The 527905-nt window shown below is 46.4% G+C and overlaps 2 protein-coding genes across 8 annotated transcripts; both read left to right on the top strand.

The window, feature by feature from the left end:
* Positions 1–159783: 159783 nt before the first annotated feature.
* LOC141273145 (uncharacterized) lies at positions 159784–287179 on the top strand. 4 transcript variants are annotated; one of them, XM_073684587.1, is made up of 9 exons: positions 159784–159901; positions 191086–191168; positions 228652–228758; positions 229259–229736; positions 261468–261587; positions 263100–263156; positions 275405–275521; positions 275733–275855; positions 286429–287179. In XM_073684587.1, the coding sequence occupies exons 4-9, from the start codon at positions 229272–229274 to the stop codon at positions 286495–286497; spliced, it is 951 nt and encodes a 316-aa protein (XP_073540688.1). In that variant the 5' UTR covers positions 159784–159901; positions 191086–191168; positions 228652–228758; positions 229259–229271; the 3' UTR covers positions 286498–287179. The 4 variants fall into 4 exon arrangements, with proteins under 4 accessions (XP_073540688.1, XP_073540687.1, XP_073540686.1 ...); XM_073684586.1 differs by lacking the exon at positions 228652–228758 and adding an exon at positions 210444–210498; XM_073684585.1 differs by lacking the exon at positions 228652–228758.
* Positions 287180–293251: 6072 nt separating this feature from the next.
* LOC141271151 (uncharacterized) lies at positions 293252–493962 on the top strand. 4 transcript variants are annotated; one of them, XM_073681253.1, is made up of 8 exons: positions 293255–293686; positions 349329–349768; positions 375167–375286; positions 417962–418018; positions 426462–426593; positions 429761–429870; positions 448049–448170; positions 460422–460806. In XM_073681253.1, exons 2-8 carry the CDS (start codon positions 349340–349342, stop codon positions 460448–460450), a joined length of 999 nt encoding a protein of 332 aa, XP_073537354.1. In that variant the 5' UTR covers positions 293255–293686; positions 349329–349339; the 3' UTR covers positions 460451–460806. The 4 variants fall into 4 exon arrangements, with proteins under 4 accessions (XP_073537357.1, XP_073537354.1, XP_073537356.1 ...); XM_073681255.1 differs by lacking the exons at positions 448049–448170; positions 460422–460806 and adding an exon at positions 493086–493962 and having other exon boundaries at positions 293263–293686; XM_073681254.1 differs by lacking the exon at positions 448049–448170 and having other exon boundaries at positions 293267–293686; positions 460422–460804.
* The last annotated feature ends 33943 nt before the right edge of the window (positions 493963–527905 follow it).

Raw genomic sequence — 527905 nt, 5'->3', positions numbered from 1 at the left:
AAGCAGTATGGTATTGCAGCCTGGGGGTGGGTGGGTGGCAGGCTGTATACTTGCGCTTGCATTGCAAGGAATTGGGGAGGTACAATTGAACACTGCCCTGGGACAAGGACTTACACAGGGATAGTTGCAAGTCTGCATCTTCTGATGCGGCAAGGATCACTTCTGATGGCCACACTTTTAGGCAGTGACCTGGGTGTCAGAGATGCTTCCAGGGGTCTTCCCCATGCTGTTCCCATGTCTTTTCAGCACTGTATGCATGTTTCTGATTATGTGTCACACACAGCATGGCCTGATAAGGTTGTAAAATGTTAAAATGACATTTCACGGTGAATGAATTTGTCACGGTTGAAAGCAATGCAAAAGTGCAAAAACGCATAAATAATGCTACTTTTGAACATAGCCCAAGGTGTGGAGGAGTATTTTTGTTTCTGGCTATTTATTTTACCTTATACACAAGTCTTTACCCTGGCAAGGATGTTCCTTAATATATTTCACAGAAAAGCAGTTTCAGTTTCGTTTTTGAACGTTTTATTGTAAGCCCGTAAAAGTGGCTTAATACCTCTGACCACGTTGTTGACAGCAGTGACCTGGGGGTCATAAATGTTTCCTGGGGTGATCCCCATGCTGTCTCCATGTCATTTGAGCACTGTCACTATCGTTTTGGGCACTTTTTAGGCTTTCTACAGACTGATGGGGGTGCCGCCGCAAAAATGCTCGGTTCTCCCATAGACTAACATTGGGCTCGTTGCTCGGGTCGAGCACCCGAGTATCATGGTGAGCTTGGCCCGAGCTTCGAGCACCCGAGCATTTTAGTGCTCGCTCAACACTATTCGTGACGCCACCTGTGGTATGCGGCTATGTGGAGCAGGTCCTCTGGAGCTGGTGTAAATGCAGCAGAGTTGGTTAGTGCAGGAGGTGATGGCGCAGCAATAACTTCACAGAGACAGTGGGGTGCAGTCTTCAGAGTTTACTCACAGTTGTTAAGTTCTTCAGGTTGCACTGTCCAGCTTACAGCCTCCCACGTCGCGCTGCGCTCACCAGGCAGGGGTTCAGCAAACTCCCAGGTTTTTCAAGAGTGCCTGACAGGACCCCGTTCTATATGACTTTCTCAGCCATCTTTCTGCGCTGGCCCTCACCCTTCTTGCCCTGCGCCTCGCCAAACAATGTCCCAAGCCGGTATCCTCGGATCTTTCTGGGCAAACTGGAGTTCCCTGGATCCTATGTGGTTACCTTTTTGGCAATTTGAGTGCGGATGTGGCAACTGCACCCTGAAAGTACAGAAGCCTCCAGTTTCTAGTTGAACTTTGTAATTCTCACTACTTAGGGGCCGCTCCCCTCTGCGGCTCGATCCCTCCACCGCCTGGCAGATTCGGGCTTACGGGTGGCCTCCAGTACTGCCCGTACCCCTGGGATCCCTTCTTCGTTCCTGGAGCCTTTCTCCTGCTCCTCTCCTCCTCAGCCTGTCCTGGGCCTCTCTCGAGGCCCTTCTCCTGAGCAGAGCTCCTACAGAGCTCCTGCTCCCCTCAAACTCCACTGACTGACTGGCTACACACCCAAGATGGTTCCCTCTTTTATATCACTTCTAACAAGTGCTCCCCTGATCTACGTCCTCCATCCACACCCACTATACGGTACCCCCTACTTTGGTCCCCCCCCCACTCCAACCAGGGTCAGGGCTCAGCAGGAAGCGTGACACATCTTGCCCTTCCAGCTGGTCTGGAGTAGTGTAGTGTTGGATGCTAGTATTAGGGTCCTGGGCAGCACTCTATCCTTACCTGAGAGTTAGATACCACACCTCTGGGTAAGATGCATGCAGTACCTCTGTGGCGACTGAACCCACAGGGGCGCCACATACCCCCTTGGTAAAACACAGCACGTCCCCGGGCTGGAACAGAGTAAAAACATAAAATATTTTAAAGACATGCAATTGTTAAAATGCATTCGCATAGAAGATATGAAACAAACTTTTTCTTCCCTTTATGGGAGGCACATTGCTTAAACATTACTGGTTTCTTTATCAAAACGTTACAAAAGCATTTTTAATAACATTGCCTTCACTTATATAAAACATTTTTCACATAAAACATTCTTCAGCAAATTCAGTGAGATATTTTAACCGGGTGTCCATCTCACTGAAGAAGGTGCAATTTGAGGGACCCGTCCAAAAACCCTCAACGTAGGCCCTGTGCGTAGCTGCAGGGCATAGATGATCCAGGCGTTTGCACCACGTCTTTGGCCACGCCAAATGGGTTTTTGTTCTGAGGTCAGTTTTGTTGCATAACCCCAATAAGGGGCACTTTAAGAAGTGCAACTATTTACATGTGAAAGTTTTTAGCCATTCACCGTCCACGAGCTAAATGTTTCTATACCCTTACCGGGTAACTGGATAAACACACTCTTTCAACTTTTTAATTTTTCAAACTCACCATGTTTTTGCTGTACCCTTCCGGGTAACTATATACAGTATTTTTCCAAAGGAGCAGTTTAATAGTGGTGCTCCCTCCGGGGAAGCACCTGTCCACAATAGGCTGACCCAGCTGGGCCATCAGCTCTAGATGGCGAGGGTTCACTCTCCTCCACCAACCTGTGGACGTTCAGGGCATACCAGCCTCTTTCACCTCTATGCCTGGTGTAGGTGACGTAATCACCAGGATAGAGATTCCGATCCAGATGTCCTTCCTTTAGGTGGGACTTCACGTCCCTCCTGTTGACAAAGAGATACGTCTCGGTGTGTGGATCCCGGATGAAACCCCATTCACCATCCAGGTTAAATTTTACGGGGACCGTGTGGCCTCCTTGTTTCTGCGGGCCTGGGCCTTCTCCTCCATATTCCGGGCCTCCATCCTTTCCCAGCGTGCCCACCGGATGTGCCGCTCCTTCTCCAACTGCTGGAGCTCCCGTCGGCAATACTCCTCTCTCTGGGCAGCTTCCCTGTGGGTCTCCCAGGGAAACCAATGGAGTCCCGGCCGGGTTATCCCACAGAAATTGATCTTCTTCCTGGTGGGCCACTGGGGCCTCAGGAGCGGGCAGCAACGGGATGCTCTGGTCTTCACCTCCGCGGACCATTCCGAGACCGCACGCCTGTACACCCATTCGGATGTGGGGGCTGATGGCTCTTGAAGGGGGCCTAGGAGCAGGTCTACCTCACCAGCGCACGGGGTAGAAGGCTCCTGGACCACGAGCTGATCGGTCGCATGCGCACCTGGGTACTGAGGTTCCGGCAGGGGGGCCCAGGAGCAGATCACAACTATCCCGGGACAGGGAGTTCCACCAGGGGGCCCAGGAGCAGGTCAGCGCTTTCAGCGTCCGGGACAGGGAGTCTTCTCTTACCTGCTCCCGCGGCTGCTCCTGTGCTGCACGCTGCCTCCTGGTTCTGGTCAGGCTCCGCCGGGGCTGGGGCGCTGCTGGTCACTTGCAGCGCTGACTGCTGCCAGGTAACATAGTTTTTTTAAGGTTGAAGGAAGACTAAGTCCATCTAGTTCAACCCATAGCCTAACATGTTGACCAACTTCTCCATCAGCTCCGCTCTCCAGGCAGCAATCACAGCTTGCTGGGCCTCTTCCATCCTCCTGCCCAGTTCCCGCATTTCATCCCGGATGAAGCTGGTTCTATATGACCTCTATATGACCTTCTCAGCCGTCTTTCTGCACTAGCCCTCACCCTTCTTGCCCTGCGCCTTGCCAAACAATGTCCCAAGCCGGTATCCTCGGATCTTTCTGGGCAACCTGGAGTTCCCTGGATCCTATGTGGATAACTTTTTGGTGACTTCAGTGCGGATGTGGCAACTGCACCCTGAAAGTACAGAAGCCTCCGGTTTCTAGTTGAACTTTGTAATTCTCACTAGTTAGGGGCCGGTCCCCTCTGCGGCTCGATCCCTCCACCGCCTGGCAGATTCGGGCTTACTGGTGGCCTCCAGCACTGCCCGTACCCCTGGGATCCCTTCTTCATTCCTGGAGCCTTTCTCCTGCTCCTCTCCTCCTCAGTCTGTCCTGGGCCTCTCTCTAGGCCCTCCTCCTGAGCAGAACTCCTACAGAGCTCCGGCCCTCCTCCTGAGCAGAGCTCCTACAGATCCCCTGCTCCCCTCAAACTCCACTGACTGACTGGCTACACACCCAAGATGGTTCCCTCTTTTATATCACTTCTAACAAGTGCTCCCCTGATCGACGTCCTCCACCCACACCCACTATATGGTTCCCCCTACTTTGGTCCTCCCCCACTCCAACCAGGGTCAGTGCTCAGCAGGAAGCGTGACACATCTTGCCCTTCCAGTTGGTCTGGAGTAGTGTAGTGTTGGATGCTGGTGTTAGGGTCCAGGGCAGCACTCTATCCTTACCTGAGAGTGAGATACCACACCTCTGGGTGAGATGCAGTACCTCTGAGGCGACTGAACCCGCAGGGGCGCCACACAAGAGCTCTAGATGTGGATGAGAGTATGTGTAAGATCTCCACATGTGGATACAAGTATGTGTATAATCTCCACATGTGGATACAAGTTTGTGTAACATCTCCACATGTGGATAATGTATGTGTAAGATCTTCATTAGAGATGAACGGTGTTCGACTCGAACTGTTAGCCAATCTCAAATTCGAGCTGTTTTGGGCGGTGTTTGAGTCCCTCCACGAACTCGAACGATTTGCATAAATTCGGCTGTTCGAGGTCATGTTCGATAGCTGTTCGTGCACCAAAAGCGGTGGTGATGGTTGTGGCATTACAGTGGTTGCCCAAATCGATGGGAACAGTGCTCACACCTGGGGGCGGTCCCATGGCTGCTTGCTGTCGGCCACACCTGGGGGTGGCGCCATTCTGGAACCCGGCCCACGATGGGAGGCGGTTTCTTGTTGTCTTTTGTCACGCACATAATGGCGCCCGTTTATCTGGGTCGGGCACCACATTTAGTATTGAACACATATCCTGTTCGTGACGCCAAAGATGATGCACCCCCTGGGCCGTGGGGTACTCGGTGCCGGGCCGGCATCCTATGGATGCGCCATTTCTGGGGCGGCTGACGGCTGGTGTTTCTAGCCTGGGAGGGGGCCAATATTCATGGCACCCTTCCTGGGTTATTAATATCAGTCCCCAGCTGTCTGTCTAGCATTTGCTAGCTATTAAAATAGGGGGGACCCCACGTCAATTTTTTTGGGGTCCCCCATTTTAATAGCTAGTAAAGGCTAGGTATTCAGCTGGGGGCTGATATTAGTAGCCTGGGAAGCTCCGTGGGTATTACCCCCTTCTCAGGCTTCAAACATCTGCCCCAGCCGTCTGCTTAACCTCCGCTAGAGACTAAAATTACGGTGAACCCCACGCCAATTTTTCTTTTAATAAATCCTTTATTTTAACACTAAATGACAAGTACAGTAATCAACACTATCACTGTACTTATTATATATGTGACTGACATGTTTCTATCTATCTAATCTATATGTGATGCTCTCTTTTTTTTGTTCTAAATTGTCGGATACCGGTGTATGCCGCTGCTGAATTGCCGGCTTTTCATGTTTCACTGTGAGCACTGTTCCCATCGATTTGGGCAACCACTTTAATGCCACAACCACCATAGCTGTGGCATTACAGTGAGTGGCAGACAATCCCTGCCATTGGTTCTAACGGTGTTCGATGGTGTTCGACGGTGTTCGAGGAACCGTTCGACGAACATGCCAGTGTTCGACGAACCGAACCCAAACACTACGGGGGTGGCTCAACACTAATCTTCATATGTGGATAATGTATGTGTAAGATCTCCACATATGGTATGAGTATGTGTACGATCTCTACATGTGGATAAGAGTATGTGTAAGATTTCCACATGTGGATAAGAGTAGGTGTAAGAACTCCACATGTGGATACAAATATGTGTAAGATATCCACATGTGTATTTTATCTGTAAGATTTCCACATGTGGATAAGAGTATGTGTAAAATCTCCACATGTGGATACGAGTAGGTGTAAGATCTCCACATGTATATGAGTATGAGTAACATCTCCACTGTAGATCTCCACATATGGTATGAGTATGTGAAAGATCTCCACATGTGGATAATGTACGTGTAAGATCTCCACATGTGGATATGAGTATGTATAAGATCTCCACATGTGTACAAGAACATGTGTAAGATCTCGACATGTGAAAAATATATGTCAGAGGTCCACTGCAGATCTCCACATGTGGATAAAAATGTGTAAGATCTCCACATGTGGACAAGAGTAGGTGTAAAATCTCCACATGTGGATAAGAGTAGGTGTAAGACCTTCACATGTGGATATGAGTATGTGTAAGATCTGCACATGTGGATAAGGCTAAGTGCCCACGATGCAGAAATGCTGCATATTTTTTCCTCTTCTCCCTGGCAGGAAAAACGCATGTGGATTTTACATGCGTTTTTCCTGTCAGGTAGAAGCATTTATCAAGCGTTCTTCACATGCATTTCTGCATGAGGGTTATCAAGCGCTTTCCCAAGCGATTTTAGCATCACTTGGAAAAGTGCTTGACAAATTAGTCACACTATATAAATCCATGCAACCGGACTTCTGCACAACACAACTGATGGTCCCAACTCCATTTATAAGGCAAGAAATACCACTTATTAAACCTGACAGGGCACACCTGTGAAGTGAAAACCATGAAAATGAAAATACAGAAAAATCTTTAAATGAGGTGTGTCCAAACTTTTGGTCTGTACTGTAAGTGTAAGACCCTCATATGTGAATATGAGTATGTGTAAGAGCTCTACATAAGGATGAGAGTATGTGTAAGAGCTCTTCATGTGGATATGAGTATGTGTAAGAGCTCTACATAAGGATGAGAGTATGTGTAAGAGCTCTTCATGTGGATATGAGTATGTGTAAGAGCTCTACATGAGGATGAGAGTATGTATAAGAGCTAGTGTTGAGAGAGCACTAAAATGCTCGGGTGCTCGAAGCTCGGGCCGAGCTCACTGTGATACTCGGGTGCTCGACCCGAGCAACGAGCCCAATGTTAGTCTATGGGAGACCCGAGCATTTTTGCGGCGGCTCCCCCGGCAGTCTGTAGAAAGCATAAAAAGTGCCCAAAACGATAGTGACAGTGCTCAAATGACATGGGGACAGCATGGGGATCGCCCCTGGAAGCATTTCTGACCCCCAGGTCACTGCTGTCAACAACGTGGTCAGAGGTATTAAGCCACTTTTACAGGCTCACAATAAAACGTTCAAAAACGAAAGTGAAAGTGCTTTCCTGTGAAATATGTTAACCCCTTAACGACCATGGGTCTTACTGTTTTTGTGTTTTCCTTTTTTGCTCCCCTTCTTCCCAGAGCCAGAACTTTTTTAATTTTCATTCAATATGGCCTTGTGAGGGCTTATTTTTTGCGGGACAATGTTGTACTTTTAAACACCATCACTGGTTTTACCATATCGTGTGCTGGAAAATGGGAAAAAAATTCCAAGTGCAGTGAAACTGCAAAAAAAATGCAATTCCACAGTTGATTGTTTTTTGGGTCCTTTTTTTACCACGTTCACAGATTGCTAAAACTGACCTGCCATCATTATTTTCCAGGTCGTTACGAGTTCATAGACACCAAACATGTATAGGTTCTTTTTTATTTAAGTGGTGAGAAAAAAATCCAAAGCTTGCTAAAAAAACAAAAAAAAATGACGCCATTTTCCGAGACCCTTAGCTTCTCCATTTTTCGGGATCTGGGGCCAGGTGAGGGCTTACTTTTTGCGTGCCGGGCTGACGTTTTTATTGATACCATTTTGGGGTAGATCCGATGTTTTGATCGCCCGTTATTGCATTTTATTGCAAAGTTGTAGCGACCAAAAAAACTTAATTCTGGCGTTTACATTTTTTTTCTCGTTACGCCGTTTACTGATTGTATTAATTCTTCTTTTATATTGATAGATCAGGTGATTCTGAACGCGGCGATACCAAATATGTGTATGTGTTTTTTTTTATATATATATATATTTTATTTTGAATGGGGCGAAAGGGGGGTGACTTAAACTTTTATATATTTTTTATTTTTTTATTTTTTAAAAACTTTTTTTTTACACTTTCTGCTTGCTTCTATAGTCTCCAGAGGAGACTAGAAGCAGCAGTTGTCTGATTGCTTCTACTGCATACAAGCGATGAGCAGATCGCTAGTATGCAGGAGAAATGCTCACTTGCTATGAGCGCTGACCACTAGGTGGCGCTCATAGCAATTGAGACATGACAACTACAGGCGTCTGCTGCAGACCCTGAGTTGTCATGCCCACCCATTGGTGACCCGCGATCACGTGACGGGGTCACTGATGGGCGGGGCTTAGGACTCCCGGAAGCGCGAGTTAAATGCCACTGTCAGAGATTTAACATGTTAACAGCCGCGGGTGGATTGCGATTCCAATAATCAGCTGACATGTGCTCGCTTCAGTGCAGGCTCACCGCCGGAGCCCCCGCTGAACCGGCCTTCCCGACCTGGTGCGTACTATTACTGACCAGGTCGGAAAGGGGTTAAGGAACATCCTTTCCAGGGTAAAGACTTGTGTATAAGGTAAAATAAATAACCAAAAACAAAAATACTCCTCCACACCTTGGGCTATGTTCACAAGTAGCATTTTTTATGCGTTTTTGCACTTTTGTATTGCTTTCAACCGTGACAAATGCATTAACCGGGAAATGTCATTTTAACATTTTACAACCTTATCTGGCCATGTGCTGTGTGACTCATGCATACAGTGCTAAAAAGACATGGGAACAGCATGGGGAAGACCCCTGGAAGCATCTCTGACACCCAGGTCACTGCCTAAAAGTGTGCCCATCAGAAGTGATCCTTGCCGCATCAGAAGATGCAGACTTGCAACTATCCCCGTGCAAGTCCTTGTCCCAGGGCAGTGTTCAATTGTACCTCCCCCATAACTTGCAATACAAGCGCAAGTATGCAGCCTGCCACCCACCCACCCCCAGGCTGCAATACCATACTGCTAGCTTGCTTGCACTTGAAATTGGGCCTTTTAGGCATGTGGAGGTGGAATCTGGCCACCACGTCATGGCTGCGTTGGTAGCCTGGTATTCATACTCAGTCCCCAGCCGCCCGGCGGCCGGGTGTCCACGCTTGGTCCCCAGCCGCCAGGGGGCGGCCGGGTGTCCATACTCAGTCCCCAGCCGCCCCACGGCCGGGTGCCCACACACAGTCCCCAGCCGCGTGGGGGTGGCCGGGTGACCATAAACGGTCCCCAGCCGCCCCTATTTGTCCCGGTGCGCCTTATACACAAGCGCGCATACCAAAACATTACCTGTGCCCTCCCTAGTGCATTTAGTGGGAAGGACAGCCTAAAGACAAACATGTGGACAAGTGAATGTGGCCAGGAATGGTCCATCTCACTGACGCCTTCACACTGGGTTAATATTGTGGAAGCCGGGACACAGTTGGACACTGGGATGCAACACGTCCTCCAGACATAGAGGATTGCGGGTCCTGGGTCAATCAGGCTTCAACACAAAGTTCAGAAGGTGGACAGCAGCAGTGGTCGGCCTCCTACACAACGAGTAAATTATTCATGATCATGAGGCCATCCACCTCCTTAGCTTTCTGTTCCTTGGAATGCAAGCGCATGTATGTAGTAGCAGCTAGGCCTGAGGTGGTCAGCGTTTTGGCGCATATTCTACTTCCTTCGAGGATTGCTGGATGTTTTCCTGCTACTATCCCAGTTCTATGACTCCCATTAAAACAAAGCTTCAGGTGATGAATGATGGATGAGGTGGTGGCAAAGGAGAAAGAGCAGGAGGAACAGGGACTATTCACATCAATATCAGGCCAGCCAACCACACATGTCTTGTAGGATATGTTTCTGTACCAAAAGGAGCGGTTCAGCTACACAGTTATAAGGCATACAGTGAATGCAATGCCTACCAAAAATTTCGAGGCACTCCAATGCCCCTTGGAAGTGAGATGGAGGTCAGAGGCCTTAACTAAACCGTTTTTTCCATTTATAGCAACTGGGTCTCCTGTACACTGTTGGCCTAAGCAGGGAATGGAAGGCTTTCCAAAAATTATTAGGCACTGCAATGACCCTTGAAACAGACGTGGATTACAGCGTATTAAAAACCTTCTACCCATTATTGGGGAGTGGGTCTCCCTTAGTGTTCGCCTATGCATTGAAAAGCAAAAGCTGACAAAAATTAGGAGGAAATGCAATGCCCGTTGCAATAGTCGTGGAGGTTAGAGGTAATTAAAAACAACATGTCAATGCCCCTTGGAAGAGCTGTGGAGTTCAGAGTGGTTTAACAAGATGGTTTTAATGCCCCTTAGAAGAGACGTGGAGTTCAGAGTGGTTTAACAAGACAGTTTTAATGCCCCTTGGAAGAGATGTGGAGGTCAGAGTAGCTTAACAAGATGGATTTAATGCCCCTTGGAAGAGACGTGGAGTTCAGAGTGGTTTAACAAGACAGTTTTAATGCCCCTTGGAAGAGTGGTGGAGGTTACAGTGGAATAAAAAGACAATATCAATGCCCCGTGGAAGAGACGTGGAGGTCACAGTAGCTTAACAAGACGGTTTTAATGCCCCTTGGAAGAGTGGTGGAGGTCGCAGTGGAATAAAAAGACAATATTAATGCCCCTTGGAAGAGTGGTGGAGGTTACAGTGGAATAAAAAGACAATATCAACGCCCTGTGGAAGAGACGTGGAGGTCACAGTAGCTTAACAAGACGCTTTTAATGCCCCTTGGAAGAGTGGTGGAGGTCGCAGTGGAATAAAAAGACAATATTAATGACCCTTGGAAGAGACGTGGAGGTCACAGTAGCTTAACAAGACGATTTTAATGCCCCTTACAAGAGCCATGCAGTACAGCATATTAAAACATTATTCCCATTATTGGGGAGTGGGTCTCCCATAGTCTTTGCCTATGCCTTCCAAGCAAAAGCTGCCAAAAATTAGGACAGAGGAACTTGCAATGCTGGCAACATGGACCACGGTCACCCTGGTGGTATAGTGGTCGTGGAGGCTGAGGATAAGGAGAAGAGCAAAAAACAGCTGAAATGAGGAAGCGTATACCCATGTGTGGGTGTGAAGCGATGCATGGGAATACACCTCCCGAAATAACACAGTGGATTTGACTTTATGTTTCTCTGCTGTCATTTGGTGGTGATTAGAAGTCTGGCCCAATCCAGCCCTTGTTCATTTTGATAAGGGTCAGCTTGTCAGCATTGTCAGTTGACAGGTGAGTGCGCTTATCAGTTATAATTCCCCCAGCGGCACTAAAAACACGCTCCGATAACACGCTAGCGGCAGGGCAGGCCAGGACCTCCAAGGCATACAGAGTGAGTTCATTCCAAGTGTCCAGCTTGGATACCCAATAATTAAAAGGCACAGAGGAATCACGGAGGACGCTGGTACTCCCTCACCATCTTTTGAAACTTTCCACTCCTTGTGAGAGTACCCTGCGCCTCAGGGCCTGTAAGCTGGGCAGGTCTCAGAAAACTGTCCTAGAACATTGACAGTGTTCCCCTGCCTCTGCTGGATTGGAGTTGCGTCTCTCTCGCCTGTATGCCTTAGTTGGGCAGCGAACTGTGACCTCTGCCGCTACCGTGTTCAGATGGGAATTTTTTTAATAGTTCTGCAGCAAGGGCTTTCTGGTACTGCCCCATTTTTGTAGACCTCTCCACCTCAGGAATAAGAGAGTGAAAGTTCTCCTTGGAGAGGGGGTCTAAAAGTGTCATCAACCAGTAATGACTGTCACCCAACATTTTGACAATGCGAGGGTCACGGTTAAGGCAGCGTAACATAAAGTCAGCCATGGGTGCCAGACTGGTAATGGGCAAGACTTCCGTGTCCTCACCAAGATGACGACTGATAGTGTTGAGCAATCACTAAAATGCTCGGGTGCTCGAAGCTCTGGCCGAGCTTACCGTGATACTCGGGTGCTCGACCCGAGCAACGAGCCCAATGTTAGTCTATGAGAGACCCGAGCATTTTTGCGGCAGCACCCCCGGCAGTCTGTAGAAAGCCTAAAAAGTGCCCAAAACGATAGTGACAATGCTCAAAAGACATGGGGGCAGCATGGGGATCGCCCCTGGAAGCATTTCTGACCCCCAGGTCACTGCTGTCAACAACGTGGCCAGAGGTATTAAGCCACTTTTGCGGGCTCACAATAAAACGTTCAAAAACGAAACTGAAATGGTTTTCCTGTGAAATATGTTAAGGAATTTCCTTTCCAGGGTAAAAACTTGTGTATAAGGTAAAATAAATAACCAAAAACAAAAATACTCCTCCACACCTTGGACTATGTTCACAAGTAGCATTTTTCATGTGTTTTTGCACTTTTGTATTGCTTTCAACCGTGACAAATGCGTTCACCGGGAAATGTCATTTTAACATTTTACAACCTTATCTGGCCATGTGCTGTGTGACACATGCATACAGTGCTGAAAAGACAAGGGATCAGCATGGGGAAGACCCCTGGAAGCATGTCTGACCCCCAGGTCACTGTCTAAAAGTGTGCCCATCAGAAGTGATCCTTGCCGCATCAGAAGATGCAGACTTGCAACTATCCCCGTGCAAGTCCTTGTCCCAGGGCAGTGTTCAATTGTACCTCCCCCATTCCTTGCAATGCAAGCGAAAATATGCAGCTAACCACCCACCCACCCGCAGGCTGCAATACCATACTGCTAGCTTCCACTTGAAATGGGGCCTTTTAGTTTGGAGGAGGCCGAAGCTGGCCACTACCTCATGGCCGCTTCGGCAGCGAGGTATCCATACTCTGTCCCTAGCCGCCCGGCGGCCGGGTGTCCACGCTCGGTCCCCAGCTGCCAGGTGGCGGCCAGGTGTCCATACTCGGTCCCCAGCCGCCCTGATTTCTCCTGTCACCTTCCCCCACACTTTTCTTAGCCTGGCCTGCTTTAGGGCAGCATTGGACGAGCCCACCAGAGAACCAGACTCCTCCGGTGGGCCCTGGCTTCTCCATCAGGGAGTTGAGAGTGCCTAGGTGAGGAGCATGATGATGATGATAGAAGTTAGCATCTGCTTTGTTTTCTTGGAATGCAAGTGCATGTATGTAGTAGCGGCTAGGCCTGATGTGGTCCGCGTTTTGGCGCAAACCCTACCTCCTCCGAGGATTTCTGGATGTTTTCCTGCTACTCTCCCAGTTCTATGACTCCCGTTAAAACAAAGCTTCAGGTGATAAATGATGGATGAGGTGGTGGCAAAGGAGAAAGAGGAGGAGGAACAGGGACCATTCACATCAATATCAGGCCAGTCATCCAGATATGTCTTGTAGGATATGTTTCTGTAACAAAAGGAGCGGTTCGGCTACACAGTTATAGGGCATACAGTAAGTGCAATGCCTACCAAAAATTTCGAGCCACTCCAATGCCCCTTGGAAATGACATGGAGGTCAGAGGGCGTTAACTAAACCTTTTTTTCGATTTATAGCAACTGGGTCTCCCGTGCACTGTTGGCCTACGCAGTGAATGGAAGGCTTTCCAAAAATTATGAGGAACTGCAATGCCCCTTACAAGAGCCATGTGTGGCACCCCAGGGGTCTGGTCACCACAGTAATAGAGATATTACGTCGGAGAGCAAGTGGGAGGTTTCCTGGTCAGGATCCCTTAAACATGCAACATCCTCCTGCCCCAGTCCTGGGAGGGGAGAATTCTGCCCTTATAAACTGGATCTGGGGCGGGGTTGAGTGAGTCAGAGAACAGTCAGAGTCAGAGTGAGAGCAAGGGAAAGTAACAACAAGGAGCTCTGTAGGAGCTAGGAGCTAAAGACCAGGGGCTGGAAGCTGAGCAGAGCTCGCCCTGGCAGAAGACAATAGGAACCGGACACAGGAGTCCGAAGCTGTGAGGACTTATATATCCAGCAGCAGAAACCAGCCGGCAGGGGATTTCAGGTCCTCTGGCCATAGAAGCCCGGAGGCTCAGTCACAAGCAAGGGACCAGCACCGCCGTCGTGGAGCGGAGGCTAACAGAAGGCCCCAAGTCACCAGCCATACGGGTGAGCACTACACAGTACACTCAGGGACGTGGGCTACTTCTACCCGCTTACAGCAAGGTAGCCAGGAAGAGTGCAGACAGACGGGGAGGCCTACAACTCCACCTGGCCAGGGGAACTCCTGCTTGCTCACAGACTGACCAGGCCTCTTATGCTAGCCAGTACTCCCGGGAGGGTCTACCTTATAATCATCAGTAAAGACCCTGAACTGCACTGCAAAGACTCTGAGTCGTTCCTGCTGCGCTCGTGCACCATCACCCCCATCATCCACACTCACTGCCCTGAGGCTATACTCCTCTCGAGGGGAGTTATCCCATTCTATGCTGCGCACACAACACCAGCCTCAGCGGTCTGCCTCGCAGCGGTGGTACTCCCTGACCGCAATCCACGGGTGGCGCAGTCGGACAATTAACCTCAAAACCTAAGAAAGACTGCGACTGGTTTGACCAGCCTGAGCCACAGGACCGGGTCACCGCCACGGAGACTACAGACCCCAGAGACCCGGCACCGGGTATCCCACACACGTGTACACACGGCCCAGGGGGCGCGTCACATGCAGTACAGCATATTACAAACATAAGTCCCATTATTGGGGAATGGGTGTCCCATAGTATTTGCTTATGCCTTGCAAGCAAAAGCTGCCAAAAATTAGGACGGAGCAACTTGCAATGCCCCTTACAAGAGCCATGCAGTACACGATATTACAAACATAAGTCCCATTATTGGGGAGTGGGTCTCCCATAGTATTTGCTTATGCTTTCCCAGCAAAAGCTGCCAAAAATTAGGACGGAGCAACTTGCTATGCCCCTTACAAGAGCCATGCAGTACAGCATATTACAAACATAAGTCCCATTATTGGGGAGTGGGTGTCCCATGGTATTTGCTTATGCTTTCCCAGCAAAAGCTGCCAAAAATTAGGACGGAGCAACTTGCAATGCCCCTTACAAGAGCCATGCAGTACAGCATATTACAAACATAAGTCCCATTATTGGGGAGTGGGTGTCCCATAGTATTTGCTTATGCCTTGCAAGCAAAAGCTGCCAAAAATTAGGACGGAGCAACTTGCAATGCCCCTTACAAGAGCCATGCAGTAAAGCATATTACAAACATAAGTCCCATTATTGGGGAGTGGGTGTCCCATAGTATTTGCTTATGACTTGCAAGCAAAAGCTGCCAAAAATTAGGACGGAGCAACTTGCTATGCCCCTTACAAGAGCCATGCAGTACAGCATATTACAAACATAAGTCCCATTATTGGGGAGTGGGTGTCCCATAGTATTTGCTTATGCCTTGCAAGCAAAAGCTGCCAAAAATTAGGACGGAGCAACTTGCAATGCCCCTTACAAGAGCCATGCAGTACAGCATATTACAAACATAAGTCCCATTATTGGGGAGTGGGTCTCTCATAGTATTTGCTTATGCTTTCCCAGCAAAAGCTGCCAAAAATTAGGACGGAGCAACTTGCAATGCCCCTTATAAGAGCCATGCAGTACAGCATATTACAAACATAAGTCCCATTATTGGGGAATGGGTGTCCCATAGTATTTGCTTATGCCTTGCAAGCAAAAGCTGCCAAAAATTAGGACGAAGTAACTTGCAAAGCCCCTTACAAGAGCCATGCAGTACAGCATATTACGAACATAAGTCCCATTATTGGGGAGTGGGTCTCCCATAGTATTTGCTTATGCTTTCCCAGCAAAAGCTGCCAAAAATTAGGACAGAGCAACTTGCAATGCCCCTTACAAGAGCCATGCAGTACAGCATATTGCAAACATAAGTCCCATTATTGGGGAGTGGGTGTCCCATGGTATTTGCTTATGCTTTCCCAGCAAAAGCTGCCAAAAATTAGGACGGCGCAACTTGCAATGCCCCTTACAAGAGCCATGCAGTACAGCATATTACAAACATAAGTCCCATTATTGGGGAGTGGGTCTCCCATAGTATTTGCTTATGCTTTCCCAGCAAAAGCTGCCAAAAATTATTACGGAGCAACTTGCAATGCCCCTTACAAGAGCCATGCAGTACAGCATATTACAAACATAAGTCCCATTATTGGGGAGTGGGTCTCCCATAGTATTTGCTTATGCTTTCCCAGCAAAAGCTGCCAAAAATTAGGACGGAGCAACTTGCAATGCCCCTTACAAGAGCCATGCAGTACAGCATATTACAAACATAAGTCCCATTATTGGGGAGTGGGTGTCCCATGGTATTTGCTTATGCTTTCCCAGCAAAAGCTGCCAAAAATTAGGACGGAGCAACTTGCAATGCCCCTTACAAGAGCCATGCAGTACAGCATATTACAAACATAAGTCCCATTATTGGGGAGTGGGTCTCCCATAGTATTTGCTTATGCTTTCCCAGCAAAAGCTGCCAAAAATTAGGACGGAGCAACTTGCAATGCCCCTTACAACAGCCATGCAGTACAGCATATTACAAACATAAGTCCCATTATTGGGGAGTGGGTGTCCCATGGTATTTGCTTATGCTTTCCCAGCAAAAGCTGCCAAAAATTAGGACGGAGGAACTTGCAATGCTGGCACCCTGGTGGTATAGTGGTGGTGGAGGCTGAGGATAAGGAGTAGAAGATTAAACAGCTGAAACGAGGAAGCGTATACCCATGTGTGGGTGTGAAGCGGTGCATGTGAATACACCTCCCGAAATAACACAGTGGATTTGACTTTATGTTACTCTGCTGTCATTTGGTGGTGATGAGAAGTCTGGCCCAATCCAGCCCTTGTTCATTTTGATAAGGGTCAGCTTGTCAGCATTGTCAGTTGACAGGCGAGTGCGCTTATCAGTTATAATTCCCCCAGCGGCACTAAAAACACGCTCCGATAACACGCTAGCGGCAGGGCAGGCCAGGACCACCAAGGCGTACAGAGCGAGTTCATTCCAAGTGTCCAGCTTGGATACCCAAAAATTAAAAGGCACAGAGGAATCAGGGAGGACGCTGGTACGATCGGCAAGGTACTCCCTCACCATCTTTTGAAACTTTCCACTCCTTGTGAGAGTATCCCGCGCCTCAGGGCCTGTAAGCTGGGCGGGTGTCAGAAAACTGTCCCAGAACGTTGACAGTGTTCCCCTGCCTCTGCTGGATTGGAGTTGCATCTCTCTCGCCTGTACGCCTTGGTTGGGCAACGAACTGAGACCTCTGCCGCTAGCGTGTTCAGATGGGAAATTTTTTAAGAGTTCTGCAGCAAGCGCCTTCTGATATTGCATCATTTTTGTAGACCTCTCCACCTCAGGAATAAGAGAGTGAAAGTTCTTCTTGTAGCAGGGGTCTACAAGTGTCACCAACCAGTAATGACTGTCACCCAACATTTTGACAACGCGAGGGTCACGGTTAAGGCAGCGTAACATAAAGTCAGCCATGCGTGCCAGACTGGTAACGGGCAAGATTTCCGTGTCCTCACCAAGATGACGACTGACCATGCTCTCCTCCTCCTCCTCCTCTTCCTCCTCCCCCCTGTCCTCTGTCCACCCATGCTGAACCAATGGTATGACACTTGTACAGGTACTACCGTCTACAAAGCATGATAGCAGCTCCTGTTCTTCCTCCTCCTCCTCCTCCTCCTCTCCCTCATTGTCCCCCAATGCACGTTGGGATGAGGTGAGGCTGGGCTGTGTGTAATCGCCCGCTACGGCTTCTTGATCCATCTCATCATACTCTGGCTGCAATGCCTCCTCTTTAATTCTCTGCAGAAAGCGTTGCAAAAGACAGACAAGTGGGATGCTGACACTAATGATGGCGTCATCGCCACTCACCATCTGGGTGGCCTCCTCAAAGTTTGTCAGGATGGTACATATGTCAGACATCCAGGTCCACTCCTGAGGTCTTATGTGTGGAGTCTGACCTGAATATCGACTGCCTTGTTGCAGCTGGTACTCCACAACTGCTCTCTTCTGCTCACAAATCCTTTGCAACATGTGGAGGGTAGAGTTCCAACGTGTGGGGACATCACACACCAGTCGGTGTGCCGGAAGCTGCAAACGCTGCTGCAACACAGCAAGGGCGGCGGAAGCTGTAGCCGACTTGCGAAAATGAGCTGACAGGCGGCGTACTTTCACGAGCAGATCTGGCAACTCGGGGTACGAATTAAGAAACCGCTGAACCACGAGGTTAAGCACATGAGCCAGGCATGGTACGTGTGTGATCTCACCTCGCCTCAGAGCCGCCACCAGGTTACGGCCATTGTCACACACGACCATGCCGGGATGTAGGTTCAGCGGTCTCAGCCACAGATCTGCCTGCTCTTTCACAGCTGTCCACAACTCACAAGCAGTGTGAGGTTTATCACCTAAGCTTATGAGTTTCAGCACAGCCTGTTGCCGCTTGGCGGAGGCAGTACTGCAATGCTTCCAGCTTGTAACTGATGTGGTGATATCTGAGATGGAGGCTGAACATGAGTAGGAGGAGGAGGAGGATGCGAAGGAGCTGTACACTGTGGGGGCAACTCTGACTGACATAGGGCCCGCAATCCTCGGTGTGGGGAGGATGTGTTCCGTCCCAAGGTCCAACTGGGTCCCGGATTCCACTATGTTTACCTAGTGTGCCGTCAGAGAGATGTACCGTCCCTGGCCACAAGCACTTGTCCACGTGTCCGTTGTCATGTCGACTCTCCCTGTAACTGCGTTGTTGAGGGCACGGAAGATGCTTTGGGACATGTGCTTGTGTAGTGCGGGGATGGCACACCGGGCAAAATAGTGTCGGCTGTTGACCGAGTACCGAGGGACGGCCACCGCCATAAGATTGCGGAAGGATTCCGTCTCCACTAGCCTAAAAGGCAGCATTTCCAATGCAAGCAGCCGTGAAATGTGCGAATTTAGGACTGTGGCCTGTGGGGCGTTAGCTGCGAATTTCCGCTTTCGTTCAAAGGTCTGGGATATGGACAATTGAACGCTGCGGTGGGATGTGGACGTGGACGTTGATGCTGTTTCTTGAGAAACTGCCATAACAAGTGAAGACTGAGAGGAGGGGGCATCCTTACATGCAGTATGGACAGGGGATTGCCTTGCACGCACAACAGGGGGTTCTATTGCACGCACAACAGTGGAAGAAGCAGTGGTGACACCCGCTGACACTGGTCGTGGTCCCTGGGTATCGCCCCACAAAGTCGGGTGCTTTGCTGCCATGTGCCTGATCATGCTGGTGGTGGTCAGGCTGGTAGTTTTGTCACCCCTGCTGATGCTGGCATGGCAGTTGGAACATATGGCCTTTTTGGGGTTATCAGCAGAGTCTTTAAAAAAATTCCAGACTCTGGAAGACCTACCGCTTGTACTGGCAACGTCCCTCGTGTTGGTGTTACGGGGAACGGTTGTCTGCCTTCTGTCTGCGGCCACCACACTGCTTCTTCCTGCCTGTTGGGGTACTCTGCCTCCCTCCCCCTGTGTGCTGCTGGCCTCACTCTGCATGTCCTCCTTCCACGTTGGGTCAGTTACTAGATCATCCACCACCTCCTCCTCTTCCACTTGCGCACCACGATCCTCCTCCTCACTTCCTGGCAATTGTGTCTCGTCATCGTCCACCTCTTGTGAGAGATTGCCAACGTCGACTTCCTGTGGCCGTGGCTGTTCAAATATTTGGGCATCGCAACATGGGATCTCCTCTTCCATCACTTCAAGCGTATCAGGCGAGGGGCCCAAATATGGAAATGGACCAGTGAACAGCTCTTCAGAGTGTCCAAGTGTGGGATCACTTGCTGTCTGACGACACTCGGCATGGTGGGAGGAAGGAGCATCAGGGTGAGGAGGAGTATGCGGTCGAGACTCACGGCTACTAAGAGTTGACCGTGTGGAAGACAGACCGGAGGTGGTGGTGCCCAGGTAACTGGAAGTTTTGTCTGCTATCCAATTAATAACCTGTTCACACTGATCAGTTTTCAATACTGGTGTTGTTCTGTGCTTCCCTAGTAATTTGGTCAAGAAGTGGGAGCGAGAAGATGTGGCTGTTGGTTGTGGCACATTTTCACCTTGGCCACGGCCCCGTCCTCTGCACGAACCATCACCAGAACGTACACTTCCACGTCCCTTGCCACGCGCCTTGCCCATTGTAATGAAGTAAAATAGCTTACACTTGCACTATCAATGGAAAAAGGGTAATAAAGAGTAGATTAGAACCGTGGAAGAGGAAAACCACAGTTATTGTTTACTGGGGTATACCACACTTTTTTAAATAGAGATATTTGCAGCTGAACAGTGAGCGACACATTCAAACTGCTTTTATTTTAGATACCAAAGGCCCAAAACTGGATAGTACAGCGATTTGACCCGTGGAACTGCGAAACCACACTGGGATGTCGGGCCTACACAAGACTATTTTCAACAGATATATTTTTGTGTCACAACAGTCAGGAGACACTACTGTTTTTCTTTACGGAAAAAACTACCAAAACCTGAATAATAGAGATTTTTTACCGTGGGATGGCAAAACCATAGTTATTGTTTACTGGGGTATACCACACTTGTTTAAATAGAGATATTTGCTGCTGAACAGTGAGCGACACACTCAAACTGCTTTTTTATTAGATACCAAAGGCCCAAACCTGGATAGTACAGCGATTTGACCCGTGGAACTGCGAAACCACACTGGGATGTCGGGCCTACACAAGACTATTTTCAACAGATATATTTTTGTGTCACAACAGTCAGGAGGCACTACTGTTATTCTTTACGGAAAAACTACCAAAAGCTGAATAATAGAGATTTTTTACCGTGGGATGGCAAAACCACAGTTATTGTTTACTGGGGTATACCACACTTTTTTAAATAGAGATATTTGCGGCTGAACAGTGAGCGACACACTCAAACTCCTTTTTGTTTAGATACCAAAGGCCCAAAACTGGATAGTACAGCGATTTGACCCGTGGAACTGCGAAACCACACTGGGATGTCGGGCCTACACAAGACTATTTTCAACAGATATATTTTTGTGTCACAACAGTCAGGAGACACTACTGTTTTTCTTTACGGAAAAAACTACCAAAACCTGAATAATAGAGATTTTTTACCGTGGGATGGCAAAACCACAGTTATTGTTTACTGGGGTATACCACACTTTTTTAAATAGAGATATTTGCGGCTGAACAGTGAGCGACACACTCAAACTGCTTTTTTTTTAGATACCAAAGGCCCAAAACTGGATAGTACAGCGATTTGACCCGTGGAACTGCGAAACCACACTGGGATGTCGGGCCTACACAAGACTATTTTCAACAGATATATTTTTGTGTCACAACAGTCAGGAGACACTACTGTTTTTCTTTACGGAAAAAACTACCAAAACCTGAATAATAGAGATTTTTTACCGTGGGATGGCAAAACCACATTTATTGTTTACTGGGGTATACCACACTTTTTTAAATAGAGATATTTGCGGCTGAACAGTGAGCGACACACTCAAACTGCTTTTTTTTTAGATACCAAAGGCCCAAAACTGGATAGTACAGCGATTTGACCCGTGGAACTGCGAAACCACACTGGGATGTCGGGCCTACACAAGACTATTTTCAACAGATATATTTTTGTGTCACAACAGTCAGGAGACACTACTGTTTTTCTTTACGAAAAAAACTACCAAAACCTGAATAATAGAGATTTTTTACCGTGGGATGGCAAAACCACAGTTATTGTTTACTGGGGTATACCACACTTTTTTAAATAGAGATATTTGCGGCTGAACAGTGAGCGACACACTCAAACTGCTTTTTTTTTAGATACCAAAGGCCCAAAACTGGATAGTACAGCGATTTGACCCGTGGAACTGCGAAACCACACTGGGATGTCGGGCCTGCACAAGACTATTTTCAACAGATATATTTTTGTGTCACAACAGTCAGGAGACACTACTGTTTTTCTTTACGGAAAAAACTACCAAAAGCTGAATAATAGATATTTTTTACCGTGGGATGGCAAAACCACAGTTATTGTTTACTGGGGTATACCACACTTTTTTAAATAGAGATATTTGCGGCGGAACAGTGAGCGACACATTCAAACTGCTTTTTTTTTAGATACCAAAGGCCCAAAACTGGATAGTACAGCGATTTGACCCGTGGAACTGCGAAACCACACTGGGATGTCGAGCCTACACAAGACTATTTTCTACAGATATATTTTTGTGTCACAACAGTCAGGAGACACTACTGTTTTTCTTTACGGAAAAAAATACCAAAACCTGAATAATAGAGATTTTTTACCGTGGGATGGCAAAACCACAGTTATTGTTTACTGGGGTATACCACACTTTTTTAAATAGAGATATTTGCGGCTGAACAGTGAGCGACACACTCAAACTGTTTTTTTTTTTTTTTTACAGCATTACAGTGACTGGCTGGCAATCCCTGCATGTTCATTGGCTCTGTAAAGAGTGTCAAACATGCAGGGCGGAGACCCGAGTTCCCGCCCGAGTAACCCGGAAATGCTCGGTGCTCGCCGAACATCCCGAGTAGCGTGATGCTCGGGCGAGTACCGAGCAGTGTCGAGCATGTTCGCTCAACACCAATAAGAGCTCTACATGTGGATACGAGTATGTGTAAGATTTCCACATGTGGATTCAAGTTTCTGGATAATTTATGTGTAAGAACTCCACATCTGAAAAATGTATGTGTAAGATCTCCACATGTGGATAAGAGTAGGTGTAAGATCTCCACATATGTACAAAACATATGTAAGATCTCCTCATGTAGATAAGAGTATGTGTCAGAGGTCCACTGCGGATCTCCACATGTGGATAAAAGTAAGTGAAAGACCTCTACATGTGGATGAGAGTACGTATAAGAGCTCTACATGTGCATAAGAGTATGTGTAAGATCTCCACATGTGGACAAGAGAAGGTGTAAGATCTCCACATGTGGATAAGATTATGTGTAAGATCTCCACATGTGGATAAGAATAGGTTTAAGATCACCACATGTGGATAAGAGTAGGTTTAAGATCTCCACATGTGGATAAGAGTAGGTTTAAGATCTTCACATGTGGCTAAAAGTATGTGTAAGATCTCCACTGTAGATCACCATATGTGGATAAGAGTATGTGTGAGATCCCCACATGTGAAAAAGAGTATGTGTAAGATCTCCACATGTGGATAAGAGTATGTGTAAGATCTCCACATTTGGATAAGAGTATGTGTAAGATCTCCACATGTTATCAAGAGTATGTGTAAGATCTCCACACGTGGATAAGACTATATGTAAGACCTTCACATGTGGATATGAGTATGTGTAAGATCTCCACATGTGGATAATGTATGTGTAAGATCTCCACATGTGGGCAAGAGCATGTGTAAGATCTCCACATGTGGATAAGAGTTTGTGTAAGAGCTCCACTGCAGATCTCCACATGTGCGACAAAAATATGTGTAAGATCTCTACATGTGGATAAGAGTACGTGTAAGAGCTCCACATGTGGATAAGAGTAGGTTTAAGATCTCCACATGTGGATGAGTAGGTTTAAGATCTCCACATTTGGATACGAGTATGTGTAAGAACTCCACATGTGAATAAGAGTATGTGTAAGATCTGCACACGTACGAGTATGTGTAAGATCAGCACATGAGGACAAGAGTATGTGTAAAATCTCCACATGTGGAAAAAAGTATGTGTAAAATCTCCACATGTGGATAAGAGTATGTGTAAAATCTCCACATGTGGATACAAGTATGTGTAAGACCTTCACATGTGGATACGAGTATGTTTAAGATCTCCACATGTATATGATGTATGTGTAAGACCTTCACATATGGATACGAGTATGTGTACGATCTCCACATGTGTACAAGAGTAGGTGTAAGAACACCACATGTGGATAACAGTATGTGCAAAAACTCCACTGCGAAACTCCACATGTGGATGCGTGTATGTGTAAGAGCTCTACATGTGGATACAACTATGTGTAAGATCTCCACATGTGGATAATAGTACATGTCAGAGGTCCACAGAGGATCTCCACGTGTAGATAAAAATATGTGTAAAATCTCCACATGTGGATAAGTGCATGTGAAAAACTCCACTGCAGATCTCCACATGTGGATAAAAGTATGTGTGTGATCTCCACATGTGGATAAAAGTATGTGTAAAGTCTCCAACTGTGGATAAGGGTACGTGTCAGAGGTCCACTGCGGATCTCCACATGTAGATAAAAATATGTGTAAAATCTCAACATGTGGATAAGAATATGTGTAACATCCCCATATGTGGATAAGAATATGTGTAAGATCTCCACTTGTGGAAAATGTATGTGTAATCAGGGCAGTGAAGTTAGAGTCATGGATTTGGAGTTGGAGTCGGTGTCATGGAAATTGAGGAGTCGGAGTCGGCGGTTTTTCTTACCGACTCCACAGCCCTGTGTGTAAGATCTCCACAAGTGTTACAGAGTATGTGTAGGATCTCCACATGTGGATAATGTATGTGTAAGATCTCCACATGTGGACAAGAGTATGTGTAAGAACTCCACTGCAGATCTCCACATGTGGATACAAGTATGTGTAAGACCTTCACATGTGGATAAGAGTATGTGTAAGATCTGCACATGTGGATAAGAGTATGTGTAAGATCTCCACATGTGGATAAGAGTAGGTGTAAGATCTCCACATGTGGAAAATATATGTGTAAGATCTCCAAATGTGTATAAGAATATGAGTAAGATCTCCACATGTGGATAAGAGCATGTGAAAAACTCCACTGCAGATCTCCACATGTGGATAAAAGTATGTGTGTGATTTCCACGTGTGGATAATAGTATATGTAAGGTCTCCAAATGTGGATAAGGGTATGTGTTGAATCTCCACATGTGAATAAGAGTATGTATAAGAGCTCCACATGGGGATAAGAGTATGTGAAGGAGTTTTACATGAGGATAAGAGTATGTGTAAGATCAGCACATGAGGACAAGAGTATGTGTGAAATCTCCACATGTGGAAAAAAGTATGTGTAAAATCTCCACATGTGGATAAGAGTATGTGTAAAATCTCCACATGTGGATACAAGTATGTGTAAGACCTTCTCATGTGGATACGAGTATGTTTAAGATCTCCACATGTATATGATGTATGTGTAAGACCTTCACATATGGATACGAGTATGTGTATGATCTCCACATGTGTACAAGAGTAGGTGTAAGAACACCACATGTGGATAACAGTATGTGCAAAAACTCCACTGCGAAACTCCACATGTGGATGCGTGTATGTGTAAGAGCTCTACATGTGGATACAACTATGTGTAAGATCTCCACATGTGGATAATAGTACATGTCAGAGGTCCACAGAGGATCTCCACGTGTAGATAAAAATATGTGTAAAATCTCCACATGTGGATAAGTGCATGTGAAAAACTCCACTGCAGATCTCCACATGTGGATAAAAGTATGTGTGTGATCTCCACATGTGGATAAAAGTATGTGTAAAGTCTCCAACTGTGGATAAGGGTACGTGTCAGAGGTCCACTGCGGATCTCCACATGTAGATAAAAATATGTGTAAAATCTCAACATGTGGATAAGAATATGTGTAACATCCCCATATGTGGATAAGAATATGTGTAAGATCTCCACTTGTGGAAAATGTATGTGTAATCAGGGCAGTGAAGTTAGAGTCATGGATTTGGAGTTGGAGTTGGTGTCATGGAAATTGAGGAGTCGGAGTCGGCGGTTTTTCTTACCGACTCCACAGCCCTGTGTGTAAGATCTCCACAAGTGTTACAGAGTATGTGTAGGATCTCCACATGTGGATAATGTATGTGTAAGATCTCCACATGTGGACAAGAGTACGTGTAAGAACTCCACATGTGGACAAGAGTACGTGTAAGAACTCCACTGCAGATCTCCACATGTGGATACAAGTATGTGTAAGACCTTCACTTGTGGATAAGAGTATGTGTAAGATCTGCACATGTGGATAAGAGTATGTGCAAGATCTCCACATGTGGATAAGAGTAGGTGTAAGATCTCCACATGTGGAAAATATATGTGTAAGATCTCCAAATGTGTATAAGAATATGAGTAAGATCTCCACATGTGGATAAGAGCATGTGAAAAACTCCACTGCAGATCTCCACATGTGGATAAAAGTATGTGTGTGATTTCCACGTGTGGATAATAGTATATGTAAGGTCTCCAAATGTGGATAAGGGTATGTGTTGAATCTCCACATGTGAATAAGAGTATGTATAAGAGCTCCACATGGGGATAAGAGTATGTGAAGGAGTTTTACATGAGGATAAGAGTATGTGTAAGATCTCCACATGTGGATAAGAATATGTGTAAAATCTCGACATGTGGATAAAAATATGTGTAACATCCCATATGTAGATAACAGTATGTTTAAGATCTCGACATGTGGATAAGAGTAAGTGTAAGATCTCCACATGGGGATAAGAGCATCTGTAAGATCTCCACAAGGGGATAAGAGTATGTGTAAGATATCCACATGTGGATAAGAATATGTGTAAGTTCTCCACATGTGGATAAGACTATGCATAAGATCGACACATGTAGATACCAGAATGAGTAAGATCTCCACAAGTGGAAAAGAGTATGTGTAATATCTCCACATGTAGATACGAGTATTTGTAAGATCTACACATCTAGATACGAGTATGTGTAAGATCTCCACTGTAGATCTCAACATGTGGCTAATAGTATGTGTAAGATTTCCCCATGTGGATACACGTATGTGTAGGATCTCCACATGTGGATATGAGTATCTGTAAGAGCTCCACATGTGGATAAGGGTATGTGTAAGATATCCACATATGTATAATGTATGTGTAAGATCTCCATATGAGGATAGGAGTATGCGTAAGTTGTCCACATGGGAATTAGAGTATGTATAAGATCTCCACATGTGGATAAGAGTATATGTAAGATCTCCACTAGTGTTGATCGAGCACTAAAATGCTCGGGTGCTCGAAGCTCGGGCCGAGCTCGCCGTGATACTCGGGTGCTCGACCCGAGCAACGAGCCCAATGTTAGTCTATGGGAGACCGGAGCATTTTTGCGGTGGCACCCCCGGCAGTCTTTTAAAAGCCTAACAAGTTCCCAAAACGATAGTGACAGTGCTCAAATGACATGGGGACAGCATGGGGATGGCCCCAGGAAGCATTTCTGACCCCAGGTCACTGCTGTCAACAACGTGGTCAGAGGTATTAAGCCACTTTTACGGGCTCACAATAAAACGTTCAAAAACTAAACTGAAACTTTTTTCTGTGAAATATGTTAAGGAATTTCTTTTCAAGGGTAAAGAAGACTTGTGTATAAGGTAAAATAAATAACCAAAAACAAAAATACTCCTCTACACCTTGGACTATGTTCACAAGTTGCATTTTTTATGCATTTTTGCACTTTTGTATTGCTTTCAACTGTGACAAATGCATTCACCGGAAAATGTCATTTTAACATTTTACAACCTTATCTGGCCATGTGCTGTGTGACACATGCATAAAGTGCAGAAAAGACATGGGAACAGCATGGGGAAGACCCCTGGAAGCATCTCTGACACCCAGGTCACTGTCTAAAAGTGTGGCCATCATAAGTGATCCTTGCCGCATCAGAAGATGCAGACTTGTAACTATCCCCATGCAAGTTCTAGTCCCAAGGCAGTGTTCAATTGTACCATTCACATCAATATCAGGCCAGTCAACCAGATATGTCTTGTAGGATATGTTTCTGTAACAAAAGGAGCGGTTCGGCTACACAATTATAGGGCATACAGTAAGTGCAATGCCTACCAAAAATTTCGAGGCAATCCATAACCCCTTGGAAATGACATGGAGGTCAGAGGGCCTTAACTAAACCTTTTTTTCCATTTATAGCAACTGGGTCTCCTGTGCACTGTTGGCCTAAGCAGTGAATGGAAGGCTTTCCAAAAATTATGAGGACCTGCAATGCCCCTTACAAGAGCCATGCAGTACAGCATATTACAAACATAAGTCCCATTATTGGGGAGTGGGTCTCCCATAGCATTTGCTTATGCCTTCCAAGCAAAAGCTTCCAAAAATTAGGACGGAGCAACTTGCAATGCCCCTTGCAAGAGCCATGCAGTACAGCATATTACAAACATAAGTCCCATTATTGGGGAGTGGGTCTCCCATAGTATTTGCTTATGCCTTTCAAGCAAAAGCTTCCAAAAATTAGAATGGAACAACTTGCAATGCCCCTTACAAGAACCATGCAGTACAGCATATTACAAACATAAGTCCCATTATTGGGGAGTGGGTCTCCCATAGGATTTGCTTATGCCTTCCAAGCAAAAGCTTCCGAAAACTAGGACGGAGCAACTTGCAATGCCCCTTACAAGAGCCATGCAGTACAGCATATTACAAACATAAGTCCCATTATTGGGGAGTGGGTCTCCCATAGGATTTGCTTATGCCCTCCAAGCAAAAGCTTCCACAAATTAGGACGGAGCAACTTGCAATGCCCCTTACGAGAGCCATGCAGTACAGCATATTACAAACATAAGTCCTATTATTGGGGAGTGGGTCTCCCATAGTATTTGCTTTTACCTTCCAAGCAAAAGCTTCCAAAAATTAGGACGGAGCAACTTGCAATGCCCCTTGCAAGAACCATGCAGTACAGTATATTGCAAACATATGTCCCATTATTGGGGAGTGGGTCTCCCATAGTATTTGCTTATGCCTTCCAAGCAAAAGCTTCCGAAAATTAGGACAGAGCAACTTGCAATGCCCCTTACAAGAGCCATGCAGTACAGCATATTACAAACATAAGTCCCATTATTGGGGAGTGGGTCTCCCATAGGATTTGCTTATGCCTTCCAAGCAAAAGCTTCCAAAAATTAGGACGGAGCAACTTGCAATGCCCCTTACAAGAGCCATGCAGTACAGCATATTACAAACATAAGTCCCATTATTGGAGAGTGGGTCTCCCAAAGTATTTGCTTATGCCTTCCAAGCAAAAGCTTCCAAAAATTAGGACGGAGCAACTTGCAATGCCCCTTACAAGAGCCATGCAGTACAGCATATTACAAACATAAGTCCCATTATTGGGGAGTGGGTCTCCCACAGTCTTTGCTTTTGCCTTCCAAACAAAAGCTCACAAAAATAACGACGGAGGAACTTACAATGCTGGCACCCTGGTGGTATAGTGGCGGTCGAGGCTGAGGATAAGGAGAAGAACATAAAACAGCCGAAATGAGGAAGCGTATACCCATGTGTGGGTGTGAAGCGGTGCATGTGAATGCACCTCCCGAAATAACACAGTGGATTTGACTTTATGTTACTCTGCTGTCATTTGGTGGTGATGAGAAGTCTGGCCCAATCCAGCCCTTGTTCATTTTAATAAGGGTCAGCTTGTCAGCATTGTCAGTTGACAGGCGAGTGCACTTATCAGTTATAATTCCCCTAGCGGCACTAAAAACACGCTCCGATAACACGCTAACGGCAGGGCAGGCCAGGACCTCCAAGGCGTACAGAGCGAGTTCATTCCAAGTGTCCAGCTTGGATACCCAATAATTAAAAGGCACAGAGGAATCACAGAGGACGCTGGTACGGTCGGCAAGGTACTCCCTCACCATCTTTTGAAGCTTTCCACTCCTTGTGAGAGTACCCCGCGCCTCAGGGCCTTTAAGCTGGGCGGGTGTCAGAAATCTGTCCCAGAACGTTGACAGTGTTCCCCTGCCTCTGCTGGATTGGAGTTGCATCTCTCTCGCCTGTACGCCTTGGTTGGGCAACGAACTGTGACCTCTGCCGCTAGCGTGTTCAGATGGGAATTTTTTTAAGAGTTCTGCAGCAAGGGCTTTCTGGTACTGCCCCATTTTTGTAGACCTCTCCACCTCAGGAATAAGAGAGTGAAAGTTCTCCTTGTAGCGGGGGTCTAAAAGTGTCACCAACCAGTAATGACTGTCACCCAACATTTTGACAATGCAAGGGTCACGGTTAAGGCAGCGTAACATAAAGTCAGCCATGCGTGCCAGACTGGTAACGGGCAAGATTTCCGTGTCCTCACCAAGATGACGACTGTCCATGCTCTCCTCCTCCTCCTCCTCCTCCCCCCTGTCCTCAAGCCACCCACGCTGTACCGACGGTATGACACTTGTACAGGTACGACCGTCTACAGCGCATGATAGCAGCTCCTGTTCTTCCTCCTCCTCCTCTCCCTCATTGTCCCCCAATGCATGTTGGGATGAGATGAGGCTGGGCTGTGTGTAATCGCCCACTACGGCTTCTTGATCCATCTCATCATACTCTGGCTGCAATGCCTCCTCTTTAATTCTCTGCAGAGAGCGCTGCAAAAGACAGACAAGTGGGATGCTGACACAAATGCTGGCATCAACGCCACTCACCATCTTGGTGGCCTCCTCAAAGTTTGTCAGGATGGTACATATGTCAGACATCCAGGTCCACTCCTGAGGTCTTATGTGTGGAGTCTGACCTGAATATCGACGGCCTTGTTGCATCTGGTACTCCACAACTGCTCTCTTCTGCTCACAAATCCTTTGCAACATGTGGAGGGTAGAGTTCCAACGTGTGGGGACATCACAAACTAGTCAGTGTGCCGGAAGCTGCAAACGCTGCTGCAGCACAGCAAGGGCGGCGGAAGCTGTAGCCGACTTGCGAAAATGAGCTGACAGGCGGCGTACTTTCACGAGCAGATCTGGCAACTCGGGGTACGATTTAAGAAACCGCTGAACCGTGTGGTTAAGCACATGAGCCAGGCATGGTACGTGTGTGATCTCACCTCACCTCAGAGCCGCCACCAGGTTACGGCCATTGTCACACACCACCATGCCGGGATGTAGGTTCAGCGGTCTCAGTCACAGATCTGCCTGATCTTTCACAGCTGTCCACAACTCACAAGCAGTGTGAGGTTTATCACCTAAGCTTATGAGTTTCAGCACAGCCTGTTGCCGCTTGGCGGAGGCAGTACTGCAGTGCTTCCAGCTTGTAACTGATGTGGTGATATCTGAGATGGAGGCTGAACATGAGGAGGAGGAAGAGGAATATGTGCAGGAGCTATACACTGTGGGGGCAACTATGACTGACATAGGGCCCGCAATCCTCGGTGTGGTGAGGACGTGTTCCGCCCCAAGGTCCGACTGGGTCCCGGCTTCCACTATGTTTACCCAGTGTGCCGTCAGAGAGATGTACCGTCCCTGGCTACAAGCACTTGTCCACGTGTCCGTTGTCATGTCGACTCTCCCAGTAACTGAGTTGTTGAGGGCACGGCAGATGCTTTGGGACACGTGCTTGTGTAGTGCGGGGATGGCACACGGGACAAAATAGTGTCGGCTGTTGACCGAGTACCGAGGGACGGCCACCGCCATAAGATTGCAGAAGGATTCCGTCTCCACCAGTCTAAAAGGCAGCATTTCCAACGCAAGCAGTCGTGAAATGTGCGAATTTAGGACTGTGGCCTGTGGGGCGTTAGCTGCGAATTTCCGCTTTCGTTCAAAGGTCTGGGATATGGACAATTGAACGCTGCGGTGGGACGTGGACATGGACGTTGATGCTGTTTCTTGAGAAACTGCCATAACAAGTGAAGACTGAGAGGAGGGGGCATCTTTACATGCAGTATGGACAGGGGATTGCCTTGCACACACAACAGGGGGTTCTATTGCACGCACAACAGTGGAAGAAGCAGTGGTGACACCCACTGACACTGGTCGTGGACCCTGGGTTTCGCCCCACAAAGTCGGGTGCTTTGCTGCCATGTGCCTGATCATGCTGGTGGTGGTCAGGCTGGTAGTTTTTCACCCCTGCTGATGCTGGCATGGCAGCTGGCACATATGGCCATTCTGGGGTTATCAGCAGAGTCTTTAAAAAAATTCCAGACTCAGGAAGACCTACCGCTTGTACTGGCAACGTCCCTCATGTTGGTGTTACGGGGAACGGTTGCCCACCTTCTGTCTGCGGCCACCACACTGCTTCTTCCTGCCTGTTGGGGTACTCTGCCTCCCTCCCCCTGTGTGCTGCTGGCCTCACTCTGCATGTCCTCCTGCCACGTTGGGTCAGTTACTAGATCATCCACCACCTCCTCCTCTTCCACTTGCGCTCCTCCTCACTTCCTGGCAATTGTGTCTCGTCATCGTCCACCTCTTGTGACAAATTAACAGCGTCGACTTCATGTGGCCATGGCTGTTCAAATATTTGGGCATCGCTACATGGGATCTCCTCTTCCACCACTTCAAGCGTATCAGGCGAGGGGCACAAATATGGAAATGGACCAGTGAACAGCTCTTCAGAGTGTCCAAGTGTGGGATCAATTGCTGTCTGACGACAATTGGCATGGTGGGAGGAAGGAGCATCAGGGTGAGGAGGAGTATGCGGTCCAGACTCACGGCTACTAAGAGTTGAACGTGTGGAAGACAGACCGGAGGTGGTGGTGCCCAGGTAACTGGAAGTATTATCTGCTATCCAATTAATAACCTGTTCACACTGATCAGTTCTCAATACTGGTGTTGTTCTGTGCTTCCCTAGTAATTCGGTCAAGAAGTGGGAGCGAGAAGATGTGGCTGTTGGTTGTGGCACATTTTCACCTTGGCCATGGCCCCGTCCTCTGCACGAACCATCACCAGAACGTCCACTTCCACGTCCCTTGCCACTCGACTTGCCCATTGTAAAGGAAGTAAAATAGCTTACACTCGCACTATCAATGAAAAAAGGGTAATAAAAAGTAGATTAGAACCGTGGGAGAGGAAAACCACAGTTCTATTTCTCTGGCCTACACCCGACTCTTTTAACAATCGGAACAATCAGGGAGAAACTATTACTGTTTTTCTTTAAACAAAAAATAACAAAACCTGAATAATAGAGATTTTTTACCGTGGGATGGCAAAACCACAGTTATTGTTTACTGGGGTATACCAGACTTTTTTAAATATATAGATTTGCGGCTGAACAGTGAGCGACACACTCAAACTGTTTTTTTTTTAGATACCAAAGGCCCAAAACTGAATAGTACAGAGATTTGACCCGTGGAACTGCAAACCCACACTGGGATTTGTCGAGCCTAAACCAGACTATTTTCAACAGATATATTTTTGTGTCACAACAGTCAGGAGACACTACTGTTTTTCTTTACGGAAAATATACCAAAACCTGAATAATAGAGATTTTTTACCGTGGGATGGCAAAACCACAGTTATTGTTTACTGGGGTATACCAGACTTTTTGAAATATATAGATTTGCGGCTGAACAGTGAGCGACACACTCAAACTGTTTTTATTTTAGATACCAAAGGCCCAAAACTGGATAGTACAGAGATTTGACCAGTGGAACTGCAAAACCACACTGGGATTTGTCGAGCCTACACCAGACTATTTTCAACAGATATATTTTTGTGTCACAACAGTCAGGAGACACTACTGTTTTTCTTTACGGAAAATGTACCAAAACCTGAATAATAGAGATTTTTTACCGTGGGATGGCAAAACCACAGTTATTGTTAACTGGGGTATACCAGACTGTTTTATATAGATATATTTGCGGCTGAACAGTGAGTGACACACTCAAACTGTGTTTTTTTAGATACCAAAGTCCCAAAACTGGATAATACAGAGGTTTGAACCGTGGAAGTGCAAAACAACACTTCTGTTTCTCTAGCCTACACCTGACTATTTTCAACAGATATATTTGTGTGTAAAAAATCAGAGACACGCTTTTTTTTGGGGGGGGGACACCAAAAGGTTAATAAGACGGGTATTTCTACAGTGTGAAGGAGGAAAAAAAAAAGAGGATTTAGATGAAAAAAAAAGGATTTTTCCTGTCCCCTGAGACCTGGAGCTAAGTCCAGCAATTTCAGCAACAGGAGCAGCACACAGGACTGTAATGCAGCGTTTGCTGGTATAACCACTGCGTCTCCTATACAGCCCGCCTGCCTAATATCTGGGATGGATTGATCTAGCAGCCTTTACAGACCCTACACTAACTATTTCACAGTTTATATCTCTCCCTAAATCAGCAGCACTGTCCCTACACTGTCTGATCCGGAGCGACTGTGTCCAAGATGGCGGCGCCCGGTTTTAAATACTCGAGGTGACGCTGTGCGGCCAGCCAATCACTGTAATGCCCACAACCAACATGGCTGTGGCATTACAGTGACTGGCTGGCAATCCCTGCATGTTCATTGGCTCTGTAAAGAGCGCCAAACATGCAGGGCGGAGACCGGAGCTCCCCCCCGAGTAACCCGGAAATGCGCGGTGCTCGCCGAACATCCCGATTAGCGTGATGCTCGGGCGAGTACCGAGCAGTGTCGAGCATGTTCGCTCAACACTAATCTCCATGTATGTGAAAGATCTCCACTGTAGATCTCCATATGTGGATAAGAGTTTGTGTAAGATCTCCACATGTGGAAAATGTATGTGTAAGAGCTCTACATGTTAATTATAGCATTTATTAGATCTCTACATGTGGATAAGTGTATGTGTAAGATCTCCACATGTGGATAGTAGTGTGTGTAAGTGACTCGCCCCCTGGGCAGTGGGGTACCCGGAACCGGGCTTCTGTACGATGCTGGGGGTAGTAGTGGCAACCCGATCCCGTGGCTCAGGGTGGTCAGACCAAATTGTGGCAGTCTATTTATCAGTGTTTTGAATGTCCGACTACGCCACCCGTGGATTGCGGTCAGGGATAACCACCGCTGCAAGGCAGACCGCTGAGGCTGGTGTTGGTGTGCAGCACAGGGGTAGGATAACTCCCCACGGGAAGAGTGTAGCCTTAGGGCAGTGTAGGTGAATGCTGGGGGTGATAATGCAGGTCGCAATAGTAAGAGTTCAGAGTTCGCTTCAAACAGTCCAGGGTCTTTATTGTAGGTATTATTAATGACCCAACAGTGGTACCGGTTAGGAATGGGCCTGGGTGTCTGAGAGCATTCGGGCGAGCCCCACTGGTCAGGGTGAGTGTGTAGGCCTACCTTTGTCTCTATGCTCTTTCTGACTATCCCCCTCTTTGTGGTGTAATAGCCCACGTCCCTGAGCTGGCCATGTACTTCTCGCCCGTATGGCTTGCAACTTGGGTTCCTTTTACCTTTGGCCTCTCTTGGCCTTGCTGGTCCCTTCTGTTGTGGTGGAGCCTCCGGGCTTCTTAGGCCAAAGGACATGAAATCCCTCGCGGATTGGTTCTCTGCTGTGGGACTTAGAGTCTTTACAGCCTCGGACCCCAATGTCCGGTTAGATTAATTGTTTGCCAGGACAGGCTCTCGTCGCCTCTGTCCCTGGCCTGCAGTTCTTCCTCTGCTCACGGACTCCTCAGCTGCTGCTGACCTGTCCCTTCCTCTAAGGAACCCTTCTGGTCACTTCAGAAGTGGGTTCTGGTCTCTCTAACCCTGCCCCAGTTCCAGTTTTTATAGGGCAGCCAGCTCCCCCTACTGGCCTGGGACAGGAGGTGCTGCATGCTAATTGTCCCTAACCAGGTAACCTCCCTCCTGCTCTCAGGCACAGCCTTTAATATTTGTGGCATCCAGGCCTGGGGTGACACATTCCCCCCTAGTAAAATTTAGTACTCCGGACTAGTGTTGAGCCACCCCCGTAGTGTTCGGGTTCGGTTCGGTTCGTCGAACACCTTAGAACACCGTCGAACACCGTTAAAACCAATGGCAGGCAAACAAAAACACATAGAAACACATAGAAAACACCTGCAAAGGTGTCCAAAAGCTGACAAACTGCTCAGAAGACACTCTCTTTAAAAAAGCCGGCCGGCAAATTCAGCAGCGGCATACACCGGTACCCGACAATTTAGACAAGAAGGAATAGAGCATCACACATAGATTAGATAGATAGAAACATGTCAGTCACACATATAAGAAGCACAGTGACAGTGTTGGTTACTGCACTTGTCATTTAGTGTAAAGGATTTATTAAAAAAAATATTAGTGTTTTCATGCACCGTCTCTTTAAAAAAGCCGGCCAGCAATTCAGCATCTGTACCCGACAATTTAGAACAGAAAGAATAGAGCTTCACACATAGATTAGATAGATAGAAACATGTCAGTCACATATATAATAAGTACAGTGATAGTGTTGCTTACTGTACTTGTCATTTAGTGTAAAGGATTTATTTAAAAAAATAATAGTGTTTTCATGCACTGTCTCTTTAAAAAAGCCGGCCGGCAATTCAGCAGCGGTACCCGACAATTTAGAACAGAAAGATAGAGCATCACACATAGATTAGATAGATAGAAACATGTCAGTCACATATATATGAAGTACAGTGATAGTGTTGGTTACTGTACTTGTCATTTAGTATTAAAATAAAGGATTTATTATTAAAAAAATTGGCGTGGGGTTCCCCTTAATTTTAGGCTCTAGCGGAGGTTAAGCAGACGGCTGGGGCAGATGTTTGAAGCCTGGGAAGGGGGTAATACCCACGGAGCTTCCCAGGCTACTAATATCAGCCCCCAGCTGAATACATAGCCTTTACTAGCTATTAAAATGGGGGACCCCCCAAAAAAAATGACGTGGGGTCCCCCCTAATTTAATAGCTAGCAAAGGCTAGGCAGACAGCTGGGGGCTGATATTAATAGCCCAGGAAGGGAGCCATGAATATTGGCCCCCTCCCAGGCTAGAAACACCAGCCGTCAGCCGCCCCAGAAATGGCGCATTCATAGGATGCGCCAATTCTGGCACTTAGCCTCGCTCTTCCACGCTGCCCTGGTGCGGTGGCAGGGGGTAATAGGGTTGGGGTTGATGTCAGCTTATAATGCCAGCTGACATCAAGCCCAGGTTAGTAATGGAGAGGCGTCTATAAGACACCCCCATTACTAACCCCATAGTCAAAGTTAAAAAAAACACAAACACCCAGAATAAAGTCCTTTAATTGAAATAAAGACACAATCCTTTATTGTTCTAAATTAAACCATACTTACCATCACGCCCATTCCAGCTGAAGCCAACGATCTCCTGCAATAAAAGAAAAATAATAAAGCAACCTTATCCTTACCTTTCCATGGTTCCCACGACAGCTTCAGTTCTGCTACATCGAGATGACAGGCTGGACCGCAGCAGAACGCTGCCATCCAGCCTGTCATCCCGCAGACACTGAGAAGCGCAGGCTTGCTTGCGCTGCTCAGCGTCTCTCTGTGACGACATCCAGATGAGCCGAGTTCATGTCCAATGAACTCGGCTCACCTCATGCACGTCACTGACAGCGTGGGAAAATTCTCACGCTGAAGCGCTGATTGCAGGAGAATTTTCCCACGCTGTCAGTGACGTGCAGGAGGTGAGCTGAGTTCATTGGACATGAGCTCACCTCATGCACATCACTGACAGCGTGGGAGAATTCTCCTGCACTCAGCACTTCAGCGTGAGAATTTTCCCACGCTGTCAGTGACGTGCATGAGGTGAGCTGAGTTCATTGGACATGACCTCGGCTCATCTGGATGCCGTCACAGCGAGACAGTGAGGAGCGCAAGCATGCCTGCGCTTCTCAGTGTCTGCGGGATGACAGACTGGATGGCAGCGTTCTGCTGCGGTCCAGCCAGTCATCTCGATGTAGCAGAGCTGAAGCTGTCGTGGGAACCATGGAAAGGTAAGGATGAGGTTGGTTTATTATTTTTCTTTTATTGCAGGAGATCGTTGGCTTCAGCTGGAATGGGTGTGATGGTAAGTATGGTTTAATTTAGAACAATAAAGAATTGTGTCTTTATTTCAATTAAAGGACTTTATTCTGGGTGTTGTGTTTTTTTTAAATACCTTACTAGAAATTCATGGCGGTCATGTCTAATACTGGCGTGACCCCCTGAATTTTGGGCTTGGGGCCAGCTGATAATACCAAGCTGGCCCTAACCCCTTTATTACCCAGTGAGCCACCGCACCAGGGCCCTGGATGAGTTGGGTACAGCGCCAGAAGATGGCGCTTCTATGAACGCGCCATTTTCCGGGGTGGCTGCGGACTGCAATTTGTAGCGGGGGGGGGGGCCCAGAAAGCTTGGGCCTCCCTGCGCTGCAGATTCCAGCCCCCAGCTGCCTAGTTGTACCTGGCTGGACACAAAAATAGGGCGAAGCCCCACGTACTTTTTTTTTAATTATTTCATGAAATTCATGAAATAATTAAGAAAAAAAGGCCTTCCCTATATTGTTGTGTTCGGCCAGGTACAAATAGGCAGCTGGTGGTTGGGGGCAGCCCGTTCCTGCCTGCTGTACCTGGCTGGACACAAATATAGTGCGAAGCCCCACTTCAATTTTTTTTAATTATTTCATGAAATTCATGAAATAATTAAGAAAAAAAGGGCTTCCCTATATTGTTGTGTCCGGCCAGGTACAAATAGGCAGCTGGTGGATGGGGGCAGCCCGTTCCTGCCTGCTGTACCTGGCTGGACACAAATATAGTGCGAAGCCCCACTTCAATTTTTTTAAATTATTTCAGGAAATTCATGAAATAATTTAAAAAAAATTGACGTGGGGCTTCGCACTATATTTGTGTCCAGCCAGGTACAGCAGGCAGGAACGGGCTGCCCCCAACCACCAGCTGCCTATTTGTACCTGGCCGGACACAACAATATAGGGAAGCCCTTTTTTTCTTAATTATTTCATGAAATAATTTAAAGAAAATTGACGTGGGGCTTCTCCCTGTTTTTGTGTCCAGCCAGGTACAACTAGTCAGCTGGGGGCTGGAATCCGCAGCGCAGGGAGGCCCAAGCTTTCTGGGCCACCCCCGCTGCAAATTGCAGTCCGCAGCCACCCCGGAAAATGGCGCGTTCATAGAAGCGCCATCTTCTGGCGCTGTACCCAACTCATCCAGGGCCCTGATGCGGTGGCTCACTGGGTAATAAAGGGGTTAGGGCCAGCTTGGCATTATCAGCTGGCCCTAAGCCCGAAATTCATGGGGTCACGCCAATATTAGACATGACCACCATGAATTTCTAGTAAAGTATTTAAAAAAAACACAACACCCAGAAAAAAGTCCTTTAATTGAAATAAACACACAATTCTTTATTGTTCTAAATTAAACCATACTTACCATCACGCCCATTCCAGCTGAAGCCAACGATCTCCTGAAATAAAAGAAAAATAATAAAGCAACATCATCCTTACCTTTCCATGGTTCCCATGACAGCTTCAGCTCTGCTACATCGAGATGACAGGCTGGACCGCAGCAGAACGCTGCCATCCAGCCTGTCATCCCGCAGACACTGAGAAGCGCAGGCTTGCTTGCGCTCCACAGTGTCTCTCTGTGAGGGCATCCAGATGAGCCGAGTTAATGTCCAATGAACTCGGCTCACCTCATGCACGTCACTGACAGCGTGGGAAAATTCTCCTGCACTCAGCGCTTCAGCGTGGGAGAATTCTCACACTGAAGCGCTGAGTGCAGGAGAATTCTCCCACGCTGTCAGTGACGTGCAGGAGGTGAGCTGAGTTCATTGGACATGAGCTCACCTTATGCACGTCACTGACAGAGTGGGAAAATTCTCCTGCACTCAGCGCTTCAGCGTGGGAGAATTCTCACGCTGAAGCGCTGAGTGCAGGAGAATTCTCCCACGCTGTCAGTGACGTGCAGGAGGTGAGCTGAGTTCATTGGACATGAGCTCACCTTATGCACGTCACTGACAGCGTGGGAGAATTCTCCTGCACTCACCGCTTCAGCGTGAGAATTTTCCCACGCTGTCAGTGACGTGCATGAGGTGAGCCGAGTTCATTGGACATGAACTCGGCTCATCTGGATGTCGTCACAGAGAGACGCTGAGCAGCGCAAGCAAGCCTGCGCTTCTCAGTGTCTGCGGGATGAGAGGCTGGATGGCAGCGTTCTGCTGCGGTCCAGCCTGTCATCTCGATGTAGCAGAGCTGAAGCTGTCGTGGGAACCATGGAAAGGTAAGGATGAGGTTGCTTTATTATTTTTCTTTTATTGCAGGAGATCGTTGGCTTCAGCTGGAATGGGCGTGACGGTAAGTATGGTTTAATTTAGAACAATAAAGGATTGTGTCTTTATTTCAATTAAAGGACTTTATTCTGGGTGTTTGTGTTTTTTTTAACTTTGACTATGGGGTTAGTAATGGGGGTGTCTTATAGACGCCTCTCCATTACTAACCTGGGCTTGATGTCAGCTGGCATTATAAGCTGACATCAACCCCAACCCTATTACCCCCTGCCACCGCACCAGGGCAGCGTGGAAGAGCGAGGCTAAGTGCCAGAATTGGCGCATCCTATGAATGCGCCATTTCTGGGGCGGCTGACGGCTGGTGTTTCTAGCCTGGGAGGGGGCCAATATTCATGGCTCCCTTCCTGGGCTATTAATATCAGCCCCCAGCTGTCTGCCTAGCCTTTGCTAGCTATTAAATTAGGGGGGACCCCACGTCATTTTTTTTGGGGGGTCCCCCATTTTAATAGCTAGTAAAGGCTATGTATTCAGCTGGGGGCTGATATTAGTAGCCTGGGAAGCTCCGTGGGTATTACCCCCTTCCCAGGCTTCAAACATCTGCCCCAGCCGTCTGCTTAACCTCCGCTAGAGCCTAAAATTAAGGGGAACCCCACGCCAATTTTTTTAATAATAAATCCTTTATTTTAATACTAAATGACAAGTACAGTAACCAACACTATCACTGTACTTCATATATATGTGACTGACATGTTTCTATCTATCTAATCTATGTGTGAAGCTCTATTCTGTCTGTTATAAATTGTCGGGTACCGCTGCTGAATTGCCGGCCGGCTTTTTTAAAGAGACGGTGCATGAAAACACTATTATTTTTTTTGATAAATCCTTTACGCTAAATGACAAGTACAGTAAGCAGCACTGTCACTGTACTTCATATATATGTGACTGACATGTTTCTATCTATCTAATCTATGTGTGATTCTCTATTCTTTCTATTCTAAATTGTCGGGTACCGCTGCTGAATTGCCGGCTGGCTTTTTTAAAGAGACGGTGCATGAAAACACTATTATTTTTTTTGATAAATCCTTTACGCTAAATGACAAGTACAGTAAGCAGCACTTTCACTGTACTTCGTATATATGTGGCTGACATGTTTATATCTATCTAATCTATGTGTGAAGCTCTATTCTTTCGGTTCTAAATTGTCGGGTACAGGTGTATGCCGCTGCTGAATTGCCGGCTTTTCATGTTTCACTGTTGGCACTGTTCCCATCGATTTGGGCAATCACTGTAATGCCACAACCACCATGGCTGTGGCATTACAGTGAGTGGCAGACAATCCCTGCATGATTGGTGCTCTAAATAGCGCCAGACATGCAGGACACGCTTTTGGTGCACGAACAGTTATCGAACATAACCTCGAACAGCCGAATTTTTTGCAAATCGTTCGGGTTCGTCGAACAACTCGAACACCGCCCAAAACAGCTCGAATTTGAGATTGGCGAACAGTTCTAGTCGAACACCGCTCATCTCTACTCCGGACTAAACACAATTTTTTTAGGAAACACAAATACAGGGTATAAACAATAACATAACATATATACAAGTACATTTTGTCCTTAAGGCCACGGCGCTTCCATGACCGGGTGTCCATATCACCCAACAAGGTGAAGTTTTGAACGGTGCGGGGACCTGTCTCCATAAACCCCAAGTTCCTGGCCTTGGGCGTGGCGACAAGGCTGAGCTACCTACTTTGGGCCACAAGGGAGCCACGCCGGACAGGTTTTTCTTCTGTGGCCATCTTCGCAAGAGGGCACCAAGTGCAACTATCTACAAGACAGTTCCGGCCATTCAGTGCCCATGACCTGTCAGTCCATTGAACTAGGGAAACTGGAAAAACATTATTAATAATCAGGTAACAAACATAAAACATTTGCAATATACAGCATTTAGATCTTCCAGCGAGCTGGTATTTGACCTCTAGTGCTCCGGGTTGACCTGCGTAACCCACTGTCTGGTGGTGGTCTAATCTGGCTTTCGCCACTAGCATTTAGGGTACAGCTACTAGCTGGGTTTACAGGCAGTGCAGGCAGCTGTCTGCGGGTCCTTTGGTTTACCGTAGGCATGGCAGGCTCACTGTCAACAGAGGGTTGACTCTCCTGGGCTGCTGGCATGGGTTCTTCTGCCTCCGGGGCTGCTTGTTCCTCTTGTTCTTCCTGCTCTCCTGTAGGCTCCTGCTGTTTAGGTTGAAGGAAGTGTACGACGAGTACCACTATGGCATCGTTTATCCGAGTCCAGGACCAGGGGAACTCTCCAAGAACTGTGCTGACCATTTATTCCTTGTCCACTGCGGGCTCAAGGTCATCTTGATCTTCACTTGGACTCTGCAGTTGCTCGGGGCACCGTTTTAGGTGGTCCCTGAAGACAGTGATAGTGGTTTCTCCTCCATCCTTCGCAATTACACATACCTTCGGGTTGTTGTGGTTGGACGGCAGTACTGTGTACGGGTCTCTCTCCCACTGGTCATCTAGCTTGTGAAGCTTTCTCTTCCGCTTCAGGACCTGCTCGCCAGGTTCCAGGGGACCAGCAGGGGCGTGTTGGTTGAAGAGCCTCTCTTGCTTTTCTCTCGCTTGAGCCAGACTCCTCTCCACACTCTCCTGTACCTTCTTGTACTGTAGCCTCCGCTCCGTATCCCAGTCCACATCTGGGGAGGTGTCCTCGGGTGTCAGGACTCCCATCTCCTGGTCCATAGGCAGCTTAGCTGGTCTTGCTCGCATCAGGTAAGCCGGGGTGCAGTTGGTAGCATTCACCGGGATATGGTTGTATAAGTCTATCAGGTCTGGCAGCGTCTCCGGCCACAGGCTGCATTCTTCCAGGGGCAACATCTTAAGGAGATCAATGACAATATTATTCATTTTCTCATACAGCCCATTGGTTTGCGGGTGGTAAGGCATTGTCCGAATCTTCTTACAGCCGTAGAGGTTGCAGAAGATTTCCGCCTCGAACGCTGGACCTTGATCTGTCAAGACCTATTACGGATACCCGTGTGGACGGCAGAAATGTTGTTGAAAGACTCTGGCCGCTGTTTGGGCTGTCAAGTCTTTAACGGGAACCACCACCAGGAACCGGGAATAGTTGTCCACTATTGTCAGGGCATAGACGTAGCCCGACCGGCTTGGAGCCAATTTCACATGGTCCAGAGCTACCAGCTCAAGAGGCTGCCTGGTGATGATGGGCCTCAAGGGTGTCTTCTGGCTGGTACCGTCCTTTCTTCTGAGGTTACATGGGCCGCAGTCCCTGCACCACTTCTCTATGGCCCCTCTCATACCGACCCAGAAGAACTGCTCTCTCAGTAGGAACTCCAGCTTCTTCCACCCGAAGTGTCCCGCTCTGTCATGGTAGGCCTCCAGGACCATTGCTACATCTTGTCTTGGGACCACTACCTGCCAGGTCAGCTCGTGCGTCCGGTGGTTGACAAGCCTTCTGCACAGCTTACATTCGTAGAGGAATAGCCTGCTTTTCTCCTTCCATAACAGCTTGGCTTCCTCTGGAGCGTCAGTGCCAGGGCTAGCATCTGCCTGGGTCAACAGGTCTTTCACCAGGCGAATTGCAGGGTCACTATCTTGCGTTTCAACCCAGCTGTGGTGGGGTAAGGGGTTGAACATGACGGTGGTTAGGTCTTTATCTCTTACCCGGTGAGAATACTGAGTGGCCCCATACCGGTGGAACGCAGGGAGCTCTATTTCCTCCAGCTCTTCTGAGTCTTCTTCTCCTTTGGGTAGGTGGGACATTCTCGATAGGGCATCTGCATTGGCGTTGGTTCTCCCTGCCCGGTATTTGATTGTGAAGTCATAATTTGATAGCCGGGCCATCCACTGCTGTTCTAGGGCACCAAGTCTTGCATTGTCCAGGTGTGTCAACGGGTTGTTGTCCGTGTACACAGTGAACTTTGCGGAGGCCAGGTAATGTTTAAACCTTTCTGTGATGGCCCACACCACTGCCAAGAATTCTAGCTTGAAGGAGCTGTAATTCTCCGGGTTTCTCTCGGTGGGCCTCAGCTTCCGGCTGGCGTACGCGATCACCCTTTCTCTGCCCTGTTGGTTTTGTGACAGTATGGCTCCCAGCCCCACATTACTGGCGTCTGTGTGGAGGATAAAAGGCTGCCCATAATCGGGGTAGGCTAGGATCTCATCCCCCGTGAGGGCCATCTTTAGCTGGCGGATGGACTCCTCTTCCGGCTTGTCCCACTTGAAGGGTGGCTTGTGACTTCTGGATTTAGACTGACCTATCAGGAGGTCCTGCATTGGAGCTGCCATCTTTGTGAACCCGGGGATGAACCTTCGGTAGTAGCCTACCAACCCGAGGAATTGCCTCACTTCTTTGATGTTAGAGGGGCTTGGCCAGCTCTTGATTACTGTAACCTTGTCGGGGTCGGGGGCTACTCCATCAGCACTCACCACGTGCCACAGGTACTGTACCTTCGGTTTTAACAGGTGACACTTTGAGGGCTTCACTTTCAGGCCACAGCCTGCCAGGGCTTCGAACACCTCTGCCAGGTGTTTTAGATGGTCCTCGTAGGTCTTCGAATATACAATCACGTCGTCTAAGTAAAGTAGGACCGTCTCAAAGTTTTGGTGCCCTAGACAGCATTCCATCAGCCTCTGGAAGGTCCCGGGTGCGTTGCAGCGCCCGAATGGCATACAGTTAAATTCACTTAATCCCATTGGGGTGGGGAAGGCGGTCTTCTCCTTGTCAGCCTCTGCCACAGGAACCTGCCAGTACCCGCTAGTAAGGTCCAAAGTAGAGAAGAAATTAGCTGATTTTAGTGCGGCCAAAGACTCCTCTATTCTAGGCAACGGGTATGCGTCTTTATGGGTGATACGATTGACTTGTCTATAGTCCACGCACATTCTCATGGTACCGTCTTTCTTTTTTACCAGAACCAAGGGGGCTGCCCAGGGGCTACAGCTGTCTCTAATGACCCCGGCTTCTTTCATTTGTCTCAGCATGCCCTTCGCGTTCTGATAATGTGCAGGGGGTACAGGTCGGTGTCTCTCTTTTATTGGTGGGTGGCTCCCCGTGGGGATGTGGTGTTCTACCCCTTTCACTCTGCCGAAGTCTAGCGGGTGCTTACTAAAGATTCTCTCGTACTCCTGAACCATCTGGTAGACTCCTTGTTTTTGGTGCAAGGGAGTGGAGTCAGCACCCACGTGGAGTTTCTGGCACCAGTCCTCCTTGGGTTTCTGGGAGCCATTACCCTCCGCCTGGGGAGATGGAGGCAAGGGTTCCACGGCCCTGACAGCATTGTGTTCAACAGTTTACAATTTGGCTAGTGTAGCGTACCGGGGCAAGTGTACTTCCCTTTCCCCAATGTTTAAGATCCGGACGGGCACCCTTCCATGACGGACATTAACCACCCCCTGGGCTGTCAAAATGGTGGGCCTGCTGTCTGAGTACACGGTTTCTACCATGGCTTGGTAGTCTCTCCCTCTTAACCCGATTGCAGTCCGACACCAGATCATCATTTCACTTTTGGGAGGCATGGCAATGGGGAACGGGTCGCTGATCCTCACCCTACCGATCTCACCACCAGACAGTTCTACCTGTTGCCGTCTCATCAGGGCTCTTATCTCTTTCTGGAGGACCCTCTGTTGGCTGGAGCTCGCATTCATCGCCACCTGCTGTAAAATCACAATTACTTCTGAAAGACAGTTTTCAATCACATTAGTACCCACAGTTATTTTAGGGTGACTTTCTCGACGGTCAATGTCCACAATGATCACTCCCTGTGCCGGCAGTTCAACTTTACCAATCTTAATGGTCATCTCTCTGAACCCCACCTGTGGCACGGGCTGGCCATTGCTGGCGATGATGCTCAAGTCATTGTCTGGATAGCGGGTTATGTCAATGTCACTCCAATACTGCTTAAAAAGTACATAGGGGACGGTAGTTACTTGTGACCCGGTATCCAGCAGTGCACTCATGGGGATACCGTCCAGCACTATGGGTAAAACTGGGCGTTCCCCCATGTACTTATCACGCCAATTAGATGGGCCTGATGACCTTATGCCCGGGGGTTGGCCCTCTGCCCCAGGCCGGACCCATTTAAAGTACAGTACCTGGCTACGTGTCCCGGCTGGCTGCAACGGCGGCAAATCGGCTGTCCATCCTCAGTGTAATGGTCGGTGGGCCTCCCTCTGAACGACGGGATCCTCCTCTGTCAACGCTACGGGACATCCTCCGGACTGGATGCCAGCTTGATTGGTCCTGACGGGTCCATCTGTAACGACTGTACAGTCCTGGTCAATGCAGCAACACTCTTTGTTAGTTCTTGGACCTGATGGTGCAGGTTTGCAGGCGGGGATGGGTTTAGGGCCTGCGCATCAGCCCCCACAAGGTCTGCGGGGTAGGACGCCGCCCCCTGGTGGTAAGTGATGGCAGGGCGCCTGGAAGCTACAGAGCCACCCGGTGCAGGTTCTCGGTGCACCCGGATGGCCCTATCTTTGAACTGTGCAAAAGTCAAATCGGGATTCTGTAGGGCCATGAGGCGCAGCTGAGTTCTGTGGGCGCTGGACAGCAGACCTTCTATGAACTGGTCAGTCAATAGTTTATCTGGATCCTGCACGCTGCCAGGGTCAGCTTGCTTAATTGCCCCCAAGGCTTCCTGTAAATTCAGGGCATAATCTCTGATGCTATATTGAGCTCGCTGCTTACATCCATAGAACCGCATTTTGATTTCTGCTGAGGTACGGGTATCAAAGGTGTCCCGTAGACGGGTCTGAACTCCCTTTACAGTCCTTTTCTCCTCAGCTGTCCAAGACTTTACCTCTCGCTGGGCCGCACCAGTTAACTGCCCTATCAGTATGCTTACTTTCTGTTCTTCTGTCAGGGGATAAACTTTGAACAAGCTATACAGCCTTTCTTTAAAGTCGCCCAAGGTATGCGACTCGCCGGCATACTGTGGCAGCCAGGCCGCTCCGGCGATATAGGGCATGGAAAACGGCATCACAGCTGCAGCGGCTACGCTGGTGGCAGAGGGTCCCTCCGCGTCCGACATCTTCCTCCCCCCTAGTTAACCGTGGCCTACCTTCTGGCGATCCTCTTCTGTAGGCCGCGGCTCCGCTCGCGATGCTCTGGACGAGGACCTTGCATCGCTCGGTGATGACATCGGCGTCCACTGGATCTCCTTCCAGGACCTTGCGCAGCATCTCAGCATAGCGCGGGGCTTCAGGTCTCACGCGTTTTTGACGTCCACACCCCTCTTCTTCCCGCGCGGCGTCCCGAAGAGGGCGCCCAATGGCGGGAAACGGCTCTGATTGGCGGGAAATGGCCCCGATTGGCGGGAAATTTCACTCAGGTAAGTATAAAGTCTTTTTCAGGCACGCAATACCCGTTTGTGGCGGGTTGGTCACAATCCTGCCGACTACGCCAAAGCTGACTCGCCCTCTGGGCCGTGGGGTACCCGGAACCGGGCTTCTGTACGATGCTGGGGGTAGTAGTGGCAACCCGATCCCGTGGCTCAGGTTGGTCAGACCAAATTGTGGCAGTCTATTTATCAGTGTTTTGAATGTCCGACTACGCCACCAGTACATTGCGGTCAGGGATAACCGCCGCTGCAAGGCAGACCGCTGAGGCTGGTGTTGGTGTGCAGCACAGGGATAGGATAACTCCCCATGGGAAGAGTGTAGCCTCAGGGCAGTGTAGGTGGATGCTGGGGGTGATAATGCAGGCCGCAATAGTAAGAGTTCAGAGTCCGCTTCAAACAGTCCAGGGACTTTATTGTACGTATTATTAATGACCCAACAGTGGTACCGGTTAGGAATGGGCCTGGGTGTCTGAGAGCATTCGGGCGAGCCCCACTGGTCAGGGTGAGTGTGTAGGCCTACCTTTGTCTCTATGCTCTTTCTGACTATCCCCCTCTTCGTGGTGTAATAGCCCACGTCCCTGAGCTGGCCATGTACTTCTCGCCCGTATGGCTTGCAACTTGGGTTCCTTTTACCTTTGGCCTCTCTTGGCCTTGCTGGTCCCTTCTGTTGTGGTGGAGCCTCCGGGCTTCTTAGGCCAAAGGACATGAAATCCCTCGCGGATTGGTTCTCTGCTGTGGGACTTAGAGTCGTTACAGCCTCGGACCCCAATGTCCAGTTAGATTAATTGTTAGCCAGGACCGGCTCGCGTCGCCTCTGTCCCTTGCCTGCAGTTCCTCCTCTGCCTCACGGACTCCTCAGCTGCTGCTGACCTGTCCCTTCCTCTAAGGAACCCTTCTGGTCACTTCAGAAGTGGGTTCTGGTCTCTCTAATCCTGCCCCAGTTCCAGTTTTTATAGGGCAGCCAGCTCCCCCTACTAGACTGGGACAGGAGGTGCTGCATGCTAATTGTCCCTAACCAGGGAACCTCCCTCCTGCTCTCAGACACAGCCTTTAATATTTGTGGCATCCAGGCCTGGGGTGACACATAAGCAGGGCTGTGAAGTTGGAGTCTGAGTCGAAGTTGGAGTCGGTGTCATGGAAATTGAGGAGTCGGAGTCAGAGATTTGGCTTACCGACTCCACAGCTCTGTGTATAAGATCTCCACATGTGAATAAGAGTATGTGTAGGATCTCCACATGTGGACAAGAGTATGTGTAAGATCTCCACATGTTGATAATGTATGTGTAAGATCTCCACATGTGGATAAGAGTAGTTGCAAGATCTTCACATGTGGATAAGGGTATGTGTAAGATCTCCACATGTAGACAAGAGTAGGTGTAAGATCTCCACATGTGGACAAGAGTATGTGTAAGATCTCCACAAGTGGACAAGAGTAGGTGTAAGATTTCCACATGTGGACAAGAGTAGGTGTAAGATCTCCACATGTGGACAAGAGTATGTGTAGGATCTCCACATGTGAATAAGAGTATGTGTAGGATCTCTACATGTGGACAAAAGTATGTGTAGGATCTCCACATGTGGACAAGAGTATGTGTAGGAGCTCCACATGTGGACAAGAGTATGTGTAGGATCTCCACATGTGAATAAGAGTATGTGTAAGATCTCCACATGTGGATAATGTATGTGTAAGATCTCCACATGTGGATAAGATTAGTTGTAAGATCTCCACATGTGTATAAGGGTATGTGTAATATCTCCACATCTGGACAAGAGTAGGTGTAAGATCTCCACATGTGGACAAGAGTATGTGTAAGATCTCCACATGTGGACAAGAGTAGGTGTAAGATCTCCACATGTGGATAATAGTATGTCTAAGATCTCCACATGTGGACAAGAGTAGCTATAAGATCTCCACATGTGGTTTATAGTATGTTTAGGATCTCCACATGTAGATAAGAGTATGTGTAAGATCTCCACATGTGGATAAGAGTATGTGTGTGATTTCCACATGTGGATAAGAGTTGTGTGTGATCTCCGCTGTCAGAGATTTATGATCCCTAATAATCACAGAGACCCACTGTGATCTTTCGAGCGAGCAGCTCTCTACCCCCTATCGTCCAGACAATTACACGATTGGCCTACAATCAGCTAAGGGGTTTGCAGACTGTTCTCACTTATTAGTTATCGGAAAGCTAACAGTGAGCATATGGCATACACACCTCCAGATTCCAATACATTGGCTATGTGTATATACTGCCGTATGTTCACTGCTAACTCCACGATAACCCAGGAAAGATTATTAGCTGCCACCACCAATTTGTTTAATATATTTCAATTGAATGACTTATATGTAGCGTGTAGCTTCGGGGCACGGCACGATTACAGGACAAAAGAAACAGAACTATTACATTTTATATTTAGTCCAAAGGGAAGCAGTGTTTCTGAAAAATTATACAAACGAGTTTACAAAGGGGACAAAGCAATACAGCATGTACAGTCACAGAAAATAAAAGTGAAAAGAACTTACTATACCGATCGCAGAGACGATTCAGTTTAGCCGAAGGAGAGCACTTCGATTGGCCATCACGTGAACGGGGTCCCTGCATACATGAAAAATGTATCTCTGAGGCATGAACACAGATTATCATTCAGCTTGATCTTTTATGCCGAATTGGGTCCCACCCACACACTTCCCTGTGATCACCTTACATGGGCCGAGTTGTCGGCTTGTCTCATCCTTTCATCGTTTTATGAAATCACCAATTTATGCGATAACTCCTCGTCGGATGGTGTTAGACATTGGCGAGCGCTGCCATATTTTTTATTGGGATTTTATCTTTCCTTAAAGACCAAACATGACCCAGCTGCCGTCAGTTATCTTTTCACTGTTGATTTATAGCTCATTGGCAGGGCTCACAGATATGAAAAAATATGCATATTGTTCCCCAGTTAGCCCTGCCTCTAAAAATATATGCCTCATTCCAATTGGATTCATAGAAATTCCCCTATTCTATATTCTCTCTCTGAGACATATTTTTGTTGTATGTGTACTTCGTCTCCTACAGAGACAACAAGGGGTCCAATGTAAATGTAAAATATTTCCCTTGAATTAACAATGTACTTCCTGCAGACAAAAGGTTTCTCCCACTTCTGTGTTTATGCGTCAACACATATCTCAATGGCTGGCAAAGTCTCAATTACCTGTCAAGGGTATGGCTCTTTGTCTAGGCACAATATACATCTTCCTAATCCTTGTGCTACCAGGAGCTCTCATTTGCATGGTAATTGATCTGATTAATTAAGATTGTTACTTCATTTTTGTACACTGTCATTTTAGATAAAGGCAGCTTTCAGATTGCTAGCTCCTATTCTTACTGCAAATGGGATAGGGAAGGAAGGAGAGGGGTTTGGTATCAGGCTCTCTGTTACTCTGTTAGCTATCTTTGCCCCTGCAATTTCATGTGGCATAGAGATGTCAATATCTTCCACGACACATATTTCTATGACATCAGCGAATACTGATTTTCGCATTACTAAGATAGGAAATGACAGTTTGTGCTCATAAAGTTCTATGAAGAGGGTGGAGAGAGGAGGAGGCAGAAGCTAGAGGCAGACAGAGACATTCTATTGCAAGTTCTGCTGAAATGACAGTTATGGTGCTCTTGGCAACCATTGTGCAATAGTTATTGTACTACAGTACCCTGAGCAGCTGCTGACCAAGAACGCCACAATGCAGTGAAAATGGCAAATGGAACTCAGTTCATTAGGTTTTAAAAGTCATAAGGATGCCCTAGACTTCTAACCTCCACCGATCAGAATTCTATTGTATATATTAGAAGATGTGAATTCACCTTTAGGAAACAATTAAAAGATGTCAAGTTCTATATTTTTGGTGAAACATAGAAAGTTATTAAAATGAACGTACAACGTTGAAAATGCAGTCCATTCTGCAGCCAGAATGATGTTGACCAGGAGAAGCTGGGCAGATTAATACAATTAATATTGTCAAATAAAACTATAATTTGTGAATTGATCTCAATTCATGCTTATTCTGAGTTTTCTCAGATTCAGTGATCAGTCTGAGGCCGGGGTCCCATTAGCGTATCACATCCGATGCGAGAGCTCCTGCTCTACTGCGAGCGTGAGCCGAGTGTCAGTGCACTGTGCTCACAAGAGAGGTTCAGAGCACCGCTGCGGAGGAGAAGGAGAAAAGTAACTTCCTCTGTTGCTGGCGTCGGCGGTAATCGCACTGCACTCGGGTGATATCCAAGTGCAGAGTGATGTTTCACACACACCCATAGACTTATATGCGTGTGTGCATTCCAAATTCAACATGCAATCACAGCATGCTGTGTTTTTTTCAGTCGAATCTCGATCCGATTGGAGCTGAAAATAAAAGCGCATATGAGCACAGATTCATAGATTAACATTGGACCAAATGCAATCCGATTTTTAATTGGATTGCATTCGTCCGATTTAATCGCAAGTGGGAACAAGCCCTACTTAGAGATTGACATCCTTCCCTTTATTAATTTCCATTCAATGAGAGCTGCCAGTCACTGATTAGGACCACCCATGGGACTCCTAATGAATGAAAGAGCAAATATTTATGGCAATATATTTACAAGTAAGGATGGCTTTACAACTATCATCGGCAGGATATCTTTTGCCACTGGATGTTCATCTTCTCCTGATGAACCTATACCATGTGGGGAAACGCGTCGAGATATGCTGGGGGAAGTGAGATGGCTCTACCTTGAGATAAGTTGTCCATATCGATCTGTCCCTTCCTTATCATGATATACTGACATTATCTATCTTGGGATCTCTATCAGACGACCTACTCGCATACCTCAGCAAGGGGTTGATTTATCCTTGTTTTTTTTTATTATAACAGGGTGTTTATTTTTACCTTTTATTTGTCACTTTCTGTCATTACTATGGGCTATTTGATTATCTATATTTACACAAAGAAAGTGTTAATCCTTGTACATTACGGTCATTTGCTGTGTGGAGCATACTTTCTAGTGAAGGATTTTATTAACCTATCTAGTTAATATGATGTGATTATTTGGTTATCTCATATACACTCTGGTTGTATTCATTACCTGGTATTTTATCTTTGAGTGGTATTAGTGTGTTTATATCTGTGCCCTGTCTATAGGGTTATATGGCCAGGATTATATTTGTCATGGGAGACATGGATTCATTTTTCTTGGCCATTTGTTGTTTGCAGTGCAGCATCATATGATGGCAATATTCTAACTGGGTACTATAAACTGCCATGCACATTGCCACTTTAGCACTGCACTTTATCTACTGTAGTATTGTGTTTGAGCACTACATGTGTTTTGGGATTTTATGAATCATTAATAAAAGTTAGATTTTAGGGTGTTATTTTTGTTAGACAATTTTGCTACCCCTACAATAGACATTTATTGATGTGGGCATCTGCAATGCCAAGCTAAGTGACCTTCTGCAGTCGGCTCTAGAGCAACTGTCTGTCACACCTGACACACCCGTGACACGTAAGCAGCGTGAATGGACTAAGTGTGCTATGCAAGAGAGCGAAAAGAACTACAGGTGCATCTCACAAAATTAGAATATCATCAAAAAGTTAATTTATTTCAGTTCTTCAATGCGAAAAGTGAATCTCGTATATTATATAGAGTCATTACAAACAGAGTCATCTATTTCAAGTGTTTATTTCTGTTAAAGGGAATCTGTCACCCCCCTGGGCGATATCAGACCTCTACTATGGGCATACAGGTGATAGAAAAGTAACTCTATACTTACCTGTATGGCCCATAGCAGAGGTCTAATTGCAGAGAAATCTGGTTTTATAAAGTCTGTTTTCCAGAGGCTTGGCGTCCAGTGGACGCCAAGCAAACCGCTCCTATCTGCTTACTATTCCCCTCAATCGCGGCATCTGTGCTAAATTACCATATTCCCCCCTCCCCTGCACGTCACAGGGCCCTGTGACGTGTCCTGCTCTGCCTCCCCTCCCGCGCATGCGCAAAGCGCCGCTCTCATGGAGTGCGCTTTGTTTCCCTCCGGCCCCGTTTGGCTGCATACTGCCAGCGGAGCGGAAGTCTCAGTGACTCACCGTCGCTTGCGCAATACAAGGCTGCGGTGCAGTACGCAGCCAAAACCTGGCCGGAGGGAAACAAAGCGCACTCCATGGGATCAGCGTTTTGCGCATGCGCAGGAGGGGAGGCAGAGCAGGGCACATCATGGGGGGGGGGGATATGGTAATTTAGCACAGAGGCGGCGATTTAGGGGAATAGTAAGCAGATAGGAGCGGTTTGCTTGGCGTCCACTGGACGCCAAGCCTCTGGAAAACAGACTTTATAAAATCAGATTTCTCTGCAATCAGACCTCTACTATGGGCCATACAGGTAAGTATAGATTTACTTTTCAATCACCTGTATGCCCATAGTAGAGGTCTGATATCGCCCAGGGGGTGACAGATTCCCTTTAATGTTGATGAGTATTGCTTACAGTCAATGAAAACACAAAAGTCATTATCTCAGTAAATTAGAATACTTTATAATTAACAACAGCTTAAAAAATGATTTAAAAAACCGAAATGTTGGCCTACTGAAATGTATGTTCAATAAATGCACTCAATACTTGGTCAGGGCTCCTTTTGCATCAATTACTGCATCAGTGCGGCGTGGCATGGAGGCGATCAGCCTGTGGCACTGCTGAGGTGTTATAGAAGTGTTATGATAGCAGCCTTCAGCTTGTCTGCATTGTTGGGTTTGGTGCCTCTCATCTTCCTCTTGACAATACCCCATAGATTGTCTATGGAATTAAGGTCAGACGAGTTTGCTGGCCAATCAAGCACAGTGATAATGTTGTTTTTAAACCAGGTATTGGTATTTTTGGCAGTGTGGACAGGTGCCAAGTCCTGCTGAAGAATGAAACTTCCATCTCCAAAAAGCTTATCGGCAGAGGGAAACATGAAGTGCTCTAAAATTTCCTGGTGGACGGCTGCGCTGACTTTGGTCTTGATAAAACACAGTGGACCTACACCAGCAGATGACATGGCTCCCCAAACCATCACTGATTGTGGAAACTTCACATAGACCTCAAGCAGCTTGGATTGTGTGCCTCTCCATTCTTCCTCCAGACTCTGGGACCTTGATTTCCAAATGAAAATTGCAACTCTGGAGCCTTCTGGACATCTGTCAAGTCAGCAGTCTTCCCCATGATTGTGGAGCTTACTGAAACAGACTAAGGGACCTTTTTAAATGCTTAGGAAGCCTTTGCAGATGTTTTTGTTAATTATTTTAATTTGCTGAGATAATGACTATGGTGTTTTCATTGGCCTAAAGCCATAATCAACATTAACAGAAATAAACACATGAAATAGATCACTCTGTTTGTAATGACTCTATATAATATATGAGTTTCACTTTTTGTATCGAAAAACTGAAATAAATTAACTTTTTGATGATATTCTAATTTTGTGAGATGCACCTGTACATAGTGATGAGCACACCTGAAAATTCTTAAAATATATATATATACACATTTTATTGGGAAAATAGACAAACACTTAAAAATGCCAAGACACAAAAACACCTCTGATTAAATATACCTTGCCTAACCATACCTCTGCCATCACATACCTTTTGGCTTGAAGATCCTCTACTGCTATAGGTGCCAGTAGGTATTTTTCTATCTCCTTGCACAGTCTACTTGATGCTTTAAGCCCCACTATGGGATTCAGTTATATACTGTAGCACATTATCATATCACTTACTGTCTTGTTTTTGTATCTATTTGAGTATTTATAAGTTATACCATTTTTGCATATATAAGAAGTTACTTATGAGATTAACCAGGGCCGGCTCCAGGTTTTTCTGGGCCCCGGGCGAAAGAGTCTCAGTGGACCCTTTTAACACATACACGATTCATGATGCACAGATACGGCGGAGAAATATATATATATAGTACACAGGGCCCAGCCTGCCACCTCATCCTTCACATATGCAGACATGCGCACGCACACACAGTACGCAGACGCAGACATGCACACACACGGTACGCAGACATGCACACACGGTACGCAGACACGTACACATACAGACAAAGACATATTTTTACACAAATTCTTAAAGACATATATAAAACAGACAAATATATATACACAGTCATACACACTGACAATCACATACATGCACTCACACAGACCCATTACAAGTATTTTTAATATGGGGATTGAGGAAGCCTCACTCACCTGTCCCCGGTCCAGTGTCCTGTCCAGCAGCTCCTCAGGTATGGGGCAGTGCAGGGCCCCCGGCGTGTCACAGACTTCATGGCCCTGGACCATCAGAGGGGCCCACTTGCGGTCGGGTCCGGGCCGCTCCCCCCCCATCTGTGCAGGACCTCCGCTCCGACGGTGTTTGATGGCACTCCCCCAGACATGGCTGCGCGCTGTGCGACTGTGTCTGCTAGTAATGACGCGGCAGGGGCGACACACAAGCACAATTGAAGGTGCAGTGCCGTCGACCCTGCCGTGTCATTACTAGCAGACACAGCCTGACAGCGTGCGGCCATTTCTGGGACTGGGGGAGTGCCGGCAATCAAGCAGCGCCTGCGTCACTGAACAGGTGCCGAAGATGCGGCCATGGCCCCGACAGTGAGTGGGCGGGTGGGTGTGTGGGCCCGGCCCCGACAGTGAGTGGGCGGGTGGGTGTGTGGGCCCGACCCCGACAGTGAGTGGGCGGGTGGGTGTGTGGGCCCGGCCCCGACTGTGAGTGGGCGGGCGGGTGTGTGGGCCGGGCCCCGACAGTGAGTGGGCGGCTGGGCCCCTCTGATTTTCCAGGGCCCTGGCACTTGCCCGGGTACGCCGGGTGCTGACGCCGGCCCTGAGATTAACCTAATATGTCTCTTGTGAGTGGTATAATCAGCTTCTTATTCTGTATCCCATATGTTATAACTTTTTTTATTTTTCCATGGCTATAGAACTTTTTGCATCACATGGAGTGGGTTGAATATAGACACAGGAACAATTTATATTCCTTAGGAGGTATGAATATCATTAGGCTAGTCCTGAATTCCACCTCGGTGTTCATAGAACATATTGTGGTAACTATGATATACTTATTCTTGTGACTCCTTTACCATTATTATACACATTGGGACTTTTCCACTACACACTCCTAATGTGTTTTCGCCCACCTGTGTGGAGCATCTGTGATACTGTGGCTATAACTCTGCAAGATTGGCACCTGCCTTTATTATTATTGTTGCAAATATTGGGGCTTGCAAATTGGTATATCTAATCAGAGAAATTTTTGATCTTGGCACGTTTTTTTTTGTAAAGATGTGCGGTTGTGGGTTGTAAGTAATCACCTAGGCAGGTTATCGATGCAACAATATTTTATTAATCACATCCATGGTAATGCAGCAATTCCAAGTAAATGGCCAAAATACAATTCTCTCAGTCCTTAAGTTCTCAACCTGGGATCAGTTGATAACTGAGCTCCAACACTCCATAAGCCATCCATCCATCAGCTCCACGTCCACAGCCATAGGTCCTATCTCTCCAGTGTCCTTCCATCAACTCCTCCACTAAAACATGTCTTTCCTCTACATCTCTGGGGTCAGCCCCCTCCCAGCACAGAAGCGATCACCCTCCCACTCAAGCATTCAATGTAAGCCAAAAACAATGAAGAATATTCTAGAAGCCTTCATTTGAGAAAGGATGTAAGACCCCCTGTGATGACGGCTCCACTGTGTCTCAATCCAAACTCACCTAATGAGACCATTGGCTGTTGAAACAATGGACTCCTGAGATAAAGATGTCCTGAGATACAAAAATGAATCTAGTGTACACACTGACAAGTTAGCAGAACTATATAAAACATGACAAGTAAATCACTAATAAAACACAATAATAATATTAACAAAAATGGTGGTCCGTTGCTGGAAAAGTATCATAGTCTTTAGAAAATGGGCAGCTAATATTGGGGCTTGCAAATTGGTATATTTAATCAGAGAAATTTTTGATCTTGGCATGTTTTTTTTTAAAGTGTTTGTCTGTTTTTCCAATAAAATTGATATATATTTTTAAGAATTTTCAGGTGTGCTCTTCACTATGTACAGGTGGCAACTCACTAAATTAGAATATCATCAAAAAGTTAATTTATTTAAGTTCTGCAATACAAAAAGTGAAACTCATATATTATATAGAGTCATTACAAACAGAGTGATCTATTTCACGTGTTTATTTCTGTTAATGTTGATGATTATAGCTTACAGCCAATGAAAACACGAAAAGCTACCTGGGCTTCCATAACACCTCAGCGGTGCCACAGGCTGATCACCTCCATGCCACGCCGCATTGATGCAGTAATTGATGCAAAAGGAGCCCCGACCAAGTATTGAGTGCATTTACTGAACATACATTTCAGTAGGCCAACATTTCGGATTTTAAAACCATTTTTCAAGCAGTTGTTATAAAGTATTCTAATTTACTGAGATAATGACTTTTGTGTTTTCATTGGCTGTAAGCCATAATCATCAACATTAACAGAAATAAACACTTGAAATAGATCACTCTCTTTGTAATGACTCTATATAATAAACGAGTTTCACTTTTTGTATTGAAGAACTGAAATAAATAAACTTTTTGATGATATTCTAATTTAGTGAGATACACCTGTAGTTCTTTTTTGTCTTGCATAATATTGTCTGTTCTCTGCATGATGTAGACCCGTATAGGGGTATAGGGTATATTGGAGGTGCACTCTGGCTATTTACTGTATATTAATTGAAAAAACACAAAAAATTGAGCTTGGTTTAAATTGGTATACATGAAGTACATAAACGGATGTTCACAATGGCCATAAAGCAGACATAACCGACAAGAAACAAAATGAACATAAACCCTGCTGTAACTAAATAAATAAAAAGCAAAAGTGCATTTGAGTAACATAGAGTTCTTGGTAACACTATTTTGATCAAAAATAGCATAAAACTCATCCCACCATGCCAAGGTAACCCTACTCGGGATGGTCCTACACTGTCTAATACTAAAAACCTTACCTTGTGTCAGAATTGACCCCAGCGTGTGAATAAGGGCAGACAAAGGACCAGGTCCCAAACTGTGGACACAATCCTTGGGAAACTATTTAAATGTAATTTCCAGCTCGAGGAAGGGAGGCCACACCCTGGCTTGCATAAGATGCAAAATACAAAGATAAATTACAAAAATTGAGCTTAAGTGGTATACATGCAGCACATAAACGCATGTTCACAATGGCCATGAATCAGACAGAACCTACAAGAAACAAAATGAACATAAATCCTTCTGTAACTAAATAAGTAAAAAGCAAAAGTTATTCATTCTATGGACTAAGTGTGCTATCATGGCCTGCAGCATCCTTGGACTTATCTCCCATTAAGCACATCTGTAAAGGGTGATTGATGATTTAAATTGCCAAGAACATTCAGCCTAAGACTAACATACCCTCATAATCCGAACCTCGCACCTCCATCTCCAAGACTTCTCTCGTGCTGCACCAGTTCTCTGGAATGCACTACCCCAGACGATCCGATTGATGCCTAGCCCCCATGTCTTCAATCGCGCTTTAAAAACCCATATTTTTAAACAAGCCTACCACCTCAACTACTCAGTAAACTCAATTTCCCCTGTTCCCTCCTTCTAAATATTATTCAGAATCTGCTCCCTACTATTCATCTGTCTCCACACCCTCCATGCACAGGATAACTGTACTCAATACTTGATTATTGCACTTAAGCATACTGGCTGATGACCGGATCATGCAACTTTATATGAAAATCCCTACTTATTATAATTGCCAGACCTGAAATAACAAGCACTTTTCACCATTGTGTTCCCCCATTTCCTTGTAGATTGTAAGCTTGGGAGCAGGAACCTCACTCCTAATGTAACTGTTTAAACTGTCTTACCTTGTATTGAATTTATTATCTGTACATGTCCCCCGCTTAATTGTAAAGTGCTGCGGAATATATTGGCGCTATATAAATATAAATAACTAAAAATTATTAGCTTGGTAAAACTCTAATCAGACAGCCATTAATAACTTCACTGATAGCATAATAAGGAGTAAAAGTGCAGAAATTTCTGTGTATAGAGCTCATACTCAAATCAGAATAATTCAAGATGTTTTAAATATGTTGTTTCCATTTTTTTCATAATTTAAATATCATTAACATGTGTATGTGATTTCCATTGTTCCATAACTTTTCCTTCTTGTGGTTACAACTTCAATGTTGAGGAGTGTATCTACTGTTTAGACACAGTATTTTTTTCACCACAGGATCTCCTTAGTATGGAAATATTCTATGGGCACAATTCATCAAAGCTTTTATGGCAAGCATGAAACTCTTTGAAAAGTCGCAAAATTTTTACAAAGCACAGAAGGGGGAGGGGTCAGAGCATGGCTATGCCCACCCGTGAAATTCAACAAAAATGTTGGCATTTCTTATGCCAGATACGGCTCATTACTATTTTTTACCATGCATTAGAAAAAATCATGGTGTCTACAGTGAGACATTGTGGTAGCAGTGTGCTTATGTGAGGCTGCATGAGTGTTGCTGGTGTTTGGGAGCTACATTTCATTGAAGGAATTGTGAATTCACAGATGTACTGCTCTATACTGAAAGAGAAGATGCTACTATCCCTCCGTGTCCTTGGTAGACGTGCACTTTTCCAACATGACAGTGATTCAAAACACACATCTAAGGCCACAGTTGCATTTCTTCAGAAGAAGAACAAGGTGAAAGGGATTCGATAACTAAGTACACTGACGAGCAAAAGGGTAGCAATGGTTTGAACTTTTGACTTTCAGGCTCCATAACACCGTTCACTACTGCTTCAAGACTACCATCATTTTATAGACAATTGTCTTGGTTATCTCATACATAATTTTGACTTGCAACTTTTTTGCATATGATTAGTCATGCAGATTCTTGTCATATCACTGCATTGTTACTCTTTTGCTTCTAAAAATCTCTAAATTTATTTTTTTTGGTTAATATTTTGTAAATTCATCTTTGGCTTTCAACACTGTGTGAATCCTTCTGGGCATGCTCACAATCAGATACAGCATGTCTCAACTGAAATCTGATCCCAGATCTCTTCTACACGTTCCCAAAGTTGGTGCATACTGGTTGACTCACTTAGGTGCATTTACACTTTTTTCAAGTGTTCAATTGGGTTGAGGTGTGGGGACTGTGGGGGCCAATCCAGCTCTTCTATTTCATTGTCATTGAACTATTTCTTCGCCAACATTGATGTATGCTTCGGGTCGTTGCCCTGCTGGAACACTATGTCGTCATTTTCATACCCATAGTACTTGAGTGTATGAAGTAACTAGTTTTGTAGGATACTCACATGTAGCTCATCATTGAGACCACCATCAATCCAGATCAAGTATCCAAGGACTTTTTCTGTGAAACAACCCCATATCATCAGGCTTCCTCCAACAAACTTGACAGTTCCATAAATTTTTTGATTTGTTAGCCCCTTTTTCACTTGTTTCTTCCAAGACCCATTTGCACCCTCAGAGCCTAGTCTATTAACTTTCATCACATCACTCCAAATCACCTGTTTTCAAACTTTTACTGTCCACATTTTGTACTTTTTTGAAAACTGAAGACGATGATTCTTTTGACGATATTGAAGTTGAGACTTCTTCATGTTTATTCGGCCCACCATTGCATACTTGTTTAACGTGTGTCGCACTGTGCTTGCATGGACATCTGTGATCTCACTATTACGCAGTATACGAGCCACCTCCACTGCCGTGTGCATCCCCCCAGAACTAAAAAAACCTTGTGATGAGCTGTCTTCTTGTTCTGATATTTTGCCTGGACTTCCACCTCTTGGCTGTCATGGCACTCACATGATGCAGTTTGACAATTTTCTTGACCGAGAAACCAGGGCTGTAGAGTCTGAGTCGGAGCCCATTTTGGTGGTGTCGGAGTTGGAGTCAGTACAAAAAGGACCGACTCCTAAAATATATAATAAATTGGGTACATTAGTTCAATGCAGTTTGTGGGGAATATTTTTTCATAAGAATTTGGGAAAGTTATGAAATGTCCTATAAATGTCTGTCCTATACCTGATCTAAGGGTCTAGAATTTACGCTGAGAAAAATGAGTCCTACCGTAAATTTATCACTTAACCGCTTTTCGACGACGTCAGTAATAGTACATAGCTGTGCTCTGGGACTTATGGACCAGCTACGTACTATTACGCGTGCGGCGATCGCGCCCGCACACTAGCGGTGCGGGGCAATCGCCTCCGGGTGTCAGCTGATTGTCACAGCTGACACCCGATGCTGGCATCGCTCCCTGCACATTAACTCCCGCAATGCTGCGATCGAAGTCGATCGCAGCATTACGGGGGCAAGGAGGGAGGTAAGCGTGGGTACTCACCTCCTCTCCGGCCTCCAGCGATGTCTGCGGCGGCTCCCGGATGTTGTCATGACAACGCAATGTCGTCATGACAACATCCGGGTCACCATGAGGCAGGATGTTACTTTGGTCATGTGCAGTGCATGACCAAAGTAATGTCTCCCTGTGTGCAGCGCTGACAGGCTGCATGGCATAGGGAGCTGCTGCTCTCTATGCTATACAGCCGATCAGGCTGCAAAAAGTGAAAGTCCCATAGTGGGACAATGTGTAAAAGAAAAAAAAAGTGTAGAAAAGTGAAAAAAAAAAAAAATTGTAAAAATGTAAAAAAAAAAAAAGAAAAACTTAATCCCTAAAAAATAAAAATACATTGTACCCATAATATTTCTTTATTATAAAAAAAATAAACCAATAAAAGTACACATATTTTGTATCGCAGCGTCCAGAACGACCTGACCTATAAAACTGTCCCACTAGTTAACCCCTTTGGTGGACACGGTAAAAAAATACTTTGCTTTATCATCATACCGCCAAACAAAAAACAGAATAACACACAATCAAAAAGACAAATGTAAGTAAAAATGGTACCGCTGAAAACGTCATCTTGTCCCGCAAAAAACAAGCCGCCATACAGCTCCATCATCAGAAAAATAAAAAAAGTTATAGCTCTCAGAATAAAGCGATACAAAAATTTTTTTTTTTCTATAAAATAGTTTTTATTGTGTAAAAGCGCCAAAACATAAAAAAAGATAAATGCGGTACTGCTGTAAACGTACTGACCCGAAGAATAAAGCTGCCTTATCAAATTTACCGCACATGGAGCGACATTAAAAAAAAAAAAAAACAATTCCGGAATTGCTGGTTTTTGTTTATTCTGCCTCCCAAAAATCAGAATAGAAAGCGATCAAAAAATGTCACATGCCCGAAAATGGTATCAATAAAAATGTCAACTTGTCCCGCAAAAAACAAGCCATCACATAATTCTGTCTGCCAAAATATGGAAAAATTATAGCTCTCAGAATATGACGATGCAAAAACTAGTCATTGCAAAAAAAAGCGTCTTTTAGTGTTTGACAGATGTCAATCATAAAAACCCGATATGAATCTGATATCACTGTAATCGCACCGACCAGAAGAATAAAGTCGTCTAATCACTTATACCACACGAGGAACGGCGTAAAAAAACAAACTCTAGAGTTAGGGTTGTGCTAGGGTTAGGGTTGTATTAGGGTTGGGGATAGGGTTGTGCCAGGGTTAGGGTTGGGCTAGGGTTGGGGTTGGGGTTAGGCTTAGGGCTAGGGTTGTATTAGGGTTGGGGTTAGGGTTGGGATTTTTTCACAAGTAAAGAAAAAAAATCATGACGATATGGCGACCAGTGTTGAGTGCAAGTGCTCGCTACTTGAGTTTGCATCGGGTGCTCGGGTATGCACTGAGTGTCGCGGGTGTTCGAATGACATGCTCGAGTCTCTGCCCCATATGCTTCGCGGCCAAAAAAACATTGCTGGGATCGCCTGCCATGCACGAGCAATCCCAGCATGTTTTTTTTTGGGTGTATAACAACCTTGAAACATGCGGGGCAGGGACTCGAACATGTCACTCGAGCATCCGTGATACATAGTGCATACCTGAGTACCCGATGCAAACTCAAGTAGCGAGCTCTTGCGCTCAAGACTAATGACAACTTATTCAATATGATGACCTAATGTTATCAAATTTTGTGTCGTAACTCTGGGTACAAAGTGTACACTATACACCTTGATAAAATCCTTGAGGGGTCTAGTTTCCAAAATGGAGTCAATTGTGGGGGGTTTTCACTATTTAGACACATCAGGGGAAATGCGACACGGCGTCTGCTCTTGATTCCAGTCAATTTTCCGTTCGAAAAGTCACACAGTGCTCCTTCCCTTCTGAACCCTGACCTGCACCCAAACAATGTATTTTCCCCACATATGGGGTATTGGCGTACTCAGGAGAAATTGCACAACAATTTTTAGGTTCCATTTTCTCCCCTTACCCTTGTGAAAATAAAAATTTGGGACTAAAAGATCATTTTTTGTGGGAAAAAGTTTGATTTCTTTACTTTCACTGCTCCATGTTATAAACTTCTGTTAAGCACCTGGGGGTTAAGGGTGCTCACCACACATCTAGATAAGTTCCCTGAGGGGTCTAGTTTCCAAAATGGTGTCACTTGTTGGGATTTTCCACTGTTTAGGCACATCAGGGGCTCTCCAAATGCAACATGGCGTCCACTAATTATTCAAGCAAATTTTACATTTAAAAAGTCAAATGGCGCTGCTTCCCTTCTGAGCCCTGCCGTGCGCCCAAGCAGAGGTTTTCCCCCAGATATGGGGTATCTGCTTACTCAGGAGAAATTGCACAACAAACTGCATGGTGCAGTTTCTCCTGTTACCCTTATGAAAATGCAAAACTGGGGGCTGAAAAACATTTTTGTGGGAAAAATGTGAAAATTTTATTTTCACGGCTCTATGTTATAAATAAACTTCTGTGAAGCACCTGGGGGTTCAAGGTGCTCACCCCACATCTAGATAAGTTCCCTGAGGGGTCTAGTTTCCAAAATGGTATCACTAATGGGTGTTTCCACTGTTTAGGCACATCAGGGGCTCTCCAAACGCAACATGGCATCCGCTAATTATTCAAGCAAATTTTACATTCAAAAAGACAAATGGCGCTCCTTCCCTTCTGAGCCCTGCCGTGCGCCCAAACAGTGTTTTTTCCCCACATATGGGGTATCTACGTGATCAAGGGAAATTGCACAACAAATTTTGGGGTCCATTTTTTCCTGTTACCCCTGCAAAAATAAAAAAAATTTGGGTCTAAAGGAACATTTTTGTGAAAAAAGTTAAATGTTAATTTTTTTATTCCTCATTCCAAAAATTCCTGTCAAGCACCTGAAGGGTTAATAAACTTATTGAATGTGGTTTTGAGCACCTTGAGGGGTGCAGTTTTTAGAATGGTGTCACTTTTGGGTATTTTCTGCCATAAAGGCCCTCAAAGTCACTTCAAATGTGATGTGGTCCCTAAAAAAATTTGCAAATTTTGTTGTAAAAATTAGAAATCACTGGTCAACTTTTAACCCTTATAGCTCCCTAATAAAAAAAATGTGGGTTCCAAAATTATGCTGATGTAAACTAGACATGTGGGAAATGTTATTTATTAACTATTTTGTGTGACATATCGCTCTGATTTAAGGGCATTAAAATTAAAATTTAGAAAATTTAAAAAATTTCAAAATTTTCGCCAAATTTCCGATTTTTTCACAAATAAACACAAATGATATCGAAGAAATTTTACCACTACCATGAAGTGATATATGTCACGAAAAACAGTCTCAGAATCAGCAGGATCCGTTGAAGCTTTCCAGAGGTATTACCTCATAAGGTGACAGTGGTCAGAATTGTATAAATTGGCCGGTCATTAACGTGCAAACCACCCTCGGAGGTAAAGGGGTTAAACATGAGCCATGTATGAGGGAGTCGGAGTCGTGGAGTCAGAGTTGGAGTCGGTGTCATGAAAATTGAGGAGTCTGAGTCGAAGGTTTGGTTTACTGACTCACAGCCCTGCGAGAAACTGCTATAGATGAGCTAGATGATACAGTTTCTTTTTTCTTGGGAAATCTTCTTCATGGCTGCTCTTTGATTCAAGCCAAGATAATTGTCTATAAAATTAAGGTAGTCTCATGCTTCAAAGCAGTAGCGCATGGTGAGATACAGTATGTAAACTGAAAGTCAAAAGTTCAAAACATTGTTACTCTTTTGCTTGTCAGTGTATGTCTCCTGATCTGAACCCAATCGAACACCTATAGGTATTTCTGAAGAGATATGTTGAGCATCACACACCATTCAGAATAAAGGCTCTAAAACAGGTCGTTCTTCAAGAAAGCAAAAAAATAGATGTTGCAATATGTCGCCAACTTGATCATTCCATGCCTAGAAGATTTGGTGCTGTCATTAAAAATCATGGCAGTCATACTAAATACTAGATGTATAAACTGATGCAGAAAATGGAGACCTTATACTTAAAAAAAATATTTTTATTTAAACATGATAAAAAACATGTTAAGAGCAAGTAAAAAGACATGAGATGATACAAAAAGACAGGCATCAAGTGACATAACCAAACATTAAATATATGGCATAATGAAGCAATTTTTTAAACCAATAGCGAATAAGCTTTATATGTGACATAGATTAAAGTTTCTAAAAACATTTTTTTTAGAATAAAGGGCTTAGTGCATACATATAAATTTCTCAAATTAGTTTTCCTTCATAAAATATATAGAATTCTCATTTCAATGGTGTGGTGCCATCTAGTGGTCAATAAATTATTAACGCCCACACCATGTATTAAATCAAAATAATTCCTAAGCAATAAACAAATAGTTTTATCAAAGATAATTTATGTCACCAAATCTATTTGCTCCATTAGTTGATGAGTCCACCTATAAAGAAAGCGTATGGGTCTAAAGTGGTAATCCATCATGGTTAAATATTTCCAGTATTAATAAATAAGTTTGCAGCCCCTGCGGCAAAATAATCCTAAAATCTCTGACACACATGAGGCACCATCATACAGAAACACAGCACACAAGGGCATATATTTACCCAGAAAAATGGACGCTGGTTAGTCACAAGGAAACGCTTACGTGCGTTTTGCTGTGTGTCTGTGTGCCTCATGTCATCATACAGACACACAGCGAAACGCACAAAAGGGGGTTTCCTTGTGACTAACTTGCATCCATTTTGGTGGGTAAATATATGCCCCTGTGTGCTTTTGTGTCTGTATGATGGTGCCTCGGGTGTGTCAGAGATCTTAGGATTATTTTGCCACAGTGGCTGCAAACTTATTTATTAATACTGGATCTCTTTACCTACTAGGTGGCACCACAACATTGAAATAAGAATTCTATATATTCTATGAAGGAAAACTAATTTGAGAAATTTACATGTATGCACTAAGCACTTTAAAGTTTATTATTATTATTTATTATTATAGCGTAATTTATTCCATGGCGCTTTACATGTGAAAAAGGGGTATAATACAAGAGCAATTACAATAATCTTGAACACAATGTGACAGCGACTGGTACAGGAGGAGCGAGGACGCTGCCCACAAGGGCTCACAATCTACAAGGGATGGGTGAGGATACAGTAGGTGAGGGTAGAGGTGGTCGTGCAGCGGTATGGTGGAGCGGTGGTTACTGCAGGCTGTAGGCTTGTCGGAAAAGGTGGGTCTTCAGGTTCCTTTTGAAGGTTTCCATGGTACGAGAGAGTCTGATACGTTGGGGTAGAGAGTTCAAGAGTAGGGGGGAAGCACGGGAGAAATCTTGTATGCGATTGTGGGAGGAGGAGATAAGAGGGGAGTAGAAAAGGAGATCTTGTGAGGATCGGAGGTTGCGTGCAGGTAAGTTCCGGGAGACTAGGTCGCAGATATATGGGGGAGACAGGTTGTGGATGGCTTTGTATACCATGGTTAGGGTTTTGAACTGGAGTCTCTGAGCAATGGGGAGCCAATGAAGAGATTGACAGAGAGGAGAGGCCGGGGAATAGCGGGGGGACAGGTTGATTAGTCGAGCAGCAAAGTTTAGGATAGATTGGAGGGGTGCGAGAGTGTTAGAGGGGAGGCCACAGAGCAGGAGGTTGCAGTAGTCAAGGCGGGAGATGATGAGGGCGTGCACTAGTGTTTTTGCAGATTCATGGCTGAGGAATGTGCGGATCCGGGAGATATTTTTGAGTTGGAGTCGGCAGGAAGTGGAAAGGGCTTGGATATGGGGTTTGAAGAAGAGTTCAGAGTCCAGGGTTACCCCAAGGCAGGGAGCTTGAGGGACTGGGGAGAGTGGGCAGCCATTGACGTTGATAGATAGGTCAGTTGAGGGGGTTGAATGAGATGGCGGAAAGATGATGAATTCTGTTTTGTCCATGTTAAGTTTTAGAAATCTGGCAGAGAAGAAGGATGAAATAGCAGACAGACATTGTGGGATTTTAGTTAGTAAGGAGGTGATATCGGGTCCAGAGAGGTAGATCTGTGTGTCATCAGCATAGAGGTGATGCTGAAAGCCATGAGACTCTATGAGCTGTCCCAGGCCGAAGGTGCAGATGGAGAAGAGCATGGGTCCTAGAATTGAACCTTGGGGGACACCGACAGATAGGGGGCGAGATGAGGAGGTGGTGTGTGAGTGAGAGACACTGAATGTCCTGTCTGTTAGGTATGAGGAGATCCAGGATAGGGCCAAGTCTGTGATGCCGATAGATGAGAGAGTCTGTAGTAAGAGGGAATGGTCCACTGTGTCAAAGGCAGATGACAGGTCTAGGAGGAGGAGGACAGAGTAGTGTCACTTAGATTTGGCGGTTAGTAGGTCGTTGGTGACTTTAGTCAGTGCAGTTTCAGTAGAATGGTGTGGTCGGAAACCAGATTGTAGGTGGTCAAAGAGGGGGCAGGAGGAGAGGTGGGAGGACAGCTCAGAATGGACGTGTTGTTCCAGTAGTTTTGAGGCATAGGGGAGAAGTGATATGGGGCGATGCTAGACACAGAGGATGGGTCAAGGGAGGGCTTTTTGAGGATGGGTGTGATTGAGGCATGTTTGAAGCATGAGGGGAAGACACCAGTTGTTAGTGATAGGTTGAAGAGGTGGGCTAGGGCTGGGATGAAGATAGTGGTAAGGTTTGGTATGAGATGGGACGGGATTGGATCAAGTTTACAGGTGGTGAGGTGTGATTTGGAGAGTAAGGAGGAAAGTTGATCTTCTGTAAAGGTGGAGAAGGTGGTTTTGGAGGAGGAGGGTTGAGTAGGTGTGGGGAGGGACTTTGGGGGCTTTAGGCAAAAGCTTTGTCTGATGGTGTCAATCTTCTGCTTGAAGAATGAGGCAAAGTCTTGAGCTGAAATAAGAGGAGAGGGAGGAGGCACTGGGAGATGCAGGAGAGAATTGAAGGTGTTGAATAGTTGTTTGGGGTTGTGAGACAGGGAGGATATGAGAGATGCGAAGTATGTTTGTTTTGCTGCAGTGAGTGTGGACTTGAAGGTAGTGAGGGACTGTTTGAATGCGTTGAAGTGCTCATGGGAGTGGGACCTTTTCCATCTACGCTCAGCAACCCTGGAGGCCCGTCGCAGTTCTTTAGTTAGGCTGGTGTGCCAGGGTTCTCTGTTGATTGTGAGAGCCTTGGTATGTGTGAAGGGGGCGACCGAATCGAGAGCTGCAGTGGTTGTGGTGTTGTATAAAGTGGCAGCAACATCTGCATCATGTAAGGAACTAATGTCTATAAAAGGGAGGAGGGATTCAGAGAGTGAGTGTAGGTCAAGATTAGTGTTGAGCGAACATGCTCGACACTGCTCGGTACTCGCCCGAGCATCACACTACTCGGGATGTTCGGCGAGCACCGAGCATTTCCGGGTTACTCGGGCGGGAGCTCGGGTCTCCGCCCTGCATGTTTGGCGCTCTTTACAGAGCCAATGAACATGCAGGGATTGCCAGCCAGTCACTGTAATGCTGCAGCCATGTTGGTTGTGGGCATTACAGTGATTGGCTGACCGCACAGCGTCACCTCGAGTATTTAAAAAGGGGCGCCGCCATCTTGGACACAGTCGCTCCGGATTAGACAGTGTAGGGACAGTGCTGCTGATTTAGGGAGAGATATAAACTGCGAAATAGTTAGTGTAGGGTCTGTAAAGGCTGCCAGAACAAACAAACAGTCCTTTTCAGGACTAATATCCATCCCAGATACCAGGCAGGCAGGCTGTATAGGAGACACAGTGGTTACAGTCCTGTGTGCTCCTGTTGCTGAAATTTCTGGACTTAGCACCAGGTGTCGGGGGCCAGGAAAAATCCTTTTTTTTTAATTAAATCCTCCTTTTTTTTTCCTCCTTCACACTGTACAAATACCCATCTTATTAACCTTTTGGTGTGTCCCCCCCCCCAAAAAAAAGCGTGTCTCTGATTTTTCAGACACAAATATAACTGTTGAAAATAGTCTGGTGTAGACTAGAGAAACAGAAGTGTTGTTTTGCACTTCCACGGTTCAAACCTCTGTATTATCCATTTTGGGCCATTTGTATCTAAAAAAAACAGTTTGAGTGTGTCGCTCACTGTTCAGCCGCAAATATCTCTATTTAATAAAGTGTGGTATACCCCTGTAAACAATAACTGAGGTTTTGCCATCCCACGGTAAAAAATCTCTATTATTCAGCTTTTGGTAGTTTTTTCCGTAAAGAAAAACAGTAGTGTCTCCTGACTGTTGTGACACAAAAATATATCTGTTGAAAATAGTCTTGTGTAGGCCCGACATCCCAGTGTGGTTTCGCAGTTCCACGGGTCAAATCGCTGTACTATCCAGTTTTGGGCCTTTGGTATCTAAAAAAAAAAGCAGTTTGAGTGTGCCGCTCACTGTTCAGCCGCAAATATCTCTATTTAAAAAAGTGTGGTATACCCCAGTAACCAATAACTGTGGTTTTGCCATCCCACGGTAAAAAATCTCTATTATTCAGCTTTTGGTAGTTTTTTCCGTAAAGAAAAACAGTAGTGTCTCCTGACTGTTGTGACACAAAAATATGTCTGTTGAAAATAGTCTTGTGTAGGCCCGACATCCCAGTGTGGTTTCGCAGTTCCACGGGTCAAATCGCTGTACTATCCAGTTTTGGACCTTTCGTATCTAAAAAAAAAGCAGTTTGAGTGTGTCGCTCACTGTTCAGCCGCAAATATCTCTATTTAAAAAGTGTGGTATACCCCAGTAAACAATAACTGTGGTTTTGCCATCCCACGGTAAAAAATCTCTATTATTCAGCTTTTGGTAGTTTTTTCCGTAAAGAAAAACAGTAGTGTCTCCTGACTGTTGTGACACAAAAATATATCTGTTGAAAATAGTCTTGTGTAGGCCCGACATCCCAGTGTGGTTTCGCAGTTCCACGGGTCAAATCGCTGTACTATCCAGTTTTGGGCCTTTGGTATCTAAAGAAAAAGCAGTTTGAGTGTGTCGCTCACTGTTCAGCCGCAAATATCTCTATTTAAAAAAGTGTGGTATACCCCAGTAAACAATAACTATAGTTTTGCCATCCCACGGTAAAAAATCTCTATTATTCAGCTATTGGCAGTTTTTCCGTAAAGAAAAACAGTAGTGTCTCCTGACTGTTGTGACACAAAAATATATCTGTTGAAAATAGTCTTGTGCAGGCCCGACATCCCAGTGTGGTTTCGCAGTTCCACAGGTCAAATCGCTGTACTATCCAGTTTTGGGCCTTTGGTATCTAAAAAAAAAGCAGTTTGAGTGTGTCGCTCAATGTTCAGCCGCAAATATCTCTATTTAAAAAAGTGTGGTATACCCCAGTAAACAATAACTATAGTTTTGCCATCCCACGGTAAAAAATCTCTATTATTCAGCTTTTGGTAGTTTTTCCGTAAAGAAAAACAGTAGTGTCTCCTGACTGTTGTGACACAAAAATATATCTGTTGAAAATAGTCTTGTGTAGGCCCAACATCCCAGTGTGGTTTCGCAGTTCCACGGGTCAAATTGCTGTACTATCCAGTTTTGGGCCTTTGGTATCTAAAAAAAAAGCAGTTTGAGTGTGTCGCTCACTGTTCAGCCGCAAATATCTCTATTTAAAAAAGTGTGGTATACCCCAGTAAACAATAACTGTGGTTTTCCTCTTCCACGGTTCTAATCTACTCTTTGTTACCCTTTTTCCATTGATAGTGCAAGTGCAAGCTATTTTACTTCATTTACAATGGGCAAGGTGCGTGGCAAGGGACGTGGAAGTGGACGTTCTGGTGATGGTTCGTGCAGAGGACGGGGCCGTGGCCAAGGTGAAAATGTGCCACAACCAACAGCCACATCTTCTCGCTCCCACTTCTTGACCGAATTACTAGGGAAGCTCAGAACAACACCAGTATTGAGAACTGATCAGTGTGAACAGGTTATTAATTGGATAGCAGATAATACTTCCAGTTACCTGGGCACCACCACCTCCGGTCTGTCTTCCACACGGTCAACTCTTAGTAGACGTGAGTCTCGACCGCATACTCCTCCTCACCCTGATGCTCCTTCCTCCCACCATGCCGAGTGTCGTCAGACAGCAAGTGATCCCACACTTGGACACTCTGAAGAGCTGTTCACTGGTCCATTTCCATATTTGGGCCCCTCGACTGATACGCTTGAAGTGGTGGAAGAGGAGATCCCATGTTGCGATGCCCAAATATTTGAACAGCCACGGCCACAGGAAGTCGACGTTGGCAATCTGTCACAAGAGGTGGACGATGACGAGACACAATTGCCAGGAAGTGAGGAGGAGGATCGTGGTGCGCAAGTGGAAGAGGAGGAGGTGGTGGATGATCTAGTAACTGACCCAACGTGGAAGGAGGACATGCAGAGTGAGGCCAGCAGCACACAGGGGGAGGGGGGCAGAGTACCCCAACAGGCAGGAAGAAGCAGTGTGGTGGCCGCAGACAGAAGGCAGGCAACCGTTCCCCGTAACACAAGCACGAGGGACGTTGCCAGTACAAGCGGTAGGTCTTCCAGAGTCTGGAATTTTTTTAAAGACTCTGCTGATAACCCCAAAAAGGTCATATGTTCCACCTGCCTTGCCAGCATCAGCAGGGGTGACAAAACTACCAGCCTGACCACCACCAGCATGATCAGGCACATGGCAGCAAAGCACCCGACTTTGTGGGGCGAAACCCAGGGTCCACGACCAGTGTCAGCGGGTGTCACCACTGCTTCTTCCACTGTTGTGCATGCAATAGAACCCCCTGTTGTGTGTGCAAGGCAATCCCCTGTCCATACTGCATGTAAAGATGCCCCCTCCTCTCAGTCTTCACTTGTTATGGCAGTTTCTCAAGAAACTGCATCAACGTCCACCTCCACGTCCCACCGCAGCGTTCAATTGTCCATATCCTAGACCTTTGAACGAAAGCGGAAATTCGCAGCTAACGCCCCACAGGCCACAGTCCTAAATTCACACATTTCATGACTGCTTGCATTGGAAATGCTGCCTTTTAGGCTGGTAGAGATGGAATCCTTCCGCAATCTTATGGCGGTGGCGGTCCCTCGGTACTCGGTCCCCAGCCGACACTATTTTGCCCGGTGTGCCATCCCCGCACTACACAAGCACGTGTCCCAAAGCATCTGCCGTGCCCTCAACAACGCAGTTACTGTGAGAGTCCACCTGACAACGGACACGTGGACAAGTGCTTGTGGCCAGGGACGGTACATCTCTCTGACGGCACACTGGGTAAACATAGTGGAAGCCGGGACCCAGTCGGACCTTGGGACGGAACACATCCTCACCACACCGAGGATTGCGGGCCCTATGTCAGTCAGAGTTGCCCCCACAGTGTACAGCTCCTGCGCATCCTCCTCCTCCTCCTCCTCCTCATGTTCAGCCTCCATCTCAGATATCACCACATCAGTTACAAGCTGGAAGCATTGCAGTACTGCCTCCGCCAAGCGGCAACAGGCTGTGCTGAAACTCATAAGCTTAGGTGATAAACCTCACACTGCTTGTGAGTTGTGGACAGCTGTGAAAGAGCAGGCAGATCTGTGGCTGAGACCGCTGAACCTACATCCCGGCATGGTCGTGTGTGACAATGGCCGTAACCTGGTGGCGGCTCTGAGGTGAGGTGAGATCACACACGTACCATGCCTGGCTCATGTGCTTAACCTCGTGGTTCAGCGGTTTCTTAAATCGTACCCCGAGTTGCCAGATCTGCTCGTAAAAGTACGCCACCTGTCAGCTCATTTTCGCAAGTCGGCTATAGCTTCCGCCGCCCTTGCTGTGTTGCAGCAGCGTTTGCAGCTTACGGCACACCGACTGGTGTGTGATGTCCCCACACGTTGGAACTCTACCCTCCACATGTTACAAAGGATTTGTGAGCAGAAGAGAGCAGTTGTGGAGTACCAGCTGCAACAAGGCCGTCGATATTCAGGTCAGACTCCACACATAAGACCTCAGGAATAGACCTGGATGTCTGACATATGTACCATCCTGACAAACTTTGAGGAGGCCACCAAGATGGTGAGTGGCGATGACGCCATCATTAGTGTCAGCATCCCACTTGTCTGTCTTTTGCAACGCTCTCTGCAGAGAATTAAAGAGGAGGCATTGCAGCCAGAGTATGATGAAATGGATCAAGAAGCCGTAGCGGGCGATTACACACAGCCCAGCCTCATCTCATCCCAACGTGCATTGGGGGACAATGATGGAGAGGAGGAGGAGGAGGAAGAACAGGAGCTGCTATCATGCGTTGTAGACGGTAGTACCTGTACAAGTGTCATACCGTCAGTTCAGCGTGGGTGGCCTGAGGACAGGGGGAAGGAGGAAGAGGAGGAGGAGGAGGAGGAGGAGAGCATGGTCAGTCGTCATCTTGGTGAGGACACGGAAATCTTGCCCGTTACCAGTCTGGCACGCGTGGCTGACTTTATGTTACGCTGCCTTAACCGTGACCCTCGCGTTGTCAAAATGTTGGGTGACAGTCATTACTGGTTGGTGAAACTTGTAGACCCCCGCTACAAGTAGAACTTTCACTGTCTTATTCCTGAGGTGGAGAGGTCTACAAAAATGGGGCAGTACCAGAAGGCCCTTGCTGCAGAACTCTTAAAAAAATTCCCATCTGAACACGCTAGCGGCAGAGGTCACAGCTTGTTGCCCAACCAAGGCGTACAGGCGAGAGAGATGCAACTCCAATCCAGCAGAGGCAGGGGAACACTGTCAACGTTCTGGGACAGTTTTCTGACACCCGCCCAGCTTACAGGCCCTGAGGCGCAGGGTACTCTCACAAGGAGTGGAAAGTTTCAAAAGAGGGTGAGGGAGTACCTTGCCGATCGTACCAGCATCCTCCGTGATTACTCTGTGCCTTTTAATTATTGGGTATCCAAGCTGGACACTTGGAATGAACTCGCTCTGTACGCCTTGGAGGTCCTGGCCTGCCCTGCCGCTAGCGTGTTATCGGAGCGTGTTTTTAGTGCCGCTGGGGGAATTATAACTGATAAGCGCACTCGCCTGTCAACTGACAAAGCTGACAAGTTGACCCTTATCAAAATGAACAAGGGCTGGATTGGGCCAGACTTCTCATCACCACCAAATGACAGCAGAGTAACATAAAGTCAAATCCACTGTGTTATTTCGGGAGGTGTATTCACATGCACCGCTTCACACCCACACATGGGTATACGCTTCCTCGTTTCGGCTGTTTTATCTTCTTCTCCTTATCCTCAGCCTCCACCACCACTATACCACCAGGGTGCCAGCATTGCAAGTTCCTCCGTCCTTATTTTTGGCAGCTTTTGCTTGCAAGGCATAAGCAAATACTATGGGACACCCACTCCCCAATAATGGGACTTATGTTTGTAATATGCTGTACTGCATGGCTCTTGTAAGGGGCATTGCAAGTTGCTCCGTCCTAATTTTTGGCAGCTTTTGCTTGCAAGGCATAAGCAAATACTATGGGACACCCACTCCCCAATAATGGGACTTATGTTTGTAATATGCTGTACTGCATTTTTCTTGTAAGGGGCATTGCAAGTTGCTCCGTACTAATTTTTGGCAGCTTTTTCTGGGAAAGCATAAGCAAATACCATGGGACACCCACTCCCCAATAATGGGACTTATGTTTGTAATATGCTGTACTGCATGGCTCTTGTAAGGGGCATTGCAAGTTGCTCCGTCCTAAATTTTGGCAGCTTTTGCTTGGAAAGCATAAGCAAATACTATGGGACACCCACTCCCCAATAATGGGAATTATGTTTGTAATATGCTGTACTGCATGGCTCTTGTAAGGGGCATTGCAAGTTGCTCCGTCCTAATTTTTGGCAGCTTTTGCTTGGAAAGCATAAGCAAATACCATGGGACACCCACTCCCCAATAATGGGACTTATGTTTGTAATATGCTGTACTGCATGTCTCTTGTAAGGGGCATTGCAAGTTGCTTCGTCCTAATTTTTGGCAGCTTTTGCTGGGAAAGCATAAGCAAATACTATGGGACACCCACTCCCCAATAATGGGACTTATGTTTGTAATATGCTGTACTGCATGGCTCTTGTAAGGGGCATTGCAAGTTGCTCCGTCCTAATTTTTGGCAGCTTTTGCTTGGAAAGCATAAGCAAATACCATGAGACACCCACTCCCCAATAATGGGACTTATGTTTGTAATATGCTGTACTGCATGGCTCTTGTAACGGGCATTGCAAGTTGCTCCGTCCTAATTTTTGGCAGCTTTTGCTGGGAAAGCATAAGCAAATACTATGGGACACCCACTCCCCAATAATGGGACTTATGTTTGTAATATGCTGTACTGCATGGCTCTTGTAAGGGGCATTGCAAGTTGCTCCGTCCTAATTTTTGGCAGCTTTTGCTTGGAAAGCATAAGCAAATACCATGGGACACCCACTCCCCAATAATGGGACTTATGTTTGTAATATGCTGTACTGCATGGCTCTTGTAAGGGGCATTGAAAGTTGCTCCGTCCTAATTTTTGGCAGCTTTTGCTCCAAGGCATAAGCAAATACTATGGGAGACCCACTCCCCAATAATGGGACTTATGTTTGTAATATGCTGCACTGCATGTGACGCGCCCCCTGGGCCGTGTGTACACGTGTGTGGGATACCCGGTGCCGGGTCTCTGGGGTCTGTAGTCTCCGTGGCAGTGACCCGGTCCCCTGGCTCAGGCTGGTCAAACCAGTGGCAGTCTTTCTTAGGTTTTGAGGTTAATTGTCCGACTGCGCCACCCGTGGATTGCGGTCAGGGAGTACCACCGCTGCGAGGCAGAACGCTGAGGCTGGTGTTGTGTGCGCAGCATAGAATGGGATAACTCCCCTCGGGAGGAGTATAGCCTCAGGGCAGTGAGTGTGGATGATGGGGGTGATGGTGCACGAGCGCAGCAGGAACGACTCAGTCTTTGCAGTGCAGTTCAGGGTCTTTACTGATGATTATAAGGTAGACCCTCCCGGGAGTACTGGCTAGCATAAGAGGCCTGGTCAGTCTGTGAGCAAGCAGGAGTTCCCCTGGCCAGGTGGAGTTGTAGGCCTCCCCGTCTGTCTGCACTCTTCCTGGCTACCTTGCTGTAAGCGGGTAGAAGTAGCCCACGTCCCTGAGTGTACCATGTAGTGCTCACCCGTATGGCTGGTGACTTGGGGCCTTCTGTTAGCCTCCGCTCCACGACGGCGGTGCTGGTCCCTTGCTTGTGAGTGAGCCTCCGGGCTTCTATGGCCAGAGGACCTGAAATCCCCTGCCGGCTGGTTTCTGCTGCTGGATATACAAGTCCTCACAGCTTCGGACTCCTGTGTCCGGTTCCTATTGTCTTCTGCCAGGGCGAGCTCTGCTCAGCTTCCAGCCCCTGGTCTTTAGCTCCTAGCTCCTACAGAGCTCCTTGCTGTTACTTTCCCTTGCTCTCACTCTGACTCTGACTGTTCTCTGACTCACTCAACCCCGCCCCAGATCCAGTTTATAAGGGCAGAATTCTCCCCTCCCAGGACTGGGGCAGGAGGATGTTGCATGTTTAAGGGATCCTGACCAGGAAACCTCCCACTTGCTCTCCGACGTAATATCTCTATTACTGTGGTGACCAGACCAATGGGGTGCCACACATGGTTCTTGTAAGGGGCATTGCAGTTCCTCATAATTTTTGGAAAGCCTTCCATTCACTGCTTAGGCCAACAGTGCACGGGAGACCTAGTTGCTATAAATGGAAAAAAAGGTTTAGTTAAGGCCCTCTGACCTCCATGTCATTTCCAAGGGGCATTGAAGTGGCTCGAAATTTTTGGTAGGCATTGCACTCACTGTATGCCCTATAACTGTGTAGCCGAACCGCTCCTTTTGTTACAGAAACATATCCTACAAGACATATCTGGTTGACTGGCCTGATATTGATGTGAATGGTCCCTGTTCCTACTGCTCTTTCTCCTTTGCCACTACCTCATCCATCATTTATCACCTGAAGCTTTGCTTTAACGGGAGTCATAGAACTTGGATAGTAGCAGGAAAACATCCAGCAATCCTCGGAGGAGGTAGGATATGCGCCAAAACGCTGACCTCCTCAGGCCTAGCCGCTACTACATACATGCGCTTGCATTACAACAAAACAAAGCAGATGCTAACTTCTATCATCCTCATCATGCTCCTCACCTTGGCACTCTCAACTCCCCTGATGGAGAAGCCAGGGCCCACCGGAGGAGTCTGATAGTCCGGTGGGCTCGGCCAATGCTGCCCTAAAGCAGGCCAGGCTAAGAAAAGTGTGGGAAAGGCTACCGGGACAAATAGGGGAGGCTGGGGACCGAGTATGGCCACCCGGCCACCCCCTGGAGGCTGGGGAGCAAGCGGGGACACCCGGCCACCAGGCGGCTGGGGACTGTGTATGGATACCAGGCCGCCAACACAGCCATGGCGTGGTGGCCAGATTCCGCCTCCACATGCCTAAAAGGCCCAATTTAAAGTGCAAGCAGTATGGTATTGCAGCCTGGGGGTGGGTGGGTGGCAGGCTGCATACTTGCGCTTGCATTGCAAGGAATGGGAGAGGTACAATTGAACACTGCCCTGGGACAAGGACTTGAATGGGGATAGTTGCAAGTCTGCAACGACAGGTGCAAGGTGGGAGGCATCTTAGCATGTACCATGAACAGGGGTTTGGCATGCACACACTACAGCGGAATAGGCTCTCCTTCCCACTGAATGCACTGGGGAGGGCACAGGTAATGTTTTGGTATACGCGCTTAATCTTATGTATAAGTCACACCAGGACAAATATGGGCGGCTGGGGACTGAGTATGGATACCTCGCTGCCGAAGCAGCCATGAGGTAGTGGCCAGCTTCGGCCTCCTCCAAACTAAAAGGCCCCATTTCAAGTGCAAGCTAGCAGTATGGAATTGCAGTCTGGGGGTGGGTGGGTGGCAGGCTGCACACTTACACTTGCATTAAAAGAAAACATAGCAGATGCTAACTTCTGTCATCATCATCATGCTCCTCACCTTGGCACTCTCAACTCCACCGATGGAGAAGTCAGGGCCCACCGGAGGAGTCTGGTTCTCTGGTGGGCTCGTCCAATGCTGCCTAAAGCAGGCCGGGCTAAGAAAAGTGTTTGGGGGGGATGTTCCAAGGAGAAATTGTGGCGGCTGGGGACCGTTTATGGACACCCGGCTGCCCCCAGGCGGCTGGGGACCGTGTGTGGACACCCGGCCGCGGAGCGGCTGGGGATCGAGTATGGACACCCGGCTGCCGGGTGGCTGGGGACTGAGTATGGATTCCAGGCCGCCAACACAGCCATGACGTGGTGGCCAGATTCCGCCTCCACATGCCTAAAAGGCCGAATTTCAAGTTCAAGCAAGCAAACAGTATGGTATTGCAGCCTGGGGGTGGGTGGGTGGCAGGCTGCATACTTGAGCTTGTATTGCAAGGAATGGGGGAGGTACAATTGAACACTGCCCTGGGACTAGAACTTGCATGGGGATAATTGCAAGTCTGCATCTTCTGATGCGGTAAGGATCACTTATGATGGGCACACTTTTAGACAGTGACCTGGGAGTCAGAGATGCTTCCAGGGGTCTTCCCCATGCTGTTCCCTTGTCTTTTCAGCACTTTATGCATGTGTCACACAGCACATGGCCAGATAAGGTTGTAAAATGATAAAATGACATTTCACGGTGAATGCATTTGTCATAGTTGACAGCAATACAAAAGTGCAAAAACGCATAAAAAATGCTACTTGTGAACATAGCCGAAGGTGTGGAGGAGTATTTTTGTTTTTGGTCATTTATTTTAACTTATACACAAGTCTTTTCCCTGGAAAGGATATTCCTTAACATATTTCACAGGAAAAAAGTTTCACTTTCGTTTTTGAACGTTTTATTGTGAGCCCATAAAAGTGGCTTAATACCTCTGACCACGTTGTTGACAGCAGTGACCTGGGGGTCAGAAATGCTTCCTGGGGCCATCCCCATGCTGTCCCCATGTCATTTGAGCACTGTCACTATCGTTTTGGGCACTTGTTAGGCTTTTAAAAGACGGCCCGGGGCGCCACCGCAAAAATGCTCGAGTCTCCCATAGACTAACATTGGGCTCGTTGCTCGGGTCGAGCACCCGAGTATCACGGCGAGCTCGGCCCGAGCTTCGAGCACCCGAGCATTTTAGTGCTCGCTCAACACTAGTCAAGATGTTTGAGATTTATGCGAGGGTACGCAAGTTTGTGGAGTGGGGATTGTTGCCCCAGGGAGGATAGAGAAGAGAATCTGAGTAGGTTGTGGTCAGAAAGAGGGAGAGGTGAGTTAGAGAGTTTAGATAGGGAACAGAGACAGGTGAAGATGAGGTCCAACGTGTGGCCGTCTTTGTGGGTGGGTGTGGAAGACCACTGAGTAAGACCAAAGGATGAAGTGAGGGATAGAAGCTTAGAGGCAGCTGAGAGGGAAGTGTCAATGGGGATGTTAAAGTCACCCATGAGGATAGTGGGGATGTCAACGGAGAGGAAGTGAAGTAGCCAAGTGGTGAAGTGGTCAAAGAAAGTGGTGGTTGATCCTGGGGGGCGGTAAATGACAGCCAGTTGGAGTTTGGAGGGGGAGTAGATGCGCACGCAGTGCACTTCAAAAGAGGGGAGAGTAATTGAGGGCGGTAGTGGGATATGGGTGAAAGAGCAGTTTTCTGAAAGGAGGAAACCTATTCCTCCACCGTGCTTGCCGTTGGGGCGGGGTGTATGGGAGAGGTGGAATCCGCCATACGAAAGTGCAGCAGGAGAGGCTGTGTCGGAGGGGGTGAGCCAGGTTTCAGTGATGCCGAGGAAGGAAAGCTTGTTAGTGATGAAGAGATCGTGAATGTAGGAAAGTTTGTTGCAGACGGAGCGAGCGTTCCATAGAGCTCCTGTTAGAGGGACTGGGGAAGCGGGGGCTGGGTGGATGGGTATAAGGTTAGAAGGGTTACGAGAGTTTGGGATAGATCGTGGGTAGGAGGTGGAAGTGAGTGTAGAGATGTGGTGAGGAGGACCGGGATGTGGAGAGATGTCGCCGGCAGTAAGGAGGAGCAGAGAAAGCGCTAGTAGGTGGGAGCAGGAGAGGGCATGAGGTGGCTGTCTGTGTTTGGAGACAAAGGATTGTATGTTGAGGAATAGCTCTGAGGAGGTGGTGAGATGGGTGGGGAGAATGGAGGGAGAGATGAAGAGTTCATTACTAGGTGTAGGGATTAGGGGTGGTTGTAAGAATTGAAGGATTAAGGGGGTGAGAGTGAAAACTAACACAAACATTGTTTACTGTGACTTAGTATCCAGTTACTTTCAGTTCACGTCAGGTTCAATTCAGGATTAATTAAAATTTCAGACACTTCAGCTAATGGACACTTAAGGTGATGGACACAGACTAAAGTCTAACAGACTCCTAGCCCACAATATATTTGTAACAGAATTCATTCAGCTGTGACCCACAGGGGAGTGGTCTGTACTCATCTTGATCAGCCGATTAGATTGAACCAGATGCTGGATACTCAAAGACTGAGTAAACAAGGTCATAAATGAAAGTGGGGGGTAGCTGGTGTAAGTTGGGTGACATACCATTAGAAAATAGGAACAGAACGGTATAGAGAAGTCGGCATGGAAGTCAGCATGGGAAAGTTGGGTGACATACCTGTAAGAGGAATGGATAAACAGATGCTGATTAGAGTGCGGTGATGGCAGGTAAGGTACAGTCTGCATGCATCATATTATTCAGGATTAATTCAAATTTCAGACACTTCAGCTAATGGACACTTAAGGTGATGGACACAGTTTATAAAAAATAGTTTTAGAATAATCTATATCACCTTACATATAAAGCTTATTCTATATTAGTATAAAAAAAATTGCTTCATTACGTCATATATTTAATGTTTGGTTATGTCATTTGATGCCTGTTTTTTTGTATCATCTCATGTTTTTTTCCTTGTTCTTACCATGTTTTTTAATCATGTCTAAATAAAAATTTAAGTATAACGTCTCCTTTTTCTGTATCGGTTTATATATTGTTTATTAGGAGATACCTAAATAATTTGGGCTAATTATCGTTTTATAAATACTAGATGTAGTAGTTTTTGATGTGGGGTGTATCCATTTTTGCATCAACTAATTTGAGTAAAACTGAAGTATTTGTAATGAAAGTTGTATTATTAACCTGACTTTCATTTTGTGGGTTAAAAAATGTTCCATGAAACTCTGTTTTGTCAAAATTTTGGAAATTGTACTCGTGTTCAGTGAAATATTGGTTACAATTTTACATTTCAAAGGACTTAAAATAACACACACAGAGGGTACTCACCTTTCCTAGGTCGAGCACAGTCTCTCCATTTCTGTTCCAGTCTCTCTTTATTTTGGCTGCAGCAGTGACATCCTGTTGACAGCACACATCACTGCTGCAGCCAATCATTGAGCTCAGTCTTTCAATTTTTCTTTTACTCTTTTCCTTAGTTCCGATAGGCAACTTGAACTTCCAATGTCCACATTGCATGGTATAATACATGTCAATATACAGTATATGTACTGCAGTGTATTACATCTGCAGTTTTACACTGACATTGTTTGGCCTCCAGCTGTCATAAGAACCATTAGCATCCCATCAATATGGAAACGAATAATGTGTTGTATGAATAACATTATAGCTGTATAAAGAACTTTTTGTTACCATATTTTAAGACCCATAATATTCTACTATCTACTATACTGTAGGTTTAACTCTTACCATTTTTGGGGGTACACATGTCTCCTTAATCAAGTTTTATTCCATTATTTTTTGAGGAGGCGAGGAGGAACAGTGAATATAAAGGTTTTTTTTACCCCATTTACCTTGCAATAAAAATAACTAAAAGGGTTTTTCTAGGTGTATGATATTGATGACCTATAGGATAGTTCACCAGTATCAGATTGGTAGGGGTTCAACCCCTGACATCTTCACTGATAAGCTGTTTTCAGCTCTGGTGGCATCTCTGTGTAAACAATGAATTGAGTCAAACTGTACGCTGTGGTGCTCCGTTCACTGACTACATCCAGACGCCACCAGTGAAAGTGCCAAGTGTCACGCATAAACTGAACTGATAACTACTACTGGCAGTCGACAAATTGATAGCAGGAATGTTAATCTAGTGTCAGAAGGAGCACCTCCCTCATGGCCAGTTTTAGACAAGGTATGGCCCTGGGAAAAAATTAAAAGTGTGGTACAAAATGCTGAACTATTGTACCAACAACACAGTCATATTCAGTTTATCTAGGGGAACATGTGCAGAGATTTACACATAAAATCTCTAGCAATTCACTAGTTATGATTTTTCGGTTTTCCATCCTGCCCAGACCACCATAAAGTGTTCTTCAAGCCAAAACTTGTGTCTGCAGAGCTTAATGTCTAGAATTTAATTCTTCACCACCCTTCCAACCTTTTTCCAACTGCCACAAACATACCATCCTGCTACTATCCGCAATTTTGCCTTCACACACTATTATTACAATTAATGTTACACAGATTGTCTTGTACACAGACTATTCTCCATGCCCTTGTTACACAGAATGTTCTTCACCCCAATTACTCTGACTCCACAACATGCCCCCTTCTTGGTCTTGGACTGGTCCATCTCTCACAGATTGCTCCCCCCTTATTTACCTGCAGTTTACATTCTACTTTTCCAGACCACTTAGGGTTAAACAACCCAGTTTGGAGGATTCTCAGCATTAGAGCAGGAACTTTGGTGGCATTAGTTAACCAAGCACGAAATCCTTCTGGCACAGTGAAGGGCTTTTTTATGTAAAAATAATGCACACAGTGGAAAAAAGTCATTTTTTAATCACTGAAAAAAATATATTGACAAGGGTCATAAAACACTCTAAAAATGGATGATGTTGGATCTTAGGCTCCAAGAGTTTGTACTGAGAAACGCATAGGCCCTGATTCATCAAGCAGTCTTTTTAATGTAAAAATGTGCATGGTTTTGCTCAAGTCCTGGCAAGATCTGAACAACTTTTATAAAAGTGGGCGATGCTCCGGTGGGATGTGGCTCGTCCAAGCATATCCAACAAATTTCACTTAATATATCCAACCAAGGTGGAGTAAAGTACGACTGAAATGTTCTCCAGTCCTGACTAAAGTAATATTTCAGGTGGTGGTGTGTGACAGCTTAAAAATGTGTCAAATTAATTTAACGGTACCTACTTATAATAACTTTGTCAAATCTTACTTGAGAGCCCAGTTCATCAAGATTGAATTGCAAAACAGCAGTCTAGATGAATCTGAGTCATAATATCTTGTCTTATTACAATTCTGTATTGCAAAGGAATATGCAATCTATGGTGTCTCCCTATATGTGATGCTGAGTAACTTTTCACGGCCGGGTCGAGAGACGGGATAGTCAAGGAGTCTGAAGTCAAAGCCAGGAGGGTATGTGACACCCCAGGGGTCTGGTTGTCACAGTGATAGAGATATTACGTCTGAGAGCAGGTGGGAGGTCCTTTGGTCAGGGATCCTGTGCATGCCACACCTCCTGCCCAGCCTTGGGAGGGGAAGAACTTCCCCTGTATAAACCCGGGGCTGAGGCAGGGTTAGTGAGTCCAGGAAGAGTAGAGACAAGAGCAGCATAGGAAGCAGCAGAGTCACAAGGAGTCAGGGGCTGGCAGCTAAAGAGCTCGCCCTGACTAAGAAGATTCTTTACCGGACCCGGAGTCCGAGGCTGTGGGGACTAACTTCTACCCAGCAGCAGAATCCGTCAGGCAGGGGATTTCAGGTCCCCTGGCCCAGAAGCCCGAAGGCCCGGTCACACGCGTGGGACCAGCACCGCCATCGTGGAGCGGAAGCCATTAGAAGGCCCCGAGTCACCGGCCATACGGGTGAGCACCACACGGTACACTCAGGGACGTGGGCTACTTACATCAGCTTCTAGCAAGGTAGCCAGAAGAGTACAGTCAGCTTGGGAGGCCTACAACTACGCCTGGCCAGGGGAGATCCCATCTGCTCAAGGACTGACCAGGCCCCGTTCGCTAGCAAGTACTCCGGGAGGGTCTATCGTTGTTACCAGTAAAGACCCTGAACGCTACCATACCGTCTCTGAGTGGTTCCTGCTACCCCCATCATCCACGTCGGCTGCCCTGAGGCCATACCCCTCCCGTTGGGGGTTATACTATCACGCTGCACCATCCTTCCACCGGCCTCAGCGGTCTGCCCTGCAGCAGCAGCCCCCTGGCTGCATTCAACGGGTGGCGTAGTCATCAACCATTTTCTACCGCTAACAGACTGCCGTCCAGTTTGACTCCCTGGGCACGGACCGGGTCACCGCCACGAGACTACAACCCTAAACAGATCCGGCTCCGGGTAAGCTCCCGCGTGCGCAACGCAGCGCGACACAGGCCCAGGGGCGCGTCAACTTTGGCGTAGTCGGCAGGATCACGTGCCCGCAACCACCGGGTACTGCGTGCCTGAAAAGCAAAGACTGTTCAAACTTACCAGTGGTGAAGATTCCCGCCATCGGTGAAGATTCCCGCCATCCGGCGCCATCTTCAGCCTTCTTCCCGCCATCGGTGAAGTTTCCCGCCATCCGGCGCCATCTTCAGCCTTCTTCCCGCCATCCGTGGAGTTTTCCCGCCATTGGACGCCATCTTGAGGACGCCGCGCGGGAAGAAGAGGGGCGTGGACTCCAAAAGCGCGCGAGAACTGAAGCCCCGCCTCACGTCCGGACGTTGCGTAAGGTCCTGGAAGGAGCCCAGCAGACGCCGACGTCACAGGAGCGCGACGGAAGGTCCTCAACCCTGACGATCCACTGCGGAGCCGCGGCCTACGGAACAGGATCATCGCAAGGTAGGCCACGGTCCACTAGGGGGGAGGAAGATGTCGGATACGGAGGAGAGCTCCACTGCCTCAACCCCCGCCAGCGCTACCGCTGTTGCAGTTATGCCCTTCACCATGCCCTATATCCCGGGAGCAGCTTGGCTACCCCAGTACTCAGGGGAGTCACATACCCTGCATGACTTTAGAGAAAAGCTGGATAGCCTCTTCCAGGTGTACCCCCTCACAGAAGAGCAAAAAGTGAGCATCCTGGTGGCCCAACTAACTGGGGCAGCCAAAAGGGAAGTAAAATACTGGCCACCTGGGAGGAAGACTGTCGCAGGGATACTAACCCGGCTGAAGGACACCTTTGATACCCGCACCTCAGCCGAGATTAAACTTAGATTCTACGGGTGCAAGCAGCGAGCGCATGAGAGTATAAGGGACTATGCACTCAACCTACAAGAGGCCCTGAGGGCCATTAAGCAGACCGACCCTAATGGAGTGGGAAACGAGGACAGGCTGTTGACCGAACAATTTATAGAGGGTTTATATTGCAATGCCCACCGCACCCAGTTGCGGGCAATGGCCTTACAGGAACCTCATCTAGAATTTGCACAGTTCAAGGACAGAGCCATCCGGGTGCTCCGAGAACCGGCACCAGGTGGCGTTGTGACCCACAGACGCCCCACTACCACTTACTACCAGGAGGCGGCGCCCTTGTCAGCAGGGCCTGTGGGAGCTGATGCGCAGGCTTTGGACAATGACCCGGCTCCAGACCTACACCATCAGGTCCAAGAGCTAGCTAAAAGCGTTGCTGCGCTAACCCAAACTGTGCAGTCTTTACAGGTTTCCACTCCAGGGAAGATCCAGCTGGCATCCGGACCGGAGGACATCCCGTGGCGTCGACCAAGGAGGACCCCACCGGCCAGAGGAAGACCCAGTGACCGATACAGCGAGGACGGACGACCCATCTGCCGCCGCTGCAATCAACCCGGACATATGGAAAGGTACTGTTCTTTAAACGGGCACAACCTGGGGTAGAGGGCCAACCCCCAGGAAAAAGATCACCAGGCCCATCGAACTGGCGCGACAGATATGTGGGAGGACGTCCAGTCTTGCCTGTGGTACTGGATGGCATTCCCATGAGTGCCCTACTGGACACCGGGTCACAGGTCACCACCATCCCGTACGTGCTCTTCAAGCAGTACTGGAATGACTCGGATATTACCCGCTACCCTGACGACGACTTGAGTATCATCGCCAGCAATGGTCAGCCCGTGCCACAGATCGGATTTAAAGAGGTGACCATCAAAATTGGTAGAGTCGAACTGGCCGCACAGGGACTGATCATTGTAGATATTGACAAACATGAGAGTCACCCAAAAATAACTCTAGGAACTAATGTAATTGAAAATTGTCTTGCAGAGGTGATTTTCCTTTTACAGCAGGTTGCCAAGAATGCCAGCTCCGGCGAGCAGCGGGTGCTCCAGAAAGAGATCCGGGCACTGATGCAACGGCAACAAGTGGAACTCTCCGGCGGTGAGATTGGTAGCGTAAGAATGTGTGACCCTTTTCCTATTGCCATGCCCCCAAAAAGTGAAATGATGATTTGGTGCCGGGCAGCTATTGGTCTGAGAGGTAGAGATTACCAGGCAATGGTAGAACCAGTTTACTCAGACAGTAGGCCCACCATTTTGACAGCACGGGGGGTGGTCAATGTACGCCATGGGAGGGTGCCCGTTCGCATAATAAATATCGGGGAGAGGGAAGTGTACCTGCCCCGGTATGCCACGCTAGCCAAATTATATACCACTAATCAAAATTCTATACAATCTGTGGAACCCTTGCCTCCATCTCACCCGGAGGAAGGTAACGGCTCTAAGAAAGACATGGAGGACTGGTGTCAGCAACTACATCTGGGTACTGACTCCACTCCCTCACACCAGAAACAAGGAGTCTATCGGGTGGTTCAAGAGTATGAGAGAGTGTTTAGTAAACACCCGTTAGACTTCGGGCGAGTCAAGGGGGTAGAACACCGCATCCCCACGGGAGATCATCCTCCCATAAAAGAGAGGTATCGACCCGTACCCCCTGCACATTACCAACACGCCAAGGGGATGCTTAGAGACATGAAGGAGGCTGGGGTAATCCGGGATAGCTGTAGCCCCTGGGCAGCCCCACTAGTTTTAGTCAAAAAGAAAGACAACACCATGAGGATGTGTGTAGATTACCGGAAAATCAACCGTATCACACACAAGGATGCGTACCCCTTACCAAGGATAGAGGAGTCATTGGCTGCTTTAAGATCTGCTAACTTCTTCTCCACCTTGGATCTCACTAGCGGGTACTGGCAGGTTCCTGTAGCAGAGGCGGACCGGGAGAAGACCGCATTCACCACCCCGATGGGACTTAGCGAGTTCACCTGCATGCCGTTCGGACTCTGCAACGCCCCAGGAACCTTCCAACGATTAATGGAGTGCTGTCTGGGCCACAGAAACTTCGAGACGGTCCTGTTGTACCTGGACGATGTCATCGTATACTCCAAAACTTATGAGGACCACCTGAAACACCTGGCGGAGGTGTTCGAAGCTCTGGCGAGTTACGGCCTAAAGGTGAAACCCTCCAAGTGTCACCTCCTGAAACCAAAGGTGCAATACCTGGGACACGTGGTGAGCGCTGACGGAGTGGCTCCCGACCCCGATAAGATCACCGCAATTAAGGGATGGCCAAGCCCCTCCAGCGTAAAAGAAGTGCGGCAGTTCCTAGGGTTGGTAGGCTACTACCGAAGGTTTATTCCCGGTTTCACCAAAAAGGCAGCACCTATGCAGGACCTCCTGATAGGCCAGTCCCGGAAGGCCAAGAACCAGAAGCCGCCCTTCAAATGGGAAAAGCTAGAAGAAGAGTCCTTCCGCCAGCTGAAGATGGCCCTCACGGGGGATGAAATCTTGGCGTACCCGGACTATAGCCAGCCCTTCATCCTCTACACCGACGCCAGTAACATCGGGCTAGGAGCCGTACTGTCCCAGATTCAGCAGGGGAGAGAACGAGTAATCTCCTATGCCAGCCGAAAACTGCGACCCACCGAAAGGAACCCCGAAAATTACAGCTCATTTAAGCTAGAGTTCCTGGCCGTGGTATGGGCAGTCACCCAGCGCTTTAGGCATTACCTCGCTTCTTCCCGGTTCACCGTATACACGGATAACAACCCGCTGACACACCTGGACACGGCAAGACTCGGTGCCCTGGAGCAGAGGTGGATGGCCCGTCTGTCCAACTACGAGTTCACAATTAAATACCGGGCAGGGCGCTCCAATACCAACGCGGACGCCCTGTCCAGGATGCCCAACCTGCCGGACGGAGGAGAAGATCTGGAGGGACTGGAAGAAGTTGAACTCCCTGCGTTCCACCGTCATGGGACTATCCAGTATTCCCACCGGGTAAGGAGTAAGCAGGCTGCTACGTTGAACCCCTTACCTCACTACAACTGGGCGGAAACGCAAGACAGCGACCCTGCCGTCCGACTGGTGAAGGAGATGCTGACTCGCCCGGAGGCTAGCCTGGAATCAGACGCTCCAGAGGAAGCCAAACAACTATGGGCAGAGAAGAGTCGACTGTTCCTTTACAAGGGGAAGTTGTGCCGCAGAATGGTTAACTCCAGGACGCATGAACTACTCTGGCAAGTAGTGGTGCCACGAAGAGACGCAGCCATGGTGATGGAGGCATACCACGACGGAGCTGGACACTTCGGGTGGAAAAAGCTGGAGTTCCTGCTGCGCGAGCGGTTCCACTGGGTAGGCATGAGGGGAACCATCGAGAAGTGGTGCAGAGACTGTGGCCCGTGCAATCTGAGAAGGAAGGACCGGGCCAGCCAGAAGACTCCCCTGCAGTCCATCGTCACCCGGCAACCGTTGGAACTGGTAGCCTTGGATCATGTAAAACTGACCCCCAGCAGAAGTGGCTACGTCTACGCGTTAACCATCGTGGATCATTACTCCCGGTTTCTGGTTGTCGTCCCCGTCAAGGACTTAACGGCTCGAACAGCAGCTAGAGCCTTCCAGCAGCACTTTTGCCGTCCACACGGGTACCCGGACCAAGTGCTGACGGACCAGGGACCTGCCTTTGAAGCGGAGGTCTTCCAGGAATTCTGCAATCTGTATGGCTGCCGGAAGATAAGGACGACACCCTACCATCCGCAAACTAATGGACTTTGTGAGCAAATGAACCAGGTGGTAATGGATCTTCTAAAAACGTTGCCCCTGGAAGAACGCAGTCTGTGGCCTGAGAAGTTGCCCGATCTGGTGGACCTATACAACCACATCCCGGTAGGTTCCACCAACTGTACCCCGGCTTACCTAATGAGGGCAAGACCTGGTAAGTTACCTGTTGACCTGGAAATGGGAGTCCTGACGCCCGAGGACACTTCACCAGAAACGGACTGGGACACAGAGAGGCAGCAGCAGTACCGGAAAGTACAGGAGAGCGTGGAGCGAAGTCTCTGTCAGGCTAGGGAAAGACAAGAGAAGACTTACAACCAGTATGCTCCCGCTGTTCCCCTGGTACCCGGAGAGCAGGTCTTGAAGAGGAAGAGACGGCTCCACAAGTTGGACGACCAGTGGGAGAAGGACCCGTACACCGTACTGCCCTCAAGCCACGAGAACCCGAAGGTCTGTACCATCAGTAAAGACGGAGGGGAAACCACAGCCATTGTATCCCGGGACCACCTGAAGAAGTGCCCCGAACAACTGAGGAACCCTGAGGAGGAACAGGAAGACCATCGACCCGTGGAAGAAAGGGAAGATATGGTTAGTACCGTGCTCGGGGACTTCCCTCGGTCTTGGACTCAAGTCAATGGTGCAGTTGTGGTACCCGTACTCACCTTCCTCCAACCATCATCCCAAGAACCTACGGAGCAACGGGTAGAGCTGGAAGAGCAGCCGGTCCAGGAGGCAGAAGACTCCACCCAAGCGGAACAGGAGAATCCACCCTCTGCTTATAGTGAGCCTGCCGTACCCCTAGTGAGACAAAGAGCCGGTAGACAGCTGCCCAGTTTACCCTTGACAGCTCCTACACCCTGTAGTTCAGGGCCAGACAGTCAGCTCCGTAGGTCCACTAGGGCCACTAGAGGCCAGTTACCCGCACGTTGGAGGATCTAAATGTTTAAGTTGTTTTACAATGTTTACCTGTTTATTGTTGCTTGTGTGTAATTTTGTGTTTCTAGTTGTTTTTAGGAGTCTTCGGTGGATTTACCGGGAATCCTTTGTATATAGTTGGAGCGTAACCCAGGATGGACTAGAGACTGTTAAGGACTCGGGGTAGGACAGACCCCTACCTGGTTACGTCTCCCTGTGTTGGTGAAATGGACACCTTTGCTTTTCTTCAAAGACTGCACCCGGTTGCGGACATCCGTGACCATCTTATTGTGTTTCCTTATTGTATTTTATTGTTCTTTGATATACCTTGTTATATTTTTCTAAAAAGTGTTTAGTCCCGGAGTACTAAATTTCACTAGGGGGGAGTGTGACACCCCAGGGGTCTGGTTGTCACAGTGATAGAGATATTACGTCTGAGAGCAGGTGGGAGGTCCTTTGGTCAGGGATCCTGTGCATGCCACACCTCCTGCCCAGCCTTGGGAGGGGAAGAACTTCCCCTGTATAAACCCGGGGCTGAGGCAGGGTTAGTGAGTCCAGGAAGAGTAGAGACAAGAGCAGCATAGGAAGCAGCAGAGTCACAAGGAGTCAGGGGCTGGCAGCTAAAGAGCTCGCCCTGACTAAGAAGATTCTTTACCGGACCCGGAGTCCGAGGCTGTGGGGACTAACTTCTACCCAGCAGCAGAATCCGTCAGGCAGGGGATTTCAGGTCCCCTGGCCCAGAAGCCCGAAGGCCCGGTCACACGCGTGGGACCAGCACCGCCATCGTGGAGCGGAAGCCATTAGAAGGCCCCGAGTCACCGGCCATACGGGTGAGCACCACACGGTACACTCAGGGACGTGGGCTACTTACATCAGCTTCTAGCAAGGTAGCCAGAAGAGTACAGTCAGCTTGGGAGGCCTACAACTACGCCTGGCCAGGGGAGATCCCATCTGCTCAAGGACTGACCAGGCCCCGTTCGCTAGCAAGTACTCCGGGAGGGTCTATCGTTGTTACCAGTAAAGACCCTGAACGCTACCATACCGTCTCTGAGTGGTTCCTGCTACCCCCATCATCCACGTCGGCTGCCCTGAGGCCATACCCCTCCCGTTGGGGGTTATACTATCACGCTGCACCATCCTTCCACCGGCCTCAGCGGTCTGCCCTGCAGCAGCAGCCCCCTGGCTGCATTCAACGGGTGGCGTAGTCATCAACCATTTTCTACCGCTAACAGACTGCCGTCCAGTTTGACTCCCTGGGCACGGACCGGGTCACCGCCACGAGACTACAACCCTAAACAGATCCGGCTCCGGGTAAGCTCCCGCGTGCGCAACGCAGCGCGACACAGGCCCAGGGGCGCGTCAGGTACGTCATAAACAGAGGGAAGAGGCAAAGGTGTAGTCAGGTAACATTCTGTAGATCAGAATACCAGGAGGAAAGCAGATCAGAGCAGAAGGGTTTAAACAGACGGATGGTCAGAACAAGGTCCAAGGTCAGGCAACAGAAGATCAATAAACAGAACTCAAGACACAGAGAACAAACCACACACTAGCTGAATGTAAGTTTGGCAGAGATCTGGGGGAAACATCTCAGTTAAGTAGTCAGACATTGAACTGGGATAATGAACACTTGAAGATAGCCAGTGCCTCCCAGTCTCAGATTGGACAGCCGAGCTGTCAATCACCACACTGACAGCTATTGCATGCACCTTTACCAGATTGGATGGTCGAGCTGTCAGTCACAGTACTGACAGCTGACAGTTCCAGCACGCCCCTGTACAAGATTGGACGGCTGAGCTGTCAGTAACTGCATCCCAGACACAGTGAGAGGTGGAACCGTGACAGTACCCCCTGTTCTAAGGGCGGCCACTGGACCCCCAGGCTTCCCAGGAAACTTTAGATGGAAGGTCCTGACTAACCGATCGGCCTTCACATCTCGAGCAGGGACCCATGATCTCTCCTCTGGTCCATATTCCCTCCAGTGGATGAGGGATTGGAAGGAATTATGGACCATACTAGAATCCACCACTCTCTGAACCTCATACTCTAAGCCACCATCGACTGAAACTGGAGGAGGCGGGGATGAGGGAGACAATACCGAGGGAACAAACTCCTTTAATAAGGATTTATGGAAGATGTTAGGCATACGAAGGGATGGAGGAAGCTTTAATCTGAATGCCACTGTATTGACCACCTCAAGTATCTCATAAGGACCAATAAAGTTTGGACCCAACTTTGCCGACGGCACTTTAAGTTTAATGTTCCTGGATGACAACCAAACCTTATCCCCAATCTTAAAAACAGAACCCACCGAATGTTTTCCATCGGCCTTCAGTTTTTGGCGAGTCTGAGCAGTCCCAATATTCTTTTGAACCTCCTTCCAAACATCCCCAAGTCTATGTATGCTGACCTCCACCCCAGGACATTCAGAACTAATCCTTGAAAATTCACTAAAATGGGAATGAAACCCATAATTACAGAAAAACTGAGAGGTTCCAGTAGACTGATTAACTCGACTGTTAAAGGCAAACTCAGTGAGAGGTAAAAACGAAGACCAGTCCTCCTGCTGAGCCACCACACAGCACCTTAAAATTTGTTCCAAAGATTGATTTGTCCTCTCAATCTGACCGTTGGTCTCAGGGTGGTAGGCAGATGAAAATTACAAGTCAATCCCGAGTTTACTACAAAAAGCTCTCCAGAATTTAGAGACAAATTGTACGTTTCTATCGGACACAATGTTAAGAGGGATACCATGTAACCTTACAATATGGGATATAAATAACCTGGAGAGTGTCTCTGCATTAGGTAATCCAGACAAGGGAACAAAATGAGCTTGTTTGTTGAATCGGTCCACTACCACCCAGATTGCACTTTTCGCATCAGACAGAGGCAAATCCATGATGAAATCCATGGACAAATGAGTCCATGGTCTTTCTGGAATTAGCAATGGAGCTAATTCCCCAGATGACTATAACTGACTTTAGCGCGTGCGCTGACTACACAAGCAGATGCAAAATCTTTGATATCATTAAGCATGAATGACTACCAAAAAAGTCTGCCAATGGTTTTCCGTGTAGCAGTAACCCAAGGATGACCACTCAAGACGGAATCTGCACATACACAATCTTAGGTACACAGGCACACATAATTTAGAACCTGGAGTATCGGGAGGAGCCAATGACAGGACATTACGGATCTCTTCCTCCAATTTTGAGGTTACCATAGAAACCACAATATCCTGAGGAATAATGGAGGATGGAGGTTCAGGAAGAGAAACTGGTTCGAGACTACGAGACAATGTGTCAGCTTTCACATTCTTAGACCCCGGTCTGAATGTAATCGAAAAATTAAACCTTGAGAAAATCAAGGACCATCTGGCTTGTCTAGGAGTTAACCTTTTAGCTGACTCAATATAGGCTAGATTCTTGTGATCAGTGACCACAGTAACTGGATGAGCCGCCCCCTCCAAAAAATTCCTCCATTCCTCAAAGGCTAATTTTACAGCAAGTAACTCATGATTCTCAACATCATAATTTCTTTCCGACGGCAAAAATTTATTAGACAAAAAAGCACATGGACGCAAGTTAGTCAGAGTATTGGGCTCCTGCGACAAAACCGCCCCTACCCTGACCTCCGAAGCATCCACCTCTACAATGAATGGTTCTTGGAGATCCGGTTGGATCAGAATTATGGCAGACATGAAACACTCTTTTCATTTTTAGAAAGCCTTGACAGCATTCGGCGACCATATCTTGAGATTTGCTCCCTTACATGTAAGGTCAGTAAGAGGTTTAGCAATCTGAGAAAACCCCTTGATAAATTTCCTATAATAGTTGGCGATTCCCAGAAAACGCTGTAAAGCCTTAAGATCACAAGGCTGAACCAAGTCAATTATGGCCTGTACCTTCCCAGGGTCTATCTTAAACCCTTCTGCAGACAAGATGAACCCCAAGAACAAAATTTCCTGAACAGAAAAAACACATTTCTCCAATTTAGCAAATAAAGAGTTCTTCCTTAACCTTTGTAACACAACCCGGACATGTTCCTGCTGAGAGTCCAAATCTGGTGGGAAAATGAGAATATCATCCAGATAAATTACAACATATCTTCCAATGCAATCAGAGAAAATATCATTCATAAAATTTTGAAACACAGCAGGTGCATTGGATCACTCAAAAGGCATGACAAGGTTTTCAAACAGACCCTCAGACGTTAAAAACGCAGTTTTCCATTCATCACCCTCTCGGATGCGTATCAAATTGTAAGCCCCTCTAAATTCAAGATTAGAGAATACCCTGGCCTCCAGAAGCTGATCATATAGGTCGGGGATGAGTGGAAGTGGGTACGTATTTTTAACCGTGATTTTGTTTAGTTCCCGGAAATCGAGGCAAGGACAGAGACCCCCCATCTTTATTTTTACGAAGAAAAAAACTGCAGCCACCGGAGAGGAGGAAGGACCGATATGACCCTTCCTTAAACTTTCACTAACATATTCTTTCATGGCGGCCCGTTCAAATTGTAAAGGCGAGCTTTAGGCAGTTTGGCAAAAGGAATAAGCTCAATAGCACAATCATAAGGACGATGAGGAGGTAGTATCTCCGCCTTTTTTATCCAAGAGCACATCTCCGAAGTCCTTCAGGTACCCCGGCAGACCCTTCAGACTAGCAAAGCATATTTGTACAGTTTTTAGACATTTTTTGAAACAATTAGGGCCCCATTTAACAATCTCCCTCTGACACCAATCAATGACAAGATTGTGAATCTGCAACCATGGAAGTCCCAATACCCACACAGCAGGTAAATTATCCAACACAAAACATGATAAGGATTCAGAGTGGAGAGCTCCTACTTGAAGCTTGAAATCCACCGTAACTTTCTTGACCAAATTCCTGGATAATGGTATTTTGTCAAAGGCGAAGACTTGCAAGGGTCTTTCTAAACTAACTGTTCCTAAAACTAACTTCAGAAGTCCTGAATCAATAAAGTTAGCAGCAGACTCACAGTCGATAAACGCCAATGTTGATAACACCTGGTTCTCGAAGGATAACACAGCATTTATCAGTACCATAGACGAGGAAGAAAAAGGTACCTGAGAGTCTGGGTGACCTCCTCGGCCGTCACCCAGACTCAGACGTTCTCCTGATGGTTTGGTAGCCTGAGGACAAGTAGGGCAGTCCTTGAGAAAATGTCCAAAGAGACCACAGTACAGACAGAGTCTGAGATCTTGTCTGTGTCTTCTCTCCACAACACCAAGACTGGCAACGCTGATCTCCAATGGTTTCACATCCGTTAAATGGCCTTGCTTCAGGGAAATATAACGGGCAGCCTGCTGTTCATCACATCTCTCACGGATTCTACGGTCCATTCGTATGGCCTGGGTCATGGCCTCCGCCAGAGAACAAGAAGCGTCATGGAGGACCAGGACGTCCTTAAGGGTTTCAGAAAGGCCTTTGCAGAACAGGCACCTGAGAGCTGCATTGTTCCACAGAACTGCAGTGGACCACTGCCGGAACTCAGTGCAGTAGTCCTCAGCGGTGCGACCCCCTTGTGCCAGGTTCGTGATCTTAGCCTCAGCGACCTGGATCCTATCGGGTTCGTCATATATCAGTCCCAAACTGTCAAAGAAGGTAAAAACCGTTCTGGGGCTAGGGGAGATAACGAATATGCCCAGGTCTGAGGACCTCCTCGCAGTAGGGACATGATTATTCCCACTCGCTGGAACTCCTCTCCTGATGATCGGGGGCGCAGGGTAAAGAATAACCTACAGCTCTCCCTGAAGACCCTAAACTGGTCTCTCTCTCCAGAAAATTTATCAGGGAGGTCTATTACAGATTCTGGACAGACCAACTATACATCAGTGGGTACTGACATCACAGCGACTGCCGGCAGTGAAGGGCTATCAGAGGTTTTCATTATATTAGTTATCTGACCCTGCAGCTGACATTGTGATGACTCCAGACTCTGGCATTCCTTAGCCAGATCCTGAGTCATCAGCTTCAAATTCGCCATCTGGTCACAGAGCGTGTGAACAGTTTCCATACAGGTGAAAAAAAAACAACGTATGGGCCAGACGTAATGTGAATCTGAGTCACTTTTCACGGCCAGGCCGTGAGATGGGATAGTCAAGGAGTCCGAAGTCAAAGCCAAGAGTGTACGTCATAAACAGAGGGAAGAGGCAAAGGCGTAGTCAGGTAATGTTCTGTAGATCAGAATACCAGGAGGAAAGCAGATCAAAGCAGGGGTTAAACAGACGGATGGTCAGAACAAGGTCAGGCAACAGAAGATCAATAAACAGAACTCAAGGCACAGAAAACAAACCACACACTAGCTGAATGTACATCTGCCAGAGATCTGGGGGAAACAGCTCAGTTAAGCAGCCAGGCATTCAACTGGGATAATGAACACCTGAAGATAGCCAGTGCCTCCCAGTCTCAGATTGGACAACCGAGCTGTCAATCACCACACTGACAGCTATTGCACACCCCTGTACCAGATTGGATGGTAAAGCTGTCAATCACAGTATTGACAGCTCCAGCATGCCCCTGTACAAGATTGGACAACTGAGCTGTCAGTAACTGCATCCCAGACACAGTGGAGGGTGGAACCGTGACACTATAGTTATGCCACATTACAAAGGTATCATGCAGTAGATGTTATGTTCTGCTACCAGAGCTAAGGAAAGAGAGGAGATCTGTCCCTACGATAGAACTCAGCTTAATCCCTACGATGTAACAGGGGACCTGATCCTGCGATCAGACCTGCTAAAGTCCTAAGCTAGTCTGTGCGGAGACCTATAGATGTGGGGAAGGAATCCCTACAAGTACTAAGGACTGGGAGGAAAATGGGACACCTCCTAACAGAAATAGTGGCAGACAGACGAACAAACAAAATATATAGAACATAGAGGTCCGTAGACCAAGCAAACTAACAGAGTTAGATACAGAGCACAGGCTAGCTAGAAAGTAGTTATACAATGAAGTCCAGCAAAGCCAGAAGGGCGGAGCAGGATTAAATAGGCCAACAAGGTCATGTGACCAGCAAAGGAAAAAAACTAAGAACAAGGTTCTAACAGTACCCCCCCTTCTAAGAGGATCCTCCGGATCCCCTAGGACCAGGCTTATCAGGAAATCTCCTGTGAAATGCTCTGATAAGTCTGGACGCGGAAACATCATCCGACCTCACCCAAGAGTTATCCTCGGGTCCGAAACCTTTCCAGGCCACAAGATACTGCAAACTACCTCTATACTGTCTAGAGTTAAGGATGCGAGAAATTTCATATTCCCCGTCCTCCACCACCGGAGGAACAGAGGCAGAGGCGTCACAATCCGATACAACAGCTTTTTTCAACAGAGAGACATGAAATACCAGATTAATTCTCCAGGAGGTAGGAACCTCCAACCTAACAGCAGATTGGTTGACAACCTGAAGCACCTTAAAGGGCCCTACAAACTTGGGACCCAATTTCTTAGAAGGAATCCTCAACCGCAGATTCCTAGAGGACAACCAAACCATGTCACCAACAGCGAACAAAACCTCCTGTCGTTTCCTATCAAAGTAGTCTTTAGATTTTCTGTTGGCCTCCTGAAGATTACCACGCACATCCGTCCAAACTCTCTCCAAATCACCGGAAAAATTCTCCTCCTCAATCACGGCAGATCCCAACTTGGAGAACGACCCAAACGACGGATGTCTCCTAGAACAACAAAAAAAAGGCGAACAACCAGCAGAAGAAGATGTATGATTGTTCAGAGCAAATTCAGCAAGTGGCAGAAACTCAGACCACCCCTCTTGATTGTCTGCCACAAAACAACGCAAGAACTGCTCAACATCCTGGTTTTTCCTTTCTGTCTGGCCATTAGATTCAGGATGATATCCGTACGAGAACGACAAATGAACTCCCAACCTGTCACAAAAGGCACGCCAAAAACGAGCCACGAACTGAGGACCTCTATCAGAAACAATGTCAGTAGGAACGCCATGAAGTCTGACAATTTCCTTGACAAAGGCCTTAGCGAGAGTTTTAGCGCAGGGCAGTTTGACGAAGGGAACCAAGTGACACATCTTGCTAAAACGGTCCACGACCACCCAGATGACAGTAAAACCCTCAGAGGGGGGGAAGGTCAGTTATAAAGTCCATAGCCAAATGTGTCCAAGGAGCACTGGGAACCTCCAAAGGACAAAGCAACCCTGCAGCAGGAGTATGTGAGGACTTAGATCTAGCACAAATAGTACATTGGCGCACCCACTTAATGACTTCCTTCTGCCATCCAGGCCACCAAAAACTGCGACCCACCAGTCTCTTGGTCTCAGAGATTCTGGGATGACCTGCCAACCGAGATTCGTGACACTCAACAAACAAATCTCTCCTAAAGGTGCCAGGCACAAACAACCTCCCATGAGGAGTGTTAGATGGGGCATTCTCCTGTGCTTTAAGAATCTCATCTTCCAAAACGGAGTCCAAAGCAGCTATCACAACACCTTCTTGTAAAATGTTCTCCTCTTTCTCAGCACCGACTATGGGAGAAAAACTGCGAGACAAGGCATCCGCCTTAACATTCTTAGTACCAGGGATGTAAGTAACGGAGAAATTAAACCGCGAGAAAAACAGTGCCCACCTAGCCTGACGGGCATTCAGGCGCTTGGCAGCATCAAGATATATCAGATTTTTATGATCCGTAAGAACCTGAACGGGAAATTCCGCACCTTCCAAGAAGTGGCGCCAGTGTTCAAATGCGAGTTTAATAGCCAATAATTCCCGATTACCAATATCGTAATTCAGTTCAGTCTCCGAAAATTTTTTTGAAAAAAAGGCACAGGGATGTAATCCATCCCCGTTATTCTGAGACAATACTGCGCCAACCCCCACAGAGGAAGCATCAACCTCAACCAAAAACGGCTTAGTCACATCAGGCTGCATAAGGATGGGAGCAGAGGTGAACCTCTCCTTGAGATACACAAAAGCTTCAATGGCCTCAGAAGACCACTGAACCGCATCAGCACCTTTCCTGGTGAGATCGGTCAGAGGTTTGACAATACTAGAAAAATTTTTTATGAATTTTCTGTAATAATTGGCGAAACCCAAAAACCTCTGTATCGATTTCAAACCAATAGGCCTAGGCCATTCCTGTACAGCTTGAACTTTAACCGGGTCCATCTCAAAACCTTCGCTGGAGATAATGTAGCCCAAAAAACTAATTCTCTGTACAGCGAACTCACATTTCTCCAGCTTAGCAAAAAGCGAATTGTCCATTAACAACTGTAATACCTCACGTACGCTCCGCCAATGAGACTCCAGATCCGGCGAATAAATCAAAATGTCATCCAAATACACAACCACATTTTTGCCGATCAAAGGTCTAAGGATGTCATTAATAAGATTCTGAAAAAATGCAGGAGCATTAGTAAGACCAAAAGGCATAACCAGATTCTCAAAATGACCCACAGGAGTGTTAAAAGCAGTCTTCCATTCGTCACCCTCCTTCATGCGCAACAGATTGTATGCCCCCTTAAGGTCAATTTTAGAGAACCACTTGGCCCCCATTAACTGGTTAAACAGATCAGGAATCAATGGCAGTGGGTAAGGATTGCGTACAGTAATTTTGTTAATCTCACGAAAATCCAGACAAGGACGTAAACCGCCGTCCTTTTTTTTTACAAAAAAAAATCCAACCGCCACAGGAGACTTAGAGGGCCTAATGTGACCAGCGGCCAAACTTGTCTGTATGTATTCCTCCAAAGCCTTTCTCTCAGGAATAGTAAGGTTAAATAAACGACTTTTAGGAAGAGTCGCTCCAGGGACAAATTCAATAGAACAATCATAGTCTCTATGTGGAGGCAAAACCTGCGATTCCTTCTCAGAAAAAACTCTCCAAAAATCCTGAATAGGAACAGGCAATTCTCCCCTATCCAAAGCTGCAATACGCCCGTTACAACACTTGTCATAACATTTATGGCTCCAGGATTTAATTTCACTGGTAGACCAATCCAGTACAGGATTGTGAAATTTTAACCAGGGCAATCCCAATATTACTGGAGAAGGCAAGTTATTCAACACTACCAAATCCAATTTCTCATGGTGAACACCATTAATAGTGAGAGGAAATTCACAGACCTTGAGAGTAATATTCTTCAAAGGGGAACCATCCACAGAGACCACAGCAATGGGGGATGATAAAGGTTCGGGTTTTAAATTGAGTCTTTCCAAGAATCCCCCATCAATTACATTCAGAGTAGACCCACAATCAACAAACACCCGAAATTCCATTAATTTTTCCTGAGCAATCGTGGAAGCAGCTAAAAATACACCCTTGGAATTTAAACAGGCAATACGGGCATGACTGACCATTTTTTTTTCTTTCTTGATACGAAGCTCACAGTCTTTAATCAAATGACCAGATTTTCCGCAATAGAAACACAAGCCTTCAGAAAATCTGCGATCTTTTTCTTGAGAGCGAGGTGCCATCGCTCCAATCTCCATCGATTCACCACTGTTAGTACACACATTCTCATAACCAGAAACTGACATAGCAGAGGATTTGCTCTCATTAACCCTTGCACGCAGTCTCCTATCCACCCGTATAGCTAATTGCATAGCCTGTTGCAAATCTTCAGGTGTAGGATAAGCAATTAGCAGGTCTTTAACCCTTTCACTGAGCCCAGCAAGAAATAAACTTTTCAGAGCAGAATCGTTCCACCCTGTTTGAGTAGACCATCGACGGAAATGAGTACAATATTTTTCCACATTACCTGATCCCTGTCTCAAACGTCTTAACTCAGTCTCAGCTGATGCGACACGGTCAGGATCATCATATAATAGTCCCAAAGCAGAAAAAAAACTATCCACTGATCTGAAGCATGTATCACTAGGTTGCAAAGAAAAGGCCCACTCCTGAGGCTCTTTGCGCAAAAGTGACATTATAAACCCTATGCGCTGGGAATCATCCCCAGAGGACTTGGGTCTCAAACGAAAATACAATAAGCAAGCATTTTTAAATGAAAAAAATTCTCGGTGTTCACCAAAAAATAAATCCGGCAAACGTACCTTAGGCTCCAAGAAATGTGCTCCAGGACAGTTACTCACGTGCTGACGGAGCTCAGTCACCTCCAAAGAGAGTCCCTGCAGGTGTTTAGCCAAATCCAGAACCGACACCATGATGGAACAGAAAAAAAAATCTTTCCTTAGAGCATTTGCTGGGCTGGACTTTCTGTTATGTTCTGCTACCAGAGCTAAGGAAAGAGAGGAGATCTGTCCCTACGATAGAACTCAGCTTAATCCCTACGATGTAACAGGGGACCTGATCCTGCGATCAGACCTGCTAAAGTCCTAAGCTAGTCTGTACGGAGACCTATAGATGTGGGGAAGGAATCCCTACAAGTACTAAGGACTGGGAGGAAAATGGGACACCTCCTAACAGAAATAGTAGCAGACAGACGAACAAACAAAATATATAGAACATAGAGGTCCGTAGACCAAGCAAACTAACAGAGTTAGATACAGAGCACAGGCTAGCTAGAAAGTAGTTATACAATGAAGTCCAGCAAAGCCAGAAGGGCGGAGCAGGATTAAAGAGGCCAACAAGGTCATGTGACCAGCAAAGGAAAAAAACTAAGAACAAGGTTCTAACAGTAGAAGGAGGTTAGAATATCCTTGCGATTTGGGATGTTATGTTATGAATATTAACTTTTTTTCTGTGTGAATCAGACAGAAAAAAAAAATATAATATGCCTCTGTATGGAGGGTACAGTAAGATCCCACGCATTTATATAGATGTTTTGTTACAGCTCCATCCATTTTTTTCATAATCCTTCGTAAGGATTCATAATATTGGCTTCTGCATGAGTTCTTTACTTTAAAGTTTCATGATTTTAGTAAATCTGTCCCAGTTTCCAGGATATAGAATATCATACCAAAAACGATTACTAACCCATTGAATCCAACGCCAATCAAGCGTCGTTCAAGGTAGTCCCTTCTGGTTCCACAAGTGATGACATTCCGTTAAACCAGGGGTAGTAAACCTCCAGTCCCAGAGCTGTTTATGGCCCGTGATGCCCTTTTATTTGGCCCTCAGGCAGATTCACAGGGACTGCAGTGCTTAGGCTGGGGATCGCAGTATGCGGGCTAGTAATTGGCAAAATACTGGACAGTGCCAGGGTCAGGACGTACTTCGTGAACATAGTCAGCGTGCTTTGTGCTCCAGTCCCACCAATGACGACAGCAGTGGCATCCCAAAATGTATATACCCCAGTGTCTCCTGTGATGTATACTGTATGCCCCAGCCTTAGTGTCTCCTGTGAAGTATATGCCCCAACGTCTCCCATGATATTTTAACAAGAAGCAACAAATTCCCTGAAGAATACTTGCAGGATGTGCCATTTGTGAGGAAAGCCTGCCATCTGCTGGCCAGGCGAGATCAAGCGGACCTAAATTGTGCTGGAAGATTTGCAGTGGGAGTAAATTCAGCTGCTGGGCTTGATCAGGTGACCCACAGGGAGGACTTCCCGGATATAAAAGCCCTACACACCAAACAGCAAGCAGATTTGATGCTAAGTAAGTGAGTGGAGCAGACGCGCTCCAGAGACGTCGCTGAGTCCAGTGTGAAGGGCCTCAGCGAGAACCGTGCGTCACCCAGGTGCCTGATTCCGCCTGGAAAGGTCCGGATTCTTCGCAGGAGAACTCCAAACTCCCACCTACACAGGTCAGAGCCAGAATCCGCGCCCTCTGCTGATTGGGCCTCTGAGACACAGCGTCGCCTGTCAAGAGCCAAGGCCTTCTTGGCTTGACCATCACCATAAGAGACTACCGCCAGTGGTCAAGCCAAGAAGAGCCGTGAGAAGACTGCGACAGGAGAAGCAAGCCTGCGATTGCAGAAGAACTACGCGAGTTAGCAGGGCCGTCACTTCCCACTATCATCCACAGTACTGGGAACAGTTGGGATTAGGACTTCAGGTTGGGAGGGGGCCAGTTGGTGCATGGGAGGCTTAGTGGGACTTGATCGCATACATCAGAAAGAGACTTGCGGCCTAGCGGGAAAACCTGGTGACCCCCGCTAGAGCCATATAGAGAGAAAGAGAACTTTTGTGGTGACTCCCACAACTGGGTGTACCATATCTCTGGAAAGAACGTTACAGTAGTGACAGACTCCTTTTGTTATTTCAAGTTTATTGTTGATTTACTTAGTTTAAAGTCAGTGAGTATATATAAAGTTGTTTTATCAATCTCTGACTGTTTCTGCCTTGGGGTCTGCACCTGTGTTACAATATACAGTATATGCCCCAGCGTCTCCTGAGATCTATATGCCGCAGCATCTCGTTAGGACAGCGCCGGCACCCCTGCACGTGTCATCTCCCTCCCCTTTGCAGAAATGCTGGCATGTTCACTTATCCATATGCACTTCCTGCTGTCTGCTTCCAGGACCTGCACATAGCACGCAGGAGTGTGCTTAGGGCGTTTACATGAGCGCTCCCTAATAGTGTTGAGCCACCCCCGTAGTGTTCGAGTTCGGTTCGGTTCGTCGAACACCCGTGTGTTCGTCGAACTGTTCGTCGAACTGTTCGTCGAACACCGTTAAAACCAATGGCAGGCAAACAAAAACACATAGAAACACATAGAAAACACCTTCAAAGCTGTCCAAAAGCTGACAAACTGCTCAGAAGACACAACTAACACATGGAAAAGTGACAAGTAAATATAGTCATGCGAAAAGAAAAGAGGTGGAGGAGTAAAAGGAGGGGGAGACACAAATATAGGCATGTCATGCCCTTCTAAAATCCAAAAAGTGAGAAGCCGACACGTTCAGTCCGCTCCTGCCCGTGCCACCTCCGTGTCGCCGGGTTTGTGCCAGAGCCGCGGTGAACCCTGACGGCCAGCCCCCCTCTCCCAATACTGGTGCCTGTCCGCTGGTGGGTCGAGCGAGCCCCCCTGTGGTGGAGGCAGCTCTAAGCTTTTTAATTTAAATTGTCTCTCTAATTTGAATGAATACACTTTAAATCAATTTACAAGGATCTATTGGAGGGCAAGTCTCATGCCAGCAGCCGCGTAATTCCAGCTCCAGTAGCGTTCACTAAAGCTGCTGCAGTTAAAAAGCTTTTATAAGGATCGAGCTCGGCTGTCCACCGCAAGGCATCCTACTGCCAGTCCCAGCCCCTATGCCTTGGGGTGCCTCCTGATGCTCTTCACTGAGTATCCCGTGGTCCCGAAGCATTTCCTTTGAAAAAATTAAGTGTCCAAACTACAGGTGGTGTAGCTTGCTTAACAGCCGGGATAATCCGCTGACTAGCAGACACTGCTACTAGGCACAAAGTATTTCCTGGGCTAGATGCAGTTAAAAATTTGTAATTAGATACTCTCGTTGGATGCTGAGAAAGCATTCCATAGAGTCTCCTGGCACGCCATATATGATTCTCTTAAAAAGCTTGGGGTAGGGGTCTAGGGGACCCTTTTATAGCCAAAATCACGGCCCTGTATCACAATACGTCACCTAGGCTGAAGATAAATGGAACTGTAGCACCCTGAGGGCTCGGTTGCTACAGAGGTATTGCACCTCACCCAGAGGTGTGATATCTCACTCTCAGGTAAGGATGGAGTGTGGATCAGGACCCGACACCTGCATGCATTACACCACATTGCCGTGGGGCAGGGCGACCAATATGCCTCTGAGATGGGCACGACAGTCCCTGTCCCTGGCTGGAGTGGGGGGAGGGAACACTGAGGAAGGGGAACCCTGTAGTGCAGGAGCAGGGAGGAAGCAGTTCCTGGGTGCATTGAGAAGGGAGTATAAAAGGTGGGCACCATCTTAGTTCAGTGCAGAGAAGTCTGAGCAGAAGTGGCAGGGAGCAGGGGCTCTGCATGAGCTCTGCTCCGGAGGCGGGCCTAGTAACAGAGGCCCAGGCCTGGAAGAGGGAGAAGGAAGGAAGAGGAGCGGAGAAGGCTCCAGGAACGAGGAATGAAGGGATCCCAGGGGTGCGGACGGGCGAGTTGCCACCGCACGCCCGAATCCACCTGCGTGGAGGGGTAAGGCCAAAGGAGGAGACCGGTCCCCGAAACTAGTGGAGGCAGGAAACGACCCTCAGCTAGAAACCGGAGGCTCTGACATTTTATGTGGCGCAGCCCCTCGCTACACCCGCTAGGAAGGCACCACATAGGGTCAGGCAAACTGGCGCCAAGTTTACCAAGAGGAGGCCCGAGGCAGCCGGACAGAAGGGTTGGTAAGAAAGGCCAGACAAAGGACACACAAAGGGGGTTCTGTGAAGCGCTCCAAAGTTATCTGGGAGTTGTCTGAGCCCCTCACCTGGTGAGCACAGTACGACGTGGGCAGCCGTTACCTGCAGACGTGGTCTGGATAATAAGAACTGTGAGTAAAGGCCCTGGACTGCATCACTGACTCCGTGTCGTTACTGCTGCTGCCCTGCACCATCACCCCCATCCTCCGCATACACTGCCCTGAGGCTATACTCCTCCCGTGGGGAGTTATGCTACGCTCTGCTGCACCCACAACACCAGCCTCAGCGGTCTGCCCTGCAGCGGCGGTTCACTCTGACCGCAATCCACGGGTGGCGTAGTCGGACATTTAAACATCAAAACCACATAAATAGTTCCGCCACTGGTTTGACCACCCTGAGCCACGGAACCGGGTCGCCGCCACGAAGACTACAACCACCAGCATCCACCAAAAAGGGTCCGGCTCTGGGTGTCCCAAGGCCCAGGGGGTGCATCAGAACATTTTCATCACCTTTCACAATCACCAATGGGACAAGGCAGGGATGTCCTCTGTCCCCTCTCTTATACATCCTAGTGACGGAGCACCTGCTCTCATCAATTCGCCATAACCCCAATATTAGGTGGATTGAGGTGGGAGGCACCGAGTACAAGTGCTCTCTACTTGCTGATGATGTCCTAGTATATATCACTCAATCACATATATCCATCCATGCTGTTATGGCTGAAATAGATCACTTTGTTACATGGTCAAATTTTAAAATCAATGCAGCGAAGTCTGAGGCCCTCGATGTCTCCCTCCCCAAATCCATATAGGATTCCATCCAGTCCAACTTTCCCTTTGCCTGGCCCTCACAGGGTATCAAATACTTAGGAATTCCTATTCATAGAGACCTCTCCCATCTATGTTATCTTAATTTTGGGCCCTTTATTGAACAACTCCATACAGACCACGGTTGGCAAGTTAGAACTGTAAGATTCACTACGTGAACCACTGGTGTTTTGTGGAAAAGCACATGTACACTGTGTTCCAAATTATTATGCAAAAAGTGTTTAGGAGTGATAAGGGAAGAATTTGTTTGTTTGTCAGTTAAACTCATTGATGGTGATGTGTGTCAGGGCTCTTTATATCACTGTAAGCAATTGCAGACACCTGTGCTAATTAGTTTGGCAGGTGTGTCCAATGAAAGGCAAGACTACTTAAGAAGGCTCTCTCACATTATTAAGCAGCCTACATTTTCTGCCAAAATGGGAAAGAAAAAGGATGTGTCGGCTGCTGAGAAGCAACAAATTGTGGAGTGTTTAGGTCAAGGCATGACTACAATCAACATTGTGCGATGATCAGGATGAAGTGTCTTGGCAATCAAGAAGTATGTAGCTGATTCACAGTACACACGTGTGCGTGCTGATAAGGGCAAATTGAGGACTCTTTCCTACAGGCAATTACGTCAGGTTAAAAGAGCAGCAGCAAAAAAGCCTTGTCATAGCAGCAGACAAGTTTTTGAAGCTGCTGGTGCCTCCAACGTCCCCCGAACAACAAGATGCAGGGTCCTTCAGAGGTTTGCAGCTGTGCATACGCCATCCTGTCGACCTCCTCTATCCACTTCACACAAGCAGAAACAGCTCCAGTGGGCTAAACATTACATGCAGACTGATTTCAAAACTGTTTTGTTCACGGATGAGTGCCGTGCAGCGCTCGATGGTCCAGATGGATGGAGTGGAGGATGGCTGGTTGATGGACACCCCACGCAAACACGGCTACAGCGCCAACAAGGAGGAGGTGGAGTAATGTTTTGGGCTGGAATCATGGGGAGAGAGATTGTCGGCCCCTTTAGGATCCCTGAAGGCGCTAAAGATGAACTCCATAATGTATGTGGATTTTCTCAAACAGCACTTCCTGCCATGGTTCAAGAAGAAGAACCGTGTATTTCACAGCAAGATCATTTTTTTGCATGATAATGCACCATCTCATGCTGCACATAAAACATCTGCATCTCTGGCTGATATGGGCATAAAAGGGGACAAACTTATGGTGTGACCCCCATGCTCCCCTGACCTCTACCCCATTCAGAACCTCTGGAGCATCATCAAAAGGAGTGTCTATGATGGCGGGAGGCAGTTCACATCTAAGCAACACCTCTGGGAGGGTATTCTGTCCTCATGCAAAACAATTGAAGCAGAAACCATCCAAAACCTGACAAATTCAATGGACGAGAGAGTTCAGAAGCTCCTTTCGAACAAGGGGTCCTATGTGAAAATGTAACATCACCTAGAATAAAGTTTTGAGTTGAAAACTGTTTGATTTCAGTTTCTAATAACCTGCTAATGCTTATAATTTCAAAAATAACCATTTTTTTGGTCTTTATTAACATGAAAAGGTTGATCGAAAAGTTTGGGGGATCTAAGAGTGTGGCAACCCAGTAGTCATGATTACTTCGAATTCTGACAATATGAGGGTCATGTTGCAGGTAGTGCAGCAAGAAGGCACTTATGTGTCTTGCGCGTCTCGGAGCCCCAAAATTATTTTCGGGGCTAGATGCAGCTAAAACTTATTATTAATTTTAAATCTGGTGGAGCTTAGTATAGATGGCCTAATAGGATCAGTGCTGCACACTGCTACAAAGCCCAAATTATTTTCCAGTCAAGATACAGATAAACATGATTAGTAATTTTAAATCTGGTGGAGCTTATTATAGATGGCCTAATAGAATCAGTACTGCACACTGCTACAAAGCCCAAATAATTTTCCAGCCAAGATACAGATAAACATGATTAGTAATTTGAAAGCTTAAAACGGTTGGTAGGGTGATTTTAACCAATCATCAAGCTTTTACTCTCCCCAGGATGACACAGGGGTAGAAAAGTCATTTTGGATCCATGATTTGTTCATCTTTATGAACGTGAGTCTGTCTACATTATCAGCGGAGAGCCGCGTGCGCTTATCTGTCAGCACACCACCAGCAGCGCTGAACACACGTTCAGACAGAACGCTGGCTGCGGGGCATGACAAGATCTCCAAGGCGTAAGTGGCTAGCTCCGGCCATTTATCCAGGTTGGAAGCCCAAAAAGAGCAAGGGTCCAGTGACACAGTCATGGCTTCAATGTTTACTTGGAGATACTCCTGTACCATCGTCTCTAGGCGTTGACTATGTGTCAGACTTCTTGTCTCCTGTGGCCTTGCAAAGGATGGGCTAAAAAAGTGGTGAAATGATTCCGCAAAATTGATGTTACCAGCAGATACTGTGGTTCTGTTACGGTTTGAGTGCTGAACACTTGACGGGCCCACGGTTGGCAAGTTGGAACTGTGAGATTCGCTACGTGCACCACTGGTGTTTTGTGGAAAAGCACATGTAAGATTCTGCAACAGTCTCTACTGATACTCCTGCATGCGTGCATCCCTTTCTATGGCAGGAATAATTTCGGCAAATTTACTTTTGTACCGGGGATCTAACAGTGTGGCAACCCAGTAGTCGGGATTATTTCTAATTCTCACAATTCGAGGGTCATGTTGCAGGTAGTGCAGCAAGAAGGCACTCGTGTGTTGCGCATCCAGGAGCACCAAGTCCCTGTTGTGTTGGTGTTGAGGTAACAATCATGCTTCCTTCCTCTGTCCTCTCCCCCCAACCTCGCACAACAGAAATGTGATCAAGGTCTCCCTCATCTGATGAGTCTTCCATCAGTTCGTCCTCCACTTCTTCCTGGGCTCCTGCACCTTCCTCACTAGTTTGGCTGCTACCATGTGCCCTGGTAAAACCATCTCCCCCACCCTCACATGCCTGCCGCCTTGGTGCTGCCGACCGTCTGGACCTTGCAGATGTTAGCCCTTCCGCATACAACTCCTCCTCCTCTACTTCCTCCACCTCCTCTTGTGCCACCACCTGACTCCGAATTCTGTTTAACATGTGCTCCAGCATGTAAATCACCGGAATAGTCATGCTGATAATGGCATCGTCAGCACTAAACATCTTCCTCGCCATTTCAAAACTGTGCAGAAGGGTGCATAGGTCCCTGATCTGAGACCACTCCTCCAGCGTGATTTGCCCCACCTCTGGATCTCGTTGGCCCAGGCTATACGTCAGAACGTATTGCACCAGGGCTTGTCGGTGCTGCCACAGTCGCTGCAACATGTGCAGAGTTGAATTCCACCGGGTAGGCACATCGCATTTTAGCCGGTGAAGTGGCAGGCCCAACGACTTCTGTAGAGATGTAAGTCGCTGAGCTGCGGGATGCGAATGGCGGAAGTGAGCACACAGCGACCGTGCCCTCTGCAGAAGGCCATCTAGTCTGGGATAGTGGGCTAAAAATTGCTGGACAACCAGGTTCAACACGTGAGCCATACAAGGCACGTGTGTGACATTGCCCCGGCGAAGGGCCGCACCCAGATTTGCAGCATTGTCGCACACGGCCTTCCCTGGTTTCAGGTCCAGTGGAGACAACCATTCATGAAATTGGTTCTCCAGAGCTGACCACAACTCCTCAGCTGTGTGACTCACATTTCCCAGACATTTCAATGTAAAAACCGCCTGATGACGTTGAGCCCTACTGCCAGCATAGTAAGGAGGTGTGCAGGATCCCTTCTGTGCAGTTAGAAAGCTTGTGGCATGACCAGACAGGCTTTGGGTGCAGGTGGAAGACCGAGAGGAGGTTGAGGAGGCAGAAGCAGTACAGGAACTTTGACATAAAGAGGATTGATGCACAACTCGTGGGGACGGCAAGACTTGGACAGCAGCCCCTTGCCCTGCTGTCACCATAGTTACCCAGTGCCCAGTCAGCGACATGTAACGCCCCTGTCCATGCCTACTCGTCCAAGTGTCTGTGGTGAAATGCACCCTGTCACACACAGAGTTTCTCAAAGAAGCGGTGATGTTGTGTGCGACATGCTGGTGGAGCGCAGGCACACCTTTCTTTGAGAAGTAGTGCCGACTGGGCATCTGGTACTGGGGCACTGCGACGGACATAAGGTCTCGAAAATCCTCTGTGTCCACCAGGCGGAAAGGCAGCATTTCTGTAGCCAAGAGCTTGCAGATGGTGAAATTCAACCTCTTAGCTTTCTCATGGCTAGGAGGAAATGGTCTTTTACTTGTCCACATCTGAGGGACCGAGGGCTGGCTATTGTGCTTAGACGGGGTTGATAAGGGTGTCCCCGGCAAACTGCCGGTCTGTGAGGAAGATGCAGGCGGACATGTTAGGTTGCCTTGATCCAAAGGTGGTGCTATCGATGTCGGACAGCGCTCAACACCAGCTGGTGTTACCACCTCCAAAGAAAATGATGACCTGCCAATCACGCTGGCTGTTGCGGGTAAAGAGGTGGCAGGTCTGCGCCCCAAAACAGGTGTGACTGCTGTCCCCCCAGTCACAGAGGATGAAGAGGCCACGGATGCACAAGATATGGCAGACGGTGGTTGGCCCGGCCGGCTAGGCCGCATTGTAGCACACTGAGCTTCCCACTGCAACTTATGCTTCATGTCCATGTGCCGGTTCATGCATGAAGTACTCAAACTATGTATTTTTTGGCCTCTACTTAGCTTTTGCTGACAAATGTTACAGATAACACGAGTTGGGTCATCTTTATCGATCTGAAAAAATGCCCAGGCTATGCAAGGCTTAGCACCCATGCGACCTGAAGAGCCACCACGACTTGTGGTGAGAGGCAGAGTTGTGTTTGAGGATGCAGTTGTTGACGTGCTTCCAGTACTACGTCTCTGTCCAGGAAGGCGCAACCTGACCTCGTCGTCACTAGCATCTTCCTCCACCTCCTCTGCTGACCTCATCTCTTGGCTGACTGTGGGTTGACAGTAAGTGGGATCTCCAACCTCATCATCATCACCCTGTGCGTTATCACACCCGTCGTCCTCAGAGCCAACCTGTTCCTGCCCTGACAAAAAACTAAAGTTGTCGCTCCAAACAGGTATTTGAGTCTCATCATCGTCTTCCTCATTGTCTCCACCAACAGGAGTTACAGTTTGGGAATGAGGGTCTACATTATGGTCAGAACCTTCTGCGTCTGGTCCTGGATCCGACTCATAAAGATTCTGGGCATCAGTGCAGATCATTTCCTCGTCTGGATTCACAGAAGCGCTGGAGTCGACCTCTGATTCCCAGGCTATAGTATGAGTAAACAGCTCTGCAGACTCAACCATCTGTTCTACCTCATACTCAGACGGGCAGCTGGAGATTTGGGAGCTGTGAGGAAGCAAGTACGATTGGGGTGACACCTTTGAGGACTGGAGTATTTGTGATGTTGAAGTTGATGTGGAGGAGAGCCCACTTAAAGGAGCACTTGATATCCGTTGAAGCACCTGCTGTTTTTGTGCCTCATCTGGAATTTGTAGCGATTGGCGTGGCCGTAAGAAAGGGATCTTATCACATTGTCCGCTAAAAGAAGTAGACATTTTAGTTTGGCTGGAAGATGGTCTTTCTTCTGCAGATGTTACTGTTGCTTTAACACCTAACCCACGGACACAACCTTTTTTCCCCTTCCCAACACGGCTATTCCCCTTTCCACCAGCAGCAGGCCTTTTTCCACTCATTTTGGTGGTTAAATAATTCACAACTCTGGAGTTGTTTGCACAAAAAAACAATGGATGGGAACCGAGCAGAGCTGAGTGGCCAAACTGTGGTATTAGGCCAAAACTATTGGCTGGGTTAGATGGAGAAAAAAATTATATTCGATTTGCAACCTGATGGAGGTCAGTATAGCTGGACTAATAGAACAAGTCCCACACACAGCTAGAAGCCCAAATATTTTTTCAGAGGTAGATGCAGAAAAAAAATATATTCAGTTTGCAACCTGATGGAGGTCAGTATAGATGGACTAATAGAGAAAGTCCCACACACTGGTAGAAGGCCAAATATTTTTTCAGAGCTAGATGCAGACAAAAAATTATTTTGAATTTGCAACCTGATGGAGGTCAGTATAGGTGGACTAATAGAACAAGTCCCACACACTGCTAGAAGGCCAAATATTTTTTCAGAGCTAGATGCAGAAAAAAATTATATTCAGTTTGCAACCTGATGGAGGTCAGTATAGATGGACTAATAGAACAAGTCCCACACACAGCTAGAAGCCCAAATATTTTTTCAGAGGTAGATGCAGAAAAAAATTATATTCAGTTTGCAACCTGATGGAGGTCTGTATAGATGGATTAATAGAACAAGTCCCACACACAGCTAGAAGCCCAATATTTTTTCAGAGGTAGATGCAGAAAAAAAAATTATTTTTAATTTGCAACCTGATGGAGGTCAGTATAGATGGACTAATAGAGAAATTCCCACACACTGCTAGAAGGCCAAATATTTTTTCAGAGCTAGATGCAGAAAAAAATTATATTCAGTTTGCAACCTGATGGAGGTCAGTATAGATGGACTAATAGAACAAGTCCCACACACAGCTAGAAGCCCAAATATTTTTTCAGAGGTAGATGCAGATAAAAATTATTTTTAATTTGCAACCTGATGGAGGTCAGTATAGATGGACTAATAGAGAAAGTCCCACACACTGCTAGAAGGCCAAATATTTTTTCAGAGCTAGATGCAGATAAAAATTATTTTTAATTTGCAACCTGATGGAGGTCAGTATAGATGGACTAATAGAGAAAGTCCCACACACTGCTAGAAGGCCAAATATTTTTTCAGAGCTAGATGCAGATAAAAATTATTTTTAATTTGCAACCTGATGGAGGTCAGTATAGATGGACTAATAGAGAAAGTCCCACACACTGCTAGAAGGCCAAATATTTTTTCAGAGCTAGATGCAGAAAAAAATTATATTCAGTTTGCAACCTGATGGAGGTCAGTATAGATGGACTAATAGAACAAGTCCCACACACAGCTAGAAGCCCAAATATTTTTTCAGAGGTAGATGCAGATAAAAATTATTTTTAATTTGCAACCTGATGGAGGTTAGTATAGATGGACTAATAGAGAAAGTCCCACACACTGCTAGAAGGCCAAATATTTTTTCAGGGCTAGATGCAGATAAAAATTATTTTTAATTTGCAACCTGATGGAGGTCAGTATAGATGGACTAATAGAGAAAGTCACACACACTACTAGAAGGCCAAATATTTTTTCAGAGCTAGATGCAGAAAAAAATTATATTCAGTTTGCAACCTGATGGAGGTCAGTATAGATGGACTAATAGAACAAGTCCCACACACAGCTAGAAGCCGAAATATTTTTTCAGAGGTAGATGCAGATAAAAATTATTTTTAATTTGCAACCTGATGGAGGTCAGTATAGATGGACTAATAGAACAAGTCCCAAACACTGCTAGAAGCCCAAATATTTTTTCAGAGCTAGATGCAGAAAAAAATTATATTCAATTTGCAACCTGATGGAAGTCAGTATAGATGGACTAATAGAATGATGCTATGCCCAAAAGATTTTACTTCACTAGGTGCAGTAAAAAAATTGGTATTCTATACACAGGTGGTATATCTTGCAACACAGATAGGCTACTCCACTGACTAACACACTCTGCAATAGGCCAAAAAGGATTAGCTTTGCTAGATTCAGCCAAATGCTGTGAAAAAAACTTGCACAGCACTGGCACAGACCTGCCTGGCAAAAACTGATAGGAACTGATGTAACCTAGTCCTGAAAAGGACTGCAATTACAATTAGTCTTTACTCCCACAATCTATTTAAGAGCACAGACCTGCCTGATAAAAGTCGTAGGAAATGCTGTAACCTACTCCTTAAAAGGACTGCAATCACAACTATTCTCTACTCCCAAGCTATCTGTAGATTTGTGCGAAAATTGGCTTGAAATTAACAAGGTATAGCGCACACAGCAACAGCGGTGCCGTCTAACACGCAGCTGCAGCAGTGAGAAAATGGTGGCGATGGGGAAAATGGCTTGGTCTTATAGGGTAAGGACATGTGACATACACTGCCAATGACACATGCCCTTGCTTGTGTGAAAAACAGCAGTTCGCTCCGTGTGTGCGCTGCTGATAGGCTGACAGACTGCACCTCCCCACTGCAAATGCGGGAAAGAGAAAAAAAAATGGAGATCTTCATTATTCCTGCAGAGATCCATCCCCTGCCCCTCCCCCCACCCCGCTGTACACTCAAACTGCGTATTAACATTAATTTTCATCATTACTGAGAAAAAATCCAGTTATGATTTTGGTGCACGAACAGTTATCGAATATAACCTCGAACAGCCGAATTTTTCTCAAATCGTTCGTGTTCGCCGAACGGCTCGAACACCCCCCAAAACAGTTCGAATTTGAGATTGGCGAACAGTTCGAGTAGAACAACGCTCATCTCTACTCCCTAACTGTTAAAGTGCCAATGCGCATGCTGCTAAAAAGTCTCCAACCAATAGCTGGGAGACGTCTGGTATCTATGGTATTTAAGGCAGCCTCCCCAATTGGGGGGTGCTGTCACGCCAGGTGTGAGTGGAACACAGAGGGGAAAGGGAAAGGGAGCCCAGACACTAGGGAAAGGGAGAAGAGGTGACCTCCTAATTTGGACTAGCGTCACCCTGTCTCACCCTGTCTCCCCCTAACGTCCCTATACAGCCTCCGCAGCTGTCGCCGATCACATGCCTCGCCCTACTATCCCTGACTTAAGGCTATAGCTGGGGGTGGAAGGAGATGAGCACTAATCAACCTCCGCTAGCACTCTAAAGACAAAAGGGAAGACAAAACAGAAGAACTCCAACAGGGCACACAGCCTCAAGACTCCCGAGAGTAAGTGATGCTGCTTCAGCCAAGTTCCAAGTAGAAATGAGTATAACGGCGATGCCCACCTAGACACACCAGGTATATATATACCCAGACTTAAGGGAGGGAGTCGCTGGGTCCTAAACACAGCCTCCTATCTAGGCAGCCGCCTGCATTGCCAAACGTGGAGCTCTCCTGCAAACCACTGCAGGGCGACTGTCTGTCACCTCTGACACACCCGTGAAAGGTGCCTTAGCAACTTTAGTCAATCAGTGTATATCCTGCTCTTTGATCTTGTCCGCCCCGTTTTCCTGATCCAATCCACTCGGTCTACACATGTTCCAGTCCGTCCTGCTGAACCCATACCCGTATCCATCCTGTCCATGCCTAGTCCTGATCCGCCTGAACGTGCACCCATGATCCCGTACCTGTGGCCATCCTGTGTTACTGTACACGTCCTGCCTGTGTCCAATTACTCATCTGCTTACCAGTTGTATCCTTCTTGTTTAACCATTTCCTGGTCAGTCCTGCTTCCCTGCCACTTTGGGGGTCAGCTGCCATAGCTCTCGGGTCCGTCCTGGAGTAGCATGTGACATCCATCTGGAGCCAAGTCTAACCTCACCATCAGGGGCTCTAGCGAAGAGTCAGATGTTCGCCTAGTTATGCCCCTTCGGGCTCCCCCTGGACTATGGCACTGTGTTTCCACAACCACATGCGTAACAGTTTGCTAAGGCCATGGAATCCGCTGACTCATACCCCTCCAGTGTTGGACCTGTACCATGAAATTACCCGTCAGAAAGATCAGCAAGACTAGATCCTATCTTACCTGCAGACTGTTAACACCCGCCTGGATGCTCTGACATCAGCCGCCACATCCGCTCTGGTTCAATCTGCTGCAACCTTGGCAGTGGCCATTGAACCTGCAAGTTATGCTTCAAGTCCTGTGTGCACCACCTTGTTTTGACACAGATCCAAAGCATTGCCATGGTTTTATCAACCAGTGCTCACTGCACTTTGACCTTTTGGCCCACCAGTTTACATCCGATCGGGCGAAGGCTGCCTTTCTAATGTCTCATCTTTGAGGAGAGGCCCTGGCATGGATCAACTTTTTGTGGGAAAGGAGATGCAATAATGTAACCTCCAAAGCTTCCTGGAGGCGTTCCACAAGGTATTTGACGAACCAGGCCAAGTTACTTACTTCTGCTGCCTCATCACTCCTCAAGCTATGTAAGGCCAGTCTGTCAGTAGGCCAATACGCAGTACATTTCCAAACCATGGCTCTCGAAATCAGCTGGAACAATGAGGCATTAGTAGCCGCCTTCTGGGAGGGATTGTACGGAAGGGTCAAGAATGAGCTAGCAGGCCGAGACATTCCTACTACACTGGACGATGTAACGGGTCTGGGAGGTGGAACCTCTGTGCAACTATACAAGGGGGCAGTCCTTGTAAGGAAGCGGGTGGCTCCCAGGGAAGACAGGCAGGTAGTCACGGCAAGTGACAGGGACAGTCTCTGGGTAGAGGGGCAGGTAGTCACGGCAAGTGACAGGGACAGTCTCTGGGTAGAAGGGCAGAGGGCTGGTGGCTGGTGAGCGCTCCCAGGTGAGCGGGCGAGAGTCTCTGGACAGGCAGGTGGTCACGGCAAGTGACGGCAGAACCTCCAGGTAGACTAGCAGACAGGTAGCGGGTGGACACTCCCAGGTGAGCGGGCAAGAGTCTCTGGTCAGGCAGATGGTCACGGCAAGTGACGGCAGAGCCTCCAGGTAGGCTAGCAGGCAGGTAGCGGGTGGACACTCCCAGGTGAGCGGGCAAGAGTCTCTGGTCAGGCAGGTGGTCACGGCAAGTGACGGCAGAGCCTCCAGGTAGGCTAGCAGGCAGGTAGCAGGTGAGCGCTCCCAGGTGAGCGGGCAGGCTGGTCCATAGACAGACTGACAGGTGTCGGAGAGCAGACCGTCGGACCGCAGGCTTGCAAGCTGGTAAGCGGATATCAGGCAGGTATCAAGCAGGAATCTGGCAGATGACTGGCAGGTAACAGGCAGGAATCAGGCAGGTGACAGGCAGGTCACTGGCAACGGGACCTGAGGGCTGAAGCAGAGTGAAGGCTTTGCAACAACATTGCTCGGGCACCTCCATTTTGGAGGAGGTGCCTTATATATGGGAGGTCCTCCGGCAATTGGCCGGGGATTCCTTAGGACGGCGCGCGCAGTCCCTTTAAGAGAGGGGGAGCGCGCGCGCCCTAAGCACACTGCCGGGGAAGGAGCGTGTGCCGGAAGCAGCGGGGAGAGAAGTGCTGGAGGACGCCGCACCAGGAGCGGGGAGGTGAGAGGGACGGCGTCTCTGCCTAGTACGGGGCAGAGACGCCGATGCTACAGTACCCCCCCCTTTAGGCCCCCTCTTTTTTTGGACAGAAAGAAATTTTTCAAGGAGAAGCGGGGCGTTGATGTTCTCCCTGGGTTCCCAAGTTCTCTCCTCAGGACCAAACCCCCTCCAATCTACCAGAAAAAAGGTCTTTCCTCTTACCCTCTTGGAGGCCAGAATACTCTCTACCTCAAAGACGTCATCAGCGGAAACCGGAGCAGGAGGGGCACCTGGATTATTGGAAAAAGAGTTAAAGACAACGGGTTTGAGGAGAGATACGTGGAAGGAGTTGGGAATCCGTAGGGTGGCCGGGAGTTTTAATTTGTAGGCCGCAGGGTTAATTTGCCTGAGGACTTCGAAGGGACCGATGAATCGAGGACCCAACTTGAAGGAGGGTACTTTGAGCCGCACATGTTTGGACGAGAGCCAAACCTTGTCTCCCGGACGGAATTGAGGCGGATCCAGACGTCTCTTATCAGCATATCTCTTCATCCGCTCAGAGGACAGAAGAAGAGTGGACCTGGTACTCTCCCAAATAGTAGAAAATTCGCTGACAAGAGACTCCGCAGCAGGGTTGTCCACAGAAGCGGAGACAGGAAGCGGAATCCGGGGGTGCTGGCCATAGACAATAAAGAACGGGGACTTGGAAGAGAATTCGCTCTCGTGGTTATTATAAGAGAACTCGGCCCAAGGAAGGAGGTCCACCCAATCAGAATGGTGGGCATTAACAAAGTGCCGGAGATAGCTGGTAAGGATCTGATTGATCCGCTCCACTTGACCATTGGACTGAGGGTGGTAAGCGGAGGAGAAGTCCAGGGTGACGTCCAGCAGTTTACATGTGGCTCTCCAGAAGCGTGAGGTAAACTGAACCCCTCGATCCGACACGATGTGGAGGGGTAGGCCATGGAGACGGAAGATATGGCGAATAAAGTCCTTAGCCAGCTCAGGTGCAGACGGAAGACCAGGCAGGGGACTGAAGTGGGCCATTTTAGAGAAGCGGTCCGCGACCACCCAAATGACAGTACACCCGGCAGAGACAGGAAGATCGGTAATGAAGTCCATAGCGATGTGTTGCCACGGGGCAACAGGTATGGGAAGCGGCAGGAGATGACCAGCTGGTAAGTGCCTGGGAATTTTGTTGCGGCCACAAGATGAACAGGCAGAGACGAAGTCTACCACATCCTTACGCAGGGTAGACCAACAGTAATGCCGGGAAATGAGTAGGAAGGTCTTCTTTTGGCCGGCATGGCCAGCTAGTTTAGAAGAATGACCCCAGCGAAGAACCCTCTCACGGTCTGGAGGCGCCACAAAAGTCTTGCCGGGTGGAAGACGAGTCAAATCCAAGGGGGCCACATTCATCACCTTGGAGGGGTCGATAATGTGCATAGGCTCCTCCTCTTGGTTGGAGGACAGGAAGGATCGGGACAAGGCATCAGCTTTGACATTTTTGTCCGCCGGGCGGAAATGAAGGATGAAATCGAAGCGGGCAAAGAACAAAGACCACCGGGCCTGACGTGGAGTAAGTCTCTGGGCATTTTGGAGATATGCCAGGTTCTTGTGATCCGTATAGATGATTACCGGGTATAGAGCCCCTTCAAGCAGGTAACGCCACTCCTCCAGCGCCAATTTAACGGCAAGCAGTTCTCAGTCTCCTATGGAGTAATTGCGCTCAGAGGAGGAGAAGATTTTAGAGAAAAAGCCGCAGGTTACCATTCTCCCGGAGGAAGACTTCTGGGTGAGCACCGCTCCGGCTCCAGAGGAGGAGGCATCAACCTCCAGGTAGAACTGTTTGTTGCAGTCCGGACGGTGCAGCACAGGGGCAAAGGAGAAGGCTTGTTTCAGGGAAAGGAAGGCCTCCTCAGCTTCGGATGACCATACCTTGGGATTTGCTCCCTTACGGGTGAGTGCAGATATGGGCGCAGTCCGTGACGAGAAGTGAGGAATGAAGAAACGATAGTAATTAGCGAAGCCCAGGAATCGCTGTATCGCCTTCAAGCCCTCCGGATGGGGCCACTTTAGGACAGCAGAGAGCTTCTCGGGATCCATTCGCAAGCCTGTATGGGAGATAACATAGCCCAGGAAAGGAAGAGAGGTCTGCTCAAAAAGGCACTTCTCCTATTTAGCATAGAGGTGGTTCTGTCTGAGCCTAAGCAGGACCTGACGAACATCCCTCCGGTGTGTGGGAAGATCCGGAGAGAAGACCAAGATGTCGCCCAGGTATACCACCACGCAGGAGTAAAGAAGGTCACGGAAGATGTCGTTGACCAGTTCTTGGAAGACGGCGGGAGCATTGCAGAGACCGAAGGGCATCACACGGTACTCATAGTGTCCGTTCCGGGTATTAAATGCTGTTTTCCACTCGTCTCCCTGACGGATACGGACCAGGTTATACGCTCCACGTAGATCCAGCTTGGAGAAGATCCTGGCGCCTTTAAGACGATCAAATAACTCAGAGATGAGTGGAAGGGGGTATTTATTTTTAACCGTGAACTGATTGAGTCCTCTATAGTCAATACAGGGGCGTAGCGAGCCGTCTTTCTTTTTGACAAAGAAGAATCCGGCTCCAGCCGGGGAGGTAGATTTCCGGATAAATCCCCTAGCCAGATTCTCTTCAATGTACTCAGACATGGCCCGGGTCTCAGCTGCAGACAACGGGTAGATACGCCCACGGGGAGGAGTGGTGCCAGGTACCAGGTCGATCGGGCAGTCATATGGCCTATGGGGTGGCAATGTCTCTGCTTCCTTCTTACCGAAGACGTCCGCATAGGGCCAGTAAGGAGCCGGGAGACCTGGTAAATTAGCTGGAGTTGGCGGAGGGCGAGCTGGGCGGACCGGAACCAGGCAGGTCCTATGGCAGTCTGGACCCCATCGGAGTACTTCACCGGATCGCCAGTTCAATACGGGTTCGTGTGTCTGGAGCCAAGGTAGACCTAGCAACAGGGAGTGAGAAAGTCCGGACAACACATGGAATGAGATTTCCTCAGAGTGCAGCATTCCCACCTGCAGGGTTATTGGTTCAGTGACGAGCAGGGTGGTCTCCGAGAGAAGTCTTCCATCCACGGAGGCGACTGATAATGGTTCAGCCAGGGACTTGGTGGGAATACGGTATCTCTCTACCAGAGACTGGGAGATGAGGTCTCCAGCAGCTCCAGAATCCAGGTGGGCGAGTTCAAAGTGACGGTTTTCTCCCAAAGCAATAGAGACCGGTAAAGTCAGAGACGGAGAGAGCTTACTTTTGTCTAGGACGACCTCTCCGAGCGGTCCTAGACACTGGCATTTCCCGGCTTCTCCGGGCAGGAACGGATGAAGTGCTCCATACTGCCACAACAGAAACAGCTTCCCTCGGCTCGGCGAGATTCTTGGCGAGATCTGACCATCTTGGTCTGGTCGATCTGCATAGGTTCAGGCGAGAGCGCCCGCGGAGTGACTGATTGAGAGGCAGGTCTCAGGGAAGTAGGAGCAGAGCAAGAAAAGTCTTTCTCCCAGGTAGTCTCTTTGGCACGTTCTTGGGACCGAATGCCAATCTGGGTAGCTAGTGACACCAGGTCATCCAGAGTGGTAGGAATGTCCCGACCAGCTAACTCGTCCTTAATCCGACCGGAAAGACCCTCCCAGAAGACGGACACCAGAGACTCATTTTCCCAGGCAAGCTCAGAAGCAAGGGTGCGGAACCGTATGGCATATTAGCCCACGGTGAGACTCCCTTGGCAGAGACGTAGCAGAGAGGAGGCAGAAGAGGTTTTCCGTCCAGGTTAATTGAAGACTTTCCGGAAAGCAGCGAGGAAAGATGGCAGGTCGGACACCAGGGGATCCCCTCTCTCCCACAGGGGATTTAGACATGCCAGTGCCTCCCCAGTGAGATGGGACATGATGAAGGCCACCTTGGCCCGGTCGGAGATGAACTGGTATGCCAATAGCTCAAAGTGCTGGGCGCACTGGTTTATGAAACCCCGAGCTAAAGTAGGTTCGCCGGCAAAGCGTGGAGGTGCCAGAAGCCGAGGTCCATAGTCGGGTACCATGAAGGGACTGGATTGCGGTACCGCAGGAATGGGCACGGCTGGACCAGAGGTAGACATAGACAAGTCACACAATGCGCCTAGACGAGAGTTAACGGACCGTAGATAGGACAGTACCACCTCCTGCTGAGTTTTCTGACGTAAGACTTCCTGGTGCAGATCGGAGATCTGGGGGCCACCGGGTTCCATGGCCCGAGCAAACTGTAACGGGTCTGGGAGGTGGAACCTCTGTGCAACTATACAAGGGGGCAGTCCTTGTAAGGAAGCGGGTGGCTCCCAGGGAAGACAGGCAGGTAGTCACGGCAAGTGACAGGGACAGTCTCTGGGTAGAGGGGCAGGTAGTCACGGCAAGTGACAGGGACAGTCTCTGGGTAGAAGGGCAGAGGGCTGGTGGCTGGTGAGCGCTCCCAGGTGAGCGGGCGAGAGTCTCTGGACAGGCAGGTGGTCACGGCAAGTGACGGCAGAACCTCCAGGTAGACTAGCAGACAGGTAGCGGGTGGACGCTCCCAGGTGAGCGGGCAAGAGTCTCTGGTCAGGCAGGTGGTCACGGCAAGTGACGGCAGAGCCTCCAGGTAGGCTAGCAGGCAGGTAGCGGGTGGACACTCCCAGGTTAGCGGGCAAGAGTCTCTGGTCAGGCAGGTGGTCACGGCAAGTGACGGCAGAGCCTCCAGGTAGGCTAGCAGGCAGGTAGCAGGTGAGCGCTCCCAGGTGAGCGGGCTGACGGATCCATAGACAGACTGGCAGGCCTGGTAGGCAGACTGTCGGACCACAGGAATAACAGCAGCTAGACACGAGTCAGGCAGGTATCAGACAGGAAACTGGCAGGTAACTGGCAGGTAAATGGTAACGGGACCTGAGGGCTGAAGCAGAGTGATGAACTATGCTACAACATTGCTCGGGCACCTCCATTTTGGAGGAGGTGCCTTATATATGGGAGGTCCTCCGGCAATTGGTCGGGGACTCCTTAGGACGGCGCGCGCGGTCCCTTTAAGAGAGGGGGAGCGCGCGCGCGCCGTAAGCACACTGCCGGGAAAGGAGCGCGTGCCGGAAGCAGCGGGGAGAGAAGCGCTGGAGGACGCCGCGCCAGGAGCGGGGAGGTGAGAGGGACGGCGTCTCTGCCTAGTACGTAGTTCTTTTTGCAATTGAGATTACTCTTTTCTTCAGAGCACCCGAATAGACCAGTGAGCGACCCCTCTCTTTTTTCTATTAATCATTTTTGGGATCCCGCTCCTGGAGCATTGCAGCAGGTACGTGTTCACACTATTAGAAGTTTGACAGCCTTTTTTCTGACCATGTGTCCCTCCCATTCAGTCACAGGTGGTTTTAACTAGCTCTACCAGCCCATACATTGTAGGTTAAAAGCCCAAGCAGAGACATATTGTCCATACAGGCTTACAGCCCAAGAGTGGCATATCCAGTGGTAGCGTAGCGTAGTTTCCCATCATACGAAGGTGACCTTGTCGTGGTTGATGGGCACACATAAATTGGCCAAATTATGCGCAAAAAACCTTCATTTTTCAAAGTGACATTAGTCTAGATACAATATTTCTTATATTTTCATGTATGGAGTGCCGAAGTTCTTTTTGCAATTGAGATTACTCTTTTCTTCAGAGCACCCGAATAGACCAGTGAGCGACCCCTCTCTTTTTTCTATTAATCATTTTTGGGATCCCGCTCCTGGAGCATTGCAGCAGGTACGTGTTCACACTATTAGAAGTTTGACAGCCTTTTTTCTGACCATGTGTCCCTCCCATTCAGTCACAGGTGGTTTTAACTAGCTCTACCAGCCCATACATTGTAGGTTAAAAGCCCAAGCAGAGACATATTGTCCATACAGGCTTACAGCCCAAGAGTGGCATATCCAGTGGTAGCGTAGCGTAGTTTCCCATCATACGAAGGTGACCTTGTCGTGGTTGATGGGCACACATAAATTGGCCAAATTATGCGCAAAAAACCTTCATTTTTCAAAGTGACATTAGTCTAGATACAATATTTCTTATATTTTCATGTATGGAGTGCCGAAGTTCTTTTTGCAATTGAGATTACTCTTTTCTTCAGAGCACCCGAATAGACCAGTGAGCGACCCCTCTCTTTTTTCTATTAATCATTTTTGGGATCCCGCTCCTGGAGCATTGCAGCAGGTACGTGTTCACACTATTAGAAGTTTGACAGCCTTTTTTCTGACCATGTGTCCCTCCCATTCAGTCACAGGTGGTTTTAACTAGCTCTACCAGCCCATACATTGTAGGTTAAAAGCCCAAGCAGAGACATATTGTCCATACAGGCTTACAGCCCAAGAGTGGCATATCCAGTGGTAGCGTAGCGTAGTTTCCCATCATACGAAGGTGACCTTGTCGTGGTTGATGGGCACACATAAATTGGCCAAATTATGCGCAAAAAACCTTCATTTTTCAAAGTGACATTAGTCTAGATACAATATTTCTTATATTTTCATGTATGGAGTGCCGAAGTTCTTTTTGCAATTGAGATTACTCTTTTCTTCAGAGCACCCGAATAGACCAGTGAGCGACCCCTCTCTTTTTTCTATTAATCATTTTTGGGATCCCGCTCCTGGAGCATTGCAGCAGGTACGTGTTCACAATATTAGAAGTTTGACAGCCTTTTTTCTGACCATGTGTCCCTCCCATTCAGTCACAGGTGGTTTTAACTAGAGATGAGCGTTGTTCTACTCGAACTGTTCGCCAATCTCAAATTCGAGCTGTTTTGGGCGGTGTTCGAGCCGATCGGCGAACACGAACAATTTGAGAAAAATTCGGCTGTTCGAGGTTATGTTCGATAACTGTTCGTGCACCAAAATCATAACTGGATTTTTCTCAGTAATGATGAAAATTAATGTTAATACGCAGTTTGAGTGTACAGCGGGGCGGGGGGAGGGGCAGGGGATGGATCTCTGCAGGAACAATGAAGATCTCCATTTTTTTTTCTCTTTCCCGCATTTGCAGTGGGGAGGTGCAATCTGTCAGCCTATCAGCAGTGCACACACGGAGCGAAGTGCTTTTTTTCACACAAGCAAGGGCATGTGTCATTGGCAGTGTATGTCACATGTCCTTGCCCTATAAGACCAAGCCATTTTCCCCGTCGCCACCATTTTCTCACTGCTGCAGCTGCGTGTTAGACGGCACCGCTGTTGCTGTGTGCGCTATACCTTGTTAATTTCAAGCCAATTTTCGCACAAATATACAGATAGCTTGGGAGTAGGGAATAGTTGTGATTGCAGTCCTTTTAAGGACTAGGTTACAGCATTTCCTACGACTTTTATCAGGCAGGTCTGTGCTCTTAAATAGATAGATTGTGGGAGTAAAGACTAATTGTAATTGGAGTCCTTTTCAGGACTAGGTTACATCAGTTCCTATCAGTTTTTGCCAGGCAGGTCTGTGCCAGTGCTGTGCAAGTTTTTTTCACAGCATTTGGCTGAATCTAGCAAAGCTAATCCTTTTTTGCCTATTGCAGAGTGTGTTAGTCAGTGGAGTAGCCTATCTGTGTTGCAAGATATAACACCTGTGTATAGAATACCAATTTTTTTACTGCACCTAGTGAAGTAAAATCTTTTGGGCATAGCATCATTCTATTAGTCCATCTATACTGACCTCCATCAGGTTGCAAACTGAATATAATTTTTTTCTGCATCTAGCTCTGAAAAAATATTTGGGCTTCTAGCAGTGTGTGGGACTTGGTCTATTAGTCCATCTATACTGACCTCCATCAGGTTGCAAATTAAAAATAATTTTTTTCTTCATTTAGCTCTGAAAAAATATTTGGGCTTCTAGCAGTGTGTGGGACTTGTTCTATTAGTCCTTCTATACTGACCTCCAGCAGGTTGCAAATTGAATATAATTTTTTTCTGCATCTAGCTCTGAAAAAAGATTTGGGCTTCTAGCGGTGTGTGGGACTTGGTCTATTAGTCCATCTATACTGACCTCCATCAGGTTGCAAATTAAAAATAATTTTTTTCTGCATCTAGCTCTGAAAAAATATTTGGGCTTCTAGCAGTGTGTGGGACTTGGTCTATTAGTCCATCTATACTGACCTCCATCAGGTTGCAAATTAAAAATAATTTTTTTCTTCATTTATCTCTGAAAAAATATTTGGGCTTCTAGCAGCGTGTAGGACTTGTTCTATTAGTCCATCTATACTGACCTCCATCAGGTTGCAAATTAAAAATAATTTTTTTCTGCATCTAGCTCTGAAAAAATATTTGGGCTTCTAGCAGTGTGTGGGACTTGGTCTATTAGTCCATCTATACTGACCTCCATCAGGTTGCAAATTGAATAAAAAAATTTTCTGCATCTAGCTCTGAAAAAATATTTGGGCTTCTAGCGGTGTGTGGGACTTGGTCTATTAGTCCATCTATACTGACCTCCATCAGGTTGCAAATTAAAAATAATTTTTTTCTGCATCTAGCTCTGAAAAAATATTTGGGCTTCTAGCAGTGTGTGGGACTTGGTCTATTAGTCCATCTATACTGACCTCCATCAGGTTGCAAATTGAATAAAAAAAATTTCTGCATCTAGCTCTGAAAAAATATTTGGGCTTCTAGCGGTGTGTGGGACTTGGTCTATTAGTCCATCTATACTGACCTCCATCAGGTTGCAAATTAAAAATAATTTTTTTCTGCATCTAACCCAGCCAATAGTTTTGGCCTAATACCACAGTTTGGCCACTCAGCTCTGCTCGGTTACCATCCATTGTTTTTTTGTGCAAACAACTCCAGAGTTTTGAATTAGTTAACCACCAAAATGAGTGGAAAAAGGCCTGCTGCTGGTGGAAAGGGGAATAGGCGTGTTGGGAAGGGGAAAAAAGGTTGTGTCCGTGGGATAGGTGCAGAAGAAAGACCATCTTCCAGCCAAACTAAAATGTCTACTTCTTTTAGCGGACAATGTGATAAGATCCCTTTCTTACGGCCACGCCAATCGCTACAAATTCCAGATGAGGCACAAAAACAGCAGGTGCTTCAACGGATATCAAGTGCTCCTTTAAGTGGGCTCTCCTCCACATCAACTTCAACATCACAAATACTCCAGTCCTCAAAGGTGTCACCCAAATCGCACTTGCTTCCTCACAGCTCCCAAATCTCCAGCTGCCCGTCTGAGTATGAGGTAGAACAGATGGTTGAGTCTGCAGAGCTGTTTACTCATACTATAGCCTGGGAATCAGAGGTCGACTCCAGCGCTTCTGTGAATCCAGACGAGGAAATGATCTGCACTGATGCCCAGAATCTTTATGAGTCGGATCCAGGACCAGACGCAGAAGGTTCTGACCATAATGTAGACCCTCATTCCCAAACTGTAACTCCTGTTGGTGGAGACAATGAGGAAGACGATGATAAGACTCAAATACCTGATTGGAGCGACAACTTTAGTTTTTTGTCAGGGCAGGAACAGGTTGGCTCTGAGGACGACGGGTGTGATAACGCACAGGGTGATGATGATGAGGTCGGAGATCCCACTTACTGTCAACCCACAGTCAGCCAAGAGATGAGGTCAGCAGAGGAGGTGGAGGAAGATGCTAGTGACGACGAGGTCAGGTTGCGCCTTCCTGGACAGAGACGTAGTACTGGAAGCACGTCAACAACTGCATCCTCAAACACAACTCTGCCTCTCACCACAAGTCGTGGTGGCTCTTCAGGTCGCATGGGTGCTAAGCCTTGCATAGCCTGGGCATTTTTTCAGATCGATAAAGATGACCCAACTCGTGTTATCTGTAACATTTGTCAGCAAAAGCTAAGTAGAGGCCAAAAAATACATAGTTTGAGTACTTCATGCATGAACCGGCACATGGACATGAAGCATAAGTTGCAGTGGGAAGCTCAGTGTGCTACAATGCGGTCTAGCCGGCCGGGCCAACCACCGTCTGCCATATCTTGTGCATCCGCGGCCTCTTCATCCTCTGTGACTGGGGGGACAGCAGTCACACCTGTTTTGGGGCGCAGACCTGCCACCTCTTTACCCGCAACAGCCAGCGTGATTGGCAGGTCATCATTTTCTTTGGAGGTGGTAACACCAGCTGGTCTTGAGCGCTGTCCGACATCGATAGCACCACCTTTGGATCAAGGCAACCTAACATGTCCGCCTGCATCTTCCTCACAGACCGGCAGTTTGCCGGGGACACCCTTATCAACCCCGTCTAAGCACTATAGCCAGCCCTCGGTCCCTCAGATGTGGACAAGTAAAAGACCATTTCCTCCTAGCCATGAGAAAGCTAAGAGGTTGAATTTCACCATCTGCAAGCTCTTGGCTACAGAAATGCTGCCTTTCCGCCTGGTGGACACAGAGGATTTTCGAGACCTTATGTCCGTCGCAGTGCCCCAGTACCAGATGCCCAGTCGGCACTACTTCTCAAAGAAAGGTGTGCCTGCGCTCCACCAGCATGTCGCACACAACATCACCGCTTCTTTGAGAAACTCTGTGTGTGACAGGGTGCATTTCACCACAGACACTTGGACGAGTAGGCATGGACAGGGGCGTTACATGTCGCTGACTGGGCACTGGGTAACTATGGTGACAGCAGGACAAGGGGCTGCTGTCCAAGTCTTGCCGTCCCCACGAGTTGTGCGTCAATCCTCTTTATGTCATTTTTCCTCCACTGCTTCTGCCTCCTCAACCTCCTCTCGGTCTTCCACCTGCACCCAAAGCCTGTCTGGTCATGCCACAAGCTTTCTAACTGCGCAGAAGGGATCCTGCACACCTCCTTACTATGCTGGCAGTAGGGCTCAACGTCATCAGGCGGTTTTTACATTGAAATGTCTGGGAAATGTGAGTCACACAGCTGAGGAGTTGTGGTCAGCTCTGGAGAACCAATTTCATGAATGGTTGTCTCCACTGGACCTGAAACCAGGGAAGGCCGTGTGCGACAATGCTGCAAACCTGGGTGCGGCCCTTCGCCGGGGCAATGTCACACACGTGCCTTGTATGGCTCACGTGTTGAACCTGGTTGTCCAGCAATTTTTAGCCCACTATCCCAGACTAGATGGCCTTCTGCAGAGGGCACGGTCGCTGTGTGCTCACTTCCGCCGTTCGCATCCCGCAGCTCAGCGACTTACATCTCTACAGAAGTCGTTGGGCCTGCCACTTCACCGGCTAAAATGCGATGTGCCTACCCGGTGGAATTCAACTCTGCACATGTTGCAGCGACTGTGGCAGCACCGACAAGCCCTGGTGCAATACGTTCTGACGTATAGCCTGGGCCAACGAGATTCAGAGGTGGGGCAAATCACGCTGGAGGAGTGGTCTCAGATCAGGGACCTATGCACCCTTCTGCACAGTTTTGAAATGGCGACAAAGATGTTTAGTGCTGACGATGCCATTATCAGCATGACTATTCCGGTGATTTACATGCTGGAGCACATGTTAAACAGAATTCGGAGTCAGGTGGTGGCACATGAGGAGGTGGAGGAAGTAGAGGAGGAGGAGTTGTATGCGGAAGGGCTAACATCTGCAAGGTCCAGACGGTCGGCAGCACCAAGGCGGCAGGCATGTGAGGGTGGGGGAGATGATTTTACCAGGGCGCATGGTAGCAGCCAAACTAGTGAGGAAGGTGCAGGAGCCCAGGAAGAAGTGGAGGACGAACTGATGGAAGACTCATCAGATGAGGGAGACCTTGATCACATTTCTGTTGTGCGAGGTTGGGGGGAGAGGACAGAGGAAGGAAGCATGATTGCTACCTCGCCACCAACACAACAGGGACTTGGTGCTCCTGGATGCGCAACACACATGAGTGCCTTCTTGCTGCACTACCTGCAACATGACCCTCGAATTGTGAGAATTAGAAATAATCCTGACTACTGGGTTGCCACACTGTTAGATCCCCGGTACAAAAGTAAATTTGCAGAAATTATTCCTGCCATAGAAAGGGATGCACGCATGCAGGAGTATCAGCAGAGACTGTTGCAGAATCTTACATGTGCTTTTCCACAAAATACCAGTGGTGCACGTAGTGAATCTCACAGTTCCAACTTGCCAACCGTGGGACCGTCAAGTGTTCAGCACTCAAACCGTAACAGAACCACAGTATCTGCTGGTAACATCAATTTTGCGGAATCATTTCACCACTTTTTTAGCCCATCCTTTGCAAGGCCACAGGAGACAAGAAGTCTGACACATAGTCAACGCCTAGAGACGATGGTACAGGAGTATCTCCAAGTAAACATTGAAGCCACGACTGTGTCACTGGACCCTTGCTCTTTTTGGGCTTCCAATCTGGATAAATGGCCGGAGCTAGCCACTTACGCCTTGGAGATCTTGTCATGCCCCGCAGCCAGCGTTCTGTCTGAACGTGTGTTCAGCGCTGCTGGTGGTGTGCTGACAGATAAGCGCACGCGGCTCTCCACTGATAATGTAGACAGACTCACGTTCATAAAGATGAACAAATCATGGATCCGAAACGACTTTTCTACCCCTGTGTCATCCTGGGGAGAGTAAAAGCTTGATGATTGGTTAAAATCACCCTACCAACCGTTTTAAGCTTTCAAATTACTAATCATGTTTATCTGTATCTTGACTGGAAAATAATTTGGGCTTTGTAGCAGTGTGCAGCACTGATCCTATTAGGCCATCTATAATAAGCTTCACCAGATTTAAAATTAAAAATAATTTTTAGCTGCATCTAGCCCGGAAAATAATTTTGGGGCTCCGAGATGCGCAAGACACATAAGTGCCTTCTTGCTGCACTACCTGCAGCATGACCCTCATATTGTCAGAATTCGAAGTAATCATGACTACTGGGTTGCCACACTCTTAGATCCCCCAAACTTTTCGATCAACCTTTTCATTTTAATAAAGACCAAAAAAATGGTCATTTTTGAAATTATAAGCATTAGCAGGTTGTTAGAAACTGAAATCAAACAGTTTTCAACTCAAAACTTTATTCTAGGTGATGTTACATTTTCACATAGGACCCCTTGTTCGAAAGGAGCTTCTGAACTCTCTCGTCCATTGAATTTGTCAGGTTTTGGATGGTTTCTGCTTCAATTGTTTTGCATGAGGACAGAATACCCTCCCAGAGCTGTTGCTTAGATGTGGACTGCCTCCCGCCATCATAGACACTCCTTTTAATGATGCTCCAAAGGTTCTGAATGGGGTAGAGGTCAGGGGAGCATGGGGGTCACACCATAAGTTTGTCCCCTTTTATGCCCATATCAGCCAGAGATGCAGATGTTTTATGTGCAGCATGAGATGGTGCATTATCATGCAGAAAAATGATCTTGCTGTGAAATACACGGTTCTTCTTCTTGAACCATGGCAGGAAGTGCTGTTTGAGAAAATCCACATACATTATGGAGTTCATCTTTAGCGCCTTCAGGGATCCTAAAGGGGCCGACAATCTCTCTCCCCATGATTCCAGCCCAAAACATTACTCCACCTCCTCCTTGTTGGCGCTGTAGCCGTGTTTGCGTGGGGTGTCCATCAACCAGCCATCCTCCACTCCATTCATCTGGACCATCGAGCGCTGCACGGCACTCATCCGTGAACAAAACAGTTTTGAAATCAGTCTTCATGTAATGTTTGGCCCACTGGAGCCGTTTCTGCTTGTGTGAAGTGGATAGAGGAGGTCGACAGGATGGCATAAGCACAGCTGCAAACCTCTGAAGGACCCTGCATCTTGTTGTTCGGGGGACGTTGGAGGCACAAGCAGCTTCAAAAACTTGTCTGCTGCTATGACAAGGCTTTTTTGCCGCTGCTGTTTCAACCTGACGTAATTGCCTGTAGGAAAGAGTCCTCAATTTGCCCTTATCAGCACGCACACGTGTGTACTGTGAATCAGCTACATACTTCTTGATTGCCAAGACACTTCATCCTGATCATCGCACAATGTTGATTGTAGTCATGCCTTGACCTAAACACTCCACAATTTGTTGCTTCTCAGCAGCCGACACATCCTTTTTCTTTCCCATTTTGGCAGAAAATGTAGGCTGCTTAATAATGTGAGAGAGCCTTCTTAAGTAGTCTTGCCTTTCATTGGACACACCTGCCAAACTAATTAGCACAGGTGTCTGCAATTGCTTACAGTGATATAAAGAGCCCTGACACACATCACCATCAATGAGTTTAACTGACAAACAAACAAATTCTTCCCTTATCACTCCTAAACACTTTTTGCATAATAATTTGGAACGCGGTGTACATGTGCTTTTCCACAAAACACCAGTGGTTCACGTAGTGAATCTTACAGTTCTAACTTGCCAACCGTGGTCTGTATGGAATTGTTCAATAAAGGGCCCAAAATTAAGATAACATAGATGGGAGAGGTCTCTATGAATAGGAATTCCTAAGTATTTGATACCCTGTGAGGGCCAGGCAAAGGGAAAGTTGGACTGGATGGAATCCTATATGGATTTAGGGAGGGAGACATCGAGGGCCTCAGACTTCGCTGCATTGATTTTAAAATTTTACCATGTAACAAAGTGATCTATTTCAGCCATAACAGCAGGGATGGATATATGTGATTGAGTGATATATACTAGGACATCATCAGCAAATAGAGAGCACTTGTACTCGGTGCCTCCCACCTCAATCCACCTAATATTGGGGTTATGGCGAATTGATGAGAGCAGGTGCTCCGTCACTAGGATGTATAAGAGAGGGGACAGAGGACATCCCTGCCTTGTCCCATTGGTGATTGTGAAAGGTGATGAAAATGTTCTGACGCACCCCCTGGGCCTTGGGACACCCGGAGCCGGACCCTTTTTGGTGGATGCTGGTGGTTGTAGTCTTCGTGGCGGCGATCCGGTTCCGTGGCTCAGGGCGGTCAAACCAGTGGCGGAACTATTTATGTGGTTTTGATGTTTAAATGTCCGACTACGCCACCCGTGGATTGCGGTCAGAGTGAACCGCCGCTACAGGGCAGACCGCTAAGGCTGGTGTTGTGGGTGCAGCAGAGCGTAGCATAACTCCCCACGGGAGGAGTATAGCCTCAGGGCAGTGTATGCGGAGGATGGGGGTGATGGTGCAGGGCAGCAGCAGTAACGACACGGAGTCAGTGATGCAGTTCAGGGCCTTTACTCACAGTTCTTATTATCCAGACCACGTCTGCAGGTAACGGCTGCCCACGTCGTACTGTGCTCACCAGGTGAGGGGCTCAGACAACTCCCAGATAACTTTGGAGCGCTTCACAGGACCCCCTTTGTGTGTCCTTTGTCTGGCCTTTCTTACCAACACTTCTGTCCGGCTGCCTCGGGCCTCCTCTTGGTAAACTTGGCGCCAGTTTCCCTGACCCTATGTGGTGCCTTCCTAGCGGGTGGAGCAAGGGGCTGCGCCACATAAAATGTCAGAGCCTCCGGTTTCTAGCTGAGGGTCGTTTCCTGCCTCCACTAGTTCGGGGACCGGTCTCCCCCTTTGGCCTGACCCCTCCACGCAGGTGGATTCGGGCGTGCGGTGGCGACTCGCCCGTCCGCACCCCTGGGATCCCTTCATTCCTCGTTCCTGGAGCCTTCTCCGCTCCTCTTCCTTCCTTCTCCCTCTTGCAGGCCTGGGCCTCTGTTACTAGGCCCGCCTCCGGAGCAGAGCTCATGCAGAGCCCCTGCTCCCTGCCACTTCTGCTCAGACTTCTCTGCACTGAACTAAGATGGTGCCCACCTTTTATACTCCCTTCTCAATGCACCCAGGAACTGCTTCCTCCCTGCTCCTGCACTGCAGGGTTCCCCTTCCTCAGTGTTCCCTCCCCCCACTCCAGCCAGGGACAGGGACTGTCGTGCCCATCTCAGGGGCATATTGGTCGCCCTGCCCCACGGCAATGTGGTGTAATGCATGCAGGTGTCGGGTCCTGATCCACACTCCATCCTTATCTGAGAGTGAGATATCACACCTCTGGGTGAGGTGCAATACGTCTGTAGCAACCGAGCCCTCGGTGCTACAGTTCCATTTATCTTCAGCCTAGGTGACGTATTGTGATACAGGGCCGTGATTTTGGCTATAAAAGGGTCCCCTAGACCCCTACCCCAAGCTTTTTAAGAGAATCATATATGGCGTGCCAGGAGACTCTATGGAATGCTTTCTCAGCATCCAACGAGAGTATCTACTTACAAATTTTTAACTGCATCTAGCCCAGGAAATACTTTGTGCCTAGTAGCAGTGTCTGCTAGTCAGCGGATTATCCCGGCTGTTAAGCAAGCTACACCACCTGTAGTTTGGACACTTAATTTTTTCAAAGGAAATGCTTCGGGACCACGGGATACTTAGTGAAGAGCATCAGGAGGCACCCCAAGGCATAGGGGCTGGGACTGGCACTAGGATGCCTTGCGGTGGACAGCCAAGCTCGATCCTTATAAAAGCTTTTTAACTGCAGCAGCTTTAGTGGACGCTACTGGAGCTGGAATTACGCGGCTGCTGGCATGAGACTTGCCCTCCAATAGATCCTTGTAAATGGATTTAAAGTGTATTCATTTAAATTAGAGGGACAATTTAAATTAAAAAGCTTAGAGCTGCCTCCACCACAGGGGGGCTCTCTCGACCCACCAGCGGACAGGCACCAGTATTGGGAGAGGGGGGCTGGCCGTCAGGGTTCACCGCGGCTCTGGCACAAACCCGGCGACACGGAGGTGGCACGGGCAGGAGCGGACTGGCCGTCTCGGCTTCTCACTTTTTGGATTTTAGAAGGGCATGACATGCCTATATCTGTGTCTCCCCCTCCTTTTACTCCTCCACCTCTTTTCTTTTCGCATGACTATATGTACTTGTCACTTTTCCATGTGTTAGTTGTGTCTTCTGAGCAGTTTGTCAGCTTTTGGACACCTTTGAAGGTGTTTTCTATGTGTTTCTATGTGTTTTTGTTTGCCTGCCATTGGTTTTAACGGTGTTCGAAGGTGTTCGACGAACAGTTCGACGAACAGTTCGGCGAACACACGGGTGTTCGACGAACCGAACCGAACTCGAACACTACGGGGGTGGCTCAACACTAGTTTTAACTAGCTCTACCAGCCCATACATTGTAGGTTAAAAGCCCAAGCAGAGACATATTGTCCATACAGGCTTACAGCCCAAGAGTGGCATATCCAGTGGTAGCGTAGCGTAGTTTCCCATCATACGAAGGTGACCTTGTCGTGGTTGATGGGCACACATAAATTGGCCAAATTATGCGCAAAAAACCTTCATTTTTCAAAGTGACATTAGTCTAGATACAATATTTCTTATATTTTCATGTATGGAGTGCCGAAGTTCTTTTTGCAATTGAGATTACTCTTTTCTTCAGAGCACCCGAATAGACCAGTGAGCGACCCCTCTCTTTTTTCTATTAATCATTTTTGGGATCCCGCTCCTGGAGCATTGCAGCAGGTACGTGTTCACACTTTTAGAAGTTTGACAGCCTTTTTTCTGACCATGTGTCCCTCCCATTCAGTCACAGGTGGTTTTAACTAGCTCTACCAGCCCATACATTGTAGGTTAAAAGCCCAAGCAGAGACATATTGTCCATACAGGCTTACAGCCCAAGAGTGGCATATCCAGTGGTAGCGTAGCGTAGTTTCCCATCATACGAAGGTGACCTTGTCGTGGTTGATGGGCACACATAAATTGGCCAAATTATGCGCAAAAAACCTTCATTTTTCAAAGTGACATTAGTCTAGATACAATATTTCTTATATTTTCATGTATGGAGTGCCGAAGTTCTTTTTGCAATTGAGATTACTCTTTTCTTCAGAGCACCCGAATAGACCAGTGAGCGACCCCTCTTTTTTTTCTATTAATCATTTTTGGGATCCCGCTCCTGGAGCATTGCAGCAGGTACGTGTTCACACTATTAGAAGTTTGACAGCCTTTTTTCTGACCATGTGTCCCTCCCATTCAGTCACAGGTGGTTTTAACTAGCTCTACCAGCCCATACATTGTAGGTTAAAAGCCCAAGCAGAGACATATTGTCCATACAGGCTTACAGCCCAAGAGTGGCATATCCAGTGGTAGCGTAGCGTAGTTTCCCATCATACGAAGGTGACCTTGTCGTGGTTGATGGGCACACATAAATTGGCCAAATTATGCGCAAAAAACCTTCATTTTTCAAAGTGACATTAGTCTAGATACAATATTTCTTATATTTTCATGTATGGAGTGCCGAAGTTCTTTTTGCAATTGTTCGTTGAACTGTTCATCGAAAACCGTTGAAACCAATGGCAGGCAAACAAAAACACATAGAAACACATAGAAAACACATAGAAAACACCTTCAAAGGTGTCCAAAAGCTGACAAACTGCTCAGAAGACACAACTAACACATGGAAAAGTGACAAGTTCATGTAGTCATGCGAAAAGAAAAGAGGTGGAGGAGTAAAAGGAGGAGGAGACACAGATATAGGCATGTCATGCCCTTCTAAAATCAAGAAAGGCTGGAGTAAAAATCTAAAATCAGCCTACCAACACCCAGACGTCGTGACAAGAAAATTAAAAAAAGAAATATGTTTAAGTAGAATGGCGGTTCCATTCAGAACACTTTCCTTACAAGATGTAGTAGTATCCCCGTTGGGAGTCGTGCCAAAAATGGAACCCAATACATTCGGACTAATCCACCATTTGTCATATCCAAGGGGCAGGTCAGTAAACGACAACATCGACGCAGAACCAAGTACAGTAGTATATACTGTACATCCTTTGACAAGGCAATCAGGCGGGTCAAGAAGTTGGGAAGGGGCATCCTAATGGCCAAAACAGACAATGAGGGGGCGTTCCGGTTACTTACTACCTGTGCCTCTGAATAGTGTCCTCCTATTGGGCTGCTTCTGGGAAGGAGCATACTATATAGATCGCTGTTTGACCATGGAGTGGTCCAGATCCTGCTCACTATTTGAGGCGTTTAGTTGCTTCCTCGAATGGGTCGTCATGGACGTTTCTAAGGGGGCATATATTATTCATTAGCTCGACGACTTCTTATGCCTGGGCCCAAAAGATTTGCCACAGTGTGAATACACGTGGTAGTCCACCTGTGAGAAGGAGAGAGCTGGAGGGAGAGCGGACACCATAGAGCCGAGGGGTTAGATGGAGAACGGAAGAAGGAAAGACGGCGAGGGAGGTAAGGGAGTACGGTGGAAGGTCGACCTGAGCTCCCCGATGTTCCTCCTGCTGGGCGGGGAACAGCCCTGGGAATAAAAGCCGCTTGCACATCCCTTTGAGGTTACGGGCGCGAGCGGGCAGAGGGACTACACTGGAGTGCGAAGCCGACACGGCCAAGCCGTTCCTGCCCGTGCGACCTCCGTGTCGCTGGGTTTACGCCAGAGCTGCGGTGGACCATGACGGCCAACCCCCATCTCCCAATATTGCTGCCTGTCCACTGGTGGGTTGAGACCCCCTGCGGTGGAGGCAGGTCTAAGCTCTGTAATTTGAATGAGTGCACTTTAAATCCTTTAACAAGGATCTATTGCAGGGCAAGTCTGGTGCCAGCAGCTGCGGTAATTCCAGCTCCAGTCGCGTCCACTAAAGCTGCTGCAGCTAAAAAGCTTTTATAAGGAACGAGCTTGGCGGTCCGCCGCAAGGCGTGCTACCGCCAGTCCCAGCCCCTTTACCTTGGGGCGCCTCCCCGATGCTCTTCACTGAGTGTCCCGATGCATTTACTTTGAAAAAATTAAGTGTCCAAACCACAGGTGGTGTAGCTTGCTTAACAGCTGGGCTATTCCGCTGACTAGCAGACACTGCTACTAGGCCCAAAGTATTGCCTGGGCTACATGCAGTTAAAAATTTGTAATTATATCTACAGGCAGTGTAGCTTGCAAAACAGCTGGGCTACTCCGCTGACTAGCAGACACTGCTACTAGGCCCAAAGTATTGCCTGTGCTACATGCAGTTAAAAATTGTTATTAGATACTAAGGCGGTGTAGCTTGCTTCAGATGGGCTACTCCGCTGACTACGAGACACTGCTACAGGATTGGCTTAGCTAGATTTAGCCAAATGCTGTGAAAAACACTTGCACAGCACTGGCACAGACCTGCCTGGCAAAAAGTGCAAGGAACTGCTGTAACCTAGCCCTCAAAAGGGCTGCAATTACAACTAGTCCCTACTCCCTAAACCTATCTCTCTATTTAACAGCAAATTCACTCCCAATTCACACAGTTATACTGTATAGCGCCCACAGCAGCAGCGGTGCCATCTAACACTCAGCTGCAGCAGTGAGAAAATGGTGGCGACGGGGAAAATGGCTGGTCTTATAGGGCAAGGACATGTGACATACACAGCCAATGACACATGCCCTTGCTTGTGTGAAAAAAAAGCACTTCGCTGCGTGTGTGCGCTGCTGATAGGCTGACAGACTGCACCGCCCCACTGTAAATGCGAGAAAAAAAAAAAAAATGGAGATCGGCATTATTTCTGCACAGATCCATCCCCTGCCCCTCCCCCCGCCCACTCTACACTGAAAATGTCTATTAACATTGATTAACAGTATTACTGTGAAAAAATCCAGTTACGCTTTTGGAGCACGAACAGTTATCGAACATAACCTCGAACAGCCGAATTTTTTGCAAATCGTTCGGGTTCGTCGAACGACTCAAACACCGCCCAAAGCATCTCGAATTTGAGATTGGCGAACAGTTGGAGTCGAACACCGCTCATCTCTATCCTGGAGCTCTCTTGAGAAACGGTGCGTGAAATAAAACCGCTTTGTCTGGCCCCATAATTCCAAAGGCCACTCACTCCTCAGCCTATCGTGCCTGCAGCATCTCTTGAACCTATGGAAGTTGACAAACTGGGGCTGACTGAGCAAGGCAGGAGATCCATCAAGTCAAGGGCTTCTGCTTCTATTGTGGAGAAACGTGTCATCTCATTCGCTCGTTTCCCAAGATAAAGGAAAGCTCCCAAGCCTAGGGCTATTAGGAGAGGCTACCCTGGGCGAGAGAAATTCCTCTCTCCCATTGATCCAGTCTTGTCATTAGAAGTATTTTGCACCAGTACAACCGGTTCAGCCATCAGTGGCAACATCTTCTATGTCTGGATTACCATCTGCCTACTGGTCTTATGTGGATGTCTTTGACAAAAAATGAAGCAGAGACATTACCTCTACGTAAGTTGTATGACTGCCCTATAGACCTGCTTCCGATATCCTCATCTCCATGATGTTGTATTTACCCTCTGTCCGAGGCCAAGACTCTAGCTATATCTGAGTGTGTCAAGGAGAATTTGGCTAGAGGTTTCATTCAGAAATCCTGTTCTCCAGCTGGAGCCGGCTTCTTCTTTGTAAAGAAAAAAGACGGAAATCTCCGACCTTGCATCGATTATAGGGTTTTAATCAGCTTCATGGTTAAGAACAAATATCGGTTGCCATAGATTCCGGAGCTGTTTGACCGCCTCAGAGGTGCTAGGATCTTTATAAAATTGGATCTGCGTGGATCTTTATCAAATTGGATCTGCGTGGAGCATACTATCTAATCTGGATACGTTGATGAAATGAATGGAAGACAGCTTTCAACACATGTGACCGTCATTCTAAATATTGAGTTTTGCTGTTCAGGCTCAGCAATGCCCCAACTGTCTTCCAAGAATTTGTGAACAACATCTTTTGAGACCTCCTCTACACTTGTGTTGAGGTTTATCTGGACAATATCTTGATCTTCTCTCCAGATCTGGCCTCTTATAGGCGGAATGTTCGCCTAGTCCTTCACCTACCCAGAGAATCGCCTGTACACTAAATTCGAGAAATGTGTGTTTTAACAATCTTCTCTCCCTTTCCTAGGTTATATCCTCTTGGACACAGGCCTGGAGATGGATTCGGAAAAGGTGTCTTCCATCCTCGGAATAGCGTAAAAGCTATTCGTCGATTCCGGGTATTCGCCAACTACTATCGACAACTCATACCGCATTGCTTGTCCTGGACTGCTTTCATTTCTGCCATGATCTGTAAGGGTGGTGATTCTAAGGTATGGACCCCAGAGGCTGAGAATGCTTTTATCTCCCTGAAACAGGCCTTCTCTGCTCCAGTATTACATCAACCAGAAGTGAACAAATAATTATTTCTGGAAGTTGAAGCTTTATCTTCTGGGGTTGGTGCAGTTCTTACCCATAAAACTTCTACCGGTCATATGATGTCCTGTGGTTTCTTCTCCAAGACCTTCTCTGCTCCGTAATGCAACTATTCAATTGGTGACCGAGAGCTGTTAGCAATCAAGATGGCTCTAGAGGAGTGGCGGTACCTTCTTGAGCAAGCAGTCCATCCAATCATCATTTATACTGACCACAAGAATCTGGCCTATTTGCATTCTGCGCAAAGGCTGAACTCGCGTCAAGCCAGGTGGTAGCTATTTTTTGCCTGTTTTGATTTTCTTCTGTAAGTTCAACCAGCTGAAAGAACATCAAAGCTGCTGCATTTTCCCTCTCCTTCCTGCCCACCAACCAAGAGAAGGAACTTCAACCCATCATCGAGCCATCCAAGATGGTTACTGTGGCTCCAGTAAACCTGTCCCAAATTCCACTAGGTAAGACCTTGGTATCAGAATCAGACAAGAGACAAGTTCTGCAATTGGGGCACTCCTTCAAGGTTTCCGGCCATGCTGGGCAGAAAAAAATATTGCAAATCATATCACATCATTACAGGTGGCCTACAATGCATAAGGAGATTATGGAATTCATTTCTGCCTGCTCTTCCTGTGCCCACAACAAGACCCCTAGGCAACTGCAGTCTGGGTGACTTCTACCACTCCCCGTGCCCTCAGTGCATTGGCAGCATATTGCTATGGACTTTATTACAAATCTTCCTGTGTCCTTGGGCTGTACCATCATCTGGGTAGTGGTGGATTGCTTCTCGAAGATGGCCCATGTCACCCCATTACCAGGTCTTCTGTCCACTCCAGAACTTGTGGAGAAATTCATCCAGCACTTCTTCCATCATCATGTATTCCCTTGCCATATCTTATCCGACCAGGGAGTCCAGGTCACATCTAGATTCTGGTGAGCTTTGTGTAAGCTTCTGAACTGGATGTCCTGGATTTTTCGTCTGCCTATCACCTGCCATCCAACAGATGGCTGTTATCGTCCAGGAGATAAAGTATGGTTATCTTCTAAATACATTCATCCGAAAATCCCATCCTACAAGTTAGGCCCTCGCTTCTTCACTCCCTTTGAAGTCATTAAGCAAATTAATGCTGTATCCTATAAATTGAAGCTGCCATTTTCCTTATGTATACCCAATTCCTTCCATGTGTCCTTCCTGAAGCCAGTCGTCTTAAGTCCATTCTTCAAGGATCCTTGTGTCATGCCTGCTCCTATCAGTTCTGAAGATGTCTTTGAAGTGAAAAATATCCTTGCCTTGAAGAGGGTGAGAAGGAGAACTATATTTTTAGTTGATTGGAAGGGATTTGGGCCTGAAGAAAAGTCGTGAAAACCCAAGCAGAATATTCTTGCTCCACTTCTTCTACAGAAATTTCTTGAGGTCGTAAAGAAGAGGAAGCATAAGTGTGTGGGTGGGGGGACTGTTAGGTCAGCACCGACACCCCTTCACGTATTCAATCCCGTCCCCTGCAGGGATGCTGGCGTGTTAACTTATGGGTCCATGCTCCCTCGGGGTCTGTCTGCTCCCAAGACCTGATCATGGCACGCAGGTCTCCTGGAAGTGTGTTTAGGGCGTGCACGTGAACGCTCTCTGACACTTAAATGGCCAGCAAGCGTGCTGCTAAAAAAACGTCCCAGCCAATAGCTGTTAGATGCCTGGTATAAAGGCAACCACTCCTATTGGGAGGTGCCTTAGCAACTTTAGTCAATCAGGGTATATCGTACTAGCTAGAATGTAAGGTCCCAATACCTATGCTCTCTGATCCTGTCCACCATTACCTGATCCAATCCACCCGGTCGTCACCTGTTACAGTCCGTTTTGCTGAACCTATATCTATATTCATTCTGTCTGTGCCTAGACCTGCTCCTGATCCACCTGAACTTTCACCTGCGTACCTGCACCCATGATCCTGTATCTGTGGCCATTCTGTGTTCCTGTACCTATCCTGTCTGTGCCCGATTCCTCATCTGCCTACCAGCCATATCCCTCCTGTTTAACCAGGTCCTGGCCGGTCCGACTTCCCTGCCACTTTGGGGGTCAGCTGCCACGGCTTTGGCGTTCTTTCTCTGGACATATTGCTTGTGAAGGAGATTCCCCAGTTGTTCTGATTTAGTTCCTGGACGATGGAAGACGCTTCCTCTTCCACACCTTTCCATATGAGGAATAAGTCATCTATATATCGACGATAATAACATATACAGTGCCTACAAGTAGTATTCAACCCCCTGCAGATTTAGCTGGTTTGATAAGATGCAAATAAGTTAGAGCCTTGAAACTGCAATCGAGAGTAGGTTTTATGAACAGAAGCATAAATCTTACAAACCAAAAAGTTATGTTGCTCAGTTGAATTTTATTAAATTTTAAACATAAAAGTGTGGGTCAATTATTATACAACCCCTATGTTTAATATTTTGTGGAATAACACTTGTTTGCAATTACAGCTAATAATCGTCTTTTATAAGACCTGATCAGGCCGGCACAGGTCTGTGGAGTTATCTTGGCCCACTCCTCCATGCAGATCTTCTCCAAGTTATCTAGGTTCTTTGGGTGTCTCATGTGGACTTTATTCTTGAGCTCCTTCCACAAGTTTTCAATTGGGTTAAGGTCAGGAGACTGACTAGGCCACTCCAAAACCTTGACTTTTTCCCTATTGAACCAGGCCTTGGTTTTCTTGGCTGTGTGCTTTGGGTCGTTGTCTTGTTGGAAGATGAAATTACGACCCATCTTAAGATCCTTGATGGAGGAGCGGAGGTTCTTGGCCAAAATCTCCAGGTAGGCCGTGCTATCCATCTTCCCATGGATGCGGACAAGATGGTCAGGCCCCTTGGCAGAGAAACAGCCCCACAGCATGATGCTGCCACCACCATGCTTGACTGTAGGGATGGTATTCTTGGGGTCGTATGCAGTGCCATCCAGTCTCCAAACGTCACGTGTGTGGTTGGCACCAAAGATCTCGATCTTGGTTTCATCAGACCATAGAACCTTGAACCAGTCTGTCTCAGAGACCTCCAAGTGATCATGAGCAAACTGTAGACGAGCCTTGACATGACGCTTTGAAAGTAAAGGTACCTTACGGGCTCGTCTGGAACGGAGACCATTGCGGTGGAGTACGTTACTTATGGTATTAACTGAAACCAATGTCCCCACTGCCATGAGATCTTCCCGGAGCTCCTTCCTTGTTGTCCTTGGGTTAGCCTTGACTCTTCGGACAAGCCTGGCCTCGGCACGGGAGGACACTTTCAAAGGCTGTCCTGGCCGTGGAAGGCTAACAGTAGTTCCATAAGCCTTCCACTTACGGATGATGCTCCCAACAGTGGAGACAGGGAGGCCCAACTCCTTGGAAAGGGTTTTGTACCCCTTGCCAGCCTTGTGACCCTCCACGATCTTGTCTCTGATGGCCTTGGAATGCTCCTTTGTCTTTCCCATGTTGACCATGTCTGAGTGCTGTTCACAAGTTTGGGGATGGTCTTAAATAGTCAGAAAAGGCTGGCAAAAGAGATCTTTAATCCACACATGTGAAGCTCATTATTCTTGGTGCCTGAACTACTTCTTAATACTTTAGGGGGACCAAACAGAATTCTTGTGGTTTGAGGGGTTGAATAATAAATGACACTCTGAATTAACTTTTTACGTTTTAAAAAAAAAAAAGAAAAAAAAATTTGCTGCAGTGCATTTCCCACTTCCAGGCTGATCTACAGTACAAATGTCACAATGCCAAGTTAATTCCGCATGTGTCAACCAGCTAAATCTGCAGGGGGTTGAATACTACTTGTAGGCACTGTATGTCCGGTATATCAAAAAGCACGGATATGATCACAAAACATCCCCGTCGCCCCTACAAGTTCACAAACCGTCCCCCCTATCCAATGAGCAGGCATATTACCCCTCCCCAGAGTTCAAACACCACCAAATTTCGCAATACCATTCCCAACAACAACAGGAGAGTTTTTTTCCCCCTAAAGCTGTGACCACTCGCACGTTTCATCAGTCCACAAGCCAAACCTTTTCCCTTGAAAAGATTGACTCCCAGTCACCTCAGGAATTAGTTTTCTGGACTTGGAATTATTTGCTAAAGATCAAACCATTCAGGGAAAAAAAACATTTTAAACCAGTTGACACCAATGGTTATTTAGATTTCTCCAGCACTCATTACCCCAAATGGAAACTTAACATTCCATCCAGTCAATTTCACCGAATCAGGCGTAACTGCACTGCCTCAATAGATTACAGTGGGGGAATAAAAGTAATTAGTCAGCCACCAATTGTGCAAGTTCTCCCACTTAAAAAGATGAGTGAGGTCTGTAATTGACATCATAGGTAGACCTCAACTATGAGAGATAAAATGAGAAAACAAATCCTGAAAATCACATTGTCTGATTTGGAAAGAAATTTTTTCCAAATTTTGGTGGAAAATAAGTGTAGCATCGGCGTCTCTGCCCCGTACTAGGCAGAGACGCCGTCCCTCTCACCTCCCCGCTCCTGGCGCGGCGTCCTCCGGCGCTTCTCTCCCCGCTGCTTCCGGCACGCGCTCCTCCCCCGGCAGTGTGCTTAGGGCGCGTGCGCGCACGCTCCCCCTCTCTTAAAGGGACCGCGCGCGCCGTCCTAAGGAGTCCCCGGCCAATTGCCGGAGGACCTCCCATATATAAGGCACCTCGTCCAAAATGGAGGTGCCCGAGCAATGTTGTAGCATAGTTCATCACTCTGCTTCAGCCCTCAGGTCCCGTTACCATTTACCTGCCAGTTACCTGCCAGTTTCCTGTCTGATACCTGTCTGACTCGTGTCTAGCTGCTGTTATTCCTGCGGTCCGACAGTCTGCCTACCAGGCCTGCCAGTCTGTCTATGGATCCGTCAGCCCGCTCACCTGGGAGCGCTCACCTGCTACCTGCCTGTTAGCCTACCTGGAGGCTCTGCCGTCACTTGCTGTGACCACCCACTTGTCCAGAGACTCTCGCCCGCTCACCTGGGAGTGTCCACCCGCTACCTGCCTGCTTGCCTACCTGGAGGCTCAGCCGTCACTTGCTGTGACCACTCGCTTGTCCAGAGACTCTCGCCCGCTCACCTGGGAGCGTCCACCCGCTACCTGCCTGCTAGCCTACCTGGAGGCTTAGCCATCACTTGCCGTGACCACCCGCCTGTCAAGAGACTGTCCCCGTCACTTGCCGTGACCTCCTGCCCTCTTACCCAGAGACTGTCCCCGTCACTTGCCGTGACCTCCTGCCCTCTTTCCCAGAGACTGTCCCCGTCACTAGCCGTGACAGCCTGCCCGCCTTCCCTGGGTGTCACCCGCTTCCTTACAAGGACTGCCCCTTTGTATAGTTGCTCTGTGGTTCCACCTCCCAGACCCGTTACAGTATGCTCGGGCCATGGAACCCGGTGGGCCAATATGCCATACGGTTCCGCACCCTCGCTTCTGAGCTTGCCTGGGAAAATGAGGCTCTGGTGTCCGTCTTCTGGGAGGGTCTTTCCAGCCGGATTAAGGACAAGTTAGCTGGTCAGGACATTCCTACCACTCTGGATGACCTGGTGTCACTAGCTACCCGGATTGGCATCCGGTTCCAAGAACGTGCCAAAGAGACTGCCAGGGAGAAAGACTTTTCTTGCTCTGCTCCTACTTCCCTGAGACCTGCCTCTCAACCAGTCACTCCGCGGGCGCACTCGCCTGAACCTATGCAGATCGACCAGACCAAGATGGTCAGATCTCGCCAAGAATCTCGCCGAGCCGAGGGAAGCTGTTTCTATTGTGGCAGTATGGAGCACTTCATACGTTCCTGCCCGGAAAAGCCGGGAAACGCCAGTGTCTAGGACCGCTCGGAGAGGTCGTCCTAGACAAAAGTAAGCCCTCTCCGTCTCTGACTTTACCGGTCTCTATTGCTTGGGGAGAGAACCGTCACTTTGAACTCGCCCACCTGGATTCTGGAGCTGCTGGAAACCTCATCTCCCAGTCTCTGGTAGAGAGATACTGTATTCCCACCAAGTCCCTGGCTGAACCATTGTCAGTCGCCTCCGTGGATGGAAGACTTCTCTCGGAGACCATCCTGCTCGTCACTGAACCCATAACCCTGCAGGTGGGAATGCTGCACTCTGAGGAAATCTCATTCCATGTGCTGTCCGGACTTTCTCACTCCCTGTTGCTAGGTCTACCTTGGCTCCAGACACACGAACCCGTATTGAACTGGCGATCCGGTGAAGTACTCCGATGGGGTCCAGACTGCCATAGGACCTGCCTGGTTCCGGTCCGCCCAGCTTACCCTCCGCCTACTCCAGCTAATTTACCAGGTCTCCCGGCTCCTTACTGGCCCTATGCGGACGTTTTCGGTAAGAAGGAAGCAGAGACGTTGCCACCCCATAGGCCATATGACTGCCCGATCGACCTGGACCTGGCACCACTCCTCCCCGTGGGCATATATACCCGTTGTCTGCAGCCGAGACCCGGGCCATGTCTGAGTACATTGAAGAGAATCTGGCTAGGGGATTTATCCAAAAATCTACCTCCCCGGCTGGAGCCGGATTCTTCTTTGTCAAAAAGAAAGACGGCTCGCTACGTCCCTGTATTGACTACAGAGGACTCAATCTCATCACAGTAAAAAACAAATACCCCCTGCCGCTCATCTCCGAATTGTTTGACCGTCTCAAGGGTGCCAGGATCTTCTCCAAGCTGGATCTATGAGGAGCATATAACCTGGTCCGTATCCGTCAAGGAGACGAGTGGAAGACGGCATTCAATACCCGGGACGGTCACTATGAGTACCTTGTGATGCCCTTTGGTCTCTGTAACGCCCCCGCTGTCTTTCAAGAGCTGGTCAACGACATCTTCCGTGACCTCCTGTACTCCTGCGTAGTGGTATACCTGAACGATATCTTGGTCTTCTCTCCGGATCTCCCCACACACCGAAGGGCTGTTCGTCAGGTCCTGCTTAGGCTTCGGCAGAACCACCTCTATGCCAAATACGAGAAGTGCCTCTTCGACCAGACCTCCCTACCGTTCTTGGGCTATGTCATCTCCCAGACTGGTCTGCAAGTGGATCCCGAGAAGCTCTCTTCCGTTCTAAAATGGCCTCGTCCTGAAGGTTTGAAGGCGATACAGCGATTCCTGGGCTTCGCTAATTACTGTCGTCTTTTCATCCCACACTTCTCGTCTCGGACTGCTCCCATATCTGAGCTTACCCGTAAGGGGGCAAATCCCAAGATATGGTCGCCTGAAGCCGAGGAGGCCTTCCTTTCCTTAAAGAAAGCCTTCGCCTCTGCTCCCGTCCTGCACCGTCCGGACTGTAATAAACAATTCTACCTGGAGATTGATGCCTCCTCCTCCGGAGCCAGAGCGGTACTCACCCAAAAATCTTCTACCGGGAGAATGGTAACCTGCGGCTTCTTCTCCAAAATCTTCTCCTCGTCTGAGCGCAACTACTCCATAGGAGACCGTGGATTGCTAGCCATCAAATTGGCACTGGGGAAGTGGCGCTATCTGCTTGAAGGGGCTGTCTACCCGGTAATTATCTACACGGATCACAAAAACCTGGCATATCTCCAAAATGCCCAGAGACTCAATCCTCGCCAGGCCCGGTGGTCGTTGTTTTTTGCCCGCTTCGACTTCATTCTTCATTTCCGTCCGGCGGACAAGAACGTCAAAGCTGATGCCTTGTCCCGGTCCTTCCTGTCCTCCGATCAAGAGGAAGAGCCTACGCACATCATCGACTCCTCCAAGATGATGAATGTGGCCCCCTTGGATCTGACTCGTCTCCCACCCGGTAAGACGTTTGTAGCTGTACCAGATCGGGAGAGGGTTCTTCGCTGGGGACATTCTTCTAAACTAGCTGGCCATGCTGGCCAAAAGAAGACCTTCCAACTCATTACCCGGCATTACTGGTGGCCCTCCCTGCGTAAGGACGTGGTAGACTTCGTCGCGGCCTGCTCATCCTGTGCCCGTAACAAAGTTCCCAGACATCTACCAGCCGGCCATCTCCTGCCCCTTCCCGTGCCTGCTGCTCCTTGGTAGCACATTGCTATGGACTTTATCACCGATCTTCCTATTTCTGCCGGTTGTACAGTCATTTGGGTTGTCGCTGACCGCTTTTCTAAGATGGCCCACTTCATTCCCCTGCCTGGTCTCCCATCTGCAACCGAGCTGGCTAAAGACTTTATCCGCCACATCTTCCGTCTCCATGGCCTGCCCCTCCACATCGTGTCGAATCGTGGCGTTCAGTTCACCTCACGCTTCTGGAGAGCCACATTAAGCTACTAGACATCACCCTGGACTTCTCCTCCGCTTACCACCCACAGTCCAATGGTCAATTGGAGCGGATCAATCATATCCTGACCAGTTACCTCCGGCACTTCGTTAATGCACCCCATTCGGACTGGGTGGATGTCCTACCATGGGCCGAGTTCTCTCACAATAACCATGAGAACGAATCCTCTTCCAAATCCCCGTTCTTTATAGTCGGTGGCCAACATCCCCGGATTCCACTTCCTGTTTCCGTCTCTGTGGACAACCCTGCTGCGGAGTCTCTTGTCAGCGAATTTTCTACTATTTGGGAGAGTACCAGGTCCGCTCTTCTTCTGTCCTCTGAGCGGATGAAGAGATATGCTGATAAGAGACGTCTGAATCCGCCTCAATTCCATCAGGGAGACAAGGTTTGACTCTCGTCCAAACATGTGCGGCTCAAAGTACCCTCCTTCAAGTTGGGCCCTCGATTCATCCCTCCCTTCGAAGTCCTCAGGCAAATTAACCCTGTGGCCTACAAATTAAAACTCCCGGCCACCCTACGGATTCCCAACTCCTTCCACGTATCTCTCCTCAAACCCGTTGTCTTTAACTCTTTTTCCAATAATCCAGGTGCCCCTCCTGCTCCGGTTTCCGCTGATGACGTCTTTGAGGTAGAGAGTATTCTGGCCTCCAAGAGGGTAAGAGGAAAGACCTTTTTTCTGGTAGATTGGAAGGGGTTTGGTCCTGAGGAGAGAACTTGGGAACCCAGGGAGAACATCAACGCCCCGCTTCTCCTTGAAAAATTTCTTTCTGGCAAAATAAAGAGAGGGCCTAAAGGGGGGGGTACTGTAGCATCGGCGTCTCTGCCCCGTACTAGGCAGAGACGCCGTCCCTCTCACCTCCCCGCTCCTGGCGCGGCGTCCTCCGGCGCTTCTCTCCCCGCTGCTTCCGGCACGCGCTCCTTCCCCGGCAGTGTGCTTAGGGCGCGCGCACGCGCGCTCCCCCTCTCTTAAAGGGACCGCGCGCGCCGTCCTAAGGAGTCCTCGGCCAATTGCCGGAGGACCTCCCATATATAAGGCACCTCCTCCAAAATGGAGGTTCCCGAGCAATGTTGTAGCATAGTTCATCACTCTGCTTCAGTCCTCAGGTCCCGTTACCAGTTACCTGCCAGTTACCTGCCAGTTTCCTGTCTGATACCTGCCTGCCTCGTGTCTAGCTGCTGTTATTCCTGCGGTCCGACAGTCTGCCTACCAGGCCTGCCAGTCTGTCTATGGATCCGTCTGCCCGCTCACCTGGGAGCGCTCACCTGCTACCTGCCTGCTAGCCTACCTGGAGGCTCTGCCGTCACGTGCTGTGACCACCTGCCCGTCCAGAGAATCTTGCCCGCTCACCTGGGAGCGTCTACCTGTTACCTGCCTGTTAGCCTACCTGGAGGCTCTGCCGTCACTTGCTGTGACCACCCGCTTGTCCAGAGACTCTCGCCCGCTCACCTGGGAGCGTCCACCCGCTACCTGCCTGCTTGCCTACCTGGAGGCTCAGCCGTCACTTGCTGTGACCACCCGCTTGTCCAGAGACTCTCGCCTGCTCACCTGGGAGCGTCCACCCGCTACCTGCCTGCTAGCCTACCTGGAGGCTTAGCCATCACTTGCTGTGACCACCCGCCTGTCAAGAGACTGTCCCCGTCACTTGCCGTGACCTCCTGCCCTCTTACCCAGAGACTGTCCCCGTCACTTGCCGTGACCTCCTGCCCTCTTTCCCAGAGACTGTCCCCGTCACTAGCCGTGACTGCCTGCCCGCCTTCCCTGGGTGTCACCCGCTTCCTTACAAGGACTGCCCCTTTGTATAGTTGCTCTGTGGTTCCACCTCCCAGACCCGTTACAATAAGTATTTGGTCACCTACAAACAAGCAAGATTTTTGCCTCTTACAGACCTATAACTTCCTCTTTAAGAGGCTCCTCTGTCCTCCACTCATTACCTGTAGTACTGGCATCTGTTTGAACTTGTTATCAGTATAAAAGACACCTGTCTGCAATCTCCAACAGTCACACTCCAAACTCCACTATGGTGAAGAGCAAAAAGCTGTCGAAGGACACCAGAAACAAAATTGTAGCCTTGCACCAAGTTGGGAGAGAAAACTGAATCTGAAATAGGCAAGCAGCTTGGTGTGAAGAAATCAACTGTGGGAGCAATAATTAGAAAATGGAAGACATACAAGACCACTGATAATCTCCCTCGATCTGGGGCTCCACACAAGATCTCACCCTGTGGGGTCAAAATGATCTCAAGAACGGTGAGCAAAAATCCCAGAACCACACAGGGGGACCTAGTGAATGACCTGCAGAGAGCTGGGACCAATGTTACACAGGCTACCATCAGTAACACACTACGCCTCCAGGGACTCAGATCCTGCAGTGCCAGACGTGCCCGCCTGCATAAGCCATTACATGTTCGGGCCCATCTGAAGTTTGCTAGAGAGCATTTGGATGATCCAGAAGACTATTGGGAGAATGTCATATTGTCAGATGAATCCAAAGTAGAACTGTTTGGTAGAAACACAACTCATCGTGTTTGGAGGAGAAAGAATGCTGAGTAGCATCCAAAGAACACCATACCTACTGTGAAGCATGGGGGTGGCAACATCATGCTTTGGGGCTGTTTCTCTGCCAAGGGACCAGGACGACTGATCCTTGTACATGAAAGAATGAATGGGGCCATGTATCGTGAGATTTTGAGTGCAAACCTCCTTCCATCAGCAATGGCATTGAAGATAAAAAGTGGCTGGGTCTTTCAGCATGACAATGACCCCAAGCACGTCGCCAGGGCAATGAAGGAGTGGCTTCGTAAGAAGCATTTCCAGGTCCTGGAGTGGCGTAGCCAGTCTCCTGATCTAAACCCTATAGAACAGGGTTCCCCAACTCCAGTCCTCAAGGCCCACCAACAGGTCATGTTTTCAGGATTTCCTTAGTATTGCACAGGTGATGCAACTATTGCCTGTGCTGATGATGGAATTATCACCTGTGCAATACTAAGGAAATCCTGAAAACATGACCTGTTGGTGGGCCTTGAGGACTGGAGTTGGGGAACCCTGCTATAGAAAACCTTTGAAAGGAGTTGAAAGGCCGTGTTGCCCAGCGACAGCCCCAAAACATCACTGCTCTAGAGGAGATCTACATGGAGGAATGGGCCAACATACCAGCAACATTGTGTGCCAACCTTGTGAAGAATTACAGAAAACATTTGACCTCTGTCATTGCCAACAAGGATATATAACAAAGTATTGAGATGAACTTTTGTATTTGACCAAATCCTTATTTTCCACCAAAATTCGAAAAAAATTTCTTTCCAAATCAGACAATGTGATTTTCAGGATTTGTTTTCTCATTTTGTCTCTCATAGTTGAGGTCTACCTATGATGTCAATTACAGGCCTCTCTCATCTTTTTAAGTGGGAGAACTTGCACAATTGGTGGCTGACTAAATACTTTTTTTCCCCACTATATATGGAACAATCTAAAATCTTGATATCCAGATTCGAAGAGAAAGGTTATCCAAAAGAATTAATCCAGTCCTCCTACCTAAAAAAACTGCACTCACACAAAATGTTTGCTTAAGAAAATTCCAAAAAGATTCGGTAAAGGATATATCAAATTGGAGGTACAGTTTTATCACCTCCTTCAATAGGGGTAATTCAAATATCCATAGAATAATAAACAAGTACTGGTATCTCATCAAAAAAGATCCAATTCTGAAAGGGATGGTACCCTCTAGACCCAACATAGTTTTCAGAAGAGGTAAGAGACTAAAAAACAACATAGCACCCAGTCTTTTAAGAGATAAGGAGGTAAATGACAAGAATGTTACACATGAGAAAAAAAGAGAAAATGGGAATATTTAAATGTGGAAATATAAGATGTCACTGTTGTAAGATTATCAATTGGGATATGAGGAAGAGTATCCACACTAAGAATCCCAAGATCACCTTCAAACCCACCCAAGAACTCACATGCAGCTGGGATTTTGTCATCTATGTGGTAACAAGTAGTTGTGGGTTATATTATGTAGGACACTATAAAGTCGTATGAATGGCCAATGGCCATAGGCATAGCGTTAAAAAGGGGTTTCTCAAACAGAGCCTTTCCAAACACATCACTCTTGTGCATAACAAGAACTTTGACTCCATAACAGTGACACCTGTAGAGCAAATTCCACCATTCACCAAGAACAGAAAATCGGTCCTCAATGCAAAAGAATCCTACTGGATCTACAGACTGGGCAGTCTGTATCCAGATGGATTAAATGAGACAGTTGAGACACACCACTTTTTCCATGGCAATTAACATCATGATACTTTTAGTAAAGTCTCATATCAGAACTAGGGACCTGGGGCATCTATCTGGCAATCCCCGACATCTCTCCAATACAGCATATGTCTTTGACTAGTTCGTCTCAATTCACCTCTTTCTCATATAATCTGTTCATATGTGCAAATCATTCCAGAATTAACATTATCATTGTTGTGGCAAGTAACATCAATATACGGATTATTGTTTTTTATCCCCCCCCCTACAATTTACCCATTTACATTCAATTCATCATCAGCACATACACATATTTTAATCAATATAGATCCAAAATTCATGAGACAATCAAAATTATTCCATCAAATCACTTTACTTCATTTTTATTAACACATGCCCCAATTATTATCCAGCAGATGCTCAAGCATCATATTATATAAGAGATCCAATCCATATACACTGCTCAAAAAAATAAAGGGAACACTTAAACAACAGAATATAACTCCAAGTAAATCAAACTTCTGTGAAATCAAACTGTCCACTTAGGAAGCAACACTGATTGACAATCAATTTCACATGCTGTTGTGCAAATGGAATAGACAATAGGTGGAAATTATTGGCAATTATCAAGACACTCTCAATAAAGGAGTGGTTCTGCAGGTGGGGACCGCAGACCACATCTCAGTACCAATGCTTTCTGGCTGATGTTTTGGTCACTTTTGAATGTTGGTTGTGTTTTCACACTCGTGGTAGCATGAGACGGACTCTACAACCCACAGAAGTTGCTCAGGTAGAGCAGCTCATCCAGGATGGAACATCAATGCGAGCTGTGGCAAGGAGGTTTGCTGTGTCTGTCAGCGTAGTGTCCGGAGGCTGGAGGCGCTACCAGGAGACAGGCCAGTACACCAGGAGACGGGGAGGGGGCCGTAGGAGGGCAACAATCCGCCTTTGTGCAAGGAGGAACAAGAGGAGCATTGTCAGAGCCCTGCAAAATGACCTCCAGCAGGCCACAAATGTGCATGTGTCTGCACAAACGGTTAGAAACCGAGTCCATGAGGGTGGTATGAGGACCCGCCGTCCACAGATGAGGGTTGTGCTCACAGCCCAACACCATGCAGGATGCTTTGTATTGGCCACAGAACACCAGGATTGGCAAAGTTGCCACTGGCGCCCTGTGCTCTTCACAGATGAAAGCAGGTTCACACTGAGCACATGTGACAGACCTGACAGAGTCTGGAGACGCCGTGGAGAGCGATCTGCTGCTTGCAACATCCTTCAGCATGACCGGCTTGGCAGTGGGCCAGTAATGGTGTGGGGTGGCATTTCTTTGGAGGGTCGCACAGCCCTCCATGTGCTCGCCAGAGGTAGCCTGACTGCCATTAGGTACCGAGATGAGATCCTCAGACCCCTTGTGAGACCATATGCTGGTGCGGTTGGCCCTGGGCTCCTCCTAATGCAGGACAATGCCAGACCTCATGTGGCTGGAGTGTGTCAGCAGTTCCTGCAAGATGAAGGCATTGAAGCTATGGACTGGCCCGCCCGTTCCCCAGACCTGAATCCGATTGAGCACATCTGGGACATCATGTCTCGCTCCATCCACCAATGTCACGTTGCACCACAGACTGTCCAGGAGTTGGCAGATGCTTTAGTCCAGGTCTGGGAGGAGATCCCACAGGAGACCATCTGCAACCTCATCAGGAGCATGCCCAGGCATTGTAGGGAGGTCATACAGGCACGTGGAGGCCACACACAATACTGAGCCTCATTTTGATTTGTTTTAAGGACATTACATCAAAGTTGGATCAGCCTGTAGTGTGTTTTTCCACTTTAATTTTGGGGGTGACTCCAAATCCAGGCCTCCATTGGTTAATAAATTTGATTTCCATTGATGATTTTTGTATGATTTTGTTGTCAGCACATTCAACTTTGTACAGAACAAAGTATTCAATGAGAATATTTCATTCATTCAGATCTAGGATGTGTTATTTGAGTGCTCCCTTTATTTTTTTGAGCAGTGTATATATCAGTAATTTGACACATCAAACTACAATTTGTATCACAATAACACTCACCGCTTCGGTTCGGGGCCGTTCCGCGGACTGCGGCGGAGGGGAGAGACTCCATGAGCGAGCATGCTTCTATGTGTCTGGTCTGGGATGTATTTTCTCTCCCTAAATTTTTTTTTATTTATTTATCCCCCCCCCCCCCCCCCATATATTTATTTTTTTTTTTCCAGGATTCTTTTTGCTACCCATTACATCAATTAAATGCCTCCCTAAATCAATTTTTTGATTTCTTGTAGGAACTCCACATAGTAGATAATTACAGATTTTGACAAAATAGTAATTTTGTTAACATAGGCTTCCAGCTCACAATTAGATGATGATTTTTAAAATTTGAACAATGGCACCTCACACTGTTGATAAGAAATATATGTATACAGAAGTCCACCTATATTCATCAATTAGACTCCAGACTCCACTACAGAGAGAAGGAGTAGATTTGAGTTGGGTGTTACCTCTGAGGGTGACTCCACCTACAAGTAAAGATACTGGGTATAAGAGTGCAGTCAATTCTAAGGTCTCATACACACCTGATGAAGGCTCTATGAGCAGAAACTCATTGTGTGATCCTTTTTAAAGACTCCCTTCTCCCTTCCTTTTTTTGCATATCCATGTCCCTTAAGTGTGTTCACGGTTTTATGATTTTTTACTAAACCTACAAATATTAATCCCTTGTGGAACATCCTCCATGTGATTGCACCACATTTGGAAGATTCAACAATTTTTTGGTTACTCTTTCTTCCAAGGGAGCGCCTCCAGAATCCATTTGTCTCAATTAAGTCAGTAACGATGACAACTGTGATGATAATAATTGTGAAGTATGGTGAACAAGACCTGGAACCAGATCAGAGTATTAAGGAGGTGATGTCATCAGAGGAGAGTGCTGGTACCGGCAATAAAGATTAGAGCCGACATCCAGTCAAAGGTCTTCTGGGCCTGCAATATTAGTAATGCTGCAGATAACCTCCTAAAACTTCTTTTCTTGCTCAAATTTCTGGTATCAGATTGCACTCTCAAATATCATCTGTTCAGTGTCATCATCATCATCAGCACCCCCAAATACTTCTAGTTGTACTCCAACAGCTCATCTTTCTCCATTGCACCGCCTGATATTCATCATTGATTGTTTCTAGGAAATAGGTGTACGCTCTGAGTCATGACTTCTGTGTACGCTGCCTGTGTATAAATTCTGGCGCTATTTTAATCTGCCCTCCAAAAGCGATACATTTTTAACCATTTTCCAAATGAAAAAGCATAAAACGTCTGTCAGTACAGGGTTTTATTAGATGATTTGAGCGGTGGGGTGAAAATATGTGGAAGAACCATCAGCATTCTGAGATATGCTGATGAAAGTGAAAAGGACCTGACCCTGAAGAAAGCAAGAAATGGGACTTTTCCGGAACATCTATAAGATGACTAATGACTATCACCAAGCAGGATGTCCACATAAAGATCAACAACAAAGAATTAGAAGTGGTCAAGAGCTTAATTTTTTTTGGTGGGGGCAGTCACTCATTAATCACTGTGCCAGTCTAGCTAGTTGAGGGCTCTGTGGAGGCTATATCATCAATTCCAGTACTCCTTGTTCCTCTTTACACTAACTTAATAATATTGGCTGTGTGTTTTTGTTCATAGTCCTGCTGTTCAATATATATTGAGGTAATCAGACGCTTCCCTGACGGTATTGCATAATGCATAAGTAACTGCCTGTATTTCTCACCACTAAGAACACCAGTTATCCAGACCAAATACCCAACTTCATTTGCTGAAATACAGACCCAAGCTTGTTAGGATCCTTCACCATGCTAATCAATGTTGCCTGAATACACTCATTATTGTATCGCTCTACAGCTCTTTGGTGAACAAACTGTCTACTGTTACAGTTAAATATTTAACATTTTGACTCATTGGTCCAGAGCACCTGCTAGCATTTTTCTGTACCCCACTTTCTCTGTTTTCATGCATAGTTGAGTGGCTTGACCTTGTTTCCACATCGAAGGTATGGCTTTTTAGCTGCAATTCTTCCATGAAGACGCTTTCTGGCCAAATTTCTCTGATCAGTAGATGGGTTTGCTTTGAAATATTTGCCTGGGAGAGACCCTGCTGATGCAGTATTACTACCTTGTGTCTTGTTGCTGTGCTCAGTCTTGCCATGGTGTATGACTTGTTGTGACCAGAAGCTGTCTTCCACAACCTCATCTTTGTAACAGAATTTATACCTCTTCCAGTTTTAAGCCTCCCACACAGCCATTTCGACTTCAATTAATGAGTGTATTTCAACCTTCATATTAAAATGATTATCATTATCACCTGTTTGATATAATTGGTTACTCCTTCACCTGACTGTATTCCTATAAAATCCCTGACTTTGTGCAAATATATCTAGAAGAATTGAAGCTGTTATGAAGGCACAGGGTGCTCACACCAAAATTAGATTTGATTTAGATTTCTCTTTTGTTCATTCACTTTGCATTGACAGCTTAGTAGGGTTAATCCTACTCACGGGTCCTCTTTAATAAATTTGTCATATCATTCAACTGCTGTGCATCATCCCCAGAAATATTACTCCAGTCAGGGACTGAAGATCATTGTATGAAGTAAGGCCTGCATGATCTTGCCTCTCTTTTTGAGATGCTCAAAAATTTTGCAACATTGCAAGACATTTTAAGTCAGAATTGTGACAAAAAAAGACCTTTCTGAATTGGTCCCTACTAGTGATGAGCGAGCACTAAAATGCTCGGGTGCTCGAAGCTCGGGTCGAGCACATCGGAATACTCGGGTGCTCGACCCGAGCAACGAGCCCAATGTAAGTCTATGGGAAACTCGAGCATTTTTCTGGCCGCCCCCCCCCCCCCCAGCCATCTGCAGAAGATCAAAAATTGCCCAAATCGATGGGAACAGTGCTCAATTAAACGTCAGGCAGGCAGAATATATAGGCAGACAGGCAGGCAGGGTATATAGGAGGGTGCATGAAAAACATAGCAGGGAACTTGGAACACACTAGTGCCCTCCGATTTTCATGCACCCGTCTCTTTAAAAAAGCCGGCCGGCAATTCAGCAACGGCATACACAGGTACCCGACAATTTAGAACAGAAAGAATAGAGCATCACACATAGATTAGATAGATAGAAATATGTCAGTCACATATATAATAAGTACAGTGACAGTGTTGGTTACTGTACTTGTCATTTAGTGTAAAGGATTTATTAAAAAAAATAATAGTGTTTTCATGCACCTGTCTCTTTAAAAAAGCCGGCCGGCAATTCATCATCGGTACCGACAATTTAGAACAGAAAGAATAGAGCATCACACATAGATTAGATAGATAGAAACATGTCAGTCACATATATATGAAGTACAGTGATAGTGTTGGTTACTGTACTTGTCATTTAGTGTTAAAATAAAGGATTTATTGAAAAAAAAATTGGCGTGGGGTTCCCTGTAATTTTAGTCTCTGCCCTGTAGCGGTGGAAGTGGGGTAATAGGGTTGGGGTTGATGTCAGCTTATAATGCCAGCTGACATCAAGCCCAGGTTAGTAATGGAGAGGCATCTATAAGACACCCCCATTACTAACCCCATAGTCAAAGTTAAAAAAACCACAAACACCCAGAATAAAGTCCTTTAATTGAAATAAAGACACATTCCTTTAATGTTCTAAATTAAACCCTACTTACCGTATCGCCCATTCCAGCTGAAGCCAATGTCTTCTGCAATAAAAGTAAAATAATAAACGAACCTCATCCTTACCTTTCCATGGTTCCCAAGACAGCTTCAGCTCTGCTACATTCACATGACAGGCTGGAGCGCAGCAGAACGCTGCCATCCAGCTTGCCATGCCGCAGACACTGAGAATTAAGTTTTCCCAAAAATTTTGACGTGGGCTTCGCCATATTTTTGTATGCCAGCCAGGTACAGCATCCAGGAACGGGCTGTCCCCAACCCCCAGCTGCCTATTTATACCTGGCCGGACACAACAATATAGGGAAGCCCTTTTTTTTTATTATTTCATGAATTTCATGAAATAATTCTCCCACACTGGGATGGCATTTTGATGACAGGCTGGATCGCAGCTGAGCGCTGCAATCCAGCTTGTCATCCTTCAGAGACACTGCAGAGCGCAAGCATGTGTCTGCGACATGGCAAGCTGGATGGCAACGTTCTGCTGCACTCCAGCCTGTTATGTCAATCTAGCAGAGCTGAAGCTGTCCTGGGAACCATGGAAAGGTAAGGATTAGGTTGGTTTATTATTTTACTTTTATTGCAGGAGATTGTTGGCTTCAGCTGGAATGGGCAATACGGTAAGTAGGGTTTAATTTAGAACATTAAAGGAATGTGTCTTTATTTCAATTAAAGGACTTTATTCTGGGAGTTTGTGTTTTTTTTTACTTTGACTATGGGGTTAGTAATGGGGGTGTCTTATAGATGTCTCTCCATTCCTAACCTTGGCTTGATGTCAGCTGGCATTATAAGCTGACATCAACCCCAACCCTATTACCCCACTGCCACCGCTACAGGGCAGTGGGAAGAGCGAGGTTAAGTGCCATTTCTGGGGCGGCTGATGGCTGGTGTTTCTAGCCTGGGAGGGGGCCAATATTCATGGCACCCTTCCTGGGCTATTAATATCAGCCCCCAGCTGTCTGACTAGCCTTTGCTAGCTATTAAAATAGAGGGGACCCACGTCATTTTTTTTGGGTCCCCCATTTTAATAGCTAGTAAAGGCTAGGTATTCAGCTGGGGGCTGATATTAGTAGCCTGGGAAGCTCTGTGGGTATTACCCCCTTCCCAGGCTTCAAACATCTGCCCCAGCCGTCTGCTTAACCTCCGCTAGAGACTAAAATTACGGGGAACCCCAAACCAATTTTTTTTTTTTAATAAATCCTTTATTTTAACACTAAATGACAAGTACAGTAACCAACACTATCACTGTACTTATTATATATGTGACTGACATGTTTCTATCTATCTAATCTATGTGTGATGCTCTATTCTTTCTGTTCTAAATTGTCGGGTACCGATGATGAATTGCCGGCCGGCTTTTTTAAAGAGACAGGTGCATGAAAACACTATTATTTTTTTTAATAAATCCTTTAACACTAAATGACAAGTACAGTAACTAACACTGTCACTATACTTATTATATATGTGACTGACATGTTTCTATCTATCTATTCTATGTGTGATGCTCTATTCTTTCTGTTCTAAATTGTCGGGTACCGGTGTATGCCGTTGCTGAATTGCCGGTTTTTCATGTTTCACTGTGAGCACTGTTCCCATCGATTTGGGCAATCACTGTAATGCCACAACCACCATGGCTGTCGCATTACAATGAGTGGCAGACAATCCCTGCATGATTGGTGCTCTAAATAGCGCCAGACATGCAGGACGGGGACCCGAGCTCCCGCCTGAGCATCGCGCAAGTGCTCGGCGAGCTCCGAGCATCTCGAGTACTGAGATGCTCGGGCAAGTACCGAGCAGTGGCGAGCATGCTCGCTCATCACTAATCCCTACATGTTCTCTGAAACACTGAAGCATCTCAGAGTAATGTATTCCTGGCTGCAATTGTGCAGCCAGGCTCTGATTCATGCTGCTCTGATTCATTTGGTTCTGGCTGCATTAATATAGTGACAGTTTCTCTTTAATTATTATTTTTTCTTATCTCAAGTGTAATGGGAGCATATTATAAAACAGACTGGAGAAAGCAGACATTGTACTGGGAGGCTTACATTGCTTGTGTACAGATCAAAGGTGCATACGTGAGTATCGTTTACTCTAACAGTTTCTTTTTGGTAGAATATATAGACTTGTGCATTCATAAATTTACCTGTATATCTTATTACAAAGCATAATGTCAGAACGTATTTATAACTGGTAAACTGCAGTAAAATCAGTAATAGTCTTTGATTCCATGTCCCTATGTCACATTAACAGTGGTCCAGGGAGCTCAGATATGGAGGGTAGTTTGCTAGAGTCCTCACACTGGAAGAGTCCTCACACTGGAGACATCAGTTCTTTTAAACCACTTTTCATTATTTTCGTTTTGAAGAAAAATTTCAGGTGAAATCAATGTTCCTATGTGTTATAATACGTATAGACTCTTAAACTCAAGATATTTTGTAATAAGAAGAGAATTACTGGGATTGGCAAATTATTGTGTGAACTGGATTTACAGTGAATGTTTTAAAATGTAAAGTAGATTGATTAGTGCCCAAATAATTTCTATTAGGTCAATGGTAGGAGAATGAACTGCAGTAATGGATGTCAGGTGTCTGTTTTGAATTTACAAGAACATATTTTTTATCCAGAAGTGGGAACCTTTTAGAGTACTAGCAGAATTTCCCCGCTTCACATGGGTATATTTGGTTTAATTTTTTTGTTGTTTTACTTTGTTGTTTGCTTCTGATATGAAGCCCACATACTGGTTCTAGAGAGATGAAGCCCAATGTACAACCATCTGAAGTGGCTGATTTACCTGGGTGACAAAGTTTGGTTCAGTCTTTTGGCTGTAAATAAATATATACATTGGTGTCTGTTCTGTTATAGTTTTTTTTCCAGTATCTCGAGAACTGTACATTTTTGAGAGCTGAAACCCATTTGAATAGGCTGTAACCTAATATTTTTTTTATATTCAGTATTTTGGGAAACATTAGGTTTCCGAAAGCTAAAACCCAGAGTAAAACCTTTCAAAGTGCCCAATTTACCTATGTGGCATGTTTGGGGTAAATTGACCCAGTCACTTGACCATAAATTAATGTTTGCTTTCATGTGTTTTTTTTACAAACCCTTTTGAGAACTCTTTTGTGTTACAGTTTTTGGCAAATATGACAAAAACAGTAGATCTTAGAGAGCTGAAACCTGATATAAAACCTTTCCAAGTTCCGTATTTATCTACCGTATTTTTCGGACTATAAGATGCACTTTTTTCCTCCAAAATTTTGGAGGAAAGTGGGGGGGTGCGTCTTATAGTCTGATATACACTGCTCAAAAAATTAAAAGGAACACTTAAACACCAGAATATAAGGCCAAGTAAATCAAACTTCTGTGAAATCAAACTGTCCACTTAGGAAGCAACACTGATTGACAATCAATTTCACATGCTGTTGTGCAAATGGAATAGACAATAGATGGAAATTATTGGCAATTATCAAGACACCCTCAATAAAGGAGTGGTTATGCAGATGGAGACTACAGACCACATCTCAGTACCAATGCTTTCTGGCTGATGTTTTGGTCACTTTTGATTGTTGGTTGAGCTTTTACACTCGTGGTAGCATGAGACGGACTCTACAACCCACTGAAGTTGCTCAGGTAGTGCAGCTCATCCAGGATGGCACATCAATGCGAGCTGTGGCAAGAAGGTTTGCTGTGTCTGTCAGCATAGTGTCCAGAGGCTGGAGGTGCTACCAGGAGACAGGCCAGTACACCAGGAGACATGGAGGGGGCCGTAGGAGGGCAACAACTCAGCAGCAGGACCGCTACCTCTGCCTTTGCGCAAGGAGGAACAGGAGGAGCACTGCCAGAGCCCTGCAAAATGACCTCCAACAGGCCACAAATGTGCATGTGTCTGCACAAACGGTTAGAAACCGACTTCTTGAGGGTGGTATGAGGGCCCAATGTCCACAGATGGGGGTTGTACTCACAGCCCAACACCATGTAGGACGCTTGGCATTTGCCACAGAACATCAGGATTGGCAAACTCGCCACTGCGGCCCTGTGCTCTTCATATATGAAAGCAGGTTCACACTGAGCACATGTGATAGACGTGACAGAGTCTGGAGACACCGTGGAGAGCGATCTGCTGCCTACAACATCCTTCAGCATGACCGGTTTGGCAGTGGGTCAGTAATGGTGTGGGGTGGCATTTCTACCTCTGGCTACCTCCATGTGCTCGCCAGAGGTAGCCTGACTGCAATTAGGTACCGAGATGAGATCCTCAGACCCCTTGTGAGACCATATGCTGGTGCGGTTGGCCCTGGTTTCCTCCTAATGCAGTACAATGCCAGACCTCATGTGGCTGGAGTGTGTCAGCAGTTCCTGCAAGATGAAGGCATTGAAGCTATGGACTGGCCCGCCCATTCCCCAGACCTGAATCCGATTGAGCACATCTGGGACATCATGTTTCGCTGCACCACAGACTGTCCAGGTTTGGGAGGAGATCCCACAGGAGACCATCCGCAACCTCATCAGGAGGATGCCCAGGCGTTGTAGGGAGGTCATACAGGCATGTGGAGGCCACACACAATACTGAGCTTCATTTTGACTTGTTTTAAGGACATTACATCAAAGTTGGATCAGCCTGTAGTGTGTTTTTCCACTTTAATTTTGGGGGTGACTCCAAATCCAGGCCTCCATTGGTTAATAAATTTGATTTCCATTGATGATTTTTGTGTGATTTTGTTGTCAGCACATTCAACTTTGCACAGAACAAAGTATTCAATGAGAATATTTCATTCATCCATATCTAGGATGTGTTATTTGAGTGTTCCCTTTATTTTTTTGAGCAGCGTACATAAATTCTGTGGCTGTGGGTGGTGTGGGATGTGGGGGAAGCGACAGTGGCGTTGTAGCGGTGCACAGAAGGCAGCAGCTGCATGCTGCAGCCTACATTGTTCCCGCTACTAAAGAAAATGAATATTCACTGCTCCCCACGCCCATGGGGCCCATATTCATTCCCCCTAATAGCGTGCACGCTGTATCCGCAGCGCGGCTCCTGCTGCACTCGGCTGTCAGTGTGCCGGCTATTAAAGGCCATGAATATTCACCACTCCCATGGGTGTGGCGAATATTTATGGCCTTTAATAGCGGGTGCACATGACCGCAGAGCACAGCAGGAGCCGCGCTGCAAGCTAAAGTGTGCGCGCTTATTAGGGAGAATGAATGGTCACTGTTCCCCATGCACGCAGTCCCAGCGTGGGGAGCAGTGACTATTCTGGCACCGAGCGGAACACAGCACTGGAGGAGAGAGTAGGTGAGTATGATTGTTTATTTTTTTTCTGTACAGCGTGACGGGGATCAGGGGGTGCCAAGCATACCAGGATGAGGGGGCCATACATACAGGGATGAGGGGGACCATACGTACAAGGATGAGGGAAGCCATACCTACAAGGATGAGGGAGGCCATATATACAGGGATGAAGGATGAGGGGGTCTATACATACAGGGATGAAGGGTGCCATACATACCAGGATGAGGAGGGGCATACATACAGGGATAAAGAGTGCCATACATACCAGGAAGAGAAATGAAGGTACTATACATACAAGGAAGAGGGATGAAGATGCCATACATACCGGGATAGGTGTAAGGGGGGCCATACATACCAGGATGAAGGGTGCCATACAAAATACGGTATTTGCCAGATGTGGGTCAGAGAGGTCCAGTCGTTTGGCTGTAAAATAATATTTGTGCGTGTATTTAGTTTTTTTTCTTTTTGGGAGGAGGGATATATTGAGAACGGTAGGTTCGAGAGGACTGAAACTCAGTCGAAAACATTTCAAATTGCCTGATTCACCAATATTTCAAATTTGGGGCAGATTTGTCTAGTCTAGAGAACAGTAGGTGCATAAAGAATGGACATCAGACAACAGACATGAGGGTTTCCTAATTACGTGATACCGTTGTTTTAAGTATGGAGTTTCTGAAATCATGGACCTTTCAGTTTTTAGAAAATTGAATTTAGAAAAAGAATTAAAAAAAAAATGTTAAAGAGCTACTTTGAAGGATATTAACCCCTTCATGACATATCACGTACATGTATTTCATATGTTGTGTCCCTGCTTTTGATGAGAGCGAACAAGCTGAACTAGAATCTTTCCTGGCAGATGATCGCTGATTTAATCAGTCATTATGTGCCTTTAACAGATGCGGGTGGAGGGGAGCTCTGCTAGTAGCTGTTAACCTGTTAAATGTCACTTTCACTCTCTGACAGCACGTTTCAGCAGGGTGGTGTGACACTCAACCCCTGTCATTACTATACTCCTGTGAAAACCAGCCTATAGCTGGTATGATGCTGATGAACTGCTATGTATTACAAAAGTGATCATGTGATCCCAACTTTAAGTCCCATTAGAGGATTATTAAATATAGGGAAAAGTAAAAAAAAAGTTTTTCAAAAAAATTTTAAAAAAACTTCAAAAATTCAAATCACCCCCCTTTTGCCCCATTAAACATAAAACAATTAAAAAAATACAAAAATACACATTTGGTATCTCTGAATTCATAAAAGTTTGATCTATCAAAATATAAAGTTAATTAATATGATCTTTAAATGGTGAAACGAGAACAAAAATCAACACACCAGAATAACTTTTATTTGCCTACCGCAACATTGCAATAAAATGCAATAAGAGGAGATCAAAACATTTTATTTACCCTAAAATAGTATCACTAAAAATATCAGTTCAGGGCGCAAAAAATAAGCCTTCATACAGCCCCATATCCCGAAAAATGAAAACGTTATCTGGCAGACAAAGTGAAGTAGACCAAAAGATCTTCAAAAGCTAGACATCATGCTGCAATCTAAAGGAATTCAGGAACAAATGAGAAACAAAGTAATTGAGATTTATCAGTCTGGAAAACGTTATAAGCACCCGGTGCCTGGGAACAGCGGTAACTGTACACTAATTCCCAAGTTCCAGTACGTGTGATACTGATGCGGCACATGGGCAGCACATGGTTGCCACACATGTGACACACATGGACACATGGGACACAGATATCTCCAATGCTGGTGCAGTGCAGCCTTAGAAATCTAAAAAAAGTTATGGCTCCCAGAATAATTGAATTAAAAAAAAAATTCCCTTACCTTTTAGGTCGTGTTCACATGTTCAGTATTTGGTCAGTATTTTACATCAGTATTTGTAAGCCAAAACCAGGAGTGGAACAATCAGAGGAAAAGTATAATAGAAACACGTCACCACTTCTTTATTTATCACGTGTTACGCACAAGCCCGGACTGACTGGCGTGAGCGTGATTAGTGATCCCACTGGACCATGAACCAAGGAGTGCCTGGAGGGGCGTGACTAAGTATCAACCCGGTCCGACCAAGGTCGCATGGCGGCTCAGTCGACTTCGTGAACCAGGGAGGAGACCAGGTGCTACTCCAGGTCAGACCCCGGTCACAGCTGTTGACCCACACCAGGGAATGCAGGAACAGGCAGGTTAGACTGGCATATAGACAGGTGGGTACTGGCAGGCATGGCTGGTATGCAGAGAGGTGGGTAATGGCAGGCACGGCTGGTATGCAGACAGGTGGGCACTGGCAGGCACGGCTGGCATGCAGACAGGTGGGCACTGGCAGGCCCGGCTGGCATGCAGACAGGCGGGCACTGGCAGGTAGGAACGCAGGCAGGATAGGGACCAGTACAGACTGGGATACAGGAACGGAGCTGCAGGTGCAGTAGACAAGCAGAGCAGAGCAAAACCCGCTGGTGCGGTAGACCAGCAGAGAAGAGCAAAACCCGCAGGTGCAGTAAACAAGCAGAGCAGAGCAAAACCCGCAGGTGCGGTAAACAAGCAGAGCAGAGAAAAACCCGCAGGTGGGGTAAACAAGCAGAGCAGAGCAAAACCCGCTGGTGCGGTAAACAAGCAGAGCAGAGCAAAACCCGCAGGTGCATTGAACAAGCAGAGCAGAGTGAAACCGCAGGTGCGGTGAACAAGCAGAGCAGAGCGAAACCGCAGGTGCGGTGAACAAGCAGAGAAAGAGTGAAACCGCCAGTGCGGTGAACAAGCAGAGCAGAGCAAAACCGCTGGTGTAGTGGACAAGCAGCGTGGAGCGAAACCGCAGGTGCGGTGGACAAGCAGAGCAGAGCAAAACCGCAGGTGCGGTGAACAAGCAGAATCAGATACACACAAGATACTTACAATGAAGAAGCGAGTGTACACCAAACTCACAAACAAAAGTTCAGAGACAACGAGTTGGAGTTAGGTGCAGGTTCAGACACTGCAGGAAAAGGGAAGGTTCGGACATAGAGACAAACAGGTAACGGGCTAGGACACAGTTCAGACAGGGACTGAACCAGGAACAAGATACAGGAACGAGCCTGGGAACTCAGCCCCCAGGGTGGCGGAGACAGACTAGAAGTCACAGATACAGGTAACAGGCCTGGATATACAGCCCCCAGGGGCGGAACAGACAAGATACAGGACAGGACCTGGCAACTCAGTTGCAAGGAACACACTGAAGAAAAGTGTTGCTCAGGCACCCCCTACTGGGTGGAGGGGGTTTAAGTATCCAGTGACTCACAGCAATAGGCTGAGGAGACATTAGGAGTGCGCACACCGTAACTATAAGAATCAGGCAGTAGCCGCGCCGCCGCCCTAAGCAATCAGACAAGAGACACAGCAGGCACCGGAGCAAAGTGTGCAGCCCGGACCGATAGGTAAGATGGCGGTCTTGCATGGTGGGAGGTGGTAAGCCATGCCAGCACGCCGCCAGGGATGTTTCAGTACCCTCCCCTTTACACCCCCTCTTCTTCAAGCCTGCAAGGATTTTCTGCAGAGAATTTGGAGGCCGATCCTTCTCTTCAAGAAGATTACCTCTTCTGTCCACTAGAGGGAACGAAACTGGTCTCACCATTTTGGTGACTAGGATGCTTCCTCCCATCGAGCCATCCTCAGCAACAGATGAAGTGAGTGAAGTACCAGGAACAAGACACAGGAAAGTCTCTCTACATTTGTTAATATCGGATACATAGCACCCCAAAAGAATAACGGGACAACTGGAGATCCTCCACCGGGTTGAAGGGGTGCAGAGACTCGGGGGTAACCACCGCCTTGACGTACACTTTGCCAAGCTTACTGGATGAAGTGGGTGAAGTACCAGGTACAGGGTGCAGAAAAGTCTCTCTCCATTTGTTATCAGGTAGCACCCCAAAGGATTCAGGAGGCAACTGGAGGTCCTCCGCCTGGTTGGAGGGGTGCAGAGACTTGGAGGTAGCCACCGCCTTGATGGACTTATTGCCAGATCTGTAAGAGATGGAGGATCCCTGCCTAGGGACCAACTTCAGTTTGGCCTCTAAGATGACACGTCTGCGAGGTGGGGCGGTGCCTAAAGCCAGATCATTGGTACAATCGTCGAGACTGTGTGGGGACAATGCCTCCGCTTCCCTTCCTTCGGAGACTTCAGCACACAGCGAGTCAGCGACTAGCAGATCTGGTGAAGAAGAAGAAGAAGAAGACACTGCTGACTGTGCTGAAGATATGGGGACTGGACACCCCTTGTACCTCAGCAGTCCCCCAGGAAACATCATGCAGGATCTCCAGACCGGAGCGGGCACTAGATCTCTCGGCTCTGGACGACCTGTGAGTAAACCGGACAGCACCTGGAATGTGAACTTCTTCATGTGTAATGCTCCAATCTGGAGTTTAATTTGTACAGACATATTTTGACTGTTTCTGAGTAGGGCTCGTCCTTCCGCTGACAATGCCCAAACCGGATTCTGGAGTTGTCGGACGGGAATCAGACACTGACTCTTCAAGGCTTTACGCCCGAAACTTCCGGCTAATCCGAGGCCTTCACTTGCCACGGTGACAGTCACGGTCATCTGTGGAGAGGAAACACTAACGCCAAGGGCAGCCTCTCCTACAGGCCTAATGTCTTGGGATTCTCCAACCTTCACTGGACAGAGACCATCAGGGTGTCCCAAACAACCGCAGCGGGACCGCAATCCAATTTTGTGACCGAGTTCCGGCCTCTGCTTTGCCTGACGAACATGGTCATCCTTCATGGATTCTATGCGGGTAGCTGCCTCAACAGGCTGGGGAACAGGATGTCTTTGGGAGGACAGAACCTGGCGTGACGGTTTACCTCTACGCCTTGCACGTCTGGACTGCCTCTTGAGGTTGGGAAGAGAAGTATTCTGTGGAGCATTGTCATCCTGTGGGAATTCTGTGTGGGTGGCAGTCTCTTCAGGCTGGAGAGCTGGTGGGCTACCTACACGCATCACCCATCGGGACTGCTCCAGGATATTGGGAAGGGAAGCTTTAGCAGAAGCCTCAGGGTTAGGGTCATCGAAGACCATTAGAAAGGCCCCCAGGAAGGCCTGCAGGTCAGAGACGATAGGATCCCATGCTTCCCATAGAGGGGTGATCCAATTCAAGGCATCACCCGCTAAGTAGAACAACATGAATGCTACTTTAACTCGATCAGTGGGAAAATAGTGAGCATAGAATTTGAAATGCAGCATACATTGCTCCACAAACGCACGGCATTGTTTTGGATCCCAATAGTACCGTGGTCGATCTGCAGGAACAAGTGCTGATAGCTCCATTTGGGTTGGTGCGTAAATCGCCTGGACCTCAGCTTGAGAAAATTTTTTTCCTTGGTGCACGTATTCGCCAGACAAGAATTCAAATGTCTCTGAGAGCGAAGGGCCATGGGGCTCAACGCTGACCATGGCCTGAGCAAACTGTTACACACACGCCCGGACTGACTGGCGTGAGCGTGATTAGTGATCCCACTGGACCATGAACCGAGGAGTGCCTGGAGGGGCGTGACTAAGTATCAACCCGGTCCGACCAAGTTCGCACGGCGGCTCAGTCGACTCCGTGAACCAGGGAGGAACCGAGCAGAGGGACCAGGTGCTTCTCCAGGTCAGACACCGGTCACAGCTGTTGACCCACACCGGGCAATGCAGGAACAGGCAGGTTAGACTGGCATATAGACAGATGGGTATTGGCAGGCACGGCTAGTATGCAGATAGGTGGGCACTGGCAGGCACGGCTGGCATGCAGACAGGTGGGTACTGGCAGGCACGGCTGGCATGCAGACAGGTGGGCACTGGCAGGTAGGAACACAGGCAGGATAGGGACCAGTACAGACTGGGATACAGGAATGGAGCCGCAGGTGCGATAGACAAGCAGAGCAGAGCCAAACCCGCACGTGCGGTAGACAAGCAGAGCAGAGCAAAACCTGCAGGTGCGGTAGACAAGCAGAGCAGAGCAAGACTCGCAGGTGCGGTAGACAAGCAGAGCAGAGCAAAACCTGCAGGTGCGGTATACAAGCAGAGCAGAGCAAAACCCGCAGGTGCGGTAGACAAGTAGAGCAGAGCAAAACCCGCAGGTGCGGTAGACAAGCAGAGCAGAGCAAAACCCGCACCTGCGGTAGACAAGCAGAACAGAGCAAAACCCGCAGGTGCGGTATACAAGCAGAGCAGAGCAAAACCCGCAGGTGCGGTAGACAAGCAGAGCAGAGCAAAACCCGCAGGTGCAGTAAACAAGAACAGCAGACAAAACCCGCAGGTGCGGTAAACAAGCAGAGTAGAGCAAAACCCGCAGGTGCGGTAAACAAGCAGAGTAGAGCAAAACCCGCTGGTGCGGTGAACAAGCAGAGCAGAGCGAAACCGCAGGTGCGGTGAACAAGCAGAGCAGAGTGAAACCGCAGGTGCGGTGAACAAGCAGAGCAGAGCAAAACCGCAGGTGCGGTGAACAAGCAGAGCAGAGCGAAACCGCCGGTGCGGTGAACAAGCAGAGCAGAGCAAAACCGCTGATGAGGTGGACAAGCAGAGAGGAGCGAAAACGCAAGTGCGGTGGACAAGCAGAGCAGAGCAAAACCGGAAGTGCGGTGAACAAGCAAAGCAGAGCAAAACGGCAGGTGCGGTGAACAAGCAGAGCAGAGAAAAACCGCAAGTGCGGTGAACAAGCAGAACCAGATACACACAAGATACTTACAATGAAGTAGTGAGTGTACACAAAACTCACAAACAGAAGTTCAGAGACAACGAGTTGGAATTAGGTGCAGGTTCAGACACTGCAGGAAAAGGGAAGGTTCGGACATAGAGACAAACAGGTAACGGGCTAGGACACAGTTCAGACAGGGACTGAACCAGGAACAAGATACAGGAACGAGCCTGGGAACTCAGCCCCCAGGGTGGCGGAGACAGACTAGAAGTCACAGATACAGGTAACAGGCCTGGGTATACAGCCCCCAGGGGCGGAACAGACAAGATACAGGACAGGACCTGGCAACTCAGTTGCAAGGAACACACTGAATAAAAGTGTTGCTCAGGCACCCCCTACTGGGTGGAGGGGGTTTAAGTATCCAGTGACTCACAGCAATAGGCTGGGGAGGTATTAGGAGTGCGCACACAGTAACTATAAAAATCAGGCAGTAGCCGCGCCGCCGCCCTAAGCAATCAGACCAGAGACACAGCAGGCACCGGAGCAAAGTGTGCAGCCCAGACCGATAGGTAAGATGGCGGTCTTGCATGGTGGGAGGTGGTAAGCCATGCCAGCACGCCGCCAGGGATGTTACATCACCCACTGCTGGTTTTGGATTCCGAATACTGATGTACGATACTGACTAAATACTGAACATGTGAACGTGGCCTTAAAAAACAAAAATGGCTCCTCCCTTGAGGAATTAAATTATTTGAGTCAAAAAGGTTTTGCAACATTGAGCATGTCGCATGGAAACTCGCTCTGTCATATCAATAATTAGCTAGCAAGGAATACTTATCCACAGCTTAATAACCTCTTGCCCTTTGCACATGCTATGATGCATTTTCTTATCACTCCTCATTTCTCATGCAGATAAGTGGTGCAACTGATGAAAATCTAGTGGAGATAAACTTGTCATTCGAATGTTAGCAGTAAAAAAGCAGTAAGAAACTGTAGACTGAAAATTGAAAGGGTTTAGGACTTCTTAGTTTTTTACTATGGGCTTAAAAACTAACAGGCAGGTACTCATTGACCGCTCCTGCCGGCAACACATGTGCTCATTGTCAACAGAGCAGCTTTTCCTCTTCTGGGCTGCTCTGCCAACGGGGTGTGACTGCCGATGTCGTGGTGATTGACAGCCGGCTTCCTGCAGCATCGATCCCATGAACTGGCCTCTGGCGATTGCCAAACCCAGCGCTCGACTGATCGTAAAAAAATGAATCTACAGAGAAATAAATTCTAAATTATCTTAAAGGAAGTCTCCCTGCTCTGAAAACTGTTTCAAAGTAATCACAGATCCTTGTAGAAATCTTGTGCTACAAGAAGAAAAACCTTTTGTTTTAGTTAGCTGGATAGTTTTTGAGAACACATTCTTTATGTTTATGTTTACATGCAAAAGAGATGCTCAGCGCACTCCTACAGCTTCTCTGTGTCGCTGTCCTAGACTCTGTGGCCATGCCCATTGTGCTCTGAGCGCTTTGTTTGTGGTTTTCTCCAAAAATTATCCAGTTTGAAACTAAAGATATGTCTCCTTCTAGCGCAAGATCCCCACACGGATCTCTGATTACTTTGATACGGATTTTGGAGCTGATGAGTCCCTTTAAAACAATTGTAGATTTTATTTTTAGCAGAATTTTTTATGGGGAACATTTAAATTTTTGACTTACCTAGAATCGGCCCTGGCTATTGGTTGATATTGTAACCAGATGTAGGTAAGTTTGGCTGCTGTTTTTTCTCTGATGTTTTTTGGCTTTGATGTCCTTTTCAGTGAAATTCTTGTGGTCTCTATTGAGAGCAGCATTCACAAGGCTCAACAGGAAAGTGAGCTGAAGAGTTAATGTAGAGTGCAACATAATCCGCAGAGCAAAAGAGATAACATGGTGTAAGGGCAAGGATCAAGGAATGCACAATTCACATTACAATTAAAAAGCTTAATCATAGTCAGATGATATAATCCAGTTACTGTTTACCAAAATCATTTATTTCAAGGACAATGGGCTTGATAACTTGCCAAAATGCCACTTACAGAAAAATATCTGACAATATAAATGTAAAAGTATATTACCATGTCACACACATGAGCAAGAGTCCACAAAGAATAGATGATGAGATGATGACATTACATACCAGAAATTGAGCGTATTTTCTCATAGTTACAATCTGTCAGTAGAAATTACCTGTATGCAGTGATGCTATCTTTACCTATCTATCTATCTATCTATCTATCTATCTATCTATCTATCTATCTATCTATCTATCTATCTATCTATCTATCTATCATGTCAGACCTCTCACTAGAAATGCCACATGGGATAAATTGAGTTTTCCTGCACCAACACTGAGCTGTGTAGATAGATAGATAGATAGATAGATAGATAGATAGATAGATAGATAGATAGATAGATAGATAGATAGATAGATAGATAGATGATAGATACCCAATATGAGGCAGAAAACCACTGTTCGGGCACATGGCAGGGCTCGGAAGGGACAAAGCGCCATTTGACTTTTTTAATTCAAAATTTGCTGGAATAATTAGCGGACGCAATGTCGCATTTGGAGAGGCCCTGATGTGTTTAAACAATGGAAACCCCCCACAAGTGACCCCATTTTGGAATATAAACCCCTCAGTAAACTTATCTAGATGTGTGGTGAGCACTTTGAACCCCCAGGTGCTTCACAGAAATTTATAACGTAAAGTCGTGACAATAAAAAAATCTATTTTTTTCCACAAAAATGAACTTTCAGACCCAATTTTTTTATTTTCACAAGGGTAACAGGAGAAAATGGACCCCAAAAGTTGTTGTGCAATTTCTCATGAGTTCACTGATACCCCATATGTGGGGGAAAACCACTGTTTGAGCCCACGGCAGGGTTTGGAAGGGAAGGAGCACCATTTGACTTTTTGAACACAAAATTGGCTGGAATTGAGAACGGACACCATGTCGCATTTAGATAGCTCCTGATGTGCGTAAACAGTAGAGACCCCATTTTGGAAACTAGACCCCCTCAATGAACTTATCTACATGTGTGGTGAGCACTTTGAACCCCCAGGTGCTTCACAGAAGTTTATAACGTAGAGCCGTGAAAATAAAAAATCTCATTTTTTCCACAAAACTGAAGTTTTAGCCCCAATTTTTTTATTTTCACAAGGATAACAGGAGAAAATTGATGAAAAAGTCCTTGTGCAATTTCTCCCGAGTACGCTGATACCCCATATGTGGGGGAAAAACACTGTTTAGGCGCATGACAAGGCTCGTAATGGAAGCACCGTTTGACTTTTTGAATGCAAAATTGGCTGGAATTGAGAGCGGACGCCATGTCGCATTTGGAGAGCCCCTTATGTGTCTAAACAGGGGAAACCCCCCATAAGTGACCCCATTTTGGAGACTAGACCCCTCTAGGATCTTATCTAGATGTGTGGTGAGCACTTTGAACCCCTAGGTGCTTCATAAAAGTTTATAACGTAGAGCCATGAAAATAAAAAAAATATTTTTTTCCACAAAAATTTTCTTTTAGCCCCAAATTTTTTATTTTTACAAGGGTAACAGGAGAAAATTGACCTCTTATTTTGTTGTGCAATTTCTTATGAGTACGCCAATACCCTACATGTAATTGGGAACTACTTTTCAGGAATAGTGCAAAGGTCAGAAGGGAAGGAGCACTATATTATAGTACAGATTTTACTGTTATGGTTTGAGGGTGCCATGACCCACTAGGAGATTCCCTGAGGTGCCATAACAGCAGAATTCCCGTAAGTGACCCCATTTTAGAAACTACACCTCTAAATGAACTCATCTAAGGGTGCAGTGATCATATTGACACCACAGGTATGTCACAGAATTTTATACCATTGGGCAGTGAAGAAAAAATAATTAAATTGTTACCGCAAAAAAAATTGTTTCAGCCCCAGATTTTACATTTTCAAATGGCCATAATGGATAAAACTGGCAGCACAATTTGTCCCACAAGTTCTGCTGAATGTGGCAATACCTCATATGTGATTGTACAGTACTGCTTAGCTACACGGCGACACTCGGGAGGGATGAAGTGCTATTTGCCTCCTGGAGCGCAGATTTTCCTAGAATAGTTTGCGGACTCAATATACAGAGCCCCTAAATGCTAGAAGAGCAGAATTCCCCCTCAAGTGACCCCATTTTGGAAATTATACCCCTGCCAAACATGTGGATGCTAAATGTGGTTTAGGCACACTGGAGCTCAGAAGGTCGGGGGGGCATTAGAATTTCAAAGCGCCAAATTTGCTGAATTTCTTTTGGGGGCGAGGAGCCATTTCACTTTTCCAGAGCTTTTGTGCTACCAGTAACATGGAAGCCCCCTATGTTTACATTGACAGATTATGGACCTGAGTGGCTTTTATTTGTGGATTGAGTTGAAGCTTTTATTGGGAACATTTTACATAACATTTGGGATCACATTTATCTGGCGCTCTAAGCTGAGCAATTACTTTGGGGTTTCCATCTAAATCTCTGAATGATGTGATTCAGGTGACATCCTCCAGGGGATCCATTCACTGTAATGAGGTAGCAGAGTTACTCTGGACTCTGTCAGTGTTGTCCTTCTTTTCAGAAGTGCACAAAACTGCTGCCGACCGCGCTTTTATGCACATATAAAGATGGACACTGCTGGATCATAGGTCAGACGACGTCCACAGTGCCTACATCTGTCTCATTATAGGGAATCTTCCTCCGGGACAGTCATGTACGGGCTTGGTTTTTGCGGGACGAATTGACATATTTATTTGTACCATTTTCGGACACATGACATTTTTTGATCACTTTCTATTCCAATTTTTGGGGAGGGAGAATGAACAAAAACCGGCAAATCAGGAATTGTTTTATTTATTTTTTTTTATGCTGTTCCGTGTGTGGTAAAATTGATAAGGCAGCTTTATTCTTCGGGTCAGTACATTTACAGCGGTACCACATTTATAGCGTTTTTTTATGTTTTGGCGCTTTTACACAATAAAAAGTTTTATAGAAAAAATATTTTTTTTGCATTGCTTTATTCTGAGAGCTGTAACTTTTTTATTTTTCCACTGATGGCGGCTTGTTTTTTGCGGGACAAGATGACGTTTTCAGCGGTACCAATTTTATTTATATTAGTTTTTTTATCGCATTTTATTCTACTTTTTTCCAGTGGTATGATGATAAAGTATTGTTTGCCTCGTTTTTTGGAGGTTTTTTTTATGGCGTTCACTGAAGGGGTTAATTAGAATGACACTTTTATAGGTTGGGTCGTTCCAGACGTGGCAATACCAAATATGTGTACATTTTTTATTCTTTTTTTTTTACATAAAAATGTGTATTTATTAGTGAATATTTTTATTATTAGTATTATTATCTTGTAATTTTTTTTTACATATTTTTACAATTTTTTTTACAATATTTAACTTTTTTACTTAGTCCCTTTATGGGACTTTCACTTTTTTCTCTTTGAACAAAGGTATAATGCATTGCAATGCACTAGATTGCAGTGCATTATATCTATAGTAAAAGCTCCTGAGACCATGCTAAAAGCATGGTCTCAGGAGCTTTCCGTAGCTTGGTGACCCGGTTGTCATCATAACGACCCCAGGTCACCATGGCAACGATCGGGCCCCGCTATTACATCGCAGGGGCATCGATCTGAAGGCAGAGGGAGCTTTGGTTACACGCAGTGACAGTTTAATGCTATGACGGACACTGCACGGCAAGGAGCAGTAACTTTCATCCACTCATGCTCTGCAATGTCCGTCATTGGGTGTTATGGGGTTAAATAGTGGTATCAATAACCAAACTACATAAATTTTCATAAAAATGCATCACACGCTTCTCAACATTCAATGTGCTAAATCAAGTAGGACAAGCCACAAGACTATGCAATTTGAGGCAAGTAGCAAGTGTTGCTATAAACTGCAAATGGTCAAATTTTGAAGCCCCTTTCTCAAATTTTGTGGCATGTGGAAGGAGCATAAAAATCACAGTGAAAGCTAATTTTTTTAGCCACATAGAACCTGAAAAATCAGATCTTGTGGGATGAATGTGTGATGCCTCCTGTTCATTGTTGTTGTTAATTTCCCTGTGGGCTGCAGTATTAACTGACGGTCACAAGATGTCACTGTCTTCCTTTTCACTCCTGTACAGAACTAGGTGGAAGGTTAAGTTTTACCCAGCAACAAGAGAACAGAGATAGGTGTGTGAGAATTAACTAGAAGTTTGGCTCATAGTGGGTAGGAGCATTGGGAATCACTGGGTAGTTTAGAGATTTTGCAGGAAGTTCAGTCAGTGAGTGTGCAGAGTTCTGGAGAGAAGCAGAACTAGTTTGGAGCTGAAAGGCAGAAGGCAACAAGAATCGTGAAGGAACTTTAGAAGCGACTGAGATCAACTTCAGCAGACAAGTGGGTGAAAACTATTTAAGGGAGAGAGAATTAAAGGAAGAAGTTAGTCCAGTGTTGGCCAGATGTGGGAGGCCCTGTAGAGATGGGTCTTGCACAGCTGAGGACATGGTAGACAGACACTGCTCCAAGGGAGGTCCTTGTTAAGGGATCACATGTGACTGTTTGGGTGCAGGGTTCACAGCGTAACATATTGACTCGTGTCCCTGCATCGGGAAGATGGAGGTTCATCTTATTTGCTCTGCTTATTTACTGTCTACATGTATAGTGGACACCTCCGTATGAAACAGAAGAAGTTGTAAAGTGTGCTGTCTGCTGCTTGGGGAACCTAAGTGTGTTGCCAAGTAAAGAGTGCCTTCTTTTTATGAATGTGCCTAATGGACCTTGTGAGCAGTCCAATGGGACTTGCCTGAAGGTGAAGGTTCCAATAGCAACACTGCCAGCAAACACGCACACATCCAGAACTCTTATTTTGTTTGTAACGTGCAGGGGTGTTGGACTCATGACATTCGCCTACGGCTATCACTCTGGGCACCATTACATTAGCACTGTCCAACATTGTGCGTCCCAGCGGTTGGAAGAAAAATTACAAGCTGGAATGAAAGCAAAAGGTGCACAAACCTCTGCATGAAAGGATGATTACATTAGAAGAATGTCACATAGTGATCTATTCTGTACTGCAAGTGAAATTACATGTCACATACCAAACCTAAGGTGTCAGACAGTGTCTACACAAACCATCAGATGGTGTTTGCATGACATTAGGCTATGAGCCAAACATCCAGCTACAGTTATTCCATTGACCTCTTGCCACTGTTTTCCAGGGTATCTTGGTATAGAGCAAGACGTCAATGGAGGCTCAAATGGAGGTCTATCCTCTTTTGAGCTTTTGACTTGGACATAATGATTGGTAGAGATTGACCTACAGACCACGTGAACAACGTCATGAAGAAGCCTTCAAGAAGGAACGTGACATCACACCTACTCCCAGTATTATGGTGTGGGGTGGCGTAATATATGGTAGCCAGATGCCCCATGTCTTCATTTTGTTCCAATAACAGTTTGGCCTTACATCGATTTGGTTATGGAACTAGTGGTACAATGATTTGTTGAAAGTGTCCCAGAATCAGTTTGTCAACTCAACAAGGTTAGGTCGCATTGTTACCCATACTACTGTGAGCAGTCTATGTGGCCTAAATGTGCTACCATGGCCTGCAGTTTCTCCTGATTTCTCTCATTCAGCACATCTGGGATGTCATTGGCAATTACAAAAGGAGCTGTCAGCAGTGGAACTTGATTATTTGTGTACCCAAGTGCATTCAAAACATTTCTGAGAAAATCATTAATAATCTCATTAATAGTTTCCAAAACGTGTAAGTGTGGGGACTTCTGTACTTGGTACTTGATACTGAATAAATTGTGATGTATTAACAATTTTGTTTCCATTTTTTTATCATTTGCGTTTCACTAACATGTGTATCCATCCATGATTTCTACCCTTATATCTTCCTTCTTGATTTTATAATTTCAATGTTGAAGAGTGTTCATAGAGACAAGCATGATTCATTAAGCAAAACTATCACAGTGAAAAGTACAATATTATCCATGATACAAATAATAATCTCATATATACATTAAATGCTATAATTACGTCAATTAAAGGGAATAAATCAGTAGGATCAATCCTCCTAAGCCGTCTATATGGACATGCAGGTTATAGGTAGCTGAAGAAATGATACCTTGTTATCTATAATCTAATATCTTATTTCAGAGAAGTCCATTTTTTTTATTATATGTAAATAAGCTGCTCAGATCTATGGGCCGGACACAGATGTCCCAGAGACTCCAGAGCTTATTTTAAATGAAAGGGGGCATTAGACGTGTGAGACATGTAGATCAGGAAAGCAAACTGTCAATCATTACATGTCTCACTGGTAATGTCCCCTTTCATTTAAAATAAACTATGGAGGCAGATTATCAAGGAGATCTATGTCCGGCCCATAGATCTTAACAGCCAGCTCATTTACACATTAAGAAAAATGTCGACTTTAAAACATCAGACCACAGATATTATATAAAGGTATCATTTTATTCAACTTTCTATGACCTACATGCCCATATATACTTCTTAGGAGGGTTGATCCTACTGACAGATTCCCAGTATGGGTGTTTGGTAAACAGTTGACAATGTCTCACCTAGAAACTCCATGCATCCCCAACAGTATAACTAGGTCTCAATTTTGGTGTTTTTTATTCTAAACAAGTCATGTACAAGCATTACCAATCCCTTCTAGGCATGTTGGAGTGTTACAGTCATATCTATATCACATCATATCTTTTTGTTGTGCAATATGTACACAAGACTGAATGATCACATCACCTGGCCCATTCACAGTAGGCATAATAAGCAATCAGCGCTATTGAACCTTTTGCAATGTGCCTGCAAAGCCAACCATATACTGTACCTTTTAGGCAGTTTTTCAGTCCTCATTTGGAACCTACTTAACGCCTGCTTTTTATTTAACATGTAAAACTTCCATTCCACAACTGAAAACATGTTCCATGATTTCTAGCACTCAGCTCACAGAGGCCGCACTGAGCTCCGGCATGCAGTGCTTGTCCATCACTTCCTCCCAGAGTGCTGATGTGCATAATACAACACCAACACTCCAATCTCTCTGGATTATTCTGCCCATTTATGGGGCATGGCATCACCATCACAGGGAGGCTGTCTACTTATGTAGCCAGACCACCTGTGAAGGCTGATGCAGAGGCGTAGCTAGGGGTTCAGCTCAGGGGGAGGTGAAACATCTCAGTGGGCACCTAGCCCCTGACTACAACTATGGTGGCGCACTCTAATCATGGGTATAGGGGAACCTCAGCAAGTGACCCTGCTGTAACTGAAAAAAAATCTCCTTAAAGACCACCACTGATATTACTGCTATATAGTGACCATATAATGGTAGATACCAGTCCTGCAGAACATGTAAGAAATTACAGTACAGTTATAGATGACTTACAGCTGACGTTCTTCTGGTGGAGTCGTTCACTTTTCCACTCTTTTCCATCTGGCCCAGACTGACATGATGACTTCTCCAGCCAAGGCTCGTCTGCAGAGATTACAACAAAGACACATCTGACTTCTCACGTTTCCAGCATCATCCCCATCTATTATCAACCTGCATAATCTCCTTATCTTGCTGATAACCAAATACTGTCCCTATTACCACTCTTTAATGGACCCCACAGTTGCCCGCACACTGTATAAAGGCCCCCACAGTAGTCCCCACACTGTTATATGGCCCCCCACAGTTTATCATAACACATCTTCTCATTTAAAGTTTTCTCTGTATTTTCATGACTATGAAAATTGTACATTCACACTGAAGGCATCAAAACTATGAATTAACACATGTGGAATTATATACTTAACAAAAAAGTGTGAAACAACTGAAAATATGTCTTATATTCTAGGTTCTTCAAAGTAGCCACCTTTTGCTTTGTTGACTGCTTTGCACACTCTTGGCATTCTCTTGATGAGCTTCAAGAGGTAGTCACCGGAAATGGTTTTCACTTCACAGGTGTGCCCTGTCAGGTTTAATAAGTGGGATTTCTTGCCTTATAAATGGGGTTGGGACCATCAGTTGTGTTGTGCAGAAGTCAGGTGGATACACAGCTGATAGTCCTATTGAATAGACTGTTAGAAATTGTATTATGGCAAGAAAAAAGCAGCTAAGTAAAGAAAAACGAGTGGCCATCATTACTTTAAGAAATGAAGGTCAGTCAGTCCGAAAAATTGGGAAAACTTTGAAAGTGTCCCCAAGTGCAGTTGCAAAAACCATCAAGCGCTACAAAGAAGCTGGCTCACATGAGGACCGCCCCAGGAAAAAAAGACCAAGAGTCACCTCTGCTTCTGAGGATAAGTTTATCCAAGTCACCAGCCTCAGAAATCGCAGGTTAACAGTAGCTCAGACTAGGGACCAGATCAATGCCACACAGAATTCTAGCAGCAGACACATCTCTACAACAACTGTTAAGAGGAGACTTTGTGCAGCAGGCCTTCATGGTAAAATAGCTGCTAGGAAACCACTGCTAAGGACAGGCAACAAGCAGAAGAGACTTGTTTGGGCTAAAGAACACAAGGAATGGACATTAGACCAGTGGAAATCTGTGCTTTGGTCTGATGAGTCCAAATTTGAGATCTTTGGTTCCAACCACCGTGTTTTTGTGCGACGCAGAAAAGGTGAACGGATGGACTCTACATGCCTGGTTCCCACCGTGAAGCATGGAGGAGGAGGTGTGATGGTGTGGGGGTGCTTTGCTAGTGACACTGTTGGGGATTTATTCAAAATTGAAGGCATACTGAGCCAGCATGGCTACCACAGCATCTTCCAGCGGCATGCTATTCCATCCGGTTTGCGTTTAGTTGGACCATCATTTATTTTTCAACAGGACAATGACCCCAAACACACCTCCAGGCTGTGTAAGGGCTATTTGACCAAGTAGGAGAGTGATGGGGTGCTATGTCAGATGACCTGAACCCAATCGAGATGGTTTGGGGTGAGCTGAACTGCAGAGTGAAGGCAAAAGGGCCAACAAGTGCTAAGCATCTCTGGGAACTCCTTCAAGATTGCTGGAAGACCATTTCCGGTTACTACCTCTTGAAGCTCATCAAGAGAATGCCAAGAGTGTGTAAAGCAGTCATCAAAGCAAAAAGTGGCGACTTTGAAGAACCTAGAATATAAGATATATTTTCAGTTGCTTCACACTTTTTTGTTAAGTATATAATTCCACATGTGTTAATTCATAGTTTTGATGCCTTCAGTGTGAATGTACAATTTTCATAGTCATGAAAATACAGAAAAATCTTTAAATGAGACGGTGTGTCCAAACTTTTGGTCTGTACTGTATATTCATTCTCAACTTTGTGGGGATTTATTTTTTTTAATAAAAGGTTTTATAATGGGGTTTTTATGTTAGTTAGCCTGGATTTACAATATGAGATGATACAAATACTGCAATGATAGGACCTTGACCCCAGCTGCAGGACTGCGCTACGTCACATGGTATATACAGTGGTGGCCAAAAGTATTGGCACCCCTGCAATTCTGTAAGACAACACTCAGTTTCTTCCTGAAAATGATTGCAATCACAACTTCTTTGGTATTATCATCTTCATTTAATTTGCTTGCAAGGAAAAAACACAAAAGAGAATGAAGCAAAAATCAAATCATTGATCATTTCACACAAAACTCCAAAAATGGGCCAGACAAAAGTATTGGCACCCTCAGCCTAATACTTGGTTGCGCAACCTTTAGCCAAAATAACTGCGAATAACCGCTTCCGGTAACCATCAATGAGTTTCTTACAATGCTCTGCTGGAATTGTAGACCATTCTTCTTGGGCAAACTGCTCCAGGTCCCTGATATTTGAAGGGTGCCTTCTCCAAACTGCCATTTTGAGATCTATCCACAGGTGTTCTATGGGATTCAGGTCTGGACTCATTGCTGGCCACCTTAGAAGTCTCCAGTGCTTTCTCTCAAACCATTTTATAGTGCTTTTGGAAGGGGGTTTTGGGTCATTGTCCTGCTGGAAGACCCATGACCTCTGAGGGAGACCCAGCTTTCTCACACTGGGGCCTACATTATGCTGCAAAATTTGTTGGTAGTCTTCAGATTTCATAATGCCATGCACACGGTCAAGCAGTCCAGTGCCAGAGGCAGCAAAGCAACCCCAAAACATCAGGAAACCTCCGCCATGTTTGACTGTAGGGACCGTGTTATTTTCTTTGATTGCCTCTTTTTTTTTCCTGTACACTCCATGTTGATGCTTTTTCCCAAAAAGCTCTACTTTTGTCTCATCTGACCAGATAACATTCTTCCAAAACGTTTTAGGCTTTCTCAGGTAAGTTTTGGCAAACTCCAGCCTGGCTTTTTTATGTCTAGGGGTAAGAAGTGGGGTCTTCCTAGGTATCCTACCATACAGTCCCTTTTCACTCAGACGCCGACGGATAGTACGGGTTGACACTGTTGTACCCTCGGACTGCAGGGCAGCTTGAACTTGTTTGGATGTTAGTCGAGGTTCTTTATCCACCATCTGCACAATCTTGCGTTGAAATCTTTCGTCAATTTTTCTTTTCCGTCCACATCTAGGGAGGTTAGCCACAGTGCCATGGGCTTTAAACTTCTTGATGACACTGCGCACGGAAGACACAGGAACATTCAGGTCTTTGGAGATGGACTTGTAGCCTTGAGATTGCTCATGCTTCCTCAAAATTTGGTTTCTCAAGTCCTCAGACAGTTCTTTGGTCTTCATTCTTTTCTCCGTGCTCAATGTGGTACACACAAGGACACAGGACATAGGTTGAGTCAACTTTAATCCATGTTAACTGGCTGCAAGTGTGATTTAGTTATTGCCAACACCTGTTAAGTGCCACAGGTAAGTTACAGGTGCTGTTAATTACACGAATTAGAGAAGCATCACATGATTTTTCAAACAGTGCCAATACTTTTGTCCACCCCCTTTTTTAGGCTTGGTGTGGAATTATATCCAATTTGGCTTTAGGACAATTCTTTTTGTGTTTTTTCATTGAAGACAAATTAAATGAAGATAATAATACCAAAGAATTTGTGATTGCAATCATTTTCAGGAAGAAACTGAGTATTATCTGACAGAATTGCAGGGGTGCCAATACCATTTTAGGTCAATTAGGATTACCATAATTTGTAATATTTGCCAAATGCCAGAATAATGAGAGAGGGAAGGTTTAAGGCATTTTTTTAATTACTGCAAAGTCAAAAGTTTACATACACTAAGATTACTATGCCTTTACCAATTCTGGACTCCCCATATGATGATGTGTCTGGAAGCTTTTGATAGGTTTTTTGGCAACATCTGAATTAGAGACACACCTGTGGATATATTTTAATGCACACCTGAAACACACTGCTTCTTTGTGTAGCATCATGGGAAAGTCTAAAGACATCAGCCAAGATATCAGGAAGAGAATTGTGGACTTGCACAAATCTGGCTCAACCTTAGGTACAATTTCAAGATACCTGAAGGTGCTTCGTTCAACTGTACAAACAATTATACACAAGTACAAACAAGATGGGAATGTACAGCCATCATACCGCTCAGGAAGGAGATGGATTCTGTGTCCCAGAGATAAACGTGCTTTGGTCCGACATGTCCATATCAACCCAAGGACAAAAGCAAAAGACCTTGTGAAGATGATGGCGGAAGCTGGTAAGATTGTGTCAATATCCACAGTGAAACGAGTACTTTATCAACATGGGCTGAAAGGCCACTCTGCCAGGAAGAAGTCATTGCTCGAAAAGAAACATAAAAAAGCCAGATTAATGTTTGAAAATGCACACAGGAACAAAGACCTTAATTTCTGGAGACATGTCTTGTGGTCTGATGAAACTATAATTCAACTTTTTGGGCATAATGACCCTTGTTACGTTTGGAGGAAAAATTGAGACGCTTGGAATCCTAATAACACCATCCCAACTGTGAAACACGGGGGTGGCAGCATCATGTTGTGGGGTTGTTTTGCTGCAGGAGGGACTGGTGCACTTCACAAAATAGATGGCATCATGAGAAAAGAAGATTGTGTGGCAATACTGAAGCAACATCTCAAGACATCAGGAAGTTAAAGCTTGGGCAGAAATGGGTCTTCCAAATGGACAATAACCCGAAGCCTGCTGCCAAAATGGTAACAAAATGGCTTAAGGATAACAACATCAGTGTTTTGGAGTGGCCATCACAAAGCCCTGATCTCAATCCTATTGAAAATTTATGGGCAAAGCTGAAAAGGCAGGTGCGAGCAAGGTGACCTACAAACCTGGATCAGTTACACCACTTTCGTCAGGAAGAATGGGCCCAAATTCTGACCAACTATTGTGAGAAGCTTGTGGAAGGCTATCCCAAGCGTTTGACCCAAGTCATTCAGTTTAAGGGCAATGTTATCAAATACTAATGACATGTATGAAAACTTTTGACTTTGCAGTAAGTAATAAAAATGTCTTAAAACATTCTCTCTCTCTCTCTCATTATTCTGGCATTTGGCAAATATTAAAAATTATGGTAATCCTAATTGACCTAAAACGGAAAGGTTTATTCTAATTTCATGTCAGATATTGAGAAAAACATGCATGTGTGTCTTTTTATATAGTGGATGTAAACTTCTTGTTTCAACTGTATATATGAAGAAGGAAAGAGACATATTCAAATCAGTGGTGTCCTGCAGACGGGGGTCACGTCTATCAGTGCAGTGCGTAATACTGACCAGTCATGTCTATCCCTCTATCCGCTGCACGATGAAATTTATAGCAGCTGCTTTGAAGTCTTTTACAGATCGGGTGATGCCCGGTCGACTCCCATGGACAGTGATCCCATCTGTTTAAAAGTTCAAGCAGCCCCCATAAGTGTGCAATTTGGGCGTGTCTGCAGTATGATGGAGGCAGCTGTCCCAGGTACAGTGCCGGCACCCAGCATCCCAGGGTCATATGCTCTTTTGCCGCCCAGCCCATCCCTAGGTCTCTGAAAAACAGACTGCGGTAGTGCAGGGAGATTATGTCTCCCTGCTCTACTGCCGAGATGAACTATATAACTGATATAGTTCAGTGTAGCGCAGCGACCGCACCCTCTGTCCTCCCGGTAGCTATGCTCAGGGTTGGACTGGGGTGTCTGGGACCTACAGGGAGAATTGACTCTAGGGGCCCACCCTACAGCTATATGCAAATACATGTTAGCCATTATCCCTGTTATAGTGGAGTGGCAGGTGGAATGTCTGACCATAGAAACATTCATTCTCTTTGGGTTTCCAGAAAAAAACAGCGCTCACAGCCAGTGAGGAAATAAATGGATCAGTGGTTAAGTCTCACATGCCGCTCCAGTCTAATGGGGATAAAAGCTCCATATTCTACTGAATGGGTCCCGGCAGTCGGACGCCCTCCAATCAATACGTTGTCACTTATCCTGTGGAGAGGTGATTACTTTTTTCCACCGGAGAACCCATGTAAATGCATCTCTGCCGCTGTGTTCCAAGTATTTAATCTCTAATGGAAATAAAGAATCTTCTCCTAGTTAATATCAGAGAGAACAAATGACTACCATACACAACACAATCCATTATACCAAGACCAATAATACCACATACAAGGAAGAAATACCACCACACTGTGACCAGACCACATAGTTCCAGCATATAGTGGCCAAGTGATATCACATACAAGGGACAAATACTGTCAAACCATGACCAGACCACATATTACCACTACATAATGATCGAATAATGCCACATACAAGGGACAAACACTGTCACATCATGACCAGACCACATATTACCACCACATAGTGGCCAAATAATACCACATACAAGGGACAAATGCTGCGACACCATGACCAGACCACATATTACCACCACATAGTGACCGAATAATACTACATACAAGGGACAAATACTGCTACACCATGACCAGACCACATATTACCACGACATAGTGATCGAATAATAGCACATACAAGGGACAAATACTGCTACACCATGACCAGACCACATAGTGACCGAATAATACCACATACAAGGGACAAACACTGCCACACCATGACTGACCAGACCACATATTACCACCAGTGACCGAATAATACCACACACAAGAGACAAATACCGCCACACCATCACCAGACCACACATTACCACCACATAGTGACCGAATAATACAACATACAAGCATTATACACATGAGCTCTGTATATAGTGTACAGGTAATACAGGGATCACCAGTGACATAATACACAGGAGCTCTGTTTATAGTGTGCATGTACATGTAATACACTGACTCACCAGTGACGTATCTAAGTGAAGTCTTTCATCTTCACTTTTCTACTTCATTTGGCACAGACCGCCATCACGTCTTCCATCCAAGACTCGCCTCTGCAGAAAATAACACAGTTATCAATAGCTGATCGCTAATAGAGCACATTCCCAACTTTTTCCCCAACTCCTACACTATGTCAGATGAATAGAAAAAATGATGCAGTGCCGCCTTGCACAGTAACACAACCTCCTCTTTTTGCTCCCCCCATGAAAAACATTTTCCTAAATAGTAAATTATATTACAATAATAATAATGTCCCTAATTGAATCCTAAAAAGTAATTATGTTCCCCACTTGCCACCATAAACTAATAATGTATGTTCCTCAATATGGCCCCCAAACAGTAATTAAGTACCTTATCCTGGCCCCCTTTATTTAATAATGTACCCCAGCTTGTCCCCCTATATCTCTTGTCCAGCCTAGCACACATATGTGCATCCTGGCCTCCAGATAGCCATCCTGGCCCCCATATGTGCATCCTGGCCCCATATGTCTCTTGTCCTGACCCACATATATCCCTTGTCCTGGCCCCCCATATATCCATCCTGGCCCCCATATGTCCCTTGTCCTGCCCCTCCCCCCATAGAGCCATCCTGTCCCCCATATGTCCCTTGGCCTGGCTCCCCCCATATATCCATCCTTGCCCCCATTTGTCTTTTGTCTTGGCCCCCCCATATATTCATCCTGGCCCCCATATTCCTTGTCCTGCTTGCCCCCATATAGCCATCTGGCCCCCCATATGTCCATTGTCCTGGCCACCCCCCATATATCCCTTGTCTTGCCCCCCATATAACTATCCTGGCCCCCATATATCCATTGTCTTGGCCCCCCATATATCCATCCTTGCCCCCATATATCCATTGTCCTGGCCCCCATATCCCTTGTCCTGCCCCCCACCATATAGCCATCCTGGCCCCCATATATTCATGCTGACCCTCATGCCTGCCCCCCATATACCCAAGCTGGGCCCCATATCCCTTGTCCTGCCCCATATATAACAATTCTGGCCCCCCATATATCCATGCTGACCCTCATATCCCTTGCCTGCCCCCCATATACCCATGCTGGCCCCCATAACCCTTGTACTGCCCCCACATATAGCTATCCTGCCCCCATATCCCTTTTCCTGCCCCCATATAGCCATCCTGGCCCCCATATGTTCACTGTCCTGGCCCCCCCATATATTCATCCTGGCCCCCATATATTCATCCTGGCCCACATATCCCTTGTCCTGCTACTCCCCCCCATATATCCATATGTCTCCTGCCCTGCCCCCCCATATATACATGATGGCCACCATATCCCTTGTCCTGCCCCCACATATATCCATCCTGGTCCCCATATCCCTTGTCTTGCTCCCCCCGCCATCCATTCTGGCCCCCATATCCCTTGTCCTGCTACTCCTCCCATATAACCATCCTGGACCCCATATCCCTTGTCCTGCCCCCCATATATCCATGCTGGACCCCACATCACTTGTCCTGCCCCCAGATATAGCTTTCCTGGCTTCCTCCCTATATCCATGCTAGCCCCCCATATATCCATGCTGGCCACCTATATATCAATGCTGGGCCCCATATCCCTTGTCCTGCCCCACATATATCCATGCATGCCCCCATATCCCTTGTCCTGCCCCCACATATAGCTATCCTGCACCCCATATTTTACATGATGGCCCCCATATGCCTTGTCCTGCCCCTTCATATTTCCATGCTGGCCCCCCCTTCATATACCCATGCTGGCTCCCCCCTTCATATACCCATGCTGGCCCCCCCTTCATATACCCATGCTGGCCCCTTGCTCCCGCATCATGCCACATCCACAGAAGGAATAAAAAAAGCATTCCTCTTACCTTCCTGCGCTCCCTGCGCCACACAGAGTTCTCCTATACAGATCCGGAGCGCTCATGTTAAAATAGTCGCCGACCTAGCAGAGGCCGGCGACTGACTGGAGTGTGTCTGTCGCAGCCGGTGCATGACAGTGACGTCATACGCTGGCGATGCCAGATCGTCAGTGTTCATTGGAATGTGCGACCCGGCGGTTTAGGTAATAAACACTGCGTGCGCGCGTCCCTGCGCATACTCTGCCTGCGCTTTTAAAGGCCCCGTGCCCCTTAAAAACTGCAGGTTTTTTTTTTTTTTGCTTTTGCTTCCCCCTCTCCTCTGCAGCAAGGGCCCATCGGGGAATTCCCGCATACCCCGCCAGGCCAGTCCAACCCTGGCTCCACTGCTGGGCTGGTGTCTATACCACAGTCCTGGACCAGATCGCAGACAGGAAATGAACCCTCAGATGATTGACTTCTGAATTAACACAGTTCACTGCAGTTTAAATTTCATACATTCAATGTTTTCATACATCTTATAGCGTGCTTACAGAGGCTGCTGTATTATTTTTTTCAGCTTGCAGCTGTTCACACTTGCTTTTTCTGTTAGGAGATGCTGGTTTTTGTTTTTATGTAGTATATTATTGCAGGTGTTGACTGACTCCGTTTCTGACTGAGCATTCATCCCATCAGCATAAAGCTCTTTTTAGTCTGTGCTGGATGAGATGAGGGGATCCAACAAAAATCTAAATTAAATGTTCGCGCAGATTTTCCCAGGAAATTCTATTCGCAGAGAAGATATTCTCCGAGAATGTAATGTCCCTTATTATCTCTCCAGACCCCAGAGTATATTAAACATAATATGTAAAAAAAAAAAGTAAAATATACTTCTACTCACCTTACCTCTGACATCTGCAGCCCGTTTGCCCCTCATTTTCACCCATCCGGTCCTCCTTGCATCTTCAGAACGCTGCCATCGCGTGCACCAAAGGTCATGACATCATGGTGGGCGCCATGACCTCCAGTGCACAAACGCAGAGCTCTCCCAGGACTCGTAAAACCCAGAAACCCCGACTAAACGAGTGGCAGCTATCTGATCATGTGACGAGGACAGGACTGTGAGGAGCAGAGGGGCCAGAGCGCTAAGCAATAAGGGAAGTATAAGGATTTTTTTAACATTTAGATGGTTTATTATGGTTCAGAAAATTGGCAGTTGACGGCTGCCATTTTGCTGAATCCATGCGAAAGCACATTACAAAAAATCTGCCTTTTGGCAAATGCGGATTTTTGTAAAATTTGATGAGAAGTCAATTCCACTCGACTTTATTCACTCATCTGGACCCTACCCGCCCTTTAAGTTTGTAGGTCTTTAGCCCGGGAGAAGCATATTTGATAAATATTAGGATTAGGGTTCCTAAGGATACTCCCTGTCGAAGCTGGTGGGCTCTCATGAGTTGGCCAAATTGTTCACAAAGTACCTTCACTTTATAAGTAGATTCTATATACAGTGGCTTGCAAACATATATACCCACCTTGGCATTTTTCGTGTTTTGCTAACTCACAACCTGATATTTCACTGTTTTTTTGAGAGTTTGCATTAGTTCATGTAAAGAAAATGCCTACAACTGTGAACATTTGATTTTCTTTTTATTGTGAAGCAAACAAAAAGTAGGACAAAATTACTGAAAACTTCACTGTGCTTAACTATTCACCCCCCTAAAGTCAGTAGAGCCTCCTTTTGTGGCAATTACAGCTGCAAGTTGTTTTGGATAAGTCTCTATGTACTTTCCACATCTTGCCACTAAAATTTTTGCCAAAACTGCTACAGTTCCTTCAAGTTAGATGGTTTCCTCTGGTGAACAGCATTCTTCAAGTTTTACCATAAATTCTCAATTGGATTAAGGTCTGGGCTTTGACTAGGCCACTTCAAAACTTTTACATGTTTCCCCTTAAACCACATGAGTGTTCATTTAGCAGTATGCTTTTGGTCATTGTCTTGCTTGAAGGTGAACCTCCGTTCTAGTCTCAAATCACTGACAGACTGAAACAGGTTTTACTGAAGAATATCCCTATATTTCGCACCATCCATCTTACCCTCAACTCTCATCATTTTCCCTGCTCCTGAAACACATCCCCACAGCATGAGGCTGACACCATCATGTTTCACTGTGGGGATGGTGTTCTTGGGGTGATGAGTTGTGTTGGTTTGGCCAAAAAGTACAATTTTGGTCTCATCTGACTGCCTTCCTCCATAAATTTGGGGAGTCTCCCACATATCTTTTGGCAAACTCAAAATGAGCCTTACAATTTTTTTTTCTGTAAGTAAAGTCTTTTTTCTGCCCACTCTTCCATAAAGGCCAACTCTATGAAGTGTACTGCTTTTTGTGCTCTTATGGACAGATACTCCAGTCTCTGCTTGGGGACTCTGCAACTCGTTCAGTATCATCTTTGGTCTCTGTGCTGAATCTCTGATTAATGGAGGCAGCACAATGTGGTTTGTCCTGATGATGAAGAGGTAAGATGATCTCGAAATGCTTTAGGAAGGTGAGTCACAGTGCTCATTTCATGTGGTGTTGGTGCAGTGTGTTGGCCATTGTTGCTGTGGTTTTGTGCTTGTGGGGCGGCGCGGCCTGGAGTCATGGGGACTCGGACTTGCAGCATGGGTGCTGTGAGGCACCAGGCCGCCCGCCCTGCTGGTGCATTGTCGCTGCGGTGGTGGTTGGCGCACGGCTCCGCTCCCGTTCAGGCAGGAAATGTTAGGACCCACTACGAGGTTTGCTGTGACGTGGCAGTGGGCTTCATACAGTCTGATCAGAATGTTAAACTAAGAACCTCATGTTCAGTTTTATATATTTTTGCCGAGAGGCATTAGATCAACGTATGTTTTTGGAGGTGTTGTCCATTCTCTTTTTCAGCTTAATGCATGACCTCGAAATGCTTTGACAAATAAAACCATACCCATACCGCATCTGGCCTCCTATGGTATGTTTGATTTTTGGCAGCGCAATTTTACTTCCACTTTCATCTCCAAGTTTGCTTACTATCTGTTTGGTGGATCTGCACCAGCCGTCTTTGCTTACAAGCTAACAAAGGGGTTGTGACTTTCACAACCCGCCAGGTGAGCAAATCCCGTTTTACTCTTCCTTTTTTAAGACCCTATTGCATTTATTGTCATTTCAGTTTTTATCTACACACAAGATCTCAATCCTGTAGCAGTGACCCTGACTCCTGTGACCTCTTTTCGCTGCCGCTCGGCCTTCCTGGTAAGCTACATTCGGACTATAAGATGCACCCTCATTTTCCTCCCAACTTTGGGGGAAAAAAGTGCGTCTCATAGTCTGCAAAATATGGTACATAGAAAGATATGAGAAAGACTTATGTGTTTAGGGCCAAAACGTAGCTTTTTTCATATTGAAATACAGCCTATATTTTTACTATATCATTTAGAGGCCTGCACACTGCTGCTTGCTTATTTGTTTCTACTTTTTTCTTACTAAATAAATACTAACTATTGCTCACCAAGATAATTTATTTAAAAGACAATGGGCAATTGTACTGTCTTTAGCAACTTGCCAGGTTGCCATTTCCAGAATAATGTCTGGCAATATGAATTTTAAAGTACATTACAAGTATCATGCCATGACTAATACAGATGAGCAATAGTCCACAAATTGAAAGATGATGACATTATATACCAGAAATCGAGTTTAATTTCTCAAAATTAAAATCTGCCAGTAGAAATTACCTGGCTGCAGTGATGTTGTCTCTATCTATCTATCTATCTATCTATCTATCTATCTATCTATCTATCTATCTATCTATCTATCTATCTATCTATCTACCTATCTATCTTTTAAATTTTTCAGGCTTTGTTTCATTGCAGCCATTTGGTGAATTCTAAAAACTTCATTTTTTTCTCTTTAAAGTACACTCTGCACCCTATCTTGACTGAAAAAAAACAGAAATGTAGAAATTTTTGCAAATTTATTAAAAAAGAAAAACAGAAATATCAGATGGTCATAAGTATTCAGACCCTTTGCTCAGACACTCATATTTAAGTCACATGATGTCCATTTCCTTGTGATCCTACTTGAGATGGCTCTACTCCTTCATTGGAGTCCAGCTGTCTTTAATTAAACTGATAGAACTTGATTTGGAAAGGCACACACCTGTCTACCTGTCTATATAAGACCTCACAGCTCACAGTGCACGTCAGACCAAATGAGATTCATGAGCTCAAAGGAAATGCCCAAGGAGCTCAGAGGCAGAATTGTGGCAAGGCACAGATCTGGCCAAGGTTACAAAAGAATTCCTGCATTACTCAAGGTTCCTAAGAGCACAGTGGCCTCTGTAATCCTTAAATGGAAGAAGTTTGGGACCACCAGAAATCTTCCTAGACCTGGCCGTCCAGACAAACTGAGCAATCGTGGGAGAAGAGAGGTAAAGAAGAACCCCAAGATCACTGTGGCTGAGCTCCAGAGATGCAGTAGGAGATGGGAGAAAGTTCCACAAAGTCAACTATCACTGCAGCCCTCCACCAGTTGGACCTTTATGGCAGAGTGGCCCGACAGAAGCCTATCCTCATATGAGACATATGAAAGCCCGCATAGAGTTTGCTCAAAAACACATGAAGGACTCCCAGACTATGAAAAATAAGATTCTCTGGTCTGATGAGACGAAGATAGAACTTTTTTGTGATAATTCTAAGCGGTATGTGTGGAGAAAACCAGGCACTGCTCATCACCTGCCCAATACAATCCCAACAGTGAAACATGGTTATGGGGGTGTTTTTCAGCTGCAGGGAGAGGACGACTGATTGCAATTGAAGGAAACATGAATGCGGCCCAGTACAGAGATATCCTGGATAAAAACTTCTTCCAGAGTGCTCTGAACCTAAGACTTGGCCAAAGGTTCACCTTCCAACAAGACAATGACCCTAAGCACACAGCTAAAATAACAAAGGAGTGGCTTCAGAACAACTCTGTGACCATTTGTCTCACCCAGGGGGATATAGGGAACTCGGTACCCGGGCCTTTTACCTTGTTTAGGATGTCACGGCAGTCGGCTCCCGAGCCTGTACAATGGGGTCTCTCTTGAAAAGGAGTTTTAGTGTACAGTTTATCTTGTGACGCCACCTGTGGTTTCCGGCAATAGTTACCGGCGCTGCTGCAGACCTCCGGGGGTGATGGGATGGCAGCTGGGATGTTTCTGCTCCCCACAGGCGGAGCGGGCCCCCGGGGCAGTGTGGTGTGGTGATGCTGGGCGTTGCAGTGCAGGAGAGAGAGATGGCGCAGCGGAAATAACTGACGGAGGCAGGGGAGTGCAGTCATCCGAGTTTACTTACAGTTCTGTTCAAGTTCCTCAGGTACACTGTACGGGTATCAGCCTCCCATGTTGCACTGCGTCTACCAAACAAGGGGTTCAGCACTTTCTCAAGTATATCAGGAGCGCTTGACGGAACCCCTCTTTCTTTATGTTCCTTACTAGACCGCCTTCTCGCACCGGGTCTTCTCCCTTCTGCCCTGCGCTTCCCCACACAAAGTCCCGATCGGGTACTCTGATGTCCCTGATGAACGTGGAGTTCCCGGACCTATTTGGTGCCCTTCACAGCGGCTAGGGTGAGGTTATGGCAACTGCACAATGGAAGTGCAGAAGCCTCCGGTTTTTCCAGCCGAGACCTGGAGTAACATGACTGGTCCAGGGACCGGTTCCCTTCTTGCGGCCTGATCCCTCTGACACTTGGCAGACTCTGGCATACGGGTGGCTTCCTGCTCCTTCCGTACCCTTGGGATCCCTTATGTTACAGGAGCCTTTCTCCTCTGCTCCCCTCCTGGGCCTCTCTTACTAGGCCCCAGTCATGGAGCAGAGCTCCTGAAGAGACTCTGCTCCCCTCCTCTCCTTACTACTCACTGAATGAACTAAAACTCTCCTCTAACTAAGATGGCTTCCCTATATATACCTCCTAGAATGGTGCTTCCCTATTCTACATCCTCCACCCACACTCACTACTGGTTCCCCCTCTCTTTGGTTCCCCCCACTCCAGCCAGGGACAGGGCAGCAGAAGAAGTGCATAATGCCCTTCCAGCCGGCCTGGAGCAGTGTTGTGTTGAATACGGGTGTTGGGGTTCCGGGCAGCACTCCCTCCTTACCTGAGAAAAGGAGACACCACATCTCTGGGTGAGGTGCAGTACCTCTGTGGCGACTGAACCCCCAGGGGCGCCACACATTCTTGAATAGCCCAGCCAGAGCCCTGACCTAAACCTAATTGAGCATCTCTGGAGAAACCAGAAAATGGCTGTCCACCAGCGTTCACCATCCAACCTGACGGAACTGGAGAGGATCTGCAAGGAAGAATGGCAGACGATCCCCAAATCCAGGTGTGAAAAACTTGCTGCATCATTCCCAAGAAGACTCATGGCTGTACTAGCTCAAAAGGGTGCTTCTACTCAATACTGAGCGAAGGGTCTGAATACTTATAACCATGTGATATTTCAGTTTATCTTTTTAAATAAATTTGCAAAAAATTCTACATTTGTGTTTTTTTCAGTCAAGATGGGGTGCAGAGTGTACTTTAATGAGAAAAAATGAACTTTTTAGAATTTACCGAATGGCTGCAATGAAACAAAGAGTGCAAAATGTAAAGGGATCTGAATACTTTCTGTACCCACTGTATCTATCTATCTTTCTGTCATGCACGACCACTGGGCTGATCAGAAAAAAAAACACATTCGAAGAACACTTTTACATCTTTAAGTACAAAAACAAGGCTTTTCTGTACTATAAAAATGCATTAAAAACGCTGTTTCAAATCTGCACCAAAAACTCAAATATGGTAGACAAGGCATTAAAAAACGCAACTAAAATGCAATAACCAGAGAAAATTGTTATTATGGAATGTCGCGTGGACACATGCAGAAAACGTGCAAATAAAAAGCAGCAGAAAGCATATTATTTATAGTACATGTCAACACTGCTTCAGTGTTACATTTTTATTTATTTTTTTTGTTTTTTTATGCAATTTCTTGATCACCATAAATCTGCTCATTGTATTATGCGGGTTGTTATAGTTGCAGGGATACTAAAAATGTCTAACATACCAGATCTATGATAATTACATCACTGAAAAACTATTCAAGTGCGTAGTATTAAAATAATCTCTTTATTAAATGACATTTAAAATAATAAACTACAGAAAAGATTAAAAAGGTGCCTCCAATCAAACAAACGGGGAAGCCTACACAGAGAGAAATTCAAGACTTAACAGTATAATGACATAATCATCTGGATTTACACACGGTGCCTTTAAGAAGAAAAATAAATTAAGCTTTCTTCTAATATAGGTCAACAACATAGAAGGCTAACTGAGTCATGTATCAATCTAATAAATCAAATAATTCTAACTTCTATAGAAACACAGTCTAAAAATATCGATATAATTAACATATAAATGTGCTTCTCACAAAATTAGAATTTCATCAAAAAGTTAATTTCTTTCAGTTCTTCAATACAAAAAGTGAAACTCCTATATTATATAGAGTCATTACAAACAGAGTGATCTATTTCAAGTGTTTATTTCTGTTAATGTTGATGATTATGGGTGGTGGAAAAATTATTCCTTTTTTGGGATCCACAATAAGTTTACTATTCTCAAATTCTCAAAACAAATAATTATAAAGAACATTACCCTGTTTTTTAGGGAGCAAGAACAGGCTAGCTGTTTTCAAAGAGAAGAAGCAATGGCTTGTTGTCAGCAAGCCTTTAAAAAAATAGCCCTACTTTGCGACACTGTTTGATGTTTGTGCACCCTCAAGAGATAATGTTCAGTTTACCACAGTGTGAAGCCAGGAGATGTGTGGATGGTGTGGCTGTGCAGTGACAGTGGCAGCAGTAGAAGTCACACGATTGAGAATTAATACAGGTCAGGCAAGGAAACATCTGGCAGTGTAGGGCCAGCAATGGCAGGTCTGGCAGCAGCAGTACAGTCTAGCAGTACAAAATACAGTGGGCAGGCAGCAGGAGATGTGTGGCTAGCATGGCTGTTCAGTGGCAGTGACAGAAGCAGAAATCACACGATAGAGAATTAGGACAAGGCAGGTAAGGAGATATCTGTCAGTGTAGGGCCAGCAACAATAGGCCCGGCAGCAGCACTACAGTCTAGCACTCCAAAATGCAGTGGGCATGGCTGTGCAGTGGCAATGACAGCAGCAGAAGTACATGGTACAGAATTAGGATGGGGATACAAGGAGATGTCTGGAAGTGTAGGGCCTGCAGCGGCAGGCCTGGTATTAGCAATAAAGTCTAGCCCTATAAAACACTGTGGGCAGGCAGCCATGAGATGTGTGGATATTATGGCTGTGCAGTGGCAGCAGCAGAAGCCTCATAGTACCGAATTAGGACAGGATAGGCAGGAAGACGTATGGCAGTATAGGGCGAACAATGGCAGGCCCAGCCGCAGCATTACAGTTTAGTACTATAAAACATAGTGGGCAAGTAGCCAAGAGAAGTATGGCTGCTTTGCAATAGCATTGACAGAAGCCAAAGTGTAAAGAACTAGGATGGGGCAAGCAAGGAAATGACTGGTAGTTACGGCCAGCAATGGCAGCCCCAGCAACAGCAGTGCTACTGTACAGATGACTTGTTGGACAGGGAATAGATACCCAGCTGAGTGTGAAGCATTGACATTGGTGGACGCAGAAGGTTGTTGTAGAAGACAGACAATGGACAGGCAGGCAGAAGGTAAGGCTGATTTAAGCATTGACATTAGCCATAGGTGAATGAAAATTGGCCCTGATTTGATTCATTTTGATAAATGTAACATTTGCAACAGATAAACTGGTCCACTTATGTATAACAAAGCTACCAGCAACACTGAATAACCTCTCTAACATTGCACTTGAGGCTGCTCATGATAGTACGCTGAATACAAACTGGGCAAGGTTATGCCACTGGACCAATCTGCTGACCTAGAAGTCCTTCTGATCAAGCCTCAGGGTATCTGTCTGAGAAAGGACAGATTTTAGGTGCAACTGAACCTGGTTGCTCAGCTGGTGCACTCTGTTGTAGTATGTCTGGTTGTTGCACTAACAGATAAAATATGTCATCCATCATGTCAAAGATACTGTAGCTTTTGCTGCTGCCTCAACTACTCAGTGTAGGTCTAATGATAGTGTGGCGCCCCGAGGGCTCAGCCGCTACAGGGGTATTGCACCTCAAACCAGAGGTGTGATATTCCACTCCCGGGTAAGGATGGAGTGTGGACCAGGGCTCGGTAGGCTGCATGCATCACACACACCCCATTTCCAAGGGACAGCGCAACGGTGCTCCCACTAGACAGAAGTGCAGGCACGACAGCATCTGTCCCTGGCTGGAGTGGGGAGGGGGGAGGAAAACCCAGTGATGTAGGAGCAGGAGGGGATGGTCTCTGGGCATAGGTAGGAGCCCATTGGTTGCAAGTCACCTGGGCTCATGTTCTAGAGGGAGGTATATAAGGTGGGCACCATCTTAGGACAGAGAGTCAGTTCAGAGAAGTTCAGTCAGAAGGAGGAGGGGAGAGGAGCTCAGCCGGAGAGGGCTGACAGGGAGCTGTGGCTCAGTCTGGGCCCAGCTTCATGAGGCAGGCCTGGAGCGAAAGCCAGAAACCGCAGAGAGGAACAGAAACAGCAAGGAACAGGAACAGAAAGGAAAGGAAGAAAGAAACAGAACACTAAGCGAGGCCCAGAGACACGAGGGCAGAAGGAACCCCAAAGGCCCAGGAGATTGCGGGTGTAACGGGTCTGGGAGGCGGAACCTCTGAGCTACTATACAAGGGGGCGGTCCTTGTAAGGGAGCGGGTGGCGACCAGGCAGGCAGTCACAGCAGGTGACCGGGACAGTCTCTGGAAGAACGGGCTGGGGATCACGGCAAGTGACCGGGACAGTCTCTGGGTGAACGGGCTGGAGGTCACGGCAAGTGACCGGGGCAGACTCTAGGTATAGGGTAGGTACGACCTGTGATGGCTGAACCTCCAGGTAGGCAAGCAGGCAGGTAGCGGAGAAGCGCTCCCAGGTGAGCGGGCAAGAGTCTCTGTAATAGCTGGTGGTCACAGCACGTGACGGCGGAGCCTCCGGGCAGGCAAGCAGGCAGGTAGCGGAGAAGCGCTCCCAGGTGAGCGGGCAAGAGTCTCTGGAATGGCTGGTGGTCACAGCACGTGACGGCGGAGCCTCCGGGCAGGCAAGCAGGCAGGTAGCGGAGAAGCGCTCCCAGGTGAGCGGGCAAGTTGGTCCTTAGACAGACTGACTGGAGTTGTAAGGCAGACCGTCGGACCTCTGGCAGGCAGGCAGGTAGCTGATGTGCGCTCCCAGGTGAGCGGGCAAGTTGGTCCTTAGACAGACTGACCGGAGTTGTAAGGCAGACCGTCGGACCTCAGGCTGGCAAGCAGGTAGCAGGAATAACAGGCAGGAAACAGACAGCAAACTGGCAGGACTCTGGCAGGAATCAGGCAGGTAACTGGCAGGTAACTGGCAACGGGACCTGAGGGCTGAAGCAGAGTAGAACAGTGCAACAACATTGCTCGGGCACCTCCATTTTGGAGGAGGTGCCTTATATATGGTAAAGTCCTCCGGCCATTGGCCGGGGACTCCTTAGGACGGCGCGCGCGGCCCCTTTAAGAGGGAGGGAGAGCGCGCGCGCGCTCCCTAAGCACAGTGGCCGGGAAGGAGCGCGCGCTGCCAGCAGAGCGGGAGAGGGACGCCGGGCACGGAGCAGAGCGGTGAGGGGAACAGCGTCCCTGCCTAGCAGAGGGCAGGGACGCCGGCACTACAGTACCCCCCCCTTTAGGCCCCCCCTTTTTTAGGCCAGATAGAAATTTAGCTAGGATGAGAGGGGCATGGATGTTCTCCCGGGGCTCCCACGTTCTCTCCTCAGGACCAAACCCCTTCCAATCTACCAGAAAAAAGGTCTTTCCTCTTACCCTTTTGGTGGCAAGAATGTTCTCTACCTCAAACTCGTCCTCAGCAGAAACCGGAGCAGAAGGCATACCTGTAGACTTGGAAAAAGAGTTAAGCACCACGGGTTTGAGGAGAGATACATGGAAGGAGTTAGGGATCCGTAAGTTGGCCGGGAGTTTCAATTTATAGGCCACCGGGTTGATCTGACTGATGACCTCCAGAGGACCGATGAACCGAGGCCCTAACTTGTAAGAAGGTATCTTGAGTCGAACATATTTAGATGAGAGCCAGACTTTATCTCCTGGACGAAATTGTGGAGGATCCAGGCATTTTTTGTCAGCGTGTCTTTTCATACGCTCGGATGACAGAAGGAGTGCGGACCGGGTACTCTCCCATATGGAGGAAAATTTGCTAATGAGAGATTCCGCAGCCGGGTTGTCCACAGAGGTGGAGACAGGAAAAGGAATCCGAGGATGCTGACCAAAGACTACAAAAAACGGGGATTTGGAGGAGGATTCGCTCTCGTGATTATTATAAGAGAACTCGGCCCATGGTAGGAGATCCACCCAGTCAGAATGGTGGGCATTAACGAAGTGCCGGAGGTAACTGGTCAGGTTCTGATTGATCCGCTCCACTTGACCATTGGACTGTGGGTGGTAAGCGGAAGAGAAGTCCAGGGTGACGTCTAGTAGTTTACAAGTGGCTCTCCAGAAACGTGAGGTGAACTGTACCCCACGATCCGACACGATGTGGAGGGGCAGGCCATGAAGACGGAAGATGTGGCGGATAAAGTCTTTAGCCAGCTCGGGTGCAAACGGAAGGCCTGGCAGGGGAATAAAGTGAGCCATCTTGGAAAAGCGGTCAGCGACCACCCAAATGACCGTACAACCGGCAGAGACGGGGAGATCAGTTATAAAGTCCATTGCTATATGCTGCCAGGGGGCAGCAGGTACAGGAAGCGGAAGGAGGCGTCCGGCTGGCAGATGTCTCGGGACTTTGTTGCGGGCGCAGGACACACAGGCAGAAACAAAGTCTATTATGTCCTTGTGCAGGGTAGGCCACCAATAGTGCCGGGCAATAAGCTGGAGGGTCTTTTTCTGACCGGCGTGGCCAGCTAGTTTAGACGAATGGCCCCAGTGTAGGATCTTCTCCCGATCAGGTACTGAAACAAACGTCTTACCGGGAGGGAGACGATTTAGACTCACGGGAGCCACCTGCATTACTCTGGCGGGATCGATGATATGTTTAGGTTCTTCCTCGAGATCGGACACCAGAAAGGATCGGGACAAGGCGTCTGCTTTGACGTTTTTGTCAGCCGGGCGAAAATGAAGAACAAAATCAAAGCGAGCAAAAAACAAGAACCACCGGGCTTGGCGCGGGTTAAGTCTCTGGGCATGCTGGAGGTAAGCCAAGTTCTTGTGGTCAGTGTAAATTATTACCGGATGAAGAGCCCCCTCGAGTAGGTAACGCCACTCCTCCAACGCCAGCTTGATGGCCAATAACTCTCGGTCTCCTATGGAATAGTTGCGCTCAGAAGAGGAGAAGAGTTTGGAGAAGAAGCCACAAGTTACCATTCTCCCGGAAGATGATTTTTGAGTAAGTACCGCTCCGGCTCCAGAGGAGGAGGCGTCAACTTCCAGGAAGAACTGCTTGTTGCCGTCCGGGCGATGCAGCACCGGGGCGGAAGAGAAGGCCTGTTTTAGGGAAAGAAAGGCCTCCTCTGCTTCGGGCGGCCACTCTTTGGGATTAGTACCCTTACGGGTGAGCGCGGAAATTGGGGCAGTCCGGGAGGAGAAGTGCGGGATGAAGAGGCAGTAATAGTTGGCGAAGCCCAGGAACCGTTGAATATCCTTCAACCCCTCTGGTCGGGGCCATTTCTCGATGGCAGACAGTTTCTCAGGATCCATTTGTAGGCCGGTCTGAGAGATAATGTAGCCCAGAAACGGAAGCGAGGTCTGCTCAAAGAGGCACTTCTCATATTTAGCGTAGAGATGGTTCTGCCTGAGCCTGAGCAGGACCTGACGAACATCCCTCCAGTGAGTCTGGAGATCCGGAGAGAAGACCAAGATGTCGTCCAGGTACACCACTACGCAGGAGTAGAGAAGGTCCCGGAAGATGTCATTGACCAACTCTTGAAAGACGGCAGGAGCGTTACAGAGGCCAAAGGGCATTACCAGATATTCATAGTGGCCGTCCCGGGTGTTGAATGCCGTCTTCCATTCATCCCCCTGACGGATACGAACCAGGTTGTACGCCCCACGGAGGTCCAGTTTGGTGAAGATTCTAGCCCCCCTCAGACGATCAAATAACTCCGGAATGAGCGGAAGGGGTTACTTATTCTTCACCGTGATCTGGTTAAGGCCTCTATAGTCTATGCAGGGACGGAGAGAGCCGTCCTTCTTTTTGACGAAAAAGAAGCCTGCTCCCGCCGGGGAGGTAGATTTCCGGATGAATCCCCTGGCCAGATTCTCCTCAATATATTCGGACATCGACCGGGTCTCAGCAGCGGATAATGGATAAATACGCCCACGGGGAGGAGAAGTACCAGGTAACAGGTCGATAGGGCAGTCGTATGGTCTATGAGGGGGTAGTGTCTCTGCCTCCTTTTTATTAAAGACATCAGCATAAGACCAATAAGGAATCGGAAGTCCAGGTAGATTAGCTGGGGTAGGAGAAGGACGGACGGGATGAACGGGAACCAGACAGGTCTTATGGCAGCCCTGTCCCCAGCGAAGGACTTCTCCGGTCTGCCAGTCAAGAACGGGTGCATGTCTCTGGAGCCAAGGTAGGCCTAGCAAGAGGGCGTGAGAGAGTCCAGGCAGAACATGGAAGGAGATACTTTCAGAATGCAGCATTCCCACCTGCAGAGTAATGGATTCGGTGATGAGTTGGATGGGGCGTGGTAAGAGCCCCCCATCCATGGCAGCAACAGACAAGGGTACAGCCAGAGGTTTGGTGGGGATGCGGTATTTCTCTACCAGGGACTGTGAAATAAGATTCCCGGCTGCTCCAGAGTCCAGTTGGGCTAGTTCGAAATAACGGTTCTCCCCGTAGACGATTGAAACTGACAACAGCAGGGATGGAGAGGATTTATTCTTGTCTAGGTGGACCTCTCTGAGCGAACCTAGACACAGGCGTTTCCCGACCTCTCCGGGCAGGCACGGATCCGGTGTTCCTTACTGCCACAGTAGAAGCAGGTCCCCTCGGCACGGCGTAAGTCCTGACGGGTCTTGACCATCTTGGTCTGGTCGACCTGCATAGGCTCAGGAGGGTGTACCTGGTTAGAGACAGAAGGAGTGACGGGTTTCTGAAAAGTAGGAGCTAGACGTGGTAGCCTCCTCTCACGGGTGACCTCTCTGGCACGCTCCTGGAACCGTAGGTCAATCCGGGTGGCAAGAGTTATTAAGTCATCGAGAGTGGTAGGAATGTCCCGACCGGCAAGTTCATCTTTAATACGGCCGGACAGACCCTCCCAGAAGACGGAAACCAGAGCGTCGTTATCCCAGACCAGCTCCGAGGCAAGGGTACGGAACCGTATGGCATATTGGCCCACGGTGAGACTTTCCTGACGGAGGCGTAGCAACGATGATGCGGATGAGGTCTTCCGTCCGGGTTCGTCGAAGACTTTCCCGTGAGAAAAGCAGGCAAGTTGGACACCAGGGGGTCTCCTCTCTCCCATAGAGGATTTAGCCAGGCCAGGGCCTCCCCGGTGAGATGGGACATGATGAATGCAATTTTGGCTCGGTCGGAGTTAAACTGGTGGGACAATAGTTCAAAGTGCAGGGTGCACTGATTTATGAAGCCCCGAGCCTGGGCTGAGTCGCCTCCGAAGCGAGGAGGTGCAGAAAGCCAAGGTCCGGGGTAGGATATCATGGCGTTAGTGGACAGCGGAGCTGCCGGATTGCGAGACATGGCACTGGCGGAGGTTGTTGGTGGAGCAGTCAGAGTGTCCAGGCGAGTATTGACATTCCGCAGGTGACCCAGGATGGACTCCTGTTGGGACCTTTGACGGGACAGTTCATGACACAGGTCCGAGAGCGAGGGAGCTTGGGTGCCACCGGGTTCCATGGCCCGAGCAAACTGTAACGGGTCTGGGAGGCGGAACCTCTGAGCTACTATACAAGGGGGCGGTCCTTGTAAGGGAGCGGGTGGCGACCAGGCAGGCAGTCACAGCAGGTGACCGGGACAGTCTCTGGAAGAACGGGCTGGGGATCACGGCAAGTGACCGGGACAGTCTCTGGGTGAACGGGCTGGAGGTCACGGCAAGTGACCGGGGCAGACTCTAGGTAAAGGGTAGGTACGACCTGTGATGGCTGAACCTCCAGGTAGGCAAGCAGGCAGGTAGCGGAGAAGCGCTCCCAGGTGAGTGGGCAAGAGTCTCTGGAATAGCTGGTGGTCACAGCACGTGACGGCGGAGCCTCCGGGCAGGCAAGCAGGCAGGTAGCGGAGAAGCGCTCCCAGGTGAGCGGGCAAGAGTCTCTGGAATGGCTGGTGGTCACAGCACGTGACGGCGGAGCCTCCGGGCAGGCAAGCAGGCAGGTAGCGGAGAAGCGCTCCCAGGTGAGCGGGCAAATTGGTCCTTAGACAGACTGACTGGAGTTGTAAGGCAGACCGTCGGACCTCTGGCAGGCAGGCAGGTAGCTGATGTGCGCTCCCAGGTGAGCGGGCAAGTTGGTCCTTAGACAGACTGACCGGAGTTGTAAGGCAGACCGTCGGACCTCAGGCTGGCAAGCAGGTAGCAGGAATAACAGGCAGGAAACAGACAGCAAACTGGCAGGACTCTGGCAGGAATCAGGCAGGTAACTGGCAGGTAACTGGCAACGGGACCTGAGGGCTGAAGCAGAGTAGAACAGTGCAACAACATTGCTCGGGCACCTCCATTTTGGAGGAGGTGCCTTATATATGGTAAAGTCCTCCGGCCATTGGCCGGGGACTCCTTAGGACGGCGCGCGCGGCCCCTTTAAGAGGGAGGGAGAGCGCGCGCCCTAAGCACAGTGGCCGGGAAGGAGCGCGCGCTGCCAGCAGAGCGGGAGAGGGACGCCGGGCACGGAGCAGAGCGGTGAGGGGAACAGCGTCCCTGCCTAGCAGAGGGCAGGGACGCCGGCACTACAGCGGGTGACGGGTTGGCAGAACAGGGTACCGGATTCCAAGTTGGTGGAGGCGACTAATCCTCAGCCAAGGACCGGCAGTCGTGATCACATCTTGGTGCGACCCCTCACTACACCTACTAGAAAGGCATACCACATAGGGTCAGGGAGGTGAGCACGAAGCCCTCCCAAGAGAAGGCCCGCGGGAGCTGGACAGACATAGTGTCACTGGTGGGGCACGGCCAGAGAAGGGAATAGAAGGGAGTCCTGTGCCACACTCTGGAATTACCTGGGGGTTGACCGAGCCCCTTGCCTGGTGGACGCAGCGCGGCTTGGGCAGTCACTACCGGTACCGAAGTGATTTGGAATATAAAGAACTGTGAGTAAAGCATTTGAACTGCAATCCCACGTCTCTGTGCTTCATCGCCGCACCAGCACTATTAGTGCTGGGACGCCCGCACCATCACCCCCACCATCTATTACACTGCCCTGGGGCTGCACTCTTCCCGTGGGGAGTTACACTACCTCAGCTGCATACACCATCAGCCCCAGCGGTCTGCCTTGCAGCGGCGGTTCGCACTGTCCGCAATCCACGGGTGGCGTAGTCGGACAATTAACTTAAAACCTTACAAATAGACTGCCACTGGTTTGACCACCCAGAGCCACGGGACCGGGTCGCCGCCACGGAGACTACAACCCCCCCAGAGACCTGGTTCCGGGTAACCCACTACACGTGTACGCTGGGCCCAGGGGGCGCGTCAACTTCACAGTAGGGGAATGTTGAATCTGTGAGGATCGTAGAGGGGTTTGCTGTTCAGTTGTGTGATCAACATGCGTCTGCTTTGCAAAAGGTTTGCAGAGCAAGTAACACAGTTTATTCTGGTAATAAGCCAATTTTGACTTCCTTTTGGAAGATGAAAAATATTCCTTGATGATCTAAAACAATGGCTATTCAATAATCACCCCTTTGCTTAATAGTAGCAATACACGTCATCCCCCAAGCATTCTAGCATACAGCTTACCATGCTGGCCAGCATAACCTAGGGCCCCTTCATTTTCATCATCCTGCTGTGATTGTTGGTTGTCATGGCCATCATTGTCATCATCTTTTTCACTTTATCAGCATTGTTTCTTACTTGCATCAACTCGATGTCCCCCTCAACATCCACATGCTTCTGCTCAACTTTCTCTTCGTCCAAATCCTGGTGCATGTAACATGGACCTTGAGATTCCTCAACAGACACAGTCCAGAGATGAGTATGTGCAAGTTGCTGTTCTTCCTCCATGGGCTATTGCAAACTGATGAGTGTTTTTTCCAGGATAAATATGAAGGGGATGGCATCGCTGATTCCACGCTTGTTCCTACTAAGAAACATTTAAGTAGGCAACATGTTTCTCTCTCAGCTGTCAATGGTGAATCTCAAAGTTACCCATGCTCCAGTAGGCTGCTGGGTATTATAGTCTGTCACCGCTTTACAGTATGTTGCTCATATAGATGCTGTAACATATACACTGCTCAAAAAATAAAGGGAACACTCAAATAATACATCCTAGATCTGAATGAATGAAATATTCTCATTGAATTCTTTGTTCTGTACAAAGTTGAATGTGCTGACAACAAAATCACACAAAAATCATCAATGGAAATCAAATTTATTAACCAATGGAGGCCTGGATTTGGAGTCACCCCCAAAATTAAAGTGGTAAAACACACCACAGGCTGATCCAACTTTGATGTAATGTCCTTAAAACAAGTCAAAATGAGGCTCAGTATTGTGTGAGGCCTCCACGTGCCTGTATGATCTCCCTACAATGCCTGGGCATGCACCTGATGAGGTTGTGGATGGTCTCCTGTGGGATCTCCTTCGAGACCTGGACTAAAGCATCCCCCAACTCCTGGATAGTCTGTAGTGCAACGTGAAATTGGTGGATGGAGCGAGACATGTCCCAGATGTGCTCAATCGGATTCAGGTCTGGGGAACGGGCGAGCCAGTCCATAGCTTCAATGCCTTCATCTTGCAGGAACTACTGACACACTCCAGCCACATGAGGTCTGGCATTGTTCTACATTATGAGGAACCCAGGGCCAACCGCACCAGCATATGGTCTCACAAGGGGTCTGAGGATCTCATCTCGGTACCTAATGGCAGTCAGGCTACCTCTGGCAAGCACATGGAGGGCTGTGCGGCCCTCCAAAGAAATGCCACTGCCAAACCGGTCATTCTGAAGGATGTTGCAGGCAGCAGATGGCTCTCCACAGCATCTCCAGACTCTGTCACATGTGCTCAGTGTGAACCTGCTTTCATCTGTGAAGAGCACAGGGCGCCAGTGGCGACTTTACCAATCCTGGTGTTCTGTGGCAAATGCCAAGTGTCCTGCACGGTGTTGGGCTGTGAGCACAACCTCCATCTGTGGATGTCGGACCCTCATACCACCCTCATGGAGTCAGTTTCTAACCGTTTGTGCGGACACATGCACATTTGTGGCCTGCTGGAGGTCATTTTACAGGGTTCTAGCAGTGCTCCTCCTGTTCCTCCTTGCACAAAGGCCGAGGTAGCGGTCCTGCTGTTGGGTTGTTGCCCTCCTACGGCCTCCTCCACGTCTCCTGGTGTACTGGCCTGTCTCCTGGTAGCGCCTCCAGCCTCTGGACACTACGCTGACAGACACAGCAAACCTTCTTGCCACAGCTTGCATTGATGTGCCATCCTGGATGAGCTGCTGCACTACCTGAGCAACTTCTGTGGGTTGTAGAGTCCGTCTCATGCTACCACGAGTGTGAAAGCACAACCAACATTCAAAAGTGACCAAAACATCAGCCAGAAAGCATTGGTACTGAGATGTGGTCTGTGATCCCCACCTGCAGAACCACTCCTTTATTGAGGGTGTCTTGATAATTGCCAATAATTTCCATCTATTGTCTATTCCATTTGCACAACAGCATGTGAAATTGATTGTCAATCAGTGTTGCTTCCTAAGTGGACAGTTTGATTTCACAGAAGTTTGATCCACTTGGAGTTATATTCTGTTGTTTAAGTGTTCCCTTTATTTTTTTGAGCAGTGTATATACAGCATTTCATTCCAGGGGTATGCGATGTTGCAAATTTGCAAATCAGTCAGCACTCTGACAGACCATTATGTTTTTGAAAAGCCAAGAGGGACTACTTTGTGTCATAAGATTAGTTGAAACGAGCTGAACTTTCCTGGCCATAGCCACCACCTTCTTAAAGCAGATTTATTTGTTAAAGAAATGTTACATTATTAAATTCAGGACATGGGCCATGTAAGGAGCATGAATTACTTTGCCTGACTATAAGGCAGCTAGAATGTTAAGGGCATTGTTGTTCATGAGAAAGTCCTGCTGCAGTTCCTGGAGAGTGAGCCAGAGTGTGAGGTGCCACTTGGTGCACAGCAGCTACTTGTCTGCTGTATACCTTTTGTCCCCTAGGCTTTCAAGCTGCCTGTAATATTGTCTCCAATTTGACAATTTAATCAAGCGTGCCAAAACAGGCCTGCACTGTTAACCCCTTTACCCCCGAGGGTGGTTTGCACTTTAATGACCAGGCCAATTTTTACAATTCTGACCACTGTCACTTTATGAGGTAATTACTCTGGAACGCTTCAATGGATCTCCCTGATTCTGAGATTGTTTTTTCGTGACATATTGTAAATCATGATAGGGGTAAAATTTCTTCTATATCATTTGTGTTTATTTGTGAAAAAAATTTGAAGTCACTTTGAGGGGTCTTTATGACAGAAAATACCCAAAAGTGACACCATTCTAAAAACTGTACCCCTCAAGGTGCTCAAAACCACATTCAAGAAGTTTATTAACCCTTCAGGTGCTTCACAGGAATTTTTGGAATGTGGAATAAAAAAATTAACATTTAACTTTTTTTACAAAAATGTTACTTTAGACCCAATTTTTTTTTTTTTGCAGGGGTAACAGAAAAAAATGGACCCCAAAATTTGTTGTGCAATTTCCCCTGAGCACGCAGATACCCCATACGTGGGAAAAAAACACTGTTTGGGCGCACGGCAGAGCTCGGAAGAGAAGGAGCGCCATTTGACTATTTGAATGTAAAATTTGCTTGAATAATTAGCGGACGCCATGTTGCGTTTAGAGAGCCTCTGATGTGCCTAAACAGTGGAAACCCCCCACAAGTGACACCATTTTGGAAACTAGATCCCTCAGGGAACTTATCTAGATGTGTGGTGAGCACCTTGAACCCCCAGGTGCTTCACAGAAGTTTAGAACATTGAGCCGTAAAAATACAATTTTCACATTTTTCCCACAAAAATGTTTTTCAGCCCCCAATTTTGCATTTTCATAAGGGTAACAGGAGAAATTTTACCATGCAGTTTGTTGTTCAATTTTTCCTGAGTAAGCAGATACCCCATATATGGAGGAAACCACTGTTTGGGCACACGGCAGGGTTCGGAAGGGAAGGTGCGCCATTTGACTTTTTGATTGTAAAATTTGGTTGAATAATTAGTGGACGCCAGGTTGCGTTTGGAGAGCCCCTGATGTGCCTAAACAGTGGAAACCGACCACAAGTGACACCATTTTGGAAACTAGACCGCTAAGGGAACTTATCTAGATGTGTGGAGAGCACCTTGAACCCCCAGGTGCTTCACAGAAGTTTAGAACATGGAGCCGTAAAAATAAAATTTTCACATTTTTACAACAAAAATGTTTTTCAGCCTCCAATTTTGCATTTTCATGAGGGTAACCGGAGAAATTGCACCATGCAGTTTGTTGTGCAATTCCTCCTGAGCACACTGATACCCCATATCTGGGGGGAAGCCATTGTTTTTCAGCTCCCAATTTTGCATTTTCATAAAGGTATCAGAAGAAATTGCACCATGCAGTTTGTTGTGCAATTTCTCCTGAGTAAGCAGATACCCCATATGTGGGGGAAAACCACTGTTTGGGCGCTCGGCAGGGTTCGGAAGGGAAGGAGCGCCATTTGACTTTTTGAATGTAAAATTTACTTGAATACTTAGAGGATGTGCCCCTGATGTGCCTAAACAGTGGAAAAACCCCACAATTGACACAATTTTGGAAACTAGACCCCTCAGGGAACTTATCTAGATATGTGGTGAGCACCCTGAACCCCCAAGTGCTTTGCAGAAGTATATAACATGGAGCCGTGAAAATAAAAAAATCAAACTTTTTCCTCAAAAATAATGTTTTAGCCCCAATTTTTTTATTTTCACAAGGGTAAGAGGAGAAAATGGACCCCAAAAACTGTTGTGCAATTTCTCCTGAGTACGCCAATACCCCATGTGTGGGGAAAATTCAGTGTTTGGGCGCATGGCAGAGTTCAGAAGGGAAGGAGCATTGTGAGACTTTTTGAACGCAAAATTGGCTGGAATTGAGAGCGGACGCCATGTCGCGTTTGGAGAGCCCCTGATGTGCCTAAACAGTGGAAACCCCCCCACAAGTGACCTCATTTTGGAAACTACACACCTCAAGGATTTTATCAAGGGGTATAATGAACATTTTGTATCCAGAGGTACAACACAGAATTTGATAACATTAGGTCATCATATTGAATAAGTTGTCATTAGTCTTGAGCGCAAGTGCTCACTACTTGAGTTTGCGTCAGGTACACGGGTATGCACCAAGTATCACGGGTGCTCGACTGACATGCTCGAGTTCCCGCTAGCATGTTTCATGTTTATTAGACACCCCAAAAAAACCATGGGGGGAATCGCTCATGCATGACAGGTAATCCCCGCAAGGTTTTTTTTTGCCACGAAGCATATGGGGCAGAGACTCGAGCATGTCACTTGAGCACCCGCGATACTCAGTGCATTCCTGAGCACCCGATGCAAACTCAAGTAGCAAGCACTTGCGCTCAACACTAGTCGCCATATCGTCATCTTTTTTTTTTTACTTTTGAAAAAAATCCCAACCCTATCACAACCCTAACCCCAACCCTAACACAACCCTAACCCTAACATAACCCTAACCCTAGAGTTTATTTTTTACGCCGTTCCTCGTGTGGTATAAGTGATTAGACGACTTCATTCTTCGGGTCGGTCCGATTATGATACTAGAATCATATCAGGTTTTTATGATTGACAGCTGTCACACACTAAAAGGCACATATTTTGTAAAATCTAGTTTTTGCATCGCCATATTTTGAAAGCTATAATTTTTCCATATTTTGGCCGACAGAGTCATGTGTGGCTTGTTTTTTGCGGGATGACTTGACGTTTTTATTGGTGCCATTTTCAGGCACGTGACATTTTTTGATCGCTTTCTATTCCGATTTTTGGGAGGCTGAATAAACAAAAAACAGCAATTCCAGAAATTTTTTATGTGTTTTTTTTATGTTGTTCCCCGTGTGGTAAAATTGATAAGGCAGCTTTATTCTTCGGGTCAGTACGTTTACAGCGGTACCACATTTATATTGTTTTTCTATGTTTTGGCGCTTTTACACAATAAAAGCTATTTTATAGAAAAAAATATTTTTTTGCATCGCTTTATTCTGAGAGCTATAACTTTTTTATTTTTCAGATGATGGAGCTTCATCGTGGCTTGTTTTTTGCAGGACAAGATGACGTTTTCAGCGGTACAATTTTTATTTATATTTGTCTTTTTGATCGCGTGTTATTTAATTTTTTGTTTGGCGGTATGATGATAAAGCATTGTTTTTTGCTTCGTTTTTTATTTTTTATTTTTACCGTGTTCACTAAAGGGGTTAACTAGTGGGACAGTTTTATAGGTCAAGTCGTTCTGGACGCGGCGATACCAAATATGTGTACTTTTATCGTTTTTTGGGGGTTTTTTTCACTATAATATTTATTGATGGGTACATTATATTTTTATTTTTGTTGGATTTTTTTTTTTTTTTATATATTTTTACAATTTTTTTTTTCATTTTTTAACACTTTTTGAACTTTTATTCTGTGTCCCACTCTGGGACTTTCACTTTTTTTATTCTGATCGGCTATATAGTACAGGAATGCAGCACCATCCCTGTGCTATACAGGCTGTCAGTGCTGCACAGGGAGAAGATAGATGTGTGACGCTCGCAGCCCTGCCCTGGGAAATGGGGTACTCGGAGCCGGGTCAGATGTTGGGGGAGCAGTCGTGGCCTGGACCCGCTCCGTGCCCAGGGCCGTCACATTAAAAAGGGTGGTACGGACTATCAGGGTTGAGTGGTTGCTATCGACTACGCCACCTGTGGTACCTGGTGAAGACCACCAGCGCTGCAGCAGTCCTCTGAGGCAGGATGCTGTGGCAGCCGTCGTTGATACTACTCCCCACAGGCGGAGCAAGGCCTCAGGGCAGAGACAAGGAAAGAGGGAGTTGTAGTGTAGGAGGTCTGGTGCTTCGTGGTGCGGTGCAGTGCAGAAATAAAGAGTCCGGAGGCCATAGGGGTCGACTTCCATGGTTTTACTCACGTTGGAGAGTACAGCTGCAAGGCTTCTCCCTGCTCCTCACAGAGTTCTGCGGTCACCAGGGACGGGGGTCCGACAACCTCCGGGTAATTCCAGTGCTTAATCAGGACCCCGCACCAGAGTGTTCCTAGACTTCAGACCGAGTACTTTCCTGTCTGTGTGTGTGTAGATAGGCCGGGGCTCCCTCTGGACATCGCTCAGAAACAGGGTATGGGTGGCGGCTCCGCTGCGTCCGTTACCCGGTGGGATCCTCAGGGCCTGCCGGGCTTTCCTGACTAGGACGTGGAGTAGCAAAGTCAGGTGTCGGGGGGCCAGTACCCCTCATGCAGCCGGAATCCCTCTGACTAGGCCATTTTAGTGAGGACAGGTGGCTTATACCGCTCTGTCTGCATCCCCCTGGGATCCTTTTGCGGTGGAGCTACACTCCTAAGCTCCAGGCCTTCTTGGTCATGGTCCTTAACCGGGTTGAGACATATGTTAACTCGAACCTGCCCCTCGACTCAAGGCCAGGGTATGAGGGCCGTGTCTCCATCCACTGCAGGTTCACCCAGAAGCCACGGTCAGGGATGTAGATCACAATCAAAAGACAATGAACCAAGATGGCTGTGTATTAAATATGAAATATTTAGTGTAGACTAAATGTGAGTCCTCCACCCTCACCCACTAGATGGCTCCCCCAACTTTTGGTTCCCCAGTCTCCCAATTCCCAGTAGGGGCAGCACCTGGTGCCTACTAGCCCCTCTCTGGTGGGAGAAGTGTGGTGTTGGATGTGGAGGTGAGGTCCTGATCATCGCACCATTCTTACCTTGAAGGAGGGATACTACACCCCATTAGAGAGGTGCAGCATCCCTGTGGCAGTCGAACCCTAAGGGGCGCCACAGATGCACTGCGCATGACCAAAGAATCTTCCTGCTGTCTGGTGTCCCGGATGTTGTCATGACGACATCGGGTCGTCATGACAACATCCAGGAAGCCGCGGCAGACAGCGCTGGAGGCCGGAAGATGAGGTGAGTATTCCGATCACCTCCCCTTGCCACCGCAATGCTGCGATCTATTTCGATGGCAGCATTGAGGGGGTTAATGTGCGGGAGCGGTGCGGGACTGCTCCCTGCACATAGCACCTGGTGTAAGCTGTGACAATCAGCTGACACCCGGCGGCGATAGCCCCGCACCGCTTGTGTGCGGCGCGATTGCCATATGACCTAATAGTACGTCATTGGTCCAATTGGCCCAGGTCACCAAGACGTACTATTAGGTCATACGTCAGAAAGGGGTTAAAGCAAATTAATTCTCCTGGCCTAAAATGGAACGCATAACAACAACAGATGCCAGGATGTAGGAAGACAGTCTCAAAATCCAACAACACCCCACAGTATAGCTGTGGGTGGTTTCCAAATTGGAATAGTCAAATAGCAAAAAATAATTTGCGTGTATGTGTTTTCAAATTTTTGTTTTTTAAAACATTAGTATTACCCAGATTGCTACATTGGTACACTCATGCTAATTAATTTGCAGCAACAGCCAGGCATATTTTTGTGGTGGGTACAGCTGGTAAATTTGACTACTAAAATAGTGGTAAAATCTTAACCTTTTTTACATTTTTATTTTTTTTAGTTGTCCCTTCTTGCCAAAAAATGCAACATATGTAACCCTAAATTACTATGTTGCTAGGCAGGTACACAAACAGAAAGGAATTTATGGAAATAGCAAGTAATACAGTTATTAAATTCGACTAATAAAACAGTTGTTAAAGCTAAACCCATTTTTTTATTTTTTTTATACTTTTTAATTTGTTAAGTTATTCCCAAACTTGCCAAAATATGTATCAAATGTAACCCTAAAATACTATGTACACAGACAGAAAATTAAAATGTGTTATAAAAGTTTTTTTTTTCAGAAGGTTGAATTACACCACTGGTAATTTCCCCCCAAAAAATAATGGAACAAGAAAAGATTGTTAGTTTTTACATCCCAAAATCGAGGCCGACCGCTGTATTTGGGGACATATATGAGTCTAATATTGGAGTACTATAAATCTTGTGAACCTATTGAGTTCTGTTTTTGTGATTGACATGTGTGTCTGCCAATGTTGATAGATTTAAAGAGCAATTCCTTTGTAGGACCTGTATGACATCACTAACCTATGTTTTATAAACCTCTGGGTCCCGCCCACTTTTCATTGTAGCCTCAGTCCCCTGATGAAGCCAGTGATGGCGAACCTAGTTGGGGAAGCAGCTGATCATTTTTATTAGCAATGTTTGAGAGTTGGTCCATACTAATCAATGAAGTGTTGGTCCGCGGCCACACAAATTTGTGCTTTGTGATACTATAATCAGAGAGAGCCACAAAATAGGGGAAGACAGCTGTTACCTGATCAGATTACTCATATTACTAACCTTATGTACTGGTTATATAAGATCAAAAGTCAGTATGAATGAGATTGATGCTGAAGGAGAAATTCATTACTAGAAAGAGCTCAGTGCTAAATTCCTGTGAGACATTTGTCCATTAGGAGATATTTCATACCAATAATATCTATCTCCTTCTCTGGCTGTGAGTCTCCTCAATTGATCAGCTAATAGAAGTATTAACTAAAAGCTTTAACTCAGTATTTGAAAATTGCTTCAAGGTAGGACCAACGCAAACTTGTGTTTTTAAACTGCACAAACTGATAAGGTGATAAATAGATAATGAAGATTACCTTTTTAATAATCACAGAACCTTTAGTTAGGGCTTATTTGCCTTATGGCAATCCAATGTTTTTCACGCACCCATAGACTCGTATGGGTGCACGTCATCCGAGTACCGGAGCCCTTCACAGCATGCTGCAATTCTTTTCTCATGCCGAATTGGCATGAGAAAATAATTGCATATCTGCACTGCCCCATAGTGTAACATTGGGCCGACTGCTGTCCGATATAACATCAGATAACACTCGGTCGTTTGAGTGAACTCTCAAAGTCGATTCTCTGTGGATTGATTTGATCATCTCTAATATATAGATACGTATATATACTGCATAGTGATCAGCATAAATGAGTAGACCCCCTTTGAAAAGTAAGATTTTCATCAACATCTCATTGAACACAAGAACAATTTCCAAAATTTTGACAAGACTGAGTTTTATAAAACTTTTTTTTAACCCATAACATGAAAGCGAGGTTAATAAAATAACTTTCATTACAAAATCTTCAGATTTACTCAAATTAGTTGATGCAAATATGATGAGCTTCAACAGGTAGTCACCGGAAATGGTCTTCCAACAATCTTGAAGGAGTTCCCAGAAATGCTTAGCACTTGTTGGCCCTTTTGCCTTCATTCTGCGGTCCAGCTCACCCCAAACCATCTCGATTGGGTTCAGGTCTGGTGACTGTGGAGGCCAGGTCATCTGGCATAGCACCCCATCACTCCCCTTCTTGGTCAAATAGCCCTTACACAGCCTGGAGGTGTGTTTGGGGTCATTGTCCTGTTGAAAAATAAATGATGGTTCAACTAAACGCAAACCGGATGGAATAGCATGCCGCTGCAAGATGCTGTGGTAGCCATGCTGGTTCAGTATGCCTTCAATTTTGAATAAATCCCCAACAGTGTCACCAGCAAAGCACCCCCACACCATCACACCTCCTCCTCCATGCTTCACGGTGGGAACCAGGCATGTAGAGTCCATCCATTCACCTTTTCTGCGTCACACAAAGACACGGTGGTTGGAACCAAAGATCTCAAATTTGGACTCATCAGACCAAAGCACAGATTTCCACTGGTCTAATGTCCATTCCTTGTGTTCTTTAGCCCAAACAAGTCTCTTCTGCTTGTTGCCTGTCCTTAGCAGTGGTTTCCTAGCAGCTATTTTACCATGAAGGCCTGCTGCACAAAGTCTCCTCTTAACAGTTGTTGTGGAGATGTGTCTGCTGCTAGAACTCTGTGTGGCATTAACCTGGTCTCTAATCTGAGCGGCTGTTAACCTGCGATTTCTGAGGCTGGTGACTCAGATAAACTTATCCTCAGAAGCAGAGGTGACTCTTGGTCTTCCTTTCCTGGGGCGGTCCTCATGTGAGCCAGTTTCTTTGTAGCGCTTGATGGTTTTTCAACTGCACTTGGGGACACATTCAAAGTTTGCCCAATTTTTCGGACTGACTGACCTTCATTTCTTAAAGTAATGATGGCCACTCGTTTTTCTTTACTTAGAATTTGCATTATGGCAAGAAAAAAGCAGCCAACAGTCCATTCAGTAGGACTATCAGCTGTGTATCCACCTGACTTCTGCACAACACAACTGATGGTCCCAACCCCATTTATAAGGCAAGAAATTCCACTTATTAAATCTTACAGGGCACACCTGTGAAGTGAAAACCATTTCCGGTGACTACCTCTTGAAGCTCATCAAGAGAATGCCAAGAGTGTGCAAAGAAGTCATCAAAGCAAAAGATGGCTACTTTGAAGAACCTAGAATATAAGACATATTTTCAGTTGTTTCACACTTTTTTGTTAAGTATATAATTCCACATGTGTTAATTCAGAGTTTTGATGCCTTCAGTGTGAATGTACAATTTTCATAGTCATGAAAATACAGAAAAATCTTTAAATGAGAAGGTCTGTCCAAACTTTTGGTCTGTACTGTATGTATATACACATATTTATATATACTGTATATACTATATATATATCAAGATGGGGTGCAGAGTGTACTTTAATGAGAAAAAAAAATGAACTTTTTAGAATTTACCCAATGGCTGCAATGAAACAAAGAGTGAACAATTTAAAGGGGTCTGAATACTTTCCGTACCCACTGTATATACTGTACATATCTTATTTCTATCTGTCTTTCTATATATCTATATATTAATATAGAAATGGCAGAGCAGCACTGTGTTTTACTATATGTGGGTGCAAGTCTCAGGATCCAGGTTATAAATCCTTATTTGACAAGTCCATAAGAAATATAGGAAGGCAGCACTCTAAAATACCAATTGTAAAGGATGAGGACTCAACTGACCCAGTGCAACAGTCGATATGATTTGGACTTTTTTCAAGCTGTAATTAGGCCAATAAAGGCCTCGCTCTACATTTGGAATTTTGGAGTTCTGCCTTTGTTTATTCTTTATGGACTTATACAGTATATATATCCCATATTTATGTATGTCTAGCTAGCAATGTGAAGCTTCTCACTATTTATGTCTAGCTTTGTGAAATTTCTGGTGCTGTTATCTCACCTATCATTAGTGCTGCCCACTGGTAAAAGAAGCAGACGTCATAGTAGTCGCTCCAGATCTATCTATCTATCTATCTACTCCTCAACATATATAGGCTTATGGATGGTTCTCCTGACAAAGGAGTCTGTGTGACTCTGAAACTCGTTGACAATAAACCATAGACTATATCCAAATGTGGATGGCATTCTTCCAGCAAGCACAGATGACTTCCTTTTCTAATTTCTGATATTTCTATGTAAGCTGCAGCATCTGGTTTTTCAGTGGTTGGGTCACACACAACCTTGTAAGGTGAGCGTATCTTACTCGTACTTGTTTTTGGTTATATTAGGATAAGACCCTATTGTGCTCTTGTTTTTTTTTATCTAATCCACAACATTAAAATAGCAGCACCAAGAAGGAAAAGAAGTGGAATTATAAAATTCATAGGATTCAATAGACATGTAAAGTATTATGCAAATGATGAAAAAATGGAAATCAAATTTTCAAAACATCTCGATTTATTCAGCATCGAGTATGAGCGTCACGCACTTAGAACCGTTAGCATACTATCAGAATGAGGTTAATAATGACTGTTTAAAAAATGTTCTCCTTAAAATATTTCCTGCCTGTCCATTGTGTTCTACAGTATAGAGGGCGCCAGTACTGGCCCTACACAGCCGGACATCTCCTTACTTGCTCCATCATTTGCTATACTGTGCAGTTGCTGCTGCAACTATTACTACCCCTGCCGACAGACAGCCACCCATTCCTTGCCTGTCCATTTTATTATATAGTTATACTGTACTGCTGCTGGGAACTCTATCCTGCACAGGATAAATAAATATGAAACTGTTCCCTAAAAATGAATCATTTTTGGATGCCATTTTCTCTTAATTTCATTTTCTAAACAGCAAACCTTTTGCTCATCCCAAAAAAGGGATCATTTTTGGACATTTTGAGAAGGTCACTGGTAAAATACTGGAGTAGAAATATGGGTCACTCATGATGTTAGCCTCTGTGCTATGAACCTGGAAAAATATTCCAGCATACTAAATGCTGACAGGGGTTAATCGACCATATTAAGAATGGGTTGGAGGCTGTCCACCATATCTCCACCCCCAGGGTGTGGTCCAGAACATAAATACAGAGCCTTTGTATTCATTCAGTGTTCGGTGTGTCTGCTGACAAGAACTCCAGAGCTGTGCTCCTCCTGAACCTTACATAGTAACATAGTAACATAGTTTGTAAAGCCGAATAAAGACTTGCGTCCATCAAGTTCGACTTGTTAGTTCTGTAATTGCTAAAGTTGATCCAGAGGAGGGCAAAAACCCCAAATGATTTGGCCAATCTTCACCTGAGGAAAAATTCCCTCCCGACTCTGAAACCAGCAGTCAGAATAAATCCCTGTATCAACCTACTATTTTATTTTATTTTTAAGTATATGCTGAAATCTGCATGGTATCTAGAAATGCATCCAGTCCCCGCTTGAACTGGTGTAGTGAATCCGACATTACTGTCTCCTCACTCAGTGAATTCCATATTCTCACTGCTCTTACCGTAAAGAACCCCTTCCTATGCTGGTGCTGAAACCTTTTCTCTTCCAGTCTTAGTGAGTGCCCTCTTGTTACCGTAATATCCCTCCTTTTGAACAAATCTCGGGCAAGATCTCTATACTGTCCCCTAACATATTTGTACACATTTATTATGTCCCCCCTCAACCTTCTCTTTTCCAAGCTGAATAGTCCTAGTTTTGCCAACCTCTCTGGGTATTGCAGTCCCTCCATTCCCTTTATTAATTTTGTTGCCCTCCTTTGTACCTTTTCAAGCTCATTTATATCCTTTCTATATATTGGGGCCCATAACTGAGCACAGTATTCCAAGTGTGGTCTGACCAGTGCTTTGTACAGTGGAAGAACAATGTTCTCATCCTTTGCAGCTATACCTCTTCTGATACATCCCATTACCCTGTTTGCCCTTACAGCAGCGGCCTGACTTTGGGCACTCCAATTTAGTTTGCTATCAATCAAGATGCCCAAGTCCTTCTCCATCTCTGAATTCCCCAATGATTTCCCATTCAGTGAGTACTGGTGACTTCCATTTTTCCTTCCCATATGTATGACCTTACATTTCTCCTCGTTAAACCTCATTTGCCATTTAATGCTCCACCTACCCAGCTTATCCAAATCCCTCTGTAGGTCTGCACTGTCCTCTTTTGTATTAATTGTTTTACATAACTTTGTGTCATCTGCAAATATTGATATTTTACTATTTATCCCGTTGACTATGTCGTTAATAAAGATATTAAATAACATTGGGCCTTGTACAGACCCCTGTGGTACCCCACTAGTGACGCTTACCCAATCTGAGTATATTCCATTTATAACCACCCTCTGCCTTCTATCCTTTAGCCAGTTAGCTACCCACTTGCAGACATTTTCCCCCAGCCCCATCATTCTCATTTTGTATACCAACCTATTATGTGGCACGCTATCGAACGCTTTTGAGAAGTCGAGATACACGACATCCACTGGTTCCCCCTGATCTACTCGAGAGCTAACCTCCTCGTAGAAGTCAATCAGGTTTGTTTGGCAGGAGCGATTCCTCATGAATCCATATTGGTTCGGGATTAAAAGATTATTAGCATCAAGATGCTCCATAATTGCCTCTTTAATGAAGCTTTCAAAAATTTTGCCCACAACGGACGTCAGACTCACCGGCCGATAGTTTCCGGCGTCACTTTTTGCTCCCTTTTTGAATATTGGCACTACATTCGCCTGTCGCCAATCAAGTGGTACAGACCCAGTCTCAACAGAGTCCTTAAATATAAGATATAATGGTCTGTCTATCACATTACTTAGTTCCCTTAGTACCCGTGGGTGTATGCCATCAGGTCCTGGTGATTTGTTTATTTTAATGTTACTGAGGCGTTTCTGTACCCCAGCTTGGGTTAGATTTGTCATACTTAGTGGAGGATTAAGTTTGTCACTTCTCATTTCTCCTGTTAGTTCGATTTCCTTTGTGAAAGTTGTCGAAAAAAAATTATTTAATAGATTAGCTTTATCCTCATCTTTCTCTATGATTTTGCCTTCCTCACTTTTTATCGGTCCAATATTATCCGATTTAATCCTTTTACTATTTATATACGTAAAGAACAGTTTGGGATTTGATCTACTTTCCCTAGCAATACGTCTCTCTGTTTCCTCCTTCGCTATTTTTATTTGTTTTTTACAGGTTCTCGTTTTTTCCTTGTAACACATTAGTGCTTCCTTACTGTTTCCTGTTTTAATCTCTTGAATGCCTCTTTTTTGCTATTTAACGCCCCTTTTACGTTCTTGTTCAACCATATTGGTTTCCTCTTATTTCTGGCCCTTTTATTCCCATACGGTATATACCTCTCGCACTGAGTATTCAGAATTATTTTGACGTTTTCCCATTTACTATTCGTATTCCTTTGATTAAGAACTTTGTCCCAGTCAATAAGTTGAAGGCTTTCTTTCAGCTGATCAAACTTCGCCCTCCTAAAGTTTAATGTTTTTGTTGTTCCCTTATTGATAACCCTACTGAAGGGCATTTTGAAGTCGATAATATTATGGTCGCTATTACCTAGGTGCCCCCCTATCTGTACCTCAGTTATTCTATCAGGCCTATTAGTCAATATTAAGTCCAACACGGCCTTCCCTCTCGTTGGTTCCTGCACTAGTTGGGAGAGATAATTATCCTAAATATTTGTCAAGAACCTTTTACCTTTCTGAGATCTACAGGTTTCTGTTTCCCAGTCAATATCCGGGTAGTTGAAATCCCCCATTACAATCACTTCATTATGTTTTGCTACTTTGTCTATTTGTCCTAATAGCAGATTCTCATTCTCCTCTGTTATATTTGGTGGCTTATAGCAGACCCCCAGTAATATTTTATTATTATTTTTAGTTCCCTCTATCTCTACCCACATGGACTCGACCCCCTGTTCTCCCTCTCCTATATCTTCCCTTAGTCTGGGTTTTAGACATGACTTTACATATAAGCAGACTCCTCCGCCTTTCCCCTGTTTCCGGTCCCTTCTAAATAAACTATAATCTAATAAATTTACCGCCCAGTCGTAGCTATCGTCTAGCCAAGTCTCTGTTATACCTACGATGTCATACCTCTCCTCCGATATAAGCGCCTGCAGCTCATCCGACTTATTGGTCAGGCTTCTTGCGTTGGTCAGCATGCAAGATAAAACTTTGGGGTTATTTAGCATCCTATTCTTCTCTAACGATCTAACTGTACTATCCCCACCCCCCTCTCCACCCTCATTATATTCACTTCTCCCCTTCCCCCTTGCTTGCCTCACATCCCACCTATTTCCTTGGTTTCCCCCCCCCGTCTCTAGTTTAAAAACTCCTCCAACCTATTAGCCATCTTCTTCCCCAGCACCGCTGCACCCTCCCCATTGAGGTGCAGCCCGTCCCTACGGTAGAGCCTGTAGCCGACCGCGAAGTCGGCCCAGTTCTCCATGAACCCAAACCCTTCTGCCTTGCACCAACTCTTTAGCCACTTATTCACCTCCCTAACTTCCCGTTGGCGCTCCTGTGTGGCTCGTGGGATTGGTAGTATTTCTGAGAAAACTACCTTGGAGGTCCTTGCCCTAAGCTTCCTACCTAGGTCCCTGAAATCATTTTTAAGGACCCTCCATCTACCACTCACTTTGTCATTGGTGCCGATGTGGACCATGACCGCTGGGTCTTCGCCAGCCCCACCCAGTAACCTGTCAACCCGATCCGCGATGTGCCGGACTCGAGCGCCAGGAAGGCAGCACACCGTTCGGCGATCCCGGTCTTTGTGACAGATTGCCCTGTCTGTCCCCCTAATAATAGAGTCACCCACTACCAGAACCTGTCTTGCCTGCCCTACACTTCCTCCCTCCACCTCATTACTGGAGCATACACTCCCCCGGCGGTCAGAGGATCTGTCGTGCTCCAATAATGCCGGTTCTGAACCAGCCTTCCTATACTTCTTCCCTCTATCCCTCCTAACTGTTATCCAGCTCCCTGCCTGTTCAGCCTGCACTTCCCCTCTATGCTCCACCCCCAGTATTGACCCACTGAGTGTCTGCTCGGTGAGCAGCAAACTCCGTTCCATGTTGTCGATGCTCCTCAGTACCGCTATCTGAGCACTTAGATCCAGAATTTGGGCTTCCAAGTGCACGATATGCTCACATCTCTCGCAGCAGTATGGATCCTCGAGCGGTTGCTCACGGAATGCATACATTGCGCAAGATGTACACTGCACGGCTCCGGCCAACATGGACGTCATTCTAAATATGGGGATACAGTCAGTATATATATACAAGTACAAAACACAATTATTTATATATAGGTGTATGGACGGGGATCAATTAGGGATGTGCAAGTGTATCAATTAGATATCGGCGGGGGATCAGTTAAGTATCAAGTATGGACGGGGGAATCAGATAAGTAGGTCAGGTGGATTAATTAAGTAAAAAGTAAAGTAAAGAAAGAATGAAATACAGTCAGCAATTCAGTCCTAAGTCCTCCCTTCCAAACTCCCTGAATCCAAAGTCACTGAAAAACAAGTCACACACTTACTTTCGTTCGCACTTACGCTCCTGACACACGCAGCTCGTTCACACTCGCAAACTAACAGGCAGATCCCCACAGCCACACAGACTGTACTATGCTATTCTTGTTTTCCAGTTATGCCAGGAGGGCCATGATTTCCTAGTCTTGGACTGGTTTATGCAGTACGTTTTTAATAAACCGGTTGAAAACTTAAAGGGACAGTGTTCTTATGTCTACCTCTTTAAGAATACAAGTTAGTTGATCTACCACAACATCTTGTAAAAAAGCCATCTCTTATTTACCGTATTTTTCGGACTATAAGACGCATCGGACCATAAGACGCACCCCAAATTTTAGGGTGGAAAATAGGAAAAAATTATTTTTTATAAGATGGGGGTCCGTCTTATAGTCTGAATAGGTATCTTACCTTGGGGGGCAGTGGAGCTGGGGTCACAGGAGGCAGGGTCCGTCATGAAGCCGGCGGAAGTGGAGGCATGCTGGTACCTGGTGGCTGGGGGCCTGGCGCTGGGGGCTTGGTGCCCTTTTACCTGGGGGCCTGGTGCCCTGGTACCTGGGGTGCTGGGGGCCTGATGCTGATGCCTGGCGCTGGGGTGCTGGGGGCCAGGGTGCTGGTGGCCTGGTACCTGGGGTGCTTGTGGACTGGTGCCTAGTACCTGGGGTGCTGGTGGCCTGGTACCTGGGGGCCGGGGTACTGGTGGCCTGGGGTGCTGGGGGCCTGGTACCTGGGGTGCTGATACCTGGGGTGCTGGGGGCCTGGTACCTGGGGGCCGGGGTGCTGGTGGCCTGGGGGGCTGGTGGCCAGGGGTGCTGGGGGCCTGGTACCTGGGGTGCTGATACCTGGGGTGCTGGGGGCCTGGTACCTGGGGTGCTGGTACCTGGGGTGCTGGGGGCCAGGGTGCTGGTGGCCTGGTACCTGGGGTGCTGGTGGCCTGGTACTGGTGCCTGGGGGCCGGGGTGCTGGTGCCTGGGGTACTGGGGGCCTGGTGCTGGGGTGCTGGTGCCTGGTATCTTGGGTGCTGGTGGTCTGGTGCCTTGGTCCTGGTGGCCTCGTACCTGGGATGCTGGGGGGCTGGGGGCCTGGTGCCGGTGTATTGCTGTGGTGGTGGAGCGGGATCGCAGGGCGGCGGCAGAAGAAGAGGTGAGGCGGGCCGGTATCTGGCTGGGGGCCGGGCCTGGCTGGGTACCGGGGCGGGGCCTGGCAGGGTACCAGGGCCGGTGTATTGCTGTGAGCGGAGTTTGCAGAGCAGAGTGAGCGGCTTCCGGTGGCCGTGGCCATCTTTCTGAAGCTGTGCTCTACAGGAAAATGGCCGCCGTCTCAGCAGAGCGCATGCGCCGGCTCCGGCGGCCATTTTCCTGTAGAGCACAGCTTCAGGATCATGGCCGCGGCCACTGGAAGCCGCTCACTCTGCTCTGCAAACTCCGCTCACAGCAATACACCGGCCCTGGTACCCGGCCAGGCCCGGCCCCCAGCCAGATACCGGCCCGCCTCACCTCTTCTTCTGCTGCCGCCCTGCGATCCCGCTCCACCACCACTGGTAAGTTTTCCTCCCAAATTTGGGGGGAGAAAAGTGTGTCTTATGGTCCGAAAAATACGGTACTTCCCTCAACAAGCCTGTTGCTACTCCAAAAAAATGGATAATTGTTGGAGGCTTTTTAACCCCTTCTCAACTGGATGATTTTCCGTTTTCAATTTTTTTTCCCAAAGATCCATAACTTTTTAATTTTTTCATAGACACAGCCATATGACAGCTTATTTTTGTGGGTGAGTTGTAGTTTTGAATTTTGGATAAAATCACTGTCTCCTATGAACACCATCCACAGGCTGGTCTTAATATGAGTACCTTAATGGCAGGCATAGAGGTCTTCAACAGCTGCCAAGCCATGTAGAAATTTCTATGCTGCGTAAAATATCTTCAGTGCTTATTTAAGCTGCACACTCAAGTCATGCAACCCTCATCATCATAGGTCATTCTGCATTTCTAGTTTGCTGCCTACTTATGATTGGTCAGCATCATACAGGAGGCACAAATACACGCCCCCAGTAAAAACTATTTAATAACACCAACTTCGACTTAATGGAATAATGAGTTAAGTCATTAGGTGGCAAATATTTGATTGCTAATTCAAAATTCAAATGATTTTCTCAATTCTGCCAGTAACGAAACAAAACAATTCTAAAATGATGTTGTGTATAAGTATAATTTTTATAACACAGATATCAGACAAAGATTACATATACCAAAGAACCTTGTTGGTGGAAAAAAAGGAGAGACCATGAAGAGGAATCTCATGTGTATTGCCACTAGAGTGTGGCTTCATCAAGGGTCAGGATAAATATGAAGTGGAGTACTAATATATGAACATAACCGATATAATAATTAGAAGCACAGGATTATAAGAAGAAAAAGATGTGGTGATATACTTATAGCAAAAATGTATATTCTTCGTAGTGGTATCAAGAAAAAAAAAAAATTACATCATATTAGTGTATGATAGATTAAAAAATGGTATAAGGCAGTATCATCACTGTAAACTGTAGACACTGTAAATAGAAATCTCAAACATAAAAATCCAACTAATATGTAACCAATCTTACTGTATATCCATAAAAATATTAGACAACTATCCAACTTGGTATATAAACATTGTACTTAATGAAATGAGGGGAGGTATGTGTCACGCAGGTTGCTAGCCTGTGTGAACTGAAATCAATAAACTTTCTGCCAGCATTTATATGCTGGGGGTTAACTCTTTTAAAGGGTGTGGTTTTATGGGAATGACATAGAGATGGGAGGGAAATCATTCCCCAAACCTCCACCCCAGGATGTGGCTGAGCAACGTTTAAATGTTCAGCCCTGGTTTTCTTTCTCTGTTGTGGTTTGGAGAGGCAAGGACTCCAGACTGGGAGAGCTTCAGCTCAGGACAGAGCTGAAGGCTGTGACTACAACCTGTGTGGGCGAATCCCATATGCATATGGACTCTGCTATTGTTTATTCTTTTGTTTTGTTGTTTTGCCAGTAAGGCCATGTTTATTTTGCTGGAGTGCAGAGCTTTATGCTGTTTAATAAAGCCTGCAGAGAAAACACGGGTTCCTGAGTCTACTTCCGGAAGCGGCCCAGCGAGTCATCTTGCCACACCAGATAATAGTACACAAATCAATGCAAATACATAGAATAAATAGATCAACTTATGGCGCGCTCACACTGGAGTATAACACGGCCGAGTGCTATCCAATGTTTATCGGATGGCACTACCATTTTTATGCTTTGGGGCAGTGCAGATCTGCAATTATTTAATTTTATGTAAACAATCTCAGCATGCTGCTAGTGGCTTCGATATTCGGATGAAGCACACCCATACAAGTTTATGGGTGCGTGTGAATATCAATCCGAGTGCAGTCCGATGTTCTCTCACAGAGACAATCGAGAAGATGGAGAAATTAAGTTCTCCATCTTCTCCGCATCTGTGATGCGATTCTCTCATGCAAGACAATTGGATCACACACAGATGACGCGCGGATCAAACTCTGACAGGGTTTGAGACAAATGTCATTAGCATAATCGGCTTGGTTTTCTCGCATGAGAGAATATATGCCAGAGTGAGCGAACCCTAAATAACATATAAGCTGTGAAGTCAGACATTCAGGGAACAACATTCCCACGTGCTCCAAATCAATTTGATAAATGTTAATGCATATCTATAAAAGTCTTGACATCATAATATCACACATATTTAACCACCATATATAATGAGAATATTTGCTGCATAAACACTATAATTAATAAAATATACTGTCAACACCTCGAAACTTGTGTCTGCAAATGAAGTTTCTAGTCTGGCTTCTTAACCTAAGTCATGGCAAGGCCTTTTTAAATATCGATATTAACTTTTAGTATAAATACATCCAATACGTGGCACAAGAGTTTTTGTCCTTTTACTTTCTGAAGAGGCTATTTGCATATTTCCAGGGGAGAATTATATAACCTATAAGTCTTCCTATGCCAACTTGGCACTCTCCACAAACAGAAATTATACCCCTTAAACCCACAATATAAGACAGTCATCTGCTGAGCCCACGCCATATACTGTAAGCCCACCCTGAGTTTTACATATTTTCATCCTGTCTTGCTGTCTCCATAGTCTCAAGGCTCCCTTCCATCTTCTTGTTTGTTCCTACAGCTTTCAGAACGATGGGGACTAGTGTATGGAGCCTCTACTCCTTATGTTAGAATGTAACTTTTTCTTCTTCTCTTATGGTTCATTCAGACTTCAGTGATTTTTCTCATCCACAAAAAACAGTCCGAGTTTCATCATTGTTTTTGATCAGTATGTCATCAGAGTTTGGTCACTGTGTCAGTTTTTACTATCAGAATTTGGTCAAATTTTCAACAGTTTTTCACTGCCGACAAAAAATGATGAAGGTTTTCCAAGCTTCTCGTGTCAAACAGCCTGTGAAAATTAAACAGCACACAGATGGCAGTGAAGTGCTGTCTGATTTTTTAACGGACTCATTGACTTACATGGTTGACTTTGATCTGAGTATCAGATCAAGATTAGACATTTCTCTATAATTTTATGCAGGCCACTCAGTCTATGATAACACAAGTGTAAAGTTGGGGAAGATGGTGTAGCACCCACTCTGAAGACCTCTTTTGTTTTATTGTGTGTAAAGTGTATTTTTTTGCACGTTTGACCCTCATGAAAACTGTAGTTCCTGTTAGTCAGGGTTGATGAGTTTAACTGTAGAGCAGCTAATAGTTGGGGAGGAGTAATGGGCACAAGTGTGTTCATGGTTTTGAAGTTAGTTTAGACAGTGAGCTGGAGAGAAGGAAGGACACCTTCAGAGAAGTTCTGTCATCATTGGGTGTGTGTGTTAAGTAACAGACAAGCAAGAGAGCAAGTTATTCAGCAAGCAAGCTACAGTGGCATGAGTTTCCCTCATACCCCATAGCAGGCAAGTTGGGGCACCTATGCAAGAAGGTTTTAAGCAAGTCTCAGTGCTAGCCAGACCTGGAGGTCCGCAGTGCAAGAATAAGGGATCAGCCAGGATGGGACACTTCAGGAAGGTGGTAGCTAGTGAGTGTTCCCTTACAACATTCACAAGAGTGCAGTTATGGTGCAGTAGGCACAGCGTAGGAGACTGACCCATGTGTCCCTGTACCGGGAAGATGAAGGCCCCTAATGTAACCTGTTACGCATATATAACATTCATGCAACCTGTTATGCATATATAACGTTCTTGACAGTAATGTGCCATGGTCCATAACCATAATGGATCATGCAAATGTGCCTCTATTGCGCAGAAGAGAAAGGCAAGCCTTGCTCCTGCTACCCCTTGTATACATGTTTCAACCTCAGTAAACAAGACTTTATTTTTGCAACTTAGTGAAAATAAGGAACAAAGATCACATTAGCTCAACAGTGCAGGAAATGATCCACAGAGAGTGCAGTACACGGACAAATCCTGACTCTAGTTTCAGGTATGAAGAGAAAAAGACAAAAAAGTCCAGCTGCCTACAAAAAAATTGTTTTAGGCTATGTGCCCATGATGCAGAAATTCTCAGGATTTTTTCCTGAGCGTTTCTGCATCTCCCTGGCAGAAAAAAACGCTTGCGGATTGTACATGCGGATTGTACATGTGGATTGTACATGCGGATTGTACATGCGTTTTCCTGCCAGGGACATGCGGATGTGAAGCGTTCTTCACTTGCATTTCCGCATGCGGGTTATCAAGAGCTTTCCAAGCGATTTTACCATCATTTGGAAAGTGCTTGTCAACTTGGTCACACTATATAAATCCATACAACCGGCATGGATTAATATACTGTGACCGAAAGAATGGTAAAAAATAAAAAATAAATCTATACTTACCTTCTGATGGCCCCCAGTGTCTTGATTCCCTCCATTCTCCCTTGCCGGCAGCAGTAGACTGAAGGACCTGCCGACGTCAGCGTCGCATGACCCGTCACATGACTATGACGTCAGCGCAGGTCCTTCAGTCCATCGCTAGCTGCTGGCAAGTGAAGACAAGGAGAGCGGGGGCCGCCAGAAGGTAAGTATAATCTTTGTTTTTTATTTTATTCTTTTTTTCACAGTTTTCTATGGTACCCGGGTCCGGAGGAGAGTCTCCTCTCCTCTAGACCTGGGTACCATCCGCACATTAGAACGCATGCATTCCGCATGTCCTTATCTAGTGAAGCGGAATGCACGCATTCTAATGCAAGTCAATGGCGGCGAAAATGCAGCACTTCCGCAAAGTAATTGGTAGTGCTGAGTTTTTTTCCGCAATGATAATCCGCAGCGGAAATTTCCTCAGCATATGCACAGCACATGTGGATTATCATTGGGGAACATGGCAGACCTTCTACCATGCATTTTTTAAGCGTTTCTGCCGCTGCGGAAACGCTTAAAAAACGCATCGTGGGCACACAGCCTTAGAAAAACAAGTGAAAAACATTGTTAAAACATTTTTTGAATGCTCTAAAAACAAGGAAAACACAGCATTAGGCCATTTACCTTTGCAAAACTGTCTGTTTTCTTCATCCTGAAGGTAAAAGGGTCCAGTGCTGCAAAAATTGTGCCAGAGCCAAACCTGAAGGTGTCCATAACAGAATCCCATCCGCATGCAAACACCCAGAGACCCTTAGGTTTTTAGAGGTGAGGAATTACATGTCAGTCAAATTTCTCCCTTACACAAGGACATGTGAACAGCCTCATAGATTATAATAGGTACGACGGGTTCTATCCATGAAAAGTATACTTATACGAAAAACTAACGTCTAAATGAGTCCTTAGGAGAATGTCACAGGAAGGTAAGCAGGTTCAGTAGAGCTGTCTCACTGGTAAATTCCCTGGTTCCCAATTGACCCAGTTTGGTATTGTATTGAGCAACCATAGTGGTCATTAAAGGAAAAGTGCCCCTCCTCTACGAGATGAATCATGTAAACGAGCCTTGTACTTCAGCAGAGCTCATAAGAAGCTTTCCTCCTGTGTTGATCGATGCCAGCACATTGCCATCCTTACTGAGTGGGGTCATATCAGAAGCTGTGCAGCTAGGTAGCTTAACAGTAAAGCTGAGTAACATTAACATAAGATTATCATTATAAATAGCATGTATAATTTGAAGTTTATAGTGTACCATTCTGCTTTTTTCATAGTTCCTTCCTGGTAATGTCCTCTCCATTGCATGATATAAACTGTCACAAGCCTGAGTGTACATGCCGGAGTCCTCCATCATATGAAGAAATCACCGCTCCACCAGTATGGAGTATTCCTCAGGGCCCATCTCATCAACAATGGAATTACAACTCCTTACCACCAACTTATCATATCTATAGCAATATACCATCTCTGAATGCACCTCTACCTGCATCTCAGCATAATAGCATAGCTACTATTGACCAATGGAGCATCGAGGCACCCAGACCAATCTCTAGTAACCCTTCAGCTTGTCATACAACAACGGTCTTCAATCACCAATGTAATACAGAAACACCAGCATCTACCTATGACAACATCTCCACACAAGCAAGGAGGGCTGAGGGCGATCATTCTCTGAACTTAGAGAACACCACGACCCAAAGGACATTATCTGTTATTGCAAAAAGATTTCAGAAAGGATCAAAAGTGCTTGGGGTGAGTGATGAATAAAATTGGAAATAGTCATAAAAGTAGAAAATCATAAAATTTAGCATATAAAATGAAATCCAAGAAATCCAAAAAAGGACTTTACTTTTAAGTAACTTTTTAAATAAGCTACTATGTGTACATGAGATAAAACTCAATTTCAGGTCAATATATGACTTGTGTGCTGCTTTTTCACCAGTTTTCCCCTACTCATCCTCTCTCTAATTTGCAATTGACTCCAGCAAGTGGTTGGTAATCAGCTGCTATACGTTCCATATAATGAACACAAAAGAGAGGGACTCCTGCTCTTTTTCCCATTGGTAGCACACAGATAAAAGCAACAATGGCCATGGAGGAAACAGTTGGATAAACTGGATTCAATATGCACCATTTATTTCTCTGCCTCTTATTACTCTGCTGCTCATTCTGCTCCTTTCTCCACCTGACCACTCCTCTCTCTCCATAGACTTCTATTTGCTGTGCCACCAAATAACTCATTTTGTGGATAGTCAGTCTTGCTTTGACTAAGACTGATTGGAGCTATTTTTCAGAGTGATTGATGAGTTAAGGAGGTGGGGTAGGGTGGGGGTGGAGATTTGTCTGGTTAGATATATTGCAAAGTTCCTTATATTTACGTGTATTATTGAGTTATGTACAGTGCCTTGAAAAAGTATTCATACCCCGTGAACTTTTCCTCATTTTTTCACGTTACACCCACACATTTAAATGTATTTTTTTGGTATTTTATGTGATATACCCACACAAAGTAGCAAATATTTGTGACCTGTAAAGAAAATGATACATGGTTTTGTAATTATTTTAAAAATATAATCTGAAAATTATGACGTACATTTGTATTCAGCCCTGCTGAGTCAGTACTTTGTAGGACCAACTTTCGCTTCAATTACTGCTGCAAGTCTTTTGGGGTATGTCCCTACCAGCTTTGCACGTCTAGAGGCTGAAATCTTTGCCCATTCTTCTTTACCAACTAGCTGTAGCTCAGTGAGATTGGACGGAGAGTGTCTGTGATCAACATTTTTCAAGTCTTGCCACAGACTCTCAGTGGGATTTAGGTCTGGACTTTGGACCATTCAAACATGTGAATATGCTTTGATCCAAAGCATTCCATCATAGTTCTGACAGTATGTTTAGTGTCCTTGTCCAGCTGGAAGGTGAACCTGTGCCCCAGTTTCAAGTCTTTTGCAGCCTTTAAAAGGTTTTCCTCCAGGATTGCACTGTATTTAGCTCCATCCATCTTCGCTTCAGCTCCGACCAGCTTCCCTGTCCCTGTTGAAGGAAAACATCCCCACAGCATAATGCTGCCGCCACCATGTTTGATGGTGGGGATGATGCTTTCACGGTGATGTGCAGTGTTAGTTTTCCACCACATATAGCATTTTGCATTGAGCTCAAAAGTTCTACCCTTTTTCCACATGCTAGTGTAGCACCCTGAGGATTCGGCTGCTACAGGGGTATTACACCTCAACCCAGAGGTGTGGTATTCCACTCCCGGGTAAGGATGGAGTGTGGAACTGAGCTCAGTTAGCTGCATGCACTACACACATCCCATTTCCGGGGAACAGACCGATGGTACTCCCACTAGGGAAATGTGCAGGTACGACAGTGTCTGTTCCTGGCTGGAGTGGGAGGGGGGTGGAACATCCCAGTAGTGTAGGGGCAGATAGGGGGAGCAGCCTGGGTAAAGCTAGGAGCTCATTGGGTGCTGGTCACCTGAGCTCACACATAGAGGGAGTATATAAGGTGGGCACCATCTTAGGACAGGGTCTTTGTAGAGTGAGTCAGTCTGTCAGAGTGTAACCTGAGGAGCAGAGCAGAGAAGCTCAGCCAGAAGGGCTGACAGGGAGTTGTGGTTCCGGCTGGGCCCAGCTCCAAGGCCAAGAGAGAGAGAGGAGTCTGAAGGACCCAGAGAAAACAAGAGGGAACTCCAAGAACCCAAAATTAGATCAGAGGGTGAAGAGTTGACACCTAGGGTACCGGATCCCAAGCTGGCAGAGAGAAAAGCACACCTTAGCCAGAGACCGGAGGTCGTGGGCAGGATCTGCCACGACCCTCACCACATCCACCAGGAAGGCAGACCAAGTATAGGGTCAGGGAACCCAGAGGAGGTGTACCCACCAAGAGACCCGAGGGAGCCGGACATAGGTGGATCCCTGGTGAGAACGGCCAGAAGAGAGGGAAAGTCAGACAGGAGCTCAGGACCACGCTCCAGAACTGCCTGGGGGTTAGCCGAGTCCAGGACCTGGTGGACGCAGCACGACTCGGGTGGTCGCTTCAGGCCAGAGTGACCATAAGAACACCCGTAAGTAAAAACCCCTGAACTGCACAGCCCGACTCTGAGTCTTCTTGCTGATTCATCCTGCACCTTCACAACCACCATCCTCTACATCTGACCCCCTGAGGCTATACCCCTCCCGTTGGGGGTTATACTACCAAAGCTGCACACATACCAACAGCCTCAGCGGACCCTGCTGCAGCGGCGGCCTTTTGACCGCAAATCAACGGGTGGCGTAGTCGACACAAAGAACTCTAATAACATCTGTAGGACTGCCACACACTGAGCTTGACACCCTGGGCACGGACCGGGTCACAGCCACTCGGAGACTACAACCCCCATCTGATCCGGCTCCGGGTATCCCTAACAACATGGCCCAGGGGGCGCGTCAACTTTGGCGTAGTCGGCAGGATAACGTGCCCGCAACAACCGGGTACTGCGTGCCTGAAGAAAAGTTCACCGTTACCTCAAAAAGAAGTCTCCCGACGGTTCCGGAGGGTCCCCGCCAACGGACCCCATCACAGGTCGTTTCCCGCCGGTTGTCCGCCATTTGCAGCTTTTTCCCGCCATTTCCGAAGATTTCCCGCCTTGGAAGAGCGGACGCCATTATGGGCGTGCCGGAGGGTGGCAAGAGGCCACCTCCCATCGTGGGCCAGGTCGAAGAATGGCGCCAAAAGCTGAAACCGCGCCCACCAACAGAGACTGTGATGCTGGAAGTGTCCATCAGCGTGAGAGAACTGCCCCTGGAACTGACAATCACAAAGTTGCCCCGGGACCACCTTCAATGTGGGCGGAGACAGAACAAGAGAACAAAGATGGGTGTCGCCTGGAGCAGTCTGGAGAGAGCGCACCCGGAGACAAGAAGTCTGGAGGAGAGTCCAGAGAGAACACACCCGGAGATGGAGGGAGAGGCAGGCAGCACCGACCCAGTGGTCAGGAGCCTGTTGCAGGTCGCCACTCCAGAAGGCCTGCTGGAGATCCTGGCGCAGCTCCCCGGAGATCGGGAGCGTGCACAGACCGCGCTGGAGGGCCTAGCATGGAGGATGGCCCGGGTGCAGCAGGAAACACTGGCGGAGTGGACTCGAGAGATGGCCCAGCAAGCCGGAGCCCGCCAGCGGAGCATGCCACCCGCAGCGGGGAGCAAGTCCACCTCTGAGGACGGCGAAGGAGGGACGACGGCCGGAGACGGCGCCGCGGAGGGAGCCGAAGAGATGAAGGCAGGTAATGGGGACGACAGCATCCCGTGCCCAGAAGCCGTAAACCTGCCCCAGCTCCCCGTCGCAGAGCCCGAAGCCCCACTCACCGTTCCCGTAGCCGCTGCGTCATCGCTCCAAGCTAGGCCTCAAGCGGCCGGAGCCGCGGCCACGCCCCCTGCTATGTCACGTGCCTCAATCCAGAGCGCGGCCAAGCAGGAGAAGCCACCGGCCTGGTCGCAAGGCCGAGTGCCCCCGGGCGCCGCAGTACCAACAGCGCCCTCCACCTCTGCCGAGCCGCCGGCCTGGTCGAAAGGCCAGGAACACCCGGGCGCCGCCGTCTTCACGGTGCCCTTCACATTCAGGGTGCCCCAAGCCTGGTCGCAAGGCCTGGTAAACCTGGGCGCCGCTACCACCACAGCGCCCTCAACCTCTAGAGCGCCGCACCTGGGTGAAGACCTGTTCGCCCAGCATACGTGCCCGGATGGGCAGCCCTTTGTGTGGCCTCCGGAGTTCGTCAATCCCCGACTCCGGAGGGAACGGCCTCTGGATGAGCCCCTGATACCGCCTCCGGCGCCTGTCAAGATGACCCCGCTCCCGCTGGAAGAAGCGCAGTTCGAGTGGGACCCCACCGGAGGAAACCTCATGGGGTTCACTCAGGAAACAAGGGCAGCCGCAGCTGAGCGTGTGGAGTGCTGCCGCCAGCAGTTGGAAGTCTTTGACAGGGAAAGGAGAGAGAGGCGGGTCCGTGAGCAGCGGCTGCAAATACAGAGCCCTGAACAGAAGAGCCGGACCCGGAGGAACCCCCGTGCAGCTCATGGTCCCCGCACCATCGGGACTGTGATTAAGTTCAACCTGCAGCATGGGTGGGGCTTCATTAGAGACCATCATACCCCCGGCGACGTCTTTGTGACCCGCAGAGACGTAGAAAGCCATCTGCCGGAGGGACACAGAGGTCGTGACCTGTATCTAGGGGATGAGGTCACCTTCACCCGGCACAAGTGTGCCAAAGGACCCTACGCCCTCCATGTGCATCGCCTGACGGAGGAGGAGCTGCGGTGTGAGGAGGAGCAAGAGGACCCGGACGGGTCTGAAACAGAAACTGAATCTAAAGAAGGAGCAGGAAGACGCCGTCGTTGAAGTACGGTAGAGAGAGACTGTATATAGTTACCCGTCAGGGTATAAGAACTGTTCTAGTTAAAATATAGTCCCCGTTGGGACCAGCCGATTGAACTGAAACCAGTGTGTCCCTATTCCCACTGACCGAGGACTGAGAGCGGTTAATCCTCCCTAATACCTGGCCGAGGACTGAGAGCGGCCATATTTCCCCTTGTATATAGTTGCGCTTCCTAAAGCGCCCCCTACCGGTTTTATAGGAAACTGTTTTCTTCCAAAAGAGACTGTCGCACTTTACCCGGTCACAAGTTGCACCGTGGCCGGAGGAACAAGAATGTTTCCAATGAAGAGTTTTATATGAAAAGTTTTATAATATATATATATATTGTTTTATATGTTTATGATGTTTATAAAAAAAAATTGTATGTTTGTGGATGTTTTTGTTCTCTTACAGCCCGAGGACGTGCTGTGATTTACCAGGGGGGAATGTAGCACCCTGAGGATTCGGCTGCTACAGGGGTATTACACCTCAACCCAGAGGTGTGGTATTCCACTCCCGGGTAAGGATGGAGTGTGGAACTGAGCTCAGTTAGCTGCATGCACTACACACATCCCATTTCCGGGGAACAGACCGATGGTACTCCCACTAGGGAAATGTGCAGGTACGACAGTGTCTGTTCCTGGCTGGAGTGGGAGGGGGGTGGAACATCCCAGTAGTGTAGGGGCAGATAGGGGGAGCAGCCTGGGTAAAGCTAGGAGCTCATTGGGTGCTGGTCACCTGAGCTCACACATAGAGGGAGTATATAAGGTGGGCACCATCTTAGGACAGGGTCTTTGTAGAGTGAGTCAGTCTGTCAGAGTGTAACCTGAGGAGCAGAGCAGAGAAGCTCAGCCAGAAGGGCTGACAGGGAGTTGTGGTTCCGGCTGGGCCCAGCTCCAAGGCCAAGAGAGAGAGAGGAGTCTGAAGGACCCAGAGAAAACAAGAGGGAACTCCAAGAACCCAAAATTAGATCAGAGGGTGAAGAGTTGGCACCTAGGGTACCGGATCCCAAGCTGGCAGAGAGAAAAGCACACCTTAGCCAGAGACCGGAGGTCGTGGGCAGGATCTGCCACGACCCTCACCACATCCACCAGGAAGGCAGACCAAGTATAGGGTCAGGGAACCCAGAGGAGGTGTACCCACCAAGAGACCCGAGGGAGCCGGACATAGGTGGATCCCTGGTGAGAACGGCCAGAAGAGAGGGAAAGTCAGACAGGAGCTCAGGACCACGCTCCAGAACTGCCTGGGGGTTAGCCGAGTCCAGGACCTGGTGGACGCAGCACGGCTCGGGTGGTCGCTTCAGGCCAGAGTGACCATAAGAACACCCGTAAGTAAAAACCCCTGAACTGCACAGCCCGACTCTGAGTCTTCTTGCTGATTCATCCTGCACCTTCACAACCACCATCCTCTACATCTGACCCCCTGAGGCTATACCCCTCCCGTTGGGGGTTATACTACCAAAGCTGCACACATACCAACAGCCTCAGCGGACCCTGCTGCAGCGGCGGCCTTTTGACCGCAAATCAACGGGTGGCGTAGTCGACACAAAGAACTCTAATAACATCTGTAGGACTGCCACACACTGAGCTTGACACCCTGGGCACGGACCGGGTCACAGCCACTCGGAGACTACAACCCCCATCTGATCCGGCTCCGGGTATCCCTAACAACATGGCCCAGGGGGCGCGTCACTAGCTATATCCCCTACATGACTTTTTGCAAACTGCAAATGGGACTACTTATGGCTTGATTTCAAAAATGGCTTTCTTCTTGCCACTCTTCTATAACGGCTAGATTTGTGGAGTACATGACTAATAAAAGTCCTGTGGACACATTTTCGCACCTGAGCTGTGGATCTCTGCCGCTCCTCCAGAATGCCCATGGTCCTCTTGGCTGCATCTCTAATTAGTGCTCTCCTTCCTTGTGACATCAGTTTAGGTGGACGGCCATGTCTTGATAGGTTTGCTGTTTTGCCATACTTCTTCCATTTTTGGATGATGGATTAAACAGTGCTTTGTGAGATGTTCAGAGTTTCTGATATAGTTTTTATTTACTCTTCTCCACAACTTCATCCCTGACCTGTCTTGTTTTCATGATGCTGTTTGATCCCTAATGTTCTCAAACAAACCTCTGTGGACTTCACAGAACACCTGTAGTTACACTGAGTATGAATTATACACAGGTGGACCGCAGCACGTGATACCACCCAGCTCTCAGTCCAACTAGCAATGAATCTTCCCTTTCTCCTGCACAGGGTTCAGCCCCCTGAATCCCTCCCCCAGCTAATTGTGCCTTAGTGGAGATATTTTCTCAGGGGGAACCCATCCCCTGGGTTTGCATGTGAGACTACCTGTGGTGACGGAGAGAACAATGGACCAAGGTCTCAGAGATATGGTCACTGAATAGAATATCCTGAGGTTGAACTGATGAGCAAACAAATCACTAAAGGCCCCGTCACACATAACGAGATCGCTAGCGAGATCGCTAATGAGTCACGGTTTTGGTGACGCAATAGCGATCTCGCTAGCGATCTCGTCACGTCTGACAGGTAGCAACGATCAGGCCCCTGCTGTGAGATCGCTGATCGTTACAAAGCTTCCTGGACCATTCCTGGGTCGTTGCTCTCCCGCTGGGCAGTGTGCATCGCTGTATTTGACACCTTATCAACGACCTCGTTAGCGATTCAGAACTGAGACATGTCGGCGTGCATAAATTGGACTTTTCTGCGCTCCTCGTTTCCGATTGGTGGTCGCTACTGCGTCCTTGTTTTTTCAGATCCCACCAGCGTTCTCCGGCTGTGACTCTACTTTGAAGAAATCAGGCATCTTTAGCGAGGTAAGTATTGTTTGGGGTCTCAAATGAGTTTCCATTTTTAATGGACACGCAGTAGAGATCCCATCTGACCGGAGACGCAGTGTTAAACCTAGGCCACCCAATCAGAATGTAGTAGCGTTCTCCAATTGAAGATGGGGGCGCGGAAAAGTAATTTTATGTTCGCCTTTCTGACACAGTAGAGTCCCTATCAAGGTGTGGATCATTGAAATAGCTGCTGTGTGAAAGCGTCCCAACGACCGCCAAGATCGTTGGTTAGATCTCTGGGCGGCCGAGATCGTTGGGAAGTTCTGCATGTTTGACATCTCCCCAGCGATCCCAAAACCGTGACGCAATAACGTTCTAGCTAGCGACGTCGCTAGCGATCTCGTTATGTGTGACAGGGCCTTAACAAAACACAGCAAGCAAATTTCTAACAACACAAAATTAAGATTGACGAAAAGGGGTGCTCAGTGCTGGAAAAGTATTTAGAAAGTGGCCAGGTCCTCACACATTTCATTTACACTTCACAAATACTTGCTGCTTTGTGTTAGTATATCACATAAAATCACAATAAAATACATTTAGGTTTTGTGGGTGTAATGTGGAAAAGTTAACGTGGTATGAATACTTTTGAAGGCACTGTAAAGTGTATTGAAATCACAGTTCTCATTTAAACTATAACAGACAAAATTCTATCTGCCATCAGTCACCACTAGGTGACCTTACTGCACACTTATTTCTACAACGGTCATTGTGCTCACTGGTAAATACATCTTAGGCTATGTGCCCACGAAGCAGAAATGCTCCGGATTTTTTCCTGAGCGTTTCTGCATCTCCCTGGCAGAAAAAACGCATGCGGATTGTACATGTGGATTGTACATGCGGATTGTACATGCGGATTGTACATGCGGATTGTACATGCGTATTGTTTTTCCTGCCAGGGACATGCGGATGTGAAGCGTTCTTCACATGCATTTCCGCATGCGGGTTGTCAAGCGCTTTCCAAGCGATTTTAGCATCACTTGGAAAGTGCTTGACCACTTGGTCACACTATATAAATCCATGCAAATGGCGTGGATTTATATAGTGTGACCCCAAAGAATGGTAAAAAATAAAAAAATAAATCTATACTTACCTTCTGATGGCCCCTGGAGTCTTGCTTTGCTCCGTCCTGGCTTGCTGGCAGCTCGCGGTACACTGAAGGACCTGCCATCACATGACTATGACGTCAGCGCAGGTCCTTCAGTCCACCGCGAGCTGCCGGCAAGAGAAGACAAGGAGACCGGGGGACATCAGAAAGTAAGTATAATATTTATTTTTTATTTTTTCTTTCTTTCACAGGTTCTATGGTAACCGGGTCCGGAGGAGAATCTCCTGTCCTCTAGACCTGGGTACCATCTGCACATTGAAAGCATGTATTCCGCATGTCCTTATCTAGTGAAGCGTAATGCATGCGTTCTAATGCAAGTCAATGGCGACGAAAACACAGTGCTTCTGCAAAATATTTGGTAGTGCTGCGTTTTTTTCCTCAATGATAATCCGCAGCGGAAATTTCCGCAGCATGTGCACAGCACATGCGGATTATCATTGGAGAACATGGCAGGCCTTCTACCATGCATTTTTTAAGCGTTTCTGCAGCGTTTTTGGCGAGGCAGAAACACTTCAAAAACGCATTGTGGGCACACAGCCTTAAAGCGTACCTGATATTTCATGTGTTTGTGACGCGCCCCCTGGGCCAGTGCTGTTTGGGGATACCCGGAACCGGATCAGATGGGGGTTGTAGTCTCCGAGTGGCGGCGACCCGGTCCGTGCCCAGGGTGTCAAACTCAGTGTGCGGCAGTCTTTGGTAGATGTTGTTAGATGTTCTTAGTGTCGACTACGCCACCCGTTGATTTGCGGTCAAAAGGGCCGCCGCTGCAGAAGGGTCCGCTGAGGCTGGTGGTATGTGTGCAGCTGTGGTAGTATAACCCCCAACGGGAGGGGTATAGCCTCAGGGGGTCAGGTGTAGAGGATGGTGGTTGTGAAGGTGCAGGAGAGTTAAGCAAGAAGACTCAGAGTCGGGCTGTGCAGTTCAGGGGTTTTTACTTACTGATGTTCTTGTGGTCACTCTGGCCTTGAGTGACCACCCGAGCCGTGCTGCGTCCACCAGGTCCTGGACTCGGCCAACCCCCCAAGCAATTCTGGAGCGTGGCCCTGAACTCCTTTCTGACTTTCCCTTTTCTCTGGCCGTTCCCACCAGGGATCCACTTATGTCCGGCTCCCTCGGGTCTCTTGTTGGTTGGACCCCTTCTGGGTCCCCTGACCCTATGCTTGGTATGCCTTTCTAGTGGATTTGGTGAGGGTCGGGGCAGATCCTGTCCACGACCTCCGGTTCCTGGCTAAGGTGTGCTTTAGCCTCTGCCAGCTTGGGATCCGGTACCCTTGTGCGCCCACCCTTCACCCTTTTGTCCTTATTCTGGGATCTTGGGGTTCCTTCTTCTTTCCTCTCTGGGCCTTCCTTTCTCCTCTCTCTCTGCAGACATGGCCTTGGAGCTGGGCCCAGCTGGAGCCACAGCTCCCTGTCAGCCCTCCTGGCTGAGCTTCTCTGCTCTGCTCCTCAGGCTAAACTCTGACAGACTGACCCTGTCCTAAGATGGTGCCCACCTTATATACTCCCTCTATGTGTGAGCTCAGGTGACCAGCACCCAATGAGCTCCTAGCCTTACCCAGACTGCTCCCCCTATCTGCCCCTACACTACTGGGATGTTCCACCCCCCTCCCACTCCAGCCAGGGACAGACACTATCGTACCTGCACATATACTGGTGGGAGTACCATCGTTCTGTCCCCCGGAAATGGGATGTATGTAGTGCATGCAGCCTACTAGCTCAGTTCCACACTCCATCCTTACCCGGGAGTGGAATACCACACCTCTGGCTTGAGGTGTAATACCCCTGTAGCAGCCGAGTCCTCAGGGTGCTACATTTGCTCAGAATAGTCTATTCTATGTGTAAAATAACACTATTTCTGGTCATTATTCAGTATGGTTCAGTTTTGCCTTCTGCGTGCTCTCTCTGTCTGTTGCCTTAGCTAGTGAGGGGAGACTAGCAGCTATGATATCACCCATACACAGCACACAAGACATGTTCTTTCCTACTCCCTTGTCTCTTGAAGCAGCTGCAAAGGAGACATTATACAATAATACTGACCAGGATGCGCCATTTCTGGGACGGCTGACGGCTGGTGTTTCTAGCCTGGGAGGGGGCCAATATTCATGGCACCCTTCCTGGGCTATTAATATCAGCCCCCAGCTGTCTGCCTAGTCTTTGCTAGCTATTAAAATAGGGGGGACCCCACATAATTTTTTTGGGGGTCACGCATTTTAATAGCTAGTAAAGGCTAGGTATTCAGCTGGGGGCTGATATTAGTAGTCTGGGAAGCTCCGTGGGTATTACCCCCTTCCCAGGCTTCAAACATCTGCCCCAGCCGTCTGCTTAACCTCCGCTAGAGACTAAAATTACGGGGAACCCCACGCCAGTTTTTTTTTAAATAAATTCTTTACTTTAACACTAAATGACAAGTACAGTAATCAACACTATCACTGTACTTCTTATATATGTGACTGACATGTTTCTATCTATCTAATCTATGTGTGATGCTCTATTCTTTCTGTTATAAATTGTCGGGTACTGATGCTGAATTGCCGGCCGGCTTTTTTAAAGAGACAGTGCATGAAAACACTATTATTTTTTTTAATAAATCCTTTAACACTAAATGACAAGTACAGTAAGCAACACTGTCACTGTACTTCTTATATATGTGACTGACATGTTTCTATCTATCTTATCTATGTGTGATGCTCTATTCTTTCTGTTCTAAATTGTCGGGTACTATGTATGCCGCTGCTGAATTGCCGGCTTTTCATGTAATACATTCTACATTATTCTTAGTTGTTTTCCTTCATGTAGAATTAACCTACAAAGAAAGAAAGGGTTTATTTTTATTCCGATATTTGTGTCCCATTGACTTGCATTGGTTTCCGGTATCGGAATCGGCGATATCCGATATTTTTTGGGTATCGGTCCGATCCAATCCGATCCGATATTTCCCGATATCAGAAGGTATCGCTCAACACTATTCAGTACAAAAGATAGGGTCAGAGTCTATTCATTGCAGCTAACTTACATGTGGATGTCTTGAAACAATAGGAAGTATGAGATTAAAAGAGCCCAATTGATCAATGTGAAAATTGCAAGATTTATCGTTTTATTTCTAATAAAGATTGCGATATAGAAAAAAAACACAAAAAAAAAATAATTTAACATTAAAATCCAAATTAAAGAATAGGTCATTTTCTGATGATGCATTCCCTTCCAGCCCCTCCGCTATTTTGCTGTCTTTATTAATTAATGGCACTATATAATTGTATAAGTGAGTAAATAAAATATGTACAGGTGATTAAAACTGTTCACAATACTTTATGTTTGGTTTAAACAAGGTTATGGCTTTTAGGAAAATGACCGAAAAATATCCTGCTCATTTCAAAAAAGAAAAAAAAAATATGGAAAAATTTTAGCAAAAATAGCATGTGTGAATAGGCAGAAAAGCTTATAAACTAATTTAGCTTGGCTGGAGCTGTCTGACCACTGAAAAATATATTTCCATAATGCCCTGATTTATATGATATATCCTAACTGATCCTGAACATGAACCCTTTGAGATTGTATTCAGAGGATGTCATTAAGCCAAAAATAACTTTCCAAACTGGGAAGTTATTATGATTAGTATGCTTTGTGTTTATGAGAAGGATTGCTGAAATGGAAACAGCTGTTTCTCATCTATGTCAAATTCTGGCCTCATTTCCCTCTCTAAAACCACTTATACTAATGCCTCCTGTTGGTCACATTTGTACTGAAAATTCTAACAAGAATATTAGAATGTATTATTCTAAGAAAAATTCACATCTTCTAACAATGAGAAGCTGTCACGCGATGCTTGCTGCCCAACCATGGGCAGCATGAATCAAAGTCTGGCTGCATGACTGCAGCCAGGTATATTCTCTTTGCAATGCTCCAGCGTTTCAGTGAAAACACAATTTGAAAGGTTGGCCGGGGACTATTAGGAAGGACTTGACAAGTCCCTTGACTGGCTTTTCAATGTCATGCAACAACCCAGAGACACAACTCCAGCATCAGAGGAACAATGCTGCTCCAGGTTGTAAGTACAGTGGTGTGAAAAAGTGTTTGCCCCCTTCCTGATTTCTTACTCTTTTGCATGCTTGTTACACTTAAATGTTTCAAATAACAAAACAAATTTAAATATTAGACAAAGATAACACAAGTAAAACACAAAATGCAGTTTTTAAATGAAGGTTTTAATTATTAAGGAAAAAAGAAATCCAAACCTACAGGGCCCTGTGTGAAAAAGTGATTGCCCTCCCTCCCCCACTTAAAAGATAAATTATCTGGGGTTTATCACATCTTTGGGAAGATGAATTAAATTTCTCTACCCACACACAGGCCTGATTACTGCCACACCTGTTCTCAATCAAGAAATCACTTAAATAGGACCTGCCTGACAAAGTGAAGTAGACCAAAAGAATATCAAAAGTTAGACATCATGTTGCAATCCAAAGAAATTCTGGAACATATAAGAATAAAGTAATTGAGATCTATCAATCTGGAAATGGCTTTAAAGCCATTTCTAAAGCTGTGGAATTCCAGCTAACCACATTGAGAGCCAAAATCCACAAAGGGCAAAAACATGGAACAGTGGTGAACCTTCCTAGGAGTGGCCGACCAACCAAAATTACCCCAAGAGCGCAGCGACGACTCATCCAAGAGGTCACAAAAGACCCCACAACAACATCCAAAGAACTGCAGGCCTCATTTGCCTCAGTTAAAGTCAGTGTTCATGACTCCACCATAAGAAAGAGACTGGGCAAAAATGCCATGCATGCTAGAGTTCCAAGACAAAAACGACTGCTGAGCAAAAAGAACATAAAGGCTCGTCTCAGTTTTGCCAGAAAACATCTTGATGATCGCCAAGACTTTTGGGAGAATACTCTGTGGACTGATGAAACAACAGTTGAACTTTTTGGAAGGTGTAAGTCCCATTACATCTGGCATAGAAGTAACACAGTATTTCAGAAAATGAACATCATACCAACAGTAAAATATGGTGGTGGTAGTGTGATGGTCTGGGGCTGCGTGGCTGAATTACAACAATTCTGCAAAGATGAGTGGGCCAAAATTCCTGCAGAATATTGTAAAAGCCTCATTGCCAGTAATCGCAAACTCTTGATTGCAGGTATTGCTGCTAAGGGTGGCCAACCAGTTATTAGGTTTAGGGGCAATCACTTTTTCACACAGGGCCCTGTAGGTTTGGAAAAATCACTGACTGAGGTGGAATAGCAATAATTAAAAAATGATACTTTATTAAAAATATTAAAATACTATGATCAAATTCACCGTACTATATGCAGTTTATCATGTATGTCCCCTATTTTTTCACACGGTTCATACTCCGGATATGAATATTCCCTGAAACCAATCACCCAATGTGTAATACCTGATGTCTAAGATACTCTCAATACATCTGTATCCTAAGTTGCCAACCCTTAGATAGATATAAATTATTTCCACAGGGGGAGCATAAGATTATTATTGCATTTTACCCTCTACAGAATAACAGACTATACACCCATTCTCATCCTATATATAGTCGGGGTTGATTATTTCTACAGGGGGAACATAGGATTATTATTGCACTTTGGCCTCTGCAGAATATCAAACTCTAAACCCCTTCTCATCCTATATATAGTTAGGGTTATATGGAAAAGGAGAGGTTTTAATTATTTCCACAAGGGGAGCATATGACTATTATTGCACTTTGCCCTCTGCAGAATATAAGACTACAACCCCCTTCTCATCTTGTATATTGACATAGTTATACGAAAAAGGACAGATCCCCCCCCCCCCTAAACCTTTTTATAAACCACAATCCACTACTGAAGGATACAGATAACACATTTCTATCTATATTGTGCTCTTGTCTAAAAGCAATTGGTATGCGATATCAGTTTACAGCCTGCAAATTTCTGTTGCATCACAGATGACTCAATGGCTGCTCTGTATCTACATAGGACCATAGGACACAGCTCTACATCTACATAGGACACAGCTCTACATCTACATAGGACACAGCTCTACATCTACATAGGACACAGCTCTACATCTACATAGGACGCAGCTCTACATCTACATAGGACCATAGGACACAGCTCTACATCTACATAGGACCATAGGACACAGCTCTACATCTACATAGGACACAGCTCTACATCTACATAGGACACAGCTCTACATCTACATAGGACGCAGCTTTACATCTACATAGGACACAGCTCTACATCTACATAGGACACAGCTCTACATCTACATAGGACGCAGCTCTACATCTACATAGGACACAGCTCTACATCTACATAGGACACAGCTCTACATCTACATAGGACGCAGCTCTACATCTACATAGGACACAGCTCTACATCTATATAGGACACAGCTCTACATCTACATAGGACGCAGCTCTACATCTACATAGGACACAGCTCTACATCTATATAGGACACAGCTCTACATCTACATAGGACACAGCTCTACATCTATATAGGACCATAGGACACAGCTCTACATCTACATAGGACACAGCTCTACATCTACATAGGACGCAGCTCTACATCTACATAGGACACAGCTCTACATCTACATAGGACACAGCTCTACATCTACATAGGACACAGCTCTACATCTACATAGGACGCAGCTCTACATCTACATAGGACACAGCTCTACATCTACATAGGACGCAGCTCTACATCTACATAGGACGCAGCTCTACATCTACATAGGACACAGCTCTACATCTACATAGGACACAGCTCTACATCTACATAGGACACAGCTCTACATCTACATAGGACACAGCTCTACATCTACATAGGACACAGCTCTACATCTACATAGGACGCAGCTCTACATCTACATAGGACGCAGCTCTACATCTACATAGGACGCAGCTCTACATCTACATAGGACGCAGCTCTACATCTACATAGGACACAGCTCTACATCTACATAGGACGCAGCTCTACATCTACATAGGACACAGCTCTACATCTACATAGGACACAGCTCTACATCTACATAGGACACAGCTCTACATCTACATAGGACACAGCTCTACATCTACATAGGACACAGCTCTACATCTATATAGGACACAGCTCTACATCTACATAGGACACAGCTCTACATCTACATAGGACACAGCTCTACATCTACATAGGACACAGCTCTACATCTACATAGGACACTGCTCTACATCTACATAGGACACAGCTCTACATCTACATAGGACACTGCTCTACATCTACATAGGACACAGCTCTACATCTACATAGGACACAGCTCTACATCTACATAGGACACAGCTCTACATCTACATAGGACACAGCTCTACATCTACATAGGACACAGCTCTACATCTATATAGGACACAGCTCTACATCTACATAGGACACAGCTCTACATCTACATAGGACACAGCTCTACATCTACATAGGACACAGCTCTACATCTACATAGGACACAGCTCTACATCTACATAGGACACAGCTCTACATCTACATAGGACACTGCTCTACATCTACATAGGACACAGCTCTACATCTACATAGGACACAGCTCTACATCTACATAGGACACAGCTCTACATCTACATAGGACACAGCTCTACATCTACATAGGACACTGCTCTACATCTACATAGGACACAGCTCTACATCTACATAGGACACAGCTCTACATCTACATAGGACACAGCTCTACATCTACATAGGACACAGCTCTACATCTACATAGGACACAGCTCTACATCTACATAGGACACTGCTCTACATCTACATAGGACACAGCTCTACATCTACATAGGACACAGCTCTACATCTACATAGGACGCAGCTCTACATCTACATAGGACGCAGCTCTACATCTACATAGGACGCAGCTCTACATTTACATAGGACGCAGCTCTACATCTACATAGGACGCAGCTCTACATCTACATAGGACACAGCTCTACATCTACATAGGACGCAGCTCTACATCTACATAGGACGCAGCTCTACATCTACATAGGACACAGCTCTACATCTACATAGGACACAGCTCTACATCTACATAGGACACAGCTCTACATCTACATAGGACCATAGGACACAGCTCTACATCTACATAGGACACAGCTCTACATCTACATAGGACACAGCTCTACATCTACATAGGACGCAGCTCTACATCTACATAGGACGCAGCTCTACATCTACATAGGACACAGCTCTACATCTACATAGGACACAGCTCTACATCTACATGGGACACAGCTCTACATCTACATAGGACGCAGCTCTACATCTACATAGGACGCAGCTCTACATCTACATAGGACACAGCTCTACATCTACATAGGACACAGCTCTACATCTACATAGGACCATAGGACACAGCTCTACATCTACATAGGACCATAGGACACAGCTCTACATCTACCTAGGACACAGCTCTACATCTACATAGGACACAGCTCTACATCTACATAGGACACAGCTCTACATCTACATAGGACACAGCTCTACAGCTACATAGGACACAGCTCTACATCTACATAGGACACAGCTCTACATCTACATAGGACACAGCTCTACATCTACATAGGACACAGCTCTACATCTACATAGGACGCAGCTCTACATCTACATAGGACACAGCTCTACATCTACATAGGACACAGCTCTACATCTACATAGGACACAGCTCTTCATCTACATAGGACACAGCTCTACATCTACATAGGACACAGCTCTTCATCTACATAGGACACAGCTCTACATCTACATAGGACACAGCTCTACATCTACATAATACACAGCTCTACATCTACATAGGACACAGCTCTACATCTACATAGGACACAGCTCTACATCTACATAGGACACAGCTCTACATCTACATAGGACACAGCTCTACATCTACATAGGACACAGCTCTACATCTACATAGGACGCAGCTCTACATCTACATAGGACGCAGCTCTACATCTACATAGGACACAGCTCTACATCTACATAGGACGCAGCTCTACATCTACATAGGACGCAGCTCTACATCTACATAGGACGCAGCTCTACATCTACATAGGACACAGCTCTACATCTACATAGGACACAGCTCTACATCTACATAGGACACAGCTCTACATCTACATAGGACACAGCTCTACATCTACATAGGACACAGCTCTACATCTACATAGGACGCAGCTCTACATCTACATAGGACGCAGCTCTACATCTACATAGGACGCAGCTCTACATCTACATAGGACACAGCTCTACATCTACATAGGACACAGCTCTACATCTACATGGGACACAGCTCTACATCTACAAAGGACACAGCTCTACATCTACATAGGACACAGCTCTACATCTACATAGGACACAGCTCTACATCTACATAGGACACAGCTCTACATCTACATAGGACACAGCTCTACATCTACATAGGACACAGCTCTACATCTACATAGGACACAGCTCTACATCTACATAGGACACAGCTCTACATCTACATAGGACACAGCTCTACATCTACATAGGACCCAGCTCTACATCTACATAGGACACAGCTCTACATCTACATAGGACACAGCTCTACATCTACATAGGACGCAGCTCTACATCTACATAGGACCATAGGACACAGCTCTACATCTACATAGGACCATAGGACACAGCTCTACATCTACATAGGACACAGCTCTACATCTACATAGGACACAGCTCTACATCTACATAGGACGCAGCTCTACATCTACATAGGACACAGCTCTACATCTACATAGGACACAGCTCTACATCTACATAGGACGCAGCTCTACATCTACATAGGACACAGCTCTACATCTACATAGGACACAGCTCTACATCTACATAGGACGCAGCTCTACATCTACATAGGACACAGCTCTACATCTATATAGGACACAGCTCTACATCTACATAGGACGCAGCTCTACATCTACATAGGACACAGCTCTACATCTATATAGGACACAGCTCTACATCTACATAGGACACAGCTCTACATCTATATAGGACCATAGGACACAGCTCTACATCTACATAGGACACAGCTCTACATCTACATAGGACGCAGCTCTACATCTACATAGGACACAGCTCTACATCTACATAGGACACAGCTCTACATCTACATAGGACACAGCTCTACATCTACATAGGACGCAGCTCTACATCTACATAGGACACAGCTCTACATCTACATAGGACGCAGCTCTACATCTACATAGGACGCAGCTCTACATCTACATAGGACACAGCTCTACATCTACATAGGACACAGCTCTACATCTACATAGGACACAGCTCTACATCTACATAGGACACAGCTCTACATCTACATAGGACGCAGCTCTACATCTACATAGGACGCAGCTCTACATCTACATAGGACGCAGCTCTACATCTACATAGGACGCAGCTCTACATCTACATAGGACACAGCTCTACATCTACATAGGACGCAGCTCTACATCTACATAGGACACAGCTCTACATCTACATAGGACACAGCTCTACATCTACATAGGACACAGCTCTACATCTACATAGGACACAGCTCTACATCTACATAGGACACAGCTCTACATCTATATAGGACACAGCTCTACATCTACATAGGACACAGCTCTACATCTACATAGGACACAGCTCTACATCTACATAGGACACAGCTCTACATCTACATAGGACACTGCTCTACATCTACATAGGACACAGCTCTACATCTACATAGGACACTGCTCTACATCTACATAGGACACAGCTCTACATCTACATAGGACACAGCTCTACATCTACATAGGACACAGCTCTACATCTACATAGGACACAGCTCTACATCTACATAGGACACTGCTCTACATCTACATAGGACACAGCTCTACATCTACATAGGACACAGCTCTACATCTACATAGGACACAGCTCTACATCTACATAGGACACAGCTCTACATCTACATAGGACACAGCTCTACATCTACATAGGACACTGCTCTACATCTACATAGGACACAGCTCTACATCTACATAGGACACAGCTCTACATCTACATAGGACGCAGCTCTACATCTACATAGGACGCAGCTCTACATCTACATAGGACGCAGCTCTACATTTACATAGGACGCAGCTCTACATCTACATAGGACGCAGCTCTACATCTACATAGGACCCAGCTCTACATCTACATAGGACGCAGCTCTACATCTACATAGGACGCAGCTCTACATCTACATAGGACACAGCTCTACATCTACATAGGACACAGCTCTACATCTACATAGGACACAGCTCTACATCTACATAGGACCATAGGACACAGCTCTACATCTACATAGGACACAGCTCTACATCTACATAGGACACAGCTCTACATCTACATAGGACGCAGCTCTACATCTACATAGGACGCAGCTCTACATCTACATAGGACACAGCTCTACATCTACATAGGACACAGCTCTACATCTACATGGGACACAGCTCTACATCTACATAGGACGCAGCTCTACATCTACATAGGACGCAGCTCTACATCTACATAGGACACAGCTCTACATCTACATAGGACACAGCTCTACATCTACATAGGACCATAGGACACAGCTCTACATCTACATAGGACCATAGGACACAGCTCTACATCTACCTAGGACACAGCTCTACATCTACATAGGACACAGCTCTACATCTACATAGGACACAGCTCTACATCTACATAGGACACAGCTCTACAGCTACATAGGACACAGCTCTACATCTACATAGGACACAGCTCTACATCTACATAGGACACAGCTCTACATCTACATAGGACACAGCTCTACATCTACATAGGACGCAGCTCTACATCTACATAGGACACAGCTCTACATCTACATAGGACACAGCTCTACATCTACATAGGACACAGCTCTTCATCTACATAGGACACAGCTCTACATCTACATAGGACACAGCTCTTCATCTACATAGGACACAGCTCTACATCTACATAGGACACAGCTCTACATCTACATAATACACAGCTCTACATCTACATAGGACACAGCTCTACATCTACATAGGACACAGCTCTACATCTACATAGGACACAGCTCTACATCTACATAGGACACAGCTCTACATCTACATAGGACACAGCTCTACATCTACATAGGACGCAGCTCTACATCTACATAGGACGCAGCTCTACATCTACATAGGACACAGCTCTACATCTACATAGGACGCAGCTCTACATCTACATAGGACGCAGCTCTACATCTACATAGGACGCAGCTCTACATCTACATAGGACACAGCTCTACATCTACATAGGACACAGCTCTACATCTACATAGGACACAGCTCTACATCTACATAGGACACAGCTCTACATCTACATAGGACACAGCTCTACATCTACATAGGACGCAGCTCTACATCTACATAGGACGCAGCTCTACATCTACATAGGACGCAGCTCTACATCTACATAGGACACAGCTCTACATCTACATAGGACACAGCTCTACATCTACATGGGACACAGCTCTACATCTACAAAGGACACAGCTCTACATCTACATAGGACACAGCTCTACATCTACATAGGACACAGCTCTACATCTACATAGGACACAGCTCTACATCTACATAGGACACAGCTCTACATCTACATAGGACACAGCTCTACATCTACATAGGACACAGCTCTACATCTACATAGGACCCAGCTCTACATCTACATAGGACACAGCTCTGCATCTACATAGGACACAGCTCTACATCTACATAGGACACAGCTCTACATCTACATAGGACACAGCTCTACATCTACATAGGACACAGCTCTACATCTACATAGGACACAGCTCTACATCTACATAGGACACAGCTCTACATCTACATAGGACGCAGCTCTACATCTACATAGGACGCAGCTCTACATCTACATAGGACACAGCTCTACATCTACATAGGACCCAGCTCTACATCTACATAGGACACAGCTCTACATCTACATAGGACACAGCTCTACATCTACATAGGACACAGCTCTACATCTACATAGGACACAGCTCTACATCTACATAGGACGCAGCTCTACATCTACATAGGACGCAGCTCTACATCTACATAGGACGCAGCTCTACATCTACATAGGACGCAGCTCTACATCTACATAGGACGCAGCTCTACATCTACATAGGACGCAGCTCTACATCTACATAGGACACAGCTCTACATCTACATAGGACACAGCTCTACATCTACATAGGACACAGCTCTACATCTACATGGGACACAGCTCTACATCTACATGGGACACAGCTCTACATCTACATAGGACACAGCTCTATATCTACATAGGACACAGCTCTACATCTATATAGGACACAGCTCTACATCTACATAGGACACAGCTCTACATCTACATAGGACACAGCTCTACATCTACATAGGACACAGCTCTACATCTACATAGGACACAGCTCTACATCTACATAGGACACAGCTCTACATCTACATAGGACACAGCTCTACATCTACATAGGACCCAGCTCTACATCTACATAGGACACAGCTCTACATCTACATAGGACGCAGCTCTACATCTACATAGGACGCAGCTCTACATCTACATAGGACGCAGCTCTACATCTACATAGGACGCAGCTCTACATCTACATAGGACGCAGCTCTACATCTACATAGGACGCAGCTCTACATCTACATAGGACGCAGCTCTACATCTACATAGGACACAGCTCTACATCTACATAGGACACAGCTCTACATCTACATAGGACACAGCTCTACATCTACATAGGACACAGCTCTACATCTACATGGGACACAGCTCTACATCTACATGGGACACAGCTCTACATCTACATAGGACACAGCTCTACATCTACATAGGACACAGCTCTACATCTATATAGGACACAGCTCTACATCTACATAGGACACAGCTCTACATCTACATAGGACACAGCTCTACATCTACATAGGACACAGCTCTACATCTACATAGGACACAGCTCTACATCTACATAGGACACAGCTCTACATCTACATAGGACACAGCTCTACATCTACATAGGACACAGCTCTACATCTACATAGGACACAGCTCTACATCTACATAGGACACAGCTCTACATCTACATAGGACACAGCTCTACATCTACATAGGACACAGCTCTACATCTACATAGGACACAGCTCTACATCTATATAGGACACAGCTCTACATCTACATAGGACACAGCTCTACATCTACATAGGACACAGCTCTACATCTACATAGGACACAGCTCTACATCTACATAGGACACAGCTCTACATCTACATAGGACACAGCTCTACATCTAGATAGGACACAGCTCTACATCTATATAGGACACAGCTCTACATCTACATAGGACACAGCTCTACATCTACATAGGACACAGCTCTACATCTACATAGGACACAGCTCTACATCTATATAGGACACAGCTCTACATCTACATAGGACACAGCTCTACATCTACATAGGACACAGATCTACATCTACATAGGACACAGCTCTACATCTACATAGGACGCAGCTCTACATCTACATAGGACACAGCTCTACATCTACATAGGACACAGCTCTACATCTACATAGGACACAGCTCTACATCTACATAGGACACAGCTCTACATCTACATAGGACTCAGCTCTTATTGTCTCATGTACAGACCCAATGAATCGTCTATCATTACGCTGTTCCTTTAAGAATTGCTGCTCCTTTATTTATAACTCAGGGTATCACAGCAGCCTCTTAGCATGTATGTCCCTATATCCAAATACATGCCCCAAAACATACAAGTACACCTCTACGCATTTCACCCATCTAATATTTTTATAGGCACATCAGGAGGCTCAGGCACTATTTTGCTTGATAATACATTTGCAGGAGTCTCTGCTCCCGGCTGTTATGAGAGCCACATGCGGCAGCACGGACGCCAAACTCTTTTAGATAATACTCCTCCCCCCTTCCAATGATGTGATCCAGCATGGGCCACTCACAGAGCCCCTGCCATGGGGCCAATAAGGAGCTGCCACATCACATGCGGGATTCACGCGTCACGGGGGGGCGGAGTCATCATAGATACCACAGCACAGATAGGCAGACTGCATCCTGACGGCAGCTGGTAACGTAAACAAACTTTTAACCCATTATTGACATGGATGCATAAATCAGAAAGCCAGAATATCCAATAAAAACAGTATAGCATCTTATTAAAAATAGTATTCACCAGGATTGGGAAGACTAAAGGATGTCAATTTTAATAAGTATGGTTAGACATTCAACAATCATAAAGATACTCATACTGTATGCCTAGATGCTCATTACTATTAGATATCATTGCCAACCATACACTCCCAAACTTCCACAGTTATTATATGAATGCAGTAAAGGACATACATTCATTTAAACCCATTGGAGCAACAGTTTTTAATCTGTGAATCCACTGGGTTTCTTTCCTTTGAATTTTGTTGTCATGATCACCCCCCCCTTTGAGATGTTCTAATTTTTTCAATACCCTGAAAACCTATAGCCTTAATATCACCATCATGTATTTCCCAAATGTGCCTAGAGATAGGTGTATCTTCTTTCCTCCGAATGTCCCCCAGGTGTTCGAGAATTCTAACACGAAATTGTCTAATGGTTTTCCCTACATATGTTTTGGGGCAGTCGCATTTTGCCAGATATACAATGCCCTCCGTTCGGCAGTTGATAAACTCTCTGTTCTGGTAGATTTTACCAGTAATATCACTGGTGAATGATGTTTTCTTCACTATAGAGTCACAGGCCTTGCAAGTCCCACATCTAAACATACCGACCAAATTTGTACGATTTAGCCACGTAGGATCAGCCTTATCTGGTTGTAGATGGCTATGGACCAGACGATCTTTTAAATTTCGTCCCCTACGATACGTCACTGAAGGGTGAGGTGTAATAGCACCCCTAAGGTCCGGATCTAAGTTCAAAACATCCCAGAAGGTGCGAAGGACATTCATTACTTTCTTAGATTTGTCGTCAAAGGTCCCTATTAGACGTACTAAACCATTGTCCTCATTTCTCACTTTAGGGACCAATAAAGATGTCCTATTAGCTGCCTTTGCATGATGGTATGCCTGCTCCTCAACATACGAGGGATAGCCTCGTTTTTTGAACCTTTCACGCAGTTCACACGCTTCCCTCTCAAATCTTTCCAGGGATGAACAATTTCGTCTAAGACGCTGGAATTGCCCCTTGGGAATTCCACGTTTAAGAGGTGGAGGATGGTGGCTTTTCCATTGTAAAAGGCTATTCATAGCCATTGATTTTCTGAAAAGGTTTGTCACTAGGCAGCCACTATGGTCAATACTAATAGAGACATCCAAAAAAGAAATTTGTCGTTCATGAATGGCGGACGTAAGTCTCAAGCCCACACTATTTGTATTGAGGATTGTCATTTGTCCCAACTATGCGGTTTCAAAGCTTTGATTGGATTAAGGATGTGGCACTCTTTACGAGAAAATTGAAATGGATTAAATTTATGAGTCAAAATGATCGCAACAAGTGTAAGGAAGCAGGCATTCTGGAGATACACTTACCAAATCTTAGACTATTAGAAGATATGTGGAGAGAGGGCCAGGGAAATATAGGAGATGGCCCTTTCACTGATCTAAAGGCTAAGAGTACAAAGGCACCACCTAACTTAGATACTAGCCATATAGATATCTTCGAGAAAATGGTAACAGAGAGTTTGGAAGGTATTCAGGAAGAAGGAGTTAAGAATGCCAACTTGACAAAGTTAGAGATGAAAGCCCTTTTGGAGTTAGAAAGAGATTCTTCTATAGTGATAAAGTCATCCGACAAGGGCGGCAACATAGTTATCCTGGATAAACCCCAATACAGGAAGATGTGTCTTGAGCTGTAGTCTGATCATGAAGGTTATGAGATTCTCCAGAGTTACCCTATGAAAACCTATAGTCGGGAATTGGAAAGGCTACTATTAAGAGCTCTGGAAGATAAACTGATTGACAAACGACAGTTGTCTTTTCTTCTTCCAAAATGTCCACAAACTGCTACATTCTATCGACTACTAAAAGTCCATAAGGGGTGCAGCCCCTTAAAGGGGCGCCCCATTGTCTCGGGCATAGGAAGTCTCACACAGGGTATCAGCACGTATGTAAATAATATCCTTCACCCATTCGTGCTGGTCCTTCCTTCCTATGTCCGAGACGCAATGGACGTTTTGAGGAGATTGGAGGATTTGCAAATTGAAGAGGGCGTGTATCTAGCAAGTCTGGACGTGGAGGCCCTCTACAGCTCAATACCGCATGAGGCGGGTGGTAAACCTGTGAGACATTTTTTGCAAATGAGGGGGACACACATGAGGAGACACAATGATTTTGTAAGGGATTTGTTGAAATTTGTCTTGGAGCGAAATTACTTTTTGTTCGATGGGCGGTACTTCCACCAGCTCAGGGGTACTGCAATGGGGAGCCCTTGTGCCCCTACTTATGCAAATGTATTCCTGGGCTGGTGGGAGGAAACCCTGGTCTTCAATGACATCAACGAGGAATGGACGTCTAAAGTATCCCTATGGGTACGGTTTATAGACGACGTCCTCGTTTTGTGGAACGGAACTACTGACCAATTTGACAAGTTTGTTTCAATTCTCAATACAAATAGTGTGGGCTTGAGACTTACTTCCGCCATCCATGAATGACAAATTTCTTTTTTGGATGTCTCTATTAGTATTGACCATAGTGGCCGCCTAGTGACAAACCTTTTCAGGAAATCAACAGCTACGAATAGCCTTTTACAATGGAAAAGCCACCATCTTCCACCTCTTAAACGGGGAATTCCCAAGGGGCAATTCCAGCATCTTAGACGAAATTGTTCATCCCTGGAAGGCTGATCCTACGTGGCTAAATCGTACAAATTTGGTCGGTACATTTAGATGTGGGGCTTGCAAGGCCTGTGACTCTATAGTGAAGAAAACATCATTCACCAGTGATATTACTGGTAAAATCTACCAGAACAGAGAGTTTATCAACTGCCGAACGGAGAGCATTGTATATCTGGCAAAATGCAACTGCCCCAAAACATATGTAGGGAAAACCATTAGACAATTTCGTGTTAGAATTAGAATTCTCAAACACCTGGGTGATATTCGGAGGAAAGAAGATACACCTATCTCTATCCACATTTGGGAAATACATGATGGTGATATTAAGGCTATAGGTTTTCAGGGTATTGAAAAAATTAGAACATCTCAAAGGGGGGGGGGGTGATCATGACAACAAAATTCAAAGGAAAGAAACCCAGTGGATTCACTGATTAAAAACTGTTGCTCCAATGGGTTTAAATGAATGTATGTCCTTTACTGCATTCATATAATAACTGTGGAACTTTGGGAGTGTATTGTTGGCAATGATATCTAATAGTAATGAGCATCTGGACATACAGTATGAGTATCTTTATGATTGCTGAATGTCTAACCATACTTATTAAAATTGACATCCTTTAGTCTTCCCAATCCTGGTGAATCCTATTTTTAATAAGACGCTATACTGTTTTTATTGGATATTCTCGCTTTCTGATTTATGCATCCATGTCAATAATGGGTTAAAAGTTTGTTTACGTTACCAGCTGCCGTCAGGATGCAGTCTGCCTATCTGTGCTGTGGTATCTATGATGACTCCGGCCCCCCGTGACACGTGAATCCCGCATGTGATGTGGCAGCTCCTAATTGGCCCCAAGGCCGGGGGTCTGTGAGTGACCCATGCTTGGTCGCGTCATTGGAAGGGGGGAGGAGTATTATCTATTCGGCGTCCGTGCTGCCGCATGTGGCTCTCATAACAGCCGGGAGCAGAGACTCCTGCAAATGTATTATCAAGCAATATAGTGCCTGAGCCTCCTGATGTGCCCATAAAAATATTAGATGGGTGAAACGCGTAGAGGTGTACTTGTATGTTTTGGGGCATGTATTTGGATATAGGGACATACATGCTAAGAGGCTGCTGTGATACCCTGAGTTATAAATAAAGGAGCAGCAATTCTTAAAGGAACAGCGTAATGATAGACGATTCATTGGGTCTGTACATGAGACAATAAGAGCTGTGTCCTATGTAGATGTAGAGCTGTGTCCTATGTAGATGTAGAGCTGTGTCCTATGTAGATGTAGAGCTGTGTCCTATGTAGATGTAGAGCTGTGTCCTTTGTAGATGTAGAGCTGTGTCCTATGTAGATGTAGAGCTGTGTCCTATGTAGATGTAGAGCTGTGTCCTATGTAGATGTAGAGCTGTGTCCTATGTAGATGTAGAGCTGTGTCCTATGTAGATGTAGAGCTGTGTCCTTTGTAGATGTAGAGCTGTGTCCTATGTAGATGTAGAGCTGTGTCCTATGTAGATGTAGAGCTGTGTCCTATATAGATGTAGAGCTGTGTCCTATGTAGATGTAGAGCTGTGTCCTATGTAGATGTAGAGCTGTGTCCTATGTAGATGTAGAGCTGTGTCCTATGTAGATGTAGAGCTTTGTCCTATGTAGATGTAGAGCTGTGTCCCACGTAGATGTAGAGCTGTGTCCCATGTAGATGTAGAGCTGTGTCCTATGTAGATGTAGAGCTGTGTCCTATGTAGATGTAGAGCTGTGTCCTATGTAGATGTAGAGCTGTGTCCTATGTAGATGTAGAGCTGTGTCCTATGTAGATGTAGAGCTGTGTCCTATATAGATGTAGAGCTGTGTCCTATGTAGATGTAGAGCTGTGTCCTATGTAGATGTAGAGCTGTGTCCTATGTAGATGTAGAGCTGTGTCCTATGTAGATGTAGAGCTGTGTCCTATATAGATGTAGAGCTGTGTCCTATGTAGATGTAGAGCTGTGTCGTATGTAGATGTAGAGCTGTGTCCTATATAGATGTAGAGCTGTGTCCTATGTAGATGTAGAGCTGTGTCCTATATAGATGTAGAGCTGTGTCCTATGTAGATGTAGAGCTGTGTCCTATGTAGATGTAGAGCTGTGTCCTATGTAGATGTAGAGCTGTGTCCTATATAGATGTAGAGCTGTGTCCTATGTAGATGTAGAGATGTGTCCTATATAGATGTAGAGCTGTGTCCTATGTAGATGTAGAGCTGTGTCCTATGTAGATGTAGAGCTGTGTCCTATGTAGATGTAGAGCTGTGTCCTATGTAGTTGTAGAGCTGTGTACTATATAGATGTAGACCTGTGTCCTATGTAGATGTAGAGCTGTGTCCTATGTAGATGTAGAGCTGTGTCCTATGTAGATGTAGAGCTGTGTCCTATGTAGATGTAGAGCTGTGTCCTATGTAGATGTAGAGCTGTGTCCTATGTAGATGTAGAGCTGTGTCCTATGTAGATGTAGAGCTGTGTCCTATGTAGATGTAGAGCTGTGTCCTATATAGATGTAGAGCTGTGTCCTATGTAGATGTAGAGCTGTGTCCTATGTAGATGTAGAGCTGTGTCCTTTGTAGATGTAGAGCTGTGTCCTATGTAGATGTAGAGCTGTGTCCTATGTAGATGTAGAGCTGTGTCCTATGTAGATGTAGAGCTGTGTCCTATGTAGATGTAGAGCTGTGTCCTATGTAGATGTAGAGCTGTGTCCTATGTAGATGTAGAGCTGTGTCCTATGTAGATGTAGAGCTGTGTCCTATGTAGATGTAGAGCTGTGTCCTATATAGATGTAGAGCTGTGTCCTATGTAGATGTAGAGCTGTGTCCTATGTAGATGTAAAGCTGTGTCCTATGTAGATGTAGAGCTGTGTCCTATGTAGATGGAGAGCTGTGTCCTATGTAGATGTAGATCTGTGTCCTATGTAGATGTAGAGCTGTGTCCTTTGTAGATGTAGAGCTGTGTCCTATGTAGATGTAGAGCTGTGTCCTATGTAGATGTAGAGCTGTGTCCTATGTAGATGTAGAGCTGTGTCCTATGTAGATGTAGAGCTGTGTCCTATGTAGATGTAGAGCTGTGTCCTATGTAGATGTAGAGCTGTGTCCTATGTAGATGTAGAGCTGTGTCCTATGTAGATGTAGAGCTGTGTCCTATGTAGATGTAGAGCTGTGTCCTATGTAGATGTAGAGCTGTGTCCTATGTAGATGTAGAGCAGTGTCCTATGTAGATGTAGAGCTGTGTCCTATGTAGATGTAGAGCTGTGTCCTATGTAGATGTAGAGCTGTGTCCTATGGTCCTATGTAGATGTAGAGCTGTGTCCTATGTAGATGTAGAGCTGTGTCCTATGGTCCTATGTAGATGTAGAGCTGTGTCCTATGGTCCTATGTAGATGTAGAGCTGCGTCCTATGTAGATGTAGAGCTGTGTCCTATGTAGATGTAGAGCTGTGTCCTATGTAGATGTAGAGCTGTGTCCTATGTAGATGTAGAGCTGTGTCCTATGGTCCTATGTAGATACAGAGCAGCCATTGAGTCATCTGTGATGCAACAGAAATTTGCAGGCTGTAAACTGATATCGCATACCAATTGCTTTTAGACAAGAGCACAATATAGATAGAAATGTGTTATCTGTATCCTTCAGTAGTGGATTGTGGTTTATAAAAAGGTTTAGGGGGGGGGGGATCTGTCCTTTTTCGTATAACTATGTCAATATACAAGATGAGAAGGGGGTTGTAGTCTTATATTCTGCAGAGGGCAAAGTGCAATAATAGTCATATGCTCCCCTTGTGGAAATAATTAAAACCTCTCCTTTTCCATATAACCCTGACTATATATAGGATGAGAAGGGGTTTAGAGTTTGATATTCTGCAGAGGCCAAAGTGCACTAATAATCCTATGTTCCCCCTGTAGAAATAATCAACCCCGACTATATATAGGATGAGAATGGGTGTATAGTCTGTTATTCTGTAGAGGGTAAAATGCAATAATAATCTTATGCTCCCCCTGTGCAAATAATTTATATCTATCTAAGGGTTGGCAACTTAGGATACAGATGTATTGAGAGTATCTTAGACATCAGGTATTACACATTGGGTGATTGGTTTCAGGGAATATTCATATCCGGAGTATGAACCGTGTGAAAAAATAGGGGACATACATGATAAACTGCATATAGTACGGTGGATTTGATCATAGTATTTTAATATTTTTAATAAAGTATAATTTTTTAATTATTGCTATTCCACCTCAGTCAGTGATTTTTGTTTATTTTGGTGGTTTCAACATATTTTGAGTTGTTGGTCCACAGTCAGTGAATCCCTGTAGGTTTGGATAAGTTTCTTCCTTAACCCCTAAATGACCGGAGCATTTTCTGTTTTTGCGTTTTCATCCTTTGCTCCCCTTTTGCTCCCCTTGTTCCCAGAGCCATAGCCTTTTTAATTTTCATTCAATGTGGCCATGTGAGGGCTTATTTTTGTACTTTTAAATGGAATCTGTCACTAGGTTTTTTTCCACCTAATCAGAGAGCAGCATAATATGATGTGTCACTAGCTGGGCTGCTTGCTGTAGTATTGATAAAATCACATTTTTATCAGCAGGAGATTATTAATACAGGACAAGTAAATCTGCTGCCAGGTAGTCCTTCATATTTATGAGCTCTGCATAACCCGGCCTTCACTATTGATTGCAGTTTTCTGTCTATGTACAGTGTACACACAAAACAGTCAATCAATTTGTGTGAGTGGGGTATTCAGAGCTCAGTATTCAGAGAACTGCTAGATCTGCTAGATCAGCATCATAAAATATGTTATTGTATCAAAACTGCTGCAAGCAGCCCAGTAAGTGACATATCACTGGAATCAGAGTCTCTGTTCCTACAACATACTTCTCTCAGATCATGTAGAAAAAACCTGCTGAGAAATTCCCTTTAAGTCCTTAAAGTAACACCAGCTAATTGTTCATTTTCTTAAATGTTTTTTAGTTTTTATTACCTAAATACTTGCATCCAATATCTGAATAGAAATTGCTAAACTCACTACTATGATACTATGAACAAAAATAGTCTATAAAATAATAATGAGACAGCACTGTGAAATTTTAGACATGTTACATAGATAGAAGCAATGGTACACAGTGGTGATGTGTAAATATAATGATATTCTGATTATATTTTTAGACTTTGATGATTCTTGCGGCCTGTACACAGATTGGAGTGGGTGTAGCTCTGGTGTTTAACCAGTATGATAGCGACTCAAAATCACTATCATATGGTATTCCATTCTGGACCTCAGCATTTGTAAGTATTGTAGATGTACATGTGAAATACCTGTGAAGTAGAATATTATATGCAAACATTTAACATTTTATAAGAAAAACTATGGAAAAAGGAGTCAGCAAACAGGGAAAAAGACCTTCTATATTTACCCAGTTGTTACCTAGAGTATAGGAACAGCGGATCAGCTCAGTGAGGCTTGCATCAATATATTTGTATCTGGTACTGCTGTTTTCCCTTATTTTATATTTTTCCTTTATGAGAAAGTTACTGTAATTACTAACACACCAGTATGGGCTCGGGAGTAGATATAGATATGTTTCTGGTGCAGAAGCTACTGTAATTTTAGCTATGTTGCACTAACAAACTCTGCAAACCACTACAAACTGGATTGGATCCATTATGGCTAGAAGAATAAAATGGTGCTAAGATAGAAGGTATCTTGGAATTTGGAATTTAACTTTCCAAGTTTCCATTGTCATAATCTGCTATGAAAGTTGTCAGCAAATGCAAATTTTTGGGCCAGCTGTGCCCGCCTGCACGCAGCTGACACTCAATGATCACCATGACTAACCTTTGTAACTACCAATTCAAATGGAGACATGCCACACAGTTTGTGTCCCCCTACCAATTAGGGGTTGTATAGAATTCTATTAATCTATTAATATCTCACTTTGGCTCCTAAGGTGGGCATACATTATATTCAAAACTCTAATAATAAAACAGATTTTAAAAAATCCAATACCGCAACATTTGTGCATCCTCTACTTACAACAAATCACTGCGAAGGCAGGGAAATCCTAACACTTTTAAAGCTGTTGATCAACCTTTATGATTACCTTGGCCAGTACCAAGCCACCCAGCTTGTGAACCAACACTAACAAGGCATTAAAGAATTAAACTAGTGGAATGCTTACTATGGCCCAAAAAAAACACTGCAATCGTTCCTAAAGTGTCGGGTTCCCCCCCCGCTCTACTTTTTGCCTACACTTACAAAACTTATCCAAATTATTTATTCATTTTCTCCTGGGCAACAATAGTACTGATTAGAGATGAATTTACTAATCTGTTGGGCTGGATAATCGTTCCTTTACATCAATTGGGATTAACTTGGACATGTGGGAGTAAAATTTCCATGTAATTGATGTCTGAAGGCATATGTTTCTTGGCCACACAAAATGAGAGCTGACCATACCATACAATGGAGGTTGAGGAGATAGTGTACAGAAAGCAGTAGATGAGGATGATCAAGGCACTACTTGTGGGTACCAGAAAGACTGCCATGAAGTGAAGGAGGGCTGCTAGAGTCTTGCTCATCTTGCTGGTCAGTTTTCTTTCCACACCTGAGCAGATGATGCCATTTTATGTACTGGTGGAGAGACATAGTTTCTAGTCCTTGTGTGCCAGGTCTTATTTTCCAACAGTTAGATAGATAGATAGATAGATAGATAGATAGATAGATAGATAAATAGATAGATAGATAGTATATAACTGTTCTAGATACATTTACAATGTATGCTATGTATTTTTCCCCAGTATATTATTACCGAGTCCCTATTACTGGCTGCCAAGGGAAAAAATATCTCATGCTTGGTGAGTTCATCAAGTAAATTTTTTAGTATTATTTTGATCTCTATTTATATATTTGTTAATGTAGTTAGTGACAAAGTTCATGAATTCATTGATGAATTCACCTTATTGTATTTATATTTTAGTAAGAAAAATGACTAATAGGTTCTAATAGCAGCAATTTCAGTTGAAACTAAATATATACTGTATATGCACAATACATATATACACACACATATAGACACATTTATGAGCTTTTTGGGCATACTATTACAAAAACTATTACCAAAACAGTCCCATTCCATTATCACTTAGGCTAGAGCTACACAGCAACTTTGCCTTTGACAGTTGTTGCACAATCAAAGTTTGCTAGGTGTCACTTCTGTATGGCTGCGCAATACAAGGGAATAGGATTGCATTGCGACTTCCAGGATAATTAGACTGGAACAAGAAAGTCGTAAAATATCTGACACATTTGGACTTCTTGCCACTTGCTTTTCGTGGTACCCTCGGCATCACAATGCCACTTTTATTGCACTGTGATGTATCAACGACACCTATCGAACTTTGTTCACTCGACAGGTGTTCTCAGTCAAAGTTGCCCTGTAGCACCAGACTTATCCACTATATGGTTAGCGATTAAGAGGTGTGTCAAAATAGTTTTGTCTATATACTGTATACCACACTACTTTATATAGTAGTTCTAGTAGTCCAATGGACTAGCATGAGCACTAACGAGCATATCCATATCATGGGACAGCACAGTGGCCTGGCAGCACTGGGTTCCTGTGGTCACATTCCACCAAGGATAACATATGCACGGAGTTTGTATGTTGTGGAAAAGGAAAAAAAGGGATGTATCCAGCGCCAATTAAAATGGTTCTTTTATTGAGAAACGTGATTAAAATACCATTTCCATAATGGCAAAAGTCCAATGCATTGACGGACATGGTGTAACACGTTTCAGAAGGACTACGGCGTCCTTTGTCAGAACTGCTGAGATGGTAACAAAGGGGAGGTTTATAGGCAAATGTGTGATTACAAGCAGGTAAATTTAGTGAAATCACATGATATATGACATGTGTGATCTATTCGCATAAATCTGATTAAAGTAACACACCAGCATACCCCACTGACAACAATGATATAAATTCACATGTTAAAAACATCAAGAAAACAAATAGAATTAAAACAAGCAGGTAACCCGTTCTGTCATCAATCAATAGTGGAACATCATTTCCTTGCGCATGTTCAGACCATCAGGGACTCGTGTGCCTAGGCTGTAGATCCAGTAGTCTTCCCTGGTAAGTAGGCGTCTCCTGTGATCTCCCCTCCTGATGGGTCTGTTAACTTTTTCAATGCCGAAGACCGAGAAAGATTAAATCTATCTATGGTGGTGATCAATGAAATAATTAGATGCATGAGAGATGACACGGTTTGTATTATTTGAGCTGATTATATCTGTAATGTGTTCTGAAATGCCGACTTTGTAGTGCGTGAGCTGCAACCTACATACATTTTATGACAAAGGGTGCGATTGATAACATAAATGACATTCTGTTTATTACAGTTAATAAAATCTTTGATATTAAAACTGGATGTATTTTTATGATTTTGAAATGTTTTTGTTCCTAGCACATTAGAACAGGTTCTGAACCTGGTATTTCCACACCTATAAAATTCCTTGCATGAAAGTCATGTTTCTGATTTTTTCTGGGATGAAAAATAGCTTAGGGACAAAATATTTCCAATTGTGGTTTCTCTTTTTGCCACACGGGTGCAGCCTAGTTCCAAAATGGAAAATACGATGGGGTCTTCGAATGAGCAATAACTTTGAAATAACATTTTTTATCTGATTAAACTGTGGACTATATTGAATAGATAAAGTGAGTTTAGTAGTTAAATTTGAGTTATTAGAATTTTTGTTTAATAATCCTTGTCTATTTTTATTTGTGGACAATATTGGCTGCCCTATTTAATATCCATGGGGGATATCCCTTCTGCTTAAGTCTGCGACGAGATCCCCCTATTTCCTTGTTCAGTTTGTCTTGGCTACTACAGTTCCTTTTAATCCTTTGGCTATAGATCTGATAGTGTGTTGTCGGTGGCTACTGCGGGCGTGTAATATCTTGTCAACTGTAAGTTTAAGAACGCCAATTAAGTACTATGAAATTTGAACGTAAATTTAAGATTATAGTTATTGCTATTAATGTACTCCATAAAGTCAGGTATGACAGATACACAGCCCCCCTATATGAAGAGGAGATCGTCTATGTATCTGCCATAGCAGACAAGATTGGATGAAAAATTATGGGAAGTGGAACATAAATAAAAATAAATAATATATGGTCTGACAACTTTTAATGGCTCAACTGTGATGTATCATTATACATGTCTATTCCTCCCGACGTTGCGATCATGGCTCTTTAATTTCATCTGTCAGATTATAGTGACTTCTCCACTGATCTTCAGAATTCCATCATACAGGTCACCCATTTTTTCATGACACACAATTTTTTTTACCTTTGATCATGCTTATTATTTACAATGCAGAGGTGTGTCGTTGGGGGCCAAGTATTCTCTATCCTTGGCTAACCTGGTGATGGCATTCTGGGAGATGACCTATTTATATTCCACTTCCAACACACTATCAGATCCAAACCCATAGGGGAATTCACCAAGATTAAAAGGAACTGTAGTAGAAAAGGCAAACTGGACAAGGAAATAGGGAGAACTCGTTGCAGACTTAAACAAAGGGGATATCCCCTATGGATATTAAATATAGTGGCCAATATTGTCCAAAATAAAAATAGACAAGGATAATTAAACAAAAATTCTAATAACTCAAATTTAACTAATAAATAGTGTTGAGCGAGCACTAAAATGCACGGGTGCTCGTAGCTCGGGCCGAGCTCACCGTGATACTCGGGTGCTCGACCCAAGCAATGAGCCAAATGTTAGTCTATGGGAGACCCAAGCATCTTTGCGGCGGCACCCCCGGCAGTCTGTAGAAAGCGTAAAAAGTGCCCAAAACGATAGTGACAGTGCTCAAAAGACATGGGGACAGCATGGGCATCGCCCCAGGAAGCATTTCTGACCCCCAGGACACTGCTGTCAACAACGTGGTCAGAGGTATTAAGCCACTTTTACGGGCTCACAATAAAACTTTCAAAAATGAAACTGAAACGGTTTTCCTGTGAAATATGTTAAGGAACTTCCTTTCCAGGGTAAAGACTTGTGTATAAGGTAAAATAAATAACCAAAAACAAAAATACTCCTCCACACCTTGGGCTATGTTCACAAGTAGCATTTTTTATGCGTTTTTGCACTTTTGTATTGCTTTCAACCGTGACAAATGCATTCACCGGGAAATGTCATTTTAACATTTTACAATCTTATCTGGCCATGTGCTGTGTGACACATGCATACAGTGCTGAAAAGACATGGGAACAGCATGGGGAAGACACCTGGAAGCATTTCTGACACCCAGGTCACTGCCTAAAAGTGTGCCCATCAGAAGTCATCCTTGCCGCATCAGAAGATGCAGACTTGCAACTATCCCCGTTCAAGTCCTTGTCCCAGGGCAGTGTTCAATTGTACCTCCCCCATTCCTTGCAATGTAAGCGCAAGTATGCAGCCTGCCACCCACCCACCCCCAGGCTGCAATACCATACTGCTAGCTTGCACTTGAAATGGGGCCTTTTAGTTTGGAGGAGGCCGAAGCTGGCCACTACCTCATGGCTGCTTTGGCAGCGAGGTATCCAAACTCAGTCCCCAGCCGCCCCACGGCTGGGTGTCCACGCTCGGTCCCCAGCCGCCAGGGGGTGGCCAGGTGCCCATACTCGGTCCCCAGCCGCCTGGGGGCGGCCGGGTGTACATAAACGGTCCCCAGCCGCCCCTATTTCTCCTTGGAACTTCCCCCCACACTTTTTCTTAGCCCGGCCTGCTTTAGGGCTGCATTGGACGAGCCAACCAGAGAACCAGACTCCTCTGGTGGGCCCTGGCTTCTCCATCAGGGGAGTTGAGAGTGCCAAGGTGAGGAGCATGATGATGATGATAGAAGTTAGCATCTGCTTTGTCTTCTTGGAATGCAAGCGCAAGTGTGCAACCTGCCACCCACCCACCCCCAGGCTGCAATACCATACTGCTAGCTTGCACTTGAAATTTGGACTTTAAGACATGTGGAGGCAGACGCCGGCCACCATGTCATGGCTGCGTCGGCAGCCTGGTATCCATACTCAGTCCCCAGCCGCCCAGCGGCCGGGTGTCCACGCTCGGTCCCCAGCCGCCAGGGGGTGGCCAGGTGCCCATACTCGGTCCCCAGCCGCCTGGGGGCGGCCGGGTGTCCATACTCGGTCCCCAGCCGCCCCTATTTCTCCTTGGAACTTCCCCCCACACTTTTCTTAGCCTGGCCTGCTTTAGGGCAGCATTGGACGAGCCCACCAGAGAACCAGACTCCTCCGGTGGGCCCTGGCTTCTCCATCAGGGGAGTTGAGAGTGCCAAGTTGAGGAGCATGATGATGATGATAGAAGTTAGCATCTGCTTTGTTTTCTTGGAATGCAAGCGCATGTATGTAGTAGCGGCTAGGCCTGAGGTGGTCAGCGTTTTGGCGCATATCCTACCTCCTCCGAGGATTGCGGGATGTTATCCTGCTACTATCCCAGTTCTATGACTCCCGTTAAAGCAAAGCTTCAGGTGATGAATGATGGATGAGTAGGATAAGTTTCTGTAACAAAAGGAGCAGTTCGGCTACACAGTTAGAGGGCATGCAGTGAGTGCAATGCCTACCAAAAAATTCGAGGCACTCCAATGCCCTTTGGAAGTGACATGGAGGTCAGAGGGCCTTAACTAAACCGTTTTTTCCATTTATAGCAACTGGGTCTCCTGTGCACTGTTGGCCTAAGCAGAGAATGGAAGGCTTTCCAAAAATTATGAGGAACTGCAATGCCCCTTGAAACAGACGTGGATTGCAGCATACTAAAAACCTTCTACCCATTATTGGGGAGTGGGTCTCCCTTTAGTGTTCGCCTATGCATTGAGAAGGAAAAGCTGACTAAAATTAGGAGGAAATGCAATGCCCGTTGGAAGAATGGTGGAGTTCGCAATGGAATAAAAAGACAATATCAATGCCCCTTGAAAAAGTGGTGGAGGTCGCAGTAGCTTAACAAGATGGTTTTAATGCCCCTGGGAAAAGTGGTGGAGGTCGCAGTAGCTTAACAAGATGGTTTTAATGCCCCTTGGAAGAGACGTGGAGGTCGCAGTGGAATAAAAAGACAATATCAATGCCCCTGGGAAAAGTGGTGGAGGCCGCAGTAGCTTAACAAGACGGTTTTCATGCCCCTTGGAAGAATGGTGGAGTTCGCAGTGGAATAAAAAGAGAATATCAATGCCCCTTGAAAAAGTGGTGGAGGTCGTAGTAGCTTATCAAGACGGTTTTAATGCCCCTTGGAAGAGATGTGGAGGTCGCAGTGGAATAAAAAGACAATATCAATGCCCCTGGGAAAAGTGGTGGAGGTCGTAGTAGCTTAACAAGACGGTTTTAATGCCCCTGGGAAAAGTGGTGGAGGTCGCAGTAGCTTTACAAGACGGTTTTAATGCCCCTTGGAAGAGACGTGGAGGTCGCAGTGGAATAAAAAGACAATATCAATGCCCCTGGGAAAAGTGGTGGAGGTCGCAGTAGCTTAACAAGACGGTTTATATGCCCCTTGGAAGAGACGTGGAGGTCGTAGTAGCTTAACAAGACGGTTTTAATGCCCCTTGGAAGAATGGTGGTGGTCGCTGTAGCTTAACAAGATGGTTTTAATGCCCCTGGTAAAAGTAGAGGAGGTCGCAGTGGAATAAAAAGACAATATCAATGCCCCTGGGAAAAGTGGTCGAGGTCGCAGTAGCTTAACAAGACGGTCTTCATGCCCCTTGGAAGAATGGTGGTGGTTGCAGTGGAATAAAAAGACAATATCAATCACCCTGGGAAAAGTGGTGAAGGTCGCAGTAGCTTAACAAGATGGTTTTCATGCCCCTTACAAGAGCTCTGCAGTACAGCATATTAAAAACATTATTCCAATTATTGAGGAGTGGGTCTCCCATAGTCTTTGCCTATGCCTTCCAAGCAAAATCTGGCAAAAATTAGGACGGAGGAACTTGCAATGCTGGAAACACGGACCACGGTCACCCTGGTGGTATAGTGGTGGTGGAGGCAGAGGATAAGGAGAAAAGCAAAATACAGCCGAAATGAGGAAGCGTATACCCATGTGTGGGTGTGAAGCGGTGCATGGGAATACACCTCCCGAAATAACACAGTGGATTTGACTTTATGTTACTCTGCTCTCATTTGGTGGTGATGAGATGTCTGGCCCAATCCAGCCCTTGTTCATTTTGATATGGGTCAGCTTGTCAGCATTGTCAGTTGACAAGCGAGTGCGCTTATCAGTTATAATTCACCCAGCGGCACTAAAAACACGCTCCGATAACACGGTAGCGGCAGGGCAGGCCAGAACCTCCAAGTCGTACAGAGCGAGTTCATTCCAAGTGTCCAGCTTGGAAACACAATAATTAAAAGGCACAGAGCAATCACGGAGGACGCTGGTACGGTCGGCAAGGTACTCCCTCACCATCTTTTGAAACTTTCCACTCCTTGTGAGAGTACCCCGCGCCTCAGGGCCTATAAGCTGGGCGGATCTCAGAAAACTGTCCCAGAATGTTAACAGTGTTCCCCTGCCTCTGCTGGATTGGAGTTGCGTCTCTCTCGTCTTTATGCCTTGGTTGGTCAACGAACTGTGACCTCTGCAGCTAGCGTGTTCAGATGGGAATTTTTTTAACAGTTCTGCAGCAAGGGCCTTCTGGTACTGCCCCATTTCTGTAGACCTCTCCACCTCAGGAATAAGAGAGTGAAAGTTCTCCTTGTAGCGGGGGTCTAAAAGTGTCACCAACCAGTTTTGACTGTCACCCAACATTTTGACAACGCGAGGGTCACGGTTAAGGCAGCGTAACGTAAAGTCAGCCACTTCCGTGTCCTCACTAAGATGACGACTGACCATGCTCTCCTCCTCCTCCCTCCTGTCCTCAGGCCACCCACGCTGAACCGACTGTATGACAGTGTACAGGTACTACCTTCTACAGCGCATGATACCAGCTCCTGTTCTTCCTCCTCCTCCTCCTCTCCCTCATTGTCCCCCAATGCACGTTGAGATGAAATGAGGATGGGCTGTGTGTAATCGCTCATTACGGGTTCTTGATCCATCTCATCATACTCTGGCTGCAATGCCTCCTCTTTAATTCTCTGCAGAGCGTTGCAAAAGAGAGACAAGTGGGATGCTGACGCTAATGATGGCATTATCGCCACTCACCATCTTGGCGGACTCCTCAAAGTTTGTCAGGATGGTACATATGTCAGACATCCAGGTCCACTCCTGAGGTCTTATGTGTGGAGTCTGACCTGAATATCGACGGCCTTGTTGCAGCTGGTACTCCACAACTGCTCTCTTCCGCTCACAAATCCTTTGCAACATGTGGAGGGTAGAGTTCCAACATGTGGGGACATCACACACTAGTCGGTGTGCTGGAAGCTGCAAACGCTGCTGCAACACAGCAAGGGCAGCGGAAGCTGTAGCCGACTTGCGAAAATGAGCTGACAGGCGGCGTACAGATCTGGCAACTCGGGCTACGATTTAAGAAACCGCTGAACCACGAGGTTAAGCACATGAGCCAGGCATGGTACGTGTGTGATCTCGCCTCGCCTCAAAGCCGCCACCAGGTTACAGCCATTGTCACACACGACTATGCCTGGATGTAGGTTCAGTGGTCTCAGCCACATATCTGCCTGCTCTTTCACAGCTGTCCACAACTCACAAGCAGTGTGAGGTTTATCACCTAAGCTTATGAGTTTCAGCACAGCCTGTTGCCGCTTGTCCAAGGCAGTACTGCAGTGCTTTCAGCTTGTAACTGATGTGGTGATATCTGAGATGGAGGCTGAACATGAGGAGGAGGAGGAGGATGATGCGCAGGAGCTGTACACTGTGGGGGCAACTCTGACTGACATAGGGCCCGCAATCCTCTGTGTGGGGAGGATGTGTTCCGTCCCAAGTTCCGACTGGGTCCCGGCTTCCACTATGTTTACCCAGTGTGTCTTCAGGGAGATGTACCGTCCCTAGACACAAGCACTTGTCCATGTGTCCATTGTCAGGTGGACTCTCCCAGTAACTGCGTTGTTGAGGGCACGGCAGATGTTTTGGGACACGTGCTTGTGTAGTGCGGGGATGGCACACCGGGCAAAATAGTGTCGGCTGGGGACCGAGTACCGAATGACGGCCACCGCCTTAAGGCTGCGGAAGGATTCCGTCTCCACCAGTCTAAAAGGCAGCACTTCCAGCCCAAACAGTCATCAAATGTGCGAATTTAGGACTGTGGTCTGTGGGGCATTGACTGCGAATTTGCGCTTTCATTCAAAGCACTGGGATATGGACAATTGAATGCTGCGGCGGGACGTGGACGTGGACGTTGATGCTGTTTCTTGAGAAATTGCCATAACAAGTGAAGACTGAGAGGAGGGCACATCTTTGCATGCAGTATAGACTGACAGCTACTAAGATTTGACCGTGTGGAAGACAGACCAGAGCTGGTGGTGCCCAGGTAACTGTAAGTATTATCTGCTATCCAATTAATAACCTGTTCACACTGATCAGTTCGCAATACTGGTGTTGTAGTGTGCTTCCCTAGTAATTCGGTCAAGACGTGGGAGCGAGAAGATGTGGCTGTTGGTTGTGGCACATTTTCACCTTGGCCACGGCCCCGTCCTCTACACGCACCATCACAAGAACGTCCAGTTCCACGTCCCTTGCCACGCGCCTTGCCCATTGTAAATGAAGTAAAATAGCTTACACTCGCACTATCAATGGAAAAAAGGTAACAAAAAAGAGATTAGAACCGTGGAAGAGGAAAATCGCAATTCTATTCCTCTGGCCTACACCAGACTCTTTTAAACAGATATATTGGTGTCTGACCAGTCAGGGAGACACTATTACAGTTTTTTTTATTGCAAAAAATGCCAAAAGCAGGATAATACAGAGATTTGACCCATGGAACTGCAAAACCACAGTTCTATTTCTCTGGCCTACACCAGACTCTTTTAAACAGATATACTGGTGTCTGACCAGTCAGTGAGACACTATTACAGTTTTTTTTTATGGCAAAAAATGCCAAAAGCAGGATAATACAGAGATTTGACCCGTGGAACTGCAAAACCACAGTTCTATTTTTCTGGCCTACACCAGACTCTTTTAAACAGATATATTGGTGTCTGACCAGTCAGGGAGACACTATTACAGTTTTTTTTTATTGCAAAAAATGCCAAAAGCAGGATAATACAGAGATTTGACGCGTGTAACTGCAAAACCACAGTTATAGTTATGTGGCGTACACCAGAATCTTTTAAACAGATATATTGGTGTCTGACCAGTCAGGGAGACACTATTACATTTTTTTTTACGGCAAAATATGCCAAAAGCAGGATAATACAGAGATTTGACCCGTGGAGCTGCAAAACCACAGTTCTATTTCTCTGGCCTACACCAGACTCTTTTAAACAGATATATTGGTGTCTGACCAGTCAGGGAGACACTATTACAGTTTTTTTTTACGGCAAAAAAAGCCAAAAGCAGGATAATACAGAGATTTGATCCGTGGAACTGCAAAACCACAGTTCTATTTCTCTGGCCTACACCAGACTCTTTTAAACAGATATATTGGTGTCTGACCAGTCAGGGAGATACTATTACAGTTTTTTTTTACGGCAAAAAAAGCCAAAAGCAGGATAATACAGAGATTTGATCCGTGGAACTGCAAAACCACAGTTCTATTTCTCTGGCCTACACAAGACTCTTTTAAACAGATATATTGGTGTCTGACCAGTCAGGGAGACACTATTACAGTTTTTTTTTTATGGCAAAAAATGCCAAAAGCAGGATAATACAGAGATTTGACCCGTGGAACTGCAAAACCACAGTTCTATTTTTCTGGCCTACACCAGACTCTTTTAAACAGATATATTGGTGTCTGAACAGTCACAGACACACTCAATTTTTTTTAGGGGGGGGGAAATACCAAAAGATTAATAAGACACGTATTTGTACAGTCTGACTGAGGAAAAAAAAATACAGGATTTAGATGAAAAAAAAAAAATAATTTCTGGTCCCTGAGACCGGGGTGATAAGTCTAGCAATTTGACCAACAGGAGCACACAGGACTGTAATGCAGCGTTTGCTGGTATAACCACTGTGTCTCCTATACAGCCTGCCTGCCTGATATCTGGAATGGATATTAGTCCTGAGAAGGACTGTTTGTTTGATTTGGCAGACCCTACACTACCTATTTCGCACTATATATCTCTCCCTAACTCAGCAGCACCCTTTCTACACTGTCTGATCCTGGGCAACTGTGTCCAAGATGGCGGAGCCTGGTTTTTAATACTAGAGGTGACGCTGTGCGGCCAGCCAATCACTGTAATGCCCACAAACAACATGGCTGCGGCATTACAGTGACTGGCTGGCAATCCCTGCATGTTCATTGGCTCTTAAAGAGCGCCAAACGTGCAGGGCGGAGACCCGAGCTCCCGCCCGAGTAACCCAGAAATGCTCGGTGCTCGCCGAACATCCCGAGTAGCGTGATGCTCGGGCGAGTACCGAGCAGTGTCGAGCATGCTCGCTCAACACTACTAATAAACCAACTTTATCTATTCAATATGGCTCACAGTTTAATCAGATAAAACTTATTATTTCCACGTTATTGTCCTTTCTATACGAAGACCCCATCTTATTTTCCATTATAGAACTATGCTGCTCCATTGTGACAAAAAGAGAAACCACAATTGGAAATATTGTGTCCCCAAGCTATTTTTCATCCCAGAAAAAATCGGAAACATGACTTTCATACAAGGGATTTTATAGGTTCGGAAATGCCAGGTGCAGATCCCATTGTCATGCGCTTGTAACCAAATATTTCAAAATCATGATAATATATCAAGTTTTAATATCAAAGACTTTATTAACTGTAATACACAGAATGTCATTTATGTTATCAATTGCACCCTTTGTCATAAAGTCTATGTAGGTTGCACCTCACGCACTACTCAAAGTCCGCAGTTCACAACACATTACAGATATAATCAGCTGAAATAATAGTAACTGAATCATCTCTCATGCGTCTAATCATTTACCATAATTGGTCACCACTAGTGATGAGTGAGTATGTTTTGTTAACCCTTTCGCCGAGTATACTCGGGCGAGCACCGAGTATTTATAGCATGATCGGGCTTTAAGTTTTCATGGCTCTGTGAACATGACTTGCGACTGCTTGACAGATTTAATACATGTGAGGAATGCCTGTTTTTCCAGCATTCCTCACATGTATTAAATCTGTCAAACAGTTGCAAATCATGTTCACGGAGCGACAAAAACTTAAAGCCCGAGCATGCTATAAATACTCGGTGCTCGCCCGAGTATACTCGGCGAAAGGGTTAACAAAACATACTCGCTCATCACTATTCACCACCATAGACAGATTTCCTCTTTCTCTGTCTTTGGCATTGAAAAAGTTAAGAGACCTATAGGGGGAGGGGGTGGAGATAATAGGAGACGCCTACTGGATCTACAATCTAGGCACACGCTTCCCTATAGTCTGAACATGCGCAGGGAAATGATGTTCCACTTTTGATGGATGACAGGACGGGTTACCTGCTTGTTTTAATTCTTTGTGTTTTTTTAATGTTTTTAACATGTGAATTTATATTTCTTTTCATTGTTGTCAGTGGGGTATACTGGTGTTTTACTTTAATCAGGTTTATGCAATTAGATCGCACATGCCATATATCATGTGATTTCACTAGATTAACCTGTTTGTAATAACACATTTGCCTATGAAACTCCCCTATATTACCTTCTTAGCAGTTCTGACAAAGGACGCCGGAGTGCGTCTGAAACGCGATACACCATGTCCGTCATGCATTTGACTTTTGCTATATGTCTGTGAAGTGCTGTGGAAATCACTGGTGATATAAGCATGTGAAATAAAAAAAAAATATCCCTGGCATTACATATCGGATTGCCAGAATTCCTCACTATTTTTGGGTGGATAAGTATGAGCGAGTATTCGCCTCATCCCAAATCTGCATGCAAATGGATTCCAATAATTGTCCATAGTGCACGAAAACTAGCGATACCTGGAAACCATGAAGAAGCCATATTACCTTTTTAATATTTGTATTTGATTTCTGTTGATCTAGGTAAAGACTTCAATTTGCTCTAACATTATAACATGGATTTTCTGCTCCACCGCAATTGCCTTTAGTGTTCTTGACCTTGAAGAAATCAAATGCTATCATGCTTTCTGTTATACATATGTAAGTAAATCTGAACTTCGATCACAAGGGGTTGGGAGTGTGTTGGGGGATTAACCATACCTAGAAAAAAACCTCCTGAAATCATTGCTTTTTGGAATTGAGAGTTATGGAATATTTTCCCATTTCATTCCCCTTAGTATCCATATTAGAATTGTTTGATTGTGGACTATGAACTTTAAGTGACAAGAATTTCTTTGCTTCCTGTTTCCAGTCCGGTGCTTCTACACTTTACCACTGCCTAATTGCTATGAACGTGCTGATACTCCTACTTTCCCTTGTAGCCGCATTGGTTGGAATCTATACACTTACATCTCATTCCAAAAAAGATCCTCAGGTATGAATGCACTGGGGATGTAACGGATCAACTTCAAAAAGTGCAACTGTGTGAATATAATATGAGACATTAATACATGTAAAACTATGTTTAACCCTTTTCAGGACATTAGGATGCAGCCTCATTTTTCGAATCTGACGTGTCACTTTATATAGTAATAACTTGGGAATATCATTACACATCCAAGCCATTCTGAGATTGATTTTTCATGATAGATTGTACTTTGCATTAATAGTGAATTTAGGTTGATCTATACTATGATTTTAAAAAAATAATTAAATCTTCCAGAAAATAGGAACGTTTTGCTCTTTTCAAACTTTAAATGTGTCTCGCAAAATAGTTCCCATCATTTGTTATATGTCCATTTATTTTTTGGGCCATTAGATGGATTAAAAATTTAACAGCAGTTTTTCACGTATTCCAAAAAGCTACCTTATATTTCGGACTACAGTCATGGCCAAAAGTTTTGAGAATGACACCAAAATTATATTTTCACATGATCTGCTGGCCTCTGGTTTTTATTAGTGTTTGTCTGATGTTTATATCACATACAGAAATATAATTGCAATCATATTATGAGTACCAATAGGTTATATTGACAGTTAGAATGAGTTAATGCAGCAAGTCAATATTTGCAGTGTTGCCCCTTCTTCTTCAAGACCTCTGTAATTCTCCCTGGCATGCTCTCAATCAACTTTTGGACCAAATCCTGACTGATAGTAGTCCATTCTTGCATAATCAATGCTTGCATTTTGCCAGAATTTGTTGGTTTTTGTTTGTCCACCCGTCTCTTGATGATTGACCACAAGTTCTCAATGGGATTAAGATCTGGGGAGTTTCCAGGCCATGGACCCAAAATCTCTATGTTTTGTTCCATGAGCCATTTAGTTATCACCTTTGCTTTATGGCAAGGTGCTCCATCATGCTGGAAAAGGCATTGTTGGGCGCCAAACTGCTCTTGGACGGTTGGGAGAAGTTGCTCTTGGAGGACATTCTGGTACCATTCTTTATTCATGGCTGTGTTTTTAGGCAAGACTGTGAGTGAGCCGATTCCCTTGTCTGAGAAGCAACCCCACACATGAATGGTTTCAGGATGCTTTACAGTTGGCATGAGACAAGACTGGTGGTAGCGCTCACCTCTTCTTCTCCGAATAAGCTGTTTTCCAGATGTCCCAAACAATCGAAAAGGGGATTCATCAGAGAAAATGACTTTGCCCCAGTCCTCAGCAGTCCACTCCCTGTACCTTTTTCAGAATATCAGTCGGTCCCTGATGTTTTTTCTGGAGAGAAGTGGCTTCTTTGCTGCCCTCCTTGAAACCAGCCCTTGCTCAAAGAGTCTCCGCCTCACAGTGCGTGCAGAAGCACTCACACCAGCCTGCTGCCATTCCTGAGCAAGCTCGGCACTGCTGGTAGTCCGATCCCGCAGCTGAAACAGTTTTAAGATACGGTCCTGGCGCTTACTGGTCTTTCTTGGGCACCCTGGAGCCTTTTTGACAACAATGGAAGCTCTCTCCTTGAAGTTCTTGATGATGCGATAGATTGTTGACTGAGGTGCAATCTTTGTAGCTGCGACACTCTTCCCTGTTAGGCCATTTTTGTGCAGTGCAATTATGGCTGCACGTGTTTCTTTAGAGATAACCATGGTTAACTGAAGAGAAACAATGATACCAAGAACCAGCCTCCTTTTAAAGTGTCCAGTGATGTCATTCTTACTTAATCATGACTGATTGATCGCCAGCCCTGTCCTCATCAACACCCACACCTGTGTTAATGGATCAATCACTAAAACGATGTTAGCTGCTCCTTTTAAGGCAGGACTGCAATGATGTTGAAATGTGTTTTGGGGGTTAAAGTTCCTTTTCTGGGCAAATATTGACTTTGCAAGTACAGTAATTGCTGTTAAGCTGATCACTCTTTGACATTCAGGAGTATATGCAAATTGCCATTACAAAAAATGAAGCAGTAAACTTTGGAAAAATTACTATTTGTCTCATTCTCAATACTTTTGGCCATGACTGTATAAGACGCACCGGACCATAAGATGCATTTAAGTTTTAGAGGAGGAAAATAGGGGAAAAAAATGTAAGCAAAACATATGTTCATAATGCCCTGTCATGGGGGAGGGGGTCTGCTGCTGACACTGATATTGAGGTAAGGTCCCCGAATTCTGTTAATATCCTCCATCTTGATATGTATGGCCCCTTCTTCCTGGTATACGTGGTCCCCATCCCATCATGGTATACGTGGTCCTCATCCCCATCCTGGAATGCATGGTACCCCTTGATCCCCCATCCTGGTATGCATGGCACTCCTTGATCCCCCATCCTGGTATGCATGGTACCCCTTGATCCCTCTTCCTGATATGCATGGCACCCTTTGATCCCCCTTCCTGGTATGCATGGCACCCCCTGATCCCCATCCTAGTATTCATGGCACCCCTTGATCCCCCATCCTGGTATTCATGGCACCCCTTGATCCCTCATCCTGGTATTCATGGCACCCCTTTGACCCCCCATCCTTGTATGCATGGCACCCCCTGATGCCCATCCTAGTATTCATGGCACCCCTTTATCCCTCATCCTGGTATGCATGGCACCCCTTTATCCCCCATCCTGGTATTCATGGCACCTCTGATCCCTATCCTGGTATGCATGGCACTCCTTGATCCCCCATCCTGGTATGCATGGCACCCCTTGATCCCCCATCCTGGTATGCATGGCACCTCTTTATCCCCCATCCTGGTATTCATGGCACCCCTGATCCCCCATTCTGGTATGTATGGCATCCCTTGATCACCCATCCTGGTATGTATGGCACCCCTTGAGCCCCCATCACGCTGCTCACAAAAAATAATAAACAATCATACACACCTCCTCTCTCCTCCAGGGCTGTCCCGCTATGCTGCCAACACTCTCACTGTATGAGCCGCGCATGGCAGGGCACGCATGGTGTCCCTGCCATGAGCCCTCACACAGTGTGAGACGCTGTGCTGGAATAGTCACTGCTCCCCACGCCGGGACGCTGTGCGTGGGGAGCAGTGACCATTCAGTCTCTTCAATAGCCGGAGCACTGTACCGCAGCACGGCTCCTGCTGCCGCTCTGCGGTCAGTGTGCCTGCTATTAAAGACCATGAATATTCACTACAACCCATGGGAGTGACACATGCAGCATTGTCTGGCAATCTGGGGTGAGGGATTGAGGTCTTCCCCAGATCCCCTGATGAACCCTGGTGGAAACTAGGGGGAAACGCGTTGGGACTACTAAGGATAAGTGTCATTTTTTTACTTACTAATGATATCTACTTTCTGACTGCTGGAATTGGGGACCATTAAGGTTTTAGTGTTATTGTTTTTTTTTTACTAATGAAAATGTATATTCTGATTGCCATTTTCTGGTCTTTTGAAAAGGAATAGGGACTAATAATGATGAGTGTCTCTCTTTGAAAAGGTATAGGGACTAATAATGATAAGTGTCCTTCTTTCTGTCTACTATTATGTACATCTATGACAGACAGAGTCTGGACCTGATACTTTGATATAGATATTATGCTTTTTCAAATACCAATACTTAAATTCCATTTGATGTATGGGGAGACATCTACCTGGGTGGGATTTTGCTTTCTGAGCCCCCTTTTGAGGTATATAGCTGGACTATCAAAGTGTAGCATGTGTCCATATTTGATTGCTCTGGCTGCTATTTGATTTGTTTTGGCTATGGAGAAACAAGCACTGTGCTCCTTTACCCTAGAGCATTTATGTTTACCCGACCAAATGAATTTGGCCATCTATAATCATTGACCTATTATCGGCTTCTGTATTTATACGTTCACTTTTTCTACCCTTTCTCACTATTGTGGTTTTGTTTAATTTAAGACAAGGGTCCTTGTAGGGACATTAGGGATACCGACGTTGAGCGGGGGCGCCACGAAGTACAAATTAGGGTGCCAACCTCCGCTGTCAGGTAGGGACAGGATTTAGGGACATAACAGGGACAGCTTGAATCTGTATTCCCTCCCGGTCGGTGTATTACCTGATTCTATATGTCCTATCATTTAGAGTATTATTGTTGTTTGTCTATGGACTTTTAGGTCCTTTTTAGAGATTATTAATAAAAGTTATTTTTTAGGGGGGCTATGTGTCTGCTGGTTGTCTCCCTGTAGTGATAATCTCCTGATGATAAAACACAACCTAGTAAATGACACATCAATAGAATTAGGGTCTCTTTCCTTGCATCATGTTGCTCTCCGAACACATGCCAAAAAACAGCTGACAGGTTCCCTTTAACATAAATTTAAAAAAATGGAAAATTTCATTTTTTTTAATTAAAATGTTTTTATCCCCAAATTTTTCATTTTAGCAATGAGTAATAGGAGGAAAAGTACCCCACAGTTTGTTGTGCACTTACTTCCAAGTGTGACAATAACAGTTTGGCCACATGACAAGGCCCATAAAGACTGAGCACCATTTAGCTTTTGAAGTGCAGATATTAATGTAATTTATTTGCAAGCTCCATGTTGCCATTGCAGGACACTTGAGGTTCCTGAACAGAAGAAACCCCAAAAATTTAACTTTAAGGAATTTATTGATGGGCTTAATGAGCACTTTGTTACCACAGGTGTTTCAAAGATTTTTATCACATTGAAATCACTGTGAAAATAAAAAATAATATTATTTTAAAATTATTTAGCTTTAGTTATTCTTCTTTTGTTTAATGAGAAACGTTACTCTACAATTTTTATTCATTTTTTTTTCAAGTATGGCCACACTAAAATATTTAGATGTACACTACTATTTGGGCACAGGATTGGTGGGGCTCAGAAGGGAAGGACAACCATTTGGCTTTTGGAGTGTAAATTTTGTTAGAATGATTTTTGCCATATTGCACTACAGCCCCCCTGAGGTATTAGTAAAGTAGAAACCCACATATGTGACACCATTTGGGAAAATATTACTCCTTAAGGAATTCATCTAGGGAGATAGAGAAAATTTTTTCTCCAAAAGTATTGTAAAAAAAGTTAATGCAAATGGCAAAAGTGAACATTTCAAATTTTCCCGGTTAGATTTTTTAAGGCCTTAATTGTGCGGTATAACTGGCATACAGTATTAACTTTGTCTTTGATTTATTACAGTTATGTCAATAACAAACTTATATAGCTATATTTTACTCTGTTTCCACAATAAAAAATCATTTTTGCCTTATTCTGGGATCTATAACATTTTTAATGTTCTGTTGATAAAGGTTTTTTTTGTGGTGCTCACTTTTTTTTGGATAAATAGCTTATTTTATAGGTTGTGTCACTATGGAAATAGTAATACAAAATATGTGTAGGATTTTTTTGTACTTTATTACTTTTTTCAAATAAAATCACTGAAATCTATTTTGAAATAATGTTTTTATGTGTCTCCATATTGTAACAGCTGCATCGGTTTTTATTTTTTCAGAGTTGTCTGAGTGATCGTTTTTTGTGGGATGAACTGTAGTTATTTTTTTAATGCAAGACAACAAAAAAACAGCAATTCTTTCTGTTTTTTTCTCTTTTTGTATGATGATCACTGAGTGGGATAAATACCAGGCTCATTTTATAATTTTGTCTTTTTTAATTTTTTTCCAGTGTTTTACCAGGTAGGATAAATAACATGTTAAAGTTATGTGTTAAGGTGTTACAGATGCAGTGGTATTAATTAGACATATTTTTATGCTTTTAATATTGAGCTACAACATTTTCGTTTTTTGCCAGTGGGAGTATATGAGGTCTTGCTTTATATTGCACAAGTTGTAGTTTTTATTGCTACCATTTGTAGTACATGTGGTTACCTTTATTCTATTTTTGAGAAGTAATTGGAAATGTGACAAAAACGTTTTAAAACAGTAATTCTTGATTTTTTCCCCCCTTTTTATAGTGCTCACTGGGTGGCACACATAACATAGTTTAGGTTGTTGCAGACACAGCAATACCATATATGTATAGTTTATTTAGATTTTATTACCTTTTTATGATAAATTCCAATTTTTCAAAATGACATAATGTTTTTATACACAGCCATATTGTAAAAGCCATACAGTTTTAATTTTTTGATATACAAGACTGTTGCGAGGACATGTTTTTTTTTGTGGGATTGAGTGTAGTTTTTATTGTATAATTCTTGAGTTCATGAAACTTTTTGATATGTTACTTTTACATTTTTGTAAGGTGAACAAAGATCAGCAATTCTAGATTAGTTTTTAATATTTTACAAAGTTTAGCAGGTGGGTAACGGACATGTTAGTTTTTGTAGGTCAGGTAATTACAGACATGGTGATTCCAAATATGTAAAAATATTTTTTATTTTAATTTTTTTTTCAGTAATAAATGATTTACAAACGCAGGAAAGTGTTATTTCCATTTTTAAACATTGTTGGCAGACTAGGAGGCCAATTATTGACCCTAGTGTCTGCATATTAATCACTTGCACCTCACAATCCCATCGTAATAGGAGGGGCAATGAAGGTTAAGAGGGAGCTCCCTCCATTTTTTAAAAATCTAGCTCCAAAGGTGACATCTAGAGGGATAAATTGCTTGTATCCCAGCTTTTCTTACTGCACTGGGTGTCAGTTGTATAATACAGCTGACATCTGAGCCCGCCCCACAAGACTGCAGTAAATAGCAGTTTCCACTAAGGTTCATTCTCCCAGGACGTACTTCTCGGGAGTTAAGATGTTAATTTAAGAATCAGACAAATTTCCATCCAAGTGAATCACTGAAGACTCTATTTCTAAATGTAAAACTACACTTCATATGTGACTGCCATTTGCCATTTATTGTCCATTCCTTTCAACAAATCTGACAAAGTTTTTCTTTTCTTAAATTAAATCTTGAGAAAGTTATTATTTAGCTTGAAGTACCGTAGGTTGATATACATGCATCTGTGAGTAATTTTTCAATGATGTCTTGGTTACTGTATGTTTTTCTGTATCTTTTCTGCTACTTTTTGTTCTAATTTTCTTTCTTCCTGACCTCATATTTTTCTTTCATTCATCTCCTTATGCTTTATCTTTTTGCTCTTTTTTAATTTCTTGTCCTCTTTCTTCTTTCTGATCTACATTTTCTTATTCTTTATCTTTTTTATGATTTAATCCATCAGGATCATTTTCATGACCTTCCTTTTTCTTTAAAGAGAACCTATCATAGTATTACTAGATACATGTTGCCTAAGCCACGAGCTGAATAAATCAGAGCCTGCCTGTACTACTGCATCAGGTATGTATTTCTCTGAAAAGCTATGACTTTTCAGAGAAAACATAGTCTGAAGAGCCTCCTTGCACCGCTGTAGCCTATCACTATTTACACACATGGGAGAGACCTATCAATCAACTAGAGCAGCATGGGGGAGAAGCCATCCAGACTAGTCTCATCTCTATCTATGGTTTCCGACCGGATATTTAAACTATCTTTTCTCTGTAACACCAGAGGATTTCAAAGCAAAACATACAGTGGTGTGAAAAAGAGTTTGCCCTCTTACTGATTTCCATTTCTTTTGCATGTTTGTTACACTTAAATTTTCAGATTGAAAAACAAATTCAAATATTAGACAAAGATAACACAAGTAAACACAATAACCGGTTGGGCCACCCTTCGTAGCAACAACTGCAATTAAGCATTTGAGATAACTGGCAATGAGTCTTTTACAACGCTCTAGTGAAATTTTGGCCCACTCAATCTTTGCAAAATTGTTGTAATTCTGCCATATTGGAGGGTTTACGAGCATGAACCGCCCTTTCAAGGTCGTGCCACAGCATCTCAATTGGATTAAGGTTAGGAATTAGATTAGGCCACTCCAGTATTAATTTCCGACATAGTCAGTAATAGTACGCCGGAAAGGCCGGTTCAGCGGGGGCTCCGGCGCTGAGCCCGCACTGAACCGGGCACATGTCAGATGATTTATACAGCTGACATGTGCTCTCAACAGCCGCGGGTGGAATCGCGATCCACCCGCGGCTGTTAACTAGTTAAATGCCACTGTCAATCTCTGACAGCGGCATTTAACAGCGCAACGCCGGAAGCGCGTCACTTACCCCGCCCATCGGTGATCCCGTCACGTGATCGCGGGTCACTGATGGGTGGGCATGACAACCCTGGGTCTGCAGCAGACCCAAGTGGTCGTCATGTAAAGATTGCTATGAGCGCCACATAGTGGTCGGAGCTCATAGCACAGGAGCATTTCTGCTACATAGAGGTGATCTGCTCATCGCCTCTATGTCGCAGAGACGATCGGAGAGTTGCTGCTTCTAGTCTCCTATGGAAACTATAGAAGCAAGCAAAAAGTGTAAAAAAATGTTTTTAAAAATATAAATAAAATTAAAAAAATATAAAAGTTTAAATCACCCCCCTTTTGCCCCATACAAAATAAAATAATAAAAAATAAACCCCACATACACATATTTGGTATCGCCGCATTCAGAATCGCCCGATCTATCAATATAAAAGAAGAATTAATCCGATCGGTAAACGGCGTAATGAGAAAAAAATTCCAGAATTAATTTTTTTTGGTCGCCACAACATTGCAATAAAGTGCAATAACGGGCGATCAAAACATCGTCGTATGGTATCAATAAAAATGTCTGCCTGGCGCACAGAATATAAACCTGCACTCGGCCCCAGATCCTGAAAAATGGAGACGCTACGGGTCTCAGAAAATGGCGCCATATGTTTTTTTTTTTTTTTTAGCAAACTTTGGAATTTTTTTTCACCATTTAAATAAAAAATAACCTATACATGTTTGGTGTCTAAGAACTCATAATGACCCGGAGAATAATAATGGCAGGTCACTTTAAGCATTCAGTGAACGTGGAAAGAGAAAAAATCGACTGTGGAATTGCAATTTTTTTTGCAATTTCACTGCACTTGGAATTTTTTTCCTGTTTTCCAGTACATGATATTGTAAAACTAGTAATAGCGTTTAAAAGTACAACTTGTCCCGCAAAAAAAAGCCCTAACATGGCCATATTGACCAAAAAATAAAAAGGCTATGGCTCTGGGAAGAAGGGGAGCAAAAAACGAAAACTCAAAAACGGAAAATGCTCCGGTCATGAAGGGGTTAATTTTGTTTTTCTTAAGTGATTGAAAGATAGACTTGCTGGTGTGTTTTGGATCATTGTCCTGCTGCATAACCCAAGTGTGCTTCAGCTTTAGGTCACAAACAGATGGCCAGACATTCTCCTTCAGGATTTTTTGGTAGACAGCAGAAGTCATGGTTCCATTTACCACAGCAAGTCTTCCAGGTCCTGAATCTGCAAAACATTCCCAGACCATCACACTACCACCATATTTTACTGTTGGTATAATGTTCCTTTTCTGAAATGCTGTGTTACTTCTACACCAGATGTAATAAGACATACACCTTCCAAAAAGTTAAACTTTTGTCTCGTCAGTCCGCAAACTATTCTCCCAAAAGTCTTAGCAATCTTCAAGATGTTTTCTGGCAAATCTGAGACGAGCCTTTATGTTCTTTTTGCTCAGCAGTGGTTTTTGTCTTGGAACTCATGCATGCTATTTTTACCCTGTCTCTTTCTTTTGGTGGAGTCATGAACACTGACCTTAACTGAGGCAAGTGAGGCCTGCAGTTTTTTGGATGTTGTTGTTGGTTCTTTTGTGACCTCTTGGATGAGTCGTCGCTACGCTCTCTGGGGTTAATTTTGTTCAGCTGGCCACTCCTGGGAAGGTTCAACACTGTTCCATGTTTTTGCTCTCATGGCTCTCACTGTGGTTCACTGGAGTCCCAAAACTTTATAAATGGCTTTATAACCTTTTCCAGACTGATAGATCTCAATTACTTAGTTTTTCATTCGTTGCTGAATTTCTTTTTATTGCAGCATGATGTCTAGCTTTTGAGGATCTTTTGGTCTACTTCACTTTGTTAGGCAGGTTCTATTTAAGTGATTTCTTGATTGAGAACAGGTGTAGCCCTAATCAGGCTTGTGTGTAGATAGGAAAATTGAAGTCAGCTTCCAGAAAATGTGATAAACCACAGTTAATTTTTGTTTAAAGGAGGGGGGGGGGCAATCACTTTTTCACACAGGGCCCTGTACATTTGGATTTCTTTTTCCTTTAAAAATAAAGACCTTAATTTAAAAACTGCATTTTGTGTCTACGTGTGATATCTTTGTCTAATATTTAAATTTCTTTTGTGATCTGAAACATTTAAGTGTGACAAACATGCAAAAGAATAAGAAATCCAAACATGCTCGGGTGTTATCTGAGTATCTTGAGCGTGTTTGTTAGGCAATGGTCTCATGTGTTGCGGCTGTCTAACAGGCACAAAACATGCAGCCGCAGGGACTTGAACATATTATCCAAGCACACCCAAGATACTTGGATAACACCCGTGCATGCTTGGATCACACATTATCCGTGCATGCTCGCTCATCATTAGTCAGGTTCGCTTTAAGTTGTGTTTTTGCCTTTCTCCCATTCTTCTTCCTCTTCCCCCTCTATTGTCTTTGTGAGTGTTATTCTTCAGAATTATCTTAACTTTCTTACTGTAACTGACTGTGTTAAAAATGACTGTGTTTAAAAAAAAAATCTTATGTTTTGCAGCAAAGTACCGTTTTGTCTACTGTTTCTCCTTCAGCACCTCCATTAGAAGCTGCTCAACAGCATGTATGACCAAAGGATCTGAATAATCAGCCATATTATCCCATTAACTCTCATCATATTTTAAATTGAAATCTTAATGTTTGTAATTTGTATAATATGAAGAAATATGTCATAATATTAAATTCAGCTGTTCAATACTGTGTATGTCAGCCTCTCCTCCTGCCACCAAAACAACTCTGATGGACATTACAAAAATGTTTGCAGGTGCCCTGTGGATCTAGCACTACAGGCTTGGCAGCAGATCTTTAAAGGGTTATCTCCCAACCACATAATGGGGAGAGGAATTACTGACTGCTACAGCTCTAATTGTTGGGACTCCCATAAAAACTGATTCTGCCTTGATGAAGCAGATGCCGTGTATGCACACTTCTGCTCTATTCGTTGTCTAATGGACTGACAGAGAATCATCTATCTATGGGGACTTGCATCTTTTTCAATATCCTTGTCAAAATGCATGTGTTTATCATTAAAAAGAAGAACAGCATTTCACCTGAAGAACCTGACGTCAAAGAATGGTGGTGGAAATGCTCTATCTACAACCACATCCATTGACTCATTATATACTGATGACCATTTTTATTGTTCATGACAAAACACCTTCCTTCTATTGTAATTTTTTTTATAATAATGTGTAATCATTGTGTGCTTTTTCTTTGTTATAATGTAATAATGATAAAAAAAATGTAAAATATTGCCTAGCAGCTCATTCATTTCTCTTTATGGTCGCCTGTGACTGTTCGTCAAAAAACTGGTGTGTACGTGTGTACAGGTGCTTATTAAGAGTAGCCATCTCCTTATATAATAACAAATAAAGTAGCACTCTGTAGCGCTATAGTATGCAAACATGGAATATATGAAATTTGACTTGCATTACTATAGAAAATAGGAATTAATGAAAATAGCGCATAAATTGGCCAATTCATGTGTACCCGGCAGCCAGCAACGAGAGTCGCCTTACCGTGGCTGATTCAAATTTCATATATTTGATGTTTGCATACTATAGTGCTACTTTATTTGTTAATTACTCCTGATTTGAATGAAATACCTTTATCTTTTTTACCATTGTCCCGCTTTCTGCATGTCACCACCTCATAGTAGTTAAGTCAGGAGTATGAACAATCCCTGTAAAGGCAGTCTGTCATTAGGATCAACTTCCCCAAAACCAGCATACATAGGCATGTAGTTCTTTGAAATGTAAAGACAGAGACACCTTTGTATCTTTTATTGCTCCATTCCCAAGAAATGAGTATATTAATTGCCATGCATATGAGGCGTTAAGTGTTCTGTCATGCCCACAGCACTTAACTAGACTCTGCTTCCTTAGGTTGTTTCCCGCCCTCACACCAGTTTCTTTGTCTTAATTGATAGCTCACTGTCCACATTACATCAGTTGCCAAGCAACATGATCAAACAGTGAACTATCAGTCAAAATAAAGAGGCTGGTGCTGGGCAGTATAACAACGTTAGAGAACGAGGCTAGTTAGGTGCTCTGTCACACCCATAGCTCTTAACATCTGTTTTTCATATTATTATTATTTATTATTATAGTGCCATTTATTCCATGGCACTTTACATGTGAAAAAGGGGATATGCATAGCAACAACAATTACAATAATCTTGAAAAAAAACGCAACGGCAAACTAGTACAGAAGAGGAGAGGACCCTGCCCGCGAGGGTTCACAATCTACAAGGGATGGGTGAGGATACAGTAGGTGAGGGTAGAGCTGGTCATGAAGCAGTGTGGATGGAGCGATGGTTATTGCAGGTTGTAGGCTTGTCAGAAGAGTTGGGTCTTCAGGTTCCTTTTGAAGGTTTCCAAGGTAGACGAGAGTCTGATGCTTTGGAGAGAGTTCCAGAGTAGAGGAGATGCACAGGAGAAATCTTGCATGCGGTTGTGGGAAGAGGAGATAAGAGGAGAGTAGAGAAGGAGATCTTGTGAGGATCGGAGGTTGTGTTTAGGTATGTACCAGGAGACTAGGTCACAGATGTATGGAGGAGACAGGTTGTTGATGGCTTTGTATGCCATGGTTAGGGTTTTGAATTGGAGTCTCTGGGCAGTGGTGAGCCAGTGAAGCATTTGACAGAGAGGAGAGGCTGGGGAATAGCAGGGGGACAGGTTGATTAGTCTGGCAGCAGAGTTTAGGATAGATTGGAGGGGTGCAAGAGTATTGGAAGGGAGGCCACAGAGCAGGAGGTTGCAGTAGTCGAGGTGGGAGATGATGAGGGCTTGCACTAGTGTTTTTGCAGATTCGTGGTTGAGGAATGTGCAAATCCAGGAGATATTTTTGAGTTGTGGGACTGGGGAAATTGTACAGCCATTGATTTTGATGGATAGGTCAGATGGGGGTGCTGAGTGAGATGGGGGAAAGATGATAAATTCAGTTTTATCCATATTAAGTCTTAGAAATCTAGCAAAGAAGAAGGATGAGATAGCGGACAGACATTGTGGGATTCTAGTTAGTAAATACCAGGTCCAGAGAGGTAAATCTGTGTGTCGTCAGCATAGAGATGTTACTGAAAGCCTTGAGAGTCTATGAGCTGTCCCAGGCCGAGGGTGTAGATTGAGATGAGCAAAGGTCCTAGGACTGAACCTTGGGGGACACCGACAGATAGGGGCTGAGGTGAGGAGGTGGTGTGTGAGTGAGAAACACTGAAGATCCTGTCTGTTAACTATGAGGAGATCCAATATAGGGCCAAGTCTTTGATGCCAAGAGATGAGAGAGTCTGTAGTAAGAGGGAATGCTCCACTGTGTCAAAGGCAGATGACAGGTCCAGGAGGAGGAGAACAGAGTAGTGTCGCTTGGATTTGGCAGTTAGTAGGTCATTGGTGACTTTAGTCAGGGCAGTTTCAGTGGAGTGATGCGGTCGGAAGCCAGATTGTAAGTGGTCAAAGAGGAAGCAGGAGGAGAGGTGGGAGGACAGTTCAGAATGGACGTGTTGTTCCAGTAGTTTTGAGGCATAAGGGAGAACTGATATGGGGCGATAGCTAGTCAGAATGGGTGAAGGGAGGGCTTTCTGTGGAAGGGTTCGATCGAGGCATGTTTGAAGCATGAGGGGAAGACACTAGTTGTTAGGGACAGGTTGAAGAGGTGGGTTGGAGTTGGGATGAAGACTGTAGTAAGGTTAGGGATGAGGTGGGACGGGATAGGGTCAAGTTCACAGGTGGTGAGGTGGTGATTGATGAGTAAGGAGGAAAGTTGATCTTCCATAATGGCAGAGAAGCTGGTTTTGGAGGAGGAGGATTGGGTAGATATGAGAAGGGGCTGTGGGGACTTTAGGCAAAAACTTTGTCTGATGGTATCAATCTTCTGCTTGAAGAATGAAGCAAAGTCCTCGACTGAGATGAGAGGAGAAGGAGGAGGCGTTGGGGGACGGAGGAGAGAATTGAAAGTGTTGAGTAGCTATTTAGGGTTGCGTGACAGGGAGGATATGAGAGATGAGAAGTATGTTGGCTTTGCAGCAGAGAGTGTGGACTTGAAACTAGTGAGGTACTGTTTGAATGCGATGAAGCGCTCATTGGAGTGGGACTTTTTCCATCTCTGCTGAGCAACCCTGGAGTCTCTCTTCAGTTCTTTAGTCAGGCTGGGGTGCTAGGGTTGCCTGTTGATTGTGCGAGCTTTTGTATGTGTGAAGGGGGCGACCGAATTGAGGGCTGCAGCTGTTGTGTAATATAAAGCAGCAGCAGCATCTGTATCATGTAAGGAGCTTATGTCTGTAAGAGGGAGAAGGAATTCAGAGAGTGAGTGTAGGTCGAGGTGTTTGAGATTTCTGCAAGGGTATGCAAGTTTGTGGAGTGGGATTGTGCACCTGGATAGGAGAGGGAAGAGAATGTGAATACGTTGTGGTCAGATAGAGGGAGAGGTGATTTGGAGAGGTTAGACAGGGAGGTGAAGATGAAGTTCAGTGTGTGGCCATCTTTGTGAGTGGCTGTGGAAGACCATTGAGCAAGGCTGAAGGAGGAAGTGAGGGATAGAAGCTTAGAGACAGATGAGTGGGAAGTGTCAATGGGGATGTTGAAGTAGCCCATGATGATAGTGGGGATGTCAGCGGAAAGGAAGTTAAGCAGCCAGGTGGTGAAGTGGTCGAAGAAAATGGTGGCTGGCCTTGGGGGGCGGTAAATCACAGCCAGTTGGAGGTTGGAGGGGGAGTAGATGCGCACACAGTGTGCCTTGAAAGAGGGGAAAGTAACAGAGGGCGACAGTGGAATTGAGGAGAAAGAGCAGTTATCTGACAGGAGGATACCAACTCCTCTGCCATGCTTGCCGCTGGAGCGGGGCGTGTGGGAAAGATGGAATCCACCATAGGAAAGTGCAGCTGGAGAAGCTGTGTTAGAGGGGGTGAGCCAGGTTTCTGTGATGCCGAGGCAGGAGAGTTTTAGTAATGAAAAGATCATGGATGTAGGAAAGTTTGTTGCAGATGGAGCGAGCATTCCATAGAGATCCTGTTAGTGCGACTGGGGAAGCAGGGGGCTGGGCGGATGGGTATAAGGTTAGAGAGGTTACAGAAATTTGTGGTAGGTTATGGATAAGAGGTAGAAGTGACTGCGGGGATGTGGTGAGGAGGGGCAGGGTTTGGTGAGATATCGCCAGTAGTGAGGAGGAGCGGAGGAGCAGAGAAAGTGTTAGCAGGTGGGAGCAGGAGAGACCATGAGGTATATGAATTTAAATGCTAAATTCTCAGGAATGCAGCAACAGATAGACGATATAAACGTGTTAATGGATTGGTTAATGGTTAATGGAGGTACTCAAATACCTGCATAACTAAATATGATGTTTGGTGGTGGTGGTTGATCTTTATGGTCAGATTCTATTTAAAATCTTCTGTGTGGAAGGTTAAAATGCAAATTATTCACTGGTTGTATTGTGTAAACTTCTGCTATTATTGGAGAAAATAGAAGAAAAATGAAAAAGATAACTTTAAACCTCACAAGATCAGTAACTAAGTCTCCTAGACATAATTTAGCATGAATACAAGTTAACATCAGCATATAGTCACGTAAAAAATAGGATCTAGCAGTATTTTATGTCCAAAGTATATATTCAGTATAAAAGGTTAAAAAAGTATAACTGTGCATAAAATAAAAAGCAATAACAAATTATATCAAGCAAAAAAATTTCAAAGGGTGACTTTTACTCCAATGGAGATGTGAATGTCAAATATTTATTACTACAGGATAAGTTTATACATGTCTTAGGCTAAGTGCCCACGATGCAGAAATGCTCCGGATTTTTTCCTGAGCATTTCTGCATCTCCCTGGCAGAAAAAAACGCATGCGGATTGTACATGCGGATTGTACATGTGGATTGTACATGCAGATTGTACATGCGGATTGTACATGCGGATTGTACATGCGGATTGTACATGTGTTTTTCCTGCCAGGGACATGCGGATGTGAAGCGTTCTTCACATGCATTTCCACATGCGGTTTGTCAAGCGATTTTAGCATCACTTGGAAAGTGCTTGACAACTTGGTCACACTATATAAATCCATGCAAACGGCATGGATTTATATAGTGTGGCCAAGTTAGTTAAAAAAAAGAATAAAAGTGGTAAAAAATAAAAAAAAACATTATACTCACCTTCCGATGGCCCCCGGTCTCCTTATCCAATGCATCTGGTCTTCCCGTTGTCTAGCGGTTGTGTAAAAGGACCTTCCATGGTGTCATTTAGTCATGTGACAGGTCACGTGACCACGAGCTGCCAGGGAGCCAGGATGCATCACTATGGAGACCGGGGGCCATCAGAAGGTGAAGAGAATGTATATTTTTTATTTAAATTCTTTTTTTTTTTTACGGGTACTATGGTACCCAGGTCTGGATGAGAGTCTCCTCTTCTCCAAACCCGGGTACCATCCGCACATTGAACCACATGATATCCGCATGTGCACATGTAGTCATGCGGATATTAAGCGTTTCAATGCAAGTCAATGGCGGCGAAAATGCCGCGATTCCGCAAAATAATTGATAGTGCTGCATATTTTTCCGCAATGATAATCCGCAGCGGAAATTTCCGCAGCATGTGCACAGCACATGCGGATTATCATTGGGGAACATAGCAGACCTTCTACCACGCGGTTTTTAAGCGTTTCTGCAGCAGAATTGCCGTTGCAGAAACGCTTTAAAAACTCATCGTGGACACACAGCCTTACAAATCCCAGGTTTTACAGATTTTTTTGTTTTACCATGCTACAAAATGGCCCTAGGATATCTGACAACAGAGTCATTACAATAGGTTTGGAGATATGAGTTGTGCATTTAAGAGATTTTGTTTGTGCTGCTACCTAATGGGTGATGACTGACATATATTGTGCGGCTAAGATGTTAGGAGGTTAGGAGGATTATAATGGTCCAAAAGACCATGATCCATAAGAAATAACTGTAAGGCTTGAAGTATGGTCTAATAGTAATAGTTGTCAACCATACTCTTTGAATTTAATTGGCATATGATAGCCTTCTTTATTTAATGTCTAGACTTTATTTAAGTCTTCAGTCACTCTATGTAACCACAGATTTCTGAATAGTGACAGCATACGGTGAACACACTGTCTCGATTATTGCTGGAAAGAGCGGGCAGTCACATGCCCCATGTATGCAATTTGCGTACATGCAGTCATGTGCCGAATAGTCTCATCTGCTTCGCTTAATAGAAGTGAATTGAGAGAAGCTTAACGTGTCTAGTCGGCTCGTGACGGCAAGTATGCAACCGCTCACTCGCATCGCCAATTCCTGGAAATGGAGACATCTTGTACGCTGTTTCAAAAGCCTGGCGTCTGCAGACTTGCAGAGCGACTGCAAACTTTGCTCTGAAGCATGGATAACCCTTTTAGGTAGAATTACTTGAGAATAGCCCTCCCTCGAAGCTACACTGGACTGAAACATTCCTGATGATATCCATGGAGGACTACATGATAACTGATTGATATTGTAAGAATATTGTGTCTATTGTCTCTTGCAATGTCAGAGCAGTAAATCATTGAGCAGTTTACATGAAAGTGTCTTCTGGAAAGGTGGTGACGTCACTGCCTGTTTTTTTCGATCTGGGAGTATTGCCAGTTGCAGAGGATATAAATGTCTCTGACATTTATTTGTAATAGACACGAGGATGTGGATGATGCAGCTTTACTTAATTCTTCCACTGTGATGAAGAAGTGAACAGTACAGTAGACACAAGGGAGAGACGGCTTGTTCTTTCAGGCGTGGTAAGTCTACATCCAAACAGCAGATATCACAGAATTTGTAGATTGTATTCACTATAGCGTTACAATCGATGTGAATAGTAGTTGTAGAGTAATAACTTAATTTGCTTGTCATTTGATGATTTTAAATTATTTCTTCTTGCGAATGTTCTAAAAAATATGAATCTGTTTTAGCCTGGTTATGCAGCAAACCTGTTGCAAAACTGTGGCTTCCTGATCTCCATAATCACTTTTTTTAGCTTGTATAACTTGGAACAAGTCTATTACTTTTATATAACCATATAAATGCAGAGATGTTCATTGTAATTCCAACAAAATGTATGAGAACCTCACATCATCCATGGACTTACATGGGGTGTGGTGTGTCCTGATGTCTTCTACAGGTCTGGATCTGTTTGTTATAGCTTAAAGGAACCTGTCTTGTGGTTTATGCTGCCCAAACCGCACTAGTTGATTGACAGGTCTCTCACTATGGGAGAGACCTTTCAGTCATCTGTAGGAACGTTGGGAAGAGATGACCAAGGGTGGATCCTCGTTTACGGCTATGGTCCCCAGTAAGATGTTTAAATAATGTTTTCTCTGAAACCCCAGCTTCTTTCAGAGAAATATATATCTAGCTGTAATTGTGCAGCCACACCCTGATTTATGTTGTTCATGGTTTGGACAGCATTAATCAGATGACAGGTTGCCTTTTATTTATTCAAGCTCTATAGAATCAGAATAGTCTTTTTGGTGTTTGGATTTAGGTACATGGTACCCAACAAAAATGTTATAAGCCCTAAGAAAGAATGTACAGCTCCATTGAAGCATGGGCCCTCTTTTGCTTTATGAGACGTACTGCATCTAATGTGATTGGATCCTAACATTTTTTTCATCAAACACTTTTTAGATAGATTTCTGGATACTGTATGTTCTTTCTTAGATGGCTAACTTTTTAAAAGGGCAGTGAGGGTGTGTGACCACTTAGCATAGAGTGATGTAAGATACAGTAGTATACTCCTTTAACCATAAATAGGTTGTACTAGGTGGTTGAGTACTGTAGGTACCCATTGAGGCATGGCAAAAGGAAATAGTTGTGGCCACACAGTAAACTTGGTGGTCACAAATGTCACACATGGGGCAACAGGTTGACTTGAGCAGTGGAAAGTAGGTGGCACTTGTGACACTTATGACAATATGTCAAGGCTATGCACAGCACCTTCATCACCAGCCTGCCATAATCTCTGTTAAAATTTCAGCAGCTCACCTCACACTCTCGTTAATTGCAGTGGTGACATTTAGGGAACAAACTGGGCAATTATCCCCTAAAAGGCCCTGAGGCTGGGGCATAACAATCTCGTTCGCAGAGGGTAAGCCACGGGCTTCCTGCTTCGCTATACCTACACAAGCCACCATCCTATCAGATGTTGGTATGCCCATCATAGGCCTCACATGATATCACTTGATTGCACCACACTAACCACTGCGCTGGCTATGGAGCAGGAAAAGCATGCTGATCATTACTGGGGCAGGGACAAGTGAGACAAAACATAATTTTAATGTCTATGTGAAGAGCGCCAGAATGCCAGCACAATATTGGAGCCATGATAGGCAACATTATTAGTGTATATGGTCAATTGGATGACATTATTACTATACTATATCAGAATGGTAGACATTATTTCTGTATAGGGCCAAATGGTTAACATAATTGTATGGGGTCAATTGAGAGATATTATTACTATATGGTGGGCAGAACAGGTGACACTATTACTCCACAATGGGGGACATTAATAATATTACCCATTATGGCTTGTAGATTATTAATTTATGGACCACAATTTGGGACATCCCAACTGTATTGAGGCTTAAAAAGTGGAAACTAATATTGTATTGTGCTACAGGGGAGGAGAGCATTACTGATGTATTTGAGCATAAAGCAAGACTCTCCTATAGTACTGGGGCGATGAAAGGTGACATAAGCATTAATTCTGTACTGAAGTCACAGAAAGGGACATTTATTTTGTGAAGGGGGTCACAAAGGGAAACATCACTACTGTACTTTATTTTTGAGAATACTGCTACAGTGGAGGGAACAAAAGGGAAGTAATGTTACTCTATAGGGCACCATGAAGCATGGTGTAGCTTTTCTTCTTAATCTGGCACAATGTAGAAGTTGGGGGAAAATGGAACGGGTGCTCTAGAAGTGATCAGCGATAGATATTTGTGTGTTTCTTCCTGCAGAGACAAATGGAGGCTTGTACAAGTCAGAGCGGTCTGCACAAGATGAAGAGGAAAAATTAAAATGAACAACTTCAATTGGAGACATTACTAGTTAATGACTGGATTTACCTGTACTATATACGTTTATATTTACATGTTCTAGTCTTCTCATACGCATGCTCACCACTTCATATAGTAACATCCTATGTGGTATCTGAGCACACTTATCAGCAACATTGAATGTCACCAGCAAAGCTGCTGTTTGGCTAACTGTGCTGTGCGAATCTGTGAGTCCAGGCGGTCTACCCATTTTATTGGAGTTTCCCAGATGCAGAGGTGGAAATATGGTATAAAGTCATAATATTAGCTAGCACCAGTACTTTGTTTGCAGAACACAGTACAACATGAAACATACGCTGTAACAAGTAATCAGTTGTTTTTTTCCAGTGCGATAGGGTCAAGAGTAACCCATACCAACGAATAATGGGTTGGCCACTTTCACTTGTTGCTGCAGCTTTTCTCACAAACTGACTAGCATTTCTATCTGTAAAACAATTGCTGTTTGAGGGTGATGTGACCAGACCTGTCCATCAGCCTTCTCTAATAGTAAAACTCACATGGGAAATCTGCTTTCCTATTGGAGAAGGCTGATGGACAGGTCTGGTCTCATCACCCTACTTGAGTTTATCCTTGTTTTGCATGCTGTAAACTACATTCAGTTAAGTAAAGGATTACCATTTGGTGAGTGCTATAACTTCTTCTCTCTACCTGGATTATTGCAGATTACACAACTACAGTATTTAGAAACCAGGGATTGTGGTTTATCTCATTAAATTCATGAATATTAAGGAAATCAGTGAGTAGTGCTTACCTCCTCTCCCTTTATTAGAATGTGTTAAACCTACGTTCTGTATCCTGTTTACTTGGTTAAAATGTATTGTAAGGAACCAGCTCTCAGTTAGATGCTGGTGCACAAACAAGGATCCAGTTCATTGGTTCAAAACAAATGTGTGGTTTATTACATTAAGTCCTTAAGGACCATGGGTTTTTCCGTTTTTGCATTTCTGTTTCTTGCTCTCCTTTTTCCCAGAGTCATAACTTCTTTATTTTTCCTCATTATGGCCATGTGAGGGCTTATTTTTTGCAGGACAATTTGTAGTTTTGAGTGATACCATTGATTTTACCATATAGTGCACTGGAAAACGGGGAAAAAAATCCGAGTACAGTGAAATTGCAAAAAGTGCAATTCCACAATAATTGTTTTTTTTTTACCATGTTCACTAAATGATAAAACTGACCTGCCATTATGATTCTCCAGGTCATTATGAGTTCGTAGATACCAAACATGTATAGTTTTTCTTTATTTAACTGGTGAAAAAAAAATCCAAAGTGTTTCAAAAAAAAGAAGAAAAACTGGCGACATTTTTTGAGACCCGTAGCGTCACCATTTGTCAGGATCTTGAGCTGAGTGAGGGCTTATTTTTTGCACACCAAGCAGATGTTTTTATTGATACCATTTTGGGGTAGATACGATGTTTTGATCTCCCGTTATAGGATTTCATTGCAATGCAGTGGCAACCAAAAAAAACGTAATTCTGGTGTTTGTTTTTTTTTTCACATTACGCCGTTTACCAATCAGATTAATTATTTTTTTATTTTAATAGATCAGGCGATTCTTAACGCGATGATACCAAATATGTGTATTTTTTTTATTTTATTTAATTTATTTTGAATTTTGAATGGGGCAAAAGAGGAGTGATTTGAACTTTTATATTTTTTAAAATTTTTTAAATATTTTTAAAAACTGTCTTTGTTACTTTTTACTTTGTTCAGTTCTCCATGGGTGACTAGAAGCTGCAATCTTCTGATTGCTTTTGTTACACACAGCAGGGCTGCAGCTCTGCTATGTGTAGCAAAAAAGCTCATCTGCTATGATGGCGCTCATAGCAGTTCGGCAATGACAACCACAGGGGTCTCCTGCAGAACCCAGGTTGTCATGCCAGCCCATCAGTGCCCAGCGATCATGTGACAGAGGTGCCAAAAGGTGGAGCTAAGATGCGCATCTGGTTTCTGCGAGTTAATTGCCGCTGTCAGAGTTTGACAGTGGCATTTAACTAGTTAAAAAAATAATTACAGTGAACTAGGAGAGAAGCTGAAGGCCAGGACCTCCAAGGTGGTGTTTTCATAAATACTGCCGGTGCCACAAGTGTCACTAGAAAGACAGCAAGAGCTTAGGGAGATAAATAAGTGGCTTAGAAATTGGTGCAGGAAGGGTTTGGGTTCGTGGAGAACTGGGCAGACTTAGCTGTCGGCTACAGGCTCTACGGTAGGGACGGGCTGCATCTCACTGGGGAGGGTGCAGCTACAGTACAGACCAAAAGTTTGGACACACCTTCTCATTTAAAGATTTTTCTGTATTGTCATGACTATGAAAATTGTACATTCACACCGAAGGCATCAAAACTATGAATTAACACATGTGGAATTATATACTTAACAAAAAAGTGTGAAACAACTGAAAATATGTCTTATATTCTAGGTTCTTCAAAGTAGCCACCTTTTGCTTTGATGACTGCTTTGCACACTCTTGGCATTCTCTTGATGAGCTTCAAGAGGTAGTCACCGGAAATGGTGTTCCAACAATCTTGAAGGAGTTCCCAGAGATGCTTAGCACTTGTTGGCCCTTTTGCCTTCACTCTGCGGTTCAGCTCACCCCAAACCATCTCGATTGGGTCCTGGTCTGGTGACTGTGGAGGCCAAGTCATCTGGCGTAGCACCCCATCACTCTCCTTTTTGGTCAAATAGCCCTTACACAGCCTGGAGGTGTGTTTGGGGTCATTGTCCTGTTGAAAAATAAATGATGGTCCAACTAAACGCAAACCGGATGGAATAGCATGCCGCTGCAAGATGCTGTGGTAGCCCTGCTAGTTCAGTATGCCTTCAATTTTGAATAAATCCCAAACAGTGTCACCAGCAAAGCATCCCCACACCATTAGTGTTGAGCCACCCCCGTAGTGTTCGAGTTCGGTTCGGTTCGTCGAACACCCGTGTGTTCGCCGAACTGTTCGTCGAACTGTTCGTCGAACACCTTCGAACACCGTTAAAACCAATGGCAGGCAAACAAAAACACATAGAAACACATAGAAAACACCTTCAAAGGTGTCCAGAAGCTGACAAACTGCTCAGAAGACATAACTAACACATGGAAAAGTGACAAGTACATATAGTCATGCGAAAAGAAAAGAGGTGGAGGAGTAAAAGGAGGGGGAGACACAGATATAGGCATGTCATGCCCTTCTAAAATCCAAAAAGTGAGAAGCCGACACGGCCAGTCCGTTCCTGCCCGTGCCACCTCCGTGTCGCCGGGTTTGTGCCAGAGCCGCGGTGGACCCTGACGGCCAGCCCCCCTCTCCCAATACTGGTGCCTGTCCGCTGGTGGGTCGAGCGAGCCCCCCTGTGGTGGAGGCAGCTCTAAGCTTTTTAATTTAAATTGTCTCTCTAATTTGAATGAATACACTTTAAATCCATTTACAAGGATCTATTGGAGGGCAAGTCTCATGCCAGCAGCCGCGTAATTCCAGCTCCAGTAGCGTCCACTAAAGCTGCTGCAGTTAAAAAGCTTTTATAAGGATCGAGCTCGGCTGTCCACCGCAAGGCATCCTACTGCCAGTCCCAGCCCCTATGCCTTGGGGTGCCTCCTGATGCTCTTCACTGAGTATCCCGTGGTCCCGAAGCATTTCCTTTGAAAAAATGAAGTGTCCAAACTGCAGGTGGTGTAGCTTGCTTAACAGCCGGGATAATCCGCTGACTAGCAGACCCTGCTACTAGGCACAAAGTATTTCCTGGGCTAGATGAAGTTAAAAATTTGTAATTAGATACTCTCGTTGGATGCTGAGAAAGCATTCCATAGAGTCTCCTGGCACGCCATATATGATTCTCTTAAAAAGCTTGGGGTAGGGGTCTAGGGGACCCTTTTATAGCCAAAATCACGGCCCTGTATCGCAATACGTCACCTAGGCTGAAGATAAATGGAACTGTAGCACCCTGAGGGCTCGGTTGCTACAGAGGTATTGCACCTCACCCAGAGGTGTGATATCTCACTCTCAGGTAAGGATGTAGTGTGGATCAGGACCCGACACCTGCATGCATTACACCACATTGCCGTGGGGCAGGGCGACCAATATGCCCCTGAGATGGGCACGACAGTCCCTGTCCCTGGCTGGAGTGGGGGGAAGGAGCACTGAGGAAGGGGAACCCTGTAGTGCAGGAGCAGGGAGGAAGCAGTTCCTGGGTGCATTGAGAAGGGAGTATAAAAGGTGGGCACCATCTTAGTTCAGTGCAGAGAAGTCTGAGCAGAAGTGGCAGGGAGCAGGGGCTCTGCATGAGCTCTGCTCCGGAGGCGGGCCTAGTAACAGAGGCCCAGGCCTGGAAGAGGGAGAAGGAAGGAAGAGGAGCGGAGAAGGCTCCAGGAACGAGGAACGTAGGGATCTCAGGGGTGCGGACGGGCGAGTCGCCACCGCACGCCAGAATCCACCTGCGGGAAGGGGTCAGGCCAAAGGGGGAGACCGGTCCCCGAAACTAGTGGAGGCAGGAAACGACCCTCAGCTAGAAACAGGAGGCTGTGACATTTTATGTGGCGCAGCCCCTCGCTACACCCGCTAGGAAGGCACCACATAGGGTCAGGGAAACTGGCGCCAAGTTTACCAAGAGGAGGCCCGAGGCAGCCGGACAGAAGGGTTGGTAAGAAAGGCCAGACAAAGGACACACAAAGGGGGTCCTGTGAAGCGCTCCAAAGTTATCTGGGAGTTGTCTGAGCCCCTCACCTGGTGAGCACAGTACGACGTGGGCAGCCGTTACCAGCAGATGTGGTCTGGATAATAAGAACTGTGAGTAAAGGCCCTGGACTGCATCACTGACTCCGTGTCATTACTGCTGCTGCCCTGCACCATCACCCCCATCCTCCGCATACACTGCCCTGAGGCTATACTCCTCCCGTGGGGAGTTATGCTACGCTCTGCTGCACCCACAACACCAGCCTCAGCGGTCTGCCCTGGAACAACGGTTCACTCTGACCGCAATCCACGGGTGGCGTAGTCGGACATTTAAACATCAAAACCACATAAATAGTTCCGCCACTGGTTTGACCGCCCTGAGCCACGGAACCGGGTTGCCGCCACGGAGACTACAACCACCAGCATCCACCAAAAAGGGTCCGGCTCCGGGTGTCCCAAGGCCCAGGGGGCGCGTCAGAACATTTTCATCACCTTTCACAATCACCAATGGGACAAGGCAGGGATGTTCTCTGTCCCTTCTCTTATACATCCTAGTGACGGAGCACCTGCTCTCATCAATTCGCCATAACCCCAATATTAGGTGGATTGAGGTGGGAGGCACCGAGTACAAGTGCTCTCTATTTGCTGATGATGTCCTAGTATATATCACTCAATCACATATATCCATCCATGCTGTTATGGCTGAAATAGATCACTTTGTTACATGGTCAAATTTTAAAATCAATGCAGCGAAGTCTGAGGCCCTCGATGTCTCCCTCCCCAAATCCATATAGGATTCCATCCAGTCCAACTTTCCCTTTGCCTGGCCCTCACAGGGTATCAAATACTTAGGAATTCCTATTCATAGAGACCTCTCCCATCTATGTTATCTTAATTTTGGGCCCTTTATTGAACAACTCCATACAGACCACGGTTGGCAAGTTAGAACTGTAAGATTCACTACGTGAACCACTGGTGTTTTGTGGAAAAGCACATGTACACTGCGTTCCAAATTATTATGCAAAAAGTGTTTAGGAGTGATAAGGGAAGAATTTGTTTGTTTGTCAGTTAAACTCATTGATGGTGATGTGTGTCAGGGCTCTTTATATCACTGTAAGCAATTGCAGACACCAGTGCTAATTAGTTTGTCAGGTGTGTCCAATGAAAGGCAAGACTACTTAAGAAGGCTCTCTCACATTATTCAGCAGCCTACATTTTCTGCCAAAATGGGAAAGAAAAAGGATGTGTCGCTGCTGAGAAGCAACAAATTGTGGAGTGTTTAGGTCAAGGCATGACTACAATCAACATTGTGCGATGATCAGGATGAAGTGTCTTGGCAATCAAGAAGTATGTAGCTGATTCACAGTACACACGTGTGCGTGCTGATAAGGGCAAATTGAGGACTCTTTCCTCCAGGCAATTACGTCAGGTTGAAAGAGCAGCGGCAAAAAAGCCTTGTCATAGCAGCAGACAAGTTTTTGAAGCTGCTTGTGCCTCCAACGTCCCCCGAACAACAAGATGGTTTGCAGCTGTGCATACGCCATCCTGTCGACCTCCTCTATCCACTTCACACAAGCAGAAACGGCTCCAGTGGGCCAAACATTACATGAAGACTGATTTCAAAACTGTTTTGTTCACGGATGAGTGCCGTGCAGTGCTCGATGGTCCAGATGAATGGAGTGGAGGATGGCTGGTTGATGGACACCCCACGCAAACACGGCTACAGCGCCAACAAGGAGGAGGTGGAGTAATGTTTTGGGCTGGAATCATGGGGAGAGAGATTGTCGGCCCCTTTAGGATCCCTGAAGGCGCTAAAGATGAACTCCATAATGTATGTGGATTTTCTCAAACAGCACTTCCTGCCATGGTTCAAGAAGAAGAACCGTGTATTTCACAGCAAGATCATTTTTCTGCATGATAATGCACCATCTCATGCTGCACATAAAACATCTGCATCTCTGGCTGATATGGACATAAAAGGGGACAAACTTATGGTGTGACCCCCATGCTCCCCTGACCTCTACCCCATTCAGAACCTTTGGAGCATCATTAAAAGGAGTGTCTATGATGGCGGGAGGCAGTTCACTTCTAAGCAACAGCTCTGGGAGGGTATTCTGTCCTCATGCAAAACAATTGAAGCAGAAACCATCCAAAACCTGACAAATTCAATGGACGAGAGAGTTCAGAAGCTCCTTTCGAACAAGGGGTCCTATGTGAAAATGTAACATCACCTAGAATAAAGTTTTGAGTTGAAAACTGTTTGATTTCAGTTTCTAACAACCTGCTAATGCTTATAATTTCAAAAATGACCAATTTTTTGGTCTTTATTAAAATGAAAAGGTTGATCGAAAAGTTTGGGGGATCTAAGAGTGTGGCAACCCAGTAGTCATGATTACTTCGAATTCTGACAATATGAGGGTCATGCTGCAGGTAGTGCAGCAAGAAGGCACTTATGTGTCTTGCGCATCTCGGAGCCCCAAAATTATTTTCCGGGCTAGATGCAGCTAAAAATTATTTTTAATTTTAAATCTGGTGGAGCTTATTATAGATGGCCTAATAGGATCAGTGCTGCACACTGCTACAAAGCCCAAATTATTTTCCAGTCAAGATACAGATAAACATGATTAGTAATTTGAAAGCTTAAAACGGTTGGTAGGGTGATTTTAAACAATCATCAAGCTTTTACTCTCCCCAGGATGACACAGGGGTAGAAAAGTCGTTTCGGATCCATGATTTGTTCATCTTTATGAACGTGAGTCTGTCTACATTATCAGTGGAGAGCCGCGTGCGCTTATCTGTCAGCACACCACCAGCAGCGCTGAACACACGTTCAGACAGAACGCTGGCTGCGGGGCATGACAAGATCTCCAAGGCGTAAGTGGCTAGCTCCGGCCATTTATCCAGATTGGAAGCCCAAAAAGAGCAAGGGTCCAGTGACACAGTCGTGGCTTCAATGTTTACTTGGAGATACTCCTGTACCATCGTCTCTAGGCGTTGACTATGTGTCAGACTTCTTGTCTCCTGTGGCCTTGCAAAGGATGGGCTAAAAAAGTGGTGAAATGATTCCGCAAAATTGATGTTACCACCAGATACTGTGGTTCTGTTACGGTTTGAGTGCTGAACACTTGACGGTCCCACGGTTGGCAAGTTGGAACTGTGAGATTCACTACGTGCACCACTGGTATTTTGTGGAAAAGCACATGTAAGATTCTGCAACAGTCTCTGCTGATACTCCTGCATGCGTGCATCCCTTTCTATGGCAGGAATAATTTCTGCAAATTTACTTTTGTACCGGGGATCTAACAGTGTGGCAACCCAGTAGTCAGGATTATTTCTAATTCTCACAATTCGAGGGTCATGTTGCAGGTAGTGCAGCAAGATGGCACTCATGTGTGTTGCGCATCCAGGAGCACCAAGTCCCTGTTGTGTTGGTGGCGAGGTAACAATCATGCTTCCTTCCTCTGTCCTCTCCCCCCAACCTCGCACAATAGAAATGTGATCAAGGTCTCCCTCATCTGATGAGTCTTCCATCAGTTCGTCCTCCACTTCTTCCTGGGCTCCTGCACCTTCCTCACTAGTTTGGCTGCTACCATGCGCCCTGGTAAAACCATCTCCCCCACCCTCACATGCCTGCCGCCTTGGTGCTGCCGACCGTCTGGACCTTGCAGATGTTAGCCCTTCCGCATACAACTCCTCCTCCTCTACTTCCTCCACCTCCTCTTGTGCCACCACCTGACTCCGAATTCTGTTTAACATGTGCTCCAGCATGTAAATCACCGGAATAGTCATGCTGATAATGGCATCGTTAGCACTAAACATCTTCGTCGCCATTTAAAAACTGTGCAGAAGGGTGCATAGGTCCCTGATCTGAGACCACTCCTCCAGCGTGATTTGCCCCACCTCTGAATCTCGTTGGCCCAGGCTATACGTCAGAACGTATTGCACCAGGGCTTGTCGGTGCTGCCACAGTCGCTGCAACATGTGCAGAGTTGAATTCCAACGGGTAGGCACATCGCATTTTAGCCGGTGAAGTGGCAGGCCCAACGACTTCTGTAGAGATGTAAGTTGCTGAGCTGCGGGATGCGAACGGCGGAAGTGAGCACACAGCGACCGTGCCCTCTGCAGAAGGCCATCTAGTCTGGGATAGTGGGCTAAAAATTGCTGGACAACCAGGTTCAACACGTGAGCCATACAAGGCACGTGTGTGACATTGCCCCGGCGAAGGGCCGCACCCAGGTTTGCAGCATTGTCGCACACGGCCTTCCCTGGTTTCAGGTCCAGTGGAGACAACCATTCATGAAATTGGTTCTCCAGAGCTGACCACAACTCCTCAGCTGTGTGACTCACATTTCCCAGACATTTCAATGTAAAAACCGCCTGATGACGTTGAGCCCTACTGCCAGCATAGTAAGGAGGTGTGCAGGATCCCTTCTGCGCAGTTAGAAAGCTTGTGGCATGACCAGACAGGCTTTGGGTGCAGGTGGAAGACCGAGAGGAGGTTGAGGAGGCAGAAGCAATGGAGGAACTTTGACATAAAGAGGATTGACGCACAACTCGTGGGGACGGCAAGACTTGGACAGCAGCCCCTTGTCCTGCTGTCACCATAGTTACCCAGTGCCCAGTCAGCGACATGTAACGCCCCTGTCCATGCCTACTCGTCCAAGTGTCTGTGGTGAAATGCACCCTGTCACACACAGAGTTTCTCAAAGAAGCGGTGATGTTGTGTGCGACATGCTGGTGGAGCGCAGGCACACCTTTCTTTGAGAAGTAGTGCCGACTGGGCATCTGGTACTGGGGCACTGCGACGGACATAAGGTCTCGAAAATCCTCTGTGTCCACCAGGCGGAAAGGCAGCATTTCTGTAGCCAAGAGCTTGCAGATGGTGAAATTCAACCTCTTAGCTTTCTCATGGCTAGGAGGAAATGGTCTTTTACTTGTCCACATCTGAGGGACCGAGGGCTGGCTATTGTGCTTAGACGGGGTTGATAAGGGTGTCCCCGGCAAACTGCCGGTCTGTGAGGAAGATGCAGGCGGACATGTTAGGTTGCCTTGATCCAAAGGTGGTGCTATCGATGTCGGACAGCTCTCAACACCAGCTGCTGTTACCACCTCCAAAGAAAATGATGACCTGCCAATCACACTGGCTGTTGCGGGTAAAGAGGTGGCAGGTCTGCGCCCCAAAACAGGTGTGACTGCTGTCCCCCCAGTCACAGAGGATGAAGAGGCCGCGGATGCACAAGATATGGCAGACGGTGGTTGGCCTGGCCGGCTAGGCCGCATTGTAGCACACTGAGCTTCCCACTGCAACTTATGCTTCATGTCCATGTGCCGGTTCATGCATGAAGTACTCAAACTATGTATTTTTTGGCCTCTACTTAGCTTTTGCTGACAAATGTTACAGATAACACGAGTTGGGTCATCTTTATCGATCTGAAAAAATGCCCAGGCTATGCAAGGCTTAGCACCCATGCGACCTGAAGAGCCACCACGACTTGTGGTGAGAGGCAGAGTTGTGTTTGAGAATGCAGTTGTTGACGTGCTTCCAGTACTACGTCTCTGTCCAGGAAGGCGCAACCTGACCTCGTCGTCACTAGCATCTTCCTCCACCTCCTCTGCTGACCTCATCTCTTGGCTGACTGTGGGTTGACAGTAAGTGGGATCTCCAACCTCATCATCATCACCCTGTGTGTTATCACACCCGTCGTCCTCAGAGCCAACCTGTTCCTGCCCTGACAAAAAACTAAAGTTGTCGCTCCAATCAGGTATTTGAGTCTCATCATCGTCTTCCTCATTGTCTCCACCAACAGGAGTTACAGTTTGGGAATGAGGGTCTACATTATGGTCAGAACCTTCTGCGTCTGGTCCTGGATCCGACTCATAAAGATTCTGGGCATCAGTGCAGATCATTTCCTCGTCTGGATTCACAGAAGCGCTGGAGTCGACCTCTGATTCCCAGGCTATAGTATGAGTAAACAGCTCTGCAGACTCAACCATCTGTTCTACCTCATACTCAGACGGGCAGCTGGAGATTTGGGAGCTGTGAGGAAGCAAGTGCGATTTGGGTGACACCTTTGAGGACTGGAGTATTTGTGATGTTGAAGTTGATGTGGAGGAGAGCCCACTTAAAGGAGCACTTGATATCCGTTGAAGCACCTGCTGTTTTTGTGCCTCATCTGGAATTTGTAGCGATTGGCGTGGCCGTAAGAAAGGGATCTTATCACATTGTCCGCTAAAATAAGTAGACATTTTAGTTTGGCTGGAAGATGGTCTTTCTTCTGCAGATGTTACTGTTGCTTTAACACCTACCCCACGGACACAACCTTTTTTCCCCTTCCCAACACGCCTATTCCCCTTTCCACCAGCAGCAGGCCTTTTTCCACTAATTTTGGTGGTTAACTAATTCACAACTCTGGAGTTGTTTGCACAAAAAAACAATGGATGGTAACCGAGCAGGGCTGAGTGGCCAAACTGTGGTATTAGGCCAAAACTATTGGCTGGGTTAGATGCAGAAAAAAATATATTCAGTTTGCAACCTGATGGAGGTCAGTATAGATGGACTAATAGAGAAAGTCCGACACACTGCTACAAGGCCAAATATTTTTTCAGAGGTAGATGCAGAAAAAAATTATATTCAGTTTGCAACCTGATGGAGGTCTGTATAGATGGATCAATAGAACAAGACCCACACACAGCTAGAAGCCCAATATTTTTTCAGAGGTAGATGCAGAAAAAAATATATTCAGTTTGCAACCTGATGGAGGTCAGTATAGATGGACTAATACAACAAGTCCCACACACAGCTAGAAGCCCAATATTTTTTCAGAGGTAGATGCAGAAAAAAATATATTCAGTTTGCAACCTGATGGAGGTCAGTATAGATGGACTAATACAACAAGTCCCACACACAGCTAGAAGCCCAAATATTTTTTCAGAGGTAGATGCAGAAAAAAATATATTCAGTTTGCAACCTGATGGAGGTCAGTATAGATGGACTAATACAACAAGTCCCACACACAGCTAGAAGCCCAAATATTTTTTCAGAGGTACTGTAGATGCAGATACAAATTATTTTTAATTTGCAACCTGATGGAGGTCAGTATAGATGGACTAATACAACAAGTCCCACACACAGCTAAAAGCCCAAATATTTTTTCAGAGGTAGATGCAGAAAAAAATATATTCAGTTTGCAACCTGATGGAGGTCAGTATAGATGGACTAATACAACAAGTCCCACACACAGCTAGAAGCCCAAATATTTTTTCAGAGGTACTGTAGATGCAGATACAAATTATTTTTAATTTGCAACCTGATGGAGGTCAGTATAGATGGACTAATACAACAAGTCCCACACACAGCTAGAAGCCCAAATATTTTTTCAGAGGTAGATGCAGAAAAAAATATATTCAGTTTGCAACCTGATGGAGGTCAGTATAGATGGACTAATACAACAAGTCCCACACACAGCTAGAAGCCCAAATATTTTTTCAGAGGTACTGTAGATGCAGATACAAATTATTTTTAATTTGCAACCTGATGGAGGTCAGTATAGATGGACTAATAGAGAAAGTCCGACACACTGCTAGAAGGCCAAATATTTTTTCAGAGCTAGATGCAGAAAAAAATTATATTCAGTTTGCAACCTGATGGAGGTCAGTATAGATGGATTAATAGAACAAGACCCACACACAGCTAGAAGCCCAAATATTTTTTCAGAGGTAGATGCAGAAAAAAATATATTCAGTTTGCAACCTGATGGAGGTCAGTATAGATGGACTAATACAACAAGTCCCACACACAGCTAGAAGCCCAAATATTTTTTCAGAGGTACTGTAGATGCAGATAAAAATTATTTTTAATTTGCAACCTGATGGAGGTCAGTATAGATGGACTAATAGAATGATGCTATGCCCAAAAGATTTTACTTCACTAGGTGCAGTAAAAAAATTGGTATTCTATACACAGGTGGTATATCTTGCAGCACAGATAGGCTACTCCACTGACTAACACACTCTGCAATAGGCCAAAAAGGATTAGCTTTGCTAGATTCAGCCAAATGCTGTGAAAAAAACTTGCACAGCACTGGCACAGACCTGCCTGGCAAAAACTGATAGGAACTGATGTAACCTAGTCCTGAAAAGGACTCCAATTACAATTAGTCTTTACTCCCACAACCTATCTATTTAAGAGCACAGACCTCCCTGATAAAAGTCGTAGGAAATGCTGTAACCTAGTCCTTAAAAGGACTGCAATCACAACTATTCCCTACTCCCAAGCTATCTGTATATTTGTGCGAAAATTGGCTTGAAATTAACAAGGTATAGCGCACACAGCAACAGCGGTGCCGTCTAACACGCAGCTGCAGCAGTGAGAAAATGGTGGCGACGGGGAAAATGGCTTGGTCTTATAGGGCAAGGACATGTGACATACACTGCCAATGACACATGCCCTTGCTTGTGTGAAAAAAAGCACTTCGCTCCGTGTGTGCGCTGCTGATAGGCTGACAGATTGCACCTCCCCACTGCAAATGCGGGAAAGAGAAAAAAAAATGGAGATCTTCATTGTTCCTGCAGAGATCCATCCCCTGCCCCTCCCCCCACCCCGCTGTACACTCAAACTGCGTATTAACATTAATTTTCATCATTACAGAGAAAAAATCCAGTTATGATTTTGGTGCACGAACAGTTATCGAACATAACCTCGAACAGCCGAATTTTTATCAAATTGTTCGTGTTCGCCGAACGGCTCGAACACCGCCCAAAACAGCTCGAATATGAGATTGGCGAACAGTTCGAGTAGAAAAACGCTCATCTCTACACACCATCACACCTCCTCCTCCATGCTTCACGGTGGGAACCAGGCATGTAGAGTCCATCCGTTCACCTTTTCTGCATCGCACAAAGACACGGTGGTTGGAACCAAAGATCTCAAATTTGGACTCATCAGACCAAAGCACAGATTTCCACTGGTCTAATGTCCATTCCTTCTGTTCTTTGGCCCAAACAAGTCTCTTCTGCTTGTTGCCTGTCCTTAGCAGTGGTTTCCTAGCAGCTATTTTACCATGAAGGCCTGCTGCACAAAGTCTCCTCTTAACAGTTGTTGAAGAGATGTGTCTGCTGCTAGAACTCTGTGTGGCATTGACCTGGTCTCTAATCTGAGCTGCTGTTAACCTGCGATTTCTGAGGCTGGTGACTCAGATAAACTTATCCTCAGAAGCAGAGGTGACTCTTGGTCTTCCTTTCCTGGGGCGGTCCTCTGTGAGCCAGTTTCTTTGTAGCGCTTGATGGTTTTTGCAACTGCACTTGAGGACACTTTCAAAGTTTTCCCAATTTTTCGCACTGACTGACCTTCATTTCTTAAAGTAATGATGGCCACTCGTTTTTCTTTACTTAGCTGCTTTTTTCTTGCCATAATACAAATTCTAACAGTCTATGCAGTAGGACTATCAGCTGTGCATTCACCAGACTTCTGCACAACACAACTGATGGTCCCAACCCCATTTATAAGGCAAGAAATCCCACTTATTAAACCTGACAGGGCACACCTGTGAAGTGAAAACCATTTCCGGTGACTACCTCTTGAAGCTCATCAAGAGAATGCCAAAAGTGTGCAAAGCAGTCAACAAAGCAAAAGGTGGCTACTTTGAAGAACCTAGAATATAAGACATATTTTCAGTTGTTTCATACTTTTTTGTTAAGTATATAATTCCACGTGTGTTAATTCATAGTTTTGATGCCTTCAGTGTGAATGTACAATTTTCAAAGTCATGAAAATACAAAAAAATCTTTAAATGAGAAGGTGTGTCCAAACTTTTGGTCTGTACCGTATGTCGGGGAAAAAAATGGTCAAATGGATGGAGGAGCTTTTAAACTAGGATATGGGGGGAGGGAGGATAGTCGTGCTAATAAGGGGATAGATAAAGTAGACAGAGAGAGTGAGACAGTAGGGGATAGTGAGGATCTAGGGGGGCTGGGATACGCAAGGAAAGTAGGAAGTTGAATAGGAGTAACAAATGTGCTAATAGTATTAAATGTCTGCTGGCAAATGCAAGAAGTCTCGCAAACAAAATTAATGAACTGGAGACTCTTATGTCGGTCACAGAATACGATGTGGTGGGCATTACGTAAACCTCGATGGAAGAAAGCAATGACTGGGTGACAAGCATAGAGGGATATACTACATTTGAAAGAACAGGAAAGATAAAAATGGGGTGTGTATTTTCATAAGATCCAACTTAAAACATGTGCTCAATTACAACATTGAGGGAAGCTGCGACAATGTAGAGTCAGTGTGGGTAAATGTACATGGGGATGGCAATAATGGAAAGCTGCTAATTGGAGTTTGTTACAAGCCTCCTAATATAGCTGAACTGGTAGAGGACGAAATGCTGGAACAAATTAATCCCTTAACGACTGCCGTAACGCAATTTCAGGGTGGCAGTTAAGGGTACTTATTCCTGTTTAACAGCGCTGAGGAATAACAATGTAGCGCCCCCAGCATTGGAAAACCTCTGGGGCCTCAGCTACCGGGGGTACCTGAGACCCTGGCGAACATATTAGGGCCGTTTTTTTATGGTCCCCGATCATGTGATCGCCGTTATTCAGTGAATAACGGCGATCATGAAAAAAAAGTGTGCCCGTGGTTGCAATGATTTCTCTCTCCTCTGACATGATATACATATCAGAGGAGAGAGAAATGAAACACCCCAGAGCCTTCCCAGTGCTTCCACCATCCCCTGGATCTCCTAATCTGTCCCCTATTCCTCCGTCATGGCGGGCACATGTACAGTGTGCCCCCTGAGATCTTCCGGTCGGTACCCGGCAGCAATAGGGAATTTTCCCTATTAGTTCCTGGTGATAAACCCTATCACAGTGATCAAAAGAAAAAAAAATCCCACTTTGTCACTCCCTTAGTTAGGTCTATTCTTTGCAGTTAGGGTTGGGGTTAGGGTTTAGGATTAGGGGTAGTGGTAGGGTTAGGGGTAGGATTAGTGGTAGGATTAGGGTTGTGTTGGGGTTAGGGTAGAAGTTATGGTTGTGTTGGGGCTAGGGTTGTGTTAGGTTTCGGGTAGGGTTAGGGTTGTGTTAGGGCTAAGGCTGTGTTAGGTTTAGGATTGTGCTCGGGTTCAGGTTGGGGCTAGGGTTGTGTTGGGGTTGGGATTTTTTCAAAGCGAAAGAAAAAAAAATAATGACGATATGACGACTAGTGTTGAGCGCAAGTGCTCCGTACTTGAGTTTGCATTGGTACTTGGGTATGTACTAAGTATCGCGGGTAACATGCTCGAGTCTCCGCCCCACTTGTTTCATGGCTGTTATATAACAACAAAAACACACAGGGATTGCCATACACAGGAAATCCCCACTTGAGCACCCGCGATAATCGGTGCATACCCGAGCACCCGATGCAAACTCAAGAAGCGATTACTTGCGCTCAACACTAATGACAACATATTCAATATGATGACCTAATGTTACCAAATTCTGTGTCGTACCTCTGGGTCTAAAATGCTCATTATGCCCCTTGATAAAATCCTTGAGGTGTGTAGTTTCCAAAATGGGGTACTTGTGGGGGTTTTCCACTGTTTAGGCTCATCAGGAGCTCTCCAAACACGACATGGCATCTGCTAATTAGGCCAGCAAATTTTACATTCAAAAAGTCAAACAATGCTCCTTCCCTTCCTAGCCATGCCGTGCGCCAGTGTTTTTCCCAATATATGGGGTATAAGCGTACTCGCGTAAACGTAAATTGCACAATTCTCGGGCTCCATTTTCTCCTCTTACCCTTTTGAAAATAAAAAAATTGGGGCTAAAGGATCATTTTTGTTGAAACAGTTTGATTTTTTATTTTCACGTCTTTACATTATAAACTTATGTGAAGCACCTGGGGATTCAAGGTGCTCACCACACATCTAGATTATTTCCTTGAGGGGTCTTGTTTCCAAAATGGTGTCACTTGGGGGGGGGGGGGGGTTCCTCTGTTTAGGCACATAAGGAGCTCTCCAAACGCGACATGGCGTCCGCTCTAGATTCCAGCCCATTTTGCGTTCAAAAAGTCAAACGGTGCTCCTTCTCTTCCAAGTCCTGCCGTGCCAAACAGTGGTTTTCCCCCACATATGGGGTATCGGCATGCTCAGGAGAAATTGCACAACAAGTTTTGTGGTCCATTTTTTCTTGTTACCTCTGCAAAAATATAAAATTGGAGTCTGAAGTAGTGTTGAGCCACCCCCGTAGTGTTCGAGTTCGGTTCGGTTCGTCGAACACCCGTGTGTTCGCCGAACTGTTCGTCGAACTGTTCATCGAACACCGTTAAAACCAATGGCAGGCAAACAAAAACACATAGAAACACATAGAAAACACCTTCAAAGGTGTCCAAAAGCTGACAAACTGCTCAGAAGACACAACTAACACATGGAAAAGTGACAAGTACATATAGTCTTGCAAAAAGAAAAGAGGTGGAGGAGTAAAAGGAGGGGGAGACACAGATATAGGCATGTCATGCCCTTCTAAAATCCAAAAAGTGAGAAGCCGACACGTTCAGTCCGCTCCTGCCCGTGCCACCTCCGTGTCGCCGGGTTTGTGCCAGAGCCGCGGTGAACCCTGACGGCCAGCCCCCCTCTCCCAATACTGGTGCCTGTCCGCTGGTGGGTCGAGCGAGCCCCCCTGTGGTGGAGGCAGCTCTAAGCTTTTTAATTTAAATTGTCTCTCTAATTTGAATGAATACACTTTAAATCCATTTACAAGGATCTATTGGAGGGCAAGTCTCATGCCAGCAGCCGCGTAATTCCAGCTCCAGTAGCATCCACTAAAGCTGCTGCAGTTAAAAAGCTTTTATAAGGATCGAGCTCGGCTGTCCACCGCAAGGCATCCTACTGCCAGTCCCAGCCCCTATGCCTTGGGGTGCCTCCTGATGCTCTTTACTGAGTATCCCGTGGTCCCGAAGCATTTCCTTTGAAAAAATTAAGTGTCCAAACTACAGGTGGTGTAGCTTGCTTAACAGCCGGGATAATCCGCTGACTAGCAGACACTGCTACTAGGCACAAAGTATTCCCTGGGCTAGATGCAGTTAAAAATTAGTAATTAGATACTCTCGTTGGATGCTGAGAAAGCATTCCATAGAGTCTCCTGGCACGCGATATATTATTCTCTTAAAAAGCTTGGGGTAGGGGTCTAGGGGACCCTTTTATAGCCAAAATCACGGCCCTGTATCACAATACGTCACCTAGGCTGAAGATAAATGGAACTGTAGCACCCTGAGGGCTCGGTTGCTACAGAGGTATTGCACCTCACCCAGAGGTGTGATATCTCACTCTCAGGTAAGGATGGAGTGTGGATCAGGACCCGACACCTGCATGCATTACACCACATTGCCGTGGGGCAGGGCGACCAATATGCCTCTGAGATGGGCACGACAGTCCCTGTCCCTGGCTGGAGTGGGGGGAGGGAACACTGAGGAAGGGGAACCCTGTAGTGCAGGAGCAGGAAGGAAGCAGTTCCTGGGTGCATTGAGAAGGGAGTATAAAAGGTGGGCACCATCTTAGTTCAGTGCAGAGAAGTCTGAGCAGAAGTGGCAGGGAGCAGGGGCTCTGCATGAGCTCTGCTCCGGAGGCGGGCCTAGTAACAGAGGCCCAGGCCTGGAAGAGGGAGAAGGAAGGAAGAGGAGCGGAGAAGGCTCCAGGAACGAGGAATGAAGGGATCCCAGGGGTGCGGACGGGCGAGTCACCACCGCACGCCCGAATCCACCTGCGTGGAGGGGTCAGGCCAAAGGGGGAGACCGGTCCCCGAAACTAGTGGAGGCAGGAAACGACCCTCAGCTAGAAACCGGAGGCTGTGACATTTTATGTGGCGCAGCCCCTCGCTACACCCGCTAGGAAGGCACCACATAAGGTCAGGGAAACTGGAACCAAGTTTACCAAGAGGAGGCCCGAGGAAGCCGGACAGAAGGGTTGGTAAGAAAGGCCAGACAAAGGACACACAAAGGGGGTCCTGTGAAGCGCTCCAAAGTTATCTGGGAGTTGTCTGAGCCCCTCACCTGGTGAGCACAGTACGACCACCATCACCATCACCCCCACCTCCGCATACACTGCCCTGAGGCTATACTCCTCCCGTGGGGAGTTATGCTACGCTCTGCTGCACCCACAACACCAGCCTCAGCGGTCTGCCCTGCAGTGGCGGTTCACTCTGACCGCAATCCACGGGTGGCGTAGTCGGACATTTAAACATCAAAACCACATAAATAGTTCCGCCACTGGTTTGACCACCCTGAGCCACGGAACCGGGTCGCCGCCACGAAGACTACAACCACCAGCATCCACCAAAAAGGGTCCGGCTTCGGGTGTCCCAAGGCCCAGGGGGTGCATCAGAACATTTTCATCACCTTTCACAATCACCACTGGGACAAGGCAGGGATGTCCTCTGTCCCCTCTCTTATACATCCTAGTGACGGAGCACCTGCTCTCATCAATTCGCCATAACCCCAATATTAGGTGGATTGAGGTGGGAGGCACCGAGTACAAGTGCTCTCTATTTGCTGATGATGTCCTAGTATATATCACTCAATCACATATATCAATCCATGCTGTTATGGCTGAAATAGATCACTTTGTTACATGGTCAAATTTTAAAATCAATGCAGCGAAGTCTGAGGCCCTCGATGTCTCCCTCCCCAAATCCATATAGGATTCCATCCAGTCCAACTTTCCCTTTGCCTGGCCCTCACAGGGTATCAAATACTTAGGAATTCCTATTCATAGAGACCTCTCCCATCTATGTTATCTTAATTTTGGGCCCTTTATTGAACAACTCCATACAGACCACGGTTGGCAAGTTAGAACTGTAAGATTCACTACGTGAACCACTGGTGTTTTGTGGAAAAGCACATGTACACTGTGTTCCAAATTATTATGCAAAAAGTGTTTAGGAGTGATAAGGGAAGAATTTGTTTGTTTGTCAGTTAAACTCATTAATGGTGATGTGTGTCAGGGCTCTTTATATCACTGTAAGCAATTGCAGACACCTGTGCTAATTAGTTTGGCAGGTGTGTCCAATGAAAGGCAAGACTACTTAAGAAGGCTGTCTCACATTATTAAGCAGCCTACATTTTCTGCCAAAATGGGAAAGAAAAAGGATGTGTCGGCTGCTGAGAAGCAACAAATTGTGGAGTGTTTAGGTCAAGGCATGACTACAATCAACATTGTGCGATGATCAGGATGAAGTGTCTTGGCAATCAAGAAGTATGTAGCTGATTCACAGTACACACGTGTGCGTGCTGATAAGGGCAAATTGAGGACTCTTTCCTACAGGCAATTACGTCAGGTTAAAAGAGCAGCGGCAAAAAAGCCTTGTCATAGCAGCAGACAAGCTGCTGGTGCCTCCAACGTCCCCCGAACAACAAGATGCAGGGTCCTTCAGAGGTTTGCGGCTGTGCATACGCCATCCTGTCGACCTCCTCTATCCACTTCACACAAGCAGAAACGGCTCCAGTGGGCCAAACATTACATGAAGACTGATTTCAAAACTGTTTTGTTCACGGATGAGTGCCGTGCAGCGCTCGATGGTCCAGATGGATGGAGTGGAGGATGGCTGGTTGATGGACACCCCACGCAAACACGGCTACAGCGCCAACAAGGAGGAGGTGGAGTAATGTTTTGGGCTGGAATCATGGGGAGAGAGATTGTCGGCCCCTTTAGGATCCCTGAAGGCGCTAAAGATGAGCTCCATAATGTATGTGGATTTTCTCAAACAGCACTTCCTGCCATGGTTCAAGAAGAAGAACCGTGTTTTTCACAGCAAGATCATTTTTTTGCATGATAATGCACCATCTCATGCTGCACATAAAACATCTGCATCTCTGGCTGATATGAGCATAAAAGGGGACAAACTTATGGTGTGACCCCCATGCTCCCCTGACCTCTACCCCATTCAGAACCTCTGGAGCATCATCAAAAGGAGTGTCTATGATGGCGGGAGGCAGTTCACATCTAAGCAACAGCTCTGGGAGGGTATTCTGTCCTCATGCAAAACAATTGAAGCAGAAACCATCCAAAACCTGACAAATTCAATGGACGAGAGAGTTCAGAAGCTCCTTTCGAACAAGGGGTCCTATGTGAAAATGTAACATCACCTAGAATAAAGTTTTGAGTTGAAAACTGTTTGATTTCAGTTTGTAATAACCTGCTAATGCTTATAATTTCAAAAATGACCATTTTTTTGGTCTTTATTAAAATGAAAAGGTTGATCGAAAAGTTTGGGGGATCTAAGAGTGTGGCAACCCAGTAGTCATGATTACTTCGAATTCTGACAATATGAGGGTCATGTTGCAGGTAGTGCAGCAAGAAGGCACTTATGTGTCTTGCGCATCTCGGAGCCCCAAAATTATTTTCCGGGCTAGATGCAGCTAAAAATTATTATTAATTTTAAATCTGGTGGAGCTTAGTATAGATGGCCTAATAGGATCAGTGCTGCACACTGCTACAAAGCCCAAATTATTTTCCAGTCAAGATACAGATAAACATGATTAGTAATTTTAAATCTGGTGGAGCTTATTATAGATGGCCTAATAGAATCAGTGCTGCACACTGCTACAAAGCCCAAATTATTTTACAGCCAAGATACAGATAAACATGATTAGTAATTTGAAAGCTTAAAACGGTTGGTAGGGTGATTTTAACCAATCATCAAGCTTTTACTCTCCCCAGGATGACACAGGGGTAGAAAAGTCATTTCGGATCCATGATTTGTTCATCTTTATGAACGTGAGTCTGTCTACATTATCAGTGGAGAGCCGCGTGCGCTTATCTGTCAGCACACCACCAGCAGCGCTGAACACACGTTCAGACAGAACGCTGGCTGCGGGGCATGACAAGATCTCCAAGGCGTAAGTGGCTAGCTCCGGCCATTTATCCAGATTGGAAGCCCAAAAAGAGCAAGGGTCCAGTGACACAGTCATGGCTTCAATGTTTACTTGGAGATACTCCTGTACCATCGTCTCTAGGCGTTGACTATGTGTCATGCTTCTTGTCTCCTGTGGCCTTGCAAAGGATGGGCTAAAAAAGTGGTGAAATGATTCCGCAAAATTGATGTTACCAGCAGATACTGTGGTTCTGTTACGGTTTGAGTGCTGAACACTTGACGGTCCCACGGTTGGCAAGTTGGAACACATACGTGCACCACTGGTGTTTTGTGGAAAAGCACATGTAAGATTCTGCAACAGTCTCTGCTGATACTCCTGCATGCGTGCATCCCTTTCTATGGCAGGAATAATTTCTGCAAATTTACTTTTGTACCGGGGATCTAACAGTGTGGCAACCCAGTAGTCAGGATTATTTCTAATTCTCACAATTCGAGGGTCATGTTGCAGGTAGTGCAGCAAGAAGGCACTCATGTGTGTTGCGCATCCAGGAGCACCAAGTCCCTGTTGTGTTGGTGGCGAGGTAACAATCATGCTTCCTTCCTCTGTCCTCTCCCCACAACCTCGCACAACAGAAATGTGATCAAGGTCTCCCTCATCTGATGAGTCTTCCATCAGTTCGTCCTCCACTTCTTCCCGGGCTCCTGCACCTTCCTCACTAGTTTGGCTGCTACCATGCGCCCTGGTAAAACCATCTCCCCCACCCTCACATGCCTGCCGCCTTGGTGCTGCCGACCGTCTGGACCTTGCAGATGTTAGCCCTTCCGCATACAACTCCTCCTCCTCTACTTCCTCCACCTCCTCTTGTGCCACCACCTGACTCCGAATTCTGTTTAACATGTGCTCCAGCATGTAAATCACCGGAATAGTCATGCTGATAATGGCATCGTCAGCACTAAACATCTTCGTCGCCATTTCAAAACTGTGCAGAAGGGTGCATAGGTCCCTGATCTGAGACCACTCCTCCAGCGTGATTTGCCCCACCTCTGGATCTCGTTGGCCCAGGCTATACGTCAGAACGTATTGCACCAGGGCTTGTCGGTGCTGCCACAGTCGCTGCAACATGTGCAGAGTTGAATTCCACCTGGTAGGCACATCGCATTTTAGCCGGTGAAGTGGCAGGCCCAACGACTTCTGTAGAGATGTAAGTCGCTGAGCTGCGGGATGCGAACGGCGGAAGTGAGCACACAGCGACCGTGCCCTCTGCAGAAGGCCATCTAGTCTGGGATAGTGGGCTAAAAATTGCTGGACAACCAGGTTCAACACGTGAGCCATACAAGGCACGTGTGTGACATTGCCCCAGCGAAGGGCCGCACCCAGGTTTGCAGCATTGTCGCACACGGCCTTCCCTGATTTCAGGTCCAGTGGAGACAACCATTCATGAAATTGGTTCTCCAGAGCTGACCACAACTCCTCAGCTGTGTGACTCACATTTACCAGACATTTCAAAGTAAAAACCGCTTGATGACATTGAGCCCTACTGCCAGCATAGTAAGGAGGTGTGCAGGATCCCTTCTGCACAGTTAGAAAGCTTGTGGCATGACCAGACAGGCTTTGGGTGCAGGTGGAAGACCGAGAGGAGGTTGAGGAGGCAGAAGCAGTGGAGGAACTTTGACATAAAGAGGATTGACGCACAACTCGTGGGAACGGCAAGACTTGGACAGCAGCCCCTTGTCCTGCTGTCACCATAGTTACCCAGTGCCCAGTCAGCGACATGTAACGCCCCTGTCCATGCCTACTCGTCCAAGTGTCTGTGGTGAAATGCACCCTGTCACACACAGAGTTTCTCAAAGAAGCGGTGATGTTGTGTGCGACATGCTGGTGGAGCGCAGGCACACCTTTCTTTGAGAATTAGTGCCGACTGGGCATCTGGTACTGGGGCACTGCGACAGACATAAAGTCTCGAAAATCCTCTGTGTCCACCAGGCGGAAAGGCAGCATTTCTGTAGCCAAGAGCTTGCAGATGGTGAAATTCAACCTCTTAGCTTTCTCATGGCTAGGAGGAAATGGTCTTTTACTTGTCCACATCTGAGGGACCGAGGGCTGGCTTTTGTGCTTAGACGGGGTTGATAAGGGTGTCCCCGGCAAACTGCCGGTCTGTGAGGAAGATGCAGGCGGACATGTTAGGTTGCCTTGATCCAAAGGTGGTGCTATCGATGTCGGACAGCACTCAACACCAGCTGGTGTTACCACCTCCAAAGAAAATGATGACCTGCCAATCATGCTGGCTGTTGCGGGTAAAGAGGTGGCAGGTCTGCGCCCCAAAACAGGTGTGACTGCTGTCCCCCCAGTCACAGAGGATGAAGAGGCCGCGGATGCACAAGATATGGCAGACGGTGGTTGGCCCGGCCGGCTAGGCCGCATTGTAGCACACTGAGCTTCCCACTGCAACTTATGCTTCATGTCCATGTGCCGGTTCATGCATGAAGTACTCAAACTATGTATTTTTTGGCCTCTACTTAGCTTTTGCTGACAAATGTTACAGATAACACGAGTTGGGTCATCTTTATCGATCTGAAAAAATGCCCAGGCTATGCAAGGCTTAGCACCAATGCGACCTGAAGAGCCACCACGACTTGTGGTGAGAGGCAGAGTTGTGTTTGAGAATGCAGTTGTTGACGTGCTTCCAGTACTACGTCTCTGTCCAGGAAGGCGCAACCTGACCTCGTCGTCACTAGCATCTTCCTCCACCTCCTCTGCTGACCTCATCTCTTGGCTGACTGTGGGTTGACAGTAAGTGGGATCTCCAACCTCATCATCATCACCCTGTGCGTTATCACACCCGTCGTCCTCAGAGCCAACCTGTTCCTGCCCTGACAAAAAACTAAAGTTGTCGCTCCAATCAGGTATTTGAGTCTCATCATCGTCTTCCTCATTGTCTCCACCAACAGGAGTTACAGTTTGGGAATGAGGGTCTACATTATGGTCAGAACCTTCTGCGTCTGGTCCTGGATCCGACTCATAAAGATTCTGGGCATCAGTGCAGATCATTTCCTCGTCTGGATTCACAGAAGCGCTGGAGTCGACCTCTGATTCCCAGGCTATAGTATGAGTAAACAGCTCTGCAGACTCAACCATCTGTTCTACCTCATACTCAGACGGGCAGCTGGAGATTTGGGAGCTGTGAGGAAGCAAGTGCGATTGGGGTGACACCTTTGAGGACTGGAGTATTTGTGATGTTGAAGTTGATGTGGAGGAGAGCCCACTTAAAGGAGCACTTGATATCCGTTGAAGCACCTGCTGTTTTTGTGCCTCATCTGGAATTTGTAGCGATTGGCGTGGCCGTAAGAAAGGGATCTTATCACATTGTCCGCTAAAAGAAGTAGACATTTTAGTTTGGCTGGAAGATGGTCTTTCTTCTGCAGATGTTACTGTTGCTTTAACACCTACCCCACGGACACAACCTTTTTTCCCCTTCCCAACACGCCTATTCCCCATTCCACCAGCAGCAGGCCTTTTTCCACTAATTTTGGTGGTTAACTAATTCACAACTCTGGAGTTGTTTGCACAAAAAAACAATGGATGGGAACAGAGCAGAGCTGAGTGGCCAAACTGTGGTATTAGGCCAAAACTATTGGCTGGGTTAGATGCAGAAAAAAATTATATTCAATTTGCAACCTGATGGAGGTCAGTATAGATGGACTAATAGAACAAGTCCCACACACAGCTAGAAGCCCAAATATTTTTTCAGAGGTAGATGCAGAAAAAAATTGTATTCAGTTTGCAACCTGATGGAGGTCAGTATAGATGGACTAATAGAACAAGTCCTGCACACAGCTAGAAGCCCAAATATTTTTTCAGAGGTAGATGCAGAAAAAAAATATATTCAGTTTGCAACCTGATGGAGTTCAGTATAGGTGGACTAATAGAACAAGTCCCACACACTGCTAGAAGGCCAAATATTTTTTCAGAGCTAGATGCAGAAAAAAAATTATTTTTAATTTGCAACCTGATGGAGGTCAGTATAGATGGACTAATAGAGAAAGTCCCACACACTGCTAAAGGCCAAATATTTTTTCAGAGCTAGATGCAGAAAAAAATTATATTCAGTTTGCAACCTGATGGAGGTCAGTATAGATGGACTAATAGAACAAGTCCCACACACAGCTAGAAGGCCAAATATTTTTTCAGAGGTAGATGCAGATAAAAATTATTTTTAATTTGCAGCCTGATGGAGGTCAGTATAGATGGACTAATAGAGAAAGTCCCACACACTGCTAGAAGGCCTAATATTTTTTCAGAGCTAGATGCAGACAAAAAATTATTTTGAATTTGCAACCTGATGGAGGTCGGTATAGATGGACTAATAGAGAAAGTCCCACACACTGCTAGAAGGCCAAATATTTTTTCAGAGCTAGATGCAGACAAAAAATTATTTTTAATTTGCAACCTGATGTAGGTCAGTATAGATGGACTAATAGAGAAAGTCCCACACACTGCTAGAAGGCCAAATATTTTTTCAGAGCTAGATGCAGAAAAAAATTATATTCAAGTTTGCAACCTGATGGAGGTCAGTATAGATGGACTAATAGAACAAGTCCCACACACAGCTAGAAGCCCAAATATTTTTTCAGAGGTAGATGCAGAAAAAAATTATATTCAGTTTGCAACCTGATGGAGGTCTGTATAGATGGATTAATAGAACAAGTCCCACACACAGCTAGAAGCCCAATATTTTTTCAGAGGTAGATGCAGAAAAAAAATATATTCAGTTTGCAACCTGATGGAGTTCAGTATAGATGGACTAATAGAGAAAGTCCCACACACTGCTAGAAGGCCAAATATTTTTTCAGAGCTAGATGCAGACAAAAAATTATTTTTAATTTGCAACCTGATGGAGGTCAGTATAGATGGACTAATAGAGAAAGTCCCACACACTGCTAGAAGGCCAAATATTTTTTCAGAGCTAGATGTAGATATAAATTATTTTTAATTTGCAACCTGATGGAGGTCAGTATAGATGGACTAATAGAGAAAGTCCCACACACTGCTAAAGGCCAAATATTTTTTCAGAGGTAGATGCAGAAAAAAAATATATTCAGTTTGCAACCTGATGGAGGTCAGTATAGATGGACTAATATAGAAAGTCCCACACACTGCTAGAAGGCCAAATATTTTTTCAGAGCTAGATGCAGACAAAAAATTATTTTTAATTTGCAACCTGATGGAGGTCAGTATAGATGGACTAATAGAGAAAGTCCCACACACTGCTAGAAGGCCAAATATTTTTTCAGAGCTAGATGCAGAAAAAAATTATATTCAGTTTGCAACCTGATGGAGGTCAGTATAGATGGACTAATAGAACAAGACCCACACACTGCTAGAAGGCCAAATATTTTTTCTGAGCTAGATGCAGAAAAAATTTATATTCAATTTGCAACCTGTTGGAGGTCAGTATAGATGGACTAATAGAATGATGCTATGCCCAAAAGATTTTACTTCACTAGGTGCAGTAAAAAAATTGGTATTCTATACACAGGTGGTATATCTTGCAACACAGATAGGCTACTCCACTGACTAACACACTCTGCAATAGGCCAAAAAGGATTAGCTTTGCTAGATTCAGCCAAATGCTGTGAAAAAAACTTGCACAGCACTGGCACAGACCTGCCTGGCAAAAACTGATAGGAACTGATGTAACCTAGTCCTGAAAAGGACTGCAATTACAATTAGTCTTTACTCCCACAACCTATCTATTTAAGAGCACAGACCTGCCTGATAAAAGTCGTAGGAAATGCTGTAACCTAGTCCTTAAAAGGACTGCAATCACAACTATTTCCTACTCCCAAGCTATCTGTAGATTTGTGCGAAAATTGGCTTGAAATTAACAAGGTATAGGGCACACAGCAACAGCGGTGCCGTCTAACACGCAGCTGCAGCAGTGAGAAAATGGTGGCGACGGGGAAAATGGCTTGGTCTTATAGGGCAAGGACATGTGACATACACTGCCAATGACACATGCCGTTGCTTGTGTGAAAAAAAGCACTTCGCTCCGTGTGTGTGCTGCTGATAGGCAGATTGCCCCTCCCCACTGTAAATGCGGGAAAGAGAAAAAAAAATGGAGATCTTCATTATTCCTGCAGAGATCCATCCCCTGCCCCTCCCCCCACCCCACTGTACACTGTGTATTAACATTAATTTTCATCATTACTGAGAAAAAATCCAGTTATGATTTTGGTGCACGAACAGTTATCGAACATAACCTCGAACAGCCGAATTTTTCTCAAATCGTTTGTGTTCGCCGAACGGCTCGAACACCGCCCAAAACAGCTCGAATTTGAGATTGGCGAACAGTTCGAGTCGAACAACGCTCATCTCTAGTCTGAAGTAAAATTTGTGTGAAAAAAGTTAAATGTTCATTTTTGTCCTTCCACGTTGCTTCAGTTCCTGTACAGCATATGAAGGATTAATACACTTTTTGAATGTGGTTTTGAGCACCTTAAGGGGTGCAGTTTCTAGAATGGTGTAAAATACTTTTGGGTATTTTCTGTCATATAGACCCCTCAAAGTCACTTCAAATGTGATGTGGTACCTAAAAATGGTTTTGTAAATTTTGTTGGAAAAATGAGAAATCGCTGGTCAACTTTTAACCCTTATGTGAGGAGCTGGCCACTAACTAAATACTTTTCCAGCACGTAGCACCTATTTTCGTTGATTTTATTGTTGTGTTTTGTTACAAATTTGCTTGCTGTGTTAGTGATTTGTTTGCTCATCAGTTCAACCATTCAGTGACCTTATCTCAGGGGCCTTGGGTCATTGTTCTCTCAACCAATAGGCCCCCTGTGTAGATGGGAAGAGTAGATGCAGAGGAGCCGTCACCACAGGGAGTCTCACAGGCAGATCCAGGTGATGACTTCCACCTGAGAAAATACCTCCACTAAGGCACACTTAGCTGTGGGGGGAGGGGGGTGAGCTCTCTGCCCATTAAGGGGACTGATCCCAGTGCAGGAGAAAAAAGAAGACACATTTTCTAGTCAGACGGAGAGCTGAGTGGTATTCACGTGCTGCAGTCATGATATCCATCATCTAGAGGAGCATATGCTGTGACTGCCAATATTCCGGCGGGAGATACAAAAAGCTGAGGGCCAACCAGAAGTTTGGACACAGTGGATATCACCTGGGACTGGGCAGTGGAACTACTGATCCCGGATTGGAAACTCAAGGACTGAGAGAATTGCATATTGGACATTTACCTGGAATTGCTGTTTACCATGGTCAGAAGGAATAAAACTAATTGCATTGTTAACCTGCCTAGGTGATTATTAAAATCCACAACCGCAAATCTTTACAAGTGATGGTAAGCTATGGGATCACCTATCTCTGGACAGCATACCAGGGAAAGTTACTGAGTGGTGACTTGCAGAAGAGATGGCAGACTCCATCTACAAGAGGCTCAAGAAGGAGGAGTTGAGAGCCCTTTGCTGTGGGAGACAGCTAGAGTGGTTGCCAGAGGACAACCGGGTGACCCTAATACAATGCTTGGACGATTGGGACCATGAACAACCACATGAGGAGGTCAGTTCAGACATGGAGGAGGGCATCTCCGCGGAGGGACCACAGCACAGGACTGTCACCCAGATGGCAGAGGATCAACCGACTGAGTTGAGGCGGATGCTGGACGCTCTAGGAGAGCGGGCCACAGAGATGAAGCGGACGGGAGTGATAAGCAAATATCTTGGTGTGCATGTAGCGGTACCCCCACCCGCCCCAGCGCAGAAAACAGTAGATAAAAGGAGAGAGGGACCTGCATCTTTAAGGTACCAGGATATACCACAGTTTAATGAAGACACCTCAGATATTGATGTACATCTCTGGTTATATGAGAACTTCTGCCTACTGCATGAGGTGTCAAGTCAGTGACTGGCACAGATTTTTGAGCATTGGCCTGACCGGAAAAGCAAGAGAAGATTTTAATAACTTGTCTTCTGGGGATCAGAGATGTTACTCTACCATTTGCAGCACATTACTAGAGAGGTATGCCATCACGCCTGAAACTTACTGGAGGAAGTTGGGGGAGACTGACAAGCCCGGGGCATCGCATCGGGAGTTTGCCAACACATTATGTACAGCATGCACTCGGTGGATAGAAGGACTGGGGGATCGGGATGCAGAACATTTCTTAGATATATTCATGCGGGAATAATTTATGTCCAAGCTCCCAGGTGACTTGAAAGAATGAGTGGCGGATAGAAAACCAGTCAGGCTGGATGAGGCTGCAAGATTGGCTGATGATTGGTCTGCAAATCAACCAGGGTTACGTGGAAGGACAGCCCCAGTGTGTCGGGAATTGGGGCTTACAGTGAGGCTAGTGAGACCCAGGGACCAGCGACAGGAGGCACTGAGGGGATTTCAGACTTCACAAAGTGGGGGAGGTTTCTCAAGCCCCCAAGTATGGTCCGCGTCAGGATGAGGAGGACTAATCTGCCATAAATGTGGATGCATGGGACACTTTGCCAGGGAACGCTGGGAACGTTCTAGCTCACATCATCCATGTTCCCAACAGGTGAACACTGTAATGCAATGGGACTGTAATACTGAGGGAAAGAGGATACCACTGCCTCGACAGGAAGAGGAAGAGGAATTTATGGTACAAGGACAAGTGTCCCGGACTAGATGTGACACCTCAGCAACCATGAACCAGCATCTGCAGTCAGTCTGCCTAGAGGGCGTGGAGACTGTGGGACTCCATGACTCCGGAGCCTCAGTGACATTGATCAAAGACCACCTTTTACCCGACCAATGTATTGTTCCCACCACCCGATGTCAGTCAATTTAGCTGGGGGAGAATCTTTGAACATTCGGATCACAGTCATGGAATGGTGGATGTAGGAGTAGTGCGGAACCTACCAGTAGATGTGTTGCTGGGAAACAACCTAGGAGCAGCGTTGGTGTGCCACTGGACCAATGTCGTAATCCGAAGTCAAGGACCAGGTCACACTGCATCAGCCGAGAGGTAACAGAGCGGTCTCGACATGCCGACAACACCCCCCCACCAGAGGTGAGTAATGCACAAAATGCAACGCCTGTTACTGTAACAGAATGTGATCTGGGGGAGGTAAATGACATCAGGGAGGAGTTATAGGGAGATCCATCGCTAGGGGGGTTGAGAAGTGCAGTGGCCACTGAAGGGTCTGAGGAACAGGGGGTCCGCATTATATGGGAAAGAGGGTTGATGTATCTGGTGACACAAGACACAGTGGGGTGGGATAACAAGCAGTTGGTGGTGACAGAGAAATACAGAAGGGAGATTCTGTCCTTAGCCCACGAAGGTCCATTATTGGGATACTTGGGAGTGAGGAAGATCCAACGCAGGATTATGAGCAGGTTCTTTTGGCCCGGGATGACCCTTGAAGTAAAAAAATTTGTAAGCTCCTGTGAGACCTGTCAATGAGTGCAAGGTTCCCCATGCAGAGCTCCTTTAATACTCATGCTGTTAATAGCAAAACCTTTTCAACGGGTAGGGGTGAATTTGATAGGTCCCCTGCCTCAACCCAGTCACTCAGGGAAGAGATATATACTAATAGTTGTGGATTATGTCACCCGATACCCTGAGGCAGTAGCTCTCCGAGGATTAGATGCAAAAAGGGTGGCCCACGCATTAGTTGAGCTATTTAGCAGGGTGGGTTTCCCTAAAGAGGTTGTGTCGGATCAGGGAACCCAGTTCACGGGGGAAGTATTGCGTACCCTGTGGCATTGGCCCGGGGTCTGACCAGTGTTCACCTCTGCATACCACCCACAGACGAATGGACTCTGTGAGCGGTTCAATGGGACCCTGAAACTATTGATCTATTCATACTTAGAGGCGGAGGTGGGGGGGGGGACTGGGAAGAAGCTTTGCCCCAGATCCTGTTTGCCTACAGAGAGGTGCCAAAGGCTTCTACCGGTTTTTCCCCATTCAAACTCTTATATGGCAGGTAGACTCTGGGCCCGCTAGACTTGGTTCGAGAACACTGGGAAGACCGGTCCAATTCAGGGGGGATGCCAGTGCTCCATTATGTGAGCCAGTTGCAAGGGAGGATACAACACCTTGGGCGGCTTGCACGTGTACATCTGGAGGAGGTACATGGGCAACAGAAAACCTACTATGATATGGGCACCCAGCCCCGAGAATTCACAGTGGGACAGCAAGTTCTGGTACTACCTCCCATCCGCCATGACAAGTTGCAGGCCAAATGGGAGGGTCCTTACACCACAGTCGACAAAAAGTGGGCACTCACCTATTGGGTAGTGTTCAACATCCACCCCACCCAAGCCCAGGTTATTCATGTTAACTGATTAAAAGCATACCAAGCCAGAGATACATGTGCAGTAGCTATATGCTGTCTCCCTCCAGATGCCTCAGAACCCAAACCCCTCCTGGACTTATAACAGCACACCAAAGAAAAGAGAGGGGTGGCGCAAGTCACCTTGGGGAATCATCTATTCCCTGCCCAATCCAGCCAACTACAGGAGTTATTAGACCAGTATTGCGGGCTCTTCTATAACCAGCCTGGCCGAACCACTCTGACTGTGCATCGAGTGGACACCGGCACAGCAAGGCCAATTAGTCGGCCGCTGTACCGAGTGGCACCCAAGGTTCAGCAAATGTGAACACCGGGACAGCAAGGCCAATTCGTCGGCCGCTGTACCGAGTGACACCCAAGGTTCAGCAAATGATTCGGAAGGAAGTGGAGAAATGTTAGAGTTTGGAGTGGTGGTTCCCTCATGCAGTCCCCGACTGGCCAGCACAGTCAGTGTCCTGAAAAAGGACCAGAGCACAAGGTTCTGTGTGGACTACAGGAGGGTGAACGGTATAACCATCACCGATGCCTAGCCAATGCCCCAAATAGATGATCTGTTAGACCAAATGGTGGGAGCAAAATTTGTGTCTACCTTAGATCTCAGTAAAGGATACTGGCAGATCCCTTTGTCACCAGGCTCCCAGGAGCGTTCAGCTTTCCTCACCTCCTTTGGGATGTTCAAATTTATGGTTATTCGGGATGAAGAATGCACCAGCTACCTTTCAGCGAATGGTGGATGTCATGCTTGAAAGCTGTCAAGAGTTCTCCCAGGCTTATCTGGATGATATTGCCATACTCAGTAAGACCTGGGAGGAGCACCTGCAGCATGTGGGGAGATACTCCAGCACATTCAGTAGGTTGGGTTAACCATCTGGGCAGACAAGTGCCAAATGGGGATGACTGAGGTCCAGTTCCTAGGACATCGAGTAGGCGGTGGTAGGATAAAGCCTGACCCAGCCAAAGTGAAAGCAATAACTCAGTGGCCCCAGCTCCGCAACCAAAAGCAAGTGCAAGCCTTCTTGGGTACCACCGGGTATTAACAAACATTCATGGCGAGGTACAGAACCATAGCCAAGCCTCTGACTGACCTGACGACAAATAAATTCCGAAGACAGATAGAATGGACCGAACCATGTGAACAGGCTTTTGTGCAGCTTAAACAAGCCCTGGCGGGGGCCCCTGTGCTAGCTGAGGCTGGTTACACCAAGTGTCACGCCAGGTGTGAGTGCAACACAGACAGTCACGCTAGGTGTGAATGCAACACAGAGGGGAAAGGGAAAGGGAGCCCAGACACTAGGGAAAGGGGGAAGAGGTGACCTCCAAATCTGGACTAGCGTCACCCTGTCTCCCCCTAACGTCCCTATACAGCCTCCACAGTTGTCACCGATCATGTGCCTCGCCCTACTATCCCTGGTGTAAGGCTATAGCAGGGGGTGGAAGGAAGACAACACAGGGGAAATACAACTTAGCTTTAGAAGAAACTTCAACAGGACACACGGCCTCAAGACTCTAGAGAGAACGTGATGCTGCTTCAGCCAAGTTCCAAGAAGAAACGAGTATAACCGGCCGCGCCCACCTGGAGAGATCAGGCATATTTACACCCAGGCCAGACGGAGGTAGTCGCTGGGTCCTAAGGAAAGCCTCCTATCTAGGCAGCTATCTGCATTGCTAAACGTGGAGATCTCCTGTAAACCACTGCAGGACGACTGTCTGTCACCTCTGACACACCTGTGACACTAAGAGATTCCTGGTGCAGACTGATGCCTCAGACAGTGGGTTGGGTGCTGTTCTTAGTAAGGTGAATGGCACAGGGTAGGAACACCCAGTGGTGTACTTTTCAAGTAAAATGTTAGACCGAGAGAAAGAGTATGCCACCATAGAAAAGGAATGCTTGGCAATTGTCTGGGCACTGAAAAAACTGTTACCCTATGTGTATGGGGGGGAATTCACCATAGTAACGGACCACAATCCATTGACCTGGCTACACCGGGTGACGGGGGAGAATGGGCGATTATTACGATGGAGCCTGGCATTGCAACCATTTAACTTTACCATTTCTCAAAAAAAGGGGAGAGACCATGGCAACGCTGATGGCCTATCGAGACAAACAGAGGAAGCCCCAAATCCCGATAATGGCCACCAGAAGAAGGTGGATAGTCAATCCCAGGAAATGGAAACCAGCGCTGGCTGTGCTGAAAAAGTGGGGGAGGAGTGTGAGGAGCTGGCCACTTAGGCTATGTGCCCATGATGCAGAGATGCTGCATATTTTTTACGCTTCTCACTGCGTTTTTTACATGCGTTTTTCCCGCCAGGTAGAAGCATTTGTCAAGCGTTTTTGCATGCATTTCTGCATGCGGGTTATCAAGCGCTTTTCCAAGCAATTTTAGCATCACTTGGAAAAGTGTTTGACAACTTGTTCACACTATATAAATCCATGCAACCGGCATGGATTTATAGTAGTGTGACCAAGTTAGTAAAAAAAAAGAATAAGAATTTCAAAAAATAAAAAATAAAGATTATACTCACCTTCCGGTGTCCTCCCGGTGTTTTCTCTGCTGCGTCCGGTGTCTTGTATTGCTTGCGGTGGTGTGAAGGACCTGCGGTGATGTCATTGAGTCATGTGTCAGGTCACATGACTCAATGACGTCATGGCAGGTCCTTCACAACAGCGTGAGCAATGCAAGACACCGGACAGAGTGGACAAAACACAGGGAGGACATCGGAAGGTGAGTATAATCTTTATTTTTTATTTTAAATTCTTTTATTTACAGCTTCTATGGTACCCAGGTCTGGATGAGAGTGACGCGCCCCCTGGGCCAGTGCTGCAGTGCGGCGCGCGTGCGCGCGGGGAATACCCGGAGCCGGATCCGATGGGGGTAGTAGTCTTCGTGTGGCGGTGACCCGGTCCGTGCCCAGGGTGGTCAAACTAAGTGGCAGTTATTGGTATGATGGTATTAGTGTCCGACTACGCCACCCGTTGAATGCGGCTATGAAGCCGCCGCTGCAGGGCAGTCCGCTGAGGCCGGTGGTACAGATGTGCAGCGTGGATGGTATAACCCCCAACGGGAGGGGTATGGCCTCAGGGCAGAGGATGAGGTTGATGTTGGGAGTGATGGTGTGGATGTCCCAGCACTAATGGTGCGACAAGGAAGCACGGAGACGCGAGGGTACAGTTCAGGGTCTTTACTGATGGTACAAGGCAAATTCCCCCGGGAGTACTGGCTAGTAGTTGGGGCCTGGTTAGTCTGCGAGTAAGCCGGAGTTCCCCTGGCCAGGTGGAGTTGTAGGCCTTCCCGTTAGTCTGTACCCTTCCTGGCTACCCTGCTTTCGGCGGTTACAAGTAGCCCACGTCCCTGGGTATACCGTGTGGTGCTCACCCGTATGGCTGGTGACCTGGGGCCTCCTGTTAGCCTCCGCTCCGGGATGGCGGTGCTGGTCCCTTCGTTGTGACTGAGCCTCCGGGCTTTTATGGCCAGAGGACCTGGAATCCCCTGCCGGATGGATTCTGCTGCTGGGTATATCTTAGTCCCCACAGCCTCGGACTCCTGTGTCCGGTTTTTGTACCTTCTCCCAGGGCGAGCTCTGCACAGCTCCAGCCCCTGGCGCTTCTCCTTGGCTCCTACAGAGCTCCTGATGTCTATCTGTCCCTGTTTCTGCGTGTCCAGACCAGACTCCGTCTCTGTCTGGAACTCCTCTCTCCTAACCCTGCCTCAGCCCCAGTTTATGTAGGGGAAGTTCTTCCCCTCCCAGGACTGGGCAGGAGGTGTGGCATGCTTAGGATTCCTGCCCAGGAGACCTCCCACCTGCTCACAGACGTAATATTGCTATTACTGTGGAAACCAGACCCCTGGGGTGCCACATTCCCCCCTAGTGAAATTTAGTACTCCCGGACTAAACATAACAGGGTATAAACAATAACAATTAAATACATGAGATGGTCACGGCGTGTCCGTAACCGGGAAGCAATAAGGGTGTCCACTTCACCAAAGAACAGGGAGCCGTAACCAGGTAGGGGTCTGTCCTGCCCCGAGTCTTTAACAGTCTTTAGTCCATTACTGGGTTACGCTCCAAACATATTTACAACAGAGTTCCGGTTACTCACTGTCCATAACCTGTCAGTCCATATAAAGAAACCTGTAACTGAAAAACATAATTAGCAACGGCTACAACAAAACAGGTAAACATAAAATAGTTAAAGCAACTAGCCAACTTAGATTCTCCAACGTACGGGCATCTGGCCTCTGGTAACCCTAGTGGACCTACGGAGCTCACTAACTGGTCCTGCACTACAGGGTGTAGGAGGTGTTATGGGCAGGCTGGGCAGCTTTCTGCGCACTCTTTGGCTCACTAAGGGCACGGCAGGCTCACTACTAGTAGAGGGTTGATCCTCCTGTACTGCTGGTGTGGACTCTTCTGCCTCTTGGGCCGGCTGCTCTTCCAGCTCTACTGGTTCTTCTGTAGGCACTTGCGGGGCTGGCTGGAGAAAGGTGAGGACGGGTACCACGACAGCACCGTTTACTTGTGTCCAAGACCGGGGGAAGTCTCTGAGTACAGTCCTGATCATTTCTTCCCTTTCCTCTGCGGGTCGAGGGTTTTCTTGATCTTCTTCTTCAGGGCTTTGCAGCTGCTCGGGACACTTCTTCAGGTGGTCTCTGGAGACAACGGCTGTGGTTTCTCCTCCATCCTTACTGATCACGCAAATCTTTGGGCTCTCATGGCTTGATGGCAGTACGGTGTACGGGTCCTTCTCCCACTGGTCGTCCAACTTGTGGAGCCGTCTTTTCCTCTTCAAGACCTGCTCTCCAGGTACCAGGGGAACAGTGGGAGCATACTGATTATAAGCCCTCTCTTGCCTTTCTCTAGCTTGAGACAGACTTCGCTCCACGCTCTCCTGCACTTTCCGATACTGCTGCTGCCGTTCTGTATCCCAGTCTGCCTCTGGCGAGGTGTCCTCGGGCGTCAGGACTCCCATATCCAGGTCGATAGGCAGCTTACCAGGTCTCGCTCTCATTAGGTAAGCCGGGGTACAGTTGGTAGAACCTACAGGGATGTGGTTGTATAGGTCTACCAGATCAGGCAGCTTCTCAGGCCACATACTGCGTTCTTCCAGGGGCAATGTTTTCAGGAGGTCTATCACCACCTGGTTCATCTTCTCGCAGAGTCCATTAGTTTGTGGGTGATAGGGCGTTGTTCTTATCTTCGTGCAGCCATACAGGTTGCAGAACTCCTGGAAGACTTCCGCTTCGAAGGCTGGCCCTTGGTCTGTCAGCACTTGGTCCGGGTACCCGTGTGGACGGCAGAAGTGCTGCTGGAAGGCTCTAGCTGCTGTTTGAGCCGTTAAGTCCTTGACCGGGACCACCACCAGGAACCGGGAGTAATGATCTACGATTGTGAGGGCGTAGACATACCCAGATCTGCTTGGAGCCAGTTTCACATGGTCCAGGGCTACCAGTTCCAGTGGCTGTCGGGTGATGATGGGCTGCAAGGGAGTCTTCTGGCTGGCACGGTCCTTCCTTCTTAGGTGGCACGGTCCACAGTCTCTGCACCACCTCTCGATGGCTCCTCTCATGCCTACCCAGTAGAACCGTTCACGCAATAAGAACTCCAGCTTCTTCCACCCGAAATGTCCTGCTCCGTTGTGGTACGCCTCCAGAATCATAGCCGCGTCTCGTCTGGGGACCACTACCTGCCAGGTCAACTCATGCGTTCGAGAGTTAACCATTCTCCGGCACAACTTCTCCCTGTAGAGGAACAGCCTACTTTTCTCCTTCCACAGTTGCTTAGTCTCCTCTGGGGCATCTGGGTCCAGACTGGCATCGGCTTGGGTCAGCATTTCCTTCACCAGGCGGACTGCAGGATCACTGTCTTGCGTCTCCGCCCAGTTGTAGTGGGGCAAGGGATTGAACGTCGCGGAGCGCCTGTCCTTCACACGGCTGGAATACAGGGTAATCCCATGACGGTGGAACGCAGGGAGCTCAACTTCTTCCAGATCTTCTGGATCTTCCCCTACATCCGGTAAGTTCGGCATTCTAGACAGGGCATCCGCGTTGGCATTTGAGCGTCCTGCCCGGTATTTGATGGTGAATTCAAAGTTGGACAGGCGGGCCATCCATCTCTGTTCCAGGGCACCGAGCCTTGCAGTGTCCAGGTGTGTCAACGGGTTGTTATCCGTGTACACAGTGAATTTGGAGGAGGCAAGGTAATGCTTGAAACGTTCGGTCACTGCCCACACTACTGCCAGGAACTCCAGCTTAAATGAGCTATAATTCTCAGGGTTCCTCTCCGTGGGCCGTAGCTTTCGGCTGGCGTAAGCGATTACCCGTTCTTTCCCCTGCTGGATCTGGGACAGTACGGCTCCTAGCCCGATGTTGCTTGCGTCCGTGTGGAGGATAAAGGGCTGGCTGTAGTCTGGATATGCCAGGATTTCATCCCCCGTGAGGGCCATCTTCAGCTGGCAGAAGGACTCCTCTTCCAGCTTTTCCCACCTGAAGGGCGGCTTCTGGTTTTTGGCTTTCAGAGATTGACCTATCAGGAGGTCCTGCATAGGGGCTGCCATTTTGGTGAAACCGGGAATGAATCTTCGGTAGTAGCCTACCAACCCGAGGAACTGCCGCACTTCCTTTATGCTGGAGGGTCTTGGCCAGTCCTTAATTACGGTGATCTTATCAGGGTCAGGAGCCACTCCGTCAGCACTCACCACGTGTCCCAGGTATTGCACCTTTGGTTTCAGGAGGTGACACTTGGAGGGTTTCACCTTTAGGCCGTAGTTTGCCAGAGCTTCAAACACTTCCGCCAGGTGTTTCAGGTGGTCCTCGTAGGTCTTGGAATAGACGATGACATCGTCCAGGTATAACAGGACCGTCTCGAAGTTCCGGTGTCCCAGACAGCATTCCATCAACCGTTGGAAGGTTCCTGGTGCGTTGCAGAGCCCGAACGGCATACAGTTAAATTCGCTGAGACCCATCGGGGTGGTGAATGCGGTCTTCTCCCGGTCTGCCTCTGCTACAGGAACCTGCCAGTACCCGCTAGTGAGATCCAAAGTAGAGAAGAAGTTAGCAGATTTTAATGCAGCTAAGGACTCTTCTATCCTTGGTAACGGGTACGCATCTTTGTGTGTGATACGGTTGACCTTCCTGTAGCCTACACACATTCTCATAGTGTTGTCCTTCTTTTTCACTAAGACTAGTGGAGCTGCCCAGGGGCTACAGCTGTCCCTGATTACCCCAGCCTCCTTCATGTCTCTAAGCATCCCCTTGGCGTGTTGGTAGTGTGCAGGGGGTACGGGTCGGTATCTCTCCTTTATGGGAGGATGGTCTCCCGTGGGGATGTGGTGTTCTACCCCCTTTACTCGCCCGAAGTCTAACGGGTGTTTACTAAACACTCTCTCGTACTCTTGAACCACCCAATAGACTCCTTGTTTCTGGTGTGAGAGGTGGAGTCAGTACCCAAATGCAGTTGCTGACACCAGTCCTCCATTGGTTTCTTAGAGCCGTTACCTTCCTCTGGTTGAGATGGAGGCAAGGGTTCCACGGCCTGTACAGAATTCTGGTTTATGGTGAACAATTTGGCTAGCGTGGCATACCGGGGCAGGTGTACTTCTCTCTCCCCGATATTTATGATGCGAACGGGCACCCTCCCATGGCGTACATCGACCACCCCCCGTGCTGTCAAAATGGTGGGCCTACTGTCTGAGTAGACGGGTTCTACCATTGCTTGGTAGTCTCTACCTCTTAGACCAATAGCTGCCCGACACCAAATCATCATCTCACTTTTTGGGGGCATGGCAATAGGGAACGGGTCACACATTCTCACGCTACCTATCTCACCACCAGATAGTTCCACCTGTTGCCGCTTCATCAGTGCCCGGATCTCTTTTTGGAGCACACGCTGCTGGCCGGAACTGGCGTTCTTGGCAACCTGCTGTAAAATGAGAATCACCTCTGCAAGACAATTTTCAATTACATTGGTTCCCAGGGTGATTCTAGGGTGACTCTCATGACGGTCGATGTCCACTATAATCAGTCCTTGTGCCGCTAGTTCGACTTTACCGATTTTAATGGTCACCTCCTTGAATCCCACCTGCGGCACGGGCTGACCATTGCTGGCGCTGATACTCAGGTCGTCGTCTGGGTAGCGGGTTATGTCCGAATCATTCCAGTACTGCTTGAAGAGCACGTACGGGATGGTGGTGACCTGTGACCCAGTGTCTAGTAGGGCACTCATAGGAATGCCATCCAGTACCACAGGCAAGATTGGACGTCCCCCTACGTATTTATCACGCCAGTTTGATGGGCCTGATGGTCTTATGCCTGGGGGTTGGCCCTCTACCCCAGGTTGTGCCCGTTTAAATGACAGTACCTTGCCACATGTCCGGGTTGATTGCAGCGGCGGCAAATAGGTCGTCCGTCCTCGTTGTATCGATCGCTGGGTCTTCCTCTGGCCGGTGGGGTCCTCCTTGGTCGGCGCCACGGGATGTCCTCCGGTCCGGATGCCAGCTCGATCTTCCCTGCAGTAGAAACCTGTAAAGACTGCACAGTTCGGGTTAGCGCGGCAACGCTTTTAGTTAGCTCTTGGACCTGATGGTGCAGGTCTGTAGCCGGGTCACTGTTTAAAGCCTGCGCATCAGCTCCCACAGGCCCTGCAGACAAGGGCGCCGTCTCCTGGTGAAAAGTGATAGCAGGGCGCCTGTGGGTCACAGCGCCACCTGGTGCCGGTTCTCGGAGCACCCGGATGGCTCTGTCCTTGAACTGTGCAAAGTCCAGGTCAGGGTCCTGTAAGGCCATTGCCCGCAACTGGGTTCGGTGGGCATTGCACAGTAGACCCTCAATGAATTGTTCAGTCAACAGCTTATCTTCATTTCCCACGCTGTCAGGGTCTGCCTGCTTAATGGCTCTCAGGGCCTCTTGTAGGTTTAGAGCTTAGTCTCTTATACTCTCATGTGCCCGTTGTTTGCACCCATAAAATCTTAGTTTTATTTCGGCTGAGGTGCGGGTGTCAAATGTGTCTTTCAGCCGGGTTAGTATGTCTCTGACAGTCCTCTTCCTCCCAGGTGGCCAGGACTTTACCTCCCTTTGGGCTGCCCCGATTAATTGGGCCACCAGGATGCTCACTTTTTGCGCCTCCGTGAGGGGATACACCTGGAAGAGGCTATCCAGCCTTTCTCTGAAGTCATTTAGGGTATGTGACTCCCCTGAGTACTGGGGTAGCCAGGCTGCCCCCGGGATATAGGGCATGGTGAAAGGCATGACCGCAGCAGCGGTGGCGCTGGCGGCGGCTGTAGCGGTGAAGCTCTCCTCCGTATCCGACATCCTCCTCCCCCCTAGTGGACCGTGGCCTACCTTGCGATGATCCTCTTCCGTAGGCCGCGGCTCCGCAGTGGATCGTCAGGGTTGAGGTCATTCCGTCGCGCTCCTGTGACGTCGGCGTCTGCTGGGCTCCTTCCAGGACCTTACGCAACGTCCGTACGTGAGGCGGGGCTTCATTTCTCGGGGGCTTTCGGAGTCCACGCCCCTCTTCTTCCCGCGCGGCGCCCTCAAGATGGCGTCCAATGGTGGGAAAACTCCACGGATGGCGGGAAGAAGGCAGAAGATGGCGTCGGATGGCGGGAATTGGTTCCAGATGGCGGGAAACGACTCCGGACGGCGGGAAACTTCACCACAAGTAAGTATAAAAGTCTCTTTTTTCAGGCACGCAGTACCCGGTGGTTGCGGGCACGTAATCCTGCCGACTACGCCAAAGTTGACGCGCCCCCTGGGCCAGTGCTGTAGTGCGGCGCGCGTGCGCGCGGGGAATACCCGGAGCCGGATCCGATGGGGGTAGTAGTCTTCGTGTGGCGGTGACCCGGTCCGTGCCCAGGGTGGTCAAACTAAGTGGCAGTTATTGGTATGATGGTATTAGTGTCCGACTACGCCACCCGTTGAATGCGGCTATGAAGCCGCCGCTGCAGGGCAGTCCGCTGAGGCCGGTGGTACGGATGTGCAGCGTGGATGGTATAACCCCCAACGGGAGGGGTATGGCCTCAGGGCAGAGGATGAGGTTGATGTTGGGAGTGATGGTGTGGATGTCCCAGCACTAATGGTGCGACAAGGAAGCACGGAGACGCGAGGGTACAGTTCAGGGTCTTTACTGATGGTACAAGGCAAATTCCCCCGGGAGTACTGGCTAGTAGTTGGGGCCTGGTTAGTCTGCGAGTAAGCCGGAGTTCCCCTGGCCAGGTGGAGTTGTAGGCCTTCCCGTTAGTCTGTACCCTTCCTGGCTACCCTGCTTTCGGCGGTTACAAGTAGCCCACGTCCCTGGGTATACCGTGTGGTGCTCACCCCTATGGCTGGTGACCTGGGGCCTCCTGTTAGCCTCCGCTCCGGGATGGCGGTGCTGGTCCCTTCGTTGTGACTGAGCCTCCGGGCTTTTATGGCCAGAGGACCTGGAATCCCCTGCCGGATGGATTCTGCTGCTGGGTATATCTTAGTCCCCACAGCCTCGGACTCCTGTGTCCGGTTTTTGTACCTTCTCCCAGGGCGAGCTCTGCACAGCTCCAGCCCCTGGCGCTTCTCCTTGGCTCCTACAGAGCTCCTGATGTCTATCTGTCCCTGTTTCTGCGTGTCCAGACCAGACTCCGTCTCTGTCTGGAACTCCTCTCTCCTAACCCTGCCTCAGCCCCAGTTTATGTAGGGGAAGTTCTTCCCCTCCCAGGACTGGGCAGGAGGTGTGGCATGCTTAGGATTCCTGCCCAGGAGACCTCCCACCTGCTCACAGACGTAATATTGCTATTACTGTGGAAACCAGACCCCTGGGGTGCCACAAGAGTCTCCTCTCCTCCAGACCTGGGTACCATCCGCACATTGAACCATGTGATACCCGCTTATCCACATGTAGTGATGCGGATGTCACGCGGTCCAATGCAAGTCAATGGCCGCGATTTTGCTGCGTGCCCGCAAAATTAATGGACATGCTTCGGATTTTTGAGTGCAGCATAAATGCTGCGGAAAAATCCGCAGCATGGGCATTGACATTGCGGCTTGTCATTGGGAACCATGGGGGGCGGATTACTAAGCATTTCCCAAGCGTTTACGCTGAGGAAATTCCGCAGCATAAACGCTTGGAAAATGCTTCGTGGGCACGCAGCCTTACTAAATACTTTTCCAGCACGGAACACCCATTTTCGTCGATTTTATTGTTGTGTTTTGTTACAAATTTGCTTGCTGTGTTGTGTTAGTGATTTGTTTGCTCATCAGTTCAACCTTAGGTATCAATTCCATTCAGTGACCTTATCTTAGGGGCCTAAGACCATTGTTCTCTCAACCAATAGGCCCCTTGTGTAGATGGGAAGAGTAGATGCAGAGGAGCCATCACCACAGGGAGTCTCACAGGCAGACCCAGGTGTTCTCTTCGACCTGAGAAAATACCTCCACTAAGGCACACTAAGCTGTGGGGGGAGGGGTGAGCTCTCTGCCCATTCAGGTGGCTAATCCCAGTGCTGGAGAAAAAAGAAGACACATTTTCTAGTTAGACGGAGAGCAGGGTGGTATTCCCTTACTGCAGTCGTGATATCCGTCATCCAGGGGAGCATATGCTGTGACTGCCAATATACCAGCGGGAGATACAAAAAGCGGTGACCCAACCAGGAGTTGGGGGGACAGTTGATATCACCTGGTACGGGGCAGTGGAACTAGTGATCCCAGATTGGAAACTCGAGGACTGAGAGAATTGCATGTTCAACATTTACCTGTAATTTCTGTTTACCATGGTCGGAAGGAATAAAACTAATTGCATCATTAACCTGCCTAGGTGATTACTAAAATCCACAACCGCACATCTTTACACCTTACAACTTCCTAAAAAAAAAATTTGTTGCAAAAATTGTGCTAATGTAAAGTACACGTGGGAAATTTTATTTATTAAGTATTTTGTGTGACATGATTTTCTGATTTAAAGACATAAGAATTCAAAGTTTGAAAATTTCAAAATTTTCCCAAAATATCAGTTTTTTTTCACAAATAAACACATGTCATATCGAAGAAATTTTACCACTATCATGAAGTACAATATGTCATGAAAAAAGAGTCTCAGAATCAGTGTGATCTGATAAAGCGTTCTAGAGTTATTGCCTCATAAAGTGAGAGTGGTCAGAATTGTAAAACTTGACTTGGTCATTAAAGACATAATTGGCTCCATCACTAAGGGGTTAAAATGCAGCAAATAATAATAGGGTTCTTGTTATGGGGGATTTTAACTATGCAGACATTCAATGGGATATTGAATCTTTCAGTTGTACTAAAAGCTGCATGTTCTTATCCACAGTTCAGGACAATTACCTCTCTTAGCTGGTAGATGAACCAACCATGGGAGGTAGTCTGCTGGATCTGGTTCTGTCAAATAGACCAGATACAATTTTAGATCTACAGCATTTGGGAAGCAGTGACCGTAATGTGGCAAGTTTCAATGTAATTTTCAATAAAACATTTCAAAAAGGAAATGTAAAAACCTGGAACTTTTGGAAAGCAGATTTCAACAAATTAAGGGATGAGCTTAATCTTGTAGACTGGGATCATGTCATGGTAACTGGGGATACCGAACGTAAATGCGGCATGTTTAAGGAAGTACTACTAGAATCCTGTAGAAAATGTATTACCTCTGGTAATAAAATGTCAAGGAATAAAAAGAAACTATTATGGATAAATAAGGCAGTACAAAGTTAAATAAGACAGTACAAAGTTTAATGAAAAACAAAGGGCATTCAAAATCTTGAAGGCCAAGAATGCAGAAATAGCATTTCAGGAGTATAAAGACCTAAATAAGAAATGTAAAAAAGAAATCAAGCTAGCAAAGTTATCTACAGAGAAACAAATCACCAGTGATATTAAAATAAATCCCCAAAAATTATATAAATACATCAATGCCAAAAAGAAAAAATCAGATGGTATCAGCCCGTTAAAAGACAATAATAACAAGATAATTATAGAGGACAAAGAAAAGGCTCAGATATTAAAGAGGCATTTTTCATCCATGTTCACCAGCGAACCATCTGTTACAGGGATCTTTCAACAGGGTAAAAATCAAAGTTCACCACCTGATATACAGTATTGTTTAAAATAATAGCAGTCCAATATGACTTACCAGATAAATCAATGTTTTTGGTACAAATTATATTACCACATGTCAAACAATTTACTAGTTGGTACAGTAGATTTAAAAAAAAAACAACATCCTCAGCATTCATGATCTGCATGTTTTTGAGTCTGTGTATTTGAATAATTAATTCAAAGGGGGGGGGGTGTTCAAAATAATATCAGTGTGGAGTTCAATTAGTGAGATCAATCATTCTATGAAGAAACAAGTGTGAATCAGGTGGCCCTTATTTAAGGGTGAAGCCAGCATTTCTCCTTGAAAGCCTGAGAAATATGGGTCGTTCGAGACATTGTTCAGAAGAACAGCGTACTTTGATTAAAAAGTTGTTTGGAGAGGGTAAAACTTATAAAGAAGAGCAGACAGTGATAGGCTGTTCAGCTAAAATGATCTCCAATGCTTTAAAATGGAAAGCAAAACCACAGAGACGTGGAAGAAAACGGAAGACTACCATTTGAATGGATCGAAGAATAGCCAGAATGGCAAAGGCCAAAGTTACCTCTGAGTACTGTGAAAGTTAGTAGACGCCTGTGTGAAGCTAATCTCTTAGCAAGAAGTCCCCACAAAGTCCCACTGTTAAAAAAAAGACGTACTGAAGTAGATTCAATTTGCCAAAGAACACATCAACTGGCCTAAGGAAAAAAAGGAGAAACATTTTGTCGACTGATGAAAGTAAAATTATTGTTTTTGGGTATAGGGGCTGCAGACATTTTGTCAGATGACCCCCAAACTCTGCATTCAAGCCATAGTACACTCTGAAGACAGTGAAGCATGGTGGTGCAAGCATCATGGTATGGGCATGTTTCTCTTACTATGGTGCCAGACCTATTTACCGCATACCAGGGATCATTGTCCAGTTTGTATATATTAAAATACTTGAAGAGGTCATGTTGCGTTACGCTGAAGAGGATATGCCCTTGAAATGGGTGTTTCAACAAGACAATGACCCTAAACACACCAGTAAATGAGTAAAATCTTGGTTCCAGTGCAACAAAATTGAGGTTATGGAGTGGCCAGCCCAATCCCTGGACCTTAATCCGATAGAACACTTTTGGGGTGACATCAAAAATGCAGTTTCTGAAGCAAAGCCAATGAATCCCCAAAAAATGTGGGATGTAGTCAAAGCATCTTGGGCTGGAATAACTGTGGGTATACAACTAAAAAGAGTACATATTGTGAGTTTGTAAAGACAAATGCAGACACTGCTATTTTTAGGACAGCCCAATGTTCATTTTTTGTTATTTTCTGTAAATTATTTAAAAATTTCATACATTTCTCTTCATGTTTTTAATTAGAAAACAGTGTGCAATGTTCCCAATGCATGGAAATAACAACTAGTATAAAGATTTTGTACTTAACTCATTTTTTTGAAAACACTGCTTTTATTTTGAACACTAGTATAACTAGTTTAACACAAAAAGAAGTACGTCTGCGTCTGAGCCAATTAAACACTGACAAATCCCCCGACCCAGATGATATTCATCCATGGATACTGTCAGTAATTGACAGACCGCTGTATCTCATATTCTTAGACTCTCTTGTAACAGGGGTAGTGCCACAGGATTGGAGGATAGTTGATGTGGTACCAATATTTAAGAAAGGTAAGAAGGTGGATCCAGGTAACTACTGTCTAGTAAGTCTGACATTGAAAAACCAAAGACAAGCAAAATACCCAAGTAACTGGAAGTAAATGGGTAAATCGCACAGTGCATTTACATTTTGCATGCACATCAATTTATGTTTCAGTTCAGACTTCTAGGTTTTTTCTCGGTTAAGTCTGACATTGGTAGTGTGCAAAGTTTTTGATGGGCTCATAAGAGATGACCTGCAGAGTTATATCGCAGAGAATAATATAATAATTGATAATCAGCATGGATTCATGAAAAATAGGTCATGTCTAACCGACATGTTGGGTTTCCATGAGGAGGTAAATGCAAATCTGGATGGTGGTAATGTGGCTGATGTGATTTATCTGGACTTTACAAAGGCATTTGATACTGTACCACATAAGGCCAAGGCCCCACTATCAGCATTTGGTCAGTATTCGGTCAGTATTTTTTCTCAGGAGTGGGAGCCAAAACCAGGTGAAGAACAATCAAGTGCACCAATCCTGCATTTATCACCCACTCCTGGTTTTAGCTCCCACTCCTGAGAAAAAATACTGACTGAATACTGATAGTGGGGCCGTGGCCTAACAGCCTTTTACTGAAGCTACATAAGCAAGGACTTGGGGAAACTATATGCAGATGGGTAAGGAATTGGCTAAATGATAGGGAACAAAAAGTTGTCATAAATGGTAGGCTCTAAATGGGACATAGTCAGCACTGGGGTGCCGCAGGGATCTCTGCTATGACCGATTCTTTTTAACGTTTTTATTAATGACCTTGGGGATGGGATTGAGAGTAAAGTGTTAGTCTTTGCGAATGACATCAAACTATGTAGGATATTAAAATTTGAGATTACGATATTGCAGAACGATCTGGATAAGATAACTGAATGGGCAAACACTTTGCAGATGAAGTTTAATGTAGATAAATGTAGAGTAGTGCACCTAGGACGGAGTAATCCTATTGCTGCATATACATTAAATGGGAGTATACTCGGGACTACAGAACAGGAGAAAGACTTGGGAATTCTGGTTACAAGTAAGCTAAGCAGCAGTACTCAATGTCAAGCAGCAGTCGCAAAAGCAAACAATATTTTAGGATGTATATCCTGTGATCCCAACATAGTGTTACCCCTTTATAAATCACTGATGAGGCCACATCTAGAATATGGAATCCAGTCTTGGGTTCCACATTTTAAAAAGGATATTCAGAAGTTACAGTCAGTTCAAAGGAGGGCAACTAGATTATTACAAGGGATAGAAGGCCTCTGATATGATGAGAGGTTGAAAAAGTTGAGTTTGTTTAGCTTAGAAAAACGACGCCTTAGTGGGGATCTCATTTACATGTATAAATATATTTGTGGTCAAAACAAAGGACTAGCACATGACTTATTCATTCCAAAGACCATACTAAGGACCAGGGGGCACTCATTACAGGTGGAAGAAAGGCGATTCCGGCACCTAAACAGGAAAGGGTTCTTTACAGTCAGACTGTGGAATTCCCTACCACAAGAGGTAGTAATGGCCAACACTATAACAGCATTCAAAAAAGGGCTGGACGATTTCCTCGATACTTATAACATTGTGGGCTACAGTTAATTCCCTACCACAAGAGGTAGTAATGGCCAACACTATAACAGCTTTCAAAAAAGGGCTGGACGATTTCCTCGATACTTATAACATTGTGGGCTACAGTTAATTTAGACAAAATATTACACCTATAGTAGTACATTTAATGCGATAATAGTAATTACATAACTAGTATCATAATTAGGTTACTAATAATTACTAAGGACCAGGGGGCACTCATTACTGGTGGAAGAAAGGCGATTCCAGCACCTAAACAGGAAAGGTTTTTCTACAGTTCAGCAGTCAGACTGTGGAATGCCCTACCACAAGAGGTAGTAATGGCAGACACTATAACAGCTTTCAAAAAAGGGCTGGATGATTTCCTCGATACACATTACATTGTGGGTTACAGTTAAATTAGACAAAATGTACAATTCGGGGAGGAAGGTTGAGCTTTATGGACCTAAGTCTTTATTCAACCTACTGTGACAGAGTCACTGGTGTTATATAAGAGGGGAGGTATGGGTCACTCCAACTGCTAGCCTGTGTGAACTGAAACCTACAAACTTTCTGCCAGCCTGATATATGCTGGGAGTTAACTCACTTAAAGGGTGTGTTTTTTTGTGAATGACACAGAGGGTGGGAAGCCATTCATTCACACTACCTTCCCTCAAGGTGTGGCTGAGCAAGTTTAAATGCTCACTCAGTGTTTTTTTGTCTGTAGTGTGTGGTCTGGAGAGTAAAGTCTCCAGGCTGTGTTTGGTGAAGCCAGAGAGCAACATTTAAGGACTGGTGTTCAGTGAGACTTCACTCTGCTACCCGGAGCGGGCGAAGCCTCGCTCGCTAATGGACTTTGTTATACTTTGTCTTTTGTTTTTCCGTTAACCCGGAGAGGACCTGTTTATTTTTGTGGAACCCTGCTGGAGCTTATGCCATCTAAATAAACCATCAGGAAGTTAACCAGAGACATGTGTCCTGTGTCTGCCTCTGAGAGAGCCAAGCAAGTCACTTTACCACACTACGTTACTGTGTTACTGTGTATTTTGAGTGTTAAACATCCGAGACCCGGCGGCGATTAACAGAACGTACCGGTACATCCAATTTCGGGAAGGGGTTTACTCAAATTCCTGTAAAAGATTTGTAAATCTGTTTCCAGTCAGTTAATACATCAATATGTAGGGAAGAAGGAGTGTCACTTCTGTAGAAGTGATACAGTCATATGAAAAAGTTTGGGCACCCCTATTAATCTTAAGCTTAATGTTTTATAAAAATTGGTGTTTTTGCAACAGCTATTTCAGCTTGATATATGTAATAACTGTTGGATACAGTAATGTTTCTGCCTTGAAATGAGGTTTATTGTACTAACAGAAAATGTGCAATCTGCATTCAAACAAAATTTGACAGGTGCATAAGTATGGGCACCTCACCAGAAAAGTGACATTAATATTTAGTAGATCCTCCTTTTGCAAAAATAACAGCCTCTAGTCGCTTCCTGTAGCTTTTAATGAGTTCCTGGATCCTGGATGAAGGTATTTTTGACCATTCCTCTTTACAAAACAATTCCAGTTCAGTTAAGTTTGATGGTCGCCGAGCATGGACAGCCTCTTCAAATGATCCCACAGATGTTCAATGATATTCAGGTCTGGGGACTGGGATGGCCATTCCAGAACATTATAATTGTTCCTCTGCATGAATGCCTGAGTAGATTTGGAGCGGTGTTTTGGATCATTGTCTTGCTGAAAGATCCATCCACTGCGTAACTTCAACTTTATCACTGATTCTTGAACACTATTGCCAAGAATCTGCTGATACTGAGTGGAATCCATGCGTCCCTCAACTTTAACAAGATTCCCAGTGCCGGCATTGACCACACAGCCCCAAAGCATGATGGAACCTCCACCAAATTTTACTGTGGGTAGCAAGTGTTTTTCTTGGAATGCTGTGTTTTTTTGCCACCATGCATAACGCCTTTTTGTATGACCAAACAACTCAATCTTGGTTTCATCAGTCCACAGGACCTTCTTCCAAAAAGAAATAGGCTTCTTCAAATGTGCTTTTGCATACCTCAGCCGACTCTGTTTGTGCGTACTTGCAGAAACGGTTTCTTTCGCATCACTCTCCCATACAGCTTCTCCTTGTGCAAAGTGCGTTGTATAGTTGACCGATGCACAGTGACACCATCTGCAGCAAGTTGATGCTGCAGCTCTCTGGAGGTGGTCTGAGGATTGTCCTTGACTGATCTCACCATTCTTCTTCTCTGCCTTTCTGATGTTTTTCTTGTCCTGACACTTCTGGCCTTAACAAGAACTGTCCCTATGTTCTTCCATTTCCTTACTATGTTCCTCACAGTGGAAACTGACAGGTTAAATCTCTGAGACAGCTTTTTGTATCCTTCCCCTGAACAACTATGTTGAATAATCTTTGTTTTCAGATCATTTGACAGTTGTTTTGAGGAGCCCATGATGCCACTCTTCAGAGGAGATTCAAACAGGAGAACAACTTGCAAGTGGCCACTTTAAGTAGCTTTTCTCATGATTGCATACACCTGGCTATAAAGTTCAAAGCTCAATGAGGTTACAAAACCAAAAAAAGTGCTTTAGTAAGTCAGTAAAAAGTAGGCAGGAGTATTTAAAACAAGAAAATGATAAGGGTGCCCATACTTATGCACCGGTCAAATTTTGTTTGAATGCAGATTGCACATTTTCTGTTAGCACAATAAACCTCATTTCAAGGCAGAAACATTACTGTGTCCAACAGTTATTACATATATCAAACTGAAATAGCTGTTGCAAAAACACCAATTTTTATAAAACATTAAGCTTAAGATTAATAGGGGTGCCCAAACTTTTTCATATGACTGTATATGCGAGAGAGTATGGTTCTTATGTTGATCATTTGAGACAGAATCAGTGTCTTAGTAAATCGTTGACTTTTAATGGCACTGTACAGTAATTATGAAATATAAATTCTCTCTAAATGAATAATAAATTAGCTTCTCTAAGTAAAGGAGTGTAGAATTGGCTGACATAAGTAATTGTGAAGTCTCTTTATTTTTAAAGCTTTGAGAGCCTTTATTTATGTAAGCTGGGAGATATGACTGTTAGTTGAGATACTCTGAGTTACATTTATGTAAACAATGGTCAGATCTGTATTGCTGTCTTAATATATGCTGTATGGTGCCATATAAGATGGATTCCTGTGTATTATAGGCAGGAAAAGGAGAAGGAGGCTAGAAAAAGATGCAATAGAGGTAAACCCTCTCACAGAATTCTTCTCAGTATGGTGAGACTGCTACTGGCTCTGGGCATCTGTAGCTCAGATGAACTCTTTACAAGCAGCTATGTCCTCCTCCTTTAGTTGTGATGTATCTGAGGCCTAATTAAGACATCAGTGATTTTTCCAATATGGAAAAAACGATGCAAGTGTTTTTCATCCTAGTTCCATCAATGTTTGGTCAGTGTGTAAATTTTTACAACCAGTTTTTGATCAGTGATTTTCATGTATAAATAAAAATAAAGATAACATTTCTCTTGTATATTACAATGTTAATCATGTACACATGAATTGCATACAGGTGCTGTCCTAGATTTTCATGGACCCATAGAGTTGTGTGAATAATTTTGATCCGTGACACCAATCAAAAATCAGACATGTCTCCATGAATTTTATTTGAGGACATATGGTCCGCAAAAAAACATGGACATGTAAACAGCCTCATAGACTTTAATGGGTATGTGCACTAGCTTAGAAAACTCACAGATAGAACGCATAAGGGATTCATGGACGTCTGAACGAGGCCTAACACAGGGACAGTTTATAAATTGCATTCTGTACATAGTAAAGTTTAGGATTTTGTCTGGAGAAAATGAAAGTTTTCACCTGACTTGTGTTTTACTGATTCACACACTGGTCAATTCACCAGAAATGTGATTCATTTTTAGTGAGTTTTTGAGAAAAAATAGGTGATTTGATTATCCCATTTTATTCTATGGATTAGCCACTTTATAAAAGGTAAGTCAGGAAAATTGATCTCTTCAACCTAAATCCTTCTGAACTCAAAGCTATTTTTATGATTGAGATGGTGCATAGAATCAGTTCATTCCGCCCATAGCTTAAGGCTACATTCCCATGATGAGCTTTTGTTTTGTTTTTGACGCTGCATATTTTTGCTGCGTCAAAAACATAGCGTGAAGATATGTGCAAATATTGAGTATTTGGTTGGAAAAATTCCTGCACCATTTCTGCATTTCATGGCAGGAAAAGCGCAGTGGCAAAAACGTGACGTGAGCTCACAGTCTTAGGGCTTATACTTATCTGCGAGAAAAAAGACGGTCTGATGTTATTCCTGAAAAGTAGCACGCTTGTCATGCGAGTACAATACGATTTTTTCTCACATAGCATCCATATGACATCCGTATGCAATGCTTTTTTTTTCTCTCCAACTATTAGGGCTCGCTCTCACTTGCGATTAATTCGGACGAATGCAATCCGATAAAAAATCGCATTGCGTTCGGACCAATTTAATCCTATGATGGTGTGCTCAGTGGCGTTATTTTTCTCCAGCGCCGATCGGATTGTGATCGGGCTGGAAAATAAATCGAAGCATGCTGCGATTGCACGCTGCATTTGGATCGCACGCACCCATATAAGCCTATGGGTGCGTGTGAAACATCGCACTGCACTCGGATAACACCAGGAGACAGTGGGAGCAGATGACTACTCTTAACATTGTCCTATGCTCGCACTGATCACAGTGCAAGCAGGGGACAACGATGAGGGCAGCGTTCAGCACCCGGCGCTTGGGAACAGCGCTAACTGTACTGCTGATTCCCAAGCGCTGGTACGTGTGATCCTGATGCGGCACACAGGTGCCACACTTGTACCACACAGGTGCACACAGACACGTGGATACGGATATCTCCGGTACTGGTTGGATCATATTTACTGTACATTCAATGTATATCTTTAACTTCACTAGCAATCTCCAAAACAGGTAGCTTTTTAGCTGTTGGAAAAGTATAGCTTTCAGCATGAGTTGATTGGGCATGCTGGAAGTTATAGGTTTATTGATTGTGATGCAGCATTGCCTTACTCTGCAATGTTGAAGAATATATTTTCTGTTGAATTATGTCCTCACGTGACAATGCATAGTGCCATCTACTAAACTGCCGCTTCTTTTTTTAATGTGTAGTAACCAGACTAATGTCCATACCAGGCGATGGAGCCAATAGCTGTAACTATGGATGTGTTCACTACAGACCTTCTGGATATCCAATCTCTACCGGTTCTGTTCAATCTGCCAACCAGCGAATGGATAATTATTCTCCTCCTCCTGCTTATGAAACCATTGACAGATTACCAACATGGAATCAGGAAAATTTCAATTTAAGCCCACCACAGACGACTGAAATTTGGATTCGGAGAACTGAAAATAATGTCCCCTCAATGTCTCAAGAATTACATATCCCTCCCAGTTTTCAGCAAAGATCAAGTTCACTGTTTAATACTTCATCCACCTCTTCAGAAATAAGTGTACTCTCTGCACTCTCACATCGGAACTCCAACACAGTGGAGCCCCAAACAATTGACTTTAAACAACAGTTTAGGAGTTTCAGGCCAAGAGTTCTAGGGGTAAGTGATGAATGTTAAACGAAATTAAAACAAAAACAAAACAAAACATGTTAACACTCTTTTTGCACCCTGGTGACCATTTATCTTCAGCACATACTGTAGGTCAGCCATGCTCTGCAAGTTTACTATGGAAAATATGTGATGAATGCTAGGTTGACAAGATAAAAGAGAACCACAACTTGAGAATCTTTTATGCTGAAAAATGTGAGTTATGTGGGGGAGGTATAAAGGGTAAGAACAACTTATTTGTTCACCAGCGGTAGGATTACATTTTTTAATATAATGTTTCCTACATGAGTGATTTTTTTTTTTTGTGGTGGGGGAAGCAGAGAATGATGAAAAGATGGGAGATGGGGTAATAGAAAGCCCCCTTTATAAAAGGGATAATGGAGAAAGCAGAAGTCCTACCATTAAGCATACAAGTTCTTGCAGCATATTACACTGCAGAAATTTATTCCTTAACTAATTATGAAAAATTTACAATATTTCAAAATTATTATATCATATAACAAAACTAAATTACATTATTACCAGAACTAAATTCATTCCATTAATACAATACCAGAACCAAGTTTATTAGACAAACACAGGACTAAGACACAACTCAGCACATGTATACAGTAATGGAGTCAAGGTCAGTACACATAGTATTAGAGCTAGGCTGATCACATATATCTTGTACCAGAACAAGGCTTGTTAGGCTGCTTTCACAAGTTGCTGCCACAGTATGTATTTCTGCAGAAAAAAAAATGCAACATGGCCAAAAAATGTGAATGCAGCCTTAATGCAAGAACTAAGTTGATGATTCTTTTCAGTTGCTGTAATATTTAATTTAATTGATTTGGTTTTTTTTGAGTCTCTGTCGACCGAGAGTAGTGATGAGCGAGCGTGCTTGCAACTGCTCAGTACTTGCCCAAGCATCTCACTTTTCGAGATGCTCGACGCTCGGTGAGTTCTTCCCGGATGCTTGGGCGGGAGCTCGGGGCCCCGCATGTTTGGCGCTCTTTAAACAGCAAATAAACATGCGGGGATTGTCTGGCTCTCACTGTAATGCCGTAGCCATGCTGATTGTAGCATTACAGTTATTAGGTGGCCGCATAGCATCATCGGATCTATATGAGATCTGGTGACCCTATGCTCGTTACATTGTACCCCAGAAACAGGCAGAGTAGGGAGAGCTGCAGCCGAGTGAGGGAAATAATTGGTGGTTTATTAGTTAAGAATAGGTATTGCACAGCGAGATATATATCCATATGAACTAACAGTCCTTCTAAGGACTAATCCAGCTGCATATATTAATCCTGGTGATAGCAGCAGTTAGGCAGCCAGAGTTTGTGGACAGTGTATACAGCAGAATAGGGTCCATTGCCCGTTCTGTCTGCTGCTGCTGTTACAGATATCTATAGCCCTAAATATCAGGGCTAATATTCTATTTGCTCTTAATCCTGATTATTTACTTAACCAGAGCCTGTTTTTGCCTTCGTGACTGGGCCAATTTTTTCTATTCTGACCACTGTCAATTTATGAAGTAATTACTTTGGAACGCTTCAATGGATTCCCCTGATTCTGAGATTGTTTTTTCATGACATATTGTACTTCATGATAGTGGTAAAATATCTTCGATATCACTTGCGTTTATTTGTGAAAAAATCGGAAATTTGGCGTAAATGTAGCAATTTTCAAACTTTGAATATTCATGCCTTTAAATCAGAGAGATATGTCACACAAAATAGTTAATAAATAACATTTGCCACATGTCTACTTTACATCAGCACAATTTTGGAACCAAAATTTTTTTTTGTTAGGAAGCTATAAGGGTTAAAAGTTGACTAGCGATTTCTCATTTTTTTAACAAAATTTACAAAAACATTTTTTTAGGGACCACATCTTATTTGAAGTGACTTTGAGGGGCCTTTATGACAGAAAATACCCAAAAGTGACACCATTCTAAAAACTGCACCCCTCAAGGTGCTCAAAACCACATTAAAGAAGTTTATTAACCCTTCAGGTGTTACACGGGAATTTTTGGAATGTGGAAGAAAACAATGAACATTTAACTTTTTTTCACAGAAATGTTACTTTAGACCAAATTTTTTTATTTTCACAAGGGTAACAGGAAAAAATGGAATACACAATTTGTAGTGCAATTTCTCATGAGCGCGCTGATACCCCATATGTGAGGGAAAACCACTGTTTGGACTCACTGCAGGGTTCGGAAGGGAAGGAGCGCCATTAGACTTTTTGAATGTAAAATTTGTTTGAATAATTAGCAGAAGCCAAGTTGCGTTTGGAGAGCTGCTGATGTGCCTAAACAGTGGAAACCCCCCACAAGTGACATCATGTTTGAAACTAGACCCATTAGGGAACTTATCTAGATGTGTGGTGAGCACCTTGCACCCCGACGTGCTTCACAGAAGTTTATAATATTGAGCTGTAAAAATAAAATTTTCACATTTTTCCCACAAAAAATGTTTTTCATTCCCTAATTTTGCATTATCATAAGGATAACAGGAGAAATTGCACCATGAAATTTGCTGTCCAATTTCTCCTGAGTATCCCGATACCCCATATGTGGGGGAAAACCACTATTTGGGTACACTGCAGGGTTCGGAAGGGAAGGAGCGCCATTTGACTTTTTGAATGTAAAATTTGTTTGAATAATTAGCGGAAGTCATGTCGCATTTGGGGAGCCCCTAATGTGCCTAAACAGTGGAAACCCCCCACAAGTGACACCATTTTGGAAACTAGACCCCTTAGGGAACTTATCTAGATGTGTGGTGAGCACCTTGAACCCCAAGGTGCTTCACAGAAGTTTATAATATTGAGCTGTAAAAATAAAATTTTCACATTTTTCCCACAAAAACGTTTTTCATCCCTTAATTTTGCATTATCATAAGGGTAATAAAATAAATTGCACCATGAAATTTGTTGTGCAATTTCTACTGAACACGTCGATACCACATATGTGGGGGAAAACCACTGTTTGGGCGCACGGCAGGGTTAGGTAGGGAAGGAGCGCCATTTGACTTTTTGAATGTAAAATTTGCTTGAATAATTAGCGAATGCCATGTTGCATTTGGGGAGCCCCTGATGTGCCTAAACAGTGGAAACCCCCCACAAGTGACACCATTTTGGAACCTAGACCCCTTAGGGAACTTATCTAGATGTGTGGTGAGCACCTTGCACCCCCAGGTGCTTCACAGAAGTTTATAATATTGAGCCATAAAAATAAAATTTTCACATTTTTCCCACAAAAAATGTATTTCATTCGCTAATTTTGCATTATCATAAGGGTAACAGGAGAAATTGCCCCATTAAATTTGTTGTACAATTTCTCCTGAGTACGCCGATACCCCATATGTGGGAGAAAACCACTGCTTTTGTGTACGGCAGGGTTCGGAAGAGAAAGGAGTGCTATGTTGGCTGGGATAGGTTGCAGACACCATGTCACATTTGAAGAGTCGCTGACATGCTGAAAAAGCAGAAACCCCCACAAGTGACCCCATTTTGTAAACTACACCTCTCAAGGAATTCATCTAGGGAAGTAGTGAGTATTTTTTAATTTTTAAATTTATACCATTGGGCAGTGAAAAAAGCATAATTATATTTTTACCACAAAAAAATGTTACCCTCAGATTTTACATTTTCACACAGGGCAATGGGTAAAAATGGTGCCGAAATGTGTCACACAATTTCTTCTAAAAGTGGCAATACCCCATATGTGGCTGTTTAGTACTGCTTAGCTATTCGGCGAGATCTGGGAGGGACGGAGCGCTATTTGACAATTGGAGAACAAATTATTGTAGAATAGGCATTTGGATTAGGGAGCACAAAATTTTCTGAATTTCTTTTGGGGGGCAAGGGCCATTTCGCTTTTCCAGAGCCTTTCTGCTACCTGTAACTTGGAATATTTTTAACAGATGACGGACCTGAGTGGGGACTAACTTTTTTTGAGGACTGAGTTGAAGCTTTTATTGGGAACATTTTACGTAACATTTATCCGGCGTTCGAGGCTGAGCACTTACATCGGGGTTTCCATCTAAATTTCCAAGTGATGTAATTCAGATGAAACCACTGTGGGATCCATTCACTGTAATGAGGCAGCAGAGTTACTCTGGACTCCGTCTGGCCTCTGTTTAGCGGTGTCCTTTTTTTCAGAAGTGCACAAAACTGTGCCCAACCGCACTTTTATGCACGCCTAAAATAACTGACACCGTGGGATCACAGGCCAGACGGCATCCACAGTGGCCTATATCTGCCTCATTACAGGGAATCTTCCGTCATGGGTTCCGTCTGAATCATGTATTTCAGAGATTTACACAGAAACTCTGGTGTAAGTGCTCAGCGCAGAGCGCAGGATAAATGTGAGCAGAGCCTTACTGCGATCTTTGGGAGACATAATAAACAAATCAGTAGCTGGTGAAGAATTGGTTTTATTTATTTTCTACGCCATTCCTCGTGCGGTATAAGTGATGATTTTTTTATTCTTTATTCTTCGGGTCGGTGCGATTACAGAGATACCAGATTTATATCGGGTTTTTATGATTGACAGCTGTCACACACTAAGACTTTTTTTTTGCAAAATCTAGTTTTTGCATCGCCATATTTTGAGAGCTATAATTTTTCCCTATTTCGGCCGACAGAGTCATGTGATGGCTTGTTTTTTGCGGGACGAGTTGACGTTTTTATTGGTACCATTTTTGGGGATGTGACATTTTTTGATCGCTTTCTATTCCGTTTTTTGGGAGGTAAAATAAACAAAAACGAACTATTCAGAAATTGTTTTTTGAGGTTTTTTTTTAATGCCTTTCTGCGTGTCGTAAAAGTGGTTGTGACGCTCACAGCCCTCCCTGGGAAATGGGGTACTCGGAGCTGGGTCAGATGTTGGGGAGGCAGTCGTGGCCAGGACATGCTCCGTGCCCAGGGCCGTCACATAAAAGTAATGGGCTATCAGGGTTGAGTGGTTGCTATCGACTACACCACCTGTGGTATCTGGTGATGGCCACCAGCGCTGCCGCAGTCCTCTGAGGTGGGATGTAGTGGCAGCCATAGTTGGTGCTACTCCCCACAGGTGGAGCAGGGCCTCAGGGCAGAGAAGCGGATGGAGGGAGTTGTAGTGGAGGAGTTCTGGTGCTGTGCAGTGCGGTGCAGAAATAAAAAGACCGGAGGCCATAGGGGTAGACTTCCAGGGTTTTTTTACTCACGGTAGAGCATGCAGCTGCAAGGCTTCTCCCTGCTCCTCACGGGGCTCTGCAGCCACCAGGACCGGGGGTCCAACAACCTCCGAGTAGTTCAGGTGCCTTGGTCAGGACCCCTCACCAGAGTGTTCCTAGACTTCAAACTAAGTCCTCTCTTGTCCGTGTGTGTGTAGAAAGGCCGGGTCTCCCTCTTGATTATGCACAGAACAAGGGTACGGATGGCAACTCCGCTCCGTCCGTTACCCGGTGGGATCCACTGAGCCTTACGGGCTTTCCTGACTAGGACGTAGAGTAGCAAAGTCAGGTGTCGGGGGCCGGTACCCCTCTTGCAGCCGGAATCCCTTTTGTCAAGGCCAGAATCGTGAGGACAAGTGGCGTATACCGCTCCATCTGCATCCCCCTGGGATCCTTTTGCGGTGGAGCTAGACTCCTCTGCTCCAGGCCTTCTTGGGTAGGGACCTTGACCGGGTAGAGACAGCCGTTAACTCTAACCTGCTCCTTGACTCAAGGCCAGAGTACGAGGACCGTGTCCCCATCAACTGCAGGTTCACACAGAAAGCCACATTCAGTGATGAAGATCACAATCAAAAGACCATAAGCCCAAGATGGCTGTCTATTAAATATGAATTATTAAGTGTAACCTACACGTGCGTCCTCCACCCTCACCCACTACATGGTTCCCCCTAGCTTTTGGTTCCCCAATCTCCTCTTATCCCGGCTGGGGCAGCACACTGGTGCATATTAGCCCCCCCTACAGGTGGGAGAAGTGTGGTGTTGGATGTAGAGGTGGGGTCCTGACAGTTGCACCATCCTTACCTCAAAGGAGAGACACCACAACCCCATTAAAGAGGTGCAGTATCCCTGTGGCGATCGAACTCCCGGGGCGCCACATTCCCCCCTGGTGAAACACAGCACGTCCGCGGGCTGCAAAGAGAGCAAAACCTGGTACAGATTTTTTATATTTTTGTATAACAATTCAACAATCTTCCCTTTGCGGGAGGCACTTTTCCTTTAACGTTACAAACTGTAAATGTTATAAAAGTATAAAAATATAAAACCATCAAGAGACATTATGCATAGACAGACGGGTTAAAGTGCAACGAGGAAGAGTCAGTTCAGAAGCGCGAGGGACCTGTCCCAAACCCTCAACGTAGGCCCTGGGGTGGCTGCAGGGCATGAAGATCCCGAGTTGGACCTCCAGCAGAGCCACGCCAGACAGGTTTTTCTTCCGAGGTCTGAGGTAGAAGTATACGCGGTTTTACATAAAACCAATAGGGAGCACCTAAAGAGATGCAACTATATACAATAGAAAAGTCTGTCTACTGCAAGTCTGCAGGCACAAATGTCTCTAGAATTCGGGAGGAAAACATGGTTAACTGAAAACATAGCAACATAACTGCAAACAGGTTACAGCCGCCGGGGCCGCTTAATCCATGGGTCCCCACAGGGGAAAAGGCTCATTCCTCCCAACGGAGGCTGACCGATCCTCCACTGTCGAGTGCGAGGGGGTGTCACTCCTGGACACTTTATGAACATCCAGGGCGTACCACCCCCGCACCCCGTGGTGGCGGGTGTACGACACAAAGTCACCTGGGAAGAGGTTCCGGCCAGGGTGCCCCTTCTTCAGCCGCGGCTCGACATCCCACCGGCTGACGAAGACGTCTTGCTCAAACTTGGGACTCCTGATGAAGCCCCATCACGCCTCATGGTGGAAGCGGACAACTTACCCTTCCTCACGGGGTCTTGGACGGGCTGCCTCCTCCTGGCGGGCCCTGGACTTTGCAGCCTTGGCGCGCACCTCGAGGCGCTCGCAGCAGACCTCCATCTGCCGTTGCTCCCGATTGAGCTGGAGGATTTGCTGCCGACACTGCTCGCTCCTCCTCCGCGCTTCAACCTGGGTCTCCCGGGGGAAGCCCATCAGGTCCCCCTCCCTGGTTATCCCAGGCCCACTCTTCAGCTGCCGGCCAGGTAACTGTAGGTGCGGGCAGCGGTGACAGCCGGGGCTGCTGCAGGTCCTCAGGAAGTGCAGACCAGTCCGGGTTGGGGTCGGTGGACACCCCAGCAGACACAGGTTCTTCCGAGACGGGAGGCAATGCAGGTCCCCCCCGATGGCGGAGGCCTCTAGCTCCGGGGCAAAGACCTGCTCTCAGGTTACCGTGCCAGGTAGCAGATACTCAGTCATGAGGTCCAGGAGGGGCACGGTGGGCTCAGAAGCCGGGACGGGGGTATCACACTCACCCGATACTGGGCTGCACGCGACCTCTGTTGCTGCTTCCTCCTGAGTTGCTGCTCCTTGGCGGCGGGCCCGGATCTGTTGCAGCATTCCTCCCCGCCACGTGGCGGACGCCGCTCGCTGGGCCTCAGCTACCCTTCGAACAAGGCCCGGGGTTTCTTGGCAGAAAAACTCTATATCTCCCAAGATCAGGGACATGCCACCCTCCTCACCGACGGGAGAAGGACCTGGGCCAGGTTCGGAAGGCTCCGGTAGACTTCCCTCGGCAGAGTCCATGTCCGCTCCTGAGAATGGTAAGTCTTGGACTGTTATTGCCACACCTTGTTGTTTTTCCCATTCCCTCCTCTTTTCGGGGCGGCTCCAGGGTGGTAGGCTGACAGGCTCGCCTTCGGACATCCCATCCGTTTTGACTGGCACTACCCCGCGGATAGTCTCTAATGGAAGGGGTGGTCTGCTCTTTTGGCGCCATGGAGGAGCCTGGCCCACGATAGGAGGTGCTAGGAAACTGTTTTTTCTGCACATTATGGTGTCCGTTCTTCTTGGGCGGGAGCCATTTTAAGTGGAAAATGACAGTCTAAGGTAAAAGGCGCACAGTACCCGGTAGCAATGGGCAATCTCCTTCCGTTGCTGCGGGCACGCTATCCTGCCGACTACGCCAGGTTGTGACGCTCACAGCCCTCTCTGGGAAATAGGGTACTCGGAGCCGGGTCAGATGTTGGGGAGGCAGTCGTGGCCAGGACCCGCTCCGTGCCCAGGGCCGTCACATAAAAGTAATGGGCTATCAGGGTTGAGTGGTTGCTATCGACTACGCTACCTGTGGTATCTGGTAATGGCCACCAGCGCTGCCGCAGTCCTCTGAGGCGGGATGTAGTGGCAGCTGTAGTTGGTGCTACTCCCCACAGGCCTCAGGGCAGAGAAGCGGATGGAGGGAGTTGTAGTGGAGGAGTTCTGGTGCTGTGCGGTGTAATGCAGAAATAAAGAGACCGGAGGCCATAGGGGTAGACTTCCAGGGTTTTTTACTCACGGTAGATCACGCAGCTGCAAGCCTTCTCCCTGCTCATCATGGGGCTCTGCGGTCACCAGGACCGGAGGTCCGACAACCTCCGAGTAGTTCAGATGCCTTGGTCAGGACCCCGCACCAGAGTGTTCCTAGACTTCAAACTAAGTCCTCTCCTGTCCGTGTGTGTGTAGAAAGGCCGGGTCTCCCTCTGGACTATGCAGAGAACAAGGGTACGGGTGGCAACTCTGCTCCGTCCGTTACCCGGTGGGATCCACTGAGCCTTCCGGGCTTTCCTGACTAGGACGTAGAGTAGCAAAGTCAGGTGTCGGGGGCGGGTACCCCTCTTGCAGCCGGAATCCCTCTGACTAGGCCAGAATCGTGAGGACAGGTGGCGTATACCGCTCCGTCTGCATCCCCCTGGGATCCTTTTGCGGTGGAGCTAGACTCCTCTGCTCCAGGCCTTCTTGGGTAGGGACCTTGACCGGGTAGAGACAGCCGTTAACTCTAACCCGCTCCTCGACTCAAGGCAAGAGTATGAGGACCGTGTCCCCATCAACTGCAGGTTCACACAGAAAGCCACGTTCAGTGATGAAGATCACAATCAAAAGACCATAAGCCCAAGATGGCTGTCTATTAAATATGAATTGTTAAGTGTAACCTATATGTGCTTCCTCCACCCTCACCCACTACATGGTTCCCCCTATCTTTTGGTTCCCCAATCTCCTCTTATCCCGGCTGGGGCAGCACACTGGTGCATATTAGCTCCCCATACAGGTGGGAGAAGTGTGGTGTTGGATGTAGAGGTGGGGTCCTGACAGTTGCACCATCCTTACCTCGAAGGAGAGACACCACACCCCATTAAAAAGGTGCAGTATCCCTGTGGCGATCGAACCCCCAGGGGCGCCACATGATAAGGCAGCATTATTCTTCGGGTCAGTACGTTTACAGCGATACTACACTTACTGTATAATTTTTTTATGTTTTGGCGCTTTTACACAATAAAACAATTTTATAGAAAAAATATTTTTTTTGCATCGCTTTATTCGAGAGCTATAACTTTTTTATTTTTCGGCTGATGGAACTGTATGGTGGCTTTTTTTTTGCGGCACAAGATGACGTTTTCAGCGGTACCATTTTTATTTCCATTTTGCTTTTTGATCGCATTTTTTTCCAATTTTTGTTTGGCAATATGATGAAAAAGCATAGTTTTTTGCTCCATTTTTTTTTAATTTTTATTATGGTGTGCAAAGAAGGAGTTAATTAGTGTCACAGTTTTATAGATCAGGTTGTTTCGGACTCGGCGATACCAAATGTGTACTTTTTCTGTTTTTGCATAAATATACGGATGTATTGGTTTCATATTTTATTTATTTATTTTCATTTACTTTGTGATTTTTTTTAACAGTTTGAAAACATTTTTTTTTACTTTTTTTTTTACATTTTTACTTAGTCCCTGTATGGGTCATTAATTTTTATTTTTCTAATCACTGATCTCATGCAATGCAATAGACATGTATTACATTGGATGAGATCTTTGCTGACAGTTTTACACTCCTCCTCTCCTGCTAGAGTTCAGCTGCAGGCTGAGCCTAGCAGGACACCATATATGGCAGATCTGGAGGTGGTCTTGTGACCTCCAGCTGCCATAACAACGGCAGGTCCTGGAAGGCATCAGGGGGCAGTCGGAGAGGTAAGTGGACTACCCCCTCTCCTCTCACTATCTTCTATATGCCGCGATCACTATAGATCGTGGCATATAGAAGATAGCAAAGGGTTAACATCATTGGGACCTGATCCAATCAGGTCCCGATAATGTCCCCTGTCAGAGCTATCGCTCTGCACCGGAACCGCAGAACTTGCAGGACCCTGGGGGTCCTGAGCGCTGCGGGACCACCCACCATTTTTAAACGTCGGCGCTGCACAGAGCCCAGGCAGCGCCGACGTTTATGTACAGTGGGCGGTCCTGAACCGGTTAAAAAGCAACATTTGCTCCATTTGCTTGTTAGCAGCATACAGACAGATTTGGTTGATTTTATGCTCATTGCTGTATTGTGGAAGCAGAGAAACTTGTCCATCATCAGACGTGATCCGATATTACTGCCGTAATAATACAGACATTTTTGGAGTGTATTACACTACAGTTAAGGTCTTCCAATTGTGTGTTGTTCGACCTATTCACACTTAGTCGCTGACCAATACCATATCTCTAACGCCACTGTTTAAAACCGTTGTAATCAGACATGATCTGATATTAGACACAATACTTGAAAAGAAGATAAAACAATATATATCATATATAAGATTTATCATGTAATTATTGTATACCTATTAGTACTTGTGCGATCTATTCGCTGGACTAGATCTGTTCGAAGAAATTGAAGCTTAATCAAAGAGAAAACCCGAACGCAAAGGATCAAAATAGTAGTACAGGGTAGATTTAAAAACCTTTAATGAATCACAATTTCAAACCGAGATCTCCCCTACTGTATCATGTTAGTAACAGAAGAAAGTAGTATTTTTTTAGTGTGGATGAGGCCTGTATAACATAGAATATATGCTCCATGAAATTTCAAATTCAGATCTAGCCTGCTGTATTACGTTTGTCAAAGAAAAAATAGTTTTTTTTTTACTCTGCATGAGCTCTGATACAGATGAATTTCACCCCCACAAAATGACAAACTGAGATATGGAGTGCTGCATCACGTTAGTCATAAAAAAATTTGATTTTTAAAGGTGTACTCGTGCATGGAGTACAAAAGAAGCAGTGCACAACAGACTTCTATGAAATGGGCCCTGCTGTCTTTGTCTGGACCTCACTAATGGCACAAGAAAAAAAAATTTGCTGAAAGGCCGATTTCACAGCCACACAGGACACTAGTTATCTAAACTATCTGACTTAGAAGCAACCGCCTTGCTAAAATCTCTAATGAATCCAGGAGCAGCGACAGGAGTAGCCTCCCTGACCTGTTATAATCACAAAATGGAGCTAAAACAACATGTCCGCTCTTTATATAGAGAGAACATGTGATTTCAACAGCCAATGGCACAAGCCCTTATGTCTGGACATTGTGGATGGTTCCTGCGCTCTGATTGGCTAGCCGCAATTTGCACACATAAGGTTAGGAAAAAGAAAAAAGATTGCAAGCACGCCGCTCCTCTGAGCTCTCCCCACGCCCTCCCCTCATCAAATACGTCCCCTCCACTGATCATACACCACCATTATCCTAGCCAAAGTGCTAAAAATACTTTAGTGGCAACGCAATAATTTCCTACACTTTTACAGATTTTTGCTTATTTTAAGAAAAAATGCTCATGTTTCCGACATGATTCCGAATGTGCCATATTCGTGCCAAATTTGAAATTGGTGATTGTTTTTCAAACATATTCTCTCATCTCTAGACGCAAACCCTTTATCAGCTTTTATCGTCATCAAAATAGGGTTAAGGCTTACCCACAGCAACCAACAGGAAATATGAGTCTTGCACAGTTCAGAAAATATCATTGGCGTTTCGGCCACATCAGCTCTTACTACTTTGTAAGAGGCTAGTAGACTCATTTTTGAACCTTCTTGCAATGTTTCGCATAGATAACTTGTACAGAAATAACAAGGCAGAAATTATTTATTTTCTTTGATATTTACGGCATTGTAAATTATGCAATGAATGCTACCAGGCATGCGAATAGGGTGGAGATAGACACGAGCAAATAAGAACAGGATAAAGATCAAAGAAGGCAGAAAGTAATCTGAAGACGAAATAAGTTGACTCTATACCAGGGATGGCAAACTCAAACACACAGAGGGAAAAAAATGAAAAAATCGTGGGCCAACCAGTATACAGTATGATGGGCCCCACAAAGCCCTAAATTCAGGATTATGGGCCCCATACAGTCCTTCATACAGAATAATGGACCCCACATAGTCCTCCATACAGAATAATGGGCCCACATAGTGCTCTATACAGAATAATGGGCCCATATAGTCCTTCATACCTTCATACAGAATAATGGCCTCACATAGGGCTTGGGGTTCTGGTGTCACAGGCCAAATAAAACAACCCTGCGGGACAGATTTGGCCCATGGGTCAGAGTTTGACATGTATGCTCTATAAACATTAATGGTGGATGTTCCGAGTTATTATAAAATATAATTATGGATGTTGCCATCAGGATTAAAGCTTCTTTATAAAAGACTGAAATAAAAAATATTAACTTAATAAATGGTGTTTGTGCTGCCACCAGGAATTAGACACTTGAAGTAGCATAAAAAATATTACACTTAGAAATCATAATACTGTAGGATACAATGAAGTATAGATTGCCCTCTAAAATTTGAAGGTACAGTATTTTAATTTTCATTATTAAAATTGAACTGTACTTTCAAATAAGTAATTCCTCAATTCCTTTAATTAAAAATTTTGATGTTGTATCCATAAAAACTCTCTCGACTGCTCACAATCAGGGTCATGCTCTAGTAACATCTCTAGTAAGAGAGACGCTAATTTAGACTGCTGGAAGTGGTGGTGTCTCTTATAGGTTGAAGTTCGCCTACAGCGATCCAGTCACAATATCACTGATTTATGATAGTAAATACTGTATGCACCTCCTCTCTCCTATGCTACTCTCTTCTTCAATGTTAATTGTAAAAAAAAACATAGAAAATTAATATTCTTGATATAATGCCTCTGTCAATGATGTCATTTTTTACCGCGACTTTGCAAATATCACTGCAAAAACACATAATTTTTTACTACACTGCTCAAAAAAATAAAGAGAACACTCAAATAACACATCCTAGATCTGAATGAATGAAATATTCTCATTGAATACTTTGTTCTGTACAAAGTTGAATGTGCTGACAACAAAATCACACAAAAATCGTCAATGGAAATCAAATTTATTAACCAATGGAGGTCTGGATTTGGAGTCACCCCCAAAATTAAAGTGGGAAAACACACTACAGGCTGATCCAACTTTGATGTAATGTCCTTAAAACAAGTCAAAATGAAGCTCCGTATTGTGTGTGGCCTCCACGTGCCTGTATGACCTCCCTACAACGCCTGGGAATGCTCCTGATGAGGTTATGTATGGCCTCCTGTGGGATCTCCTCCCAGACCTGGACTAAAGCATCCGCCAACTCCTGGACAGTTTGTGGTGCAGCGTGACGTTGGTGGATGGAGCGAGACATGATGTCCCAGATGTGCTCAATCGGATTCAGGTCTGGGGAACAGGTGGGCCAGTCCATAGCTTCAATGCCTTCATCTTGCAGGAACTGCTGACACACTCCAGCCACATGAGGTCTGCCATTGTCCTGCATTAGGAGGATCCCATTGCCAACCACACCAGCATATGGTCTCACATGGGGTCTGAGGATCTCATCTCGGTACCTTGTGACAGTCAGGCTACCTCTGGCGAGCACATGGCTGTGCGGCCCTCCAAAGAAATGCCACCCCACACCATTACTGACCCACTGCTAAACCGGTCATGCTGAAAGATGTTGAAATGTCATTTTGCAGGGCTCTGGCAGTGCTCCTCCTGTTCCAAATTGCACAAAGGCAGAGGTAGCAGTCCTGCTTCTGGGTTGTTGCCCTCCTACGGCCCCCTCCATGTCTCCTGGTGTACTGGCCTGTCTCCTGGTAGCGCCTCCAGCCTCTGGACACTATGCTGACAGACACAGCAAACCTTCTTGCCACAGCTCGCATTGATATGCCATCCTGGATGAGCTGCACTACCTAAGCAACTTCTGAGGGTTGTAGAGTCCGTCTCATGCTATCACGAGTGTGAAAGCACAACTAACATTCAAATGTGACCAAAACATGAGCCAGAAAGCATTGGTGGTCCACACCTGCGGAACCACTCCTTTATTGAGTGTGTCTTGATAATTGCCAATAATTTCCATCTATTGTCTATTCCATTTGCACAACAGCATGTGAAATTGATTGTCAATCAGTGTTGCTTCCTAAGTGGACAGTTTGATTTCACAGAAGTTTGATTTACTTGGAGTTATATTCTGTTGTTTAAGTGTTCCCTTTATTTTTTTGAGCAGTGTATGATTTACGCTATCGAAACGAAAATATGCATTAGGATTACTAATTTTTTAACATATTTGCAAAATCGTGTTAAATTGTGATGTTGGAAAATACATGAGATTGAAATAGCATTTGTAACATACCTGGCGGCGCCCTTGCATGGTGGTCCATCTCCCACTGTGCAAGAACGCGCACTTGATCTCCAGTCCAGAATGTCTCTCTGGCATCCCTCCATGCTGTCTGTTTGTGTCTGTTTCTGCTGCTTAAGGGCGGCGCCCGATCACTTCCTGCTTTTTGTACCTGCTGTGGGTCACACCCCTTGTGCGTCCTCAGCCTATTGCTGTCTGTCACCTGGTATATAACCCAGCTGCTCCAATCAATCCCTGCCTGAGCATTGTGTTTCATTCAGTGTGTGCTTGCACTCTGAAGGTGCCAGGTGCCGTTCTGTGTTCTCTTGTCTGCCTATCCTGGAGGCTGTATTTCCAGGCCTGTCTGAACACGCTCCTAGTCTGTTCCTCCCGCCTTCTAGGGGCCGATTACCTAGACCCGCTCCTGTATCTTGTCTGTCCTGTCTGAACACGCTCCTTGCCTGTTCGTCCCGCCTCTCTGGGGGCCGTATTCCCAGACCCGCTCCTGTATCCCGCTGCAGTGTCGGTCTCTTCCGTACACTCAGTTCCAGTCTGAACTCTCTCCTATCCTTTACCTGTTTTGCCTCTATGTCCGTTCCTTTCCTTTTTCTGCAGAGTCTGAACTTGTACCTAACTCCTGCTTGTTGTCTCTGTACTCCTGTTTGTGTGTTTGTGGTCCACTCGCTACTTCACTGCAAGTACCTTGTGGGTATCTGGCTCTGCCTTTCCCTTCCTGTCTGTTCCGTGTGAACAGAGCCCTGTCCCCCCTGCTCAGTCTCGCTCTGCTCTGACTCCTTTGCTCACTGCTCCGGCAGTCTCGCTCTGCTCTGACTCCTTTGCTCACCGCTCCGGCAGTCTCGCTCCGCTCTGACTCCTTTGCTCACCGCTCCGGCAGTCTCGCTCCGCTCTGACTCCTTTGCTCACTGCTCCGGCAGTCTCGCTCTGCTCTGCTCTTGCTCACCGCTCCAGGGGGTCTCGTCCTGCTCTGCTCTGCTCTTGCTCACCGCTCCAGGCGGTCTCGTCCTGCTCTGCTCTTGCTCACCGCTCCAGGCGGTCTCGTCCTGCTCTGCTCTTGCTCACCGCTCAAGGCGGTCTCGTCCTGCTCTGCTCTTGCTCACCGCTCCAGGCGGTCTCGTCCTGCTCTGCTCTTGCTCACCGCTCCAGGCGGTCTTGTCCTGCCCTGCTCTCGCTCACCTCTCTGGGCGGCCTCACTCTGCTGTGTTTGTCTGCCACATCTGCGGTTCTGTTCCAGAGTCCCAGTGTGTACTGGGTCCTATCCCGGCTGTGTTCCTACCTGCTAGTGCCTTCCTGTCTGCACTCTAGCCGTGCTTGCCTGTACCCCCCTGCCTGCATACCCGCCTGCCCGCATACCAGTCGTGCCTGCCTATTCCCACCAGTCTGTGTGCCAGCCTAACCAGTCTGTTCCTGTATTCCCCTGTGTGGGTCAACAGCCGTGTCCGGGGTCTGTCCTGGAGTAGCACCTGGTCCCTCTGCTCGGTTCCTCCTGGGTGCACTGGCGTCGTATGCCGTCGTGCGACCCTGGTCGGATCGGGTGAATACCTAGTTACGCCCCTCCAGGCATTCACTCTCCGGCACGGTCCAGTGGAGTCACACGCACACGCCGCTCAGCCCGGCCGTGTGCATTACAGCATGCTCAGGCCATGGTTCCCGTTGAGCCCCACGGCCTTCGCTCTCTGAGACGTTTTCCAGCGAATACATGCATTAAAAATAAATAAATACAATTTTTTTTTCTCTAGCTAAGTTCCTGGCTAATTACGCACCCGTCCAGATGGATCTATCTGCTCTCGTTCCTGCGGATCCGCCACGTTACTATGGGGATCCAAGACAAAGTCGTGCATTTGTGGAGCAATGCATGCTACACTTCAATTTCTACCCTCTATGTTTTCCCACCGATCGGGTTAAGGTGGCATTCATTATGTCTAACCTAGCGGGTGATGCCTTGGAATGGATCAACCCACTATGGGAAACACAGGATCCTATCGTCCTGGACATAATGGCCTTCCTGGTGGCCTTTCTAATGGTCTTCGATGATCCTAACCCGGAGGCTCCTGCTGAAGCTTCACTTCCCAATATCCCGGAGCAGCCCCGATGGGTAATGTGTGTGGGTAGCGCAATAGTCCTCCAGCCCAATGAGACTACTGTCCACCCAGAATCCTCACAGGGTGACTACGCTCTCCGGAATACTTCTCCCAACCTCAAGAGGCAGTCCAGACGTGCTAGACGTAGAGGCAAGCCGTCACGCCAGGGTCTGTCCTCCCTGAGACCTCCTGACCCCAACCTTGAAGTCCCTACTGAAGCTTCATCTCCCTGTATCCCGGAGAAGCCCCAACGGGTAATGTGCGTGGGTAGTGCACCAGTTCTCCTGCCCGAAGAGACTACTGCCCATCCAGACTCCACACAGGAGAACTTCCTGCACCCGGCATCAGATGCTTCACCCACTTTAACCGGTGTGCATGTCCAAGGATGCTCCGAAGCTGTGATTACCTCAGAGTCTGTGCACCTCTACTACCTGGCGGAGGACCCCCAGTTGCCTCCTGAATCCTCCGGGATACCACTCGATGACAAATGGAGAGAGACTTCTCTACACCTGGTATTCGATACTTTGTTCGCTCCGTCCTGTGAGCCTGACAATGGGTACCCCAAAGTGGTAGTTTCCCCCGAGTCTCTACACCCCTCCGACCAGGCGGAGGACCTCCAGTTGTCTCCAGAACCCTTCGGGGTGCTACCTGGTAGCGAAAGGACAGAGACTCTCCTATACTCTGTACCTGATACCTCGCTCGCTTCGTCCAGTGAGTCCAACCTAGTGTACTCTGAAGCAGAGGTTACCCATGAGTCTCTACACCCCTCCGACCAGGCAGAGGACCTCCAGTTGTCTCCAGAACCCTTCGGGGTGCTACCTGGTAGTGAAAGGACAGAGACTCTCCTATACTCTGTACCTGATACCTCGCTCGCTTCGTCCAGTGAGTCCAACCTAGTGTACTCTAAAGCAGGGGTTACCCATGAGTCTCTACACCCCTCCGACCAGGCGGAGGACCTCCAGTTGTCTCCAGAACCCTTCGGGGTGCTACCTGGTAGCGAAAGGACAGAGACTCTCCTATACTCTGTACCTGATACCTCGCTCGCTTCGTCCAGTAAGTCCAACCTAGTGTACTCTGAAGCAGAGGTTACCCATGAGTCTCTACACCCCTCTGGCCTGGCGGAGGACCTCCAGTTGTCTCCAGAACCCTTCGGGGTGCTACCTGGTAGCGAAAGGACAGAGACTCTCCTATACTCTGTACCTGATACCTCGCTCGCTTCGTCCAGTGAGTCCAACCTAGTGTACTCTAAAGCAGGGGTTACCCATGAGTCTCTACACCCCTCCGACCAGGCGGAGGACCTCCAGTTGTCTTCAGAACCCTTCGGGGTGCTACCTGGTAGCGAAAGGACAGAGACTCTCCTATACTCTGTACCTGATACCTCGCTCGCTTCGTCCAGTGAGTCCAACCTAGTGTACTCTGAAGCAGAGGTTACCCCTGAGTCTCTACACCCCTCTGGCCTGGCGGAGGACCTCCAGTTGTCTCCAGAACCCTTCAGGGTGCTACCTGGTAGCGAAAGGACAGAGACTCTCCTATACTCTGTACCTGATACCTCGCTCGCTTCGTCCAGTAAGTCCAACCTAGTGTACTCCGAAGCAGAGGTTACTCCCGAGTCTCTACACCCCTCCGACCAGGCGGAGGACCTCCAGTTGTCTCCGGAACCCTTCGGGGTGCCACCTGGTAGCGAAAGGACAGAGACTTTCCTATACTCGGTACCCAATACCTCGCCTGCTTCGTCCAGTGAGTCCGACCTAGTGTACTCTGAAGCAGATGTTTTCTCCGAGCCTCTGCACTCTTCTGACCCGGCGGAGGACCTCCAGTTGTTTCCTGAATCCTCCGGGGTACCACCAGATAACAAAGAGACAGTGACTTTTCCTCATCCTGTACCTGATAACCCGTCTATTTCTTCCTGTGAGCTTGACAAGATGTACCTCGAAGCACAGTTTACCCCCAAGTCTCTGCTCCCCTCCAACCCGGTGGAGGACTTCCAGTTGTCTCCTGTACCCTCTGGGGTGCCACCTGAAAATATGTGGAGAGAGACTTCCTTGTGTGCTGTTCCTGGTACTCCACCCGTTTCGTCTGTTGCTGAGGATGGCTGGATAGGAGGTAGCATCCTAGCTAACCAGATGAGACCAGTTTTTCCTGTGGACAGTGGGAGTGATCTCCTTGAAGTGAAGGATTGGCCCTCGAATTCCCTGCGGAAGATTCTGGCAGGCCTGAAGAAGAGGGGGCGTAAGGGGGGGGTACTGTAACATACCTGGCGGCGCCCTTGCATGGTGGTCCATCTCCCACTGTGCAAGAGCGCGCACTTGATCTCCAGTCCAGAATGTCTCTCTGGCTTCCCTCCATGCTGTCTGTTTGTGTCTGTTTCTGCTGCTTAAGGGCGGCGCCCGATCACTTCCTGCTTTTTGTACCTGCTGTGGGTCACACCCCTTGTGCGTCCTCAGCCTATTGCTGTCTGTCACCTGGTATATAACCCAGCTGCTCCAATCAATCCCTGCCTGAGCATTGTGTTTCATTCAGTGTGTGCTTGCACTCTGAAGGTGCCAGGTCCCGTTCTGTGTTCTCTTGTCTGCCTATCCTGGAGGCTGTATTTCCAGGCCTGTCTGAACACGCTCCTAGCCTGTTCCTCCCGCCTTCTAGGGGCCGATTACCTAGACCCGCTCCTGTATCTTGTCTGTCCTGTCTGAACACGCTCCTTGCCTGTTCGTCCCGCCTCTCTGGGGGCTGTATTCCCAGACCCGCTCCTGTATCCCGCTGCAGTGTCGGTCTCTTCCGTACACTCAGTTCCAGTCTGAACTCTCTCCTATCCTTTACCTGTTTTGCCTTTATGTCCGTTCCTTTCCTTTTTCTGCAGAGTCTGAACTTGTACCTAACTCCTGCTTGTTGTCTCTGTACTCCCGCTTGTGTGTTTGTGGTCCACTCGCTACTTCACTGCAAGTACCTTGTGGGTATCTGGCTCTGCCTTTCCCTTCCTGTCTGTTCCGTGTGAACAGAGCCCTGTCCCCCCTGCTCAGTCTCGCTCCGCTCTGACTCCTTTGCTCACTGCTCCGGCAGTCTCGCTCCGCTCTGACTCCTTTGCTCACCGCTCCGGCAGTCTCGCTCCGCTCTGACTCCTTTGCTCACCGCTCCGGCAGTCTCGCTCCGCTCTGACTCCTTTGCTCACTGCTCCGGCAGTCTCGCTCTGCTCTGCTCTTGCTCACCGCTCCATGCGGTCTCGTCCTGCTCTGCTCTGCTCTTGCTCACCGCTCCAGGCGGTCTCGTCCTGCTCTGCTCTGCTCTTGCTCACCGCTCCAGGCGGTCTCGTCCTGCTCTGCTCTTGCTCACCGCTCCAGGCGGTCTCGTCCTGCTCTGCTCTTGCTCACCGCTCAAGGCGGTCTCGTCCTGCTCTGCTCTTGCTCACCGCTCCAGGCGGTCTCGTCCTGCTCTGCTCTTGCTCACCGCTCCAGGCGGTCTTGTCCTGCCCTGCTCTCGCTCACCTCTCTGGGCGGCCTCACTCTGCTGTGTTTGTCTGCCACATCTGTGGTTCTGTTCCAGAGTCCCAGTGTGTACTGGGTCCTATCCCGGCTGTGTTCCTACCTGCTAGTGCCTTCCTGTCTGCACTCTAGCCGTGCTTGCCTGTACCCCCCTGCCTGCATACCCGCCTGCCCGCATACCAGTCGTGCCTGCCTATTCCCACCAGTCTGTGTGCCAGCCTAACCAGTCTGTTCCTGTATTCCCCTGTGTGGGTCAACAGCCGTGTCCGGGGTCTGTCCTGGAGTAGCACCTGGTCCCTCTGCTCGGTTCCTCCTGGGTGCACTGGCGTCGTATGCCGTCGTGCGACCCTGGTCGGATCGGGTGAATACCTAGTTACGCCCCTCCAGGCATTCACTCTCCGGCACGGTCCAGTGGAGTCACACGCACACGCCGCTCAGCCCGGCCGTGTGCATTACAGCATGCTCAGGCCATGGTTCCCGTTGAGCCCCACGGCCTTCGCTCTCTGAGACGTTTTCCAGCGAATACATGCATTAAAAATAAATAAATACAATTTTTTTTTCTCTAGCTAAGTTCCTGGCTAATTACGCACCCGTCCAGATGGATCTATCTGCTCTCGTTCCTGCGGATCCGCCACGTTACTATGGGGATCCAAGACAAAGTCGTGCATTTGTGGAGCAATGCATGCTACACTTCAATTTCTACCCTCTATGTTTTCCCACCGATCGGGTTAAGGTGGCATTCATTATGTCTAACCTAGCGGGTGATGCCTTGGAATGGATCAACCCCCTATGGGAAACACAGGATCCTATCGTCCTGGACATAATGGCCTTCCTGGTGGCCTTTCTAATGGTCTTCGATGATCCTAACCCGGAGGCTCCTGCTGAAGCTTCACTTCCCAATATCCCGGAGCAGCCCCGATGGGTAATGTGTGTGGGTAGCGCAATAGTCCTCCAGCCCAATGAGACTACTGTCCACCCAGAATCCTCACAGGGTGACTACGCTCTCCGGAATACTTCTCCCAACCTCAAGAGGCAGTCCAGACGTGCTAGACGTAGAGGCAAGCCGTCACGCCAGGGTCTGTCCTCCCTGAGACCTCCTGACCCCAACCTTGAAGTCCCTACTGAAGCTTCATCTCCCTGTATCCCGGAGAAGCCCCAACGGGTAATGTGCGTGGGTAGTGCACCAGTTCTCCTGCCCGAAGAGACTACTGCCCATCCAGACTCCACACAGGAGAACTTCCTGCACCCGGCATCAGATGCTTCACCCACTTTAACCGGTGTGCATGTCCAAGGATGCTCCGAAGCTGTGATTACCTCAGAGTCTGTGCACCTCTACTACCTGGCGGAGGACCCCCAGTTGCCTCCTGAATCCTCCGGGATACCACTCGATGACAAATGGAGAGAGACTTCTCTACACCTGGTATTCGATACTTTGTTCGCTCCGTCCTGTGAGCCTGACAATGGGTACCCCAAAGTGGTAGTTTCCCCCGAGTCTCTACACCCCTCCGACCAGGCGGAGGACCTCCAGTTGTCTCCAGAACCCTTCGGGGTGCTACCTGGTAGCGAAAGGACAGAGACTCTCCTATACTCTGTACCTGATACCTCGCTCGCTTCGTCCAGTGAGTCCAACCTAGTGTACTCTGAAGCAGAGGTTACCCATGAGTCTCTACACCCCTCCGACCAGGCAGAGGACCTCCAGTTGTCTCCAGAACCCTTCGGGGTGCTACCTGGTAGTGAAAGGACAGAGACTCTCCTATACTCTGTACCTGATACCTCGCTCGCTTCGTCCAGTGAGTCCAACCTAGTGTACTCTAAAGCAGGGGTTACCCATGAGTCTCTACACCCCTCCGACCAGGCGGAGGACCTCCAGTTGTCTCCAGAACCCTTCGGGGTGCTACCTGGTAGCGAAAGGACAGAGACTCTCCTATACTCTGTACCTGATACCTCGCTCGCTTCGTCCAGTAAGTCCAACCTAGTGTACTCTGAAGCAGAGGTTACCCATGAGTCTCTACACCCCTCTGGCCTGGCGGAGGACCTCCAGTTGTCTCCAGAACCCTTCGGGGTGCTACCTGGTAGCGAAAGGACAGAGACTCTCCTATACTCTGTACCTGATACCTCGCTCGCTTCGTCCAGTGAGTCCAACCTAGTGTACTCTAAAGCAGGGGTTACCCATGAGTCTCTACACCCCTCCGACCAGGCGGAGGACCTCCAGTTGTCTTCAGAACCCTTCGGGGTGCTACCTGGTAGCGAAAGGACAGAGACTCTCCTATACTCTGTACCTGATACCTCGCTCGCTTCGTCCAGTGAGTCCAACCTAGTGTACTCTGAAGCAGAGGTTACCCCTGAGTCTCTACACCCCTCTGGCCTGGCGGAGGACCTCCAGTTGTCTCCAGAACCCTTCAGGGTGCTACCTGGTAGCGAAAGGACAGAGACTCTCCTATACTCTGTACCTGATACCTCGCTCGCTTCGTCCAGTAAGTCCAACCTAGTGTACTCCGAAGCAGAGGTTACTCCCGAGTCTCTACACCCCTCCGACCAGGCGGAGGACCTCCAGTTGTCTCCGGAACCCTTCGGGGTGCCACCTGGTAGCGAAAGGACAGAGACTTTCCTATACTCGGTACCCAATACCTCGCCTGCTTCGTCCAGTGAGTCCGACCTAGTGTACTCTGAAGCAGATGTTTTCTCCGAGCCTCTGCACTCTTCTGACCCGGCGGAGGACCTCCAGTTGTTTCCTGAATCCTCCGGGGTACCACCAGATAACAAAGAGACAGTGACTTTTCCTCATCCTGTACCTGATAACCCGTCTATTTCTTCCTGTGAGCTTGACAAGATGTACCTCGAAGCACAGTTTACCCCCAAGTCTCTGCTCCCCTCCAACCCGGTGGAGGACTTCCAGTTGTCTCCTGTACCCTCTGGGGTGCCACCTGAAAATATGTGGAGAGAGACTTCCTTGTGTGCTGTTCCTGGTACTCCACCCGTTTCGTCTGTTGCTGAGGATGGCTGGATAGGAGGTAGCATCCTAGCTAACCAGATGAGACCAGTTTTTCCTGTGGACAGTGGGAGTGATCTCCTTGAAGTGAAGGATTGGCCCTCGAATTCCCTGCGGAAGATTCTGGCAGGCCTGAAGAAGAGGGGGCGTAAGGGGGGGGTACTGTAACATACCTGGCGGCGCCCTTGCATGGTGGTCCATCTCCCACTGTGCAAGAGCGCGCACTTGATCTCCAGTCCAGAATGTCTCTCTGGCTTCCCTCCATGCTGTCTGTTTGTGTCTGTTTCTGCTGCTTAAGGGCGGCGCCCGATCACTTCCTGCTTTTTGTACCTGCTGTGGGTCACACCCCTTGTGCGTCCTCAGCCTATTGCTGTCTGTCACCTGGTATATAACCCAGCTGCTCCAATCAATCCCTGCCTGAGCATTGTGTTTCATTCAGTGTGTGCTTGCACTCTGAAGGTGCCAGGTCCCGTTCTGTGTTCTCTTGTCTGCCTATCCTGGAGGCTGTATTTCCAGGCCTGTCTGAACACGCTCCTAGCCTGTTCCTCCCGCCTTCTAGGGGCCGATTACCTAGACCCGCTCCTGTATCTTGTCTGTCCTGTCTGAACACGCTCCTTGCCTGTTCGTCCCGCCTCTCTGGGGGCTGTATTCCCAGACCCGCTCCTGTATCCCGCTGCAGTGTCGGTCTCTTCCGTACACTCAGTTCCAGTCTGAGCTCTCTCCTATCCTTTACCTGTTTTGCCTCTATGTCCGTTCCTTTCCTTTTTCTGCAGAGTCTGAACTTGTACCTAACTCCTGCTTGTTGTCTCTGTACTCCCGCTTGTGTGTTTGTGGTCCACTCGCTACTTCACTGCAAGTACCTTGTGGGTATCTGGCTCTGCCTTTCCCTTCCTGTCTGTTCCGTGTGAACAGAGCCCTGTCCCCCCTGCTCAGTCTCGCTCCGCTCTGACTCCTTTGCTCACTGCTCCGGCAGTCTCGCTCCGCTCTGACTCCTTTGCTCACCGCTCCGGCAGTCTCGCTCCGCTCTGACTCCTTTGCTCACCGCTCCGGCAGTCTCGCTCCGCTCTGACTCCTTTGCTCACTGCTCCGGCAGTCTCGCTCTGCTCTGCTCTTGCTCACCGCTCCATGCGGTCTCGTCCTGCTCTGCTCTTGCTCACCGCTCCAGGCGGTCTCGTCCTGCTCTGCTCTTGCTCACCGCTCCAGGCGGTCTCGTCCTGCTCTGCTCTTGCTCACTGCTCAAGGCGGTCTCGTCCTGCTCTGCTCTTGCTCACCGCTCCAGGCGGTCTCGTCCTGCTCTGCTCTTGCTCACCGCTCCAGGCGGTCTTGTCCTGCCCTGCTCTCGCTCACCTCTCTGGGCGGCCTCACTCTGCTGTGTTTGTCTGCCACATCTGCGGTTCTGTTCCAGAGTCCCAGTGTGTACTGGGTCCTATCCCGCCTGTGTTCCTACCTGCTAGTGCCTTCCTATCTGCACTCTAGCCGTGCTTGCCTGTACCCCCCTGCCTGCATACCCGCCTGCCCGCATACCAGTCGTGCCTGCCTATTCCCACCAGTCTGTGTGCCAGCCTAACCAGTCTGTTCCTGTATTCCCCTGTGTGGGTCAACAGCCGTGTCCGGGGTCTGTCCTGGAGTAGCACCTGGTCCCTCTGCTCGGTTCCTCCTGGGTGCACTGGCGTCGTATGCCGTCGTGCGACCCTGGTCGGATCGGGTGAATACCTAGTTACGCCCCTCCAGTCATTCACTCTCCGGCACGGTCCAGTGGAATCACACGCACACGCCGCTCAGCCCGGGCGTGTGCATTACAGCATTGTTCCTGCACCCAAGGATCCTGCAATGCATCAATGCTGTTGTTATAGCAGTGACAGGATTCTGGGCTGTGTCCACTCCATTGCTAGTTGAAGAAATGGAAGTTGACGGGCAGAGTGACTGGGAGGCAGAGATGTGTCAATAAGCAAATGACTGCAAAGAAAAACCTTGAAACTTGGACAGAATATGAGATTAAGAAAGACCGCAGCCTTTTTTAAACTTTAATTGAAAAGTCAGTTATCCTGTAATGGAGGCAAAAGCAGTCAGACCCCACAGATCAGACTTTTCTAGCATATCCTAAGAATATCCCTTCCTATATGCAGAATATCTACATTTACTACTATAAAGCCCCTTTATATTCACTCTATTTGCCTCATGTAATGAATTTTATATGATTTTGCAGAATAAACATAGAAATATTCCTAATATAAAATATGTTTTCTTTCTAGATTGTTCTGATTATCTTGTCCATTTTGGAGATTTCATTGGGCATATCAGTGGCAGTCTCTCTTTATAACCATGACATGAAATCCCTATTGTTTGGCACCCTGTTTTGGGTGCCTGGGACTGTAAGTATTTAAAAAAAATAGTTGTATAATGTTGTCTTCACATGCGTCGTCCAGTCCCTGCTGCTGAAAAACACCCCCACAGCATGATGCTGCCACCACCATGTTTCACTGTTGGGATTGTATTGGTCAGGTGATGAGCAGTGCCTGGTTTTCTCCACACATACCGCTTAGAATTATCACCAAAAAGTTCTATCTTCATCTCATCAGACGAGAGAATCTTATTTCTCATAGTCTAGGAGTCCTTCATGTGTTTTCGAGCAAACTCTATGCGGGCTTTCATATGTCTTGCACTGAGGAGAGGCTTCCGTCAGGCCACTCTGCCATAAAGGCCTGATTGGTGGAGTGCTGCAGTGATAGATGACTTTGTGGAACTTTCTCCCATCTCCCTAGTGCATCTCTGGAGCTCAGCCACAGTGATCTTGGGGTTCTTCTTTACCTCTCTCACCAAGGCTCTTTGACGATTGTTCAGTTTGGCTGGGTAGCCAGGTCTAGGAAGACTTCTGGTGGTTCCAAACTTCTTCCATTTAAGGATTATGGAGGCCACTGTGCTCTTAAGAACCTTGACTGATGCAGAAATTCTTTTGTAACCTTGGCCAGATCTGTGCCTTGCCACAATTCTGTCTCTGAGCTCCTTGGGCAGTTCCTTTAAGCTCATGATTCTCATTTGGTCTGACATGCACTGTGAGCTGTGAGGTCTTATATAGACAGGTGTGTGCCTTTCCAAATCAAGTCCTATCAGTCTAACTAAACACAGCTGGACTCCAATGAAGGAGTACAACCATCTCAAAGAGGATCACAAGGAAATGGACAGCATGTGGCTTAAATATGAGTGTCTGAGCAAAGGGCCTGAATATTTATGACCATGTGATATTTCAGTTTTTCTTTTTTAATACATTTGCAAAAATGTCTTCATTTCTGTTTTTTTTCAGTCAAGATGGGTTGTAGAGTGTACTTTAATGAGAAAAAAAAATAACTTTTTAGAAATAACCAAATGGCTGCAATGAAACAAATAGTGAAAAATTTAAAGGGGTCTGAATACTTTCCGTACCCACTGTAACATATTCTAACATCATATAGTTTCAAGAAATAAAGAAAATGACACTATAGCAAATTTTCCCTACTTAGCAGAGGTTTTCCATTACCTCCATTGATGGGATCAATGCTTGATTAATCAATGTAAAATTGAGAATCTCACAGACGAGACCCTCTTTAGTGCTTAAATCAAAAGTGGCTTTATTGCTCTGTAAATTGCAGCAAGGATTTAACAATTTCCTTGCCTCTGCATAACCTGAAGCTCTATACAATACTTGCTTTAAGATGGGTGTAATATGAACACTTTTTTGCACTGTTTTACAAATGCAACTCCCCAACCTTCAACAGTTCAATAAAACTGGAGTTAGAACACTATAGGATTTTATGGTCATCTTACTGTAGTTCAGATGAACAAATGGGATGTCCTCGTGTAAAGTCTATATCAAGGGGCTCAAACTAAAATACGCTTCAGAGCCATTTAGAAAATCCTGTTAGGGCATGTGTTGCTTTGTTAAATTTAGACTTGGGTTAAATGGTGCCTAGCTGTGGTAGACACAAAGTCCCCAACACTGTGCCCCTGAATACATATATGTACTGCAACGTTAATATGTAATAACCAAAGTGCAGACAACCATTAAAAATATAAATTGATAAGCCAGCACTTGTACCCCCCTGAAAAGATAAATAAATACTTTACACCACTTTATTACTTATTTATTATGATTTGCATGTATAACACCATGATATTCTGCAGGGCTTTACAGATATTATCATCACTGTTCCCATTGGGGCTCACAATCTTCATTCCCTATCAGTATGTCTTTGGAATGTGGAGGAAACCAGAGTACCTGAAGGAAACCCAAGCAAAAACAGGGAGAACATACAAAATCCTTGTGGATGTTGTCCTTGGTGGGAAATTAATGAACCCGGGACCACAGCGCTGCAAAGCAATAGTGCTAACCACTGAGCCACCGTGTTGGCCATAAAAATATAAATTAATCAGCCACTTTGTCTCTCCCACCTATTCATTACAAGTCCCTGTCCTGTGTCCTATGCCCTCAATCAATGCCCTCTCTCACATCCACCCAATTAATTGCATTTATGTGTCCTTTCTCCCACCCCCAATTTATTACAATTCCATATCCTCTCTCTCTCAACCCCAAATTCAAGGCAATTGTATGTCCTCTCTCCCATCACATCCCAATTCATTGCAACTTCATGTACTTTGTCTCACACCACTCCCAATTCATTCCAATGCCATCTCCTCTCTCGTACCCCCATACCACCTGTATTTTGAATACCTTACCTCACCAGACAATGCCCCACCATGCCAGGTGCCTGCTAAATTATGTAGCAGCAGCAGTTATGAACAGGGGTTGATTAAGAGTAGCCAGGGCCCCGGGCAGTTTAGAAGGCAGACCCCACCTCCCCGTCTCCCCTGTCTCCCCCGTCTACCCCGTCTCCCCAGGTACCTGATGTGTCACGTGACATGTCACATGATCACCTTTGATAAATCATGTGATAGGTCATGTGAGCAACACACAGGTGGTTTGGTGCATATCAGTAGATGGAAAAAAAGCAGATAGCGATAATTTTTCCTTTGTGTACAGCATTATACATAACACAGTGTTATACAAAACAAAGCAGGAGTGGGAGATCAATTTTCCCAAGGGGCCACATGAGAGACCATGACTGTTGTGGAGGCCAAACAAATAGTCTGAAATTAATTCTGATCAATATTAATATTAACATATTAATTATAATTATTTGTTTACATTAATTGTATGACTTTATATATAGCAGAATTAAGTATACTGACATCCTCCTATATACAGTATGAACCTCTCATAGCTGGTTATATACAGTGTGAGCCGCCATAGCTGGTTATATATAGTGCGAGCCCCACATAGCTGGTTATATACAGTATGAGCCCCACATAGCTGGTTATATACAGTATGAGCCCCACATAGCTGGTTATATACAGAATGAGCCCCACATAGCTGGTTATATACAGTATGAGACCCTCATAGCTGGTTATATACTGTATCAGCCCCCCATAGCTGGTTATATACAGTATGAGCCCCCCATAGCTGGTTATATACAGTATGAGCCCCCCATAGCTGGTTATATACAGTATGAGCCCCACATAGCTGGTTATATACAGTATGAGCCTCCATAGCTGGTTATACACAGTATGAGCCCCCCATAGCTGGTTATATACAGTATGAGCCCCCCATAGCTGGTTATATACAGTATGAGCCCCACATAGCTGGTTATATACAGTATGAGCCCCCCATAGCTGGTTATATACAGTAGGAGCCCCACATAGCTGGTTATATACAGTATGAGCCTCCATAGCTGGTTATATACAGTATGAGCCCCACATAGCTGGTTATATACAGTATGAGCCTCCATAGCTGGTTATATAAAGTATGAGCCCCACATAGCTGGTTATATACAGTATGAGCCCCCCTATAGCTGGTTATAGACAGAGTGAGCCGACATAGCTGGTTATATATGGTGTAAGCCCTATATAGCTGGTTGCATACAGTGTGGGCCCCCCATAGCTGGTTATATACAGTATGAGCCCTCCGTAGCTGGTTATATACAGTAGGAGCCCCTATAGCTGGTTATATACAGTATGAGCCCCTATAGCGGGTTACATACAGTGTGAGCCCCCCATCGCTGGCTATATACAGTATGAGCCCCCATAGCTGGTTATATACAGTATGAGCCCCTATAGCTGGTTATATAAAGTATGAGCCCTCCATAGCTGGTTATATACAGTATGAGCCTCCATAGCTGGTTATATACAGTATGAGCCCCCAAAGCTGCTTATATACAGTATGAGGCCCTATAGCTGGTTATATACAGTATGAGCCCCCCTATAGCTGGTTATATACAGAGTGAGCCGCCATAGCTGGTTATATATATGGTGTAAGCCCTACATAGCTGGTTGCATACAGTGTGGGCCCCCCATAGCTGGTTATATACAGTATGAGCCCTCCGTAGCTGGTTATATACAGTAGGAGCCCCTATAGCTGGTTATATACAGTATGAGCCCCTATAGCGGGTTACATACAGTGTGAGCCCCCCATCGCTGGTTATATACAATATGAGCCCCCATAGCTGGTTATATACAGTATGAGCCCCTATAGCTGGTTATATAAAGTATGAGCCCTCCATAGCTGGTTATATACAGTATGAGCATCCATAGCTGGTTATATACAGTATGAGCCCCCATAGCTGGTTATATACAGTGTGAGCCCCTCTAGCTGGTTGTATACAGTATGAGTCCCCATAGCTGGTTATATACAGTATGAGCCCCCATAGCTGGTTATATACAGTATGAGCCAACCATAGCTGGCTATATACAGTATGAGCCCCCATAGCTGCTTATATAGTGTGAGCCCCTATAGCTGGTTATATACAGTATGAGCCCCACATAGCTGGTTATATACAGTATGAGCCTCCATAGCTGGTTATATACAGTATGAGCCCCACATCGCTGGTTATATACAGTATGAGCCTCTGTAGCTGGTTACATACAATGTGAGCCCCCCATAGCTGGTTATATACATTATGAGCCCCCATAGCTGGTTATGTACAGTGTGAGCCCCCCATAGCTGCTTATATACAGTATGAGCCCCTATAGCTGGTTCATACAGTGTGAGCCCCCCATCGCCGGTTATATACAGTATGAGCCCCCATAGCTGGTTATAGACAGTATGTGCTCCCCATTGCTGGTTGTATACAGTATGAGCCCCTATAGCTGGTTTCATACAGTGTGAGCCCCCAATCGCTGGTTATATACAGTATGAGCCCACAAAGCAGGTTATATACAGTGTGAGCCCCCCATAGCTGGTTATAAACAGTTTGAGCCCCCATAGCGGGTGTATATACAGTGTGAGCCCTACATAGCTGGTTACAAACAGTGTGTGCCCCCCCCATAGCTGGTTATATACAGTATGAGTCCCCATAGCAGGTTATATACAGTATGAGCCCCCATAGCTGATTATATACAGTATGTGCCCCCATAGCTGGTTATATAGAGTATGAGCCCTTATAGCTGGTTATATACAGTATAAGCCCCTATAGCTGGTTACATATAGTATGAGTCCCCAATCGCTGGTTATATAGAGTATGAGCCCCTATAGCTGGTTATATACTGTATGAGCCCCCCATAGCTGGTTATATACAGTATGAGCCTCCATAGCTGGTTATATACAGTATGAGCCCCCATAGCTGGTTATATACAGTATGAGCCCCCCATAGCTGGTTATATACAGTAGGAGCCCCACATAGCTGGTTATATACAGTATGAGCCTCCATAGCTGGTTATATACAGTATGAGCCCCACATAGCTGGTTATATACAGTATGAGCCTCCATAGCTGGTTATATACAGTATGAGCCCCACATAGCTGGTTATATACAGTATGAGCCCCACATAGCTGGTTATATACAGTATGAGCCTCCATAGCTGGTTATATACAGTATGAGCCCACATAGCTGGTTATATACAGTATGAGCCTCCATAGCTGGTTATATACAGTATGAGCCCCACATAGCTGGTTATATACAGTATGAGCCCCACATAGCTGGTTATATACAGTATGAGCCTCCATAGCTGGTTATATAAAGTATGAGCCCCACAAAGCTGGTTATATACAGTATGAGCCCCCCTATAGCTGGTTATAGACAGAGTGAGCCGACATAGCTGGTTATATATGGTGTAAGCCCTATATAGCTGGTTGCATACAGTGTGGGCCCCCCATAGCTGGTTATATACAGTATGAGCCCTCCGTAGCTGGTTATATACAGTAGGAGCCCCTATAGCTGATTATATACAGTATGAGCCCCTATAGCGGGTTACATACAGTGTGAGCCCCCCATCGCTGGCTATATACAGTATGAGCCGCCATAGCTGGTTATATACAGTATGAGCCCCTATAGCTGGTTATATAAAGTATGAGCCCTCCATAGCTGGTTATATACAGTATGAGCCTCTATAGCTGGTTATATACAGTATGAGCCCCACATAGCTGGTTATATACAGTATGAGCCCCACATTGCTGGTTATATACAGTATGAGCCTCCATAGCTGGTTATATAAAGTATGAGCCCCACATAGCTGGTTATATACAGTATGAGCCCCCCTATAGCTGGTTATAGACAGAGTGAGCCGACATGGCTGGTTATATATGGTGTAAGCCCTATATAGCTGGTTGCATACAGTGTGGGCCCCCCATAGCTGGTTATATACAGTATGATCCCTCCGTAGCTGGTTATATACAGTAGGAGCCCCTATAGCTGGTTATATACAGTATGAGCCCCTATAGCTGGTTATAGACAGAGTGAGCCGACATGGCTGGTTATATATGGTGTAAGCCCTATATAGCTGGTTGCATACAGTGTGGGCCCCCCATAGCTGGTTATATACAGTATGATCCCTCCGTAGCTGGTTATATACAGTAGGAGCCCCTATAGCTGGTTATATACAGTATGAGCCCCTATAGCGGGTTACATACAGTGTGAGCCCCCCATCGCTGGCTATATACAGTATGAGCCCCCATAGCTGGTTATATACAGTATGAGCCCCTATAGCTGGTTATATAAAGTATGAGCCCTCCATAGCTGGTTATATACAGTATGAGCCTCCATAGCTGGTTATATACAGTATGAGCCCCCAAAGCTGCTTATATACAGTATGAGGCCCTATAGCTGGTTATATACAGTATGAGCCCCCCTATAGCTGGTTATATACAGAGTGAGCCGCCATAGCTGGTTATATATGGTGTAAGCCCTACATAGCTGGTTGCATACAGTGTGGGCCCTCCATAGCTGGTTATATACAGTATGAGCCCTCCGTAGCTGGTTATATACAGTAGGAGCCCCTATAGCTGGTTATATACAGTATGAGCCCCTATAGCGGGTTACATACAGTGTGAGCCCCCCATCGCTGGTTATATACAATATGAGCCCCCATAGCTGGTTATATACAGTATGAGCCCCTATAGCTGGTTATATAAAGTATGAGCCCTCCATAGCTGGTTATATACAGTATGAGCATCCATAGCTGGTTATATACAGTATGAGCCCCCATAGCTGGTTATATACAGTGTGAGCCCCTCTAGCTGGTTGTATACAGTATGAGTCCCCATAGCTGGTTATATACAGTATGAGCCCCCATAGCTGGTTATATACAGTATGAGCCAACCATAGCTGGCTATATACAGTATGAGCCCCCATAGCTGCTTATATAGTGTGAGCCCCTATAGCTGGTTATATACAGTATGAGCCCCACATAGCTGGTTATATACAGTATGAGCCTCCATAGCTGGTTATATACAGTATGAGCCCCACATCGCTAGTTATATACAGTATGAGCCTCTGTAGCTGGTTACATACAATGTGAGCCCCCCATAGCTGGTTATATACATTATGAGCCCCCATAGCTGGTTATGTACAGTGTGAGCCCCTCATAGCTGCTTATATACAGTATGAGCCCCTATAGCTGGTTCATACAGTGTGAGCCCCCCATCGCCGGTTATATACAGTATGAGCCCCCATAGCTGGTTATAGACAGTATGTGCTCCCCATTGCTGGTTGTATACAGTATGAGCCCCTATAGCTGGTTTCATACAGTGTGAGCCCCCAATCGCTGGTTATATACAATATGAGCCCACAAAGCAGGTTATATACAGTGTGAGCCCCCCATAGCTGGTTATAAACAGTTTGAGCCCCCATAGCGGGTGTATATACAGTGTGAGCCCTACATAGCTGGTTACAAACAGTGTGTGCCCCCCCCATAGCTGGTTATATACAGTATGAGTCCCCATAGCAGGTTATATACAGTATGAGCCCCCATAGCTGATTATATACAGTATGTGCCCCCATAGCTGGTTATATAGAGTATGAGCCCTTATAGCTGGTTATATACAGTATAAGCCCCTATAGCTGGTTACATATAGTATGAGTCCCCAATCGCTGGTTATATAGAGTATGAGCCCCTATAGCTGGTTATATACTGTATGAGCCCCCCATAGCTGGTTATATACAGTATGAGCCTCCATAGCTGGTTATATACAGTATGAGCCCCCATAGCTGGTTATATACAGTATGAGCCCCCCATAGCTGGTTATATACAGTAGGAGCCCCACATAGCTGGTTATATACAGTATGAGCCTCCATAGCTGGTTATATACAGTATGAGCCCCACATAGCTGGTTATATACAGTATGAGCCTCCATAGCTGGTTATATACAGTATGAGCCCCACATAGCTGGTTATATACAGTATGAGCCCCACATAGCTGGTTATATACAGTATGAGCCTCCATAGCTGGTTATATACAGTATGAGCCCACATAGCTGGTTATATACAGCATGAGCCTCCATAGCTGGTTATATACAGTATGAGCCCCACATAGCTGGTTATATACAGTATGAGCCCCACATAGCTGGTTATATACAGTATGAGCCTCCATAGCTGGTTATATAAAGTATGAGCCCCACATAGCTGGTTATATACAGTATGAGCCCCCCTATAGCTGGTTATAGACAGAGTGAGCCGACATAGCTGGTTATATATGGTGTAAGCCCTGTATAGCTGGTTGCATACAGTGTGGGCCCCCCATAGCTGGTTATATACAGTATGAGCCCTCCGTAGCTGGTTATATACAGTAGGAGCCCCTATAGCTGGTTATATACAGTATGAGCCCCTATAGCGGGTTACATACAGTGTGAGCCCCCCATCGCTGGCTATATACAGTATGAGCCGCCATAGCTGGTTATATACAGTATGAGCCCCTATAGCTGGTTATATAAAGTATGAGCCCTCCATAGCTGGTTATATACAGTATGAGCCTCCATAGCTGGTTATATACAGTATGAGCCCCACATAGCTGGTTATATACAGTATGAGCCCCACATAGCTGGTTATATACAGTATGAGCCTCCATAGCTGGTTATATAAAGTATGAGCCCCACATAGCTGGTTATATACAGTATGAGCCCCCCTATAGCTGGTTATAGACAGAGTGAGCCGACATGGCTGGTTATATATGGTGTAAGCCCTATATAGCTGGTTGCATACAGTGTGGGCCCCCCATAGCTGGTTATATACAGTATGATCCCTCCGTAGCTGGTTATATACAGTAGGAGCCCCTATAGCTGGTTATATACAGTATGAGCCCCTATAGCGGGTTACATACAGTGTGAGCCCCCCATCGCTGGCTATATACAGTATGAGCCCCCATAGCTGGTTATATACAGTATGAGCCCCTATAGCTGGTTATATAAAGTATGAGCCCTCCATAGCTGGTTATATACAGTATGAGCCTCCATAGCTGGTTATATACAGTATGAGCCCCCAAAGCTGCTTATATACAGTATGAGGCCCTATAGCTGGTTATATACAGTATGAGCCCCCCTATAGCTGGTTATATACAGAGTGAGCCGCCATAGCTGGTTATATATGGTGTAAGCCCTACATAGCTGGTTGCATACAGTGTGGGCCCTCCATAGCTGGTTATATACAGTATGAGCCCTCCGTAGCTGGTTATATACAGTAGGAGCCCCTATAGCTGGTTATATACAGTATGAGCCCCTATAGCGGGTTACATACAGTGTGAGCCCCCCATCGCTGGTTATATACAATATGAGCCCCCATAGCTGGTTATATACAGTATGAGCCCCTATAGCTGGTTATATAAAGTATGAGCCCTCCATAGCTGGTTATATACAGTATGAGCATCCATAGCTGGTTATATACAGTATGAGACCCCCATAGCTGGTTATATACAGTGTGAGCCCCTCTAGCTGGTTGTATACAGTATGAGTCCCCATAGCTGGTTATATACAGTATGAGCCCCCATAGCTGGTTATATACAGTATGAGCCAACCATAGCTGGCTATATACAGTATGAGCCCCCATAGCTGCTTATATAGTGTGAGCCCCTATAGCTGGTTATATACAGTATGAGCCCCACATAGCTGGTTATATACAGTATGAGCCTCCATAGCTGGTTATATACAGTATGAGCCCCACATCGCTAGTTATATACAGTATGAGCCTCTGTAGCTGGTTACATACAATGTGAGCCCCCCATAGCTGGTTATATACATTATGAGCCCCCATAGCTGGTTATGTACAGTGTGAGCCCCCCATAGCTGCTTATATACAGTATGAGCCCCTATAGCTGGTTCATACAGTGTGAGCCCCCCATCGCCGGTTATATACAGTATGAGCCCCCATAGCTGGTTATAGACAGTATGTGCTCCCCATTGCTGGTTGTATACAGTATGAGCCCCTATAGCTGGTTTCATACAGTGTGAGCCCCCAATCGCTGGTTATATACAGTATGAGCCCACAAAGCAGGTTATATACAGTGTGAGCCCCCCATAGCTGGTTATAAACAGTTTGAGCCCCCATAGCGGGTGTATATACAGTGTGAGCCCTACATAGCTGGTTACAAACAGTGTGTGCCCCCCCCATAGCTGGTTATATACAGTATGAGTCCCCATAGCAGGTTATATACAGTATGAGCCCCCATAGCTGATTATATACAGTATGTGCCCCCATAGCTGGTTATATAGAGTATGAGCCCTTATAGCTGGTTATATACAGTATAAGCCCCTATAGCTGGTTACATATAGTATGAGTCCCCAATCGCTGGTTATATAGAGTATGAGCCCCTATAGCTGGTTATATACTGTATGAGCCCCCCATAGCTGGTTATATACAGTATGAGCCTCCATAGCTGGTTATATACAGTATGAGCCCCCATAGCTGGTTATATACAGTATGAGCCACCATAGCTGGTTATATACATTATGAGCCCTACATAGCTGGTTATATACATTATAAGCCCCCATAGCTGGTTATATACTGTATGAACCCCTCATAGCTGGTTATATACAGTATGAGCCCCCATAGCTGGTTATGCACAGTATGAGCTCCCCATAGCTAGTTAAAGACAGTATGAGCCCCCCCTATAGCTGGTTATATACAGTGTGAGCCGCCATAGCTGGTTATACAGCACAGACCAAAAGTTTGGACACACCTTCTCATTTAAAGATTTTTCTGTATTTTCATGACTTTGAAAATAGTACATTCACACTGAAGGCATCAAAACTATGAATTAACACATGTGGAATTATATACTTAACAAAAAAGTGTGAAACAACTGAAAATATGTCTTATATTCTAGGTTTTTCAAAGTAGCCACCTTTTGCTTTGATGACTGCTTTGCACTCTCTTGGCGTTCTCTTGATGAGCTTCAAGAGGTAGTCACCGGAAATGGTTTTCACTTCACAGGTGTGCCCTGTCAGGTTTAATTAGTGGGATTTCTTGCCTTATAAATGGGGTTGGGACCATCAGTTATGTTGTGCAGTAGTCAGGTGGATACACAGCTGATAGTCCTACTGAATAGACTGTAGGAATTTGTATTATGGCAAGAAAAAAGCAGCTAAGTAAAGAAAAATGAGTGGCCATCATTACTTTAAGAAATGAAGGTCAGTCAGTCCAAAAAATTGGCAAACTTTGAATGTGTCCCCAAGTGCAGTTGCAAAAACTATCAAGCGCTACAAAGAAACTGGCTCACATGAGGACCGCCCCAGGAAAGGAAGACCAAGAGTCACCTCTGCTTCTGAGGATAAGTTTATCCGAGTCACCAGCCTCAGAAATCGCAGGTTAACAGCAGCTCAGATTAGAGACCAGGTCAATGCCACACAGAGTTCTAGCAGCAGACTCATCTCTACAACAACTGTTAAGATGAGACTTTGTGGAGCAGGCCTTCATGGTAAAATAGCTGCTAGGAAACCACTGCTAAGGACAGGCAACAAGCAGAAGAGACTTGTTTGGGCTAAAGAACACAAGGAATGGACATTAGACAAGTGGAAATCTGTGCTTTGGTCTGATGAGTCCAAATTTGAGATCTTCGGTTCCAACCACCGTGTCTTTGTGCGACGCAGAAAAGGTGAATGGATGGACTCTACACGCCTGGTTCCCACCGTGAAGCATGGAGGAGGAGGTGTGATGGTGTGGGGGTGCTTTGCTGGTGACACTGTTGGGGATTTATTCAAAATTGAAGGCATACTGAACCAGCATGGCTACCACAGCATCTTGCAGCAGCATGCTATTCCATCCGGTTTACGTTTAGTTGGACCATCATTTATTTTTCAACAGGACAATGACCCCAAACACACCTCCAGGCTGTGTAAGGGCTATTTGACCAAGGAGGAGAGTGATGGGGTGCTGCGCCAGATGACCTGGCCTCCACAATCTCCAGATCTGAACCCAATCGAGATGGTTTGGGGTGAGCTGGACCGCAGAGTGAAGGCAAAAGGGCCAACAAGTGCTAAGCATCTCTGGGAACTCCTTCAAGATTGTTGGAAGACCATTTCCGGTGACTACCTCTTGAAGCTCATCAAGAGAATGCCAAGAGTGTGCAAAGCAGTCATCAAAGCAAAAGGTGGCTACTTTGAAGAACCTGGAATATAAGACATATTTTCAGTTGTTTCACACTTTTTTGTTAAGTATATAATTCCACATGTGTTAATTCATAGTTTTGATGCCTTCAGTGTGAATGTACAATTTTCAAAGTCATGAAAATACAGAAAAATCTTTAAATGAGAAGGTGTGTCCAAACTTTTGGTCTGTACTGTATATGGTGTAAGCCCTCCATAGCTGGTTGCATACAGTGTGAGCCCCCCATAGCTGGTTATATACAGTATGAGCCCTCCGTAGCTGGTTATATACAGTATGAGCCCCTATAGCTGGTTATATACAGTATGAGCCCCTATAGCTGGTTACATACAGTGTGAGCCCCCCATCGCTGGTTTTATGCAGTGTAAGCCCCCATAGCTGGTTTTATACAGTATGAACCCTTATAGCTGGTTATATACAGTATGAGCCCCCATAGCTGGTTATATACAGTACGAGCCTCCAGAGCTGGTTATATACAGTATGAGCCCCCATAGCTGGTTATATACAGTGTGAGCCCCTATAGCAGGTTATACACAGTATGAACACTTATAGCTGGTTATATGCAGTATGAGCCCCCCATAGCTGGTTATATACAGTATGAGCCTCCATAGCTGTTTATATACAGTATGAGCCCCCATAGCTGGTTATATACAGTGTGAGCCCCTATAGCTGGTTATACACAGTATGAGCCCCCATAGCTGGTTATATACAGTATGAGCCCCCATAGCTGGTTATATACAGTATGAGCCCTCCATAGCTGGTTATATACAGTATGAGCCCCCATAGCTGATTATATACATTGTGAGCCCCCCATAACTGGTTATATACAGTGTGAGCCCCCCATCGCTGGTTTATACAGTATAAGCCACCACAGCTGGTTATATACAGCGTGAGCCCCCATAGCTGGTTATATACAGTATGAGCCCTCCATAGCTGGTTATATACAGTATGAGCCCTCCATAGCTGGTTATATACAGTATGAGCCCCCATAGCTGGTTATATACAGTATGAATCCCCATAGCTGGTTATATACAGTGTGAGCCCCCCATCGCTGGTTTATACAGTATAAGCCACCACAGCTGGTTATATACAGCGTGAGCCCCCCATAGCTGGTTATATACAGTGTGAGCCCCAAATCGACAGTTATATACAGTATGAGCCCCCATAGCTGGTTATAGACAGTATGAGCCTCCCATAGCTGGTTATATACAGTATGAGCCCTTATAGCTGGTTACATACAGTGTGAGACCCCAATCGCTGGTTATATACTGTATGAGCCCCAATAGCTGGTTATATAGAGTGTGAGCCCCCCATAGCTGGTTACAAATAGTTTGTGCCCCCATAGCTGGTGTATATACAGTGTGAGCCCTCCATAGCTGGTTACATACAGTGTGAGCCCCCCCCATAGCTGGTTATATACAGTATGAGCCCCCATTGCTGATTTTATACAGTATGAGCCCACATAGCTGGTTATATATAGTATGAGCCTCCATAGCTGGTTATATAATATATGAGCCCCCATAGCTGGTTATAGACAGTATGAGCTTCCCATAGCTGGTTAAATACAGTGTGAGCCCTTATAGATGGTTACATACAGTGTGAGCCCCAATAGCTGGTTATATACAGTGTTAGCACCCCACAGCTGGTTATAAACAGTTTGAGCCCCCAGAGCTGGTGTATATACAGTGTGAGCCCTCCATAGCTGGTTACATACAGTGTGAGCCCCCCCATAGCTGGTTATATACAGTATGAGCCCCCATTGCTGATTATATACAGTATGAGCCCCCATAGTTGGTTATATACAGTATGAGCCTCCATAGCTGGTTATATACAGTATGAGCCACCATAGCTGGTTGTATACAGTATGAGCCCCCATAGCTGGATATATACAGTGTGAGCCCTCCATAGCTGGTTACACAAAGTGTGAGCCCCTTATAGCTGGTTACATACAGTTTGAGTCCCCATAGCTGATTATTCACAGTATGAGCCCCCATAGCTCATTATCTACAGTATGAGCCTCCATAGCTGGTTATATACAGAATGAGCCCCAATAGCTGGTTACAGTGTGAGCCCCCATATCTGATTATATACAGTATGAGCCCCCATAGCTGGTTATATACAGTATGAGCCCCCATAGCTGGTTATATACAGTGTGAGCCCCCCATAGCTGGTTATTTACAGTATGAGCCCACATAGCTGGTTATATACAGTAGGAGCCCCCATAGCTGGTCATATACAGTGTGAGCTACACATAGATGGTTATAAACAGTGTGAGCCCCCATAGCTGGTTATATACAGTATGAGCCCCCATAGCTGGATATATACAGTGTGAGCCCTCATAGCTGGCTATATACAGTGTGAGCCCCCCCACAGCTGGTTACATACAGTGTGAGCCCCTTATTGCTGGTTATATATAGTATGAGCCCCCATAGCTGGTTATATACAATATAAGCCCCCAAAGCTGCATATATACAGTATGAGCCCCCATAGCTGGTTATATACAAAAAGAACACCCATAGTTGATTATATACAGTATGAGCCCCCATAGGTGGTTATATACAGTATGAGCCCGCCATGGCTGGTTATATACAGTATGAGCCCCCCATAGCTGGTTATATACAGGATGAGCTCCCATAGCTAGTTATATAGAGTATGAGCCCCCATAGCTGGTTAGATACAGTATGAGCCCCCATAGCTGTTTATATACAGTTTGAGCCCCCATAGCTGGTTATATACAGTATGAGCCCCCATAGCTGGCTATATACAGTATGAGCCCCCATAGCTGGTTAAATACAGTATGAGCCACCATAGCTGGTTATATACAGTGTGAGCCCCCATTGCTGGATATATACAGTATGAGCCCTCCATAGCTGGTTACATACAGTGTTAACCCCTTATAGCTGGATAAAAACAGTATGAGCCCCCATAGCTGGTTATATACTGTATAAGCCCCCATAGCTGGTTATATATAGTATGAGCCCCCATAGCTGGTTATATACAGTATGAGCGCCCATAGCTGGTTATATACAGTATGAGCCCCCATAGCTGGTTATATACAGTATGAGCCAACCATAGCTGGTTATATACAGTATGAGCCCCCATAGCTGGTTATATACAGAATGAGCCCCTATAGCTGGTTACACACAGTGTGAGCCCCCCATCGCTGGTTATGTACAGTCTGAGCCCCTGTAGCTGGTTACATACAATGTGAACCCCCCATAGCTGGTTATATACATTATGAGCCCCCATAGCTGGTTATGTACAGTGTGAGCCCCCCATAGCTGCTTATATACAGTATGAGCCTCTATAGCTGGTTCATGCAGTGTGAGCACCCAATCGCCGGTTATATACAGTATGAGCCCCCATAGCTGGTTATAGACAGTATGTGCTCCCCATAGCTGGTTGTATACAGTATGAGCCCCTATAGCTGGTTACATACAGTGTGAGCACCCCATCGCTGGTTATATACAGTATGAGCCCAATTAGCTGGTTATATAGAGTGTGAGCCCCCCATAGCTGGTTATAAACAGTTTGAGCCCCCATAACTGGTGTATATACAGTGTGAGCCCTACTTAGTTGGCTACATACAGTGTGAGCCCCCCATAGCTGGTAGTATACAGTATGAGCCCACATAGCTGGTTATATACAGTATGAGCCCCTATAGCTGGTTATATACAGTATGAGCCCTCCATAGCTGGTTATATACAGTGTGAGCCCCCATAGCTGGTTATATACAGTATGAGCCTCCATAGCTGGTTATATACAGTATGAGCCCCAATAGCTGGTTACACACAGTGTGAGCCCCCCATAGCTGGTTATGTACAGTATGAGCCCCTGTAGCTGGTTACATACAATGTGAACCCCCCATAGCTGGTTATATACATTATGAGCTCCCATAGCTGGTTATGTACAGTGTGAGCCCTCCATAGCTGCTTATATACAGTATGAGCCCTATAGCTGGTTCATACAGTGTGAGCACCCAATCGCCGGTTATATACAGTATGAGCCCCCATAGCTGATTATAGACAGTATGTGCTCCCCATAGCTGGTTGTATACAGTATGAGCCCCTATAGCTGGTTACATACAGTGTGAGCACCCCATCGCTGGTTATATACAGCATGAGCCCAATTAGCTGGTTATATACAGTGTGAGCCCCCCATAGCTGGTTATAAACAGTTTGAGCCCCCATAACTGGTGTATATACAGTGTGAGCCCTACTTAGCTGGCTACATACAGTGTGAGCCCCCCATAGCTGGTAGTATACAGTATGAGCCCACATAGCTGGTTATATACAGTATGAGCCCCTATAGCTGGTTATATACAGTATGAGCCCTCCATAGCTGGTTATATACAGTGTGAGCCCCCATAGCTGGTTATATACAGTATGAGCCTCCATAGCTGGTTATATACAGTATGAGCCCTCCATAGCTGGTTATATACATTATAAGCCCCCATAGCTGGTTATATACAGTATGAACCCCTCATAGCTGGTTATATACAGTATGAGCCCCCATAGCTGGTTATGCACAGTATGAGCTCCCCATAGCTAGTTAAATACAGTATGAGCCCCCCCTATAGCTGGTTATATACAGTGTGAGCCGCCATAGCTGGTTATATATGGTGTAAGCCCTTCATAGCTGGTTGCATACAGTGTGAACCCCCCATAGCTGGTTATATACAGTATGAGCCCCCATAGCTGGTTATACACAGTATGAGCCCTCATAGCTGTTTATATACAGTATGGGTCCCCATAGCTGGTTATATGCAGTGTGAGCCCCCCATAGCTGGTTATTTACAGTATGAGCCCACATAGCTGGTTATATACAGGATGAGCCCCCATAGCTGGTTATATACAGTGTGAGCCCCACATAGATGGTTATATACAGTGTGAGCCCCCATAGCTGGTTATCTACAGTATGAGCCCCCATGGCTGGATATATACAGTGTGAGCCCTCATAGCTGGCTATATACAGTGTAAGCCCTCCACAGCTGGTTACATACAGTGTGAGCCCCTTATGGCTGGTTATATATAGCATGAGCCCCCATAGCTGGTTATATACAATATAAGCCCCCAAAGCTGCGTATATACAGTATGAGCCCCCATAGCTGGTTATTTAGAGTATGAGCCCCCATAGCTGGTTATATACAGTATGAGCCCCCATAGGTGGTTATATACAGTATGAGCCCGCCAAAGCTGGTTATATACAGTATGAGCCCCCCATAGCTGGTTATATACAGTATGAGCTCCCATAGCTAGTTATATAGAGTATGAGCCCCCATAGCTGGTTATATACAGTATGAGCCCCCATAGCTGGTTATATACAGTTTGAGCCCCCATATCTGGTTATATACAGTATGAGCCCCCATAGCTGGCTATATACAGTATGAGCCCCCATAGCTGGCTATATACAGTATGAGCCCCCATAGCTGGTATATACAGTATGAGGCCCCATAGCTGGTAATATACAGTGTGAGCCCCCATAGCTGGATATATACAGTATGAGCCCTCCATAGCTGGTTACATACAGTGTGAACCCCTTATAGCTTGACAAATACAGTATGAGCCCCCATAGCTGGTTATATACAGTATAAGCCCCCATAGCTGGTCATATATAGTATGAGCCCCCATAGCTGGTTATATACAGTATGAGCCCCCATAGCTGGTTATATACAGCATGAGCCAACCATAGCTGGTTATATACAGTATGAGCCCCCATAGCAGGTTATATAGTGTGAGCCCCTATAGCTGGTTATATACAGAATGAGCCCCTATAGCTGGTTACACACAGTGTGAGCCCCCCATCGCTGGTTATATACAGTATGAGCCCCTGTAGCTGGTTACTTACAATGTGAACCCCCCATGGCTGGTTATATACATTATGAGCCTCCATAGCTGGTTATGTACAGTGTGAGCCCCCCATAGCTGCTTATATACAGTATGAGCCCCTATAGCTGGTTCATACAGTGTGAGCCCCCCATCGCCGGTTATATACAGTATGAGCCCCCATAGCTGGTTATAGACAGTATGTGCTCCCCATAGCTGGTTGTATACAGTATGAGACCCTATAGCTGGTTACATACAGTGTGAGCCCCCCATCGCTGGTTATATACAGTATGAGCCCACATAGCTGGTTATATACAGTGTGAGCCCCCCATCGCTAGTTATATACAGTATGAGCCCACATAGCTGGTTATATACATTGTGAGCCCCCCATAGCTGGTTATAAACAGTTTGAGCCCTCATATCTTGTGTATATACAGTGTGAGCCCTACATTGCTGGCTACATACAGTGTGAGCCCCCCCATAGCTGGTTATATAAAGTATGAGCCCCCATAGCTGGCTATATACAGTATGAGCCCCCATAGCTGGTTTTATACAGTATGAGCCCCCATAGCTGTTAAATATACAGCGTGAGCCCCCATAGCTGGATATATACAGTGTGAGCCCCCATAGCTGGTTACATACAGTGTGAACCCCTTATAGCTGGATAAATACAGTATGAGCTCCCATAGCTGGTTATACACAGTATGAGCCCCCATAGCTGGTTATACACAGTATGAGCCCCCATAGCTGGTTATATACAGTATGAGCCAACCATAGCTGGTTATATACAGTATGAGCCCCCATAGCTGGTTATATAGTGTGAGCCCCTATAGCTGGTTATATACATAATATGCCCCTATAGCTGTTTACACACAGTGTGAGCCCCCCATGAATGGTTATATACAGTATGAGCCCCCATAGCTGGTTATGTACAGTGTGAGCCCCCCATAGCTGCTTATATACAGTATGAGCCCCTATAGCTTGTTCATACAGTGTGAGCCCCGCATCGCCGGTTATATACAGTATGAGCCCCCATAGCTGATTATACACAGTACGTGCTCCTCATAGCTGGTTGTATACAGTATGAGACCCTATAGCTGGTTACATACAGTGTGAGCCCCCCATCGCTGGTTATATACAGTATGAGCCCACATAGCTGGTTATGTACATTGTGAGCCCCCCCCATAGCTGGTTATAAACAGTTTGAGCCCCCATATCTGGTGTATATACAGTGTGAGCCCTACATAGCTGGCTACATACAGTGTGAGCCCCCTATAGCTGGTTATATACAGTATGAGCCCTCCATAGCTGGTTATATACAGTATGAGCCCCCTATAGCTGGTTATATACAGTATGAGCCCTCCATAGCTGGTTATATACAGTATGAGCCCCCATAGCTGGTTATATACAGTATGAGCCCCCATAGCTAGTTATATACAGTATGAGCCCTCCATAGCTGGTTATATACATTATAAGCCCCCATAGCTGGTTATATATAGTATGAACCCCTCCTAGCTGGTTATATACAGTATGAGCCCCCATAGCTGGTTATGCACAGTATGAGCTCCCCAAAGCTAGTTAAATACAATATGAGCCTATAGCTGGTTATATACAGTGTGAGCCGCCATAGATGGTTATATATATGTGTAAGCCCTCCATAGCTGGTTGCATACAGTGTGAGCCCCCCATAGCTGGTTATATACAGTATGAGCCCTCCGTAGCTGGTTATATACAGTATGAGCCCCTATAGCTGGTTATATACAGTATGAGCCCCTATAGCTGGTTACATACAGTGTGAGCCCCCATAGCTGGTTTTATACAGTATAAACCCCTATAGCTGGTTATATACAGTATGAACCCTTATACCTGGTTATATACAGTATGAGCCCTCATAGCTGGTTATATACAGTACGAGCCTGCATAGCTGGTTATATACAGTATGAGCCCCCATAGCTGGTTATATACAGTGTGAGCCCCTATAGCAGGTTATACACAGTATGAAGCCTTATAGCTGGTTATATACAGTATGAGCCTCCATAGCTGATTATATACAGTGTGAGCCCCCCATAGCTGGGTATATACAATATGAATCCCCATAGCTGGTTATATACAGTATGAGCCCAAATTGCTGGTTATATACAGTGTGAGCCCACACAGCTGGTTATAAACAGTTTGAGCCCCCAGAGCAGGTGTATATACAGTGTGAGCCTTCCATAGCTGGTTACATACAGTGTGAGCCCCCCATAGCTGGTTATATACAGTATGAGCCCCTATTGCTGATTATATACAGTATGAGCCCCCATAGCTGGTTATATACAGTGTGAGCCCCCCATCGCTGGTTTATACAATATGAGCCCCCACAGCTGGTTATATACAGTGTGAGCCCTCCATAGCTGGATACATACAGTGTGAGCCCCTTATAGCTGGTTATATACAGTATGAGCCCCCATAGCTGGTTATTCACAGTATGAGCCCCCATAGCTCATTATATACAGTATGAGCCCGCATAACTGGTTATATCCAGTATGAGCCCCAATAGCTGGTTAAAGTGTGAGCCCCCATAGCTGGTTATATACAGTGTGAGCCCCCCATAGCTGGTTATATACAGTATGAGCCCCCATAGCTGGTTTTATACAGTATGAGCCCCCATAGCTGGTTATATACAGTATGAGCCCCCATAGCTGGTTATATACAGTGTGAGCCCCCCATAGCTGGTTATTTACAGTATGAGGCCACATAGCTGGTTATACACAGTATGAGCCCCCATAGCTGGTTATATACAGTGTGAGCCCCCATAGCTGGTTTTACACAGTATGAGCCCCCATAGCTGGATATATACAGTGTGAGCCCTCATAGCTGGTTATATACAGTGTGAGCCCTCTACAGCTGGTTACATACAATGTGAGCCCCTTATAGCTGGTTATATATAGTATGAGCCCCCATAGCTGGTTATATACAATATAAGCCCCCAAAGATGCATATATACATTATGAGCCCCCATAGCTGGTTATTTAGAGTATGAGCCCCCATAGGTGGTTATGTACAGTATGAGACCCCATAGCTGGTTATATACAAAAAGAACACCCATAGTTGATTATATAAAGTATGAGCCCCCATAGGTGGTTATATACAGTATGAGCCCGCCATAGTTGGTTATATACAGTATGTGCCCCCCATAGCTGGTTATATACAGTATGAGCTCCCATAGCTAGTTATATAGAGTATGAGCCCCCATAGCTGGTTATATACAGTATGATCCCCCATAGCTGGTTATATACAGTTTGAGCCCCCATAGCTGGTTGTATACAGTATGAGCCCCCATAGCTGGCTATATACAGTATGAGCCCCCATAGCTGGTTATATACAGTATGAGCCCCCATAGCTGGTTATATTCAGTGTGAGCCCTCATAGCTGGATATATACAGTATGAGCCCTCCATAGCTGGTTACATACAGTGTGAACCCCTTATAGCTGGATAAATACAGTATGAGCCCCCATAGCTGGTTATATACAGTATAAGCCCCTCTAGCTGGTTATATACAGTATGAGCCCCCCATAACTGGTTATATAGAGTATGAGCCCCCATAGCTGGTTATATACAGTGTGAGCCCCCGTAGCTGGATTTATACAGTATGAGCCCCCGTAGCTGGTTATATACACTATGAACCCTCCATAGCTGGTTATATACAGTGTGAGCCCCCATAGCTGGTTATATACTGTATGAGCCCCCAAAGCGTTGGTTATATAACGTATGAGCCCCCAAAGCTGGATATATACAGTATGAGCCCCCATAGCTGGTTATATACAGTATGAGCCCCCATAGCTAGTTATATACAGTATGAGCCCTCCATAGCTGGTTATATACATTATAAGCCCCCATAGCTGGTTATATATAGTATGAACCCCTCCTAACTGGTTATATACAGTATGAGCCCCCATAGCTGGTTATGCACAGTATGAGCTCCCCAAAGCTAGTTAAATACAATATGAGCCTATAGCTGGTTATATACAGTGTGAGCCGCCATAGATGGTTATATATATGTGTAAGCCCTCCATAGCTGGTTGCATACAGTGTGAGCCCCCCATAGCTGGTTATATACAGTATGAGCCCTCCGTAGCTGGTTATATACAGTATGAGCCCCTATAGCTGGTTATATACAGTATGAGCCCCTATAGCTGGTTACATACAGTGTGAGCCCCCATAGCTGGTTTTATACAGTATAAACCCCTATAGCTGGTTATATACAGTATGAACCCTTATAGCTGGTTATATACAGTGTGAGCCCTCATAGCTGGTTATATACAGTACGAGCCTGCATAGCTGGTTATATACAGTATGAGCCCCCATAGCTGGTTATATACAGTGTGAGCCCCTATAGCAGGTTATACACAGTATGAAGCCTTATAGCTGGTTATATACAGTATGAGCCTCCATAGCTGATTATATACAGTGTGAGCCCCCCATAGCTGGGTATATACAATATGAATCCCCATAGCTGGTTATATACAGTATGAGCCCAAATTGCTGGTTATATACAGTGTGAGCATCCCACAGCTGGTTATAAACAGTTTGAGCCCCCAGAGCAGGTGTATATACAGTGTGAGCCTTCCATAGCTGGTTACATACAGTGTGAGCCCCCCATAGCTGGTTATATACAGTATGAGCCCCTATTGCTGATTATATACAGTATGAGCCCCCATAGCTGGTTATATACAGTGTGAGCCCCCCATCGCTGGTTTATACAATATGAGCCCCCACAGCTGGTTATATACAGTGTGAGCCCTCCATAGCTGGATACATACAGTGTGAGCCCCTTATAGCTGGTTATATACAGTATGAGCCCCCATAGCTGGTTATTCACAGTATGAGCCCCCATAGCTCATTATATACAGTATGAGCCCGCATAACTGGTTATATCCAGTATGAGCCCCAATAGCTGGTTAAAGTGTGAGCCCCCATAGCTGGTTATATACAGTGTGAGCCCCCCATAGCTGGTTATATACAGTATGAGCCCCCATAGCTGGTTTTATACAGTATGAGCCCCCATAGCTGGTTATATACAGTATGAGCCCCCATAGCTGGTTATATACAGTGTGAGCCCCCCATAGCTGGTTATTTACAGTATGAGGCCACATAGCTGGTTATACACAGTATGAGCCCCCATAGCTGGTTATATACAGTGTGAGCCCCCATAGCTGGTTTTACACAGTATGAGCCCCCATAGCTGGATATATACAGTGTGAGCCCTCATAGCTGGTTATATACAGTGTGAGCCCTCCACAGCTGGTTACATACAATGTGAGCCCCTTATAGCTGGTTATATATAGTATGAGCCCCCATAGCTGGTTATATACAATATAAGCCCCCAAAGATGCATATATACATTATGAGCCCCCATAGCTGGTTATTTAGAGTATGAGCCCCCATAGGTGGTTATATACAGTATGAGACCCCATAGCTGGTTATATACAAAAAGAACACCCATAGTTGATTATATAAAGTATGAGCCCCCATAGGTGGTTATGTACAGTATGAGCCCGCCATAGTTGGTTATATACAGTATGTGCCCCCCATAGCTGGTTATATACAGTATGAGCTCCCATAGCTAGTTATATAGAGTATGAGCCCCCATAGCTGGTTATATACAGTATGATCCCCCATAGCTGGTTATATACAGTTTGAGCCCCCATAGCTGGTTGTATACAGTATGAGCCCCCATAGCTGGCTATATACAGTATGAGCCCCCATAGCTGGTTATATACAGTATGAGCCCCCATAGCTGGTTATATTCAGTGTGAGCCCCCATAGCTGGATATATACAGTATGAGCCCTCCATAGCTGGTTACATACAGTGTGAACCCCTTATAGCTGGATAAATACAGTATGAGCCCCCATAGCTGGTTATATACAGTATAAGCCCCTCTAGCTGGTTATATACAGTATGAGCCCCCCATAACTGGTTATATAGAGTATGAGCCCCCATAGCTGGTTATATACAGTGTGAGCCCCCGTAGCTGGATTTATACAGTATGAGCCCCCGTAGCTGGTTATATACACTATGAACCCTCCATAGCTGGTTATATACAGTGTGAGCCCCCATAGCTGGTTATATACTGTATGAGCCCCCAAAGCGTTGGTTATATAACGTATGAGCCCCCAAAGCTGGATATATACAGTATGAGCCCCCATAGCTGATTATATACAGTATGAGCCCCCATAGCTAATTTTATACAGTATGAGCCTCCATAGCTGGTTATATACAGTATGAGCCCCCGTAGCTGGTTATATACAGTATGAGCCTCCATAGCTTGCTACATGCAGTGTGAGCCCTCCATAGCTGGTTATATACAGTGTGAGCCCCTTTTAGCTGGTTATATATGGTATGAGCCCCCATAGCTGGTTATTTACAGTATGAGCCCCCATAGCTGGTTATTCACAGTATGAGCCCCCATAGCTGATTATATACAGTATGATGCCCCATAGCTGGTTATATACAGTATGAGCCTCAATAGCTGGTTACAAACATTGTTAGCCCCCATAGCTGGTTATATACAGAATGAGCTCCCATAGCTGGTTATATACAGTGTGAGCCCCCCCATAGCTGGTTATAAACAGTATGAGCCCACATAGCTGGTTATATACAGTGTGAGACCCCATAGCTGGTTATATACAGTGTGAGCCCCCCATAGCTGGTTATATACAGTATGAGCCCCCATAGCTGGTTATAAACAATATGAGCCCCCAAAGCTGCTTATATACAGTATGAGCCCCCATAGCTTGTTATATAGAGTGTGAGCCCCCATTGCTGGTTATATACAGTATGAGCCCCCATAGCTTGTTATATACAATATGAACACCCATAGTTGGTTATATACAGTATGAGCCCCCCGTACCTGGTTATATACAGTGTGAGCCCCCATAGCTAGTTATATAAGGTATGAGCCCTCTTAGCTTGTTATATACAGTATGAGCCCTCTATAGCTGGTTGCAGACAGTGTGAGCCCCTTATAGCTGGTTATATACAGTATGAGCCCCCATAGCTGGTTATATACAGTATGAGCCCCCATAGCTGGTTACATACATTATGAGCACCCATAGCTGGCTATATATAGTGTGAGCCCTCATAGCTGGTTATATACAGTGTGAGCCCTCCACAGCTGGTTACATACAATGTGAGCCCCTTATGGCTGGTTATAAATAGTATGAGCCCCCATAGCTGATTATACACAGTATGTGCTCCCCATAGCTGGTTGTATACAGTATGAGACCCTATAGCTGGTTACATACAGTGTGAGCCCCCCATCGCTGGTTATATACAGTATGAGCCCACATAGCTGGTTATGTACATTGTGAGCCCCCCCCCCATAGCTGGTTATAAACAGTTTGAGCCCCCATATCTGGTGTATATACAGTGTGAGCCCTACATAGCTGGCTACATACAGTGTGAGCCCCCTATAGCTGGTTATATACAGTATGAGCCCTCCATAGCTGGTTATATACAGTATGAGCCCCCTATAGCTGGTTATATACAGTATGAGCCCTCCATAGCTGGTTATATACAGTATGAGCCCCCATAGCTGGTTATATACAGTATGAGCCCTCATAGCTAGTTATATACAGTATGAACCCTCCATAGCTGGTTATATACATTATAAGCCCCCATAGCTGGTTATATATAGTATGAACCCCTCCTAGCTGGTTATATACAGTATGAGCCCCCATAGCTGGTTATGCACAGTATGAGCTCCCCAAAGCTAGTTAAATACAATATGAGCCTATAGCTGGTTATATACAGTATGAGCCGCCATAGATGGTTATATATATGTGTAAGCCCTCCATAGCTGGTTGCATACAGTGTGAGCCCCCCATAGCTGGTTATATACAGTATGAGCCCTCCGTAGCTGGTTATATACAGTATGAGCCCCTATAGCTGGTTATATACAGTATGAGCCCCTATAGCTGGTTACATACAGTGTGAGCCCCCCATCGCTGGTTTTATGCAGTGTGAGCCCCCATAGCTGGTTTTATACAGTATAAACCCCTATAGCTGGTTATATACAGTATGAACCCTCATAGCTGGTTATATACAGTACGAGCCTGCATAGCTGGTTATATACAGTATGAGCCCCCATAGCTGGTTATATACAGTGTGAGCCCCCCATAGCTGGTTTTATACAGTATAAACCCCTATAGCTGGTTATATACAGTATGAACCCTCATAGCTGGTTATATACAGTACGAGCCTGCATAGCTGGTTATATACAGTATGAGCCCCCATAGCTGGTTATATACAGTGTGAGCCCCTATAGCAGGTTATACACAGTATGAAGCCTTATAGCTGGTTATATACAGTATGAGCCTCCATAGCTGGTTATATACAGTGTGAGCCCCCCATAGCTGGATATATACAATATGAGTCCCCATAGCTGGTTATATACAGTATGAGCCCAAATTGCTGGTTATATACAGTGTGAGCATCCCACAGCTGGTTATAAACAGTTTGAGCCCCCAGAGCAGGTGTATATACAGTGTGAGCCTTCCATAGCTGGTTACTTACAGTGTGAGCCCCCCATAGCTGGTTATATACAGTATGAGCCCCTATTGCTGATTATATACAGTATGAGCCCCAATAGCTGGTTATATACAGTGTGAGCCCCCCATCGCTGGTTTATACAATATGAGCCCCCACAGCTGGTTATATACAGTGTGAGCCCTCCATAGCTGGATACATACAGTGTGAGCCCCTTATAGCTGGTTATATACAGTATGAGCCCCCATAGCTGGTTATTCACAGTATGAGCCCCCATAGCTCATTATATACAGTATGAGCCCGCATAGCTGGTTATATCCAGTATGAGCCCCAATAGCTGGTTAAAGTGTGAGCCCCCATAGCTGGTTATATACAGTGTGAGCCCCCCATAGCTGGTTATATACAGTATGAGCCCCCATAGCTGGTTTTATACAGTATGAGCCCCCATAGCTGGTTATATACAGTATGAGCCCCCATAGCTGGTTATATACAGTGTGAGCCCCCCATAGCTGGTTATTTACAGTATGAGGCCACATAGCTGGTTATATACAGTGTGAGCCCAGCATAGATGGTTATATACAGTGTGAGCCCAGCATAGATGGTTATATACAGTGTGAGCCCCCATAGCTGGTTTTACACAGTATGAGCCCCCATAGCTGGATATATACAGTGTGAGCCCTCATAGCTGGTTATATACAGTGTGAGCCCTCCACAGCTGGTTACATACAATGTGAGCACCTTATAGCTGGTTATATATAGTATGAGCCCCCATAGCTGGTTATATACAATATAAGCCCCCAAAGATGCATATATACATTATGAGCCCCCATAGCTGGTTATTTAGAGCATGAGCCCCCATAGGTGGTTATATACGGTATGAGACCCCATAGCTGGTTATATACAAAAAGAACACCCATAGTTGATTATATAAAGTATGAGCCCCCATAGGTGGTTATATACAGTATGAGCCCGCCATAGTTGGTTATATACAGTATGTGCCCCCCATAGCTGGTTATATACAGTATGAGCTCCCATAGCTAGTTATATAGAGTATGAGCCCCCATAGCTGGTTATATACAGTATGATCCCCCATAGCTGGTTATATACAGTTTGAGCCCCCATAGCTGGTTGTATACAGTATGAGCCCCCATAGCTGGCTATATACAGTATGAGCCCCCATAGCTGGTTATATACAGTATGAGCCCCCATAGCTGGTTATATTCAGTGTGAGCCCCCATAGCTGGATATATACAGTATGAGCCCTCCATAGCTGGTTACATACAGTGTGAACCCCTAATAGCTGGATAAATACAGTATGAGCCCCCATAGCTGGTTATATACAGTATAAGCCCCTCTAGCTGGTTATATACAGTATGAGCCCCCCATAGCTGGTTATATAGAGTATGAGCCCCCATAGCTGGTTATATACAGTGTGAGCCCCCGTAGCTGGATTTATACAGTATGAGCCCCCATAGCTGGTTATATACACTATGAACCCTCCATAGCTGGTTATATACAGTGTGAGCCCCCATAGCTGGTTATATACTGTATGAGCCCCCAAAGCGTTGGTTATATAACGTATGAGCCCCCAAAGCTGGATATATACAGTATGAGCCCCCATAGCTGATTATATACAGTATGAGCCCCCATAGCTAGTTTTATACAGTATGAGCCTCCATAGCTGGTTATATACAGTATGAGCCCCCGTAGCTGGTTATATACAGTATGAGCCCCCATAGCTTGCTACATGCAGTGTGAGCCCTCCATAGCTGGTTATATACAGTGTGAGCCCCTTTTAGCTGGTTATATATGGTATGAGCCCCCATAGCTGGTTATTTACAGTATGAGCCCCCATAGCTGGTTATTCACAGTATGAGCCCCCATAGCTGATTATATACAGTATGATGCCCCATAGCTGGTTATATACAGTATGAGCCTCAATAGCTGGTTACAAACATTGTTAGCCCCCATAGCTGGTTATATACAGAATGAGCTCCCATAGCTGGTTATATACAGTGTGAGCCCCCCCATAGCTGGTTATAAACAGTATGAGCCCACATAGCTGGTTATATACAGTGTGAGACCCCATAGCTGGTTATATACAGTGTGAGCCCCCCATAGCTGGTTATATACAGTATGAGCCCCCATAGCTGGTTATAAACAATATGAGCCCCCAAAGCTGCTTATATACAGTATGAGCCCCCATAGGTTGTTATATAGAGTATGAGCCCCCATTGCTGGTTATATACAGTATGAGCCCCCATAGCTTGTTATATACAATATGAACACCCATAGTTGGTTATATACAGTATGAGCCCCCCGCACCTGGTTATATACAGTGTGAGCCCCCATAGCTAGTTATATAAAGTATGAGCCCTCTTAGCTTGTTATATACAGTATGAGCCCTCCATAGCTGGTTGCAGACAGTGTGAGCCCCTTATAGCTGGTTATATACAGTATGAGCCCCCATAGCTGGTTACATACATTATGAGCCCCCATAGCTGGCTATATACAGTGTGAGCCCTCATAGCTGGTTACATACATTATGAGCCCCCATAGCTGGCTATATACAGTGTGAGCCCTCATAGCTGGTTATATACAGTGTGAGCCCTCCACAGCTGGTTACATACAATGTGAGCCCCTTATAGCTGGTTATATATAGTATGAGCCCCCATAGCTGGTTATATACAATATAAGCCCCCAAAGATGCATATATACATTATGAGCCCCCATAGCTGGTTATTTAGAGTATGAGCCCCCATAGGTGGTTATATACAGTATGAGACCCCATAGCTGGTTATATACAAAAAGAACACCCATAGTTGATTATATAAAGTATGAGCCCCCATAGGTGGTTATATACAGTATGAGCCCGCCATAGTTGGTTATATACAGTATGTGCCCCCCATAGCTGGTTATATACAGTATGAGCTCCCATAGCTAGTTATATAGAGTATGAGCCCCCATAGCTGGTTATATACAGTATGATCCCCCATAGCTGGTTATATAGTTTGAGCCCCCATAGCTGGTTGTATACAGTATGAGCCCCCATAGCTGGCTATATACAGTATGAGCCCCCATAGCTGGTTATATACAGTATGAGCCCCCATAGCTGGTTATATTCAGTGTGAGCCCCCATAGCTGGATATATACAGTATGAGCCCTCCATAGCTGGTTACATACAGTGTGAACCCCTTATAGCTGGATAAATACAGTATGAGCCCCCATAGCTGGTTATATACAGTATAAGCACCTCTAGCTGGTTATATACAGTATGAGCCCCCCATAGCTGGTTATATAGAGTATGAGCCCCCATAGCTGGTTATATACAGTGTGAGCCCCCGTAGCTGGATTTATACAGTATGAGCCCCCATAGCTGGTTATATACACTATGAACCCTCCATAGCTGGTTATATACAGTGTGAGCCCCCATAGCTGGTTATATACTGTATGAGCCCCCAAAGCGTTGGTTATATAACGTATGAGCCCCCAAAGCTGGATATATACAGTATGAGCCCCCATACCTGATTATATACAGTATGAGCCCCCATAGCTAGTTTTATACAGTATGAGCCTCCATAGCTGGTTATATACAGTATGAACCTCCGTAGCTGGTTATATACAGTATGAGCCCCCATAGCTTGCTACATGCAGTGTGAGCCCTCCATAGCTGGTTACATACAGTGTGAGCCCCTTTTAGCTGGTTATATATGGTATGAGCCCCCATAGCTGGTTATTTACAGTATGAGCCCCCATAGCTGGTTATTCACTGTATGAGCCCCCATAGCTGATTATATACAGTATGATGCCCCATAGCTGGTTATATACAGTATGAGCCTCAATAGCTGGTTACAAACATTGTTAGCCCCCATAGCTGGTTATATACAGTATGAGCTCCCATAGCTGGTTATATACAGTGTGAGCCCCCCCATAGCTGGTTATAAACAGTATGAGCCCACATAGCTTGTTATATACAGTGTGAGACCCCATAGCTGGTTATATACAGTGTGAGCCCCCCATAGCTGGTTATATACAGTATGAGCCCCCATAGCTGGTTATAAACAATATGAGCCCCCAAAGCTGCTTGTATACAGTATGAGCCCCCATAGGTTGTTATATAGAGTATGAGCCCCCATTTCTGGTTATATACAGTATGAGCCCCCATAGCTTGTTATATACAATATGAACACCCATAGTTGGTTATATACAGTATGAGCCCCCCGTACCTGGTTATATACAGTTTGAGCCCCCATAGCTAGTTATATAAAGTATGAGCCCTCTTAGCTTGTTATATACAGTATGAGCCCTCCATAGCTGGTTGCAGACAGTGTGAGCCCCTTATAGCTGGTTATATACAGTATGAGCCCCCATAGCTGGTTATATACAGTATGAGCCCCCATAGCTGGTTACGTACATTATGAGCCCCCATAGCTGGCTATATACAGTGTGAGCCCTCCATAGCTGGTTACATACAGTGTGAGCCCCTTATAGCTGGTAATATACAGTATGAGCCCCCATAGCTGGTTATATACAGTATGAGCCCCCATAGCTGGTTATTCACAGTTTGAGCCCCCATAGCTGATTATATACAGTATTAGCCCCCATAGCTGGTTATATACAGTATGAGCCCCCATAGCTGGTTATGTACAGTATGAGCCCCCGTAGCTGGTTATATACAGTGTGAGCCCCCCATAGCTGGTTATATACAGTTTGAGCCCACAAAGCTGGTTATGTACAGTGTGAGCCCCCCATAGATGGTTATCTACAGTTTAAGCCCACATAGCTGATTATATACAATATGAGCCCCAATAGCTGGATATGTACAGCGTGAGCCCCCATAGCTGGCTATATACAGTGTGAGCCCTCCATAGCTTGTTACATACAGTGTGAGCCCCTTATAGCTGGTTATATATAGTATGAGCCTTCATAGCTGGTTATTTACAGTATGAGCCCCCATAGCTGGTTATTCACAGTATGAGCCCCCATAGCTGATTATATACAGTATGAGGCCCCATAGCTGGTTATATACAGTATGAGCCTCAATAGCTGGTTACAAACATTGTTAGCCCCCATAGCTGGTTATATACAGTATGAGCTCCCATAGCTGGTTATATACAGTGTGAGCCCCCCCATAGCTGGTTATAAACAGTATGAACCCACATAGCTGGTTATATACAGTGTGAGACCCCATAGCTGGTTATATACAGTGTGAGCCCCCCATAGCTGGTTATATACAGTATGAGCCCCCATAGCTGATTATAAACAATATGAGCCCCCAAAGCTACTTATATACAGTATGAGCCCCCACAGGTTGTTATATAGAGTATGAGCCCCCATTGCTGGTTATATACAGTATGAGCCCCCATAGCTTGTTATATACAATATGAACACCCATAGTTGGTTATATACAGTATGAGCCCCCCGTACCTGGTTATATACAGTGTGAGCCCCCATAGCTAGTTATATAAAGTATGAGCCCTCTTAGCTTGTCATATACAGTATGAGCCCTCCATAGCTGGTTGCAGACAGTGTGAGCCCCTTATAGCTGGTTATATACAGTATGAGCCCCCATAGCTGGTTATATACAGTATGAGCCCCCATAGCTAGTTACATACATTATGAGCCCCCATAGCTGGCTATATACAGTGTGAGCCCTCCATTGCTGGTTACATACAGTGTGAGCCCCTTATAGCTGGTAATATACAGTATGAGCCCCCATAGCTGGTTATATACAGTATGAGCCCCCATAGCTGGTTATTCACAGTTTGAACCCCCATAGCTGATTATATACAGTATGAGCCCCTATAGCTGGTTATATACAGTATGAGCCCCCATAGCTGGTTATATACAGTATGAGCCCCCCATAGCTGGTTATATATGGTATGAACCCCCCATAGCTGGTTATATTCAGTATGAGCACCCATTGCTGGTTATATATAGTGTGAGCCCCCATAGCTGATTATATACAGTATGAGCCCTCCATAGCTGGTTATATACAGTCTGAGCTCCCATTGCTGGTTATAAACAGTGTGAGCCTCCATAACTGGTTATATACAGTATGAGTCCCCCATAGCTGGTAATATACAGTATGAGCCCCCATAGCTGGTTATATACAGTATGAGCCCCCATAGCTGGTTATATACAGTATGAGCACCAATAGCTGGTTACAAACAGTGTGAGCCCCCATAGCTGGTTATATACAGTATGAGCCCCCATAGCTGGTTATATACAGTATGAGCCCCCATAGCTGGTTATATACAGAGTGAGCCCCCCATAGATGGTTATCTACAGTTTAAGCCCATATAGCTGATTATATACAGTATGAGCATCCATAGCTGGTTATGTACAGTGTGAGCCCCCCATAGCTGGTTATATACAGTTTGAGCCCACATAGCTGGTTATATACAGTATGAGCCCCCATAGCTGGTTATATACAGTGTGAGCCCCCCATAGATGGTTATCTACAGTTTAAGCCCCCATAGCTGATTATATACAGTATTAGCCCAAATAGCTGGATATAAACAGTGTGAGCCCCCATAGCTGGCTATATACAGTGTGAGCCCTCCATATCTGGCTACATACAGTGTGAGCCCCTTATAGCTGGATATATATAGTATGAGCCTTCATAGCTGGTTACATACAGTGTGAGCCTCCATAGCTGGTTACATACAGTGTGAGCCCCCCATAGCTGGTTATATAGAGTATGAGCCCCCCATAGCTCGTTATAAACAGTGTGAGCTCCCATAGCTGGTTTTATACAGTGTGAGCCCCCATAGCTGGTTATATACATTATGAGCCCTCCATAGCTGGTTATATACAGTGTGAGCCCTCCATAGCTGGTTACATACAGTGCGAACTCCCCATAGCTGGATATATACAGTATGAGCCCCGCAAACCTGGTTATAAACAGTGTGAGCCCCCATAGCTGGTTATATACAGTGTGATCCCCCATAGCTGGTTATATACAGTATGAGCCCCCATAGCTGGTTATTTACAGTATGAGCCTTCCATAGCTGGTTATATACAATATGAGCCACCATAGCTGGTTATATGCAGTATGAGCCCCCATAGATGGTTATATACAGTATGAGCCCCCATAGCTGGTTATATACAGTGTGAGCCCCCATCGCTGGTTATATACAGTTTGAGCCCCTATAGCTGGTTATATACAATATGAGCCCCTATAGCTGGTTATGTACAGTATTAGCCCCCCATAGCTGGTGATTTATGGTATGAACCCCCCCCATAGCTGGTTATTTACAGTATGAGCCTCCATAGCTGCTTATATATAATATGAGCCTCCCATAGCTTAATATATACAGTATGAGCCCTCATAGCTGTATATATACAGAATGTGCCCACCATAGCTGGTTATATACAGTATGAGCCCCCATAGCTGGTTATATACAGTGTGAACACCCCTAGCTGGTAATATACAGTGTTAAACCCCCATACCTGGTTATATACAGTGTGAGCCCCCATAGCTGGTTATGTACAGTATGAGCCCCCATAGTTGGTTATATACAGTATGAGCCCCCCCTCATTGCTGGTTATATACAGTATGAGCCCCCAAAGCTGGTTATATGCAGTATGAGACCCCCAAAGCTGTTTATATACAGTATGAGCCCCCATAGCTGGATATATACAGTGTGAGCCCCCATAGCTGGTAATATACATTATGAACCCCCATAGCTCCTTTTATACAGCATGAGCCCGAATAGTTGGATGTATACAGTATGAGCCCCCATAGCTGGTTATATACAGTGTGAGCCCCCATAGCTGGTTATATACAGTATGAGTCCCCATAACTGGTTATATACAGTATGAGCTCCCTTAGCTGGTTATATGCAGTGTGAGTCCCCATAGCTGGTTATATACAGTATGAGCCCCCATACCTGGTTATATACAGTGTGAGCCCCCATAGCTGATTATATACAGTATGAGTCCCCCATAGCTGGTTATATACAGTATGAACCCCCCATAGCTGATTATATACAGAATGAGCCCCCATAGCTGGTTATATACAGTGTGAGCCCCCATAGCTGGTTATATACAGTTTGAGCTCCCATTGCTGGTTTTATACAGTGTGAGCACCCATAACTGGTTATATACAGTTTGAGTCCCCCATAGCTGGTTATATACAGTATGAGCCCCCCATAGCTGGTTATATACAGTATGAGCTCCCATAGCTGGTTATATACATTATGAGCCCCCCATAGCTGGTTATATACAGTATGAGCCCCCAAAGCTGGTTATATACAGCATGAGCCCCCATAGCTGTATATATACAGAATGAGAGCACCATAGCTGGTTATATACAGTATGAGCCCCCATAGCTGGTTATATACAGTGTGAACACCCATGGCTCGTAATATACAGTAATAAACCCCCATACCTGGTTATATACAGTGTGAGCCCCCATAGCTGGTTATATACAGTATGAGCCTCCATAGCTGGTTATATACGGTATGAGCCCCCCCCATTGCTGGTTATATACAGTATGAGCCCCATAGCTGGTTATATACAGTATGAGACCCCCAAAGCTGGTTTTATACAGTATGAGCCCCCATAGCTGGATATATACAGTGTGAGCCTCCATAGCTGGCTATATACAGTGTGAGCGACAATAGCTGGATATATACAGTATGAGCCCCCATAGCTGGATATATACAGTGTGAGCCCCCATAGATGGTTATATACAGTATGAGCCCCCATAGCTGGTATTATACAGTATGAGCCCCACATAGCTGTTTATATACAGTGTGAGCTCCCCATAGCTGGTTATATACAGTATGTACCCCTCATAGCTTGCTATAAACAGTGTGAGCCCCCATAGCTGATTATATACACTGTGAGCCCCCATAGCTGGTTATATACAGTATGAGCCCCCATAGCTGGTTATATAGAGTACGAGCCTCCATAGCTGGTTATATACAGTGTGAGCCCCCATAGCTGGTTATATACAGTATGAGCCCCCATAGCTGGTTATATAGAGTACGAGCCTCCATAGCTGGTTATATACAGTATGAGACCCCCATAGCTGGTTGTATAAATTATGAGCTCCCATAGCTGGTTATATACAGTATGAGCCCCCCATAGCTGGTTATATACAGTATGAGCCCCCAAAGCTGGTTATATACAGCATGAGCCCCCATAGCTGGTTATATACAGTATGAGCCCCCATAGCTGGTTATATACAGTGTGAACACCCATGGCTCGTAATATACAGTAATAAACCCCCATACCTGGTTATATACAGTGTGAGCCCCCATAGCTGGTTATATACAGTATGAGCCCCCATAGCTGGTTATATACAGTATGAGCCCCCCCCCAATGCTGGTTATATATAGTATGAGCCCCCATATCTGGTTATATACAGTATGAGACCCCCAAATCTGGCTATATACAGTGTGAGCCCCCATAGCTGGATATATACAGTGTGAGCCCCCATAGCTGGTTATATACAGTGTGAGCCCCCATAGTTGGATATATACAGTATGAGCCCCCATAGCTGGATATATACAGTGTGAGCCCCCATAGCTGGTTATATACAGTATGAGCCCCCATAGCTGGTTTTATACAGTATGAGCCCCACATAGCTGGTTATATACAGCATGAGCTCCCCATAGCTGGTTATATACAGTATGACCCCCTCATAGCTTGTTATAAACAGTGTGAGCCCCCATAGCTGGTGATATACACTGTGAGCCCCCATAGCTGGTTATATACAGTATGAGCCCCCATAGCTGGTTATATAGAGTACGATCCTCCATAGCTGGTTATATACAGTGTGAGCCCCCATAGCTGGTTATATACAGTATGAGCCCCCATAGCTGGTTATATAGAGTGCGAGCCCCCATAGCTGGTTATATACAGTATGACCCCCCATAGCTGGTTATATACAGTATGAGCCCCCATAGCTGGTTATATACAGTATGAGCCCCCATAGCTGGTTATATACAGTATGAGCCCCCATAGCTGGTATTATACAGTATGAGCCCCACATAGCTGTTTATATACAGTGTGAGCTCCCCATAGCTGGTTATATACAGTATGTACCCCTCATAGCTTGTTATAAACAGTGTGAGCCCCCATAGCTGGTTATATACACTGTGAGCCCCCATAGCTGGTTATATACAGTATGAGCCCCCATAGCTGGTTATATAGAGTACGAGCCTCCATAGCTGGTTATATACAGTGTGAGCCCCCATAGCTGGTTATATACAGTATGACCCCCCATAGCTGGTTATATACAGTATGAGCCCCCATTGTTGTTTATATACAGTGTGAGCCTACTTAGCTGGTTATATACAGTATAAGCCCCCCCTGATTATATACAGTGTGAACCCCCATAGCTGGTTATGTACAGTATGAGCCCCCATAGCTGGTTATATACAGTGTGAGCCCCCCATAGATGGTTATCTACAGTGTGAGCCATCCATAGCTGGTTACATACAGTGCGAATTCCCCATAGCTGGTTATATACATTATGAGCCCTGCATACCTGGTTTTAAACAGTGTGAGCCCCCATAGCTGGTTATATACAGTGTGATCCCCCATAGCTGGTTATATATAGTATGAGCCCCCATAGCTGGTTATATACAGTATGAGCCTTCCATAGCTGGTTATATACAATATGAGCCCCCATAGCTGGTTATATACAGTATGAGCCCTCATAGCTGGTTATATACAGTATGAACCCCCATAGCTGGTTATATACAGTATGAGCCCCCATAGCTGGTTATATACAGTGTGAGCCCCCATAGCTGGTTATATACAGTTTGAGCCCCCATAGCTGGTTATAAACAGTATGAGCTCCCATAACTGGTTATATGCAGTGTGAGTCCCCATACCTGGTTATATACAGTATGAGCCCCCTTAGCTGGTTATATACAGTATGAGCCCCCCATAGCTGGTTATACAGTATGAGCCCCTATAGCTGGTTATTTACAGTATGAGCCCCCATAGCTGGTTATGTACAGTATGAGCCCCCCATAGCTGGTTATTTATGGCATGAACCCCCCCTTATAACTGGTTATGTACAGTATGAGCCCCCATTGCTGGTTATATATAGTGTGAGCCCCCATTGCTGATTATATTCAGTATGAGTCCTCCTTAGCTGGTTATATACAGCCTGAGCTCCCATTGCTGGTTATATACAGTGTGAGCCCCCATAACTGGTTATATACAGTATGAGTCCCCCATAGCTGGTTATATACAGTATGAGCCCCCCATAACTGGCTATATACTGTTTGAGCCCTTATAGCTGGTTTTATACAGTGTGAGCCCCCATAGCTGGTTATTTACAGTATGAGCCCCAATATCTGCTTATATATAATATGAGCCCCCCATAGCTGGTTATATACAGTATGAGCTCCCATAGCTGGTTATATACAGTATGAGCCCCCCATAGCTGGTTATATACAGTATGAGCCCCCAAAGCTGGTTATATACAGTATGAGCCCCCCATAACTGGCTATATACTGTTTGAGCCCTTATAGCTGGTTTTATACAGTGTGAGCCCCCATAGCTGGTTATTTACATTATGAGCCCCCATATCTGCTTATATATAATATGAGCCTCCCATAGCTGGTTATATACAGTATAAGCACTCATAGCTGTATATATACAGAATCTGCCCACCATAGCTGGTTATATACAGTATGAGCCCCCATTGCTGGTTATATACAGTGTGAACACCCATAGCTGGTAATATACAGTATTAAACCCCCATACCTGGTTATATACAGTGTGAGCCCCCATAGCTGGTTATATACAGTATGAGCCCCCATAGCTGGTTATATACAGTATGAGCCCCCCCTCATTGCTGGTTATATACAGTATGAGCCCCCATAGCTGGTTATATACAGTATGAGACCCCAAAGTTGGTTATATACAGTATGAGCCCCCATAGCTGGATATATACAGTGTGAGCCCCCATAGCTGGTAATATACATTATGAGCCCCCATAGCTCCTTTTATACAGTATGAGCCCCAATAGCTGGATGTATACAGTATGAGCCCCCATAGCTGGTTATATACAGTGTGAGCCCCCATAGCTGGTTATATACAATATGAGCCCCCATAGCTGGTTATATACAGTATGAGCTCCCTTAGCTGGTTATATGCAGTGTGAGTCCCCATAGCTGGTTATTTACAGTATGAGCCCCCATAGCTGGTTATATACAGTGTGAGTCCCCATAGCTGATTATATACAGTTTGAGTCCCTCATAGCTGGTTATATACAGTTTGAGCTCCCATTGCTGGTTATATACAGTGTGAGCCCCCATAACTGGTTATATACAGTATGAGTCCCCCATAGCTGGTTATATACAGTATGAGCCCCCATAGCTGGTTATATACAGTATGAGACCCCCATAGCTGGTTGTATAAATTATGAGCTCCCATAGCTGGTTATATACAGTATGAGCCCCCCATAGCTGGTTATATACAGTATGAGCCCCAAAAGCTGGTTATATACAGCATGAGCCCCCATAGCTGGTTATATACAGTATGAGCCCCCATAGCTGGTTATATACAGTGTGAACACCCATGGCTCGTAATATACAGTAATAAACCCCCATACCTGGTTATATACAGTGTGAGCCCCCATAGCTGGTTATATACAGTATGAGCCCCCATAGCTGGTTATATACAGTATGAGCCCCCCCCCAATGCTGGTTATATACAGTATGAGCCCCCATATCTGGTTATATACAGTATGAGACCCCCAAATCTGGCTATATACAGTGTGAGCCCCCATAGCTGGATATATACAGTGTGAGCCCCCATAGCTGGTTATATACAGTGTGAGCCCCCATAGCTGGATATATACAGTATGAGCCCCCATAGCTGGATATATACAGTGTGAGCCCCCATAGCTGGTTATATACAGTATGAGCCCCCATAGCTGGTTTTATACAGTATGAGCCCCACATAGCTGGTTATATACAGCATGAGCTCCCCATAGCTGGTTATATACAGTATGACCCCCTCATAGCTTGTTATAAACAGTGTGAGCCCCCATAGCTGGTGATATACACTGTGAGCCCCCATAGCTGGTTATATACAGTATGAGCCCCCATAGCTGGTTATATAGAGTACGATCCTCCATAGCTGGTTATATACAGTGTGAGCCCCCATAGCTGGTTATATACAGTATGAGCCCCCATAGCTGGTTATATAGAGTGCGAGCCCCCATAGCTGGTTATATACAGTATGACCCCCCATAGCTGGTTATATACAGTATGAGCCCCCATAGCTGGTTATATACAGTATGAGCCCCCATAGCTGGTTATATACAGTATGAGCCCCCAAAGCTGGTTATATACAGCATGAGCCCCCATAGCTGTATATATACAGAATGAGCCCACCATAGCTTGTTATATACAGTATGAGCCCCCATAGCTGGTTATATACAGTGTGAACACCCATGGCTCGTAATATACAGTAATAAACCCCCATACCTGGTTTTATACAGTGTGAGCCCCCATAGCTGATTATATACAGTATGAGCCCCCATAGCTGGTTATATACAGTATGAGCCCCCCATTGCTGGTTATATACAGTATGAGCCCCCATAGCTGGTTATATACAGTATGAGACCCCCAAAGCTGGTTATATACAGTATGAACCCCCATAGCTGGATATATACAGTGTGAGCCCCCATAGCTGGTTATATACAGTGTGAGCCCCCATAGCTGGATATATACAGTATGAGCCCCCATAGCTGGATATAAACAGTGTGAGCCCCCATAGCTGGTTATATACAGTATGAGCCCCCATAGCTGGTTTTATACAGTATGAGCCCCACATAGCTTGTTATATACAGTATGAGCTCCCCATAACTGGTTATATACAGTATGAGCCCCTCATAGCTTGTTATAAACAGTGTGAGCCCCCATAGCTGGTGATATACACTGTGAGCCCCCATAGCTGGGTATATACAGTATGAGCCCCCATAGCTGGTTGTATAGAGTACGAGCCTCCATAGCTGGTTATATACAGTGTGAGCCCCCATATCTGGTTATATACAGTATGACCCCCCATAGCTGGTTATATACAGTATGAGCCCCCATTGTTGGTTATATACAGTGTGAGCCTCCTTAGCTGGTTATATACAGTATAAGCCCCCCATAACTGATTATATACAGTGTGAACCCCCATAGCTGGTTATATACAGTATAAGCCCCCATAGCTGGTTATATACAGTATGAGCCCCCATAGCTGGTTATATACAGTATGAGCCCCCAAAGCTGGTTATATACAGTATGAGCCCCCCCCCCAGCTGGTTATATACAGTATGAGCCCCCATAGCTGGTTATATACAGTATGAGCCTCCATAGCTGGTTATATACTGTGTGAGTCCCCCATAGCTGGTTATATACAGTATGACCCCCCATAGCTGGTTATATACAGTATGAGCCCCCATAGCTGGTTATATACAGTATGAGCCTCCATAGCTGGTTATATACTGTGTTAGTCCCCCATAGCTGGTTATATACAGTATAAGCCTCCCATAACTGGTTATATACAGTATGAGCCCCCATAGCTGGTTATATACAGTATAAGCCCACATAGCTGGTTATATACAGTTTGAGCCCCCATAGCTGGTTATGTACAGTATAAGCCCCCATAGCTGGTTATATACAGTATGAGCCCCCATAGCTGGTTATATACAGTATGAGCCCCCATAGCTGGTTATATACAGTATGAGCCCCCATAGCTGGATATATATATATATATAATTAAAAAAAATAAAAACAACACATACTCACCTCGCTCCCGCACCCCCAACGCTGTGCTCCAGACAGCATCCGGGGCCATTCCCACTCTGCCTGACGTCATGAGGCAGGGCGGGCCCAGAATCTGTGCGCGATGGAGACAACATGCAGCTGTGGCGGCTGGTTAGAAGCGGCTGCGTCTTGATGTGAGTGGGCATAAATGTTAATTAGATGGGCCCAGCCACCCGCACTGTGTATGCTGGATCCGCTCTACCTGACGTCTTGCGGCAGGGCGGGTTCAGCATCATTCAAGCTGTCTGCGGTCGCGGGCCCGTGGTGGTGATTTAAATAACACATGGGATTGCGAATTATAATGGGGGCAATTCATGGGCCCCCCGGAACCTTGGTCCCCATACGGTAGCCCAGATTGCCTTCATTATAATCCGCTTATGGTTATTAACTCATTGCATAAGTTTAGAAATATAGAAAGCACCACACAGGAATCAGAGGACAGCTTGCTGTTATTGACAGAGGAGCTTTGCACTACTATTGATGGCAAAAAAGTTTAAATGGCCCCTGCCCAGAAACTTGGTAACTATCACAGTTTGCCGTCATTATAATCTATCCTTGACTATTTTATCAACATAAACCTAATCTGAAAGCAGTTTTTAGTAGAGAAGGTTGTGGTGCCTACATTAAAAGCACTGGTGGGGATATCGATATCAACAATTAAACCTCCACCGATTAAATATGTATGCAAATCTTTTTGCGCAGGTAGAGCAGTGTGTGGACCCATCAGTTTCATTTAAGGGAGTTATTCACTACTGCACAAATTTTTCTTAATTGCTACAGTGCCTCAAATAGTCAAGTAGTGGGTAACCACTTTTCACCTGTAGAGTTTCCTGCTTAGGGTCAATGATGAGCTGTCCACTTCTGCTCCTTGATCTCAGCAATCGGTTGGGGCCTTAGAAACCAAACCCCCACCAATAAACCCTAACAAGCAGGAGTTATAATATGTTAAGAGAATTTTAATATACAAAATCTAAAGATTTTTACCTGTTTTCTCTTTTCTCAGCAAATGTTTGCAGGAACTATGTTGATTGTAAGCTGGGCCAATACGTCAGTCTGTTCTGTAAGTTCAAGGCTTAAATACATTTACTTCTTCAAATGTTTTAATTCCTGGTTTAATACAATTCTGTTCCCAATATCCCAAATCTTTTAGATGTATAACATGTGTTTGATCTTTTATAGTAGGAGCTTTTTTCATAGTTATTCAATTGCTATTGCATTCAATAAGAACCATATAACTACAGAAATGGAAAATGTTTACGTGTATGTGCACTTTTCGGGAATTTCAGAATAACCTGTAACACTATTTCTGGACATTGTAAGACATATAAACTGCATTTTTAATAGATTAATTATTTTCACTTAGTTTGTGAAAAAAGAGCAGTTACTATTTAACTTGCCATTTAACACATTATATTCCATACAATAACAAATGCAAATTGTCTCTTCAGAGAGGAAGAAGACTTGAACTCTAGCACAACCTATTGGAAGTAGCAATCTTACAAGTCATTATTGACCCAGCAATTTCTTATTTAAGTTATCACCCCTACCAGATCCAGTGACCTTTTGAAGACCGACAATATGTGTATTTGTATGATTGCCGTTATGGTGGGTAAGAAAGTGGGAGGCCACTGAAGTGAGGGATTTTCCCTTTTTAAGGTCCACAGCCGACAGATTAATGGTTGAAAATGATTTTGTATACGCTTCCTCATAAACTTGGTGGCAGGGGCAAATGATGGCATAGATAACGTATCTTGTTTTACAATTAATATACGATCTCAGGGGATAACCCTTTCCGTCCAGGGGGTTAATAAACGTATCCCAGATTGGGTGCACGAACTGGCACACATAGCAGTCCCCACATGGGAAGGAGCCTCTTAGGGAGATACCTCTATTTAGTTTCTGTATGGGTCTTTTAAAATGGGTCTTGAAGTGATTTGTGAGATTGCCAGCCTGGCGATGGAAATCTTCCTCCCGTGTACAATTCCGCCTTGTTCTTAGGAATTGCCCGACTGGAACACCTCTCTTAGTATGCATTGGATGGAAGTTTATAAATTGCAGGAGGCTGTTTGTGGCAGTCGGCTTCCGGTACACATACGTAAGAATTTGGTCCCCTTGGATAGAGATTTTCAGGTCCAAAAAGATGGCTGAGGTGGCTGAAGTAGAATACGTAAGAAAGATATTAAATGGGTTCGAGTTCAAGAATTTAAAGAACTCTTCACGCTCATCAACATTACCCAGCCAGACGAAGAACACGTCATCGAACACGTCATCGATGTATGTACCAATGTCGGACGTATCTGTTGAACCAGGTGAAGGGAAAGACCACCCCAAAAATAGGTTAACGAAGACAGGGGCACATCTGGCGCCCATGGCAACTCCTGATATTTGTCGATAATACGACCTGTCAAATAGAAAATAGTTATGCTGACGTATGAAGGCAAACAAGTCTATAATGAAGGAGTCATGTAAACGATCAGACGTGGTCTGTAAGTCCAAGAAATAGGCTACTGCCTTCATACCATCAGTACGGTTAATGTTCGAATAGAGTGATTCGATGTCACAAGTGACCAGAAGTACAAGAGGTGGATGATGATGAGACACAATTACCAGAAAGTCAGTTGCCAGTACAACTGTTAGGTCTTCCCGAGTCTGGTTGTTTTTTAAAGACTCTGGCGATAACCCCAAAAAGGCCATTTGCACCACCTGCCAGGCCAGCATCTGCAGGAGTAGCAAAATTACCAGCCTGACGACCACCAGCATGATCAGCCACCTGGCAGCAAAGCACCCGACTTTGTGGGCCGAATCCCAAGGTCCATGAACAGTGTCTGCGGGTGACACCACTGCTTGTTCCGCTGTTGTGCGTTCATGCCAATCCCCTGTCCATAGTGCATGCAAAGATGGATCCTACCCTGCACCTGTCGTTTCACACTCTCAAGTAGCACCATCAGCAAGCACGTCCTTGTCCCAGTGCAGCGTTCAGTTGTCTATACCCAAGTCCTTGGAATGCAAGCACAAATACGCAGCCAATGCCCCACAGGCCACACTACTAAACTCCCACATTTTGCGACTGCTTGCACTCGAAATGTTGCTTTTTTGGCTCATGGAGATGGAAGCTTTCCGCAACCTGACGGCAGCGGTCATCCCTTGGTACTCGGTCCCCAGCCACCACTATTTCTCCCGGTGTGCCGTCCCTGCATTGCACAAGCACATGTCCCACTACATTAGCCGTGTCCTCAACAATGCAGTTACTGGGAAAGTCCACCTAACCACGGACATGTGGAAAAGTGCTTGTGGGCAGGGACTGTACATCTCGCTGATGGCACACTGGGTTAACATTGTGGAAGCTGGGACCCAGTCAGACCTTGGGACGGAACACATTCTCCTGATGCTGAGGATTGCCGGCCCTAGGTCAATCAGGGTGGCCCCCAAAGTCTTAAGCTCCTGTACCTCATCCTCCTCAGCCTCCTCCTCCTCTTCAGTCTTCATCTCCGAAATGACCACATCAGTCACAAGCTGGTAGCACTGCAGCACTGCCTCAGCCAAGCGGCAACAGGCTGTGCTGAAGCTAATATGCTTAGGTGACAAACAGCACAATGTTGAAGAGTTGTGGACAGTTCTGAAAGAGCAGGCAGATCTGTGGCTGGCACCGCTGAGCCTACAGCCAGACATAATCGTGTGCGACAATGGCCGGAACCTGGTGACGGCTCTGAGGCGAGGCGAGTTCACACATGTACCATGCCTGGCTCATGCGCTTAATCTCATGGTTCAGCGGTTTCTCAAAACCTACCTGGAGCTGCTGGATCTGCTTGTCAAAGTACGCCACCTGTGTGCCCATTTTAGAAAGTCAGCTACAGTGTTCAGTTCAGACTTCACACGTAAGACCCCAGGAGTGGACATGGATGTCAGACATCTGTACCATTCTCCAAAACTTTGAGGACTCCACCAAGATGGTGAGCGACGATGACGCCATAATTAGCATCACCATCCCGCTTCTCTGTCTTCTGAAACGCTCTCTGCTCACAATCAAAGAGGATGCATTGCAGGTGGAGCATGATAAGATGGAGCAAGGAACCATACAGGCTGATTACACACAGCCCAGCCTCATCTCATCCCAACATGGATTGGGAGACAATGAGGAAGAGGAGGAGGAAGAACAGGAGCTAGTTTCTTGCGCTATAGATGGTACTACCTGCACAACTGTCATACCGTCTGTTCAGCGTGGATGGCCTGAGGACAGGGAGGAGGAGAAGGAGGAGGAGGAGAGCATGGTCAGTCATCCTCTTGGTGAGGACACGTCAGTCTTGCCTGTTAGCAGTCTGGCAGGCATGGCTGAGTTTATGTTACGCTGCCTTTCCCATGACTCTCGCGTTCTCAAAATTTTGGGTGACTGTCATTACTGGTTGGTGACACTTCTAGACCCACACTGCAAGGAGAACTTTATATCTCTTATTCCTGAGGCGGACAGGTCTACAAAAATGGGGCAGTACCAAAAGGCCCTTGTTGCTCAAGTATTAAAAAAATTCCCATCTGAAAACGCTGGCGCCAGAGGTCACAGTTCGTTGGACAACCAAGGAGTACAGGCGAGAGAGACACAACTCCAATCCAGCAGAGGCAGGGGAACACTGTCAAAGTTCTGGGAGAGTTTTCTCAGCCCTTCCCATCGCACAGGTCCTGAGGCGCGGGGTAATCTCACAAGGAGTGTAAAGTTTGGGAAGATGCTGAGGGAGTACCTTGCCGACCGTACCAATGTCCTCCGTGATTCCTCTGTGCCTTATAATTATTGCATATCCAAGCTGGACACGTGGAACGAACTGGCTCTCTACGCCTTGGAGGTCCTGGCTTGCCCTGCCACTAGCATTTTATCAGAGCGGGTTTTTAGTGCCGCTGATGGAATTATAACTGATAAGCGCATCCACCTGTCAGCTGAAGATGCTGACAGGCTGACTCTTGTAAAAATGAACAAGGGCTGGATTGGGCCAGACTTCTCAACACCACCGAAAGATAGCAGCACAACATAAACTCAAATTCAGTGTCTTTTTTTGGGAGGTGTATTCCCATTCACCTTTTCACACCCACACATGGGTATACGCTTCCTGATTTTGGCTATTTGCTCTTGTCCTCCTCCGCCTCCTCATCCTCATCCTCTACCACCATATCACCAGGGTGACCGTGGTCTGTGATGCGACACCCACATAATTTATTTAAAGGGTGTTTATTATGCCCATAAAAAATTTTTTATACAGTATGTTCATGCATACCCCCCAGGGGTAAATGTTTGTCAGCCCATACACTTAGTGCATGGGCATTACAAGTATAGGAGACCTGCTCCTTTGTAATGGGAACATTTTTTTATGAGGCCCTCCTCCACGTCTTTTCCAAGGTGCATTAGAGTGCCTCCCAATTTTTGGCAGCCCTTGCATTCACTGCATCGGCCAACACTTTGGGAGACCAACTTCCTAATAATGAAAACATTTTTTCATGAGGCCCTCTACGTCTCTTCCAAGGTGCATTGGAGTGCCTCCCAATTTTTGGCAGCCCTTGAATTCACTGCATAGGCCAACAGTATGGAAGACCCACCTCCTAATAATGGGAACATTTTTTCATGAGGCCCTCAAAGTCTCTTACAAGGGGCATTGGAGTGCCTCCCAATTTTTTTTTCAGCCCTTGCATTCACTGCATAGGACAACACTATGGGAGACCCACTTCCTAACAATGGGAACATTTTTTCATGAGGCCCTCTACATCTCTTCCAAGGGGCATTGGAGTGTCTCCCAATTTTTGGCAGCCCTTGCATTCACTGCAGAGGCCAACACTATTGGAGACACACTTCATAATAATAGGAACATGTTTTCATGAGGCCCTTTACGTTTCTTCCAAGGGGCATTGGAGTGTCTCCCAATTTTTGGCAGCCCTTGCATTCACTGCATAGGCCAACACTATGGGAGACCCACTTCCTAATAATGGGAACATTTTTTTCAGGAGGCCCTCTGACCTCCATGTCTCTTCCAAGGGGCATTGGAGTGCCTCCAAATTTTTGGCAACCCTTGCATTCACTGCATAGGCAAACACAATGGGAGACCCACATCCTAATAATGGGAACATTTTTTTTCAGGAGGCGCTCCTCTACTTCTCTTCCAAGGGGCATTGGAGTAGGTCCAAATTTTGGCAGCCCTTGCATTCACAGCATAGGCAAACAGTATGGGAGACCCACTTCCTAATAATGGGAACATTGTTTTCAGGAGGCCCTCCTCTAAGTCTCTTCAAAGGAGTATTGGGGTGCGTCCAAATTTTCAAAGGGATATTGGGGTGCGTCCAAATTTTGGGCAGACCTGCCACTCACTGCATATGCAATAACAGTATAGAAGACCCACTCTTTAGTAATGGGAACAACAAAGCATAGCCGGCTGATGGCTCTCTAAGAATAGCGAGGGCTGACTGCTTGCCCTTTAAGAATAGTAAAGGCTGCCTGATGGCCTTATAAAAATAGGTTTTGTGACTTTCAGAGTCCCTCCTTCATAAATGAAACAGGATGTGTCTGATGATGTGTCACACACCACATGGCCAGATAAGGTTGTAAAATGTTAAAATGACATTTCCCGGTGAATGCATTTGTCACGGTTGAATGCAATGCAAAAGTGCAAAAACGCATCAAAAATGCTACTTGTGAACATAGCCCAAGGTGTGGACGAATATTTTTGTTTTTGTATATTTATTTTGCCTTATATACAAGTCATTATCCTGGAAAGGATGTTCCTTAACATATTTCCCAGGAAAATCCATTTTGGTTTCGTTTTTGTATGTTTTATTGTGAGTCTGTAAAAGTGGCGTAATACTCTGACAAAGTTGTTGACAGCAGTGACCTTGGAGTCAGAGATGCTTCCAGGGGTCTTCCCCATGCTGTTCCCATGTCATTTGAGCACTGTTCCCATCGATTTGGGCAATTTTTAGGCCCTCTGCAGACCTCCGGGGTAAGCCGCCTGAAAAATGCTCGAGTTTCCCACAGACTTACATTGGGCTCGTTGCTCGGGTCGAGCACCCGAGTATTCCAATTTGCTCGACCTGAGCATCGAGCACCTGAGCATTTTAGTGCTCGCTCAACACTAATAAAGACTAATATAATCAATACTGGAGAAGTTCGGTCACTTACTCAAAAACATGAATTAAATACATTGTTAGAATCCCTGAGCTCCTCTGTTTCTATTGTTTGTGTTTTTTTTGTGCGGCATCACTCCCTTGCAGAATTATTCACATTCTTTGCTTTTGAAGCACAGTAAGTAAAAATCTCTGTTTGCTGTCCAGCTGGGAGTTTTTTCTCCGGTCATCTCTGGGGAAGTGTGCTTTCACCCCTCCCAGATATTGTTAGTCTAACAGTCTCAGATACTGCTAAGCTGTGATTGACAGTGTCTGGGAGGGAGGGGTGATAACACACACCCTCAGAGAAAACTCAGAAGAAAAAGTCTAGTTCCACTAAAAGCAGAGATTTCACAAATTGTGCTCCAAAAGCAATAAATGTAAATATCCCTGCAATGGAGTGACATAGCGCAAAACAGAAAAAAACAAAAAAATCAGTGGAGCTAAGGAAATTTTACAAGGTATTTAAATATATTTTTTGACCAAGTGAAACGTCTTATTTAAAGCTATATTATGACCATTTAGTGATTCTCTATCAGTTCTACACAAACAGTTTAGAGAGTGTACAACTGAATACAGGTCAGATCACACACAGACGGTCAGTTGCAGAATGCATACTGCAACAATCTCATACAGTGACTTACAGGTGAAAAAATAAGTGGCAGAGCTAATAACAAATGGCAAGCTTTTGCAAATTCCAAGCACATTGGTGACAACACTAGTCAACATCTAGAGCTCAGACCATAATAATCATGCATCATGTGCCTCCTCACAGAAAATTACATTTCCTCGTTCAACACATCTTTATAATACCCCTTCACAGGGCTTGACACACTACCTATTAAACTCCAGCACTCAAAAATCGTTGTTGTAAATCCAGATGCTACATTGATCAACAGTGAAATGAATCACCCTTCAATTCTCCATTGTGCTATACCTCAAGTACACACGAGCACCTCTAAGGCTGCGTGCCCACTATGTGTTTTTCAAGCATTTTTGCCGTGGAATTTCCGCAGCGAAAACGCTTAAAAAACACTTGGTAATACGTGCCCCATAGTCCTCAATGATAATCCACATTTGCTGTGCACATGCTGCGGAAATTTCCGCTGCGTATTATTATTGCGGAAAAATCCGCAGCATGTCCATTAATTTTGCGGACACACAGCGTAATCGCCGCCATTGACTTGCATTGAAACGCTTGATATCCGCATCACTACATGTGCACATGCGGATATCACACTGTTCAATGTGTGGATGGTACCCGGGCCTGGAGAAGAGGAGACTCTCATCCAGACCCGGGTACCATAGTCCCTGTTAAAAAAAAAAAATTAAAATAAAAAATAAACGTTATACTTACCTTCCGATGGCCCTTAGTCTCCTCAGCGATGCGTCCGGTCTGTTGTATGGGTCACAGTGGTGTGAAGGACCTGCCATGATGTCATTTAGTCATGTGACAGGTCACGCGACCGCTGACGTTGGCGGTTGCGTGACCTGTCACATGACTCAATGACGTCACCGCAGGTCTTTAAACACCATACAACAGACCAGACGTAGCGGAGAAAATACCGGGGGGCCATCGGAAGGAAAGTATAATCATTATTTTTTTACTTTTTACCATTCTTATTCTTTTTTTTTAACTATTACTTGGTCACACTATATAAATCCATGCCGGTTGCACGGATGTATATAGTGTGACCAAGCTGTCAAGTGATGCTAAAGTCGCTTGGAAAAGCGCTTGATAACCCGCATGCAGAAATGCATGGAAAAACGCTTGACAAAAGCTTCTACCTGGCAGGAAAAACGCACGTAAAATCTGCATGCGTTTTTCCTGCCAGTGAGAAGCGGAAAAAATATGCAGCTTTTCTGCATCGTGGGGACTTAAACTAAGTCATGTAGAAGGCTGTTTAGAGTCAATTTTGACTTTTAGATGTGTTACTTCCAAAAGGTGGCAGTAAAGTGCATGCTCTTTGCTTCTCTGAAGAGGCTACTGGCACATTCAACCTCTCAGGGCAGCATTCCATGGCTTAAAAGTCTTCATATGCCATTTTGGTGTTTTCTAAAAGGCCCCTTTGAACCAATATGCAAAGAGGAATAGCTGAACTAGTTGTTGCACCCCATAATCATTGATGGAGCTGGACCCCCTCCCCATACTCACACACCGAACGTGTGTCTTTACTAAGCCAATTTTAGAGGGTTAAAATGCTGCATATTGGTACCTAGTGATAATGCTCTAGTAATTTACAGCTTTATGATACACAAAAAACCAACATTGTATAATGATTTTTTCTTATTAGAATGTCAATATCATCTTCATGACATGTGCTGTATATCTGCATTATTCTTCATTACTCGTATTATGCTTTTTTTTGCAGGTAAAATGTGTACTTTGTATCAGCTTCTTATCATTCATTGCCAGTGTCATTGGACTTGTATTTAACAGTTGTGATCTTAATGATATGCTCTGCATCTCCCACTTCTATCCTATCGTTTGTAGGATAATACATGTAAGTTTAATGTTGCTATGTAAGTTTAATGTGCCAATATATACAGTGTAAATATTTATATATGGATATATATATATATATATATATATATATATATATATATATAAATACACAGGGTTGTCCAAAAGTAGGTGTACAGAAAGTCTAATAAGGTTATGAAGAGGGAGATTTATCAAACATGGTGTAACGTGAAACTGGCTCAGTTGCCCTTAGCAACCAATCAGATTCCACTTTTCATTCCTCACAGACTCTTTGGAAAATGAAAGGTGGAATCTGATTGGTTGCTAAGGGCAACTGAGCCAGTTTCACAGATCTAGTTTTCACAGATAGATCTCCCCCAAATCTGTTTTCTTTTCAGGTAATTCAGATAACACATAATGGCAAATAATTTAAATACAGATCAAAGAAAATGGATTTTAACAGAGTATTGGAAATCTCAAAATGGTGAAACCGTTAGAGCAAATTGGATTGAAACATTTGGTACTCAAGCCCTAAAGAGACAAACCATTTACCGCATTCGTGACAAATTCAATGCCACTGGCTCAATCCTTAATGCTCCAAAAAAGTCCACCAGAAGAGCCTCTTTGGAACTGGGAATTTCACGAGCTTCTATGATGCGAATCCTGAAATCTATTGGGTGGAAAGCTTATCGTCCACGTCTAATTCATGGTTTATTGGAGGATGATCCAGACAGGCGGCTGCAATTTAGTGTTTGATAAATCTCCCCCTTAATAACCTTATTACACTTTCTGTCCACCTACTTTTGGACCAACCTGTATATATATATACAGTACAGACCAAAAGTTTGGACACACCTTCTCATTTAAAGATTTTTCTGTATTTTCATGACTATGAAAATTGTACATTCACACTGAAGGCATCAAAACTATGAATTAACACATGTGGAATTATATACTTAACAAAAAAGTGTGAAACAACTGAAAATATGTCTTCTATTCTAGGTTCTTTAAAGTAGCCACCTTTTGCTTTGATGACTGCTTTGCACACTCTTGGCATTCTCTTGATGAGCTTCAAGAGGTAGTCACCAGAAATAGTCTTCCAACAATCTTGAAGGAGTTCTCAGAGATGCTTAGCACTTGTTGGCCCTTTTGCCTTCACTCTGCGGTTCATTTCACCCCAAACCATCTCGATAGGGTTCAGGTATGGTGACTGTGGAGGCCAGGTCATCTGGCGTAGCACCCCATCACTCTCCTTCTTGGTCAAATAGCCCTTACACAGCCTGGAGGTGTGTTTGGGGTCATTGTCCTGTTGAAAAATAAATGATGGTCCAACTAAACGCAAACCAGATGGAATAGCATGCCGCTGCAAGATGCTATGGTAGCCATGCTGGTTCAGTATGCCTTCAATTTTGAATAAATCCCCAACAGTGTCACCAGCAAAGCACCCCAACACCATCACACCTCCTCCTCCATGCTTCACGGTGGGAACCAGGCATGTAGAGTCCACCCGTTCACCTTTTCTGCGTCGCACAAAGACACGATGGTTGGAACCAAAGATCTCAAATTTGGACTCATCAGACCAAAGCACAGATTTCCACTGGTCTAATGTCCATTCCTTAGCCCAAACAAGTCTCTTCTGCTTGTTGCCTGTCCTTAGCAGTGGTTTCCTAGCAGCTCTTTTACCATGAAAGCCTGTTGCACAAAGTCTCCTCTTAACAGTTGTTGAAGAGATGTGTCTGCTGCTAGAACTCTGTGTGGCATTGACCTGGTCTCTAATCTGAGCTGCTGTTAACCTGCGATTTCTGAGGCTGGTGATTCGGATAAACTTATCCTCAGAAGCAGAGTTGACTCTTGTTCTTCCTTTCCTGGGGAGGTCGTCATGTGAGCCAGTTTCTTTGTAGCGCTTGATGGTTTTTGCAACTGCACTTGGGGACAATTTCAAAGTTTTCCCAATTTTTCGGACTGACTGACCTTAATTTCTTAAAGTAAAGATGGCCACTCATTTTTCTTTACTTAGCTGCTTTTTTCTTGCTATAATATAAATTCTAACAGTCTATTCAGTAGGACTATCAGCTGCGTATCCACCTGACTTCTGCACAACACAACTGATGGTCCCAGCCCCATTTATAAGGCAAGAAGTCCCTCTTATTAAACCTGACAGGGCACACCTGTGAAGTAAAAACCATTTCTGGTGACTACCTCTTGAAGCTCATCAAGAGAATGCCAAGAGTGTGCAAAGCAGTTATCAAAGCAAAAGGTGGCTACTTTGAAGAACCTAGAATATAAGACATATTTTCAGTTGTTTCACACTTTTTTGTTAAGTACATAATTCCTCATGTGTTAACTCTTAGTTTTGATGCCTTCAGTGTGAATGTACAATTTTCATAGTCATGAAAATACAGAAAAATCTTTAAATGAGAAGATGTGTCCAAACTTTTGGTCTGTACTGTATATATATATATATATATATATATATATATATATATATGTATATATATATATATATGTTTGTGTCCAAACTTTTGGTCTGTACTGTATATATATATATATATATATATATATATATATATATATATACACACAGCTCTGGCAAAAATGAAGAGACCACTGCAACATGTCTCCAAAATTCAAAGCTAAGAACTTTGTATTTATTTGCAGCAAGTGATAAAGTGTCAAAATACTAAAAAAGAAACAGTGCTTTCACACCTCAAATTACTCAAGTTTTGACTCAGGAACAGTTCAGAAATCAATATTTGGTGGACTAGCCATGATTTTTAATCACAGTTTTCATGCGTCTTGGCATGCTTTCCAATAGAAAACTGTTCAGTGGTCTCTTAATTTTTGCCAGAGCTGTACATATAAATATTTAGAGTGGAGGGTAAAATTCTGTTGACAGATTCCCTTTAATATAATATATAAATTATGTAAATAGCAAGTTGATATTTCCTAATTTTTTCCCCACCCTCACTTAGTAAGGTATCTAAATTTCCATTTTAAACATATCTCTTGGATGACAGGATTTTTTTAACACATTGGAAAAACCTACTGTAGTACATGCAATAATTTACCAATATATTATAAGTATTCCCATGTTCATGCAATAATTTACCCATATATTATAATTATCTAGTGAGGGCTTTTGCAATAGATAACTTACTCTGTATGTAATAGGCTGTAAACCCCGTTCTTATGGTTTGGTTCTTACAGGAGACGGACTTTATCATATATTGCTGCCTTATTGCACTGAACATCTTGGCATTGCTTCTGTCTTTTTTTGCATCATGCATTGGAAATGTGACTCTTGGATTGAAAACAAGGTAATAAGAAGAAGAAGAAGTAGAGATGAGCGGTGTTCGACTAGAACTGTTCGCCAATCTCAAATTCGAGCTGTTTTGGGCGGTGTTCGAGTTGTTCGACGAACTCGAACGATTTGCAAAAAATTCGGCTGTTCGAGGTTATGTTCGAAAACTGTTCGTGCACCAAAAGCGTGTCCTGCATGGCTGCCGCTATTTAGAGCACCAATCATGCAGGGATTGTCTGCCACTCACTGTAGTGCCACAGCCATGGTGGTTGTGGCATTACAGTGGTTGCCCAAATCGATGGAAACAATGCTCACAGTGAAACATGAAAAGCCGGCAATTCCGCAGCGGCATACACCGGTACCCGACAATTTAGAACTGAAAGAATAGAGTATCACACATAGATTAGATAGATAGAAACATGTCAGTCACATATATAAGAAGTACAGTGACAGTGTTGGTTACTGTACTTGTCATTTAGGGTTAAAGGATTTATTAAAAATAAATAATAGTGTTTTCATGCACCAGTCTCTTTAAAAAAGCCGGCCGGCAATTCAGCATTGGTACCCGACAATTTATAATAGAAAGAATAGAGCATCACACATAGATTAGATAGATAGAAACATGTCAGTCACATATACAAGAAGTACAGTGATAGTGTTGATTACTGTACTTGTCATTTAGTGTTAAAATAAAGGATTTATTTAAAAAAAAATTGGCGTGGGGTTCCCCGTAATTTTAGTCTCCAGCGGAGGTTAAGCAGATGTTTGAAGCCTGGGAAGGGGGTAATACCCTCGGAGCTTCCCAGGCTACTAATATCAGCTCCCAGCTGAATACCTAGCCTTTACTAGCTATTAAAATGGGGGACCCCCAAAAAAATGACGTGGGGTCCCCCCTATTTTAATAGCCAGCAAAGGTTAGGCAGACAGCTGGGGGCTGATATTAATAGCACAGGAAGGGTGCCATGAATATTGGCCCCCTCCCAGGCTAGAAACACCAGCCATCAGCCGCCCCAGAAATGGCGCATCCATAGGATGCGCCAATTCTGGCACTTAGCCTCGCTCTTCCCACTGCCCTGTAGCGGTGGCAGTGGGGTAATAGGGCTGGGGTTGATGTCAGCTTATAATGCCAGCTGACATCAAGCCCAGGTTAGTAATGGGGAGGCGTCTATAAGACACCCCCATTACTAACCCCATTGTCAAAGTTAAAAAAAAAACACAAACACCCAGAATAAAGTCCTTTAATTGAAATAAATACACCATTCTTTATTGTTCTAAATTAAACCATATTTACCATCACGCCCATTCCAGCTGAAGCCAACGATCTCCTGCAATAAAAGTAAAATAATAAAGCAACATCATCCTTACCTTTCTATGGTTCCCACGACAGCTTCAGCTCTGCTACATTCACATGACAGGCTGGACCGCAGCAGAACGCTGCCATCCAGCTTGCCATGCCGCAGAGACTGAGAAGCACAGGCATGCTTGTGCTCCTCAGTGTCTGGCTGTGACGGCATAAAGATGAGCCGAGGTCACGTCCAATGAACTCAGCTCACCTCATGCACGTCACTGACAGCGTGGGAGAATTCTCCTGCGCATGCGGTGAGTGCAGGAGAATTTTCCCACGCTGTCAGTGACGTGTATGAGGTGAGCTCATGTCCAATGAGCTCAGCTCACCTCATGCACGTCATTGACAGCGTGGGAAAATTCTCAGCGCTCAGCGCTTGAGCAGGATAATTCTCCCACACTGGGATGACATTGAGATGACAGGCTTGATCACAGCTGAGCGCTGCCATCCAGCATGCCATCCTTCATAGACACTGCAGAACGCAGGCATGCTTGCGCTCTGCAGTGTCTCTGAAGGATGACAAGCTGGATGGCAGCGCTCAGCTGTGATCCAGCCTGTCATCTCAATGCCATCCCAGCGTGGGAGAATTCTCCTGCTCAAGCGCTGAGCACTGAGAATTTTCCCACGCTGTCAGTGACGTGCATGAGGTGAGCGGAGTTCATTGTCGGCTCATCTGGATGCTGTCACAGCCAGACACTGAGGAGCGCAAGCATGCCTGCGCTTCTCAGTGTCTGCGGTATGCCAAGCTGGATGGCAGCGTTCTGCTGCGGTCCAGCCTGTCATGTGAATGTAGCAGAGCAGAAGCTGTCGTGGGAACCATGGAAAGGTAAGGATGATGTTGCTTTATTATTTTACTTTTATTGCAGGAGATCGTTGGCTTCAGCTGGAATGGGCGTGACGGTAAGTATGGTTTAATTTAGAACAATAAAGAATTGTGTCTTTATTTCAATTAAAGGACTTTATTCTGGGTGTTTGTGTTTTTTGTAACTTTGACTATGGGGTTAGTAATGGGGGTGTCTTCTAGATGCCTCTCCATTACTAACCTGTGCTTGATGTCAGCTGGCATTATAAGCTGACATCAACCCCAACCCTATTACCCCACTGCCACCGCTACAGGGCAGTGGGAAGAGCGAGGCTAAGTGCCAGAATTGGCACATCCTATGGATGTGCCATTTCTGGGGCGGCTGATGGCTGGTGTTTCTAGCCTGGGAGGGGGCCAATATTCATGGCACCCTTCCTGGGCTATTAATATCAGCCCCCAGCTGGGACCCCACGTCATTTTTTTGGGTGTCCCCCATTTTAATAGCTAGTAAAGGCTATGTATTCAGCTGGGGGCTGATATTAGTAGCCTGGGAAGCTCCGTGGGTATTACCCCCTTCCCAGGCTTCAAACATCTGCCCCAGCCGTCTGCTTAACCTCCGCTAGAGACTAAAATTACGGGGAACCCCATGCCAATTTTTTTTTTAATAAATCCTTTATTTTAACACTAAATGACAAGTACAGTAATCAACACTATCACTGTACTTCTTATATATGTGACTGACATGTTTCTATCTATCTAATCTATGTGTGATGCTCTATTCTTTCTGTTATAAATTGTTGGGTACCGATGCTGAAGTGCTGGCCGGCTTTTTTAGAGAGGCGGTGCATGAAAACACTAATATTTTTTTTAATAAATCCTTTAACACTAAATGACAAGTACAGTAACCAATACTGTCACTGTACTTCTTATATATGTGACTGACATGTTTCTATCTATCTAATCTATGTGTGATGCTCTATTCCTTCATGTCTAAATTGTCGGGTACAGGTGTATGCCGCTGCTGAATTGCCGGCCGGCTTTTTTAAAGAGAGTGTCTTCTGAGCAGTTTGTCAGCTTTTGGACACCTTTGAAGGTGTTTTCTATGTGTTTCTATGTGTTTTTGTTTGCCTGCCATTGGTTTTAACGGTGTTCGACGGTGTTCTAAGGTGTTCGATGAACAGTTCCACGAACATCCCAGTGTTCGACGAACCGAACCGAACCCGAACACTACGGGGGTGGCTCAACACTAATAAGAAGAAATAAGAAATATAAAGTAATAGAAAAACTGTCCACATCCTCATTAGAACTGCATTCCAAATGTGCCCATTCATGTATTGAGACTGCAGTCAGGTTTCTTTTTTAAAATCAAATCATTTTTATTGAAAACTCCAAATACAAATGTTCCATCTTTCAAATAACATAAATGACATAATAATTCCATAATATAAAACATAAACAAAATATCGCAACTTAAATTCCCTAACCCACCCTAAATCCAAATCCCAACATTCCAGAGAGGACCATTTTCATTTTCAGAGCACTTCCAGAAAAACGGAGTTGAAATTCTTGGAAGAGGGGAGAAGGAGGAAAAAAGAGGACTGAAAATTAAGTTATAGTATCGTAAATATACTATCTCTATTTAGAAGATTTGTGGGCAACCCTGGAGTATCCAAGCAAGGAATCCATAGCTTTTTAAATTTGTGAATTGAGTTACATTTATAATAGACTCCTCTTTCCAACCAGATGATATTATTTATCTTTAGTTGTAGTTATAGATGGAGGTTGTATGTCTAACCAATGAAATGCAAGAAGTTTACATGCTTGAAATAAGATTTGAGTGATACCTATGAATAGGGGCAAGTTGGGATCTACTCCAGCCTCAAATATTCCCAATATACATATAAGGGGATCTATTAACAATTTCACTCCATACACCCTTTCTATCAAGTGACCTCATTCCAAAATGGGCCTATCTGTCTACATTCCCACATCATATGAATCAAATGTGCCTCATCACATGACCTGTAGAAACAATGGTATCTATAAGGGGATAATGTATGTTAATATCCATCAGACCTGATGGAGCTGAGAGAGCATATTGGATTTGTAAGTATTGGTAAAAAGTGTTAAGCGATAAATTGAACTCCTCTTGGAGCCGTTGAAAACTTTTAAAGACAGAGTTCGTAAATATTTGTTCTATCGACCAGATCCCTTTTTTCTCCCAGTCAGAAAAACCCTTTAACGTTGATACGTCCCCCAAATTGCTATTTTGCTATAGCTGTGTGTATGTGGAGAATCACTTAATACTAGTGTTGAGCGAGCACTAAAATGCTCGGGAACTTGAAGCTCGGGCCGAGCTCACCGTGATACTCAGGTGCTCGACCCGAGCAACGAGCCCAATGTTAGTCTAAGGGAGACCCGAGCATTTTTTACGGCGGCACCCCCGGCAGTCTGTAGAAAGACTAAAAAGTGCCCAAAACGATAGTGACAGTGTTCAAATGACATGGGGACAGCATGGGATCACCCCAGGAAGCATTTCTGACCCCCAGGTCACTGCTGTCAACAACATGGTCAGAGGTATTAAACCACTTTTACAGGCTCACAATAAAACATTCAAAAACGAAACTGAAACGGTTTTCCTGTGAAATATGTTAAGGAACTTCCTTTCCAGGGTAAAGACTTGTGTATAAGGTAAAATAAATAACCAAAAACAAAAATACTCCTCCACACCTTGGGCTATGTTCACAAGTAGCATTTTTTATGCGTTTTTGCACTTTTGTATTGCTTTCAAACGTGACAAATGCATTCACCGGGAAATGTCATTTTAACATTTTACAATCTTATCTGGCCATGTGCTGTGTGACACATGCATACAGTGCTGAAAAGACATGGGGACAGCATGGGGAAGACCCCTGGAAGCATCTCTAACACCCAGGTCACTGCCTAAAAGTGTGCCCATCAAAAGTGATCCTAGCCGCATCAGAAGATGCAGACTTGCAACTATCCCCGTGCAAGTCCTTGTCCCAGGGCAGTGTTCAATTGTACCTTACCCATTCCTTGCAATGCAAGCGCAAGTATGCAGCCTGCCACCCACCCACACCCAGGCTGCAATACCATACTGCTAGCTTGTACTTGAAATGGGGCCTTATAGTTTGGAGGAGGCCAAAGCTGGCCACTACTTCATGGCTGCTTCAGCAGCGAGGTATCCATACTCAGTCCCCAGCTGCCCGGCGGCCGGGTGTCCACACTCGGTCCCCAGCCGCCTGGGGGCGGCCGGGTGTCCATAAACAGACCCCAGCCGCCCCTATTTCTCCTGTCAACTTCCCCCACACTTTTCTTAGCCCAGCATGCTTTAGGGCAGCATTGGACGAGCCCACCAGAGAACCAGACTCCTCCGGTGGGCCCTGACTTCTCCGTCAGGGGAGTTGAGAGTGCCAAGGTGAGGAGCATGATGATGATGATAGAAGTTAGAATCTGCTTTGTTTTCTTGGAATGCAAGCGCATGTATGTAGTAGCGACTAGGCCTGAGGTGGTCAGCATTTTGGCGCATATCCTAACTTCTCCGAGGATTGCTGGATGTTTTCCTGCTACTATCCCAGTTCTATGACTCCCGTTAAAACAAAGCTTCAGGTGATGAATGATGGATGGCCTAAGCAGTGAATGGAAGGCTTTCCAAAAATTATGAGCAACTGCAATGCCCCTTGAAACAGATGTGGAATACAGCATACTAAAAACCTTCTACCCATTATTGGGGAGTAGGTCTCCCTTAGAGTTCGCCTATGCATTGAAAAGCAAAAGCTGACTAAAATTAGGAGGAAATGCAATGCCCGTTAGAAGAGTCGTGGAGGTTAGAGTTAATTAAAAACAACATGTCAATGCCCCTTGAAAGAGCTGTGGAGTTCAGAGTGGTTTAACAAGATGGTTTTAATGCCCCTTGGAAGAGGCATGGAGGTCGCAGTAGCTTAACAAGATGGTTTTAATGCCCCTTGGAAGAATGGTGGGGGTCGCAGTGGAAAAAAAAGACAATATCAATGCCCCTTGGAAAAGTGGTGGAGGTCGCAGTAGCTTAACAACATGGTTTTAATGCCCCTTGGAAGAATGGTGGAGGTTGCAGTGGAATAAAAAGACAATATCAATGCCCCTTGGAAAAGTTGTGGAGGTCGCAGTAGCTTAACAAGACGGTTTTAATGCCCCTTGGAAGAGACGTGGAGGTCGCAGTAGCTTAACAAGACGGTTTTAATGCCCCTTGTAAAAGTGGTGGAGGTCGCAGTGGCTTACCAAGACGGTTTTAATGCCCCTTGGAAGAGACGTGGAGGTCGCAGTAGCTTAACAAGATGGTTTTAATGCCCCTTGGAAAAGTGGTGGAGGTCGCAGTAGCTTAACAAGATGGTTTTAATGCCCCTTGGAAGAGACGTGGAGGTCGCAGTAGCTTAACAAGACGGTTTTAATGCCCCTTGGAAGAATGGTGGAGGTCGCAGTGGAATAAAAAGACAATATCAATGCCCCTTGGAAAAGTGGTGGAGGTTGCAGTAGCTTAACAAGATGGTTTTAATGCCCCTTGGAAGAATGGTGGAGGTCGCAGTGGAATAAAAAGACAATATCAATGCCCCTTGGAAAAGTGGTCGACGTCGCAGTAGCTTAACAAGACGGTTTTAATGCCCCTTGGAAGAGATGTGGAGGTTGCAGTAGGTTAACAAGATGGTTTTAATGCCCGTTGGAAAAGTGGTGGAGGTCGCAGTAGCTTAACAAGACGATTTTAATGCCCCTTGGAAGAGACGTGGAGGTCGCAGTAGCTTAACAAGATGGTTTCAATGCCCCTTGGAAAAGTGGTGGAGGTCGCAGTAGCTTAACAAGACGGTTTAAATGCCCCTTGGAAGAATGGTGGAGGTCGCAGAGGAATAAAAAGACAATATCAATGCCCCTTGGAAAAGTGGTGGAGGTCACAGTAGCTTAACAAGACGGTTTTCATGCCTCTTATAAGAGCCATGCAGTACAGCATATTAAAAACATTATTCCCATTATTGGGGAGTGAGTCTCCCATAGTCTTTGCCTATGCCTTCCAAGCAAAAGCTGCCAAAAATTAGGACAGAGGAACTTGCAATGCTGGCAACATGGACCATGGTCACCCTGGTGGTATAGTGGTGGTGGAGGCTGAGGATGAGGAGAAGAGAAAAATACAGCCGAAATGAGGAAGCGTATACCCATGTGTGGGTGTGAAGCGGTGCATGGAATACAACTCCCGAAATAACACAGTGGATTTGACTTTATGTTACTCTGCTGTCATTTGGTGGTGATAAGAAGTCTGGCCCAATCCAGCCCTTGTTCATATTGATAAGGGTCAGCTTGTCAGCATTGTCAGTTGACAGGCGAGTGCGCTTATCAGTTATAATTCCCAAAGCGGCACTAAAAACATGCTCCGATAACACGCTAGCGGCAGGGCAGGCCAGGACCTCCAAGACGTACAGAGCAAGTTCATTCCAAGTGTCCAGCTTGGATACCCAATAATTAAAAGGCACAGAGGAATCACGGAGGACGCTTGTACGGTCGGCAAGGTACTCCCTCACCATCTTTTGAAACTTTCCACTCCTTGTGAGAGTACCCTGCGCGTCAGGGCCTGTAAGCTGGGCGGGTCTCAGAAAACTGTCCCAGAATGTTGACAGTGTTCCCCTGCCTCTGCTGGATTGGAGTTGCGTCTCTCTCACCTGTACGCCTTGGTTGGTCAACGAACTGTGACCTCTGCCGCTAGCGTGTTCAGATGGGAATTTTTTTAACAGTTCTGCAGCAAGGGCCTTCTGGTACTGCCACATTTTTGTAGACCTCTCCACCTTAAGAATAACAGAGTGAAAGTTCTCCTTGTTGCGGGGGTCTAAAAGTGTCACCAACCAGTAATGACTGTCACCCAACATTTTGACAATGCAAGGGTCACGGTTAAGGTAGCGTAACATAAAGTCAGCCATGCGTGCCAGACTGGTAATGGGCAAGACTTCCGTGTCCTCACCAAGATGATGACTGACCATGCTCTTCTCCTCCTCCTCCCTCCTGTCTTCAGGCCACCCACGCTGAACCGACTGTATGACAGTTGTACAGGTACTACTGTCTACAGCTCATGTTACCAGCTCCTGTTCTTCCTCCTCCTCCTCCTCCTCCTCTCCCTCATTGTCCCCCAATGCACATTGGGATGAGATGAGGCTGGGCTATGTGTAACTTCCCATTAAGTCTTCTTGATCCATCTCATCATACTCTGGCTGCAATGCCTCCTCTTTATTTCTCTGCAGAGAGCATTGCAAAAGACAGACAAGTGGGATGCTGACGCTAATGATGGCGTCATCGCCACTCACCATATTGGTGGACTCCTCAAAGTTTGTCAGGATGGTACATATGTCAGACATCCAGGACAACTCCTGAGGTCTTATGCGTAGAGTCTGACCTTAATATCGACAGCCTTGTTGCAGCTGGTACTCCACAACTGCTCTCTTCTGCTCACAAATCCTTTGCAACATGTGGAGGGTAGAGTTCCAACGTGTGGGGACATCACACACCAGTCGGTGTGCTGGAAGCTGCAAACTCTGCTGCCATACAGCAAGGGCGGCGGAAGCTGTAGCCAACTTGCGAAAATGAGCTGAATGGTGGCGTACTTTGACGAGCAGATCTGGCAACTCGGGGTACGATTTAAGAAACCGCTGAACCATGAGGTTAAGCACATGAGCCAGGCATGGTACATGTGTGATCTCGCCTCGCCTCAGAACTGACACCAGGTTACGGCCATTGTCACACACGACTATGCCTGGATGTAGGTTCAGTGGTCTCAGCCACAGATCTGCCTGCTCTTTCACAGCTGTCCACAACTAACAAGCAGTGTGAGGTTTATCACCTAAGCTTATGAGTTTCAGCACAGCCTGTTGCCGCTTGGCTGAGGCAGTACTGCAGTGCTTCCAGCTTGTAACTGATGTGGTGATATCTGAGATGGAGGCTGAACATGAGGAGGGAGAGGAGGATGATGCACAGGAGCTGTACACTGTGGGGGCAACTCTGACTGACATTGAGCCCGCAATCCTCGTTGTGGGGAGGATGTATTCCCTCCCAAGGTCCGACTGGGTCCCGGCTTCCACTATGTTTACCCAGTGTGCCATCAGGGAGATGTACCGTCCCTGGTCACAAGCACTTGTCCACGTGTCCATTGTCAGGTGGACTCTCCCAGTAACTGCGCTGTTGAGGGCACGGCAGATGTTTTGCGACACATGCTTGTGTAGTGCGGGGATGGCACACCGGGCAAAATAGTGTTGGCTGGGTACCGAGTACCGAGGGACGGCCACTGCCATAAGGTTGCGGAAGGATTCCGTCTCCACCAGCCTAAAAGGCAGCATTTCCAACGCAAGCAGTCGTGAAATGTGCAAATTTAGGACTGTGGCCTGTGGGGCGTTGATTGCGAATTTGCACTTTCGTTCAAAGCTCTGGGATATGGACATTTGAACTCTGCGGTGTGATGTGGATGTGGATGTTGATGCTGTTTCTTAAGAAACTGCCATAACAAGTGAAGACTGAGAGGAGGGGGCATCTTTGCATGCAGTATGGACAGGGGATTGCCTTGCACGCACAACAGGGGGTTCTGTTACACGCACAACAGCAGAAGAAGCAGTGGTGAAACCCGCTGACACTGGTCGTGGACCCTGGGGTTCGCCCCATAAAGTCGGGTGCTTTGCTTCCACGTGCCTGAAAATGCTGGTGGTGGTCAGGCTGGTAGTTTTGTCACCCCTGCTGATGCTGGCATGGCAGGTGGTACAAATGGCCTTTTTGGGGTTATCAGCAGAGTCTTTAAAAAAATTCCAGACTCTGGAAGACCTACTGGTTGTACTGGCAACGTCCCTCGTGTTGGTGTTACGGGGAACTGTTGCCCGCCTTCTGTGTGCTGCCACCACACTGCTTCTTCCTGCCTGTTGGGGTTCTCTGCCTCCCTCCCCCTGTGTGCTGCTGGCCTCGCTCTGTGTGTCCTCCTGCCATGTTGGGTCAGTTACTAGATCATCCACCACCTCCTCCTCTTCCACTTGCGCACCACGATCCTCCTCCTCACTTCCTGGCAATTGTGTCTCGCCATTGTCCTCCTCTTGTGACAAATTGCCAGCGTCAACTTCCTGTGGCCGTGGCTATTCAAATATTTGGGCATCGCTACATGGGATCTCCTCTTGCACCACTTCAAGTGGAGCAGGCGAGGGGCACAAATATGGAAATGGATCAGTGAACAGCTCTTCAGAGTGTCCAAGTGTGGGATCAGTTGTTGTCTGACGACACTCGGCATGGTGGGAGGAAGGAGCATGCGGTCGAGACTCACGGCTACTAAAACTTGACCGTGTGGAAGACAGACCGGAGGTGGTGGTGCCCAGGTAACTAGAAGTATTATCTGCTATCCAATTAATAACCTGTTGACACTGATCAGTTCGCAATACTGGTGTTGTAGTGTGCTTCCCTAGTAATTCGGTCAAGAAGTGGGAGCGAGAAGATGTGGCTGTTGGTTGTAGCACATTTTCACCTTGGCCACGGCCCCGTCCTCTACACGCACCATCACCAGAAGGTCCAGTTCCACATCCCTTGCCACGCGCCTTGCCCATTGTAAATGTAGTAAAATAGCTTACACTTGCACTATCAATGGAAAAAGGGTAATAAAAAGGAGATTAGAACCGTGGAAGAGGAAAACTACAGTTCTATTTCTCTGGCCTACACCAGACTCTTTTAAACAGATATATTGGTGTCTGACCAGTCAGAGAGACACTATTACTGTTTTTTTTTTTATGGCAAAAAATGCCAAAAACAGGATAATACAGACATTTGACCCGTGGAACTGCAAAACCACAGTTCTATTTCTCTGGCCTACACCAGACTCTTTTAATCAGATATATTGGTGTCTGACCAGTCAGGGAGACACTATTACAGTTTTTTTTTTACGTCAAAAAATGCCAAAGCAGGATAATACAGAGATTTGACCCGTGTAACTGCAAAACCACGGTTCTATTTCTCTGGCCTACACCAGACTCTTTTAAACAGATATATTTGTGTCTGACCAGTCAGGGAGACACTATTACTGTTTTTTTTACGGCAAAAAATGCCAAAAGCAGGATAATACTGAGATTTGACCCGTGGAACTGCAAAACCACAGTTCTATTTCTCTGGCCTACACCAGACTCTTTTAAACAGATATACTGGTGTCTGACCAGTCAGTGAGACACTATTACAGGTTTTTTTTATGGCAAAAAATGCCAAAAGCAGGATAATACAGAGATTTGACCCGTGGAACTGCAAAACCACAGTTCTATTTTTCTGGCCTACACCAGACTCTTTTAAACAGATATATTGGTGTCTGACCAGTCAGGGAGACATTATTACAGTTTTTTTTTTACGTCAAAAAATGCCAAAGCAGGATAATACAGAGATTTGACCCGTGTAACTGCAAAACCACGGTTCTATTTCTCTGGCCTACACCAGACTCTTTTAAACAGATATATTTGTGTCTGACCAGTCAGGGAGACACTATTACTGTTTTTTTTACGGCAAAAAATGCCAAAAGCAGGATAATACTGAGATTTGACCCGTGGAACTGCAAAACCACAGTTCTATTTCTCTGGCCTACACCAGACTCTTTTAAACAGATATATTGGTGTCTGAATAGTCAGGGAGACACTATTAGGGTATGTGCACACGATGCAGAAATGAAGCAGAAAATTTCTGCATCATTTCTGCATCTCCCTGGCAGAAAAAACGCATGCAGATTGTGCATGTGTTTTTCCTGCGGAATACATGCAGATTCACATGCGTTTCCGCATGTGGATTGACAAGCGCTTTCCTGGCGATTTTAGCATCACCTGTAAAGTGCCTGACAACTTGGTCACACTATATAAATCCATGCAACCGGCATGGATTTATATAGTGTGACCCGAGAGAGTGGTAAAAATAAAAAATAAATGCATACTTTACCCTCCGATGGCCTGCGCTTTCCTGCTCACTCCATTCTCCCGGCTGCCGGCCACTTTGAATCGAAAGACCTGCCGACGTCAGCGTCTCGTGACCCGTCACATGACTCTGACGTCAGCGCAGGTCCTTCAACTCACTGCAAAGTGCCGGGAACCAAGCAGGAGCGGTACGCGGGCCGCCAGAAGGTAAGTATACATTTACTTTTTATTTTATTCTTTTTTTACAGCTTTTTTAATGGTACCTGGGTGTGGAGGAGACTCTCCTCTCATCTACATCCGGGTACCATCGCACATTAGAACGCGCCAATTACGCAAGTACAGATGCAGTCTTGCGGAATTGGCGCGTTCTAATGCAAGTCAATGGCGGCGAAAACGCAGCGTTTCCGCAAAATTAATGGACATGCTGCAGATTTTTGAGCGCAGCGTTTACGCTGCGGAAAAATACGCATCATGGGCACAGCACATGCGGATTTCTATTGGGGAACATTGCTGACCTTCTACCATGCATTTTTAATGCGTTTCCGCGGCGTTTACGCAGCTGCAAAAACGCAGCGGAAACGCATCGTGTGAACTCAGCCTTACAGTTTTTCTTTTATGGCAAAAAATGCCAAAAGCAGGATAATACAGACATTTGACCCGTGGAACTGCAAAACCACAGTTCTTTTTCTCTGGCCTACACCAGACTCTTTTAAACAGATATATTGGTGTCTGACCAGTCAGGGAGACACTATTACTGTTTTTTTTCACGTCAAAAAATGTCAAAAGCAGGATAATACAGACATTTGACCCGTGGAACTGCAAAACCACAGTTCTGTTTCTCTGGCCTACACCAGACTCTTTTAAAAAGATATATTGGTGTCTGAACAGTCAGGGCGACACTATTACTGTTTTTTTTACATCAAAAAATGCCAAAAGCAGGATAATACAGACATTTGACGCATGGAACTGCAAAACAACAGTTCTATTTCTCTGGCCTACACCAGACTCTTTTAAATAGATATATTGGTGTCTGACCAGTCAGGGAGACACTATTACAGTTTTTTTTTTACGTCAAAAAATGCCAAAAGCAGGATAATACAGAGATTTAACCTGTGGAACTGCAAAACCACAGTTCTATTTCTCTGGCCTACACCAGACTCTTTTAAACAGATATATTGGTGTCTGAACAGTCACAGACACACTCAATTTTTTTTTTGGGGGGGGGGAAATACTGAAAGGTTAATAAGACGCGTATTTGTACAGTCTGACTGAGGAAAAAAAAAATACAGGATTTAGATGAAAAAAAAAAGGATTTTTCCTGGCCCCTGAGACCAGGGGATAAGTCTAGCAATTTGACCAACAGGAGCACACAGGACTGTAATGCAGCGTCTGCTGGTATAACCACTGCGGCTCCTATATAGTCTGCCTGCCTGCCTTATATCTGGGATGGATATTAGTCCTGAGAAGGACTGTTTGTTTGATTTGGCAGGCTTTAGAGACCCTACACTACCTATTTCGCACTATATATCTCTCCCTAACTCAGCAGCACTCTCCCTACACTGTCTGATCCGGAGCGACTGTGTCCAAGATGGCGGCGCCCGGTTTTAAATACTCGAGGTGACTCTGTGCGGCCAGCCAATCACTTTAATGCCCACAAACAACATGGCTGCGGCATTCCAGTGACTGGCTGGCAATCCCTGCATGTTCATTGGCTCTGTAAAGAGCACCAAACGTGCAGGGCGGCGACCCGAGCTCCCGCCCGAGTAACCCGGAAATGCTCGGTGCTCGCCGAACATCCCGAGTAGTGAGATGCTCGGGCGAGTACCGAGCAGTGTCGAGCATGCTCGCTCAACACTACTTAATACCCATAAATTTCTTTCCCTTGTCCATATACTTTATACACTGACGCCAATGTGGGAGTAAGAGGATTCCCCTAAGGAGAAATCTCAGACTCCAGAAAACACAGAGGTGAAGCCCATTTCATATTCTGAAAAATAAGAGCACCCGACTTGCCCATGTCATTTCTACTTCCCCATCCATGGAGGTGTTGTAGTTGGCATTCAATAAAATAAAACCATGGATCAGGAATGGCCAGCCCACCCTCATCCTAATTACGTTGGAGAGTTTGTAGTTTTATTCGAGCATGCTGTTTACGCCATATTAATTCCCTGAACATGGTTTGTACTTTACGAAATATGGGGTGAGGACCCCTACAAAGGAACATTATATAGTACATATAACAATAAGGCTCATCTTGATAAGACTTCCTCTATATATAACTGATAAGGGGACCATGCATTCCCTTGGTTGTAAATTTATCTAACAAAGGGTCTACATTTAATCTTACATATTCTTTAGGTTTGGGACTGACAGTTATTCCCAAGTATTTAAATTTGTCTACAGCTTGTAACTGAGATTGTATATTGGATAATGGGGCTGCAGTCAGGTTTCTAAGGGTGGATTCACATGCTGCAGAAATTGCTGCAACTGAAAAAGAGTTTATATTAATCTGAATGGAATTGTTTCAGATGAATTGTACAGGTGGAGAAATTTCCATAACAAAATCGATGGCAAATAAGCAGCTTGTGCGCATTATGGGTTACAGTTAAACTAGCTTTTGAACCCATTCTACGCCCAGGTGGCGAACATTTTTATTGGTATATGGTCTCCCATGCTGGTATGTGCTGCCCCCCTCCTGGTATTTGCGCTCCCCCCATCCTGTCTCCACCATCCTCTTCTGGTATGCATGGCACCCCTCACCCCCAATCCTGGTATGCATGGCACCCCTCATCCCAAATTCTGGAAAGCAGGGCACCCCTCATCCCAAATCCTGGTATGCGTGGCACCCCTCATCCCCAATCCTGGTATGCGTGGTACTCCTCATCCCTATCCCGGTATGCGTTGCACCCCTCACCCCCAATCCCGGTATGCATGGCAGCCCTCACCCCCAATCCCGGTATACATGGCACCCCTCACCTCAATCCCAATATGCATGGCACCCCTCACCCCCAATCCCGGTATGCATGGCACCCCTCACCCCCAATCCCCATATGCATCCCTCACCCCCAATCCCGGTATGCATGTCACCCCTCATCTTTATCCTGGTATGCATGGCATCCCTCATCCTTATCCTGGTATGCATGGTCCCCTCATCCCCAATCCCAGTATGCATGGCACCCCTCATCCCCAATCCCGGTATGCATGGCACCTCTCATCCTTATCCTGGTATGCATGGTACCCGTCATCCTGGTATGCATGGTGCCCCGCATTCCTATCCTGGTATGTCTGGTACCCCTCATCCCTATTCTGGTATGCATGGCACCCCTCACCCCCCAATCCTGGTATGTGTGGTACCCCTCACCCCCCAATCCTGGTATGTGTGGTACCCCTCACCCCCCAATCCTAGTATGCATGGTCCCCTCACCCCCCAATCCTGGTAGGCATGGTCCCCTCACCCCCCAATCCTGGTATGTGTGGCCCCCTCACCTCCCAATCCTGGTATGTGTGGCCCCCTCACCCCCCAATCCTGGTATGTGTGGCCCCCTCATTCCTTTTACGCTGTACATACATACAAAAAAATAAACACTTATACTCACCTTTCTTCCCTGTGCTCCAGGGCTGCTGCATCCCATTCTGCCGGTGGCCGGGGGAGGAGTGCGGCCCCAAAGCACCACGCTGTCTGGCGCCATTTTGCTGAAGACACACTGCAAATGTGTCTTCAGTAAAATGGCGCTGGATAGCGCTATGCGCATGCACTGATCCAACGCCTCACTCCTGCCCTGGCCTCCGGCAAAAAGAGGCGCTGCGGCAACACTCCTCCCGGTCAGGTAAGTATGTAAGTATGGCGCCGGAGATTGCAGTATGCGTTCAGTGTCTACACATACTGCGATCTCCGGCAACATACACACTCCTCTTACCTGTAACGCCTGGATTCCTGCTTCTGTCTGGAGCCAGACTGCGTGTTGCGCATGCGCAGTCTATAAAGGCTTCAGACAGAAACACGCATCCTCGGTTATTATAGTTAAATTAGTGACAAAATGTACAATAGGGGGAGGAAGGTTTAACTTGATGGACCTAGGTCTTTATTCAACCTATGTAGCTATGTAACTATGTAACATTCCTAAAGGCTCCACACTTGCATACACTTCACCAGGAATCCATTGCAGGTTGCTCGATCTTGTGGTGGGAGATGTATATCAATAGTATCAGCTCCTGTTGATCCTTGATGAGAATATAAAGTAAATCTGTCAGTAGGATCAACCTTCCTAAGTCATCTATATGGCCATGCAGGTCATAGAAAGTTGAATAAAATTGACATCTGAGATCCAATGTTTTATTCCTGAGAAATCCACATGTTTCTTAATATGTAAATGAGTTGTTAAAATCTGTGGGCTGGACACAGATCTGCAGGAGAGTCTGCCTTCACATATTATTTTAAATGAAGGGGGTGTTACCAGTGAGAGACATGTAGTTCAGGAGAGCAGACTGTCATTCATTACATGTTTCACACTGGTAACACCTTCTTTCATTTAAAGTAAGCTCTGGAGGCAAAGTTTCAGGGAGTCTTGTGTCCAGCCCAGAGATCTTAACAGCTCATTTACATACAGTGAAGGAAATAAGTATTTGATCCCTTGCTGTTTTTATAAGTTTGCCCACTGACAAAGACATGAACAGTCTATAATTTTAAGGGTAGGCTAATTTTAACATTGAGGGATAGAATATCCAAAAAAATTCAAGAAAATCACATTGTATAAATTAGATACATTTTTTTGCATTTTGCAGTGAGAAATAAGTATTTGATCCCTCTGGCAAACAACACTTAATACTTGGTGGCAAAACCCTTGTTGGCAAGTTAAACAGTCAGAATTTTTTTTGTAGTTGATGATGAGGGTTGCGCACATGTCAGGAGGAATTTTGGTCCATTCCTCTTTGCAGATCATCTCTAAATCATTAAGATTTTGAGGCTGTCGCTTGGCAAGTCAGAGCTTCAACTCCCTCCATAAGTTTTCTAAGGGATTACGGTCTGGAGACTGGCTAGGCTGCTCCATGACCTAAGTGTGCTTCTTTTTGAGCCACTCCTTTGTTGCCTTGGCTGTATGTTTTGGGTCATTGTCTTGCTGGAAGACCCAGCCACGACCCATCTTCAATGCTCTTACTGATGGAAGGAGGTTGTTGGCATACATAACCCCATCCATCTTCCCATCAGTACGGTGTTGTCGTCATGTCCCTTTTGCAGAAAAGCACCCCCAAAGTATAATGTTTCCCCCACCATGCTTCACGGTTGGGCCGATGTTCTTAGGGTTGTACTCATCCTTCTTCTTTCTCCAAACATGGCAAGCTGAGTTAATGCTCAATTTTTGTCTCGTCTGACCACAGCACCTTCTCCCAATAACTCACAAAATCATCCAGGTGTTCATCGGCAAACTTTAGACAGGCCTGCACATGTGCCTTCCTGAGCAGGGGGACCTTGCAAGCACTGCAGGATTTTAAACCTTTTAGGCGTAAGGTGTTACCAATGGTTTTCTTGGTGACTGTGGTTCCAGCTGCCTTGAGATCATTAACAAGTTCCCCCCGTGTAGTTTTAGTCTGATCTCTCACCTTCCTCATGATCAAGGATACCCCACAAAGGGAGATTTTGCATGGTGCCCCAGATCGATGTCGATTGACAGTCATTTTGTATTTCTTCCATTTTCTTACTATTGCACCAACAGTTGTCTCCTTCTCACCCAGCATCTTACTTATGGTTTTTAAGCCCATTCCAGCTTTGTGCAGGTCTATTATCTTGTCCCTGACATCCTTAGAAAGCTCTTTGGTCTTGCCCATGATGTAGAGGTTAGAGTCTGACTGATTAATTAAGTCTGCGGACAGGAGTCTTTTATACAGGTGACTATGTAAGACAGATGTCTTTAATGCAGGTAACGAGTTGATTAGGAGCGTTTAACTGGTCTGTAGGAGCCAGAACTCATAATGGTTTGAAAGGGATCAAATACATATTTCTCACTGCAAAATATAAATAAATTTATCTAATTTATACAATGTGATTTTCTTGATTTTTTTTTTGGATATTTTATCTCTCAATGTTAAAATTAACCTACCTTTAAAATTATAGACTCTTCATGTCGTTGTCAGTGGGCAAACTTTCAAAAATAGCAAGGGATCAAATATTTATTTCCCCAACTGTATTAAGAAGTGGAATTCCCTGGAATAAGACATCAGATCTCAGATATCAAGGTAACATTTTATTGAACTTCCTTTGAGCTGCATGCCCAGATAGACAATTTAGAAAGGTTGATCCTACTGACAGATTTCCTTTAAGTTTGCAAGGAAAATCTTTATAGTTTAAAATAATGTCTTCTATAGAAATAGGTTTAACACCTATTGAAATGTGTAGGGATATACTTTACAAAAAGTATTCAATAACATACCTATCTATAAATTGATGTACCAAATAACAAAAGATTAAAATATTTCAATACTTTATTATAATATGAGTGCTTTTTAAAAAATAAAAAAATACAGGGAAGTATTAGCACAGAAGAAAGCCACCACGTACTGGATCAAGGACAATATCTTTATAAGTACTGTGACAAAGTCACTGGTAAAGTGCTGGAGGTGAGATACGTTTCCCTGAGGCTATTAGCTTCAGTGAATTAAAGCTGTTAAGTTTCCTCCAGCATGTTATGTGCAAGGAGGGGTTAAGTCACCATGTGTAAAGGGCGTGTTTTTATGAGAACAACCAAGAGTGGGCGGGAGGTTGTTCTCCATATCTCCACCTCAGGGTGTGGTCTGGGGTTTAAATACAAGGACTGCTGAAGCATTAGTTGTTCAGTGTATCTGGAGAGGCATACTCCAGACAGCAGATGTGTGTTCTGTGCTGACCTAAACCATGTGGAGTTTCTAACTCTCAGCAGGCGGACACCTGCTAACACAAGGACTGTGTTGTGCGTGAGGATGTTGTTTTTGTTTGTTTTCCCGTTTTGCCCAAAGGGTTGTGTTTATTTTCATGGACTCAATGTCGACTTATGCCACATTCTAATAAACCAACAAGAGATTTAAAGAGACAGCGTACCTGTGTCTACCTCTTTGTGCAGCTGAGTGAGCGATCTACCACAGTACAAATGACACCTAATCAGTACTAATGCACGCTCTACTTTCTGTATCAGTTGATTTATGTGCTTTTCTATGTACTATTGACCTTTTATTTGTATTTTGGGCTTTTGTGCAACTATTCATTATATGTGGTAGGAGTTTGGTTATTCCACCCTTATATTTTTTGCACTGAGCACTATATGGCACTACGATAATACATTGTAATTGTTGATATGTATTGAACATACATTTATTAGATTCTTCAATTTAATCAATTTTTTATTTCTTTTGTTAATTGTATACTTTGACAATGTAATAGTGCTGATTAGTGATGTATTTTGCAGATAGAGATATTGTCCCCGATCCTGTGTGTGGCTGCTTTCCTCTATGCTAGTGACGCGCCCCTGGGCCTGCTGTGTCGCGCACGGGGGCTTACCCGGAACCGGATCAGATGAGGGTTGTAGTCTCCGAGTGGCGGGGACCCGGTCCGTGCCCAGGGAGTCAAACTCAGTGTGTGGCAGTCTTGATAGATGTTATTTGAGTGTCGACTACGCCACCCGTTGATTTGCAGCTATGGAGCTGCCGCTGCAGGGCAGACCGCTGAAGCCGGTGTAGAATTGTGCAGCGTGATAGTATAACCCCCAACGGGAGGGGTATGGCCTCAGGGCAGCCGACGTGGAAAATGGGGGTAGCAGGAACCACTCAGAGACGGTGCGGTGTAATTCAGGGTCTTTACTGGTAACAACGATAGACCCTCCCGGAGTACTTGCTAGCGAACGGGGCCTGGTCAGTCCTTGAGCAGATGGGATCTCCCCTGGCCAGGCGGAGTTGTAGGCCTCCCAAACTGACTGTACTCTTCTGGCTACCTTGCTAGAAGCGGATATAAGTAGCCCACGTCCCTGAGTGTACCGTGTGCTGCTCACCCGTATGGCCGGTGACTCGGGGCCTTCTAATGGCTTCCGCTCCACGATGGCGGTGCTGGTCCCACGCGTGTGACCGTGCCTTCGGGTTTCTGGGCCTGAGGACCTGAAATCCCCTGCCGGTCGGCTTCTGCTGCTGGGTAAGAGTTAGTCCCCACAGCCTCGGACGCCGGGTCCGGTAAGAAAGCTTCTCAGTCAGGGCGAGCTCTGCAGCTGCCAGCCCCTGACTCGTAGTAGTATTGCTCCCACTGAGCTTCTGCTGTTTCTTCCTATGACTGTTTCTTGTCTCTACTCTCCTTGACTGACTAACCCTGCTTCAGCCCCGGGTTTATATAGGGGAAGTTCTTCCCCTCCCAAGACTGGGCAGGAGGTGTGGCATGCACAGGATCCCTGACCAAAGGACCTCCCACCTGCTCTCAGACATAACATTACATTACTGTGGAAACCAGACCCCTGGGGTGCCACATTCCCCCCTAGTAAAATTTAGTACTCCGGGACTAAACACATTTTTGTAAACATAACAGAGTACAACCAAAACATTATGATAAAGAGACACATAACAATGGTCACGGCGTGTCCGCAACCGGGTGCAGTCTTTGAGGGGAAGCAAGGTGTCCATTTCACCAAAACAGGGAGACGTAACCAGGTAGGGGTCTGTCCTACCCCGAGTCCTTAACAGTCTCTAGTCCATCCTGGGTTACGCTCCAACTATGTACAAGGATTCCCGGTAAATCCACCAAGGATTCCTAAAAATAACTGGAAACACAAAATTATACACAAGCAACAATACACAGGTAAACATAAATAAAACAATTTATACACTTCAAATCCTCCAGCGTGCGGGTAACTGGCCTCTAGTGGCTCTAGTGGACCTACGGAGCTGACTGTCTGGCCCCGAACTACAGGGTGTAAGAGCTGTCAAGGGTAAACTGGGCAGCTGTCTACGAGTTCCCTGGCTCACTAGGGATATGGCAGGCTCACTGCAAGCAGAGGGTTGACCCTCCTGGTCTGCGGGTGTGGGGTCTTCTGCCTCCTGGACGGCTGTTCTTCCAGCTCTACCTGTTGCTCCGTAGGTGCTTGGGATGCTGGTTGGAGGAAGGTGAGTACGGGTACCACAACTGCACCATTGACTTGAGTCCAAGACCGAGGGAAGTCCCCGAGCACAGTACTAACCATATCTTCCCTTTCCTCTACGGGTCGATGGTCTTCTTGTTCCTCTTCAGGGTTCCTCAGTTGTTCGGGACACTTCTTCAGGTGGTTCCGGGATACAATGGCTGTGGTTTCCCCTCCGTCTTTACTGATGGTACAAACCTTCGGGTTCTCGTGGCTTGAGGGCAGTACGGTGTACGGGTCCTTCTCCCACTGGTCGTTCAACTTGTGGAGCCGTCTCTTCCTCTTCAAGACCTGCTCTCCGGGTACCAGGGGAACAGCGGGAGCATACTAGTTGTAAGTTTTCTCTTGTCTTTCCCTAGCCTGACAGAGACTTCGCTCCACGCTCTCCTGTACTCTCCGGTACTGCTGCTGCCTCTCTGTGTCCCAGTCTGTTTCTGGTGAAGTGTCCTCGGGTGTCAGGACTCCCATTTCCAGGTCAACAGGTAACTTACCAGGTCTTGCCCTCATTAGGTAAGCCGGGGTACAGTTGGTGGAACCTACCGGGATGTGGTTGTATAGGTCCACCAGATCGGGCAACTTCTCAGGCCACAGACTGCGTTCTTCCAGGGGCAACGTTTTTAGAAGATCCATTACCACCTGGTTCATTTTCTCACAAAGTCCATTAGTTTGCGGATGGTAGGGTGTCGTCCTTATCTTCCGGCAGCCATACAGATTGCAGAATTCCTGGAAGACCTCCGCTTCAAAGGCAGGTCCCTGGTCCGTCAGCACTTGGTCCGGGTACCCGTGTGGATGGCAAAAGTGCTGCTGGAAGGCTCTAGCTGCTGTTTGAGCCGTTAAGTCCTTGACGGGGACGACAACCAGAAACCGGGAGTAATGATCCACGATGGTTAACGCGTAGACGTAGCCACTTCTGCTTGGGGTCAGTTTTACATGATCCAAGGCTACCAGTTCCAACGGTTGCCGGGTGACGATGGACTGCAGGGGAGTCTTCTGGCTGGCACGGTCCTTCCTTCTCAGGTTGCACGGGCCACAGTCTCTGCACCACTTTTCAATGGTTCCCCTCATGCCTACCCAGTGGAATCGCTCGCGCAACAGGAACTCCAGCTTCTTCCACCCGAAGTGTCCAGCTCCGTCGTGGTATGCCTCCATCACCATGGCTGCGTCTCTTCGTGGCACCACTACTTGCCAGAGTAGTTCATGCGTCCGGGAGTTAACCATTCTGCGGCACAACTTCCCCTTGTAAAGGAACAGTCGACTCTTCTCTGCCCATAGTTGTTTGGCTTCCTCCGGAGCGTCTGGTTCAAGGCAAGCCTCCGGGCGAGTCAGCATCTCCTTCACCAGTCGGACGGCAGGGTCGCTGTCTTGCGTTTCCGCCCAGTTGTAGTGAGGTAAGGGGTTCAACGTAACAGCCTGCTTACTCCTTACCCGGTGGGAATACTGGATAGTCCCATGACGGTGGAACGCAGGGAGTTCAACTTCTTCCAGTCCCTCCGGATCTTCTCCTTCGTCCGGCAGGTTGGGCATCCTGGACAGGGCATCCGCGTTGGTATTGGAGCGTCCGGCCCGGTATTTGATTGTGAACTCGTAGTTGGACAGACGGGCCATCCACCTCTGCTCCAGGGCACCGAGTCTTGCCGTGTCCAGGTGTGTCAACGGGTTGTTATCCGTGTACACGGTGAACCGGGAAGAAGCGAGGTAATGCTTAAAGCGCTCGGTGACTGCCCATACTACGGCCAGGAACTCTAGCTTAAATGAGCTGTAATTCTCGGGGTTCCTTTCGGTGGGTCGCAGTTTTCGGCTGGCGTAGGCGATTACTCGTTCCTTCCCCTGCTGGATCTGGGACAGTACGGCTCCTAGCCCGATGTTACTGGCGTCGGTGTAGAGGATAAAGGGCTGGCTATAATCCGGGTACGCCAGGATTTCGTCCCCCGTGAGGGCCATCTTCAGCTGGCGGAAGGACTCTTCTTCCAGCTCCTCCCATTTGAAGGGCGGCTTCTGGTTCTTGGCCTTCCGGGACTGGCCTATCAGGAGGTCCTGCATAGGTGCTGCCTTTTTGGTGAAACCGGGAATAAACCTTCGGTAGTAGCCTACCAACCCGAGGAACTGCCGCACTTCTTTTACGCTGGAGGGGCTTGGCCATTCCTTAATTGCGGTGATCTTATCAGGGTCGGGAGCCACTCCGTCAGCGCTCACCACGTGTCCCAGGTACTGCACCTTTGGTTTCAGGAGGTGACACTTGGAGGGTTTCACCTTTAGGCCGTAACTCGCCAGAGCTTCGAACACTTCCGCCAGGTCTTTCAGGTGGTCCTCATACGTCTTGGAATATACGATGACATCGTCCAGGTACAACAGGACCGTCTCGAAGTTTCTGTGGCCCAGACAACACTCCATTAGTCGTTGGAAGGTTCCTGGTGCGTTGCAGAGTCCGAACGGCATGCAGGTGAACTCGCTAAGTCCCATCGGGGTGGTGAATGCGGTCTTCTCCCGGTCCGCCTCTGCTACAGGAACCTGCCAGTACCCGCTAGTGAGATCCAAGGTAGAGAAGAAGTTAGCAGATCTTAAAGCAGCCAATGACTCCTCTATCCTTGGTAAGGGGTACGCATCCTTGTGTGTGATACGGTTGATTTTCCGGTAATCTACACACATCCTCATGGTGTTGTCTTTCTTTCAGACTAAGACTAGTGGAGCTGCCCAGGGGCTACAGCTATCCCTGATCACCCCAGCCTCCTTCATGTCTCTAAGCATCCCCTTGGCGTGTTGGTAGTGGGCAGGGGGTACGGGTCGATACCTCTCTTTTATAGGAGGATGGTCTCCCGTGGGGATGTGGTGTTCTACCCCCTTGACTCGCCCGAAGTCTAACTGGTGTTTACTGAACACTCTCTCGTACTCTTGAACCACCCGATAGACTCCTTGTTTCTGGTGTGCGGGAGTGGAGTCAGTACCCAGATGTAGTTGCTGACACCAGTCCTCCATGTTTTTCTTAGAGCCGTTACCTTCCTCCGGGTGAGATGGAGGCAAGGGTTCCACAGATTGTATAGAATTTTGGTTAATGGTATATAATTTGGCTAGCGTGGCATACCGGGGCAGGTACACTTCCCTCTCCCCGATATTTATTATGCGAACGGGCACCCTCCCATGGCGTACATCAACCACCCCCCGTGCTGTCAAAATGGTGGGTCTACTGTCCGAGTAAACTGGTTCTACCATTGCCTGGTAATCTCTACCTCTCAGACCAATAGCTGCCCGGCACCAAATCATCATTTTACTTTTTGGGGGCATGGCAATAGGAAAAGGGTCACACATTCTTACGCTACCAATCTCACCGCCGGAGAGTTCCACCTGTTGCCGTCGCATCAGTGCCCGGATCTCTTTCTGGAGCACCCGCTGCTCGCCGGAGCTAGCGTTCTTGGCAACCTGCTGTAAAAGGAAAATCACCTCTGCAAGACAATTTTCAATTACATTAGTTCCTAGAGTTATTTTTGGGTGACTCTCATGTTTGTCAATATCTACAATGATCAGTCCCTGTGCTGCCAGTTCGACTCTACCGATTTTGATGGTCACCTCTTTAAATCCGATCTGTGGCACGGGCTGGCCATTGCTGGCGATGATACTCAAGTCGTCGTCAGGGTAGCGGGTAATATCCGAGTCATTCCAGTACTGCTTAAAGAGCACGTACGGGATGGTGGTGACCTGTGACCCGGTGTCCAGTAGGGCACTCATGGGAATGCCATCCAGTACCACAGGCAAGACTGGACGTCCTCCCACATATCTGTCGCGCCAGTTCGATGGGCCTGGTGATCTTTTTCCTCGGGGTTGGCCCTCTACCCCAGGTTGTGCCCGTTTAAAGAACAGTACCTTGCCATATGTCCGGGTTGATTGCAGCGGCGGCAGATGGTTCGTCCGTCCTCGCTGTATCGGTCACTGGGTCTTCCTATGGCCGGTGGGGTCCTCCTTGGTCGACGCCACGGGATGTCCTCCGGTCCGGATGCCAGCTGGATCTTCCCTGGGGTGGAAGCCTGTAAAGACTGCACAGTTCGGGTTAGCGCAGCAACGCTCTTAGCTAGCTCTTGGACCTGATGGTGTAGGTCTGGAGCCGGGTCATTGTCCAAAGCCTGCGCATCAGCTCCCACAGGCCCTGCCGACAAAGGCGCCGCCTCCTGGTGGTAAGTGATAGCAGGGCGCCTGTGGGTCACAACGCCACCCGGTGCCGGTTCTCGGAGCACCCGGATGGCTCTGTCCTTGAACTGTGCAAAGCCCAGATGGGGATCCTGTAAGGCCATTGCCCGCAACTGGGTTCGGTGGGTATTACAATATAGTCCCTCTATAAACTGTTCGGTCAACAGCCTGTCCTCGTTTCCCACTCCATCAGGGTCGGTCTGCTTAATGGCCCTCAGGGCCTCTTGTAGGTTTAGTGCATAGTCCCTTATACTCTCATGCGCTCGCTGCTTGCACCCGTAGAATCTAAGCTTAATCTCGGCTGAGGTGCGGGTATCAAAGGTGTCCTTCAGCCGGGTTAGTATCCCTGCGACAGTCTTCCTCCCAGGTGGCCAGGATTTTACTTCCCTTTTGGCTGCCCCGGTTAGTTGGGCCACCAGGATGCTCACTTTTTGCTCTTCTGTGAGGGGGTACACCTGGAAGAGGCTATCCAGCTTTTCTCTAAAGTCATGCAGGGTATGTGACTCCCCTGAGTACTGGGGTAGCCAAGCTGCTCCCGGGATATAGGGCATGGTGAAGGGCATAACTGCAGCAGCGGTAGCGCTGGCGGGGGTTGAGGCAGTGAAGCTCTCCTCCGTATCCAACATCTTCCTCCCCCCTATTGGACCGTGGCCTACCTTGCGATGATCCTCTTCCGTAGGCCGCGGCTCCGCAGTGGATGGTTGAGGACCTTCCGTCGCGCTCCTGTGACGTCGGCGTCTGCTGGGCTCCTTCCAGGACCTTACGCAACGTCCGGACGTGAGGCGGGGCTTCAGTTCTCGCGCGCTTTCGGAGTCCACGCCCCTCTTCTTACCGCGTGGCGTCCTCAAGATGGCGTCCGATGGCGGGAAAACTCCACGGATGGCGGGAAGAAGGCAGAAGATGGCGCCGGATGGCGGGAAACTTCACCGATGGCGGGAAGAAGGCTGAAGATGGCGCCGGATGGCGGGAATCTTCACCACAGGTAAGTTGGAAAAGTCTCTTTTTCAGGCACGCAGTACCCGGTGGTTGCGGGCACGAAATCCTGCCGACTACGCCAAAGTTGACGCGCCCCTGGGCCTGCTGTGTCGCGCACGGGGGCTTACCCGGAACCGGATCAGATGAGGGTTGTAGTCTCCGAGTGGCGGGGACCCGGTCCGTGCCCAGGGAGTCAAACTCAGTGTGTGGCAGTCTTGATAGATGTTATTTGATTGTCGACTACGCCACCCGTTGATTTGCAGCTATGGAGCTGCCGCTGCAGGGCAGACCGCTGAAGCCGGTGTAGAATTGTGCAGCGTGATAGTATAACCCCCAACGGGAGGGGTATGGCCTCAGGGCAGCCGACGTGGAAAATGGGGGTAGCAGGAACCACTCAGAGACGGTGCGGTGTAATTCGGGGTCTTTACTGGTAACAACGATAGACCCTCCCGGAGTACTTGCTAGCGAACGGGGCCTGGTCAGTCCTTGAGCAGATGGGATCTCCCCTGGCCAGGCGGAGTTGTAGGCCTCCCAAACTGACTGTACTCTTCTGGCTACCTTGCTAGAAGCGGATATAAGTAGCCCACGTCCCTGAGTGTACCGTGTGGTGCTCACCCGTATGGCCGGTGACTCGGGGCCTTCTAATGGCTTCCGCTCCACGATGGCGGTGCTGGTCCCACGCGTGTGACCGTGCCTTCGGGTTTCTGGGCCTGAGGACCTGAAATCCCCTGCCGGTCGGCTTCTGCTGCTGGGTAAGAGTTAGTCCCCACAGCCTCGGACGCCGGGTCCGGTAAGAAAGCTTCTCAGTCAGGGCGAGCTCTGCAGCTGCCATCCCCTGACTCGTAGTAGTATTGCTCCCACTGAGCTTCTGCTGTTTCTTCCTATGACTGTTTCTTGTCTCTACTCTCCTTGACTGACTAACCCTGCTTCAGCCCCGGGTTTATATAGGGGAAGTTCTTCCCCTCCCAAGACTGGGCAGGAGGTGTGGCATGCACAGGATCCCTGACCAAAGGACCTCCCACCTGCTCTCAGACATAACATTACATTACTGTGGAAACAAGACCCCTGGGGTGCCACACTAGTATTTCACTGTATTTTTACTTTTGTTTTTTTAAGCACTTATGTTATGATAAAGTATTACAATATTTTGATTCTTTTGGTTTGGTGTAAATCAACGTGCGGATAGGTGTCTAATGAATTTTGGATGTATCACTGCACTAGGTATTCCTTAGATGCATAAGTATATAATAAGTTTAGACAGATAGTCTGTGGAAAACTACATACTCCTACACTTATCTATCCACTATTGTCAGTACAGAATACAGAAGTACAATGCATCTAATCATTTTTAATGTGAACCTGACAGCTGATAAGTCTACTGGCAGCGTGTATCAAGAACTGACTGTGTGATCTTAGGCTGGTGTGTTTGACTATGAAACGCTGCGCATTTCAGAAGAAAATATAGAAATATACCTTAAAAGCTTCAGGGACCGAGCTGCAGTGGAGACTAGCGGGAAAGGCAGGTTCCTGGCAGTTTCTCCTTGCCTGCTGCCAGTACCTAACATGTCTCCCTGCATGTGTGTATAGAGACCAGTTGTCAGGGGTGTGTCAGGTGTGACAGACAGTCATTCTGTATCCAGCTGTAGAAGGTCATTGTGCTTGGCTCTGCAGGCACCTTCTTGAACTTTCCATCACTGCAGTGCAGTGATATCCTGCTCTTTCTGGGACCTATCAGTTACCTTCACCTTCTACTGCTAATTGACACACCCTTGCTGGATGTTTAAATTCCTTCAGTCTCTCCAGAGAGTCGCCGGTGATAGCTCTATTTTCCTCTGTCCAGCCTTGAAGTACTAGTAGTCGGCTATTGTCTTCTTGGAGTTCCCTTGGAGGATATTTGGCGTGATCTCTCTGGTGTCTTCTCAAACTAACTGTATTCCCTTGTCTGTTTACCTATTTGTCTCTAGTTGCAGTGGGGGCTGACTAGGGCTCACTCCATACCCTCCCTATCTAGTGTCTATCACTAGGGGCAGTCAGGAATTAGGTTTCCTGATCAGTGATAGGTGCGAAACCTATTTAGGGACGTTAGGGGAGTCAGGGTGTTGTCAGATCTGACTAGGGGTCTCCACTCCCCCTTTCTCTAGTGCTTGGGCTTCCTCCCCCTCTTCTCTTTGATGTGCACTTAGTCTATCCCTCACCTTGCATGACACCAGTCAGTCACTGGCAGCGGACAGGGAGAAGCTACTGGGAACTCGCCTTTCCACACAGTCAGCCGTTCGGCATGGTGCCCCATGACTCTTAAAGTACTGTATATTTTTCTCTGAAGCCAAAAATACATTGCAGAAATCACACAGCCAGTGTTTGATACATTCTTAACTTATATCACCTGTCAAGTTCCGATTAAACAATAGAATTCTGTAGTTTGTACAGTTAAAATATTACCCCATTGCGTTACTTTACAGTTTTCTAAAAAAAAAAAAACTGTCGTCATTCATGAATTGGAGTCTTTTCCTAAAATACTACTGTATATACAGTGGAATGTAAAAGTGTGGGCACTCCTGGTAAAATTGCAGCTATTGTGAAAAGTTAAGCAAGTTGAAGATAAAATGATTTCTAAAATGGGCCGATGCAAAAGTTTGGGCACCCTGCATGGTTAGTACCTAGTAGGACCCCTTTTTGAAAGTATCACAGCTTGGAAATGCTTATTGTAGCCAGCCAAGAGTCTTTCAATTCTTGTTTGAGGGATTTTCATCCATTCTTCCTTGGAATATTCTTACAGTTATGTGAGATGCATGGGTCGTCTTGCATGCACTGTTATTTTGATGTCTAGCCACAGATTTTCAATGATGTTCAGATCAGGAACTCTGAGGATCATTATAAAACCTTCAGCTTGCGCCTTTCAAGGTAGTCTATTGTGGATTTTGACGTGTTAAAGATCATTATCCATTTGTACAAGCTATCCTCTTTCTACTTCAGCTTTTTTACAGATGATGTTATGTTTGCATCAATCCATTCTTCCCTCTTCTTGTGAAATGTTCATCGTGCCATTGGCTGCAACACAAACCCAAAGCATGATTGATTCACCCCCATGCTTGATGGTTGGCGAGATGTTCTTTTCCTAAAATTCTGTGCCATTTTTTCTCCACTCATACCTTTGATCATTGTGGCTAAAGAGTTCTATTTTAACCTCATTGGTCCACAGGACTTGGTTCCAAAATGCATCAAGCTTGTTTAGATGTTCTTTTGCATACTTGTGACACTGAATTTTATGGTGAGACGCAGGACAGGTTTTCTTCTAATGACTCTTCCTTGAAAGCCATATTTGTGCCGGTATCTCTGAACAGTAGAACAATGTACCACAACTCCATAGTCTGGGAAATCTTTCTGAAGGTCTTTTGCAGTCAAATGGGGGTTCTGATTTGCCTCTCTAGCAATCCTACGAGCAACTCTCACTGAAATTTTGCTTGGTCTTCCAGACCTTATCTTGATCTCCACTGTTCCTGTTAACTGCCATTTCTAAATTACATTTCGAACTGAGGAAAGGACAACTTGAAAACGCTTTGCTATCTTCTTATAGCCTTCTCATTCTTTGTGGGTCTCCACTATTTTCATTTTCAGGGTGCTAGGCAGCTGCTTAGAAGAACCCATGACTGCTGTTTTTTGGCATAAGTTTAGAGTAGGCTGGGTTTTCAGAAAGCTAAGAAATTTGCATCACCTAGTCTTTCCTAACTATGATCGTGAACCAGCCATAACCCTTACAGGCTAATTAAGGTCTGCAACCATGGTCAAGGTGGCCAAACGTTTGCATCGGCCAATTTTCCTTTTTGTAATTTTTAAACTGTATAAGATGGCAATATATTTTTTTGCCTAAAATACAAAGGAAACGTGTCATTTTTAACTTTAGGTCTTTAGAGATAATTTCATCTTCAACTTGCTTAACTGTTCACATAACAGTAATTTTGACCAGGGGTGCCTAAACTTTTACATTCCACTGTAAGGGTCCAATGCTCAGTCTATTCACCACAGAGCACAATAATACAAGGAGTCAGATCTAGATGGGGCTGATAATGGATATAAAAATTCACATATTTTGGAACAAAAAAGAGGGACATTTGGAACTGGAGAGTGATGAAGGGTGGATCAAAGGACAGAAGAGAAGAGTATAAGAGAATATGTGAGAAGAAGAATCTTTGTTTTCTATATTTTCTATAGATTGCCACAACCGTATGCTAACACATTGATGTCAAGGAGATGAGATATCACATATTGAGAGCAACACATGGAGTCAACGGATGTCCTTAAAATGAGTACTCACTTCAATGACGTACCATATTATTAAATTAATTTGTACTTCAAGACTTTTCAAGTTTCCACTTTATCATGTTGAACACACTTCTTTGTAGCCAAACGCCATTACGCTTTTTGTGATGTTTGCCATCATGTTGTTCAGTATTGCACTTAAAGCACTTGGTCTTTTGGTTTATTTTACAGTTAATGACTTGTACACTAAAATATTGATTGTAATTCTGTTTCTTTATCTTATGTAATAAAGTTATGCTGCAGAATGACAATAAAGAAGATATTAAAACTATTATTCAATTATTTAATAAGTGAAGTCAGATACATTAATGCATTAAGTATGCTATATAAGAAATATTTTGCATGTTACAGATAATATGGCACCCACAGAATTTAGGAAGAGCATGTAGGGAGCCAACCTAGGGTTCCAGCAAACATGGCTTTATATAGATTTAGGCTGTGCGCCCACTATGCGTTTTTTAAGCGTTTCTGCAGCGACAATTCCGCCACAGAAACGCTTAAAAAACGCTTGGTAGAAGGTCTGCCATGTTCCCCAATGATAATCCGCATGTGCTGCGTACATGCTGCGGAAATTTCTGCTGCGGAAATTTCTGCTGCGGGTTATCATTGCGGAAAAAAACGCAGCACTACCAATTATTTTGCGGAAGCGCTGCGTTTTCGCCGCCATTGACTTGAATTGGACCGCATGGATTCCGCATCACTGCATCTGTACATGCGGAATCCATGCGTTTCAATGTGCGGATGGTACCCGGGTTTGGAGAAGAGGAGACTCCCCTCCGGACCCGGGTACCATAGAACCTGTGAAAAAAAGAATAAAATAAAAAATAAATATTATATTTACCTTCTGATGGCCCCCGGTTTCCTTGTCTCTGCTGCCGGCAGCTCGCGGTAGACTCAAGGACCTGCGGTGACGTCATTTAATCATGTGATGGGTCACGCGACCGCTGACGTGGGCAGGTCCTTAAACCTACCGCGAGCTGCCGGCAAGCCAAGACAAAGACACCGGGGGTCATCAGAAGGTAAGTATAATATTTATTTTTTATTTTTTACCATTCTTTACGGTCACACTATATAAATCCATGCCGGTTGCATGGATTTATATAGTGTGACCAAGTTGTCAAGCACTTTCCAAGTGATGCTAAAATCGCTTGGAAAGCGCTTGTCAACCCGCATGCGGAAATGCAAGTGAAGAACGCTTCACTTCCGCTTGTTCCTGGCAGGAAAAACAATCCGCATGCATTTTTTCTGCAGAAATGCTCAGGAAAAAATCCGGAGCATTTCTGCATCATGGGCACATAGCCTAACATCAAAATTTAATTATGTTTTAACTTCTTAAACGGGTTATTCCCTTTGGACTATATTTTATTATTAGAGGGACCACCCTTTTTAAGTTGATAATAAAGTGTTTATTCAATGAAGAACTCACATGTATCATAAATCTTGGTTCTTTTTATTCAGAATCTGAATGCTTCTGATCCTCCCAAGCTTTCAACAGCAGTGAAATAATGCAAACACAGGGTCAACATTAGTGTTGAGCCACCCCCGTAGTGCTCGAGTTCGGTTCGGTTCATCGAACACCCGTGTGTTCGCCGAACTGTTCGTCGAACACCTTCGAACACCGTTAAAACCAATGGCAGGCAAACAAAAACACATAGAAACACATAGAAAACACCTTCAAAGGTGTCCAAAAGCTGACAAACTGCTCAGAAGACACAACTAACACATGGAAAAGTGACAAGTACATATAGTCATGCGAAAAGAAAAGAGGTGGAGGAGTAAAAGGAGGGGGAGACACAGATATAGGCATGTCATGCCCTTCTAAAATCCAAAAAGTGAGAAGCCGACACGTTCAGTCCGCTCCTGCCCGTGCCACCTCCGCGTCGCCGGGTTTGTGCCAGAGCCGCGGTGAACCCTGACGGCCAGCCCCCCTCTCCCAATACTGGTGCCTGTCCGCTGGTGGGTCGAGCGAGCCCCCCTGTGGTGGAGGCAGCTCTAAGCTTTTTAATTTAAATTGTCTCTCTAATTTGAATGAATACACTTTAAATCCATTTACAAGGATCTATTGGAGGGCAAGTCTCATGCCAGCAGCCGCGTAATTCCAGCTCCAGTAGCGTCCACTAAAGCTGCTGCAGTTAAAAAGCTTTTATAAGGATCGAGCTCGGCTGTCCACCGCAAGGCATCCTACTGCCAGTCCCAGACCCTATGCCTTGGGGTGCCTCCTGATGCTCTTCACTGAGTATCCCGTGGTCCCGAAGCATTTCCTTTGAAAAAATTAAGTGTCCAAACTACAGGTGGTGTAGCTTGCTTAACAGCCGGGATAATCCGCTGACTAGCAAACACTGCTACTAGGCACAAAGTATTTCCTGGGCTAGATGCAGTTAAAAATTTGTAATTAGATACTCCCGTTGGATGCTGAGAAAGCATTCCATAGAGTCTCCTGGCACGCCATATATGATTCTCTTAAAAAGCTTGGGGTAGGGGTCTAGGGGACCCTTTTATAGCCAAAATCACGGCCCTGTATTGCAATACGTCACCTAGGCTGAAGATAAATGGAACTGTAGCACCCTGAGGGCTCGGTTGCTACAGAGGTATTGCACCTCACCCAGAGGTGTGATATCTCACTCTCAGGTAAGGATGTAGTGTGGATCAGGACCCGACACCTGCATGCATTACACCACATTGCCGTGGGGCAGGGTGACCAATATGCCCCTGAGATGGGCACGACAGTCCCTGTCCCTGGCTGGAGTGGGGGGAGGGAACACTGAGGAAGGGGAACCCTGTAGTGCAGGAGCAGGGAGGAAGCAGTTCCTGGGTGCATTGAGAAGGGAGTATAAAAGGTGGGCACCATCTTAGTTCAGTGCAGAGAAGTCTGAGCAGAAGTGGCAGGGAGCAGGGGCTCTGCATGAGCTCTGCTCCGGAGGTGGGCCTAGTAACAGAGGCCCAGGCCTGGAAGAGGGAGAAGGAAGGAAGAGGAGCGGAGAAGGCTCCAGGAACGAGGAACGAAGGGATCCCAGGGGTGCAGAAGGGCGAGTCGCCACCACACGCCCGAATCCACCTGCGTGGAGGGGTCAGGCCAAAGGGGGAGACCGGTCCCCGAAACTAGTGGAGGCAGGAAACGACCCTCAGCTAGGAACCGGAGGCTGTGACATTTTATGTGGTGCAGCCCCTCGCTACACCCGCTAGGAAGGCACCACATAGGGTCAGGGAAACTGGCGCCAAGTTTACCAAGAGGAGGCCCGAGGCAGCCGGACAGAAGGGTTGGTAAGAAAGGCCAGACAAAGGACACACAAAGGGGGTCCTGTGAAGCGCTCCAAAGTTATCTGGGAGTTGTCTGAGCCCCTCACCTGGTGAGCACAGTATGACGTGGGCAGCCGTTACCTGCAGACGTGGTCTGGATAATAAGAACTGTGAGTAAAGGCCCTGGACTGCATCACTGACTCCGTGTCGTTACTGCTGCTGCCCTGCACCATCACCCCCATCCTCCGCATACACTGCCCTGAGGCTATACTCCTCCCGTGGGGAGTTATGCTACGCTCTGCTGCACCCACAACACCAGCCTCAGCGGTCTGCCCTGGAGCAGCGGTTCACTCTGACCGCAATCCACGGGTGGCGTAGTCGGACATTTAAACATCAAAACCACATAAATAGTTCCGCCACTGGTTTGACCGCCCTGAGCCACGGAACCGGGTCGCCGCCACGGAGACTACAACCACCAGCATCCACCAAAAAGGGTCCGGCTCCGGGTGTCCCAAGGCCCAGGGGGCGCGTCAGAACATTTTCATCACCTTTCACAATCACCAATGGGACAAGGCAGGGATGTCCTCTGTCCCCTCTCTTATACATCCTAGTGACGGAGCACCTGCTCTCATCAATTCGCCATAACCTCAATATTAGGTGGATTGAGGTGGGAGGCACCGAGTACAAGTGCTCTCTATTTGCTGATGATGTCCTAGTATATATCACTCAATCACATATATCCATCCATGCTGTTATGGCTGAAATAGATCACTTTGTTACATGGTCAAATTTTAAAATCAATGCAGCGAAGTCTGAGGCCCTCGATGTCTTCCTCCCCAAATCCATATAGGATTCCATCCAGTCCAACTTTCCCTTTGCCTGGCCCTCACAGGGTATCAAATACTTAGGAATTCCTATTCATAGAGACCTCTCCCATCTATGTTATCTTAATTTTGGGCCCTTTATTGAACAACTCCATATAGACCACGGTTGGCAAGTTAGAACTGTAAGATTCACTACATGAACCACTGGTGTTTTGTGGAAAAGCACATGTACACTGTGTTCCAAATTATTATGCAAAAAGTGTTTAGGAGTGATAAGGGAAGAATTTGTTTGTTTGTCAGTTAAACTCATTGATGGTGATGTGTGTCAGGGCTCTTTATATCACTGTAAGCAATTGCAGACACCTGTGCTAATTAGTTTGGCAGGTGTGTCCAATGAAAGGCAAGACTACTTAAGAAGGCTGTCTCACATTATTAAGCAGCCTACATTTTCTGCCAAAATGGGAAAGAAAAAGGATGTGTCGGCTGCTGAGAAGCAACAAATTGTGGAGTGTTTAGGTCAAGGCATGACTACAATCAACATTGTGTGATGATCAGGATGAAGTGTCTTGGCAATCAAGAAGTATGTAGCTGATTCACAGTACACACGTGTGCGTGCTGATAAGGGCAAATTGAGGACTCTTTCCTACAGGCAATTACGTCAGGTTGAAAGAGCAGCGGCAAAAAAGCCTTGTCATAGCAGCAGACAAGTTTTTGAAGCTGCTGGTGCCTCCAACGTCCCCCGAACAACAAGATGCAGGGTCCTTCAGAGGTTTGCAGCTGTGCATACGCCATCCTGTCGACCTCCTCTATCCACTTCACACAAGCAGAAATGGCTCCAGTGGGCCAAACATTACATGAAGACTGATTTCAAAACTGTTTTGTTCACGGATGAGTGCCATGCAGCGCTCGATGGTCCAGATGGATGGAGTGGAGGATGGCTGGTTGATGGACACCCCACGCAAACACGGCTACAGCGCCAACAAGGAGGAGGTGGAGTAATGTTTTGGGCTGGAATCATGGGGAGAGAGATTGTCGGCCCCTTTAGGATCCCTGAAGGCGCTAAAGATGAACTCCATAATGTATGTGGATTTTCTCAAACAGCACTTCCTGCCATGGTTCAAGAAGAAGAACCGTGTATTTCACAGCAAGATCATTTTTTTGCATGATAATGCACCATCTCATGCTGCACATAAAACATCTGCATCTCTGGCTGATATGGGCATAAAAAGGGACAAACTTAGGGTGTGACCCCCATGCTCCCCTGACCTCTACCCCATTCAGAACCTTTGGAGCATCATTAAAAGGAGTGTCTATGATGGCGGGAGGCAGTTCACATCTAAGCAACAGCTCTGGGAGGGTATTCTGTCCTCATGCAAAACAATTGAAGCAGAAACCATCCAAAACCTGACAAATTCAATGGACGAGAGAGTTCAGAAGCTCCTTTCGAACAAGAGGTCCTATGTGAAAATGTAACATCACCTAGAATAAAGTTTTGAGTTGAAAACTGTTTGATTTCAGTTTCTAACAACCTGCTAATGCTTATAATTTCAAAAATGACCATTTTTTTGGTCTTTATTAAAATGAAAAGGTTGATCGAAAAGTTTGGGGGATCTAAGAGTGTGGCAACCCAGTAGTCATGATTACTTCGAATTCTGACAATATGAGGGTCATGCTGCAGGTAGTGCAGCAAGAAGGCACTTATGTGTCTTGAGCATCTCGGAGCCCCAAAATTATTTTCCGGGCTAGATGCAGCTAAAAATTATTATTAATTTTAAATCTGGTGAAGCTTTAGTATAGATGGCCTAATAGGATCAGTGCTGCACACTGCTACAAAGCCCAAATTATTTTCCAGTCAAGATACAGATAAACATGATTAGTAATTTTAAATCTGGTGGAGCTTATTATAGATGGCCTAATAGAATCAGTGCTGCACACTGCTACAAAGCCCAAATTATTTTCCAGCCAAGATACAGATAAACATGATTAGTAATTTGAAAGCTTAAAACGGTTGGTAGGGTGATTTTAACTAATCATCAAGCTTTTACTCTCCCCAGGATGACACAGGGGTAGAAAAGTCGTTTCGGATCCATGATTTGTTCATCTTTATGAACGTGAGTCTGTCTACATTATCAGTGGAGAGCCGCGTGCGCTTATCTGTCAGCACACCACCAGCAGCGCTGAACACACGTTCAGACAGAACGCTGGCTGCGGGGCATGACAAGATCTCCAAGGCGTAAGTGGCTAGCTCCGGCCATTTATCCAGATTGGAAGCCCAAAAAGAGCAAGGGTCCAGTGACACAGTCATGGCTTCAATGTTTACTTGGAGATACTCCTGTACCATCGTCTCTAGGCGTTGACTATGTGTCAGACTTCTTGTCTCCTGTGGCCTTGCAAAGGATGGGCTAAAAAAGTGGTGAAATGATTCCGCAAAATTGATGTTACCAGCAGATACTGTGGTTCTGTTACGGTTTGAGTGCTGAACACTTGACGGTCCCACGGTTGGCAAGTTGGAACTGTGAGATTCACTACGTGCACCACTGGTATTTTGTGGAAAAGCACATGTAAGATTCTGCAACAGTCTCTGCTGATACTCCTGCATGCGTGCATCCCTTTCTATGGCAGGAATAATTTCTGCAAGTTTACTTTTGTACCGGGGATCTAACAGTGTGGCAACCCAGTAGTCAGGATTATTTCTAATTCTCACAATTCGAGGGTCATGTTGCAGGTAGTGCAGCAAGAAGGCACTCATGTGTGTTGCGCATCCAGGAGCACCAAGTCCCTGTTGTGTTGGTGGCGAGGTAACAATCATGCTTCCTTCCTCTGTCCTCTCCCCCCAACCTCGCACAACAGAAATGTGATCAAGGTCTCCCTCATCTGATGAGTCTTCCATCAGTTCGTCCTCCACTTCTTCCTGGGCTCCTGCACCTTCCTCACTAGTTTGGCTGCTACCATGCGCCCTGTTAAAACCATCTCCCCCACCCTCACATGCCTGCCGCCTTGGTGCTGCCGACCGTCTGGACCTTGCAGATGTTAGCCCTTCCGCATACAACTCCTCCTCATCTACATCGTCCACCTCCTCTTGTGCCACCACCTGACTCCGAATTCTGTTTAACATGTGCTCCAGCATGTAAATCACCGGAATAGTCATGCTGATAATGGCATCGTCAGCACTAAACATCTTCGTCGCCATTTCAAAACTGTGCAGAAGGGTGCATAGGTCCCTGATCTGAGACCACTCCTTCAGCGTGATTTGCCCCACCTCTGGATCTCGTTGGCCCAGGCTATACGTCAGAACGTATTGCACCAGGGCTTGTCGGCGCTGCCACAGTCGCTGCAACATGTGCAGAGTTGAATTCCACCAGGTAGGCACATCGCATTTTAGCCGGTGAAATGGCAGGCCCAACGACTTCTGTAGAGATGTAAGTCGCTGAGCTGCGGGATGCGAACGGCGGAAGTGAGCACACAGCGACCGTGCCCTCTGCAGAAGGCCATCTAGTCTGGGATAGTGGGCTAAAAATTGCTGGACAACCAGGTTCAACACGTGAGCCATACAAGGCACGTGTGTGACATTGCCCTGGCGAAGGGCCGCACCCAGGTTTGCAGCATTGTCGCACACGGCCTTCCCTGGTTTCAGGTCCAGTGGAGACAACCATTCATGAAATTGGTTCTCCAGAGCTGACCACAACTCCTCAGCTGTGTGACTCACATTTCCCAGACATTTCAATGTATAAACCGCCTGATGACGTTGTGCCCTACTGCCAGCATAGTAAGGAGGTGTGCAGGATCCCTTCTGCGCAGTTAGAAAGCTTGTGGCATGACCAGACAGGCTTTGGGTGCAGGTGGAAGACCGAGAGGAGGTTGAGGAGGCAGAAGCAGTGGAGGAATTTTGACATAAAGAGGATTGACGCACAACTCGTGGGGACGGCAAGACTTGGACAGCAGCCCCTTGTCCTGCTGTCACCATAGTTACCCAGTGCCCAGTCAGCGACATGTAACGCCCCTGTCCATGCCTACTCGTCCAAGTGTCTGTGGTGAAATGCACCCTGTCACACACAGAGTTTCTCAAAGAAGCGGTGATGTTGTGTGCGACATGCTGGTGGAGCGCAGGCACACCTTTCTTTGAGAAGTAGTGCTGATTGGGCATCTGGTACTGGGGCACTGCGACGGACATAAGGTCTCGAAAATCCTCTGTGTCCACCAGGCGGAAAGGCAGCATTTCTGTAGCCAAGAGCTTGCAGATGGTGAAATTCAACCTCTTAGCTTTCTCATGGCTAGGAGGAAATGGTCTTTTACTTGTCCACATCTGAGGGACCGAGGGCTGGCTATTGTGCTTAGACGGGGTTGATAAGGGTGTCCCCGGTAAACTGCCGGTCTGTGAGGAAGATGCAGGCGGACATGTTAGGTTGCCTTGATCCAAAGGTGGTGCTATCGATGTCGGACAGCGCTCAACACCAGCTGGTGTTACCACCCCCAAAGAAAATGATGACCTGCCAATCACGCTGGCTGTTGCGGGTAAAGAGGTGGCAGGTCTGCGCCCCAAAACAGGTGTGACTGCTGTCCCCCCAGTCACAGAGGATGAAGAGGCCGCGGATGCACAAGATATGGCAGACGGTGGTTGGCCCGGCTGGCTAGGCCGCATTGTAGCACACTGAGCTTCCCACTGCAACTTATGCTTCATGTCCATGTGCCGGTTCATGCATGAAGTACTCAAACTATGTATTTTTTGGCCTCTACTTAGCTTTTGCTGACAAATGTTACAGATAACACGAGTTGGGTCATCTTTATCGATCTGAAAAAATGCCCAGGCTATGCAAGGCTTAGCACCCATGCGACCTGAAGAGCCACCACGACTTGTGGTGAGAGGCAGAGTTGTGTTTGAGGATGCAGTTGTTGACGTGCTTCCAGTACTACGTCTCTGTCCAGGAAGGCGCAACCTGACCTCGTCGTCACTAGCATCTTCCTCCACCTCCTCTGCTGACCTCATCTCTTGGCTGACTGTGGGTTGACAGTAAGTGGGATCTCCAACCTCATCATCATCACCCTGTGCGTTATCACACCCGTCGTCCTCAGAGCCAACCTGTTCCTGCCCTGACAAAAAACTAAAGTTGTCGCTCCAATCAGGTATTTGAGTCTTATCATCGTCTTCCTCATTGTCTCCACCAACAGGAGTTACAATTTGGGAATGAGGGTCTACATTATGGTCAGAACCTTCTGCGTCTGGTCCTGGATCCGACTCATAAAGATTCTGGGCATCAGTGCAGATCATTTCCTTGTCTGGATTCACAGAAGCGCTGGAGTCGACCTCTGATTCCCAGGCTATAGTATGAGTAAACAGCTCTGCAGACTCAACCATCTGTTCTACCTCATACTCAGACGGGCAGCTGGAGATTTGGGAGCTGTGAGGAAGCAAGTGCGATTGGGGTGACACCTTTGATGACTGGAGTATTTGTGATGTTGAAGTTGATGTGGAGGAGAGCCCACTTAAAGGAGCACTTGATATCCGTTGAAGCACCTGCTGTTTTTGTGCCTCATCTGGAATTTGTAGCGATTGGCGTGGCCGTAAGAAAGGGATCTTATCACATTGTCCGCTAACAGAAGTAGACATTTTAGTTTGGCTGGAAGATGGTCTTTCTTCTGCAGATGTTACTGTTGCTTTAACACCTACCCCACGGACACAACCTTTTTTCCCCTTCCCAACACGGCTATTCCCCTTTCCACCAGCAGCAGGCCTTTTTCCACTCATTTTGGTGGTTAACTAATTCACAACTCTGGAGTTGTTTGCACAAAAAAACAATGGATGGTAACCGAGCAGAGCTGAGTGGCCAAACTGTGGTATTAGGCCAAAACTATTGGCTGGGTTAGATGCAGAAAAAAATTATATTCAATTTGCAACCTGATGTAGGTCAGTATAGATGGACTAATAGAACAAGTCCCACACACAGCTAGAAGCCCAAATATTTTTTCAGAGGTAGATGCAGAAAATTTTTTTATTCAGTTTGCAACCTGATGGAGGTCTGTATAGATGTATTAATAGAACAAGTCCCACACACAGCTACAAGCCCAATATTTTTTCAGAGGTAGATGCAGAAAAAAAATATATTCAGTTTGCAACCTGATGGAGGTCAGTATAGATGGACTAATAGAGAAAGTCCCACACACTGCTAGAAGGCCAAATATTTTTTCAGAGGTAGATGCAGATAAAAATTATTTTTCATTTGCAACCTGATGGAGGTCAGTATAGATGGACTAATAGAGAAAGTCCCACACACTGCTGGAAGGCCAAATATTTTTTCAGAGCTAGATGCAGATAAAAATTATTTTTAATTTGCAACCTGATGGAGGTCAGTATAGATGGACTAATAGAGAAAGTCCCACACACTGCTGGAAGGCCAAATATTTTTTCAGAGCTAGATGCAGATAAAAATTATTTTTAATTTGCAACCTGATGGAGGTCAGTATAGATGGACTAATAGAACAAGTCCCACACACAGCTAGAAGCCCAAATATTTTTTCAGAGGTACTGTAGATGCAGATAAAAATTATTTTTAATTTGCAACCTGATGGAGGTCAGTATAGATGGACTAATAGAGAAAGTCCCACACACTGCTAGAAGGCCAAATATTTTTTCAGAGCTAGATGCAGATAAAAATTATATTGAATTTGCAACCTGATGGAGGTCAGTATAGATGGACTAATAGAGAAAGTCCCACACACTGCTAGAAGGCCAAATATTTTTTCAGAGCTAGATGCAGATAAAAATTATATTCAATTTGCAACCTGATGGAGGTCAGTATAGATGGACTAATAGAACAAGTCCCACACACAGCTAGAAGCCCAAATATTTTTTCAGAGGTACTGTAGATGCAGATAAAAATTATTTTTAATTTGCAACCTGATGGAGGTCAGTATAGATGGACTAATACAACAAGTCCCACACACAGCTAGAAGCCCAATATTTTTTTAGAGCTAGATGCAGATAAAAATTATATTCAATTTGCAACCTGATGGAGGTCAGTATAGATGGACTAATAGAGAAAGTCCCACACACTGCTAGAAGGCCAAATATTTTTTCAGAGCTAGATGCAGATAAAAATTATATTCAATTTGCAACCTGATGGAGGTCAGTATAGATAGACTAATAGAACAAGTCCCACACACAGCTAGAAGCCCAAATATTTTTTCAGAGGTACTGTAGATGCAGATAAAAATTATTTTTAATTTGCAACCTGATGGAGGTCAGTATAGATGGACTAATAGAGAAAGTCCCACACACTGCTAGAAGGCCAAATATTTTTTCAGAGCTAGATGCAGATAAAAATTATATTCAATTTGCAACCTGATGGAGGTCAGTATAGATGGACTAATAGAGAAAGTCCCACACACTGCTAGAAGGCCAAATATTTTTTCAGAGCTAGATGCAGATAAAAATTATATTCAATTTGCAACCTGATGGAGGTCAGTATAGATGGACTAATAGAACAAGTCCCACACACAGCTAGAAGCCCAAATATTTTTTCAGAGGTACTGTAGATGCAGATAAAAATTATTTTTAATTTGCAACCTGATGGAGGTCAGTATAGATGGACTAATACAACAAGTCCCACACACAGCTAGAAGCCCAATATTTTTTCAGAGGTAGATGCAGAAAAAAATATATTCAGTTTGCAACCTAATGGAGGTCAGTATAGATGGAGTAATAGAACAAGTCCCACACACAGCTAGAAGCCCAAATATTTTTTCAGGGGTAGATGCAGATAAAAATTATTTTTAATTTGCAACCTGATGGAGGTCAGTATAGATGGACTAATAGAGAAAGTCCCACACACTGCTAGAAGGCCAAATATTTTTTCAGAGCTAGATGCAGATAAAAATTATATTCAATTTGCAACCTGATGGAGGTCAGTATAGATGGACTAATAGAGAAAGTCCCACACACTGCTAGAAGGCCAAATATTTTTTCAGAGCTAGATGCAGATAAAAATTATATTCAATTTGCAACCTGATGGAGGTCAGTATAGATGGACTAATAGAACAAGTCCCACACACAGCTAGAAGCCCAAATATTTTTTCAGAGGTACTGTAGATGCAGATAAAAATTATTTTTAATTTGCAACCTGATGGAGGTCAGTATAGATGGACTAATAGAGAAAGTCCCACACACTGCTAGAAGGCCACATATTTTTTCAGAGCTAGATGCAGATAAAAATTATATTCAATTTGCAACCTGATGGAGGTCAGTATAGATGGACTAATAGAACAAGTCCCACACACAGCTAGAAGCCCAAATATTTTTTCAGAGGTACTGTAGATGCAGATAAAAATTATTTTTAATTTGCAACCTGATGGAGGTCAGTATAGATGGACTAATAGACAAAGTCCCACACACTGCTAGAAGGCCAAATATTTTTTCAGAGCTAGATGCAGAAAAAAATTATATTCAGTTTGCAACCTGATGGAGGTCAGTATAGATGGACTAATAGAGAAAGTCCCACACACTGCTAGAAGGCCACATATTTTTTCAGAGGTAGAGGCAGAAAAAAATATATTCAGTTTGCAACCTGATGGAGGTCTGTATAGATGGATTAATAGAACCAGTCCCACACACAGCTAGAAGCCCAATATTTTTTCAGAGGTAGATGCAGAAAAAAAATATATTCAGTTTGCAACCTGATGGAGGTCAGTATAGATGGACTAATACAACAAGTCCCACACACAGCTAGAAGCCCAAATATTTTTTCAGAGGTAGATGCAGAAAAAAATATATTCAGTTTGCAACCTGATGGAGGTCTGTATAGATGGATTAATAGAACAAGTCCCACACACAGCTAGAAGCCCAATATTTTTTCAGAGGTAGATGCAGAAAAAAATATATTCAGTTTGCAACCTGATGGAGGTCAGTATAGATGGACTAATACAACAAGTCCCACACACAGCTAGAAGCCCAATATTTTTTCAGAGGTAGATGCAGAAAAAAATATATTCAGTTTGCAACCTGATGGAGGTCAGTATAGATGGACTAATACAACAAGTCCCACACACAGCTAGAAGCCCAATATTTTTTCAGAGCTAGACGCAGAAAAAAATTATATTCAATTTGCAACCTGATGGAGGTCAGTATAGATGGACTAATACAACAAGTCCCACACACAGCTAGAAGCCCAATATTTTTTCAGAGGTAGATGCAGAAAAAAATATATTCAGTTTGCAACCTGATGGAGGTCAGTATAGATGGACTAATACAACAAGTCCCACACACAGCTAGAAGCCCAATATTTTTTCAGAGCTAGATGCAGAAAAAAATTATATTCAATTTGCAACCTGATGAAGGTCAGTATAGATGGACTAATAGAATGATGCTATGCCCAAAAGATTTTACTTCACTAGGTGCAGTAAAAAAATTGGTATTCTATACACAGGTGGTATATCTTGCAACACAGATAGGCTACTCCACTGACTAACACACTCTGCAATAGGCCAAAAAGGATTAGCTTTGCTAGAGTCAGCCAAATGCTGTGAAAAAAACTTGCACAGCACTGGCACAGACCTGCCTGGCAAAAACTGATAGGAACTGATGTAACCTAGTCCTGAAAAGGACTCCAATTACAATTAGTCTTTACTCCCACAATCTATCTATTTAAGAGCACAGACCTGCCTGATAAAAGTCGTAGGAAATGCTGTAACCTAGTCCTTAAAAGGACTGCAATCACAACTATTCCCTACTCCCAAGCTATCTGTAGATTTGTGCGAAAATTGGCTTGAAATTAACAAGGTATAGCGCACACAGCAACAGCGGTGCCGTCTAACACGCAGCTGCAGCAGTGAGAAAATGGTGGCGACGGGGAAAATGGCTTGGTCTTATAGGGCAAGGACATGTGACATACACTGCCAATGACACATGCCCTTGCTTGTGTGAAAAAAAGCACTTCGCTCCGTGTGTGCGCTGCTGATAGGCTGACAGATTGCACCTCCCCACTGTAAATGCGGGAAAGAGAAAAAAAAAATGGAGATCTTCATTGTTCCTGCAGAGATCCATCCCCTGCCCCTCCCCCCACCCCGCTGTACACTCAAACTGCGTATTAACATTAATTTTCATCATTACTGAGAAAAAATCCAGTTATGATTTTGTTGCACGAACAGTTATCAAACATAACCTCGAACAGCCAAATTTTTCTCAAATTGTTCGTGTTCGCCGAACGGCTCGAACACCGCCCAAAACAGCTCGAATTTGAGATTGGCGAACAGTTCGAGTAGAACAACGCTCATCTCTATTAGTAATGTCATACAGCAGGCCAGATGTCAGTTTCAAATTTTTGGGTGCTGATATTGTTCTCCACACAAGGGTACATATGATTAAATCAAAATTGGTTTTCTTACTATCGTGGTACATAAAGCAGGCCACATTTTATCTTTTAATTATTTTGTGCTAGTACTGTGCTCCAGCAAGTAGTCCACATTTCACAATATAAATTCTTTGTGCTAATAGCGTGGTCATGAAAGCATGCCACATTTAAGCATTGGAGACTAGTGTTGAGCGATACCTTCCGATATTGGGATATATCGAATCTGATTGGATCGGACCGATATCCAAAAAATATCGGATATCGCCGATTCCAATACCGGAAACCAATGCAAGTCAATGGGACACAAATATCGGAATGAAAATAAACCCTTTCTTTCCTTGTAGGTTAATTCTACATGAAGGGAAACAACTAAGAATAATGTAGAATGTATTACATGAAAAGCCAGCAATTCAGCAGCGGCATACACCGGTACCCGACAATTTAGAACAGAAAGAATAGAGCATCACACATAGATTAGATAGATAGAAACATGTCAGTCACATATATAAGAAGTACAGTGACAGTGTTAATTACTGTACTTGTCATTTAGTGTTAAAGGATTTATGAAAAAAAATAATAGTGTTTTCATGCACCGTCTCTTTAAAAAAGCCAGCCGGCAATTCAGCATCGGTACCCGAAAATTTATAACAGAAAGAATAGAGCATCACACATAGATTAGATACATAGAAACATGTCAGTCACATATATAAGAAGTACAGTGATAGTGTTGATTACTGTACTTGTCATTTAGTGTTAAAATAAAGGATTTATTAAAAAAAAAATTGGCATGGGGTTCACCGTAATTTTAGTCTCTAGCGGAGGTTAAGCAGATGGCTGGGGCAGGTGTTTGAAGCCTGGGAAGGGGGTAATACCCACGGAGCTTCCCAGGCTACTAATATCAGCCCCCAGCTGAATACCTAGCCTTTACTAGCTATTAAAATGGGGGACCCCCAAAAAAATGATGTGGGGTCCCCCCTATTTTAATAGCTAGCAAAGGCTAGGCAGACAGCTGGGGGCTGATATTAATAGCCCAGGAAGGGTGACATGAATATTGGCCCCCTCACAGGCTAGAAACACCAGCCGTCAGCCGCCCCAGAAATGGCGAATCCATAGCATGCGCCAATTCTGGCACTTAGCCTCGCTCTTCCCACTGCCCTGTAGCGGTGGCAGTGGGGTAATAGGGCTGGGGTTGATGTCAGCTTATAATGCCAGCTGACATCAAGCCCAGGTTAGTAATGGTGAGGCGTCTATAAGACACCCCCATTACTAACCCCATAGTCAAAGTAAAAAAAAAACCACAAACACCCAGAATAAAGTCCTTTAATTGAAATAAACACACAATTCTTTATTGTTCTAAATTAAACCAAACTTACCATCATGCCCATTCCAGCTGAAGCCAATGTCTTCTGCAATAAAAGTAAAATAATAAACCAACATCATCCTTACCTTTCCATGGTTCCCACGAGGGCTCCACCTCTGCTACATTCACATGACAGGCTGGATCGCAGCCGAAAGCTGCTATCCAGCTTCCATGCCGCAGACACTGAGAAGCGCAGGCGTGATGGTAAGTATGGTTTAATTTAGAACAATAAAGAATTGAATAAAGAATCTAATCTACGTGTGATGCGCTATTCTTTCTATTCTAAATTGTCGGGTACCAATGCTGAATTGCCGGCCGGATTTTTTAAAGAGACGATGCATGAAAATGTGTCACCCTACCTGGATGCCACAAGTGTAATAAAGCTGTGTCTGAGAGCAAGGGGGAGGTTCTCTGGTTAGGGGAACATTAGCATGCAATGCCTCCTGTCTCAGGCCAGTAGGGGGAGCAGGCTGCCCCTATAAAAGCTGGTACTGGGGACAGGGTTAGGGAGAACTGGATTGCCTGTCTCAGCTTTGAGACGTGTCCCAGAGTGGAGCAGGGACAGAAAGTTGATTGCACCTAAGAGGAAGTGTGGCAGGAGGAGAGAGCCACAAGCCAGAGACAAGAGGCGAAGAGAGCCTGTCTTGGCAGAGAAAGACTTAGCTTTACCAGACTTTGGTGTCTGAGGCTGGAAGGATTCCACATCCCCCAGCAGAGAACCAGTCCGCAAGGGACTGTACATTCCTTGGCCTAAGAAGCCTGGAGGCCCTGCCACAACCGAAGGGACCAGTAAAGCCGTACAAGGCTGGGAGCAGAAAGGAACCCACGTCGCAGGCCATACAGGCGAGAAAGCACGGAAAGCTCGGAAACGTGGGCTGTTACCCTATCAGGAGGAGATAGCCAGAAGGAGCACAGAAAGCACGGTAGGCCTACACCCTCACCCTGACCAGGGCCAATTTCCCCGTTGCTCTCAGACATCCAGGTCCCCTCCTAGCTGGGACTGTTTGTGGGTCAGTTTTCCTGTTCAGTAAAGACCCTGGACTGCAACCTGTTGTCTGTGTGCTCCTTGCTCCCCAAGCACTATCAGCACTCGGACTCTCACTACCATCACTCGCACCATCCACTATACTGCCCTGGGGCCGCACTCTTCCCGTGGGGAGTCACACCATCCCAGCTGCACACCTCATCAGCCCCAGCGGTCTGCATGCAGCGGCGGTTCCTAATAACCGCAATCCACGGGTGGCGTAGTCGGACATAACCATCAGCACATAACGGACTACCACTGGCCTGACCACCCTGAGCCACGGAACTGGGTTGCCACTACTACTCCCACCGTTTCCCTATTGCCCGGATCCGAGTGCCCCACGGCCCAGGGGGCGAGTCAGCTTTGGCGTAGTCGGCAGGATTTCGTGCCCGCAACCACCGGGTACTGCGTGCCTGAAAAAGACTTTTGTAACTTACCTGTGGCAAAGTTTCCCGCCGTCCGGAGCCGATTCCCGCCATCAGACGCCATCTTGGACCGTTTCCCGCCATCTTCTGCCGTCTTGCCGCCATCCGCAGCTGTTTCCCACCATCGGACGCCATCTTCAGGACGCCGCGCGGGAAGAAGAGGGGCGTGGACGTCAAAACCGCGCGAGATCCGAAGCTCCGCCCCATGCACCGACGCTGCGCAAGGTCCTGGAAGGGAGAGAGAGCGACGCTGACGTCATCAGGACGCGACGCCAGGTCCTCGTCCAGAGCAGCAGCAGCGGAGCCGCGGCCTACAGAAGAGGATCGTCGGAAGGTAGGCCACGCTTAACTAGGGGGGAGGAAGATGTCAGACACAGAGGCGCCCACTACCACCAACGCAGCTGCAGCAGCGGTGATGCCCTTTTCCTTGCCCTACATCCCTGGAGCGGCCTGGCTGCCCAAATACTCAGGGGAGCCCCATGCCCTAACTGACTTCAAGGAAAGACTGTATAGTTTGTTCCAAGTTTACCCCCTGACAGAGGAACAGAAGGTCAGCATATTGACAGTAGAGATGAGCGTTGTTCTACTCGAACTGTTCGCCAATCTCAAATTCGAGCTGTTTTGGGCGGTGTTCGAGCCGGTCGGCGAACACGAACAATTTGAGAAAAATTCGGCTGTTCGAGGTTATGTTCGATAACTGTTCGTGCACCAAAATCATAACTGGATTTTTTCTCAGTAATGATGAAAATTAATGTTAATACGCAGTTTGAGTGTACAGCGGGGCGGGGGGAGGGGCAGGGGATGGATCTCTGCAGGAACAATGAAGATCTCCATTTTTTTTTCTCTTTCCCGCATTTGCAGTGGGGAGGTGCAATCTGTCAGCCTATCAGCAGCGCACACACGGAGCGAAGTGCTTTTTTTCACACAAGCAAGGGCATGTGTCATTGGCAGTGTATGTCACATGTCCTTGCCCTATAAGACCAAGCCATTTTCCCCGTCGCCACCATTTTCTCACTGCTGCAGCTGCGTGTTAGACGGCACCGCTGTTGCTGTGTGCGCTATACCTTGTTAATTTCAAGCCAATTTTCGCACAAATCTACAGATAGCTTGGGAGTAGGGAATAGTTGTGATTGCAGTCCTTTTAAGGACTAGGTTACAGCATTTCCTATGACTTTTATCAGGCAGGTCTGTGCTCTTAAATAGATAGATTGTGGGAGTAAAGACTAATTGTAATTGGAGTCCTTTTCAGGACTAGGTTACATCAGTTCCTATCAGTTTTTGCCAGGCAGGTCTGTGCCAGTGCTGTGCAAGTTTTTTTCACAGCATTTGGCTGAAAGCTAATCCTTTTTGGCCTATTGCAGAGTGTGTTAGTCAGTGGAGTAGCCTATCTGTGTTGCAAGATATACCACCTGTGTATAGAATACCAATTTTTTTACTGCACCTAGTGAAGTAAAATCTTTTGGGCATAGCATCATTCTATTAGTCCATCTATACTGACCTCCATCAGGTTGCAAATTAAAAATAATTTTTTTCTGCATCTAGCTCTGAAAAAATATTTGGGCTTCTAGCAGTGTGTGGGACTTGGTCTATTAGTCCATCTATACTGAGCTCCATCAGGTTGCAAATTAAAAATAATTTTTTTCTGCATCTAGCTCTGAAAAAATATTTGGGCTTCTAGCAGTGTGTGGGACTTGGTCTATTAGTCCATCTATACTGACCTCCATCAGGTTGCAAATTAAAAATAATTTTTTTCTTCATTTAGCTCTGAAAAAATATTTGGGCTTCTAGCAGTGTGTGGGACTTGTTCTATTAGTCCTTCTATACTGACCTCCAGCAGGTTGCAAATTGAATATAATTTTTTTCTGCATCTAGCTCTGAAAAAATATTTGGGCTTCTAGCGGTGTGTGGGTCTTGGTCTATTAGTCCATCTATACTGACCTCCATCAGGTTGCAAATTAAAAATAATTTTTTTCTGCATCTAGCTCTGAAAAAATATTTGGGCTTCTAGCGGTGTGTGGGACTTGGTCTATTAGTCCATCTATACTGACCTCCATCAGGTTGCAAATTAAAAATAATTTTTTTCTGCATCTAACCCAGCCAATAGTTTTGGCCTAATACCACAGTTTGGCCACTCAGCTCTGCTCGGTTACCATCCATTGTTTTTTTGTGCAAACAACTCCAGAGTTGTGAATTAGTTAACCACCAAAATGAGTGGAAAAAGGCCTGCTGCTGGTGGAAAGGGGAATAGGCGTGTTGGGAAGGGGAAAAAAGGTTGTGTCCGTGGGGTAGGTGCAGAAGAAAGACCATCTTCCAGCCAAACTAAAATGTCTACTTCTTTTAGCGGACAATGTGATAAGATCCCTTTCTTACGGCCACGCCAATCGCTACAAATTCCAGATGAGGCACAAAAACAGCAGGTGCTTCAACGGATATCAAGTGCTCCTTTAAGTGGGCTCTCCTCCACATCAACTTCAACATCACAAATACTCCAGTCCTCAAAGGTGTCACCCAAATCGCACTTGCTTCCTCACAGCTCCCAAATCTCCAGCTGCCCGTCTGAGTATGAGGTAGAACAGATGGTTGAGTCTGCAGAGCTGTTTACTCATACTATAGCTTGGGAATCAGAGGTCGACTCCAGCGCTTCTGTGAATCCAGACGAGGAAATGATCTGCACTGATGCCCAGAATCTTTATGAGTCGGATCCAGGACCAGACGCAGAAGGTTCTGACCATAATGTAGACCCTCATTCCCAAACTGTAACTCCTGTTGGTGGAGACAATGAGGAAGACGATGATAAGACTCAAATACCTGATTGGAGCGACAACTTTAGTTTTTTGTCAGGGCAGGAACAGGTTGGCTCTGAGGACGACGGGTGTGATAACGCACAGGGTGATGATGATGAGGTCGGAGATCCCACTTACTGTCAACCCACAGTCAGCCAAGAGATGAGGTCAGCAGAGGAGGTGGAGGAAGATGCTAGTGACGACGAGGTCAGGTTGCGCCTTCCTGGACAGAGACGTAGTACTGGAAGCACGTCAACAACTGCATCCTCAAACACAACTCTGCCTCTCACCACAAGTCGTGGTGGCTCTTCAGGTCGCATGGGTGCTAAGCCTTGCATAGCCTGGGCATTTTTTCAGATCGATAAAGATGACCCAACTCGTGTTATCTGTAACATTTGTCAGCAAAAGCTAAGTAGAGGCCAAAAAATACATAGTTTGAGTACTTCATGCATGAACCGGCACATGGACATGAAGCATAAGTTGCAGTGGGAAGCTCAGTGTGCTACAATGCGGTCTAGCCGGCCGGGCCAACCACCGTCTGCCATATCTTGTGCATCCGCGGCCTCTTCATCCTCTGTGACTGGGGGGACAGCAGTCACACCTGTTTTGGGGCGCAGACCTGCCACCTCTTTACCCGCAACAGCCAGCGTGATTGGCAGGTCATCATTTTCTTTGGAGGTGTTAACACCAGCTGGTCTTGAGCGCTGTCCGACATCGATAGCACCACCTTTGGATCAAGGCAACCTAACATGTCCGCCTGCATCTTCCTCACAGACCGGCAGTTTGCCGGGGACACCCTTATCAACCCCGTCTAAGCACAATAGCCAGCCCTCGGTCCCTCAGATGTGGACAAGTAAAAGACCATTTCCTCCTAGCCATGAGAAAGCTAAGAGGTTGAATTTCACCATCTGCAAGCTCTTGGCTACAGAAATGCTGCCTTTCCGCCTGGTGGACACAGAGGATTTTCGAGACCTTATGTTCGTCACAGTGCCCCAGTACCAGATGCCCAGTCGGCACTACTTCTCAAAGAAAGGTGTGCCTGCGCTCCACCAGCATGTCGCACACAACATCACCGCTTCTTTGAGAAACTCTGTGTGTGACAGGGTGCATTTCACCACAGACACTTGGACGAGTAGGCATGGACAGGGGCGTTACATGTCGCTGACTGGGCACTGGGTAACCATGGTGACAGCAGGACAAGGGGCTGCTGTCCAAGTCTTGCCGTCCCCACGAGTTGTGCGTCAATCCTCTTTATGTCATTTTTCCTCCACTGCTTCTGCCTCCTCAACCTCCTCTCGGTCTTCCACCTGCACCCAAAGCCTGTCTGGTCATGCCACAAGCTTTCTAACTGCGCAGAAGGGATCCTGCACACCTCCTTACTATGCTGGCAGTAGGGCTCAACGTCATCAGGCCGTTTTTACATTGAAATGTCTGGGAAATGTGAGTCACACAGCTGAGGAGTTGTGGTCAGCTCTGGAGAACCAATTTCATGAATGGTTGTCTCCACTGGACCTGAAACCAGGGAAGGCCGTGTGCGACAATGCTGCAAACCTGGGTGCGGCCCTTCGACGGGGCAATGTCACACGTGCCTTGTATGGCTCACGTGTTGAACCTGGTTGTCCAGCAATTTTTAGCCCACTATCCCAGACTAGATGGCCTTCTGCAGAGGGCACGGTCGCTGTGTGCTCACTTCCGCCGTTCGCATCCCGCAGCTCAGCGACTTACATCTCTACAGAAGTCGTTGGGCCTGCCACTTCACCGGCTAAAATGCGATGTGCCTACCCGGTGGAATTCAACTCTGCACATGTTGCAGCGATTGTGGCAGCACCGACAAGCCCTGGTGCAATACGTTCTGACGTATAGCCTGGGCCAACGAGATTCAGAGGTGGGGCAAATCACGCTGGAGGAGTGGTCTCAGATCAGGGACCTATGCACCCTTCTGCACAGTTTTGAAATGGCGACGAAGATGTTTAGTGCTGACGATGCCATTATCAGCATGACTATTCCGGTGATTTACATGCTGGAGCACATGTTAAACAGAATTCGGAGTCAGGTGGTGGCACAAGAGGAGGTGGAGGAAGTAGAGGAGGAGGAGTTGTATGCGGAAGGGCTAACATCTGCAAGGTCCAGACGGTCGGCAGCACCAGGGCGGCAGGCATGTGAGGGTGGGGGAGATGATTTTACCAGGGCGCATGGTAGCAGCCAAACTAGTGAGGAAGGTGCAGGAGCCCAGGAAGAAGTGGAGGACGAACTGATGGAAGACTCATCAGATGAGGGAGACCTTGATCACATTTCTCTTGTGCGAGGTTGGGGGGAGAGGACAGAGGAAGGAAGCATGATTGTTACCTCGCCACCAACACAACAGGGACTTGGTGCTCCTGGATGCGCAACACACATGAGTGCCTTCTTGCTGCACTACCTGCAACATGACCCTCGAATTGTGAGAATTAGAAATAATCCTGACTACTGGGTTGCCACACTGTTAGATCCCCGGTACAAAAGTAAATTTGCAGAAATTATTCCTGCCATAGAAAGGGATGCACGCATGCAGGAGTATCAGCAGAGACTGTTGCAGAATCTTACATGTGCTTTTCCACAAAATACCAGTGGTGCACGTAGTGAATCTCACAGTTCCAACTTGCCAACCGTGGGACCGTCAAGTGTTCAGCACTCAAACCGTAACAGAACCACAGTATCTGCTGGTAACATCAATTTTGCGGAATCATTTCACCACTTTTTTAGCCCATCCTTTGCAAGGCCACAGGAGACAAGAAGTCTGACACATAGTCAACGCCTAGAGACGATGGTACAGGAGTATCTCCAAGTAAACATTGAAGCCATGACTGTGTCACTGGACCCTTGCTCTTTTTGGGCTTCCAATCTGGATAAATGGCCGGAGCTAGCCACTTACGCCTTGGAGATCTTGTCATGCCCCGCAGCCAGCGTTCTGTCTGAACGTGTGTTCAGCGCTGCTGGTGGTGTGCTGACAGATAAGCGCACGCGGCTCTCCACTGATAATGTAGACAGACTCACGTTCATAAAGATGAACAAATCATGGATCCGAAACGACTTTTCTACCCCTGTGTCATCCTGGGGAGAGTAAAAGCTTGATGATTAGTTAAAATCACCCTACCAACCGTTTTAAGCTTTCAAATTACTAATCATGTTTATCTGTATCTTGACTGGAAAATAATTTGGGCTTTGTAGCAGTGTGCAGCACTGATCCTATTAGGCCATCTATAATAAGCTTCACCAGATTTAAAATTAAAAATAATTTTTAGCTGCATCTAGCCCGGAAAATAATTTTGGGGCTCCGAGATGCGCAAGACACATAAGTGCCTTCTTGCTGCACTACCTGCAGCATGACCCTCATATTGTCAGAATTCGAAGTAATCATGACTACTGGGTTGCCACACTCTTAGATCCCCCAAACTTTTCGATCAACCTTTTCATTTTAATAAAGACCAAAAAATGGTCATTTTTGAAATTATAAGCATTAGCAGGTTGTTAGAAACTGAAATCAAACAGTTTTCAACTCAAAACTTTATTCTAGGTGATGTTACATTTTCACATAAGACCCCTTGTTCGAAAGGAGCTTCTGAACTCTCTCGTCCATTGAATTTGTCAGGTTTTGGATGGTTTCTGCTTCAATTGTTTTGCATGAGGACAGAATACCCTCCCAGAGCTGTTGCTTAGATGTGAACTGCCTCCCGCCATCATAGACACTCCTTTTAATGATGCTCCAAAGGTTCTGAATGGGGTAGAGGTCAGGGGAGCATGGGGGTCACACCATAAGTTTGTCCCCTTTTATGCCCATATCAGCCAGAGATGCAGATGTTTTATGTGCAGCATGAGATGGTGGATTATCATGCAGAAAAATGATCTTGCTGTGAAATACACGGTTCTTCTTCTTGAACCATGGCAGGAAGTGCTGTTTGAGAAAATCCACATACATTATGGAGTTCATCTTTAGCGCCTTCAGGGATCCTAAAGGGGCCGACAATCTCTCTCCCCATGATTCCAGCCCAAAACATTACTCCACCTCCTCCTTGTTGGCGCTGTAGCCGTGTTTGCGTGGGGTGTCCATCAACCAGCCATCCTCCACTCCATTCATCTGGACCATCGAGCGCTGCACGGCACTCATCCGTGAACAAAACAGTTTTGAAATCAGTCTTCATGTAATGTTTGGCCCACTGGAGCCGTTTCTGCTTGTGTGAAGTGGATAGAGGAGGTCGACAGGATGGCGTATGCACAGCTGCAAACCTCTGAAGGACCCTGCATCTTGTTGTTCGGGGGACGTTGGAGGCACAAGCAGCTTCAAAAACTTGTCTGCTGCTATGACAAGGCTTTTTTGCCGCTGCTCTTTCAACCTGACGTAATTGCCTGTAGGAAAGAGTCCTCAATTTGCCCTTATCAGCACGCACACGTGTGTACTGTGAATCAGCTACATACTTCTTGATTGCCAAGACACTTCATCCTGATCATCGCACAATGTTGATTGTAGTCATGCCTTGACCTAAACACTCCACAATTTGTTGCTTCTCAGCAGCCGACACATCCTTTTTCTTTCCCATTTTGGCAGAAAATGTAGGCTGCTTAATAATGTGAGAGAGCCTTCTTAAGTAGTCTTGCCTTTCATTGGACACACCTGCCAAACTAATTAGCACAGGTGTCTGCAATTGCTTACAGTGATATAAAGAGCCCTGACACACATCACCATCAATGAGTTTAACTGACAAACAAACAAATTCTTCCCTTATCACTCCTAAACACTTTTTGCATAATAATTTGGAACGCGGTGTACATGTGCTTTTCCACAAAACACCAGTGGTTCACGTAGTGAATCTTACAGTTCTAACTTGCCAACCGTGGTCTGTATGGAATTGTTCAATAAAGGGCCCAAAATTAAGATAACATAGATGGGAGAGGTCTCTATGAATAGGAATTCCTAAGTATTTGATACCCTGTGAGGGCCAGGCAAAGGGAAAGTTGGACTGGATGGAATCCTATATGGATTTAGGGAGGGAGACATCGAGGGCCTCAGACTTCGCTGCATTGATTTTAAAATTTTACCATGTAACAAAGTGATCTATTTCAGCCATAACAGCAGGGATGGATATATGTGATTGAGTGATATATACTAGGACATCATCAGCAAATAGAGAGCACTTGTACTCGGTGCCTCCCACCTCAATCCACCTAATATTGGGGTTATGGCGAATTGATGAGAGCAGGTGCTCCGTCACTAGGATGTATAAGAGAGGGGACAGAGGACATCCCTGCCTTGTCCCATTGGTGATTGTGAAAGGTGATGAAAATGTTCTGACGCACCCCCTGGGCCTTGGGACACCCGGAGCCGGACCCTTTTTGGTGGATGCTGGTGGTTGTAGTCTTCGTGGCGGCGATCCGGTTCCGTGGCTCAGGGCGGTCAAACCAGTGGCGGAACTATTTATGTGGTTTTGATGTTTAAATGTCCGACTACGCCACCCGTGGATTGCGGTCAGAGTGAACCGCCGCTACAGGGCAGACCGCTAAGGCTGGTGTTGTGGGTGCAGCAGAGCGTAGCATAACTCCCCACGGGAGGAGTATAGCCTCAGGGCAGTGTATGCGGAGGATGGGGGTGATGGTGCAGGGCAGCAGCAGTAACGACACGGAGTCAGTGATGCAGTTCAGGGCCTTTACTCACAGTTCTTATTATCCAGACCACGTCTGCAGGTAACGGCTGCCCACGTCGTACTGTGCTCACCAGGTGAGGGGCTCAGACAACTCCCAGATAAGTTTGGAGCGCTTCACAGGACCCCCTTTGTGTGTACTTTGTCTGGCCTTTCTTACCAACACTTCTGTCCGGCTGCCTCGGGCCTCCTCTTGGTAAACTTGGCGCCAGTTTCCCTGACCCTATGTGGTGCCTTCCTAGCGGGTGGAGCAAGGGGCTGCGCCACATAAAATGTCAGAGCCTCCGGTTTCTAGCTGAGGGTCGTTTCCGGTCTCCCCCTTTGGCCTGACCCCTCCACGCAAGTGGATTCGGGCGTGCGGTGGCGACTCGCCCGTCCGCACCCCTGGGATCCCTTCATTCCTCGTTCCTGGAGCCTTCTCCGCTCCTCTTCCTTCCTTCTCCCTCTTGCAGGCCTGGGCCTCTGTTACTAGGCCCGCCTCCGGAGCAGAGCTCATGCAGAGCCCCTGCTCCCTGCCACTTCTGCTCAGACTTCTCTGCACTGAACTAAGATGGTGCCCACCTTTTATACTCCCTTCTCAATGCACCCAGGAACTGCTTCCTCCCTGCTCCTGCACTGCAGGGTTCCCCTTCCTCAGTGTTCCCTCCCCCCACTCCAGCCAGGGACAGGGACTGTCGTGCCCATCTCAGGGGCATATTGGTCGCCCTGCCCCACGGCAATGTGGTGTAATGCATGCAGGTGTCGGGTCCTGATCCACACTCCATCCTTATCTGAGAGTGAGATATCACACCTCTGGGTGAGGTGCAATACGTCTGTAGCAACCGAGCCCTCGGTGCTACAGTTCCATTTATCTTCAGCCTAGGTGACGTATTGTGATACAGGGCCGTGATTTTGGCTATAAAAGGGTCCCCTAGACCCCTACCCCAAGCTTTTTAAGAGAATCATATATGGCGTGCCAGGAGACTCTATGGAATGCTTTCTCAGCATCCAACGAGAGTATCTACTTACAAATTTTTAACTGCATCTAGCCCAGGAAATACTTTGTGCTTAGTAGCAGTGTCTGCTAGTCAGCGGATTATCCCGGCTGTTAAGCAAGCTACACCACCTGTAGTTTGGACACTTAATTTTTTCAAAGGAAATGCTTCGGGACCACGGGATACTTAGTGAAGAGCATCAGGAGGCACCCCAAGGCATAGGGGCTGGGACTGGCAGTAGGATGCCTTGCGGTGGACAGCCGAGCTCGATCCTTATAAAAGCTTTTTAACTGCAGCAGCTTTAGTGGACGCTACTGGAGCTGGAATTACGCGGCTGCTGGCATGAGACTTGCCCTCCAATAGATCCTTGTAAATGGATTTAAAGTGTATTCATTCAAATTAGAGGGACAATTTAAATTAAAAAGCTTAGAGCTGCCTCCACCACAGGGGGGCTCTCTCGACCCACCAGCGGACAGGCACCAGTATTGGGAGAGGGGGGCTGGCCGTCAGGGTTCACCGCGGCTCTGGCACAAACCCGGCGACACGGAGGTGGCACGGGCAGGAGCGGACTGGCCGTCTCGGCTTCTCACTTTTTGGATTTTAGAAGGGCATGACATGCCTATATCTGTGTCTCCCCCTCCTTTTACTCCTCCACCTCTTTTCTTTTCGCATGACTATATGTACTTGTCACTTTTCCATGTGTTAGTTGTGTCTTCTGAGCAGTTTGTCAGCTTTTGGACACCTTTGAAGGTGTTTTCTATGTGTTTCTATGTGTTTTTGTTTGCCTGCCATTGGTTTTAACGGTGTTCGAAGGTGTTCGACGAACAGTTCGACGAACAGTTCGGCGAACACACGGGTGTTCGACGAACCGAACCGAACTCGAACACTACGGGGGTGGCTCAACACTAATTGACAGGGCATTTAACTGGCGCAGCCCAAAGGGAGGTAAAATCATGGCCCATCGAGGAGAAAGGGACTGTGAAGGGTATTCTGGCCCGGCTGCGGGGTACCTTTGATACACGTACCTCCGCTGAAATTAAAATGAGGTTCTATGGATGTAAGCAGCGGGCACAGGACAGCATCAGAGACTATGCCCTAAATCTGCAGGAAGCCTTGAGGGCTATTCAACAAACTGACCCTGGCAGTGTGCAGGAAACCGATAAGCTGCTAACAGAACAATTCATAGAGGGTCTGCTGTCTAGCGCCCACAGGGCCCAACTGCGCCTCATGTTCTTTCAGAACCCCGACCTGACCTTTGCCCAATTTAAGGACAGGGCCATAAGGGTGCTCCGTGAATCTGCAACCAGTGGCGCTATAAACCCCCGGCGCCCTGCTATCACCTACCACCAGGAGGCGGCGCCCTCCTCTATGGACTCCGTGGAGGCTGATGCACAGGCCCTGAACCAAGCCCCGTCGAAAGGCCTGCACCACCAAGTCCAGGAGCTGACCAGGAGCGTCGCGGCGTTGACCAGGACCGTCCAGGCGTTGCAAGTGGACCCGTCAAGACCCATCGAGCTGGCTTCAAGTCCGGAGGATGTCCCGTGGCTTCGACAGAGGAGGATCCCGTCGTTCCGAGGGAGGCCCACAGACCGCTACGCAGAGGATGGACAGCCCATTTGCCGTCGATGCAACCAGCCCGGACACATTTCCAGGTACTGTAATTTAAACGGGTCCAACCTGGGGCAGGGGGCCGACCCCCAGGCATAAGATCACCAGGCCCTTATAATTGGCGTGATAAGTACGTTGGGGGGCGCCCGGTTTTACCCGTGGTGCTGGATGGTATCCCCATGAGCGCCTTGCTGGATACTGGGTCGCAAGTAACCACAATCCCTTATGTACTTTTTAAGCAGTATTGGACTGATGCTGATATCACACGGTATCCAGACAGTAACTTGAGCATCATCGCCAGTAATGGCTTACCGTGCCGCAGATGGGGTTCAAGGAGATGACCATTAAAATTGGTAAAGTTGAACTGCCGGCACAGGGAGTGATTATTGTGGACATTGACCGTCATGAAAGTCACCCTAAAATAACTGTGGGTACTAACATAATTGAAAATTGTCTTTCAGAAGTAATTGTAATTCTACAACAGGTGGCGGTGAATGCTAGTTCCAGCCAACAGAGAGTCCTCAACAAGGAGATAAAAGCCCTGATGAGACGGCAGCAGGTAGAACTGTCTGGTGGTGAGATCGGTAGCGTAAGACTCAGTGATCCATTCCCCATTTCCATGCCTCCCAAAAGTGAAATGATGATCTGGTGTCGGACTGCAATCGGGTTGAGAGGTAGAGACTACCAAGCCATGGTAGAACCCGTGTACTCAGACAGCAGGCCCACCATTTTGACAGCCCGGGGGGTGGTTGATGTCCGTCATGGGAGGGTGCCCGTCCGCATCCTCAACATTGGGGAGACGGAAGTACACTTACCCAGGTACGCTACACTCGCCAAACTGTTTGTCGTCGAACACAAAGCTTTCAGGGCCGTGGAACCCTTGCCTCCATCTCCTCAGGCGGAGGGTAATAGCTCCCAGAAACAATAGGAGGACTGGTGCCAGAAACTCCATGTGGGTGCTGACTCCACTCCCCTGCACCAAAAACAAGGAGTCTACCGGGTGGTACAGGAGTACGAGAGAGTCTTTAGTAAGCACCCGCTAGACTTCGGCAGAGTAAAAGGGGTAGAACACCACATCCCCACAGGGAGCCACCCACCAATAAAAGAGAGGCACAGACCTGTACCCCCTGCACATTATCAGAACGCCAAGGGTATGCTAAGGGAGATGAAAGAAGCTGGGGTCATTAGAGACAGCTGTAGCCCCTGGGCAGCCCCCTTGGTTCTGGTCAAAAAGAAAGACGGCACCATGAGAATGTGCGTGGACTATAGACAAATCAACCGTATCACCCACAAAGACGCATATCCGCTGCCTAGAATAGAAGAGTCTTTAGCCGCACTAAAATCTGCTAACTTCTTTTCTACTTTGGACCTTACTAGGGGGTACTGGCAGGTTCCTGTGGCAGAGGCTGACAAGAAGAAGACCGCCTTCACCACCCCGATGGGGCTGAGCGAATTCAACTGTATGCCTTTCGGGCTCTGCAACGCACCAGGGACCTTCCAGAGGCTGATGGAATGCTGTCTAGGGCACCGAAACTTCGAGACGGTCCTCCTTTACCTGGACGACGTGATCGTCTATTCGAAGACCTACGAGGACCATCTAAAGCACCTGGCCGAGGTGTTCGAAGCCCTGGCAGGCTACGGCCTGAAGGTGAAATCATCGAAGTGTCACCTGCTGAAACCAAAGGTCCAGTACCTAGGGCACGTGGTAAGCGCGGAAGGAGTGGCCCCCGACCCTGACAAGGTCACGGCAATCAAGAGCTGGCCAAGCCCCTCGAACATCAAAGAGGTGAGACAGTTTCTCGGGTTGGTAGGCTACTACCGAAGGTTCATCCCCGGGTTCACTAAGATGGCAGCTCCTATGCAGGACCTCCTGATCGGACAGTCCAAGTCCAGAAGTCAAAAGCCACCCTTCAAGTGGGATAAACCGGAAGAGGAGTCCTTCCGCCAGCTAAAGTTGGCCCTCACTGGGGATGAGATCCTGGCCTACCCTGATTATGGCCAGCCTTTCATTCTCCACAGAGATGCCAGTAATGTGGGACTGGGAGCCGTACTGTCCCAAAACCAACAGGGCAGAGAACGGGTGATCGCATACGCCAGCCGGAAGCTGAGGCCCACCGAAAGGAACCCGGAGAATTACAGCTCCTTCAAGCTAGAATTCTTGGCGGTGGTGTGGGCCGTGACGGAACGCTTCAAGCATTACCTGGCCTCCGCAAAGTTCACTGTGTACACGGACAACAACCCGTTGACACACCTGGACAATGCAAGACTGGGTGCCCTGGAACAGCGGTGGATGGCCCGTCTCTCCCACTATGACTTCGTGATCAAGTACCGGGCAGGCAAAACCAATGCCAACGCGGACGCCCTATCAAGAATGCCTCACTTACCTGAAGGTGACGAAGACCCAGAAGAGCTGGAAGAGGTAGAACTCCCCGCGTTTCACCGGTATGGAGCCGCTCAACACTCTCACCGCGTGAAGGAGGAGGATCTAACAACTGTGATGATGAATCCCCTACCTCACCACAGCTGGGCCGAAACCCAAGATAGTGACCCTGCTGTCCGCCTGGTGAAAGATCTGCTGACCCGGGAAGACTCCCGCCTAGATCCAGATGCCCCAGAGGAAGCCAAGCAGCTATGGAAGGAGAAGAGCAAGCTGTTCCTCTTTGAAGGCAAGTTGTGCAGAAGGATTGTCAACCACCGGACGCACGAGCTGACCTGGCAAGTCGTGGTCCCAAGGCGAGATGCAGCTATGGTCCTGGGAGCTTACCATGACAGAGCGGGACACTTCGGTTGGAAGAAACTGGAGTTCCTACTAAGAGGTAGGTTCTTTTGGGTCGGCATGAGAGGAGCAGTAGAAAAGTGGTGCAGAGACTGTGGCCCTTGTCACCTGAGGAGGAAGGACCGCACCAGCCAGAAGACACCCTTGAGGCCCATCGTCACCATGCAGCCTCATGAGCTGGTAGCTCTGGACCACGTCAAATTGGCTCCAAGCCGGTCCGGATACATCTACGCCGTGACAATCGTGGACCACTATTCCCGTTTTCTAGTGGTGGTCCCAGGAAAAGGACTTGACAGCCCAAACAGCGGCCCGAGCCTTCCAGCAATACTTCTGCCGTCCACGCGGGTATCCGGAACAGGTCCTGACAGACCAGGGTCCAGCGTTCGAGGCTGAAATCTTCCAGGAGTTCTGCAACCTCTATGGCTGTAAGAAAATACGGACAACGCCTTACCACCCCCAAACCAACGGGATGTGTGAGAAGATGAACAATATAGTCATTGATCTCCTGAAGACGTTGCCCCTGGAGGAACGCAGCCTGTGGCCAGAAAAATTGCCGGACCTGGTAGACAGGTACAACAACATACCGGTGAATGCTACAAACTGCACCCCGGCTTACCTGATGCGAGCTAGACCAGGTAAGCTGCCCGTAGACCTGGAAATGGGAGTCCTAATACCTGAGGACACCTCCCCGGATGTGGACTGGGATACGGAAAGGCAACTGCAGTACAAGAAGGTACAGGAGAGTGTGGAGAAGAGCCTGGCCCAGGTGAGAGAGAAGCAAGAAAGACTCTTCAATCAACACGCCCCTGCTAGTCCCCTAGAACCTGGTGAGCAAGTCCTAAAGGGGAAAAGAAGGCTACATAAGTTGGACGACCAGTGGGAAAGGGAACCCTAAACCGTACTACAGTCTGACCACGACAACCCAAAGGTGTGCGTGATCACCAAGGACGGAGGAGAAACCACTAGTGTCGTCTCCAGAGACCACCTCAAAAGGTGCCCCGAGCAACTCCGCAGTGCAGAAGAGGATCAGAGTGACCTTGAACCCGCAGAGGACAAGGAAGAAATGATCAGCACCGTTCTCGGAGAGTTCCCTCAGTCCTGGACTCGCATAAATGATGCCATAGTGGTACCTGTCCTGCATTTCCTGCAACCGGCACAGCAACAACCAACACCAGAGCCGGAAGGTGAAGAGGAGCAAGCGGTTCCAGAGGCAGAAGAGCCTGTACCAGCAGCCCAGGAGAGTCAACCCTCTGCTGACAGTGAGCCTGCCATGCCTGCGGTAAGCCAAAGAACCCGCAGACAGCTGCCTGCCCTTCCTGTACACCCAGCTGGTAGCTGTACCCCTAACGCTAGTGGGGAAAGACAGGTTGGTCCACCACCAGACAGTGGGTTAAGGAGGTCAACCAGGAACACAAAGGGACAGATACCCGCTCGCTGGAGAATATAGAGTGTACTAAGATTGTAAATAACCCTGTTGCCAAATGTTGAATTGTTTGCAAAGTTACATGCATGTTTGGTAATTCTGTGTTTCAGTTTCTTGCAGCTACCGTAAGGACTCAAAGGTTATGGACTTTTTATAACCGGGACCTTGTATGGACTGCGTTCGGAGCCTAACCAAGGAATGAACTAAGACTGTGAAGGACTTGGGGTAGGACAGACCCCCACCTGGTTAAGGTTCCCGTTGTTCTGGTGATATGGACACCCGGTCACAGGCCACACTGTGACCTTAAGAACTCAATTTGTGTGTCATCTGTCTATTAATGTTTTATTGCTATGTATATTATCTTTGTTTATTGTTTAGTCCCGGAGTACTAAATTTCACTAGGGGGGAATGTGTCACCCTACCTGGATGCCACAAGTGTAATAAAGCTGTGTCTGAGAGCAAGGGGGAGGTTCTCTGGTTAGGGGAACATTAGCATGCAATGCCTCCTGTCTCAGGCCAGTAGGGGGAGCAGGCTGCCCCTATAAAAGCTGGTACTGGGGACAGGGTTAGGGAGAACTGGATTGCCTGTCTCTGCTTTGAGACGTGTCCCAGAGTGGAGCAGGGACAGAAAGTTGATTGCACCTAAGAGGAAGTGTGGCAGGAGGAGAGAGCCACAAGCCAGAGACAAGAGGCGAAGAGAGCCTGTCTTGGCAGAGAAAGACTTAGCTTTACCAGACTTTGGTGTCTGAGGCTGGAAGGATTCCACATCCCCCAGCAGAGAACCAGTCCGCAAGGGACTGTACATTCCTTGGCCTAAGAAGCCTGGAGGCCCTGCCACAACCGAAGGGACCATTAAAGCCGTACAAGGCTGGGAGCAGAAAGGAACCCACGTCGCAGGCCATACAGGCGAGAAAGCATGGAAAGCTCGGAAACGTGGGCTGTTACCCTATCAGGAGGAGATAGCCAGAAGGAGCACAGAAAGCACGGTAGGCCTACACCCTCACCCTGACCAGGGCCAATTTCCCCGTTGCTCTCAGACATCCAGGTCCCCTCCTAGCTGGGACTGTTTGTGGGTCAGTTTTCCTGTTCAGTAAAGACCCTGGACTGCAACCTGTTGTCTGTGTGCTCCTTGCTACCCAAGCACTATCAGCACTGGGACTCTCACTACCATCACTCCCACCATCCACTATACTGCCCTGGGGCCGCACTCTTCCTGTGGGGAGTCACACCATCCCAGCTGCACACCTCATCAGCCCCAGCGGTCTGCATGCAACGGCGGTTCCTAATAACCGCAATCCACGGGTGGCGTAGTCGGACATAACCATCAGCACATAACGGACTACCACTGGCCTGACCACCCTGAGCCACGGAACCGGGTTGCCACTACTACTCCCACCGTTTCCCTATTGCCCGGATCCGAGTGCCCCACGGCCCAGGGGGCGAGTCAAAAACACTATTATTTTTTTTCATAAATCCTTTAACACTAAATGACAAGTACAGTAAGCTGAGCGCTGCCGTCCAGCTTGTCATCCTTCAGAGACACTGCAGAGCACAGGCATTATGGGAACTTCCGATTCCTGTATTCGATATTCTAAAAGTATCGGAACTCAGTATCGGAACTCCGATACCACAAATATCGCTCGATACCCAATATTTCAGTATCGGAATGCTCAACACTATTGGAGATCAAACATTTTCAATAATTATGGGCAGATACCACTAAAGTGGCATTAATTTCTATTTATTTTACTCACTTATACAGTGCCAATAATTCCACAACGCTTTACAGACATTTACAGACATTAATGGCACTGTTCTCATTGGGTCTCATAATCTCAATTTCCTATCAGTATATCTTTGGAGTGGGGAAAGAAAAATGAGTACCTGGAGGAAAAACTCGCAAACATAGGGAGAACATACAAACTCCTTGCAGATGTTGTCCTTGGTGGGGTTTGAACTCAGGACCCCAGTGCTCCAAGGCTGCTAATGTTTTTGTGTTGACGACTCAACGTTTCCAGGGTTGGAAGTCTATCTCAGTGATGTACACTGTGTGCCTTACTGCTGTTTTGGGGAAAACCACTCTCAAGATTGTTTTCAAGCATATTTTGATACCGCAACCTGAACACGTCCCTTTCCAGGGGAGGAAGCAACTGGCAAAATTAACTTTTTTACCGTGGATCAAACAGACTGGCAACCCAGTAGTCAGCACTAATGATGAGCGAGCAATAAAATGTTTGTGTGCTCGTGCTCAGGTCGAGCAAATCATAATGCTTGGGTGCTCGACCCAAGCAACGAGCCCAATGTAAGTCTATGGGAAACTCGAGCATTTTTACGGTAACCCGTCTGCCGGTCTGCAGGGGGCCTAAAAATTGCCCAAATCGATGGGAACAGTGCTCAAATGACATGGGAATAGCAGGGGGAAGACCCCTGGAATCATCTCTGACTCCCAGGTCACTGGTGTGAACAATGTTGTCAGAGTATTACGCCACTTTTATGGGCACACAATAAAACATACAAAAACGAAGCCAAAATGGATTTTCCTGGAAAAAACGTTAAGAAACATTATTTCCAGGGTAATGACTTGTATATAAGGCAAAAAAAACACAAAAAAAATGCTCCTCCATACTTTGGGCTATGCTCACACATAGCATTTTTGATGCGTTTTTGCACTTTTGCATGGCTTTCAGCGGTGAAAAATACATTCACCAGTAAATGTCATTTTAACATTTTACTACCTTATCTGCCCATGTGGTGTGTGAGACGTGATCAGACACATCCTGTTTCATTATTGAAGGAGGGACTCTAAAAGTCACAAAGCCTATTTATACAGGGCCATCAGGCGGCCGTTATTATTGTTAAAGGCCCAGCAGTCGGCCCTCACTATTGTTAGAGGGCCATCAGCCGGCTATGCTTTGTTGTTCCCATTATAATGGAGCGGGTCTCCTATGCTATTATTGCGTATGTAGTGCCTGCAAGGGCTGCCAAGAATTTGCATGCACCCCAATAGCCTTTTGAATAGACATACAGGAGGGCCTCAGTAAAAAACATGTTCCCATTATAAAGGGGTCTAGAAGTGTGACCAACCAGTAATGACTGTCACACAAAATGTGCACAGCGCGAAGGTCAAGGGAAAGGCAGCGGAACATAAACACATAAAATGTGTGCCAGAATTCCAAGAGGCAAGACTTCCCTGTACTCACCAAGAGGGTGACTAACCTTGCTCTCCTCCTCATCCTCCTCCTCATTCTCCCTCTCCTCAGGCAATCCATGCTGAAAAGACGGTATGACAGTTGTGTGGGTATAGTGCAGGAAACTAGCTCCTGTTCCTTCTCCTCTTCCTCTTCCTCCTTATGGTCACTCAATCTGTCGTCTGGTGATGAGGGTCAGGAAGCTGATCGGACCCAACTTTTTTTTTTTTTCGACTGTATGGAGAACAATATTTGCCCCAAAGAAGAATGCAGACCCGTGACCGCTGCTGGCCACAGCCACAGTTGTGGCTAAGGATGCAGTGCTCCTCGTGCTTGCATCACTCCGAGTCTGCGCCGTACGATGAAGCGTAATCTCCTAGTCTTCCTCCTCCTCCATCTACTCAAGTGCATGCCTCTGAGTTTACACCAAGTGGGATCTACAACCTCGTCATCATCCAATGTGTTATCCCATTCCTCGCCCTGAGAGTCACCCTTCTCCTTTTCTTGCCCTGACAGCACAGCACAGTACAGTCCCCGTGACCCTCATCTCATCAGGATCACTCCCTCTCCCCCAGGGGTTAACGTCTGGTGACGAGGGTCAGGAAGCTGCTCTAACCCAACTATTTTTTTTCCCCTGAAGAATATCAGCACCAAAGAATTAAAAGATGAACTGTAGCCTGCTTTATATATCCCTGTAGTAAGAAAACCAATTTAGATTTTATCATGTGTACCCCTATGAGAACAATATTTGCCCCAAAGAATTTTGAGCTGAGATATAGTCTGCTTTATATACCAATTTTGAGTTTATCATGTCTGTGTACCTCTGTGTGGAAAACAATATCTGCCCCAAAGAATTTAAGCTGAGATGTAGTCTGCTTTATATACCAATTTTGAAGTTTATCATATCTGTGTACTCCTGTCTGGAGAACAATATATGCCCTAAAGAATTTAAAGCTGAGATGTAGTCTGCTTTATATACCAATTTTGAGTTTATCATGTCTGTGTTTCCCTATGTGGAGAAAATATCTATCTGTCTCAAAGAATTTTAAGCTAAGATGTAGCCTGCTTTATATCCCAATTTTGAGTTTTGTGACATGCAGAAGTAGTGCTGTTGCTTTAAAAGCATTCAGCAACTATTAGAAGTAACACAAGCACATGAAACAGGAAGTGTTGTGCTCCAGAAGCATCCAGTAGCTAGAGGGGTTAACACAGTCACAGGAGAAGGGGAGTGTTGTAGCAGAGCCTCAGGGGGATTGTGGGGAAGTTGTTTACTGTCTGGCTGGACCAGAAAAGAAAGGTGGTGTGTGTGTTCTGTATCTCACAGAAGCGCCCCTGCAAGTGAAAAGGATTCAAATCAGGAGTGAAGCTAAGCACAAGTCAGGTAGCGTTTCTGAACTAGCAGTGCAGAGTATTGTCAGGCAGAAAGATAAGGACTGGAAGAAATGGTGTCACAGGGATCATCTCCCTCAGCAAATCCTCCGCCCTCCGCCATCTCACTGCTGTGAAGAATGCTGTGTTCATTAATGTGCCTTGGCATTAGAACTGTGCTGTCCTGTACTACTGGGAAGACTGTGAACTGCTGTGCTGCTAAGGAAACTGTACTGTTTGTCACTGGAGCCTGTTGCTCATAAGACTTAACTTGCACTGGCTGTGCGACTTCTTATTAAATGCTATTGTTCTACTGTTTATGAGGACTCTTGTCAAGTGTGTCTGGTCAGCAAGTGAAACAACCTACATGTCTGTGCCTGAGGGTAAATACCCCTGTGTGCCTGAGAGAAGCTGCAGCACATGGTCTATGGTCTCCCTGAGTAACAGTTCCCCCAGGATTTCAAAGAATTCATGTAACCTGTCTTGCCCCTATCTGAACCTAGCAGTGTGCGTGTAACAATGGTGGCCAGAACGGGGAATCCTGAGCAGGAATTAGCGTCTAGAGGGAGAGGAGGAAAAGTGTCTGTAAAAACACAGCAGCACAGCACCTCAACTCAACTCTGCTACACCAGTTAAAGAGGACCAGCCCTAAAGAAAAATTCACTAGCAGCAATGGATGTGGAAATACAAATGGATAGAATTAGTGAGCTGCCATTAATGCAAAAATGGATGAGCTGGGGGAGAAAGAAGCTGGAAACGTCATGGGGACATTCCTCCAGGAACTAACCCAGTTTCTAACCAGGTTGGAGGATGGAGGGGCGGCACCCGGTCCCGGCATCAGCACCCGGCGCACCCGGGCAAGAGCCGGGCCCTGAGCAGGCGGGGGGGCCCACTCACCGTCGGGCACCCCGGCGTGCTATGGGACCCGTGAGAGGTGTGGTGCCGGTGCCAGCGCCCCCCACCCCACCCGCTTGCTCAGGGCCCCGGCACAATACTTACCTCTCTCCATGCCTTTGCAGCAGCTCCGGTCTCTTCCGCAGCTGCTGCACTGTGATGTCTCAGGTCAGAGGGCGCGATGACATCTTTACACCGCGCTCTCTCCTGAGCAGTCACAGCACAGAGCGGGAAGACACCAGCGACACTGAGGAGTCCAGAGCTGAGCATCGGCAACAGGTGAGGAGAAGTGAGGTGAGTATCTGATTTTTTTTTTATATGTATGAAGGCATTGGGGGGGAACAACTGACATCCTGCATGGGGCATTATATGGAGGGGAGAGGTGGCATCCTGCATGGGTCATTATATGGGGGGGAGAGGTGGCATCCTGCATGGGGCATTATATGGGAGGGGGAGGTGACATCCTGCATGGGGAATTACATGGGGGGGAGAGGTGACATCCTGCATGGGGCATTATATGGGGAGTAGAGGTGACATCCTGCATGGGGCATTATATGGGGGGCAGAGCTTACATCCTACATGGGGCATTATATGGGGAAGAGTTGACATCCTGCATGGGGCATTATATGGGGGGGAGATGTGACATCCTGCATGGGGCATTATATGGGGGGAGAGGTGACATCCTGCATGGGGCATTATATGGGGAGGAGAGGTGACATCCTGCATGGGGCATTATATGGAGGGGGGGCATCCTGCATGGGGCATTATATGGGGGTGAGGTGACATCTTGCATGGGCATTATATGGGGGGAGGGGTGACAATTCTGCATGGGGCATTATATGGGGGGGTGACATCCTGCATGCGGAATTATATGGGGGGGAAGTGACATCCTGCATGGGGCATTATATGGGGGGAGAGGTGACATCCTGCATGGGGCATTATATGGGGGAGAGGTGACATCCTGCATGGGGCATTATATGGGGGGAGAGGTGACATCATGCATGGGGCATTATATGACAGGGAGAGGTGACATGCTGCATGGGGCATTATATGGGGGGGTGACATCCTGCATGGGGCATTATATGGGGGGAGAGGTGACATCCTGCATGGGGCATTATATGGGGAGGAGAGGTGACATCCTGCATGGGGCATTATATGGAGGGGGGGCATCCTGCATGGGGCATTATATGGGGGTGAGGTGACATCTTGCATGGGCATTATATGGGGGGAGGGGTGACAATTCTGCATGGGGCATTATATGGGGGGGTGACATCCTGCATGCGGAATTATATGGGGGGGAAGTGACATCCTGCATGGGGCATTATATGGGGGGAGAGGTGACATCCTGCATGGGGCATTATATGGGGGAGAGGTGACATCCTGCATGGGGCATTATATGGGGGGAGAGGTGACATCATGCATGGGGCATTATATGACAGGGAGAGGTGACATGCTGCATGGGGCATTATATGGGGGGGGTGACATCCTGCATGGGGCATTATATGGGGGGAGTTGACATCCAGCATGGGGCATTATATGGGGGGAGGTGACATCCTGCATGTGGCATTATATGGGGGGAGAGGTGACATCCTTCATGGGGCATTATATGGGGGGGAAGTGACATCCTGCACGGGGCATTATATGGGGGAGAGTGATATCCTTCATGGGGCATTATATGGGGGAGAGTGAAATCCTGCATGGGGCATTATATGGGGGGGAGAGGTGACATCCTGCATGGGGCATTATATGGGGAGGAGAGGTGACATCCTGCATGTGGCATTATATGGGGGAAAGTGACATCCTGCATGTGGCATTATATGGGGGGAAGTGACATCCTGCATGGGGCATTATATGGGGGGGAACTGACATCCTGCATGGGTCATTATATGGGAGGGAGTGACATCCTGCTTGGGGCATTATATGAAGGGGAAATGACATCCTGCATGGGGCAGTATATAGGGGGGAGAGGTGACATCCTGCTTGGGGCATTATATGGGGGGAAGTGACATCCTGCATGGGGCATTTTGTGGGGGCACAGCCTGCATGGGGCTTTATGTGGGGGCCTGTATTCTGTATGGAGCTTTATAAGGGGGCCAGTATCCTCTATGGAGCGTTATATGGGGGCCAGGATCCTGTATGGAGCGTTATATGGGGACCAGTATCCTGTATGGAGCGTTATATGGGGACCAGTATCCTGTATGGAGCATTATATGGGGTCCATTATTCTGTATGGAGCAATATATGGGGCCCATAATACTGTATGGAGGACTATGTGGTACCCATAATACTGTACGGAGGACTATGTGGGGTCATTATTCTGTATGGAGGACTATGTGGTGCCCATAATACTGTACAGAGGACTATGTGGGGTCATTATTCTGTATGGAGCAATATATGGGGCCCATAATACTGTATGGAGGACTATGTGGTGCCCACAATACTATATGGAGGACTATACTGTCCGGTCTGCACTATGCGCTGCGAGGATTCACCGGTTTCTGATCTATTGTAGAATTTATAATAGATATCGCTCATGTAATGTAAGAAGTGAAATCTTCAGCATGCATTGTACTAAATATATATTTTTCTGCGGTATCTGTGCATCATGAATCGTGTTATGTTTTAAAGGGGCCCACTAAGACTCTTTCGCCCAGGGACCACAAAAACCTGGAGCCGGCCCTGGCGGCACCAATTACCAAAAGCGGGAATCTCCGTCCACAGACTGAACTACAGGAATTGAAAGAACAATTCAAAGCCCTAACAACAGCCCTGCAGGAATCGACCAAAACCTCTGAACGGGTGATAGACTCAGACAGAACCTTTAACCTGCTCGGGTTAGATAAATCAGGGAGACAGTCCTCTATAACACCACAAATGACCATAGGGAAAGAATTCAAGTTCCTGGGACAGATTAGAGAGTATGAACAGAAAGAGAGACTGTCTTATAGGAACTTGTTACACAAGATCGATGCAGGCTTACAGAAAGGCTACCAGCCAGATGAGATCATTGAGGGGTGGTGAAAGCAATCAGCCCAGGACTGAACATCCGTAGTATGCTAGAAATGAAAGTGAATTGACCTTGCAACAGCTGAAGATGATTTTAAAAGGGCACTATAAAGAAGAGAGTACTTCAGAATTTTTCCACCAACTCATTAACCTCTCACAGAAAAATAATGAATCACCGCAAAATTTCTTGTTCAGAGCAATTGAACTAAAGGATAGACCGTTGTTTGCATCCAGAGATGTAGAAGCGGAAAAGAAGTTTGATGCTATACTAGTCCAGAAGAAGTTCTTGAGATCATTGGAAATGGGATTAGTCAGCAAAGATATCAAGTTGCAGCTGAAACAGTACCTACAGTGCTGGCCAAAAGTATTGGCACCCCTGCAATTCTGTCAGATAATACTCAGTTTCTTCCTGAAAATGATTGCAATCACAAATTCTTTGGTATTATTCTCTTCATTTAATTTGCTTGCAAGGAAAAAACACAAAAGAGAATGAAGCAAAAATCAAATCATTGATCATTTCACACAAAACTCCAAAAAAGGGCCAGACAAAAGTATTGGCATTGAGACCTCTCCACAGGTGTTCTATGGGATTCAGGTCTGGACTCATTGCTGGCCATCTTACAAGTCTCCAGTGCTTTCTCTAAAACCATTTTATAGTGCTTTTGGAAGTGTGTTTTGGGTCATTGTCCTGCTGGAAGACCCATGACCTCTGAGGGAGACCCAGTTTTCTCACACTGGGCCCTACATTATGCTGCAAAATTTGTTGGTAGTCTTCAGACTTCATAATGCCATGCACACGGTCAAGCAGTCCAGTGCCAGAGGCAGCAAATCAACCCCAAAACATCAGGGAACCTCCGCCATGTTTGACTGTAGGGACCGTGTTTTTTTCTTTGAATGCCTCTTTTTTTTTCCTGTACACTCTATGTTGATGCTTTTTCCCAAAAAGCTCTACTTTTGTCTCATCTGACCAGAGAGCATTCTTCCAAATCGTTTTAGGCTTTCTCAGGTAAGTTTTGGCAAACTCCAGCCTGGCTTTTTTATGTCTCGGGGAAAGAAGTGGGGTCTTCCTGGGTATCCTACCATACAGTCCCTTTTCATTCAGACGCCGACGGATAGTACAGGTTGACACTGTTGTACCCTCGGACTGCAGGGCAGCTTGAACTTGTTTGGATGTTAGTCGAGGTTCTTTATCCACCATCCGCACAATCTTGCGTTGAAATCTCTCGTCAATTTTTCTTTTCCGTCCACATCTAGGGAGGTTAGCCACAGTGCCATGAGCTTTAAACTTCTTGATGACACTGCGCATGGAAGACACAGGAACATTCAGGTCTTTGGAGATGGACTTGTAGCCTTGAGATTGCTCATGCTTCCTCACAATTTGGTTTCTCAAGTCCTCAGACAGTTCTTTGGTCTTCTTTCTTTTCTCCATGCTCAATGTGGTACACACAAGGACACAGGACAGAGGTTGAGTCAACTTTAATCCATGTTAACTGGCTGCAAGTGTGATTTCGTTATTGCCAACACCTGTTAGGTGCCACAGGTAAGTTACAGGTGCTGTTAATTACACGAATTAGAGAAGCATCACATGATTTTTCAAACGGTGCCGATACTTTTGTACATCCCTTTTTTTAGGTTTGGTGTGGAATTATATCCAATTTGGCTTTAGGACAATTCTTTTTGTGTTTTTTTCATTGAAGACAAATTAAATGAAGAGAATAATACCAAAGAATTTGTGATTGCAATCATTTTCAGGAAGAAACTGAGTATTATCTGACAGAATTGCAGGGGTGCCAATACTTTTGGCCAGCACTGTAGAAGATCCTGGCATTTAGGACGAAGTCCTAATTGAAAAAATGAATGAGTCCTCTAGTTTGGAGTCAGAGAGCGAACAGGAGTTAAAGAAAGGCTCTGCTCTTAAAATCACCAAGATGAGTCAGCTGAAGTTGAAGATCCCCGGTGGCCAGTCCGAAGATCATCGTAGAGACCCTCCAGTGCCACCTCCTTAAATCACCAACAAAAGAGAGGACTGCCAGCGCTGACTGGGAAGAAGTAATAAGAGAACTGCGAGCCGAGTTGATTGAGGTGAAAAAGTTGATTCGTTCCAGGCCAGAACCGGGATCTCTCAGACCCAGGAGTGGGTTCCAAAACAGAAGATACCTGGCTTGTGAAGCGTGCCGTTCATCAAATCAGAGTACTGTGTGTGTCCACTGTCTAAGATGTGGTGAGGAAGGACAGTATGCCAAGGAATGCCAATGATCACGGTCGCTTGGGTTAAAATGCAGGAGGTTACCAGTGTGGAGTGACTGGTAACTGCGACACGGAGGAGGCCCCAGAAGCAAATCCAAATCTCACCAAACCCCAGAATGGCGCATGAGGTAAAACGGTTGTGTCAGTACTATCCCCAAGTTTGTTCCCGTATATAACAGCTGCAAGAGAAACAGGGGCATCAGTTACTTAATGCTCAGTGCGGAGGTCAAATGATGTACTCCTGGGAGGAGGATTCCTCAGTCAGTAAAGATAGACTCATCAGCCTAATCGGTCAAAGGTGCTTTATACAGTGCCAGCTAGATGGACTCTTAGTAAAAGCACTGTGGGACACAGGAGCCCAAGCGAGCCTTTTAAATGAAGAATGGAGAAGGCGCTACCTGCCACATACTTGCCTTCGGTCACTAAAAGAACTCTTAGGACCAGTGGAACTCCACGTCAACCACACCGAAATCCCTTTCATAGGCTGGGTGGAAGTGACTTTCCAGCTCAGGGCCACGAAGAACAGCAACACCATCAAGATTTTGGTACCTTTTCTCGTGACCAGTGATCAGAACGTGGCAGAGGATCCTATCCTGGGTTATAATTTAATCAGTGAGGTCATCACGAAACACAAGACAGAGGCGTGGATGCAATTGCCACATCGCTCGCCATACCCAACGCCGTGGCGGAAAGTGTGATTCATAGAGTAAAGAAGGCACAGAATACAATGGACCTAAAAGAAGTCAAGGTAGGCTGGCGCCCAACCATCATCCCTGCAAACCAAATGGTGGGGTGAGGTATGGAGTCCAGGTAGAACTGGGAAGAAAAGTCAAGTATAGACTGTTGTGGCAAAAGACTCCTCAGAACTTCCGGAAGGCCTAGTTCAAGGTGAGACTGTGCTTACGATTCCTACTGGTGGGTATGCTCGAGTGACAGTACCAGTGATGAATACTACAAAACACAAAATCCAAAGACTGCATTAGGTCACATCGAAACCATTAAAACGGTATATCCAGCCAGTGTGAGACCATCCTAGGGGTCTACAGTGAATTCAGTCTCCCCACCAAGGAACAGGAGTTGCCCAGGGGAGGAAATTGCGCAATCCACCTTGGGGTCCTGGGATCCCCCAGTACCCCTGGAATACTTGTGTGCTGAAGATCTAGCGGTAGCAAAACAGATGCTGAGAGAAGAGTGTCATGCATTCTCCAAAGATGACTCTTATATAGGCTGTATCCCATTGTTGCATTTGAAAATCTATTTGAAACACACGACCCCAGTAACCAGAAGTTACATGTCTGTACCAAAATCATTACTTCGTGAAGTGAAAGAATATTTACAAGATCTCATCAACAGAGGTTGGGTCTAAAAGTCAAAGTCATCTTATTCCTCTCTTATTGTCTGAGTTAGGAATAAGGACGGTACGTTGAGACTCTGTTGTGATTACCAGAAACTAAACCGAAAGTCAGTACCTGATCGACACCCGATACCAAAGATACAAGATAACACCCGATACCAAAGATACAAGACATACTGGATAGCCTATCAAGAAGCACCTGGTTCTCTGTCCTCGATCAGGGTAAGGCATACTACCAAGGGTTTGTCGAAGAGTCCAGTAGACCCTTGACAGCATTCATCACACCGTGGGGATTATATGAGTGGATCCACATACCATTTGAGCTCAGTTCAGCTTTAGCAGAATTCCAGAGGAGCATGGAGACATGTTTAGAAGGATTGAGGGACAATATCTGCCAGCCGTACTTGGATGACAATGTGGTACACAGCAAAACCTTTCGGGAGTACAGTACAGACCAAAAGTTTGGACACACCTTCTCATTTAAAGATTTTTTCTGTATTTTCATGACTATGAAAATTGTACATTCACACTGAAGGCATCAAAACTATGAATTAACACATGTGGAATTATATACTTAATAAAAAAGTGTGAAACAACTGAAAATATGTCTTATATTCTAGGTTCTTCAAAGTAGCCACCTTTTGCTTTGATGACTGCTTTGCACACTCTTGGCATTCTCTTGATGAGCTTCAAGAGGTAGTCACCGGAAATGGTCTTCCAACAATCTTGAAGGAGTTCCCAGAGATGCTTAGCACTTGTTGGCCCTTTTACCTTCACTCTGCTGTCCAGCTCACCCCAAACCATCTTGATTGGGTTCAGGTCTGGTGACTGTGGAGGCCAGGTCATCTGGCGTAGCACCCCATCACTCTCCTTCTTGGTCAGATAGCCCTTACACAGCCTGGGGGTGTGTTTGGGGTCATTGTCCTGTTGAAAAATAAATGATGGTCCAACTAAACGCAAACCGGATGGAATAACATGCCGCTGCAAGATGATGTGGTAGCCATGCTGGTTAAGTATGCCTTCAATTCTGAATAAATCCCCTCATCAAGAGAATGCCAAGAGTGTTCAAAGCAGTCATCAAAGCAAAAGGTGGCTACTTTGAAGAACCTAGAATATAAGACATATTTTCAGTTTTTTCACACTTTTTTGTTAAGTATATAATTCCACGTGTTAATTCATAGTTTTGATGCCTTCAGTGTGAATGTACAATTTTCAAAGTCATGAAAATACAGAAAAATCTTTAAATGAGAAGGTGTGTCCAAACTTTTGGTCTGTACTGTATGTTGAACACGTGAGGACCGTATTACAACGGTATCAACAACACGGAGTTAAGTTGGCCCCAAAGAAGTGTGAACTGTTCAAAAGACAAGTCTGATATCTAGGGAAAATTGTGTATGGAGAAGGATATACCATGGACCCATCAGAAATCGCTCCAGTACTGGCCTTAAAAGACAAGCGGCCCTCTACCGTTGGGGATTTGAGTCAGATATTAGGATTCCTCTCCTACTATCGTACTTACGTTCAGAACTTCTCCAGGATTGCCGCACCACTATACCTCCTCTTGGGGGTGGGACAACAGAGACAACAACACCCACGGAGAAAAAGAAGAACGCGGGTAGGACCGGGCTTAAAAGAAACAACGCCGTTTCGTCCCAACAGCCCATTCTCTGGACAGCAGACCACCAGGAGATATTGGAAGAACTAGTAGACTACCTGGTAAAACCACCCATCTTGGGATATCCTAATTTCTATTTACCATTTGTTCTTCATTGTGACGCTTCTCAAGTTGGACTGGGAGCTGCCCTGTATCAGCATCAAGATGGAAAAATGAGAGTCATCGGTTACGGTTCTAGAACGTTGACAGACGGCGAGAAGAATTACCATCTACATTCCAGAAAATTGGAGTTCCTGGCATTGAAATGAGCTATCTGTGAATGATTTAGAGATTATCTCTACTACAGCAAAGAGTTTGAGGTATACGCTGACAACAACCCTTTGACCTATGTCCTTACTACAGCCAAACTGAATGCAATGGGTCAGAGATGGGTCGCTGAACTAACTGACTTCAATTTCAGCATCAAGTACAGGCCAGGAAAATGCAATGCGGATGCTGACGGATTGTCAAGAATGCCACTAAAGCCTGAGGAGTTCATGCAAGAATGCTCGGAGGAAGTCAGTCTGGAAGTAATTGAGAGCAATACCCAAGCAGTACAAGCTTATCAGGAGGAAGATACACCATTGTGGTGTCCGTTGACGGTGGAAACCACTATAAAAGCGAGAGAACAAGATCATGCCCGGTCTATTCAACAACTACCAAAAGGGAAAATCCATAGAGCACAATGAGAAGATCAGATAATTGGTAGAATACTACTTTATGTGGACCAAAATCGGTTTCCAAGTAAACGGGAGAGAGTCAATGAGTCACCAGCAGTATCTGTTTTAATTAAAGAATGGACGAAGCTCTACCTCAGTGAAGATGGTATCCTCTATCATGAAGGAGGACAAAACTGGCAGTTGGTGGTACTACTTAGAATATTCCGTAGGTTGGTCTTCAAAGAACACCATGAAAACATGGGACAGCTGGGAGTGGAAAGTACAACAAATTTGATCTGTGAACGTTTCTTCTGGCCGTACATGCAGAGAGATATTGAGAGGTACATGACCAGGGAGTTTGGGTGTCTGAAAGATAAACATCCCAACACATCAACCCGGGCACCTATGGGCAACATCCAAACTACGTATCCGTTTGAGATGGTCTCAATAGACTTTCTACATCTCGAGGCGTGCAAGGGTGGTTACGAATACATCTTGGTGGTGATGGACCATTTCACTCGATTTGCTCAAGCATATGTCACCACCAATAAATCGGGTCGATCAGCAGCAGAGAAGATCTTCAAAGCTTTTGCTTTGAGGTTTGGGTTCCCTACGACGTTACACCACGACCAAGGAAGAGAAATTGAGAACTAGTTCTTAGCCAAGCTAGGAAAGTACTGTAGAATTCAGAGATCCCACACAACTCCCTATCACCCAGAGGGTAATGGACAAGTGGAAAGTTTTAACTGGACATTATTGTCGATGTTGCACACTTTATCAACTCTTGAGAAGAAAGACTGGAAGAGTTCTCTGTCAAAAGTGGTACATGCCTATAACTGTACAAAGAGCGATGCAACAGGTTACTCACCCTTTTTCCTATTTTATGGACGATCGCCAAGACTGCCAATCGACATCATGTTCGATACTCCAGTGTCAGAGACTTACAGAACGTATCCGGAGTACGTTCGGAAATGGAAGGAACGGATGGCAGAGGCATACAACATAGCGTCTAAAGTGGATAGAGCAAGAGTAAGGAGTACTATGATCGAAAATGTTATGGAGCAGAATTGGCACCGGGAATCCAGCTACCAGTCAAGAACGTACGTGTGAAAGGCGGTCCAGGAAATATTCGCTCGTACTGGGAAGTCAAGGAGTATGTGGTCATAAGGAGGAAAGCTGATGACAGCCCAGTGTATGAAATCCAATTGGAAACGGGAGACAAGAAAACCAGAATAGTCCATCGGAATTTACTGCTACCCTGTGATTATCTCCCACCACAACAAAACTTCCCAGAAGTAGACCGACATCGTCTGAGATCGACTAAGGGACCACCACAGACTGAAGCTCCGGAGGTGGATAGTGACCTTGAAAGTTCCGATGGAGAAGAACACACCGTTGTATTTCTTGGACCGGCAAGGAGAGGGATGTACCATCCTCAGGAGAAGGAACTAAGTCCTGAGGCTCCAGAGTTCGTACCAAGGAGTACAGATGAAGTCCAATTCAGATCTGATGATCGAACACCGGCCCCTGAAGAGACCGATCGACACTCAGGAGGAGCGGAATTACCAGACTGTGTGGAAACAAGCGACTCAGGAGAAGTACAGGAACTTACAGAGGCAGCACTAAGAGCATCTGAGAAAGCACGGGAAATGAGTGCGGCGGAAGAATCTTCTGTGACCAAAGAACCCATGGTCTCTGAGGAACAACCCACCAGGAGGATGTGGACTCGTGAAGTGAGGATGCTGACGTATGAGACACTTGGTGAACCGAGTCAAGTGCCAAGGACTGTCAACTGGAAACAGGTATCTCTGCCTATGGACCAGTTAAGCCCACTTGAGTGGTATTTCCCACCGAGAGGCAGTATGGAAGATGTTGCCTGGTGGAAAGACTTGTTTTCATGCCTTGTAGAAACAAAGAACTGTTAAAGCATAGAGAGAGAGCTGGTTGAAGACATACGAGAAGCTCCAGCTGAAGAGATGCTGATTGTTTTAATTGTGTTAATTGTTTATTTCTTACAGTCATCCTACATGAAAAAGGTCGTAAGATTAGGTTGTTGTCAATGTTTATGAACATTATACCAATTTGACAATGCCAATTTGTATATAAAGTTATCCAACTTTCACCACTGTCTGAGAATTGGTCAGGTTGACCAATTAAGACGAATGGTCGAGGACGACATTCAAAAAGGAGGGAAGAGTGTGACATGCAGAAGTAGTGCTGTTGCTTTAAAAGCATTCAGAAACTATTAGAAGTAACACAAGCACATGAGACATAAAATGTTGTGCTCCAGAAGCATCCAGCAACTAGAGGGGTTAACACAGTCACAGGAGAAGGGGAGTGTTTTAGCAGAGCCCCAGGCAGATTGTGGGGAAGTTGTTTACTGTCTGGCTGGAGCCAAAGAGAAAGGTGGTGTGTGTGTTCTGTATCTCACAGAAGCGCCCCTGCAAGTGCAAAGGATTCAAGTCAGGAGTGAAGCTAAGCACAAGTCAGATAGAGTTCCTGAACTAGCAGTGCAGAGTATTGTCAGGCAGAAAGATAAGGACTGGAAGAAATGGTGTCACAGGGATCATCTCCCTCAGCAAATCCTCCCCCCCTCCGCCATCTCACTGCTGTGAAGAATGCTGTGTTCATTAATATGCCTTGGCGTTAGAACTGTGCTGTCCTGTACTACTGGGAAGACTGTGAACTGCTGTGCTGCTAAGGAAACTGTACTATTTGTCACTGGAGCCTGTTGCTCATAAGACTTAACTTGCATTGGCTGTGCGACTTCTTATTAAATGCTATTGTTCTACCGTTTATGAGGACTCTTGTCAAGTGTGTCTGGTCAGCAAGTGAAACAACCTACGTGTCTGTGCCTGAGGGTCAATACCCCTGTGTGCCTGAGAGAAGCTGCAGCACATGGTCTATGTTCTCCATGAGTAATGGTTCCCCCAGAATTCCAAAGAATTCATGCAACCTGTCTCGCCCCTATCAGAACCTAGCGGCATGAGTGTAACAGTTTATCATATCTGCGTACCCCTTTGTGGAGAACAATATATGCCCCAAAGAATTTTAAGCTGAGATGTAGTCTGCTTTATATACCAATTTTGAGTTTATCATGTCTGTGTACCCCTGTGTGGAGAACAATATCTGAACCAAAGAATTAATTTCAATAGAGTATAACTATTATAATGGGGACGACACCTCTTCCACATCCACCGAATCACCCAAGCTCGCATTATTCAAAGAGGCATTTGCTTCATACCTCCCTTCTCCGATGGACTCCTCCATCCTGCAGATTCTATCCTTAAGGCACGTCTCTGCCCTCTGGAGATCACCACAGAACGTCTGCAGCTCCTTCACCTGAGCTTCCAGAAGGGTCTTTCTGTGGAGATCATCATTTTCATCACGGGTGTCCTGCAGAGTGGTCTCAACCCCTTGGCGCATGTGCTCTGCATCCGCCTTATCATCCTCTAGTTTTTCCTTAACCTTGAGAAGATCCTCATAGTCTCTCTTAATTTGTTGCAGTTCCCCACTGAGTTTAACATACTCCTTCTTGGATTCACACAGCTCTTTCTTCACTTGGTACAGCTCTAACCGTGCCAGGGAGAAACGATCTTTCACCTCGCACAACTCATCTTCACACTCCGCTTTGTCAAGCTCCAATTGAGAAACCTCCTCTTTATTTCTCTGGAACATTTCTTTCCATTTGTTGATTTCCTCGCTGCTTTCTTCCAGTTATCGCTGCAAGTTCCTTACAAGTTCCTGGTTTATTTTCTGCCATTCAGACTCCAGGCTCAGCTGGTCTGAGGACCCGTTCTCCAGGCTTTTCCTTAGTTGCTGCACGTCACTCTTATACTGCTGCCTGATAGGCTCCAGCTCTTGGTCATGACTGGCCGCCTCCTCTTTCAGGGCTGTCGGATCCTGATCCTTCTGTCTCAGTACTGTATCAGAGGTTGCTACTGGCAACGTCACCTCCTCTTCTGCTTCTAAAGGAGGATCCACACTCGGAATAAAGGCACACAACATTGCATTTTCTTTATTTGCCCTTTCAGCAAAATCTACAGGAGCAACTTTTTTGTGGCCCTTGCGCCGTCGACGACGAGAGGGGGACTTTCTCACCTCGTCTAGCTCCTCCTGACTGAACTCTCTCTTGCTACTTTCGTAGTGTCACCGTCAGCTATGGGGTCTGTGTCACTCTCCATGGTGTTGTGGGCCAACAAGTCACCTCCCACTTTGACGTCAACCCCTTCTACAGGAGCTACCCCGTTATCAACGGTCAAATAGTAATTTTTAGGCGGTACCAACCCGCAACCTGTAACCAATTTTGGTTTTCTATACTCTACGCTTTTTTGAAACTCCTCCCCCTGTTGAGACTCCGCCCCCTTTTGGACACCCACACCTGTAGGGGGATTTTTACAACAAAAACCAGCAATAGTCTTAGGACCCCGTTCACAACATATCTTACGACCTCCCTGGGCACTCTGGGATAGCACCAGTGCCACAGGAGAACTCAAGGAATGGTCTGCTACCGCCATTCTGTAAAGGGCCAACAGCTCCTGCCCTTCCTGTACCAAGACCTGATGTCATTTATCAAATGCCTGCTGCGAGTCCTGTTGTCGTTTCTCAAATACCAGCTGTTGTTTCTCTAATACCTGCTGCCACGATTTTAACAGGCACTTTAATCGTTCAACAGCTTCAGTCTCATCTGCTGCTCCCTTCACAGCCATCTTTATCAGCTCCTGCACTTCTTTAGGACACTCCATTTTGCTGCAGAACATTTGCAGTTGGACATCTAACCACTTCTCCATTCCGTCTGGGAATACTGCATAGCCATTGCGGTACCCTGCTCACACTAGACACTTCACACCGCTCTCCCAGGAAAAATTTTCGTGGCTCCACCAAGCCACAGCAAACCAGGTTTGAGTGCGACGACAATGCTTTAATCTTCGTGACCCCGCCGAGCCACGGCAAGATGCTTGCATCCCAGATCGTCATCCTGTGCCGTTACCCCTAGCAACCAGGCTGCCGTTGCCCGCATTCTCCAACCACATGTAAGGTAGCGCTATTCATCACGCTGGGGGCACTCGCTTCACCAGGTCAATCAAAGCACACATGCAACGTTTTTTAATTCACAGTACAGCAGTTTATTAATAGAGATGAGCGTTGTTCTACTCGAACTGTTCGCCAATCTCAAATTCGAGCTGTTTTGGGCGGTGTTCGAGCCGTTCGGCGAACACGAACAATTTGAGAAAAATTCGGCTGTTCGAGGTTATGTTCGATAACTGTTCGTGCACCAAAATCATAACTGGATTTTTTCTCAGTAATGATGAAAATTAATGTTAATACGCAGTTTGAGTGTACAGCGGGGTGGGGGGAGGGGCAGGGGATGGATCTCTGCAGGAACAATGAAGATCTCCATTTTTTTTTCTCTTTCCCGCATTTACAGTGGGGAGGTGCAATCTGTCAGCCTATCAGCAGCGCACACACGGAGCGAAGTGCTTTTTTTCACACAAGCAAGGGCATGTGTCATTGGCAGTGTATGTCACATGTCCTTGCCCTATAAGACCAAGCCATTTTCCCCGTCGCCACCATTTTCTCACTGCTGCAGCTGCGTGTTAGACGGCACCGCTGTTGCTGTGTGCGCTATACCTTGTTAATTTCAAGCCAATTTTCGCACAAATATACAGATAGCTTGGGAGTAGGGAATAGTTGTGATTGCAGTCCTTTTAAGGACTAGGTTACAGCATTTCCTACGACTTTTATCAGGGAGGTCTGTGCTCTTAAATAGATCGGTTGTGGGAGTAAAGACTAATTGTAATTGCAGTCCTTTTCAGGACTAGGTTACATGAGTTCCTATCAATTTTTGCCAGGCAGGTCTGTGCCAGTGCTGTGCAAGTTTTTTTCACAGCATTTGGCTGAATCTAGCAAAGCTAATCCTTTTTGGCCTATTGCAGAGTGTGTTAGTCAGTGGAGTAGCCTATCTGTGTTGCAAGATATACCACCTGTGTATAGAATACCAATTTTTTTACTGCACCTAGTGAAGTAAAATCTTTTGGGCATAGCATCATTCTATTAGTCCATCTATACTGACCTCCATCAGGTTGCAAATTAAAACTAATTTTTATCTGCATCTACAGTACCTCTGAAAAAATATTTGGGCTTCTAGCAGTGTGTGGGACTTGTTCTATTAGTCCATCTATACTGACCTCCATCAGGTTGCAAACTGAATATATTTTTTTCTGCATCTACCTCTGAAAAAATATTTGGCCTTCTAGTAGTGTGTCGGACTTTCTCTATTAGTCCATCTATACTGACCTCCATCAGGTTGCAAACTGAATATAATTTTTTTCTGCATCTAGCTCTGAAAAAATATTTGGCCTTCTAGTAGTGTGTCGGACTTTCTCTATTAGTCCATCTATACTGACCTCCATCAGGTTGCAAACTGAATATAATTTTTTTCTGCATCTAGCTCTGAAAAAATATTTGGCCTTCTAGTAGTGTGTCGGACTTTCTCTATTAGTCCATCTATACTGACCTCCATCAGGTTGCAAATTCAAAATAATTTTTTTCTGCATCTAACCCAGCCAATAGTTTTGGCCTAATACCACAGTTTGGCCACTCAGCTCTGCTCGGTTACCATCCATTGTTTTTCTGTGCAAACAACTCCAGAGTTGTGAATTAGTTAACCACCAAAATGAGTGGAAAAAGGCCTGCTGCTGGTGGAAAGGGGAATAGGCGTGTTGGGAAGGGGAAAAAAGGTTGTGTCCGTGGGGTAGGTGTTAAAGCAACAGTAACATCTGCAGAAGAAAGACCATCTTCCAGCCAAACTAAAATGTCTACTTCTTTTAGCGGACAATGTGATAAGATCCCTTTCTTACGGCCACGCCAATCGCTACAAATTCCAGATGAGGCACAAAAACAGCAGGTGCTTCAACGGATATCAAGTGCTCCTTTAAGTGGGCTCTCCTCCACATCAACTTCAACATCACAAATACTCCAGTCCTCAAAGGTGTCACCCAAATCGCATTTGCTTCCTCACAGCTCCCAAATCTCCAGCTGCCCGTCTGAGTATGAGGTAGAACAGATGGTTGAGTCTGCAGAGCTGTTTACTCATACTATAGCCTGGGAATCAGAGGTCGACTCCAGCGCTTCTGTGAATCCAGACAAGGAAATGATCTGCACTGATGCCCAGAATCTTTATGAGTCGGATCCAGGACCAGACGCAGAAGGTTCTGACCATAATGTAGACCCTCATTCCCAAACTGTAACTCCTGTTGGTGGAGACAATGAGGAAGACGATGATAAGACTCAAATACCTGATTGGAGCGACAACTTTAGTTTTTTGTCAGGGCAGGAACAGGTTGGCTCTGAGGACGACGGGTGTGATAACGCACAGGGTGATGATGATGAGGTCGGAGATCCCACTTACTGTCAACCCACAGTCAGCCAAGAGATGAGGTCAGCAGAGGAGGTGGAGGAAGATGCTAGTGACGACGAGGTCAGGTTGCGCCTTCCTGGACAGAGACGTAGTACTGGAAGCACGTCAACAACTGCATCCTCAAACACAACTCTGCCTCTCACCACAAGTCGTGGTGGCTCTTCAGGTCGCATGGGTGCTAAGCCTTGCATAGCCTGGGCATTTTTTCAGATCGATAAAGATGACCCAACTCGTGTTATCTGTAACATTTGTCAGCAAAAGCTAAGTAGAGGCCAAAAAATACATAGTTTGAGTACTTCATGCATGAACCGGCACATGGACATGAAGCATAAGTTGCAGTGGGAAGCTCAGTGTGCTACAATGCGGCCTAGCCGGCCGGGCCAACCACCGTCTGCCATATCTTGTGCATCCGCGGCCTCTTCATCCTCTGTGACTGGGGGGACAGCAGTCACACCTGTTTTGGGGCGCAGACCTGCCACCTCTTTACCCGCAACAGCCAGCGTGATTGGCAGGTCATCATTTTCTTTGGAGGTGGTAACACCAGCTGGTGTTGAGCGCTGTCCGACATCGATAGCACCACCTTTGGATGAAGGCAACCTAACATGTCCGCCTGCATCTGACGCGCCCCCTGGGACATATTCCTTTTTGAGGGGAATACCCGGCACCGGATCAGATGGGGGGTTGTAGTCTCCGAGCGGCTGTGACCCGGCCCGTGCCCAGGGCGTCAAGCTCAGTGTTATGTGGCAGTCCTACAGATGTTATTAAGAGTTCTTTTGTGTCGACTACGCCACCCGTTGTGATGCGGTCACTGTGGCCGCCGCTGCAGCAGGGTCTGCTGAGGCTGATGGTGCAGGTGCAGCTTGTGATGATATAACCCCCAACGGGTGGGGTATAGCCTCAGGGGGGACAGGTGCAGAGGATGGGGGTTGTGGTGTTGCAGTGCAGACGGCAGTGAAGACAGAGTCGGGTTGTGCAGTTAAGGGTGTTTACTTACTGCCGATGTTGTACTGGTCACTCCAGCTTCGAGTGACCACCCGAGCCGTGCTGCGTCCACCAGGTCCTGGATCCAGCCAACCCCCAAACAAGTCCGGAGCGTGGCCCTGAGCTCTCCTTCTGTCCCGTTCTCTGGCCGTCCCCACCAGTGATCCACCTAGGTCCAGCTCCCTCGGGCCTTCTGTTGGGACACCCTTGGCCTTGGGTTCCCTGACCCTTCATGTGGTGTGCCTTCGGGGTGGATGTGGTGGGTGACCGTGGCAAACGCTGCCCACGGTCTCCGGTCCCTGGCTGGGGAATGTTTTTACCCCCACCAGCTTGGGTTCCGGTACCCTGATGCCGACTCTTCACCCGGGGTTTTAATTTGGGATCTTAGAGTCCTTTTCTTCTGTGCCTCTGGGTCTCTCTCTCTCCTCTCTCACTCTGGGTCTTTCCTTCTCCTCTGCTCACTCTGGCTTGTTCTCTGCATCTGACTTGTTCTCTGCATCTGACCCTGTTCTTAGTTGGTGCCCACCTTATATACACCCTCTATGTGTGAGCTCAGGTGACCAGCACCCAATGAGCTCCTAACTTTACCCAGGCTGCTCCCCCTATCTGCCCCTACACTACTTGGGATGTACCACCCCCCTCCCACTCCAGCCAGGAACAGACTCGGTCGTACCTGCACATTTCTAAGTGGGAGTACCGTCGGTCTGCTCCTCGGAAATGGGATGTGTGTAGTGCATGCAGCCTACCGAGCTCAGTTCCACACTCCATCCTTACCCGGGAGTGGAATATCACACCTCTGGGTTGAGGTGCAATACCCCTGTAGCAGCCGAATCCTCAGGGTGCTACACATCTTCCTCACAGACCGGCAGTTTGCCGGGGACACCCTTATCAACCCCGTCTAAGTACAATAGCCAGCCCTCGGTCCCTCAGATGTGGACAAGTAAAAGACCATTTCCTCCTAGCCATGAGAAAGCTAAGAGGTTGAATTTCACCATCTGCAAGCTCTTGGCTACAGAAATGCTGCCTTTCCGCCTGGTGGACACAGAGGATTTTCGAGACCTTATGTCCGTCGCAGTGCCCCAGTACCAGATGCCCAGTCGGCACTACTTCTCAAAGAAAGGTGTGCCTGCGCTCCACCAGCATGTCGCACACAACATCACCGCTTCTTTGAGAAACTCTGTGTGTGACAGGGTGCATTTCACCACAGACACTTGGACGAGTAGGCATGGACAGGGGCGTTACATGTCGCTGACTGGGCACTGGGTAACTATGGTGACAGCAGGACAAGGGGCTGCTGTCCAAGTCTTGCCGTCCCCACGAGTTGTGCGTCAATCCTCTTTATGTCAAAGTTCCTCCACTGCTTCTGCCTCCTCAACCTCCTCTCGGTCTTCCACCTGCACCCAAAGCCTGTCTGGTCATGCCACAAGCTTTCTAACTGCGCAGAAGGGATCCTGCACACCTCCTTACTATGCTGGCAGTAGGGCTCAACGTCATCAGGCGGCTTTAACATTGAAATGTCTGGGAAATGTGAGTCACACAGCTGAGGAGTTGTGGTCAGCTCTGGAGAACCAATTTCATGAATGGTTGTCTCCACTGGACCTGAAACCAGGGAAGGCCGTGTGCGACAATGCTGCAAACCTGGGTGCGGCCCTTCGCCGGGGCAATGTCACACACGTGCCTTGTATGGCTCACGTGTTGAACCTGGTTGTCCAGCAATTTTTAGCCCACTATCCCAGACTAGATGGCCTTCTGCAGAGGGCACGGTCGCTGTGTGCTCACTTCCGCCGTTCGCATCCCGCAGCTCAGCGACTTACATCTCTACAGAAGTCGTTGGGCCTGCCACTTCACCGGCTAAAATGCGATGTGCCTACCCGGTGGAATTCAACTCTGCACATGTTGCAGCGACTGTGGCAGCACCGACAAGCCCTGGTGCAATACGTTCTGACGTATAGCCTGGGCCAACGAGATTCAGAGGTGGGGCAAATCACACTGGAGGAGTGGTCTCAGATCAGGGACCTATGCACCCTTCTGCACAGTTTTGAAATGGCGACGAAGATGTTTAGTGCTGACGATGCCATTATCAGCATGACTATTTCGGTGATTTACATGCTGGAGCACATGTTAAACAGAATTCGGAGTCAGGTGGTGGCACAAGAGGAGGTGGAGGAAGTAGAGGAGGAGGAGTTGTGTGCGGAAGGGCTAACATCTGCAAGGTCCAGAAGGTCGGCAGCACCAAGGCGGCAGGCATGTGAGGGTGGGGGAGATGGTTTTACCAGGGCGCATGGTAGCAGCCAAACTAGTGAGGAAGGTGCAGGAGCCCAGGAAGAAGTGGAGGACGAACTGATGGAAGACTCATCAGATGAGGGAGACCTTGATCACATTTCTGTTGTGCGAGGTTGGGGGGAGAGGACAGAGGAAGGAAGCATGATTGTTACCTCGCCACCAACACAACAGGGACTTGGTGCTCCTGGATGCGCAACACACATGAGTGCCTTCTTGCTGCACTACCTGCAACATGACCCTCGAATTGTGAGAATTAGAAATAATCCTGACTACTGGGTTGCCACACTGTTAGATCCCCGGTACAAAAGTAAATTTGCAGAAATTATTCCTGCCATAGAAAGGGATGCACGCATGCAGGAGTATCAGCAGAGACTGTTGCAGAATCTTACATGTGCTTTTCCACAAAATACCAGTGGTGCACGTAGTGAATCTCACAGTTCCAACTTGCCAACCGTGGGACCGTCAAGTGTTCAGCACTCAAACCGTAACAGAACCACAGTATCTGCTGGTAAGATCAATTTTGCGGAATCATTTCACCACTTTTTTAGCCCATCCTTTGCAAGGCCACAGGAGACAAGAAGTCTGACACATAGTCAACGCCTAGAGACGATGGTACAGGAGTATCTCCAAGTAAACATTGAAGCCACGACTGTCTCACTGGACCCTTGCTCTTTTTGGGCTTCCAATCTGGATAAATGGCCGGAGCTAGCCACTTACGCCTTGGAGATCTTGTCATGCCCCGCAGTCAGCGTTCTGTCTGAACGTGTGTTCAGCGCTGCTGGTGGTGTGCTGACAGATAAGCGCACGCGGCTCTCCACTGATAATGTAGACAGACTCACGTTCATAAAGATGAACAAATCATGGATCCGAAACGACTTTTCTACCCCTGTGTCATCCTGGGGAGAGTAAAAGCTTGATGATTGGTTAAAATCACCCTACCAAACGTTTTAAGCTTTCAAATTACTAATCCTGTTTATCTGTATCTTGACTGGAAAATAATTTGGGCTTTGTAGTGTAGCACCCTGAGGATTCGGCTGCTACAGGGGTATTGCACCTCAACCCAGAGGTGTGATATTCCACTCCCGGGTAAGGATGGAGTGTGGAACTGAGCTCGGTAGGCTGCATGCACTACACACATCCCATTTCCGGGGAACAGGCCGACGGTACTCCCACTTAGAAATGTGCAGGTACGACCGAGTCTGTTCCTGGCTGGAGTGGGAGGGGGGTGGTACATCCCATGTAGTGTAGGGGCAGATAGGGGGAGCAGCCTGGGTAAAGATAGGAGCTCATTGGGTGCTGGTCACCTGAGCTCACACATAGAGGGTGGATATAAGGTGGGCACCAACTAAGATCAGGGTCAGATGCAGAGGATCAGATGCAGAGAGTCAGTCAGCTGCAGAGAACAAGTCAGGAGCAGAGGAGAGAAGAAAGACAAAGACCCAGAGTGAGAGAGGAGAAAAGAGAGAGACCCAGAGCACAGAAGAGAAGGACTCTGAGATCCCAACTAAAAGCACCGGGTGAAGAGTCGGCATCAGGGTACCGGAACCCAAGCTGGTGGGGGTAAAAACATTCCCCAGCCAGAGACCGGAGACCGTGGGCAGCGTCTGCCACGGTCACCCACCACATCCACCCCGAAGGCACACCACATGAAGGGTCAGGGAACCCAGGGCCAAGGGTGTCCCAACAGAAGGCCCGAGGGAGCTGGACCTAGGTGGATTACTGGTGGGGACGGCCAGAGTACGGGACAGAAAGAGAGCTCAGGGCCACGCTCCGGACTTGTTTGGGGGTTGGCTGGATCCAGGACCTGGTGGACGCAGCACGGCTCGGGTGGTCACTAGCAGCTGGAGTGACCAGTACAACATCTGCAGTAAGTAAACACCCTTAACTGCACAACCCGACTCTGTCTTCACTGCCGTCTGCACTACACCACCACAACCCCCATCCTCTGCGCCTGTCCCCTCTGAGGCTATACCCCACCCGTTGGGGGTTATACCATCTCAAGCTGCACCTGCACCATCAGCCTCAGCGGACCCTGCTGCAGCGGCGGCCACAGTGACCGCATCACAACGGGTGGCGTAGTCGACACAAAAGAACTCTTAATAACATCTGTAGGACTGCCACATAACACTGAGCTTGACGCCCTGGGCACGGGCCGGGTCACAGCCGCTCGGAGACTACAAACCCCCCCCCATCTGATCCGGTGCCGGGTATTCCCCTCAAAAAGGAATATGTCCCAGGGGGCGCGTCAACTTTGGCGTAGTCGGCAGGATTACGTGCCCGCAGCACCCGGGTACTGCGTGCCTGAAGAAAAGTGCAAGTTTACCTCAGAAAGAAGTCTCCCGCCGGTTCCGGAGGGTCCACGCCATCGGACTCCATCACCAGTCGTTTCCCGCCGATTGTCCGCCATTTCCAACTTGTTCCCGCCATCTGCAGAGTTTCCCGCCACTGGGCGACGCTTCCCGCCAAAAACGCAGATTTCCTGCCTTGGAAGAGCAGCGGACGCCATTATGGGCGTGCCAAAGGAGGGCAAGAGGCCGCCTCCCATCGTGGGCCAGGACAGAAAATGGTGCCAAAAGTGGAAACCGCCCCCACCAACAGAGACTGTGATGCTGGAGGTGTCTGTCAGCGTGAAAGAACTACCCCTGGAGCTGACAGTCACCGAGTTGCCCCGGGACCGCCCTCGAAGTGGGAGGAGACGAAAGAAAAGAGCGAAGATGGGTGCCGCCTGGAGCAGTCTGGAGCGAGCGCACCCGGAGGCAGGAAGCCTGGAGAGGAGCAGCAGAAAAGCTCACCCGGAGATGTCCAGAGAGCAGAGCAGCACCGGCCCGCTGGCCAGGAGCCTGCTGGAAGAAGAGCAGAGCAGCACCGACCCGTTGGTCAGGAGCCTGCTGGACACCACGACCCCACTAGGCCTAGTGGAGGTCCTTGCACAGCTCCCCCGAGACCGGGAGTGTGCGCAGACTGCCCTGGAGGGCCTCGCACGGAGGATGGCCCGGGTACAGCGCGAGATATTGGCGGAATGGAGCCGGGAGATGGCCCAGCAAGCTGAAACCAAGACGCAAGCTGAAACCAAGACCCGGAGCACGCCAGCCGAGATGAGGAAGGAGACCGCCTCTGAGGATGGCGCGGGAGGACCCAAGGCCGGAGACGGCGCCGAGGAGGGAGCCGAACGCATGGAGGCAGGTAAAGGGGACGCCTATACCCCAAGCCGTGACACCGCCCACCTGCCCCAGCTCCCCGTCGCAGAGCCCGAAAGTCCCCCTGCTGTGCCCGAAAACGCCATGTCACCGACGCAGACTAGGCCCCAACCGGAAGCCGCCGCCGCGACCCCTGTGACGTCACACGCCTCGACCCCGAGCGTGACCAAGCAGGAAGTACCACCAGCCTGGTCGCAAGGCCTAGTACCCCCGGGAGCCGCAACACCAACAGCGCCCCCTACCTCTGCGGAGCCTCCGGCCTGGTCGCAAGGCCAGGTAGCCCAGGGCGCCGCCGTATTAACGGTGCCCTTCACCTTCCAGGTGCCCCAGGCCTGGCCGCAAGGCCTGGGCAACCCGGGCGCCACCACCACCGCGCCCGCACCCGTAAAACCAAGGGTGCCGCGTCTGGGAGAGGACTTGTTTGCCCAGCACACGTGGCCGGACGGGCAGCCTTTCATCTGGCCCCAGAAGTATTACGAACTGGAGCACCAGAGGAGGGTTGGGGCCATGTGTGCACCCCTGATTCCGGCTCCGAAGCCCGTAATAAGGATCTCGCCCCCGCTAGCGGAAGCCCAATTTGAGTGGGACCCCACCGGAGAAGACCTAATGGGGTTCACTCAGGAAACCAGGGCAGCTGCAGCAGAGCGTGCTGAGTGTTGCCGACAGCAGCTCGAAGAGTTTGCGAGGGAGCGGAGAGAGAGGCGGGTCCGGGAGCAACAGGCCCAAGTACGGAGCGCCGAGCAGAAGAGCCGGACCAGGAGGGACCCCCGTGCAGCGCATTGTCCCCGCACCATCGGGACAGTGATCAAGTTCAACCAGCAGCATGGGTGGGGCTTCATTCGAGACCACAACACCCCCGGCGACGTCTTTGTCACGCGCAGAGACGTTGAATCCCATCTGCCGGAGGGTCACAGAGGTCGTGACCTCTACATCGGAGACGAGGTCACCTTCACCCGGCACAAGTGTGCCAAAGGACCTTACGCCCTCCACGTACACCGCCTGACGGAGGAGGAGTTGCGGTGCGAGGAGGAGGAGCAAGAGGACCTGGACGGGTCTGAAGTAACAACCAGCTGTAAGCAAAGAGCAGGAGGAAGACGCCGTTGAGTGCGGCAGAGAAGTGATGTAAATAGTTACCCGACCGGGTACCAAAGAAACTGTTGATACTTATATATAGTCCCCGTTGGGACCAGCTGAGTGAACTGTTTACCCGTTAACCCCTTAATCCCACAGGCTGAGGACTGTGAGCAGCCATTCCCTTCCCTCTACCTGGCCGAGGACTGAGAGCGGCCAACTTCCCCTGTATATAGTTGCGCTTCCTAAAGCGCCCCCTACCGGTTTTATAGTAAAACCAGTTTTTCTAAGAGACTGTCGCCCTTTTCCCGGACACACGTTGCACAGTGTCCGGAGGAGGAACCTGAAACAAGAGACGACGAGAATGTTATATGAAAAGTTTTATATATATAATGTTTTATATGTTTTATTATGTTTATATGAAAAAAAATTTTTGTATGTTTTGGTGTTTTTGTCTTTACAGCCCGAGGACGTGCTGTGATTTACCAGGGGGGAATGTAGCACCCTGAGGATTCGGCTGCTACAGGGGTATTGCACCTCAACCCAGAGGTGTGATATTCCACTCCCGGGTAAGGATGGAGTGTGGAACTGAGCTCGGTAGGCTGCATGCACTACACACATCCCATTTCCGGGGAACAGGCCGACGGTACTCCCACTTAGAAATGTGCAGGTACGACCGAGTCTGTTCCTGGCTGGAGTGGGAGGGGGGTGGTACATCCCATGTAGTGTAGGGGCAGATAGGGGGAGCAGCCTGGGTAAAGATAGGAGCTCATTGGGTGCTGGTCACCTGAGCTCACACATAGAGGGTGGATATAAGGTGGGCACCAACTAAGATCAGGGTCAGATGCAGAGGATCAGATGCAGAGAGTCAGTCAGCTGCAGAGAACAAGTCAGGAGCAGAGGAGAGAAGAAAGACAAAGACCCAGAGTGAGAGAGGAGAAAAGAGAGAGACCCAGAGCACAGAAGAGAAGGACTCTGAGATCCCAACTAAAAGCACCGGGTGAAGAGTCGGCATCAGGGTACCGGAACCCAAGCTGGTGGGGGTAAAAACATTCCCCAGCCAGAGACCGGAGACCGTGGGCAGCGTCTGCCACGGTCACCCACCACATCCACCCCGAAGGCACACCACATGAAGGGTCAGGGAACCCAGGGCCAAGGGTGTCCCAACAGAAGGCCCGAGGGAGCTGGACCTAGGTGGATTACTGGTGGGGACGGCCAGAGTACGGGACAGAAAGAGAGCTCAGGGCCACGCTCCGGACTTGTTTGGGGGTTGGCTGGATCCAGGACCTGGTGGACGCAGCACGGCTCGGGTGGTCACTAGCAGCTGGAGTGACCAGTACAACATCTGCAGTAAGTAAACACCCTTAACTGCACAACCCGACTCTGTCTTCACTGCCGTCTGCACTACACCACCACAACCCCCATCCTCTGCGCCTGTCCCCTCTGAGGCTATACCCCACCCGTTGGGGGTTATACCATCTCAAGCTGCACCTGCACCATCAGCCTCAGCGGACCCTGCTGCAGCGGCGGCCACAGTGACCGCATCACAACGGGTGGCGTAGTCGACACAAAAGAACTCTTAATAACATCTGTAGGACTGCCACATAACACTGAGCTTGACGCCCTGGGCACGGGCCGGGTCACAGCCGCTCGGAGACTACAAACCCCCCCCCATCTGATCCGGTGCCGGGTATTCCCCTCAAAAAGGAATATGTCCCAGGGGGCGCGTCAGTAGCAGTGTGCAGCACTGATCCTATTAGGCCATCTATAATAAGCTCCACCAGATTTAAAATTAAAAATAATTTTTAGCTGCATCTAGCCCGGAAAATAATTTTGGGGCTCCGAGATGCGCAAGACACATAAGTGCCTTCTTGCTGCACTACCTGCAGCATGACCCTCATATTGTCAGAATTCGAAGTAATCATGACTACTGGGTTGCCACACTCTTAGATCCCCCAAACTTTTCGATCAACCTTTTCATTTTAATAAAGACCAAAAAGATGGTCATTTTTGAAATTATAAGCATTAGCAGGTTGTTAGAAACTGAAATCAAACAGTTTTCAACTCAAAACTTTATTCTAGGTGATGTTACATTTTCACATAGGACCCCTTGTTCGAAAGGAGCTTCTGAACTCTCTCGTCCATTGAATTTGTCAGGTTTTGGATGGTTTCTGCTTCAATTGTTTTGCATGAGGACAGAATACCCTCCCAGAGCTGTTGCTTAGATGTGAACTGCCTCCCGCCATCATAGACACTCCTTTTAATGATGCTCCAAAGGTTCTGAATGGGGTAGAGGTCAGGGGAGCATGGGGGTCACACCATAAGTTTGTCCCCTTTTATGCCCATATCAGCCAGAGATGCAGATGTTTTATGTGCAGCATGAGATGGTGCATTATCATGCAGAAAAATGATCTTGCTGTGAAATACACGGTTCTTCTTCTTGAACCATGGCAGGAAGTGCTGTTTGAGAAAATCCACATACATTATGGAGTTCATCTTTAGCGCCTTCAGGGATCCTAAAGGGGCCGACAATCTCTCTCCCCATGATTCCAGCCCAAAACATTACTCCACCTCCTCCTTGTTGGCGCTGTAGCCGTGTTTGCGTGGGGTGTCCATCAACCAGCCATCCTCCACTCCATCCATCTGGATCATCGAGCGCTGCACGGCACTCATCCGTGAACAAAACAGTTTTGAAATCAGTCTTCATGTAATGTTTGGCCCACTGGAGCCGTTTCTGCTTGTGTGAAGTGGATAGAGGAGGTCGACAGGATGGCGTATGCACAGCTGCAAACCTCTGAAGGACCCTGCATCTTGTTGTTCGGGGGACGTTGGAGGCACAAGCAGCTTCAAAAACTTGTCTGCTGCTATGACAAGGCTATTTTGCCGCTGCTCTTTCAACCTGACGTAATTGCCTGTAGGAAAGAGTCCTCAATTTGCCCTTATCAGCACGCACACATGTGTACTGTGAATCAGCTACATACTTCTTGATTGCCAAGACACTTCATCCTGATCATCGCACAATGTTGATTGTAGTCATGCCTTGACCTAAACACTCCACAATTTGTTGCTTCTCAGCAGCCGACACATCCTTTTTCTTTCCCATTTTGGCAGAAAATGTAGGCTGCTTAATAATGTGAGAGAGCCTTCTTAAGTAGTCTTGCCTTTCATTGGACACACCTGCCAAACTAATTAGCACAGGTGTCTGCAATTGCTTACAGTGATATAAAGAGCCCTGACACACATCACCATCAATGAGTTTAACTGACAAACAAACAAATTCTTCCCTTATCACTCCTAAACACTTTTTGCATAATAATTTGGAACGCGGTGTACATGTGCTTTTCCACAAAACACCAGCGGTTCACGTAGTGAATCTTACAGTTCTAACTTGCCAACCGTGGTCTGTATGGAATTGTTCAATAAAGGGCCCAAAATTAAGATAACATAGATGGGAGAGGTCTCTATGAATAGGAATTCCTAAGTATTTGATACCCTGTGAGGGCCAGGCAAAGGGAAAGTTGGACTGGATGGAATCCTATATGGATTTGGGGAGGGAGACATCGAGGGCCTCAGACTTCGCTGCATTGATTTTAAAATTTTACCATGTAACAAAGTGATCTATTTCAGCCATAACAGCATGGATGGATATATGTGATTGAGTGATATATACTAGGACATCATCAGCAAATAGAGAGCACTTGTACTCGGTGCCTCCCACCTCAATCCACCTAATATTGGGGTTATGGCGAATTGATGAGAGCAGGTGCTCCGTCACTAGGATGTATAAGAGAGGGGACAGAGGACATCCCTGCCTTGTCCCATTGGTGATTGTGAAAGGTGATGAAAATGTTCTGACGCACCCCCTGGGCCTTGGGACACCCGGAGCCGGACCCTTTTTGGTGGATGCTGGTGGTTGTAGTCTTCGTGGCGGTGACCCGGTTCCATGGCTCAGGGCGGTCAAACCAGTGGCGGAACTATTTATGTGGTTTTGATGTTTAAATGTCCGACTACGCCACCCGTGGATTGCGGTCAGAGTGAACCGCCGCTACAGGGCAGACCGCTGAGGCTGGTGTTGTGGGTGCAGCAGAGCGTAGCATAACTCCCCACGGGAGGAGTATAGCCTCAGGGCAGTGTATGCGGAGGATGGGGGTGATGGTGCAGGGCAGCAGCAGTAACGACACGGAGTCAGTGATGCAGTCCAGGGCCTTTACTCACAGTTCTTATTATCCAGACCACGTCTGCAGGTAACGGCTGCCCACGTCGTACTGTGCTCACCAGGTGAGGGGCTCAGACAACTCCCAGATAACTTTGGAGCACTTCACAGGACCCCCTTTCTGTGTCCTTTGTCTGGCCTTTCTTACCAACACTTCTGTCCGGCTGCCTCGGGCCTCCTCTTGGTAAACTTGGTGCCAGTTTCCCTGACCCTATGTGGTGCCTTCCTAGCGGGTGTAGCGAGGGGCTGCGCCACATAAAATGTCAGAGCCTCCGGTTTCTAGCTGAGGGTCGTTTCCTGCCTCCACTAGTTCGGGGACCGGTCTCCCCCTTTGACCTGACCCCTCCACGCAGGTGGATTCGGGCGTGCGGTGGCGACTCGCCCGTCCGCACCCCTGGGATCCCTTCATTCCTCGTTCCTGGAGCCTTCTCCGCTCCTCTTCCTTCCTTCTCCCTCTTCCAGGCCTGGGCCTCTGTTACTAGGCCCGCCTCCGGAGCAGAGCTCATGCAGAGCCCCTGCTCCCTGCCACTTCTGCTCAGACTTCTCTGCACTGAACTAAGATGGTGCCCACCTTTTATACTCCCTTCTCAATGCACCCAGGAACTGCTTCCTCCCTGCTCCTGCACTACAGGGTTCCCCTTCCTCAGTGTTCCCTCCCCCCACTCCAGCCAGGGACAGGGACTGTCGTGCCCATCTCAGGGGCATATTGGTCGCCCTGCCCCACGGCAATGTGGTGTAATGCATGCAGGTGTCGGGTCCTGATCCACACTCCATCCTTACCTGAGAGTGAGATATCACACCTCTGGGTGAGGTGCAATACGTCTGTAGCAACCGAGCCCTCAGGGTGCTACAGTTCCATTTATCTTCAGCCTAGGTGACGTATTGCGATACAGGGCCGTGATTTTGGCTATAAAAGGGTCCCCTAGACCCCTACCCCAAGCTTTTTAAGAGAATCATATATGGCGTGCCAGGAGACTCTATGGAATGCTTTCTCAGCATCCAACGAGAGTATCTAATTACAAATTTTTAACTGCATCTAGCCCAGGAAATACTTTGTGCCTAGTAGCAGTGTCTGCTAGTCAGCGGATTATCCCGGCTGTTAAGCAAGCTACACCACCTGTAGTTTAGACACTTAATTTTTTCAAAGGAAATGCTTCGGGACCATGGGATACTCAGTGAAGAGCATCAGGAGGCACCCCAAGGCATAGGGGCTGGGACTGGCAGTAGGATGCCTTGCGGTGGACAGCCGAGCTCGATCCTTATAAAAGCTTTTTAACTGCAGCAGCTTTAGTGGACGCTACTGGAGCTGGAATTACGCGGCTGCTGGCATGAGACTTGCCCTCCAATAGATCCTTGTAAATGGATTTAAAGTGTATTCATTCAAATTAGAGAGAC

The sequence above is a fragment of the Phyllobates terribilis genome, unplaced genomic scaffold (assembly GCF_046119375.1).
Source record: "Phyllobates terribilis strain yellow unplaced genomic scaffold, ASM4611937v1 Scaffold_5__5_contigs__length_657084704, whole genome shotgun sequence".
Classification (NCBI taxonomy): Eukaryota; Metazoa; Chordata; class Amphibia; order Anura; family Dendrobatidae; genus Phyllobates; species Phyllobates terribilis.
The sequence above is the reverse complement of the archived record's forward strand: the minus strand, read 5'-3'. Positions and strand labels throughout refer to the sequence as shown.

Bases quoted from the DNA above. Each gene is read 5' to 3' on its own strand.
- LOC141273145 (XM_073684585.1), top strand. From the start codon at position 229,272: ATGTCCTCTCCATTGCATGATATAAACTGTCACAAGCCTGAGTGTACA. The intron at 263,157-275,404 runs GTGAGTTCATCA...CTGTTGATCTAG, and splicing joins GAAAAAATATCTCATGCTTG to GTAAAGACTTCAATTTGCTC. The intron at 275,522-275,732 runs GTAAGTAAATCT...TCCTGTTTCCAG, and splicing joins ATGCTTTCTGTTATACATAT to TCCGGTGCTTCTACACTTTA.
- LOC141271151 (XM_073681253.1), top strand. From the start codon at position 349,340: ATGTCCATACCAGGCGATGGAGCCAATAGCTGTAACTATGGATGTGTT. The intron at 375,287-417,961 runs GTAAGTATTTAA...CTCTTTTCTCAG, and splicing joins TGTTTTGGGTGCCTGGGACT to CAAATGTTTGCAGGAACTAT. The intron at 448,171-460,421 runs GTAACATTTTAT...TATTTTCTATAG, and splicing joins ATCAGATCTCAGATATCAAG to ATTGCCACAACCGTATGCTA.